The sequence below is a fragment of the Cuculus canorus genome, chromosome 5 (assembly GCF_017976375.1).
Source record: "Cuculus canorus isolate bCucCan1 chromosome 5, bCucCan1.pri, whole genome shotgun sequence".
In the NCBI taxonomy this organism is placed as follows: domain Eukaryota; kingdom Metazoa; phylum Chordata; class Aves; order Cuculiformes; family Cuculidae; genus Cuculus; species Cuculus canorus.
In genome coordinates this window covers 1363445-1940160 of record NC_071405.1, presented here as the reverse complement: position 1 = coordinate 1940160, position 576716 = coordinate 1363445, and the positions used below count along the sequence as shown (strand labels likewise).

General features: G+C 47.6%; 1 protein-coding gene across 2 annotated transcripts; it reads left to right on the top strand.

Moving 5' to 3' along the window:
- The first annotated feature begins 169785 nt into the window (after positions 1–169785).
- MDGA2 (MAM domain containing glycosylphosphatidylinositol anchor 2) lies at positions 169786–529340 on the top strand. 2 transcript variants are annotated; one of them, XR_008450022.1, is made up of 19 exons: positions 169786–170005; positions 299542–299681; positions 327871–328045; positions 358732–358928; positions 364097–364229; positions 382249–382518; positions 402520–402849; positions 415734–416027; positions 451953–452222; positions 474920–475068; positions 489909–490086; positions 499153–499173; positions 505837–505992; positions 507059–507217; positions 514664–514794; positions 521659–521764; positions 522606–526712; positions 528116–528215; positions 528989–529340. XR_008450022.1 is itself a non-coding variant. In XM_054067864.1 (17 exons), exons 1-17 carry the CDS (start codon positions 169933–169935, stop codon positions 522692–522694), a joined length of 2871 nt encoding a protein of 956 aa, XP_053923839.1. In that variant the 5' UTR covers positions 169786–169932; the 3' UTR covers positions 522695–526899. The 2 variants fall into 2 exon arrangements, 1 of the variants encoding a protein (XP_053923839.1); XM_054067864.1 differs by lacking the exons at positions 528116–528215; positions 528989–529340 and having other exon boundaries at positions 522606–526899.
- Positions 529341–576716: the final 47376 nt, after the last annotated feature.

Genomic DNA, 576716 nt, shown 5'->3' with positions numbered 1-576716 from the left:
TTGTTTCACAATTAATCACTTCAACCATTGCTCCATCTGCTTTTGTTCCACTTTTCTTGTTCCTTTCATTTCTCTGGTATACCAAACTGCACTCCTCTGCAGGGAAACAGTTGTGTTATCTCAGTCTCGTAACTAGAAAGCATCTATTTTCTTTCACAAATTCCAAACTTTTGCAAATGGGGGATCCTGTTGCTCAAGAAAAAAACTTTTTCTCTGAAATTAGAGGAGAAATGCCTCTCCTCTTTAGGCCAGGGAGCTTCCCTGGTGCAGTGGCAGAGATGATCAAGCAGAGATGCCTCAGCCCGGGCGATAGAAGCGGCGTCGTGCCGAATGCAACACGCGATTAGCGCTCAAAGTCTAAAAAGCTCGCTGTGTCAGAAAAATGTCATTTAAAGCTCAGCGTGCAACTGTCAGACCAACAGTTCTGCTCCGAGATTTGTGATCTGTAAACGATCCAGGGAATTAGTCGATCTGTATTTCAAATTGCAGCACATTGCAACTCTTTTTCCTCTCTCACTTATCTTTGCCTGCCTTCACCTATGTGAAATTTCTAATCTTCCTCAAGTTCTTCTCGTGCTTAAGTTCACTTGGCCCTTGCGGCTGAGGCTCTCAACATCAGCTGGGAAGGATCAGTCTTCACTCGGATGAGTCACCAATAATAATGACAGTAGGAGGGAGAGAAGAGTGTGATCTTGGCTAGAAAACGAAGGTTTGGGGATAATAACTGAGCGCAGTTAAGGCTCAAGCAGTTCAGCAGCTGGCTCAGCACACCTATTGTGGCAAAGAAGCTGTTGCAGTGCTGTAACTAGCACAGTAATTTGTCGGTAGGTGCCTGGTATTCAGTGCACATCTTTTCATCCATAGAGGATAACTGTGCGTTTGTTCAAGGTTTGCTTTCTTAAAGTGTGAGTTGCTTTGATTTGTTAAAGTATGGGTTGCTTTCAGTTAGCAAAGCACAGGTTGCTTTGAGCTGTTAAAGTATGGGTCTTCCCAAGTGCTGTGGGAGGCGTGAGCGGTTCCTTCTGCGTTTGATCGCAGGCAGAGCAATCGTGGCAGCACAAAACTTGAGAGGTGGCGTTCAAGGGCTTGTACACACGTGGGAAGGGCCAGTGAGCACTAGGAATGACACAGGGCACTCGGAGTGTTGGTCCGCTTAGACCACTGGCTCTACGCTGAGGAGCATCCAGAGAAGGGGAACGGAGCTGATGAAGGGGTTTGAGAACAAGTGTTATCAGAGGTGGCTGAGGGACCTGGGGCTGTTCAGCCTGGAGAAAAGGAGGCTGAGGGGAGACCTCAGCACTGTCTACAACTGCCTGAAAGGAGGTTGTAGTGAGATGGGTGTTGGTCTCTTCTCCCAAGTGACAGGTGACGGGATGAGAGGGAATGGCCTCAAGTTGCATCAGGGCAGGTTCAGATTGGACATCAGGAAAAATTCCTTCACAGAAAGGGTTCTCAGCCATGGCAGAGGCTGCCCAGGGAGGGGGTGGAGTCCCCATCCCTGGAGGGGTTTAAAAGCCGGGCAGATGAGGTGCACAGGAATATGGTTTAGCAGTTGGACTCAATGATCTTGGGAGTCTTTTGCTATCATTCTGTGCCAGCTCATCAGAGGTCCAAATGTGCTGCAAGTTTCTGTCAGAATGAGCTGCATCTTTATTGTTCAGACAGGTCCATTTGAGGTGCTAATTTTTGCCTAAAGCCATATTTCCAAAAATCCCAAGTCATACAGCACCTGAGGTGGGCACCCATCCTACCTGTTAGGCTGCTGCCAGATGGATGTCTCTGCTACACAGAGGTTTGCAACACCCAAAGCAATGCTGAAAAGTGAGAAGTAGGGATTGTTCTTTCCTATTTAGGGGAAAATGAAATGGCTTCTCTGCTTCCAAATAGTGAATAAGTTTCGAATAAAGCCTTCCATAATGCCTTTCATGTGCTTTCGAAGAAAAAAAAGAAATCAATAAATCTTTCTGGCTACTGTCTATATTAATTGTTGGAAAAATTGTACTTATTAGCGTATTAATTACCACAATTAACTAGCTAATGGCTTGACAGCCCCTTCTGTGCTTCGGAGATTTGGCTGTTGGCCACTTGCATTAGATATTCTGAAACACGTGATGTGGCCCTTCCTATAGAAGGAGGAGGTGGGATCTTACATGTACATCCACTCTGATTCTTTGTGTCACCCCAAGGAACACAGAGTCCCTAATAGAATCATGGAATCATGGAATCGTAGAATGGTTCTGGTTGGAAGGGACCTTAAAGCCTATCCGGTTCCAACTCTTCCTGCCATGGGTAGAGATGCCTCCCACTGGATCTGGTTGCTCAGTGAAGGTCATTACCATTAGACTTTTGCTATTAAGAGGATATTTAAGAGGATAATTATGTGTGGGGTTCTCTCTTTCCCCTGGTCAAGAATGCTAGATAAAAGATAAGACAGTCTTCCATTTTTAAAGTGATTTTTCACTACTACATCAAGTGCCTCGAGAGTTATGGTTCAGCTGCCCTCCATGGCAATGTTTTTCCATGTCAGACTTGCAGATGTCAAAAGTCTTTGGGATATCTCTTGGTGAGGAGTTGCTGTAGCCCACTCTCTCCTCCTGCAACCAGGAGGCGGTCAGCCTGTTCCTGTCTCCATGACAACCAGGATTTTAGAAATCACCTCGGTTTCTGTTTCAGATGATGCTTCATCCTAAAGAAGATAGAGACAATGGCAGAAAATCTACTTATCCCAACTCAAGAGATGCATCAACTAAAGAGATTTAAGCAACCGGTCTTGAAAGCTATACTTCTTGAGAGCGCCTTCCAAATAACTCAGACTGGGACACCCATGGCTTGCACTTGGATAGATATCCTTGAAGGGAATTAGGGTTTGGAGGCATGGGATTGCATAGCTATCTCAGTATGTTGTCATTCCAGAGTGGAAAGTTCCACAAGATCTATAAAATCCAGATTTGCTTAATTTTCCCCATTTTCCCATTCAATCGGCCCTCAGCTTTCAGAATTGAAGGCTTGGATTGCTCACAGGTAAATGGGACTTATGTGCCTGAAGGGAAAACTTTACCTTTCCAAGGGAAAGCCTTCTGCTCTGTTCTGAGCCCAAACAACGTGCAGGCTGACCTTCCATATGGCTGCAGCGATCTTCCAGGAGGTCGTGAAAACCTGTTGCAGATCTGAGGTGTGATGTCGCAGGCTTGGAAGTGAAAACAGATGGCTCAAGAATCCCAAAGTAATGGTACTGCTGGCATCCCTTGTCCTGGGGCATTAGATGACTGTAGAATCAAGGAGCACTTGGAATAGTTCCTCCAAATTTGCAAGAGCGATAAGAGATTGGCTGTGACTCTCAACATCGAACTCATCGTACAGCGTGAGAAGCAAAAGAGAGTTCCAAAAGATGAATGAACTCCAATGCAGCCTTGACTTTGAAATATGAAAATAAATTTATATAAAAGGGGCAATGTAAAGACCAATTAAACATAAAAAAACCTGCCACTTCATGGAAGAGTTAACAAAATGCTTTATATCCTGTCGCCATCTACTGGATTTGAGCTGCAGCAGGAGAACCCGGGAGGGTGCAGGTGGAGGAGCCTCCGGGGGCAGTCAGGAAAATGCTATGGACCATGGAAAACCCTAGGCCACCCAACCCAAGGTCACAGTCACACGCGGTGCAGTTTGTCAAAGAGCTGTGAACTTCTTCCCATCCCCACCATCCTCCCAGGACACAGGGAGGTGGCCGCTGCACAAGAGAAGTGCGTGTGGCTGAGTCTCTCTAATGGAGGGCCACCATCACCAACAGGGTCCCCCCTGGCCAGGGTCAGCCAAGGAGGTGCGGAGGGAGGATGAATTTTCATGACAGAAGGTGCCATCTCTGCGCTCATGGCTCCCAGGTGTCCATGGGCACGCTGAGTGGGACATCACTGCTGTCGCCACTTCTGGAAAGTGGGAAACGGGAATCAAAAGACTTTGGGACCAAGTGGATCTTTACTTTTTGAAGTGGAATCTAAAAACTTTGCACTTTCTTTGCCTCAAAACATAAGTAGAGAAGAAATGCAGAACCATGCTTGGAAAGGAGTTGGTGGTGAGGCACTGGCTGCACCCATAGCCCAGGACTGGAGATCCTGGCTGGTTCCTCTCCTGCCTACCAGAAGCTGAGCCTGTGTTCTCCAGCAAAGCATGAACCATCGCTTTACGTGGTACTTGTGTGAGCAGGAATATTCTCATTCAGTCAGTGTTAAATCCTTCTAATCCATTAAAATAAGCAAAGAAGCCCTGGAAGTCTCTCCATGGAGCACCATTTAAACCTTCAGCTTGCAGAGCGTTGTGCTCGCCTTCTTTGTCCTAGTGACCACTTATTAAATATTTCATACACTCTGAAGCAATCTCAACAAAGTGGCTCTTTGTCTTGAAAAGCCATTCTAGGTAATAATTAACATTCTAATTAGAGTTAATCTCATTTTCCAAACTAGTCTCTACATACTAAAAAGCGTGGATTTGTCCTGGGCTCTGGGACATCCTAAGGATGTTCTTCCCCACGAAAATTAATCCGTTTTCCCCAAATAAATTTTTGTGATAATTTTGGTTTTGTTTGAGATCAGATAAAATGAAACAAACCAAAAGGATCCTATGCGACAACAACAAAAGATGCGTCTAATGCGATTTTATCTGCTGGAAAGCTGGACGTCTGTTTTAAATCATAGAATCATAGAATGGTTTGAGTCAGAAGGGACCTTAAAGCCCATCCACTCCCAACCCCCTGCCATGGGACACCTTCCACTGCATCAAGCTGCTCCAAGCCCCATCCAACCTGGCCTGGAACCCCTCCAGGATGGAGCAGCCCCCACTGCTCTGGGCACCCTGGGCCAGGGCCTCCCCACGCTCTATCGTTTACTTTTCCTTTGTAGAGAATGGAACAAAACAGAAGCTGCCGGAGGATCATAGAATCATATTTCTGTTAACTTCAGAAGGAGCTGCTGGTTAAACCAGACCAGCACTTCTGACAATAGACATCTGGTTTGAAGAAGCCTACAGGGAATCTTTTCTCTTTTTTTTTTCCAGTTTTAGTATTCGCTGAAAATATTTGTGTGCAATTGTATCCTGATGAAAGGTTGATTATATATGCGTGGAGTTCTGGATGGAAGAATAAACCGTTGATTGGTTAAGAATAACAGAGTGCCGTGGTGTGAGGGAAGGTGATTGAAAGTAGACCTGAAATCAACCTCATCTTCATATTAGTAAACTAGTAGCCTACAGACTGGATAAAACAAAATTACTTAAATTCTATCCTGTCTTGATATCATCTCCAAACTGTAGCAAATTGGAACACCGAGTTTTTTAGACAAAGTTTTTGCTTTTCAAAAGCTAAATAAAAGTATATTGGATTTGTAAAATTTCCCTTTCTCCATCCATTCTGGTCTACAAGCACAGGCTCCCTGGTTATCCTCCTTCCCACCAGTTCCAGGCTCTAGGCCAAAGCAAAGCTATGATTGCTGTAGGATCTGCTGGGTTCCCACAATACTGATTGGCTGGATCAGAAGCATCCTGGGTTCCTGCCCTCTGCAGAGACAAACCTTGCATTTCCTCAGACTCCATGGAGCTGTGTACACTCACGGAGATCTGAATTAATCCTGAAATAATCAGTCTTAATATATTTTTTAATTTATGAAGAACTAACTTTACTGGGAATCCATCCCTTTTTCCTTAGAATGTAGTTTTCTACTGCTGATGGATAAAAGTTTATTACTATATTAATTTCGTATGTGTATGACCAGACTATTTCTCTGGTTATTTCTCTTCTGATGGGTTGGGTCTCTCATTCAGTTTATTTGTGAACAGGAGAATGAGAATGAACATGAGCCAGTGGTGCCCTGGCAGCCAAGAGGGCAGCCGTGTCCAGGGGTGCATCCAGCGCGTCATCACCAGTTGGGTGAGGGAGGGGATTGTCCTGCTCTGCTCTGCACTGGGGTGGCCCTGCCTTGAGCAATGGGGACAGCTTTGTGTGCCACAGGACAAAAAGGATCTATAGCTTCTGGAGAGCATTCGGAGGAGCACACAAAGCTGGTCAAGGGTTCAGAGGAGCAGTTGAAGTCACTTGGTCAGTTCAGCCTAGAGAAGAGGAGACTGTGGGGAGACCTCATCAAGGTCTACAGCTTCCTCACTAGTGGAGGGGGAGGAACAGGCGCTGGTCTTCTCTCTGGTGACCAGTGATGGGGCCTGAGGGACTGGCAGGAAGATGCAGCAGGGGAGAGTTGGATGTTAGGAAAAGGTTCTTCCCTCAGAGGGTGGTGGAGCACTCCATCAGCTCCCTGTGGAAGCAGTCATGATGCTGAGCCTGGCAATATTCCAGAAGCATTTGGCCAACACCCTCAGACACACAGTGTGAGTGTTAGGTTTGTCCTATGAAGGGACAGGAGTTGGACTTGATGATTCTTGTGGGTGCCTTCCAACTCGGGACATTCTATAACTCTATTATTCTATGAGGACACAGATTCTTTACATCAGCTTGTCCTTCAAATCTGTCAGGGATGGCTCTTCTTGAGCCGGGACAGTCTGTGAGGCACGAAGATGCTCGAAGGCCCTGCTGGAGGCCAGTGTCATGGTGGCATGGTCTCCTTCTACCTCCCAAGCATCACTTCGCTTGAGAATGATGTTCGGAGGTGCAGGCTATTCCGAGTGACAGCAGTAAGGAAGATAATCTAAAACCGACAGGTTCATTCAGCCCAAATATATAATTAAGTCCTCAAGGGATCTTCTGATTTTGATTGATTAAAGGCAGTATTGCTTTTATGGGTCTTCTTCTTAGGGTAACTATGGAAACAGTTGGGAAAAAAAAAGGGTCCTAGTGAATGAGTGGGCTCTGCAATGTAATTTTCTGCATAAAGTACAGATTGCCTTGCTTTAAGGGATCTGTCTTTTGTCGGGGATGGTTTGATGTACTCAGGTGTAAGGGACTAAATCCTGCTCGGGTTAGGAGGGGAGGTGGATGCTGGTTTGCAGCATCCTGAATCCTTTTGCTACATCAACACCAGCTTCGGGTAAAACAGCAAAAGTTTGTCCCTCTGTGCCTGAGTGTCGTTCTGCCCCCACTAAGGGAGATTGCAAGAAAAAATAATCTAAATATTGCAAGATATCTAGGGTTTTGAAGGCACAAAGCAGGTACATGCTTGGTAGTGGCTCTCCGTGCAGATTTAGTGTGAACAAGTAGGCAATGGCTTATCCCTGAGTGAAAGCACCACATACGGGAAAGGGAGAAAATGTGGGACTATGTTTACCATACAAAGCCTGGATTAAAGTCACTGACATAAATTTCACCTTAATGCTCTGTCTGAAATGCTGACCTGACCCTTTGGTATCTGTTTACCTTGTTATCGTTTGCCAGCCTTTCCCTCCAGGGGCTCAGAGATCAGGGCCGGCGTCCGTGCCCTCTAATAACTGTGCGAACGCGATGGGTGGGTGAAGTGAGGAAGGTAGACATCAACATTCTCCTACTATTATGATATGTCTTGAAAAGTTCATTCAAGCATTAACCCTGAAATAACAGCCATCCCCAGATCTCAGAAGAAGCCGTTTACGGAAGAGGAAGAAGCCCCGTAGTCAAGGGGTTTCCATTTTTAATATCAGATATGGTCTCTCTCTGAGCCCAGAATGGCTGAAGTATCAAACATGATTTGTGACCTGAACGTGAAAAAGATAACTGGAAAACAGATATTTGAAAAAGGTGGATAGTCATACCAACATGTATTCCTACAAAATCAAGGTTGTTGGGAATCATAGAATTGCTTGATTGGAAAAGACCTTTGAGATCATCGAGTCCAATTGTCCCTGTCCACTACTAAAGCAGATCCCTCAGCACCTCGTCTCTCCGTCTTTTATCTCCTCCAGGGATGGGGACTCCACCACCTCCCTGGGCAGCCTCTGCCAGTGAACAGTGAGATGAGAGGCAGTTTTGCCTTTGTTTTTTTAGTTTATCAAAAGAAGGTCCCCTCGAACACCATGTTCAGTTTTGGACCCTTCACTACATCAACACCACAGAGCACCTCCAGAGAAGGGCAAAAAGTTGGTGAGGGGTTCAGAGCAGAAGCCTTATGAGGAGCAGCTGAGGGAGCTGAGGTTTTTTTAGTCTGGAGAAAAGGAGGCTGAGGGGAGACCTTATGGCTCTCTCAAACTACCTGCAAGGAGGTTTTAGTGAGGTGCTCCCTGGTAGCCAGTGACAGAACAAGGGGAAATAACCTCAAGATGCTCCAGGGGAGATTTAGGTTGGATATTAGGAGGAATTTCTTTACTGAAAGGGTTCTCAGGCACTGGCAGAGGCTGCCCAGGGAGGCGGTTGGGTACCCATCCCTGGAGGGGTTTAAAAGATGAGTAGATGTCATACTTGGGGACATGGACTAGTGGTGGACTTAGCAGGGCTGGATCGATGGTTAGACTTGATGATTTAAAAGTCTTTTCCAACCAAACCCATTCTATGATTCTATGATTCTATGATTATTATCCCATAATCTTCAATATTATACTGCATTACGGAGCATTGAAGGAACGAAGGCAAGCAGAGCATCTTCACTTACTCTGGAAAAGGTTATCATTTGCAACTGTTCTGCCTTTATGACTATTTTGATATTTGCAATTAGAACTCAGCACTGATTATGTCCTACGCACCAAACAGTAAATGTCAAGGTCTGATCTGGGAATTGAACATGTGTTTAAGCACTTCAATTTTTAAAAGTTTTCTTTTACACCAGGGCCTAAATCTTTGCTTTTGTAAACATCCACAGCCCTAATCCAACTAAACGCTTAAGTTTCTGCCTTTGTTTAAAGACAGAAAAGTCCCACTGAATTCCTTCGATGTTAAGCACAAATGGAATCAAGACATAGATCATTTCATTAATGGCACATCCCAGCAGATGCAAAAGCACCTCGTGTCTCCGTCTTTTATCTCCTCCAGGGATGGGGACTCCACCACCTCCCTGGGCAGCCTCTGCCAGTGAACAGTGAGATGAGAGGCAGTTTTGCCTTTGTTTTTTTAGTTTATCAAAAGAAGGTCCCCTCGAACACCATGTTCAGTTTTGGACCCCTCACTACATCAACACCCCAGAGCACGTCCGCACCTCGAATACTGTGTTCAGTTCTGGACCCCTCACCACAAGAAGGATGTTGAGGCTCTGGAGCGTGTCCAGAGAAGAGCAACGAAGCTGGTGAGGGGCTGGAGAACGTCTGACGAGGAGCGGCTGAGGATCATCGAGTCCAACCATTCCTAACACTCCCTAAACCATGTCCCTCAGCACTTCATCCACCCGTTCCTTAAACACCTCCAGGGAAGGCGACTCCACCCCCTCCCTGGGCAGCTGTTCCAGTGCCCGATGACTCTTTCTGTGAAGAATTTTTTTCTGATATCCATCCTGAACCTCCCCTGATGGAGCTTCAGGCCATTCCCTCTTGTCCTGTCCTCAGTCACTTGGGAGCAGAGCCCAGCTCCCTCCTCTCCACAACCTCCTTTCAGGCAGTTGTAGAGAGCAATAAGGTCTCCCCTCAGCCTCCTCTTCTCCAGGCTAAACACCCCCAGCTCTCTCAGCCGCTCCTCGTCAGACGTTCTCCAGCCCCTCACCAGCTTCGTTGCTTTTCTCTCGACACGCTCCAGAGCCTCAACATCCTTCTTGTGGTGAAGGGTTCAGCCCCTTTGTAAGGCTGCTGCCATTACTACTTCCACATCGAAGACCTTGCCAGTCTACCCAGTGCAGCTGCCCGCCTCAAGTCGAGGCTGCTGTCAACGCATCCAGTCCAGTTCAGAACAATAGCTTTCATTCTGCATTTAGCTTTGAAAATGATGCTTCTGGTTCAGGCATGAAGAAGGGCGTGTGTGCCTCTAAGCTCCTCTTTTTGCTCTTCTTATCAAAAGGTTTATGAAAAAAAACCAAACCAACAACCCAACTGTATTCGTCGTGCAAATGTTACTAAACATTATTGAGGTGAATTCTAGTGGAAGAGACAATGAGCTCTGTAATTGGAAGGGACTGAAAATTATGTCTGTGAGGTCTCCTGAAAGCTGTAGGACAAAGAGCTTCGATAGAATCATAGAATCAGAATTGTTTGGGTTGGAAGGGACCTTAAAGATCATCCAGTTCCAACCCTTGCCATGGGCAGGGACACCTCCCACTGGATCAGGGGCTCCAAGCCCCATCCAACCTGGCCTTGAACACCTCCAGGGATGAGGCAGACACTGCTTCCCTGGGCAACCTGTTCCAGGTCCTCACCACTCTCACAGTGAAGAAATTCCTCCTTATATCCAGTCTAAATCTGCCCCTCTCCAGTTTATACCCATTTTCCCTCATCCTATCCCCACAGCCTTTGTGAACAGCCCCTCCTCAGCTTTCTTGTAGCCCCTTCAGGTACCGGAAGGTCACTATAAGGTCTCCTCAGAGCCTTCTCTTCTCCAGGCTGAACACCCCAACTGTCAGCCTGTCATGAAGAGAGGATTATATTGGGTGTAAAGAACCAGACTGATTCTAATCCCTGGCATTCATTCTTTCCCCTCTTGTCTAACCCAGGTGAAACTGCAATCGGTTGAATTCAAAGTCGCATTTCCTCAGTCAGTCCAGCATTTCATTCCAGGCAACGGCAACTGAGTCACACAGAGGGAAAAGCGCAAACAAAAAAATGAATTTTAAAAAAAAGAAAATCAAAGCATGGTGTCAGCAGAACACGTCTGGATTTTGGAAATGCAAGCGTGCAGCAGGAGCGGATTTTCCAGATTGCTGCGTCCCGCTCTACGGTTTGAGAATTCACAACAGTGATGAATGAGAAAGAGCCTACAAAAGGCTTGAATATGGATCTGGCTGAAAACTCACCGAGTTAAAGCTGTATCGGTGGAAAATAGTAAAAATAATGGATCCTTTACAAGTGGAACAGAAGGTCCTAATGGGCTACTCAATCCAAAAACTAAAGGTGTGAGGCACTCTGGTGGGTACAGCTCAGAGCAAGAGACAATCTCCGGATAGAAATAGAGCGAACATTGTTAATAATGAAGGTGATTAACCACCGGAGCAGCCCCTCAGAGGATGGTGTGGTTCCTCCGTCATCGGCAAGTTTAAATCAGGGCTGGATAATTATTTTGTAAATGCTGTGCTTTAATTCAAAACGAAATTACTTCAGGGAAGGTCTGTGTTACCCTGTACGGTCCCGGTAGCCCCTTAGGCTCCGCATCGGTGATCTGTGGGAAGCTGAAGACGGAGGTAAGGTGACATCTCACACCGTTCTGTTTGTCCCAGCGCTACACCTTGTGGCTTTATTTAGCAGAGCCACTTCTTCCCCCGCTGCTGCCGAAGAAACACGCTCTTCTGCTAAAAATTATGTGACCAACTGGATAATTTCTTTATTTTTCATCACATTTGGAGCTTCTGTATCAACACAACTTGTATTGCAAAGGAACAGAATTACACTTCTAATGATAGAGAATCGCTGCAGAATGCTGTATAACTTAATTTAATTTTAGGTCTGGCTTTTCTCTCTGTGCTTGACAAGGAGAAATGAAAAGACTTCTGTCAGTCAGACCATCATCTCTGGAAGAGGAGAGCAACATCCTTTTCCTAGAAATGCTGAGGGAATAGTAGCAAAAAGGGGTTGAAGGGACCACAGGGAATCAGACTGTCCTGCCTGAGCAGACCCTGTCAGGGTGAAGTGTGGCTTTTAGCACCAATGATTCTCATCTCAAACTGGAAGTAAAATGCATAGTGTTCCAACTGGGACACCAGGATGTGATGGCAGCTGCTCCATCAGTTGTGCTTTGGGTGCTTTCCATGTAGGAGCCAAGTAGCCATAAGAGCATGCCTGAGTGTGTGTAACTGCATCAGCCCCAGGACGCTGGTCTGGAAGTGGCAGAGAGAAAAATGCTGCAAGAAAAGCTTGGCTAAACTCACCTCCCTGTGGCCAAATGCAAATATACATTTTGGGCCAAAATCTTTCACCTAAGAAATCATGGAATGGTTTGGGTCAGAAGGGACCTCAAAGCCCATCCAGTGCCACCCCTGCCATGGGCAGGGACACCTCCCACTGGATCAGGGGCTCCAAGCCCCATCCAACCTGGCCTGGAACCCCTCCAGGGATGGGGCAGCCACCACTGCTCTGGGCACCCTGGGCCAGGGCCTCCCCACCCTCACAGCAAAACATTTCTTCCCAAGATCTCATCTCAGTTTCACCTCTTGCAGCTTAAAACCCTTCCCCCCCATCCTGTCCCTGCACTCCGAGCCCCTCCCCAGCTTTCCTGGAGCCCATTTTAGCATTGGAAGCTGCTCTGAGGTCTCCTCAGAGCCTTCTCCAGGCTGAACAACCCCAACTCTCTCAGCCTGTCCTCATATGGGAGGTGCTCCAGCCGTTGTGCCATCAAGATATTTAAAGAAGCCGTCTCATTTTGTAATGTCCAAGTCTTCCAGGGACACCTGATGATCAACTCTCTTAATTAAGTTTTGTGAGTTAAAAGACTAACGAGGAAGCCTCTGGTCTTAGACCGAAAATGTATGTGGAAAATAAGGGGCGTGAGGTACAGCGAGCACAGATAAAACCTTTTGCCTCTGGAGTCTGTTGATGCTCAGACGTCTGGTTTTGGGATATGCATTTAAAGCTTCTTTTCATGCCTCACGTCCCCTCTTGCTCCACCCCAGGGGACAGAAGACAATGTCAAAGCTTTGCTATAACTGTCCCTGTAAAGTGGCAGTGGCTGTGATGGAAGACTGTGCATCACAGTCCTTGCTCAATGGCTGCTTTCACTAAGACCCTCATGAATCATGACTGAGACCAGATCAAGGGTTACAGCTTCCTAAACAGCAATTTAAATTGATTTTGGTTTGTTAACTCAAGCACACAGTCCAAAACCCAGCCCTGTGCATCTTAAATTCACCTGGGATTCCTCTTTGCATTTGGAAAACTCTCCAGAGACAGCAAATCTGCGTTGGTGCGTTACCCAAATGGCCCCAGACAGAGCCTGCAAGATCCTGAAACACAGCAGAATGGGCCAAACCCCATGGGTTCAAGCAGTGCCACGATGTGGAAAAAAAATTAAGATTTATGGGGAAGAAGGAGGAGGGGGAGAAGCCAAAGAGCAGTCAGCACAATACTGCAGCTGTAGGTCTAGGGAGAGGGACACCTGGACTCTGGATCCTACCTCCTTCAGCATTCCAGCATTTTATGCAATGATTTTTAATGTAAAATGTGTAAATAAAGGAGAGTTGGAAAGAAGAACTCAGAGTCTCTGTACTGTTCACGTAGCAGGAGACAGAGGTCTTCCACCCAAATTAATCTGAAGCTTTGTGACCGACTGTCTCCTGGAAGGTAGAAGCAGCGCAGGGAAGGGCGAGGAAAGCTGACAGCTCATGGCTCACATAGGCATTATATCAGGTCTATTAATTTCTTGATTGAGAGCCTTAATCTTTAGGCTGCTTTATAGAAGCTGGCAAAGACCCCAGTCACTGGTTTTCTTTGAGTGAGTGACCTGAGCTTTACCTCTTCCATACTGGAGCAGATCCTCTTTGCTGGCTGTAGGTACTTTGGACTTCTTGGGTTCTTTCTGTTGAGGTGGAAGAAGGACTCACTGTCTTGAATAAGCAGCCTCCTCTGAGCTTTCTTTCATGGAAACTTTGGGGCTGAAATGTGCAATTGTCCCCTGGTGCAACGTTGGACCTCAGCAGCCCAAAGCACCATGTATGTCTCAAGTGTGGTGCTTGTCTTCCAGAAACAATTCCAGTGCTGACCCACATTGGACGTGGCTGAACTCTTGTGGCTTGAGGTTCCCAGGTTCTTTTCATATCTTAAGTACTTGGTTTAGGATGCTAACAGGTACACTCATCGATGTCTCCATCACATGTCCTTTTTTCCTGTGGGTGGCTCTTGCCAGCAATACTCATGCTTTGCATTACTCTTCTAAACTTATTAGTGAGACATTTAATCCAAATCTGACCATTCCAATCAATAAATCTCCAAACATCAGTTGTGTGGAGGTAATTTTTAGCCTACAACCCCCTCTTCCATTTCACCCATCTGATTTCTTTAGTTAGCATGGCCTTCTGTACCAGAATTAATCCCTAAATTGATTGCTTATTTTCTTCTTGATGGAACCCTGTAGGCCATCACGGACATGATCATGTGGATATGATTTGTATTGAATCTGAATTCTACACAAACCAGTGCTAAAATTCCATTTAACGTACAGACCAAATTAGTCTCATTCACTTGGTTTGGTTCTCCCTCCTGCCATGACCTTTTTGGACAAGTTGGAAGAAAGATGGGAAAAAGAAAAGGTCGACGTAATTTGAAAAGACATTACAAAATACAGAGGTCCTGGCAGAATCATTAGCCTTTGTTATCTACCTTTATTCCTTCTTTTGGGTTAGTTTGAGACTCTCTGCCCTGTATTACAGAGGAAGGAGTTTGTGATTAGGGACGGAGTGAATGCCTGCACATTGGATGGCTGGACTGGAAGATCTTTTCCAACCTTAACGATTCTGTGATTCTATGTTCAGAGTTTCATAGACATGCAGAAACAGGTCCCAGTTCTGGTAAACATCAAAACCACAAGAGCTGACTGGTATACATCTAATCTTAATAAATCATCTAGCTGATGAGAGCATGAATTGCTAGAGAGTTTCCAAGCAAACTCAATTGGCCCAGCTTGAAGGTGTGGATCCAGACTCCAGAGAATGTTTGTGAGCTGGAACTACAAAATCAGCAAAACTGGATATCTCATGCCAGCATGTTTTCCTCATCTGGGGATATTTTTGCAAATCACATGCATTTTATATGTAGAATAAATTATCTCTGCGACTCGCAAGTGAAATATTAGCAAGAAATTCCCAATACAGGTGCATTATCAAAACCACATTGGTTTTAATTTGTTGGTCCATGATTAAAGGAATCAAGTTTCGGAAGGGGAATGTCCTAGTGTGGAGGCATCTCCAACAAGAAATGTAAAAATAGTTTGATAAATAGACATTGGATGTGATGCAAGGTCACAAGAGTCATGAAGACTCTTATAAGGGTATCTCTCCAACCAGATTCATGAAAAAGAACACATAACCAGATTCAGGATCTGGTAGCAGATTGGGGGGAAAAAAGTTATGGGTCTTCAGTCCGCTCAAGATCATAGAATAGTTTGGGTTGGAAGGGACTTAAAGATCATCCAGTTCCACTCCCCTCCCACTGGATCAGGGGCTCCAAGCCCCATCCAACCTGGCCTGGAACCCCTCCAGGGATGGAGCAGCCACCACTGCTCTGGGCAACCTGGGCCAGAGCCTCACTGCCCTCACAGCGAAACATTTCTTCTTAAGATCTCATCTCAGTCTCCCCTCTTTCAGCTGAAAACCATTCCACTTTGTCCTGTCCCGCCACTCCCTGAGAAAGAGCCCCTCCTCAGCTATAATAATGCAAGTCTTTACCCTAAATTGTTGGTAGCACAAGAACAGCTGGTATATCCTAGTGTAAATCCACTTCATTTTTAAGGCTCACAAATCCTTTCTTCCTCCAAATTCACTACTTTTGTGTTAGCAAAGACCCCTCTACTTCTGCTTCTTTGCTTCTACACGCTACGTAATGCATCTCAAGGACTTCTAGCATGTTAACAAAGCCTAAACAGCTCTTGTAGCAAAATAAACTGTACCCTCTATTTCCCAAACAACATCTGAGAAAGATAAGATATTGTGATGATTGTAGGTCATGTATTTAGGGATTAGCTGCTGTGTGTGGAATCCCCAATTCTCTCCCTATTATGGCAGTGCAAGATAAGGCCCAGATTTTGCACCTCCTCTAATTTCTTTTCCCTTACCTTGCCCATGCAGAGAGAGATAACCTTTATTCTCTTATCAGGTATCAGCTGCTGTATCACGTAATTGCAATCCTCTCAATTAACATGTACCGTAGTGAAAAAAGAACCAGAGATCACAGACCCATCTGGAAAGGTAAAGAGAATATTTCTGAGACCACGCAGCAGGGAGGAGAGGGATTTAAATGGTGAGAATGAAATAATAGTGTTAAGAGATGGCCAGCCTGGCTGTGACCTGCATCTAGGCTGTGGTTTATGGTGGAAAGGAAATTGATGCAGCAAACACTGTTTTGATCCTAATTTAGCTACACCTGCCATGGATTGCACTTAGCTGAAGGCCGGGGGTTGGAAAGGGTCAACAGAAGGGTCTGAAGGTCATTGTGGACATTGTCTAAAGGAAAGCTGTGACGCCTTGAGGAGGCCAGTCCTGGAAATAGGAAGGTTAGGAAGGCCGGGACTGCTCCAGCTTCTTAGGAGACAGTAATGATGCAATGGTCCTTGCAAAGAGGACTTCATATAAAATGTTCTTCAGCACAATGGCTAATGAGGCCTCATCCTGCAGGGAGACGAGCTCTGCTGTATGAGTGAAACATAGAATCGTAGAATTATTCAGTTAGAAAAGACCTTTGAGATCATGGAGGCCAACCGATGTCCACTACTAAACCAGATCCCTGAGCACCTCATCTGCCCGGCTTTTAAACCCCTCCAGGGATGGGGACTCCACTCCCTCCCTGGGCAGCCTCTGCCAGGGCTTGAGAACCCTTTCAGTTAAGACATTTTTCCTGATGTCTAACCTGAGCCCGTCCTGGTAGATCCGAGATAGGATGGTGAGATGACTCGTTTAAAGGGATTTAAAAACATGTGCCGGCCGCAGCAAGAGTGAGTTGATTCCTCAGCAGTGAGCCTTGTCAACAGGCTGGATGGGGGCCAGCGGAGAGGGAAGCTGTCACCAGAAGAAAGCTGTCACCTGCAAAAGAAGCCTTATAGCAGCAGGAGCCTGTAACATTTGACTGCAGAGATAAAGAAGGTTTGGAAAATGGGGTTTTATATAAAGAGGAGTAATTCCAGCAAAGGTTTATATGATGAGGGTGGTGCGTGCTTCGTACCTGGTGACAGATGGAAGCTTGAGATGAAGCGTGCAGCTTACCTGTACAATGAATACATGGATGAGAGCAAGATGGGTGTGTGAAGAATAGATACTAAAGGAGACACTTCACTTTTAAGAGCCCGGTCAGCCTGTGATCCGTCCTTCCTTACAGCTGGCACTACCCTGTCATAGCAGATGACACTAAGCTGGGAGGAAGTGTGGATCTGCTGGAGGGTAGGGAGGCTCTGCAGAGGGATCTGAACAGGCTGGACTGCTGGGCCGAGACCAATGGCATGAGGTTCAACAAGGGTCCTGCACTTAGGGCACAACAACCCTATGCAGTGCTACAGACTGGGGGAAGAATGGCTGGAGAGCTGCACAGAAGAGAAGGACCTGGGGGTGCTGGTTGACAGCCAACTGAACATGAGCCAGCAGTGTGCCCAGGTGGCCAAGAAGGCCAATGGCATCTTGGCTTGTATCAGAAATGGGGTCACCAGCAGGTCCAGGGAGGTTATTCTCCCTCTGTACTCAGCACTGGTGAGACCGCACCTCGAATACTGTGTTCAGTTCTGGGCCCCTCACCACAAGAAGGATGTTGAGGCTCTGCAGTGTGTCCAGAGAAGAGCAACGAAGCTGGTGAGGGGCTGGAGAACGTCTGACGAGGAGCGGCTGAGAGAGCTGGGGTTGTTTAGCCTGGAGAAGAGGAGGCTGAGGGGAGACCTTATTACTCTCTACAACTGCCTGAAAGGAGGTTGTGGAGAGGAGGGAGCTGGGCTCTGCTCCCAAGGGACAGGGGACAGGACAAGAAGGAATGGCCTGAAGCTCCGCCAGGGGAGGTTCAGGTTGGATATCAGAAAAAAATTCTTCACGGAAAGAGTCATTGGGCACTGGAACAGCTGCCCAGGGAGGGGGTCGAGTCACCTTCCCTGGAGGTGTTTAAGGAACGGGTGGATGAAGTGCTGAGGGACATGGTTTAGGGAGTGTTAGGAATGGTTGGACTCGATGATCCAATGGGTCCTTTCCAACCTGGTGATTCTGTGATTCTGTGATAGTGGACCGGTCTTGGCAAGACCCACAAGCCAGAAGCTGAAGGTACATTCCGCTTCATGTACTTGACATTATGTTTAGACGATGGGTCACACTGGGCTGCCAGATTTTAAATGCTGAAGCTGGTGACGGTCCCAGAAAGATAAATTGGTGTGTGCGCTGAATGCAATGCGGGAGCCCTGCTGTTCGAGGGATATCGTAGCTCCATGCGTGTGCAGCAGGCAGATGGATTTAGGTTTGGGTCTATAGTGAGTACACGAAGAATCATTATATGTGCATTAGTCATTTTTCCAGACATCTGGCAGCCAATGATTGCTGGGCATCTGGAAAAACCACCTAGGTGGGATGATCCAGGAAGAGCCTTGCTACCTGTGCATCTCTGTAATGTGGATTTTGGTCAAATATGTCATAATGCCTCATGTTATGCCTGATAAATGGTGGTGGTTCTGCACAGAATAAAGCAGAAAAGTACTCCTGTCCTCGATTACTGCACAAAAGAGAAAATGCCTCCTTTACAGTCACAATCAGCTATAACACAACGCAGCCTGGGAGCCTGCAGGATGGAAAGCAGCTTCCCTGTGAGCTGCGTAAATGCTTGGGAGCGGTCACGATCAGAGCTGCGCTGAGTTTATTAACACAGACTGGTACATGGATGTCCGTCACAGAGAGAGCTTTGACTGCAAAGGAAACTTGTGCTGGGAGCCTTCAGGGGTGCAACGATAAGGGAAAGGATCACAGTACCCGGAGTCCTGAGTCCAGTTCTGGAATCCCCAACATAACAAGGAGATGGAGCTGTTGGAATGGGTCCAGAGGAGGCCACAAAGATGATCCGAGGGCTGGAGCACCTCTGCTATGAGGACAGGCTGAGAGAGTTGGGGTTGTTCAGCCTGGAGAAGAGAAGGCTCCGAGGAGACCTTATAGTGACCTTCCAGTACCTGAAGGGGCTACAGGAAAGCTGGAGAGGGGCTGTTCACAAAGGCTTGTGGGGATAGGACGAGGGGGAACGGGGATAAACTGGAGAGGGGCAGATTGAGACTGGACATAAGGAGGAATTTCTTCACTATGAGGGTGGTGAGACCTTGGCCCAGGCTGCCCAGAGCAGTGGGGGCTGCCCCATCCCTGGAGGGGTTCCAGGCCAGGTTGGATGGGGTTTGGAGCCCCTGATCCAGTGGGAAGTGTCCCTGCCCATGGCACAGGGTGGGACTGGATGGGCTTTGAGGTCCCTTCAACCCAAACCATTGTGTAAGTCTGTGATTTTCCCCAGCAGCATGTTTTTTTCCTGTGTTTAACGACCGAGAAGCTCCTGGTGGAGGCACGGGGTGGTTTAGAAGCTGCACTTGCACAGATTGCGCCGAGACCTGTTCGTGCTGCCTTCCCTTCACTGTTTTTCCCAAAGCACTCCATAGCAGGCATTCTTGGAGAAGAGGTTGAAAACCAGTGCTTGAGGTTCAGCAATTTATTACCGCCTCCTGCCCCATAAAGGTAACAAAAGCTGGCACAAAAGACACAACAACAGTTGCTAAATGACAAGATGGAGCAGCCCACACGGAGCATGGAGGGAGAAGCACAGATGGCAGCGAAGGGCTTGCAGGAGACTGCGGGAACGCGGTCAGAATGCAAATCCCAGCGAAGCATTTCGGTAAATAATTTGCCTAATAAAAAAGCAGTTCAGTTTTAGAGTCCTGGAAGTCTTTTCATGTTCCTCCCCTCCACACTGAATATGAAACTGGGAGAGATTACAGCTGTGTCCTGCAGGGTAAGAATAAACAAAGGATTTAAAAGTAAATCCTTATTATAATCTGAGAGATAAAGCCGGCTCTTGTGGAGGAAGAGCCAGGTGGAATAAATAGAGAGAACCAGGAACAGTTTCTGCTCTGTGAATGAAGAAAACGCTGCTCTGTTTCTGCTGTGAGTTTTACTGCTTGGAAGCAAGAAAGCAAGGAGGAAAGCAGGAGGGTGGAAGGGAGGGAGGGAAGGAAGAAAGGAAGGAAGGAAGGAGAGAGGGAGAGAAGGAGAGAAGAAAGGAGAGAAGAAGGGAAGGAAAAAAGAAGAAAGGAGGGAGGGAGGGAAGGAAGGAAGGAAGGAAGGAAGGAAGGAAGGAAGGAAGGAAGGAAGGAAGGAAGGAAGGAAGGACGGACTTCACCACTGCAGAAGCCGCATTCCCAGGTTGCTCAGCCTCTGGCGAGTCTGCCTCTGCCACCAGCGTATTAAAAATGGAAAGGAGATGAAGAACAAACTCAAGAAAAAATGATTGGGGTGCTGAACTTTTCAGAAAGTTCACCTTTAGGTTAATGCAAGGCCTGAATCAACCTTCTCTGCAAGCAACCATCGCCTGTACACTGCCCGCTGGCTACGGACGCTGTTGGAGCTACCTGGGAGTCAGAAAGTTTCTGTGCATTGCAAAGTATTCCATGGAAATCCGTCACATATTAAAAATAAAATGTGGTTTGAAACAGGAATGAGGGGGAAGAAGAGTGTTTTGGAAAGGTCAGAATAATCCAGCAAGTTTCTTTTCAAAGGAAGGTCTTAGAGTGGCAGTTGTGAAAAGATTTCTAATTTTCCTGCTTTTAGAGGAAATGAAAAGGGGAAAATGGGATGGAATGAGCAGTGCGAAACGTGTCAGTTCACCTGAACTGCAACTGGAGAATGGAGTGGAGTGGAATAGGGTGGGATGGCATAGGATAGGATAGGATAGGATAGGATAGGATAGGATAGGATAGGATAGGATAGGATAGGATAGGATAGGATGGGATTGGATAGGATAGGATAGGATAAGATAGGATAATAGGAAGGTGGGGTTTTTTTAGTGTTCTTAGTACTGTCTTGGCTCCAGACTTCACTTAAGTTACTCTTGAACTGAAATTACCCTTGAAAAACCCACTACAGAATTTAAAACCACAAATGCTTTGCAAAAATGCAAGTGGAAAAGTGCCTCACCTGCATTAACAAGACTCCTGCAAAGGACTCTGGCTCCTGCTCGGACCAAAGGCTGATTGATAATTCTGCATGAGCAACAACCTCCTTCTTGTCAGATGGAATAAATAGAGCATCGCTCCACAGAATGAATGCTAAATATTTACCTTCCTAAAATAGCGCCTGCGTAAAAGGAAAGGCCCAGGCTTGAAACCAAGATGCTCAGCATGGTTCAATGGAAGCAATTCAATGTGATCAGCTGAGAGGTGTAACAAAGCCGCGGTGAGCCACGTTTAACATGCACACCGGAATCCTGCTGGGCGAAAATGTGCAAATCCTGCTCTTCACATTTGCAACGAAGTGGAATAGAAAATACAATGGTTATTATGAATTAGAGTTCAGGCTTTTATGGACAGTGACAGCTTTGCCCTGTCACTCAGCTCCTCACAATAACTGCTCCGAGATAGTGACTAGGAAAATAATTGATAAATCTAAGGGCTAAATTTATTCGTTCCTGCACTGGACTTATCTATTTTTATTCCGAGATAATGAAGAGTAAAATGCAGCAAATTTGACACTCAGTGAGCATTCATGCTTATAACTCATTTAAAGGAGAGAGGGAGGGTGGGCGAGTCCTTACTCTCAAACTCGACATACGGTTGTGTCTATTTGCTGTATTCAAAGATGCATCTTTCTGCACCTCCTCAAAGTTGCCTCTGGTTGAGGTCGTCTGCAATTCCAAAGAGATGGACTGGGGAGGAAGCCCTGTGCATCCTCAGCTCCTGCAGCCTCGCGTGGGCTCATACACCTTGTGTATCGCAGCAATAACACAGCTATTACCCTGCATCCCACACCTCTTTGCCTCTGTTCCTCTTTGCTGCTATTTCTGACCACCTGTGGTTTTAGGAGGCTTTGAAAATGACTGATCTCTGTGTTCAGGAGGCAGGAGGAAATTTTTCCTTTGGGATCTAGAATAGAGTGATTTAGGTGACACTTTAGGAAGAAATGTTTTGCTGTGAGGGTGGGGAGGCCCTGGCCCAGGGTGCCCAGAGCAGTGGTGGCTGCTCCATCCCTGGAGGGGTTCCAGGCCAGGTTGGATGGGGCTTGGAGCCCCTGATCCAGCGGGAGGTGTCCCTGCTATGGCAGGTGGATTGGCTTTGAGGTCCCTTCCAACCCAAACCATTCCAGGATTCTATAATTTTATAATCTACAACCTTTTCATGCATCAGCAGGAGGCTGTAATTCAAGTAAATGTATTATTTACTACTTTGCAGGAGCAGTGAGCTCTCAGTGCTTGCACCTGGTCATGGACTGCATTGTGTACTGGAAAAAAGAATCAGATCTATGAGATTTTCAAACAGGAGCCATCATCCCTTGGAAATGGGGAAAAGAGAAGCTTCTGAGGCTGAGCAAACTCCCGTGAGCAGGCTGTGGAAAGTCTAGCTGAGGGTTAGGTGGTAAGAGCCCTTTTGCCAATGATTAATCATTTCAACGAAGTGGCATCCTATCATCAACTACGAGTGGAATGAGAGCTTGGGAGCTGTGCCAAAGCATCCTGGATAGGTTTCAATTTTAGTTTACTGCTGCTTTTTTAGTAGAAGGATGCTTCTGAATTAATAACCTAGCAGGGTCTTTTTTTTCTTCCTTCAGCAGATGTCTAGAAAGGAAGAATTCATATAGGAGAGGAGGGAGTGCATGCATAGAAGTAATGGTTGCCCCATCCCTGGAGGTCAAACCAGGTTGGATGGAGCTTTAAGCAATCTGATCCAGTGGGAGGTGTCCCTGCCCATGGCACGGGGTGGAACGGGATGGGCTTTAAGATCCCTTCCAACCCAAACCATTCTGTGGTTCAAGTACTATGCACAGTGTTTGTTTCTGGAGGTGAGGCTCCAGCCCTGGAGCTGCACTGCAGCACATTGCACTCCAGTGACGGAATAGCTCCAGTTGTAACTGGATGGTCTTTAAGGTCCCTTCCCACCCAAACTGCTCCATGATTCTATGATTCATATAAAAGGAAGAGACTGATTTTATTTGATAATTCCTCAAACATCCGTTTCTCTTGGTGAAATTGTTCTAAAACAATGCCTATATTGATTAGCACCAGCCCTGGCAAGGCCTTGGTTTGGGAGGGCGCCAAACAAACAAGGCACTTGGCTTGACAAATTATCTTCTGAAACAAAATGAGGTGTCAGCCTCATTTGTCTTTGCGTGGTGATTCGATGATGCTGAGGGTTTTGTATTAACCCGCTCATTTGTTCAAGTATCCACATTTTACTGCATCGTTGCGGTGATGCCGTTCCTCTGGTGGCGCAGCTATAGACACGGGCTCCCACAGGGGAAGCTGCTATTAACATTTATCTCCCCGACCCATTTTCAGCAGCATGGGAGCTACAGGCTTGATGTCGCTGCAGTGCTCTCCCCTGGATCACTCATTCGCCTCTGAAAATATCCCCTGTTAAACCCACAAGAAGCCAAAAAAGAAATTACAGCTCACAAAGCTCACTGTTCATGTAACTGGCAGAAACATTTCACTAAAAACTGCTTTGCTCTAAGGAGTTTCCTATAGAGAAGCAGCATCTTTCTCCCAGAAGAACTTTTCTCTTCCAAGGCTTTTACCTAAACACTCACTTCCCACAGGCATTTTCTCTTAGAACAGAGTCACATCAGAAACACTGTGAGATCATTTGTGAGATTTAAGAGTGATTTTATTTCATTTATTTCTTGAACCAGGCAATTACTCCATGTAGAATCATAGAAACGTTTGGTTGGAAAAGACCTTTGAGATCATTGAGTCCAACCGTCCCTGTCCAGTACTAAACCAGATCCTTGAGCACCTCATCTGTCCAGCTGTTAAACCCCTCCAGGGATGGGGACTCCACCCCCTCCCTGGGCAGCCTCTGCCAGGGCTGAGAACCCTTTCTGTGAAGGAATTTTTCCCGATGTGCAATCTGAACCTGCCCTGGAGGTGTCCTTCTATCCCCTGTCACTTGGGAGAAGAGCCCAGCACCCACCTCACCACAACCTCCTTTCAGGCAGTTATAGACAGTGATGAGGTCTCCCCTCAGGCTCCTCTTCTCCAGGCTAAACAGCCCCAGGTCCCTCGGCCACCTGTCATAACCCCTGTTCTCCAGCCCCTTCCCCAGCTCCGTTCACTTTTCCGGACACTCTCCAGCCCCTCATTGTCCTTCTTGGAGTGAGGAGCCCAAAACTGAACCCGAGATTTGAGTTTTGGCCTCACCAATGCTGTGTACACAACCGCTTCCCTGCTCTTGTTGGCCACCCTGTTTCTGATACAGGCCAGGGTAATCTACCAAATCATTTATAAATAGTAATATATTATGCAGTGGAGTACACATATAGGATATACATTTGGTATTTTTTACTCCTCTTTATCTATTTTCCTTTTTTTCGGAAGGCAGATTATTTGTAAGAGTGAATGTGAATGGCTCTCTTAAGATAATGGTGTCAGGATATGATAGAAGGTGTGCTGTTCAGGGTCATTTTGCGATGGTTCTTCCTTTGTCAGCGCCTGTCAGCTTGGCTTTCTTTTCCAAACCAAGTAATCCCCAAGGCACAAGACTGCCCTGACCCCCTCCTTCCTGCTGAGTAGGTGGCTGGTTTTTAGTCCCTTGTCCCAGAAGAAGAAGGTGGGTGATTAGATACCACGTGCTGGAAGCCCCTGACACTCTCTTTGTGCATTCCTAGAGAAGAGATGTAGAGTTGCGGCTGACACCCATCAAATGCTCTTCCGCCTCTTCTCCTGGAGCAGCAAGAAACAAACGTTTCAGCATGGTATAGCAGCAACCTGGAAAACAAGCAGCCCTGCACGCAGATGATGTATGTAGCCTACACGGTGCCCTTGTCCTCATTCCCAAGACAAAGCACCTCTAGAAATGGGAAAAGGCCGTGGACGAGGTCTGCTTTTCACCAGATCTCAGAACAAAGATCAAGCCCTATTTATAATACTTTGAAGGATTAGATAACGTTGTAAGCACAGGATGTGCACTGAGTGCGTCATGTTTATCCAAGTGCCTTTACCGCAAAGAAATACAAGAACCATCCTCAGAGGTATCCTTTCTATTTCTGCTTCCAAAAGTACCAACATGTGACTGATGCAGTGTAAAATGTTGGGGCTGGGAAGAGCTATGATTACACAGTACGTTCTGCTCTTCCTTAGTCCTTGCTTGTGTGCTCAGAGACACTTCAAGATCGCCGCATCTGCCGGTAACTCAATCCTAATTAATTTCAGTGCGGAGGCAGCAATCGCAGGAGTTTGCTGAGCAAAGAATACCCAAGATTAATGGTTTTGTGACACACAGTGTTGTCTACAAAAGACTCAGCTGAAAATGCATCCAACCAAACGGAGCTGGTGCACAATTGGAATTTCAAGTCTTTAAAAAGCCAGATCAACTGCTTAAACCTGGGCTGGTCTTGTCCCTCGACCCACGAACTCTGCAGTGATTTTCCTGTCATAGACTTATAGAATTGTTTAGTTGGAAGATACCTTTGAGATCATTGAGTCCAACCGTCCCTGTCCACTACTAAACCAGATCCCTGAGCACCTCATCTGCCCAGCTTTTAAACCCCTCCAGGGATGGGGACTCCACCACCTCCCTTGGCAGCCTCTGCCAGGGCCTGGGAACGCTTTCTCCTCTTCTTATGAGAGGACTCAGCAAAAGAGGCAGAACTATCAGCTCCAGGCAGTAGCCTGAGCTGCAGCAGAATGACGTGATTGTGTCGTTTTGTTACTTTATAAAGTTATTATTGTCAGGAAATCCCAACTGGGGATAAAGGCATATCATGAATTAGTCTGGTGTCGCATGGATCCAGACTCCACAAGCCTTTCCTCACAAACAGGGCCTCAGCAACAGAGAATACAAGCTCTATATTCTTCATTCCTTGTGCTAGCACAATTTTTTCCAAAGCTCCTTTCAGCATCCCTAGAAGCAAGTGCTATGATACAGCCCAGTGATGTTCCACCATTAATTCCCAGCCCAGGGAAATATTCGCTTACTACTAAATATTACACATTTTGTGCATCAGATGAGCTATTAGGTTCATAGTGTTAGAGATAAGCAGGGAGAATTTTAATAAAGTATATCCAGACACATATCTGGCCAAGCTCTTGATGGCAAACATTCAGGGAGGACCTCATCTGTCTTTTTGCCCTGATCTTGGATCCCTGCCTTCCTGAATCCACTTCCCAAGTCCAGTTCCCTCCTGTCACTGAGCGTAGCCTGGGGCTTTCCCCCATGCCTGCTCTGCAGTACCAGAGGTGACGTAGTCATCAAGCGGTGGGGAGGGGAATTTTTTTATCATAGAATGATAGAATAGTTTGGGTTGGAAGGGACCTTAAATATCATCCAGTTCCAACCCTCCTGCCATGGGCAGGGACACCTCCCACTGGATCAAATTGCTCCAAGCCCCATCCAACCTGGCCTGGAACACCTCCAGGGATGGGGCAGCCACCACTGTTCTGGGCAACCTGGGCTGGTGTTTCACCATCCTCATAGTGAAGAAATTCCTCCTTATGTCTAGTCTAAATCTGCCCTTTTACAGTTTATAGATGGGTTTTATTTTTGGGTGAAAAAGAAAGTTATTTCTTGAATAACTCCATATCCCTGGAGTTATTCAAGGCCGGGTTGGATGAGGCTTTGAGGAACCTGATCCAGTGGGAGGTGTCCCTGCCCATGGCAGGAGGTGGAACTGGGTGAGCTCTAAGGTCCCTTCCAACACAAACCATTCCATGATTCTATGACTTTTCATCCTTCCCCATGCACTGATGAACAATTTGCCGCCTCCTCTAAATACCCTTGCCCAAAAATAAACAAACTTTTGAAGCAGCAGCTTGCTACCGGATCCTGTGCTTCAGAAGCAGCATCAGCAGAAATATGTTTGAAATGTCTTGGTTTATTTGCCCATATTTTAATTAGTTATCTGCTCATTTTGCAGTTAATATCCTCGTCCAGCCCATATCCTGATGAAAAATATTTCTCATAGATGTGCTGATTTAAACCTGCAAATCTTACTTTCCAGCTCTTTATGGCATCGACTGTAGAAAAGGCAGAAGCCTAAAGAGCATTTAATGTTGTGTCTATATTTTAACATCTCCTATTTTCATTTACAGTTCCTAGTAGGAATAAGGTTACTCATCAGAGCAAGGTTACTCATTGCAAGAATGCCACTTGGTCATCTGAATTAATAAGTGTCTGATTTGCATATGTAAACACCAATGTACAGAAGTAGAATCAACGAGGGGATGCTTTGAGCAGGGAGCGAGGTCTGAGCAGTCGAGCAGAAGTTAATTATTTAATTGATAAAGACATGAAAAGTCATAACCCACCCACAATTTTTAAAAATGCAATTTACTAATTTTTGTGATGCTGAAGGTGCAAAGTGGAGCAAATGGCACACAACTGAAACAGCTCTATTCATATCTCACCTTTTGGTTTTTAACTTAGATGACTCTATAAGCCTGGAGAAGAGAAAGCTGTGGGAAACCTCATTGCTCTCTGTAGGAGGTTGTGGTGAGGTGAGTGTTGGTCTCTTCTCCTGAGTAACAAGTGATAGAACAATAGGAAATGGCCTCAAGTTGCACCATGGGAGGTTTAGATTGGATATTAGGGAGAATTTCTTTACTGAAAGAATGGTGAAACATTGGAACAAGCTGCCCAAGGCAGTGGTGGAGTCTCCATCCCTGGAGGGGTTAAAAAAACCGTGTAGACATGGTACTTTGTGACACAGTTTAGTAGGCACGGTGGTGTTGGGCTGATGGTTGAACTGGATGATCTTAGAAGTCTCTGCCAATCAAAATGATACTATGATTTTAAAGCAAATCTGTAAAGAATAGTAAAGTTTCCTGCCTGGATATTGCCGTAGCCACCTGGTAGCATAGGGAAGTGGAGGGAAAATATATAAGGACAAGCTAAGCACCTCTGTCTAGTACAAAAGAAATAACCTTCTGTGAGAACATTTAAAATATACTTTGCAAATCTACTGTTATGGGTTGTTTAGCTAAGCCTCTTAATACAAACATTTCGGCATTATGGTAGGCTGGTTTGCAGTTTAGCAGAACACAGAAATTGTCATCATCCCAGTAAAAGCACAAGGTAAAATAACAACCTAAACATATATTACTGCTTAGCATAAGACAACCTGAAATATAAAAGCACTCTCTAGCACCACTGCTTTCTCTGCTTTTAAAAGAGCCTCTAAAATGGCAATAAAGCATTTCAGATGGGAGACAGATTAAAAATAACTGCAGCACATACATTCCACCCATAGAGAGTATCTTGATGGAGACACAGAATCGTAGAATCGTGGAAAGGTTTGGGTTGGAAGGGACCTCAAAGCCCACCCAGTCCCACCCCCTGCCACGGGCAGGGACACCTCCCACTGGATCAGGGGCTCCAAACCCCATCCAACCTGGCCTGGAACCCCTCCAGGGATGGGGCAGCCCCCACTGCTCTGGGCACCCTGGGCCAGGGCCTCCCCACCCTCACAGGAAAACATTTCTCCCTACGATCTCATCTCAATCTCCCCTCTTTCAGCTCAAAATCTTTCCCCCTCATCCTATCCCTACACTTCCTGACCAAAAGTCCTTCCCCAGCTTTCCCAGAGCCCCTTTCAGCACTGGAAGCTGCTCTAAGGTCTCCCTGCAGCCTTCTCTTCTCCAGACTGAACAACCCCAACTCTCTCAGCCTGCTGCACAGATTGGGAAAAAACGTATGCTCATTCCAGCAGGAATCTTTTACACACTTTTATATCTTTCATATCCAAATGAAAGACATATGGAAACAGCCAAGATATTTCCCCGGGGCCATGGGATATTTGCAGGCCTGGGTCCATCCCTCATTAAAAATCTTTCCATTATCTTCAGTAGATCCTGGATCACGTGTGCAAACATCTCCAAGGCAAAATGAAGAAAAAAGAGATTTTAAAAGAGACTTTTTTTTCTTTAAGAGAAATAGGAGAGCAGGAGGATCAGGCTGTGAGTATCATTCAAAGAGCATTAAGGGTTGCTGGAGCATGTTGACCTCATACTGAATCCGTGGACACAGCTCCTCTGGACATCAGCAGGAGGCCAGTCTGAAGATTAAGGCCACAGAAGGAGCATCTACCCTGGAGCAAACCCCAAAAGAGGATTAAATGTATTTTTTTTTCCCCTCAAAGACTGGAAACTTTTCTAAAAGCAGCCTGGGTTTTGAACTCAGGGTTTGTAAAAAGAACTAAACCACTTTGACGTAAAATCTTCTAACTTAACCTGTTTATGTTTACTGAGTTGTGTCTCTCCTGAAACAGAGGTAGCCTGGTTTTAGGATGTATTTGAGCAGTGAGAGGGGAGAAGCATGGATTCATATATGGATGTGCCCAAACTACACAGCAGTTCCTGTCCTGGACTTTGTCTCTTTTATACTGGATTTGTTGCAAACAAATAAAAAAAAAATTCTTTATTGATTGGATACTCCGAGAAAGATGTAATATGAAGGAATGAGGGTGTGCTGGAATTCCTCAGAATAGTTTTTACTGTTGTTTGAAATCATAGAATCAAGAATCATTTGGTTGGAAAAGACCTTTAGTGTCATCGAGTCCAACCGTATCTGTCCACTACTAAACCAGATCCCTCAGCACCTCATCCACCCGTCTTTCAAACCCCTCCAGAGATGGGGACTCCACCACCTCCCTGCGCAGCCTCTGCCAGGGCTGAGAACCCTTGCAGTGAAGAAACATTTCCTAACGTCCAGTCTGAACCTGCCCTGGTTGCAACTTGAGGCCATTTCCTCTTGTCCTATCTCTTGTTACTTGGGAGAAGACACCAACACCCACCTCACCACAACCTCCTTCCAGGCAGCTGTAGGCAGTGATGAGGTCTCCCCTCAGCCTCCTTTTCTCCAGGTTAAACAAACCCAGCTGCCTCAGCTATTCCTCGAGGTAGAATCATAGAATGGTTTGTGTTGGAAGGGACCTTATAGATGATCCAGTTCCGACCTCCCTGTCATGAGCAGGGACACCTCCCACTGGACCAGTTGGAAGAACGTAGGAATGAAATTGCCTGTTTAGAGGCTTACAGATAATGGAGTTTCTAGCAGGATTTTGCTGTTTGAGGAGATGAACAATTATCCCCAGACTTTTGATAACCGAGTTCAGCTCAATCTTTAACATAGAAAAGAGCTGTTTAAATCACACAGGTAAGACCAAGTAAAGCCCTGGATCCGTCTATGAAGGGCTTTTGGAAATGCACTTCCTAGATCTCAGCTTTGCAACTCGGATCCATCTTCCACAGCCGGAATTACAGCCGTGATTATTGCTGTGAGGCGATGCAGTGCAGTGCTGTAATGCAGCCAGCAGCCAGGTTTTCTATTAGATGTGAGCGAATAAGCAATGATAAATATGCAGTTGTATGACTATTAATAACACCAAATGTGAAGACTCACTATCAAGATTTTAATGTAATACCATGACGGAATGGATATGATTCTCATAGGGATAATTGTAATGAGGGAAATAAAGGGTTTAAAAACTGCGCAACACTGATTTATTATGATTATTTCAGTTGTTTTACTAAACTCTGCTCCAATTTTTGCGGTTTCTTATGGTTTTGTACACACAGAATGAAGCGCATTGTTAACTGCTGCACTGCCCAGCTAATGATGCTTATTTTTGGCACTATATTGCGCTTTAATTAAGAACTGTTTGCATTTTCAGAGCATGCAGATGCCAAAAGTTTGCCTTTTTAATTAAAAGTCAAAAGCAAACTAAGCTGTTCTGCGAGGAATGTGAATGAAGCTCTAATGAACAGGGAAGGACAGGGCAGTTGTTCAGACCCGGTGAACTTTAATGCCGAGGTGCAAAATGCAACTAATTATACAACAATTGATTGTTTACCATGTAGGAGTAGCTACAACTTTATTTGCCAGATAGACTCACAATATGGACTAATCTCTCCTCTCACCCATTGCAAAAGCTGAAATTCTGTATCTCGGGGGGACACAAAGGAAAGCTGCACCTTTGTGATGTAAATCAGCAACAGAAAATGCACGGGATATCTTTTCATAACTGAAAAATGGAATTGCACAGGATATTCACTAGGAGGAAACGCTCCTGCTAAGCCAACTGGATGTCCCTAAAATGAATTAAAGACATTACCGTGAGGCCCCTCTTGGTGCTCACGGCTCTTAATGAAAAGGTTTGTGCCGGTGTGGTGGCCATTGCAGCGTGGGTTTCATAGCGTGAGGAAAAGGAGAGAGAAGGGAAAAGGAAGGGGTCCCCTCTGCACTGGGCAGCCCCACATTCCTGGGAACACGCGCTCTCTCCGGCAGCAGCTCCAGCAGCTCCTTCCAGGGATCCCATTGGAGCGATGGGTGCACGAGGGAGCTGGGGAAGGGCTGGAGAGCAACGGATACGAGAGGAGCCTGAGGGACCCGGGGCTGTTTAACCTGGAGAGAAGGAGCCTGAGGGGAGACCTCATCCCTCTATAAACTACCTGCGAGGAGGCTGTGGTGAGGCGGGCGCTGGGCTCTGCGATGGGGTGAGAGGGAACGGCCTCGAGCTGCACCGGGGCAGGTTCAGACTGGACATCAGGAAAAACTTCTTCAGTAAAGGGTTCTCAGCCCTGGCAGAGGCTGCCCAGGGAGGTGGTGGAGTCCTCATCCCTGGAGGGGTTTGAAAGACAGACAGGTAGATGAGGATCTGGTTCAGTAGTGGACAGGTGCAGTTGGACTCGATGATCTCAGAGGTCTTTTCCAACCAAACAATTCTATGGTTCTAAGTCCTTTCATAAGGCCAGCCCCTGCCCTGGCAGCGTGTTGGGGGCTCTGACCATGTGTGTGCAGAAGCTCCTTCAGGAGGGTCTGGACAGAGTTTTGGGGGGGTGGCGTGGAGGAAGGAATTGGGGGGCAGCACTGGCTACTGCAGCTCCTCACCCACCTTCAGCGGTGGCTCAGGAGCCTGAGCTCATCCAGGGGAAGGGGGACTGTGGTGCTCCCCCCGACACCTGCCCTCACAGTTAACCCAGCACCGCAGACGAGGCGCCCAGCGCAGGCAGGTGGCCCTCGGACAGTACAGACCTTTGGGACACAGGAAACAGTAAAGTGGGCTTTACGCCACCCTCATTGCAGAATTTCCTCCTAATGTCTCACCTAAATCTTCCCCCTTCCAATTTAAAGCCATTCCCCCTCATCCTATCACTCCAGGCCCTTGGAAAAAGCCCCTCCCCAGCTTTCCTGGAGCCCCTTTCAGCGCTGGAAGCTGCTCTAAGGTCTCCCTGGAGCCTTCTCCTCTCCATGGTGAACAATCCCAACTCTCGCAGCCTGCTTTGGTGTTAACCTGTGTCATAGGGTTACTCTAATGCTTCTCCCCCCCAAAATAAGCACTTTTTTTAACAGCAAACTTGGCAGCGATGTGAACTAAACGAATCCAAGAGTACATATCACTGCCTTACCCTAACCTGGGTTTATCCAGTGTGCTGAACAGTCCCAGGAAAAGGGGCTATGGGATGCAGTGAAAACCTTTTTGAAGAAAATAATCATGCCTGACACATAGTAACCATTGTGTGCTGTTACTCTGTGTCTTAAATTCTTGAAATTGGATTGAATTATGGCAGCAAACTCACAGGATAGCTTGGCTTACACGCCTCAGCGTTCCTCAGTGAATTTATTCACTGTTCCCCAGCAATGTTTCAATGTAAGTTATTGTCAGTCATTTCCTGCAGCTAGCGATGCCGCCGGAAAACAGCCGCTGATGGAATGCCGTCACGTCTGCTGAACAGAGCAAGGAAGAGCAGGGCTGGTTTTAGGAACGGTTGGTTGGTTATATGAATAAAAGGTGAAAAGAGCTGCAGGGGGGCTCTTGATCAGGGAGTGTGGGGTTAGCATGAGGGGGAATGGTTTTCAGCTGAAAGAGGGGAGATGGAGATGAGATCTTAAGGAGAAATGTTTTGCTGTGAGGGTGGGGAGGCCCTGGCCCAGGGTGCCCAGAGCAGTGGTGGCTGCCCCATCCCTGGAGGGGTTCCAGGCCAGGTTGGATGGGGCTCGGAGCCCCTGATCCAGTGGGAGGTGTCCCTGCCCGTGGCAGGGAGTGGAACTTTGATGTTCCTTCCAACCCAACCCATTCTGTGATTCTGTGATTCTAATGTTGAATATTAAATACTTGTCTAAATTTTCACTTGCATGTCCAGAGGTGTCTTTTCAGTTGGATGTCTTGGAGGGGTGTATGGAGCCTATTGGTACCTTCTAGAAATGTTTTCCAAAAAAAAAATCAGAATGGGAGGATGGAGGAAAAAAAATCCATTATTATTCCATGCTAGTTGGGGAAATTTTCTTGATGTGAAGAAACATCCAAGAAGTTTCATCTGTAAGTTTTCCGGAAATAACTTACGCACAGCAGCTGGACTGAATACCTGCTCTGAGGGCAGCTCAAAACCAGTCATCAGTTCACGGCATCGATTCATCGGGGCCATTGGCCCTGAGCTCCATCCTTCTTGATTCATGCATATCTGCGTGAGCTGTGGTGTTTCTGTAATCCAGCACTCACCGTCCTGGGGTGACCATGGATTTGGTGGAACTAAATATTCCCCAGTGGAGAAATATGAGCTTTAGCTTGATTGCAAACAAGAGGGAGAAGAGTGTCTGTACAGAAATCATCTCAGGTCACTGATGCTGTTGAGACAGCACATGCTGTAGACCCACGCCAAGCACGGGTGAGCCGGGACTGTGCCGGCTCCCTGCCCTCCCCAGCAGTGGCAGCCTGAGAACGCAGAAGGTGACGTCTTTTATCCACCTCCACTGCTGCTCCAGCCACCTTGACTGCTTCCACTTGTACCAGAAATTATCTTCCTGTAGATAGAGTTCCTAAAATTTACCTCTTTCTTCCTCTGTTTCCAGCACCAGCAATGCATGATACTGGGAAAAATCTCACCATCAGCTCTTTGGTCCTTCTTCAAGTAGTCACCACATCCAACTCCAGTGGCTGAAGACGATAGGTAGAAAATAACCTGCCAACCTTGAGGAACGATGCCTAAGATTTGCATTTAAAATGCACTAAGTTGAGGAAGACAATATCTTTATTTCTTGGCTCAGGTCAGCTATGTCTGAGGCACTGTGGAACTAAGTCATAAATTATATCAAGGACCAGGTCTTGGTGTAGATGTAAAACTGTGAGTGCTGTGGAAGAAAAGGTAATATGTGGCTATAACCAAAACAAGTTACGTGATGTGGGATAAATGAACAAGTCCGTGGGGGGGAATACAGCTCCTGCAATAGAGTCAACAGTCCCACATTCAGGAATGGGGTCAGGATGCTTGAATTTCTGATTCAAAATTAGGGTGATGGACTATGTATTACCTAGGAAACTGGCAAAACCATGGAATCATAGAATCATAGAATGGTTTGGATTGGAATAAGTCCATCCAGTTTCAACCCCCCTTCCATGGGCAGGGACACTTCCCACTGGATCAGGGGCTCCAAGCCCCATCTAACCCGGCCTTGAACCCCTCCAGGGATGGGGCAGCCCCCACTGCTCTGGGCAACCTGGGCCAGGGCCTCCCCACCCTCAGCGTGAAGAATTTCTTACTAATGTGTGATCTAAATCTTCCCCCTTCCAATTTATAGCCATTCCCTCTCGACCTATCAGCACATGCCCCTGTAGTTCATGTAGCAAAGTGAATTCTTAGGAATTTTCTCTTCTCCATATATTGGACACAATTATTGTTTTTAACATTAACTGCCTAGAGCTAAAGTCCAGGGAAATAATGGGCAGAGTGGAAATTCCACATGAATGCCCCAGTTGAGCTTTTAAGAGCACCGGTTTCTCATATGAGAGGATTATACCCTTTTATCCTTACTGAAATAATCCCTGAAGTTACTGAATTCGTTGAAGCTTTATGGTGTACTTCTGCAGTAAAGGCAAAACTTGCAAAGAGTACGTGGGGTTGGGAAGAGATGGGTTTTAAAAGGGCTTTTTTTTCGGAGCAGCCCTTCAAATCAGAACCAGCTGCCCAGGCTCGCAAGCTTCTCCAAACATCATTCCATGTCTCCACAGCTGGGTTACTGTTTGCTAAAGGTACACAGTCACAGCTCAAAACATGAAAGTAGCGATGCCAGATTTATTGCCATCAAACCAAGAGGTTGAATATGAGATATATTGGGTAATAAATCCATACTAAGTGTGAAGGGGCTGAAATTATGCATAATATAGTACCACATGGCATTCTGGATACGGTCCACTAAATTCAGTTCCTCTCCAGAAATGAATTCTTCCCTTTATGCTTTTATGTGGGCTTTCCACAATATAACAGGTTTTCCTTGCTCAGCTTATGGAAAAAAGATAACGTAGGACAGAGGATCATGTCAAAACATCACCACTTTGTACTCTCAGAGTTACACTAATGTACTTAATGTTAGAAACAGAATAGCAGAAACTTCAACCTCTATCATCTTCGTACTAGAAAACTGAGTCAGAAGGGAGGTGAGAAATCATCCTGCCCTTAATTACACGCGTTCACTACATCTTCCCACTACAAACCCTGCTTCCACCTGTGCATTCTTTTCATTTTAATTTATTGTCACTAAAGCCCTTTTCTTACCTTCATTTCCAGCCTGCATCCATCGTTGTGCTCCACCCTCCGCTGAGGTAGCCGACACCCATCACCGTGTACCTTTCTGTAGTGTCTTTACTGCTTGTATTTAGCAACTAAAGCCAAATGCAAATGTCGAATTGTTTGCAGATATTTTGTAGAATCATGGAATGGTTTGGGTTGGAAGAGACCTTAAAAATCATCCCGTTCCAAACCCCTGCCATGGGCAGAGACACCTCCTCACTGGACCCACCAGGAGCAACCGGGCCTTGAGTTGAGTTTGAGTTTGCTGGATTTGTGTCCACAAACACTCAGACCAAGTATCCTTTGGATTACTTGGAAGTTCTGAGTATTACAGATAATGACAGAAATGAAAAATGTTTCCCCACAGCCAAGATGAAAGATGTGTGTTGTTGAAGGAGGTGTTCTGACAACCATTGGAGCTTTCCCATGCATCCATAATCTGCTGTGTTCGTACCCCAGGGAGGTCCATACCTAAGATTAAAGAAAGCTCTTTCTGGATTAAGGAGTTGTTTAAGGAAACATAGAATCATGGAATGGTTTGGGTTGGAAGGGACCTCAAAGCCCACCCAGTTCCACCCCCTGCCATGGGCAGGGACACCTCCCACTGGATCCAGTTGCTCTAAGCCCCAGTCAGCCTGGCCTGGAAAAACAGGGTGGAAAGAGAGGTCTTGTAGTAAAACATCCCTTTCTCTTCCAGCCACTGGACAGCAAAAGAGAAGAGCACTTAGAGCAGGGCAGCTCAGGGAACTGGAAGAAACAAGAGACACCATCTCTCTCTGTCAGTTTTAGGACTTCTTCCATGCGATTCCTGTAGTCTGCAGTGATAAGAGGAGCCATCAGCAGCATCCGCACCTCTTCTGGGCAGCAAAACTCTTGTGCGAGAGGAGGTATATATCACATCTTCTTATTTTTCCAGCCTTTTTAGATGGTTCAGCAGATTTACAGATTTATCATCTTCATAATGCTCTTATACTACTTTCCAAAGCTACAGATACCAATAGCAGCATTTGATGGTCATGAAATCATATTTATGGGATCCATTAAAAACTCTGTATCAGTGGTTAAATCTGGAACTTGGCATAAGTGATGAGAGCGCATTGAAGAAGTCCCTGCGGTGCAGCAAACGCGGGCTCATGTTCATAGCATCAGAAGGCATCTGTCACAAATTCCAGCCCTCCCAAGCAGATCTAATCTGGCATTAGTGTTCTGGAAGCAAAGCACATCCAAAGAAGCGTGTGTGAAGATTTGCTTTTAAATAAGTATTCATGTTTCCACTGCATCAGAAAGCTTTGACTTGTGTATTATGTATGACGTAGGGTTCTGTGGGTGACAGCAGTCTTTCCAGGCTGGAAGGAAATAGCCAAATGGACTGACAGGCAGAAGAGGGACCCTGTCATACAGTGTTCAGCAAAGCAGAGGCTCTCAGGCAGAGTTTGAGGACTATGTGCCCTGTTACCATGACTTGTGCACCCAACCTGCCAGGGGAAGGTTGCTTGATCCTCAGGTGAGATTCCTCAGGGTATGCAAAGCACTTTCAGGCTCTACAGATCCTCTGTGCAAGCCGTGTTGTCCTTCTGAGGGGGTTTCACAGCCAGACTGCTGCCCAGCGTGGTCTCAGAGTGGTATCGACATGGCAAATGAGGGGCATTTTTGATGCCCATGTTAGAGGGTAATGGATGTACCAAATATTTTGAGGGTGGGTTTGTTTCCAGGCAGTGAGGACTTGGCGCGTCTGAGGTTTGAGCACAGGCTCTCACAAGGCAGCAGGGACACAGCCAAGTGTCCTCCTTGTTCACAAGGAAGGAGAGTTACAGGGGTTAAAAGCACCATGGAAAGGTGACAGGGATGGCTCTACGTCTGCCCTGTGCCCTTACGACTGCACGTTTCATCTGCTGCAGATCCACCTCAACAGCTTGGCGTTTAGAATCGTAGAATGATAGAATAGTTTGGGTTGGAAGGGACCTTAAAGATCATCCAGTTCCAACCCCCTGCCATGGGCAGGGACATCCCGCTAGATCAGGCTGCCCAAGGCCCATCCAACCTGGCCTGGAACCAAAGATGATTTTGACCAAATTTCTTTGACCAAAGAGGACTTTGAGTAGAAGATGAGTTTTCATTCAATCAGATCAGGAAGCTCTATAAGTATGGATCTGTTGTGGGCTGAAGCAATCATCTTTAAATAGGACAAAAGCACATTTTTCACTTCTAAGCCTTCTGTTTTAGCAATGCTTTAGCTAATCAGAAAACTGATGACACTGAGATAAGGGTTCACTACCTTATTTTCTGCTTCCCAGGAATCAGAGGCCGCCACTGAAGGAATTTAATCTTCCTGATCACAGGCTTGCCTTCCACAACGATCTTTCTTTGCCTCAGAGGTGATTCTTGGGTCACTGCATTCAGAAAATCTTGGCAGACTAAGGGGTGAACCTGTCCTTCAAAATCTTCAAGACCAAGCTCTGAACTGGAAATAATGCAGGGGTTCCTTTTCATCAGAGAACTCCTTGTAGTGAAAGTGCCAAGCAAGGAGATCTTCCGATGCCTCGCACAGAGGCTCACAGCACGTCCTCTCGTGATGGGCTCCCATCCTTCCTGTGGGTACAACACAAACGGCTCTGTGACCTGGTTCCTTCCTGCATTTTGCTGAGGAGACACAGCAGGGAGAAGCTTCTATTTTATTTTACTAGCTGCTCTTATCTCCTCTCTCTCTAGCTGGGAAGTTGCTGGCTTCCTAAACTATCCAACCCTAGGCAGCAATTTCCTGAGCGATTAGCTCTGGTAGCAAACATCTTACTTGTTTTCCTGGGGTCACATCAGAAAAGGCGTTTAAAGCACTCGCCAAGTGATTTTAATGGCACCAGGTACAAAATTGGTCCTCAGCGTGCAGACACTGGGCTAAAGGCTGTTTGTGGCCACCACACATCTCCACTTTCAGCCACAGGACACCGCTGCTGCCACGGCAGAGGCTGCCTGAGGCTTGCCAGATCCGATTCTTACACCACTGTTGTACTTGGAGGAGTCAGCAGCATAAAAGCAGAAATCATTTCATCTTGGAGCATGACAAAATGTGCCTTTACTGAACTGAACCCTGGGGCGGAGCCCACTGCTCGGTGGCCCCATATCCCTGGTCCTTCAGCAGCACCGGGAATGGTTTCATGAGCTGTTCGGTTCATATGAGGAAGATGTGAAATGCTGAAAGTCAATTAATGAGATCTATCAATCCCCTTGAGCAGGGGCTTTGCTCATCCTTGGGTAGGTATTTCATTCATTAGAGAGGGGTGAGCTCATGGCACCCATCTCCTCTTCTCTCTGAATCCATTTCTGACCAAAGAGCTGTTTGAAGTGGGTATTTTCTTTACGTGGTTGTATAAATGTACGGGACAAATCCTTTTAGAGCATATTCCAAGGCATTAGCGAGGGAATTAACACCAATATGTTTGCTTTCCCCTTATCTGGGTGTTTCTCATTCCTTTACATTGCTAATATGCATTTAACTTATTTCGCTTTGGCTGCAGCTTTGTTTGGCTGCAGCTCATCCTTTTGTTCCCTGACAATAACACCGGTTCAAAATCCAAACATCCTGCCTGGTCCTCAGCAAGGTATTGACATTCTCTTTACCTCTTCAATTATTAACGACCTTGCTGTTGTATCGAATCAAGGTCTCAGACCTTCCATGCGATGCCCTGACAAGAGGCATCTGCTTAATTCCAGGCGGAAAAGCAGCTCGAGTTGCGATCGGCAGCACCAACCATCCATATCCATGCATGAGCACCGAAGCGGCAGCAGGTTGGGAAAACCTTTGTTACTGCCCATTGGCCTCCAAGCTCAATTGGAGCACCAAAGCACATGCGTTTTACGATGCTGCATATTGTCTCTTCTAAAATCTCGTTTTATCTTTCTAGATGCTTTATCCCACTGTGGAATAATGTCTGGTGTTAATGATGCAGCAATGGTAATAAAGTGTCCCTACGATGATTTAAAGCAAAAACAGTTCTCCCCTCTCAAAAGCCTTATAACCAGCACTTACTTTTATGATGGACTGTTCATTCACTTATTAAACATTTATTGTTTCCTCAATAAAAGTAATCTTAGATGTATTCAATTATTAATCTAAATAAGGCACAAAATGTGAACCAGCAGCAATCTCATTTTCTTTTTGGCATTAATCTTCTTCCTTATTCAACCATCAAAAGAGAAGAGAAAAAAACATATTCAGACTTACCAGAAAACAAATACAATTGGCACGAGAAAAGGGAAATTCTTATCTATATCTCTGTCAGATAAAACTCCTTGGAAACCCAACATGTTTCTGAATAACTGGTAGAGTGTTGTTAGTTTGGTACCCAAAACCTGAAAATAACTCATGAAAACTGAGACTGCCACAACTGAGCAGCAAGGACTGCGTTGGGGGAATGCGAAACAGGAAAGAATTGGATCTGTAGTGTATGTGTGTAAATAGAAGCATGCACACATGGATGTGTTTGTATATATTTATATGCACATCCTCGTACATCCATACGTGTATACACAGAGAGAAGGCTTTAGGGGCCTGGATATCAATGCAGTGTTAGCTTCAGGTCGTTATTCTGTATACAGCGCTCGGATCTTTAAATCTTGTATAAATCCCTTTGGATCAATATTTCATAGAATAGTAGAATCACAGCGTGCTTTGGTTTGGAAGGGACCTCAAAGCCCATCCAGTCCCATCTGCTGCCACGGGCAGGGACAATTCCCACTGGATCAGGGGCTCCAAGCCCCATCCAACCTGGCCTGGAACCCCTCCAGGGATGGGGCAGCCCCCACTGCTCTGGGCAATCCGAGCCAGGGCCTCCCCACCCTCACAGCAAAACATTTCTTCCTAAGATCTCATCTCAATCTCTCCTCTTTCAGCTGGAAACCATTCCCCCTCATCCTATCCTTGCACTCCCTGAAACCTGGGCCATATTTACTGTCATGGACCAAAATACAAATCAGGCGAGCTCTTCTTGCCAGTGGCACGTACAGTTTACGTGGCTGACTATTATCATCCTTATTTTGCTGCTTATTTATCAGCATTTGCTTATCATAGTATCACCTTAGTTGAGAAGCACATATGTGGGTAGGCACAGAGACAGGGGAGGAGAAAACAGCTAAATAAATGGAAAAGATAAAGATCTGCAGTCAATTTGAGTTTTTATATTAGAATTGGCTTAATCGGTTGGATCATCTGTGACTACTGGAGGTGAAAAGATCTACTGGGCTGAAAAGCACAACTTTAGCTGTGCATGCTCAGTATTTTCAGAATTTAGAGAAAGAAAATCAGATTTTAATGAAAGCTGTTTTGAAAGGGGAAAATGCGGTGTACATCACAACTGTGGATTGGGAATACATTTGCTGCTGCAGTGTATGCACAATGGTTCCTTGTTCCCAAGGAATGGGTTCAGTGTCATGAAGAATAAATGAAATGGTGCTTGTAAGATTAACAATGCCCCAAATTTCAAAATACTTTGTTTAGAGGCAGAGATGGGTGAAAAGAAGCAAGTTATTTAGAAAGGAAAGTGATTCAGTTAAGAAGAGAAATGTTTGCGACAGTTTAAAACAGTTATCAATGGACTGATTTCTTTTTGGCTTTAGAGATATTGGACCTAGAGTAGACAATCCAATCGGGGATGATAATGCCGTACAGATTGCCTTGAACCAACTTCCAACCTGGCCTGGAACCCCTCCAGGGATGGGGCAGCCACCACTGCTCTGATCTCGTCTGACCTAAAATCTCGTCTCAACCTCCCCTCTTTCAGCTGAAAATCGTTCCCTTCATCCTATCCCTGCACTCCCTGATCAAGAGCAGTTTTGTTCCTGTTGGTTGGGTTCCATACCAGGTATACTTCATCTTTCTCACCTGAATTTCAGTTCGCAACAGATAATTAATTAAAATACTCTGCTGGGGGAGGCTCTTCTTTTTTTTTAGTCAGACATGGCTTTAGCATTGAGGACTTTTGGAAGTGGTGGTAAAATCCTCATAAGAGAAAAATCTCCATCAGATTGCCAGGATCAACTGGCCTACCCTCTCTTGAAATGTGTTCTGACTCATGACAAGTCTGAAGATGCAGCGCATACCGAGTGGCTTTGAATGGAATGTTCTCTGGGGAGCATATGCTCCACAGGGTGTGATATTTTGACTGTGAAAAACATTTCATAAAGCTTTTCTTTAGTCTTCTCATGCCAGAATATGCTCATTTCCTTCCTTTGCATAAGGCACGTATTTGTGAAGCTGTTTCTAACAGCTGATGGCTGGCTCACGCTGAGCTACGAAATGATTAAAGCAGCCTTGATTCTTTGGACAATGATCAACTTCAAGGAAAAAAACACACACACAATTCATGGAGCTTACATTAAATATTATCTGAAAAATACAAAGTGAATATATCGGGATCTGTATTTTTGAGCGTTCTTTGGAGTGAAATACTGATCTATCACAATGAAATAGCAGGAACGTTTGAACATGGTGTGGACCTGAATGTTCTCATTAACACCGTCGTTGAGTCTTTCAAATATATACATAAGGCTGAGTCCAGTTAAGTGTAATTGAATTAAAAAGAAAGCCTACAGACTACTTTTTTTTTCACAGCTGTCATAGTCTTGACCAAAAAAATTAATCTCAGAAATCATCTTCTGAATTTTCCACTCTGTATTTTAATCTTCAAATATTAAAACATCTCTCACCTGTCAAATAAATAATTATGTTGCCATGATATGCTATAAAACACTAATATAGGTTTATGGCAACCTGAGTACCAGACCAGTTTTGTAACTTTTTGTGTTGCTAACGAGAGAAGATGATGAAGCCAGGACATCCATCGTGAGGGAGCGTGGAGACTAATGCCCTGCTTTAGTTAAAAATCAAGTAAATACTTTCATTGTGGCTGGGAAGAGGAAGGGAGGAACCTAGGGAAGAACTGGGCAGAGAAGGTGAGATGTATGAACGATTTTATTTTGTTTCTACCTAAAATATGTGTGCTACTGCACAATAAATTCTAGGACAAAGACAGATTGTATTGACTTTTACCTTTACCAAGGCCGGAGAAAAGATGAAGGTAAGATATGGTACATCCATTTTCTGTGGAAATAACAGTCAAAAATCTGGTGAATAGTCTGAACCTAGCAATCTTCACAAGGACGTCCACGAGGCAGGAGAAAGTTGTTCCCTGGCTGCCCAGCCTGGGTTGGAAGTTCAAGGGTAGGTGAGAAGAAGAGTCACAGACACCAGCATCCAGCAAGATCATGCTGTCCTCTTAATCAGCAGGAAGGGAGCACTTAGACTGCAACACATGCTTTGATTCAAGTTCTCAGGTCTTTGTTCCCACCAGAAGTCTCCCCATCTGCTTAGTTACCCCATTTTCATTAATCATAGAATCTTAGAATCATAAGATGGTTTGGGTTGGATGAGGGGAGACAGTTTTCAGCTGAAAGAGGGGAGATTGAGATGAGATCTTAGGAAGAAATGTGAGGGTGGGGAGGCCCTGGCCCAGGGTGCCCAGAGCAGTGGTGGCTGCCCCATCCCTGGAGGGGTTCCAGGCCAGGTTGGATGGGGCTTGGAGCCCCTGATCCAGTGGGAGGTGTCCCTGCCCATGGCAGGGGGTGGCACTGGGTGGGCTTTGAGGCCCCTTCCAACTCAAACCATTGTATGATTCTATGATTCTATTTATGATACTCCTTTCTCTGAGGAGTCGAACAGTTTATTAGCCTGGGTGGTGTTTGCTTCTTAATGCTTGATTTGAAGAATAACAGCTGGTCTTGCATGAAATTTAGCACCAAAAGAGCCATCCAGCCAATCTACCCAGTTCAGAAACCTTAGGCCAAACATCGCCTTTAACCCCCTCCCACCTTTTTCCTGGAGGTCACTGGTGTCTGTCCCTCAGTTTAAGTCTGTGAACTGGGGGTAAGTTTGTCCCTAAAGCTCAGGCTCATGAGTTGACCTTCAGGATCTTTCTCTCCTTCTCCGAGGCAGAGCCTCTAGACCCACTGGGAACACTCATAAGGTACTTCATAAACATCTTCGTTTCAAGTGCATCAGGCATCCTTGTTGTCAGAAATGCTGATGAAGTTTTGCTGGTTTAATCAGCTGAGGATCTGGCACGGATCCTGTAAGATTTGGAACCAAATCACATTTCTGTGCCTGTTTTTAGGTTTACAGCACGTTGGTGGCTCTTCCCGTAACTGTCCTTCCCTGAGAGCCAGCAGCCCGATGCAACAGGTCTGAATGGGGTCTGATGGGATTATTTCAGCCATCCCATATGACTTACTGCTCTGATTCTCCTATTGCCTCTTCATGTTTTGGTGTCCACCCGTGGATTAGGTGGCCTCAGAATCTTTATTTGGCAGGTAGCAGCTGCTGAACCATAAGCTCCTCAGCCTCCCTGCATTGGTGGCAGCTTTTACACCCATTTTGCAACAGCCAGAAAGCAGCAATGATGGGAAGTGTTGGAGTCATCATCCCTGGAGGTATTTGAAAGCTGTCTAGATGTGGCGCTTGGGGACATGGTTTAATGGTGGACTTGGCAGTGTTAGGTGTATGGTTGGACTTGATGATCATAATGGTCTTTTCCAAATTAAATAATTCTGTGATTCTGTCATTTTCTGGTTATGTTGGAAAAAGAAGAATCTTATTTTTTTCCCATAAAAGAAAGGCTGTTCTAGATGAAGATCCATAGGACCTACCAGTGTGAGTTTGCACTGCACAAAGAAAATGGAGAACTCCACGAGGAGACTTTGCAGCTCCAAAGACTTGGTATTTTTCTACCACAAAACATAGTCTGAGAGATGCTCTCCAGCTGACCCATCTCTGGGAACTGGGTTGTGCAATCACGATCAAGCAAGACGTATCTTCACTGATATTCCTGTGGCTCCTGGTGTCTGTGCCTTTTCACACAATCTGGCATCCATAGCTTTTCTTGTTGTAAGGAACACAAATGGATGGATTCCACCAGAAGCAGCACAGGAGAATAACCTGGTCTCTAAAGGCTGGCTTCTCGCAGGTCTGAGGGGTGAAGCGGTGTACTGGGACTGCACAGCATCTCTTCGTGGTCACTCAGTCCACAATAAATAAACTACCTCTGTACGTATCACTGATGGTACGTAACTCTGGGGCCTTGGGCAGCCTGATCTAGTGGAACGTGTCCCTGCCCATGGCAGGGGAGTTGGAGCTAGATGATCTTTAAGGTCCCTTCCAACCCAAACTATTCTACGATATTATGATTATTTTAGGATTTCTTCTTAATCCCATGCTTTTTTTCCCTGTTTGGTGAAGAACAAGCTATTATGGATGATAAAACTCAGGTAGGCAAAGTCAACCATTACAAACAACATTTCTATGGTAAACTGTTTGGGTTTTTAGCCCTATTCTCTCTGCACATGTCCCTGGACACATGAACAAAAAGGTTAAAATGCTTGTGCCGGTTTCTAAATGAAGACATAGGTAAATGAACAGTGTAGACGAAGCAGTTACCAGGGAGCAGCCAGAGCCTCAGACCCCAAGTCTGAGCCCTGTCCTGGTGCTCCTGGGAGCTGCTTATCCACGGATCCCAGGCACATTCACGGCACAGGGCTGCGCTCCAGGCCACGGTTAAGCTTTTCAGCCTTTTCTTTGGACCCATTTATGCCCCGAGCAGTGGTGGAGTCTCCATCGCAGGATGAGTTCAAAAAAAATGTGTAGATGTGGCACTTTGGGATATGTTTTTTTTGGCACAGTGGGGATGGGCTGATGGTTGGACTGGATGAGCTTAGAGGTCTTTTCCAACCTTAATAATTGTATGGTTCTGTAACAAAAAATAATCTCATTTTTATTATAGTGAATAAGTAATACGGACTAAATATCCAGCACACATGGGCACATCCTTGGTGGGCAGCATTTCCTTTGCAAACAACTGTATCAAACTTCCCCAGAACTTCCCCAGCTGATTATATGATCTCTTACTGCAATGATTCCAGCAGCTGTCAAAATCAAACATAAAGGGCCTTTAAACCACCTTTTTAAAGACAGAAAAGCATTTTCATCGATTTAAGAGTCCTTCAAACCCAATTATCGAATCAAAATGCAGTTGCAGCCACTCTGCCTAACATCTCTTCAGAAGTATAAAAACACCCATGTATAACTAATCGCTCATCGGCTTGCATAGTAAACGCGTTCCCAGCGTGCGCTTTATGACGGCGTGTACGAATTAAAAGTGAAATGCGGTTCTTAGCATTCACCTATAGCCACAAAGAAGGCTATAATGTTCCTCCAGCTGCAAAAACACGAGCTCAGATCCCACAAGCCACGCGGGAAGCTTTCAGCAGATGAAGATAAGTGGGAGCTTTTCAACATGCCCACCAGTTAAGACACTCATCTGCAGATGTATGTATACAGAGATCACAGAATGGTTTGAATTGGAAGGGACCTCAAAGCCCATCCAGTTCCACCCCCTGCCATGGGCAGGGACACCTCCCACTGGATCAGGGGCTCCAAGCCCCATCCAACCTGGCCTGGAACCCCTCCAGGGATGGGGCAGCCCCCACTGCTCTGGGCAACCTGGGCCAGTGTTTCAGCACCCTGTTTGTGAAGAATTTCTTCCTAAAATCTCATCTCAATCTCCCCTCTTTCAGCTTAAAACTGTCCCCCCTTATCCTGTCCCTTCACTCCCTGATCCAGAGCCCCTCCACAGCTTTCCAATACACTCCCCAAATATAAATATTTGAGAGTATAGGACAAGGGGATTTGGTTTTAAACTAAAGGAGGGGCGATTCAGACTAAATATAAGGAAGAACTATTTATCAATGGAGGTGGTAAGGCCCTCCAGGGTGCCCAGAGCAGTGGGGGCTGCCCCATCCCTGGAGGGGTTCCAGGCCAGGTTGGATGGGGCTTGGAGCCCCTGATCCAGTGGGAGGTGTCCATGCATGGGGGTTGGACCAGATGGACTGGAAAGTCCATTCCACCCCAAAGCATTTCACGGTTCTGTGTTTCTTTGGTAAATAAGTGTATGTACATTTATAAATCTATGTGTGTACATGGATATAAATCAGTGGGTGGTTAATAACCACTATGATGTGATTAGCAACCCATCTCAGTACATGGTAAAGAAGCTTATGGCCTTTCAAAGCAAGATTCCCAGCTTGCAGACGTCAAAAACGTCCACTCTCCCAAACTTGGAAACTTGCTTTAAAAGCGTGAACAAGCTGTAGCTTAGATCAGTTTTTAATAGCCGCCTTCCCTGATGTCAGTACGGCTCCATGGATTTACAGTGTCTGCTGCTGCTGTCCCCTAAGTGCTTACTCCAGGGAAAAGCTGCAGCATATTTCAGGTGTTCGGTACTCTCATCTATTACCCCAAGCAGATTCACAGCTGGTGTGAATTGTTGCCGCTCTGTGAAGTTAACATCCAGGTCTTTTCATTAACTGCATATACATGGCATTATACCTCGCATTATGCATCGCCCCTGTCCTCTTGTATACATATTTATCCACAGCACGTAGGATTAACGACTCAAGCACCAAATCCTCAGCTGAACAAACCTTACGAGAGGCGGCTGAGGGACCTGGGGTTTGGCACAGAGAAAAGGAGGCTGAGGGGAGACCTCATCTCTCTCTGCAGCTCCTGGAAAGGAGGTTGTAGCGATGTGGGCATTGGGCTCTTATCCCAAGTAATGAAGGATGGGACGAGAGGGAATGCTCTCAGGTTGTGTCAGGGCAGGTTCAGATTGGACATGAGAAAAAATTCCTCACGGAAAGTGTTCTCAGCCCTGGCAGAGGCTGCCCAGGGAGGCGGTGGAGTCCCCATCCCTGGAGGGGTTTGAAAGCCGGGCAGATGAGGTGCTCAAAGATCTGATTTAGTAGTGGGCAGGGACAGCTGGACTTGATGAGCTCAAACGTATTTTCCAACCAAATGATTCTACAATGCTATGATTCTATGCTGTCACTTGCTGTGCTTCTCTTAATCCATATCATTAAATATATCTCACCCTACTGCTGTTTCCCTTGAGTTTAAATATTAGTGTTGATGGAAGCAAAAATACGGCAGCACATGAAGGGACAGATGCCTGAAACAGAAAATATTAGTGGTACTAAAAGTTACACTCTGGCATCATTCCCTGCATTATGAAATAATTCAATTAATTTCTCAACAGGCTCCTTTTTGGTTTATTCACTCATTTTTCTTGCTATGTGTGGGCCTGTCCTCCAAACGTATATTCAAGTGAAATAAAAATGGAATATCTCATCATATTCCTGCTTTTAATTCCTTGTACCAGCAAATACAGAGGGGAGATTGAGATGAGATTTTAGGGAGAAATGTTTTGCTGTGAGGGTGGGGAGGCCCTGGCCCAGGGTGCCCAGAGCAGTGGGGGCTGCCCCATCCCTGGAGGGGTTCCAGGCCAGGTTGGATGGGGCTTGGAGCCCCTGATCCAGTGGGAGGTGTCCCTGCCCATGGCAGGGGGTGGAACTGGATGGGCTTTGAGGTGTTATCTGAGCGTTAAAATTAAGTATTAATTTTATATAAATTTTATATAAAATATAAATTTATATATATTTTATATAAAATTAAGTATTAATTTTATGAGTATTAATCTGAGCTATAAAATTTAGTAGTGGACAGATGTGGTTGGACTTGACCATCTCATAGGTCTAATCCAGCCAAACAATTCTGTAAGTCCTTTCCAACCTGAATCATTCTGTGATGATGACTCAATTTGATGATTCTATGAAAGAATGATTTAGGTCCCCACGTAGATGTCTGGGCAGCATCACTATTTATTTAATTTCCTTCCTTCACTTTGCTTCACTCTTAAGTTTGTTGCTATTTTGCGTTTTTTTGTGCCTGTTTCTTTTTCCCCACCAGGCAGCAAAATATCTTGTCTAGAATCTTTGCTGTTCCTGGACCACTGTCACGGCAAGAAAATAAGATTCTTATTAAAAATCATGCAACTTACTCTTGCTTACTGACATAACCTACTTGAAAATCAATAAGAATTAAACTCTGCCCATAAAAATATTATTAGAGTTTTATAGGGTTTCTTTAAGGCCACAGTTAATTAATAATGCTACAGTGCTTTTTGGGTTTAGAGGGTTTTTTTTTTGGCCATTCCATAAAAATGAAATAAAAACAAAGTTTAATGAAGTAATTATTAGAAGAGCAAACATTATCAGAAGGGACGTATGTTTTGCAGTATAAGGTATTTTTGCTCGAGGAAAGAAATAACATAAGGTTAATTGAGGAGGGAAAAAGTGCTGTTGGGAGATAGACAGGAACTGGAAAGGTGAGGAAGAAAGAAACTGGAGGAAGAAGTGATTTAATTCAGTGCAAAGGACTGCATGCAAAATAAGCATAAGCAGTTGGGTAGCGACCACGGTCCACACGTGTGGAAATTATGCTGAGAGGGGCTGCAGTGAGGACAAGGTCAGAGCAAGTGAAAAACAGACTTATTTGGAAATTAATGTTTTTATTTAGAGAGTTGCACTTCCCTGGAACCCTGGAGTGTTGTATTTTCCATTGGTTTTTCTGTTTCTGTTTTTTTTTAATTGCAATATTACTAAAATTGTCTGGAAAAATATGACAGAGCCCTGAGCACTTCACCCTTTGTACCGGGAGGGCATTTACCATCGTGACAGAGATGAGAAGAGGATCATGGAATCTTAGAATCATGGAATGGTTTGGGTAGGAAGGGAACTAAAAAGCATCGAGTTCCACCCCCTGCCATGGGCAGGGACACCTCCCACTGGATCAGGGGCTCCAAGCCCCATCCAACCTGGCCTGGAACCCCTCCAGGGATGGGGCAGCCCCCACTGCTCTGGGCACCCTGGGCCAGGGTCCCCCCACCTTCACGGGAAAACATTTCTGCCTAAGATCTCATCTCAATCTCCCCTCTTGCGGGTGAAAACTGTTTCTCCATGTGCTATCCCTGCAATCCCTGATACCTATTTAACTGTACGTATTTGAATACGTATTTAACCATCGTACCCTGATGCACCAGCCTGATAGACAGGCTCCTGACATTTCTGCAAACCACTCCAATCCTGAATAAATGGAAAGACTAATTTTGCTTTCTCAGATAGCTGAATTTAGAGCACAAGAATGGTTGTGGCACATTGATTACAATCTCATCCCATTGGTTACACGGCACATAACCACAGAATCACAGAATCACCAGGTTGGAAAGGACCCATTGGATCATCGAGTCCAACCATTCCTAACACTCCCTAAACCATGTCTCTCAGCACTTCATCCACCCGTTCCTTAAACACCTCCAGGGAAGGCGACTCGACCCCCTCCCTGGGCAGCTGTTCCAGTGCCCGATGACTCTTACTGAGAAGAATTTTTTTCTGATATCCAACCTGACCCTCCCCTGACGGAGCTTCAGGCCATTCCCTCTTGTCCTGTCCCCTGTCACTGGGGAGCAGAGCCCAGCTCCCTCCTCTCCACAACCTCCTTTCAGGCAGTTGTAGAGAGCAATAAGGTCTCCCCTCAGCCTCCTCTTCTCCAGGCTAAACAACCCCAGCTCTCTCAGCCGCTCCTCGTCAGACGTTCTCCAGCCCCTCACCAGCTTCATTGCTCTTCTCTGGACACACTCCAGAGCCTCAACATCCTTCTTGTGGTGAGGGGTCCAGAACTGAACACAGTATTCAAGGTGCGGTCTCACCAGTGCCGAGTACAGAGGGAGAATAACCTCCCTGGCCCTGCTGGTGACCCCATTTCTGATCCAAGCCAAGATGCTGTTGGCCTTCTTGGCCCCCTGGGCACACTGCTGGCTCATGTTCAGTCGGCTGTCAACCAGCACCCCCAGGTCCTTCTCTTCCGTGCAGCTCTCCAGCCATTCTTCCCCCAGTCTGTAACGCTGCACAGCGTTGTTGTGCCCCAAGTGCAGGACCTGGCGATAACGCGTCATCTGAGAAGGATGAGGCAGGGTATACCGGCCTTGGCAGGGTTTTCTTCTAATGCTCTGTTGCACCAGCATCCAAGCAAGCTCATGGGGAGCTGAGTGTGCTGTTGTGGCATCCTCTCTATTCCATACCTGCAAGCACACCAGGCAGGGACTGGGTTTTTGTATGCGAGATTCTTGTAGCTACAGGTCCATTAGAATTTGACAACTTAATGAATGGGAAAGCCATTTTTCATTAGAAACACCTGAGTGAAAAATACCTAGTGATTATCTTCATAATGAAGCTAAATCAATGAGCGGCTTTTCAATCCTAATGCTAATGGGAAACCCAATACCTTTCCTGAGCGTTACCTAAGGTAACTATTTTGCTAGAGCGGCTCTAGTGTTTGGCTGTGAGCTGAAGATAAGGGGAGGTGAAAAATGGCTGGAAAGTTGCCTGAGGGGAGTGCAAATTTGGGGTTCTCATCTAGGATTCTAAAACACGTTATACGTGTAGGTTAATCTTAAATGATCCTTTAGTCGTGCTCTACACAAATGTATTTAACCAATTCCTTCTCCTTGCAGTTCTGTTCATGGTACAAGTGATGAGTCTCGAACTCCAATTGAAGTCAGTGACAACTGACAAAGAGAGACTCACAACTTGGAGGTATCTCCCCAGTACTGGACCTCAGGAAATTACAGTCCATGCAGATGAAGCTCTAAAGAAGACAGCAAGCTGTGGAAAAACACAGACACAAAGTGGTGGCTGGAAAACCAAGCAGAGACAGAGGTACAGTTCTGCTTTGCTTTGTCTTAAGATAGGAGAAAGAAAGTCTTGTTTGTATTGCTGGGGGGAGAGCCAGAGGAGATGTTGGATTCCTATGACAGGGGATGGGAGGGCGAAGTAGTGATGAGGAGGGAGAGGGTAGGGGAAGGTGGACTAAAGAATGAGAAGCATTTGAAAAGCAGTGAGTGAAGAAAAGGAAACAAAAGGTGACTCTTAATCTACCTTTTGTCATTTTTCTTTTATAAGGAAGAAGTAAAATTGTGGACAGAGAAGCAGAGAGAGAAAGCCACATGTGGCAAAAGGGTGGCAAGGACAAAGGGCACCACATGAGTGTGGGGAATCATAGAATCATAGGATGGTTTGGGTTGGAAGGGACCTCAAAGCCTATCCAGTTCCACCCCCTGCCATGGGCAGGGACACCTCCCACTGGATCAGGGGCTCCAAGCCCCATCCAACCTGGCCTGGAACCCCTCCAGGGATGGGGCAGCCATCACTTCTCCAGACAACCTGGGCCAGGGCCTCCCCACCCTCATATGAAGAATTTCTTCTTAATGCCTAATCTAAATCTTCCTGAGAGTAGAGGAAAAGCTGGAGATAATTAGCCTGCAGAACCTGAGGGTGAAGAATAAATGCCTTGGGGAAGCAGTGAGCTTGGCCACGACCAGTGGCTCTGCAGGTCAAGAATAAGGGGAATGCAAGTTGCTACAAATCTGGTGTCTATGAGGTTGTATCGTTGTTCCTATGGCAAACAGTTCCCCAGACCTGTGCTGGAAAACTGTTTTTAAAGTCCATTTTCTTCCTAGGGTATCAGAGCTGGCTCAGATTGGCAAGTGTAAATACAGCGTGGTCCACAGTTTGCTCACCTGTACGTCATGGTTCACTGCTTTGTGTGCTACAGGAAAACAAGTCCTTTTGGCACGTTGTTGCAACTCATGTTTTTTACAGCTATCGGATGACTCAACTGCCATTCAGCTGTAAATGATCACGGGGTGCTTGAACATTGTGCCTGTCGTCAGCTGTGAGCGCATGAATGTTCTCCATTCATGGGGAAAACAGCATGGACTTCTCCTCTTTGCGCTAAGAGAATATTCTAAATATTCGGAAATCCATGGGAAGAAACCTGGCATCACTCAGCTGCTAAACCCTGCTATTTTAAAAAGTGTATTTATATATAAAAGAGAGTTCTCACATGGCTTTTCAATTGCTCACCCACTATAAAACCACTTGTAAAGAAAAGGGAGGGAGCACTTAGTACTTCTGGGTAAAAATCCATAGTCCTCTTAATCACGATGATTGTCACTGCTTACTTACATCGAACTGACACCAAAAGATTGCAACACTGTTGGAGAGCTGCTGCGGAAAAGAACAATGCTTCTTGAGGCAAAGACTTAGTGTTTCAGCCACAGTGTTGCTCCTTGGTGTAATTACACAGCGGTGCCCTGTGGTTGAGGAATGCTTCTTCAGATCTGCTGAGTGAGACCCGGGCAAAGCGAGGCTGATTGGGGGGTTGAGAGCAGGAGAAATGAAGGCAACAAAGTGGGATTTCTGAGTAAGCATCCTTGTGTTGATGGAAAGAGCAGAAGAGGGCTGGGGAGAGCTGGGAAGGTTCCCAAAGAAAGCAGCATTTAGAGGAACCCAAAACTACCAGTTTTGGTATGAGGATGGAGGGGAGAAGAGTAGAAATAACCTGACCGCACAGTTGGACCACGTGGAAGTTGTGAGGTATTTCAATAATTAGAAAAGCATAGAATGGTTTTGTTCAGAAGACACCGTAAAGCCCATCCAGTTCCACTCTCTGCCATGGGCAGGGACACCTCCCACTGGATCAGGGGCTCCAAGCCCCATCCAACCTGGCCTGGAACCCCTCCAGGGATGGGGCAGCCCCCACTGCTCTGGACAACCTGGGCCACGGCCTCCCCACCCTCACAGCAAAACATTTCTTCCTAAGATCTCATCCAAATCTCATCTAGGGAGCATATTGTGATATAAAGTGTCTCCAACAAAATAATTGTTTCCTAATTTTTCATAACATGTGCTTTTCATGTTCAGTTCTGGAACCCTCAGCACTGGAAGGGCATGGATCTGTTATAGTGAGTTCAGGGGAGGCCACGAAGATCATCCGTGGGCTGGAGCTCCTGTGCTATGAGGACAGGCTGAGAGAGTTTGGGATGGTCAGCCTGGAGAAAAGAAGGCACCTTAGAGCAGATTCCAGTGCTGAAAGGGGCTCCAGGAAAACTGGGGAGGGGCTCTGGATCAGGGAGTGCAGGAACAGGACAAGAGGAACCGTTTTCATCTGCAAGAGGGGAGACTGAGATGAGATCTTTGGAAGAAATGTTTTGCTGTGAGGGTGGGGACGCCCTGGCCGAGGTTGCCCAGAGCAGTGGTGGCTGCCCCATCCCTGGAGGGGTTCAAGGCCAGGTTGGATGGGGCTTGGAGCCCCTGATCCAGTGGGAGATGTCCCTGCCCTTGACAGGGGGGTCAAACTGCATGATCTTTAGGGTCCATTCCATTCCATTCCAAATCTCACCTTGAGGAATGGCAAGGAAAGCTTTAATGCACTCTGGAAATCCATCTGCCCGATGAAGGCTGAAGAGCAACCATCAGTCACCAGCCATGAATGTGACAGCTAAGCTCTGCGCTTTATTTCTTCTCATCTTGAGGCACTGCTCCTTGCTGCCCCAGCTCGACAGACTGTGCAACGTTCACCTGTGGTCAGTCTTGCTGCATGGTGGGACATCTTCCCAACAACACCTCGACCTGCTGGGGAGATCTGCCCTGCTCCACTGGCAGCACAGCTCGCTCTTACACTGCAGACTTCTCATTCCTGATGTTGCTACAAGCAATTACTGAACCAATTCTTGTAGAGCCACCAGGGGGGTTGTTCATCTGCATGCATTAACGGAAGGGCAATCCAGTGGGCTGTGGAGTTAGACTTCCCCCAGCAAAGCTCAGTAAATATAACCGTGAAGGATTCACAGACATGCTGGGAAGTTGCCTTTGGGTCAAACAATATTTTTAATTCGTTGATAGCATTTTAATTTTCTCATGATGAAGAACCCCTATATGCAACTGCATTGGAGAGTGAGAAAGGGTCAAGAGGCAATTAAGAAAGGACGAGCTTGCTTTTCAACGCGAGGAAAAACAGTTAATTAGATGAAACGGGTGAAAAGAAGAGAGAGAGAAGAGCTGAACTGTAATTTGGAAAATTTAAAAAGCTATCAAATAAATTGATTAGCAGACTAATCATAATCGGGACTCTTGGATTAGCAGTTAATTTGTGGAATCAATTAATAGCGGTATTTTTCAAATCACAGTTTCCTCCAGAGCACAGGGAATTCATTGCAGCATGTTTTTAGAGATAAGAGATGCTGGATTAGGGCTGTGGAATGATTCCCTGTCAATACAACGGCTCTGTTGTACCCTGCTTTAAGGATATTTATTTTTAGGGTAAGTTTTGTGTGTGAATGGGTGTTGGCTACATCGTTTTAATTCCTTTCTTGTTGCCTCTGCACTTTCTGAACCTTTTACATTAGAGAACAAATTATTCTTGCAGCAACTTTTTAGTGATTCGAGGGTTTGTGTAATAATCCCCTCTCTGGAGGCTGAACAGCAATTTTTTGTGCTATGAAGTAACAACTGAAAACTTAAACTCAAAGAAAACTCAGTGGGACTTCACTGTCTCTGAGCTTTAAGGTGGCGATGGGTGCAACAAGAGATAAACACGGGAAATCATAGAGGTTATAAAAGATCTCTAAGATCATCCAGTCCAACCATCAGCCCAACACCAATGTGTTGATGAAACCATGTCCCCAACTGCCCACTTTTTTAACCTCTCCAGGGATGGAGACTCCACCTCTGCCGTGGGCAGCCTCTGCCAGGGCTTCACCACTCTGTCAGTGAGGGAATTTTCCCTAATATCAGGTCTAAACCTCCCCTGACAGAATTTGAGGCCATTTCCTCTCATCCTATCACTTGCTACCTTGGAGAAGAGACCAGCACCCACCTCACCACAACCTCCTTTCAGGAGCTACAGAGTGATAACGTCTCCCCTCAGCCTCCTTTTCTCTAGGCTAAGCCCCGGGTTCCTCAGCTGCTCCCAGAACCACTGTGTTCCAGACCTTTCCCCAGCTCTATTCCCTTCTCTGGACACGCTCCAGCCCCTCATTGTCCTTCTTGGAGTGAGGGGCCCAAAACTGAACCCAGGTTTTGACGTGCTGCGTCACCAGCACAGAGTACAGGGCGAGAGTACAGGCTTGGAGCCCCTGATCCAGCGGGAGGTGTCCCTGCCCATGGCAGGGGGTGGGACTGGATGGGCTTTGGGATCCCTTTTCCAACCCAAACCATTCTGTGATTCTATTATCCCTCTGTTTATAGGGCATCTGATCCTCTGAGGTTGCTGCTTTTAATTGGTAGAAATCCAACATGTTAAAAAAAGGATTGAACTATATTCAAAGTATTTTAAGACCTTGAAAACTCCAAACTGCATCATTTAGTCCAAAAGCAGGAGGCGGCACACAGGCAGCTCCGCGTCAAATCCCACCTTGAAATTATTGCTTAACAAATCCCCCAGCCTGGCATTTCTCTCAGTGCTTCCATCCTGACAAAGAGAAAATGCAGTGACAAGATATTTTAGGAACTTTCAGACTAAAACTAAACTAAAGATAGCTATTTCTCAAAACACTGCCTCACACTCTCGTTTTATAGTTGTCTAGTTCAAATAGCTTTTTCCATCCATGGCACAGAAGGAATTTTACTGTGCAAGCTGTTCAGTCGCAGATATCTTTTTTTTCTAGTGATAAACCCCTACTGGAGTATGGAATCATCGAATCCTAGAATCATTAAGGTTGGAAAAGACCTCTAAGCTCACACAGTCCAACGTCGTCAGCCCAACTCCACTGTTCCAGCTAAACCATGTCCCATATTTCTACGGTCACTCCTTCTTTGAACCCCTCCAGGGATGGAGACTCCCCCACTGCCCTGGGCAGCCTCTGCCAGGGTTTCACTACTCTATCAGTGGCAGATTTTTTCCTGATATCTGATCTAAACCTCCCTTGGCTCAACTTGAGGCCATTTCTTCTCATCCTATCGCTTGTTACTTGGGAGAAGAAAGCAGCACCCACCTCACCACAACCCCCTTTCAGGGTTGTTTATGGAATGATGAGGTCTCCCCTCAGCCTTCTCATCTCCAGGCTATGTGTTTATAGATATATATCCAATGTATAGAAACCCACTGCAAAATATTTGTTAAAGATAGTTTATGTAGCATCTGTATAACCCTTCAGAGACTTCTGTCATTTCACATCTGCCAACTCCTGTTACTCTTCCCTACCTCACGAGTGCACTAGAAATGCTTTGAGAATGTTCATTAAAATTGTTATTTCTGTCCAATTTAATACACAATGAAAATACATGAATTATCTGTCTCATTTGAGTAGCCTTGTGTCTCCCCCAGAGCAGAACACCTGTAATAGTGAGACTGGTAATAAAAGCAGCACATTGAAAAGAAAAATGATCACAAGCTACTGTACGTGACACTGAAAATAAGGAAATGGAAGGTATTTATTTAGGATGTTCAAGAGAGTTATGACATCAGATGATGATGTGATTGAGAGCAGCCCTGCAGAGAAGGATGTGGGGGCACTGATTGATGAGAAGCTCAACACGAGTCAGCAATGTGCGCTCACAGCCCAGAAACCAACCGTGTTCTACTCAGCCATTGTGAGACCCCACCTGGAGTCCTGTGTCCAGTTCTGGAATCCCCAGCATAAGAAGAACATGGATCTTTTGGAGTGAGTCCAGGGGAGGACAAAGAGATGGTCCGAGGGCTGGAGCACCTCCCATAAGAGGCAGATGATGTGACAGATATGATAGCAGAGGTGATGTGCTGCATTTTGGTCTATAGCTTCATTGTCATGAGAAGAAATGCAGGTGCTAAGGAAGAGGCAGAATCATTTAGGATTAACTTTGCGTGCCTATTTCCACAAGCCAAAAAAAAGCCTATTTCCACAAAAGTGACACTTTTAGGGCCACTGAAATCTGTAGAAATTTCAACTTCCGAGCCAAACTTTCTAAACTTAGTGTTCTGCATATCTTGGGATGGGTGAAAAATGTCCTTCAGGGACTTTTTTTACAAGGTGAACCCATTCCCCTGAGATCTATCAGCTGCTGCAGTATTGATATGCTGGGTGGGTCAAGCTACGTGGCATGCTAACTGCTTTCTCCTTCCCAAAGGATGCTGTCCTCACCTTACTACTAAAATGAACAATTATGGGCAGCTCGAGAGCGTCTGAGCAAAGACTCCTGCTGATAGAAGCGATTTTGGCTCACTCCTTAATCCAGTTAAACAGCTTAATTGACACAGACCCATGCATTACCACTCACTTTAGCCCAGATTATGAATACATCAGGAATTAATTACACCAACATATTCATTTAAACTATTCTTGAATTAATGATGCGTTTGACTAGAGGACTTTACACATCATGACTGCCAAGGGATTAGGAATCTCATTTTGCTGGGAGAAAAGGCTGCATCTGAGTCATGAGGGTCAGCAATTGGTTACTAATTGCCCATGCCAACAAGCTGTGTTGTTTACTTAATCTGTGTACAATGCCAGGCTCTTATCCTGGTCAAGTAGCCACTGTTTCTCTTTAGATTTCATTGAATCATGGAATGGTTCCAAGCCCACCCAGTCCCACCCCCTACCATGGGCAGGGACACCTCCCACTGGATCAGGGGCTCCAAGCCCCATCCAACCTGGCCTGAACCCCTCCAGGGATGGGGCAGCCACCACTGCTCTGGGCAACCTGGGCCAGGGCCTCACTACCCTCAATGTGAAGGATTTCTTCCTAATGTCTAATCTAGATCTCCCCCTTCCAATTTAAAGCCATTATAAGCTGTGATGGTTTGCTCTTGAGGAATGACGTCATGTTCTTACTTCAGAAGATGAATGCTGGAGTCTAGTGTGGGTTTTTTTTCTCATTTAACCAAAGTTGGTGAAGGGTTTGGAGGGGAAGCCATATGAGGAGTGGCTGAAGTCATTTGGTCTGTTCAGCTTGGAGAAGAGCACCCTGCCATGGTTTATCAAAGCTGCAGGCCTGCTTCTTGTGCTCCAACACAGTCCAGCTGATGACTGTGTGAGTGTCATGCAACTGAGCCAAGGTGAATATCATCAACACCAAACGCCTCTCCAGGCTGTTGTGTTTATTTACATATCTCCACATTCATCAATATCATCACCTGAAAGATTTTGGTACTTGCATGCAAATTGGACTGGGGCTTTGGATTCATCCAGCCCTGCAGGTTTCCAGTCTGTTCACACCCATGCTGCTAGTCAATGAGACCTTCCCTCATCTACTGCTGCTACTGTATTAAATCAGGTCACCTATGTTGTCGTCGTCATCTTCTTCCTCTTCTTCTTCTTCTTCTTCTTCTTCTTCTTCTTCTTCCTCTTCTTCTTCTTCTTCTTCTTCTTCTTCTTCTTTTTCTTCTTCTTCTCCTATGATTTATCACTGTCTACAGTTCCCTGAATGGAGGTTGTGGAGAAGTGGGTGTTGATCCCTTTGCCCAAGTGACAGGTGATAGAATGAGAGGGAATGGCCTCAAGTTGCACCAGGGCAGGTTCAGATTGGACGTCAGGAAAAATTTCTTCACCAGAAGAGTTCTCAGGCCCTGGCAGAGGCTGCCTGGGGAGGCGGTGGAATGCCCATCCCTGGAGGGGTTTAAAAGCCGGGTGTATGAGGTACTCCGGGATCTGGTTTAGTAGTGGACAGGGACGGTTGGACTCGATGATCTCAAAGGTCTTTCCCAACCAATTGATTCTATGGTTCTATGATTCTAGGTTCTATTATTACATTAAAGTGCATTATTAACAATGATTGCAATAAGAACAAATATTCCAAAGACATCATCATGAAACTAATTGACACTTTTAAATGTAACGGCTGCTTTCACCTACCTGGTGATTCCCAATATTGCATTTCTCATCATAGTGCCTTACATAGTGCCTTCATCGGATTTCCAAAAGGACTCTGCATGGGGCTTAAATAAAAATCCCTTAATGATAAACGGTTTTCCTCCCTTATATTGTCCAGGCTTGGTCTTTTCTTTTAAATTTCACTTTAGTTGATTCAGTAAGGTACTCAGGAGTGGTTTGTGCCTGTGAATGTGAATTGACTGCACAGAAATGTTCTCTTACACTTAAGTGGTAAAGCAACCCTGGGCTTTTGTTCCAAACCTGTGCAAATGTGTGATGTATTCAGCTCCCCCCACTTAAACATTATTTCTGAATTTCCCCCAAGCTGAATTAATTCCCAAATAGAATATTCTTCAAAGTTTCCCTTGTCGTGTCAGCAGCTCTTTAAATGCACATGTTAGATATGCATTGGTTTCTTGATTATGAAAAAGTGTTATTAAATATGTAATAAAATATTAATGCAGTATGACTTTAAAGCTAGGAATGTTAGATCACAAGAGATTTCTCTAATTGAAACAGTCTTTGTGTGTAGCTGGAGTCTAATTTAAACTCTGCCTAGCCTAGTTAAAGCTTAAACCAGTAACATACAGATGACGTTTTATCAGTATAGCTTTTCAAATACAAGCGGTTGTAATATTATTAATACTTTATTACATGGAAAAATGAACTAAACCATTTCCAGTCAATGAATGTTGCTACTCGTGTGACTTGATTATTTGTAGATATTTATAATGTGATTAACAAATCAAGTGCTCGTGTACACAAGTGTGCACATACATGCACGTACATTCATATATTGGATATATAGAGAATCATAGAATCATAGAATAGTTTAGGTTGGAAGAGACCTCAAAGCCGATCCAATTCCACCCCTGCCATGGGCAGGGACACCTCCCACTGGATCAGGGGCTCCAAGCCCCATCCAACCTGGCTTGAACCCCTCCAGGGATGGGGCAGCCACCACTGCTCTGGGCACCCTGGGCCAGGGCCTCCCCACCCTCAGCGTGAAGAAATTCCTCCTTATGTCCAGGCTAAATCCGCTCCTCTCCAGTTTATACCCATTCCCCCTCTGTGAACAGCCCCTCTCCAGCTTTCTTGTTGCCTCTTCAGGTACTGGAAGGTCACTATAAGGTCTCCCAGAGCCTTCTCTTCTCCAGGCTGAACAACCCCAACTCTCTCAGCCTGTCCTCGTATGGGAGGTGCTCCAGATCATCTTTGTAGCCCTTCTCTTTACCTGTTCCAACAGCTCCATATCCTTTTTATGTTGAGGACCCAATACTCCAGATGAGGTCTCACAAGAGAAGAATAGAGTGGCAGAATCTATCAGGGCCAAATTTCAGTGAGATGCATTATCAGATGTTCTAGGATTAGGCCTTTGAATTAATGCTTAGTTTTAGTTGTGTTCCCAGTCCCACCATGGTCCACTCAGTTTTTTTGGAGTCACCTTGAGACCCCACACTTCTTGCAGGAGGCACAGTTGCCTGTACATTAAAGCAGACCCTCAGGCTCCCCCAAATTAAAAAGTCCATCTACATGGGAAGCTCTGCTGTAGAATCATAGAATGGTTTGGGTTGGAAGGGACCTTAAGCAGAAGAAGGCTGGATGGGGCCTTGAGCAACCCGATCCAGTAGGAGGTGTCCCTGCTCATGGCAATGGTTTGGATCTGCATGGGCTTTAAAGTCTCGTCCAACCCAAACCATTCCATGATTCTACAGTCTGTGCCCGCTAGAGGTGACCACTGTGCCTCCTCTGCAGACAGATGGTTGCGTGGCACATCGGTAAGTTGACTTTCATCAGAATAGCAAGTCACCAGGTAGCACCTTGCAGGGAGGAGAATCTGGCAATTGCGAGCTCAGGCTGCTCCCAGCCAAGTCCCTCACCACACTGATGGCATTTTCACTTATCAAAACGAAACTTCTCCCTCAATTTTGCAATTCAGGAAATGAAAGGCAGCTATATCGAAATTATCTCTGACTAAATAAGGACATTGGCCAGAAGAAAGTAATCCAACATCAAAAGGAAGCAAAAAGAGACAAAAAATCCTACTATATTTAAAAAAAAAAAAGCCTCCAAAAGCAGGGAGATTGGGAATGTTTCCTTTCTTTTGATCTTTTTTTTTACTCAAGTAGTCCATATTAGAAGAAGTAATTTCTTATATATGACCCTTATTCACATCTTTGTGACTTCATTCTTAAAGAAAATGGTGAGCTAAAATACATCCTGTAGGATTCAGTTTCCAAATTTCATGACTACCTTACAGCGCAGAGAATCAGTGCTTACTTTTGTTTACGAGCATCTGCTTTTCAACAAAATAAATCGAACTATTTGGGCTCATTTCCCAAAGGGAGACTGGTTGCCTCTCAAAAATCCAAGGAACCGGTGTGGTAGATGGCAACTGTGAGCCCTCAGGAGATTCCAAAGATATTCTGGTCACTAAGTAAGCATGAAAAATGTAAAAATTGCACCTCTCAGAGATCTCATTTAACATTTTTTTCCTTTGGAAGGTTTTGCCAATACTCTTGATGATATATACGACTTTCCTATTGATTAGCGTGAAACCTGTATCCTTAAAAGCTGCACCTGTTTAAAGTACAGCTAAGCTTTTCCTGGGATATGCTTCAGCAGCGGTGTGTCATATCTGCTCCTAATGAGATTGAGATGATGACCAAACTTTTGAGTCTTCTGAGAGTGCCTTCCCTGGGCCTTCCCTGGGCCGACTGTCCTGCCTCTGGGAGAAGTTCAACTGTGAGCTCCTGGTCCTGTCCACGGTGTGTTGCACCAACTGCTACGTGAGCAACCACAAGAAAACACTTGATGGCTGTTCTTTGAGAGCCAGGGTGAAGGCAGTTGATCACTCCATAGTTTTGCTTTCATGGACATGAGCAGGCTTTGATTTCTTGAAGCTCTTTAATTTATTGTAGCTACAAAAGTGCTCCTACCTTTCCTGGCTGGAATGCATTAACAAAATGAAGGGATTCATAGAATCCTAGAATCATTAGGTTGGAAAAGACCTTAAAGATCATCAGTTCCAACCGTACCTGTCTACTACTAAATCACCTTCATGGCTGGGGACACAGCCGCCTCCCTGGGCAGCCTCTGCCAGTGCTTGATAACTCTTTCTGTGAAGAAATTTTTCCTAATGTCCAATCTAAACTTCCCCATCTATCCCTTGGGGGAAGTGCTGAGGTCTCACAGTAATAACCCAGCAGTGATGCGTTAGTAGAGAAATCAGATCCACAGAAGAGATGTAGGAATAAATGTCACCTCCAGTCACTGATAAAGGGCGATAAAGGTAGAAACTAAATGACTCACCAGAGGTCACACAGGTGGAAAACCTGTTGGTCTTGCTTGGTTCTTTGGGTCTCAGTCCAGTGCCACAGCACAAGCTTGTTCCTTGAGTCAAAACTTGTTTTTCCTTTCCTGTGAGAGCAGGATCAACGTAATATAAGAAATCTCCCTTTTACTCACGGTCCATCTGATCACTGTAATGAATTACAATGACTTGGGTGACACTGGGAGATAAGGTGTTAACAGGAGTACGAGAGGTACACGTGCTACCAGGGCAGGTGGGGACGCTGTGAGAGGGCCTTGGATCACCTACCCCAGTTCCTCTCCAGGCTTTAAAAAACATACAACACAGGCTGCTTGCTTTTGATTCTTTTGGAGAGCATGGAGAAGAGGAATTTTGCTCTTTGCCTGGATATATAAATGAATTTCTACATATAACCCCTTAAAGGATTTTCATTCAGCGTTTAGCGGTTAAATCAGGTTTTATGAAGCTCTCTCTTAAATTGGTAAGTAGAAGAATTCACTGCTGTTTGTATAGGCTTAAAGAATATGGATCAGATGTGGGATACGTGCAGACCACATTAGCAAGCTTTGGTGTTCTTATCTTCTTGCTTCTTAAATATTTAGGCATTGTTTGCTCCAACACTTGCTGTAGGATATTGAGCCATCTCTTCCACATTAACATTTATGTAGCAATATTCCTGAAGCACAGAAAGCTTTCATCTACTGAAAAAATACCCCATTATATTGATAACTAAGCTTCTTTTCATAAGCTATATTAAATCAAGGGGTTTGGAGATAGCATTAATGATTGTGCATAGCCCAGATTAGGTGAGAATTAAAGCAAATCCCTCTATTCATCTTGTCAAACGAACATTTACTTGCCCTCCTTAAAGGCTTCTTCATAAAAATAACAGAGAATGATCCCCAAGCCTGTGAACTCCACCTCTTATCGAGTTAAAAACCACTTTGCAGGAGGTTTATCATGGACCAAGGGGTCACCTGAAGACAACAGATACAGAACTCCAAAGGGTCGTAGTGACACTCTGATTTAAGACCTGTAATGAGGAGAGTCTATAGCCTTCCCATCAAATTTAATTCTTTTCAGACTTAGGGAATCATCTTAACCACCCATGTGCAAATCGTTTGGTTTGGGGCCAGATCTCACATATTTTATTCAAACACTTTAGCACCATAGGCAGTGACAGGATGAGGTGGAATGGCTTTAAATTGGGAGGGGAAAGATTTAGATTGGGCGTTAGGAAGAAATTCTTCATGATGAGGTTTGTGAGATAGTGGCCCAGGGAAGTTGTGGCTGCCCCATACCTGGAGGTCTTCAAGCCCAGGTTGGATGGAACCTTTGGCTGCCTGGTCCAGTGGGAGATGTCCCTGCACATGGCAGAGAGGTTGGAACTGGGTGAACTTTAAGGTCTTTTCCAACTCAAAACATTCTATGATTCTACAATTCCATGTGTTTTTTTTTAAAGGTAAGAGACCTCAACACATTTGCCTGAACCATCAAGAATCCACTTTGAGTAGCTGCTTTCAAACATTAGTATTTTGCCTCTGATCGATAGCTTCAGTTTTGAAGAAACAGCTCCCTAAGTGTTTCCACCTTCTCCTTCAGTTCCACTGCAATATTATTGTTGTAAGAAAGCAAACATAACCGTGTGTTATCAGGGCAGACATGACTAAGAAAGGCACCATTAAACCTTACAGCAGCAGTTTCGGGTCCATGTCCTGGTAATGCTTTTGTCCATTCAAATACTTAATATTTTTCAGGGTCTGCAGCCTAAGTCCGATGCCGTGGCACTCTTTCTCTGGTGTTATCACTCCCTTATCAATTCAGATACCCTTATCCTTGATGATAACCACAAGGAACCCACTAAGGCTCCTACAATGTATTTCAGTGTAGGCAGTACTGAGCTTCATCTCTGGCAATGAAATGAGATAGACATTCACCGCTAATGACCTTCATTACTTATTAATCCTTTCTATATTTGAAACAGATACAGCATTTAAACCTGTCACTCACTCTCAGTGTTGTTACCTCTTGCAACTCCTCCGATTCTCTTTGAGCATGAAGGTGCTTTTTATAGCAGTAATGTCTTTCCTTTCTTTGTCCCGTCATTCCTGTGGCTGGAAATGCAGCTTTGAGGCTTCGAACCTCCGAGCCGGAAAGGACATTAGGACTTCATTAAGGAAGTTAATCAGGAAGGAGACTTTCTCCATTGTGGAACAACAAGGCCAAGTGTCAGATCCTGTATTTGGGACACTACAGCCTCGTGCAGCTCCGGGCTTGGAGAAGAGCAGCTGGAAAGATGCTTGGCAGAGAAGGACCTGCGGGTGTTGGTTGACAGTGGCTGAACATGAGGCAGCAGTGGCCCAGGTGGGTAAGAAGGCCAATGGCATCTTGGCCTGGATCAGAAACAGTGTGGCCAGCAGGAGCAGGGGAGGGATTGTCCTCCTGGACTCGGCACTGGTGAGGCCACACCTCGAATCCTGGGTTTGGTTTTGGGCCCCTCACTACAAGGACATTGAAGGGCTGGAGCACATCCAGAGAAGGGAACGGAGCTGGGAAAGGGGCTGGAGAACAAACCTTGGTTTGTTTAGTCTGGAGAAAAGGAGGCCGAGGTGAGACCTCATCCCTGTCTAAAACTGCCTGAAAGGAGGTTGTGGTGAGGTGGCTGTTGGTCTCTTGTCCCAAGTCAAGGGTGATAGGATAAGAAGAAATGGCCTCAAGTTGCACCAGGGCAGGTTCAGATTAGACATCAGAAAAAAATTTCTTCACCAAAAGGGTTCTCGGCCCTGGCAGAGGCTGCCGGTGGGGGTAGTGGAGTCCTCGTCCCTGGAGGTGTTTAAAAGACTAGCAGACGAGGTGCTTGGGGGTCTTGTTTAATAGTGGACAGGTATGGTTGGACTTGATGACCTCAAAGGTCTTTTCCAACCAAATGATTCTATGACTTTCTGAGCAGAAATTCAAATGAATATGTATTTATTCATTCTGATACTCAGGCATGGAAATCTCTGCATTTTGAGTACAAACACAAAGATGTTTTTATTTTAATCTCACTTCTGCATATTAACATCATCATACAGGTTTCCAAATTAAAAAACTCAAAGGATTAAAACCCAACAGGCAAACATGGCTTGGAAATCATTTCCTGTCCCAAATATTAAGATTACTAAATGCAGATGAAAGAGGCAATTCCAGAAGAAATTCTTGTTCCTCCACAACTAAATAAGATAAGCTTTAACTATATTTGCATGCAAAAATGTAACATGATTTATTTTCCAACAGGCAAAACTATTTTATATTGCTTATCACAGAGCAATGTGATTGGACTAGAAATAAAACTCTAGGGGGTCACATGCCTATGTTCGTTGTAATTATTGATTCATTCTTCTTTAGGAAGCTGGAAAACAAGGCCGTCTGGAAATGTCCCACAACATAATGTCTCTCTCATTGCATGGAGCTCAAATTGACCCCTTGTTAGAACTGCCTGAAGTTTTTAGACTTGCCAAGGGATAAACGTCATAGCTGCAGGGGAGGATGAAATTAATGCCTTCAATTTTGGGGAGAGAATTTTAATAAAGATTCAAGTAAGCTGTGAAAAAAAAATGCAAAATCATAGTCAAGTTTTCCAACTCAAACACAGATAGGAGGCGCCTGTGGTTTTTAGAGGAAAACTTCTTCTTTCCCATGTCATCTTGTTAAAGTGGTTACTCTTTCATCCTTTTGTATTAATAGCACCTGGAGTCAAGTATCCAGAGGTGAGGGTGGGGAGGCCCTGGCCCAGGGTGCCCAGAGCAGTGGTGGCTGCCCCATCCCTGGAGGGGTTCCAGGCCAGGTTGGATGGGGCTTGGAGCCCCTGATCCAGCGGGAGGTGTCCCTGCCCATGGCAGGAGATGGAACTGGATGGGCTTTAAGATCCTTTGCAACCCAAACCATTATCTGATTGACTCTATGATCAGAGTTTGGGGTATCAACTGTCTTCATGTGGATGATCTGTCATTGTGACCTTGCACACTTCCATCACCTATGGTCACCTTCAGCCCTGTCCCCTCATGTTCTCAGACTGCAGCAATGGTAGGGAATTATTTTCATTAATTTGAAAACCCCCCCAACCCACAGCTTGCTAATCTGACACTGTGTCACATCATGATTCGATATTTTCCATTCCAACTATATTTTAGCAGTAGCTGGACTGTTAAAGATGGAGGAGATAGTGATCTGTATGGGAAGCCAGCCGATTTGATAAGCTTTATAAGTTCTCCGCTAGAAATATCCGAGCTAGCTATGTCCATACAACATCTTATATTGATCTGTCCTTAGATTTCCATAAAGCATTTGGTAGCACCTGACCTTCAGATCAATGACTGGGATGATGCATAGCTGGCATGGCAGGTACTAGGTGAATCGAAGCCTTTCGAGCTGTCAGGAAGCTATTATCTAGCTGAACTTTTTCATATTGCCTCTCAAGTATCTTAATATTTGAAACAATAACAAAAATCCTCATTAATTAAGATTGCAGACTAATTATGAGAGCAGTAAACTACAAAGAGAAGAGAGTGCTAATGAGTAGCTATTGCAATGATTGTTAGAAAAGGTAAAAACAAACATTGAAGGGCTGAGGTTGTGCAGAGAGAAAAGGAGGCTGAGGGGAGACCTCATCGCTGTCTACAACTGCCTGAAAGGTGGTTGTAGTGAGGTGGGTGCTGAGCTCTTCTCCCAAGTGCCAGGCAAGAGGACGACAGGAGATGGCCTCAAGTTGCCCCAGGGCAGGTTCAGATTGGACATCAGGAAAAATTTCTTCACCAGAAGAGTTCTCAGCCCTGGCAGAGGCTGCCCAGGGAGGGGGTGGAGTCCCCATCCCTGGAGGGGTTTAAAAACCAGGGAGACGAGGTGCTGAGGGATCTGGTTTAGGAACGAACAGGGATGACTGGACTCGATGATCTCAAAGGTCTTTCCCCACCAAGTGATTCTATGGTTCTATGATAATGCAGCCTATTAAATTCTCAGGCATCGAGGGAAAAAGAACGGATGCCGTCCCTTCCTGCTGGATAGCTGATGAATCTCCGTGGAAAAGTTATTCTGTTTGTTCCTATAGCTGGAAAATGAATAAGGAAGATTTAGAAACATGGCACAACTTTTAGGCAGTGACATCATTAATCCTGGAGCAACTTTACAGTGGTTTTGTTGGATTCCTCATCACTACAAGTTTCTGTCATGAGTATAGAGCCTTTTCTGCATTCAAATAGGAAATAAAGCGAGAAAGGATCGATGGCTGTGATGTTCACTAAGTCAGACAATTAGAACATTTTCTAACTTTGGGGTTTTTCTTTTTTCCAGTGGCAGAGTGGTGTCAATGTCAGAGGGTGTATCTTGGGCTGTCACTGTGAGATAAGAGTGCATCCACAATGGTGAAGTACTCATAAAGACAAAGACGAAGCCATTTAGGTGCCTAGATAGGTTTGGAGATAACATTTGGTGATGTGCCTTGGAAACTGTTGTTGAACTTCAGAGCAGATTTTTCTATAAGATCTCCTGTGAATATGAAAAACCTTTGCTGACCACGCACGAAGTATGTCAGGTTTAGAAAATAGATCTGTGAAATCCAGAAAATCAACATATTCTTCTTAATTACTGTCTGCAAGAAATAGGGACTTGATAGTAGTACTCTAGAATGTATCCTCAGCCTCGAGAAGAGATGGCTCTGAGGAGACCTTAGAGCAGCTTCCAGTACTGAAAGAGGCTCCAGGAAAGCTGGGAGGGGGCTCTGGATCAGGGAGCGCAGGGATAGGACAAGGGGAACCTCCTGTGTGCAAGAGGGGAGACAGAGTTGAGGTTTTAGGGAGAAATGTTTTGCTGTGAGGGTGGGGAGGCTCTGGCCCAGGGTGCCCAGAGAAGCGCAGCTGCCCCATCCCTGGAGCAGGGATTGGATGGGGCTTGGAGCCCCTGACCCAGTGGGAGGTGTCCTTGCCCATGGCAAGGGTGGATGGAACTGGCTTTAATGCCCCTTTCAACCCAAGCTGTTCTATGATTCTGCCAACTCTAACATGTTCATCATCTTCTTGACATTGTTATTTCTTTTCTCTGCATGTGAAAATACACAGAAAGCAAAGAAAAACTCCTTAGAGCATAGGTCCAGAAAAAAACTCTCTTGCCTCTTGGCAATAGGAATACAAACAGAGCTTTGAATTTCGCTGCCGTTTCTGTAATCATCCTAGTTTTCCATCACCAATCAGACTTCTCACATTGTTCCCCTCTTGAACGTGGACGGCTCTGATTCCTTTTAGTTCTGTGTTAGAATGAGTTATTTGAGGAGTCTTTTTTCGGTTAAGCTTCGTAGTTTCACCCTCTCAGTTACTGACTGCTCTGCAGGCGTTGCCTTGATGTGCTGTTTGGAGTATGAGAGGTTTACACCACCACGTAGGGCACTGCCAGGCAAGACAATAAGAGGAAGGTTTTGAAGAGGAGTACAGAAGAAAACATGGATAATTATTTCAAGTATTTACAGTGCAGTGCTTTTTGTAGGGGGGATACTGACACAGAAAGGGAGAAATGAACTTGGGAAGGCAGTGAGGAGCTAAAAACATGATGAAAAAGAATGGAATCATCTTAGTCTATCACTTTTCCTGCAGAACATGGCAAACCCAAACATTTTCCCCTGAAATATGTTTTACAGGAGGAAGCTGCTACAACAAACTGCACCAGCTCTGCCGTGTCGATGACTGAAAACCTGTGACCTTCGTTGTGTCACTCAAGAAAACAATATCCTGTGAAATAAACAACGCCGTAGGACACATCTTTGTGCTCTGTCTTAGGACATGAACACAAGATAATTGACTCCTTTTGCCTGTGGCGGGAGCAATGCGTTCCTAGTACTGAGCTGCTTCATTCCTTGGTCTCCTGGAGTCTCTGCTCTGTGCTTCAGAGCGGTTGGCAAGACCATGACACAAGGAGAGGATGGAGCACCTCATCCAGCCATCTGCCAGGATTCGTTTCTGCCTGGCCTCATCTTTGCAAGCAGATGCCCAGGCCCGGCTGGTCCCCACGCGGCTGCAGAGCCTGCATGCACAATACCCCCCCATATGCCGTTGGCTGACATTTCCTCTTCCAGCTCTCCTCACAGGACAGTGGCAGCATTATTTCTGTCCTTCTCCAAAGACATCCAATGCAACAGATTGACTCATCAGCATGTAGCGCAGCTATCTGAAGGGTAAGTTCCTGGGATCTGTACAAGATGATGGGGGTTGAGGAAATGTCAGGCTTTTATCTGTGTTTGGGAACGAGATGTGAGCGCTCGCAGGTGGTAAATCCCTGCTTTGCAGAGTCCTGGTTGTCATTCTCATGGAAGGTGTAATAAACATCTTTTTCTTGTGACTGGGTGCTTTATGGTGTGCCCATTCGGTGGTCGCTGGCTTGATGGTGTGGAGCACTGACTGCTGCCAAGGGATCTCAGAGCATCACTGCCCTTCCCCTTCTGCTCAGTGAAGTTCAGCACAGCTACAGCCAGTGGAAACAGCTCTTAGTGGTTGAGCTCTGAGTCCTGCCACGGCTATTATTTCTCTTCAGAAACCTGGAAAGCAAATGCTAGTGTTGGTCTTAGTCTAAGTCATTAGTGAGTCTGAGCTCGGAGGCGACACTGCCACTGCTTTCTGCAGTCTCATAGCAGGGACGGTTTCCAGGTTTTACTTATTGTGGTGTTCATAGAGTCTTGGAATGGTTTTGATTGGAAGTTACATCAGAGGCCACCCAGTTCCAAAGCATCTGGCATCAACCTCTCCACTGGATCAGGGGCTCCAAGCCCCATCCAACCTGGCCTGGAACCCCTCCAGGGATGGGGCAGCCACCACTGCTCTGGGCACCCTGGGCCAGGGCCTCCCCACCCTCGCAGCAAAACATTTCTTCCTAAGATATCATCTCAATCTCCCCTCTTGCAGATTCAAACCACTCCCTATTGTCCCATCCCTGCACTCCCTGATCCAGAGCCCCCCCCCCCCCCGCTTTCCTGGAGCCCCTTTCAATGCTGGAAGCTGCTCTGAGGTCTCTCTGGAGCCTTCTCTGAACAACCTAAACTCTGTCTCCTGTATGAGGCTCCAACACACTCTAAGCATCTGGTATTATGCTTATGCTTTCCACATCCAGATTTGTTTCACCTCCTCTGTAGTTGAAGATCTTTCCTTGCATTATCAGGACATATTCTAATAATACCTGGTGAGAACTGAACACAGTGAGCTGCCTTCCTCCTTCTTCATAGCTTTTCAATCTGGCTATTATTAGCTGTTATTATTATTCAGAGTACTCAGAAGTGTGCCTGGATCCACCCACAGATGCAAAGCTCTGAAGAAAATGCCGTTGAAGTCAAGACGAAGAGCTGTAGTACATCAGCACAAGCTTTGGAGGATGCTTAAGTCTAGTCTCAATTTATTAATACAGATAATGACCTGTCTTTCCCCTTTCCCACTACTTCTTGCTCTCTCGCATCAAACATCGAGATTGTAAGAAATACAGGACAAGGGCTGTATTTTTCTAAGGTTCTTAGAGGGATAATAGCAGAATAAGACCATGTTCACTAGTAACAATAATAGACACGATGGTCATCTATGAGCAGGAGTATTCGAGATGGTTGATTTCCTGTAGAACTGTACCAATCACATACAGATCCACAATCTTTTCTTCCCTATGATAGCCCTAATGGTAAGAAAAAACCAGCCTGATGATTAGGTTGAAGCAGGCTGACACTGATCAGCTGTTTCGGACGTGTCTGCTTGCCCTGCTGCCTGTTCCCAGCTAAAATCCCAGGTAAGGAATCACATGATTTCTAACAACACGTAACAATTCTGCCTCTGCTTTCCCAGTGGTTTTTTTTTACACTGCTCTTCCTGCCTGAAACTCTAAATTTAACTCAAATATAGAGACATAGATCATCCTTGAGGTGCCTACTTCTTTCAAAAACTGTTTGCGTTTATGGATTCGAAAGCATCCTGTCGGGTGTTGCCATGCGAATCGTGGTATGGGCGGTGTGAGACCACCTTTTTCCATCAGTTCTGGTGGGGTTAGACAAAATTAGGTGGGATTTGCATACCTTGCTGCTAGAAGTATCTGTGAAAATCTCAGTCTTGGAAACATTTTTGCTTGTAAACTGGCTTAGGAGGAAGAAGTAAACCTTGATTAGAAGGAAATCAGATTGATGATAGTGACAACTGGCATAGTTGTTTCCAGTTAAGCATAAAAGAAAACAGGGGTTTTTAACAGAGGTGCCCAAAGGCTGTTGTTGTCCCACCCTGTGTACAATACTTGGAGCTCTCCTGCTCTGATGTCCAGGAAGGACAGGGGAATCAGAAGGAATGGATAAGGGAAAAAAAAAGTACTTGGGAGCAGCAACAAAAGTTCAAAGTCTGAATGAAGCCCTTCTTCCGTCGCTTCTCTTGATTTGTGTTTTGGAGCATGCTGTTATCTTTGTCCTACAGAAAGATGAGAACATGAATCTCCCTCAGTATTGTGTTGGTGGAGGGTGAAGCAGAGGTCCCCATACAGGGCCGCGTGTCCCGAGAGTGCCACGACCTGAGCTTCTTGGGGCAAAGAAGCTGCAATTTCCTCTGCATACGGGTTTGAACAAGCTGAGAGAGTTGGGGTTGTTCAGCCTGGAGAAGAAAAGGCTGCGGGGAGACCTTAGAGCAGCTTCCAGTAATGAAAGGGGCTCCAGGAAAGCTGGGAGGGGCTCTGGATCAGGGAGGGCAGGGATGGGTTGAGGGGAAATGTATTTAAATAGGAAGGGGAAGATTTAGATTATACATTAGGAAGAAATTCTTCACGCTAAGGGTGGGGAGGCCCTGGCCCAGGGTGCCCAGAGCAGTGGGGGCTGCCCCATCCCTGGAGGGGTTCCAGGCCAGATTGGATGGGGTTTGGAGCCCCTGATCCAGTGGGAGGTGTCCCTGCCCATGGCATGACGTGGGACTGGATGGGCTCTGATGTCCCTTCCAACTCAAACCGTTTTATGACTCTGTGATTCTTTTAAACAAGCACTGAAAATCGCAGCAGGATCGTGGTTTGGTGTTGTTTAAGGCATTTTTTTTCCATTTTGAAGCGCAAGCCCTCAGGAAGCTGCTCCTATTAACAGCCAGTCTGCTTTCCGCTCCCTGCAAAGGCTGAAAACCAGAAATTACAACACATAAAGGAACATGGCAATGAAAATAAGAGTTTGAACTGTGCAGTCCTGATACCCATCAGCCACCGGAGCCTGCTTGCCAGCAGCAGTGTGCGTTCCCCCCAGTGCTGAGGCTTCCCACCCTGCAGAGGTGCAGGGCAGCTTCTCTGCCCAGGTCCCAAGCACAAACCTCACCTCCTTAGCACAGCCGGATGCTTTTTTATTTCCTCGTTTATCATTTAATCTCTGAGAAGAACACAGTCACGGAGTGGCCAAAACTATTTGCCAATTCCAGCTGAATTCAGCAAACAGCTTCAGCCGTGCAAAACATGAACAGGAACCCAGGGCATGAAAATGCAACTCATTTTGTCATTTCTGGGATGAACTGTTGTGGTTATTCATATGATTTTTGAGCCATCATTATGGCATAATTCATTACACACTAGGAGAGTTCTTTCCTGTTCATAGCCCAATAGCTAGCGATGAGAAAAAAATCCATCTCTGATGGATGGGAATTTCTCTCTTCAGATTGTTCCCATTTGCCTGTAATAAGGGAGCATTTGAAGAGTTTCACCACCTGGATGGATGCTGAGCGTTGTTCCTCTGACACCCACCACAGAGATGGGAGGAGGAACTTCAGAATGCAGCTGGGCAGGGATTAAGACCCTTTCCCTGGAGATGAAAAATTTGTCTTCAGAAGTCCTGCCCTAAGGTTGGGCCACGGGTGTCTATTGTTGGAAGGACTCACTCAGGCCCTGAGGAAGCTGTATGATCCGTTCCTATTGCTTTTGATGTCTCATGCCAGCGCGCACACATGTAGAAGAACTGACAGGAAAGCTGAAGCAAGGGAAATTGTTGCCTGGATTCACATACTTAGAATCATAGCATCATAGAACCACAGAATGGTTTGGGTTGGAAAGGACCTCAAAGCCCATCCAGTTCCACCCCCACTGGATCAGGTTGCTCCAAGCCCCATCCAACCTGGCCTGGAACCCCTCCAGGGACGGGGCAGCCACCACTGCTCTGGGGAACCTGAGCCAGGGCCCCCCCACTCTTACACAAAAATATTTCTTCCTAAGATCTCATGTCTATCTCCCCATTTTTAGCTGAAAACTGTTCCCCCTCCTCCTGCCCCTGCCCTCCCTGACCCAGAGCCCCTCCCCAGCTTCCCTGGAGCCCCTTTCAGTACTGGAAGGATTTAACTACCCAAGATGTGATCTGATCTTCTCACAGGCTTCTCCCATGTGAGATGCTACTGAGCTGTGCCAGAGGCTGGAAATATGTTTCGTTCATTAAGCCTGTACCCGGGGGGACCTTCCCTCAGTGCCTGGGGGTGACACCAGGTTTGGGAGCAGATGCCATGCCTTGGGCATTCCCAGTGCTCCCCAAGCAGAGGTGGATGGCACTGGTGGCCAGAGGGGTGGGCAGATGGACTCCGCACACTTCCCAGAAGCTTTTTCTGTGTCTGATCCATCCATCCTTCCTCCACACTGTGGGTAAAATGTCTTTACAGAAGCCACTTGTTTCCCAGACAATCCTTGTATGAACAGTGAGACCCTGGAGACCTGTTGAATACTCCCAGGCTGCCGGTTTAATTTCCACCTGCCAAGCAGGAGAATAGACAGGTAAATATTTACACACAGCAAAATTCTCTTGCACTGAACTATTCCAGGAATTCAAAGCCCACGAGATCCCCACTGCCAGCAGAGTCAATGCTCTTTACCTCTCAGCCAGGGCACTACGCTGTAGTTAGCGATCCTTGGTGGTCAATGCAAGAGGAAGACGGAGAGGCACAGTGAGCAGAGCCTTCTGCTGGGTTTGCCTTCTTCTTGAGCACATCTGTCCTCCTTTATGGCCCTCAACAGATCTTTATGCCATCAGGGTAGGAGGAAATCTCATATGGAAGCACAGCAGAGAGTATTTCTTTCGCTTTGTACAGGAGCGTCTGAAGACATCAACATTACTCACGTTCCTAGTAGACCAATGTTTTGGAGGCATTTGGATTTAGAGTTTAAATTTGTCCCTGCGTGAAAGACCCAGGCTGGGATCGCTCACCAGCTCTGTCTGGTTATAAGCCCTTAAATCCAATTTGAGTTTGTGCCAGATGAATCTCGCGGCTCAGTCCCCAAATGCTATTAACCTGCCCATGAACAGTGCGCTGGCACGAAGCCCTTCTGCCTTGCTTGTGTTCACAAGTTATGGGAGTCTCCTGGAATGTGGAAAGGATGTTTTTCTCCCTCAAATCTCCAGCTTTTGGAGTCACATTATTACCTGAGCCTCTGCTTTTGGACAGAGAAAAGAGTGCAAATGGAAACTGCATTTGTCACAAGAGAAATCGTAGAATCATAGAATAGTTTGGGTTGGAAGGGACCTTAAAGATCATCCAGTTGCACCCCCTGCCATGGGCAGGGACACCTCCCACTGGATCAGGGGCTCCAAGCCCCATCCAACCTGGCCTGGAACCCCTCCAGGGATGGGGCAGCCCCCACTGCTCTGGGCACCCTGGGCCAGGGCCTCCCCACCCTCAGCGTGAATAATTTCTTCCTAATGTCTCATCTAAATCTTCCCCCTCCAATTTAAAGCCATTCCCTCTCATTCTGTCACTCCAGACCCTTGGAAAATGTCCCTCCCCAGCTTTCCTGGAGCCCCTTTCAGCACTGGAAGCTGCTCTAAGGTCTCCCCGCAGCCCTCTTGGCTTCTGTCCTCCTGTGCTTTAAATCTCCTTCTCTCTCACCCATTACTTAAAGCTATTCCAGTGCTGCTGGTGTTATCTTTAGTTCAGACTGCAAGACTGGTCGTAAAATGATCTGTAGTTGTACTTGGTGTCAAATCTCTCTTCTTTTCAGTTAAGGCAGCCCAGGGGATGCTTAGGGAGGCTCTGTTACTCGGCAGAGCTGCTGCTGCTGTGCTCCTGATAATCGAACCACAGAATCATCGAATGTCCTGAGTTGGAAGGGACCCACAAAGCTCATCGACTCCCACTCCTGTCCCTGCACAGGACACCCCAACATTCACATGGTGGGTCTGAGGGCATTGGCCAAATGCTTCGGCACTATTGTCAGGCTTGGCACCATTAGTACTTCCCTGATGCCGATGTTATCTCTTCAGTGAAGATACCTTAGGAACAGGCATAATAGATGCCCTACAGGAGCAGGCATCTCCTCCAGCTTTAAGCAGCTGCTTGTTCTCCTTTGTTCAAAGGGAGCCCCAATGTTCTTGCTCCGCTAACATCTACTGTAATTAGCTCATTCATTCTCCAAGCATTTGCATAGGGGATGACTGAGGAATTAGGATAAGTAATTTTATGAATATTGCTTTGAATAGTACATGTCATTCCTACAATGGGTATTTAATAAAACATTTTAATTTCTTATTATATGCTTGTGCTCTATTATCAAATAAAGCAATGGTAAACAATTAGGCAGACTAATTCCTTTCAAAACAGGAAAGTACTGTTCAATCCCTACTGAAAGAAGCGATGAGAGAGCGGTGGTTATATTGGTGGAAATAGAATCATGGAATGGTTTGGGTTGGAAGGGAACCTAAAGCCCATCCAGTCCCACCCCTGCCATGGGCAGGGACACCTCCCACTGGATCAGGGGCTCCAAGCCCCATCCAACCTGGCCTGGAACCCCTCCAGGGATGGGGCAGCCACCACTGCTCTGGGCAACCTGGGCCAGGGGCTCCCCACCCTCTTTGTGAATAATTTCTTTCTAATGTCTCATCTAAATCTTCCCCTTCCAATTTAAAGTCATTCTCCCCCCTCCTATCACTCCAAGCCCTTGGAAAAAGCCCCTCCCCAGCTTTCCTGGAGCCTTTTTCAGCCCTGGAAGCTGCTCTAAGGTCTCCCTGTAGCCTTCTCTTCCCCAGGATGAACAACCCCAACTCTCTCAGTCCTCTTACTGGAGGTGCTCCAGCCCTTGGATCACCTTTGTGGCTCCCATGAAAGTGTTCAAGGGAAGATAAGATCCACTTTAACAAACAATGTCCCAAATAATTTTTGCTAGGATGCTCTAATTACCGAAAGCAGGAGCAAGAGCTTTGAGCAGTGTGTGTATGTGTGTATATATATATATAAGCTTACATAGACATATAAAAGTTTGTTATTGTATATCCAGTAAAAGATGAGGATAAAAGGGAGCAAAAGGTAGCTAAAGGTGCAACACTTCTCTTCTGAGCAAAAGGAACACTGAATTTAGTACAAAAGTTACGTTTATGGAAGATAACTCAGATATCCTGAGATAAATTCAATTCTCACTTATTATTTACAAGTTATTCCATCCTGCAGACCTTCTATAGGTGCATTAAATTATCTTCACCTGTAAGGAAATCTGCATTTAAAACCAAGAATCACGGTTGCGAGGAACTCCTGAGGCAAGAAAAGGAAATCCAGAAGTTGATTCACACGGTGTGAGGGGCGCAAGTAAGGAAAACTGCAAAGAAGATTTTGTTTCTGAGAGCCCTAGACAAAAGAAATGTATTGAAATTAGTATTTTATCTCCCAAGATCATTAGTGTGAAAGTAATAGGTAATTGAGGATCCGGCTGGACAGCAGTGATGAACTGACCTTAGAGGCAGAGCAGCGTGAAAGAAGACGGTAGAGCGGAGGGACTCCAGTACCTGAAGGGGCTACAAGAAAGCTGGGGAGGGACTTTTTACAAAGGCATGGAGTGACAGGATTAGGGGCAATGGGTGTAAACTGGAAAGGGGCAGATTTAGACTAGACCTAAGAAGGAATTTCTTCATGCTAAGGGTGGGGAGCCCCTGGCCCAGGGTGCCCAGAGCAGTGGTGGCTGCCCCATCCCTGGAGGGGTTCCAGGCCAGGTTGGATGGGGCTTGGAGCCCCTGATCCAGTGGGAGGTGTCCCTGCCCATGGCAGGGGGTGGCACTGGGTGGGCTTTGAGGTCCCTTCCAACCCAAACTGTTCTATGATTCTAACTGGTAATGCAAGAGAGCTGTATTTTACAACATCTGGATCTCTAGCTGCAACGCGCATGTTCTAAGCAGTGCACTGAAGTACTCATGGAGTTGAATACACTCTTGGAACCCTCTTCATGGTTGCAATCTGCAGCAGTATCTACTGAACAAGGTTTTGCCTTGACAGTAACTGGGAAGTGTTTGTTCAGGGGTGTTTAACGCTTCCAGGCACTCTGCCACCTCGGTGTGAGGCCATTGGCACCCACAGAATCATAGAATCACAGCACAGTTTGGGTTGGAAGAGACCTTAAGGATCATCTGGTCCATCCTTTTTATGTGATACATAGTTTAAATCTTAAATGTTGAAGTTAGGGACACTGGTGCCTCCAAGTGCAGTTTCTGGTGATTTAAATAATGCAAGAACCCTGCTGACTGTCAAGAACTGCAAAGAAGAAGGGGAAAAAAAAAACCCCAAACCCTGGTGATATGTGTCAAACCCCAGCTTCAAGGCAGCAGTAAGCCGTTACATCCTATAATGCTGTTAATTCTTTTATATTCCTTAATCTTTTTCAAACGTTCTTGGAGTGCAGCCAGCCTGGAGCACATGTTGTAAAACACGGAAATTTATGGTATGTAACTCTCAGAATATTTCACTTGTCAGATTTAAAGCCTGTTTTGGGAAACAATCTGAGGATTACCTTCTGCAGGAAGCCGCCTTTACAAAGCGCACTGGAACAAAACACAAGTAGGTCCATGGAAAACACTCGGTATAGGTGTGCCAATGGCCTCAACACACAGCAAAGCTCCGGTCAACCTGTCCGTATCTTGGAGGCATCGCTTGACACTGCAGATTCTGGATTGGAATACTTGAAGAGCAGGTGGGACAAAGGCAGATGTGATGCCAAAGGGGACCTCTTGCTGATTTCTGCAGCGTGTGGAAGTTTCTAGGCTCTCTCCGGTCTCTGCCTCTGCTTGGCTGGTGGTTTTTCAGACAGGCTGACATACCTTTTCTTTACCTCTTTGCTACTCTTTTTTTGGCATTGACTCTTAAACTCTCATTTCAGAAAATCAAGGGATGCTTGAGCAGATCTGCCCTTGCAAATTGTCACTGTTTAGCTCCAGCCCGGCCAATTTCAGCAGCTAAAACGGAGCAGTTGGGCTCCCAGTTCCTTTCCCTCTGCCCCTAGGGAAAGGGGAACGAGAGGAAAAGACTTGCAGGTTGGAAACTAAACTACGGTTTTAATGAAATAGTAGTAGTAGTAGTAGCAGCGATGAGGATGATGATGATGATGATGATGATGATGATAATGGAGTAAAATCTACACATTATATGAAACTACATCCCCACCCTTCGATGACCGTACGTCCCCACCAACGCTGCAGAGCAGACACGAGGGGAAGGGTCCGAGGCTGGGAGGGAGCTGGGCTCAGGACCTGGGTTCAGGAACACACGGATCCACATCAGGGGCAAACAGATAGATATGTTCCTCGCTGGACATTGGCCATCGTAGCAGAGAGCGAGACCCTCGTGATCTCTCAATGTTGTACCAAGTGTGGTGTGTATGGGATGGAATCCTCTGCTGGTCAGTGCAGGTCACCTCTCCTGTCCGTCCCTCCCTGCAGATGTGATGTTTTTCACCCCTTTCCCTTATGGCTCCACCAGCTCAAGGGTGGCCTTGGTTTCTATTGGAGTAAGGATGAGCACTTAATTCTAAACTGTCTCCAGCATCAAGTTTTGGAATGGAAGCAGTGAGCAAGAAAAAGCGATGTTGCCCTAATACAGAGTAACAAAAGGAATACTAAAAATATTCTCATTTGCTATTATAATCCCAGATAATATTAAAGACTGTGAGACCCAAAGGAAATGCCAACACACAGAGGAGATGAAGCGAGCTGTCTCTCAGCTGACTGTGCTGTCTCCTCTGCCGTCCTCAGCTATCAGCCATCAAACTGTGAAGTGTAGGTTTGTTGGGTAGCAGAGGCAGCAGCATTGATAGAAGACTCACAGAGCACGTGAGCTGTCGCTATATACATATCCTCGTTAGTAATGACATCTATGTAGACACCTGTTTGGCTAAACCAAATCAAGCTGCAAGAGCAGGAAAATTAGGTCTCCACTCAGGAATCTATGAGCCCCACACAGGGATGGAGCAACAACCTGCCTGGAAGCAGCATTCAGGCCTTATTGCGGTGCTGCTCTCAGAAGAGACAAATGAGTACAATACCCACATGTAAACCTCTTATTTGTGTCAACTCTGCGCATACAGATGGCCTCGTTTGCTGTATCTGAAGCCTCAGTATGTACACTTCGGTAGTGCTGCCTTTGAGAGCATCAAGAGGGACTGCAGCACTGACAGTAATCACGCAGTTAAAATGCCGTTTCTGTGCAGTCTGTCCCGTACGCTGATAAGCGGAAGGTTTGAGGTCTGAACAGGGACCCATTGGGTGCTTGGCTGTGCGAAGGTGGCAGAGGAAGAGGGCTCAGCTTGCTCTGGAAAATCACAGAATCACAGAATCACCAGGTTGGAAAGGACCCACTGGATCACGGAGTCCAACCATTCCTAACACTCCCTAAACCATGTCCCTCAGCACTTCATCCACCCGTTCCTTAAACACCTCCAGGGAAGGCGACTCGACCCCCTCCCTGGGCAGCTGTTCCAGTGCCCGATGACTCTTTCTGTGAAGAATTTTTTTCTGATATCCAACCTGAACCTCCCCTGACGGAGCTTCAGGCCATTCCCTCTAGTCCTGTCCCCTGTCACTTGGGAGCAGAGCACAGCTCCCTCCTCTCCACAACCTCCTTTCAGGCAGTTGTAGAGAGTAATAAGGTCTCCCCTCAGCCTCCTCTTCTCCAGGCAAATCAAATCCACTGCCTTTGATTCACACCCGCGGAATGCATTAGCACAAAACAAGGAATCACTGCGCGCCACGAGCTGCTGCTCAGATGAAGTGGGCAGCTGGTCCTCAAAGACCAAGGACTGATGGAACTAAAGGATTTCAGACAGCTGAAGAGCAGCCGAGAGGCCGAGAGGCAGCTGGGGTTGTTCACCCTGGAGGAAAGGAGGCTGAGGGGAAACCATATCACTGTCTACAACTGCCTGGAAGGAGATTGTGAAGAGGTGGGTGCTGGGTCCTTCTCCCAAGCGACAGGGGATGGAACAGGGGGGAATGGCCTCAGGTTACCACAGGGCAGGTTTAGATTGGAAATCGGAAAAAATGCCTTCACTAAAAGGGTTCTCAGCCCTGGCAGAGGCTGCCCAGGGAGGTGGTGGATTCCCCATCCCTGGAGGGGTTTAAAAGCCTGGGAGACAAGGTGCTCAGGGATCTGGTTTAGCAGTGGACAGGGATGGTTGGACTTGATGATCTCAAAGGTCTTCTCCAACCACACAATTCTACGATTCTATGATCTACTCCTTAGGCACAGGAAATGCTGGGTTGGGAATGAGCAGCTATTCAAACTCCAGCAAGTTTATTGTGAAATTGTCCTCTTGGCCAGAGAAGATCAACTTCCAGGAAAATGTGTGGGTCCTCATCTTAATTTCAAATTCTGTTTGACTACAGTACTAATTACCACTGAAAGCCAAAGGCTTCTGTTCACATTTAAGAATATTTTGAGCAAGGTTTTTAAAACCTTTATGATTCACCTTTAAGTAGCTGGCAGTCATCATCGTCGCATCAAAGTTTAATTTGCTGTGCTCCAGCACAAAGTCCTCACCACTGGTTGGCAAAGCAGCTTGGGTTAATTACCGTCTGCCAGGAAAAGGACAAATTAAATGTAAATAGCTGACAGGTCCAACTAAATAATGAAAGAATTGCCTGTTGCATCACACAGTGGGGTCTGCATCTATTTAAGCACAGTGTATTCATGTATAATTACATCATTTATATTCTCTCTTCTTTAAATGTATTTGCAATGTCTGCAGAATCATAGAATCATAGAATCATAAAGGTTGGAAAAGACCTCTGAGCTCATCCAGTCCAACATTCAGCCCAACCCCACTGTGCCCACTAAACCATGTCCCCAAATGTCACATCTACATGGTTTTTAAACCCCTCCACAGATGGAGACTCCACCACTGCCCTGAGTAGCCTCTGCCAGAGATTCACCACTTGGTCAGCAAAGAAATTTTTCCTGATGTCCCATCTAACCCTTCCCTGGTGCAACTTGAGGCCATTTCCTCTCATTCTGTTACTTCTTAGTTGGGAGAAAAGTTCAGCACCCACCTCACCACAACCTCCTTTCCGGGAGCTGCAGAGAGCCATGAGGTGTCCCCTCAGCCTCCTTTTCTTCAGGTTAAACAGCCCCAGATCCCTCAGCCTCTCATAACCCCTGTTCTCCAGCCCCTTCCCCAGCTCTGTTCTCTTCCCTGGATGCGCTCCAGGACCTCAATATCTTTCCTGTAGTGAGGGGCCCAAAACTGAGGCAGAAGGAGGATGAGGCACCTCCAGTGCCCATGCTGCCCTCACTGACTGGGCCCTTTGCCACTCTCTGCTCGTTGTAAATAGTGTTTTTTCCATATAATCTCATCCTCCTTCGTCTATGTGTAGAGGGATGGCTGTGTGTAATTTCCTTATCTTCTCTAGGTGTGCTGTTCCCAGCTTTGTCATGTAATTTTCCCCACACTGTTTTGAACGTTGCCAGATTCTTGCTAATAGTTTTCCTTCAGTTCTTGCTCCCAATTAACCTTTCATACCTCCTTTAATCCAGTAAACTGCACTTTCCGCCATTTTCATTTTTTTATCTTACTAATTGAGTTTTTTCATCTCCATCTTTTGATTGCAAATCTAATTATATTGTTATCACTGGTGTAAAACCAAGAGGTTATTGATAACTTCTCTTCATTACTAAATTAAACTCTGTCTTATCATTGTTCATTGCTTCACACTCTGATGTGGAAATCAACCTTCACTTGCCTCTTCGGTCCTTTCTACTGTTTCCCAAGGCCTGACTTCCTAAATATCTTGTGTTAAATCATTCTGCCCAGCCTTCTTCAATAACAAAGTTCACCTGTGACTTTATCCAGGCTTTATTAAAAATACACAACAAGCAGAAGAGATTAGCCCCTCACTCTGAGAAAGGGTCAAGTGTTCCTAAGCAAAACTGCATACATATTAAAAGGGAACAAAATCATAGGATCGTGGAATCATTTAGGTTGGGAGGGACCTCAAAGCCCACCCAGTTCCACCCCCTGCCATGGGCAGGGACACCTCCCACTGGATCAGGGGCTCCAAGCCCCATCCAACCTGGCCTGGAACACCTCCAGGGATGGGGCAGCCACCACTGCTCTGGGCACCCTGGGCCAGGGCCTCACCATGCTCATTGTGAAGGATTTCTTCCTATGTCTAATCTAATTCTTCCCTCTTCCAATTTAAAGCCATTCCCTCTTATCCTATCACTCCAGGCCTTTGGAAAAATCTCCTCCCCAGCTTTCCTGGAGCCCCTTTCAGCACTGGAAGCTGCTCTAAGGTCCCCCTAGAGCTTCTCCAGGCTGGACAACCCCAACTCTCTCAGCCTGTCCTCAGAGCAGAGGTGCTCCAGCCCTCAGATCATCTCCGTGGCCTCCTCTGGACCCATTCTAACAGTTCCACGTCCTTCTTATGTTAAGGATTGGAACTGGATGAACTTTAAGGTCCCTTCCAACCCAAACCATTCTATGGTTCTATGATTTGCAGGGTTAATTTCCTTCAGAGTTTACAGGGCAGGTAATTATTTCACTGCACTGGGGGGTAATGCGTTATCCTCAAGGACTGAAATGTTGTCTTTTCCATATCCCTGCTTATAGGCTATGAAGTTTCCAAGCCAACAAATCGTCATCATCTGAGTCCGGTAAATATGAGATATCTGGACACCCTTAGTAGCCAACTAGCAAACCAAACTCAATTACATTTTAAACTTTCTTGGAAATCCAACTCAGACAATTTCTAATCAGAGCAACATTGCAAAGGCTGCGCCAGTTGACCCAGCAAATCTTTCTCCCACAATGATTAACTCAACCCAGACTGCATTTAGTCTGCAAGAGACAAAGCTCCTTGTTCAGAACAAGTGCAAATCACGTGTGGGAAGCACTCCAGCTGACAGCGAGGGTCATCTTGCTTCCACAGCACAAAAGAGAAGGATTTTAAAACATTCAGAGATATTCAATTACCGATGGTGGAGGGCCATGGAAGTTCATAGAGAGCTCTGAAGGGCAATGTGGTATGGAATAAGAAATAAAGTTAGGTATCAGCTGCATAGGAATGAAATTGAACTGGACATTCATGTTACAGAAGAAGAAAATGACTAATGGGATGATCCGACAAAGAGCTCAAAAGCGAGGAGGGCAACTGCCAGAAAATTATTGCCAGCTATTACTGGACAAGACAGGCTTGGAGCTTTCTCATGACAAGAGGATAAAGCCAGGGTCTTGCTAATCTTTCAGGGAAGAATATTTGGGAGATAAGATGGGCCAATGTCAAATTCAGTGTAATTTTGCTGAAATCACTTGAGAAACTCAAGAGGCTGATGAATTCCTGTGAGCTTGAAGTTCTGCAATGGGTGAAACCCGTTTACAAGGTGATAGTGGTCTGGAAACAGAGTGGAGCTTCAGCAGCTGCAGCAGCCAGTTTGCCGTGGTCCATACTGATGTTTATGGATAATTCACACAGCATCTTGGCATAGCACTGTGACATTAGGAAATGTCATCCTTTCTATATGATTACCAGTATACAACTGCTTCCCATGCCCAGCACAGACCCTTTGCCACCAGCTCCAAAGATGCAGCCATCAAGTTATCATCCTTACTGAAAGATTAACCAATCCCAAATGAGTCATAGAATCACAGAGTGGTTTGGGTGGGAAGGCACCTCAAAGCCCATCCAGTCCCAAACCATGCCATGGGCAGGGACACCTCCCACTGGATCAGGGGCTCCAAGCCCCATCCAACCTGGCCTGGAACCCCTCCAGGGATGGGGCAGCCACCACTGCTCTGGGCACCCTGGGCCAGGGCCTCACCACCGTCGCAGGAGAACATTTCTTCCTAAGATCTCCTCTCAATCTCCCCTCTTTCAGCTGAAAACCATTCCACCGCATCCTGTCCCTGCCTTCCCTGATCAAAAGCTCCTCCTCAGCTTTCCTGGAGCCCCTTTCAGTCCTGGAAGCTGCTCTAAGGTCTCTTCAGAGCCTTCTCTTCTCCAGGCTGAACAACCCCAACTCTCCCAGCCTGTCTTTGTACAGGAGGTGCTCCAGCCTGCGGATCATCTTCATGGCACTTGACTGGTTAGTCTATTGAATAACCTGCTTAGCTTCTTCCCAGGCAAAACAAGGGTTTAAATCCCTGGCTTCCCCCTTTCCTCGTTATTCCTCACAAGGAACAGAGACTCCTGTTGTCACCTTTTTTTTTTTCGGTTTGTTATTTTTTTTTTTAGCACTGGATATGTTCTTTCTTCCTCCTTTCCCAAGGACTGAGAGATGTTCTGCAGGTGAGATACAGCAAATAAAATGGGAGTTCTTTGTGCTTTCCATTGTAAGCTGCAATGAAAGGGCTGGAGAACAAGTCCTGTGAGGAGTGGCTGAGGGAACTGGGACTGTTTAACCTAGAGAAGAAGCTGAGGACACACCTTATCACTGTCTACAACTGCATGAAAGAGGTTGTGGTGAGGTGGGTGCTGGGCTCTTCTCCCAAATGACAAGCAATAGGATGAGAGCGAATGGCCTCAAGTTGCACCAGGGAGGTTCAGATTGGACATCAGGAAAAGTTTCTTCACTGAAAAGGTTCTCAGGTCCTGCCTGAGGCTGCCCAGGGAGCTGGTGGACTCCCCATCCCTGAAGGTGTTCAAAAGACAGGTGGATGAGGTGCTTGGAGATCTGGTTTAGTAGTAGGTAGACACAGTTGGACTCTATGATTTCAAAGGTCTTTTCCAACCAAATGATTCTATGATGTCATGGTTCCAAATCAGTGACATCTTAGACTTCAGGGAAGCTTTAACCGTTTGTACATGATTAGCTTCTGTGTCTTAAAAACTTCAAAGTTCTTTGCTACCTCAGAGCTTATTTTAGGAACAGTCAAGGTGTGCTGCCACTTAAAGAATTGCCACCACATATAATTTTCACCTTCTTTCAATTCCATGATGCTCCGCTGTAATAGAAATAAATGCCTGGATACACTTGTGGAATATTCTGTTTTTTTAAGATAATTCAGTGATCGTCTACCTAAATGTCACACAGCTGTAGGGTATTTGTTATTCCTTGTGTAGTGCAGAGGCTGCAGGAGTTGCAATTGTATGGCAAACCCTTTAAATGGTATTCTTGATTGACTGAAATCAATCAGGATGTGCAATGGTATGGTGAAACCTTTAAATAATTTTCTTGATTGACTGGAATCAATATTTGTCCCACTAATTTAATGCAAATTCTGATATTTACTGCCTGGCAGCTCAAATCTTCCATTGGATAACGCCCCGTCCTACAGCAAAGATCAAGGACTGTTTCTCTTCCCCTGGAGCCTGGGCAGAATTCTTTAACTTCATCAATCAGCACATCCCTCTTCCCTCAGATGTCCTTTGCCTGTCTGGGGAGCCATAAACTCTCCAGGAGCTGGAGGGTGTAGGTCGATTAAGCATGGTTCGCTGAGTCTGAAATGAATGCAGTAATTCAAGCCCCGAGAGCATCAGGAGCGTGAGGTTTTGTACTGGGGTGGGAACGGCTCCCTAACTCTTCTGAAGATGCACCAGGGAAAGACTCCTTCCTGCTCATACAGTTCTCATCTTCAGAGTAGAATTATAGAATCATTGGATGGTTTGAATTGGAAGGGACCTTAGAGATCACCCTGTTCCAACACCCCAACCCAGAAAGCCAACCGTGTCCTGAGCTGCACCACAGAAAGTGTGGCCAGCAGGGCAGGGAGGGGACTCTCCCCCTCTGCTCCACTCTTATGACACCCCACCTGAGCTCTGTGTCCAGATCTGGAATCCACAGCTTAGGAAGGAGATGGAACTGTTGAAACGGACCCAGAGGAGGCCACAGAGATGATCCAAGGGCTGGAGAACCTCTGCTCTGAGGACAGGCTGAGAGAATTGGGGTCCTTCAGGCTGGAGAAGAGAAGGCTGCAGGGAGATCTTAGAGCAGCTTCCAGCGCTGAAAGGGGCTCCAGGAAAGCTGGGGAGGGGCTTTTTACAAGAGCCTGGAGTGATAGGATGAGGGGGAATGGCTTTAAATTGGAAGGGGGAAGATTTAGATGAGACATCAGGAAGAAATTCATCATGCTGAAGGTGGGGAGGCCCTGGCCCAGGTTGCCCAGAGCAGTGGTGGCTGCCCCATCCCTGGAGGGGTTCCAGGCCAGGTTGGATGGGGCTTGGAGCCCCTGATCCAGTGGGAGGTGTCCCTGCCCATGGCAGGGGGTGGAAATGGATGGAGCTTGGAGCCCCTGATCCAGTGGGAGGTGTCCCTGCCCATGGCAGGGGATGGGACTGGATGGACTTCGAGGTCCTTTCCAACCCCAACCATTCTATGATTCTGCGGTTATTCCATCCTTGATTAAGTGGTGGAGTTTGTTTCTGTGTTCTAATTAAGGTAGTATTTTTCAAAATCTGGTTTCTTTAGACATCTGCAAAAAAAAGTTTTTTGGGGGGAAGGCACTTGATTTTCAGGCACGCCACATAGCGCAGAAAATTTACGATGTTATTGCAAATGAAAGTCAGACTTGGTGACAAATGAGTCATTATTAGCCTGTGAAAACTATCACTCATTTTAGTTAGCGAAGGCATTATGAAATGGAGAAGGACGTGATGGGACACTTACAGAAACAGACAAACGCTTCGCTGTTACACCCACCTGTATTGTTTATGAGGTGCACTTTGCTCGGCTTGGCAGGGTGCCATGCGGGCCGTCTTAATTTTAGCAGCAAGGACACTAAAGAATGCGGACACGGTTAATAATGTATGCGGTAGGGGTCTGCTATTGTCTCTGCTTTTCTTGTCGCAGTCCTCTGGGTGTTCGTTGTGAGATGAGGGAGGGAGGGAGCCAGTCAGGGAAAAAGAACCCAAAATACCCAGCACTTGACCTCCTAGAAAGGCGCGAGGCCCAATTCCCTGGCTGTGTAAACGGGGGAGACTTCAGTGCTTCTGTTAAAGACAAACCTGCTGAGAAACTGGCCCCGTTTCTGAGTTTGCCTGTTGCCTGCAGGCGTCTCAGTCTTATTTTGGAGATGTTGAGTAGTTTCCGTTTCCGTGGAGGTCAAGGGGTTGACAGATGTTTCTGTGATGTAGAACTGGAAACCGGAGCAAGACTGAGTTCCAGTTGTAGTTGTCTGCGGTGCCTGTTAACACCACATCGCAAAGAGTCTCTTTACCTTTGTACTTCAAATTCACCATTCCTAGCAAAAAGCAACTCCACGCTGCTGCTCGTAGCCTCACCTGCCCATTACCACCCTTCCAAATAGCCGCATCCACATGTCCGCCTTCCACTCTATGTGGAACCATGCAGAGTGTTTCCCTCTAAGTGTTGTTGTAGTCCAGGGTACGGCTGACTTTCTGCATTGCCAGTCTACAACGGGCGCTTGCAGCCAACCCTGTCCTGGGCCACATCCAGAGCAGTGGGACCAGGAGGTGAAGGAGGGGGTTCTGCCCCTTTACTCAGTTCGGCTGAGACTTCGCCTGTGTTCAGTTCTGGAGTCCTCGGCACGGAAAGGACATGGATCTGTTGGAGTGAGTCCAGAGGAGGCCATGGAGATGATCAGAGGACTGGAGTACCTCCCATACGAGGACAGGCTGAGAGTGTTGGGGTTGTTCAGCCTGGAGAAGGGAAGGCTCCAGGGAGACCTTAGAGCAGATTCCAGTACTGAAAGCGGCTCCAGGGAAGCTGAGGAGGAACTTCTGATCAGGGAGTGCAGGGATAGGATGAGTGGAACAGTTTTCAGCTGAAAGAAGGGAGATTGAGATGTGATCTTGGGAAGAAATATTTTTGTGTGCAAGTGGTGAGGCATGGGCCCAGGTTGCCCAGAGCAGTGGTGGCTGCACCACCCCTGGAGGGGTTCCAGGCCAGGTTGGATGGGGCTTGGAGTACCCTGATCCAGTGGGAGGTGTCCCTGCCCATGGCAAGTGAGTTGGAACTGGATGGGCTTTAAGGACCCTTCCAACCTAATCCACTCTATGACTCTATGTTAACGACAACCCTACTGTTTTCCTTTTTCCATTTCCCCAAGTCCTGGGTGCTCTTGGCTGCAGGCTTTGCTGGAGAGGACTCATCTCTCTTCATGTATCTGAAACGAGACTGTCTGGTATCACAAACAATTCATAATGGAGAAAGCACCAAGACGAATGTAGATCTTAATAATAGGCATTTAGTTTTAACGTACTTACTATGACTGACTAATTAAATATCTCTTAAAGACAGGGAAGCCAGCTGCAATTCCAGTTTCTGAGCAAAATCCACCTACTGTAATAAAACTGTTTTTAAGGCTTCATGGATCCTGTAACCTTTGAATTAGCATTGCCTTTTTTGTTACTCTCTCCAGCAATGAATCAATTCTCATGCCGTTTTCCAGCAACCGTTATAACCCGGTCATTCACAAACTCCGGCTGAAAATTCGCCTTCTTGCAAACTCTTATTTGTTAATGCAACAACCTTCAGAATCCTCCCTTTTAAGAACAGCAGAGCGGGATCAATTTTTTTTTGAGCATAATGACAATGTCAGTGTAGTTTATGAAACCATAACAATGTAAGAAATGACATCTGGTAAGCCCATCATGCGTGTAATGTAGGGTTAGCTTCAATGATTCCTCCGAGTTTTGCTTGCTCGGTAATGTCTGGGTGGCAGCGTGCCACTCAAAGTAAGGAGCATCGCTCAGCTGCTTTGAATATAAAGTGAAGAATCTACTATGCTTCAGTGGGCAGGTTGGTGGCACAGGAATGTTGATGCGGACACCCTGCGGAAACTCTGCTGATAAACAATAGTAGAGGAACAATCTTGCAGGTCCATAAAGAAAGGTCTAGTCTGTCAAGCAAGTCTTGACAGTCTGTCAAGCAAGATCTTGCAGCTTTAGGTACAAACAGGGAAAGTGGTGGAGTCTCCATCCCTGGAGAGGTTCAAAAAAGTGTAGACGTGGTGTTTCAGGACATGGTTCATTCGGCACGGTGGGGTTGGGCTGATAGTTGGACTGGATGATCTTAGAGGTCTTTTCCAACCTTAGTGATTCTATGATTCTCATTGGTTCATTTAAGGCTTCTTTTAGACATGAGAAGAAACTTTGGGTCCAATCTGCTGCTCAGCAGTAGTTACAGACACTGATTAATATAAAATACAGATACTTTCCAATTTTAATGCATTTTTCATAGGGTAGATTGGAAAGGACCTTAATGCCCCATCCCTGGAGGTGTTCCAGGCCAGGCTGGATGACGCTGTGAGCACCCTGATCCAGTGGGAGGTGTCCCCGCCCATGGCAGGGGGTGGGACTGGATGGGCTTGGAGGTCCCTTCCAATCTAAACCATTCTATGATTCTATGATTTTAGAAATATCAACTACAGTATACAGAATGTGACACATCTCACCCACCTTTCTATGTATGTCCTTTACTGAAAGCAGCCAATGTCATCGTTTGTACCTTCCAGGGTTACAAAATTAAACTTTCCATAACCATGGAATCCCTCCAACAGAAGAGTGAGGCTCATTAGCAATTGTAACATTAAATATCAGAGAATCATAGAATCATTTGGTTGGAAAAGACCCTTGAGATCGTTAAGCCCAACCATCCCTGTCCACTGCTAAACCAGATCCCTGAGCACCTTATCTGCCCGACTTTTAAACCCCTCCAGGGATGGGGACTCCACCACCTCCCTGGGCAGCCTCTGCCAGGGCTGAGAACCCTTTCCATGAAGAAATTTTTCCTGATGTCCAGTCTGAACCTGCCCTGGTTCACCTTGAGGCCATTTCCTCTCATCCTATCACTTGTCACTTGGGAGAAGAGCCCAGCGCCCACCTCACCACAACCTCCTTTCAGGCAGTTGTAGACAGTGACGAGGTCTCTCTTCAGGCTCCTTTCCTCCAGTGCAAACATCTCCAGGTCCATCAGCCACCTCCGTTAAGACTTGTTCTCCAGCCCCTTCACCAGCTTCCTTGGCTCAAGATCACTTTCAAATCTCTAATATTTTGTATATATAATATAATAATTTCTTTTTTTTATTTAATGGTGTCACAATCTCATAACTGAGGAACGCAAATAACTCACAAAATGAAGTCCTTCCAGGCATTCCCACGGCTGATTTTTCTTTATTTATTAAAGTTTAATATACGATGGTGGGAAACCATTGTGTATTAAATTATGGGTAGCAAAGCACAGCGTAGCTCTCAAAGCAAGGTCGCGCTGGTAGGGAGAACTCATTAATGTCATTCAAATATATTGGTGTGAAATACGATCATCCCAAGCAGTACATTTATTTACACTTGCAAATCAGAAATAATACAGTTAAGACGGATGAGGCAACAATTAGGGAATATGTCTGTAGGTATTCAAGGAAATATCATTCAGCTGCTGCTGCAAAAAAAAAATGAATATTTTATTGCCAGTGTATCTGTCTAATTGAATAATGAGGATACGATCCCTCTTTTACAGGTACAGCAGCAATGGAAATTTCAACTAAATATAGGACGAACGCTGCCGAAGTAGACCTGATACGACAAGAGGGTTTATATCCACTCCGTGTAGAAGCTTTCTTCTACGTTCATTGCAAAGCCCTGGTGATGCCAAGGAGTGTCCAGTGGATGCCCAGCTCCATAGGGGTTGCCCAGAGAAGTTGTGGCTGTCCCATCCCTGGAGGTGTTCCAGCCAGGTTGGATGGGGCTTGGAGCAACCAGATCCAGTGGGAGGTGTCCCCCACCCCCTTTCTTCTTTTCAGGCTTAATTTTACTCCCAATTTTCTCTACCTCCTCATTTCCAAACGTGCAGGGGGACAGGAATGTGTTCATCACACATTGTCTCAGCCATTCTTTCTTCCTCAGGGGGGACTCCTCACAATCTTCCCCTGTTCCAGTGTAGGGTCCCTCCCATGGGAGACAGTCCTCCACAAACTCCTCCAATGTGGTCCCTTCACAAACTCCTCCAGCGTGAGTGCCTTCCGTGGGGTGCAGGCCTTCAGGAACAGCCTGGTGCAGCGTAGGTCCTCCGTGGTCTCACCAGTCCTGTCAGGAAATTTGCTGCACTGTGGGCTCCTCTCTCCATGGGTCCACAGGTCCTGCCAGGAGCCTGCTCCAGGACAGGCTTCCCACAGGGTCACAGCCTCCTTAGGGTATCCACCTGCTCCATGGACTGCAGGTGGGTCTCTGCTTCACCATCAACCTCCATGGGGTGCAGGTGGATCTCCGCTCCATCATGGACCTCCACGGGGTGCAGGTGGATCTATGCTCCATCGTGGACCTCCATGGGCTGCTGGGCACAGCCTGTTTCACCATGGTCTTTCCCTTGGGCTGCAGGGGAATCTCTGCTCCAGTGCCAGGACCACCCCCTGCCCCTCCTTCTCCACTGACCTTGGTGTCTGCAGAGTGGTTTCTCTCACGTGTTCCCATTCCTCTCTCTGGCTGCAATTTCCCTTACACAGAAACTTTTCCTCCTTCTTAACTCTTATCCCAGAGGTGCTATTGCCATCACAATGGGCTCAGCCTTGGCCACCAGTGGGTCCATCTTGGAGATGGCTTGTGTTGGCTCTGATGGACACAGGGGAAACTTCTGGAAGCTTCTCAGAGAAGCTATTCCTGTACTCCAAGCCCCAGCTACCAAAACCAACGAGGGCAACGTCCACAGGATAAAAAATACATCCATATTAGGAGGTTTTGATTCCTACCCAAGTCGTTGCCATATCAGCAATTTAGCAGTCACACCCTAATAAACCGCTGTGAAATTTGTCATTTCAAAGCCAGATTAAAGCAGATTCATATAATAAAGTCATCACACCACACAGCTAAGTAATTATGTTCAAGCTTTGTCTCAGCAATGAGCGTCTGGGTGCCTAAGGACCGAGGGTGACTTTGGCTGCTGTTTTCGTGTTGATGAATGAGCCCAACAGGGTCTTTAATAACTTTCCTCTGGAATGGTATTTTAATTAGAATCCGGAAAGATAGAGAGGGGGGAAAAAAACCACCGTATTTGAGTAATATAATAACTATGGGATAATCTGTGCTCTTCTTTAGGAATATGTGGATTCATGGCACTCATTACAGGTCCAAGAACTTAATCCATAGAATCATAGAGTGGTTTTGGGTGTGGAGGGACCTTACAGATCTTCTCCCAAGTGACAGGTGATAGGCCCAGAGGAAATGGCCTCAAGTTGTGCCGGGGCAGGTTCAGATTAGGAAAATCTTCTTCACTGGCAGAGGCTGCCCAAGGAGGTTGTGGAGTCTCCATCCCTAGAGGTATTTAAAAGATGGGTAGATGAGTACTCATGGATCTGGTTTAGTAGTGGACAGGTACAGTTGGGGCTGATGATGTCAAAGGTCTTTTCCAACCAAATGATTCTATGATTCTTCAGTCACCCAGATCCAGTGGGGGACACCTCCGCCTGGATCAAGTTGCTCCAAGCCCCATCCAACCTGGCCTTGAACACCTCCACGGGTGGGGCATCTTCTCTGGGCACCCTGGGCCAGGGCCTCCCCACTCTCATCATGAAGAATTTCTTCCTAATGTCTAGCCTAAATCTTTCCCCTTCCAATTTAAAGCCACTTTCCCTGATCCTGTCACTCCAGGATCTTGGAAAAAAGCCCCTCCTCAGCTTTCCTGGAGCCCCTTTCAGCACTGGAAGCTGCTCTAGGGTCTCTTCAGAGCCTTCTCTTCCCCAGGCTGAACAACCCCAACTCTCTCAGCCTGTCCTCATACAGGAGGTGCTCCAGCCCTTGGATCATCTCCGTGGTCTCCTCTGGAGCTGTTCCAACAGCTCCATATAATCTGTACATCCTTGTTTGTGTGCTGAAATACAGAATAAGTTAGAGAGTCAGCATATGTCAGCGTGAGCGGCAATCTGTTACGGCAGTGGTTTCACTGCTTGCTGCACTACAGAGGGTTGTGCTGTAACACAGCTCGTCACAACGAATGTGCTTTATTTTGTAAAGCCAGTCATGGTATAAAATATTTGGCTAATGTTTGCATTGCCTGCCATCTGTGTGGTCAGCAAGGTTGTCCAACAACATCGGAAATGTCACCGCTTCGAACATGGCCTTAATTGAAAATTAATCTGATAGACCTTTTTTATTAATCAAACACCAGCTGATTAATGCAATGTGTTTGGATAGGAAATAACTGCTGTTCAGATTCCACCATGTTTGTGCATGGAGTTGCTCCATCTGCCCGAGAGCGGCTGCTGACGGCAGCATAGCTCAGGCAGCACAAGCAGTGGTGGGAAGGTTGACTCTGACTCCAAAAAAGGCATTTAAATACCATTCATCAGAAAATCATGGAATCACAGAATCATGGAATGGTTTAGGTTGGAAGGGACCTCAAAGCCCATCTAGTTCCATGGGCAGGGACACCTCCCACTGGATCAGGGGCTCCAAGCCCCATCCAACCTGGCCTGGAACCCCTCCAGGGATGGGGCAGCCACCACTGCTCTGGGCACCCTGGGCCAGGGGCTCCCCACCCGCACAGCAAAACATTCTTCCCTAAGATCTCATCTCCCCTCACCCAGCAGCTGATGTTTACAGGAATCAGCTAATATCTAATCTAAATCTACCCTCAATTTGCGGCTGGAGCCATTATAAATATTCAATTAAAATGATCTCTTTTTCCTTTAAGACTTTTTTACCCATGAACGTGGAAACTTCCAGAGTTTTACTCCTTACGTGGATGTCCCCTTATTCAAACATCTCTGTAAGAGCCATAGGCTTTAAGTTACATTCCATCCCCCACTAAAGTCATGGAAATGGTTATTCAGAAGTAACTGTGATTTGTCCTCTACCTTAGATCACACAGTTTTATTTGCTCTTATTCCACTGATGAGGTTTCATTCGTAGAAGGTGTGTTGGTCAGTGCCCAATTAGCAGCCCACCTCGTCAGCTAAGAGGAACGGAATGCTGTTCCCTGGATCGCTGGTGCTGTTAATGCCTCTCTCTGGGTGCTAAGGGATCTCCAGACCCTTTGGTGACCCTTGGCTTGGAGCTCTCTGTATGTTCTCCTGCCTTTGCATGCATCTTTAAGACAACCCCTGTAAACAAGCAATAAATAAACATGTTCTTCCAGCAACCCCATGGTAAGGTGAGAATCTAAGGTCATTTAGGGCTGAAACAGAGCCAGATGTATCCCAGTACCCTGTTCTTGACCTGACCAGTGATGACTTTTTAGGGTAAGATTAGGATAATGTGAACTTTCCAGCTCCCTGGACCCAGCAGGTTGGTGGCTGTGCTGGAGGCTGTACCCTGACTGATGCTACTAAATGTAGCATCCGCACATCTGCCAACCCCTTTTCCACTCACTAAAATGCTTTTTGGCCTCCACCACATCCTTCAGCTACTAAAAATCTCCGTATATTATCTCCATAAAGCCAGGGGTGGGAGCCCTGTGGCCAACATCTGATGTCAGCGCCCTGCTGAATTATATGAGCTCTACAAAGCAAAGGAAGAGAATGTCCTGAGGAGTTTGCAACATTCTGGGTGAGGAGAGGCGTTGTGGAGGAGTGAACGGATCATTACCTGTCTTAAAGCATAAGGAACACGGGCTTTATGTCTTGACCTGGGTCACAGGGAGCTATGGCAGAGCCAGGAACATAAACACATCTCCTAAATCTCACTATTGTTCCTTCACAGAAAATCTTTGTGGTTTACAACATTTAATGAAAGAGGTTCTTTTACCGCAACATTTTTGGAGGTCAGCTGCCTCTTCTGATCTTATTTCTCCATATTTCTAATTAAATTACCGTGAATTCCCATCAGATTTCAAAGGGAGGGATCAGGAACCATCGCTTTCATGATCTGGTTAATACCTGTAAATATCAGCTGTCGCCCAGTTCCCACTGTGAAGTAGTAGGTGGAAAGAGGAAGACACCATAAAACACTTTTTACTTAAAGGCAAGAAGCAGTAAATGATCTCTATGTACTTTGAAACTTGAGTGGGGTTTCCTAAGGCTATAACTTTCTTCTTTTTATTCAACAGAACCCATCAGAGGTACCCATTTTATCAGTTCATAATCTTTTGGGTTTTCAAATGGTAGGTTTGGGGAGTTTCTGTTTCGTTTCTTTGATCCTTGAACATCTCCATGCTTGCAGACCAGGTCTGCCTGCAGAGCCAGAAAGCCTTGCATGGCACAAAGCCCCTAAAAGTCTTTCCTTTGTGGCCTCCATGCAGGGAGATCTGAAGGACGTTACATGGGGTGTGATGCTGACTCTGGGGACATGGGAGCAGTGTCCACCTCTGCGCAATGCCATTGCTGGAGCAGCGCTGCAGAAGAGCACTGCCTTAAAACAATGTACACGACCCTCATTGAGAAGAATTTCTTTCTAAAATCTCATCTCAGTCTCCCCTCTTTCAGCTTCAAACCATTCCCCCTCGTCCCGTCCCTGCCCTCCCTGATCAAGAGCCCCTTCCCAGCTTTCCTGGAGCCCCTTTCCGTCCTGGAAGCTGCTCTCAGGTCTCCTTGGAGCCTTCTCTTCTCCAGGCTGAACAACCCCAGCTCTTCCAACCTGGCCTCACAGCAGAGCTGCTCCAGCCCCTGGATCCATCTTCAGGCACTCCTCTGGAGCTGTTCCAGCAGTCCCACGTCCTTCTTACGATATGGAACAGAAAGCATCCCATATTTCAGCTGTAAGGGTACCAGCTGGATATGAAGGACCACCCAATATAATACAAGTAATTAATTTATCTCAGTGTGAGGTGCATGTTTTACTCTGAGCTGCACGGTATAAAATGAAACCCGAGTTGCGAAAACATGCAGGAAGAGGTTAATGTAGAACAATAATTTTCTCTAATATTTTTCCAGCCTTAAATAATCTGTAAGTGCAGTGTAACAGTCACAGAGCTCTTCAAGCCAGTCTAGCGCTTTGAATAAATGACAAATAATATAAGCGTGTCTTCAAAAGGAATTTACAAAATGGAAAAGTCCAGGGCACAAAGTAATTCCTCATTTTCTGGTAGAATATTCCGCTGCTTTTAGAACACTGACCAGGATGCAAGGTAGTACCTTAAATAGATGTAAACTGGTTAATAAAGACACTCTGAGAGCCATCGCAGCACAGCTGATGAATAATGTGTATTTCACCAATCTACAACATACATCAGTCTTGAGGCTCTGGATGATATTAAAGTCACTGGACTCGTAATACAGAAATAAAGAAATCAAAAAGGGACCAAATGCATGGTAAAATGTGTTTTGGAAATGCAATTAAATGAAAAGCACTTTGAGGTCTTGATGATATGAAATGGTTATGTGGGCAGAAAATGAATAAAAACATCAGATGTTTCTACTCCCCTCACCTTGACACACCAAGAGCCGTCTGCTGGCCTGGATCGGTCTTGCTTGGCTGATACGAGCAAGACAGTTGCTCATGGGAATTAGGACTACAAAAAGGTGAAGCCTGTTCTTATTTAGTCTTGTGCATAAGGAGCGAGTGGAAGTCTGAATGTTGGTAGTTTGCATTAACAAGGTGAACCTTCACACTCTTCTTAAATGCAAGTTTTCAATGTGGTGTGGCAGCAAAACCATTACTCCAGTCTAACTTGGAGCAGGAAAGGAATCCTCTCCCTCAATGCAGCTCTGATTTCAGGGCACGAAGTGCCTCGTTTCCATTGCTGAACTATGTATTCCCTGAGGGAAATTAACTGAGCGTAAGCCACAGAGATCAAAAATCAAGAGGAAAAGCAACAGAAATCATAGAATCATAGAATCATGGAATGGTTTGGGTTGGAAGGGACCTCAAAGCCCACCCAGTCCCACCCCTGCCATGGGCAGGGACACCTCCCACTGGATCAGGGGCTCCAAGCCCCATCCAACCTGGCCTGGAACCCCTGCAGGGATGGGGCAGCCACCACTGCTCTGGGCAACCTGGGCCAGGGCCTCCCTACCCTCACAGGAAAACATTTCTCCCTAATACATAATCAAGATCAGATGATGCTGGATTGAAAGAAAATGATTGGTATCACTTAAGTTGTATGGTTTGAATGAAGTTCTCCTGAAGGGATGGGATAATGGGCTTTGGGTGTCACTACAACAGTTATTTCATTGGTGCCTTATAGTAGAGCCATGAAGGAAGTGTTTGTTAAAATACTGGGAAGAAAATCCTTGTAGCAATAACAACATATTGGTCATTTAGTTTATGTTATGTTCAAAAAGTTGAATGCCATTTGAGTTTGGGTCCATGTTGACTCACCTGTGAGGATTTCTGTTTCAGTTGTTGTACCGGCAGCTCTATCCCATACAGAGATCCAGAACTGTGAACAGGAGAATTTCGCATCCAGGAACTCTATCAAAAATCAAATCAAATTAGTCTGTGAGCCACAGTTGTGACACAAGATTAGCCAAAAAGCAATTGTGTTTGCGAAGTCCTCTGCCTTTCCTGAGATGTCTTCAGTTTTTATTTCAAATCTGCTTGAAGAAGTAGGAAAAGCAAAGATCTTGCTTGGAAATGCCTGTGGAAATGGAAATGGAAACGCCTGTCTTTGTTTAAGCTGTATTATCTTTTGTTTTCATCTGATAACTTGCTATGAATAGCCTCATTGACTCTGAAATCAGCAGTTTCATTCATTAAAGGATTCTATAGGAGGTTGTAATGAGGTGGAGGTTGGTCTCTTCTCCCTGGTAGCCAGTGACAGGACAAGGGGAAATGGCCTCAAGGTGCCAGGGGAGATTTAGGTTGGAAATTCGGAGGAATTTCTTTACTGAAAGGCTTCTCAGGTGCTGGCAGAGGCTGCCCAGGGAGATGGTGGTGTCCCCATCCCTGGAGGGGGTTAAAAGATGAGTAGATGTCATACTTGGGGACATGGACTAGTGGTGGACTTAGCAGGGCTGGATCGATGGCTGGACTAAATGATCTCAAAGGTCTTTTCCAACCCAAACCATTCTGTGATTCTCTAAATGAAATTAGCCTTTATTTTCTAAATCTAATAGCACGGGCAGACACAGAAATCACGGGAAACCAAAGATCTTTGGGCAGTCACCTGCTAATCATGTCAGTGCTCCCTGCAGGTCAGATCTGTCAGTTCTGGACACAAAACCAATCCCTCAATCTCCATCAGGATGACTCAGACAGAGGGTGGTGTTCCTGGGGAGCTGCCTCTGCAGACAGCGGCACAGTGGGAAACGAAGTCTCTCCAAACTGTGAGGAGGACAGGGTGAGAGAGTAGATGTTGCTCTGCCTGGAAAAGACCAGGCTCCGGGGAGACCTTAGAGCACCTTCCAGTACTGAAAGGGGCTCCAGGAGAGCTGGGGAGGGACTTTTTACAAGGGGCTGGAGTGACAGGATGAGGAGGAATAGCTTTAAATTGGAAGGAGGAAGATTTAGATTAGACTTTGAGCAGAAATTCTTCACGCTGAGGGTGGGGAGGCCCTGGCCCAGGTTGCCCAGAGCAGTGGTGGCTGCCCCATCCCTGGAGGGGTTCCAGGCCAGGTTGGATGGGGCTTGGAGCCCCTGATCCAGTGGGAGGTGTCCCTGCCCATGGCAGGGGGTGGGACTGGAGGGGCTTTGAGGTCCCTTCCAGCCCAAAACATTCGATAATGCTATAATTCTATGAACCTGAGGTTTTGGGAAGGATTGTGCTTTTTGTGGTGGTTGGACTCTCACGTCAGGTTACAGCTGGGTGTTTAAGTTCAGAGACGATAGCAGAGTGGAAGTAAAAGCTCAGCAGCTGCCAAGCATCACAGGTGAGTGAATGCACCCACAAAAGTGATGTAAGCACCCAGGTGTTAAAAGACAGTGGAGCTAAAGATGTCAACTGGACTTTCGAAGAGTATTGGCAGTAGGCTTCAAAATGACAAACTAGGGAGAATAGGTTTAAGTTAGTCTATAAAAATGATTATACCTCTCATTGTGCCCGTACAGAGGAGCTTTTAAAGCTCTGCCTCTCATTATAGTAAGCAGTGGATTAAAGATAACTTTTATAAACTAATTATATGCTCACACATTCTGCTGTGGGGGCTCTGAAGGCTCCTCAGTGTTATCAGTGATGATATGTTATTTCCAAGCAGTGATAAGGCTGTTTACTCCTCTTTTTAAAATTGTTAATGACATTTGAAAGAAAAATTGAACTCTTACCGCCTCTATTCGTGATGTTCGTTCTGCCTGATCCTCTATTCTGACATCATAATTTATTTAGAGTGATATTTCAAAGCCTTGAATTGGATATTTCTTGAATGATGTTCTGACCCTCTCATCACTCGGGTTTTCCTGCGCTGCCTTCACTTGCACCTTTGGTTCGGTTTTCTTCTGCAGGCTTAGCGAAGCAAAACTGAAGTTCTCACCATTCCCTGAACGGTGTTACTAGCAGAAACAGCAGAGAGAATCATAGAATTGCATGGTTGGAGAAGACCTTTGAGATCATTGCGTTCAACCGTCCCTGTCCACTACTAACCCAGATCCCTCAGCACCTCATCCACCCGTCTTTTAAACCCCTCCAGGGATGGGGACTCCATCACCTCCCTGGGCAGCCTCTGCCAGGGACTGAGAACCCTTTAGTGAAGAGAATTTTCCTGATGTCCAATCTAAACCTGCCCTGGTGCAGCTTGAGGCCATTCCCTCTTGTCCCATTGCTGTCATTTCAGAGCAGAGCCCAGCACCCACCTCACCACACCTCCTTTCAGGCAGTTGTAGAGAGTGATGAGGTCTCCCCTCAGCTCCCTTTTCTCCAGGCTAAACAACCCCAGCTGTTTCAGCTCTCAGCTGCTTCTCATAAGGCCTTTTCTCCAGCCCTTTCCCCAGCCCCGTTCCCTTCTCTGGACGTGCTCCAGACTCTCAGCGTCCTTGGAGCAAGGGGCCCAAAACTGAAGCCAGGATTCAAGGTGCAACCTCACCAAAGTCCAGTATAGGGTCAAAATCCCTTCCCTGCTCTTGCTGGCCATGATGTTTCTGATCCAAGCCAAGATGCCATTTGTCTTCACGGCCACCTGGGCCACTGCTGGCTCCTGTTCAGCCACTGTCAACCAACACCCGCAGGTCCTTCTCCTCCAGGGAGCTTTCCAGCCACTCCTCCCCAAGCCTGGAGCTGCACAGGGTTGTTGTGACCCAAGTGGAGCACCCGGCACCTGGCCTTGTTGAACCCCATCCCATTGGTCTCAGCCCATTGGTCCACTGTTCAGATGCCTCTGCAGATCCTCCCTACCCTCCAGCAGACCAACAGTTCCACCCAGCTTCGTGCTAACTTACTAAGGGGACAAGATGATATGTTGCTTTGCACAAGAAATTAGTGGTAAGAACTGATTAATGCTTACCCAGCAGATATTGAATCTGATTCAGATTTCAGACCAATTTTACAATGGCGTTCCTCTAGTGAGATTGATGGAGCTGCTTCTGATTTACCCTGAGGTCCATCCCCTTAATAGAAATGAACTGACTAACAGAAATATGGTCAGATTAAAAACCAGACAATGTGATTTATCAGCTACTTTTTTCATAGACACTGTGTTTTAGCTTTCTCATTTGATGTTCCATCTTGTCTAGTATTTCATTTGTGGCCTTATTCCTGAGTGGTCTTTCTATTGACCTAAGGGTTTTGCTCCTTAGTGCATTAATCAGGCTACATTTCCCACAGACTATTTTAGCAGCATTCCTTTAATCTGAATGACTTTGCCAAAATAAAAGGGCTCATTCTATAAAGTTTTCAGCAAAAGCATTAATAGATGTTGTATCTTGCAGCACTTATTCTTTATGGAATCACAGAATCATGGAATGATTTGGGTTGGAAGGTTCCTCAAAGCCCATCCAGTCCCACCCTCTGCCAAGGGCAGGGACACCTCCCGCTGGATCAGGGGCTCCAAGCCCCATCCAACCTGGCCTGGAACCCCTCCAGGGATGGGGCAGCCACCACTGCTCTGGGCAACCTGGGCCAGGGCCTCCCCACACTCAAGAGTAAACAGTTTCTTCCTAATGTCTAATCTAAATCTCCTCCTTCCAATTTAAAACCATTCCCCTCTTTCTATCGCTGCTCTCTCTGATCCAGAGCCCCTCCCAGGCTTTCCTGGAGCCCCTTTCAGCACTGGAAGCTGCACTTTCCCCAGAGCCTTCTCTTCTCCAGGCTGAACAACCCCAACTCTCTCAGCCTGTCCTCAGAGCAGAGGTGGTCCATCCTTCGCATCATGTTTGCGGGCCTCAAATAATGCCCTCTGTGTTGTTAATGTTGTGGGTTTGGGAGTTCTTTTTACTTGGGAACTTTAAAAGTCATCTTTAAATCTGCCACCTGTAACCTGCTGGACTTCTACTCCTTCTAATGTTCACAACATTAATCGAGCCGCTTCAATTCTCACTTTGCGTGAGGCTGCTCGGCTCGCATCCCTCTGGATCTGCAGGGCTTTCAAGACCCAGGTGTGAAAAACAGTTTTCCAAAAATAAAGTGAGAACCAGCACCAATCAACACTCCAGAATGAATCTTGGCAGAATTACATCAGGGAGAAGCAGGAAACTGTTTCTCACATAGAACATGGTCAAAAGAATCACAGAATTATAGAATTGCTTGGTTGGAAAAGACCTTTGAGATCATCGAGTCCAACCGTCCCTGTCCACTGCTAAACCAGATCCCGGAGCACCTCATCCACCCATCTTTTATACCCCTCCAGGGATGGGGACTCCACCACCTCCCTGGGCAGCCTCTGCCAGGGCTGAGAACTGTTTTGATGAAGAATTCTTTCCTGATGTCTGATCTGAACCTGCCCTGGTGCAACTTGGGGTCGTTTTCTCTCATCCCATCACCTGTCACTGGGGGGAAGAGCCCAGCGCCCACCTCGCTACAATCTCCTTTCAGGCAATTGTAGACAGTGATAAAGACAAGGAGATAAAAGAGCCCTACGCTGCAGTGATGGTTTCTCCAAACCCAAGTATTCCTTGGGGCTTCAGCTTTAATCCATTTCCTTGGTTTGCGGGGGAGTTGTTTCAGGGCAGTGCATTTGAGCCCAGTTCCCAAAGGGCTGTTATAACCAACCCCTACCCCATGCTCCAAGTAACGGGTCAGCAGTTGAGTCCTGCCCCGTCCAAAGCTGGAGAACATTAGTCAGATGCTGATCACGGCATCCCATGATGCTGCACAGAGTTTTCTCTGCACTGTCAGTTTTATGTTTTCATTGTGACTTCAGGACTTGAGTTCTTAAGTTAAACCCATATTCACATCTGGTGTTGAGGCTTTTGAATTGTGTTATGTTTGTCGAAGGAAGCTCCCAGAGATTGAAGTGCGTGATTTCACTTCTTTATGGTTCTCATCCCCCAGTCAACAAGTGAGCTTTTAAAAGATTCATAGCATAAACGATGAGCCAGAAAATCAACTCGCATTGGTATTTTCACATCTCACCCTAAAAGTGCCAGGAAGATTCCTGCGTTCCTAAACATTGGAACTGGGAGGGACCACCAGGATGGGCAGGTCTGAGCAGCAACTGGTGGAGAAACTGTGACCGTGACCGCTGTGGACGGGTTTGCTGTGTGTTGGGAGCTGAGTGCAGTTCTGGGGAGATTGAGATGAGATCTTAGTAAGAAATGTTTTGTTGTGAGGGTGGGAAGGCCCTGACCCAGGTCGCCCAAGGTCGCTTGGAGCAACCAGATCCGCTGAGAGGTGTCTCTGCCCATGGCAGGAAGTGGAACTGGATGGGTTTTGAGGTCCTTTCCAACCCAAACCATTCCATGATTCTATGGTATGAATCAATGATTCTGAAGAGTTTTCTAGGCTTGGATAGGAGGCTGTGAAGGTTTGGTTACATCTCTTTCAGAGCTATTCCAAGATCCTCATTTAAAAAAAGAAAAAAGAGAAGAAAACCAGACTAGAATAACTAGTACTTCTTCTCTCAGTGCAGCTCTCTAGATATTATTTATAGTCATTGGCTTCAGAGCCCTGAATTAAAGAGCTGCTCTGGAAGAGGAATGTTTTTGCCCCTTTACAATCCTTTATACACTGTGCACAAGCAAACTCCTAACTTTATTTTTAGCAACTGAACGCATTTCATATCTCTCTGTAAAGAACCCTTTGAGAGCCGCTCTGTGCAGGCATTTCCACTCTCCTTTCAGGGTGCAGATGCCCAAACCGGACCCAGCAATGGTCTCAGGAATGCTGTATACAGAGTGCATATTGTATCCCACATTCCTGTTCCCTTAGTCACGCACATGAAGACCTCGCTGCCCTCTCTTCTCCCTCCCCTCAATGCACAGCATATCTGCTTTTATACAAGCGGTGTTTGCTATGGGCATGGAAGGCGATGCTTGGGGTGAGGAGGGATTATCCATGCACCGCAGGTTTTCCCTCCAGCTGCCCAACCTCTGCGTTTCACGCGTTTAAGACATTGTTTAACAATGGACAGCTTTACCAGGAAATCCGTATACTATCCCTTTTGTGGTCTCTTCTCATCCCTGTCTCAAGTTGAGAAGGCAGTCGTAGTTCTCTGCGGTGGGGTGGTTTCCTCTATCCAACCAGCTCTTCAGAGGAAGGAAAAACCCAGTGTAGTTATCTAGGAGCTTTAATCTTAAAATATGGATTTTCAGGACTACAGACACATAACTAAGTGGTTAATTTTTTCATATGATGATTATTCCTGTATCTCTTCCAGGCATCTCCTGCACAGTTTTCATGGAAAGCACATGTCTGGCTTCTACATCTTTCAAAATAGTCATTATTTTTGCCCTTTTCAGCATCACCTCATAAAAATAAATTATAGGAATTAAAATTGGGAAGGTGATGGTTTAATTTCTCAAAAGTGAAATGATCACTCAGGCTTATGGAAATTGGGTTGTTCAAAAAGAAATAGGGAATATAAAATGTGAATGTGGGATGGTTGGAAGGAGGTCATGGTGCCAGCAGTTTTGGTATAGTCCTGGGGACTTCTCCCCCGCAGCACAGCACCCACTAAGCCTAAACCCCACACTGGCAAGGGGGATCACATCTCCATCATGATGTGCAGCTGAACCATGTGCCTTAAAAACAGGACTTCAAAAACAATGGAAAAGCTGTTTAAAATCCAGGAGGATCCCCAGGGTGCCCTGGGTGTCCCCCTCTGATATAGAATCATAGAACACTTTGGGTTGGATGGGAACTTAAAGCCCATGCAGTTCCACCCCCTGCCATGGGCAGGGACACCTCCCACTGGATCAGGGGCTCCAAGCCCCATCCAACCTGGCCTGGAACCCCTCCAGGGATGGGGCAGCCACCACTGCTCTGGGCAACCTGGGCCAGGGCCTCCCCACCCTCACAGCAAAACATTTCTTCCTAAAATCTCATCTCAATCTCCTCTCTGTCAGATTAAAGCCAATCCCCCTCATCCTGTCCCTGCCCTTCCTGATCAAGATCCTCTCCTGAGCTTTCCTGGAGCCCCTTTCAGTCCTGGAAGCTGCCCTGAGGTCTCTCTAGAGCCTTCTCCTCTCCAGGCTGAACAACGCCAACTCACTCAGCATGTCCTCATACGGGAGGTGCTCCATGATCAGATCATCCATGGCCTCCTCTGGACGCTCTCCAATAGAACCATGTCCTTCCCATGCTGAGGGCTCCAGAACTGGATGCAGGACTCTAGGTAAGGTCTCAGCAGAGTAGAGCAAAGGGGCAGAATCCCCTCCCTCACTCTGCTGGTCCCACTGTTTTGGATGAAGCCCGGGATATGGTTTGGCTTTCTGATCTGCAAGCACACATGACCAGCTCCTTTTGAGCTTCTCATCCACCTAAGTCCTTCTCCTCAGGGCTGTTCTCAATCCATTCTCCACTCAGCCTGGTTTTGTTCTTGGGATTGCCCGGACCCACGAGCAGAACCTTGCCCTTGACCTTTCAAGCAGCTTTTGCACTGTAGGAGCAAATCTTCCAAGAGTGAAAATCAGTGTGGGTGTGATGGGGTCAGTGCAGCTCGATGGGTTTGTACTCATGGTGTACGTGGCCGTTTGCAAAGGACATTCACAGCCTTATCTTGTTTTGCCTGTTCCTGCATTGAATCGGCTTGATTATTCACGAAACAAAAGCCATTGGTAATGGATGGAATTTATGCACCACACATTTTGCTGCCTAATAACAATAATGGTTTGAAAAATTAGAGTTAACTTAGCTTGTGAAGGACTTTGTGTTGTCACTGCAATGCTTTTCCTTGCAAAATTCCCACTTTGATGTTGAATGCAAAATCTTATATCAAATAGAAGCATATAAGATGCTCCCGGCAGGCTCTTTTTCATCCTTGTCAGGAGGGGAGGGTTGAACTCTGGGCTCTCAGAGCTCAGGGCAGTTTGAAATGTGCAGCTCCTTTTCTTCATGGAGTCGTTCAATATTCAAAACTAGGTTTAACCAAAATGTGCTGAGTAATATTGTATTGAAGTGTTTTCAAGGGACAAGAAAGGGGAAAAGAATCCATACTGTGAAATAACTTAGAATCATAGAATTGTTTGGTTATAAAAGACCTTCGAGATCATCAAGACCAACCGTGCCTGTCCACTATGAAACCAGATCCCTGAGCACGTCATCCACTCAGCTTTTAAACCCCTCCATGGATGGGGACTCCACCACCTCCCTGGGCAGCCTCTGGAGGAGGACCCGAGAACCCTTTCAGTGAAGAAATGTCAAATCTGAACCTTCCTTGATGCAACTTGAGGCCATTTGCTCTCGTCCTATCACCTGTCACTTGGGCAAAGGGACCAACGCCCACCTCAGAACTTCTTTCAGGCAGTTGTAGCCACTGATAAGGTCCCCTCTCAGCCTCCTTTTCTCCAGGCTAACGTGTTACTAGAATGTAAAATACCGCATCATTAAGAGAAGAGCACAGAGCATCTCCCCTGCTTTCTTCTAGGTCCCAATTCATCACATAATTACTCTTGAGTAAAGCATGTGCCAAACTTTCTGCATGTGCTTTTGTGCCTGGCTGAATACAGATGGACTTAATCATGTGCTTATACGCTTTGCTCAGCGGGTTTCTTAATTAGAGAACTTGTTTAAAAAAAAGTCCTATGGTGATAGCTTTTCCATTCTTTCCTCAGGAATCAACGTCCTTTAAAACCAAGGATCTGCAATTGCATCTCAGCAGGTTACAAAATATTAATTAAAGACACACTCATGCAAACAATCCCTCTTTACCAATGAGCCCAAGGGGAGAGAAATCCGGGCTCCACGAACAGCTTCTTTATCTGAGCACAAGTTCTTTTGTACAACACTTAAAAACAGTTGTGTGATCATGGAACCAATGTCACGAGGAGTTCACTGCCCCATTACCTCATTCCTATGGCACCTATCAAAGCAAGTTCAGTAAAGTACTGGACAACGAGAGTCTTGGAGCCCCTGATCCAGTGGGAGGTGTCCCAGACCATGGCGGGGGGGGACCGGATAGGCTTTGAGGTCCCTTCCAACCCAAACCATTCCATGATTCTGTGCTAAGTAGACACAAGTTCATCATCACACATAAGAAGGGGGATAAAAATGCTGCATCTTAGTAATCTCCATACACTGGGAGACAAACCATGATGAAAATGTCCCCCTGCATCCACCCTGGCTCAGGCTGCGTCTCAAATCCTGTGTTCAGTTTGGGGCCTTATTCTACAAGAAAGATATTGAGGGGCTGGAGCGCATCCAGAGGAGGGAACGGAGCTGGGGAAGGCTCTGGAGCCCAGTGGTTCTGGGAGTGGATGAGGGACCTGAGGTTGTTTAGTCTGGAGAAGAGGAGGCTGAGGGGAGACCTCATCACTCTTTGCAGCTCCCAGAAAGGAGGTTGTGGTGCGGTGGGTGCTGGGCTCCTCAACCAAGTAACAAGTGATAGGACGAGAGGAAATGGCCTCAAGTTGTGCCAGGGGAGGTTTTGATTGGCTATTAGAACCATATAATCATAGAATAGTTTGTGTTGAAAGGGACCTTAAAGATCATCCAGTTCCAACCCCCTGCGATGGCCAGGGACATGTCCCATTAGATCAGGCTGCCCAAGTCCCATCCAACCTAACCTTGAACACCTCCAGGGATGGGGCAGCCACCACTTCCCTGGGCAGCTGTGGAAATGTTTCTTCACAGAAAGGGTTCTCAGCCCTGGCAGAGGCTGCCCAGGGAGGTGCTGGAGTCCCCATCCCTGGAGGGGTTAAAAGCCAGGCAGATGAGGTGCTCAAAGATCTGGTTTAGCAGTGGACAGGGAGAGTTGGACTCAATGACCTCAAAGGTCTTTTTAGACACCACCAATATGTTGGCTGTAAAGGCAGCGTGTTCAAAGGTCTCGGTGTGCTCCAGGCCGTAAGGGTCTGGCTGAGTATTTTCTTTTACAGGTGGTTAAAGGTGCCATTCGGCTGAGTGCCGGGTGCTAAGCAGCGTCAAGGCCAGGCTGGATGGTTCTTGGAGCCCCTGATCCAGTGGGAGGTGTCCCTGCCCATGGCAGGGGGTGGGACTGGATGGGCTTTGAGGTCCCTTCCAACCCAAACCATTCTATGTTAAGCAAAGACACAACATCGCACAGAAGTGTACAATAGATATTATAGCATTTTTTTAGCAGCGGGTTTACATTTAAGTGCTTCACGGAGTGTTTTCTTTCCACGGTCACGGCTCTCTGTGTTTCACATACACACATGTACATTTTGCCACCACCCAAACTCAGGCTATGTGTGTATTGAAAGTGATGGCTTTACTGACTCAAGTTTATGCTGAAATCGAGGTAATTTCTTCAAAAATACTCTCTAAACTCAACCTTAAAATCGCAATCTTTCTTTTCTCTTCTTACCACTGACAACCCTTCAGCTCCCTCTCCAAAGTGAAGAGAAAAGCTGAGTATCGCTGAGGGACCATTGGAGCTGGAAGTGAGACTGCTTTCCCAGGTAGATGGCAAGCAGCAGGACGTTTGCTACAAAACAGGGAATGACAATTACATCTAAGATCTGAATATTCAGGGAAATATGATAACTTTACAATAAAAATGTATTTTGAGAACAGTAGTAGCTTAGATTTGATTCAGTTACTGGAAAAATTCCTACCAGCTTTACTGGCCCTGTGTAGATACTTTGGCAGGGCCTCTGTTCTAGCAGCCAGGAAGGGAAGAAAGGGAGATGGCATCTATTTTAATCAGCTTTGGAGCTTTTTACAAATGAAATCTTGGAGACAAGTAAGGGCTGATGCCATCCATGCATGTTGGACAATGTTTGCTATGCAGGGAGAGGAAAGTGTTGGAGAGGAGAGGAGTGAAACATAAATAGTGTCTGGAGTACCTTGTGGACAAAGAAACGGAACTGTTAGAACGGGTCCAGAGGAGGCTATGAAGATGATCTAAGGATTGGAGCACCTCTGCTATGAGGACAGGCTGAGAGAGTTGGGGTTGTTCAGCCTGGAGAAGAGAAGGCTCCATGAAGACCTTAGAGCAGTTTCCATCACTGAAAGGGGCTCCAGGAAAGCTGGGAAGGGGCTTTTTACAAGGGCCTGGAGTGACAGGACAAGAAGGAATGGCTTTATATCAGAGGGGGGGCAGAGATTTATATCAGACATTAGTAAGAATTTCTTCACTATGAGTGTGGGGAGGCCCTGGCCCAGGTTGCCCAGGGAAGCTGTGGCTGCCCCATCCCTGGAGGTGTTCAAGGCCAGGTTGGATGGGGCTTGGAACAACCTGATCCAGTGGGAGGTGTCCAGGTCCATGACAGGGGGTTGGGACTGGATGAGCTCTAAAGTCCCTTCCAACCCAAACCATTATCTGATTCTCTGATTACCTTGCAATCATGAATTAGTACTGCTAACCCACCTCCACCTGTTCTGTATTGACCATGTTGACCTTTGGTCTCCAAAAAGCCTGAACTTGTTTCCTTCTCACTGTGTGGTATAAAATCTGGGATGCTGCAGGATTTACAGTCAGCAAAAGAAAATCCGCAGTAAACTACCATAAAATATATTATTTTTTAGGCACTTTTGATATACATTTGGGTTTCTTGAGCGATCTGTGGAATTCGATGGTGCGTGGGTAAGAAAGAGAGAAGAGCACATTGAAGGCTGGTAAAAAGAAATAGGCAAGAGATGCATATGGATAATATCTGTATTTATCCTTGCTAAGAGAGTGAAAACAGTTCTAATTCCATCCAAAGGAGTGTTTTGGAGATCATGAAAATATTTCACTATTATTGACACATTTCAGTTTTATCAAAACAAGGGAACTGCAATGATTCATTTTGACTCCTCTCTTTAGGAACAGTGTCAGAATTGACGTGTTCCCACAAAACATTTTGATCTTTGCTGAACAATACAGTTCAGCTGCAAAAGCTCTCAGGAGAAAACAACTTCTCCCTGAAATGCAAACTCCTGGATCTTAGAATCACAGAATCATAGAATATTTTGGGTTGGAAGGGACCTTAAAGATCATCTAGTTCCAACTATGTTCCAACATCCCACTGGCTCAGGCTGCCCAAGGCCTCATCCAACCTGGCCTTGAATCCCTCCAGGGATGGGGCAGCCACAGCTTCCCTGAGCAACCTGTTCCAGGGCCTCACCACTCTCGTGGTGAAGAAATTCTTCCTTATGTCCAGTCTAAATCTGCCCCTGTCCAGTTTATACCCATTCCCCCTCGTCCTATCCCCACAAGCCTTTATGAACAGCCCCTCTCCAGCTTTCCTGTAGCCCCTTCAGGGACTGGAAGGTCACTATAAGATCTCTTAGCAGCCTTCTCTTCTCCAGGCTGAACAACCCCAACTCTCTCAGCCTGTCCTTGTATGGGAGGTGATCAGCCCTCGGATCATCTTCGTGGCCTCCTATGGACCCATTCCAACAGCACCATGTCCTTCTTATGTTGAGGATTTCAGAACTGGACCCATTACTCCAGATGAGGTCTCCCAAGAGAGGAATAGAGGGGCAGAATCCCTTCCCTTGACCTTCTCGCCGTGCTGCTTTGGATGCAGCCCAGGACGCGGTTGTATAGGGATGAACCCAAATGATACTTACATACTCCGATGGCTGGTGGAGATCTGGCAACTGATTTAATGTCTCTTGAAGGTTTCTTGCAGTAATAGCTGGACTTGTGACGGTGGTATATTTTGCAGATGAGCCCCCAGCTAACCAGGGCGAGGGGCCATGAGACAGCGCACACACCCACGTGGCATTTGTGTTGTAGAAGTGTTAGGACATGGTTTTTGCACTGCTCTGGACGTGCAATCACAGCCCTGAGGTGCCACAACTGCTGCTCTTCTCATTGCAGAATCTCCCAGGTCAGTCCCCAAAGGAAGCCCTTCAACAAGTGATCAACATTTTGAGGAGCAAAGTGAGTTTTCTCCTCAAGGGGGAAGTGTTCAGCTGTTTCAGAGAGTAAACCCCAGGATGGGATCAGCTTTGCTCATCTCTGTCCCTGATGGCTAGAGACAAGTTTCCCCCCCAAAAAAGTAGTAATAAGAGATGCTGGAAGTTAAAATTAAACCAAAACAAAAGAAGTTGCAAGATATTCTGCTCCTGTGAGGGGTGTTCACTGCTTATCTCCATGCTCCCTCTGCTCCCATAGCTTGAGAAGGATCCTCTCCTCCTGGGTTTGAGCAGCACCACTTAACTCTTGTGCCACAGTGACTCAAATCTAAAAGATGAACAGAAGATGAGTGGGGTCTTCAAACACAAGATCTTTGTCATATTCCCTTACAGTTGCTGACTTCCTTGGCATCTGGTGGCAGCGAGATGTGATTATTTCCATTTCATATGAATGGATCCAATGAGGACATGGGGGAAGGTGAATGCAGCACAAAATAATAAGGCTTCTTTTTACCCAAAATAGCAAATGTCTATCATGATTCAGTCAAAAACCTGGTGCAACTCCTCTGATGTCAGACAGAGAAAGTCATCGTCAGATGGATCTCTTTGCATGCCTGACCTGAATTCCATATGAAAGTGCTGGATGTGCTTTCTTTTGAAGCCGTTTCCTGTAAAACATGGAAAGAAACAAATTCATTCACCAATTTGCCTTCTCTTCAAGGGTACGGATTAAAAAGGAGCTTCCAGACATTGACAATGTCCATCCTATGTGAGTGAGAAACAACTGCACATCCCTCAGAACCAAAAAAGCCCCACCTTAACCTCCTCTCTTTTGTGTCACTTTGGCCATCGTAAGTGACAAATGAGCATTATCAGGCGTAGGCAGCTCTGTAAAAACCTCTGCAGCACTGGGATGGAAGTTAAGAACATTTTATTACTATTTTATGGCCAGTTGTTTTCCAGCCTCTGTCTGACCCTGACTTGATAAGATGATTATCTTTGGAGCCCAGTGCGGGTTAGGGAAGAAAAGCCTATTGGTATTATGTTCGATTTTACATCCTTGAGATGAGGTTGAAATGAAAACTCTCCTTGATCATTAGAATCACAGAATGGTTTGGGTTGGAAGGGACCTTAAGACCCATCCAGTTCCACCTCTGTCATTGGCAGGGACACCTCCCACTGGATCTGGTTGCTCCAAGCCCCATCCAACCTGGCCTGGAACCCCTCCAGATGCTTTGTTTTAAAATAGTCCATGTGTCCTCTAACAGAGCCGCTGAGGGGACTGGGGCTGTTTAGCCTGGAGGAGAGGAGGCTGAGGGGAGGTCTCATCGCTCTCTGCAGCTCCCTGAAAGGAGGTTGCGGTGAAGCGGGTGCTGTTCTCCTCTCCCAGCTTGGGCTCTTGATCAAGGAGTGCAGGGAAAGGACAAGGGGGAATGGTTTTGAGCTGAAAGAGGGGAGACTGAGATGAGATCTTAGGAAGAAATGTTTTGCTGTGAGGGTGGGGAGGCCCTGGCCCAGGGTGCCCAGAGCAGTGGTGGCTGCCCCATCCCTGGAGGGGTTCCAGGCCAGGTTGGATGGGGCTTGGAGCCCCTGATCCAGTGGGAGGTGTCCCTGCCCATGGCGGGGGTGGAATTCGATGGGCTTTAAGGTTCCTTCCCACCCAAACCATTCTATGATTCTATGAAGCAAACAGTGATAGGATGAGAGGAAATGGCCTCAAGTCGTAGCAGGAGAGCTTTAGATCGGATATTAGGAGAAATATCTTTATTGAAAGAGTGGTGAAGCACTGGAAGATGTGGCCCAAGGAAGTGGTGGTGTCTTCATCCCTGAAGAATGTGTTCGAAGAATGTGTAGATGTGGAGCTTGGGGACGTGGTTTAGTCGGCACAGTGGTGTTGGGGTGATGGTTGGACTGAATGAACTTAGAGTTTTTCTGTGACCTTAATGACTCCGTAAATCTGTGACTCTAAGTTGGTGAGAGGTGCAGAGAAACTGTCACACTGAAAGGAAGGAGTGGGGAGGAAATAGGGTTTCACGGTTTTGAGGAGTTGACGGTTACAAAACCTTTCCTGCTCATCAACGAGACAAACATTGGAGATGCTAAAGCTTTCTTACAGGTGGGGGATCCGCTCCAGAGCAGGTAGCAGCTCGGTCTCCTGCTGACAAGAGCAAGTGAGGTCCAAGCTTTCTGTATGAATCAGGTCAAGCAGAAACCTGAAAATGCATTTCCCATCTCTTGGCAGCACGTCAGCTGCCGGGCTAACACCTGTCCTTGCTTCACACCTGGAACCTGTCAGAACTCCTCTGCTCCTGGAAAACGCTCTGCTTTTGGCAGCTCTCGTCCCCTGACAAAGATGCTTTTGAAACCTCCCGTGGAGCCCTATTTATAACCCCAACCTGCTTGCAGGAGGGTTGAGCTCCACTGATCATGCACAGATTCAAATGAAAAATCACCAGGTTAGCTTTTAGGGCTGTGATTTTTTTTAATCACTCACAAAGTGCTGCTTCTCCAGCTCTGCAGCTCGGTTTGGTCGGGTTCAAAGAGGAAGAGAGCTTTACCGTTTCGAAAAGGCCAGAAAAATCTCAACCTCTCTTTTCTTTCTATGTTAATAACCATACATTCGCTCCTCTCCCAATTACAACACAACTGATGTCAATTAGGGACTAAAATCTGTCTCTTTATTTGCTGTGTTTGACGAAAAGCATAAGGATGTGCCAAAACTCTCAGCAGCTGCCTGGTTTTTACAGCAACATGTGTTGAAGAACGAGTTAGCTCTCAGCACCCCAGGAGACGCGGTTTGTGTCAGGAATTATGAGTTACTTTTTCCCCCTTTGGAAGATTAGGGCGAGTGCATCATTACTCGAATCATGCATTTGGTAAACAAATTTGGAGACCCAAAGTGCAGATCCCGGTGAGACCCAGGTCTACACCATGTCTTGGCCAGGAGTGATGTGTTGGGGAGCAGTGAGACATGTGAGTGACTGTTCAGAGCTGTCCTCGTCCACCAGAAAAGGTCCTCAGGAGAGGGAGATGAGTGTGAGGGAGAAGGAGGGAGACAATAGCTCTGCGTGTTCTTCAGGTTGGAATGTTTTAATTGGAGCTCAATAAAATTCATGTTAGAGTGAGAAGTTGACTCTGATAAAGGGTGTTCAGGCCGGGTTGGATGGGGCTTTGAGCAACCTGATCAGTGCGAGGTGTCCCTGCCCACGGCAGGGGGTCGAACTGGATGGGCTCTAAGGTCCCTTCCAACCCAAACCATTACATGATTCCCTGGTTTGAGACTCAAACCAAGAACCCAGAGGCTCCACACCGTGACCAATCAAATACAAACACAAATATTTCTTCGCTGCAAATTTTTAACAAGAAACATCGTTTACTTGCCTGTACAGCCAACACCAAGAACTTCTGGAGAGTTTTTTTTCAGCGACTTCAAATTAATCAGTGCCTGGGCTGAAGAAGATGACATTCACAATCAGAGTCTGCCCAGTATCTTCCTGGTTGTCTTGATTCCACTATGTTTTTTTCCCAGAAAAAAATGCCCTGCAGAGAACAGCGTGTGGTTTTATGGCCAGGTAGAGCAATCTATCAGGGGAAATTGCCAGGTTCAGAATAAGAAGTTTTCGGTGGCTCCCTATATCCACAGGGCTGTGAAAGGGCATGCTGAGATTGTTCTTCAATAGGAAAGAAACCAATAGTTCCAGGCCACACTCACTCTTCCACAAAAAAGCAGTCAAATAAAGTCCAACAGTGACCTTCCTCGATTTGTTTCCATAGTAATCATAGAATCATAGAATGGTCTGGGTTCAAAGGGGTCATGAATGACATTCACTCCAACCTCCCTGCCATGGGCAGGGACACCTCCCACTGGATCAGGGGCTCCAAGCCCCATCCAACCTGGCCTGGAACCCCTCCAGGGATGGGGCAGCCACCACTGCTCTGGGAACGTCAAATCTTAGGAAAAACTAGGAAGGGGCAATCTTCCAATATCCAATGTTGGTTCTTTGTTTGTTTGTTTGTTTGTTAACTTAATTTAAGTGCAAACCACAAGGGATAATAAAGTCCAAGGAAATAAGAGCTTGGAAGGCATCATGGTTGTAGAAGGGGTTGTCTCTTCATCCTGTCCAAGCAGCTCCGACCACCATTCAGGTTCCCAAGGTCTCCAGCATCGGGGTGATGCTCAGCAAGCGTCAGAGACCACCAGGGCCGGGGGGCTGTAAGGCTGCAGAAAGCAATGGTGCCAGATGACAGTAATGCCTTTCCATTATCCTGAAAGCTTAGGTAATGAATTCAAAACCCAAAGAAGGTTAAACAGGATTAGAAGCATTCTTCTCTTCCAAATGCAGCTAAGAATAATCAAATTGTTATTCAAAACAGGGAGCGGGTAGTGTTTAATATATCAAGCATGCCCTTCATGAGTGTTTTTACCTCCCACATGCACTAATCTTTTGGCTGTCAGGCTCATTGCCACTTCTGTATGAGAGCGTCCGAGGTGGGATGTGGGAGATCTCAGTCCTTGGGGACAGGGCCAGCCGCCAGCATGGCAGAGCTGGAGGACCGAGGAGGAAAGGAAAATGTGGATGCAGCATATACGGAGCAGCGAAAAATTTGCTCCAGTGTGCAAACAAAAAGGATATTCACAGTGTTTCTGTTGTCTTGAGGGCAAGGATCTTTTTGGGGTTTTGTTCTATCTGTGTAGAAGATGCACCTCACATCCCTCTGTGCTCTGCTGTGCTTTGAGAAAGCAACGATGAGAGGAAACAACCATTTCCAAACCTGCCCTCCCTTTCCAAAAAAAAATAAAATCACATGGAATTGTGTCCAGTTCTGGAATCCTCAGCATAAGAAGGACATGGAGCTGTTGGAATGGATCCAGAGGAGGCTACAAGGATGATCTGAGGGCTGGAGCACCTCCCATAAGAGGACAGGCTGAGAGAGTTGGGGTTGTTCAGCCTGGAGAAAAGAAGTCTCTATGGAGACCTTATAGTGACCTTCCAGTACCTGAAGGGGCTGCAAGAAAGCTGGAGAGGGGCTGTTCACAAAGGCTTGTGGGGATAGGACGAGGGGCAATGGGGATAAACTGGAGAGGGGCAGATTTAGACTGGACATAAGGAGGAATTTCTTCGCTATGAGAGTGGTGAGGCACTGGAACAAGTTGCCAAGAGAAGTTGTGGCTGCCCCATCCCTGGAGGTGTTTAAGGCCAGGTTGGATGAGGTCTTGGGCAGCCTGATCCAGTGGGAGGTGTTGCATTGCAGAGGGGTTGGCACTAGATGATCTTTAAGGTCCTTTCCAGCCCAAATGATTCTATGATTCTGTGATTCAAATCAGCACAACAACCATGCAGTGACTCTGATTCTCATCTGCCACACTCAGGAGATCTTGTGCCTGTGACCCTGATTTTCATAGAATGGTGGAATGGTTTGGGTTGGAAAAGACCTTGAAGCCCATCCTGTTCCAACCCCCTTGGTATCACATCTCCATCACAACATGCTGCTGAGCCACATACGTCAAAAATAGGACTTCAAAAACCATGGCATGATTCTACAGTTCTTTGAGCACCAGGATCTACCACTATGCTGCTTCCTTCTCCAAGAGACCACCCAGCAGAACTGTGTTTTCCCTCTTGTCCAAGGAAAATGAAAACCCTGTTGAAATCAAACAGGATGCGTGAGCTTTCCTCCAGCTGCCATGGCTGAGTAAATAATTTACTTTGTCAGCAGGAGACACCGTTGTGGCCCCAATCAATAAGACTGACATAGGTGAGCGTCCCTTCTTATTAAACGCTCCTCATCCGCTGAATTGGAGTCACAAGTCTATTTTACCAACACACATCATCTACATGGCTACATTAACAGTCAATATCTTTCCCTGTTGTTTGTTAGGTAGATTGGGAGACACCAGGGAGTTTTAAATCTTATTCCCAGCCAGGGAGGGATTTTAATGTCATTACTCACACTGAGATCTTCTCTGCTCTACAAATAGGCCATTGATTTTAATGGGGCAACTTGTAGCGTGAGGCATTATTTAGTGTGATTAAGAGTATTATAATTTGATGACTTCTGTTCGTTACCGTAATGGGATGTGCAGATAGCGACAGGATAACTGGGCATTGGTTTCCCACTGAAATGAAGAAAACGTTGTGTGAGATACGGGAAAGGGTAATCGCTCTCCAGCTCTGGGAGGTATAATTGAAACGAAGGGGATGCTCATGTGGACGGCGTCTGCTTCTATTTCGTGGCTGTTTCTGACTGTGCGTCAGCATTCGCCATTTTCAGAGTTTGGGAAATTTCTGGACTTTTTTTTTCCCCATATTTCTCTCTCCTGTAGGAAGTTTCAAACAAAACAGACTGAGTTTGCTCATTCCCAGTTGAGCCACAGTCCCCAAGGCTTTGGGGCTCTTGGGGTGCAATGGATCTCTTCCACCTTTATATGACTATAATGAGCAGGTCATAGAATCATAGAATCATAGAATAGTTTGGGTTGGAAGGGACCTTAAAGATCATCCAGTTCCAACTCCCCTGCCATGGGCAGGGACACCTCCCACTGGATCAGGCTGCCCAAGGGCTCATCCAACCTGACCTTGCACACTTCCAGGGATGGGGCAGTCACAGCCTCCCTGAGCATCCAAAACTTCCCCAGAATCCCTCAGTAGGGACCTCTCATACACCTGTACCGATTGACTGGAGGCCACGAGAAGCCCCATCACCTTGAAAGTCCCTTCCTACCCCAGGCATAATGAAGTGGAGGGGAACTGGTGTCCCTTGTCCTGGATGGAGAGCAATCTCTTGGCCAAGGTTTTCATATGACACATGTTTGAGCAGCCCGGTCTACTGGGAGGTGTCCTTGCCTGTGGAAGGGGAGGTCGGTCCATCAAAAATGCTGTTTCATCAATAGCTGATATGGCAGAGATCAGTCCTTCTGCCCCGCAGAGCTACAACCTCTGTGGGTACGTTTGCGCACACCGACTTTGGTCCTTCAAAGCAGGTGTTGTGTTGAATCTGGGCCTTCACCGTGGTTCACCTGAGGACAACCTTTGCACAGATTTGAAATGTGACCACAGCTCATGTTTAATTAGCTCAGCTCCAGACTTTATTATGGATTAGAAGTTCAAGCCAAGCCCATCAAGAAGTGTTTGAGAGAACGCAGGCTGATGTATATAGGCTAGCAGTGAAATTAGTAACACCTTCCAAATCTGATAGCAAACCTGGGGAGGCATGAAGGACACCACCACACTTTACTGCTTATTAGTTGCTGCATGGAAATGACCGTGTTGTCTCATAGTCCTTCAGATGCTGTCCGGGCAATGGGTGGAAGATGTGTGCCAGCGTGCGAGGAGTTGATTCCACAGGTGCCAAAATGCCATCCCATCAGTGTGACGTCAGAGTAGACACGCTGGGTCGGTAACAGGGGTGAGATGAATCCGGGCAGCTGCGATGCCCCCGGGGAGGGTGGGTGCAGGCGCTGGGCTGACCCTCCCTTGCTTTAACTACAGGCAATTAACCATGCCATAACGTATAGGATGAGAGGACAAGTTATAACATGTAGGACAAGAAGAAATGGCCTCAGGTTGCTCCAGGGGAGGTTTAGACTGGATATTAGGAAAAATTTCTTTACCGAAAGAGTGGTGAAGCATTTGGACAAGGCTGCCCAGGGAAGTGGTGGAGCCTCTGTCCCTGCAGGGGTTCGAGAAACATCTAGCCATGGCAAAACTGTCCCCCATGCAAAGCTTTTTCCAGTGGACAAAGCAAGAACCAGATGGTGCTGCTCTTACTTGCAGGCCGAGGAGCTCCGAGTTGTGGTGGGACAGAGCTGTGCCATCTGAGCACCTCAGGTACCTCACGTCAGTGAGAGACTCTATAGAACACACGTCATCCTGGGAACAGCGGCTTCATTCCCAGACCAAGGGTCTGGCTAATCCAATGTCCCTGATGGTGGCCAAAAGTGGATGCCCAGGGAAGACAGACGCACCTCTCCCATTAGGCAAGTGACAGGGCGAGAGGAAATGGCCTCAAGGTGTGCCAGGGGAGGTTAGATTGGATATAAGGAAAGATTTCATCACTGACAGAGTGGCGAAGCCCTGGCAGAGGCTGCCCAGGGCAGGGGTGGAGTCCCCATCCCTGGAGGGATTTAAAAAACATATGGATGTGGCACCTGGGGACGTGGTTGAGTTGGGCTGATGGTTGGACTGGATGAGCTGAGAGGTCATTTCCAACCTCAATATTTCTATGATTCCACAATGCTATGATTCTACGTCGATCTCTCCACACACACAAAGATAGGAAGCAGCAGCTGCTGACACTTTGGTTGCAGGAAAGATTTTTCCCTGGTGGTTATTCGTTCCCTTTGTGCCTCCTTTGGAGAGGCTGCCCTGGGGGAGCCCAGCAGCCAGGTGAGGGACACTCCACAAAGAGAGCTCTGTGGGGGAGAACCTGTCTCAGGGGAGAGCATCTGATCTCTCCAAAGGAGAACATTTTTTGTCCTGGGGGAAAGGGAAAAGGAATGTAATGAGAATGTGCGAATACAATTAACAAGATAGGTTGTACTGCAGGGAATGCGTCCAGAAAACAAGGGCGCAGACCACTGCTGGTAGCATTAAATGAGGCAAGAAAGAGGGGCATTGCATGTTCCTCACTTCAAAGTAAAATCCCCAGGAAGAACAATGATAATTCCTTAATTCATCATTAAACTATCCTAAATATTCCCAGTCTGTCTATTTTCTTCCTTATCTAGCAGATTTTTTTGCCATATTATCAGTCACATGAGTTATTATACACTATGTGGAACCCTTCATTTAAAAATCTCTGTAATTACTCCCTGAAATTCCATTTTTCACCATCATGTGTACTGATAGAATCACAGAATTGCTTGGTTGGAAAAGACCTTTGAGATCATTGAGTCCAACCGTCCCTGTCCACTGCTAAACCAGAACCCTGAGCACCTCATCCACCCATCTTTTAAACTCTTCCGTAGATGGAGACTCCATCACCTCCCTGGGCAGCCTCTGCCAGGGCCTGAGAACCTTGTAGTGAAGAAATTGTTCCTGATGTCCAATCTGAACCTTCCCAGGCACAACTTGAGGCCATTCCCAATCTTTCTATTGCCTGTCACTTGGGACAGGAGATCAGCATCCACCGCTGGGAGTTAGATTCCTTGAGTTGGAGAAAGAGCGAAACAGCTCCTGAAAGCCTTCATGCATCCTTGCTGTCTCTTGGAGGAGAAAAGCAGGATTTCACTCACTAATTAGGGAGATAGGTTTATGCCTTGTCTCTCCTTTGTGGAAGCAAGGAGGTTAGCAACTCGCTGGAGGACGTGCGGTGGGTGTGGAGCAGTGCACAGCTTTGAATTCCTGCACGGCAATCCCTTGCTCGCTGCCCTCCTCTCCAGGTGGAGGAGACCTTTGCTGCCGGGCGCTTCACCCTCCAGGATCCCCAGTGGAGGGATGGGGTCACTGGTGCTGGTGGGTGAAAAGCTTAATATGAGCCAAGAATGTGTGCTTGCAGCCAAGAAAGCCAACCGTGTCCCGGGCTGCACCAGAAGTGGGTGTAGCAGGGAAAGGGAGGGGACGCTGCCCTGCTGCTCTGGTGAGACCCCACCAGGAGCCCTGTGTCCAGTTCTGGAATCCTCAGCACAGGAAGGACACAGAGCTGTTGGAGCGAGTCCAGAGGAGGCCACGGAGATGGTCCAAGGGCTGGAGAACCTCTGCTCTGAGGACAGGCTGAGAGAGTTGGGGTTTTTCAGCCTGGAGGACACCTTAGAGCAGCTTCCAGTGCTGAAAGGGGCTCCAGGAAAGCTGGGGAGGGGCTCCTTAGTGAGGCCTCTTGTGACAGGACAAGGTCACAACTTTTAAACTAAGAGACAGGAAATTTAGATTGGGTGTAAGGAAACAATTCTTCTCGCTGAGGGTGGGGAGGCCCTGGCCCAGGGTGCCCAGAGCAGTGGTGGCTGCCCCATCCCTGGAGGGGTTCCAGGCCAGGTTGGATGGGGCTTGGAGCAACCTGATGGAGTTAAAGATGTCCCTGCTCCTGCAAGGCGGTTGGACTTGATGACCTGTAAAGGCCGTTCCAACCCAAAGCATTCTATGATTCTATGGCATGGGGGTGACTGTGGACCCTCTCCCCAGAGCTATAGTTTGTGCAGCCGGGGCTGTTGTAAAGCTCTCACCATGAACCCAACCCAAGCAGGCAATCGCATCTCGATGCAATTACAGAGAAGCACAGCGCTTTCAGGGCTTCAGAAGAGTTGCTGTGGGCATTCACAGTGCAAAGTGAGAAGTGCTGTTCTCTGACTTGCTCTTCTCATTTCTGAAGCTTCAGCCTAACTTGATTTATTTCGGCTACTTTGTGGCTCTTCTGCATTTAGAGAAACACACTTCTTTTTAAAGGACTCTTTGAAAAGATGTTTTCATCTTTCTTGTCTGGCTTGAATTGATATCACAGCTTGTTTGTCCCTGACATTGGTAAACAAACAAATGCATTCTTCTGCTGTTAAATATTAAAAGAGTACCGCATACAAACCAGATGATTAATGACTTGGATGCTTCCACCTGGCAAACCAAATTACTGAGAATATTGGACAGCACAAACTTCATAATAAATTGATTATTCCATCCCTGCTTACATGTAGGGTAGAAGGAAAACAAACCCAGATGTGTGGGGAATGAAGCAGTCATGCAGGGACTCAGACCCTGAGACATCCTTTAGATCATTTCAAGGGACCACTTGTAAGCGCTGAATATTTCATCAGTGCCAACTGCTGGAGATGGGAGTGGTCGGTGTGTAGTCAAGCCCTGATGCAGGCATGACTGGATGAGCCTCTTTCCTACATGAAGCCAGGAATGAAATTCCCCTTTATTTTGGGGATGGGGCAATTGATTTTGGCTTTTCCTCTGCGAGCACCCAATTGGACAACAACAATTCCACTCCTTGTTTAAGATAGGTGCAGTCCTTATACAAACTGGCTTCTGAAGATGTGATGAAAGACCACCAGGACACTTTGCAGACACAGCATACATTTGGATTTATTTTGCCACTTCGGAATAGAGCTGAGACCTCTCTGAACCAGTCAGCGAACCACACCAGCCCCTGAGTGGGTACATGTTGAGCCTGATTCTCCCGCTCTGCTCTGCTCTTGTGAGACCCCACCTGGAGTCCTGAGTCCCGTTCTGGAATTCCCAACATAAGAAGGAGATGGAAGTGTTGGAACGGGTCCAGAGGAGGTCACGGAGATGATGTGAGGGCTGGAGCACCTCTGCTATGAGGACAGGATGAGAGTTGGGGTTGTGGATTGTGGAGAAGAGATGTTTTCTTGTGAGGGTGGGGAGGCCCTGGCCCAGGTTGCCCAGAGCAGTGGGGGCTGCCCCATCCCTGGAGGGGTTCCAGGCCAGGTTGGATGGGGCTTGGAGCCCCTGATCCAGTGGGAGGTGTCCCTGCCCATGGCAGGGGTGGGACTGGATGGGTTTAGGGTCCTTTCCAACGCAAACCACTCCATGATTCTATCATTTTATATTTTGCTTTATATGAGCTTTTCATATTTCTAAATGCTGAATGCCAAAATGACAACTACCGAGGGAGTACCAGGTTTTCTCCGCATGCGTTGGATCTCCAAAACCTCCAGAAACCTTTTATTTTCTCTCATCTCAAAATAAAATGTGTCAGAAAGAAATTTCAGAATGACTCGGTTTAATTTGTGGCTCCGCGTCCTGCCCACACGATGGACTCCTCTCTGCTAGAGACCGAAGTGCTTCTCAGCACTGTATGACTTCTGTTCACCAGCTATAAAACAGGCTGGAGAGGACAAACTCCATGCCTGTCCACATTTGACGGTGGGACTGTGGGACAGATGTGGACACCGCGCACATAAATTCAGGCATAATGGATGAGAAACGGTTGTGTTGCTTTTTCGGTGTTGCTCCTGAAAGTGTCCTCCTCAGCTACGTGGTACCCACAGGACCTGGTATGATGGCAGAGGCAGCTTTGACATGGTAGGAGATAACAGAATCATTAGGGTTGGAAAAGACCTCTAAGATCATCCAGTCAGGCCAATACCACTGTGCTTACTACACCATGTCCTGAAGTGTCACATCTATAGGGTTTTTTAATTCCTTCAGAGATGGTGACTCCACTGCTGCCCTGGGCAGCCTCTGCCAGTGACTCACCACACTTCCAGAAAAGAAATGTTTCCTGATATCTGATGCAAACCTCCCCTGGCACAACTTGAGGCCATTTCCTCTCGTCCCGTCACTTGTTACTTGGGAGAAGAGCCCAGCACCCACCTCACCACAACCTCCTTCCCAGGAGCTGCAGAGAGTGATGAGGTCTCCCCTCAGCCTCCTCTTCTCCAGGCTAAACAGCTCCAGGGCTCCCAGAACCCCTGTTCTCCAGCCCCTTCCCCAGTTCCTTTCCCTCCTTTGGACGCACTCCAGCTCCTCAACATCCTTCTTGGAGTGGGGGACCAAAACTGAACTCAGGATTTGAGGTGTGGCCTCATCGGTGTCAAATACAGGGTCATTATCTCTTCCTCGCTCAGATGCTGAGAAATGGTGAATCCTGGTTGGCTGTTTCTTACTTTTTACGCAAATTAATGATTTATTTATTTGGCCAATTAGTTCATCCACGTTAAGAGCAGCCTCAGCTGCCTGGAACCACCCAGCCCCCAGCAAGGGGGATCTAATGAGGTTGCCATACAGGTGAAGAAGCAGCTCTGAAGAAGAGAAGGAGAAAAACAAACAATATTTTCTATTCTCTTTAAGGGAAATATTATTCAGAAAAAAAAAATACAACTGTGAAAGGCTTTAAAAAAACACTATTTCTCTTTTCTTCCCTTCAAAAATGAAGTTTTTATTGCTTTTCCCGGTCAAGCCTAAGGCAGGTTATGCTATTTGAAAATAAACTGCCATCAACCTCCAGCAAATGCAAGTTGTTGTCTCTGGTTTCCTCAAGCCGGCTCTGATTTTTTTTGCTTTCATAAATATTTATTTCCCCTACCCAAGCAAGAAACCCAGTGGGATTCATTTGATTAACCACACCTTTCTGTACAATTCACTGCAGGACGTCAACGTGAATTTGTAAGTAGACACACAGTGGAAGAAGGGCTCCTAGCTTCGAGGAGGCTGGTGGGGTTTGGAGAAGCTGCAGGATTGGGGCTGGGGGGATCTCCTGAGGTTCAACAAGGCCAAGTGCAAGGTCCTACTCCTGGGCTGGGGCAATCCGTGGTTTCAGTACAGGCTGAGGATGATGTGATTGAGAGCAGCCCTGAGGAGAAGGGCTTGGGGTGTTGGGGGGTGAGAAGCTCAGCATGAATTGAATGTGCGCTCACAGCCCAGGGCTTCACCACTCTCTCAGTAAAGATTTTTTTTCCTAATATCCAACCTAATCCTCTCTCAGCACAACTTGAGGCCATTTTCTCTCATCCTGTCGCTTGTCGGTGACAAGTAGGAGGAGAGACCAATGTACCACAACCTCCTTTCCTGGAGCTGCAGAGAGCCATAAGGTCTCCCCTCAGCCTTCTCTTCTCCAGGCTAAGCAGCCCCAGTTCCTTCAGGAGGGGTAGATTGTCCCACTGTGCCGGGAGCCAGCAGTGAAGGGTCCTCTCCAGCAGGCAGAGGTCAGGCTGTGCCAAGAAAAGCTGTTTTCTCTCTTGTTCTTCACAGATTCATAAGAGGTCCTGCTCGTAGCAGCTGGTTCCCTTCAAAAGCCAGTGAAGTGGTGTGTCAGCTGCAACCACACAATCCTTCCAGGCGTGCTGGCTTGACCGGTGACCTCGGCTACCTCTGAGCTATCTGCTTTCCAGAAGGCAGATGGATAAGATGGCAGAGAGAGCTTTTCTCTCTTACTGATTCTGCAAACTAAAATGCCTTTTCCTTACTGTGTGGATCTTCATATACAAAGGAGCAGCCCTGGAGAGGGGCACATGGTACAAACCATCTCCCCAGGCACATGAGGTGCTTTGGAAATGGTTTACAAATGGTTGAAAAGGAGCAATTGTAATCCAGCGATGAGCTTCTGCCTTATGATCTCTTGTTCCTGACTCCTAGGAGCCCACTAGGTGCTACAGAGGTGCCCAAGCCCGTGAGGGGCTGGAGAAGTGACCATGCACGGCCCCAGAGACCTGGACCTCTCTTGTTCCTGATTCCTAGGAGCCCACTGAGTGCTGCAGAGCTGTGACCATGCATGGCCCCAGAGACTTGGACCCACGCCGACTCCATCCATTTAGAAGCATCTCCCACCACGCTCTCCTAGTTCGACTGGTGAGATGATCTGGGTCAGGTTGAGCCACAGGAAGATCAGCTCCAGCTTACCAAAATTCTTTTGTTTGCCAGTTCAGGGCAATTTCTTTGTCACTTGGGCAAAATGATGGCCCAGGTTTGTGTCGCATTCAAACTGCTCCTTAGGCAGAGTTGGTTGGATGGTCCTGGCCAGTTGTTTTAAGAAGAAAATGAAACCTTCTCTAAAGAAGATGGGTTCTACATAAGCTCAAACAAAATTGTTGAAGATCTTCAGACTCTTTTGAAATGTGAATCACCATTCTGTGATTCTGCGATTATTTTACACTAACATTGGAGCCACACAGCGTCAAATCCTCAGTTTGGGGGAGAAAACTTTCTTTTTTTCAGAACAGAATGAAATAAAAACTGCCTCCTGATCCACATTTCTGGGTTTGTGCTCTTTCCTAAACCTGCTAACCAGAGGCCTCACAAAACCAGCCTGAGTGCCTGGAACAGGGCTCTGCCAGCCATCCTGAGAAGCAGAATATCATGTGAGGCTCCAAAGCAACCTGGCAATCCCCAAAACACTTTGGTTTGGGTTTGCTCCTCTGCAAGGAAGGGGTTTGTATTGGTCAACATCCCATGTACCAGCATGGAACAGAAGCAGCCCTTGAATAACTTGGGTGTTTTTTTTTTCCTTTTTTAACTTGACTTCTCTCAGAGATTCCACGTATTGGCCAGGGTTCTTTGGCTCCAGCAAACCCCACATGCGTGCAATGATTTTTAGCTAAAAGCACTTGCAGGTCTGTTTCCTGCGTGTGAGAAGAGAAGCAGGTGAATACTTGAACAGCTCAGAGAAACACAGAGACCTTAGCACCAGGCTGAGAAGTATTTATGGAGATGTCAGCCCACCGTGTCAAAAGAGCTTGAGATCATTCATGGTGCAATCTCGCCACTGTTTGGTTATCCATCACGCTGTCTCCTTGCCCTGCCAGCTCGCTCGTAAGCCCCCTGAGTGATTTATAAGGGAGAAAGCAGCTCGCCGTGGGCTATTAGCCAGAAGTGGCCCTACTTTCTCTGCAGGGACAAATCCCTGGGTCAGAGCCGCTGGTAATCATGGATAAGATGATCTGGCTGCTGGTGACCGGTCTCCCTGCCAGCTGTGAACTGCACAGCACATGGTTTTGTTGGCTGAAAAGAGAAACCCAAACCACTACTGGGAAACAGCAGAGAAAACAGAGAGAGACAACAAGCAAAGAGGCAAAGAGAAGTTGCTACATAGAAGAATGTGTTGAAATAAAGTCCATATCACATTTTCAAAGGGACCACAGATATGACTGAAGTACCACCAAAGCCAGTGAGATGTAGGCACCTCCCTGTCAGCTGCTGACAGGAGGATACAATTTCCTAACTTATAGAATCAGAATGGTTTGAGTTGGAAGGGACCTTAAAGCCTACTCGATACCACCCCCCTGCCATGGGCAGGGACACCTCCCACTGGATAAAGGTGCTCCAAGCCTCAGCACGTCACTTAGAAGATCGTAGAACCATAGAATCCCTTGGTTGGAAAAGGCCTTTGAGGTCATCAGGCCCAACCATACTTGTCCACTACCACATCGCTGAGCACCTCATCCACCTGTCTTTTAAACACTTCCAGGGATGGATACTCCACCGCCACCCTGGGCAGCCTCTGCCAGGGCCTGAGAACCCTTTCTGTGAAGTTTTTCCTGATGTCCAGTCTGAACCTGCCCTGGTGCAACTTGGGGCCATTTCCTCTCATCCTGTCACCTGTCACCTGGGAGAAGAAACCAATACCCTCCTTTCAGGCAGCTGTAGACAGTGACGAAGTCACTCTCCAGCCTCCTCTTCTCAATTTCAGCATAACTTCTGGGAAACCTGGAGAGCCCAAGGAACCTGATTGAATTAGTTGTGTTGACATTAGGAGCAATGGAGTCAGCCCAGCACGCCTTTTACCCTTTTTATCCGTCTTATTTCTTCATGTTAAGAGAAATGCTTGAAAGAACAAGATCTTTAAAACAATATCTGGCATTAGTGTCAGTAGACAGATCATGGTCATAGTCAGTGTCACGTACAGAAGAAACTCCAGGAGGACCACAAACTGGTCTGAATCCATCTAGGACACATCACTCAACTGCAGGCCAGGGTATGGAGAACACATACCCTCTGCTCACGAAGAGGAGCGGACGTAGTAGCTTAGAATCATAGAAGTGTTTGCATCCCACTGGATCAGGTTGCTCAAAGCCCCATCCAACCTGGCATTGAACATCTCCAGGGACACAGCATTGACCATCTCTCTGGGCAACCTCAGCTAGTCTCACCACCTTCTTGGCAGGTTTCCTCAAGTCACGGCTGAGAGGAAGGACAGTCCCTTTGCGCTGGTGGAGGAAGACCTGTTGTAATAGATGATGCAAAGAGAACTCGGCTATGGATTGTGGCAGTTTGAGTAATAAGGCTAATCAAGAGACCATGGCACAAATGATTTGCCACAATTCCACATGTAATGGTATTTAACTTCTTAACTAATCTTGTTACCTTTCAGAAGCAAGCTCCTGCTGCTTTCCGGGGAAGTATGCATTGATTTATAGCTGCCATCAAACTGCAAACTCAATTCCATTATGAAAAGATGCAGATTGAAATATTTGCCTCCAAATCATAGAATCCGAGGATCATGGAATGGTTTGGGTTGGAAGAGACCTCAAAACCCATCCAGTCCCACCCCTGCCATGGGCAGGGACACCTCCCACTGGATCAGGGGCTCCAAGCCCCATCCAACCTGGCCTGGAACCCCTCCAGGGATGGGGCAGCCACCACTGCTCTGGGCACCCTGGGCCAGGGCCTCCCCATCCTCACAGCAAAACATTTCTTCCTAAGATCTCATCTCAACCTCCCCTCTTGCAGCTGAAAACCATTTCCCCTTGTCCCATCCCTGCACTCCCTGACCAAGGGCCCCTCCCCAGCTTTCCTGGAGCCCCTTTCAGCACTGGAAGCTGCTGTAAGGTCTCTCTGGAGCATTCTCTTCTCCAGGCTGAACAACCCCAACTCTCTCAGCCTGTCCTCATACAGAAGGTGCTCCAGCCCTCGGGTCATCTCCGTGGCTTCCTCTGAACTCACTCCGACACATCCATGTCCTTTCTGTGCTGAATCTATTTTTGGGTATCTGTGAAACAACCTGCTTTTGGCGTGTGTCATCAGTAACAACCCCACCAACTGTAGAACAGGCTGGAGCTTAAATATTCAGGTGTTTAATGAGATGTCCAATTAAGCTGTGCCATGGCCATTTTGTGCTGCCATTTATTACAGAAACCCAGTGGAGTTAAGTGTAGACTCATTAGGATTTCAACATAGAGATTCTTAGTGTTTTTAAAACATAAAGAAAGAAAAACTTATTTTTTTTTACATGTTTCTGATGGAGAACACGGGATTTAAAAGAATAGAACGTGGAGGTGAAGTGTAGTGCAGCATTGCATGCAGAGCAAAGGTGGGGACGCAGGGACTGTTTCATGCAAGATGGTTGAAAATGTTGGCCTCTGCAACTGGCATCTCTCCAGACCGAGCCAGAAGCCATTTCAAGTCTTAAAGAGAAGTTAATAAGATTAAAACTCGCTTTGCTAAATCTGAGCTGGTTCAGAAATGTACTCGCCAACTTGAAAATAAGCCGGGGTCAGAAGGGCTCACGCTGTGCAATGAAAGCTTTGCATGGCTATGGCAAATGCAGAATCGGGTTGGAAGACCATCCACTTCCAACGCCTCCTGCCATGGGCAGGGACACCTCGCACTGGATCAGGGGCTCCAAGCCCCATCCAACCTGGCCTGGAACCCCTCCAGGGATGGGGCAGCCACCACTGCTCTGGGCACCCTGGGCCAGGGCCTCACCGCCCTCACTGCAAAACATTTCTTCCTACGATCTCATCTCAATCTCCTCTCTTGCAGCTGAAAATCTTTCTCCACTTGTCCTATCCCTGCACTCCCTCCAGCTTCTATCTGACCGTGCTTTCATGAGTGTTGTGTGAGGACGAGCAATTTCATGTGTGATTGGTTTTTGGAAGTGTGTTGAAAAGTATCCATTCTCAAACCTCATTTATTCACGATGAGGTTCATGTCACAAAATGCCAATTATCTGTTTTGAATTACAAAGGCTGAATCTCCCAGTACACTTATTCCCCCAGGTAGAACAAACTTCAGTGAGAACGTCTCGCTGAGATTTTTCCCTCCCAGACATTGTTTTCCTCCCTCCTAACCCAGTAAATCATCTGTTGTGATCTTAAACCACTTCCTAAGCTTCAAGTTATAATCTTTTCTTGACTGGAGCACTGCTAATGGTTCTTAGGACACTTATAAATACATGTTTTCTGGATTGGCTCTAATTTATTGCAGAAAGTAGAAACCTCAGGTTGCCGATGAAATCTCAGATCTGTGTGCAGTTATTGGGGTTTCTTTATGTTAATACTCCAAAATATTAATGTGAGCAGGCTATGGTTGGGGGAACAGAAATGAGTTCTGTTCAATTATGAGTAAAGATACATTTTTATAATGTACAAGAGATTAATTAAGTTATTGCTATTTAAACAGAATTCAAAGCCCAGCTGTGTGCATTCAGGCTAAAACATCCAGCGCCCATACCCGGCTCCTCTTGAGAATGGATGTTCAAATTTTTTGCCCAAGGGAGTGGTGTCTGCTCCATCCCTGGAGGGGTTCCAGGCCAGGTTGGATGGGGCTTGGAGCCCCTGAGCCAGTGGGAGGTGTCCCTGCCCATGGCAGGGGGTGGGACTGGGTGGGCTTTGAGGTGCCTCAAAGGTGCCATGCTTGTATCGGTTCTATATCTTTAATGCTTAAATACTCTAAGTCTAAATTAAATAATGAGTTTAAATTAATCTAAACCAAATTATTTATACCTATTCTTTTTATACTAATCAGACATTGAAAAAAATTAACACCCTGAACTATGGGAGAAGCGAGAGGTTCATTTCAGCACACAGACATGATGTTCTCCACTGTCCTGCCCTCTGTCATAAAGTTAAAGCAGTGGCAGTAAAGTCATCATACATAGAATCATTTGGGCAGGAAAAGATCTTTAAGATCATCGAGTCCAACAGTTAACCCAACACTGCCCAACCCACCACTAAACCCTGGCTCTAAGCATCACATCTCCACGCCTTTTAGTTACCTCAAGGGATGGTGACTCCACTCCTTTGCTGGGCAGCCTCTGCCGGTGCTTCACCACCCTTTTGGGGAAGATGGAAAAGCTTAAATAGGAGAGGAAGGAAAGCTCAGGAAGTTATTCACAACTCTATTTGTATTAAATACACGGTACTGCTATTTCAGGCTGATTTCTTTCTCAGCATCGGCTCTAAACTTCATTTCATCCAAAATCATTTCCATCTGCAAAGACCAGATTGAGAATTTCCCCCAAACCACTCTATTTGTCTTTGCATGTGCGTGCACGCACAGCTTCAGAACTGAAACGTCGCCCCAGGACCTCGCCAGTCTCTGCAGAGAATCACAGAATCACAGAATCACCAGGTTGGAAAGGACCCATTGGATCATCGAGTCCAACCATTCCTAACACTCCCTAAACCACGTCCCTCAGCACTTCATCAGAGGATGCAGAACCCTTTCCAGAGGTCCCTCAGCAAGGTCAGGTTTCCACATGGCAGTGTGGGGACAACTTTACCCAACCAATAGGCCAGATGCCTCTGGGTAAGGAAGGAAGAAAATCCTGAGAGGATATTGATGGTATATCACAGGTGGGTTTTTTTCCATGTTTTTTGTTTGTTTGTTTTGCTTTGTTTTTCCAGATCTCTTCATTCCTTTCAGGCTGTCTCCCACAGACACCATGAAGCCCCACCTTCAACGTCCTCCTGACGTGGACGATGTGGCTGCTGCAGAAGGTCCCCTGCCGCTGCGCTCTCCTGCTGCCGGCAGGAGTGAGTGATGTGACATTACTTCCCCATCTTCTGGAAAACAATATTTATCTCCGGGCAGAAGCACAGATCTGAGTTCGGTCTTCCCTGAGCATCTCAGAAGGCATCAGACAATGTTAAATCTCCTGGCTATGTAAGCAAATACCAGAGAAATAATTGCTGGCAATTCACTGACAGCTTGCAGCAAGCTTCCCATGAAGTTCTGCAATAAAACAAACAACTGATGCACAGAAAACATGACAAAACCACTGTTTATAATGCCATTTTTTCTCCTTCTTGCTCTAACTTATATTTAAATGTATTGAATAAATGCATAATATTTCCACTACAACCCTGGATGTTATGAGCTGATGTGTCATCTTAGTTACTGATTTATTTTAGCATAAAACTGCTGTCCAGGTGGGTTTGCCGGCTCCTGGCAGGGATGGGGCAATTTGGCCCTGGCCCAGGGTGCCCAGAGCAGTGGTGGCTGCCCCATCCCTGGAGGGGCTCCAGGCCAGGTTGGATGGGGCTTGGAGCCCCTGAGCCAGTGGGAGGTGTCCCTGCCCATGGCAGGGGGTGGAACCGGATGGGTTTTGAGGTCCCTTCCAACCCAACCCATTCCCTGATTCTCTATAAAAGATGTCTCAGCCCTTTACAAACGTTAGCAACTAATGGTCTGAGATGTTTCCAGCTGATGACACATCTGTGGATTGGAAAATCTGCCTCTCATGAGACTGAAATCCAGCGCAGAGTGAGGGCTGGGACTGTTTGCAATCAATCAGAGAAATGCATTGTCTTGCACCGGAAAATGTGTTGATAAATCTAACAATGAAGTATTTTCAAAAGCATCCGAGAGGCAGCGTCCTCGTCCAAGCCCCTCGTGCCCCGCGGCTGGGAGAGCGGCTGGGCTCTGGTCTCCTACTTGCTCCAGCTGTAGCAGCACTAAAATTAGCTCAGCAATAAACCCTGCTCCATCCGGGATTTAAAATGTCATTCACCAAGCGCTCTGATCCTCATGCATGCCTGACCTCTCTCTCCGGCGGGGATTCGGTTGTTTAGGTAGAACCTGAGCAGTCTTATTTACTCACAACTGCCACTAACAACCTGTTAAGAGCTTTTAGTCCTGGGTACAGAAAACACCTCCAGCATCGTCAGGTCTCTGTTGCACATCTTAAGAATAAAATCTACAATCAGCTGAAGTCAGTGGAGTGTGAAAACCTAGCAGGGAGCAGCATCATAGAATCATGGAGTCATTAAGGCTGGAAAAGGCTTCTAAGTTCATCCAGTCCAACCATCAGCCCTACACCACTGTTCCTTCTAAACCATGTCACAAAGTACTAAGTCTACGTGTTTTTTGATCCCCTCCAGGGGTGGAGACTCCGCCCCTGCCCTGGGCAGCCTCTGCCAGGGCTTCACCACTCTGTCAGGAAAGAATTTTTTCCTGATATCCAATCTAAACCTCGCCCACAGCATCTTCAGGCCATTTCCTCTCATCCTATCACTTGTTACTTGGGAGAAGATCCAGCACCCACCTCACCGCAATCTCCTTTCCAGGAGCTGCAGAGAGCTATGAGGTCTCCCCTCAGCCTCTTCTTCTCCGGACTATACTGCCCCAGGTCCCTCACTCGCTCTCCAGACTCTTCACCAGCTTCATTGCCCTCCTCTGGACATGCTCCAGTGACTCAATGCCCCTCCTGTACTGAGGAACCCTCTTCTGAAGTCCACAAAAGAGTTTGCTTTATCCTCATTACCATAAGGAACCAAAATGGGTCCCATTGATGAACTTCAGACAATAGAGGTGGCACATTCTCAACCCAACACTCTAACAGAAGCAGCCCAGCGCGAATGGGAGCTCTGGAAGGACAAGGAGCTCCCCAAGTGCTGTGTTCCACAAAACAGTACATTGAAACATCTCTTTTCTGCATAAAGAGATCCTTATGGGGCTGAAAAAAGTAATTATGATGCTAATATTCTCTAATTAGCAAGAAAGCGACTAACATTGCTGTCAGAAAAGACAGCGGAAAAGGATGCAAAGATTGTGCTCAGCACCACAGGTACTGTAGAAAAGGTCTTTTAAAGAAAGAGTCCACAACTGAGAATCAAAAGGAGGAGAAATACATCGGTTAGAGAGATGCGGCATCCCAGAGGAGGGAAAGACAGGATTTTGGGGGGATGCAAAGCTGTCTCACGTAGCTGCAGTTTAAAAGCACCCTGGAAAGGTATGCCAGGTCTGGAGGCCCCTCCGGAGCGGCTCTGCTCTGCTGCAAGATCAGGAGTTTCCCCCACAAAAGAGAAAGCTTTTTGAAACCTGGGTCATGCCACTCGTTGTCCCCTGGCCTTAGCAGGACACATTCCACACCACAGTTCCCCACCAGAACTGAAACATAGCTCCACTCTGGACTTTGGCACAAACTCATCTCTCTCTGCACTTTCCACTTCCAGCCCCTTCCCTCAATTTTTTTCAGTACAAATGTACTCACAGCCCAGAAACCAACCGTGTCCTGGGCTGCATCCAAAGCCGTGGGACCAGCAGGGAGGGAGGGGATTCTGCCCCTCTGCTCCGCTCTGTTGAGACCCCACCTGGAGTCCTGTGTCCAGTTCTGGAATCTCCAACATAAGAAGGAGATGGAACTGTTAGAGTGAGTCCACAGGGGTCCATGGAGATGATCCAAGAGTTGGAGAACCTCTACTCTGAGGACAGGATGACAGAATTGGGCTTGTTCAGCCTGGAGAAGGTCCACAGGTCCAGAGCTGGTGACCGCTTTCATTTGCAGCTTGCAAAATATGGCATCCCAGTCTGTCAGAGCTGCAGCAGAACAGAAATATGTGTTATGATCTCCTTCTAGGAATAAAAACATCCCGCATTATAATCTGCTAATCCTTGTTCTTTGTCCTCCAATTTGGGGAAGCAAAATAAAACCAATACCTTTTAAACAAACAAACAAAATGTTTCACCCAGTAACTCCAGTTTAATCTGGAAAATTGTTATTCTGGGATCTGAAACAGAATTATGGCAAAACACAGGAACCTTTACCAAGAGGAATTTAAAAGGTCATCTCTCAGAAGCAGGACTGCAGGCTGGGACCCAGCTGCCAGGAGGACGGGGACGAGCAGTCCCTGTGGTACATAGAGGCTTTTTATAACCACACTGTGAGCAGCAGGAAAAACAAAAACAGAAGCAAAGGTTATAAAAAAAAACAAAACAGGAAAGTAGGTGCATAAAATAAACTGTCAGCAAGGAGAGCTCGTTTGGGATAACCATCCTCAGCAGTGGAAACTTGCTCCATCTTTGGACATCTTCAGACACTGTATCCTGGGCTGCATCCAAAGCAGTGTGGCCAGCAGGGAGGGAGGGGATTCTGCCCCTCTGCTCCGCTCTGGTGAGACCTCATCTGGAGTCCCGTGTCCAGTTCTGGAATCCCCAACATAAGAAGGAGATGGAACTGTTAGAACTGGTCCAGAGGAGGCCACGGAGATGATGCGAGGGCTGGAGACCCTCCAACATGAGACCAGGCTGAGAGAGTTGGGGTTGTTCAGCCTGGAGAAAAGAAGGCTCTGGGGAGACCGTAGAGCAGCTTCCAGTACTGAAAGGGGCTCCAGGAAAGCTGGGGAGGGGCTTTTTTAAAAGAGCCTGGAGTGACAGGACAGGGGGAATGGCTTTAAGTTGGAAGAGAGAAGATTTATATCAGACATTAGGAAGAAATTCTTCTCACTGAGGGTGGGGAGGCCCTGGCCCAGGTTGCCCAGAGCAGTGGGGGCTGCCCCATCCCTGGAGGGGTTCCAGGCCAGGTTGGATGGGAATTTGACCACCCTGATCCAGTGGGAAGTGTCCCTGCCCATGGCAGGAGGGCTGAAACACAAACCATTCTATAAGTCCATGAAATCCGTATGCAATAGCTCCTGTATACATGGTGGTGGTGTGTAGGACACCAAGGACTTTGCACCAATAGGACTAGTTAAGCCTATGAAAACCTTTGTGCAAAATATTTACACTCCTGCCACAGTTAAATGTGCCAGATATCAGATTGTATCCACATACATGCCTAATTATCCATTACGCATGCAATTACATGATTTTAATGTGCTCTCATCATAATTACAGCAGCAAATTAGGGGGCATAATTGCCCATGCAAATGTGCATGCCTGGCTCACTTTCTTTCTTTTCTTCTCTAAGATGTTACAATCACAAAAAAATAGAGGAAGATCAGGGTTAAATTTCATTACCTGTTTTCTAGGAATATTATAATATCAAGAAGGCCTCCCCACCCTCACAACAAAACATTTCTCCCTAAGGTCTCATCTCAATCTCCCCTCTTGCAGCTGAAAACCCTTTGCCCTCTTCCTCTCCCTGCACTCCCTGATCCAGAGCCCCTCCCCAGCTTTCCTGGAGACCCTTTCAGCACTGGAAGCTGCTCTGAGATCTCCGCAGAGCCTTCTCTTCTGCAACAACCCCAACTCTCCTGGGCTGTCCTTGTACTGGAGGTGCTCGTCCAACCGTTCCACGTCCTTCCTGTGCTGAGGATTCCAGAACCAGACACAGGGCTCCAGGTGGGGTCTCACCAGAGGGGCAGAACCCCCTCCCTTGTCCCACTGCTTTGGATGGAGCTCAGGACACAGTCGGCTTTCTGGGTTGCAAGCCTACGTTGCTGGCTCATGTTGAGCTTTCCATCCTTGTATTTGTTCACAGGGAGGCAAAATGCTACATTTTCTCCATGCAAAAGTCTGTCTCTGTGGAAGGAAGGCCGATGATTTTATCTCTTCTTGGAAATAGTGCAGCTAAGGTGACTTATGTTTGGTTTGGCCAATCAGCTGTGGGCAGTGCAGGGTAATCTCTGGCCCCTGCCACCACATGGAGGTAAGTGCTAGCAAACACTGATATTAGAAGGGTATTAATCAGCATGAAAGATTATTTGTACAGCCTCTTTATTTATTCTGGAGGGTTGTCAAGTCTGCATTATCTGTTGTTTATCTGTAATTAGGCCAAAGCAAGGTTTGCTCCATTCATGTTCTCGTTTCACCCATTTTTCAAAGTGTCACGTTAATCTCCTGTAATTATTGAGTACTTTGCAGATCAAGTCAGTTTTGAAACGCTTTAAAAATCCAGTTAATGCAAAACCTGAGAACACCTCTTGCTGTGGGATGCCTCGAGCATGAGGTCCCTTCAAACCCAAAGCATTTTATGTTTCGGTGAGCTGAGAGCTGGTTCTTCTCAGTAATTGTTTTCCCTACCTCCCTGACCTGTCCAGGTGCAGCAAGCTCAACTTATCCCCTCTCCAGCTCTTTCCATCCTTGACTCCTTTCTCAGGCACCACTTTGAAACACAAAAATCCTGTTGTCCTTACCTCTCCACTAAGTTTTACCCTTGCTGGGCCAAAACTCTGAGACTTATAGCCAGCTTCTTTCCAGGAGATCATGATCAGCAGGGTTCAAAATAAAGAACTGGTTCCTCCTAGGACATGGGGCCACCCTCTCCAACATCTACTCCCCAGCCAGAAGGACATTTCAAAGGGGAATTTATCTTATTGTCTGTTCAGTTTGACCCTGCTCTGAGAAGACTACGATGGCTTTTCTCTGCAGAGGATGTGATGCCACCTCTGATGCACTTGCTAGAAGTTACAGGAAGCTTCTTCACAGCCAGACTGAGGAACCACCACAACCCCAGCTGTGACTGAGCTGCCTTTACTCATCAGAGTGAGGCAATAAATGGCTTGGGGAAGTCTTAGTCTCTTCTGCAGCTTGGTTGAGGGCAAAGCCAATTAGCCCTTAGAGAATGACTTGAACAACCTGAACCTGCTCATCAGCTTTGTCACTTTGTCGTTGTCATGAACAGAGCAGGTCACTGCGCTATTGTTAGGGCAGGCTGACCCCTTGCTCGCTGCCCCTCCAGGGACCAGACGAGCTGGTTGCTGTAGAGATGTGGCACAATAGCTTGTCTCAATTCTCTAATTAAACTTTGCCGAGTGCAAAGATTCCAAGGGAAATAAAACACATGAATCCAAACAGAAGACGCAATGAAAAGACAGAATTATGGAGGTTTTAGAAAGAGCTGTTCAGTTATTGCTGTGATTTTTGTAACACCATCCATGGCGAGTAATTTTGCCATTGTACTCCTCATCATCACTTTAAATAACCTATTTATAAGACAATGAGATTAATTAATCCCATTAGTTCAGAGTGCTGGAAGACCTAATAGATTTTCATCTAGGATTTATGTCTTCCTCATCCTCAGAGCCAGGTGGAGGATCTAGAATGCAAGAAATTTCCTTGATGGGTACTTTGTGTCCTCTCTTTCCAGAGAGTAGATAGTTTTTCTGTGAAGATGACAGCTCTGCTGTCACCAAGGGGGTCTCAGTCCCTGAGTTCATGTCTCAGAGTGGTGGAGAACCACCCTGGTGGAGAACAGGACCAATTTTCGTGTCAGGAGAGATTCAGTAGAAGTGTAAAACACATGAAAAGCCTTTGACCGAGGACAACTCGGTAAATGAGTCAGGAGGAGAAATGACAGCACTGAGGAGCATGGAAGGAATATCAAGGTCTCCTCTGACCTCCAAAAATCTGTGGCAGTGCTCTACTGCTGGAAGCACAACAGTGACAGTCTGTGATGGCAGTAGCATCTCTGAGATAATAGAACCATACAATTTGGTTAAAGAATACCTTTGAGATCATTGAGTCCAACCGTTCACGTCCACTACTAAACCAGATACCTGAGCACCTCATTTATCCATCTTTTAAACTCCTCCAGGGGTGGAGACTCAGCCGCAGAACCACAGACTTGTTTAGTTTGGAAAAGATCTTTAAGATCATTGAATACAACCGTAAACCTAACGCTGCCAAGCCCACCACTAAACCATGTCCTGAAGCACCACGTTACGTGTCTGTTAAACCTCCCTGGGGATGGTGACTCCACCACCTGCATGGGAAGCTTCTGGAAGTGCCTGAGAACCCTTTCAGTGAAGGAATTTTTCCTGATGTCCAATCTGAACCTGCCCTGGTGCAACTTGAGGCTGTTTCCTCTTGTCCTGTCAATGAGGTTACCAAAACAGAATGGCATCTCCAACATCTGCCAACACCATTACCTGATGCAGGTCTGATCCTGCAGTGCACAACCTTCCGTCATGGGAGATTGCATCCCATCACCGCATCCCATCGGACTCCCCTGTTCCTGTCACCCAGCTACAGGGTGGATCCAGAGTAGTGACTCACAAAACTGCAGCAAAAACAGGAGTGAAGGCCCTTAGGGATGGAACGGGCAGATGGGAGAAAGCAGCAGGAAAAACTCTGAGCATCTGGTTGTGGTTTGTGTCTGTCATGGGAGGTTTGTTACCTTTCGAAGAGACGTATCTTAAACAGTTTTCCATCAGACTCATCAGCTCCCGTTCAGTTAACACAGCGATAGGTGCCCGGGTGCTGGCGCTTCACATTTATCTTGTGATGTTTCCTGGCGCTCAAGCGGTGCTGGAGCGAGATGCATCACAGAGGCTTTGCACATTGGGGCACCATCTAAAGGGCAGCATTTACTGCACATAAATATTCCAAAGCAATCCACATTTACATGACAGAAAGAGAGGAAATCGCAACCTCCTTGAAGATATTGCTGGAGTTAGCACACGTGTTTAAGAAAAGCTGCTTTAACCAGTAATGAACTAAAGAATGTCTGGAGGACACGGGTTATGAGGCATGGCTGAGGGACCTGGGGTTGTTTAACCTGGAGAAAAAGAGGCTGAGGGGAGACCTCATCGCTGTCTACAGCTCCCTGAAAGGAGGTTGTGGTGAGGTGGGTGTTGGTCTCTTCTCCCAAGTGACAGGAGATGGGATGTGTGGAAACCTTGCGTCAGAGCAGGTGCAGATTAGAGACTTGGCACGTGGTGTTTTGCCCCTCCAAGCACTAAATCGCGCTGGGGAGCACCATCCTCAGGGCTGCAGAACTGACATGGGGCTGTCATAGAATCATGGAACAGTTTGGGTTGGAAGGGACCTCAAAGCCCATCCAGTTCCACCCCCTGCCATGGGCAGGGACACCTCCCACTGGATCAGGGGCTCCCAAGTCCCATCCAACCTGGCCTGGAACACCTTCCAGGAGCTGAGTTTGCTCCAGGCATTTCATACAGGGTGTCCTGCAGCCCCATCAAAGCATTGGTCTGAACATCTGCGTTGTGGCCATTCTGACTCACTGGTTGATGTGTGCTTCTCTCTCAGCAGCCTCCCTGCCCTCTTTGGGAGCTTTTCCATGTCTGATGACCAAGTATGTGACTCCTTCAGCGATACCAGCCCTGAGTAGCACTACCAGGACTAATAAACTAATTAATTTCATCAGACCTCTCACCTTCTTTTCACCTTACCTACTAATTTCAGTGGAACACATTACTTCTTTCAGAGGTTTGGGAGAAGATAAATAAAACATTGCTTCAGACTGTTTATACCTGTCTTGAGGTTTGAAACGCATCAGCCCCGTGATAGGTTGATTGCCTCACCAGACTCATTCTTCTTCTGGAGGATTAATTGAATTGTCATTTTATCTGATTTTACCCCCATACCTCTCATTGGTACAATCTTCACGGCTTCATTACAACCCTATACATTGATGAGCATGGAAATTATTGGCAACTCCTGTTTTTATCCCCACCCTATTCAGGCTCTGAAGAGGAGTTTACATCCTCTGCTGCAGAGCAATGGCAGTGATGACTGCCAGCACCTAAAGTGACTCCCTTCTTTATTGTCCCAATTGTTTGTTGCCTCATAAATAGGCTGAGAAAATCTACAGACACCTCCTGTCTAACGTTATCTCACTGTAGAGCTGCTGTGGACTCTCTTGGCAATGAAGTGTTAGGACATGATTATTCATATAATAGAACCATAGAATCAAAAGGTTGGAAAAGACTTTGGAGATCATCAAGCCCAACTGCACCTGTCCACTACTAAACCAGAGCCCTGAGTACCTCATCTCCCATCTTTTAAACCCTTCCAGGAATGGAGACTCCACCACCTGGGCAACCCCTGCCAGTGCCTGAGAACCCTTTTAGTAAAGAAATAGTTCCCAATTCAGAGGCTTTCTGTAAATAAGTCTCTGTCTAAGGATTCAGGAGCGGGCAGGACCCATGTGGAGGGTCTACCCTGGCACCTCTCTGGCTCAGCCCTAATTTCTGCAGTGATTGATTAGGCTTTCTGCCATTGTTTAAGGAAAATAACGTTAATGGAGGGGGCGTTCAGCACAGAAATGACACAATTACTTCACTGCTGTTAATGAGGGTTAAGGAGCAAACTGCAGCCAGATACTGGATGTTGCTGCACCCTGAGGCTGAGACAGGGAACTCTGAGACCAAGTGCAAACAAGTCATGGAGGGTCTTGTCTCTGCGGCATGAAAACACCAGAGCTGTAAAGCTTTGCACTGCTGGCAGAAGGCAATGGGCTTCAGCCTTACCTAAAACATATCAAAGACCATCAGTATCTTCAGTTGACTTTAATTGCCCAGGGAAGTGTTCAAGGCCAGGTTGGGTGGGGCTTTGAGCAACCTGATCCAGTTGGAGGTGTCCCTGCCCATGGCAGGGGTTTGGGACTGGATGGTTTTTAAGGTCCCTTCCAACCCAAACCGTCCTATGATTCTATGACTTCAGACACTCATCCACAGGACACACAATGTACCTGTCTGGAGACCAGGCTGTGCTCTCAACCTGCTTTTCCCACATTAGGATGAGGATAAAGCCATTGAGGGACCATCCCTGTCATCCCCTAGGAGCAGCTCCCACTGCTCAGAGCAAGGACGGATGGCTCTGCCGTCCATGCCACCACTGAATGAACCACAGAATGGTTTAAATTGGAAGGGACTACGAAGGTCCTCCAGTCCAATCCCTCTGCAGTGAGTGGGAGTGTCTTCAACTGGATCAGGTTCCTCAGAGCCTCGTCCAACCTGATCTTGAAGGTTTCCAGGGATGGGGTACCTACCGCCTCTTCGGGCAACCTGTGCCAGTGCCTCACCACCCTGGCAGCATGGGAAAGATGTTCAGCACTTTGCAATTCCAGATTTAATCTGATAAAACATCTTAGAATCAGATTTTATGTGGAAGACAAACAATTGTAAAGAAACATTTTCAGTTACTCTTACTTAATCTAAAATCAATAGATTGCTTACATGAAACAGAATTAAAGACTGCTTTACAGTTGTCTGATTTCATTCCTCAATAATAAAAATTGATCCACCTTTCTTTGAAAGTAAGGGGAAAAACCCAGCGTAACTGACAGTTTTCAGCAGCCTTCACCTGAAATATCACAAAATAACATTGATAGTAATTAATTCCATTAAAATACATCGTTCCCTAAAGATGGGTCAGGTACTATAACGCAAATTAGAAAGCAGCTCCTGTCCTGAGGGTTTTGCTTTCTGAAAATGATGAGGAAGAACATTAGATGCATATGAGCATCTTCTTTGCTACCTCAGTGAGAAACTGAGGAACAGATTCAGTGCATGGCTATGCTCATTCAGGAAGTTTCTAGTAGAGTAAAACCCATCCCCAAACCTACAGTGATTTGCAGCAAGGTGATGACCATCCTAATAGGTGTTAAGGCTACTGCCAGAACTGTATTCCTGGAAACATAGAGTGGTTTGGGTTGGAAGGGACCTTTAGAAGTCATCCAGCCAAGCCTCCCTGCTGCAGTGAGCAGGGGCATTTGCAACTCAATCAGGTTCCTCGGAGCCCCATCCAACCTGATCTTGTGTTTTTCCAGGGATGGCCCAGGTTGCCCAGCGAAGTTGTGGCTGCCCCATCCCTGGAGGTGTTCGAGGCAGGGTTGGATGGAGCTTGGAGCCCCTGATCCAGTGGGAGGTGTCCCTGCCCATGGCAGGGGTGGAACTGGATGGTCTTTGAGGTCCTTTCCAACCCAAACTATTCTATGATTCTACGATTCTACGATCCACAACCTCTCTAGGCAACCTGGGCCAGTGCCTCACCACTCTGAGCATGAAATCCTAAGATCTAGTCTAAATTTCTCCTCTTTTAACTCAAAACCATCACCTCCTGTCCTATTGCTACAGGCCCAGCTAAGAAGTATTTCCCCATCTTTCTCATAAGCCCTCCTTCAAATACTGAAAGGCCTCAATTAATGAACTTAGTCTTCATGCTTTGGGTTACTCTTCACGCTTTGGGTCTCTACATCTCTGCTCTCTGGAGCGCCCACAGAGGAGCTGACACTGAAGTGGACAGGTACGTTTGGACTTGATGATCTCAAAGGTCTCTTCCAACCAAGCGATTCTATGAACTTCACTGCACGTGCCCGGCATTGGGCGTCAGGATGGAGGAACTGAACCCTTGATTAGACACATTGCCGGGTGTTTCCCTGATGTTGCTGCCACATGGCAGTGCCTGAGTTTCCCAAGGCCATCACTCCCTGATAACAAAACACTGAGAGCACCCACTTATAAAACACACGTTAAGTGGAAAGTGGAAGTTTAAATTCTTGCTCTTTCTGCTGTTCGCAGGCTGTGCCGCAGAGGTAACTAAAGAGCCAAGGTTGTGATTTGAAATGCTGGAGTAGATCTGCATCCGGAGAAGAAGTGAGTTCAGCTCCTTCTGTCCTTGAGTTGTGCTGTCATCAGTGGGCAAGTGTGAAACATGTACGGGTTCAGCCGGGAAGGGGCAGAGCGACGTGCTTACAACATGCGTTGGAAGTAATGGAATCAGGCGGAAGAGCCTTGTTTAATTAAAAGCGGGACCTCTGACTCGGCCTCTACCAGGGTTGCAGAGGGCACCGTGAAGCACAGCTCTGCAGCGGGGACACGGCAGGAGTAGGGAAGGGATTGTCCCCCTGAACTCAGAGCTGGTGAGGTGAATCTTGGATCCAGTTTTGGGCCCTCACTCCAAGAAGGACATTGAGGGACTGGAGCGTGTCCAGAGAAGTGAACGGAACTGGAGAAGGGGCTGGAGAACAGGGGTTATGAGAGGCAGCTGAGGGACCTGGGGCTGTTTAGCCTGGAGAAAAGGAGACTGAGGGGAAACCTCATCACTGTCTGCAACTGCCGGAAAGGAGGGTGTGATGAGGTGCGTGTTTATCCCTTCGCCCAAGTGACTGGAGATAGGACAAGAGGAAATGGCCTCAAGTTGTGCCAGGGGAGGTTTAGATTGAATATTAGGAGAAACATCTTCAATGAAAGAATGGTGAGGCTATGGCAGAGGCTGCCCAGGGCAATGGTGGAGTCTCCATCCCTGGAGAGGCTAAAAATACATGTGGCCATGGCACCCGGGGAAAGGGTTCATTCGGCACGGTGGGGTTGGCTGACAGTTGGACTGGATGAGCTCAGAGGTCTTTTCCAGCCTTAACGTTTCTATGATTCTATGATGACAACGCTGCAAACGGCTGTAGCCGGGGCAGGCTCAGCATGTAGGTGAAACAATTAATTAAACAGTAACGAACAGCATGACAGACCCAGGAGGAAAGGAAGATAACCAGGGTGGAAATGTCTGATAAATGGGAGGAAACATGACTATGAAAGGAGCCCCGAGCTGCCACCACGGCCCCTGACAGCGAGGCCAGCAAAGGCAGCAGAGCCCTGAGGACAAAGTGAGCATCGTTCACCTGGAGCCACCAACCGTGAAGCTGGTGTGCTGAGCCCAGACCACGCAGCTGCCTTACGAGATGTCACTTCAGTGCCTGCTGTGCAGAACTTACAGCCTCGAGCAGAAAGTAACATAAATACATCAGATCGATTTCCTTGAACTGGCATAAATCTATGAAGTCAGCAAAGCCACACTGATTTACTTCCTGCAAGGAAATGGCCAATAAAGATGATGCTTAATCAGTGTCTCTCTCCTGCGGGACACATGAATCATCCTCTGTTGCCCTCATGCCGTGACCAACAGATTGGGCTTGTCCACAGCCTCCCACAGGAGCCCAGGAGTGAGAAAAAGAAACATCAGCATCACCCACATCACTGCTGAGCTGCTCCAGAGGGCAACTTCCCTTGGGATGGGTCTTGTTTTACACTGAAATTCGGCTTTCACCTCCCAGCCTGGCTCATCGCTTTCCTTTTCTGCTGTTAAACATGTTCCTAACGCGAAGGCCAGACACAGCGTGGCTGAGAGAGGGGCTGTCAGTGAAATATCAACTGATGGGAAGGGAGAGAGGAGAGGAGAGGAGAGGAGAGGAGAGGAGAGGAGAGGAGAGGAGAGGAGAGGAGAGGAGAGGAGAGGAGAGGAGAGGAGAGGAGAGGAGAGGAGAGGAGAGGAGAGGAGAGGAGAGGAGAGGAGAGGAGAGGAGAGGAGAGGAGAGGAGAGGAGAGGAGAGGAGAGGAGAGGAGAGGAGAGGAGAGGAGAGGAGAGGAGAGGAGAGGAGAGGAGAGGAGAGGAGAGGAGAGGAGAGGAGAGGAGAGGAGAGGAGAGGGAAAAAAATCAGTACAGGATCTTGAGATCCCACAGAAACCTGATTCCATGTCTGTTCTCTTTTCTTTTATCAACACAAAGGCAATCTGTCCTTTCACACAAAATCCTTTGTTTTCCAATCTGTTTAGGAGTTTGGTGTCATGCTCTGCTTCTGGAGTTTCCATGTGAACATTCATAATGTCACTTGGTTTAATGTGTAATTAAACTGAGATAATTAACCCAAAATAATATCTCAATACAAACAAAGCTTTTCCTGGTTTTCAGAGGAAGCCACCATTCAAGGAACAGATTATACTTGCCTTAAACCAGTGCACAAGTTTTAAATCATTTTTGTTCTAAAAGGGACACTTTAAAAGTGACCCAGTGGAAAGGGATCTACCTGAACACCACTGGGTTTTGACAACAGAGCCGTCCCTAAATGAGAGATGAAACGTGTTAGACAAGAGATCATAGAATCATAGAGCAACCTGAGTTGGAAGGGACCTACAAGGATCATCGAGTCCAGCTGCTAATGCACAGGTTTAACACCCTTCCAGGGCCTGTACCTTCTTATGCCACCAAAACCAGTGATGTTCAATCAACAGCTTCTGGGAGACCTTAAAGCAGATTCCAGGACTGAAAGAGGGGCCGGGAAAGCTGGGGAGGGGCTCTTGATCAGGGAGGGCAGGGACAGGGTGAGGGGGAATGGTTTGAAGCTGCAAGAGGGGAGATTGAGATGAGATCTTAGGGAGAAATGTTTTCCTGTTCAGGTGGGGAGGCCCTGGCCCAGGGTGCCCAGAGCAGTGGGGGCTGCCCCATCCCTGGAGGGGTTCCAGGCCAGGTTGGATGGGGTTTGGAGCCCCTGATCCAGTGGGAGGTGTCCCTGCCCATGGCAGGGGGTGGGACTGGATGGGCTTTGAGGTCCTTTCCAAGACAAATCATTCCCTGATTCTATGAAAAGTCCATGGTCTCAGCCCACTTTTTGTGCTGTCTTGAGGGCGTAAGGCAGTTCCATCAGTGTGATGCACAGTGCTTTCACGTGCACACCATACCCCGAGCTATAGCTTTGATTAACTATGTGGCAGTAACAAACACAGAGCCGTGTCTTACCTGTATTTCACAAGAGGATCGCTAATGCTCCTCAGTGCCTGGTGGTAAAGACTCATCTGTTTTGGGCTGTGCAAAAATGCCTCTGGGAAGAGGTACAAAAGCTAAAAATTGCCTTGTCTTCACTGGGACCTTAACTGGAGCAAAGCCAAGAGCACATCTATTATATTCATAGCGAGGATAAGTCCTTCATCATCTGCTTGTAACGTGGTGCTTAGAACATCAGGAGGTAACAACATTGGTAATTGGTGCAATCGGTTCCCAGAACAGAAGCCTTAACACATTAAAGGGAAATAACAACAACACAGAAATAAATTGCCACAGTTACAGCTGTTTTATTTCTCTCATATTGGTAGAAATTTAATATCCCACTAGAGCTATTTGGTTGTTTGTTTGAAAGTTATCTTTGTCCTTTAGGAAAGAAATTGGGAAGGAACTGTGTAGGTTTGTCCAATGTCAGAGAAACAGAAATCTTCCCTATTTAAGCAGACAGCCAATGGTCCTGGTTTCTCCTTCAACCAGCATGGAAGCCCTCTTGAAAAGCGTTAACCATGTTGTCTCACAAGCTGTGCTTAAATGATTGAAAACCTTGAACCCTCCTATAGGAAAACTGTCCCACATGTGATGGTTTTGCCCATTGTACAAAGCAAGAACCAGACTCTGGGACGCTGCTACTCCTGCTTGCAGGATGAGGACCCCCAGGATGGGGTAGGATAGAGCAGTCACACCTGAGCACCCAATATACCGAGCAGTAAGAGACTCTGCAGAATACACATCATCCTGGGAACAGCTGTTTGTTCTCAGACCAAAGGTCCAGATAATCCAATGTCCTGTCCCTGATGGTGGCCAAAAGTGGATGTCCAGGGAAGATGGAAACCCAAGGAAAATATCATACAATCACAGAATGGTTTGGGTTGGAAGGGACCTCAAAGCCCATCCAGTCCCACCCCCTGCCATGGGCAGGGACACCTCCCACTGGATCAGGGCCTCCAAGCTCCATCCAGCCTTGAAGCTGCTTAACACCAGGCACTCACTACTTTGGATGCAGCCCAGCACATGGTTGGCTTTCTGGGTTGGAAAGCGGCAAGAAGCAGGGGTGCAACCATGAATCCTGTTAAAAACTGTGGAGTTAAATAATACCAACTTGTTGGGATGTGAAGGGAGGCTGTGTAAAGCATTTGTGGTGACCTAAAGCTGCCACTGATTTCAGGTCTCTGTGTTCTCTTCCTTTTTGAGTCTCTGGTGCTGCTGCCAGAATGTGATGATTTAGAACCTGGCTGAAACACGGGATCACATTTCTTCCTGAGTTGCCTTGAATGCTTTCCGTGCAGCTTTCCTCAGTGAGTCTTGTCAGAAGGATGTCTTTCACTGTGTTCTATCTCTCTGGAAGGGAATGCAGCACCGGATTGTTCTTGCCATCTAGAAACCTTCCCTCTAGGTTGTTATGGATGAGAAAACTCAGAGGCACTTTCCAGAAATGAAGCTCCTTTGCAATCTAAAATCATTTTCTGGGCTACTGGTGCCCTTTAGCATAGAGATGGGGTGAAGTGGTGAGTGGGACTGGCTTTGTTAAACAATCCCCTTAAAGGCGAAAGGTTAAAGAGCTTTAATACTCCCCACCCCAGACCTACCATCATGCAGTTGTTATTTAATGGCTTTAAATCCATGCTGCTTGAAAGCAGCAGAAAGGAACAGCCTCGTTCAGTGTAGAAAGACTCAATCAGGCAGAGCAATCATTTAAAATGAAACTGTGCGGCACAACACAGGGAGCTTCTCATTATTCTCAGGGATCGCCAATAATCGTGGAATGATCCTAGCCAGCACGACAGCAGCACCCGCCACCTCCAGTCCCAGCAGGCTCTGCTCTGTGGCCAGTCTTTGGGCTTGGTCAATGGTTCTGTGACTCTGCATCCATCACTCCACTAATCCCGCTTTGGTTTGGCCATTGTGCTTCCTTATAAGCCAGGTAATGATCCAGCTGCTGTCAGGAAGATGTCTTCAGCCCACCTCAGCATCGTTCCAGCACCCCAGCTGGTGGGCAGAAACCACTGATCTCTGTGAGCAGCACATGAGCAAGCTCCAAGCCGTTCATGGAATCATAGAATGGTTTGCATTGGAAAGGATTTTAAACCTTATCCAGTACCAATCCCCTGCCATGGGCAGGGACACCTCCCACTGGATCAGGGGCTCCAAGCCCCATCCAACCTGGCCTGGAACCTCTCCAGGGATGGGGCAGCCACCACTGCTCTGGGCACCCTGGGCCAGGGCCTCCCCACCCTCAGCGTGAAGAATTTCTTCCTAATGTCTAATATGAATCTTCTCCCTTCCAATTCACAGCCATTTCCCCTCGTCCTACCACTCCATGACCTTGTAAAAAGTCCCTCCTCAACTTTCCTGTAGCCCCTTCGGGTGCTGGAAGACCAGTATAAGGTCTTCTCAGAGTCTTCTCTTCTCCAGGCTGAACAAGACCAACTTTCCCAGCCTGTCTTCATATGGGAGGTTCTCCAGCCACCTGACCATCTCCATGGCCTCCTCTAGACCCATTCTAACAGTTCCGTCTCCTTCTTATGTCTGAGACTCCAGAACTGGTCACAGGACTCCAGATGAGGTCTCATGAGGGTGAAGTAGAGGGGCAGAATCCCCTCCCTCTCCCTGCTGGCCACGCTGCTTTGGATGCAGCCCAGAACACATTTGGCCATTGCTGGCTTGTGTTGAGCTTTTCATCAATCAGCACCCTAAGTCCTTCTCCGGAATGTCTTGGTTGAGTCCACGCTAAATGATGCGTGTCCCCAATGATGACATCCCAGTGCTGCCCTCTGCTCCTGGCATGGCCTCCCCGGTCAGCCCTCGGATGTGTTAAACTCTGAAATGCGACTGATCACAGAAGCACAGAATCACAAAATGCTTTGGGTTGGAAGGGACCTTTTCAGGTCATCCAATCTAACCCCTCTGCAGGGGCATCTTTAACTCAATCGAGTCGTTCACAGCCCCATCCAACCAGATCCTCAGTGCTCACATTCCCAAGCAGATGGTAGGACCAGGGAGAAGATGCTGAGGGGCTCTTCCCGGCACAGCTGCCAGGTGCAGTGTGGAGATGACACCTTGATATTTAAAGTCCACCAGCAACCAGAGGGTCCATTGAAGGACAGAGCTCTTGAATTTCCCACCCAGTCTGGTTCGTCTTTCACGCCCCTGCTTCTCTTTTCTCCTCTTTTCCCAAGCTCCCTGCATTTTAATCATCAGAGAAATGGTTGTGACTACAGAAATTTTCAATTAGCCAATGTGATTGGCTGCGTGTAAGAGAATTAATGTAACATATGCTAAGTGTATGCATGACCTATTTAAAGTGATGGATAATCTTTCCTGGTAAAAGTCTTTTAATGGTACGTGCCTGCTACACAGCAGTGAGTGTAAAATTGTGATTCTAAGTAACGTTACAGCTTGTGCAACTGCAAGGCAAAAGCGGGAACCGAGTGTTTAACTGATGCAAATCAATGCTAGTTATTTTAAACAACAAAAATGTGGAAATAATCTGAAAGGTTGAAGGTCAAAGGATCGCAGACCTCGAGTGCAGCCAAATGGCCAAGGCTGTTAGGGAATTTACCAATACAGCGACCTTTAACCAGAAGCTGAACTGTTCAGCATAAATATGATTCTGGTCTTGGGTAACGTTGAGAGAGGAAACCCCAGGAAAATATTCAAGTCTTTTCTCCTTCAAAACTCAAGCTCCTTAGATCACAGAATCTTGGAACGGTTTGGGTTGGAAGTGACCTCAAAGCCCTTACAGTGCCACCGCCTGCCATGGGCAGGGACACCTCCCACTGGATCAGGGGCTCCAAGCCCCATCCAACCTGGCCTGGAACCCCTCCAGGGATGGGGCAGCCACCACTGCTCTGGGCAACCTGGGCCAGGGCCTCCCCACCCTCACAGCAAAACATTGCTTCATAAGGTCTCACCTCAATCTCCGTTCTTCCAGCTTCAAACCATTCCCCCTCCTCCTGTCCCTGCCCTCCCTGATCAAAAGCCCCTCCCCAGCTTTCCTGGAGCCCCTTTCAGTACTGGAAGCTGCTCTGAGGTCCCCCTAGATCCTTCTCTTCTCCAGGCTGAACAACCCCATTTCTCTCAGCCTGTCCTCATACGGGAGGTGCTTCAGTCCTTGGATCATCTCCATGGCCTCCTCTGGATTTGCTCCAACAGCTCCATGTCCTTCCTTCACTGAGGACTCCAGAACGGGACACAGCACTCCAGGCTGGTTCTCACCAGAGCAGTGCAGAGGGGCAGAATCCCCTCCCTCACTCTCCTGGTCACAGATGCGTTGCAGGTCTCTGGTTTAAAATATTTATTGTATTGTGTAAAATTTCCTCCCTGTTTTTTCAAGTTACTAAAGATGTGCCATTTCGGGGGGAGCAGAGAAGTCACTACTTGAAAGCCTTCAGCTTGGACTGAGCTGGCTTCTGACGTGGGTTACCTCCCTCCCCTGCCGGAGCCCCATGCCCACAGTGCTCGCATCAAGCCTGCAGCATCTCCTGATGTCAGAGCTTCCACAATCATATTCAATCTTAATTTAAGGCCCTCGGGTAATGTCAGAGCCAATGGAGGGTTAAATAAAGTGTTTGAGTGGGTAACTACTCTTCTAGTTAAAAATTTCAGCTCATTTCAAGTTAGAATTTTTCCAGGTCTGGGTGTTATGTGTTATCCTTAATTATTCCTTTTTCTGGTGGATGAAAGAGCCTTCTCTCATCAGAAAATGTGTCACATGCAGGCACTTGTAATGATGAACAAGTCCCCTCTGCGCCTTCTATAAACAGACCCATCTCGAGTCTCATTACGAGCAGGTTGCACAGGTCTCATGCTCTCCTGACACCTCTGAGGTTTTCAGTGTAGACACCAAAATTGTACCTAGTTAGTGGGAATAGGGTCATAAACGTTATGTATAACTGTGACACCCCCTCCCTGATCTCCTCCTTGGCTGTTCAGTGGCTGCGGTCCTCTCCAGGCTTCCTGGCGCTGTGGCTGGTGCTCAGGGGCATCTTTTAAGCTTAGAGCTTTGCAGAATGTGGTTTGATAAATGTTGTGATTTGTAGTTGGAGAGGTTCTGGCTGCTGGGTCCAAAAAGTATTTCTGCAACGGCAAAGACAGACATGAATTGGCGTTGGAATCTGTGAAGCAGGACAGCAGCACAGCATCCAGAAGGTAGCAGTCAATGGCTTGATGCCCAAATGGAGATCAGTGACAAGTGGTGTCCCTCAGGGGTCTGTACTGGGACCAGAGCTGTTAAATATCTTCATCAACAACATAGGCAGTGAGATCGATTGCACCCTTACGTTTGCAGATGAAACCATTGACACACCAGAAGACCAGGATGTCATCCAGAGGGACTTAGACAAGTTGAAGAAGTGGGCTCACAAGAACCTCACAAGGTTCAATAAGGCCAAGTGCAAGGTCCTACACCTGGGTCAGGGCAACCCCTGGTATCCATCCAGGCCGGAGGATGATGTGATTGAGAGCGGCCCTGAGGAGAAGGACTTGGGGTGTTGGTGGATAAGAAGCTCGACATGAGCCGGGAATGTGTGCGCTCACAGCTCAGAAAACCAAAAGTATCCTGGGCTGCATCCAAAGCAGAGGGACAGGGAGGCTGAGGAAGGGGATTCTGCCCCTCTGCTCCACTCTCATGAGATCCCACCTGGTGCCCTGTGTCCAGTTCTGGAATCTTCAGCACAGGGAGGACGTGGGTCTGTTGGAGCGACTCCAGAGGAGGCCACAGAGATGATCCAAGGGCTGAAGCGCCTCCTCTAGGAGGACAGGCTGAGAGAGTTGGGGTTGTTCAGCCTGGAGAAGAGAAGGCTCCAGGGAGAACTTAGAACAGCTTCCAGAACTGAAAGGGGCTCCAGGAAAGCTGGGGAGGGGCTTTTTAGCAGGGCCTCTTGTAACAGGAATAGGAGTGATGGTTTTAAACTATGGGACAGAGGATTTACACTGGATGCAAGAAAGAACTGTTTTGCTGTGAGGGTGGGGAGGCCCTGGCCCAGGTTGCCCAGAGCAGTGGGGGCTGCCCCATCCCTGGAGGGGTTCCAGGCCAGGTTGGATGGAGCTTGGAGCCCCTGATCCAGTGGGAGGTGTCCCTGCTCCTGCTGGGGAGGGGCATTGCAACTGGATGAACCGTAAATGTCCTTTCCAGCTCAGAGCATTCTGTGATCATTTTCTTCTAGCATTCGGGAGGACAGAGAGGAAGAGAGGGCCCTGAGGTGCTCAGATTCCTCTCTACCCACAAACACAGAGCAGAAATGATCCAAGAGTAAGTCCTTAGTGAGTGGCTCCCCTGTTGTGGGCGATCTCTTTCAGGACACCCAAGATAAAGAAAAGTGAGGAAGGGAAAGAAAGGCACAGAAGGTGTATAACTTGCCCGCAGACAGAACCAGCACCAGAGCCCAAGTCTTTGTCCAGTGTTTTCCCATCACACAGCCAGCAGCTCAAGACCTTTATCTTTTTGAGGCAGCAGATGCAGTTTGGTCAGGCACCACTTAACACAGTCCTAAATGGCAGGAAAAATTAATTGTAAGGATCAGTACCCTGAGCTCATGTCAAAATAAAGGTGAGAGCCAGTCGGACCGTCTGTCGCTGGATACATTTTCCGCAATGCTGTTTTTGTTCACATGATAAAATTTCCATTATTTTTTACCTTAAATCTACTGCTCTGAAGCATGGAGTCCAGCCTCCTTTGGCTTATAGAATCATGGAGTCAGAGAATAGTTTGGGTTGAAAAGGACCTTAAAGATCATCTAGTTCCACCCTCCCTGCCATGGGCGGGGACATCCCACTAAATCAGGCTGGTGGTCTTCCAAGGAGTATGCCAGTGTCTGCAACTCCAGGAGGAGACAACACAGATTTAAGGGGAGACTGGATGAATTCATGGAGAAGCTCATTGAGGGTCACCTGATACACAGACACTGCCTCTCATTCAGTTCCTGAATTGCAAATGACCAGAGGACGGAGCACCCAGGAAGGACACGGACCTGTTGGAGTCAGTTCAGAGGACTCCAAGGAGATGATCACAGGGCTGGAGCACCTCCCGTAGGAGGCCAGGCTGAAGGAGTTGGGGTTGTTTAGCCTGGAGAAGGCTGAGCAGAGATATTAGAGCATCTACCAAAACTAAAAGGGGCTCCAGGAAAGCTCCTGATCAGGGAGAGAGGGGATAGGACGAGGGGGAACGGTTTGAAGGGGAGATTGAGATGAGATCTTAGGAAGAAATGTTTTGCTGTGAGGGTGGGGAGGCCCTGGCCCAGGTTGCCCAGAGCAGTGGTGGCTGCCCCATCCCTGGAGGGGTTCCAGGCCAGGTTGGATGGGGCTTGGAGCCCCTGATCCAGTGGGAGGTGTCCCTGCCCGTGGCAGGGGTGGGACTGGATGGGCTTGGAGGTTGCTTCCAACCCAAACCATCTTATGATTCTGTGAACCAGGGGAGCAAAGCTGAGGTGGGGACTGGAGTGCCCCTTACACCCCAGCTCCGGGATGAGCAGAATGACAAGCCAGGAAGCTTTCACATGGATTTTCCAAGCCATGGGACCTCGCTGGCTTTTTGGCAGAAGCATGGTTGCTTTCAGCTGCTCACAGCTCTGGAATTCAGTGGTTTTGACGCCTGTTTAATTTCGATATAATGAACATCACTTTTATTATTTAACCTCCTTGTGTTCTGCAGTAGATTTAATGTTGCAAAGCAAAATTCATCAGTCCTGGAGGAGCGTAATATGCCTGAATGCTGTTATAAATGGTAGGAGAAGGGCCACGGTCTGGCACAACCTCTCTAATTTATTTAGGTACTTACATGGCCTTCATCACCATAGCTACCTGAGTGCTATCATTAACGAATTCATTAACGTTAATGTGCTTTGTGTGATTTTTACCTTGGGAGGGGAAGAAGTATTGTGCCTGGTTTGCTGAGCCAGAAGGCAGAGGGACATGTTCGACATCGCACAGAAAGTCTCTGTCAGGACCAAAAAGCAAAGAAAGCTCACACTTTTCTTTGATTTAGCCTCTGAGCACGGTTCTGTTGAGTACACAGGTTCTGTGGCCCTCACAACAAGAAGGACATCGAGGGGTTGGAGCGCGTCCAGAGAAGGGAATGGAGCTGGTGAAGGGGCTGGAGAACAGGGGTTATGAGAGGTGGCTGAGGGACCTGGGGCTGTTTAGCCTGGAGAAGAGAAGACTGAGAGGAGACCTTGTCGCTCTCTTCAACTGCCTGAAAGGAGGTTGTTGAAAGGTGGGTGTTGGTCTCTTCTCCCAAGTTACAGGTGATAGGATGGAAGTAAATGGCTTCCAGTTGCACCAGGGCAGGTTCAGATTGGATATCGGGAAAAATTTCTTCACTGAAAGGGTTCTCAGCCCTGGCAGAGGCTGCCCAGGGAGGGGTTGGAGTCCCCATCCCTGGAAGGGTTTAAAAGACAGATGGATGAGGTGCTCAGGTTGTGGTTTAGAAGTGGACAGGGACGGTTGGACTTGATGATCTCAAAGGGCTTTTCCAACCATGTGATTCTATGTTTCCACCCATGGTCTGAGCTAACCTGGTGAGGTCTCCGGTTCCACACCAATGTAGGTAGCTAAATGCTTCAGATTGCTTTAAAAGTGCAATTGAAAAGCAACTTCTGTGTTGGTTTTATTAAACATATAGCTTGTTTTCTAATTCTTACTGTATTTTAATCTTGGATGTAGTCATGTAGCTGCCTGAGGCCAATCAAAGGTGCAGCTTTTGGTAAACTGTTTAATTTTCTGAGCTTCTTCCTTCTCCCTGTTGGGAAAGAGAAGAACAAGCGCTTCTTATCATATTTGTATAATTAAAGCAAAAAAGAAAATCACAGCCTCCACCATGAGTCGCAACGGGGAATACACGAGTGCAGAAAGCAGTGAAATACAATTATTTATCAGTCTTAGCCTGAGAACAGCTTTTATAAAAATCCTTCCTTATCCTTTCAGTCAAAGACAGACAAGGCAAAACCGTCCAATGGCTAAGTCACCTTCTCCTTCAAAACCTCTCTTACTGCTTTATCCTTCTCTATATTTTCACTAATGTACTTTGTCCAGTTTTGGGGACGTTAGTGAAGTTTGGCTTTCATAGAATCATTGAGATTGGAAAAGACCTCTAACCTCACCCAGCCCAAACATCAGTCCAACATCGCTGTGTCTGTTAAACCATGTTCCAAAGAGGAACACACTTTTTGAACCCCTCCAGGGATGGAGACCCCACACCTCCCCTGGGCAGCCTCTGCCAGGGCTTCACCACACTTCCAGTAAAGAGATGTTTCCTGATATCCAATCTAAACCTCCCCTGGTGCAACTGGAGGCCATTTCCACTTGTCCTAGCACTTGGGAGAAGAGTCCAGCACCCACCTCAACACAACCTCCTTCCGGGAGCTGCAGAGAGTGATGAGGTCTCCCCTCAGCCTCCTCTTCTCCAGGCTAAACACCCCCAACTCAGCTGTTCCCTGCCCCCTGGGCTCCAGACCCTTCCCCAACTCCGTTCCCTTCTCTGGACACAGTTCAGCCCCTCAATGTTCTTCTTGTCCTGAGGGGCCCAAATCTGAACCCAGGATTTGAGGTGCTGCCTCACCAGGACCGAGTACAGGAGGACAATCCCTTCCCTGCTCCTGCTGACCACACCATGGCTGGTCCAAGCCAGGATGCCATTGCCTTCTGACCCACCTGGGCCACTGCTGGCTCACATTCAGCCACTGTCAACCAACACCCCCAGGTCCTTTTCCGCCTGGCAGCTTTCCAGCCGCACTTCCCCAAGCCTGGAGCATTGCTTCCAAGCGTTTCAACTTAGGTGTGAATGAGGGTACTCAGCCTTCGCTCTGCTCACAGGGATGAAACTGTGGGAGCTGTTTTTCCATCCTGTTGATGGTGAGATGGTCAGCTATGGACTACAAGGTCTAATTCTGAGCTTCATTGCAAAGGGTAAACCATCTCCATTGCATTTTTTCTTTATCAAGAAAGACCCCGCAAGCAGCAAAAACTGGTTTACTCTATGCAATTTCTTCCTGATGTTTCCATGTGACAAAGTCATTTGGTATTTTTGGTTCAGTGGAAGATGCTGTGATGCAATGCTGTCATTGTCATCCATCCAAGATCGGCTTTGTAGCCAGAAAAGAGATGTACTCAGGGATCTGGTTTAGTAGTGGACAGGTATATTTGGACTCAATGATCTCAAAGGTCTTTTCCAACCAAATGATTCTACGACTGTATTCTAAGAAATGGAGAAATTCATATTCGTTTTTGTGAGGGTGAAAATGCCATATTTTAAAGTGACTCATTGAGAACCTTCCCACATGTTGCGGCACTAAAAGTGGGACCCCAATCCCACAGTTTACGGTTGATTTATTTTTCAGAATACAGATGTGTTAGTCTAAAAGAATAAGAAAAAACATTTGTTGGAAGAGCTAATATTTCAGCTTTGAAAACGTGTTTGAACTGAAGACTCCTCTAAGTTTTTGACCTACCTCCATCAAACCAATTAAAAGTGCAGACTTGACCTCACTGGTGTTTGTAAAGCCTGAGAAGGAATTCAAGATACTCTGAAATAACAGCAAAGGCTGAATGGTGAAATAAGGATCGCAAGCTATGAGCCCTTTTCCTCTGAGAGTTGGCTGAAATCCTAAATTAAAGCCTTTCATCCCAGCAACTGGTTTGAAACTCTTAGTTCAAACTGAAAACAGTCAAACTCGTCTCTTGAGGCATGAAGAGATGACCCATCTGAAATCTGATCTACAGTGCACATCTTTAAAAGTTCCACTAATCCTCGTATAATTATTATACGGTAGACTTATTTTTTTTTCCTTTCTACTCCCACATGTGCACTTCAATAGAAAAACACTCTTTATTTTTCTGTTTTATGAATAATACAGAAATGCATCAATAATAGATATGTTATTAATAAAATGGCCAAATATGCATTCCACTCCAAATGCCTGAATTTGAATGGAATGTCAAACAGATTACTGGATGAATATTTGATATTTTAATTTATTGGACAATTTCTTACAAGAATAGCTCAAGTCCTCAGCTAGACTTCATACCCCTGGCCCCCCATCACATCTATGACCAACTCATGCCATGTTTTGCTGTGAGGGTGGGGAGGCCCTGGCCCAGGGTGCCCAGAGCAGTGGGGGCTGCCCCATCCCTGGAGGGGTTCCAGGCCAGGTTGGATGGGGCTTGGAGCCCCTGAGCCAGTGGGAGGTGTCCCTGCCCATGGCAGGGGGTGGGACTGGATGGGTTTTAAGGTCTCTTCCCACCCAAACCATTCCATGTTTCTCTGATTCTATGCATATTTCTCTTGTGTTTTAATCATTGCTGTGGGGGTTCCAGGATTGTTGTGCCTTCTGACTTGCCCTTGGGTATGTGGGAGCAGGAACAAAGAGGAGACCTGAAGTGAATCCGTGCCTTTTGTTCATACATCAGCATTACAGCACTGTTTGCATCCCTGTCCCTCGGAGCAGGAGCCCAGTGGCTTCAGGTGAGCAGGGTGGCAGGACCAGGGCCATCCAGAACCACAACTTGAGGTCTGGCCCTACCATCTGCAGTGCCTGGATCTGTTAGGTGGGAGGTTTCAGTTTTTGCAAAAGCTTATCTTTCTGTGGACGAGTCTGAAGGTGTTGCTGCACGATTTGAGGCTGTGCCGGACCCTCATTTTAGCTGCCACCTGGGGATATCGCCTGCTGCTCTGCAAACACTCATCTGCTCTCAGACCTCTCAGACCCAGTCTTTGCACCCTAGAAAGAAGAGAACGCGAGGGTGGTAAATGATCCTGGGGAAAGTTAGAGCATCCCGAAGACTGTTGTCATCTATGCTGAGGGACAGCCCACAACTGACTGATTTTTTCTCAGCCATGACATCCTGACTTCTCAATAAAACGATAATCAAATCTGACGCAAGCAGAAGATAAACAACAGCCACCAGGGTTTCAGCAGAGGATGTATCCCCGCTCCTATCACTGGCTTTCGGCTCTTCCCACTGGAGAAGTGGTAAAACAAGGCGAGGGAGAGGATGCTCCAAATGGAGCAACTCCATAGAATCATTAAGGTTGGAAAAGACCTCCAAGATCATCCAGTCCAACCACCAGCCCAACCCCACTGTTCTTGCTAAACCATGTCCCCAAGTGCCACATGGCTGCTTCCACCCAAATGGAACCAATGCAGGTTTGTGGTTCAGCTCAGATCATTTCCACTTTTCAGCCCACTTTGCTAAGCAGTTTGCAAAAATGAAAAAGAGAAATCAGAAAAAAACAGGAAGGGAAGAAATGCCTGACTCATCCAAATAGCAATAGAAAAGCATCTTGTCTGAGAACAGATGAAAAAGGAATCATTTTTTGTCTTGAATTCGCCTGCAAAACTCATTGCCAAAAGCTATTATTGAGGTGAACAGCAATTATTAGACAGGTGTGAGAACCACTTAATAAACTGGATATAAATTAAAAGACAGATTTGTGAGAAAACTTAGTGCAATATTAGACAATTACAACCTCTTTTAAAAGCCAGGAGACATTTCCTTTGATTTCAACCAGACTGAACTTCTAAAAGCATCTGCTCCCAAATTCCACTCTATTTCAGTCTCAAATTCCTGAATCAGGAAAAAATAATTTGATGCACAATGGGGGTTTTGCAGGGTCTGACATGAGTTCTTGTTGAGCAAAAGCCTGGCCAGGAGCTGGACATCAAACCCTCTGCTCTGTTCCCTGTGCATACAGGGAAAGCCCTATAGGTGCAGGAATGTTGTGTTTTCAAAAGCACGTGGCCACCAAAGCACAGCAGCTGCATTTATTATCCTTGAGGAGGTGCAGCACAACCTGAGCAGATGTTTCCAAGAAGCTCTACCAAAAGGGGCTGGGTTGGGGAAGAGGGATAAGTTGCTACCATCTACTCCAGGTTGGCACAGACCATTGCCTGTTAACGTATGCACAAATGCCACGGCTCCAGACCCTGCACATCCCTGTGGTGCAGTCCAGGGAGTATCAATCACTTGGGCTAAACAGTGGGGATTACTCCAACCTGTTTGTCCCCATAGTTATGCTCTTAGCATGTCATGATTAGAAGGTCCCAGTCAGCGAAACTATCACCATGTGGGACAATCAGAGAATCATGGAATGGTTTGGGTTGGAATGGGCATCAAAGCCCACCCAGTCCCACCCACTGCCATGGGCAGGGACACCTCCCACTGGATCAGGGGCTCCAAGCCCCATCCAACCTGGCCTGGAACCCCTCCAGGGATGGGGCAGCCACCACTGCTCTGGGCACCCTGGGCCAGGGCCTCCCCACCCTCACAGCAAAACATTTCTGCCTAAGATCTCATCTCAATCTCCCCTCTTTTTGCTGAAAACCATTTCCCCTCATCCTATCCCTGCCCTCCCTGATCCAGAGCCCCTCCCCAGCTTTTCTGGAGCCCCTTTCAGTACTGGAAGCTGCTCTAAGGTCTCCCTGCAGCCTTCTCTTCTCCAGGCTGAACAACCCCAACTCCCTCAGCCTGTCCTCATAGCAGAGAGACTCCAGCCCTTGGATCATCTTTGTGGCCTCCTCTGGTTCCAATAGTTCCATCTTCTTCTTATGTTGGGGATTCTCCAAGGGCTGGAGAACTTCCCATATGATGACAGGCTATGAGAGTTGGGGTTGTTCAGCCTGGAGAAGAGAAGGCTGTGGGGAGACCTTAGAGCAGTTTCCAGTGCTGAAAGGGATTCCAGGAATGCTGCAGAGGGGCTTCTTACAAGGACGTGGAGTGACTGGACAAGGGGGAATGGCTTTAAATTGGAAGGGGGAAGATTTATATTAGACATTAGGAAGAAATTCTTCACGCTGAGGGTGGGGAGGCCCTGGCCCAGGTTGCCCAGAGCAGTGGTGGCTGCTCCATCCCTGGAGGGGTTCCAGGCCAGGTTGGATGGGGTTGGAGCCCCTGATCCAGTGGGAGGTGTCCCTGCCCATGGCAAGGGTGGGACTGGATGGGCTTTGAGGTGTCTTCCACCATACTAGAATTCTATGATTCCTGCAAGGATTTGGGGGGTGGCAGCAAAGCAGGAACTGGTGGTGTTTCATCCCTAAGCCCACGGCCAGCAGAGTGCACTCAAAAGACATCCTCTGCTCACACAAACCTCTCTTGCTAATAAAACCCATCCTGTGTTTAATATGTAGTTGCTGTAGTGACGAGCTACTCAAACTTAATCGTTTCCCCCTGCATTATGAAGAAGAATAGAGATGCTCCAATGGGATTTAATTTTATTCAGGGAAATAAACTCGGGCTGATTGTGTTATTTTAAATAATTCCCAGGATTCATTTCCATAGTGCAACAGGGGCAACTTCGCCAGCAGGAGTGGTGTGTATTAATATTTCCCTTTAACTTAACAGGACTTCACTTTTTTTTTCTGCTGATAAGGCACAAGACACTATTTTGGGAATGTGAACCACACTGGAGTTCTCCTTGTGCGCTCCTTGTCAACAAAGCAGTCGGGCTCTGGGAATGGTTGTGTTTTCAGTGTTTTGTTCTCTATGGCCACAATGTCCAACTTCTTCTGTTGTCTGTAATTTGTGGCTTGTGACCACAATATAAAATGTACATTGGAATCACAGAGTAGTTTGGGTTGGAAGAGACCTCAAAGCCCAGCCAGTCCCACCCCTTGCCATGGGCAGGGACACCTCCCACTGGATCAGGGGCTCCAAGCCCCATCCAACCTGGCCTGGAACATCTCCAGGGATGGAGCAGCCCCCACTGCTCTGGGCACCCTGGGACAGGGCCTCCACACCCTCACAGCAAAACATTGCTTCATAAGGTCTCACCTCAATCTCCCTTCTTCCAGCTTCAAACCATTCCATTTCGTCCTATCCCTGCACTTCCTGATCAAGAGCCCCTCCCCAGCTCACCTGGAGCCCCTTTCAGCACTAGAAGCTGCTCTAAGGTCTCCCTGGAGCCTTCTCTTCTCCAGGCTGAACACCTCCAACTCTCTCAGCCTGTCCTCAGAGCACAGGTGCTCCAGCCCTTGGATCATCTCCATGGCCTCCTCTTGACCCGTTCCAACAGTTCCATCTCCTTCTTATGTTGAGGATTCCAGAACTGGACACAGGACTCCAGGTGGGGTCTCATGAGAGCAGAGAAGAGGGGCAGAATCCCCTCCCTCCCTGCCGGCCACGCTGCTTTGGATGCAGCCCAGGACACGGTTTGGCCTTATGGGCCATGAGTGCACATTCCCAGCTCATGTTGAGCTTCTCATCAATCAGCACCCCAAGTCCTTTTCCTCAGGGCTGCTCTCAATCACATCGTCCCCCACTCTGTATTAAAACTGCAGAACATGAACTTGAGCAGCCACATTTGTCATTGCTTAATTAAACGTGTCCCATTTCTTTCAGAGTGCCCTTCCCTTCATCTCCGGGGAATCGCTGTTCACATGCCAGGCAGTGTTAACACAGCAAGGCAGAATATTATTTTGATTATTTGCCACAACAGTGCCACGTTTTGCAGCCAAAAATTGTGTGTGTGCCTACACATAAACAAGAACACACATATTTTGCTGGTGTAACAACACTGCCATTGTCAGAAGTCAAAATCAGGCAATGCATGTGGTGGAGGGAAGTGATTCTGCCCCTCTGCTCTGCTCTCATGAGACCCTGTCTGGAGTCCTGTGATCAGTTCTGGAATCCTCAGCACAGGAAGGACATGGATCTGTTGGAGCAGGTCCAGAGGAGGCCACAGAGATGATCCGAGGGCTGGAGCACCTCTGCTATGAGGACAGGCTGGAAGACTTGTTATTGTTCTGCCTGGAGAAGAGAAGGCTGTGGGGGGACCTTGGAACAACTTCCAGTTCTGAAAGGGGCTTCAGGAAAGCTGGGGAGGGGCTCTTGATCAGGAAGGGCAGGGATAGGATGAGGGGGAATGGTTTTAAGCTGCAAGAGGGGAGAGTGAGATGAGATCTTAGGAAGCAATGTTTTGCTGTGAGGGTGGGGAGGCCCTGGCCCAGGTTGCCCAGAGCAGTGGTGGCTGCCCCATCCCTGGAGGGGTTCCAGGCCAGGTTGGATGGGGCTTGGAGCCCCTGATCCAGTGGGAGGTGTCCCTGCCCATGGCAGGGGGTGGGACTGGATGGGTTTTGAGGTCCCTTCCAACTCAAACCATCCTAAGGTTCTATGTGCCTGAAGACAGCATGTTTAAGCTAATTCAGTTGGCCCCTTCTTCCCGATGTGTCGGTGTAAGTAATGACCTACAAGGATGTTTTCCTTTCCTCCTAAGTCCGAAGAGATTGGACCTAAAGGTGTTTTACAGGTTAACAAAGTGCAAGCAAGCAATCACAGAATCATAGACGAAAAGAAATGCTGCTCCTGAGTAGCAGCACTGGGGCAGTGAGCTCTGTGTGTCCACTGGCTTCTTCCAAGGGTTATTCCTCCCTTACAGGAATGTCCCTTATGGCCACCCCACACCCAAACTCATGGGCACTGTTGGACCTGCTGCAAGGAGAGGCGCTGCCGGTTTGCAGCTCCTGGGACAATGAGCATCCACGCGGCCGCTCTTCCCGGCTGGCAGATGGACCGCGGGCCAGGCAGACGTAGTGTCTCACAGTCGAGATTATGTTTTTCTGCCAGTTTAACACAAGCCCTTTGGGAGGATGAAGAAAAACTGGTGGACTAAGGCAAGGTTTGTTTCAGCCGCTCGCAGTGAAAGAACCTGGAGGGTATTTAGTTTCCACGTTACAGCTGGCATGCCTGGCGCTTACTGCAGAGCTCTCGTCCTCTGCAAGCTCCATCTCCATCTCCCCTGTTCCGCCCATGGTGGAGTCTCCACCCCTGGAAAAGTTAAAAAAATCTTGTAGATGTGGCACTTTGGGACATGGTTTAGCAGGCACGGTGGGGATGGGCTGATGGCTGGACTGGATGAGCTTAGAGGTCTTTTCCAACTCAATGATTCTGTGATTCTATAACTCTATGATTCTATCACAAGCTGCAGCTCCTCATGGAAACATCGTGAAGAGATAAAGCTTATCAGTAAAGTGAGCAGTTTGTTAAGGGCTCCTGGTGCAATATAAAGGTAGGGGTAAAATGCAGGTGAGACCAGCAGATGAAGGCAGGGGCTGCTTAGAGCTTTCCTTTGCTGAGCACAGACACCAGTGGATGTGAGCACAGGAGCACCCTGCAAAGCCCAGCAAGTCCTGCCAAGTGGATTAATCTGCTTCTTTCCATCTCTTTACAGCATGAAGCCTTTTTACTGAAGATCAGTGGAAAGCAGCATTTTGCCTGTTTTTTTTTGGGCTGGGCTACAGTCCTGGAGAAGGTGGATGTTAATGTAGATGTTAGTGCCCAGTCGGCGGGCTCCCTCTCTGTAAGGGTGAAGGATAAGAGGGCTGCCATGGCACTTATATTGGAGTCACTTCTTTTCAGCCATTCTTCTGGATCCAGAACAATCACCCAGACAACAAATTTCAGCCACAAAACATCATCCAGATCATTAACTAACATTATCCTGGGGTACAAAGACACCAAAAGTTTGACCTCAACAAATGAGAAACCCACCACAAGGAACAAGCCAAGGCATACAGTGACATTTAACTTGGCCTCAGAGCAGTGCATCTCCCACTAGCTGCCCAAATTGTTTCATCCATGTAACTCCTTGGATGCCAGGAGGCTTCTTAATTCACACCAGTCCTGGAGAGCAGATTTAGCCTGAAATGAGGCAGTTTGATGTGATTTATAATAGTTCTGAGACTTAAACTGCACCAGTGAAGATAACAGGTGTGTCTAAAAGGGTCCGTCACACTTAGTTATTTATCTAATAACTCCATCCCTCGGAGGTTTGTCCCTAAACATTGTTAAATGAACCTGTTTCAATTTTCAGAACAAACTATATCTTATCCAGAGAGTGTGAAAAAGCACAAGGCAGATGCTGCCAAAACCTTTGGAGGATGTGGGTCCAGCCTTCAGTGGCTCTTCTTGTTTTCAGCATCCAACCTGAGGAAGGGAAATCCTCACTGCTATGGGAGCTGAAATCTATGACTAAGGATGAAGTCGGAAGTTGCCCGTGCTGTTCAAAAGGAGAGCACTAAGTGTTTGTGCTCTTAATCTACTCCTCTGTTGGCATGAGATCACACTGGGATGCCTGTGTGCAGTTCCTCAGCACAGGAAGGACAAGAAGCTGTTGGAGTGAGGCCACAGGAGGCCACAGAGATGCTCGGAGAGCTGGAGCACCTCCCATATGAGGACAGGCCGTGAGAGTTGGGATTGTTCAGCCTGGAGAAGAGAAGGCTCCAGGGAGACCTCAGAGCAGCTTCCAGTGCTGAAAGGGGCTCCAGGAAACCTAGGGAGGGGCTCTGGATCAGGGAGTGCAGGGATAGGGCGAGGAGGGTGGTTTCAGCTGAAAGAGGGGAGATTGAGATGAGATCTTAGGAAGAAATGCTCTCCCATGAGGGTGGGGAGGCCCTGGCCCAGGGTGCCCAGAGCAGTGGTGGCTGCCCCATCCCTGGAGGGGTTCCAGGCCAGGTTGGATGGGGCTTGGAGCCCCTGATCCAGTGGGAGGTGTCCCTGCCCATGGCAGGGGGTGGGACTGGATGGGTTTTGAGGTCCCTTCCAACCCAAACTATCCTATGATTCTTGTCTATGATTTGCTAATTATGTGTAATCTGTTCACATTCTAAACATGCCTCACATCATACGTGCACCCCAATTCAGCAAAATTATGAGACTGAGATAAATTATTTAGTCTTGCCTTACTTTTTTTGAATGTTGGAAATCTCAAGCGGAAAAAGGAGGTACTGGAGTAACAGCACAACTCACCGACACTGCCAAATTACTCAGAATTTTAATGCTACTTAATGGTCTCCTTTAGTCAAATCTCAATTATTTGTAGACCTGCTCCCAATGACGGGAGAGAAAATAATTTTCTTCTGTCTGGTGTTGGATGAAATGAAAAAGCTGCTAAGAAAAGAGCTTTTGAAATAAATGGCTGCTGGAGTGAGGGAAGCATTTGAGTCCCAGAACTTTTGTTACCCGAGCAGTTAGCCTAATTCAGTTTGATTGATTTCATTTCATTTTATTTACCTCGCTTCCTCCTGCAACAGAGGGGCCGATAACACACACTTAGAATCATAGAATCGTTTGGTTGGAAAACACCTTTGAGATCATCGAGTCCAACCGTCCCTGTCCACTACTAAACCAGATCCCAGAGCACTTCATCTGCCCGATTTTTAAACCCCTCCAGGGATGGGGATTCCACCCCCTCCCTGGGCAGCCTCTGCCAGGGCCTGGGAACCCTTTCAAGTGAAGAAATTTGTCCTGATGTCCAATCTGAACCTGCTCTGGGGCAACTTGAGGCCATTCCCTCTTGTCCTATCGCCTGGCACTTGGGAGAAGAGGCCAGCACCCACCTCGCCACAACCTGCTTTCAGGGAGCTGTAGAGAGCAATAAGGTCTCCCCTCAGCCTGTATTTCTCCAGGCTAAACAGCCCCAGGTCCCTCAGTTGCCTCTCATAGTCCTTGTTCTCCAGCCCCTTCTGTCGGGGTCACTCCTGAATTGTTGGGGTCTGGGGGTCTCTTCACCATGTGAGGACGGACGGCACAACACCAATATGATGGTACATGCGCACCACTTTATTGTAGTTTGTCTTACACACTTACAGTGAGTGTTATCGTTCCATGCATAGCATAAATGGATGCATCTGGTGTGAAGACCTCGCTTCGTGTTGCAACCGAATCAAGGTGAAAGACCTCCCTTCATGTTACAACTTAATAGCTGAATCAAGGTAAAAAGGCCTCCACATCGTTCCCCAGCTCCGTTCCCTTCTCCAGACATGCTCCAGCTCCTCAATGTCCTTCTTGGAGTGAGGGGCCAAAACTGAACCCAAGATTCGAGGTGTGGCCTCACACAGGGACACAATCCCTTCCCTGCTCCTGACGGCCTATGACATGGAGTCCTCCGGGTACATGGAAACGTAGATGGGCCTTGCTGGTGGCTCCTTATTCCTGGAGGCGGAAGAATACAGTCATTGTGTTGCACCAAGCAGCGCAGCAGAATTGCTGGCAAGGCAGCATGGCTCACCCTGGGTGGTTAATGCCCAGGGTGGAATGATGGCCCACGCTCAGCTGCAGAGCCACCAGGAGAAAGGGAGGGACTAAAACTGCCATTACTGCCCTGCTGCAGTTAATTCCCTTGAGATTCAATGTCCTGTTATAGTCAACACTGATATACTCCTGAGACCCCCTCCTGGAGCGCTGTGTCCAGTTCTGGAATCCCCAACATGAGAAGGAGATGGATCTGTTGGAATGGGTCCAGAGGAGGGCCACGGAGATGATATGAGGTCTGGAGCACCTCTGCTCTGAGGACAGGCTGAGAGAGTTGGGGTTGTTCAGCCTGGAGAAGAGAAGGCTCTGGGAGACCTTAGAGCAGCTTCCAGGGCTGAAAGGGGCTCCAGGAAAGCTGGGGAGGGGCTCTGGATCAGGGAGTGCAGGGATAGGATGGGGGGAATGGTTTTAAATTGGAAGAGGGGAGATTGAGATGAGATCTTAGGAAGCAATGTTTTGCAGTGAGGGTGGGGAGGCCCTGGCCCAGGGTCATGCCCTGATCCACAGGTTACACACTTGTGTCTGGGCCTTCTTTTGACCTGCACAGTCAAAGAAGGTGGTTCGATTATCCATGCGGGGATCCAGAGGCTCACAGGATCACTCCCAGGGTGAGATCAAAAAGCAAAATTTATTGTGGGCTCAAATCAAAATAAACAGACCAAAAAAATCATTTGCAAAGCAGAGCTACAGCGTGCGTGGGGACGGGGATGGGGGGACGGGGGGGGACAGACGGGGACTTCCCAAAGTTGCAGCAAACATTTCAATCCAGTCAGACCACAATGTGATCCCTGGACACAGCCAAGGAACTGGGATTTGATCCGACAGAGCGGTGCTGCTCAAGGAAACACAGTGAGATAAATGAGAGAGAGGTAGAGGCCGGAGAGGGACGGAGGAGGTGAAAGAGAGAGAAAAGGGAAAAGGAAGGGGTCACCTCTGCACTGGGCAGCCCCCCATTCCCGGGAACACGCGCTCTCTCCGGCAGCAGCTCCAGCAGCTCCTTCCAGGGATCCCATTGGAGCGATGGGTGCACGAGGGAGCTGGGGAAGGGGCTGGAGAGCAACGGATACGAGAGGAGCCTGAGGGACATGGGGCTGTTTAACCTGGAGAGAAGGAGCCTGAGGGGAGACCTCATCCCTCTATAAACTACCTGCGAGGAGGCTGTGGTGAGGCGGGCGCTGGGCTCTGCGATGGGTGAGAGGGAACGGCCTCGAGCTGCACCGGGGCAGGTTCAGACTGGACATCAGGAAAAACTTCTTCAGTAAAGGGTTCTCAGCCCTGGCAGAGGCTGCCCAGGGTGGGGGGGAGTCCCCATGCCTGGAGGGGTTTAAAAGCCGGGCAGATGAGGTGCTCCGGGATCTGGTTTAGCAGTGGATAGGGACAGTTGGACTCGATGATCTCAAAGGACTTTTCCAACTAAGAGATTCTATCATTCTAAGTCATTTTATAAGTCCAATCCCTGCCTGGTGAGAACCATGGGAACATCTTGCCACTTGTGTGTTCAGAAGCTCCTTCGGGAGGGTCCGGCCAGGCCAGTTGGGTGGCTGAGGGGTGGGTGAAGGGGGGGTAGAGTCCCCCTCCTGCTCTTCATTGCAGCCACAACAAACAAAGCCCTCAGACATGCAGGCAGCCCTCAGGCAATACAAACATTTGAGACAGACCAAACAGTAAAGTGGGCTTTCCAGAAGGAAGTGGAGGCAATAGACCTTCACCTACACAAGTTCCCTGAGACCCCAAAATGTATCAGGCAGCCTGAGTGCAGCCTGGCAAGGTATGGGGGGGCCTGTGAAGTATCTCAGATACTTGATGGAGGCCAAACACCACTGAAAGGGGGAATGACCAGGTGAAAACCCAGCAGTTGGGGTGAGCTGAGCCACAGTTGCTGCCTCCAAGACACATGGAGCAGCTCCTTTGTGTCCCCTTGCTGTGTCACCTCTTGTCACCAGGCTGTGGGACCCCTCCCCCGGCTGGTGGCTGTCCTCAGCCCTATGCCCTGGGGCACTCAAGCTTGGGCAAGTACAGTGTGTTTAGTCACTAGAGGATGGGGAAAGCAGTGCTGCTGCCCAAAAGGCCCCATCAGTGGTGCAGAGCGATGCTGGGACAAGGTCTGAACCCCCAGAGGTCCCCCAACCCTGGGAAGAGCAAGCAGGGTGGAGCTGGGGGATGAAGAGGGCACAGCAGGCTCTGCCAGGCCAAATCCGCTCAGGAGTGGGAGTGGGGTGCCAAAAACTGTGCATCCTGGCTCTGAGCCGGGCGCACAGCACCACGCATCCCAGCTCCAAGTGGAGTGCACGGCACTGCGCATTCTGTCTCCAGGCGGGATGCACAGCACCACACGTCCCAGAGCGGAGTGGGCTGCACGGCAACATGCATTCCTGCTTTGAGTGGGATGCACAGCACTGCGCATCCTGGCTCTGAGCAAGGTGCACGGCACCGCACATCCGGGCTCCGAGCAGGACACACAGCACCGCACATCCAGGCTGCAAGCGCGGTGCTGTGCACTGAGCATCCTGGCTCCGAGCTGGGCGCACAGCACCGCGCATCCATGCTCTGAGAGGGGCGCACAGCACCATGCAACCTGAAGCAGAGCGAGGCGCACAGCACCGCGCATCCTGGCTCCTAGAGGGCTGCACAGCACCGCGCATCCTGGTCTGAGCAGGGCACAGAGCAGAACACACAGCACCGCATATCCCGGCTGCAAGAGAGGTGCACAGCACCGTGCATCTCGTCTCCAAGCAGGGCACACAGCAACGCTCATCCTGACTACAAGCAGGATGCACAGAACCGCACATCCTGACTCCAAGCAGGGCGCACAGCACCGCGCATCCCAGCTGCAAGTGTGGCTCTGTGCACCGAGCATCCCAGAGCACACTGAGGTGCACAGCACCACACATCCTGGCCCCAAGTTGGGCGCACAGCACCGCGCATCCCGGCTGCAAGAGGGGCGCTGTGCACCGAGCATCCCAGAGTGTAGCTGGGCGCACAGCACCGCGTATCTTGGCTTTGAAAGGGCCACGCGGCACCGCGTATCCTGGCTCCGAACAGGGCGTGTGGCTCTGCGAATCCTGACTCTGAGTGGGGTGCACAGTACCGCACATTCTGGCTCCAATCGGGATGCACAGCTCCGCGCATCCCTGCTCCGAGGGGGGCGCACAGCACCGCTCATCCTTACTCCGAGCAGGGCGCAAAGCACGGTGCGTCCTGGCACAAATCGGGATGCTCTGCTCCTCGTATCCTGGCTCCAGCCGGGATGCACAGCTCCGCGCACCCTGACTCCGAGAGGGGCGCACAGCACCGCTCATCCTAGTATAAATCGGGATGCACAGCTCCGCGCACCCCCGTTCCTAGCGGGGTACACAGCGCCGCGCATCCCTGCTCCGAGAGGGGCACACAGCTCGGCGCACACTAACTCCGAGAGGAGCGTACAGCCCCGCGCATCCCGGTATAAATCGGGATGCACAGCACCGAGCATCCTGGTATAAATTGGGATGCACAGCCCCGCGAGTCCCCGTTCCGAGCGGGGTGCACAGCACGGCGCATCCCTGCTCCGAGAGGGGCACACAGCTCCGCGCATCCTGGCACCAATCGTGATGCCCATCTCCGCGCATCCCGGCACCAATCGGGATGCCCAGCATCCGCGCATCCTGGCACTAATCGGGATGCCCAGCATCCGCGCATTCTGGCACCAATCGGGATGCCCAGCATCCGCGCATCCCGGCACTAATCGGGATGCCCAGCATCCGCGCATTCTGGCACCAATCGGGATGCCCAGCATCCGCGCATCCCGGCACTAATCGGGATGCCCATCTCCGCGCATTCTGGCACCAATCGGGATGCCCAGCATCCGCGCATCCCGGCACTAATCGGGATGCCCATCTCCGCGCATCCCCGCTCCGAACGGAGCGCGGCGCCCGCGCGTGGCCCCGCCCGCGTCCCTGCGCGCCCAGCGGCGGGACCACAGGAGGCGGCGCGGAGAAGGAGGAGGAGGGAGGAGGAGGAAGGCACGCAGCAGCGAGCCACGCAGCTTTGACGTCGCCGTGCTGCGGCTCCGCGGCTCGGGCTGCCGGCACGTATAGCACAACGTGACGGCCCCTCGCCGCCCTCCATCCTCGCTCCGCACCCGCGCACCCACCCTCCCGCACGGCCATGGATCCGCAGGCGCGGTGAGGGCTGCTCCTTGCGCTCAGAGCAGGACACACCTCCGCGGGCATCCTCCATCCGTATCCCCCCCACCCCCCCAGCATCCCACCTCCGCGCCCCGCGCATCATGCGGGGGCCTGGGCTCTGCTGCGGTGGCATCTGATGGCCACGGGGCGAGGGAGGCTGCGGTGGCCCCGCGCGGCTCTCGGTGGCCCCGGGAGGCGGCGGCGGCGGCGACCGCTTTGAGCCGGGGGGGGGGCCGGCTCGCCGCGCGCCCCTCCGCGCCTCTCCGCTGCGCAGGAGGAGGAGGCGGAGGAAGAGGGAAGAGGAGGAGGAGGAGGACCGGAGCGGTGCCCGCCGCCTGCCTCCCCCCGAGCCCCCCGCCCTGCTTGCGCGGGTCTGCGCGGCTCGGCGGGCGCTGCGCTGCCTCCCCCCGCGGCCCCCGCGCTGGATATGTGGATGCTCACGCGAAGATGGATGTAGCCATCGGGCTGCTGGGGCTGCTGACGCTTCTGCTGGACGGCAGCTCCGCGCAAGGGGTCTACGGTGAGTGCGGGGGCGCGGGGGGTCACCTTGTCGCCGCTGTCGCCGGATTGGGGGGGGGGAATGGTGACCTCCTCCGGGGCCGCGGGAGCCCGCGGGGGCAGGAGCGGAGGCAGCGCCGTTGCCATGAGACGCTGACATGGCAAAGCGGGGCGGGGATGGGGGGGGGTCGCCGAGGGGCAGCGGGGGGGACACACGCGACGGTCCCGGCCGGGGATGCCGAGGGTGCCGCCGGCACAGCGCCTTGGCCGCGCATCTCCGCGCTTCTCCTCCCTTTGCCACCCTTCTCTGCGCCTCTCCGCGCTTCTCCTCCCTTCCCCGGGCTTTTCCGCCCTTCTCCTCCCTTCCCCGCGCTTTCCCACGCTTCTCCTCCCTTCTCCGCGCTTTTCCGCGCTTCTCCTCCCTTCTCCGCGCTTTCCCACGCTTCTCCTCCCTTCTCCATTCTTCTCCGCGCTTTTCCACGCTTCTCCGCGCTTTCCCCTTCTCCTCTCTTTCCCCCTTCTCTTCCCTTTCCCCCCTTCTCCTCCTTTTCTCCCCCTTCTCCTCCCTTTTCCCCCTTCTCTTCCCTTTCCCTCCCTTCTCCTCCTTTTCTCCCCCTTCTCCTCCCTTCTCCGCGCTTCTCCGCGCCCGCACTTGTTACCAGCCGCGCTGCCGCCCGTTCCGCGGGCGCGGAGCGAGGGGCCGGGAGGTGAGAAGCAAACTTACCAGGGCTCCGCCGCGGTGCGCAGTCTCCGCGGGTGGGTGCGCAGCCCCGCTCCCACCGGGTCTCTCCCCCCCCATCCCCAGGCAGTGACTTGCAAATCCGGCGCGGGGGATGCGCGGGGGATGCGCGGAGCGGGGCGGAGGCAATGGATCCCGGTGGTTGCGGGGAGTCCGGTACGGGAGTGAGGGTTTTGTTGCTTCCCGGTGAGTGATGCCCCGGCCCCGGTGATGCCCCAGTGATACCCCGGCCTCAGAGATGCTCCGGTGATGCCCCATCCGTGGTGATGCTCTGGTGATGCCCCAGCCCCACTGATACCCAAGTGATGCTCCAGTCCTGGTGATGCCCCCTGGGCTTAGTGATGCCCTGGGCTTAGTGATGCCCCAGTGATGCCCTGGTCTCAGTGATGCGCCGGCCCTGGCGATGCCCTGGTGATGCCCCAGCCCCAGTGGTGCTCCAGTCCCGGTGATGTCCCATCCACCGTGATGCCCTGGTGATGCCCTAGCCCCGGTGATTCCCTGGTGAAGCTCTGGTCCCCATGATACCCTGGTTGCAGTGATGCCTCGGTCTTAATGATGACCCTACCCCAGTGATAGCCGGCTGCTGCCCTGGCCTCGGTGATGCTCTGGTCCCAGTGATGTCCGGGCCCGGGTGATGTCCCTGTGGCACCCCCAGCTGCAGCGATATCCTGGGTCCTATGATGCCCTGGCCCCAGAGATGCTCTGTCCCCGTTGATGCTCTGCTCCCAGTGATGCTCCAGTCCCAGTCGTGCCCCGGTGCTCCTCTGGCCCCAGTGATACCCAGGTCGCAGTGATGCCCCAGCCCTGGTGATGTCCCGGTGAGGCTCTCACCCTGGTGATACCCCGGCCCTGGTGATGTCCCTGTGCATCCCTGGCTCTGGTGATGCCCCAGTGGTGTCCCAGCCCCGGTGCTACCCCAGTCCCCGCGATGCCCTGGCGCTGCCCAGCAGTGGGGTTATGTAAGCGGTGTGGCGGTGCGGTGCTGTGCGGTGCTGCTGGAAGTGTTGGCTCCGACACTCGCTGTGGAAGAGAGACTTCATGAATTTACCAGTAAAGGCTTCATTTGACATCTGCTCCTTCAAGCCCCTGCGCCTATTTTGGCACTGAAATATTTGCTTCCCACCAGCCTGGCAGCCCCAACCAGAGATGTATTTCCCCCTCCTTTCTTTTAATTTTGCAGAATTTCAGTGTAATTGAAAATGTCTGAGAGGTTCTGCTCACAGTGGCTGGATCTCCGGCAACGCTGGGGCTCCCGACACACAGGCACATAATTGTGGATGTGCTGGAATAGCAACTGCTGGCGTGAATAGGAGAGGGCTTGTTCAGGCAGAGCGTGGTATGTGGGGGCCTACAGGAAAGGGAGCTCTCGCCCTCAGCATCGATGCACGGGTGATGTCTCAGGCGGGTTTGTAGTAAGACTCTTGTTTGACAGTGCTGCCTTTTTGCTCCTGTAAAATGTAACACTTTATTTAGGTTAAGGACGGTGGGTGAAGAGCCAGGGAGCAAGTAAGGGATGAGGGCAGTGGTGTGAAATCAGTCATAGGTGGCTGTGCTAGGTTTGAAACCTGTTCTGCGTGCCTTTGTGTTTCTTTATTGACTCCCAAAGACTGGTTTGAGAAAGCCAGAAAAAAAAAAAGCCAAGCCCAGGATGTGCATCCCAGCAGCCTTGAAGAGCCGTCTCTGGCTCCAAGGCCATTTTGAGAAAGGAGGGTTTGAAGGGAATGCTCCGAGTTGCATCGCAAGAGCGAACCCCAGCCTGGGAGAGGGACCCTGCGCAGTGCTTCCTGCCTGGGAAAAATAGCTTTTTGTAGAATTCAAACAACTTTTTTTGGCCCTTATTGAAGATTTTAAGATCCTCACAGCTCTACTTCCAGGCGTGGTGCAGTTAGGAAAGTGGCTTGCTGGGTTAACCCACTTGTTCCCAGCTTTTGTGCAGATCACCTGGGAATGCCCGTGTCCTTTCTGTGAGAGGACAAAGCCCCAGGTCTGTAAGGAAGGCTTGGGGTGTTGCTCCACTTTGCCAGGTGAAGGAATATGCCATGGTTTGTATCCTCCCCGAGTCCTGCTGCCCTCTCCAGCCCTGAATGGAGAACTTGCTGCTTTGCAGGTGCTGTCTGCCACTCTGACTTCTCCCCAGTCCCTCCCACTGGGGTTGTGTCCCCTCCACAGGAGAACTTGTGTCCTGAGGATGAGGTCTCGCTTGGGATATGAGCCCGAGCTCCTCTGGGCTGCTCTTTGGCCCTACCTGCCTGCCCGCTGCCACGGGTGCTCCTCTGCCACGGATGCTCCTCTCTGATGCTGCAGGAGGTGCAGAGGAGGATTGCTCAGCTTTTCCCTGCATGGGCACAGTACTTGGCACAGCGGTGTGCATGGCCACGCGGAACAGCAGCACCTCAGAGCTAGCTTTGGGCCTTTAAATGCAGAATAAATGCTCCACTTTTCCTTATTCCAGTTCACATAAAAAAGCAAATTAATGTCCCGTGGAGTCTGGTTGTACATCTCACCGCTAACTTCCCTCCGTTGCTTCCCAATAATAAAAAGTCGGTTGCTTGGACAGCTGGGAACTGAGGTGCCAACACTGGGGACAGTTTCCCAAGGATGAAGAGTATGTCAGGGTCAGGGCTGGAGCCAGCACAGGTGGGGGTCTGCCCAGTGCCGGCCGTCCCCTCCTCAGTGCCACACTCTGCTTCTTCAGGGGATGAGAGAAGATCAGAGCTCGTAACCCACCCAGAACAAGACCTACAATTCCTCAGCTGTGCTGTGCCCAGCTTGTTTTCTTGGCTAAATCATCTTGAGAAGAACTCAAGTGCTGTAGGCACTTGTCCTCCCCTTTAAATTATGCATGTCTTGCATGGTAAATAAAGCAGAAAATGCAGGTATTCAGAATATGATGGTTGTCCTTTCACCAAACTTCAGGTTACAAGGAAAGAAATGGCTAAACGAGCAGGCCAGCGTGGGCACAGGTTGTTTTGGAGCTGATAAGGGGTGGCTCATCAAGATGCGGGAGTTTCACAGGAGTGAGGAATGGATTTCCTCATGTTTCGCCAGTGCTGAACTGTTCTGGCCAGGCGGCTTGCTGTGGACTTGGGGTTTCAGGTGTAGAGATATGTGGGGTCTCCAGGGTCTCACCTTGTGTCCCATGGAGCGAGGAGCAGCAGAGTGAATGCTTGGAAAGGAACCTGCGCGCTGCCACCACCTCCTGGGTGGGGGCTGGAGGGATGCCCAGGGACCTGTAGGGACCGGGTGGTGGGTGGACCACAGGGTGTGATTGCTCTGGTGTCACAGCCAACACTTTTTGACTCTAGGAAATTGTTCCCTAAACATGGAAGTCTCCACAGCAATGGGGAGCAGCCACGATATCAACTGGGCAAGGTGTCACTGCACCCATGGGGATGTTGTGCATGGAGGGGTGCAGCCCCTCTGTGGCAGTTTCCCCATGGCCACTGGGTGTGTTTTACCCACTCCTTGCAGAGCTTGTAGTTATCTTCCCCTGGAAAACAAGCAGGGCAGCTACTGAGGACAAGATTTTCATGTATGCAAGCACCAGGTTCATAGGTGCAAGTGTGTGCGTGCAGTGTTCCCCCCTCTGTGCACCCCCTGTTGTGTTTCATACCAACTCCTATAATAAAAAGCACTTAAAGCATCCTAGTGTGGATGCAGATAATGTTAGGATGCCTGTAAATGTCTCATGAAACAAGTGATCACAAGTGTGATGAGTATCCACCATGCTCAGACATCTCAGAGTCTCCCCAAGGCTCTGCACCAAGTCAGTGTGTGGGATTCAGCGTGCAGAGTGTTGGGAGAAGCAATCATGGCCAAGGGAACAACCAAGCTTTTCATTGCTGATGCAGAGTAATGTGGGAGTGTAGGTTTTTATTGTATTAAATCATAAAATCATAGAATGGTTTGGGTTGGAAGGGACCTCAAAGCCCATCCAATTCCACCCCCTGCCATGGGCAGGGACACCTCCCACTGGCTCAGGGGCTCCAAGCCCAATCCAACCTGGCCTTGAACCCCTCCAGGGATGGGGCAGCCACCACTGCTCTGGGCAACCTGGGCCAGGGCCTCCCCACCCTCAGCGTGAAGCGTTTCTTCTTAATATCTCATCTAAATCTTCCCCCTTTCATTGTCAGAGAGATCGTTCTTGTTCCTTGTGCCGAGCGCCAAATGTTGTCAAATGGACTTCATTTTCATTGCAGTTGTGTGTTTTATAGAGAAGCAGGTTTGGAAATGGGGACCCCCCAAACCCCAGAGCTGCTTCTTCCACCCCAGATGGCAACTTGACTGGGGTCTGATGAAGCATTTCGGGTCAGACACTGTTGGGAAGGATCTTCCCAGGGAGGTGGTTGCCCAGGGAGGTGGTGGAATCCCCCTCCCTGGAGGTATTTAAAAGACAGGTAGATGAGATGCTCAGGAATCGCATTTAGTAGCGGACAGGTACAGTTGGACAACATGATCTTAAAATTCTTTTCCAATGTAGTGATTCTATGATTCTGTGACTCTGTTGCTTGTTTATAGGGATGATGGTTACTTTGTGGTCTGCTCAGCTCCCCAGGGGGATTAACGAGGGCTGGCTCGGAGCCGGCAGGGTCTGACCTGGCCTCTCCCTAATGCTTGCCCTGGTCAAACAAGTGGATTGGCAGGATGAAAGGAGAGAGGGAGGGAAACCCAAACCCTCTCAGAGCAAGAGCGTTTTCCCCTTTAGCAAGGCCGGTTGCCCATTTCTGCCGGCGAGGGCAGCCTCTGGATCACCAGCCCCAGATGGCACCACGGCAGCGCAGGGACGAAGGGCATTTCCGCGGGTGTGAATGCGGGCGTTGTGTGGGCCAGTTTAACCCCACACAATTCGGGACATTGTGCGAGGGAAGCGTGGTGGCCCTGGGAACAGGGGAGGAATTATGTGATGCCGCAGGGGTTGGCGTTTCTGAGCAGCTGGGCGCTTCGCTGCCGCCCGCTCCAGGAGATTTTGCAGGAGCCAATGGATCATTGAGAGCTTTAACTCTTAACTGAGCCCTGGAGAGGGATCTCCTCCTCCCTCTCGCACCGCAGATGTTTACACTGGGATTTCCACAGTGGTTTGAGATGAACTTCAGCTTCACCAGCTAAACCTGGGAGAGTGCGGAGGTGGGGAAGCAGCCGTTGTGCCTCTTATGGACCCAAAGTGATTGGGATCGACTCAGCTCCCACCGTTCTTAGTTGTGTTGTAAGTAAAAGGTTGTGCAGCACCTGGCATTGCGGCAACGAGGGATTCCGGGGTCTGAGAGTGCTGGTTTGGGCATTCGGGGTGGGGGGGCTGGTTTCACCCTGGGGTGCAGCAATTTGGGGTGGAGGGGTGCCAATGTATAGAGTCAAACTAAAAATGCTCAGTAGTCAATGTGTGGGAGAAGAGCAGTGACGGAGATTAAATCTGACTGAATCAATGCAGAAACTTCAATCAGGTTTTGCATGTCCTGGGACGCCTGTTAAAGCTCAATGTGTTCCTCCTGGCATGCAGCGAGTTGCCTTCGTGCTGTGCTGGGTAGCATCACGGCACGTCCCATCTTCCCAGGAGCAGCTGATGCTCTGGGCAGCTCTGGAGCTCTAGTCAAAATGTTGTCTTTCACTCTGGAGAAAAACTAGTGGCAAGGAAACAGTCCTTAAACAGACAAAATAAAAGCTCTCCTGGCTCAGAAGAGCAAAATCCTGTTTAATTAGAATCTGTCAGATGAAGTGCTGGGGAGGAAGGAAACAGATGAATGATTAAAGCTCAGTTCTGTCTTCTGTCCTCCTCAAATATATTCTGGGACCTCCTTCGGTGGAGGGATGAGCTCTCCCTGCACGCATTGCAGTGCCAGCCTATATGCAGTGGGGAAACAGGTTGCCCAGGGAGGTGATGGAGGCCCCATCCCTGGAAACATTCAAGGTCAGGTTGGATGGGGCTCTGAGCAACCTGATGGAATTCAAGATGTCTGTGCTTCTGCAGGGGGGTTGGGACTGAATGATCTAAAGGTCCCTTCCAACCCAGAGCATTCTATATGCATGTCTACTCCTGTGGGGCAGTGGCTCTTCCGCACTTCATCCCCTTCCTCCAGCGGAAAAAATGCTTTTGGATGGGAGGCACCCGACCACGGGCCATGAAGAAGCGAATGCCACCAGGGAGGATGTTCCCTGCCTCCCTCTGCCAATGCCAGGGCACTGTCACTCTCCCCAACTCAGATGGGTTCAGGGCTTTAAGTTGTTTCTTAACCATGTTTCTTAAACCTGGAAAAAACTTGGTTTTGGAGGAAGGGGCTTCTGAGAACAGCTGTTTGAGGGAAGGCAGCTCCATCGGTCCCCACTGCCCAGGTCTGACCTAGCGCACAGGTTCGGTGTTGGCAGTGCCACTTCATCGCCAGCAGGAGAGCCTTCCAGCATAGCCATGCCAAGTCCCCATGACTGGTTCCCCGTTAGATCCTTCGGTTTATCTTTTTATAGATCCTCTTTCCAATTTTGAGCTATGTCTGGATCCAGCTGAATTATTTCCTGCCATCTCCATAAATAATGGCCTTGCTAAATATAGCTGAAAATGGAAGGAAGTTGGTTTGCTATTCTCTGATGGATTTTGAAGCCTGGCTCTTCTGGAAAGAGGACTTTCGCTCATAGGATCATAGAATATCCTGAGTTTGAAGACACCTACAAGGTTCATCAAGTCCAACCCCTGTCCTGCATCAGACCGGTGGCCTAGCTGGGGAGATACCTCCTCCTGTGATTGCTTCCTACATCCATGAAATGCTGGAGGACCAAGAAATTGCCTTGAACATCCTTACAGGCCCACATCACTCTTGGCAGACTTTAACTTGATTTTCGCCCCCATTGCTGGATTTTGATGTCTGTTTGCCCCAGCTGCTTGTTGCCAGCGTATTTGGGTACCAGGGAATTCTGTGATCTGGAAAACTGGCCTTGTGGAGAGAGACTACAGCTAACTGAAAGGAGGTTGTAGCAAGGTGGGTGCTGGTCTGTTCAGGAAAGTAACAAGGGATAGGATGAGAGGAAATGGCCTTAAGTTGTGCCAAGGGAGGTTTAGGTTGGATATTAGGAACAATTTCTTTCCTGACAGAGTGGTGATGCCCTGGCAAAGTCTGCCCAGGGCAGTGGTGGAGTCTCCATCCCTGGAGGGGTTCAAAAAACATGTAGGCATGGTGCTTCAGGATATGGACTAGTAGGTATGGGCAGGGTTAGGTTGGACATTAGGAAGACGTTCTTCACTCAGAGGGTGGTGGAGCTCTGGAACAGCTCCCCAGGGGAGCAGCCATGGCGCCAATCCTAAAAATATTCAAGAATCACTTGGAGAACATCCTCAGACACATGGTGTAAATTTTGGGATTGTCCTGTGAAGGGATAGGAGTTGGACTCGGTTGTTGTGGGCCCCTTTCAACTCAGATCATTCTGTGCTTCTGTGTGATTCTGTATGCTGGTGTTGTGCTGATGGTTGGACCGGATTGTCTCAGAGGTCTTTTCCAACCTTAAGGACTCTATGGTTGTGGGACTAGAGGAACTCCATGCATTAAACTGGTTAAGACTGACTGAGGTAGCTAAAACGGAGATAAATGTCTGTTACAATTATCTCAGGAATGAAGAGGCAGGCAGTGGTGAAGAGGTAGCTCCAAGCATCCACCTAAGGTGTTGTGTTGGAGAAGCCAACAGCAATCACTTGAAGTTACCAAAGCCACCAGTAGAAACAAAGATGAGTTTTTCAGCTGGGGTGATTAGTGGTCGGAGCAGCTCACTGAGAGATGTGCTGGACTCCCTGGTGTCCAACATCTTTGATGTATAATCGAATGTTGTTTCTTAAATTCGTGAGCTTCATCCAGGTGGGGATTGCTAAGGGAAATTGCTGGCTGGTGGACGCATGGGAGGTCAATCTAGGCAAGACCCAGTGTCTCTCCTGGCCTCAGACTGGAGAAGGTAGTTAATCCATTTTGAATATATCGAAGCAGTGATTGCAGTAATATATGTTACTTAACCAACGATGTTATTAATGCATAACATCATTTAAAAACTGTGTATGAAATATGCTGGTAGGTAACTCTCACTGTGGGAAGGGGGAAGGAGGTGGGGTCAAGGGACTGGAAGGTTCCTTCTGCTCCTCTGTGTGTGTAACAGCTGCAGTATCAATTTCCGTGGGCTTTCTGGTGCGTACAGCGCCGTGTTTCTGCCGTGGCAGGAGGCACAGCCAGAATTTTGGTCAGCAGCTTCTGAGTGCCAAGATGCCCAACTCCCAGTGGCTTCCAAGTGAGAATGGAAATTCCAAAACGCAGTGGCTGGGCAGAAGTTGGCTTTATCTCACCAAGCATTGGCTGCTCTGCCGTAGCCTCGTCATTGTGCTTCATGGCACCAGCAAATGGAGAAATCCCACTGCCTGGAAAGTTGTTGCATAACTTGCAAATGTGGTTTCATGACAAGAAGAAATAGCTGGTTATCCCTCACCTGAGGTGGAAGATGCACTCTCTGCAGGGTGGACAAGTTAGGGAGCTGAGGGACCACTGGGGCCAGGACTGGGGCAGAAACAACCAGGAGTTGCTGGAACGTGGCCAGAGTGTGAAGAGGTGGGTGAAGGGGGGGGAAGGAGGTGCCAGGCACAGGAAACCTCATGCCAGGAGTGTACAAGGATGAGAAAGTAATGCAGTCCTCGGTGAGGTGACATCTCCCCGCCTTGCTGCAAAATGCTTGCTCCAACCCTCCCCATCACCAGCCTGGGTTTTACTGAGGAACGTGGGTACAGAGCTGAATGAAAGCCACCTGGAAGGGGGTGGAAGAGAAGGATCAGCCCGGATTCTACAAGCCTGTGATTCTGATTCTTTAAACAGCTGGTTGGGACTGCAGAAAGCCTCACCTGTTGGGAGTGGGTAGAATCATATAATTATAGAATAGTTTGGGTTGAAAGGGACCTCAAAGATCACCCAGTTCCAACACCCCTGCTGTGGGCAGGGACACCTCCCACTGGATCAGGCTGCCCAAGGCCCCATCCAACCTGGCCTGGAACACTTCCAGAGCTGGGACAGCCACAGCTTCCCTGGGCAACCTGTTCCAGTGCCTCACCACTCTCATGGTGAAGAAATTCTTCCTTATGTCAAGCCTAAATCTGCCACTCTCCAGTTTATACCCACTGCCCCTCATCCTATCATTACAAGACTTTGTGAACAGTCCCTCTCCAGCTTTCTTGTAGGCCCCATGATTTCCATGTTGGTAGCTTCTTCCACTCATCTGTTTCTGCTTTCTTGAAATCTTTCTGGTTTGGTGGGAGCCTGATGGTCTTCAAGGTAACTCCTGCTGACTGCCTTGCTATTTGAAGCTGCTGTGATTAGATCATCACGGATTTGTGGTCCTGTCAGCTATTCCCTTTCCTGAAGTCATCGTTGCTGCTGAGCCTGTGATGGTTTGTGGTGCTACCTTGACACGGTTGTGCAATAACCTACTTTAGGGGAATAAATATTCAGCTCAGGTGTTCCTTCAGTGTTGTGCGATCTCTGCCTTTATTACAGGGTTTAAGGTGGTGCATTCGCTGAGCACAATTGCAATCATTTGGTGGCTGAAGTCATTCTTTTCAATTGCTTAATCATTCACATGTTCCTTTGCTCCTGCTCAAACTCTTTGGAAACGCTGTCCTTAGCATTGCGTTAGCATCGTGTCACACAGTGGCAGGAGTGTGCATTGAAGGACTGCATCTTCAGTAAGTTTGCAGGTGACACCAAATTGGGTGGGGCTGTTGACCTGCTTGAGAGTAGGAAGGCTCTGAAGAGAGATCTGGGCAGGCTGGATTCATGGGCCCAGGTAAATGGTATGAGGTTCAACAAGGCCAAGTGTTGGGTGCTGCACTTGGGTCACAACAACCCTGTGCAGCTCCAGGTTTGGGGAAGAGTGGCTGGAAAGCTGCCTGGCAGAGATGGTCCTGGGGATGTTGGTCAACAGTGGCTGAACATGAGCCAGCAGTGGCCCAGGTGGCCAAGAAGGCCAATGGCATCTTGGCCTGGATCAGCCATGGGGTGGCCAGCAGGAGCAGGGAAGGGATCGTCCCCTTGGGCTCAACACTGGTGAGGCCACCCTCCTGGGTTCAGTTTTGGAGCCCTTATACAAGAAGGCCATCGAGTTGCTGGAGTGTGTGCAAAGAAGGGCACAAAGCTAGTGAAGGGTCTGGAGCACAGGGATATGAGGGGTGGCCGAGGGACCTGGGGCTGTTTAGTCTGGAGAAGAGGAGGCTGAGGGGAGACCTTATCATTCTCTGCAGCTCTTGGAAAGGAGGTTGTAGTGACATGGTCGCAGGTCTCTTCTCCCAAGTAAGAAGCGATGGGATGAGAAGAAATGGCCTCAAGTTGTGCCAGGGCAGATTCAGACTGGATATGGGGAAATATTTCTTTACCGAAAGAGTGACAAAGCCCTAGCAGAGGCTACCCAGGACAGTGGTGGAGTCTCCACCCCTGGATGACCTTCATGGTCCCTTCCAACCCAAAGCATTCCATGATTCTATGTTCACATACTTCCAGTACTGGAAGCTCCTCTAAGATCTCTCCAGAGCCTTCTCTTCTCCAGGCTGAACAACCCCAACTCTCCCAGCCTGCCCTCGGATGGAAGGTGCTCCAGCGTTCAGATCATCTCCATGGCCCTTGCAAACCTGGTGCTGTGTCTTCTCTGAGGAGGGTGAAATACAGGTGACAAACACCCTGATTTCATGCAGCTGACAGCACCTCATGCCCCCAACTGCTCTTTATTCAGCTCATTGGTTCAGTCCTCAGGGCTGTTCCCCACTCCCTGATTTTTTTCCCTTTCCCCCCCACTTCCCTTGCCAAACATTGCAAAAGAGAACATTAGAGATCAACCACTTCCCTGCCACCTGCCCCCAAATTTAGCACAGCCTCCCTTTCCCCTCTGTGCAAAAGCGAAGCTGCCAGTGCAGACCCTCGCAGAGCTGTTTGCAAGGGCCGCCCCCGCAGCCCCACCTGTAATTAATTCTGTCATTACTTAAAGCCAGGCCAGGTGGGCAGCTTGGCTTCCTTCTCAGAGTCGTTGGGAGTGGTCTTCAAGGAAGGTAGGAAAACTGAGGTGCTCCAGGTTCTCTTCAAAATGTGTTTTTCTTCTCTTTTTTCATATTAATAGTTAATTTGTTTGGGAGGGAGAAGGTTTTGGGGGAGAAGCTTTCTGATATGCACATTATAAATGAATGAAAACATGATTGGGGAAGGTGGCTTCTTTGTTGTGGTGCTCAGTTGTTCTGTGGGCTCTTGAGTAAAGGTCTCAGAGCAAATTTGTGGTGGGATTGTAGAGGTGTGGCCCCAGCATTGCTTTTGTGTTCTGGGTCTAATCTGCTGGGCTTCTCCACGCTATCTTGTGTGGTGTTTGACTGAATCCCATGAAGGAAGAAAGAAAAATGACACTTTAAGGAGAGATGGGGCTCTGGGATGTGCCTGGTCTAAGTTCCCTGAGGTTGGACCTTGGGGCAAAGGATAAATCTGTTTTTTGGGTAAGTGGTTATTGCCAAGAGTCGTAGGAGTCATTGGAGGTGATCAGAGTGTTTTGATAAAGTGGGAGTGTGCTGTTTTGGGTTGGTTTTTCTGTTTACCGCCTTAAATGCTTTAATGTAGAACAGACTGGAATTTTCAGACAGGCATTTTGAAGTAAAAAATCAAACCATTTTTTTTCATTAAAATGACTCATTTGGTGGTAAAGGGGAAGATCTGAGGAGGGAAGCTTTCTTATGTGCTGTATAAATAAATTAAGACACGATCAGCGAGGTGGCTTCTTTGTTGTGGTCCTCAGTTGATCTATGGGCTCCTGAGTAAAGGTCTCAGAGCAGCTTTGTGGTGGGTTTGTAGGTGTGCCGTGGCCTCACCTAAGGAGGGTTGTGGTCCCAATGTTGCTTCTGCACATCTGAGCCTGATCTGGCACATGTTTTTTGAGGTTATCGTGTGCACTGTTTGACTGAATTCCAGTAAGGAAGGATAAAAAATGATGCTTGAAGGCGAGATGGGTCCCTGGGATGTGCCTGGTCTAAGTTTGCTGAGACTGAACCTTTGTGTAAAGGAGAAATATGTGTTTTTTGAATAAGTGGTAACTTCTAAGAATTGCAGGACTCATCCTGGTGATCCGAGTCTTTTGTTAAAGTGGGAATGTGCTGGGGGTTGTTCTGAGTGTTTTCTTTCTGTTTACCTCCATAAATGCTTTAATATAAACCAGAATGGAATTTTCAAACAGGCATTTTGAAATGAAAAAATGCAACTGTTTCACTTCTGAAGTGTCAAAACATTTAAGTGTTTTCCAGTTATTTGAAAAACGCTGTCAGGAATTTATGGAGCAAGTCAGGTCTTGGAATTTACCTTTTTTTTTGGAAAAATGTTTTATGGGAGGGAAAGGGGTAATGACTCGTTTGAGGTTACCTAGCAGTGGGCCAAGTCTGGTGTGTTGTGCCCCAAGTCTTGGGGCAATGGGACATGAGCTGATCCCCAAACATGTCTGAGAAAACCTTTTCTCTTTCAGTAAATTCTTCTTTTATAATATGATTGTGTATGTACTGTCAGCTTCCTTTGTACTCATGTTTGGAGTAATCTGAACATGAGCCAGCTGTGGCCCAGGTGGCCAAGAAGACCAAGAGCATCCTGGCTTGGATCAGCCATGGTGTGGCCAGCAGGAGCAGGGAAGGGATCCTCCCCCTGTACTCAGTTTTGGTGAGGCTGCGCCTCGAATCCTGGGTTCAGTTTTGGGCCCCTCACTCCAAGAAGGACATTGAGGGGCTGGAGCGTGTTTGGAGAAGGGAAAGGAGCTGGGGAAGGGGCTGGAGAACAGGGGTTACGAGGAGTGGCTGAGGGACTTGGGGCTGTTTAGCCTGGAGAAGCGGAGGCTGAGGGGAGACCTCATTGCTCTCTGCAGCACCCTGAAAGGAGGTTGTGGTGAGGTGGGTGCTGGTCTGTTCTCCAAAGTAACAGTGATAAGATGAGAGGAAATGGCATCAGGTTGTCAGGGAAGGTTTAGGTTGGCTATTAGGAAAAATTTCTTTACTGGAAGTGTGATGAAGCCCTGGCAGAGGCTGCCCAGGGCAGTGGGAGAGTCTCCATCTCTGGAGGTGTTAAAATGTATAGCTGTGGCACTTGGGGACGTGGTTTAGCAGGCACTGTGGTGTTGGGCTGATGGTTGGACTGGATGATCCTAAAGGTCTTTTCCAACCTTAGTGGTTTTATGATTTAAAATGAGCAAAGCTGTTGTCACTACTTGGCTTTCTTTGTGGCTAGAGGCCAGGTCCAGCTCCTGATGCCAGCTGGGTTTTGTCTAGCCTACAATGTGCTGTTATTGCGATGTAAATGAATTGATTATCGATTAATCCATTGTACATGACTGTAAATGATAATGGGGATGAGCAGTTGTTTGAGGTGTCCCTTCCCATGTAGAAGCTGCATCAGCAGAAAACAGGACTGAAATGATTCCGTGAATAATCCTTTTCACAGGGTGAGACCTAATTTGTGTTAGTATTGATGCTGTCCCGGGATGCTGCGAATGTTCAGCCGACGCCTGCTCTTGTCCAAGTGCATATTTCCATGCAAACAGAAGATCTTTGTAATCTGCGGTCAACCAAGTCGAAGAGCTTTTCTAATTACCAATGAGAGTGCTCATCTGAAGCAGAAGCTCTCACACTTTTGAGTTAGTTTAATTAATGTGTGTATTTTGCCTTATAGGAAAGCTTAACTTTACCTCAGGCACTGACAAAAAAAAAAAAAGAAGAATTTTACTGTTGTGGCTAAATATAAAGAGATCGTTTTGTTGCCCACAGCTACTCTATGCTCAAGCAAGTAGTCTTCGCTCTTCAGGGGCTTTTAGAAGTGTAATACCAATACCCTGCAACTCAACTCCCATCCAGCCAAATCTGATGGGATTTCACTAATGGGCTTTCCTATCCCCCCAGCATTTGCGTAGGAGCCCCCTGGGAGCCCTCTCCCTGCGAGGTGTGATGAGTCAAGGAGAAAGCAGTGGCGTTTCTGGATATTTTTGCGTTAAGGATTATGATGATTTGTAGGAGGGATGCTGAGACTTGAGGCAAGCATGAGAAATGTGTGTTTAAGGGAGTAGGTGTGAGTCCTTTCCCTCTGTGCCCACCAGACAAGGTCTGAACTCCTTCACTCTTGGATGTTCCTTTGACAGCTCATGCTCTGGAGAATGAGGGGTGCCCCATGCTCTGCTTAAGCTGTTCAGGTAATAATGAATGTGGAGAGGGAAGCCAGAGAAATGGGTGCTCTACCTGCAGACAGTGTTGTGTCCCAGTATGAGATAAGCTGTCTGGTGAACCCTGGAACAGGCCCGGTGAGCGTCAAGTGTGGAAACGCAGCAGTGTGGTATTTGGATGGGGGTGTTGGTCTTTCCAAAGACCTTCCCCCTCTTGGTCAACTACTGTGGCTAAGAAGTACTTGAAGCTTAGTTGGCAGGTTTCTTCACTCCAGTGACTCGTTCAGCATGGGCTGGTAGCTGGATTTGTTACGCTGGAGATGAATGTGGCCAATTGAGCCACGAGGACAAGTGTAGTCTTGTTCATCAACCCAGCTATTGCAAAGGTGGAACAGACCCAGTATTCACATGGCAAATGAGATTTGCATTTAAGAGACTTGCAGCTTCAACCGTGGTCATCTTGGTGCAAAAGGGTCAGGTTCACTGTCTGCAGCAAAACTCCTTGCAGCTGGGAGGGAGGAAGATGCACAATGGCCTTCTCCTCCCAGAATTTGGTCCCTCATTGCTGCCTGTGATATGCTTCTAGATGTGACTATGGCTCACCTGCTTCCTTGTGCAGAGCCACCTCTGCGTGGTGTTCAGCCCACAAGGCTGGAAGAGGTTTTACTGAGATGCTCTGTCACGAGGTGGCTGAATTTGTGTGCAGAGACCCTACTGTAAGCAAGGTGCTCTTGAGGCTCTAAGTCCTCCTGCCTTGCGTTCTATGGGAGACCTGAGTTTTGTCTCAGTGCAGTAGATTATGGAGGGGAAACCTTGAAGCCACTCAACTCAGTGCAATGAGTCAGCCAAAGGAAGGGTGGGAGAGGGCTGAGATCTCCCGGCGCTGCTGTGAGTCAGATGGATAAATGAATGACTCAAGATTTGATGTAAATAAAGTCATGATCTTGCTCCGATATCATTCTTTTAATGAATGACCCCGAGTCAAACCAGCTTGGATGGTGCAGAGGTGGTTTGAGTGCCATGACCATCACTCCTGGCATCTTCCAGGGCTGATGGAAGTTCAGAGCTCTGGGCTTGGCTGTTTTCTGTTAACGTTTTTCCTAAATGCTGGTTGAAAAATGCAGTATCCATAGTGCACAGGAGGAGACATTGCTGTGATCTCAGTCTCTCCAGTACTGATGCAACAAGTGAGCAGGGCTTGTCATCTCTATTTTTCATAGCATCATAGAATGATTTGCATTGGAAGGGACATCAAAGCCCACCCAGTCCCACCCCCTGCCATGGGCAGGGACGCCTCCCACTGGATCAGGGGCTCCAAGCCCCACCCAACCTGGTGTTGGACACCTTCAGGGATGGGGCAGCTCCCACTGCTCTGGGCAACCTGGGCCAGGGCCTCCCCACCCTCATTGTGAAGAATTTCTTCCTAATGTCTAATCTCAATCTCCCCCCTTCCAATTTAAAGACACTCTCCCTCATCCTATCACTCCAGGCCATTGGAAAAAGCTCCTCCCCAGCTTTCCTGGAGATGCTTTCAGTGCTGGAAGCTGCTCTAAGGTCTCCCCAGAGCTTTCTCTTCCCCAGGAGGCACAACTGCAACTCTCCCTGTCTGCCCTCATATGGGAGGTGCTCCAGCCCCCACGACATCTCTGTGGCCTCCTCTGGACTTCTTTCAACAGTTCCAGCTGCTTGTGGTGAGGATTCCAGAACTGGACCCAGGACTTCAGGTGGGGTCTCATGAGAGCAGAGTAGAGGGGGGAGTGCACTCTCGATCGGAGGCAAAAGTGGCTGTGGAGGAGCTGATCCTGCACTGTGAACCCACTGCGGGAGCTGTCAGTGCTGGCAGCTGGTATTTTTAGATGACATCTCTCCTCGGAGGCAGGAACCCAGGCTTCCTTTTTCACTCAGAGTATGAAGCGTTACTGTGCTGGCGCAGTGGATGGTGGCTCCGGCGAAGGTGCTGGGAAGCTGCTGTGTTGGAAATGCAACTGTTGTGAATGAGAGGAGGAAATTCCTTAACCGTAGGGCTACAATTCAGCCCTTGTGCTGATTTATTTATATATAATCTCTGCTACAAATATATCCTGCTACTAACACTGCCCTGCGGGCTTGAGCAGCCTTGCTGTGCTTCCACCGAATGCGTCTGCATCCTCATGGCTTGGTGGTCCATCATCTTTAAATGGTCCAGGAGCATCAAACCTGATGTTGAGTACCCCCGGTTTTAGCTGCAGGGCTCCCTCTCGGAGCTGCGCTGACCTTCATTGGTCACTCTCTCGGTTTGTGATGCGGGGGGATGTGTGCGCCTATCCAGGCAGGCAGAAATAAAGCAGATGGGAGCGTGCAGTAATGAGGACAGCGGAAGATTAATCTACGGGTCAGTAGTGCTCCACCATTGAGAGCTGCAGAGCCGTAGCTAATACAGGAATAAATTAAATTGCAACAGTAGTTAGGATTGGTGTTGAAAGCCTGCTTGGCAAATTGGCTGTGCAGTGAAATATGTCCAGAGAGGAACCTGTCTATCACTGTCCCTATTTAAAACCCTATTTGGTTTTAGGGCCTCGTGTTTAAAAAGGGGTTAAAACCTCATTAACTTCTCTCAATGCTAGCAAGGGGGAGAGTTCAGCACAGAAAAGCCCTTTTATGCTTTTCCCAGAGAGGTTGTGACATTTCCATCCGTGGAGATAATCGGAGTACGTGATGCTGTGCAACCAGCTCTAGATGTCCCTGCTCAAGCAAGTGGGTCAGTCCAGGTAACTTCCAGATGTCCCTTCCAACCTCAAATATTCTGTGATTCTCCATCAGCACTGGCTCCAATAGGAGCTGGAGGTCCTACAAGGACAGTCCTATGACAGCTAAAACCCACAATGTTTTTCTCTTCTGTATTCCTCACTTCGGTTTCCTCTAAAACCAGAAAATACAAGTAATGTCCACTTTCCTGTTGGAAAACCTAACAAGAGAGGTGAAGGAACAGGTAGTGGCATGTTTTCTACTGTGGCACAGGATGACAAGAACTGGAAAATCCTGCTTTATTTGTCATGCTGTCAAAACATTATGGCTAAAATTACTCCAGGAAACTAAATTCTAACCATGTGCTCTCATGTGGTTTTTGAGCAAGAACTGTAAAGCAAGTCTCAAAGCGAGCATACTTTGTGGCTCAACCCCATCTGTTGTGAGGCCACTGAGGACATGGTCCCTGAGGGATGCTTTATTGCATGGGCATGGTGGGTGCTGCTCGTGCCGCTGCCATGTTGCCAGTTGTGTCAGCAGTTGTGTTTGGTGGGCATTCTTTGACCAGAAAAGAAAAAAAGGTTATCAACAGGAAAGAAAATGAGCCAGACAGGTAAAGAAATGATGGAATGGTTTGCGTGGAAAGGACCTCAAAGCCCATCCAGTTCCACCCCCTGCCATGGGCAGGGACACCTCCCACTGGATCAGGGGCTCCAAGCCCCATCCAACCTGGCCTGGAACCCCTCCAGGGATGGGGCAGCCACCACTGCTCTGGGCAACCTGGGCCAGGGCCTCCCCACCCTCACAGGAACACATTTCTTCCTAAGATCTCATCTCAATTATCCCTTGTTCAGCTCAAACCATCCTCCCTCATCCTATCCCTGTACTCTCTGATCAAAGGCCCCTCCGCAGCTCTCCTGGAGCCCTTTTCAGCACTGAAAGCTGCTCAAAATTCTCCCTGGAGCCTTGGCTTCTCCACTAGGACATGGCTAACACAAGTCTGTAGCAAACACTGCATGTGCTTACGTGCATGGAGATGTGCTCGCAGTGGTAATCCCATGGGGTTTGGTGTGCAGGAGGTTAGGCTGAGAGCTCCTTGCACAGGGCTTTGCTTGTGCCATTCCCACAAAGGGTGGTGGGAGCCAATGCAGGAATCGATTCTCCATTCATCATATGGGCAAAACCCACCAGGCGTCTTGCTTGCACATTTGATTTCGTAGCCAGGGCTGTCTCTATTTCATAAGCCTGTAATGACTCACCAGTGGTTTGTTCTTGCAGGAATGATTGTTGCTCCTTCCTTCCTCACATCCTTCAGATAGGGGATGTACAGCTCTTGGCTGCTTGCTTGGTGGTTATTAGCTTATAAAGCACCATATGGAAGGATATTAAATAAAGCACCGGCTCCTTGAGTGATGTTAACTGATAGCACCAGTCCTTCTGAGGATGGCAGCTGTGTGGTCCTCCTGTCTGTTGTAGAGTTTATGCCATGTCCCTCTCAGAAGGGCTGTTGCAGGTAAGAGCCTCTCAACACAAGAAGGACCTCAAGTCTATAAAAGAATTGGACTTCTGTCACCTGAAAGGCTGTTGTATAAACTACTGCTGAATCGAGGAGCTCTCTGAGGCTTGCACTGGGCGACTGCATGGCCCAGGCCTTGGTGGAGAGGGTTCTTCCCACGTGTGGCTCTACTCCTTGATGGAACAGTGCTTTTGGGTCACTGCCTTCCAAAAATACATCTCTGCTTTTGGGTGTAGCCTTTCCTTGCCCAGAACACAGGTACACAGGCAGCAATAGTGCTTCATCAGAATTTCTCCAGTCAGAGCAATGATATTTGGTCACAGAAATCAGATGTCCTTGAGGATGTGCCTGGTTCAGCCATATTCAAACTCTAAGTCTGTTGGTGGAGCAAATCAGAATAGATGGACAATGAGAATGATCTTTAATGGCTTTAAACTGGAGGGGGGAAGATTTGGATTTTACATTAGGAAGAAATTCTTCACGCTGAGGGTGAGGAGAACCCTGGCTTAGGTTGCCCAGAGCAGTGGTGGCTGCCCCATCCCTGGAGGGGTTCAAGGCCAGGTTGGATGGGGCTTGGAGCCCCTGAGCCAGTGGGAGGTGTTGCTGCCCATGGCAGGGGGGTGGAATTAAATGATCTTTAAGGTCCCTTCCAATCCAAACCGTTCCATGATTCTGTGATCTTACAGGTTTTTAGAAGCAATCCATTATAGCTCTTAAAAGTTTCAGCCCTGGCTCCCTGATGTTGCTAAATATAAGATGTTGCTTAGAGAAACTGTTGTTCATTGTGTTTTGTCCTGGAATATAGGGTTTACACTGGCTAATCCTGATGTCTCTCACCAGTTTTAGGTTGTTGAGGATGTGGTTGTCTCTCGGAGGAGGTGTGCAGTGTCTGCCAGCTGTGGTCCAGCTGGGTGGCAGTGGTGCTCATCCCCTGGGGCTTATGCTGAGCATGGGCACAGCTCAGAGCTGATGTGGTGTAGTGGGAGAGGCTGGAGATGCCCATGGTGTGGTGGTTCAGTTCTGGGCCACTCACTCCAAGAAGGACATCCCCCAGGGAAAGGAACAGAGCTGGGGAAGGGTCTGGTGCCCAGGGGTTCTGGGAGCAGCTGAGGGCCCTGGGGTTGTTCAGTCTGGAGAAGAGGAGGCCAAGGGGGGACCTCATCGCTCTCTGCAGTTCCCGGAAAGGAGGTTGTGGTGAGGTGGGTGCTGGGCTCTTTTCCTGAGTAATAAGTGATGGGATGAGAGGAAATTGCCTCAAGTTGTGCCAGGGGAGGCTTAAATTGGATATTAGGAGAACTATTTTCACTGAAAGAGTGATTTAAAGCCTTGGCAGAGGCTGCCCAGGGCAGTGGTGGAGTCACCATCCCTGCAGGAGTGCACACAATGTATAGCTGTGGTACTTGGGGACGTGATTTAGCAGGCATGGTGGGGTTGGTCTGGATGATCTTGGAGGTCTTTTCCAACCTCAACGGTTCTATGATTCTAAGGTATGTAAAGTATCCCCAAAAGATTTAAACGCCTGCATTGCTGAGAGATGCTGTTGTGTATGCAGGGAAAGTTTCTGGTTTTAACTAGTTTGAGATCGCTGTGAAGCCAGAACAAAATCTTATGTGGGATTGAGATCCTCTTAGATTTGATTTTCCTCAATTAAAATCTCGAGTTTACAGCTGCTCACTTAGAGCAGGAAATGCATTTTTCCACTTCAGACTGTGGTTGTGTCATTAACTTCATTATTGCAAGACCATGTTATTACACATTAAAATGTTAATAAAACTTACCTAAAGCATGGGAGGGGTTAAAGCAAAACCTGTACAAAGCTGATGCTTTGATGCACCGGCTTATATTTTAGCCAGCAGTGGCCCAGGTGGCCAAGAAAGCCCATAGCATCTTGGCTTGTGTAAGAAATGGCGTGGCCAGCAGGAGCAGGGAAGTGATTCTGCCCTTATAGTCAACTTGAATCCGGTGTTCAGTTTTGGGTCCCTCACTTCCAGAAGGACATTGAGGGGCTGGAGCACATCCAGAGAAGAGGAAGGAGCTGGAGAACAAGGGTTGAGAGAGGCAGCTGAGGGACCTGGGGCTGTTTAGCCTGGTGAAAAGGAGCCCGAGACTCATCACTGTCTACACCTGTCTGGGAGGAGGTTGTAGAGACATGGATGTTGCTCTCTTCTCCCAAGTGAAGGTGATAGGGCAAGAGGGGATGGCCTCAAGTTGCACCAGGGTGGGTTCAGATTGGACACGGGGATAAACTGCTTCACGGAAAGGCTTCTCAAGCATTGGCACAGGCTGCCCAGGGAGGTGATTAAATCACCATCCTTGGAGAGATTTAAAAGATGGGCAGATGAGGTACTTTAGGACTATGGTTTAGTAGTGGACTTGATCTCAAAGGTCTTTTCCAACCTAATGGTTCTATGAATCTATGGTATTTTTTGTATGGATCTTAATCTGCTCCTCTGGATGCTCCCTTAGAGGTGTCTGCTCTTGGTATCCCTGTGCAGGAGAACCCTGTGCAAGGTTCTCAGTATGAAAGCCCTCAAGGTCTGGAAAGAAGATGCTGGGTCACCAATCTAAAAGCCCTTTGAAGGGGTGTCATGTGCAGGTCCCTGTGGGACTATAAAGGATGAGAAGATGGAGAGAGATAGAAATGAGTAAGGGAAATAGTGCTCCAAGGAAACAAAGAGCTTTCCAGGGGGCAGCAAATGAGAGCTATTTTCCCTTCTTTTGAGATAAATTTACCGCGAAGCCTTTAGGGTAGGTCTGTGCTGCTTGTGCATCACCTGTCACAGTGGGATCACAGCTCCTGGCAGGGTTTCCAAGGCTTTATTGCAATGTAAATAACAATAATTAGCAGGTCCTTATGAAGCAGTCATGGCAGTGTGGAGTTTAAGGGGGGTGAGGGGGGAACAAAAGGAGAAACATTATTAATTACTTTAAGAACTATTAAAGGCTCGTTTGCCTTTCACAAAGGCAGGGTGAATGCAGGAGATCTGATCCCAGGAGCCCATTTGAGTGTGAATCCTATTGGACCTTCTGTGTTGGCCCCATCCCCACAGCTGCTGAGGACAGGGCTGAAGGATGGTAACCTGGAAGCTGGTGTCCAACTTGGCAGTATTTTCTAGAAGGTCCTGTGGAACACTCTTTGTGTGTGTTTCCAAAGAACCTAAAGAAGCTGGAAAATCTGAAAATACAAGCAGGCTCTGCGAGGCTTCCTGTCTTTTGCAATAGGCAGGTGAAAATCAGGTTTATGGAGAAGTGATGTGGGAATCAAAGGGTGGATGGTGGTGGCTTTCTGAATTGTCTTGGATTATTTTCTAAGTGCATCAAAAAAGCACAGAGCAAATCATGAAATGGTTTGGGTTGGAAGGGACCTCCAAGCCCATCCAGTCCCACCCCCTGCCATGGGCAGGGACACCTCCCACTGGATCAGGGGCTCCAAGCCCCATCCAACCTGGCCTGGAACCCCTCCAGGGATGGGGCAGCCCCCACTGCTCTGGGCACCCTGGGCCAGGGCCTCCCCACCCTCACTGGAACCCATTTATTCCTAAGATCTCATCTCTCTCTCCCCTCTTTCAGCTTAGAACTGTTCCCCCTCATCCTCTCCCTGCACTCCCTGATCAAGAGCCCCTCCCCAGCTTTCCTGTAGCCCCCTTTCAGTACTGGAATCTGCTTAAGGTCTCCCTGGAGCCTTCTCCAGGCTGAACAACCCCAACTGTCTTAGCCTGTCGTCACGTGGGAGGTGCTCCTGAGCAAAGTGAGAGGTGGGAAATAAGGAAGCAATGTGGGCGTCTGATTCAGGTCATGGGTGGTTAGTGCTGGGTATGGTCTCTAATTAGCTGATCGAAAGACTTATGCATGCTCTTATAGGAAGAAACCTGCTATTTCCGTGTGCTGTTAGTGCAACTCAACAGAATCCATTCACCTTTGCCCGGGGAAAAACACAATTTTTTCAGCTTTCCATCACCTGCACGCCTCTGGTGTTACATGTGTGACTAGACCAGTAAAGCACTGCAGCGATACAATAACACAATCAGTTGGTATAGTGTGGTCAGAGCATTTTGTAGGATAAGAAAAGCAGCCCAGGAACAGCAATGCTTAAGCTTTTGGGCGCTTGAAGGGTTATGAAATGATGAAACCCAAATAATCCAAACAGTAAAGCTGTCTTATTGCATGCTTTGAAGTATTGTGGTGTGTGTTCTTCAGAGGGAAGTCCATGACATCTCTTGTCTGATCCCTGCAATAATGGGAGCTCAAATAGGTCTAGGAGATGTTCAGAAAATAACATCTTCAGGGTTTGCCTTGTGTTTTCATTTTAAGATGAATATTGAAGTTCATCCTCCTCCCTTGGTCTCTGAGCACAGTTCTGTTGAGTGCGTGGCTTTTGTGGGCCTCTCCATACAAGGAGGACATTGAGGGACTGGAGCGAGTCTGAAGAATGGAATGGAGCTGGAGAAGGGTCTGGAGAACAAGTCTTATGAGAGGCAGCTGAGGGACCTGGGGCTGTTCAGCCTGGAGAAGAGGAGGCTGAGGGGCGACCTCATCACTGTCTGCAACTGCCTGAAAGGAGGTGGTGGTGAGATGGGTTCTGGTTTCTTCTCCTAAGTGATAGGATGAGAGGAAATGACCTCAAGTTGCACCAGGGCAGGTTCAGATTGGTCATCAGGAAAAATATCTTCACGGAAAGGGTTCTCAGGCCCTGGCAGAGGCTGCCCGGGGAGATGGAGTCCCCATCCCTGGAGGGGTTTAAAAGACAGGTGGATAAGGTGCACAGGGATCTGGTTTAGTAGTGGACACGGACAGTCGGACTTGATCTCAAAGGTATTTTCCAACCAAGCAATTCTGTTTCTGTAAGTATGAGCAACTCTGTGTTTTGGGACTGTTGGGTTCAGTTGATTCATTTGGCTCTGCAGTGTAGCACAGACATAAACTTCAGTGCCATGTGTGTCTAACCTGTTCCGTAGATCTCTTGCCCCTGTGGGAGGGAGCTCTGCCTCGGGAAAAGCAATGGTATGTGATAGGAAAACATCCTTTGAAGTCTTATTTCTTCTGGACTACATGTTTCTTTTGATGGCATTTGGGGAGAAAATGATGTCAAGCCTGCACAAGGAATGGAGACTCGAGAGGGAGTACATAATGACAGACTCAACTCTATTGAGACGAAGCAGGTCTGAAAGATGGACAAGCAGTTCCACTTTGAGAGCATCTCAGACACAATAGGAAGTTTTTGCCTGAAGCTCCATGGAAAAAAAGGGATTTAACATCCCCTCTTTCAGCTTAAAACCATTCCCACTCATCCTATCCCTGATCAAGAGCCCCTCCCCAGAGTTCCTGTAGCTTTTTTCAGTACCAGAAGGCTTCTGTAAGGTATTTTGGATCAGAGGTGGTCACTTGTGTGTCCCCAGGAGCAGGGCAGCACTGTGGGAATGATCTCAAGACATTTCTAAGGGTGTTCTTGAACCCAACTGTTAAGTCAAGGGTGTGATGTGGAAAACCACTGTGGGAAGTGGCATCATTCAGCTGTGGCTGCTGGAGGTCCATGGATGGGTTCTTCTAGGGTGGAGAGAGGTAGGGAGGAATGGCAGGACATGGTACTGTGGTGTTTAGAGGAACCTGGTTCAGCTCTCTGACTTCTAAGGGGAGATACATGGAGATTTTCTCTTCTCAGTGTAGAGTTGCTAAAGAGTTTTCAAGGCAGAAATCTTTTTCAGCCAGCCTGTCAGGTAGCAGCAGTCTTGGAGACTTTGAGATCATTACAGTCTCCCTGGGAATATGTAAGGAAACACAAACCAATGCAACGCTTATCTTTGGATAAAGAGCAATACTCTGGGTTTTAACGCCATTGTGGCCAAGCGATTTATTGGCTTGCTGTCCTAGGAAAGTGAGGCTTACTCAGCCGTGCCGTGTCTGTTCCTCACTGCTGGTTCTTGGACCTGGAGAAATGCTCTTGCTTATCTGAGGGTGTCCTTCAAGAGCATGAAACCTGAAATCATCCCACCCTGTGCCCTCATTCCCGTACGTGTGGCTCGTTTGGCTTTTACTGTCAAGGACAGCTTTTAAAAACACAACTCATACACTTTATATGTTGTTGTGCTGAGAAACTGGATTCATTGGAGCTCTGAGTGAAGTCACTGAAGGCTTCAATTTGCAGCAATTTAATGCTTCAATTTTGTTCTCTTCTCCCAAGTAACGAGTGATAGGATGAGAGGAAACGGCCTCAAGTTGTGCCGGGCAGGTTTAGATTGGATATTAAGAAAGGGCTCTCAGACCCTGGCAGAGGCTGCCCAGGGAGGTGGTGGAGTCCCCATCCCTGGAGGGGTTTAAAAGATGGGCAGATGAGGTGCTCAGGGGTCTGGTTTGGTAGTGGACAGGGACGGTTGAACTTGATGATCTCAAAAGGTGTTTTCTAAGCTCGGGATTCTATGATTTTCTCGCTGGAGCCCTATGGGAAGGGGGGTTAGTGCTGACCTGGGCAAAGGCTTAGTCCGGTGTAATAAAGCACCGAACGGTGCAGGGGAGCTGGAGCTGTTGATTTTGCTGTGTAGACAGAGTTGGTGCTCACTTCTGGTGAAAGAGGAGGGTCGTCTGTGGCCTCTTTGAAGAGAGACTTAAGTGTAGGCCTGATTTGAAGGATATGGCTGAGTACCCTCGTAAAAACAGAAAGAAGGGTGTTAAATTCTTTTGGAAAGCTCTTCTAGATTTGCACATGTAAAGTACTGAGAGCTCTGCATCTCTGAGGATTATTATTAATTAGGCTGTTGCAGTGAAGAGCTTCAGGCTATGGAGAAGCTCTGCCAGGGATTCACCTCAAGTGTGCACATGGCATTTCAATGTGGTGTAGGCATTAGGGTCAGACCAGAACTGTCCTACGGGGAGAACAGCTTTTCCCAGAGTAAGCATTTTGCTAGAGGAGCCAGGCTGGCTTCCTAGGGCTCGACGTGCCCCCTGCCTGTGTCCTGCTCAGGTAAGTTAGCTGGCTGAACTGTAACTCAACAGAGGTCTATCCTGCATCATTTGGGGCAGATCTTACCTTGCAGTTAAACCTGGTGTTGCCTTGAGGCACCAACCCAACAGGCTGCTCAACCTGGCCAGCCTGTGTCCTGTCCCTTGCAGAAATCCTCTAATTCAAGGACTGGGTTTGGGAAGAGCCTGTACGTGCCCCAAGGGAACATAGGGCTTCAAAGCACTTGACCATAAGAATGATCCAAGAGGTCTTTTCCAGACTGGTGCTTCCTTGAAGAGCAGTCAGTGGTGGCCTTGGGCATCTTAGAAGCAAGGTTACAGATGCAGAGGAGTCAAGTGGCCAAAGAGGCCACTGGTTATAACTGTTCATAGTGGTTGTTGTGCAACTTGTGCTCCTTTTCCTTTGGAGAGGTTTTCATTTCATGTGGGCTGTGCTTTCTGAACCCAGTACAGTTCAAGATGCACAACAATTCATGTTCCTACATACGATGGAGATGGCTAGAAGTTCATGTAGGGGGCAGTTTCTGCAAGAATAAAAATATCTCTCCACGTTACTGTTGGGCTGGTACCTGACCCCACTTTCCCATTGCTGGAAAGGTGATAGGTCTTATGGAATTACAGTTGTGTGACATGCCCATGGAGAAATAGCTTTCATTTTGTGTTAATTGAATAAAAAACATGCACAATGACATCATGCTGCTCAAACAAATGGCAAAAGTTGAACTAGTTCAGCACATTGGCCTTTTATAGCCCATGAATGAAATTGCTCGCTAGAGCAGCTGTGAGTGGGAGAGTTCTTAACCATACATGTTTCAGGTAAATTGGTTCTGAAAAGCCCTTTTTTTAAGTCTCCAGAGAATGAGCGAGCAAGGAAAAAAGTCAAAGTGAAGATTATTTTAAGGCACATTGTTTTTGGCTATGGAGTGCGGTGCGGGGCTATGAAGCTCAGGAGGCTGAGCATTAAAATTACCATCCTGTTACATAAGCGCTAAATAAAGATTATAATCAAGACTTTATGGGAAAAGAGTTCAGATCGTCAGTTTGAGTGCGAGAGTCTTTGAATTCCCACAGACACTTGGCTGTCTAAATACAATGTGGTTATCCTCGTACATGTGCCCTTGCAGGAAAGCCACTTCTTGCTCCTTCAGAAGCTCTTCCAGCCCTTTCCAGTCAACCACTTGCCTTTGGGTTGGAAGCAGTTCTGCTTGTTGTGGCTACGGAAAGCACAGGTTCACTTCTCCAGGGCATAAAACCTTTAATTCCCTTGGTTATGCTTATGTTGGTAGGGTGTTTTTTTTGGCTATGGTAAGTAGGAATCCATGGAAGCGCTGCAGGTAGGATTTCAAGCTTTTATGGGTCAACACTCAACCCTTCAAGTTCATACTTCAACTCAGGCTCTCTGACCCAGATTTGTTGCAGGACCTGGCTGAGCTCACCTAAAAGTGACATCTAAGCTTGTTAATACTACTTTGTCCCCTTGACTTGTGGCCAGGGCAGGTTTGGAGGATGGTTGAACATCTGATATGACTGATGAGTTAGCATCATCTGTCCTGGTGCTGTGTGGAATGGTGCTGAGATTGCATAATTTTGAAGTATTTTTTAAGGCTGATGCTTGTATGTATGATAGGATGAGAGAAAACAGCCTCCAGCTGTGCCAGAAGAGGTTTATATGGGATATCAGGAAAAGTTTCTTTACTGACATAGTGGGGAAGCTGCCCAGAGCAGTGGTGGAGTCTCCATCCCTGGAGGGGTTCAAAAAATGTGTGGCTGGCATTTTGGGACAGGGTTTCTTGGGCATGGTGGCGGTTGGGATGATGGTTGGACTGGATGAGCTTAGAGGTCTTTTCCAACCTTAATGATTATATGATCCTATCTATAGAATCATAGATGGGAAACATCATAGATAGGAAACGTTCATATGAAATATTCTGTAGAGCAGGATCTCTTCCATGCTAACAGGCTGCAGGTAGAACAGAAGATGTGCCATAACCCTAACTGTGGCCATGAGCAGTGCGAGGTCTGTTCTGGAGGTGGTGCTTCCCCCATGTGCCCTCCTGACTGCTACAGCCTCTGAAAAATTGCCTGAAACGGAGTTTGCAAACGCATCTGTACATTTAAGAGTCTGAAATAAGCCATTTCTTCTTCAACTTCCCTTGCTTCTTTTGAAACGCTTTCTATTTTTGGACTCCAAAATATACTCTGGGAGCGAGCTCCACAATTTCCTTGCCTGGTGTGAAGCAGTAGCCACACAATGTCACTGCTGCCTCCTGGATCTTGTGTTGTTGAAAACGGTGCAAGCTCACTCTGCCAGCTTCCTATGATATTAATGATTCTATGAGAGACTGCAGCACAGGGGAACCTGAGTGGAAGAAGAATGTTTTATGTTACTGCTGCTGCCATTTTTCTTTGCAGTGCAAATATGACAAACTCAGATGCTGGTTCTTCCTGCAGATAATGGATGCGCTCATGTACCACAGCGGATGGTTTGTAACTCTGTGCATCTGAATGGGACTGAATTCTTCCACATGATCCTAGAATCACAGGTTGGGTTGGAAGGGACCTCCAAGCCCATCCAGTTCCACCCCTGCCATGGGCAGGGTCACCTCCCACTGGATCAGGGGCTCCAAGCCCCATCCAACCTGGCCTGGAACCCCTCCAGGGATGGGGCAGCCACCACTGCTCTGGGCACCCTGGGCCAGGGCCTCCCCACCCTCACAGGAAAATATTTCTCCCTAAGATCTCATCTCGATCTCACCTCTTTCAGCTTCAAACCGTTCCCCCTCATCCTATCCCTGCACTCCCTGATCAGGAGCCTCTCCCCAGCTTTCCTGGAGCCCCTTTCAGTCCTGGAAGCTCTTCTAAGGTCTCCCCACAGAGCCTTCTCTTCTCCAGGCTGGACAACCCCAACTCTCTCAGCCTGTCCTTGTACGGGAGGTGCTCCAGCCCTCAAATCATCTTAGTGGTCTCATCTGGACTTGCTTTGGCAGATCCTTGTCCTTCCTGTGCTGGCAGGAAAACAAGGATTTCTGGATCTTGATTAGAAGCAACCTATGAAATCCTCTGGTTCTTTCTAATGCAGTGTGGAGGCCTTTAAAGATGCATGTGTGTTCTGTGGTTGGAGATGGAAAACCCTTATTCTGCAAAGCGGTGCTCTAAGTACATTTTTGTAGTTTTTTTCACTTTTTGTTCTGGTTTGAAAGGATCCCAAAGGTTCTTTTGCCTTTTTAATTGGTTGCGTTAGTTTTATCTGCTGATGAAGGGATGGAGAGACTCCTTACTGCTTATGGGCATTGCATCTGTGTGCATGTCCTACCTCCTAAACATGAGTTCTGAAGTTGATGATGCTTGTAGAGTGTTTTGGAGCCTAGGCAGGAAAAATGTGAGTGGTTATTGGTGATGAGAGCGTACAGGAGTTCATTGAAGGACTAACAGTATTTCTTCTCTTCTCCTTAAGACCTTGTCAGCTCCATGTGAAAGGTTCAGGGTTGTGGCACAGATGGCATCTGTGCTTTCAGTTGCTTTTAAAGTGGATTTATGGTTCTCATGATAGTACTGAAGAGCTTGACAATCTGGTTCTTAAGTGTTTGAAAAACAATAACTTGGAATTGACTTCAAAGAACTCATGAGGTATTGGCCCTTCCCATGGGTGGGGTATTGCCCAGGAAGTGCAGTATCACGTGCCCCCCAACACATTGACTCAGATTTAATGGTGTTGGTGAGAGCTTAAGGTCAAAGGAGGCAGCTGAGAAAAAGCTGAAAATTGAAATGACTGGAGAAACCAGGAAAGAAACAACCTCATGCAGTGCTGCAGGCTTGGGGAAGAGTCGCTGGGAAGCTGCCTGATGGAAAAGACCCTGGGGGTGCTGGTTGGTGGTGGCTGAACACGAGTCAGCAGAGGACTCAGACCCTCATGCCCAACAGTATCCTGGCTTGGATCAGCCATGGGGTGGCCAGCAGGAGCAGGGAAGGGATTGACTGCTGGACTCGGCGCTGGTGAGGCTGCAATTTGAATCCTGGGTTCAGTTTTGGGCCCCTCACTCCCAAGAAGGACATTGAGGGGCTGGAGACCAGGTGTTCTGAGAGCAGCTGAGGGACCTGGGGCTGCTTAACCTGGAGAAGAAGTGGCTGATTGGAGACCTCATTGTTGCCTGCAGCTCCTGGAAAGGAGGTTGTGGTGAGGTGGGTGCTGGGCTCTTCAGCCAAGTAACAAGTGGTAGGATGAGAGGAAATGGCCTCAAGTTGTGTCACGGGAGATTTAGATTGGGTATCTGGAAAAGTTTCTTTACTAAAAGAGTGGTGAAGCCCTGACAGAGGCTTCCAGGGCAGTGATGGAGTCTTCAGTGCTGCAGATGTTCAAAAAGTGTGTGATGTGACACTTCGGTTTAGCAGGCACAGTAGTGTTGGGCTGATGATTGGACTGGATGTTCCTAGAAGTCTTTTCCAAACTTACTGATTCTGTGATTCTATGATTCTTCTTTTTTTTTTTGGCATGGAATTAATTGCAATAAGAGAGCTTGGAACACTCTGGCAGCTTTGTGTGGTTCCTCTAACTCTACCTCAGCAATTAATCAATGTGAAAAGTAATTATGACATTAAACGACCAGTGACAGAACTTATGTTTTCCCACCCACGAGCTTCTGTGATTTCCAAAGCTGCTCTTCCCTGACTATCACAATGCGGTGGAAACTCTGGTGATGGTTTTCAGCATCTTCTCCTCCCTTCTTGAAGCATTCCTGCAACTTTGAGCAGGACACTTCCTCCTGGCATATGGAGTAACTAAGTGAAGACATTTTGGTAATCATTGGGAGGGGGGAATTATTTTCTTGAAATAGAAGTGTTGACATCTGCTTCAGAAAATAACAAATGCTCAACCAAATAAATTCATTAAATACCCCTTGAGTGCCATGGCTAAACTATAATTGCACATCTCTCCTGACATCCTGAGCTTGCATGCAAGGATCACTAATTATTCTGCAGTTTTCCCTCTCAGCCAAGTGTCACAATAATGAATATTTATCAAACGGCTCCCAGAAGGTTGTTTTGAAGGGGTTTGATCATGGTAGTCTCAGCTGCTGGTATGGAAACAAATGCCTGGGGTATTTGTAGAATCATAGGATGGTTTGGGCTGGAAGGGACCTCAAAGCCCATCCAGTTCTACCCCCTGCCATGGGCAGGGACACCTCCCACTGGATCAGGGGCTCCAAGCCCCATCCAGTCTCCAGGGATGGGACAGCCACCACTGCTCTGGACACCCTGGGCCAGGGCCTCCCCACCCATGTAGTGAAGAAGTTCTTCCTAATGTCTCATTGAAATCTTCCCTCTTCTAATTTAAAACCATTATGGAGATGCTGGTAACCACTCCAGCACTGCTTGTTGTGGTATGATGGAAATCCTTAGAGGTGCTGGAGCACGTCCAGAGGAGGACAACAGAGCTGGGCAAGGGTCTGGAGAACAAGTGCTGTGAGGAGCAGCTGAGGGAACTGCAGTTGTTTAGCCTGGAGTAGAGGAGGCCAAGGGGGAGACCTTATTGCCCTCTACAACTGCCTGAAAGGAGATTGTAGTGAGGTGGGTGTTGGTTTCCTCAATGAGGTCACAAGTGGCAGGTTGAGAGAAGATGACCTTAAGTTGTTCCAAGGGAGGTTCAGATTGGCTGTTAGGAAAAACTTCTTCACTAAAAGGGTTTTCAATCATTGGAAGAGGCTGCCCAGGGCAGTGGTGGAGTCTCCGTCCCTGGAGGGGTTCAAAAAATGTGTAGAGGTGGTGCTGTGGAACATGGTTTAGTAGGCATGGTGGGGTTGGACTGGATAAACCTTAGAGGTCTTTTTGAACTTTAATGATTCTATGATTCTGAAATTGAGGCCCCCAAGAGTTTCAATAATGCTTAAGTACCTACATAAAAGGCAGTCCTTACTTGTTATACGTATTTAAAATTTTTACAGATCTTCAGTCCGTATACCTCTAAAGTTATTAAACCAAAGTTAGTAGGAGAAGGTTCTGGCAACTTTGCTGCCTTCCCTTGGAGCTGCCCATCAGGGCAGAGTTCAGCTCTCATTCTGTTTTATTTTACATGAATAATGTATTCCCATGAAAATAGCTCTTGGCTACAGCTGCGTCTGAGAAATGAGGAAAGAACTTGAACCGCAGGAGTTCCTTTCAGTTGATCTCTTATTAAAATAGTTTTGTTGTGGCTCAATATTTTTATTTGGCTTTTTCTTCATATTTAATGACGAGATTAAAGCTGAGCACAGCAACACAAATATTTTGGGGTGGAGTAAGAGGATCCAAAGTAGTAACGTTTCAACAAAATTGAAAACCCAGCGGTAACAACAAATACCATTTCACTTCAGCTTAGTCTAAATGATTTTTCCCTTCCCCACTTTGGCAAGTGAACCAAAAAAAAAAAATCAATATTTACCCAGCTCCAGAATTGGGTCAAAAAGAGATTAAATTATTTCTCTGGTATACAGTCAGTGGCAGCACCGGGAGCTGAATGTATGTGTGGAGCGCACCCACCTCCTCCTGAATAACTAAATACTTGTTTATGTTTATTGTATCTAGAATCGAGGGCTGGAAGGGCAGATTTCTGTGTTAATCTCTTTGCAGCTACATTGATAAATAAGGCTGGGCGAGGCGTGTGGCTACGTGTCGGAACAGGCAGCCCTGCCCTGGAGCTGTCGGTGCTCGGCACCTGCGGCTGGAGGAACATGATGGAGCGTCCTCGCTCTTTATCTCCTTAATCCCATTTGTTCCTTTCCATAGCTGTAACACTTGAAATGCAAGGCTCTCGGTGTGAACAAGAGCCAGCGGTGGCCAAGAAGGCTGATGGCATCTCGGCACGTATCAGAAACAGCATGGCCAGCAGGAGCAGAGCAGGGATCGTGCCCCTGGGCTGGGCACTGGTGAGCTGAGGGCTGGAAGAAATAGTTAAAACAATAACTGAGCTGATGACTTGGTCATGGGAAGCCCTGGCAGAGGCTGCCCAGGGCAGAGGTGGAGCCTCCATCCCTAGAAGGGTTTGAAAAGTGTGTAGATGTGGCACTTTAGGACATGATTTAGTTGGTATGGGGAGGTTGGACTGGATGATCTTAGAAGTCTTTTCCAACCTTAATAATTCTATGATTTTGAATATTGGGGAATAGCCTTACTCTGCAGTGCTGCCAAATCTTCAAGTAGGCAGTGCTTTATTCATTACTAATGCTGAAGCTGCTGAGGTCCCTTTACCAGTGATTGCTGCTAGAAGAATGCAATAAGGCTGGGCTGGGAGTGTGGTGGAGGTGGCACTGCTGGAAGTCCTATTTTCCCCCTAATGGCATCTCTGCAATATGTGATAGTTTGTCAATATGAACTTACCCATAAGGTAAGACATAAGGAGGAATTTCTTCACCATGAGAGTGGTGAGGCACTGGAACAGGTTGCCCAGGGAAGTTGTGGCTGCCCCATTCCTGGAGGGGTTCCAGGCCAGGTTGGATGGGGCCTGGGGCAGCCTGAGCCAGTGGGAGGTGTCCCTGCCCACAGCAGGGGTGTTGGAACTGGGTGATCTTTGAGGTCCCTTCCAACCCAAACTATTCTATAATTACATGATTCTACCCATTCCCAACAGGTGAGGCCTTCTGCAGTCCCAACCAGCTGTTTAAAGAATCAGAATCACTTGAGGCTGGAAAAGACCTCCAAGATCATCCAGTCCAACTGTCAGCACAACCCCACTATCTCCCAAGTCTGTGTCCCCAGTTGCCACTTCTACATGGTTTTTGAACCCCTTCAGGGATGGAAACTCCCCCACTGCCCTGGGCAGCCTCTGCCAGGGCTTCACCACTCTTTCAGTAGAGAAATGGTTTCTAATATCCAAGGTAAGAAATCTACTAAGCTGGGGTTGGAGGGTTGTTCTAGCAGCCTTGGGTCAGGCCCTCCAACTTGATATTATTGTCTCTAATTAGATAAGCACAAATTGCTTTCTAAAGATCTGTGCTTATCTGAACAGAATATCTAGTGGGTGATTCTCCCTGCCCATGGCAGGAGGATTGGAACTGGATGAGCTTTAAGGTCACTTCCAACCCAAACCATTCTATGATTTTGGTTTTATCTTCTCCATCTCATAATGTTTCTTTTGTTTTAAACCTGAACAGAAAACGAACAAATTGCTTGATCCAGATTATGTGCTCCGTTGCATCATTAATAGCACAGTGAATAAATAGTGGTGGCACTGGAGTGGAGGTTGGGCAGGAACCCGGCTGGCTGTGTAGCCACAGATGCTCCTCACTCTCCAGATACACCACAGGAACCACGATGCCGCTCAAAATGCGTGACTGGTAATTTCTGCCTCTTGGCACCGTAGGATCAGCCTCATCATTAATGACTTGTGGAGGAGAAAAAAAAATCATCAGCAACCTCCCAAGAGCAGCATCTGCACTTATGGTTCTGCTTAACTTTCTCACATAACAGTTTGTGCCATTCTTCTTGGCTTCTGGAGGCATTGGGTTGTCGCGGCTGCTGGTGACAGCCATAAACCCATCCATCAACAGACAGCACCGCAGGGTGGTGATGTTATTCCCCCCAACAATGAATAAATAAAGTAGTGCTGGGCAAGCAACTGCCAATTTGGGGCATGTGAATGTTTATCTGAGCTAAGGAAGCAGCTGGTATCATTGAATTTGTTTTTTAATGCTTGAATTCATGGTGGTGGAAGGACTGTGAGATCCTCCTGGGGAGACAGCGAGGAGGTTGCATGCCTACCAGCAGATCTGGGCAGTGCAGGAACAGTGGGGAGGTTCAGATTGGGCATCAGGAAAAGCTTCTTCACCAAAAGGGTTCTCAGGCTCTGGCAGAGGCTGCCCAGGGAGGTGGTAGAGTCTCCATCCCTGGAGGGGTTTAAAAGCTGGGGAGATGATGTGCTCAGTGATGTGGTTCAGTAGAGGCAGGGACGGTTGGACTCTGTCTCAAAGGTCTTTTCCAACCAAATTCTGTGATTCCATGATTCACTGGGATCGAGCATGTTGGTGGGATGCTGGCGTGTGTTTCTGTGCATTCCATTGTGCTGGGAACATGAGGGGCTTGGCCAGGTCCTATTGTCTCCAGTGTGCTTTGAGTTGGCCCTTCTGAAGGAGATTCTGAACTCTACCAAGAAGTTGTTTTAGGCTGCTGTGGCTTCTTTTATTGACTTCGCTTCTAGTGTTGACTTGACAGACTCCAGAGATGGGAACACATTTAGTATTCAGTGCCTGATTAGAGGTCAAAGTCCTTGCATTTAAAGATGCTGGGATTTTAAGCTTTCTGGTTTAATTTCACTATGATAACAGTTCCTAAATATTATTCCTACAGCTCATGAGACCCAAATTCTCTGTGTACACAGCAAACCACAAATACGTGGCAAAAGACTTTTGGAGGCCACAGACCTTGTATCTAAGCGAACAGCAGCTTGTACGCAAACACATTAAGCAAGTAATATCAGTTTGATGCTCGAATGAGTGAAGACTCCAAGTCCCCTTAGGTTATTGCTCTGCGCATCCACAGCCACTCCCTATAATCTCGTTTAATCTGTTTATATGGAGTGGTATAAATTGAAATGACTGCCCTACCCGGCAAGCATTTCTTGTTTCTTCTAGCAACAAAAATTAATTTTTATGGATTTTATGGTTTTGTAGCTAAAACTGGCTCTCCAGCCCATCATGTTAGTGCCGGGAATGCATTTTAAATCTCTGAAATCAGCTTTTCCATAGATGTTCTCCTGCTCCTAGGTAGGATTTGGGTGTTAAGTGCAGCTGGAGGCGGCTTCAGCACATAACGTATCCCCAGCCAGAAGCCTGGTGTGGTGACACTGTTTCCCTAAGAAATTGTAAGTCTGTCTTGCTTTTTCTGAGAGATTTTTGGTGGTTCTTATTTTACGTGGTGGAAAGCAGATGCCATCTCACTTTCCATCCTTGTTAACATGGTGGCATTTCTGGCTGTGTACTTTGCCAGCGCTGACAGCTCTGTGAGCAGGTTTGATGCTTTCTTGGAGCATCTCCCTGGGGATGGGAAGAGTTGGAAACAACAAACTCATAAGAGCTGCAGAATGTCCACTTCGTGTTTCTTCAAATTGGCCTTTGTGCTCTTGAAAAGCAGTGTTAAATGGCTCCTGGCATCATTAGGGCATGGAGCTGTTGGAACAGGTCCAGAGGAGGCTACAAAGATGATCCGAGGGCTGGAGCACCTCCCATACGAGGACAGGCTGAGAGAGTTGGCGTTGTTCAGCCTGGAGAAGGCTCCAACGAGGCCTTATAGCGACCGTCCAGTACCTGAAAAGGCTACAAGAAAGCTGGAGAGGGGCTGTTCACAGAGGCTTGTGGGGACAGGACGAGGGGCGATGGGTATGAACTGGAGAGGGGCAGATTTAGACTTGATATAAGGAAGAATTTCTTCACTATGATTAATAAGTGAGGTTTGCATTGTACCATCAAAATGCAGGTGCAATGTCGTCTTTTGCCACGTGCAGTGTCTTCAGATAGTTGGATGGGCAGACTGTTCTCCTGGTCCAGCAATCGCTTATGGCTGGGATGATGGGTGGAAGTTCAGAATAATCTATGCTGTTCATGTTGCCACCTTTTTCTTCTTCTGAGACTTGATATGGTTTGGTCACTGCTGCTTGAGTGTCCCAGGGTGAAGATGGGACTGCCCCATGAAGCTGTGGCCATGGAGTGGTGCATCGTCGGCAGGGCTGAGCTTGTCCCAGGTTTAGGAGTGCATTGAGCATGGTGGCCATAGGGTGTTAGGAAGGCTGTGGGAATGATTTTTTGTAATTCCAAGTTAATTTTATTTGGAAGCTTAAATGGCATAATGGAAATAAGAGCAGTTGAAGGGATGCTGAGAAATCCCTGGACTTATAATAGCCAGAAGTTATCAGCATTGGGAGATATTGCCTAGAGCACTGTTTGAGTCTCCTTCCCTGGAGATGTGTAGATGTGTTCAACATCTGCATGATGTGTTCAAGGCCAGGTTGGATGGGGCTTTGAGCAACCTGACCCAGTGGGAGGTGTCCCTGCCTATGGCAGGGGGTGGAACTGGATGGGCTTTGAGGTCCCTTCCAATCCAAACCATTCCATGATTCTGTGATTTGCTGTGTCTTTCCAGGCAGTTCCTGTGTGTTTCTAAACGTGGGGGACTGCTCATCTCTACCAGATCTCTGTGGTCCAGCAGGATGGTAATGCACTGGTTCAAAAATAATATCAAAGAAGTTACTTGGCTTCTTTCTCTGAAGGCTTTCCCCCACTGCTGTTAATCTTGAAAATAGCAGACTGTTTTTATTCAAATTTCTCACGTATGAAATTAAACTGAGGCCAGGAGAGAGACTGAATAAAAATGACTCATGTGGATGTGTGCCATTGAAATGGTGCATATTTGTAAGTGATAATTGTACATTTAATAAAATTTATTCGTTATAAGCTCTATTTTCATGAAATCATAGAGTGGTTTGGGTTGGAAGGGAACTTGAAGCCCATACAGTTCCACCCTCTGCCATGGGCAGGGACACCTCCCACAGGACTAGGTTGCTCCAAGCCCCATCCAACCTGGCCTTGAACGCCTCCAGGGATGGGGCAGCCACAGCTTCCCTGGGCACCCTGGGCCAGGGCCTCCCCAACCTCAACATGAAGAATTTCCTCCTAATGTCTCATTTTAATCTTCCCTCTTCCAATTTAAAGCCATTCTCCCCCATCCTTTAATTCCAGGCCCTTGAAAGCAGTTGCTTCTCAGCTTTCCTGGAGCTCCTTTCAGCACTGGAAGCTGCTCTAAGGTCTCCCCACAGCCTTCTCTTCTCCAGGCTGAACAGCCCCAACTCTCTGTCCTCAGAGCAGAGGTGCTCCAGTCCCTGGGTCATCTCTGTGGCCTCCTCTGGACCTGTTCAAACAGTTCCATCCCCTTCTCTTGGGGATTCCAGAACCTGATGCAGGACTCCAAGCGTGCAGCCATCCCTTCACACCACTAGCTGACCTGGTCAGTGAACAAGGGAGAAAATAGAGCTGCATCAGTCAGACCTTTATATGCAAATTCACCGTATCGTTTCTTCCCGTATTTGCATACACTGAGAATATACTATCGAATCTTCAAGATGCTCCATGAGAACCTCTGTAACACTTGTTTATCTCTTGCCTCTTTTACATATGGATTTGCATAGCTGAATGCTGTGATTTAAATTGCAAACAGCAGGCAGAGGAGCCAAACCTCAGCTGTGTTATCACATGTGAAGTACCTTCCGAAGGCATTGGCTTAATTGTGGTCCCTCCCTGTTGTGTTGAACTCTTCCTTTGTGTCCTCCACCCACCATCCTTGATGTACTCTTGCGTGTTGTCCTGTGTGGAGCTGCTCCTGTGTGGTTCCTGCAAAGGGAATGGGGTTGAAAAGCAAATCTTACCCTCCTGGCACTCCCTCTCATGGAATTTATGGAGTAATGAAGCTGAATTCAACATGAGCCATAACTCTCTGGCATGGGATGGATGGATCGGCTCCAGGGTAAACTAAGGCTGGTTTAGGCAAATCAGCCATCTGCCCATGGTGAATTTATGCACTCGTGCAGCACGCTGCTGGGCAGTGGCTGAGCTCTGCCTGCTTTAGAGAGGTCTGTGTGGAGGACATCTTCCTCCAAATCAAGTTTTCTCCATAGTTTGGTGATTTCTTTATTTTCCAGTTCACTCTGGTGACAGTCTCTGCTCTAAAAAGCATCTCTTGGGCGAGGGCAATTGGGCAAATCCCTCTCCTCTGGGGTGGGCTGCTCCAAGGATGCTCATGGAGTGCTGGAGCTCTCTGCAGCATGAGTAGGGATAAATGCTGTTGCTGGGGGAGCCTTGGTTCCTCAAGGATGCTGAGCTCCCCAGCTGGGTGCCTGTGGGCAGCTGCTTGTGTCTCATCTGCTGGTGCTGAGCTGCCTCCTCCACTGCTGGCAGCAGCACTTGAGCAACCATGCCTTCGTTCTTCCCGGAGCATGTGTTCACAGCTCCTAGTGTGGTGGCATCTTCTTATCCATGGCAGCATTGCAGCCCTCTCTGCAGATGGCTTTGGATTAATGAGGACCACTGTGGATGGGTGGGGGAGAGGATCCTTCTTGTTGAGGTTGTTTAAAGCTCCCTTTTCCTTGGCACAGCTTGAGTGAGAAAGCCTGAAGATGTGCAAGAGGAAGAAGTTTTTTCAAAAGGAGTTTTTCCACTCTTGTGTGGTACGAAGAGGCTGGAGAAACCTCACACTGCCTTGAGCTGAAAGATCTGGAGTGGCTGAGGACCCAACACTTAACCCAGGATTCGAGCTATGACCTCACCAGTGCTGAGTACAGGGACGTAATCCCTTCCCTGCTCCTGCTGGTCACACCATGGCTGATCCAGGCCAGGATGTTGTTTGCCTTCTTGGCCACTTGGGCCACTGCTGGCTACTGTTCAGCCACTGTCAACCAACCCCTCTAGGTCCTTCACCACCAGACAACTTTCCAGCCACTCTTTCTCAAACCCGGAGATGCACGGGATTGTTGTCTCAAAGGCAGGACCCAGCAAGACTCTAGAGTAGTCACTGATCTGTCTGCATTCCTCACCAGATGTTGTACAATTATATTCACTTTATAAATGTTTTCTGTAGGTGTCGTGTTTGCAAACCTTCACTCATATCTTCTAATAACTCGAGCTTAACGCTTTGCACTTACCCTGGTTTGAATGATAATAACATGTTTTTTCCCAAATATGCTTTGTATAAAAAGGTTGGTGCAGTAGATATTTTACATTTGAAAGTATTATTTTTCTGGTAGAGGGAGATGGGGGAAGGAAGAGGTTGCTGCATCTATTTTTCATCTGTCCTTGACTTGTCTTTGAGTGTTACTGGAAAACATTGCCATTTCTACTGCATGAGGGCTGTTTGCAGGGAAGTAAATATTTTGGTGGCAGCATTACCGTTGAATCATAGATTGATTGGGGTTGGAAGAGAACTCGAAGCCCATCCCATCCCACCCCCTGCCATGGGCAGGGACACCTCCCACTGGATCAGGGGCTCCAAGCCCCATCCAACGTGGCCTGGAACCCCTCCAGGGATGGGGCAGCCACCACTGCTCTGGGCAACCTGGGCCAGGGCCTCACCAGCAAAACATTTCATCCTAAGATTGCATCTCGATCTCCCCTCTTTGAGCTTAAAACTGTTCCCCCTCATTGTATCCCTATACTCCCTGATCAAGAGCCCCTCCCCAGCTTTCCTGGAGCCCCTTTCAGTGCTGGAAGCTGCTCCGAGGTCTCCCTGCAGCCTTTTCTTCTCCAGGCTGAAGAACCCCAATTCTCTCAGCCTGTCCTCATGGCATTGATCATGTTCCCATTCACTATACCTCTCAGTTTTTGCGCTGCTGAAGGGAGAAATGGTGACACTTCATTCTCAAAGCAAAAGCCTGATTGTATCTCGCTGGGTCGTGTCTCTGTTCTGGTCAGACACTAGAATCGTGATGTGATGGGCTGCATGGCTGCGATGTCAGTGCAAGCAAATGCCGGTCACGTGGATCGTTAAGTGCCTGTCCCAGACCTGCACATCAGCACCTCTGGAGTGGGGGGATGCAGACCTACGGGGCTTTTCTCACCTTCTGCCCCAGTTAGCCGGTGAGTTTTATTGACATTGCTGACAAAAAAGGAAATATTTAGCGTGCTGATCTTGCAAAAGGTAAAGTGTGTTCTTTATCTGGATCAGCACCTTCTTTGTGCTCAGTTCAGACCCGCTGGCGTTGCTGACACAAACAGGTTTTCACTGCACCTCTGTGCCTCCGGCCAACGCTGGCGATGGCTTCCCCGGTGCCTTTGGTTCTGTTGGAGCTGCGCTCCCTGGGGGGTGGCTGCTGAGCTTTCAGGGGGGACGGAAAGCTCTGCCCCAGGCCAGGTATGGCCTACAGGAAAGAAAAAATGTGCCATTGGCGGTAGGCTGTGTGCCTCTGCTGTGAGTGTTATAGCGTGTTGATTGCAGATAGGAAGGTGTTCTATGCAGCAAGCTTTGATGAGATTAATATCCATCCAAAATTTACTATGGAATCATAGCACTGCAGAATGCTTTGGGTTGGACGGGGACATTACAGGTCACCCAGCCCAAATCCCCTGAAGGAGCAGAGACAGCTGTAACTCATCAGGTTGTTCAGAGCCCCATCTGACCTGTCCTTGAGTCTTTCCAGGGATGGGGTCCTCTCTGGACTACCTGTGCCAGTGTTTCACCAGTCTCATTGTAAAATAGTTCTTTATATCCAGTCTAAATCATCCCTCTCTTAGTTTAAAACCATTACTTTTTGTTCTGATACGATAGGTCTTGGTGAAAAGTCTGTCCCTATCGTTCCTGTAGGCCCTCTTAAAGTACTGGAAGGCTTCTGTGTGCTTGAGTTCTGTCTTAATTTTTCCCATCTAATGAGTTGTCTCCATCTGAGCCGATCAGCTTCTACTCCCTGCCTCAGCCAACCTCTGTCACTGAGAAAATGAGCTCTGTCAGCTGGAAAAGCAAGAGAACCGATCCCAAATAACCAACCAATCTCTTCATCCTCAGCTGGTTATGTCAGCATCCCTGAATAAGTTGATGAAGAGATGCCTGTTGAAGGATGGGAATCTGTTTGAGTGACTCCAGAGGAGGTGATAAAGATGATCCAAGGGCTGGAGCATCTCTGCTGTGAGGACAGGCTGAGAGAGTTGGGGTTGTTCAGCCTGGAGAAGAGAAGGCTCTGGGGAGACCTCAGAGCAGCTTCCAGTGCTGAAAGGGGCTCCAGGAAAGCTGGGGAGGGGCTCTGGATCAGGGAGTGCAGGGACAGGAAGAGGGGGAACAGTTTTCAGCTGAAAGAGGCCAGGTCATCACAACAGCCTGCGAATCTTTGTCCACGTTAAGTGGAGGGCTGTTTGGCCCAGACAGCTGCCTGGAGGGTGGTGCCTAAAGGTAGGATCAAATACAAGGTCCTGAAAGTGTTTTTTTTTCTTACTTGATGAAGCATTTACTGAATAGGCAGGAGGGGTATTGTGAGGTAAGAAAAATATTGTTAAATCCGTCTGAGGGATTGGCCAATTTCCCAAAGGCTGCCCAGCTCCCCACCAGCATCGCTGGCAGCACCCAGCCCCGGGGGCTGAGCAGGTGAAAGGCGTGTTGGCCATGGGGCCAGACACCAGGAAATATGAACAACCTTCAGCACAGCTGGTTCCACCAGGGTTCATTTAGATAGTTTAGATGAGATCTTGGGAAGAACTGTTTTGCTGTGAGGGTGGGGAGGCCCTGGCCCAGGGTGCCCAGAGCAGTGGGGGCTGCCCCATCCCTGGAGGGGTTCCAGGCCAGGTTGGATGGGGCTTGGAGCCCCTGATCCAGTGGGAGGTGTCCCTGCCCGTGGCAGGGGTGGGACTGGAGGGGCTTTGAGGTCTCTTCCAACCTAGAGGAGGCTGAGGGGAGACCTTATTACTCTCTACAACTGCCTGAAAGGAGGTTGTGGAGAGGAGGGAGCTGGGCTCTTCTCCCAAGTGACAGGGGACAGGACAAGAGGGAATGGCCTCAAGCTCCGCCAGGGGAGGTTCAGGTTGGATATCAGAAAAAAATTCTTCACAGTAAGAGTCATCGGGCACTGGAACAGCTGCCCAGGGAGGGGGTCGAGTTGCCTTCCCTGGAGGTGTTTAAGGAACGGGTGGATGAAGTGCTGAGGGACATGGTTTAGGGAGTGTTAGGAATGGTTGGACTCGATGATCCAGTGGGTCCTTTCCAACCTGGTGATTCTGTGATTCTGTGAACCCAACACATTCTATGATTCTGTGGCTCTGAAAGCCACCTTTCTAATGGGATTTTCCACTGAAGGCACTTCTTGCTCTCTTCATTGCCAAGACGGGGAACATGGGTGCTTATGTTTGCAGTAATGCTTCATTAGACACTGAAAACTTAATTGCAAGTTAAATGCGGGCTGTTTGCCATCCATTTTACTCTGGCCTGGAAGATCAGCGTGTTGTCCTACCTTGTGGGATCAGATAGCAATTTAGAAATGCAGTGGGGTCACTTCTGGCAATTTTGCCAAATTCCGTGATGAGCCATTATATTCTGCCTACCTAAAATCTTCCCATTGCTTTGTTTAACCTCAGTTGGCAGCCAAACTGTTCCTCCTTGGCAGATGAAAAGGATGCCTGGGTGTTTAGAAGAGCAATGCTCAAGGTTTTAATGGTTCAGTGTTCTGTTGAAGAGCATCAGTAGAAGATGATTAATGAATGTTGGAGACCCAAACTGGGCCTCCCTTCTTTACAGTAAAACGAGTGAGCAAGTGGAATGAGAGTGTGTGTGGCTGTTTCCCTAGAAATCCCTGTCCTCCTTTGCCAAAGCAGGAGTATAATGTAGCACAGCTTGATTTACTCTAACAGCAAATTAGTTAATGATCCAGGGGTTTATTTAGGTTGGCTTTTAATTTGGTGCGGTGCCGATCAATCGGAATCCACAAGGGCATGTGCCCTTTCAAATGCTCCGGTCCTGAGCTGCTTTAGCAAATAATGCTGGGCTGGTTGATGAAGTCAGCTTTGACCCAGAGTGGGTGCACTGTGTGCTGCAGCACCTTGATGTTATTGCACCATATAGGGAATTTCATTGTCCAAAGAATGTTCTTTATTACCTTCTCCATTCTCTTTTTAGCTGATGGCTTCGTGTCCATTTGACTGTGTCCGGATAGTGCTCAGAGGCAGAAGCAATTCTCTTTGTGTTGGCTGGTACCTGGCAAGGGACACAAAGGTCTTGGAAATGCCGTTCCTATTAGCCAGTTGCTACCAGAGCTCGTTTGTAGGACTGGAATTAACTTCTAGTACGTAATGATGCATCTTCATTTTTACTGCACGTGAAGATGGAGAATAGAGTGGAAGAAGTTATTGTATATGCAGAGCAGAACCAGCTGAACCAAACCACCCCACTCGGCTGAATCCATAATCCCTGGAACATCTGACCTTTGTACACCCACATATGGGTTTTATCCTGGAGATGCTGCTGTGTGAGTAAGGCTCTACAGAGGGACCTGGACAGGCTGCATCGAGGGGCTGAAGCCTATTTGATGATAAAACACCGAGGTTACAACAGGTCTGTGTAATGCTCCAGGCTTAGGAAAGAACAGCTGGAAAGCTGCCTGGCAGAGAGGGACCTTGGAGTGCTGGTCAACGGTGGCTGAACATGAGCTAGCAGTGGCCCAGGTGGCCGAGAAGGCCAACGGCATCCTGGCTTGGATCAGCCATGGGGTGGCCAGAAGGAGCAGGGGAGGGATTGTGCCCCTGGACTCGGCACTGGTGAGGCCGCACCTTGAATCCTGGGTTCAGTTTAGGGTTCCTCATCCCAAGAAAAAGATATTGAGGGGCTGGACCATGTCCAGAGGCAGGGGAATGGAGCTGTGGAAGGGTCTGGATCGCAAAGGGTTCTGGAAGTGGCTGAGGGAGCTGGGCCTGTTTAGCCTGGAGAAGAGAAGACTGAGGGGAGACTTTATGGGTCTCTGCAGCTCCTGAAAGAAGATTGTGGTGAGGTGGGTGCTGGGGTCTTCTCCCAACTATCAAATGATAGGATGAGAGGGAATGGTAGGGTTAGATTGGACATTAGGAAAACTGTTTTCACTGACAGTGCTGAAGCCGTGGCAGAGGCTGCCCAGGGCGGTGGTGGAGTCTCCATCCCCGGAGGGGTTCAAAAAAAATGTGTGGCCTTGGCTCTTCAGGACATGGTTTAGCAGGCACAGTGGTGTTGGGCTGATGATTGGACTGGATGATCTTAAAGATCTTTTCCAACTCTAATGATTCTATGAGATTGGATTTACTCATTTTGCTGAGGAGGTGGGTAGCAGGAGGCACAGGAGAGACAGATCTGGGACAGTATTTGCCACAAATGGGTTCCATGTAACTTCCTTGCTTGGGGGAATAATCCGTTTCATTTAGATCTGATTGCTTACATGATAAACAACCCTCTGAAGAGCAAATGTTCTCCCACTGAGATGGTTTGTGCAGCTCACAGGTCAAAGGCATTTTGAGGGAGGTGGATGCAGCCCTTTCCTGGTCCTGTGCCTCTTAGATGTGGCTCTGCAAGTTGATACAGGAAGACAGCAGCATTGGATGGAGGAGCAGTGATGAATACCATGACGATGGCAGATTCAGACTCTTTGAGTTGAGCAGGAAACATTCCTGACACGTTTCTGGCTGTGACATGTACTTTGGGAATGGAGAGGGCAGCCAAAGGGGACACTCGGGCTGCGTGCAGAATGAACAGGCAAAGTGGTGCTCCTCAAGGTGGGTGTTGTGTGGTCCTGTAGCACCCCTTAGTGCTGTTCTCATCCTCTAAAGTGCAGCAGGTGAAACTCTGGCCTTGATGAGACAGATGGGAACGATGCCACCTCATAGGATGGTTTGGGTTGGAAGGGAGCTCAAAGCCCATCCAGTCCCACTCCCTGCCATGGGCAGGGACACCTCCCACTGGATCAGGGGCTCCAAGCTCCATCCAACCTGACCTTGAACCCTCCAGGGATGGGGAAGCCACCACTGCTCTGGGCAACCTGGGCCAGGGCCTCACCACCCTAATCATGAAGAATTTCTTTCTATTGTCTAATCTTCCCCCTTCCAATTTAAAGCCATTCCCCCTTGTCCTGTCACTCCAGGCCCTTGGAAAAAGTCCCTCCCCAGCTTTCCTGGAGCCCCTTTCAGCACTGGAAGCTGCTCTAAGGTGTCCCCCTAGAGTCTTCTCTTCTCCAGGCTGAGCAACTCCAACACTCTTAGCCTGACCTTGTAGCAGAGGTGCTCCAGCCCTTGTATCGTCTCCATGGCCTCCTCTGGATCCGTTCCAACAGTTCCATATTCTTCTTCTGGGCATTTCAGTCCTGGACACAGGACTGCAGGTGGGGTCTCAAGAGAACATCATAACACTCCACACTGTACAGCTGGCCCTAGATGTATAAAGGGACTGTTTGCTAGAAATTAAGTTTGGATGAAGTTATGAAAAATTCCTACGATGTCAACAAACTAAGTCTTATTTTCATATAAAAGCCATGCATAACAATGGGTATTTTGAGCTGTAAATGAATGTATGTTATCAGGAGAAGCAGTTTGTGTGCTGGACACAGGAAGGTAGTTGAAGGATTTCATGGTTGTCGTTCTGTGTAATGTTCTAGTTGGTTATTAGCATGAGTGAAGCACACTTGTGCTGCTTACTGATCTTCTTGTTGCATCTCCACAAATGCACACTCCAAAATTAGCAAGTAGTCCAGCACAGTTATTTTTAGCTTAAAATTTTATTTCTGACACAATTGGTCAAGGAAAATGAATAGGACTTTCCAAGAAACTCTTGATGACAGGAGGAGACCAAATCCTCTAGAAACCTCAGTTGTGTTGATTTCCCAAGCAGTTCAGACCATGTGGGTGATGCCCACCAGGGTCTGTAAGTACCTTATGCCCAATAAACCCATTGAATCAATAGGTTTTAGACCCGTGTACTTCAAAAAATGTGTATGCAGCAAGTAGTACATTGCTGATGGGACTCAGGAGGCTCATAGAATGGTTTGGGTTGGAACGGACCTTAAAGATCATCCAGTGCTAACCCCTTGCCATCATGGGCAGGGACACCTCCCACTGGATCAGGTTGCTCAAGGCCCCATCCAGCCTGGCCTTGGACACCTCCAGGGATGGGGCAGCCACAACTTCCCTGGGAAACCTGAGCCATTTCCTCTCCACCCTCAGGATAAAAAAATTCTTCCTAATGTCTCATGTAAATCTTCCCTATTCCCATTTAAAGCTGTCCCCCCTCATCTTCTCACTACAGGGCCTTCTCACTACAGGGCCGTGGAAGAACTCCCTCGATGGCTTTCTTGTAGAAGAACAAGATGCTCTGCTAATTGCTGTTGGTCACTGTGTGGGTTTTTATTTGTGTGCTCAGGTATCCCCCATAGAGCACCTGTTTTGTGCAAAATGTGGTTTGAATGAAATATAGAGAAGTGGTTTAGTTGCAGTGATGATGTGCAACTCATTTGTGGAGTTGGTTGGCAAAAATGTAATGGAGGTGTTATCTTATTAGGAAAAAAATCTTCCCAATGATGCTGGTGAGGCCCTGGCCCAGGGTGCCCAGAGCAGTGGTGGTGCCCCATCCCTGGAGGGGTTCCAGGCCAGATTGGATGGGGCTTGGAGCCCCTGATCCAGTGGGAGGTGTCCCTGCCCATGGCAGGGGGTGGAACTCTGTGGGCTATGAGGTCCCTTCCAACCCAAATCAGTCAATGATTTGATATCCGTAGCCAATAACTGCAGTTCTCCTCTGAGCTGCTCAGTTACATTTTCTTTGCCACTTTGGATTGAATTTTCTTCTTGTGTTTGAGGTTTATATATAGGAGTAAAAAAGCATGTCCTAAGTGTCTGCATTTTTTACCTTCAACAATTTCACCCATCATACTCTGAGGGATGCGTTTCCATGTTGTAATTTCCTTACACATCTGCTGCGTGTTTTTTAACCTGGCTTCTCTTGATTTTGATGACAGACTTCCACGTTTGTTGGGTTCTGTTATCTGTAAAATGCAGTTGCAGGTGTGTTTTCAGCAGAGGTGCTTATTATATGTAAATATATATATGTATATGAATGTGTGCATACCCACATTTACTCCAAGTCCTTCTCCAGATGAATTGCAATTGAGCCTTGATGTTTGCTTGGTCTGACAAGTAGTCAGCAGGCTTGAGCTGGGAAAGTGTTTGTTGATGTTTGAAGGTTATTTGCTGATATCTGAGCTGTGCTGATGATTTGTAGGCACCCTGGCTGTGAATTCCCTCTGCTCTGGGTCCTCGTGTTGATTTTCCCTTATGGTAGTTGACATGAGGATCATTTCTCTTGACGAGAGTGGGAGTAAGGATGCATTTTTGGATTGGCAGAATGTGAGAGAGGAAATTTTTAGAGCATTTTGTGGTTTATTCAGCTGGAATATACCACAAAGTCAAGAGAGGTTGAAAGGTGGAGTCTTGTGTTTCTCCGCATGTCCTACATGACTACTCAGGCCATGAAGTTGGTGAAGGGTTTATACGGGGAAGACATGTGAGGAGTGACTGAAGTCACTTGGTCTGTTCAGCCTGGAGAAGAAGAGACTGAGGAGAGACATCATTCCAGTCTACAGTTTCCTCACAAGGGGAGCTCTTCTCTCTGGTGGCCAATGGCAGAACATGAGGGAAGGGCAGGAAGATGTGCTGGGGAGGATTAGGTTGGACATGAGGAAAAGGTTCTTCCTCCAGATGGTTGTGGAGCACTGGATCAGCTCCCCAGGGAAGCAGTCATAGCCTGACAATATTCCAGAAGCATTTGGCCTATGCCCTCAGCCCCACAGTGTGAATGTTGGTGTCCTGTGCGGGGACAGGGGTTGGACTCTATTATCCTTGTAGGTCTCTTCCAGCTCAGGACATTCTGTGATTCTAGGTGTAAAGTGTTATTATTACATACATTTCAAAGCTCTTGGATTTCAGCTGGTAACCTCTAGATGTAGAAGTCCAGTGTGCCATAATGTAACTTCAGGAGAAGCAAATCTACTTAATGATAGCAGCCAATGATGTGGTTTTTAGTAGTGCTTGTGGGAAGAGTGGCGGATTTGCATTCGGTCGCCACCTAAGTCCTTCCCTTTGCTCCCCAGGATAACAGGCAGAGGCACTGGGAGGAGCAGAAGATGCACATAATCTTATGTGGACCAAATCAGATGAGATTGAGTGGCTTCAGTGTCCCGTGGGATGGTTGGGGAGGGAAAAGAAGTGGATTCCTGTTGTCTGTTATGTTTTCTCCAGGTGCAACTTCTCCCAGCTAGAACTTTGTGTTAATGACATCTGTAAGTGCTTCCATCAGCTCTTCTGCTCTGAGCTGGGTAGCGCTGGGTGTGGAGCGTGGCCACTGGTAAGGAATATAGAGGCTCTTGGGATGTAAATGAAGGAAAACCTATTTCATTCCAGCTCTAGTTAGGGCTGTTTTCTTTACTAAATGCCTCCTACTTAAGCCAGCCTGGGACTCATTCATTCCTGATTATGTTCCTCAGTTACCCTTGAAATAGCTCTGCTTTAGTCATCAGAAATGTAAGTTCCTGTTAGGTCTTTTGTTGGCATTGCTGTAAAAATGATTGCCCTTTCAAGACTTAGAAATCTGCCTGCATGCACAGCTTGATGGTTGTTGGGGGCACGTTGGAACATGTTAAAAGTGAGGTGAAACATATTTGACCTCTTCATTTCTTTGATCAGCTTGAAGGTGGCCAGTTCCTTTGTGTTTCATGGAACGGTATGGTTTGGAAGGGGCTTTAAAGATCATCCAGTTCCAACCCCTCTGTCTTAGGTACGGACACCCGTTTGGTGAGATGGTGAATTATGCAGTTGGTGAGGAATCTTCTGTACCAGACAGACTGGTAGCAATAATTTCAGCATTACTTGGCCATCTCTCAAGGGAATCACTGAACTGTAGGTTTGAATTGGTGCCTGCAGTTGTAGGCCACTGTATGGATGGAGATGGCTTTTCTGTCTCCACAGATCATAGAATCATAGAATTCTTAAGCTTAAAGCCCATGTGTTCCACCCTGTGCCATGGGCAGGGACTCCTCCCACTGGACCAGGTTGCTCCAAGCCCATCCAACCTGGCATTGAACACTTCCAGGGATGGGGCAGCCACCACTGCTCTGGGCAACCTGGGCCAGGGCCTCCCCACCCTTAGCGTGAAGAATTTCTTCCTGAGATTGTCTCGATCTCCCCTCTTCCACATCAAAACCCCTTGTCCTATCCCTGCACTCCTTGATCATCAAGGCAACTCTTCCTAAAACGCTTGTGCCATTGGATCTTTAAAGGCAGAGATCATTTCAGTAAAACGGTTGTTTTAGTTAATTTTCTCGTTCCTTTTATGTCTCGGTATTAGATGTACATGGCCACATGGGCAGTGTTTAGTCTACAACTCTTAGCAAGGTTCATGCTTGCTGTGCTCCAGCCCCCAAACTCTGCTGTGCCCTTGCCACAACTCTTGCTGCCAGGAGGAGCCTCGAGTTTCCCCAGTGGGTGAGGAGATGTCAAAATTAGCCATGGAAACACTTCCCTGTCCTCTATTAAAAGGCATTTGACCCTTTGTGTGTTGCCAAAGAGCAAGGAGGTCATGGGTGCACTGTGCACAAGGATCGAAGTGGTGGCTTGGCCAGTGCAGCAAGTAGCTTTTCTCAGCAATTCTTTAAGCATTAATGATGTCTCCTTGGAGGTGTGGTGTGACAGCAGTGAGGGAGGGAGGTATTTTAGAGATAAAGATGATGGATATTCTTTCTTGTGTCTGTGCTCTCTGTCATGCAGGTCATGAACCTTCTCATATACCCCTCATCAAGGTATAAGCTTTAATTAGAACGCTGCTTTATTTCTTCTTTCACTCCACAGCAAGGCTCTTTTTTTAGTCCTTCTTGTCCTTGGAGTCCTCGCTATTAAGGTGCTTTGATGTTCCTCTTGTGCTCTGAAGGAGGCACCAGCTGAAGAAGCTCCCCTGGTGCTGTGCCTGGGGCTGGTCCAACCCTTCCCCAGCCTGGGTTCAAGGTCCTCCTTCATCTTTTGGGGGATATTTTAATGGAATTGGTTAAGAGTCTGGCTGATGCTCACCGTTTGCACACGTAACCTTAAGCACATCAGGAGGAGGGCGAGGTAGAGTATTTCAATCAATGCACTTTGAATTATTTAAGAACCCATCCTAAACTCAGCTGATTTTAAAAAATCACCTTGAAAAAAGAAACCTATTTTATGGATTCATTCCATTCTGACATTTCCTAATGGAAACATTTTGATTTTGTCGCTCTGAATGAAATTTCTACTTCTGAACCTGTCTCTGTTTAGAATCATAGAATAGTTTGGGTTGGAAGGGACCTTGAAGATTCCAACCCCCCTGCCAAGGACAGGGACACCTCCCACTGGATCAGGGGCTCCAAGCCCCATCCAACCTGGCCTGGAACCCCTCCAGGGATGGGGCAGCCCCCACTGCTCTGGGCAACCTGGGCCAGGGCCTCCCCACCCTCAGTGTGAAGAATTTCTTCCTAATGTCTCATCTAAATCTGCCCCTCTCCAGTTTATACCTATTGCCCCTCATCCCATCAGTCCAAGCCTTTGTGAACAGTTCCTCCTCAGCTTTCTTGGAGCCTCTTCAGGTACTGGAAGGTCGTTATGAGGTCTCCTTGGAGGCTGCTCTTCTCCAGGCTGAACAACCCCAACTCTCTCAGCCTGTCCTGATATGGGAGGTGCTCCAGAAATGCAGAAAACCCAACGAATTAGCAGAAAACCCCCACTTTTGTCCAATTTAAATATAATTTCTTCTTTTCCCTCTGGATATTATGAAGCTTATTTTACACTGTCGGAGCACGTTTGTTCAGCTGAGAAGCCTAAAACTTGGGCCTTGGCTTACAGTCCTTCTTCTAGTATAGATCCCAGCTGTTCTTGCTGGCCACATGGCTTTCTACAGCCAGTGCTGTCATTGTTTTCGGGGGGAATGTGTTTCATTTTGAGTCTCTCCAACTGCAAAAGTCTGTGTACATCTCAGGTTTGTTGTCCTTTGATGTGAGACTGGAAGGACTCCTCTCCACTCCCTGCACAGGCTGAGTCCCAGTTTGGTGGAGGAGCAGTGACAACTTCAATTGGGGTCAGGGTTATCACATTGACAGAAAATACTCCTGAATGCTGGAGAGAAGAGGAAAATGCTTTGTGCCTCGCTCTTCTCTCTCAGCTTTTCTGACAGCTGCCCAAAGAAAAATCCTTAATCTTATTTTTTGGCCATGCTTTTCATATCCTCCATCATGGGGGAAAAGAGTAGGGAAGGGATTGTCCCCCTACTCAGCATTGGTGAGGCCACACCTTGAATCCTGGGTTCAGTTTTGGGCCTCTCACTCCAAGAAGGACATCGAGGGGCTGTGGTGTGTCCAGAGAAGGGAACAGGGCTGGGGAAGAGGCTGGAGAACAGGGTTATGAGGAGCAGCTGAGGGACCTGGGGCTGTTTAGCCTGGAGAAAAGGAGGCTGAAGTGAGACCTCATTGTGCTCTATAAGTGCCTGAAAGGAGGTTGTGGTGAGGTGGGTGCTGGGCTCTTCTCCTAAGTGCCAGGTGATGGGACAATAAAGAATGGCCTCAAGTTGCACCAGGAGAGGTTCAGATTGGACATCAGGAAGAATTTCTTCACTGAAAGGTTTCTCAGGCCCTGGCAGAGGCTGCCCAGGGAGGTGGTGGAGTCCCCATCCCTCGAGGTGCTTAAACGATAAGTAGATGAGGTGCTCAGGGATCTGGTTTAGCAGTGGACAGGTACAGTTCATAGTATCAGAATGGTTTGAGTTGGAAGGGACCTTAAAAGATCATCCAGTTCCAACCCCCTTGCCAAGGGCAGGGACATCCCACTGGATCAGGCTGCCCAAGCCCCATCCAACCTGGCCTTGAACCGCTCCACTGCTCTGGGCAACCTGGGCCAGTGTCTCACTGCTCTTATAGTTAAGAAATTCTTCCTAATGTCCGGTCTAAATCTGCTCCTATCTGGTTTGTACCTTTTCCCTCTGCTTCTATCCCCACAAGCCTTTACGAATAGCCGCTCTCCAACTTTCCTGAAGCCCCTTCAGGTACAGGAAAGTTGCTGTAAGATCTCCTCTGAGCCTTCTCTTCTCCAGGCTGAACAGGCTCAACTCTCTCAGCTTGTCCTTGTAGGGAAGGTGTTCCAGCCCTCCGATCCTCTTTGTAGCCACTTCTGGACCCATTCCAACAGCTCCATCTCCTTCTTACATTGAGGATTCCAGAACTGGACACAGTATTCCAGATGAGGTCTCACAAGAGAGGAATACAGGGGCAGAATCGCTCCCCTCGACCTGCTGGCCACACTGCTTTGGGTGCAGCCCAGAATGTGGTTGACCTTCAGTTGGACTCAATGATCTCAAAGATGTCTTCATACCAAGCATTTCTATGATTTCAAGGGAAGTTAAATCCTTTTCCGACCCCCTGACCCCCTGCACTGCTCAGCCAGGACAGGTAGATCCCCTTTGGGTTCCCTGAGGAACGACCCACGACTGCCTCAGCTGCTGTATGAGTGGTGAGACCATAAAAGCTGTAATTCCCAGCAATTTGACCTCAGAAATTCAAATCAATCCTTTAGTTTTATTAGCTCTTTCTCCAAGGCACAGCCAAGCTCTGCTTTGCACGTTTTTGTTCCAAATCCTGTGCATTTAGTGATAGCTGAGCAATTTTTTAACATGAACAGTTTTGTACAAGGAGAAACAAAACAAATTACTCACAAATTCAGACTACCTTCAGCAAACAGCAAGGCAAAATTAATAATGTGGCAATTAAAAGTGATATTTTGTTTCTGTTTCAGATAGAACACATTAATTTTTCATGTCAAAATGAGCTTTGATTTTTAAAGAAGTCCCAATAAGAAAAACAAAATAGAGGTTCAGTCTGGGGCTGATGAGAACATTTCATTGTGCCTGAAACTTCTCACTGTAATTGTTTTTATTATTTTTTGAGAAAACCAAACCGGCTTTTGACTATTTCTCCAGCTCTTGTGGGTGATGGCAAAGTAAAGCAAGCCTGAGCTCTTCTGGTAGCTCTTTTTGGCAACAGATGAAGCTTGATATCACAATGTCCTTAGTTGGAAGGGACCCACAAACTCAACCCATCGAGCTCAACTCCTGCCCTACACAGGACAACCCCAATGTTCACACTGTGTGCCTGAGGGCGTTGGCCAAATACTCCTTGTATTGAAAGGTCATCTTGCTCCTTCAGGGTGGTCTTGCCGTTTTCTTCTTTGCTCTCACACCTTCTTTGCTTCTCCCTTTTAAATTTCCTTCCTGTTTTCACACACTTGAAGCCTCCTCTTGTGTTTAGTTGGAAGAGAGCTTGGGCTTTTCTCTTGCAGTCTTTAACCTATGCACTTGCACCAAGGCTGGGCTATCACACAATGCCTTTTCTAAACCCTAAAGATGCTTTATTTAGGTTTGGGGCATCAGGAATGGAGCCAGAATCTCCTTGGAAGAAGCTGCCTTGTCTTTTTCCGGGAGCTTTTTTGTTTGCAAAGTCATTGCAGAGGCAGTTTTTGTGCTAGGCTGTGGCCAGTTTGGAGTAGAGCCAGGAGTGGCATCCAAGAACTAAGCTTGCTCCAAAATACTTGAGGAGATGTAAAAACATCCAATTATTTTATTCCAGTGATTAGGAACATGGTGCTGTGCCAGCCTCCTGTTGGGTCAGCTACCACTGAGCTGAAAGTTCTTGGTAACTTGTAATAAATGGCAATTTGCTTTGTTTTAATTTGAGATTAATTTTTGCATCATTACATTGGACTTTTCATCACCTTAAATCATATCCAAGGATCATCCATTTCACTTTAAAGACCTCTTCATTGGTTTATTATTGATACCTTTTACCTTCAGCACAGAGACCAGAAAAGAAATTCTTGAGAATAGGGCTGACCAGAAATTGCTGTGTCATGTAGACACAAGTCGTAGAATCATGGTATGGGTTGGGAGGCACCTCCAAGCCCATCCAGTCCCACCTCCTGCCATGGGCAGGGACACCTCCCACTGGATCAGGGGCTCCAAGCCCCATCCAACCTGGCCTGGAACCCCTCCAGGGATGGGGCAGCCACCACTGCTCTGGGCACCCTGGGCCAGGGCCTCCTCACCCTCACAGGAAAACATTTCTTCCTAAGACGTCATCTCCCTCTTCTCTCTTTCAGCTTAACCCAGTTCCCTCAGTGTGGCCAAGTGGCCTGGATCAGGAACAGTGTGGCCATCAGGACCAGGGAGGTGGTACTCGGCATTAGTGAGGCTGCACCTAGGTTCAGTTTTGGGCCCCTCCCTACTAGAAAGACATTGGTGGTCCTGAGAACGAGTCTTACGAGGAGCAGATGAGGAACCTGGGGGTTTAACCTGAAGAAGAGGAGGCTGAGGGGAGGCCTCATTGCTGTCTGCAACTGCCTGAAAGGAGGTTGTAGAGAGATGGATAATGATCTCCTCTACCAAGTGACAGGCGATAGGATGAGAGGAAATGGCCTCGTGTTGTTCCAGGGCAGGTTCAGATTGAGCATCAGGAAAAATTTCTTCATGGAAAGAGTTCTCAGGCCCTGGCAGCGGCTGCCCAGGGAGGGGGTGGAGTCCCCATCCCCAAAAGGATTTAAGAGATGGGTAAATGAAGTGCTTGGGGGTCTGGTTTGGTAGTGGACAGGTACAGCTGGGCTCAATGATCTCAAAGGTGTCCTATCCGTGCACTCCCTGATAAAGACCCACTCCTCAGCTTTTCTCCTGAATAGTAAATATCATGGAGGAATGCAGCAGAGGTAAGCGGGGAAGAACAAAATCAAGTGAACAGTCACAGGATGCCTGTAATAATGTCTTTTATAAGTATTATCCAGGTTTTCACTGTGAGTGAGCTGTGAAAAACAATTAAAAAGGAAAGACTTATAAACAAGCCAATGTGAATAGAATGTGTTGGGTGTGCTGACAGCCTGACAATGCCGACAGCCAACGGGTCACTTGGCTGTGGCTGCAGGAATGTTCTGTGAGCTGGGATGTGACACTTAAGAAGGAGATGGAACTGTTGGAACAGGTCCAGAGGAAGATAATCTGAGGGCTGGAGCACCTTCCATATGAGGACAGGCTGAGTAAGTTGGGGTTGTTCAGCCTGGAGAAAAGAAGGCTGGAGGGAGACCTTAGAGAAGCTTCCAGTGCTGAAAGGGGCTCCAAGAAAGCTGGAGAGGGGCTTTTTACGAGGGCCTGGAGTGATAGGAAAAGGGAAAATGGCTTTAAATTGGGGAGAGATTTAGATGAGACATTAGGAAGAAATTCATCACGTTAAGTGTGGGGAGGCCCTGGCCCAGGTTGCCCAGAGCAGCGGTGGCTGCCCCATCCCTGGAGGGGTTCCAGGCCAGGTTGGATGGGGCTTGGAGCCCCTGATCCAGTGGGAGGTGTCCCTGCTCATGGCAGGGGTGGAACTGGATGGGCTTTGAAGTCACTTCCAACCCAAACTTTTCTATGATTTTAAGTGCAAGAATGACAGGCAGAAGTTTTATATAAAAGTTAATGTTTCACCTTGAATACAATACTATTGATTTTAGAAGCAAATCATTGAACTATAAAAAGTGGAGCATTATGCAGGTAACTTCCTTTCTTCCAAGACTGAGAAACTGAGGAAGCTCTTTAGAGATGGTGTCTGTCTTTGGTTTTCTTTTAAAGCTTTTCCCTGTGATTGGAAGAATTTGGTTGAACTCCATACGCTCTGGTTGCAATTTATTGGGGTATTTATGTCCCGTTCTCTCCTCCTTGGTGACACTCAAGGCAGCTTGCCCAAAGCGACCAGGCATGGGTGGAGACTTGGCAAATTTGTGACCCCCACAATGGAGCTGTGTGGAATGTGAGGGCTTGCTCTGCTGGATGCATCTCCCTTTGGGTTGGCCTCAGCAAACTCCCAGTGCGCAGCACAAAGAAACCCTTTATCAAACAAAGAGAAATGTAAATGCCTATTGACTTCAAATTCGCAAGTGTATTAGTAATACTCGAAAGCTTAAAACTCTGCATCCAATAAAGGCTGTATTTCAGCTCAGTACGGAGCTCCTACGTTAATTTTATTCCTTAGTCTGACACCAACAGCTTATTTTTCCTCTGCCTGATTTTTTACAGATTAAAGTAATGTCAGTAGTTCTTCACACAAAGCCATCAGCCCAATAAATTACCTTAAAGCGATGACAAGTAGGTGACACTGGCATGATTGCCTACATTAGTCATGAGCCTTTTATGAGGCTTTTGCCAACCCAGAACTTTATTCCATCCAAGACAATGTTTTGAAAACAAACACAAGAGAAAGATGAGTTTTAAATAGCAGAGTTCATGGAAGTGCTTGGCTGGAAAAAACCTCTGAGATAGAGTCCAACTGTACCTCTTCACTACTACTTCAGGCTTTGGTGTCCACTTAGAAGTCTAAATTATGGTAGGATTGCTTTATGGTTTGCTAGGATTGCTACCTAATTATGGTAGGACCTTTGAGATCAAGCCCAACCATACCTGTCTGCTACTAAAACAGATCCCTGAGCTCATCTATCCATCTTTCAAACACCTCCAGAGGTGGCGACTCAACCACCCGGACAGTCTTTTCCAGTGCCAGAGAACCTTTTTGGTGAAGTAATTCTTCCAGATGTCTAATCCGAACCTTGCCTGGCGCAACTTGAGGCCATTTCCTCTAGTGGGTTTCAGGAGAGGTTCCTGCAACTGAAAATTTAGGACACCTCCAACATCTCCTTGGTGAAGCTTCTCCTGCTACAACTTTTACTGTGATACCCAAGATCTACAGAGGCTTTTGGAAACCCATGCAGACAGATGGGTAAGGAGAATATTTTTGAAATGCTTTCCAATGTCCTACATCAGCAATGATCAACTTCATGTCTCAGTTTAGGAAGTCCTGGTGTTGAACGGGTGCCCAGTCTGGCGGAAGCTGCTCATGTGCTTTCCTGCAGAATACTTTGCTGAATCACTGTGAGACAAGTAACGGCTCTTCCAACCAAAATTAAAAGTGCTATAAATGGTATTAAAAGATCAAAGAACCGTCCTTTGAGTAGTCTTCAGAGGATTTAGTCAGATGTGAAAATAGTATTACTACAGGCAGGGGAATGCATCCCAGCCAAACCCAATGATGAGAGAAAGGGAATTATATGCAAAAATGTCTCAAAAAATAAAGAAATAGCGAAGGTGCTTATAGCACACAAGGTGATATAAAATACAGACCACGGGAAGGGTTGGATTAAATGTCTTCTGTGTAGTGATAGGCAAGGGAATGACTCTCGCCACCTGTGCGGTATTTCTGAATGAATAGCAGGTTGTCCTTTGCACAGGGGTGTGCATTGAGGAGGTGACACCCCTTGCCCAGTCCTGTGTGTTTCTGTGAGCTGGAATGAAATCGGCTGTTAATCCCTGCAAGCGGGTCCCCTGCCTATTGCAAAGGCACTCACGGAGTGTCTGGGACATTGGGAAGGAGCCAAGTGCCGCAGGAAGGGGCGCAGGTGGCAGGAGTGCAGTTGGGGATGGGCATCACGAGGAGGGGTCAGAGGATATGGAGCTGTTGGAGTGAGTCTAGAGGAGGCCACGGAGATGATCCGAGGGCTGAAGCACCTTTGCTACAAGGTCAGGCTGTGAGAGAGTTGGGTTTGCTCAGCCTGGAGAGGAGAAGGTTGAAGGGAGATGTTAGAGCAGCTTCCAGTACTGAAAGGGGCTTCTGGAAAGCTGGGAAAGGGCTCTGGATCAGGGAGTGCGGAGATAGGACAAGTGGAGAACGGTTTTCAGTTGAAAGAGGGGAGATTGAGATGAGATCTCAGTGAGAAATGTTTTGCTGTGAGGGTGGGGAGGCCCTGGCCCAGGGTGCCCAGAGCAGTGGTGGCTGCCCCATCCCTGGAGGGGTTCCAGGCCAGGTTGGATGGGGCTTGGAGCCCCTGATCCAGTGGGAGGTGTCCCTGCCCATGGCAGGGGGTGGGACTGGGTGGATTTTAAGGTCGCTTCCAGCCCAAACCATTCCAGGATTCTATGGTGGTGGTAACTTTGTAAGTCTTCAAGACGGCAACTCCAGAACTGAATGCAGGGCTCCAGGTGATGTCTCACAAAAGTGGAGTGGAGTAGAGGAGCAGAATTGCCTCCCTCCTGTTATGCCAATGTTGATGTTCCTCTTGGGTCAATCTTTGGTTTCAGTCCTTGACAGAATGTGCCTGGACGGAGCACCCAGCTCCTGCTGGTGGCAATGGGGTGACTTGCCTCCTGCAGGGGGAGTTTTGGGGGCTTTTGACAGCAAGGGAAGGAAAATATTTAATCACATTTTAATGTTCTTTTTTGGCCCTTCTGCCCTGCGTTGTTCCTGGTGTGGCAGACCAGACAGGGCTTGGGAAATGAGCCATCAGGTTCAGCACCAGAGTGGTCCCCAGAAGGAATAATCAATGCCGCTATCCTTACTTTCCATCTGTCTTGCTACAGTAATGGAATAAAAAGCACTACATCAGGAATCTTTCACACTTAGAAAGCTGATAACGAGAGTTTAATTAATTGCAGCTCAGGATCAGCAGCAGACTTTTGCTTTTGCACCTTTGAGGTGGAGGAGGTGTGAGGGTGAGGAGCAGCTCTGGAGATGGGAAGTAAGCGAGGGGATTGCTGGAGTGGGTGTTTTTATCCCAGACACTTCAACTTAGGTGTCTGGGAAAAATATGGGTTGGATTAAACTTGTCAAGCCCAGCAAATAACTTGGTTTCTCTCAACCCTGAAAGAGAGGCAAGTGTTTGACGTGAGGTGGTTCTCCCAGAGTGCCCTTTCAGGTGAAGCTTTTCAGTGCTGTCTGGTTGAAGATGGGCACCCCACCACTTCCCAATTGAAATTCAATCTGGAAAGCCATGGGATGCCAGCATTTGTGTTCTTGCAGGTGTCACCAGGCTGTCTTGTTTGCTGCAGATTTGTTGAAGTGCTCGTGGCTTTGTCCTAGAAGACAGAGAAGAAAAGTTCTAGGACTTGGCCTCCTTTGCAAGTGGCTCACAGACTTGAGGGCTATGCAGGAATGTGCAGGTGTGTTCGTGTCTGTTCCTGGCTGGGCTTCAAGGGCAGCAGAGTGTCCCATCTCCCTGGAAGTCACTGAGGGCTCTGCAGAAGAGAACCCAGGGGCAACTGATCCTTAGCCTGGAGAAGAGGAGGCTGAGGAGCAACCTCTGCAGCTTCCTTAAAGGAGGTTGTGGTGGGGCGAGTGTTGGTCTTTTCTCCCAAGTAATAAGTGATAAGATGAGAGGGAGTCACCATGAATTGCGCCAGGAAAAGTTTAGGTTGGATATCAGGAAAAATATCTTCACTGAGAGAGTGGTGAAGCCCTGGCAGAGGCTGCCCACGGCAGTGATGGAGTCTCCATCCCTGGAGGGGTTCAGAAAACGTATAGATATGGTACTTAGGGACATAGTGCACCACGCAGTGGTGTTGGGCTGATGGTTGGACTGGATCTTGGAGGTTTTTTCCAACTTTAATGATTTTATAAATCTAGAACACAGCTGGGAATGAGGTCCTATTATCCTTCACTGTTGAAGCTGGGATCTAAAACAGAAGCTCAGTACACAAAATGTTGTGTCTCCATGCATGTCGCTTCATGCCTGCAGCTGCTATCGGTGATGGTTACCCAGAGAATTATGTCCTGTGTGTTTAAGCTTGGTCTAGAAGTTCTGAAGGTCCACGAAAGTATGGACAGTACTTTGAGGGATCTCTGCACGGCTTTTTTTTTTTTTTTTTTTTAGAGCTATCCCCTTCGCTGGGCATGTAACTCATATGATTCCCTCTTCTTTGAAGAAGAGGACTTCTTAAATAAGAGTTGGTCATGGTGTAGAAGCCACAGGCACAGTATCACTCCAAGCTGTTCACCCTGCAGCATCCCTGTAGTCCCAGAACACTTGAGGAGCACTTTTTCTTGTTTCATGAGAAGCTGCCACAGCAGTTATTGTGTGTCATGAGCTGTGGAGGATTGGAGGGTTCACATGAGGGCTAAGGAGGGGTTTATGCTTTCATAGTGTTCCAGCAGATGCAGCGTCTGCAAGCGCACAGCAGAGCTGCTCCTATGCCGTGTGCGTTGGGTGAGCACGTGGGATGAGAGACAAGTGGGTGAATCTCCATAGACCTTACTCCATCGCAGTCATGCTCTCTGCATCTGTGTGCTGTGTTATGGGAAGCACCAAAGCCATTCAAGGGCTGGGGGTGCTCCCTGTTGTAGAATCATAGAATTCTTTGGGTTGGAAGGGACCTCCAAGCCCATCCAGTCCCACCCCCTGCCATGGGCAGGGACACCTCCTGCTGGATCAGGGGCTCCAAGCCCCATCCAACCTGGCCTGGAACCCCTCCAGGGATGGGGCAGCCCCCACTGCTCTGGGCACCCTGGGCCAGGGCCTCCCCACACTCAACGTGATTAATTTCTTCCTAATGTCTCATCTAAATTTTCCCCCTTTCAATTTAAACCCATTCTCCCTCATCGTATCACTCCAGGGCCTTGGAAGAAGTTCCTTCAGCAAATGCCCTACTTGCAGCTCCAGCCTTTCAACAGCCACATTAGTAGCTGCCAGCTTAGACCTGGTGAACTTCGACCTCACTTGTCACAGCACCGATGGGTTGGAGTTTGCAGAAACCACAGCCCTTGGGCGCATTCTGGTAGATGGAGTTCTGAATGCTTTAGTCTTGTTGCTTGCAGGCCTTGGTTTAAGTGCAAATTTATTGCATTTAAAGTTAAAAATTAAAGATCAAACTTCCCCCACCCTGCATCCTGAAAGGGTAATAATCATCTGAAATCTGTTCTTTTGGTAAATGTAGATTAGTTCATTATTTTTAGCCCATTGAGGCTTTCAGAGTTAATCTGTGGTTGACACATTTTCTATTTTAATACAATTATTAAATGAGAGAAGCTGCTAGTTATGTATTAAAGAAGGTATACGCCAAGGTTAATACTTGGCAAAAATCTTTAATAACCAAACACACAGTTGTGGCTATATCACACAAGAAGGAGATGGAACTCTGAGATGGAGTTGGGGTTGTTCAGCTGGAGAAGAGAAGGCTCTGGGGAGACCTTAGAGCAGCTTCCAGTGCTGAAAGGGGCTTCTGGAAAGCTGGGGAGGGGCTCTGGATCAGGGAGTGCAGGGATAGGATGATGGGGAACCGTTTTCAGCTGCATAGAGGGGAGATTGAGATGAGATCTTAGGGAGAAATACTTCCCTGTGAGGGTGGGGCGGCCCTGGCCCAGGGTGCCCAGAGCAGTGGGGGCTGCCCCATCCCTGGAGGGGTTCCAGGCCAGGATGGATGGGGCTTGGAGCCCCTGATCCAGTGGGAGGTGTCCCTGCCCATGGCAGGGGTGGGACTGGATGGGCTTTGAGATCCCTTCCAACCTAAACCATTCCATGATTCTATGATGATAACTCTATCAATCTTCAAGAAGGCAGCTCCAGAGCTGAGTCCAGGGCTCTAGGTGGTGTCTCACCAGAGTGGAGGCACAGAATTTCCTCCCTCCTATTATGCCGAGGTTGATGTTCCTCTTGGGTCAACCTTTGATTTCAGTCCTTGACAGACCATGCCTGGATGGAGCACCCAGCTCCTGCTGGTGGCAGTGGGGTGACTTGCCTCCTCCAGGGGGAGTTTTGGGGGCTTTTAACAGCAAAGGAAGGAAAATATTTTGTCACGTTTTATTGTTCATTGTTGGACTTTCTGCCCTGCATTGCTCCTGGTGTGGCAGACCAGACAGGACTTGGGAAATGACCCATCAGGTTCAGCACCAGTGCGGTCCTCAGAAGGGCCAACTCAAACATTTTAATGATATTCATGGTCTCAACTTGAGTAGATCTCCATGTGTGAGCACTTGCATGCTCGCAAAATGGGATTCTGGTTGTGTAAGTCTTAAGAGAATAAAGGCATGAAATCTTCCAGGTATTGAACTGTGGGGATCAACTTGTGTTGCTTCTAAAAGGCGCTATGAAAAGCTGAAACTCATGTTTTTGGAGTAGGCACTACTAAGGGTGGGTTGCTATGTAGGCACTTGGTGGAGACAGCATGGTAAACTGATTCAAAAGCAGCATCCTGCAGGGTGGCTATGCTGCCAGGAAGATTTCCCACCCTTGCATCAATTCTCAACCCTCCAGACCACGGGGGACTTCAACAAGTCTGTGTGGTCCACTCAGGTTGCCGGTATGTCTCCCTCCAGAGGTGAGGACTGCAAGATCTGCTCTCCACGTCTAAGGATGTGAGGCTGCGCTTTGAACTGATTTCTTGGGGATCATTTGGGATTGGATTAATTTTGCCCTCAGCTGCTATGCTTTGTTGAGATCGGAGCTGTGGTGGCACTGGTAAATCTTCTCCTAAAGAGACCTCAGTAAGAAAAACTACTTATTTCTCTTGGCTCTGATTAAGAACTTCCTGGCACGCAGGGACAAAACAACTGCTGTCACCCAGGCTTGGGGTGAAGGATATGGGAAGTCTCCCCGCCCGAGTTGTATTCACTCTTGATTCCTGTAATGGCATGAGTTGTTTCCTCTCTTCTTTCTGTTCTTTCTTGTTCCATCCCCTTTTGGCACTATGCACCGAACAAGCTTCATTTAAACAGATAAAACCCATTTCCCATGGAAAACCAGCCTGAAGAGTGGGGTTTCATTGAGTGGCATTGCAAGGGCGTTGACTCTGTTGTCTACAGACTTGGACGTTGTTTGGTACCACCAGTAATTTGAAGCCTTTATGAACCCAATGCAATGCTTTGGCAGTGGCGTGTGTGTGCAGAAGGCAAGGGGGTGGGAAGAGAATCCTGCGGTGACCTTGTCCTGTGTGTGTGGTGGGCCAGGAGCACCACTGGACAGCAAGCAGGGTGTGAGGGAGCTGTCGCCCTCCAGCACAGGGGACAATCCATGGTTTCAATGCAGGCTGGGGGAACGACCCTGCAGAGAAGGACCTGAGGGTGCTGAATGAGAACCTTGACATGAGCTGGCAACGTGTGCTTGTAGCCCAGAAAACCAATTGTGTCCTGGGTTGCATCAAAAGCATGGCCAGCAGGCTGAGGGAGGGGATTCTTCCCCTCCAAGACCCCACCTGGGCCTCTGTGTTCAGTTCTGGAATCCCCAACATAAGAGGGAGATGGAACTATTGAAACCATTACCTGGCTGGTCTGGTGGCAGTAAATCACTTTATCGTTCTGCAGCTTGTAGCACTTCACAGAATCATGGAATGATTTGGGTTGGAAGAGACCTTAAGGCCCATCCAGTTCCATGGGCAAAGACACTTCCCACTGGATCAGGGGCTCCAAGCCCCGTCCAACCTGGCCTGGAACCCCTCCAGGGATGGGTCAGCCATGACTTCTCTGGGCAACCTGGGCCAGAGCCTCCCCACCCTTATCATGAAGAATTTCTTCCTAATGTCTAACTTAAGCCTTCCCTCTTCCAAATTAAAGCCATTCCCTCTCATGCTATCGCTACACGCCACCTTGACTAAGCATGGAGCAGAGGAGCATTTTGTGATGAATCCTTTAGGTCTTCCTTCCTCTGGATTGCTCTGAAACCAGTTGGGTTATGCTGGTGAGGACCTGTTTTCCAGGCTGCACAATCCCTAAGATGCTGCTATTTTTAGATTACTGAAAGCTGTAAAATCCCCTCTCTTTGACTGCGGGCACCTCAGTGATGTTCTTCCATGGTGTGAGGCTGTGTTGTCCACCACCAGGGCGATTGCGAAGGAAATATGATTGGATCAAATTACTGGCTTTGAAAGGCAGTGATGCTGTTACCAAAAAGTGCCGAGATCTTTAGTTTAGACACTTTTGCTGTGTTTTGATGGATTACGGTGGTGCAATCTGCACTTGGCAGGCTAGGCCAAGATTCCTGGGACCTGAATACTTTTCCAGTTTGGCTCTTCTAGAGAGGGAGCCAGAGGCCTCTTCTCTCAGGACAGGGCACGCCACTGCCAGTTTAGATTGCTGTAGTTCCTAATGCTAATTACAAGGCTTATTTAAGCTTTTGTATGTTATTTCCTGGTTCCAGTTCCCCATTTGAAAAGAATTTGCAAGCTTCTTGTGGTTTTTTTCCAGTTTGTGTTGACCTGGCAGCCAGATGGTCTGTCTGCACTGATTTTTCTGCTTCTCTGCTCTTCCACTTCAGCACTTGCCGTTCGTGCCGTTGTTAATTAAGATGCCCTTCGTTATCTCAGCAGGCAAATAGCTTCTCTCTCCTGCTGAGGAGGCTGAGCAGCAACTTGGACCCTGTGCAGCAGTGGTGCCCCTGGGGAAGGGATGGAAATGATTGTGGCCTTGTACTTGGCACTGGTGAGGCCACACCTTGAATCCTGGGTTAGGGTTTGGGCCCCTCACTCCAAGGACATTGAGGAGCTGGAGCACATCTGGAGAAGGGAATGGAGCTGGGGAAGGGGCTGGAGAACAAGGGTTCTGAGGAGCGTCTGAGGGCCCTGGGGCTGTTTAGCCTGGAGAAGAGGAGGCTGAGGGGAGACTTCATCACTGTCTGCAACTGCCTGAAAGGAGGTTGTGGTGAGGTGGGCGCTGAGCTCTTCTCCTAAGTGCTAAGCAATAGGATAAGATGGAATGACCTCAAGCTGCACCAGGGCAGGTTCATATTAGACATCAGGAAAAAAGTCTTCACGGAAAGGGTTCTCAGGCCCTGGCAGAGGCTGCCCAGGGAGGGGGTGGAGTGCCCACCCCGGGGGGGGGGGGTGCTCAGGGATCTGGTTTAGTAGGGACAGTTGGTTTCAGTGATCTCAAAGGTCTTTTCCAACCAGACTGTTCTATGAAATACTTGCTGTGAAAATGCCTGTCTGCACCTCCCTTCAGCTGCAGATGTTGCTTCCCTGCAAAATGTGGGATCAGAAACTTGCCTCCTGGTATTCAAATGAGCATAACAAGCATTCAGATGTCCATGAGTAATCCCAATCCCAATTTTGTCTCTCTGGCAGAATAAAACACCACTTTCTTGGGCTGTTTGTGTTGCAGCTTGCTGAGCTACTGTGCTGCTTTTGTGAGGCTGGAGCAGAGCCGGGGTGGTGGGAGTGGATCAGAGCTACTGCCGCTGCCATTCATGCCCACACAATTGGCACATTCACAGCTGGTGGCTGCGTTGTGGAGGCCTGTGCCACGTTGGTGGAGGTCATAGAATCATAGGATGCTTTGAATTAGAAAGAACCTGTATAGGTCATCTGGTTCCACCTCCTGCCATGGGTAGGGACACCTCCCACTGGATCAGGTTGCCTCAAGCCCCATCCAACCTGGCCTTTGAACACCTCCAGGGATGAGGCAGCCACCTCTTTGGGCAACCTGGGCCAGTGTTTCACTACTCTCAGCATAAACAATTTCTTCCTTTACATCTAGTCTATCTCTTAGTTTAAAATCATTACTTCTTGTCCTGTCACAACAGGCCTTTTCCTAAGCTGTCTGTCCCCAGCTTTCCTGGAGCTCCTTTCAGCACTGGAAGCTGCTCTAGGGTCTCCCCACAGCCTTCTCTTCTCCAGGCTGAGCAACCTAAACTTTCTCAGCCTGTCCTTGGAATAGAGGCGCTCCAGCCCTCAGATTATCTTCATGGCCACTTCCAACAGCTCCATGTCCTTCCTGTGTGGAGGACTCCGTAACTGGACACAGGACTCCAGGTGGGGTCTCACCTGACGGGCAAAATCCCCTCCCTCCCTGCTGATCCCACTGCTTTGGATGCAGCCCAGGACACAGTTGGTTTCTGGGTTCCTGGCTCATGTTGACCTTCTCACCCCCAACACCCCAAGTCCTTCTCCTCAGGGCTGCTCTCAATCACATCATCCCCAGCCTGTATGGAAGCCAGGGGCTGCCGTGACCCAGGTTTGAGACCTTGCACTTGACCTTGTTGAACCTCATGAGATTCTTGTTGGCCCACTTCTCCAGCTTGTCCGAGTCCCTCTGGATGACATCCTGGCTTTCTGTCATGTCAGCTGCACCACTTGGGTCCATCCCTTCTGCTCCGGGGAGAGCAAGGGCTGTTGCAAGGAAAAGCATTGGGGAGGAACAGCCTTTATCGTCGGGGTTCCATGCTCTTCTGTACCCTTAGAACACTTTTTTCCCCTCCTCTTTCCAGACATGGCATTCAAGAGTAACACACAAATTGAGGTCTTTCCTCTCCTCAATGTCCTTTCTGCCCTTCACGGAAGATTCTTATATCTTGAATTAATTAGCTGCAAGAAGCTGTATTTGCTCCCTAACATCGGTTATTCTAACAGAAATATCCCCATGGCTTTATTATCATTTATTACATTCACAGCCCTCTGCTTGTGCTCGGTGTTTTAATATCCATGTGTTGTGTTTGTATGTGTGGAATAGAGATCTTGGTTCCTAATGGTAAGAATGGGAAAACACAGGAAAACAAAAAATTGCATTTTAAGCTTGGGATCAACAACAACAGGACTGGAGAGCTCATTCACAGGATCAGAAAAAGAATAAATGATGATGTGAAGGAGAAATGTTAAATACAGATAGACTAAATAATGTTGCAGATACCTCATAAATACTTTGGATGGCAAAGTGAATGGTTTTCTGCACAAAGAGAACAATTCTTGATCTCTCTTCTATAGCAGTAAATCCCACGAATATCAGTAAAATCGATCGTGTGGTGCTCCTAGGAAGCAACAGTGCTTTTTCTGTAATTAATAGTGCTGGATCTGTGTAAGGAAGGTGTAAACCAGGTCAAGCGTCTTCCAAAGCCACTGAGGTGCAAGTTCTTTCGTAAGGGTTCAAGGCTCCCTGTGGCTGTCAGCAGGGGTTCAGTTACCCAAGGGTGGGGATAGACTCTCTTCATTGGAAAAGCCCTTTGAGATCAGCAAGTTCCAATGTACCTGTCCCCTACTAAATGAGATCCCTGAGCACCTCATCTACGCAACTTTTAAACCCCTCCAGGAATGGGATTGCAGGGAGGCTGACCTAAAGTTGACTGACTATTGGGATTTGGGTTTTTTTTTGATGGAAAGCTTTGGTGGTTTCTCAGACAAAGCAAATATCCCAACAGTGCAGTTGTGCAAGGAACAAAGTCTGTCAAGCAAAGACTGTCCAAATCATAGAACGGTTTGGGTTGGAAGGGACCTCAAAGCCCACCCAGTCCCACCCCCTGCCATGGGCAGGGACACCTCCCCCTGGATCAGGGGCTCCAAGCCCCATCCAACCTGGCCTGGAACCCCTCCAGGGATGGGGCAGCCACCACTGCTCTGGGCAATGTGGGCCAGGGCATCCCCACCCTCACAGCAAAACATTTCTTTCTAAGATCTCATCTCAGTCTCCTCTCTTTCAGCTTAAAAATGAGGATAATATCTATAGGTCCTCAGCCCTCACAACTAAGTCTCCTTGAGTGTCCAGGATTAACAGTACCCAGGGATTAAACGTGCTTCTAAAATGCAAGGACGAGGAGATTTCCTTGCCAAACACAAGGAAACTCACAGTCTTGCACCTAATCCTTTTAACACTTGGTGCAGAGATTTCTGATGGGACCAGACAGTGGGTGCTGGGGCAGCGTTGCTGCGGCGTCTCCGTGTGCTAGGAGGTGGAAATCACCAGGAGCAATGCCTTCCTAAGCCAGCACTGCTGCAGAAGTCAGGGCTGTGCGTTGCCTTTGCTTTGTCTTCCATTTGTTTGTGTCACAAAGCATATTCAAAGAGTACGATCTTTCATTTCACGCGCAGTCCCCAGACGAAGACCTTTGGTGTTGTCTGGTATGAATACATGCTGCGCGAGGATGGTGTTACTGCTGAGTACAAAGGGGGTCTGTCTGAGTGCAGAAGTTGTTAACTCTTTGCTCGGCAAGAAACAAGGCAGGCAAGAAAAGAAAAAGCAGCCCAGATGGGGAGCAAGGGTTTTGGGAGAGGAGGTAGGTCCTCTCCTTGTGTTCAGAGTCCTACCGCTGTGTCCAGGACACTAGGAGGCTTTAGGATTTCCTTGGCTGCGGTGGGACAGTCTGCTTGGCAGCATGGTTCACTAGCCTGGGTTTGCTGGCGATTGCAGGTGATGTGATGAGGAATGTCCGTGTATCAGCGAACTAGATGGGAGCTGTTGATGTTCTACCAGGATCTCAGACCTGCTTCAGTTCAAGGCGTCATTTGATGGATGATTCATGGATCAACGTGGTAATATTAGTTACGTTGACCAAGTTTCTTGTCCCTTTGCAGGAAGATGTCTTTGTTCCAAGGGGTCGTTTTTTCCTGGTTGACTTATTATTCCTCTAAGTGTTCCATTCCTAGATACTCATTCTCCCCACTTCTTGCTGGTCCAATGCGTTGGCAATCAGTGTAGTCTCTAGGGGCAGGTGGTACTGGGTGGAAGCTGTTGGTGGGAGGTGCAGTCTGGAGAAGTGGGGTGAGCAGCAGTGTAGAGGAGGTTAGAAGATCGCATGGAAGTGATGAGAGAATGAAACTCCTATTGGTGGAGGTGTTCTTGGACACTGTGTGTGTTACAGAAGCAGAAACATAATTGTTGTTAAACAAGTCTGCTCTCTGATTTTATGTTCATGCTGAGATATCAGAATGCCAACTTCATAAGGACTTGGATCAGCTCATTGCTGGCCTTGCAGCACTGTCGGAAGAAGCTGTGCATCTTGAAGCCATAACCAGGGTGGAGGTCTTGTGCCTTGGGAGTCTCTTGCTTAGCATCCCACATTCCCACCTGGACACGGCAGCATGCAAAAGGAATGTTTTCCCATAGAAATGGTTTAAAATCTGTCTCATAGTCTACTCAAGTACCTAATAAATTTGAGAAGCTTGATCAAAGTGGACAGTTTTGTACTGTTTATGACTGGTGAGTCTAGACGGGTCTAACCAGGTCACTCCTAGCACAGTTGATGAGGCACTGGCGCCAGCTTTTGGTAACTGGATTATCCAGGAGTTCTGTGGTTGTCGTGGCGCACTGTTGGCGTTATATCTTCTGATGCTCAGGCTGATAAGCCAAGAGAAAGGGCATCTTCAGTGGAAGATAAATGAGATGGCATTGGAATAGAAACGAAGAGAGTTTTGGCAAAAGATATCCGTGAATCCCCTGTGCAGCTCTTGAGCTTGGAGGTCAATTTATTCTGAAAGTATGGGAGTGTAAAATGTACTTCCAAGCTTTAAAATAAATAAGTAAAAGAAATCATGAAGCATCCAATATGTGCTAGGAGAGAGAGAGGAAAAAATAGAAAAGGTTTATAGAATCACTTGGTTGGAAAAGACCTTTGAGATCATGGAGTCCAACTGTTCCTGTCCACTACTAAACCAGATCCCTGAGCACCTCATCTACCCAGTTTTTAAACCCCTCCAGGGATGAGGACTCCACCACCTCCCTGGGCAGCCTCTGCCAGGGCTGAGAACCCTTTCAGTGAAGAAATTTTTCCTGATGTCCAATCTGAACCTGCCCCGGTGCAGCTTGAGGCCATCCCCTCCCATCCTGTCGCCTGGCACTTAGGAGAAGAGCCCAGCACTCACCTCTCTGCAACCTCCTTTCAGGCAGTTATAGACAGTGATGAGGTCTCCCCTCAGCCTCCCCTTCTCCAGGCCGAACAGCCCCAGGTCCCTCAGCTACCTCTCATAACCCCTGTTCTCCAGCCCCTTCCCCAGCTCCATTCCCTTCTCTGGATGCTCTCCAGCGTCTCACTGTCCTTCTTGGAGTGAGGGACCCAAAACCAAACCCAGGATTCGAGGTGCAGCCTCACCAGTCCTGAGTCCAGGGGCACAATCCCTTCCCTGCTCCTGCTGGCCACACCATGGCTGATCCATGAACTGGCTCATGTTCAGCTGCTGTCAACCAACAGCCTCAGATCCTTTTCTGCCTGGCAGCTTTCCAGCTGGTCTTCCCCAAGCCCAAAGTGCTGCTATTTGTTAAAAGCTTTGTGGCAGGCAATGGTAGGAAAGCAGAGAACAGCCTTTAGTAAGTGATACAAAACTCTTTAAGGAACGAGCTATTTTCACTTCAGGGCAACACATTTTAATGGATCCAAGGAAACCCAGCAGGATAAAGGACATATTGCTCAACTCCATCCAAGAGCTCTCTTTTAGTCCCTGAAAATCATATTTTGAGTATAGATATAGATAAATAGTTCTGAAACATCACTGTTCGGGCAGCCCAAACGTTACCTCAGAGCACTTAACATCATGTCATGCCTCTTTCCTTTGATGCGAAGATATGAGGAACCCGTGGGGCCATACAAACAGCTAGAAGAAGCGGCAATGGAAGGGAAAAAATAGCTGTAGACAAATTGTTTCCTCTTTTGCAGTGAATAACTGAGTGCTGTGTTGCTGGAGACAGAGGAGGTTCATATCCTTAAAAGATAAGAAGCCAGGGTTGATGGTAACGTTTCTGTTTTATGCTTAGTGACTTAATGTATGGTTGTGGCTGACGTTCAGCTCAGTTGGGATTGCATAAATGAGAGAAACAAACCAGGGAACATCTCCCTGGCCTGTGTGAGGAGATCGTAGAAGGAATTGTTTTCTCTCTGGGTCTCAAATTTCACTAGATAATTGTTCTCCGTTGAGATCAGATCAGAACTGACCTTTCTCCTCTTTCTATGCATGTCATAAGAGCGGGCACCTAGTTGGGTTAGATCCTGCATTTTGGATCGCTAAAATTAAGTGGGATGGGTCCCACACAGACTCTTCTTAGCATCCTTTGCCATCTTTGATAACTGAGTTTGCCCACCAGCTTACGTGAAGAGTCTGAAGGTGACCGAGGACCTGACAGAAATAACATCTACATGTTTCACTGTGTAGTACATAACCCGCCTGGACGGCCTCATCCGAGGCGGACAGGGCTACTCCAAGCTGGGAACAGAGTGTGTGACACTTCACACTAAAGGACTGATTGTAGTAATACCCTGGGGTGAGAGTCTTGCAGAGACCGACAACAGGAGCTGCAACGAGCAGCAAACACAGCCTGACGCGGTGGAGAAAACATCTGCAGAAAAACCCTTGTGAGAAGCAGACAGAGCGTTGAAACCAGAGGCCGGGGTGTGATACTCGCTGCTAAACAACTAATAAAAGCTGGAACAGGCAGCAGTTCCATGAGCTAATGGGTTGTTGCCTGACTGATCATTTTGGCTTGAGTTGTTTTTATCTGGTGGGTTCCCCGTTGATCTAAGAATAGGAGCTGGAATAAGGACATTGCCACGGGACAAGGGTGAAGTGCATGATAATGCCGTATTTTTACAAGATGTTGTGTACTGTTTTCTGGAAATCATCCACTATTACAGTCGGTACAATGACGCAGTGAGAGGACGAGGGGGAATGGCTTTAAGTTGGAAAGGGAAGGTTTAGATTAGACATTAGGAAGAAATTCTTCATAATGAGGTTGGGGAAGCCCTGGTGTAGGTTGCTTAGAGAAGTGGTGGCTGCCCCATCCCTGGAGGGGTTCAAGGCCATGTTGGATGGGGCTTTAATTAACCTGATCTGGTGGGAGGTGTCCCTGCCCATGGCAGAGGGTGGAAATGGATGGATTTAAGGTCCCTTCCAACCCAAACCATTCCATGATTCTATGTGGTAGATGTTTGCTTGTTCTCCACTTGTCCCTCAGTCAAGGTGTGAATTTCATCTATGGTTTCGAAGTATTCAGATGTTCCTGATTCTGGGGAGAAGACCCTTTCCTCAAGGAGCCAAAACCATTGCAATACGTGTCTGAATGAGGGTGTTAGAAGTCATAAGGTTTGTCTCATGATGGGACATCTCAGGAGATAAGTTACTGTACTGACAGTAGTGTTGGGTGCATGGTGGGAGACCAAGAACTTTCCACCAAGTCTCTGCCTAGAATGACTCTATCAATGCTTTTGTGGTACTGGTGGTTTGCTGTTATCCCCGTTAAATCCTCTCTGTCAGAGCAGTGCTGTAAGTCAAAATGATCCTTGTCCACTTGAAAAAGATGGCAAATCGGAATCTGAAAACCTGAGTTGTGAAGACGATGTAGGTGGAAAAATACACACTTTTAGATCAAATTCTGGAAGCAGAAAGACAAGTTCCCGTTCCTGAAGTAAATTAGGAATCACTTCACTGAAACCAGTGGGCTGATAGGTCCATAGGAATAATTCCAGTTGATATAAACCCAAAATGCGTGGTCTCTTGAGGCTCTGCAGCCTAGATACGTAATCCTTCATCATCTTCAGCTGAGCATTGCTCTGGGTTCCGTTTATGCAGCCCTATCAGCTGACCTTACTGGTGCTGCATACGGTGATGGACAAGGTTTTTCTTTGTCTCTCTATGCTGAGAGCTCCAGGACCGTTTCTCAGGACCAAATCTTTTTGCCTCTGTAGTGGTAGAGCTTCAGTGCAATGGATGCTTGTTGTGTTGAACCAAATGAGGATGTAGCTTTGTTTCAGATAATAAATTAATGCCACATGCATAAATTCACGGCACTCTGCTCACGTACCTCCTTCTTCCTGTTTCCAGACAGCTCAGATGTGCTCTTGGCAATAATTCTGTCTGGGCAGATGATTTCTGGGCACTCTGGGGTTTAGAATGATTTACTGTGATGATTGGTGAGAGGGACGTGTATACATGCGTTGAGTAATTTTGGATCCTGGTCAGAGCAGGTTTACAAGAGTTAGATGTTAACTTTGGGGAGCTGTGCTCAAGCTGGAACCAGAAATGCTGCCACTTGGAGTGCTTGAAAGTTTTAGGACTAGAAGATCCTCATGTTGCAAAGAAGGACTTGTGCTGGTGGTTAAGAAGCTCAACGTGAGCCGGCAATGTGCACTCGCAGCCCAGAAAGCCTGACCACAGAAAGCTGTGTGGGCAGCAGAGTGAGGGAGGGGATTCTGCCCCTCTGCTCCGCTCTGGTGAGACCCCACCTGGAGCTCTGTGTCCAGTTCCGGACTCCTCACCACAGGAAGGACATGGAGCTGTTGGAGCGAGCCCCGAGGAGGCCACAGAGATGATATGAAGGCTGGAGCACCTCTGCTGTGAGGACAGGCTGAGAGAGTTGGGGTTGTTCAGCCTGGAGAAGAGAAGGCTCTGGGGAGACCTTAGAGCAGCTTCCAGTGCTGAAAGGGGCTCCAGGAAAACTGGGGAGGGACTCTTGATCAGCGAGTGCAGGGATAGGATGAGGGGGAATGGTTTTAAGCTGCAAGAGGGGAGATTGAGATGAGGTTTTAGGAAGAAATGTTTTCTGGGAGAAGATTAGACATTAGGAAGAAATTCTTCATGATTATGGTGGGGAGGCCCTGGCCCAGGGTGCCCAGGGCAGTGGTGGCTGCCCCATCCCTGGAGGGGTTTAATGCCAGGTTGGATGGGGCTTGGAGCCCCTGATCCAGTGGGAGGCTCTGGAGATGTACCCCCGTGGGTTTCATAAGGTTGAATAGCCCAACTACTGTCTATATGTCATGCAGGAACCTGTGTGTGATATAGCTGAAGGTATCTGGTGCTTCATCACGTGTCTGCTGTTGCATGCAACAGGCTGGAAGTGCCTCACACTTTAAACATGAATGACAAGTGAAATCCGGCGTGAGGAGCAGTGTCCTTAGCAATATCTCACGAGCAGGTTTTTAATGAGCTGCAAATACTGCAAAGCAAATCCTGAGAGGAGAGACCTGTAGTTCTGAGAGACCTTTGGTACCTTCTCTGTTCCATTGTGCACTTTTGTGTCTTGTCCGTTTTTCCTACTGTGTGCTTGAAATAGGAGAAGAAAGTCCACCCTTTTTTCTTATGGTTTCTTGTTCAGGATGGATTTAGTCCCTTTGGAGTCTGGGTTTGTGCCTCATGCAGGAGCCCTGGAGGGAGATCAGCTTTGCTGCATGTCACAGATTGGAGTTTCATCCCATTTCTCTCCAGCATATCACAGAGGCAGCAGATGGATGCCTAGGAATGCCCAGGGAAGCGGTGGAGTCGCCATCCCTGGAGGGGTTCAAAAAATGTGTAGATATGGTGCTTAGGACATGAGGTACATGGTATCATGTGGGTGGTTGGACTCCATGGTCTTAGAGGTCTTCTCTAACCCTAACAATTCTATGGTTCTATAAATGCTGCACAATACGGTCGTGTTCTGAGGGTATTTTTAAGACTCAGGTTGAGAATCCCTTCCTTTCTGGAAGAAAAATCCCAGACACACAACTTTCATCCAATTGCTATTGGATCAATTTAGGAAATGCTAAAAATAAAGCAAGACAAAGAAGCCATTGACAGAGGTAATGGAGTTCCTTCAATACAGAGAGCCCAGAAGATCAATGCTATCGTTGTATTGTGGAACCAGCCACTTTGTGCAATCACTAAAGTACGCTCCTGCTTTGAAACAGTCTCCACTGTGAAAATAAATGCTGGAAGGTGATAGATGTCAAGTTATTGGTTTGCGAACAAATATGAAAACCAGGTGGTATTGCAAAGCAGAAATGTGGTAAAGGATATTCAGAGATGTCCTTGGGAGCTAATAACTCCAAAATAAGCACACCTGGCTCATTCATGAGATACCAATAAACCACTTTCAACCACTTCACAGCATGATATATCCTACGGGTACGTACAGCCAGGCTCGGGGCAAGGGGAGGCAGGAGTTGTTTGTCAGAAGCCACCAGGGATCCAGTGCCAGAGCTCACAAACGATCATAGATTGGTTTGAGTTGGAAGGGATCTTAAAGCCCATACAGTTTCATCTCCTGCCGTGGGCAGGGACACCTCCCACTGGATCAGGGGCTCCAAGCCCCATCCAACCTGGCCTGGAACCCCTCCAGGGATGGGGCAGCCCCCACTGCTCTGGGCACCCTGGGCCAGGGCCTCCCCACCCTCATTGTGAAAAATTTCTTCCTAATGTCTCATCTAAATCTTCCCCCTTCCAATTTAAAGCCATTCTCCCTCTTCCTATTACTCCAGGACATTCTAAAAAGCCCCTCCTCACCTTTTCTGGAGCCCCTTTCAGCGCTGTAATCTGCTCTAAGTTCTCCCTGGAGCCTTCTCTTCTCCAGGCTGAACAACCCCAACTCTCTCAGCCTGTCCTCATAGCAGAGGGCCTTGGATCATCTTCGTGGCCTCCTCAGAACTGTTACGACAGTTCCATTTCCTTATGTTGGAGATTGCGGAACTGAACACAGGAGTCTAGGTGGAGTCTTTGGGAGAGAGGAGTAGAGGGGGAGAAATCCCGTCTCTTGCCTTGGTGGCCACCCAGGACATGGTTATAGATACTATAAATCAAAGTTTAAGTATTGGGGTGGTTGGAAAGCAGAAGTGTCCCACCCTATTCTGTCCTGCATCCACAACACAGCCCAGGCGTTGCAAAGCCTGCGACATCTTGTGCTGTTTTTACTGATGGAATGTTCCATCCTTCTAAAGCTACCACTGAAAAAAGGAGAGAAGAAAATTCCAATCTGCCCTTGTCTTTGAAATAACTTTTCTCTCTTCTTCATTAATCAGGAAAGCCGTTACAGCTCTTGACAGCACTCTGGAGCAAAACAAAAGGGCCTAATTCACTAATAGGACCTAATGCATAGTTAAGTTCTGTGGTGAGTCAGTCTATTTATCAAGACAGTTCAACCTGAAAATTAGTCATGTAGAAAGATTTTGTTGGCGTGTACGGAGTGGGCACATTTTCCTGAAAAAGGGACACGCGTACTGTAAGGACTTTGAGAACAGAAGCCTTGTGCTTCTCCAATGTGATGAATTTATTTGAAAGTCATTTCTTTGCCCGAAGAGTTGAGGTGATCAAGGTGCAAAGTACATATTGAGCGTAGGACAAATAAGTTCTTCTCTGGCCCACGTGAGGGTGAGGTGTTCGTAGTAACCAGGGTGTCCCTGGCATTGTTAAAGCTCTCCCTGCAGTGTCCATTTGTGGCCCGGGTTATCATTGAATCATGGAACGGTTTGGGTTGGAAGGGAACTCAAAGCCCATCCAGTTCCACCCCGTGCCATGGGCAGGGACACCTCCCACTGGATCAGGGGCTCCAAGCCCCATCCAACCTGGCCTTGAACACCTCCAGGGATTTAAATTCCCTTCCAACCCAAACCATTCTATGACCAAGTGCTTATTTTGGAATAAGGAATTATTTCTTAAAGCAAATAGAGGTTGTTATTTTTGTTCACTTTTGTAGGGTGAATCTGAGAACAGACAGACTGAAGCTCAGACCCGGATTCAGCCTGTGAGTCAGCACACCTCGGGGTAGCCTGTAAAATAATCCTTGTGACCACATTACTGTGGCTTAACAAGTCTCTGCCAAGCCCAGAAGAGGATTACTGTGATGGATCAGCTCGCACGTGGCAGCTCCTCATGAACCATAACTGGTTGTGTTGGAGCTTGAGATGTCTCTGAGCTGCTCCAGCCCAGCTCAGGGTGTGCTGCCCCCTCTTCCTGTTGATGAATGATCAACTGAATGCCAAAAGGGACAGACGGGGGACCTGACACAGCGGGATGCTCCTTGGAAGCTTTTGGGATTCCTGGAGCCTCTTCATAGGCTGCCTCTTCATAGGCTTGTTTTTGTCAGCTCCAGCACTTTTCTGTGATAGGATTCTGTTTTGGTTATTTTTCTAGTGAAGGATTAGGGCTGCTGCTGAGGGTTTGTGTTTTAGAGGCCCTACAAGACATCCCACCGCTAGCTAAGGAAGCCATGGGAAGGTCCACAGGGTTTAAGCGACATGATCCAATGGGAGGTGTCCCTGCCCGTGGCAGGGGCCTGGAACTGGATGGGCTTTAAGGTCGCTTCCAAACCAAACCATTCCATGATTCTATAAGTGATGATCTTCTTGTATGAAGTGACATAAACCAGAGGCTGGTGGAGCAGCAGAGAGGTCTCTGCTCACAGTTTACCTGCCCAGTGCCCACACTCTGCCCATCTCAAATTCATCTAATTACTCATTCCAAGTACTTTTCTACTTTGCTTTTAATTACTGTTTCTACCAAGACTTGAAGTACCTGGACGTAAAGGATAATTACATAGCAGCTCACTAACTAACACTCCTCCACTTGAAACCTATGAAAACTGCAATGTATCTGCTTCTTACCTGCAAAGAGCATTCATTCTTTAATTAACGTTTCAGGAAGACCCTTACAAATCTATTTGAGCTTTCTTTCCTTTTTCTCTTTTCCATTGTTGCTCTTGTTGCTCATGATTCATTAGTGTGGTTGTTCTTTCTCCAAATGGGATTGTAGTTGATGATCTGAGTAATGTTTTGATAAACCTTAAAGCAGGATGGTGCACAGCGCTGCCTTTGGGTGCTGAGCCAGCTGCCATCTCCTGTAGACACAGGGTGTCCTGCACCTCAGCACGTTACACTGGCTGTTACCCTCAGCTCATTATGGTGAAGAAACCCCAATCCTACTTCTCGTTCCTTCCTCTGCTTCTCATTCCCTCTTCTGGTTCTCGATCCTTCCTCTGTTCCTGTAGAAGTTGTGTGGTTTTACCTGTGTCTGGGTGCTGCGATGGTTTCCTCACAGCTCCCTGCATTATCGGAGTGCGTGGTCAAACAGTGGTCATACAATTGTATGAGATCCACCAAAGCCAAGTGCTGGGTCCTACACTTCAGTCACGCAACCCCCGTGGAGCGCTCCAGGCTTGGGGAAGAGCGGCTGGGAAGCTGAATGGCAGAAAAGGACCTGCGGGTGCTGGGCGAGAGCAGCTGAACATAAGCCAGCAGTGGCCCAGGTGGCCAAGAAGGCCAATGGCATCCTGGCTTGAATCAGCCATGGAGTGGCCAGCAGGAGCAGGGCAGGGATCGTTCCCCTGTTCACTGGTGAAGCTGCACCTCGAATCCTGGGTTCAGTTTTGGGCCCCTCACTCCAAGAAGGACATTGAGGGGCTGGAGCGTGTTTGGAGAAGGGAAAGGAGCTGGGGAAGGGGCTGGAGAACAGGGGTAATGAGAGGTGGCTGAGGGACCTGGGGCTGTTTAGCCTGGAGAAGGGGAGCCTGAGGGGAGACCTCATTGGTCTCTGCAGGTCCCTGAAAGGAGGTTGTGGTGGGGTGGGTGCTGGGCTCTTATTCCATAAAAGTGTTAGTGATAGGATAAGAGGGAATGGCCTCGTGTTGCACTGGGGTGGGATTTAGGTTGGATTAGGAAAAATTCTTTAGTGCCAGGGTAGTGAAGCCCTGGCAGAGGCTGCCCAGGGCGGTGGGGGCGTTCCCATCCCTGGAAGGTTTTAAAGGCTGTATAGCTGTGGCATTTTGGGACATAGTTTAGCAGGCACGGTGGGCTTGGGCTGACTGGATGAGCTTAGAGGTCTTTTCCAGCCTTAATGATTCCATGATTTCAATTTCTTCAGTTGCCTTCCTGGCACAGCCGTGATGCCCTCAAGCCTGATTATTGCCTTTACAAGAAAGCAGTTAAATGCAGGTTTGAAAATTCAGACATGCTCAGCAGGGCAACCTGTGACTGAGTTAGTCTGAAGGAGGTCTGACCCTATCCACATCAGCCTTTCAACAGAAATATGCAATCATATCTGAAAAGGAAACCCTTCTCCAAATATCAGTGTAATTGATCTTTTCAGTTTTAATTAAGCCAGCATGAGAGCACACCAACTGTTTTTTTGCTGCTTGTTGCAGACACGAGGGCTTAGCCAAAACCCTTCTGTTGATGCTGGAAAATGGAAAGACTTTCATCCAGAGTACTCCAGAGAAGTGAGGGTCAGGAAGGTGCTTCCACAGGTTGTGTTTTTATGAGCACAGCCGCCTACTGAACCAATATGTTGATGCTCTTCGAAGCATTGAGGTTTGAGCCAAAGCTGGGATGCTCAGTTGAACCATTTTCCTCTTGTGAAGCAAGAGAACAAACTCTCCAGCTGCACATGGAGTTGTTGTAGGCACCTCAGGATGCACTTCAGTGGAAAAGGTTGGGAGAAGTGTGTATTTGGGAAAAACGCAGCAAGACTAACAATTATTAATTATGTATTTTTATGAATTTTTAAAGGATGTGTTTCCGAGAGTCTTTTAACTCATAGAATCACAGAATGGTTTGCATTGGAAGGGAGCCCATCAAAGCCCATCCAGTTGCACCCCCTGCCATGGGCAGGGACACCTCTGAGCACACACAGCAGCAGCAGCCATCCTTCTCCAGGTAGTGATGCCAGTGGTGACTGACCCCAGAGCTGGGCGCCAAGCGAGATCGTGTCAATCCATATTTGTCAAACTCATATTTGTCAACTTTTGGTTGCAAGGATGCAGACAGGAAGGCAAAATTGTGCCTTGATTTATCTAGGAATACTGTCTCTGCAATCAGGTTTTTCAGTGACAGCTTCTGTTCCACATCCCTGGTTACAGAACGGTAGCCCAGAGGCGTCCAAAACCTCTGAATTTGGTTTTCCCTCAGTAAAAAAAATGGAATCTTTTCTTTGCTCCTCTCTAAATCAGATGCTACCTTGGAGACAACAACAGAGCAACATAGCATATCGGTAACATTCAGTATGAATCCCATTCAGCTCCCTTACAGAGGTGGATGGGTATTTCTTTATTAGAGACAGAAATCTCAGTCCTACAGTGTTGTTGCTCCATAAAGCATGCTTTTGTCTTCTTAAATATAGATGTTGGGTGATGTGGAGCTGAAGGACTGTAACCAAAGTGGTTCAAAGAGGCCAAGTGCCAAGTCCTGCACTTGGGACACAACAACCCTGAGAAGCTCCAGGTTTGGGAAAGAGTGGTTGCAAAAGCTGCCTGGAGGAGAAGGACCTGGGGGTGTTGTTTGACAGTGGCTGAACATGAGCCAGCAGTGGCCCAGGTGGCCAAGAAGGCCAATGGCATCTTGGCCTGGATCAGAAACAGTGTAGCCAGCAGGAGCAGGGCAGGGATTGTGCCCCTGGACTTGATGCTGGTGAGGCCACATCTTGAATCCTGGGTTCGGTTTTGGACCCCTCACTCCAAGAAGGACATTGAGGGGCTGGAGCGCATCCAGAGAAGGGAATGGAGCTGGGCAAGGGTCTGGGGAACAAAGGTTACGAGGAGTGGCTGAGGGACCTGGGGTTGTTTAATCTGGAGAAAAGGAGGCTGAAGGGAGACCTCATCACTGTCTACAACTGCCTGAGAAGAGGTTGTAGTGAGATGGGTGCTGGGCTCTTCTCCGAAGTGCCAAGCAACAGGATGAGAGGAAGTGGCCTCAAGCTGCACCAGGACAGGTTCATGTTGGGCATCAGGAAAGATTTCTTCACAAAAAAGGTTCTCAGGCCCTGGCAGAGGCTGCCCAGGGAGGTGGTGGAGTCCCCATACCTGGGTAGATGAGGTGCTGTGGGATCTGGTTTAGTGATGGACAGGTACAGTTGAACTCGATGATCTCAAAGGTCTTTTCCAACCAAATGATTCTGTGTGTGGCTATTGTGACACCTGGGAAGCTGTGGAAGGATTTGGCATCGCAGCATGAGGTCTGTGGAGAATTGGAGCTGATACTCGTTCACATCCTCCTCCTCTGAAAAGTGAACAAAGCCACAGCCTTGTATTGCAAGCGTACTGGGGGGGGAGGGAATTAAACTGTCTGTTTGTTATTCGCAGCAGGGTTGGAGCTTTCCGTGCTTATTTAAGTCTCTTGTCTTTCCGTGGAGCAAGCTAACGTAGGTGCTAATGTTGAAATCTGCCGAAGCTTCCAACAGCATAAAAAAGACCACGCTCAATGAACAGCTTATCAGTCATTATTAAAGTTGGCCAAGGTGGGAAACAGTGCGATCATCACAGATACCTCTTGTTATCATTCACCTGTTGGCAGCCTTCCCAAAGGGAGATTGCCATCGGAGCTGTTTGCTCGGATGGGTGGAATGCAGATAGCTGGCTTGGAACCGCTTGCTGGATGCAAAGGCAGCTCAGCCTGGAGAGGAGAAGGCTTAGGGGAGACCTTATTACTGTGTACCAGTTCATAAAGGATGGAAGGGGGAAAGTTTAGATGAAATCTTAGGAAGAAATTCTTCACAACGATGATGGGGAGGCCCTGGCCCAGGTTGCCCAGAGCAGTGGTGGCTGCCCCATCCCTGGAGGGGTTCCAGGCCAGGTTGGATGGGGCTTGGAGCCCCTGATCCAGTGGGAGGTGTCCCTGCCCAGGGAAGGGGGTGGAACTGGATGGGCTTTGAGGTCCCTTCCAACCCAAACCATTCTATGATTGCAAGTTGGAGCCCATAATAGTGAAGTCCCAAAATCTTTTATTCCTACTGACTTTATACGTGGGTACTTAGATGTGAATTTGTCTTGCATACATGATGTGCCCCACTGTGAATGTAGGCATCTGCTCTCTCCAGCTCCAAGATTTCTGCCCAGAAGGCCCTAAATTGTCCTAAATGAAGCCACACAGCTGGAGTGGTACTGTGTCAGCTCTTCCCTTCCTCAGGGGAGGGATATGTGCTGCTGTTTGAGTGTAAACAGTAATTCCACCCCTATTATACATCTCCAGTTTCTGTTTAGCTGAAAAACTTGTCTGTGTTCCTATTTATCAGTGTGTGACTGCAGTTTTTATACCCGAGTCTTCCTCTGGAAAACTCTAACATTCCACTGGCATGAAATGAAACCAATACATCAGCAAAAGAGGACAGGTATGTTGCTTTTTAGTAAGAACTGGCTATTTCTTGGAATAAAGGGTTCACCTTATTGAGAAAACTGCATTTCCAGAGCCTCCCATGCAAATCAGTTGAGGATAACCTGACCTCCTGGAGGTACATCTGTACCTCGCGGTGACCCGCTGCTGATGCACAGCTCTGAGTCTATTAGGTTCAAAATAGCATCTTCTGGTATTGGCTTTAATTTCTGCTGGAGGGTAGATTTAGTTGTGTTTCTATCTTTTATAGAGCCTCTTCCAGTCCTGCCTGCTCCTCTCCTTGAATTATCCCAAAATTACTCTCATTCTCCTGCCCCTGGGAATGTGATGTTCAGGTTAGGAGAAGATGGCCGAGATGGGCATTTTGCCTCCTGTGTTATTGGAATCATAGAAAGGTTTGAGTTGGAAGGGACCTCAAAGCCCATCCAGTGCCACCCCCTGCCATGGGCAGGGACACCTCCCACTGGATCAGGGGCTCCAAGCCCCATCCAACCTGGCCTGGAACCCCTCCAGGGATGGGGCAGCCACCGCTGCTCTGGGCAACCTGGGCCAGGGCCTCCCCATCATCATTGTGAAGAATTTCTTCCTAATGTCTCATCTAAATCTTCCCCCTTCCAGTTCAAAGCCATTCCCCCTCGTCCTGTCACTCCAGGCCCTTGCAAAAAGTTCTTCCCCAGCTTTCCTGGAGCCCCTTTCAGTACTGGAAGCTGCTCTAAGGTCTCCCTCCAGCCTTCTCTTCTCCAAGCTGAATGACCCCAACTCCTGGCTTACCCTCTGAGTACAGGTGCTCCAGCCCTCGCATCATCTCCATGGCCTCCTCTGGATCTGTTTCAGCAATTGCACCTCCTTCTTGTGCTGGAGATTCCAGGACTGGACAGAGAGCTCCAGCTGAGGTCTCAGGAGAGAGGAATAGAGGGGCAGAATCCCATCCCTCGCCCTGCTGGCCATGCTGCTTTGGATGCAGCCCAGGATATGGTTTGGCCTTCTGGACTGCACGCACACCTTGCCAGCTGATATCAAGCTTCTCATCAAGCAGCACCCCAAGTCCTTCTCTACAGGGCTGAGCATTTCCATTATTAGGTGGCCATAGCAACAGGCTTGTCATCATCTGCTTTCTTCTGTAAGCTCTGCTGCTTTGCAAACTGGCATCTGCTGGCATCTGTGAAGAAGCCACACGTAGTGAGATGCTGGGTGGTGGTACCAGGTGCCTGCCCTCATTCTTGCCTCTCCCCACCGAGATTGCCCCCAAGTGCGTCAGGAACACACAGCAGGTTGGTGCTAACCCCAAAACATGGCAGATCATCTTCCTAACGCACCAATTGCTCCCTGCTGGGCTGTCCCTTTGCTTGCAGCAATCTCCAAGCTGCTCCTTCTCCTTGACAACACTGTTCCAAACACTCTCAGGACTCTTGCTTTGTTTGCAGTAGAGGTCATCCCAGCGTAAGGCACCTGGAGGTTTGGGGGCCACGCTAATAACGCCTCGTGGGAGGTGGTCTCATTTTTACATAGTGCTTTACTTATCGGAGTTCCTTTTCAAAGAATACAGGATATCTGGCATGGCCGTGGAGACAAAAAATGATTTGAAAGGTCAACACCAGCCTTTTTGTTTCTGCTTTTGCCTGTGGAGTTTTTTTCTTGTACAGGAAAGGCTGTGGTCTATAATTTATTGCTTTAGAAAGTGCTGAGAGGGCTGTACAAGCATTTTATGTGCACACACACACACACACAGAGCCACGTTTGCTGACAGCTCAGCAAAGGAAGGACAGAAGGCAGCTCCCCGTGCCAGATCGTGTCTTGGCTATGTTGGTGAAATGCTGGCTCAGGTTGCCCAGAAAAGTGGTGGATGCCCCATTCCAGGAAACGGTCGAGGTCAGGTTGGAAGGGGCTTTGAGCAACCTGATTGAGTTGAATATGTCCCTGCTTAATGCAGGGTGGTTGGACTGGATCACCTTCATGGTCCCTTCCAACCCAACCCATTCCATGATTCTGTTTCCTTATGTAACTTCAAATGGCCGAAAGGCTTTTGTGGCTTGTAGAGGGTTATATGTTGTCTTCTGTTGTAAGGAAGAAGAGCTGGAGCTTGTAGCTCCTTTGCTTAAGACCTCTGGAGGGATACGGTGAGCATGTACGGAATGGTAATTGCCAAGTCTCTGGAGCTAACAGCATGTCCCGAGTTCCCCCATATAGCTGAGTGTGGGTTTGGCACATTATGAGTCTTTCTTCTATGCAGAATATGCGAAATCCTTGCATCTCCCCCACTATGCTTGTCTTTTTCTCCTGAGGAAGGTGAAAATGAAGAAAGTACTTTTCAGAGAAACCCTGATTGAAATCAGTGGGGTTGATTTCCAAGTACTTTGCACCTCTGATCATCATCCGGCTTCTCTGACTTCTCATTCTTCTACTGCTTTATATTTTTATAGAGTTATAGATTCCTTGATGAGTTTAGGATTGATTGTAGGATTGTAACTATTCTTCTCCCAAGTGACAGCGATAGGACAAGAGGAAATGGCCTCAAGTTGCACCAGGGCAGGTTCAGATTGGACATCAGGAAAATCTTCTTCACAGAAAGGGTTCTCAGCCCTGGCAGAGGCTGCCCAGGGAGGTGCTGGAGTCCTCATCTCTGGGGGGGTATAAAAGCCGGGCAGATGAGGTACTCGGAGATCTGATTTAGTAGTGGGGAGATATTGTTGGGCTTGATGATCTCAAAGGTCTTTTCCAACCAAACGATTCTGTGGTTCACCATATTTCTACAGCATCTTAATTGGGACATCACCAAGATGGTACAGAATTGAGCTGGAAACGCTGAACAAGAACATGACCATCAACTTTTCACATTTAAACTGACTGAAACTGTACAATGGATAGAGTCATAGAATCATTAAGGTTAGGAAAGACCTCTAAGGTCCAGTCCAACTGTCAGTCCAACACCACCATGTCTACTAAACCATATCCCAAAGTGCCTCATCTACATCTGGATGCAGCAGCCTCTGAGTGATGATCCTAGTGACGAATTCCTTGCTTTTTTTTCACCTTATCAGAATCCTATTATACCGACAGACTCATTGCCCCTCTACCTTCCCTTTCTGATTTATATTTGAGGGCAACATAAAGTACTGAATGACCACAAATTCCAGGAACATTATAGTCCTCTGGCTTTGAGTCTACTTTGCTTACCATGTGAGAGCTCTAAAGGTGGAAACAGAATAAAATACAGACCAAATGCCTCAGTCGCACGTGGCTGAGATCTCAGTGTAAGTGTAAATTGAATCGGAGCTGGGATCCACGAGGCAGGATGTGGTTTTGTGACAGAAGCGGGCTGAGGGAATCTTAAGAATGAGAATAAAATGGAAAAAAAAGGAAGACTTGGGGGATATTGTATTTGGATGAGAAACTGAAGCCCAGTGGAGGTCACCAGAAAAATAGAAATGATTGTGTTATTCTGTCACTGAAAAAAAAAATTGCTGAGAAAACATTTCCACTCAGGAAAACGTCAGCTGGTGAAGTTTGTTTCTTGGTTTTCTCCAAGGCTATACACACCTTTGAATGAAAACAAGAGTTGCTGATTGGTGCCCACTTGTGGCTCAGGAGGTCAGTTGTGTAGGTGGTTATGTTCTTGTGATGTACTGTAAGCGCAGGTAGCTCAGCTCGTGTCCTTGAGCCTCTCTAGGTTGAGAATGTGTGGATTTCAGAGTGGGAAGGCTGTTGCCAGCTGAGATGCTGGAAATCTTCCACATACAGGTCAAGTGTGTTGCCCACAGAAGCTGAGGTGTCTTCATCCTTTTGGACTGTTAAAACATGACCGTTCGCTGGAGCAACCTGCTCTAGCTGGTCTGCTTAGAGCCAGGGGTGTTGGAACAGTTGATCTTTAGAGGTTCCTCCATCCTTCAACTTTTCTATGATTCTATGGTTTATCCCCACTTAAGTGAGAAGGACTGGAGCTATGGAGTCCCCTTCATTTCCATCTACCTTTTTGGCCTTCTTCCATCCCAATTCATGTAGTGCCACCCAAGCTGTGAAGCACTTTCATTATATTTTGGAAGGTGTCCCACTGAGTGACTCTATTGGAATAACCGCCACAAAGAAGAGAGCAGCACAAAGAAACAAAGCACGTATCCATGCCAACTGGGTTGCCAAAGCTGCACGCAAAAAATGAGTGGCTTTAAAGAAAAATATCTCAGATAGTGGTACAAATTAAATTAAGAGATGGAAATAAGCAATTAAAAGTAGATGAAAACAGGTATGCTGCATGCCAGCAAGCACAACAATATGTCAAAAACCCCATTGTGTGAATGCAAGCGCCCTGGAGAGTGTGAAACTTTGACTGACTTAAGAGCAGTTAAGCTGGACTCAGCACTGGTGAGGCCACACCTCGAATCTTGGGTTCAGTTTTGGGCTCTTCACTCCAAGAAGGACATTGAGGGGCTGGAGCGTGTCCAGAGAAGAGAACAGAGCTGAGGAAGGGACTGGAGAACAGGGGTTATGAGAGGTGGCTGAGAGACCTGGGGTTATTCAGCCTAGAGAAAAGGAGGCTCGGGGGAGATGATATCACTGTTGACAGCTCTTTGAGAGGGGGTTGTAGTGAAGTGGGTGTTGGTCTCTTCTCCCAAGCGATAGGATGAGCGGAATTGGCCTCAAGTTGCTCCAGAGGAGGTGGGGGAGTCCCCATCCCTGGAGGGGTTTAAAAGCTGGGCAAATGAGCAGCTGAGAGATCTGGTTTAGTAGTGGACAGGGATGGTTGGATTCGATGATATCGAAGTTCTTTCCCAACCAAATGCTTCTATGCTGAAGCTTACATGTTTTCCTCACCCTTTAAAAGGCCTCTTCAATGCTGGGGCTCTGCTCAACAGTAGGTTCTGGTTTGGGTCAGGTCTTGAACTCAAAATCTTCTGCTTTCCTGTTTGGCAAACGTGACTGTTCTAGAGACAATTGAATCTGGAAGTGATGCTAATGGTTGGCATCAGCGTGCTGAGGGAGAAAAGGGTTCTCTGGCACTGTTGCTGAAGCTGAGCTGTAAGGAGAAAGGGGAAGGAGAACACAATAGAGAAACGCGTCACCATTGTGCTCTCTTGAAATGTTTCATGTCCATATTGTGTAAAGTACTCTTGTTCATATAAACCCAGCTCAAAATCCAGGACCTTTTAAGATTTTGGGGAAAGAATTTGGAAGAAGTGTCTAAATGAGATGTTACTTAAGAAAATGTTTGAGAAATCATGATCAATGTTGAGAGATGTGACGTATGATCATGATGAATGATAATCATGATTCTGTGAGCCACCAATGTGTGCTCACAGCCTAGAAGGCCAACCTTGTCTTGGGCTGCATCCAATGTAGCATGGCCAGCAGGGAGAGGGAGGGGATTCTGACCCTCTGCTCTCATGAGACACCACCTGGAGATTGTGTCCAGTTCTGGAATCCCCAACATAAGAAGGCGATGGAATTGTTGGAACAGGTCCAGAGGTCATGGAGATGATGCGAGGAGGACAGGCTGAGAGAGTTGTGGTTGTTCAGCCTGGAGAAGAGAAGGCTCTGGAGAGAACTTAGAGCAGCTTCCAGTGCTGAAAGGGGCTTCAGGAAAGCTGGGGAGGGGCTTTTTTGAAGGGCCTGGATTGATAGGGTGAGGGGGAATGGCTTTAAATTGCAAGAGGCAAAATTTAGACTGGACATTAGGAAGAAATTCTTCACGCTGAGGGTGGGGAGGCCCTGGCCCAGGGTGCCCAGAGCAGTGGGGGCTGCCCCATCCCTGGAGGGGTTCCAGGCCAGGTTGGATGGGGCTTGGAGCCCCTGATCCAGTGGGAGGTGTCCCTGCCCATGGCAGGGGGTGGGACTGGATGGGCTTTGAGGTCCCTTCCAACCCAACCCATTCTATAATCATCACCATTGTGTATCCGTTATTCTATTGAGCCAGAGTACCACATTTTAGACTGCTTAAAAATGCAGCCTTGGACGAAGAGGAAGGCAGTTTGGGCATCTGTGAGGAGCTGAACAGCATCCTCGCTTCTGCCTTATACTGGAGTGGAGCAGTCTCATCTTCAGCAATTTGGCATCGCCCTCAAGCTTGGGCACTGCTCCTGGCGGGATTAGCAGGGGGATTAAGCTGCTCCCTGAGTTCTGGCACGCAAGTAAGAGTACAATGGATACTTTTCTCTCTGGAGATGAGAAGATAACCTTAGTGCTGAGCTCGGGATGCAGCAGATTGTTTTGTACCCAGCACGGTGTAGGTATTGCAGTTCAGCCCCAGCACCACGCTGGCTTGGTACGAAGAGTGCTGGCCTGCAGCTCCTCATGTGTTCATGTAGGTTTGGTTGGCTTTAGTATCAATACCTGTTCTGTATCAGGACACAGAATGAATAAGGCATGCATGAGTAAGCTATTTGTACTTCATATATAATCTTAAAGCTGCATCATCTGCTTTCCCTTCACTGTTTCCATTTCTTTTCCTTCTTTCCATCAATCATTTCTCTTGAATAATTCGTTTTTTGAAGCTTAGCGTTTCTCTTCTCAAGCTTTTTTCTTGCTCCCTAGGATTTCCATTTCTCCTTCCTGCCATGCTCAGTCCCTGTTCCCTGTGTTTCCCATGTCCTCCTTCTTTGAGTAGCTCTAACGTGCTCCGAGCCCTGTGGAATCATAGAATGATTTGGTTGAAAAGACCGTGGAGATCATCAAGTCCAACCATCCCTGTCCACGACTGAAACATCCCTGAGCACCTCATCTGCCCGGCTTTTAAACCCCTCCAGGGATGGGGACTCCACCGCCTCCCTGGGCAGCCTCTGCCAGGGCCTGAGAACCCTTTTCGTGAGGAAATTTTTCCTGACGTCCAATCTGAACCTGCCCTGGTGCAGCTTGAGGACATTTCCTCTCATGCTATCGTCTGACACTTGGGAGAAGAGCCCAGCACCCACTGCACTACAACCTTCTTTCAGGGAGCAGTGCAGAGCAATAAGGTCACCCCTCAGCCTCCTTTTCTCCAGGCTAAATAACTCCGGGTCCCTCAGCCGCTCCTCCTAAGGATTGTTCTCCAGACCCTTCACCAGTGCAGATCTTTGCTCAAAGTTTGCACAAAACCTACTGTGCAGCCTTAGCTCAGCATGGAAGGAGGGCTTTTGATATCCTCTTCTTTCTGCAGTTTACCCTCATCTCTGCTTCAAGGGAAGCTACACCTGATACCGAGGGGCAGTGTTGGATGGGCATTAGCAAGGATTGCAGCCAAAACGCCTCACTGAGCTTTCTGTGTAGCTCTGAGCGCGTGGATGGGGAAGCAAAGATTGGGTCCAAAACTCAGAATCATAGAATAGAATCATGGAATCATTTGGTTGCAAAAGACCTTTGAGATCATTGAGTCCAAATACCTGTAAACCCCTTTGTGGGTCGTGTTTGGAAACGGGAGGTTCTTCACGTGTGAAGAGGTCACTCCTGATTCCTCCCAGGTTATAGTTGGGCACCACTGGGAAGGGCTTTATTTCTTTCAAGGCATATTCGTTCACAGGGGTTATTTTAGGATCAATATAGTTTGACAGATCACAGGATAATCCTGTTGTCTGGCGCTCAGGTATATTTGTTCTGTTTTCCGTTTCCTCTCCTGTAGCGCCGAATAATTTTACCTCCTCTCCCTGGAGATGTGCTGTTAATTTTGGGGTCTTCTTTCAGAAATTACAGTGTTCCACCTTAGTAAAAAAGCCTCAACAAGCCAACCCCCCCCCAAAAAACAACACCAAATCAGGCACAAGCCTTTCTCAGCTTCTAGGAGCAAATGATTTTTATTCATAGAATCATGGAATGGGTTGGGTTGGAAGGGACCTTAAAGCCCATCCAGTTCCAAACCCTCTGCCACGGGCAGGGACACCTCCCACTGGATCCAGTTGTTCCAAGTCCCATCTTAGATCCCTTCCAAAAAGTATCTTATGCAAGTGTCCACCAAAACTTCTTATTCCTGGAGGAGTTTCCCTAGTCGCTGCAAAGAAGGCTAAACACACTGCCCTCTCCAGTGGATCCACAGAAGTTTAAACTTTTCTGTTTGGAGCAATCCATATAAAAGGAGAAGAAGAGGATGTGGAAGGAAATTTAGGAACATTGCTGAGGCAGTAAGAAGAGAAAGAGGCTTGGTGGGTTATTGAGAGTTAGGAGGAGCTGCAGGAAGAAATCATGAGCAGATGTTTTAGCCTGATGTGGGAGCCTGGTTTTCTCTCTGGCTGTTAGATGGTTTTTTGCAAGGCACCAGACACAGACTTCACTTGTAATGTCCAAGCTTAGAAGCTTGTAATGTCCAATGTACTCCTCTTGCTTAGAAGAGTAAATGCAATAGAGGGGTCATCCAGTTCCGTGTGTCAAAGAGGGTGGTCCACAATCATCTCATCGACTCCTGAGCAGCCGGGAGCTTCAAGGTGGCCCTTCGTAGACTCATGGAGTGGTTTGGGCTTTAAGGGACCTCAAAGCTCATCCAGTTCCAGCCCCACTGATATGGTCAGGGACACCTCCCACTGGATCAGGTTGTTCCAAGCCCCACCAACCTGGCCTGAGCACCTTTAGGGATGGAGCAGCCACGACTTCTCTGGGAAACCTGGGCCAGGGCCTCCCCACCTGATCTTTGATCTCTGCAAGACTAAAGTGTTGATATAAATTAAGAGTACTTTGAGAATAAGGTCCATAAATGAGGAGTTATGTAAGCTTTTAATGACGTTATCTTTTTTTAACTTCCTTTTGGCTTCCCTCAGCATCTGGTTTATTGCATCTGTGGTGCTGCTGGGTTTTTAATATGTCTGTGTGAATTTAAGTCAGGGCTGAACTTCATCAAAATGTAATAATGGCCAAATGGTGAAAGGCACATGTGTGAAATGCACAATTAACCGCGGCCTGAGCAAAGTAATTAAAAATCAGCCCGAAACGTAGGAGAGCTCTGCACGGTATCGTGATTCTCCAACCAGCTGTTATCAAGTGTCCATCCTATTCCTTAATTATTTCTCTTCTTAATTCTATCCTATCAATACCCACCGGTGTATTTTTTCCAGCAAAATAGTGATTTCTTTGGTTTTTTTATAGTGTTCGCTGCTGTCCGTCAAAGGAGGCCTGATTTTGAGGATATGTGGTCACGACTGCCTAACATCAGGCCACAAAATGAACCAACCTGATTAAACATTTCAAGATGTAGATATGATGAACCAACAACTGGTCCTGAAGGTCCCTAGGAGTGATAATGCAGCTTGGTCTTGAAAGGGTGCTGGCAAAGCCTTTGGAGATCCGGCTCAGCCAGAGCTGTTCTCTGAGGGCCTTGCAGTGTTCATCTTCCATGTTCTTGAGGGGCTCCTCTCAGCTTCTTGCTGGCTGACTATCTATAGCACTTCTATCCTGTTATTTTGGTTTCTGTTTGCGACTACGAGAAGCACCTTGCCAGGGACAGTAAGGAACTTCATAATTCGTGAACATTTATGCCTGTAATCGCATGGTCAGGAAGTAGTCAAGAGATTAACTTATCACTGGCAGAGCCTGACAGGCTTTCTGCTTCTGAAGTAAAATATATAACTTTTTATTCCGGTAGAGCAAAGCCAGACTTGAGCCAGGAACAATTCTGGATTCAAACCAGTGGTGCAGAGATCTTATGTGAAATCTTTTCTAAACTAAGAGCTGTATTTGTAAACTATTTCATAGAATTATAGCATGGTTCAGGTTGGAAGAGACCTCAAAGCCCATCCATTCCCACCCCCTGCCACAGGCAGGGACACCTCCCACTGGATCAGGGGCTCCAAGCCCCATCCAACCTGGCCTGGAACCCCTCCAGGGATGGGGCAGCCCCCACTGCTCTGGGCACCCTGGGCCAGGGCCTCCCCACCCTCACAGGAAAACCTTTCTTCCTAAGATCTCACCTAAATGTTCCCTCTTTAAGCTTAAAATGATTCCCCTTCATCCTATCACTCCAAGCGCTTGCACAAAGCCCCTCCCCAGCTTTCCTGGAGCCCCTTTCAGCGCTGGAAGCTGCTCTATGGTTTCCCCTCAGCCTTCTCTTCTCCAGGCTGAACAACCCCAACTCTCTCAGCCTGTCCTCATACAGGAGGTGCTCCAGCTTTTGGATCATCTCCGTGGCCTCCTCTGAACTTGCTCCAACAGCTCCATCTCCTTCCTCTGCTGGGGGTTCCAGAATTTCCAGGACACGTGTGTTAACACACAACTGCGAAGTGATGCAAGAGTTACAATATCGTTAAATCTTCCCTACTAGGAAATGAAACACTTGAAATGCTCTAAAATGATAATGCTTCATTATGTTTGAAGTTAATTAGTGTCTTTAAGGAGGCCTATATTTTAGTTGTCTGAATCTGAAAGGGTAGCTTGAACGGTAACATCTCTCTGCTGTTTGCGTGACCTCCGCTGTGCCTCCTGTCTGCTGAAATGCTGCCTCAGAGGGGAAAAAGGACCTGCTTTTCATGCATCCTTCTCCTCATCCCACACGTTTGAAGTGAGATAATAAGTTCTGAGATAAGTGCCCGGCAGGCCCTTTGGGGCGTCACGGTGCATAAGGCTTCCTGGAAACCGTACCTACAGAGCCGAGCTAAAAATAGGGGAAACCTTGTGCTGCTTTTCATTACTGCTTCGATGAGACGAGGGTGGCAAACAGGAGTTGACTTCCCTCGTTGGTGCGTGTTGTTCACACGGGTGTGAGCAGCTGTATTTCCGTTCATCGCAAGCTGAAAAAGCACCTAAAAAAACAAGCGAAGGGGAAGTTTTTTGTGTTTGGAGAATTCCATAGAGAAGGAGGGGACGTGGAAGGAAATTCAGGAACATTGCTGAGGCAGTAAGAAGAGAAAAAGGCTTGGTGGGTTATTGAGGGTTAGGAGGAACTGCAGGAAGAAATCACGAGCAGATGTTTCAGCCTGATGTGGGAGCCTGGTTTGCTCTCTGGTTGTTAGATGAGATTTTGGGAGAGGCTAGATGTAGATCACGGGTAATAGTCAAACCTTGCTTAGGAGAATGAAGGCAGTTGAAGGGTTGTCCACATTCCTGTGTCCAAGAGGGCGGTCTACAATCACCTCATCCAGTTACCAAGCAGCCAGAGGTTGGAAGGTGGCCCTTCATAGACTCATGGAATGGTTTGGGTTGGAAGCAACCTCAACATCCATCCAGTTCCAACCCCTCTGTTACAGGCCCGGGTACCTCCCATCAGATCAGGCTGCTCAAGGCCTTATCCGACCTGGTCTTGAGTACCTGCAGGGATGGGGAGGCCATGACTTCTCTGGGTTTGGCATGTACTTATTCACAGGTATCTGGAATGATCTTCTCCATAGCTCTGTTGTGGTCTCATCAGACTGAAGGAATAGAGATATCCTGGGCTGGGCTGGAAAAGGTTAAGATAGCCAGAGCAACTATGTGTTTTTCTCTCCTCCACGCAGTCTCTGCCTCTCTGCCATGCAGGAGTGCTAACCTCGATGCTTTAGAAGCTGAAGGCAAGCTGTGAAATAAATTGTTTTTCCTCTCCAAGCCAAGTCTGTAGGATCATCTGCAATAGCAGGCTGATAATTTTCTACAATTATTAATCTACTGAGAAAGAGTATTAATAATGAAATCTCTAAATGTTTTGTTTACCCTTTAGTTTCTTACGAATGCTGATTAGAAAAGATGCTTTTTTATGGATATTTTAGAGAATTTCCAGCGTTGATAAATTAATCCACAGATTAAATATGACCCACTTCTTTCAGCGTCATTATTTCACCTTAGGTATTTATATTCTAAAGTCCTTCCTCTATTGTACTGGACTTCAAATCCTAGGAGGATTATGTGTAATTATGTGACAGACGCATGGGATAGGAAAAGCTGAAAGTGGATGCATTATTTTTCCCTTTAAGGGTGGTGAGGCCCTGGCCCAGGTTGCCCAGAGAAGTCATGGAAACGTCATCCCTGGAGGTCTTCAAGAGCAAGTTGGATGGGGCTTTGAGCAACCCAGCCCAGGAGGAGGTGTCCCTGCCTGTGGCAGGGAGTGGAACTGGATGAGTTTTGAGGTCTCTTCCAACCCAAATCATTCCATGATTCTATTATTCTGGTTTTTATTTTACCTGCTGAGGAGTTTTGGCTCCCTCTTTAAGAGACGGGGTGAGGAGAGGATGTTCTTCCTGCCCTTCATGCAGTGGATAGAAATATTTATTGCAGTGCCATTGGACCCAGCCTCCCGGGCAGGCGCACACGAGAGAGCAGGTCTCTCTGTGGAACAAGAGGAAAACTTATCTGTACTTTCCACCAGCCCTTTGAGCGGCAGGTATTACTTTTCATCGCTCGGAGGCATTTCATTCAGACTCAAACACTCTTCAAAAAAATCTTATCTGCCCACTTCGAAGAACTAAAAAACCAACCCAGCGGTTCAAAACCAGGAGTATTGTTGCACAGATATGAGCTCGTGCTCTATTTTACATATAAATCGTGTGTGTGTATTTATAGATACGCTCACAGCCATGAAAATAGACTATTTTAATGGTTATGCACCAACAAAATCTGTTATTTCATAATCAGTCCATTTCCAACCAAACCCGTGAGCCAAACGAGACCTATGGATGTTCAGAGCAAAGCCTACAGTATTGGCTGCCCTTACTCTCTCCAGGGGGAATGACTTGGATTGATATTTTAAGGATCAGCATCACCGTGGGCAGCAGGGTAAGGGAGGGGATTCTCCCCCTCGACTCCACTGTAGTGAGACCCCACCTGGAGCCCTGTGTCCACTCTGGAATCCTCAACACAAGAAGGAGATGGGGCTATTGGAATGGGTCCTGATGCCATGGAGATGATCCGAGGGCTGGAGCACCTCTGGTATGAGGACAGGCTGAGAGAGTTGGGGTTGTTCAGCCTGGAGAAGAGAAGGCTGCGGGGAGACCTTAGAGCAGCTTCCAGTGCTGAAAGGGGCTCCAGGAAAGCTGGGGAGGGGCTTTTTAGAATGGCCTGGAGTAATAGGAAGAGGGGGAATGGCTTTCAATTGGAAGGGGGAAGATTTAGATGAGACATTAGGAAGAAATTCTTCACACTGCGGGTGGGGAGGCCCTGGCCCAGGGTGCCCAGAGCAGTGGTGGCTGCCCCATCCCTGGGGGTGTTCGAGGTCAGATTGGATGGGACTTGGAGCCCCTGATCCAGTGGGAGGTGTCCCTGCCCGTGGCAGGGGGTGAGACTTGATGGGCTTTGAGGTCCTTTCAAACCCAAACTATTCCATGATTTAGTGTGGCTAACACACTAACAAAAGTATTTCCATAAATCTGTTTTTTGGGACAGCAGAGTAATTATTCTTTTTTTATCTAAATGGACTTGGTTTTTTTTGGTTACTTTTGTTCTACAGATATTTCTCACTGAATGTTGCTCATAAGTTCTTGATAAAATTCTGCGTTTTCTCTAAAATAGTTTTGAAGATGAAATCAAAGTTTGTTTGCGTATGGAGGTCCAGCGTGGCATTCAGTTGGTGATGAACGGGTTAGGAGCGTTATCTGTGGCATTTACCTGGCTGTGGAAAAGCAGTCTCATCATGCAGACCTCTTTTCCTCCCTCGGTGAGGTCACAGGCTTATCCTACGAAGCTAAATTCACCGAGATACTGAACTTAGTTATTGGAAGCCATTTGACCCAGAACTAAATATCACTCTAATTAAAAAGCAATCCCTGCAGCCCATCAAAAGCTGACATATGGGAAGGCTTAAGACTGGCAGCTCCTATGAGCAGGAGTGGTTCATGGAGGGTGGTCAGTGGTGGGAATTGGTGCTAATGGCGTGGCAAAGGCTGGAGGTGGCTGTGTTACCATGCCCACGTGATGAACATGCAACGATCAAGACAGGCCACTCACAGAATCACCAGGTTGGAAAGGACCCACTGGATCATCGAGTCCAACCATTCCTAACACTCCCTAAACCATGTCCCTCAGCACTTCATCCACCCGTTCCTTAAACACCTCCAGGGAAGGCGACTCGACCCCCTCCCTGGGCAGCTGTTCCAGTGCCCAATGACTCTTACTGTGAAGAATTTTTTTCTGATATCCAACCTGAACCTCCCCTGGCGGAGCTTCAGGCATAGCGCAGGCTGGAAAGTTGGGGAAAATAGAATCATTAAGGTTGAAGAAGACCTCTAAGATCATCCAGTGCAACTGTCAGCCCAACCGCACTGTGTCTACCAAACTACGTCCCCAAGTGCCATGTCTACACGCTTTTTGAACCCCTCCAAGAAAGAAGACTCCCCCACTGCCCTGGACCTCCTCTGCCAGGGCTTCACCACTCTGTCAGTTAAGAAATAGGTTTGGTGAAAATAGCAAATAGACATAGAGGTGGTGAGTGCAGGACATGTACAGGGGAGTCCTGGGCTTGTATCGTAGTCCTGAGGAGGTCTGGGAAAGGGAAGCTTCTTGTGAAGGTCTGGGTTTCATAGCAGTGGTCTAACTGAAGATGAGCTGCTAATGCTACACCATGGCAGAATGAGGAGGGTTAGGGGGTGGTGGCACGTCCCTTCGTGTCTGTGGTGAGGATAGCACCGAACCAGTTGTTTCCATGATATTTTAGTTGTTAGCATTTTTAAAATGGGTTTTAACTCAACAGAGACCTAAAACCGTAGGATCGTAGAATGCTTTGGGTCAGAAGGGACCTTAAAGATCATCCAGTTCCAACCCAAAATGGTTGGTCCATGTTTCTGGGTTTTAGAGATCCAAAGCACTTGATTTTTCATCTCAGTATAGCCAAGCGGGACTGAGGAGAACATGAACAAACCACCCTCACTGGGGAGACATCTGACCCTTTGGTCATGGTTACTACCTGCTGCTGTTGCTCTCAATGCTCAACAGTTAAAACTCCTGAATAAACTGTTGGGCAAATCCAAAAGTTGTGAGCAGACTAAAAACTTTGAGGTAAACCATTCAAAATCTTCAGATTCATTGATCTGGAAATGGTTGTTCTGTGTAGGCTTTGTTTTCTGTAATTATGAGCTGTCAAAGCATGGCTTTGGACTACATAAGGGTTGTTTTTCTCCAAAGGTCTCAAGAAAAGTAACAGAGCAGCTGTGTTTTTCCTCTAATATTTCAATTTTCAGCTGTATCTGTAATATCTCTTCCCTTCAAATATTGCTGTATCCATGGGTTTAAGTGCAGGCTTATTACATCCCAGTATTTTGACCTGAATATGGGACTTCACAAATAGGCATCCCATTACCTCCAGAGTTGTTGTTTCTTCACAGCTTCTTGCAGCAGCTTATTTAAAAGGCTTTTTGTGTTCTTCAAGCAGGAGACAAACATATTAGTAAAGGAACAGCTAGTGTTTGCTTCATGTATGATAAACAAGGTCAGCTCTGTGTGAGGGGATCTTCAAACCCAGCACATGTGGAAGAACTCACCACTGAAAGCTCTTCTTCCTCAAGGCTGCACCTCCTTTGCTGGCTGAGGGGTTTGTGGTTGTCACCAGGGTTACCTTCATATCCCCAAGCAACAGAAATGCCTCCTGGGTCCCCTTTCACCTTGCTGTCATCAGTCATAGAATCATAGAACTGTTTGGGTTGGAAGGGACCTCAAAGCCCATCTAGTTCAGCCCCTGCCATGGGCAGGGACACCTCCCACTGGATCAGGGGCTCCAAGCCCCATCCAACTTGGTCTGGAACCCCTCCAGGGATGGGGCAGCCACCACTGCTCTGGGCAACCTGGGCCAGGACCACCCCATTGTGAAGCATTTCCTCCTAATGTCTCATCTAAATCTTCTGCTTCCAATTTACAGCCATTCCCCCTCGTCCTGTCACTCCAGGCCCTTGGAAAAAGTTCTTGCCCAGCTTTCCTGGAGCCCCGTTCAGTGCTGGAAGCTGCTCTAAGGTCTCTCCTAAGCCTTCTCTTCTCCAGGTTGAACAACCCCAACCTTCCTTACTGCAGCTTCCTGAAGTCATCAGACTCCTTCAAGGAACAGGGACCTCCTTATTAAGCCGTTTCTGGTGGATCATTGGAAACAGTCTTGCCTTTATATCCTTCGCTCGCATTTTCCCGCTGTCACATGTTTTCATGGCTCCAGCCCAAGACCTTTCCTGCATTGCAAAGATGGGCGAGCAGCTGCCTCTCCTGCCAACATCAATGGCTTTCCTGAGGAGGTTGCACAGATAATCTGTTCATTGTGGCTACAAAAAACCAAAACCCTTCCTTCCTTCCTTCCTCCATCACTTCCCAGCCCCATCCAGCCCTCAGTGAGCATCCGAGCGACTCGGCACATGAGTGACGGTGGTGGTGCTTAAGGCACCATATTTCCATTGTGGTGGGTTGTGTCCACCTTGATGCTTAATGGGGGAATCTATAGCGTGGATGTGAACATGCACAGCCCCAACTTTGGGATGGAAGGATGGGTCAGCATGGTGTGTGCCACCTTTTGCTCTTTGCACAACCTGGGAGCAGCTTTGCCTCTCCAGGCGCTGCAGTTGCTGAAGGAGCAGGTTGTGTTTTAACTGCACCCATGAGATAGAATAATATGCATGTGTTTTTTTTAACTTGAGGCAAAAAAGCATCGAAGATTATTTTTATCACAGCTTTTCCTTGCCCAGTGGTTAGTCATTAAAGTGTTAAAGTTTGTATTTCATTTTAATAGATAGAAATATTTCTAATTGTATGTGTTATGTATGTTAAAAACCCCTAATGTTCAGTTCACAACACTTTCTGTGATGCAGGCGGTGCTGATTTTAGATAGGTATAGATTAGATGTAGATTAGATAAGATTCTTACGTTCATCAGCTATCAGTAGATATTCAAGGTATGAGTTGGGATAGTCCTTTTAGTCCTCGTTATCTCTTTTTTTTTATAGTATCATAGAATAGTTTGGGTTGGAAGGGACGATAAAGATCATCTAGTTCCAACTCCCCTGCTATGGGCAGGGACATCCCCATCCTCTGTCTGCTATGGTGTCTGTAAATATTTGGGTGATCAATTGTGAACCTCTTGAAGCTCAAGAAGTCCAAGTGCAAGGTTCTGCACGTTGACTGGGGCAAAGCCAAGCACAGATTCAGGCCGGGTGGAGAAGGGCTTGGGGTGCTGGTGGATGAGAGGCTCAACGTGAGCCAGCAAAGTGCACGCACAGCCCAGATGGCCAACTATGTCCTGGGCTGCGTCCAAAGGAGTGGGACCAGCAGGGAGAGGGAGGGGATTCTCCCCTCTACTCCGCTCTGGAGAGACTCCACCTGGAGTCCTGTGTCCAGTTCTTGGAGTCCTCAGCACAGGAAGAACATGGAACTGTTGGAGTGAGTCCAAAGGAGGCTATGAAGATGATCCAAGGGCTGGACGGAACCAACCTGAAGGTTTTTCAGCTTGGAGAAGAGAAGGCTCTGAGGAGACCTTAGTGCAGCTTCCAGCACTGAAAGGGGCTCCAGGAAAGCTGGGGATTGGCTCTTGGTCAGAGAGCGCAGGGATAGGATGAGAGGAATGGGTTTCACCTGAAGAAGAGGAGACTGAGATGAGATCTCAGGAAGAAATATTCTGCTGTGAGGGTGGGGAGGCCCTGGCCCAGGGTGCCCAGAGCAGTGGTGGCTGCCCCATCCCTGGAGGGGTTCCAGGCCAGGTTGGATGGGGCTTGGAGCCCCTGATCCAGTGGGAGGTGTCCCTGCCCATGGCAGGGGGTGGAACCGGATGGGCTTTGAGGTCCCTTCCACCCCAAACCTTTCCATCTTTATGGATAGCCATGGAGAACAATGAAAGCCCATCATCCTGCTGCCTGCACCCTCTCGCAGCCCTGCAGACCAACGGTGTTGCTCGGGCGCTGCGAACTTTCAGCTTTAGAAATGAGGAAAGAAGTATCCTACTGTATTGGAGGGCACAAAGTGTTTGTGTTGAGGGAAATGCTGAGGAATACTTAACAAATACTGCTTGAAAGGATCAGTCACCCACCGGTCCCTTGTGGGTGAATGGAAGAGCTGTTTGCATGGTGCATCCTGCAAGAAGAGTTCCAGAAGCTGGAACTGCTTTAAAACATGATAAAAACAAACCAAACGAAAATCAGGTCCATACCTTAATTAGATCAACCACCCCTCCGTTGACTTCAGCCCCCAAATGGTTAACGTGTGCGTGTTTCATCTATATAATCTGATGAGGAAAAGGCAAAACCTGGGCAGCTCTGATAAACCTCAGCTCTTTAAATACTTGGGCAGATGTTGGGGGAGCTGTTTAGAAAGAAGTGAAATATTCAGCTTTTCAGTCACGTTTCAGTTAAACTGTTCAGCTTGAGGAACGTTCTTCAGCTAAGCTGATGCCCTGGACGTTGCTTCCTTGTCGATAGTGTTTTATAATTACTCCTCGTTACTTGAAATGGGCTGAAATGGATAATCCCATTAGGAGTGGTACCTTTCGAGCCGGTGCTATTGAAATGGGAGCAGTGCCCTCTTCTGAGGCTGGAGGTGGTGGCAGAGCGACGCAGCAAGGCCGCCGAGAAGGAATTTGCAGCTAAATTTATGCTGGCACTCGTCCCTGCCAGGCTGAGGAGTAAATGGAGGTTGGGTCCCAGTGGGCTGGGAGCTCAGCGGCGTCTGGATATGCTTCTAGCAGAGCAATTCTGTGTGGCACTGGGCAGAAACTGGCACAGCAGAGTCTTGCTGCCTTATCTCAGACTAAAGTCTGATTTTTGAGGTCGCATTATTGTGTGTATGTGTATTTTATCCATTGGAAGTAATAATTGGTACTCTCTAACACATCCTCCTGATGCTTCAAACACATCTTAATTCCAGGTGATTATCATAAGTTCCCCCCTCCTATGATATTCTCCCACCCTGGTGGAGTGGGAGCACTAATGTGGCAAGTGGCAAACAGCTCCTGGTGGACTCTGCCATCATCGGAGCGCTTTGAGGTCTCCTGATACGGCCTGGAAGGTGCTGAGCCCCTGCTCTGTGCGTTGGTGAGATTGCTGGTCTAGAGACTTTGTGAACCATGGGGACTTCTGGAATGGGTCAAGAGGAGACCACAGAGATGATCCGAGGGCTGGAGAACCTCTTGTATGAGGACAGGTGGAGAGCGTTTGGGCTGTGCAGCCTTGAAAAGAGAAGATTCTGGAGAGACTTATAGCAGCTTCCATTACTGAAAAGGGCTCCAGGAAAGCTGGAGAAGAGCTTTTCCCAAGGGCCTGGAGTGATAGGAGGAGGGGGAATGGCTTTCAATTGGAAGGGGGAAGATTTAGATGAGACATTAGGAAGAAATTCTTCGTGATGCGCATGGTGAGGCCTTGTCCCAGGGTGCCCAGAGCAGTGGTGGCTGCCCCATCCCTGGAAGGGTTCCAGGCCAGGTTGGATGGTGCTTTGGAGCCCCTGATCCAGTGGGAGGTGTCCCTGCCCATGGCAGGGGGTGCAACTGTCTGGGCTTTGAGGTCCTTTCCAACTCAACTCATTCTGTGATTCTACAACAAATTTGCTCGTCATCCACTGAGGTGACCAATGGACCACTGTGGTTTTGAGGAGATGCAGGAAAGGAGGCAATGGATGAGGTGGGAATACACAGAGTAGAGCAGGCAGGGAGCGATGCTGGCTGGCATCTGCCAGCTCCTCGAAACCTTCAGTGCTGAACCTCCCTGAGTCAGGGTGGCATTTCTGTGTTTAGGAGGGTGCCCTCAATAGGATTTTCTTCCATTAATTTGGTGCTATGGGATAAAATAAGCACAAAAAAATGGATGTGGATAAGTAGATGAATGAAGCTGGTGAAGGGGCTGGAGAACAAGCCTCTCAAGGACCTGGGCGTGTTTAGCTTGGAGAAAAGGAGACTGAGGGGAAACTTCATCACTGTCTACAACTGCCTGAAAGGAGATTGTCATGAGATTTGTGCTGGTCTCTTCTCCCAAATGTCAGTCGATAGGACAAGAGGAAATGGCCTCAAGTTGCACCAGGGCAGGTTCAGATTGGACATCAGGAAAAATTTCTTCACTGAAAGGGTTCTCAGCCCTGGCAGAGGCTGCCAAGGGAGGGGGTGGATTCCACGTCCCTGGAGGGGTTTGAAAGCCGGGCAGATGAGGTGCTCAGGGATCTGGTTTAGTAGTGGACAGGGATGGTTGGACTCAATGATCTCAAAGGTCTTTGCCAACCAAGTGATTCTATGATTCTGTTATCACAAGAACACCACGAGAAACAGTAATGCCTAAATAGTAGAAGTTGTGATGCTAAGAATAGTAAAGTATTACAATAAAATATAGATCTGCAACCTCAGATCTTGATTACAGATCTCTACGAGAAACCAAATCTTATGTCTCACACCAATATGTAATACTGAGTGTCCTCACGCGATGTTGCGACCAGGAGCCAATGACAATCCTGAGAGAGCCTGGCTCCTGAAGATAAATTAATTGTATGTGATGAGTTTAAGCATACAAACAAGTGTCTCAGTGATTAATTTGTATTTATGCCGCAGTAACATATTGGGAACATTCTCATCTCTTTTCATGAAGGATCACTAGGATAAATCATCTCCAAGTTTCTAGATGTACGTAGACGTGTTGTGTTTGGATTATGTTGAGAAGGGGGATTAAATCCTGTTGAGTAATTGCGCAGCAGGGTCTGGGTTTGGTATTGGAGTGCAAGTTGCACTTTGAAAATGAAAGTTTTATGTATGAGGGAGAGAAAGAAATCAGGAATGACAGTTTATAAAAGTCAAACCAGTGTTTCTCTTCAACCCTGCCAGCTGAATGTAATCAGCCATCTCAAATAGTTTTTCCTTTTATTCCGTTACTCCTTTAAAGAGATGTAAATTTTGCTGTTGAATAAGAATTGCCTTTGGAAGGGCGACAAAATACATCTCAGCTCTCCGTGATGGATAACAAGACCATTAGAGCAACAACAACCAATCTGATTTAGGGGAACCTAGAGGCACGTTCGGAGAGACTCCAAGGAAGCGCTGAGCCAAACGTTGGCATCGGTGCCAGGTAGGAGAATGAATCCTTCAGGATGACTGTTGGTCCTTGGCAGATCTTTGTGTATGCGCTGGGGAGGAAGGAGCAGCCTGGAGAGCTGCTTTGTAAGACACAAACATGTAACTTGGAGGAAAATGGAATCACAGTGGTGGTTCTGGATTACCAAAACCTGTGACTTTTCATCGCAGGCAGCTGTCTCATATAATTAATTTCATAAATAGATCTAACTTCGAACAAAAGGTTGTTATGCTTCTGTTATGCTTGTTCCCATTATTGCCATGATATTCTGGAACCTTCTCTTCCCATTTGCAGTCTAAGGTAATTTTCAGCCAATCTGTTGTGATTTGTTCTTTTACTTTGAAAGGAATAAAATCATGGAATAGTTTGAATTGGAATGGATCCCAAAGCCCATCCAGTCCCAATCCTGCCATGGGCATGGACACCTCCCACTGGATCAGGGGCTCCAAGCCCCATCCAACCTGGCCTGGAACCCCTCCAGGGATGGGACAGCCACCACTGCTCTGGACACCCTGTTCCAATCCAGATCTCTCTACTGTACTTCTCCAGCATGGATTTTTGTAGGCATTAATCATATCCCTGCTTGACGGTTGCTTTGGTATCTCAACAAGCTAAAACAGTCTTTTCTCTTAAGACTGTCTGTCCTTTTTCTTGAGCATCCAACTGAAGACATCACGTTCAAACCAAGGTGACAACTGGGTCAGCAGCAGGGAATTCTGCTGGTCGCGCTGATACTGTCTCATTTTGTTTTATCATCATATGTGTGTTTAGAATCTGTTTATAGCCTTTATATAGGTCACTCTGGATTCCAAGGTGTTTATCCTCAAGGGACAGACAAGCACACGTCCTTGTCGACCTCTGACAGAGACTGTGTTTTTTCTATGGTTGTATTTTCGGCAAACAATTCAGACTTCCAACTGGGCCATTACGTTGCTAAAGAGACCAAAAAAAGTAGCAGCAATTGGATTAAAATCCCTCTCTTCATCAATATCCTATGATGCTGTGTCAGCTTTAGGATTACTGAAACCAGGCAACCAGACCTAAAATAAATTGAGCCCAGATCACTCAATTTCAATACAGAAAATGTGTTGCCAAACGGACAGGGTAGGGCGTTACTGCTTGAAGGTGGTGGTCTGAGTTTGGTATGAGTAAATCCATCTTGCCTGGGAGGAAGGAGTCAAATAAGCTCAGGCCGGACGGGGCTCTGACCAACCTGATCCAGTGGAAGGTGTCCCTGCCCATGGCAGGGGATGGAAATGGATGGGCTTCCAAGAATTCTCTGGCCTAGGGCCTCCCCACCCTCGCAGCAAAATATTTCTCCCTAAGATCTCATCTCAGTCTCCACTTTCAGCTTAAAACCCTTCCCCCTCATCCTGTCCCTGCACTCCCTGACCAAAAGCCCCTCCTCAGCTTTCCTGAAGCTCCTTTCGGTACTGGAAGGTTGCTCTGAGGTCTCCTCTCAGCCTTCTCTTCTCCAGGCTGAACAACCCCAGCTTTCCCAGCGTGTTCTCGTATGGGAGGTGCTCCAGAGTCCTGCCTCGTGGACGGAATTGCTTGGAGGGATGGAGGCAGTGGGTGGCAGTGAGCCGCAAGCTGGTGCTGTGAGAAGAGGGGCTGATGAAGCCCTTGGAGGGGTTGCAAGTTGGAGGCTCCGTCCTGTTGTACCTCCCACACTTCTAATGATCGCTAAGAGAGGGTTATCAGTGTGTTGTCTAAAAGCCTAAGTGGAGCCGAGTGAATAACTCTTTCAGTTAACTTTGTAATAACCAGCTCATTCTCAAGGCCCGATCTCGAGCCTGTTGACGCTAATGAGAGCTGTTCTGCTTGCTCTTCTTTTTTCTGATTGCTAATTGTGAGTAAACAGCTTTGGGTCATCACAAGTTTGTTTATTTGAATTTATTTGCAGATTAATTTTGGGAATTCATTTCTTCTTGAGCATGCGGCGCGTTCAGTGTTTGAAGGAGATGCTTCTAGTTGTTCACATTTGCAGCTCTCGCCCACGCTCCGTTCTCCATCCTGACTGAGGAGTTGTTTTGAGCATCCTCATTCACTGATTGAAAGCTTCCTTCTCCACTCACTTGTGATCAAGTTCTTGTGAACTTCTGACCTGCTGTGCTAAGTCTGGTCAAAGCTCAGTCTTGCCCAGTGTGTCCTTTGATAACTGTTGTATTATAGATGCTTAAATAATGAGCACACAGAGCAGTTGTTGGGTTTATCTTCCTAATGAGCTGTAAAATCACAAATGACTAATAATTATCTTCCTTGGAACTTTATACAATGAGCATTGCAGCAGAGAGGTTCACGTTCCCAGTCCGTGTAACGTCTGTGTGGATCAGGAAATCTACTTCAAAACTTATCTTAAGGATTTAAATATTTATTAGTATGCATATCTGATTTTTTTTTTTACATTATTCTGATATCAAAGCGTGTTTTCTGGCTTTCTTTTTTAATGTTCAAAGTGATGCAGAATCAGTAAGTGACTCTGGGGTTTCTATTTAATCCTACTTTAGTAAAGGAGGTTGCGATGAGGTGGGTGTTGGTCTCTTATTATTTTCATAATAAGTGAAAGGACAAGAGGAAATGGCCTCAAGTTGTGCCAGGGGGGGTTTAGATTGGATATTAGGAAAAACTGTCAAGTGGTGAAGCCCTGGCAGAGGCTGCCCAGGGCAGAGGGAGGTCTTCAACCCTGGAGGGGTTCAAAAAACACGTAGATGTGGCACTTTGGGACACGGCTTAGCTGGCATGGTGGGGTTGGGCTGATGGTTGGACTTGAGCTTGAAGGTCTTTTCCAGCCTTTATGATTCTATGATTCTAAACATTTTGTGGGCCACAGACTCCTGAAGATGGGTGAGTGCTCAAAGTACTGACGCTGCATTGAAAGAAGGGCTGGAAGCGTGAGCCACTGGGCTCTAGTCCTGGTAGTCGGAGCAGAGCCTGGTCTGCTGCTGACGCCGTGTGATGTGGAGCCCACCTGCTTGGCCCACACAGTCTCATCGAGGATCTGTGGGACCCCTGAGGAGCCACACACAGGTTACCCTTCGCAAAATCATGTTCTTCACCTAAAGCTTCTGCTTTACGGCTCTGGTCTGTGTGAGAGCTTTGGCTGCAAAGCTGAGGAGACTGGCAATATGGGAAGGCAAATTCTGCTGCCGATTCTGGCTGTAGCCAAGGCTGGTGGAGATGGTAGGTGCCAGCCAGATGGCAGTTCTCCCATGGATGCAGAAAGTTGCTCTCTTGAAAGTTTGCTTAACTCATCCTCAGAGACAGAAATGGTCTAAAATTATGCAGCTCATAGGGATTTTGTGCCATTTGGCTTCAGCCCATACCAAAGTATCTGGGCAGGAATCCTTCTAGAGTGATCTTGTCCACATAAAGATGCATCTCATAGTGCGTCATCTTCTAAAATGTGTATCTGCTGGTGCATCTGACATTCAGATTTCTGGAGCTCTCTTTTTAAGGAGGAGATTTCAAAAGTGGCTGTAAACATTTAGGTGTTTGAGCTGGCAGGGAAGGCGAGGCACAAGCAGGTTCCAGATATGCAGTATTGGTTCGTAAATAGCTCTTGTCGTGTATACGGTTGTTGGAAGAGAAGCCTTCAACACCTGACATTTGGTAGCAATGAAATACTGCTGAGAAGCACAAGAACGCATGCCTGGATGAATTGTGAAGGTGAGGAGTGGAGGCATTGGCAAACAGGGTCAGCGAGGGAGCAAGCTCCGCACGGCAGTGGCACAGAGTGAGGGATGAGAGGACATAGAAAATCAGTGAAGCACTGTAGGAAAGAGAATAGGCTCAAATGAAAACATGCTTGGTTATTTTAACAGAAAGAGAAAGTATGGATTTCTGCTGTCAATAGGTATAAACAGAGACACTGGATTTGAGCATCTTGAGGGCTTTCTGTATTAACACCTAATATTTACTATTCTAGTCCTGAAGGACTCTATGCTCGTGTCTTATGTCATGTATTGTAAATTGTTCTTCAGCCTCAATGCACCCAGAGAAATAGAAAAAAGCAAAGGCAGGAGTGGGAGAAAATCAGAACATAAGAATAGGCTGTAGGTTGACACCGCGTTTGCACATTTGCGTAGCGTGGGAACTAAATTGTGCTGTGAAAATCTGTGTCTTGCGCTGGCTGAAGTCATAGAATCATAGAATGGTTTGGGGAGAAAAGGACCTTAAAGATCATTCAGTCTCACTCCCTGCCATGGGCAGGGACACCTCCCACTGGATCAGGGGCTCCAAGCCCCATCCAACCTGGCCTGGAACCCCTCCAGGGATGGGGCAGCCCCCACTGCTCTGGGCACCCTGGGCCAGGGCCTCATCACTCTCACATGAAAACATTTCTCCCGAAGATCTCATCTCAATCTCCCCTCTTTCAGCTGAAAACCGTTCCTCCTCATCCTATCCTTGCAGTCCCTGATCCACTCCCAGCATTCTGGAGATGGGCTTTGAGGTCCCTTCCAACCCAAAGCATTCCACGATTCTGTGACCATCCCATCCCTGCCTCCCCGCACCAGCCCAGGGTGCTCGAGGGCTGACATTAATAGTTCAATGGATGATGTTCTTTATTTCCGAGAGCTTTGTGAACAGCATCGTTATTGTAAATGTCAAACAGGTTTTCCTGCCGGGAAGAAACACAAGCAAACACGTATTGGGATCACATTCATTCATTCATATTAAATTGTTCAGCATTGTCACTGTTGAGACATGACACGGTGATGTGGAAGCAAGTTTCTTTATTGAAGTTACAGGGCTGGCCGGCCGGTGCTTGATCTTACATGCGCCTCTTATACCCTTGATTAACACACGCGTCTCCGCATGATTGGATTAGCTTATACATAAACAATCTGTGAATGGATTATACTACTTTCATGCATGGTCCTATATTGTCTGCCCACTTCTCGTCCCATGATCTCCTTCCGGGTGCATTAATCAGGGGTCCTCAGCCCGCTGTGGACCCCACACAGCGTTGCCTAGCAAATAAATATTGTCTTTTAATACAGAAAGTCCTGGACAAGATGCCTCAGGTGAAGTCCGTGGAAAGCGTATCCCTTCAGAGAGTGGCGGCTGGCTGAAATGAGCACCTCTTGTCTTCAGCACTTTGGCTGCCAAGCTGAGGCTGCTGTCAGATGAGCCGTGGCTTGATTTCCAGTTGTTCTGTCTGGTTTAGAGACGTTGCATTGTGTCTGCCATCCAGCCAGCATGGAGCAGAGTGAGATCTGGCCCAACAGCAGCCGCAGACTTGGGCTCGTGGATCCTGTGGAACCTGCAGAGACAGCTCCACCAGCCTCTCGGTTTTCATAGAATCATACAATTGCTTGGTTGGAAAAGACCTTTTAGATCATTGAGTCCAACCATCCCTGTCCACTACTAAACGAGATCCCTGAGCACCTCATCTGCCCGGCTTATAAACCCCTCCAGGGATGGGGACTCCACCCCCTCCCTGGGCAGCCTCTGCCAGGGCTGAGAACCCTTTCCATGAAGAAATCTTTCCTGATGTCCAATCTGAACCTGCTCTGGTGCAACGTGAGGCCATTCCCTCTCACCCTATCACTTGTTAGTTGGTAGAAGAGACCAACAACCACTTCACCACAACCTCTTTTCAGGAAGTTGCAGAGGGTGATAAGGTCTCCCCTCAGTCTCCTTTTCTCTAGGCCACATGGGTGGTTTCATCATTGGAGCTTCCAGGGCATTGCTTATTTGGGCTTGGAAACGTCTGTTAGGCAAAAGTCTTATGCCTCGTAGAACCTTTCTGTGCCAGAAATCCATCTTTTTGCATTTGAGTTGGTTTTCTAACACCAGAAGTCAGTTTGGTCATTTCCCCCCCCCCCCCCCAAATTTTAGGAATAACTTTTGGTTTCATTTAATTGATTCAGAATTGATTTCAGAGGAACTATTTAAGTGTGGTTGTAGCTGCACAGATGCTTGATGCAGCTTAAAAGTCACCGCCTCTTCCGTCACCTTCTCCTTCTTTCCACCTGCCTATTGGCCTCATTAGCTTGAAGAAATGTTCCATATTCTTGTACAGAAGTTCAGTAAAAGCTCTGAAGCAGGAAGGAAGGCTCTCTTCCATTTTGGTTTGGGCAGGTTTTCAGATGTGGTTGCACCGTCCCTCCTCTTCCCCTCTCTCAACACACTTTGAGAGAGCAGCTGCCAAGGGACACCAGGCAGCGACGCAGAGCAAGGCATTGCTATGGTATCATCCATCTTCTTGCTTCACTCTTGGTGGTTTCAAGTCGCTGCTATCTTCTAGTTGCTGAAGAACTTTGCAGCCACCTCTTGGAAGGACCTCTGTGCTGCCATGGAGTGGTGTGAGTGGAAACGGGAGTACCTGCATCCTCCAAAGGCCCAGTGGACAGGGTGAGGCAGGGAGTTCTGCAGGATTGTTGTGTGTCTCAAGTGGCACATCCCAGTCAGGACCCTGGAACATGCTTTATAAAATCATGGAATCATTAAGGTTGGAAAACACCTCTAAGATCATCCAGTCCAACGATCAGCACAACATCACTGTATCTATGAACCTGAAGCACCGGGTCTACACAGTTTTGAATCCCTCCAGGGATGAGGACACCTCCACTGCCCTGGGCAGCCTCTGCCAGAGCTTCACCACTCTGTCAGTGAGGGAGTTTCTCCTGATATCCAGTCTAAACCTCCACTGGTGCAACTTGAGGCGCTTTCCTCTCATCTTATCGCCTGTTACCTGGGAGAAGAGCCCAGCACGCACCCCACCACAACCTCCTCTCTGGAAGCTGCAGGGAGCAATGAGGTCTCCCCTCAGGCTCCTCTTCTCCAGGCTAAACAGCCCCAGGTCCCTTAGCTGCTCCTCATAAGACTTGTCCTCCAGAACCTTCACCAACTTGGTTGTCCTTCTCTGGTTGCAAGGCGATGCCCTTTTTGAGTAACCCAAAAGCCAGGAACAAGGATCTGGTCTATGAAGTCTCAGGTAAATATCAGCAAAAAGTATTAATTTGCTCTCCAATTTGTAATCTAAATCAATCCATGAGAGCCCAAAGAGGGGTCACAGGCAGTGGAGACAGCCGAGTATCCTAATCTTGTTGCCGTAAGCTGAGACCTTACTGAAATCTGATGAAGATGCCCTTACGCAGGTGAATTTATCCCAGCTGTTACATTAAATATACGGGGCTATATTTTCTTTCTCTTTATGCCAGTTTTACTCCATTGGCATTTATTCCTCTTGTAAATCACAAAAGCGCGAGTCCTTATTAGTAGGTAATTGAAAATAGTTTACGTTCTCCTGGCTGACCCTTGCAGTATTTCTCAACTCTTCCTTCATCCCCTGCTCTCTGTGTGTAAATAAGATGGTCTGGGGGACTTTTCCCTGAAGAAAAGAACAGTGTTGATTGATAGCCTGGTCTGGCAAGAGGTGTCCCTGCCCGTGGTAAGGGCTGGAAATGGATAAGCTTTAAGTTCCCTTCCGACCCAAACCATTCACTGAGTTTTGCTGCTGATGTTAGTGGAAAATTTTGCTAAATTTATTATTGATAGAGCTGATTTTTTTTTAGTGCAAATTTCATTTAAATCAAAGCAAAAAGGCTTTGGTTTTTTTCTTTTTGGTCTCAGTCTCTTCATCAGGAGAACACCTTCATCTTCTCTACTTAGAGAATTGGTTTTACAGAATCATGGAATTAGAATCATCATAGAATCGTCTGGTTGGAAAAGACCTTTGGGATCGTTGAGTCCCACTGTAAATGAATGGAAGGGACCCCAAAGCCCATCCAGTCCCACCCCCTGCCATGGGCAGGGACACCTCCCACTGGATCAGGAGCTCCAAGCCCCATCCAACCTGGCCTGGAACCCCTCCAGGGATGGGGCAGCCACCACTGCTCTGGGCATCCTGGGCCAGGGCCTCCCCACCCTCACAGGAAAACATTTCTTCCTGAGATCTTATCTCAATTTCCAGTCTTTCAGCTGAAAACCATTCCCCTTGTCCCATCCCTGTGGTTCTTGATCCAAGAGCCCCTCCCCAGCTTTCCTGGAGCCCCTTTCAGCACTGGAAGCTGCTCTAAGATCTGCCCACAGCCTTCCCTTCTCCAGGTTGAACAACCCCAACTCTCTCAGCCTGTTAGATCTGTGACGTCTTCTGGAGTCGCTTGGTGCTACTCCAGAGGGAAACAAAACACAGTAAACCCCCTCTCCTGGTGCTGTTTTTTCCATGCAAGGAGCAGCCCAGCCCAGAGATGGAGCAGCCCACGGTGTCAGTGGCCACCTTGGCCCCACTAAGGCAACCCTGGTGCTGCATGTTAGGCGTGGGGAACCTGGGCTGTCCCCCACAGTGCCACCATCCTGGCAGCTCGCTCAGAGGGGAATTAGTGCTGTCTTTGATGTATTATTCTTCACTGCAGTTTAATATTGTTGATCAAAGCCTTCGCTGCTCCTTGAGCAATTGCTTAAACCCTTTTTGGTTCCTCCATCCTCCTCTGTAGACTGAGTGCTCGTGTGTACGTGTGGCGAGACGTTAAGCCTGTTGGATCTTGTTCTTCATATTAAAGAGACACTTAGGAAATCAGCTATAATTTAAGATATAAAACTGTGACTTATGAGGACTTCCATAACGAGGATATTAGCCATATTCTTATTTTTTTTCAGGTTGGAAGAAGAATTTCTCCAGTAATTCTTTTTATTACAAACATTTTAAGGCATATGTGGATATTTTCATTACTGAGTGCTATCTTTAGTGCTTCCAATTAATTTGAAATTCCAGGAGTCCATATAATCTGACAGAGTTTGCTGCGCTGAGAAATGTATTAAGGACAGCTTATGATGCACTAATTAGGAAGACATTTTAAGAGGCAATAATCTAATAGTTTTGAAGAAATCAGCCTATGCTTTTTTCCATTTTCATCTCTCGTTTCTTAAGCATTTTGTTTTCTGAGATCACGGAAAGACTATCAGTGCTGGATTGTTAGCTGCTGGAAATCAAAGTATCAAGTGAAGCTGCTTAGATGCTGCTGAATTGCTCCAGCTGAGGATACGGTCCCCAAAGTTTAGCCCTCAAGAGTTCATCTGCTGTGGCTTCTTCTTGTGTAAAGCTCTTCCATCGCCTCTGCATTGATGTCATAAAATCATGGAATCACTTGGTTGGAAAAGGCTTTTGAGATCATCGAGTCCAGCCGTCCCTGTCCACTACTAAAGCGGATCCGTCAGCACCTCTTCTACGTGCCTTTAAACCCCTCCAGGGATGGGGACTCCACCACCTTCCTGAGCAGCCTCTGCTGAGAACCCTTTTGTCTTTTGTTCTTGAAGTGTGGGAATGGGTGAAACTAAACTTCAAGGCTTTACAGTGGGGGAAGTGTTTGACTTTGCTGTGGTGTTTTATTAAGCAACAAAGAGAATTAATGCTTCAAGTTGCACCAAAGGAGTTTTAGGTTGGGTATTAGGGAAAGTTTGTTTATCAAATGAGTGGTGAAGCCCTGGCCGAGGCTGCCCAGGGCAGTGGTCGAGTCTCCATCCCCGGAGGGGCTCAAAATCATGTAGATGTGGCACATGGGGACGTGGTTTAGTGGGCACGGTGGGGATGGGCTGATGGTTGGGCTGGAGGAGCTTAGAGGGCTTTTCCAATTTTAGCGTTTCTATAGTTAAAAACACTTTCTAGTAGTTGTTATAAGATCTTTTGCTTCCCCAATGCCTTTTGTAAGGAATCTAGATCATTCTTGGGCCAAAGGCTTCCGTGGTATGAACTCCTGCATCACCACTATCTCGGAAGCTTTTGTGGACAGAGTAGAGAGTGAGCCAGAGTCGCAGCCGTGCGATGCGGGTTAGCTGAGCAGGTCAGCCTCTCTGACAGGGATACGCTCTGGGCATTTTACCTTTGCACTGCTGAGGTCACCGCTACAATTTCACAGTAGAATATAAGGTTGAAGAAATAGAGGGACAGATTGTGTTTCAGTTACATACAGAAAAGTCACAAATTCACTCTGCTAGAGGGTATTATTGACAATAGAGAAGCTGGAAGAGTATAAGAAGTGTGACCACCAGGGTGAGGGAGAGGATTCTGCCCCTCTGCTCCACTCTTGGGAGACCTCACCTGGAGTCCAGTTCTGGAGTCCTCAGCACAGGAAGGACATGGAGCTGTTGGAGCGAGTCCAGAGGAGACCACAGAGATAATGCGAGGGCTGGAGCCCCTCTGCTGTGAGGACAGGCTGAGAGAGTTGGGGTTGTTCAGCCCAGAGAAGAGAAGGCTCTGAGGCACCTTAGAGCAGCTTCCAGTGCTGAAAGGAGCTCCAGGAAAGCTGAGGAGGAGCTTCTTATGGTAGTCTGGAATGATAGGATGAAGGAGAATATTTTTCAGCTGAAAGAGGGGAGATTGAGATGAAATTTTGGAAGAAATATTTTGCTGTTCAGGTGGTAAGCCCCTGGCCCAGGTTGCCCAGAGCAGTGGGGGCTGCCCCATCCCTGGAGGGGTTCCAGGCCAGGTTGGATGGGGCTTGGAGCCCCTGATCCAGTGGGAGGCAGGGGGTGGAACTGGGTGGGCTTTGAGATCCCTCCCAATCTGAATTGTTCTATCATTCTATGATTCTGTCATTCTATCCTATACTTATCTTTTCTCCATTCTCTTTCTGGTTTTGTTTTTAAAGCCTGAGCCCCAACAGTGGTCTTTCTCATTGCACCGAGCATGTGGTGACTAAAGCAGAGCTTTTCTGCTTGATAACATTGTGCTCACACTCATCTGCAGAAATGCTGAATGGCATCTCAGTGGCCGGGAGGTCACTGCTGGGTTGTGGCATGATGTGGCATTGCTGGAGCACATGGTGCTGCTGAACTTGAGGGTTGCGTGGTGTTGAGGGTAAGAATGGTGCTTAGCACCGCTGATTAGTTTTGGCTTTGAGAAATGAGGTCTCTTTCCCACTCTGAATGCTTTAACAGGCTTACGCAATTCTGCGAGAGACTCTATAATGAGACTTAATGGCTAATTGCGCTCTGTTAATAAAATTGGAGAAGTCATCAGCCACTGGGAAGGGACTGGTGCTTCGTATCCGCAATCATACACAGCCTAATGTCGCCTGAGCACCAAGGTGGGAGTTCACTAATTTCCATCATTAATTTGTATTGATTTGTTGATCATTCATTGATGCGCATTCAAATAACTCGCAGAAATGCTGATTGCGAACTTAACTCCGAAGGCAGGTTGTGTGTTCAACGCCACATCAATTCTGAGCTATTAGCGTGACTTCCCAAGGAAATGGGATCATGGGGAGGTGGTTTCCGTTTTGGCTGGCCTCATTGTCAATCCAAGTCTCATTTAATATCAAAAGGGTTGGGCTAGTTTGAAGCACACTTGATGGAGGAGCGTCAAAGACTGTTCAGCTGCTAGGTCTCCTGGAACTAATTCCATTTGGAATGGTTGGATGCAAAGGAGTATCCAAACAGTACTTCTTCTAGGAGGAAAACTGCAGCATGAGCTCATCTCCTAGTAGGCATCAATGAATCACAAAGATGAGAAGGCAGGGTTTGACTGATAGGGAGATGTTATAAATTCCCCAGTGCCTGCAGCGCATCAGTGACAACTTGGATGCGGATTTGAGCAACCTGATCCGGTGGGAGTTGTCCCTGTCCATAGTAGGGGGTTGGAACTGGATGGGCTTTCAGGTTGCTTCCAACCCAAACCATTCTATGATTCTGTGAACTTGGCCCATGCAGAGCCTCTCCCTGGAGGATGAGCCACTGCAAACTGAGCTGTTTTAAACATCTCCCTAATTCCTGGTAGCTCTTCCAGGCAGGCTGGGTGGTGGGTTTGACAGTCGTGTACAACTGTCAGTCGTGTGTGGGCAGTTGGTGCAGAAAATCATCCAAGCGTCAAACAGCATTTGAGGACTTTTGTCCCTTCCACTGTAAGTGCTCCTCTGCAGGTTCTTCTGTGCAGCACCGCCTGTGAAGGGAAGGAAGATGCTCTCTTGCTTCTCTTTGTCAGGGAGAGCAAGGATAGGATGAAGGGGGGGCAGTTTTAAGCTGAAAGAGTGGAGATTGAGATGAGATCTTAGGAAGAAATGTTTTCCTGTGAGCCCAGTTTTGGCGCCTCATTACAAGAAGGATATTGAGAGGCTGGAGCACGTCCAGGGAAGGGAACGGAGCTGGGGAAGGGGCTGGAGAACAGGGGTTATGAGGAGAGACCTCGTCATTCTCTGCAGCTCCTGGAAAGGAGGTTGAGATGAGGTGGGTGCTGGTCTTTTCTACCAACTAACAAGTCACCGGACCAGAAGAAATGGCCTCAAGTTACACCAGGGCAGGTTCGGATTGGATACTGGGAAATATTTCTTCACCAAAAGGTAAAGCCCTGGCAGAGGCTGCCCAGGGAGGTGGTGGAGTCTCCATCCCTGGAGGTGTTTAAAAGCCGGGTGTATGAGGTGCTGAGGAGTCTGGTTTAGCAGTGGACAGGGACGGTTGGGCTCAATAATCTCAGAGGTCTTTTCCAGCCAAGCAATTGTATGATTCTGTGATTCTGTGAGCTAATAGATCAATGTGTCATATTCTTGGTGCTTCTGATGTCTGAATTGGTTTATTTTGTTTATTTGTTTGGTTTTAACTGTGTTACTCTTTTTCTGCTGAAGGGAATTACACAAGCTTTGGTTGTGCCTGGAATATATAAAATCTGGTGTAATACGTTCCTGGCTTTATGTAACAGAACATCTCCCAGTCATTCAGCAGCAACTCCTACACTCAGTGTTTCAAAACAAAGACGTGAAAACTAGGTGTGAGACATCGAAGCACAGGAAACCCCATTTTAATTCAAGGAATCATTTTTCTCCCTGAAAGGAGGTTTGTTTGCTCGATAGTCGCTGGGACAGATTGGTGCTACCGCTCAAGCAATGCAAATTGCTGTTTAAAAAGCTGTTTATTCTTGCTTAACACTATAAAGCATCATCCTTTTCATTTGCATTCATGTAAGGGTATGTATTTTAAAATGCCTTTTTAATATTAAACTGTGATTCTTTCAGTCAGCAAACTCAAATGAAACCCTTGTTGAGGGCTGTGCGGCGTTGAGGGAAACCTTCATTGCTGAGCCAGGCAAGAAAGGCGCCTTTCAGGACAGCACAATCCCCGTTGCTGGTGATTGCGTGGGTTTTGTAGCACCTACAGTTCTTCCTTCTGCATTGGGACATCCTTATGAACTGGATTTTGGTTGCTTTTGCCTGAGCTGATGGAGAAGTTCAGCGTTGCACCAGGCTTTCAGAGGAGGCGGGGGACTCTGTGAGTGTTTGAAGTGTGATTCTGGCAGTGCTTTGAGGGAAGGCTGACCCACTTTTCTGCATCTGCAATCCCTGTGGGACCAAGAGTCCAAGAGGAGGAGGAGCTCTGGGAATAGTGCTCAGGCTCTTTGGGGGCAGCATTGGGATTGGGCTCAGCTCTGGCAGAGGCTGCCCCGGGCAGTGGTGGAGTCCCCATCCCTGGTGGGATTTAAAGGACATGTAGATGTGGTGCTTGGGGACATGTCTTGGTGAACTTGGCAGTGACACGTTAACGGTTGGACTCAATGACCTTAAAGATCTTTTCCAACCTAAATAATTCTATGATTCCTTCCCTTCTGGGCTGTCTTTTATCCCACAGCTGGTGGTTCAGGCACCCAGCACCTCCCTCACAAGTACTGGTTGCTGAGTTTAAGAGTTGCCCACGGCCTATCTACAGGTGGTGGAGCACAAGTATGGTCATCCTGGTGAGGTGCCTCAGCACGCGTTCCTGAGTATCGCTCTTCCAAGTGTTTGTACTGCCAAGCTATGCTTTCTGGTGACAAACAAGGATGGCCTGGGCTTAGTTAGCTCCCGAGATGCTGGAGCTCAAAGCTTTTCCACCCCAACTCAGCTGACATGATTGTTGATCCTAAAGATGCTTATAAGTCTGCAGAGCAGATGACGATTTTGGTTCACTATGTCCTAACATTATGTGAAAGCACAGGACTGGGAAAACACATTTTAATGTTCTTATTGGATGCCAGCCTTAACCTTGTTTCGCTCGGTTGCGCTCTGTTGCTTCATCAGAAAATGCTCTATTATAGATGTGCCGTGATGTGGACCGTGGGCATGGCTGTGAGCAAGGTGTAGCGTAATAGTGGCACTATGGAATTCAAAGGTCCGGGTGTCTCTACATCTCAGAAGGAATCTCAATAGACTTTGCTTCTTTCGCTCTGTGCTTGGCTGCAAGAGATGGGAGGTGGACACTGGCTAATTCTCCACCAGCTTGATTAGCCTGGAGAAGAGAAGGCTGCAGGGAGACCTTAGAGCTGCTTCCAGTGCTGGAAGGGGCTCCAGGAAAGCTGGGGAGGGGCTCTGGATCAGGGAGGGCAGGGATGGGATGAGTGGAATGGTTTTCAGCTGCAAGAGGAGAGATTGAGATGAGATCTTGGGGAGAAATGTTCTCCTGTGAGGGTGGGGAGGCCCTGGCCCAGGGTGCCCAGAGCAGTGGTGGCTGCCCCATCCCTGGAGGGGTTCCAGGCCAGGTTGGATGGGGCTTGGAGCCCCTGATCCAGTGGGAGGTGTCCCTGCCCATGCTGCTCTTTGTCTTGAAGTGTCCTGCTGGAGGTTTCTTGGTTAAAAATACATTTCTGAAAGATTTTTTTGTGGTACTGATTAAGAATTCAGGATTTAGAAGCAATGATTTTTAATGCGTTTGATTTTCTTGTGTCTGTGTCATATTAGGTGGGGGAAAGTCAACATACTACTGTATGCTCAGAGCAGCCAAATAAGTGAGACGTGTTTACTGCTAGACTATAATACTCTTGAAATAGGTCTGGCACCATCATCTGTTTTGTGATGCCAGGAGCAACAAAGTGTTGCTTCAATTAAGCCCGCTGCTTGTAGATCGTGTCTTATTTTAGAAGACTCCTTGAGCCCACTGCCTGCAATCTGTGGGTTGCAAACTGCTCAAAGAGCGGTTCAGGGAGGAAGATGGCATGTGGGAAGGTTTCCTTTTACACTTGTCTTGAAGAATTCCCCCCCAAATCGGTGTGGTCCTGGAAAGATGCCATATTTGTTGTGTGCAAAGCGTGTTTCAACCCGGTATGTGGAGAACTAACCAAGGAATCATGAGAGTGGTGTTCTCTGAGTGTGCTGGAATAAGAGGCTGGGAAACGGACACTATCCAATTACAGAGTCCATTGTGAATCATTTGGTTGGAAAAGTCCTTTGAGATCATCAAGCCCAACCATACCGGTCCACTGCTAAACCAGATCCCTAAGAAACTCATCTTTCCCATCTTTTAAACCTTTCCAGGAATGGGGACTCCACTGCCTCCCTGGGCAGCGTCTGCCAGGGCCTGAGAACCTTATCCATGACGACATGATGTCCAATCTGAACCTGCCCTGGTCCAGCTGAAAACCATCCCCTCTCATCTTATTGCCTGGCCCTTGGGAGAAGGGAAACTTCTAGGTCTAGGAAAACAGAACTGCTGTTCAAACTTTTAATTACCAGTTTAATCGTGTCAAGGAGAAGCAAGAATTCCAAGGCAGTGAGACTCAAAGACTTTACTCGTGGCCAAGACCCAGTTTGAAAACTAAACAAACCCCTCCAAAGAAACTCGTTCTCAGAAATCCTGTCTGGAGATCCCATTCCAGAGGGGTGGATTCTCAGTGCTGATACTCCAGGCAATTCAATTTTTTCTTCCAGGGTCAAGAGAGAAACTGTTGCCATGAGTGTGCCCCACGTGCAGCTGAAATGGAGTTATCCATGTTGTCCTCCTGTTTCTTTTGGAGGAGTAACTTGGCAGCCAAAATCTGTAGAATTATGGAATGGTTTGTGTTGGAAGGGATCTCAAAGCCCATCCAGTCCCACCCCTGCCATGGACAGGGACACCTCCCACTGGATCAGGGGCTCCAAGCCCCATCCAACCTGGCCTGGAACCTCTCCAGGGATGGGGCAGCCACCACTGCTCTGGGCACCCTTTTCTTCCTAAGATCTCATCTCACTCTCCCCTCTTTGAGCTTAAAACTGTTCCCCCTCATTCTGTCCCTGCCCTCCTTGATCAAGGTCTTGTAGTCTTATCAGTGTGTGCACATTAGCTGTCCTACAGCTGCAGAAGAGCAGTCTGTCTCCTCGAATTGAATTAGATGACCTTTTGATGGGTGGAAGAAAGAGCAAGGGGTAAGTCAGGAGATAAATTCTTGCAAGAGCATAGGGGAAATTATTCTTAATTCTTTGCCTTTGCAGGGCCACATGCGCGTGACCCTGCAGTGGCAGTTGGCGTTGGCAGCCCTTTGTTCCTACGAAAACACAACAGAGATGGTATTGCAGTGAGGTCTCTCTGATGGCTCAGCTGAAGTAGAAGAAGGCAGAGTTGGACTCATAGAATGTTTTGAGTTGGAAGGGACATTTACAGGTCATCCAGTACAACCCTGCTGTAAGAGTAAGGACATTTTTAACTCAATCAGGTTGCTCGTAGGTCCATCCAACCTGACCTCAAATGTCTCCAGGGGTGGGGCCTCCACGACCTCCCTGGGCAACCTGGGTCAGGTTCTCACCACCCTAATTGTAAAGAATTCCTCATATCCAGACTGAGTGTGCCCTTCCTTAGTTTAAAACCATTCCTTCTTGTCTTGTCAGAACAGGTCTTTCTAAGAAGCCCCTCCTCAGCTTTTCTGGAGCCCCTTTCAGTACTGGAAGCTGCTCTAAGGTCTCCCCACACCCTTCTCTTCTCCAGGCTGTCCACACAGAAATAGGTACGGTGGTTGGGCTTCTACAGAAGCCTTTCAAAGCTGAGCTCTCCCACCAGGAGGAACCCGGTGGCTGTTCTAGCAGGCTGAGCTAGAACTCATTGCAGGGAAGAGACCGCAATGTCAACAGAGTTGGGTCTTCCTTGGATCATTGGGATCTTTCTTTCATCTAGGAAGAGAGCAGCTTTGCTCACCAACTTTGCTACATACTGCTAAACAAGAAGAGTAAACGTTTAGGGACAACTAAACACTGAGGAAGAATAATGAGAGAGTTGTTGAAGCACAGAATGGTTTGGATTGGAAGTTGCTTAGAGCCAATTAGAAACCAAGTTCTTGAGGTTTTAGGAATTGTTGATGAAACTCCCATTTAAAGAGCTTTTTGCAAATGATGCTCCACATTTGTGCTGCCTTAATTAACTGAATGCTGAGACAGCAGTGGTTAGAATGGAAGCCATCTGCTTTGGGGCTGCTGCCGGGCATGGAGAGCCCCAGCGCTGCAGTTCCTCCCAGATGTTATTATCTCTGGCCACACTTATTTGCCGTTGGAACGTTTCACTTTCACGCGCAGAGACTGGGTCACCAGCTTCCTGGGAAACAGTGGTGAGAGACTTGAAATCTGAACAATACCAGAACTCAGAGCAGGGAAGGGATGGTGACCCTATATTTGGAGCTGGTGGGGCCACACCTTGAATCCTGGGTTCAGTTTTGGGACCCTCAGTTCAAGAAAGGCACTGAGAGGCTGGAGTGCGTCTGAGGAAGGGACTGGAGAATGGGGGTTCTGAGGGCAGTTGAGTGTGCTGGGACTGTTCAGCCTGGAGAAGAGGAGCCTGAGGGGAGACCTCATTGCTCTCTGCAGCTCCTGGAGGTTATGGTGAGGTGGGTGCTGGGCTCTTCTCCCAAGTTTAGTAGTGGACAGGTACAGTTGGACTTGATGATCTCAAAAGTCTTTTCCAACCTAGGGATTCTATGATTCTACAATAAGGAGGAAATAGTCTTCTTTTTGCAGATGTGTTTGTGACTCTCGGAATTAAATATTCCTTTACTCATATCAGCTCTTAATTCTGCTAATTGCAAACAAAGTGACCAGGGATCTCAGTGCTGTTGCCATGATGAATGCACTGCCCTATGGCAATAATTCTCATCAGTGCTGAGTTTAGAGTAGTTTACTGCTGCTGATGTGGGATTTGTGGTGTCCCTTTCTAATTGGAGGTGAGTTTCAGTCCTCTAATATATTCATTGTCGGACTGGCTGTATTTCTTTGGGGACGGGTGGGGAATGGGAATTGTTATACATTTTTTTTAATTAAATAAACATTCAGGTTATTGATTACATTCTTCATTTCAGGTCCCATGTGAGTCAAAGGAGGTTGTAGCTATGTGGGGGTTGGTCTCTTCTCCCTTGTAGCCAGTGACAGGACAGAGGAAAACAGCCTCAAGATGCACCAGAGGAGATTTAATTTGCAAATTAGGAGGAATTTCTTTATTGAAGGGGTTGTCCTGCATTGGAAGAGGCTGCCCAGGGAGGTGGTGGAGTCACCATCTCTGGAGGGGTTTAAAAGTAGAGCAGATATTGCACGTGGGGACATGGTCTTGTGGCAGACTTAGCAGGGCTGAATCTATGGTTGGACTCAATCTTAAAGGTCTTTTCCAACCAAAACCATTCTGTGTTTCTATGATAAACGCCAAATACTTAATGCAGGAAGCTGGAGGCTGTGTGATGCCAACCTGTTCAAGTGGCTTACTGTGGTAGAGGGTGTTTGAAATCAGTTCATAGAATGATAGAATTGAAGGTACCCCAAAGCCCATCCAGTCCCACCCCTGCCATGGGCAGCGACACCTCCCACTGGATCAGGGGCTCCAAGCCCCATCCAACCTGGCCTGGAACCCCTCCAGGGATGGGACAGCCACCACTGCTCTGGGCAACCTGGGCCAGTGCAGTTCTTCTCCAGTCGTGACATTCCTGTTGCAAGCCATATCGTGCAAAGTCCTACTGAGCAAGCAGAGCTCTTCCTGGGCACATGTCGGAAAAGATTTCTTATGGTTAAACCTCTTCAATATCTTCTTTTTAATATGCCTTTTAATTTCATTTTTTAGATGGTCTTCTGGCCCTGTGTTACCTTCAGTAGCCTCAGTAGATCAGTGATAGCTTCAAGGCGAGGCCATAGTTTAGAAGGTTCCCGTGTGCTATAAATAGCAGTTCCTATGTTCCTGCAGATACATACTAGGTGTTTTCTACCCAGTTTCAGTTTATACACATGGTAACACCTATCAAGCCACAACTTCCCTGGGCAACCTGTTCCAGGGCCCCCCCACCCTCATAGTGAAGAAATTCCTCCTTATGCCTAGTCTCAATCTGCCCCTCTCCACTTTATAGCCATTGTCCCTCATCCTATCACTCCAAGCCTTTTAAGTCCCTCCCCACTGTTGGCCCTTATGTTTGGTATCACTGATATCTCTGTGACTGTAACTGTTTTCCAGAGTCCGGGAAGCCTCCTTGATTGATAGCGTTAGCATAAGAAGGCACCGAGCTAATTAAATCACTCTGCCACTGCTGTCACGAGTTGACCTGATTCTGACACTACTGGGCTTATCAGCAGAGCATCTCCTGAGCGAAGGGAACCGCAACGTCGTCGTTTCTAGGAACAGATAGATTTGGGGTTTCCTTCCCTTACAACGCATTACGCTCGTGTTTATTTTTCCTCCTGCTGTGCCAGCATTAAAAACTTATGAACTGTGGCATATGGTGTGTGTCTGTCCGTATCTGTTTGTGGAATGGTGAATGTGCTCTGGTTTGTGATGAGAAAAAAGTCGTGATAACCCTTTGGATGTGAACATGGGCTGAGAGCCTTGTCTCCTTTAAGGACTTCTTTCTTATTTAAAGTGATTTGGAATATTGAAGCGTTCACTGTTGCATCTCCTGACAGGTGTACTGTGCTCTCCTGCTGATCACAGTGAGCTGCTGGAGGCTCTCTGAATCTCTCCAGGACCATGTTGAGTGCTGGTGAAGCACAAGAACAAGCTCTTTCAAAGGTTTTGTGCAAGTATCTTTGTTGTGCTCGCTCTGGTCCTTGCAAGAGCACTGGAATAGGTTGACAGAGAAGTCATGGCTGGAGCACCTCCCGTATGAGGACAGGATGAGAGAGTTGAGGTTGTTCAGCCTGGAGAAGGCTCCGAGGAGACCTCAGAGCAGCTTCCAGTGCTGAAAGGGGCTCCGGGAAAGCTGGGGAGGGGCTTTTATCCCAGCATGCAGGAACAGGATGAGGGGGAATGGTTTTCAGCTGAAAGAGGAGAGATTGTGATGAGATCTTAGGAAGAAATGTTTTCCCATGGGAGTGGGGAGGCCCTGGCCCAGGGTGCCCAGAGCAGTGGGGGCTGCCCCATCCCTGGAGGGGTTCCAGGCCAGGTTGGATGGGGTTTGGAGCCCCTGATCTAGTGGGAGGTGTCCCTGCCCATGGCAGGGGGTGGAACTGGATGGGTTTAAGGTCCCTTTCAACCCAAATGTTTCTGTGATTTTATGAAGTCCAGATGTGTAGATCTGGGATGAATCCATATATAACAAAAGGTGGAGGTGGCCGGGAGCATGTAGCAAAACAGGAAGGGAAAGCCTTCACCTTCCAGCTGTCACTGAAAGGCTGAGAAATCGAAGATGCTTTTTGTTGAGGTTCACCTCTTGTCAAAAAAATCATTTATCCTTTGATCTGTTTTTAATTTGACGCTCTCATAATGTCACATGTAAACAAGTATCTCGTGCCCTAGAAACTACTGAGGTTGACTTGGACATCATGAATAAATAATAGGTTTTTCACAGAATCATGGAATGGTTTGGGTTGGAGGGGACCTCCAAGCCCATCCAGTCCCACCCCTGCCATGGGCAGGGACACCTCCCACTGGATCAGGGGCTCCAAGCCCCATCCAACCTGGCCTGGAACCCCTCCAGGGATGGGGCAGCCCCCACTGCTCTGGGCAACCTGGGCCAGGGCCTCCCCACCTGAACAGCAAAACATTTCTTCCTAAGATCTCATCTCAACCTCCCCTTCTTGAGCTTAAAACCATTCCTCCTAGCCCTGTCCCTGCCCTCCCTGATCAAGAGCCCCTCCCCAGCTTTCCTGGAGCCCCTTTCAGTGCTAGAAGCTGCTCTAAGGTGTCCTTGGAGTCTTCTCCAGGCTGAACAACCCCAACTCTCTCAGCCTGTCCTCCTATGAGAGGTGCGTCAGCCCTCGGATCATCTTCATGATCATTTTCTGCATCTTCTGTTTGGAGCAGTTGGGAAGCAGTGCAATCACAGTCACGTAGACAGAGAGCCTTTTCAGCAAGGGCTGAGGTGATAACTTATTAATAAGATTACAGCAGTTGAGCTTTTTTAGCAAATCACTAATTACAGTAAATACTGTGATTAATATTAAAGAGCATTACCAGCATTAAACAGAAAGGCAGGCTGGAGAACTCTGGTTGTCCAAGGTCTCTTTTTGGCACAACAGCTGCACAAATGTACTCTAAGTTGTGAAGCATCTCCTTTCTGAGTACCATACTGACACCCACTTGTTTATTTGTATTGAATAATTTGTTTATTTCTGTTGAATGCTGAGTTTAGTTTTGGGCCCCTCAGTACAAGGAGGACATTGAGGGACTGGAGTGTGTCCACAGAAGGGGAAGGAGCTGGAGAACAAGGATTATGAGGAGCAGCTGAGGGCCCTGGGGCTGTTTAGCCTGGAGAAGAGGAGGCTGAGGGGAGACCTCATCGCTCTCTGCAGCTCCTGAAAGGAGGTTGTGGTGAGGTGGGTGCTGGGCTCTTCGTCTCTTCTCCTAAGTAACAAGTGATAGGATGATAAGAAATGGTCTCAAATCGCACCACAGGAGGTTTAGATTGGATATTAGGGAAATAGTTTTTTTGCAGACAGAGTGGTGAAGCCCTGGCAGAGGCTGCCCAGGGCAGTGGGGGAGTTCCCATCGCTGGAGGAGTTCAAAACCGTATAGACGTTATGCTTCAGGTTCATAGTCACAGTGGGGTTGGGCTGATGGTTGGATTGGATGACCTTAGAGGTCTTCTCCAACCTTAATGGCTCAATGATTCTGTGATTTGCTGCTTCAGAGTGACAGGCTCAGTTTGAAAACCCCTTGTTTTCTGCTTACTCCTGTACCACTTTAGAAAACAAATGTTATTGTGCATGTTTCTCTTCAAAGCTGAATAGCATTCAGCCCAAGAGCTGGTTTCTCCTTTGTCTCTTTTTGTCAAGTGTGTCTAGATACCTGCCTACATATTCAATTTTGGACATTTCTGGTTTTGCCCTCACAGAATATTTATGGCAATTTTTCCCCGGGTCTGTACTGTCTGGGGAACCTGTTACAAGTTTAAAGCAAATTGCTTTTGTGGGCGTGGAGGGGTGTGCAAGGGACAGGGAAGGGAAATAGATGAAAATGGCTGGAAGAGAGCAGCCGATAAAGGGGCCGTACCTAACTTCAGTGTGTAATGAGATACGGTGAAAGGGCAGGCTGGCCCCATTTTTCACCTGATAGAAGAAATCTCATAGAATTGTGAAGGCTGGAAAGGAACTCATCCAGTCCAACCAACAGCCCAACCCCACCGTGCTGACTAAACCACATCCCAGACTGCCACATCTACACACAATTTGAACACCTTCAGGGATGGAGACTCCACCCCTGCCCTGGGCAGCCTCTGCCAGGGCTTCACTGCTCTGTCAGGAAAGACATTTTTCCAAATATCCAATCTAACCTTCCCTGGTGCAATTTGAGACCATTTCCTCTTGTCCCATCACTTGTTGCTTGGGAGCAGAGCCCAGCACCCACCTCACCACAACCTCCTTTCTGGGACCTGCAGAGAGGGATGAGGTCTCCCCTCAGCCTCCTTTTCTCCAGGCTAAACAGCCTCAGATCCTTCAGCTGCTCCTCACAATCCTTGTTTTCCAGCCCCTTCTCCAGCTTCATTCCCTTCTCCGGATGTGCTTCAGCCCTTCAATGTTGTTCTTGGAGTGAGGGGGCCCAAAACTGAACCCGGGATTTGAGATGCCTCACCAGCATCGATTCTAGGGGCAGAATGCCTTCCCTGCTCCTGCTGGCCACACCATGGCTGATCCAAGCCAGGAACCTTTTGGCCTTCTTGGCCATCTGAGTGTGTGGTGCCACACAATTTCTTTCCATCACAATCCAGGCAAGATTTTTCTTTGCTTTGATGTTATGGCTTTTCCTTCTGACCCAACGCTTGCTCTCCTCGCGTTGTGTGCGCGCGTTGGCTCAAACATCGCATTGGTAGATTCTCCCTTGCAATATTTACTGTGGATAAACACAAGACAAATTCTTCTAAAATGACACAAACAAAATAAATGGCAAGGATATAGTGCTTGAATGTCTCGTCTGGTATTAAATCCTTGGGGGCACATTTCAGAAGTGGCTGTTAATGAATATTCCTGCAGTAGAGAGGGAGGTGACATTTCATAATTATGCGATGGTTTCCAAACCATAAGGCTTTAAACATAAAGAAATAAGAATATTTTCTATTTTCCGTTATTCCTTTGATCTTCTCTTAAAGCAATGTATTCTTTTCCCATAATAATACCCGGGGGGGTGTTTTTTCTTTTCTATATTGCTTTCCCAAACCCTAATGGATGTGGAGCAGTGGCTGAGACACTAAAACGAAGGACACTTCAAATGTAATTTGAAGTTGTATGAATATAATATGAGCGAAAATGTAATATTAATGTTATATGGATTTAAAAAGCAGCAGGATGTTGGCATAATGTTGCTGACTCTTCTAATTTTATCAGAAGGCTCATGATCTGTGCTGAACCTTCTTTTACCTTTCTGCTCCGTGGATCTGCTTTAGCATTTCAGTATGGAACCTTGTTTTACCTTTGTGCTGTGCGGCTCTGCTTTAGCATTGAAGTGTTTTATTATTTAAGAATCATAGAATCGTGGAGTGCCAAACTTCCCTCGGCAACCTGGGCCGGGGACTCCCCGCTCTCGCAGGAAAACATTTCTTCCTAATGTCTGACCTCAGTACAAAGAGTGTTGGTGTTGCTGATGTCTCTGCTGATCCGGTGGTGATCCAGACCTGCATTGCCTTGTACTGTTAGACCTGTAAGCACACCAGTAACACATGGAACATCCAGGTTGGATGAGGCTTTGAACAGCCTTATCCAGCGGGAGTTGTCCTTGCCCATGATAGGGCGTTGGAACTGGATTGGCTTTGAGGTCCCTTCCAACCCAAACCATTGCATGATGATCAGTTCTATGATCAGTTCTATCAGTTCTATGATCAGTTCTTCTGCCTGCATTGGTGCTCTGCCGAGAGGCTCCACCGAGGACAGAATTCTTGCTGCCAAAGAGGTTAACCTAGGCCAAGCATGGCTGAAAATCATCTAAATATAGTAGACTGGGATGGAGGGAGTGATGCAAGTTAGCTGGGGATATCAGGCATAGTCATTAAAGCCTACAGTAATTATTCTCATCCTGTTCATTTAGTTGCCCTGGCACTGTCTTGTTCAGGGTCTTTTGCTTGAGTCACGTTTTCTTCAGCCTCTGGAGAGCGAGGGTCGGAAATGTGAATTCTGATCAGCCTTGTACCAAATCCAGGCATTCTGTAATAGTTGATACCACGACAGGCTGCGTCAACTGAGAGCTGTGTGCGGGTTGGACCAGGGATGGCACGGGTGATGGGCGGTGCCAGAGCGATGCCTCGGGAATCCCATGTGCACTCGGTGTAGGTTTTAGCTGAGCAATTGCAAGTTGATCAAATAATCTTTTGAGTGGACTGAGGGGGAGGTGATGTGCACCCTGAGCTCTGAAATTGGAGCTATGGTCATGGGGAGAGGGTACAGCTGTTGCAAGGGACTTGGGGAGAAGGCACGGATCTTATCCCAGCAGCATTTGGGAGGCTCTTGTCTACGGGAAACGGAGCTCAGAGCTTGATGGGTTTGAGATCTGTTGGGTTCAGCTCTAGTTGCTCTGCTTGCTGGTTGGGATTGAAGACTCCAGGCAGGACTTCCAAAAGCCCAGGCTAAAATGCTTTGCTGTGAGGGTGGGGAGGCCCTGGCCCAGGGTGCCCAGAGCAGTGGTGGCTGCCCCATCCCTGGAGGGGTTCCAGGCCAGGTTGGATGGGGCTTGGAGCCCCTGATCCAGTGGGAGGTGTCCCTGCCCATGGCAGGGGGTGGAACTGGGTGGGTTTTGAGGTCCCTTCCAACCCAAACAATTCCATGATCCTCTCGCTGATTGGGAGCAGCGCAGTGATCCGTAGAGAAGGTGAAATCGTGGCTTACTAAATCAGAATTACGTTTTATCTCATCTGTTGTTTAGTTTGTGTTCCTTTATGTAACAGTAGGACTTCAACTCAACTTTCTTACCCTCCCAGTCGTCTCTCTGTGAACGTGAATAGCGGTGAATTTCATGGTTCAGAAATAAAACGAGAGAGCTAGAAATGTGCTTTGGAGACTTGCTGCAACAGAGCTGTAATTTGTAGCTGCCTTATTAGCAACAACAGTGCAGTTTTCCTACACATACAACGTGTAGAACAGCTCAAGTTCCTGTCATTCAGGTTGCAAATACAAGAAAATTAAAGTAAAGGTTCTGTTTGAACTCAACCTCAGGTCCAAAGCCTGCTCCCTCTGGCAGGAACAGGATTTTGGTGCTGGCCTTGAATAGAAGCAGCATCAGCCCTCCTGTTTCTCCTGCTTAATTTTAGTGGTTTAATTAAGCTTTCTGATTTGCATAATGAGGGTGATAATACATTTAGGAAGATATATAATAAAAAACCGCCAACGAACAATAATGCTGAGTTCATTTGGAAATTGAAACAAAAATAACTGGAATGTAAATGAGTTTGGGAAGGTTTCGGTCGGGGATTGCTGGGTATTAATAAATTGCGTGGCAATTTCTTCTGATGCTGAGTGTGTGTGTGCTAAGTAAGAAAGGGAGTGGTCCCCATGGTGAAAACACTCAGCTCCAGTTCTCCCAGCTAAGGGGATACAGTGTTCCCAGGCTGCTGTGGTGGAAATGGGTCTGAACAAACACCAGGGCATGGACCAGTGGTGTTTATCATTTTCATCAGCAATACAGTGAGATCGAGTGCACCCGTAGCAAGTTTGCAGGTGACACCTTTCCTGGAGGTGTTTAAGGGACGGGTGGATGAAGTGCTGAGGGTCATGGGTTAGGGAGCTTTAGGAATGGTTGGACTCGATGACCCAGTGAGTCCCTTCCAACCTGGTGATTCTATGATTCTATGACATGTTAGAAGGCCAGGATGGCACCCAGAGGTACTTGGATAAGCTGGAGAAGTGAGGCTGTGTGAATCTCATGAGGTTCAACAAGGCCAAGCGCAAGGTCATGCGCTTGGGTCAGGGCAATCCATGGCTTCAGTACAGGCTGGGGGATGATGTGATCAAGAGTAGCCCTGCTGAGAAGGACTTGGGTTACTGGCAGAGGAAAAAACTGGTCATGAGCCAACAATGAGCTCTTGCAGCTCAGAAGGTCAAACATATCCCAGGCTGCATCAAAAGAATTGTGACCAACAGGGCGAGGGAGGTATTTTTACCACTCAACTCTGCTCTGGTGAGACATCACCTGAGCCCTGCATTCAGTTCTGAAGTCCTCAACACAGGAAGGGCATTGAGCTGTTGAACGAGTCCAGAGGAGCCCACAGAGATGATGTGAGGTCTGGAGCACCTCTGTTATGAGGACAGGCTCGGAGAGTTGGGGTTGTTCAGCCTGGAGAAGAGAAGGCTGCAGGGAGACCTTAGGGCAGCTTCCAGTGCTGAAAGGGGCTCCAGGAAAGCTGGGGAGGGACTCTGGATCAGAGAGGGCAGGGATGGGATGAGAGGGAACAGTTTTCAGCTGCAAGAGGGGAGAGGGAGATGAGATCTTAGGAAGAAATATTTTGCTGTGAGGGTGGGGAGGCCCTGGCCCAGGGTGCCCAGAGCAGTGGTGGCTGCCCCATCCCTGGAGGGGTTCCAGGCCAGGTTGGATGGGGCTTGGAGCCCCTGATCCGGTGGGAGGTGTCCCTGCCCATGGCAGGGGGTGGGACTGGCTGGGCTTTAAGGTTCCTTCCAACCCAAAGCATTCCATGATTCTATGTTGATGCTCACCTGGTTTCTGTCTCTGGGTCTTGCAGCTCCCCCCACGGTGCGGATCGTGCACTCAGGCCTGGCGTGCAACATTGAGGAGGAGCGCTACTCAGAGAGGGTCTACACCATCCGCGAGGGCGAGACGCTGGAGCTGACCTGCCTGGTCACCGGCCATCCTCGGCCACAGGTGAGCCCCCACCGTGCCCGGTGACAGCCTAGGGCTGATCACCGCACCTTTCCTTTGCCCACGCTGGCTCTCAGTAGATTGGTTTCACCTTCTGCTAAGGACTAGACTGGTGCAGAGAGGTCAAGATTAATGTGACAGGATCTGAGGGAGGGGATTTGTTCAGGCTTTTAGTTTGATATTGGGGTGTTGCAGAAGAAACATCAACAGCGGAAGGTTTTATGGCTTTTTTGAGTGTCTGGCTAGGAACGTGATATTAAACTCAACAATTCTGTGTTGTACTTTAACACGGAGTCCTGATATGAGTGTTTGGGATCCGTGGAGGTTGGTGGATGGAAAGGAAAAACAAATACGAGGACAAGGACAACTGAAAGTGGATAGTGTGGATCAGAGTGAAGAGCTGGAAAATGGGCACCTGAAAGCTCGGGGGAATCTCGCTGTTCACTTGGACCTTGGCTGTCATCAGAACCAATGTTGCAGCCCTCCAGAAAACGCAAGTTAAACAGAAAGAATCTACTTTTTCGCAGACCTAACTCTGTTTTATAGCACCACATTCACAGCCAGAGAGTCTCGATGCTACAGCTGTGTCACCATCACCACTCCCCTTAGCCCAGAACACCCTGTTCACAGGTTATTTTACTTGAGAACCTTCAAGGTCTGTGTAAATGCGATGCTTTTCCATTGCCGTCTTTTCCTTTGATCTTTGAACCAAGTCTGCTCTCTGTTCCTTCTTCTAGCACTGCCCCTCTGCCTTCTGCTCTGTCCCCTCATCTTGCTCTGCTGTTGAAAAGCTGAGTACTGAGAGCCGAAGGTGAATCTGTCACCTTCAGAGGGTGTTGGTTGACAGTGACTGACCATGAGCCAGCAGTGGCCAAGAAGGCCAATGGCATCTTGGCCTGGATCAGAAACATGAGGCCAGCAGGAGCAGGGAAGAAATTCTCACCCTGGACTCTGCACTGGTGAATCCACACCTCGAATCCCAGGTTCGGTTTTGGCCCCTCACTCCAAGAAGGACATTGAGGGGCTGGAGCGCGTCCAGAGAAGGGAACGGAGCTGGAGAAGGGGCTGGAGGACAAGGGTTATGAGGGAGCTGCAGTTGTATGGCCTGGAGAAGAGACCTCATCACTGTCTACAACTGCCTGAAAGGAGGTTGTGGTGAGGTGGGTGCTAAGTGACAGGGGACAGGATGAGAGGGAATGGCCTCAAGTTGCACCAGAGCAGGTTCAGATGGGACATCAGGAAAAATGTCATCACAGAAAGGGTTCTCAGGCCCTGGCAGAGGCTGCGCAGGGAGGGGATGGAGTCTCCAACCCTGGAAGAGTTTAAAAGATGGGAGGAGGAGTTTCTCAGGGATCTGGTTTAGTAGGGAATAGGTACAATTTGTCTTGATGATTTCAAAGATCTTTTCCAACCAAGCGATTCTATGATAACCACGTTCCCAGAGCACGTGTTTGTATGAGATTTTGAACACACGAATGCCTCTCAGGGATTTTCCTTGCAAGGTGGTGAATTAAACACCTTCTTCTTGCAGTGGGACAGGATGGATGGGAGCTGTGAGGTGCAGTGAGGCAGGGTGGGAGGCTGGGGAGTCACTGGAGACCTCCCATCTGCAGATGAATGATGTCCCTCCAGGAAGGAGAGATGTCTTGATTGGCTGCTGTTTATTCCATAGCTGCTCCCAATTTAATGAGAAGAAATAAAAAAGAAGTTCAAGTTTTACCTGTTTATAGGTTTTCTTTGCCAGCCAGCACCTTGGTTGGCTCTCACGCTGGCTCTCGTGTTGCAGCTCTCCAAGACTCACAATATATTTTGCAGATTAATTACCTGGGAGCTGGGGGGGAGAGTTTTGGTGGCCTCAGATGGGTGATTCTACAGCAAAATGCAGGAGGCTTGGCAGGGCTGTGTTTGAACATTACCTTTTTATCACCTTCCCATTAAATTTCCATTCAATTTTAGTGCTCTGGAAAGTCAAAAGGGCTCCAGAAAAGCTGGAAGGGGCTCTTGCTCAGGGAGTGCAGGGACAGGATGAGCGGAAAGGCTTTCAACTGAAAGAGGGGAAATTGAGGTGAGATCTTAGGGAGAAATGTTTTGCTGTGAGGGTGGGGAGGCCCTGGCCCAGGGTGCCCAGAGCAGTGGGGGCTGCCCCATCCCTGGAGGGGTTCCAGGCCAGGTTGGATGGGGCTTGGAGCCCCTGATCCAGTGGGAGGTGTCCCTGCCTGTGGCAGGGGGAGGAACTGGATGGGCTTTGAGGTCCTTTCCAACCCAAACCATTCCATGATTCTATTCTCCTTGCAAGGTGGTAGCTGTGAAAATACATTTTTAGTTTTCTTTCTTCTTGCAAGTGGCTTCCATCCACATTTTGTGGTAATTACCAGTTTTTTAAGTACTTCAATTTTTTTCCCATTTTTGCACAGAAGGTGATCATATTTAGTTTGCAAATTGTATGGAAATTTTTTCCCAAAATGATATTTTATCAGACGCTAGGAAGGAAATCTGTAAAATCAGTAATTATGTATCTTTTCTAGGAACGCTCTTCAGCTCGCACGTGTTTCTCAAACTTTTTCAGTTATTGACAGGCATAGAAGCTCTTTTTGTTTTCAACGCTGTAAGAAGTAAGCAACTCCGCACTAAGCTTTTATAAAGTCTCCATTGGTGCTCACCGTTTCCCCAAGTGTCATCAGTGGGCAGAAAACACGAGTTAACTGAGGAGAAAATGAAGTGGTAGAGGAGTGCTGCGTGTAGTTGATGAGAAGATCCATTTTGCATCCTTCCTTCCAAGAACTGTAGAATAATTAAGGTTGGAAAAGACCTCAAAGTTCATCAGGTCCAACCACCAGCCAACCCACACTGTGCCGACTAAACCATGTTCCAAAGTTCCATGTCTACATGCTTCTTGAATCCCTCCAGAGTGGGAGACTCCATCACCTCCCTGGGCAGCCTCTCCTGGGGCTTCACCGCTCTGTTGGTAAAGAAATATTTCCCTATATCCCATCTAAACCTCTCCTGGTGCAGTTGAAGCTATTTCCTCTCATCCTGTTCCTTGTTACTTGAGAGGGGAGACTGACACAGTATGTGGAATATCTCAAAGTGGAATAATTTGATTTAAGCTGAAGTACAGTTAAGTTTCATCTAAGCAGTTGTGGTTGTTGAAAGTTAGACAGAATGTCCCTCTGATAGCATCTTTTCTTTAAAACAGTATTTACAGACACTCTTCTTTCTTTAAAAATGATAACATATTATGTTCAGTGTGATCTGTGCTGAACAGATGTGTCTTCTTCTATAATCACCTTGGTTTGGAGTTTTTGTTCTATCGGAGCAGGTAAGGTCAAGAAGAGACCTGCAGCCACCTCCAAATTAGCAAGAGTTTTGACTGTTGCAAAGTTACATAGCATTAAAATTAGAGCCTTGAAAGTAATAGAATATGCATCAGATTTCTGGGAAAATTTATCCACATGCATGTCAGGGGAAAATGTATTCTCTAACAGCTCTTGTCTCGTTGCACGTGATTGATGGAGATCGCTCCCACATTTGACAGGCTGAGAGAGTTGGGGTTGTTCAGCCTGGAGAAGAGAAAGCTCTGAGGACAACTTAGAGCAGCTTCCAGTGTTGAAAGGGGCTACAAGAAAGCTGAGGAGGGGCTGTTCACAAAGGCTGTGGGGATAGGACTGGGGGCAATGGGTGTAAACTGGAGAGGGGCATAGTTAGACTAGACAGAAGGAGGAATTTATTCATGCTGAAGGTGGGGAGGCCCTGGCCCAGGCTGCCCAGAGCAGTGGTGGCTGCCCCATCCCTGGAGGTGTTCAAGGCCAGGTTGGATGGTGCTTGGAGCCCCTGATCCAGTGGGAGGTGTCCCTGCGCGTGGCAGGTGGGTTGGAACTGGATGATCTTGAAGGTCCCTTCCAACCCAAACTCTTCTATGATTCTATGTTGCCCAGGCCTGACGAAGGGTTCTTGCTTTCTAAAACTGCAAAACTAATCTTAGAGCGTTTGATTTGCCAGCATTTTCAGCATTAAAACCGGCACCCACCTCACTACTGGGGTACAAAGAGAGAGGATAAAAAGGCTCTCTCGGAAGGTTTCAGATGTGTCCTTCTCCTTCATTTTGCAAAGTGGCTCCTCAGTACCCAAGTTTTGTATGTGGGACACTTTTACACCCAAGGATGCCTTTGTGTGCACGTTAATGCCTGCAAGTGAGTGCTTGTAGATCCAAAAGCTTCTCCTGGGGAAGAGGACTGGGCTGGAAGCGCTAGAGACAGGCCACCTTTCTGAGTGAGAGTGCCTTCAGCTTGCCTTCTGGAAGCCCCTTCTTCTTGTGTGGGTTGGAGTTTGGTGTTACTTTACATCGGGTACGAGGGGCCGTAGCGGGAGGATTGAAGCAATGGAGAATGGGTTCCAACTAGGTGGGACCCATATTTTCTTGTTCCTTCACGGATTGGAAAAGGCAAAGAGAAGGTGCTTCTTGTGGGGTTCTTCTCCTCAGGGTGTGCTTCTTGCTTTGAAGCCAGAGCTGGTGGGGCTGGTGTGGGTGTACATGCTATGCTCCATGATCTGAGGCTGCCGGTGTCAGTGTCTGCTGCCGGTGGAAGCCTGGGAGGAGGAATGAAAGTTTTCTTCCCTTTCATGTCAGTGCTCCTGCATGATTTACCAAAGCGCACGTTTATGCCTTTTTGTCTTTCCAGGCATTGCTTTTAAGTCTTCGATCAATGGATGCGGCTCTCAAAGAGGTTGATGACTTGCGTGTGCCTCTTTGTGATCAGCTCCGAGTCTTGTTGAAATGACGCTGCTCTAGAGGGGCCTCTCTTTGAAAAGCTGTCCTCAGCTTTACTGCCTTCCCACCGCGTGCTGCAAAATTGCCCCTAAAAGAAGTTACAGGCAGGTGGAACTAGGGATTCTCCGGTACCCAGAGCGGTGGGCTGCGCTTTCAAACTGGAAACTGCTTTGAAACTTGGTTAGTAGGGTTTTTTTGATGTCTAATCAATATCGGTGAGGCCTTTGTGGAGCATAATGTAAAACTACGTTAATTATTGTACCTGGATTAGGGCAGTCCCGAGCACAAGTACAGGCTGTGGGGAGAATGGATTGAGAGCAGCCCTGAGGAGAAGGACTTGGGGTGCTCGGGGGTGAGAAGCTCGACATGAGGCAGCAGTTTGCGCTCTGAGCTCAGAAACCAACTGTGTCCTGGGCTGCATCCAAAGACCAGTGGGGAGGGAGGGGATTCTGCCCCTCGGATCTGCTCTGGTGAGACCCCACCTGGAGTCCTGCATCATGGACTCCAACATGAGAGGGAGATGGAACTGTTGGAACAGATCCAAGGAGACCACAAAGATGATCTGTGGGCTGGAGCACCTCTGCCATGACAGGCTGAGAGGGTTGGGGTTGTTCAGCCTGGAGAAGAGAAGGCTCTGGGGAGACTTTAGAGCAGCTTCCAGTGCTGAAAGGGGCTCCAGGAAAGCTGGGGAGGGGCTCTGGATCAGGGAGGGCAGGGATAGAGAGGGAAGGGTTTCAAGCTGAAAGAGGAGAGATGGAGATGAGATCTTAGGGAGAAATGTTTTGCTGTGAGGGTGGGGAGGCCCTGGCCCAGGGTGCCCAGAGCAGTGGGGGCTGCCCCATCCCTGGAGGGGTTCCAGGCCAGGTTGGATGGGGCTTGGAGCCCCTGATCCAGTGGGAGGTGTCCCTGCCCATGGCAGGGGATGGGACTGGATGGGCTTTGAGATCCCTTCCAACCTAAACCATTCCATAGTTCTGTGACTATAGGGAAAGAGAACAACAAACACTTTTACGGTGTAGCTTCCCCCTCGTTACACAGAAAGCTCTGAGCACCCCAACACATTGTTTCACGGCTGCTTTCTGTCTGCGCAGTGATTGTGTTGTGTTCGATGTATCGGTGCTATTCATAATTTGCAGCATTCTTATACACAGCCCTCATCACTTCATCTATTAAATGTGCCATTAGTTACCATAGAAACTAATTTTCCTTGATTAAGTTTTTCAAATGCCACATCCCTGCTCAGGTGAGGTTAACGGTGGGTGGGCAAATGCAACCTTTTTTTCCTTAATTACTGCTTTCAGGGTTTTGCCCAGAGGTTGGTTTGGATTTTTGTACAAAATTCTGCAGAGCCCTTCTGGGTTGAGAGCACAGGGCGGTTCTTGCTCTGTTCGCCGCTGGCAGAGCTGAGCCCACGGTCTGTGTGGGGCTCTGTGGGCTGGTGATGGGTCCCGCAGGGTGAGGACTTCAGTTTGGGGCCCCTCAGTACAAGACAGACATTGAGGGGCTGGAGCCCAGGGCCTGTGGAAGTGGGACTTGGGTTGTTTGATCTGAAGAAGAGGAGGCTGAGGGGAGACCTCATCACTCTCTGCAGCTCCCCAAATTGAGGTGTGGTGAGGTGGCTGTTGGTCTGGTCTCCTAAGTAGTGGTATGACTTGCACCAGGGGAGGGTTAGACTGGACATCAGGAAAAATTCCTTCACCTATCGAGTGGTGAAGCCCTGACAGAGGCTGCCCAGGGCAGTGGGGAGTCACCATTCTGGAGGGCTTCAGAAACCATGTAGGAGTTGCACTTGGGGAAAGGGTTTAGTGGACATGGTAGGCTTGGTCTCATGGTTGGACCGGATGATCTTGGAGGTCTTTTGCAACCTTAATCATTCCATGATTCTGAAAGAGTCGGGACAGGCTGGGTTTTGTATTTCTGGTTGTTCACTGAAGGGTGACTGATAAAGACCTCATTTGTCATGGATATTTTTTTCTCTGGGTCTTTTTCCCCACATCTTTCATCTCCGTGTGCTGTCACACCTTGGGTTATGCTTTCCTGTCACACGTGATATGTTCTGAGATGCAAAATATGCTGAGTGGGGGTAGGGTGATGGCCAAGTCCTCATGCAGTTGCTTCACCGTGGCAATGCAGGAGTGCTCTCTGTCTCCACCAGCATGGCCCAAAGCGTTCTGGCCGGTGAGGAGGTCCCCACGTCTGCCCCCTGCACTGCCCAAGCTCAGGGAGTCGGAGGAGGCAGCAGCAGCTGCTGACAGACGAAATCCCAGTGGCCTGAAAAGTTTGTGCTCTCTGCTGCCAGCGTGCTCTGGGATTTTGCCTATTTTGGGGATGGAACATGTCCTGACAGCACCGAGGCTTTCTTCTGCAGAACCACAGTAGATTCCTCCCCCTCACATCCTTCTGTCACCCCTTCTTCTGTGCAGCACTATCAGACTATGTCGTTTTATCCCCTGGAAATCAAGAGGATAAGACGTGCGCTTTGTGCTGGTGGTGTGTGAAGAGAGCAGCAGATATCTTGGCTCTCATGGGAAGCGATGCATGGGAGGATTTGCTTTTGGAAGACCCCCAGATTTGCTCTCTGCCTTTGTTTTGCTGTTTTCCTTCCACTTGTAGGAGTGGAGTGCTGTGCTGATGGCCACTCTGTCAACAAGTAGATTCTCCCCTTGTAACCGAGAGGCTGCTGGGAGATACCTTCTGCTTCCCAAGCTCAACGCTTGCACGCGTTGAGCAGAGCCAGGACCACGGCTCCTGGGGGGCCCTGAGGACATGCGCCTTTTTGTTGGGAACCTGCCTGGTGTAAGGAGGTGGTCCAAGTGGCACTGATGTCCTCCCTGGGCTGCAGAGACCCGATGGGGATGCTGAGCTGACTCAGGCTGTGCCCCAGCTTGATGGGAGCAACGAGGTGTTGAGCGCACAGCCTTGTCCCACAGCAACGGGGCTGGTGGATGGCAGAGGACGTTCTCAAGGTAGGCTTGATGCTTGAGGTGCGTGGGCTGACCTGGGCAAGCCACGTCAGGACCAGCTGGAGTTACCAGAGCTGCCCCATTTTGCACCAGCGTTGTCCACAGTGTGTGGATGATGGGATTTGAACCGCAGATTTATATTGCAGGGGAAGGACTTGTTTCATTTTAATTATCATCCGGTGCAGAGTGCTACAGCGGGGTTGAATAAACAACCGGACGGAGCAATACGCAAGACAGGAAAACAGTGATGTCACAGTGGGGGAAAGCCTCGAGTTGAGATGCATTTGATTTGTTGAGTTTGGGGTTTTTATTTCCATTCCAAAATCAGCGTGCGGAACCTAAGTGTAAAGTTTAGGTGGGGTGGACGAGGCTCCTCTTGAGGCACTGGGAAGCATCTTCCTGGTTGATGGGATGTGTGTGTTCTCCAAACAAATGCAGAACATCTTCAAAGAATAAGAGCAAAGTTATAAATTAGAGAAGAGGCTCAATAGGGAGAACGTAGGGGTGGGGAAAGGGCTGGCATGTTTGTCCTCATCGGAGCGAAACCACAGTCCTGAGAGAGCCCTTCCAGCCCAGCACAGCACAGGTCAGCAGCAGCTTTTCCTCACCCTTCTCACTCTGGCTTTAGAAGCAATAGCAGTCGAGGATGCAGCCCAGCACAGGGGTGGATTTCTGGGCTGCGAGCGCACGTTGCCATCTTATGTTGACAACCTGGGCCAGGGCCTCCCCACCCTAGCAGGAAAATATTTCTTCCTAAGATCTCATCTCTTTCAGCTGAAAACTGTTCCCCCTCATCCTCTCCCTGCACTCCCTGATCAAAAGCCCCTCCTCAGGTTTCTTGGAGCCCCTTTCAGCTCTGGAAGCAGCTCCAAGGTCTCCATGAAGCCTTCTCTTCTCCAGGCTGAACAATCCCAACTCTCTCACCCTGTCCTCACAGCAGAGGTTCTCCAGCCTTTGGTTCATCTCTGTGGTCTCCTCTGGACTCGCCCCAACAGCTCTATGTCCTTCCTGTGCTGAGGATCCCAGAGGTGAACGAAGGACTCCAGACGGGGTATCGTGAGAGCAGAGCAGAGGGGCAGAATCCCCTCCCTCCCTGCTGGTCCCACTGCTTTGGATGCAGCCCAGGACACGGTTGGTTCCCATTCCCGGCTCATGTCGAGCTCCTCCTCCTCCAGCACCCCAAGTCCTTCTCCTCAGGGCTGCTCCCAATCCATTCTGCACCCAGCCTGTATTTCTGCTTGGGGTTGCCCCGATGCTGCAGAACGATGGAAACACGCACCGTGCATAGTTAAACGTGAGCTTTTTTTGAGTCAAATGTTTATGAAGGGGTTTTTTTTTCAGCATAAAATACAGGCTAATTTAGTCATGAGTCAGGCTGGATTTTGTCAGGTGTTCACTGAACATTTGTAAAGCCTTCCCGTGAACTGAGGAGTGTCATATGAAATCATCATCAATTCTCCTAACAAGAGCACAATTATTGTAATGAGGATGTGCAGAAGGCAGTAGGAAAACAGCTGTTCCCGTGTGAGCCCCTCCCGCCAAACTGCTCGCTTTGACCACATCAGCTTTGAATAAGAAATCCTATCAATTAATATTGAAAATGTAGCGCACACTTTCCCTGCAAGGAGCCTTTTATGGTTCACTCAGAGCTGATCAAAGTGAACATCACGTGGGGTTTTTGTTTTGTTTTCCTGAAATGCTGTTTATTTTGTGTTTTAAAGGATGGAGTGCCAGAAAATGTTATTCTTTCTTTGCGCACACTAAAACGGTGAAGGTAGGATTCTGTTCTGAGACTTTAGAGGAGGCTCCACTGATCACACCCAGTAATTACGATGGTATGCTTTTTAAATAACGAAGGTGTTTCTGTAACGACTGTTGATGGAGATACCTTGCTGCTAGGCAACGAGCTTGTGTGTCATGGAGTCATTGGGGTTGGAAAAGCCCTCTAAGCTCATCCAGTCCAATCATCAACTGAACCCCACTGTGCCGAACCAAACACGTCCTGAAGTGCCACAGCTACATGGGTTTTGAACCCCTCCAGGGATGGAGACTCCACAAATGCCCTGGACAGCCTCTGCCGGAGCTTCCTTCCAGTACCAGAAAACTGGTGAGGGACTGTTCACAGAGGCTTGGAGTGATGGGACGAGGGGCAATGGGTATAAACTGGAGAGGGGCAGAATTAGACTGGACATGAGGAGAAAATTCTTCACAGTGAGAGTGGGGAGGCCCTGGCCCAGGGTGCCCAGAGCAGTGGTGGCTGCCCCATCCCTGGAGGGGTTCCAGGCCAGGTTGGATGGGGCTTGGAGCCCCTGATCCAGTGGGAGGTGTCCCTGCCCATGGCAGGGGGTGCTGCTGGATGGGCTTTGAGGTCCCTTCCAACCCAAACTAATCTATGATTTTAAGATTCACCACTCTTTCAGTAAAATACCCAATCTAAACATCCCCTGGTGCAACTTGAGATGATGGAGCTGGAAGGAGAAGTGAGTGAAGCACTGTGTTCCACATCAGCTCCCTGTCAACTCCAGACACTCCCAGGATGGAATTTTGCTGTGTGATATCCTGATGTACCCTGGGTGTTTGAAAAGTTGCCTTTGCTTTCTTCTTTAAGAAGTGATCGGCCGAGAGGAGATGGCCTCAAGTTGCCCCAGGGGAGGGTTAGATTGGATACTGGGAACCATTTCTTTACTGGCAGAGGCTGCCCACATTCCCTCTATGACTTTAAAAAAGTAATTCTGTCTCAAATGCCATCATTTTGAAATGATAACTCAGTCGTATGGTGCAAACAACGAGTAGTCCCACTGGATAATTTGTGAATTCACCACCGAAAGAAATGTAAATCCATTCCATGGTGATGATGATTCAGCCGATCATCTGCAGGATGCTGGATTAAAAGACACATGGTTTGCTAGCTGATAAGAAAATTATATTCCACAGTTGTTTTATTTGGAATAACTTGGCCAGTCATATCGTGGTGATTCTCCTGATTCTGGGACAAAAAATACATTTGCAGGTTTCTAAATAGGGCTTGGAAGTGGGAAGGGAAAGAGGTCAGCTTAAATCAAGATAAATGCAAAATCAGGGCAAGGAAATTGTGTATTTCAGTCACACCCTCTCAGTTGAGAATATTGAGCTTTCTAAAGCATCTGCAATCATTGAAATGAGGCTATCAGAGAATCACGTGGAGTAGGAAATGGCAATCCAGGTTGGTGTTTTTTTACCATACCAGTTTCATATTGACCTTTGTGGAAGCTTAAAAGCTGTCAGAAATCCCCTACAGAAAGTTTCCAGTTAACACAGAGCATGAATCTCTCATCATCGGAAGGGAAACAGCAATATTTTCTTGTTAACAGAACCATGGATGCTTCTCATCTGAGTGGATTGCATCTGTCTTCTCCCTTTCCCCTGGATCTTCTCCCTACACTGTGCTTTGCAGTCTTTGGTTTCTGTCTGTCTGCGGTCAGCTTTTGTTTTCCTTTTCCCTGATGGCCCTTCAAGGTCGGGATGTTGGCCGAAGGGATGGGCAGTAGCTCTTGGATGCTGCAGGAGTAGCTGTGTTGCCATCACTGTTGAGCATACTAATCTCATCATCAAAAATGAGGCGGCTGGTTTTGGAATGACATCTGTTGCTGTGAGGTCTAACTTGCTGAAAAGGAATGTATTTGATGAGTAAAGAGATGATTTGGTAACCCAGGGAAACCAGCAGCATCTGCAGATCTGCTGTGGCTGAAGCACAGCTACATTCATAGAATCATGGAATGGTTTGGGTTGGAAGGGAACTCAAAGCCCATCCAGTTCCACCCTCTGCCATGGGCAGGGACACCTCCCACTGGATCAGGGGCTCCGAGCCCCATCCAACCTGGCCTGGAACCCCTCCAGGGACAGGGCAGCCACCACTGCTCTGGGCACCCTGGGCCAGGGCCTCCCCACCCTCAGCACGAAGAACTTCTTCCTAATGTCTCATCTAAGTCTTCCCCTTCCAATTTAAAGCCATTCCTCCTCATCCTGTCACTCCAGGCCCTTGTCAAAAGCCCCTTCCCAGCTTTCCTGGAGCCCCTTTCAGCCCTGGAAGCTGCTCTAAGGTCTCCCCAGAGCCTTCTCTTCTCCAGGCTGAACAACCCCAACTCTCTCAGCCTGTCCTCAGAGCAGAAGTTCTCCAGCCCTCACAATCATCTTCTTGGCCCTCCTCTGGACTTGTTCCTATAGCTACATTCTAGTAGCTGGTTTGTGAAAAGATACAGCTTAAGGAAGCACTCAAAGATTCTTTTTATGGAGCAGAGTAGGGAATCATTCTAATTGCTGTGGACATAAAGGTGTGTTCTCCAACATCTGTGAGGGAAGCCTCAGATCGGCGAGCTCCTTGTGTGGGAAACCGTAGGAGCAAGAAGTGTTCATGGCTGGAAACCACATTTGTTTCAGTGCCTTTTTGAGTTCTCCAAACATGGTGTGTGTTAAATCCAAAAGTCCAGACATATGTTCGTTTTCCTGAGAAGGTGTAGTGTGACTACAAACTCGTCCCTGGTGCATTCCATGCTTGACTCCAGAGTTTGTCTCTAAAGCTGATGGCCTTGAAGGGGAGAACGCCAGCCTGCACCGCCGTGACCGGCAGTTCCATCACTGAATGATTGTTCTTCAGAGACACTTACATCCCAGTGAGGTCAGGGAGCAGAGGGAAGATGGTTCTGTAGCACATTATGGTTCTACGTGCTATGAACTTACTGTCCTGTTTTCCACCTGTCTTGAAGACAGTGCTTCCACAGCAATAGCTTGGTGGCAGCTGAAGGCAGGAGTTACCCCCTCAACTACCAAGCCCGGCTCTTGAGATCATCGGGTTTGCATTTTAAGGAGAGAAACACTACTCACAAATCTGAGTCCATCTGACCCGTCTGATGGTGATAAGAGTTTGAACAAATTAGGGTCTTTCTGGTCTGACCGCTAAATGACCCTTCTGTGATCCTCCTGCGCGTTTTCATTCTCTGTGCTGCTGCCAGCTTGTTCTTGTAGTTAAACTGATGTTCTGGCCTGAGCTCTCCTCCAGGCTCTGGCAGCTGGGAGTGGCTCTTTCTCGGAAGTACTGGGTTTATTTTTGCTACTGTCCACCTGAGCGCTTGGATCTGGATGCTCTGCAGAGCGCCAGTGAGCTTACCAGGCTGGAAAATCCATCTGCCTTTTGCTGAGGGATGCTCTGGAATCAAAGCTTATTCCCCGGTGGGAATATGTTTGGTGGTGCGTTAGGTTTCCCAGTCCAACCCTCCGACCCCGCTTACGGAGTCGGTTTAGGTTTGGGTTGGTTTATAGCCCGTTCTGGCTGTTAGTAAAGGCAAGAAATCTAAACCCGAAGAGGAGAATTTGAACTTTAAATAAGCTTAAGTCTTTAATCTGTGTGTAAATGTTTGCCTTCCCAGGCAAAAGCAATTAAGGAGACAACTCAACTGTCACTGTCCTGATTCGTTTGGTACGCGCCAAGTGTTTGTTTTGGTACAGTGCTACAGGGCACGCAACAGAGATGCTGAAATAAAGACAAACAGATCTAAAAATGGTACTATTCTGCTAAATGCGGCTGCATTGGTTGTCTGGGAGGTGGCTAAAAGTACAAGGAGCTTTAAACTTCGTTTCTAGGGTGCAACAGTGTCTTTCGTTAAAACGCGCAGGAACAACTTGTGTGGGAGGGGTTTAGATCGGCATCAGGAATGTGTGGGATTATGGTGCCACCTAAGCCCATGGAGAAAATATCTCCACCACAAAGCCTGAGCTGAATGTGTGTGATGCACGTCTGCAACCAGCTCCTTGCACCAGCCCTGCTCCCACCACGGAGCCCAGAGCTCAGCACCAAGCAACACCCTGAGCGCACTCAGGAGGTGCCAAAGTCACACAAAGGGAGGTTTAGATTGTGTGTTAGGCAACGTTTCTTTACTGAAAGAGTGGTGAAGCCCCGGCAGAGGCTGCCCAGGGCAGCGGTGGAGTCTCCATCCTTGGAGGGAGTCAAAAAACCAAGTAGACATGGCACTTTGGGACATGGTTTAGTTGGCACGGTGATGTTGGGCTGACGGTTGGACTGGATGAGCTTAGAGGCCTTTTCCAACCTTAGTGATTCTATGTTTTGTTCTGTGCTACCTTTTTCTGCTTGGGCTGTTATACTTCCTAACACCAAGTGCATAATTTGACCCTAAACAATAAGTTTTTCCCAGATTATTCTTATTAATGGTGTTTTACAGAAAAAAATTTCAGCCCTGGATGACTCTTTCCTCCTTAGTTTTGAGTGGTTTGACTTATTCTAGCCCTGCCTGAAAGGTATAACCTTGGTATAGTCTTGATAGGTCCTTATAAATAATTATAGCAACATTATAGCTGAATCCTTTCCCTCTTGTGGATTTCAACATGCAGGAGATAAAAATAACAAGTGAGATTTTTTTTCTTCCCCCTCCCTATATGTCTATCAATCAAACTGGTAAAGATATTTATGACTTGCACGTTTTAATGGTGTAATTAGGTGTAATTATATGTTCAAATGATTACACATATGAACACTAATTACATAATTGGAGACAATTATGCTAACTAGGTAAATACATAATTAACTAAAAATCTCTTGTAAAATCAAGGAAATTGGCACAACAGCCAAAGAAAGTCAAATCACAATAGAAAATAAATAACCCTTCCAGTCTGAAATCTCCAAGAGCAGGTGAGACACGTGGAGCTGGAGAGGACCTGTTTAACTGCTGGTGGGCTGAAGCTCCCTTTAGCTGCCTCTCCTACTTTGTAGTCCTCTTGTAAAAAGAAGGTAATAATTAAATGAGAAAGCCATGTTGTCATTGTATCTGTCTGTGGTAGGGAACTTCTGACCTCCATAGGCTGGGCTTCGGCGGTTCTTTGGCGTTTGGGAGTTTTTGGGGTGGAAAGGGAGTTGTTTTCATAGAATCATAGAATGGTTTGGGTTGGAAGGGACCATAAAAGTCATCCAATTCCAACCCCTGCCTCTAGTGACTAGGGACATCTCCCACTGGATCAGGGGCTCAAAGCCCCATCCAACCTGGCCTTGAACACCTCCAGGGATGGGGCAACCTGGGCCAGGGCCTCACAGTCAAAAACATTTCTCAACCCAATCTCCCCTCTTTCAGCTGAAACCCATTCCCTCCTCTTTCAGCTGAAGACCATTCCCCCTCATCCTGTCCCTGCCCTCCCTGATCAGGAGCCCCTCCCCAGCTTTCCTGCAGCCCCTTTCAGCACTGGAAGCTGCTCTAAGGTCTCCATGGAGCCTTCTCTTCCCCAGGTTGAACAATCCCAACTCTCTCAGCCTGTCCTCATGACAGAGGTGCTCCAGCACCCAGATCATCTTTATGGCCTCTTCTGGACTTGCTCCAACAGCTCCATGTCCTTCCTGTGCTGAGGACTCCAGAACTGGACACAGGACTCCAGGTGAGGCCTCACCAGAGGAGAGTAGAGGGGCAGAATCCCCTCCCTGGCCCTGCTGACCATAGTTCTTTTGATGCAGCCTGGGATAGTCTTATGATTGTTGGTAATTAACATATAATGAAGGGAAAGCTCAAAGCTGGTCAGTTTGATCCTGTTTTAATGCAACCACAATACAGCAGGATCAGGCTCAGAATGGTGGTGCGGCCCCGCTGAGGCTCAAGGATGGAGGTGTGTTAAAGCCTCATCACTGTCCCCTGCAACGTGCTTCCCTGTGCACCAGATTGTCTTCCACACCCGTTCCAAATGCAAAATTTGCTGTATCTCAGGCAGTAGAAATTAAGAGATGTCCAGAGCCTCAGTAACCTCCCCAGTGCAGGTGTGCCTTTGGGGATGGATTATTGCTGAACTGGCTGTAGCTCTTCTTCCCGAGGCTATGGACTTCTCCAGTTTCGATATGCCCTGATTTGAAGCTATCTTAAGTTCCCTTTGGAAAACATCTCAGTTCATTGTTGCTCAATATTGTGATGATTTCCTTAGCCTTCGCTCTACAAGTCCTTCATCCTGTCCCTCAGCCCTGTCCTTTTATTTCTGGTTGCAAGCTGAACCAGGTTCTGTTTTTTCTCAATCTCTATTTGCAGTTCTCTTGATCTGTGGGAACTGTTCCCAGATCCCTTTCCTTGGCACTCGTGGGAGTCACTCAAAGAAATGCCAGGAGAACTCAACAAGATGTGAGCGATGCTATTTGTGATTACTGGATTCTTCACGCATTTTCTTTTCGTTGGGTTCTGAACTGAAAATAAGAAATCATCTCGAAGCCAGCAGCATTCAAACGTGTGCTTAGTTTTGTTTCCCTCAACAAAGGTCTTGCAGAACCCTTCTCACCTGTGCCAGATACAGAGGAGACTCGGTCCTTTCCAGTGGTGTTCAATATTGGTTTGGACTGTCTGAAGGAGGTTTTGCTGCTTCTTTGTCCTTGGAAACAAAGGACAAATAAAAGAGTACATGGAAGCAAAACTATGGCAACAGTGATGTGTTTTGGTCTCTGTCACTGGTAACTTCAAGCAGAAACCTAAGAACTTGGCATTGGAAGAGGCTGCCCAAGGCAGTGGTGGAGTCTTCTTCCTTGGAGGGGTTCAAAAAAAGTGTAGTGTGGCACCTGGCGACATGGTTTGGTGGGCATGGTGGTGTTGAGCTGGATGATCTCGGAGGCCTTTTCCTGCCTTAAGGATTCCAAGATACTGTGATTCTGAAAGAGCCAGGACAGGTTGAGTTTTTGTGTTTCTGGTTGTTCGCTGAAGGCTGTCTGATAAAGACCTCATTTGTCAGTACAACGTTACCTATATTGGGATTTTTTTTTCCTCTGGGTGTTTTTCCCCCATATCTTTCACCTCCTTCCTTGGAGGGGTTCAAAAAATGGATATATGTGATGCTTCAGGACATGGTTTGGTTGGCACGGGCTGATGTTTGGACTGGATGAGCTCAGAGGTCTTTTCCAGCCTTAATGATTCTATGAACTTCCACACAGGCTGAGCTTTGATGTCCCTTGCTCTGTCTCCTGCCCAGCACCTGGACGGTATAGACAGGATGTGTTCCATCATCAGCCTCTGGGTGTTGGTTGGTTTGGGACTGCCTGATTAAAGGGTTTTGCCCGGTGACTGTGGTAACAAGATATGGACACACTGACCTCTCATGAATGAGTATTTTCTGTTTTGGAATCAGTTTTCAGCCCCAGACTTCACATTATTGTGTTGGTTAATGATTTGTGACTCTTGTTTACACAGCTCAAATTTATGTTGTGTTTAGAAAGAAAAAAAGGTGTTCTTCTGGGGGGGGAAAAAGATGCTGGAATTGATAATTTCAGTCATTGCTTCTGATTTCTTATGTTACAGGAAATCGTGGGCTTAGTGCAGCATCTGTGACTTGTGCTCAGCAGCTGCTGATCTTTTCTGGCCTTAAGTTCTGTTGATAGCATTTGGTACCAAGCTGCCTTATCAGCTGAGCTGCCAACTCTTGCCTGTCAAGATTCCTTCTCTTTCCCTTTTCTCCCTGCTCACTCCTTTCCCAATTCTTCCACCTATCAAGCAAAATGAAATGTCATCTCCTTTCTTTGTCATCACAGGTAAATCAAGTTCGACCTCAGGATCTCACCCTTGTTTTTAGCTCGATGAGATTGTAAGATATAATTCCACGCATATGAGTGTTGGTGCTCGTGAAGGAAGGTAGACGAGCCCAGCTGATGGGAGTCCATCACTGAGATTTAGTGTTCAATTCAGAAAGATGTCTGGAAATGTCGCCTTCATCTCTGATGAGAAGGATGTGTGGGTCCTGGTGGATGAGAAGCTCAACATGAGCCGCCAATGCGTGCATGTAGCCCAGAAACCAACCGTGTCCTGGGCTGTACCCAGAGCAGTGGGACCAGCAGGGAGGGAGGGGATTCTGCCCCTCTGCTCCGCTCTGGTGAGACCTCATCTGGAGCCCTGTGTCCAGTTCTGGAGTCCTCAGCACAGGAAGGACACGGAGCTGTTGGAATAAGTCCAGAGGAGGCCACAGAGATGATCTGAGGGCTGGAGAACCTCTGCTCTGAGGACAGGCTGAGAGAGTTGGGGTTGTTCAACCTGGAGAAGAGAAGGCAGCGGGGAGACCTTGGAGCAGCTTCCAGCTCTGAAAGGGGCTCCAGGAAAGCTGGGGAGGGGGCTCTGGATCAGGAGGTGCAGGGATGGGAGGAGGGGGAATGGTTTTCAGCTGAAAGAGGGGAGATCGAGGTGAGATCTTAGGAAGAAACATCTTGCTGTGAGGGTGGGGAGGTCCTGGCCCAGGTTGCCCAGAGCAGTGGTGGCTGCCCCATCCCTGGAGGGGTTCCAGGCCAGGTTGGATGGGGCTTGGAGCCCCTGATCCAGTGGGAGGTGTCCCTGCCCATGGCAGGGGTGGAACTGGATGGGCTTTGAGGTCCCTTCCAACCCAAACCGTTCCATGAGTCTATGAAATGAGGCAGGTGAGCACCATCAGTCTCCAAGAGTGGAACGCAGCGTGTGCTGTTGGAAGCGCTGGTAAGGTCCAATGCAAACCTAAAGTCAGAGCCTGGTGGTCCTCAGCTTTCAATATTCAGAAGGGATTTTCCTCAGAGTCTCGTCATGCACCAAGTCTGCTCTCAGTCGTGTTTGAGGTACAACATGATTTCTCCGGATTATGTTTTATGAAGTTTTTAAAATGGGAACCAGTTTAAGTAAACAGAGCGATATTGCATTGCAGGGAATCAATAACCTCGCTGCTATTTGCAGAAGACAATGTAGTGGAAAAAAGAGCCATTTAAAGCCAGCGTTTTATGATGTTCAGTTAAGTGGATTTAATTTGTTCGTGCAGAGGTGGGCCAAAAACGTGCCTACATTACTGCCGGAGTGTCCAGGGTCACATGGTGGCTATGTGGAACGAGTGGTGGCACCTCTGCAGCCTCAGACTGTGCTGATACAAGGAGAGCAGAGCCGTGCGTACTCCTGCAGGAATGAAAGACTCATAAAACTTGGAGGTGCAAGCACCTTGTGGAAAGCCAGGTGGCTGTTTAGTTTCTATGCAGATGGAAAACAAGTTCATTTTTCATTCTCATATTAGCTCATCTGTGCAATGAGTGTGCAGGTCTCTGCCTCGTCGCCTTCGCCGTCTGCACAGGAATAGTTTCCAGTCGTAATTCTATTTTCGCCGTGCTGGTGTCAGCAACTGCTGCTCCTGTTCTCTCATGGGTGGAAACGTTTGTTCGTGACACTTATCAATTTAAAGGCTGCACGGCTGTCCAAAATATCACCTCTCGTGAATGTTGGAAGAAATGGTCGAGCTTTGTGTTACTGATTTAGCCTTCAGCATGGCTTCGAGCGGGGTGTGGCATGATAGCAGCGCTGTGGAATTCAAAGGGCCGGGTGTCTCTACATCTCAGAGGGAATCTCAGTGGATCTTGCCTCATTCACTCTACTCTTGGCTGCAAGGGGTGGGAGGTGGAGGCTGGCGAATTCATAGAATTGTAGAATTACTGGGTTGGGAGAGACCTCTTGGGTCATTGAGTCCAACCATTCCTATCTGCCACTAAACCACGTCCCTGAGCAAAAATTCTCCACCAGCTTGTTTAGCCCGGAGAAGAGAAGGTTCCAGGAAGACCTTAGAGCAGGTTCCAGTACTGAAAGGGGCTCCAGGAAAGCTGGGGAGGGGCTCTTCATCAGGGAGCGCAGGGACAGGATGAGAGGGAATGGTTTTAAATTGGAAGGGGGAGGTTTAGATTAGACATTAGGAAGAAACTGTTTACTCTGAGGGTGGTGAAATGCCGGCTTAGGTTGCTCAGAGAGGTGGTGGCTGCCCCATCCCTGGAGGGGTTCAAGGGAGGTGGGATGGGGCTTGGAGCTCCTGATCCCGTGGGAGGTGTCCCTGCCCATGGCAGGGGGTGGGACTGGGTGGGCTTTGAGGTCGCTTCTGACCCAAATCATTCCATGACTCTATAAAAGAGCAAAAGAAATGAATTTTCTTCTGTCTTTATAAGTTCCCTTGTACGGCTCTGACAGCTCTTCGGGTGTGCTCTGCTAAAGCTGTTTCCCTTACACACTCTGTTTCTCCCGGGAGTCTTGCGAGGGGTGAAGTGAGTAGAAACCAAGAGAATGAGAAACAGAAATTACACCTGAAAGGATTGTTAAAAAAAGGAAAAAAGCATAAATTTTAAGCTGCCCGGATTTCAAGATGTCTTTGTCACTTTAAAACCAAGTACTGTTATGAAGAGTGGCTTTAAAATAGAAAAATCCCATTTAGCAGCTGTGGTTTTTTTCCTCTCTGTTTAGACTCTGATCTTCTGAGTTTAATGACAGAAATACATTTTTATGCACTTTTGCTTTTGAGGGAGACGAGTAGTTCTGGGAAAATAGGGGGTGATCATAGAATCATTGAGGTTGGAAAAGATCTTCAGGATCCTTCAGTCCATCCATCAGCCCAACATGACTGTGCTCACTAAACCACGTCCCCAAGTGCCACATCTACATGTTTTTTTTGAACCCCTCCCAGGATGGTGTCCCCACCACTGCCCTGGGCAGCCTCTGCCAGGGCTTCACTACTCTGTCAGTAAGGATGGCTTCTGGCTCCCCGTTGCTGCTTGTGCGGTGGTTGAACAGCGGCTTATCAGACCCCCTTTCTTCTCTGAAGTCCTCCCACATCCCCAAACTGGATGAAGGTTTCACCTCTGGGCTCCATGAGGTGAGGGTTCCGCGTAACCACACTGACTTTTGGGTAAAACTGGGCTCTGAAAGGTTTTGCAGGGAAGACCAACAGCCACGTAGGGCACTTTGTTTGGAAAACTGGGCTGGAAAGAGTTATTTAGGGTAAAGTTGGAGTTTTACATCTGTGGACACTGTGAGGACAGTGCATTGGTTGTAGTTGTGCAGAAACACCGGGTGATGGAGGTCCAGAACCAGGTGATGGTTTGGGCGATAAAGCTGGTTCCTGGTGGGGAGCGCAAGGAGGACACTTCACATCCCCCAGGAAAGTCCTTTGGCACCGCTGACTCTGATTCCATGAGACGTCTTTATATAGAAGATATTTTGAATACACATCTTAGGCTGAGCAAATGGCAATTCTTTTGAATCCATTTTGCTACTGCCTCAACTTTGCTTTTTATGTTGAAAATCGATCTGCTATCGGATTCCGGTCCCTCATGTATGTTTCAAAGATACTGATTGCTTTTCCCTGATTTTTCATTTGATACTGAATTTGCTGAGCTTTACACTTGCATTCTAGGGCGTTTCTGTTACTCTAACGGGTGCTGTGGCTTTTCTCCATACCTTTGGCAGTTCTTCACCATCTTCTTGGCTTTTAACTCTCAGAGTGGCACTGTCGCCTTAGACTTTATTCCAAAGGTAATTGTAGAAGCTTCGGTAAACACAATGGAAACCTGAATCTCTCTGATTATTTCCTGCTTTATACAACAAAAAAAAAAGCCCTCATCTTTGTGATTCACCAACAGTTCAGAGCAGTGGTGGGACTGGCATGGAGCTCATGGTTACTGTGATGCCACCTCCCTGTCCCCGATCATTTCGAGCAGTTGCAGCTTCTGAGAAGTACCTTCCTAGGAGGTAACTTGTGCAGAACATCACTGGGAATACCTCATCCATGGACCCAGTCCTCCCCTTTACAGCTCTTCCAGTGACTGGTCTGCAGGTTACTGCCTCTCTTACCGTAGCATCGCTCTTGGAACCCATCTCTATTTGATTATATGACTTTCTCATTTTGAAAACTGTAAGAGTTTTGGATCATTTTTGTACCTGTATGGCAACAACAGCAACTTATTCTGCTATTAGGGGGAAAAGAAGACTCTAGATGTGAATTTGTAGAGTTCTCCAATGGTCTCATCACAACCTTTGTTCTGTGCTAGTGGCAGCAGCTCCAGGTTACACAGGGTCTTGCATTTAGCATGGAATCGTAGGATGGGTTGGGAAAGAAGGGACCTTTACAGGTGCGGGAACAGGGACACCTCCAGCTTGATCAGGTTCTTCAGAGTCTCGTGCAGCCTCGCCTTGAATGTTTCCAGGGATGGGGCATCCACTACCCCCATAGGCAATCTATTTATTTGCTTTTAAACCATTTAAGAAATATAATGAATGAATTTAATAGAGTCGTGGAATCATGGAATGGTTTGGGTTGGAAGGGACCTTTAAACCCATCCAGTTCCAACCCCCCACTGGATCAGGTTACTCCAGGCCCCATCCAACCTGGCCTGGAAATTCCCCTGCTTTGCTGTGTATACAATTCCGATGGTTTGACATGGTCTGCCAACATCAGAAGGCCACCATGAAAATGAACAATTAAGAATTCAAATGGTGCTATGGCTGCTTCACTGTACCTTGGATTAGGCTCTTTATTATGAAGGTGAATTCATTTTGAAGCAAATTAGTGCTGCTGAATTAAAAGAAAAAAAGTGGAGAGAATAATAAAATTACAGCATTCACAGATATTTGGGTCATTCCATGGAACTCCTTAAATAAATGATCCGAGGACTGGAGCACCTCCCATGGGAGGACAGGCTGAGAGAGTTGGGGTTGTTCAGCCTGGAGAAGAGAAGGCTCCAAGGAGACCTTAGAGCAGCTTCCAGCGCTGAAAGGGGCTCCAGGAAAGCTGGAGAGGGGCTGTTCACAAAGGCTTGTGGGGATAGGACAAGGGGGAACGGGTATAAACTGGAGAGGGGCAGATTTAGACTGGATATAAGGAGGAATTTCTTCACAATGAGGGTGGGGAGGCCCTGGCCCAGGGTGCCCAGAGCAGTGGTGGCTGCCCCATCCCTGGAGGGGTTCCAGGCCAGGTTGGATGGGGCTTGGAGCCCCTGATCCAGTAAGAGGTATCCCTGCCCATGGCAGACAGGGTGGGACTGGATGATCTTGAAGGTCCCTTCCAATCAAAACTATTCTGTGATCCTAAATAATTTCCTGTCAGGAAGGCGTAACCACACGAGGTCCTTTACAATCCTGCAGCGATTGCCCATTTTAAAATGATTCTGACCTCCGTAGAAAGCGAGCTCTGGGACGCGGGATTCGGTGCTAGAGGAGGTATTTCCCTGCCATGCAGAATGCAAAAAACTCCATCCTTCAGCATGATATTTTTAGTAAAATGTGTATTGATTATTCAGTATAAAAGTGCTAATTTCTGGAAGCAGTGAAACATCTAAAAGTCATAAGCAAAAACATTATAGTCAAACCAGGATAAATTGCTTCAATTAGTCATTCCGTGGGTTCCTCAAAGATGTTTGGAGAACTGACGTATGGATTTTTACCCGGACACTACCTTTCAGCTGAAAACCATCCCCCTCATCCTGCCGCTGCACCCCCTGATCCAGAGCCCCTTCCCAGCTCTCCTGGAGCCTCTTTCACTGCTGGAAGGTTGCTTTTGGCTAAAGAGATCTTCTGGTAGAACTTCATGGCTTGTAATTGTGTGGTTTGAGTGCTGATTTTCTCTGTAATTAATAACCATAATTTTTTCTTTGTAAGTGAACAAAAGGAAGTATTTTTTTCCTCTGCGTTACAGCAATCAAGCTGGAAAATAACAATTTCTCTGTGATCTCTGGCACCGAATCAGAACGGATCATGTCCTGCATGTTAACAGTTACTGTTACAGGCTGCTTTTAGTCTGATGAGTAAAAACTTGTGCTTTTGCGTGGCAGCCTGCTGAAGTGTTGGTCTGTGTGTAAATGTGAGCACATGAGTTGTGCCTTAAAGGCAACAGCCTCGGCCACTGCCTCGCCTGGAACAGCGCTCCCTTCTCTCCACCAGGCTGAGAGTTGGGGTGGTCCATCCTGGAGAAGAGAAGGCTCCAGGGAGACCTCAGAGCAGCTTCCAGTGCTGAAAGGAGCTCCAGGAAAGCTGGGAAGGGGCTTTTTAGGAAGGCCTGGAGTGACAGGATGAGGAGGAATGAGTTTATATTGGAAGCAGGAAGGTTTAAATTAGATGTTAGGAAGAAATTCTTCACACTGAGGGTGGGGAGGCCCTGGCCCAGGGTGCCCAGAGCAGTGGGGGCTGCCCCATCCCTGGAGGGGTTCCAGGCCAGGTTGGATGGGGCTTGGAGCCCCTGATCCAGTGGGAGGTGTCCCTGCCCATGGCAGGGGTGGCACTGGATGGACTTTGAGGTCCCTCCCAACCCAAACCATTCTATGTTTCCGTTTCTGCGAAGTTTGAGCAGCTCGAGCTTGGAGACCTCAGTCTTCCGCGGTGAATGCATTTTGGCCACCAGAAACGTGAAGCAGTACATTTGGAAGCAAAAGACTCACCACTTCTATATCTATTTTGCACTGACAATGGCTTTCTAGCCCTGTCCAGGACACAGGATCATCATTCTTGACAGAGAGCAGGGCTTGCTTAGGGTTCGCTGCTTTGCCGCTCTCATATTCCATGTATGTTATTTTGAACAATGAATGGTTCTTTTACCCGAGGGTTTTTTCTAGCCTAATATTTCAGACATTATAATATAGAATAAATAGAATGAGAAATTTTCTTACTACTTGCGTATCAATAGCTTGCAGCAATATCTATTCCAATAACAACAGGCATTTGGAATCCTCCATCTCCTTGGGCATTGCTGCCTCTGATCTGCTAAAAATCAAAGCCTGTTTTATTCACCTATATGTAGCTATTCCTCTATTTTCTACTTGTGTGGTGAGGATGACCTGGTGCACACGTGGGTGGTTTCTTGGGGTAAACGTGTCCTTGCAAAAGTACGTGTAATCACAGAATCACCAGGTTGGAAAGGACCCACTGGATCATCGAGTCCAACCATTCCTAACACTCCCTAAACCATGTCCCTCAGCACTTTATCCACCCGTTCCTTAAACACCTCCAGGGAAGGTGACTCGACCCCCTCCCTGGGCAGCTGTTCCAGTGCCCAATGACTCTTTCCGTGAAGAATTTTTTTCTGATATCCAACCTGAACCTCCCCTGGCGGAGCTTCAGGCCACCTGAGGAGGTTCAGGTTGGATATCAGAAAAAAAATTGTGGTGTCCTGCAGAGCAGTGGTGTTATAGACCAGGGCTGTATCTCCTGCCTTGTGGCCTGTCAGAAAAGGACCTGGAGATGTTGGTCGACAGCGGCTCAACATGAGCCAGCAATGGCCCAGGTGGCCAAGAGAGCAAATGGCATCTTCACTTGGATCAGCTGTGGTGTGTCCAGCAGGAGTAGGGATGGGATCGACCCCTATACTCAGCAGTGGTGAGGCCACACTTTGAATCCTGGGTTCAGTTTGGGTTCGCTCACTACAAGAAGGATGTTGAGGTCCGGACATGTGTCCAGAGAAGGAAACAGAGCTGGTGAAGGGACTAGAGACTGAGCTTTGTGATGAGCAGTTGATGGAACTGCGGTTGTTTAGCCTGGAGAGGAGGAGGCTGAGGGGAGACCTCATCACTGTCCACAACTGCCTTGAAAGGAGGTTGTAGTGAGGTGGGTGCTGGGCTTTTCTTCCAAGTGCCAGGGGATAGAATGAGAGGAAATGGCCTCAAGCTGTGCCAGGACAGGTTCAGGCTGGACATCAGGAAGAACTTCTTCACGGTAAAGGGTTCTCAGCCCTGGCAGAGGCTGCCCAGGGAGGGGGTGGAATCCCATCCCTGGAGGGTTTAAAAGATGGGCACATGAGGTGCTTGGGGACCTGGTTTAGTAGTGGATAGGGACAACCAGACTCAGTCTCAAAGATCTCTTCCGACCAAGTGATTCTACAGTGCAGGAAGAGCTGTAACTTGTTTTATGTGACCAAGGGAAGGATATTGCAGAAATAATTGCCATTTTTAACCATTAACTTTACAACAGTCTATCTCAGCCTATCTCAGAATAAAACTTTTCAATTGAAATAAGAACCATTACAATCTACACATTTTAACCAAAAGAAGCAAATCCGTTCCATTAGCTCAGAATTCTCGAGTCCTGGAACTGATGACTTCTTCAAAGGTGTTTTGAGATTAGACGTCTTTTCCAACCTTAAGAATTCTATGCTAATTAGAAGGGTTTTTTTGGAGGGCCAGTGGTGGTTGGTGGTGATTATTATTTTGAACTGCACAAAATAATTTTTCTTCAGAGTAAACATATTAAAATATTCATAGAATCATAGAATCACTAGGTTGGAAGGGACCCACTGGGTCATCGAGTCCAACCATTAACCAGATATTGGTTAATATCACCATCGAGATATTGGGTAATATCAACCATCCAGAGATATTGATTATCTCTCACCAAGACAGTATGCAAACCAAAGTATTTCACTTTTATAGGGTCAAATTAAGTATTTTTCTTGTTCTGCTGCTCTCTTTTTGGAAATGAACAGGTTTTGAAGCTGTGAAAAGTCGGGCAAAATGCTCTCAGAGGTTTTTTTAATGTGCTTTTTAAGTCTAAAAATGAAATGTCTGTGACTTCCTGAAGTTGCAGGAATGCTCGCTGAGAAAACTGAAGCTGTAAGGTGAAATACGACTGTGTGTCTCAGGGCATCAGCTTAAGCCAATAAAATACTGTCAGAGGTATTGATGATTAGAGAACTTATGAGCATCCACGCATCAGACCAGAACATAGGTCATTCTACAGACGGATGGGTCATAACTTACTGACTTTTGAAAGTTGATTAATTTTTAATTGAATTGTTCATGAATCATTTTTACTTCTTCTAGTTTTGCAAGGAAAAATAAGAAAAAGGAAGAAAAATAGCGACCTTCCAATAACTGAAGGGACTATAAGAAAGATGAGAGAAACTGTTTACAAAGGCTTGGGGTGATGGGATGAGTGGGAATGGGTATAAACTGGAGAGGGGCAGATTCAGACTGGACATAAGGAGGAATTTCTTCACGCTGAGGGTGGGGAGGCCCTGGCCCAGGGTGCCCAGAGCAGTGGTGGCTGCCCCATCCCTGGAGGGGTTCCAGGCCAGGTTGGATGGGGCTTGGAGCCCCTGATCCAGTGGGAGGTGTCCCTGCCCGTGGGAACTGGATGGGCTTTGAGGTCCCTTCCAACCCAAACTGTTCCATGGTTCCATGATCTTAATAAAAGTCGCTATATTTTTTTGTGCAAGTTATGTGGTGTCAGCAGTTGCACAGATGCTGATGATACTTATAACACATTATTTAAGTTATATATTCATGTGACAGGACAGACTGCCTTCCACTGGAAACTTTTTGTGGGAGAGGAAGGGGAAGAAGATAGAAGTCATGCTATTAATTTTTTTCCAGTTACACATCAAACAGAGCTGGTTTTACATTTCTGATCCCATGAAAGGAGAAAAAACACACAAGAGATTCAGGCAACATAAGAAATTCTGATTTAAAATACTTCCTAAGCATTTGAAATCCATGTGATGAAATCGTATCCTGCAGCACGGAGAAGCCGGGTGTGTGTTCCAAAATTATCCTGCAGCACATTGATAGGGATGATTTCAAAAGCCCCAGAGCCAAGAGTTTAGAATAGAAGTACAGACAGCTTGAGACTGGTAAATATAGCAGTGCTAATAGCGTCTCTCTCACACAAAGACAGAATGTTGTGGATCTGGAGTCTGGTGTATTTGCTTAATCCCAGAGCAGCGGAACGGTGTGAGAGTTGTGCAGATCCCTGGCAAGAGGATCATAACCCCTGCCACTTGGGGTTATGAATTCAACAAGCCAGAAAGAGATGGGCATTCATGGGATGTATTGTTTGCTGTACTTTCAGCCTCGGAAGCCCACACCTCCTCTCATTCAAGAGGAGGAGAATTTACAGGAGCTGGAGCTAATCATGAATTGTTCAGTTCATTGCCTTTTGTAGAGCTCTCCCACCCAGGACAATGTCCTGCTCATGGCACAGTGGTAGAACTGGATGATCTTTAAGGTCCCTTCCAACCCAAACCATTCTATGATTCTAAGTTCCTGATGAGAGGAAGGCTGACCCCTGCCCACCTTGTGCTTCTGTGCAAATTACTGGGATCCAGACCTCAATTTTGAGTCAGGACTGGGAATGGTGGAACTCGAGTGCCTCTGCACCCTATGGGAATGATCTTCCTCCAGCTAAGGCAACCCTTAGGGCCACTTTGGTGTCCACCAAGGACTGTGCAGCTCAGTCATAGGACCTTTATTCAGGAAGGTGTCCCTGTGTATGGCAGAGGGTTGGAAGTGGATGATCTTTGAGGTCTCTTCCAACCAACCATTCCTTGATTGTATGAATGTGATTTCAATGAGAACTATGTTCAGTGCATGGGTACAGCCACCTCTTCTGGTGAGCTCTGCTTCTTGCTGCTAATGGGGAGGCATTCTGCTGCTATTCCACCACTGATGGTGGCTGCATTTGTTCTCTGTGTCTGTTGTAGAGATGTTTTTTTTTTGATGGCGTTTTCATAAAAAGCAATTAACTGCTTCTAAGACACAATGGTAAATGCATGATTGCTGTTTGGGGGCTCTTGGATAAAGTGTTTTATTGTAAGCATGAGCTGTTCAGTTTTCTGGAGAAGTTCCTTGAGTCCTCCAACATAAAATGGTTCTCATTTTGGTGAAACGTGTGCTCTGCTCACTTTTACACATTTAAAGTAACGATCTTTTTTGGTGCTTGCTCAGATCAGGTGGACCAAAACAGCAGGAAGTGCCTCTGACAGATTTCAAGATTCGAGTGTCTTCAATGAAACGCTGAGGATATCCAACATCCAGCGCCACCAAGGAGGACGCTACTACTGCAAGGCTGAGAACGGCTTGGGTTCACCAGCTATCAAGTCCATAAGAGTGGATGTGTACTGTAAGTAAACCCCTCGGGAAGTCCTTACTCTGCTTTTTACTTACTGATTATGAGAGCTGATGTTACAAAAAGTGGCCGACTCTTCATGAAGTCCAATTTAAACAGTGCTTTGGGGCAGATACTGCAGTTTTGGTGAGTGTTTATGGTTAGAAGAGTTGTTGCTGCTCCCAGTGACGTCAGGTGGGGCTGCCCCCATGTGGGAATATCTTTCAAGGAAACCACAATGAAAGGTGATGTTCAGGTACGATTCAGCCCGATATCAGAGGAAGATCTGCCTGCGGAATGTGTAGGGTGAAGGCCCGGTATCGAGCACGGCCCCTTTTGGCCACTATTGCTCTTGAAACTGGTATGGGAATAAGTACAGATGTGCTTTGCTCTTTTGCTTCAATTGCTGCTGAAAGGTGAGGCTTGTGAAAAATATGAAGTATTGGGATTGCAATGCAGTCAGTCACCAGAGCTGATGGAAAAGGAGGAAGCAATTGAAAGCATCATGGTGCAACAAGTGCACAGAATGGATTTATAGACTTGGCATCTTATTCGTGTGAATGATATGGCTGGACACAGCTGTGGGAAAGTGAGAAGACCTGACTGCCTCACACACTGTGTGTTTGTGTACACTGAGTGTTCAAAATCTGTTTGAATGGTCCAAAGACAGAAAGTCATAGAATCATTGAATATTTAGGGTTGGAAGGGACCTTAAAGATCATCCAGTTCCAACCCCCCTGCCATGGGCAGGGACATCTCCCACTGGATCAGGCTGCCCAAGCCCCTTCCAACCTGGCCTGGAACACCTCCAGGGATGGGGCAGCCACCACTGCTCTGGGCAACCTGGGCCAGGGCCTCACTACTCTCATAGTAAAGAAACTCTTCCTAATGTCCAGTCTAAATCTGTCCCTCTCCAGTTTATACCCATTGCCCCATATCCTATCCCCACAAGCCTTTGTGAATAGCCCATCCCCAGCTTTCTTGTAGCCACTTCAGGTACTGGAATGTCGCCATAAGATCTCCTCAGAGCCTTCTCTTCTCCAGGCTGAACAACCCCAACTCTCTCAGCCTATCCTCATATGGGAGGTGCTCCAGCCCTCAGATCATCTTCGTAGCCTCCTCTGGACCTGTTCCAAGAACTCCATGTCCCTCTTACATAGAGGATTCCAGAACTGGACACAGTATTCCAATTGAAGTCTCACAAGAGAGGAACAGAGGGGCAGAATGCCCTCCCTCCCTGCTGGCCAAGCCTCTTTTGATGCAGCCCAGGACACGGTTGGCCTTCTGGGCTGCGAGTGCACATTGCCGGCTCATGTCGAGCTTCTTGTCAATCAGCATCCCAAGTCCTTCTCAAGCACATCATCCCCCATCGTGTACTGAAAATGGGGATTGCCCCGACCCAGGTGCAGGAGAAAGTCTTTGCATTATACACTTGGAGACTCTTCTAATGCAAGTAGTGTCGTGTAAACAAATATGTTTACATGTCACATATGTAGAGCTTGAAATTAGCCTGTTAATCCCTCAACAAGAAACCTCCTTATCTTTTAACTTCCAAGCACTGGGCTTGTGTTTCTTCAAAGTCCCCCTGCCCTCCATCAGCTGAATCTCAAGATGATGCTAATTTAGAGCCCCAAGTGGTGATAATGTTTGTGGGTTTGGTATGGGATTGGTGGAGGGGGGCAGGTGCCTTGTGGGGGGTTTTCGTGCCCAGTGTGTGCCGTTAGCTTCATGATGTGCTTAATGAGCTCTAACAGTGCTGAAATTGTAAACCCGTTATGAACAATAACTGAATTAGGAAGTAGTTGCTCGTTAGCTTGGAGTCCAATAAAGGAAAAGGCAACTGTAATGACTGCGTGTAAGCACACTGTGCAAAGCATGAATGTAATGGCACCACGCGAGGTTTGCTGCAGGGGGTGAGCAGGACACCTGGTCCAGGCAACGTTCAGGGCACAGTGATGCAGATCGGGTCCCACCACTCTGGTTGTGCTGGGGCTTAGGCTGTCCTGGTGAGCCCCAGAATCCTCTGCGTGCACATGGTTGCTGAAAGCATTTCGTAGCTTCAAAATGGTTTGAGTTGGAGGGGACATCAAAGCCTAAGCATTTCCCCCCCCTGCCACAGGCAGGGACACCTCCCACTGGATCAGGGGCTCCAAGCCCCATCCAACCTGGCCTGGAACCCCTCCAGGGATGGGGCAGCCACCACTGCTCTGGGCACCCTGGGCCAGGGCCTCCCCACCCTCACAGCAAAACATTTCTTCCTAAGATCTCATCTCAATCTCCTCTCTTTGGGCTTAAAACTGTTCCCCCTCGTCCTGTCCCTGCCCTCCCTGATCCAGAGCCCCTCCCCAGCTTTCTTGGGGCCCCTTTTAGTACAGGAAGGCTGCTCTAAGGTCTCCCTGGTCAATAAAACCCCAAGACTAGATACTTAAGTTTCTTTTCTGGATGCAATTAAAGCACTTCTCTCTTACCTCAGCACCCATTTATCAGTGTCTCCTGAATTCTTAATTTTAGGCTTGGCAGTGAAAATCTTGTTGGCAAGAAAAGCAGCCTCAAGCCTGGGCTGCTACATGGTCCAGAAGTTGAAAGAGGTTGTTTTGAAAGAGGTTGTTTTGAAACGTTGATTTCTCTTGAACTACATTGAGGCTTCCTCAATAGATCTTGTTCCTTGTATCATGTTTTGTTTAGCTATTAATGTGTTCTCGGATTTGCTGTTTGAGATTTATTATGGGTATAATCCTGTTTTTTACGTCATACACTGCTTCTTAACATAGAATCATAGTATAGTTTGGGTTGGAAGGGAACTTAAAGCTTATCCAGTTCCAACCCCCCTGCGATGGGCAGGGACACCTCCTACTGGATCAGGTTGCCAACATACCTCAGATACAGACGGTATCTTTCTGGAAAAAGACACACTTCAGGTTCCAGCGGTGGTTAAATCCTAGGTGATTTGCCTTCATGGGTAGACTGCTTTTTCACTGGGTATTTTCTTCTGTTAATGATGGAATGTTTGCAGGCAGATAGTACGGCTCTGGCAAGCTTGGGTGCCACCAAAGATTGGATCTGGCTTTGAAAAAGACAGGAGAAAAAAAATCCCTGTAGCACACAGAAAGCTCACAAGAAATCAAAGTATTGGGAACTGGACTGTTCCTGTTGAATTTTCAAGTAGCTTAAAATAATTTTGTCCTTTTTTAAATTGAAGTTTTTGGTTTGATTTTCTGGTTGTTGAATGCGTTATAGATCAGATGGTGTTTTCTGTGTCAAGAACTCTGGGCAGTACTGAGCTGGAATGTTGGGGGTGTGTGCTTGAATAATCGCTCATGAGATACTACAGGATGGGAGGTGCTGATCTCCTCTCTCTGGTGACCAGCAATAGGGCACAAGGAAGCAGAATGAAGCCCCATCAAGGCAGGGTGAGATTGGACAAGAGGAAAAGACTCTTCCCTGAGAGGGCAATTGGTCACTGGAAGAGGCTCCCTGGGGAGGTGGGCACGGCACCCGGCCTGCCAGAGTTCAAGGAGCATCTGGATGGTGCTTTTAGTCTTATGGTTTAGTTTCAGGTAGTCTTGTAAAGAGCAGAGAGATGGATTCAATGATCCTTATGGGTCCTTTCCAGTTTGAGATAGCCTATGATTCTGTGAAATAGACTGATTACAACCTCTTCTTTAGAAGAAAACTTTCTGTCCTTACTTATCTGTCTAAGAAAATAGGTTTTTGCTCTCCCGGCTTCGGCTGAAGATCCTCGTCTCTGACATCAGATGGAAACAAATGCACTCGGTCCCCTTGGCAGCATATTCCCAGGAGGGAGGCTTCCGATCATGTTGAGCCACCAGAAGAAACTGCCTCATCTATCTGAGCTGTGTTCATCCTAGACTTGAACTCTGTTTCTTCTTTCTCTGGAAGTATCTCTTTAAAGTGCATCTCATCTTTTCTCTTTGAAGAAAAGCTTTTATACTTGACTCCTAGGAAGATTTTTGCTTGACAGACGGAGGACATTGTCTCCTTTTATAAGGAAGGAAACTTTGGGTAAAAAATGAAATATTTTGATTTAAAGAAGCAGAGCTCCTACGAGTAAGCTTTTCTGCTTCTCGCTGAAGGACAATTTGCCAGATCTTTAACAAAAATGTACTAATTGCTTCATTGAAAATGTACTTTTTTATTCCTCTTACTTCATGGCCCTTACGGACACAAGGGCAGGTGGCACAGCTTCAGTAAAAGAAGGTGGAGCAAAATGTCAGGTTTACGTTACGAGATTAATTTGGAAGTCACTGTGACAAATGTTTATCGGACAGATTTGTTGCACAAGTAAATTTCAGGATTAAGAGATTGATCCGGAGATTTAGGGGAAATGACTATTTCTTTTGACCTGAGATCCACTTGAAGCCTGGCTTCCAACTCGGGTTCCAGAAACCATCCCTTTACACAAGATTAGTCAGATCCACCATAAGGTATTCTGTTCACATGAAGCACGTGAAGTCCATCCAACATCAACTGCTTCTGTTGGAGACCTCTAAACCTCAACATTTGCCATGTGGGATTAACTGAAACACGTTTGGTGTTGACAGATTATGTCAGCAAACAAGGAGCATCACAGCTTTCCTGCCTTGGGATGACACAAGTGCTGCTGATAACGTGTCAAATGACACAAATATCAAACTGCTAATCTTCTTCAGCCTTGGCTTTGTGTCTCCTGGTAACACGAGCCTGCAAGAGAAGTGTTATTCAGCGGGAACGCAGGGTCTTTAATTCAGAGATGCTCATTTCCCTTATCAGTCTGGAAAAGGATGCCGCGGGGCAATGCCGAGTGGTGTGCAGAGGGCTTGAGTTGCGCTGCTCTCCACCTCTGTCATTAGTGATCAGGGCATTGACTGCTCTGTTCCATACTCACAGTCCGCATTCACCCCTCATTTTCTGCCCCTTGCACAAATCCTGTAGTTAGAATAAAATACGAAGTCGATAATTATTTAACTCCCACTAATTGCTCTGCTGGGCCACTGTAGAATGACTTTGCATCGTGCTCCAAATTCTGCAGTGATGTAGGTTTGAATGTGCCTGTCAGAAAGCCAGGGCATTGCTTTATCTCTTCATAAATTACGTATACACACGTGTGTCCCCAATTAATATGGTACGATTACTGATAGAGAGCAAAATAGACGTGATAACGAAGATACAGTGCTGGGAACGGGGAGGGGAATTAGTTGAAACTGCCAGCTGCTCCTCAAATTGCTCCATGTCCTCAGCCTTCCCTGGTTCACCGCAGGCCTAAGAAAGCAGAGAAGCTGGATTTAAACTTGCTGGCATGAGGAGGAGGTGATGCTTTCTCCTGGAGTGCTATTTTTGTCTGGATGAGATAATTGCGTGCTCTTCTTGAATGATAAGAAGGCTGCCCTCCGATCCCCTCTGCTAGCGTGTGGCCAAGGCTGCCCGACACTGGGAAGGGAGGCGTGGGGGGAATTTTATGTGGGAAATTATTAAAAAATGGGCTCTTTACGCTAATTCTACTGAAGCAATTAAAGGCAGAGTTCACAGGGACGATTTATAGCAATGGGCTGTTTTATGCACACAGCATTAGAGGTAAAAGGGAGTATTGAATATAGTGCTTTCTGGTGAGACCTAAAGAACCTCCTTAGAGAACGTCCATGCTGCAGTCTTTCAGCATCCCATGGAATAGGTTGCCCAGAGCCGTGGTGGCTGCCCCATCCCTGCAGGTGTTCAAGGCCAGGCTGGATGGGACTTGGAGCAACTGGACCCAGTAGGACGTGTCCTGGCAGGGGGGTGGAACTGGGTAGGCTTTAAGGTTCCTTCCAACCCAAACCATTCCATGATTCTATGTTTTCCTATTTCCATGGGATGAGTGTGTTAAATTTCACTCAAAAATCCAACTCACTCAGAGTTTTCCATCCTAAATAATCTCTAGATTTTAAATTATAGGCGTGGCAGCATTGTCTTTAGAGCTGGATGTTATCCTTGCTGCTAGAATGCTTTTTAGGAGGGTGAGTGATGCATGCGTGAGCTGAATCTTTGTCCTGTCCTGTCCTGTCCTGTCCTAGAGACCTTCCAGTACCTGAAAGGGACCTATAAGAAAGCTGTGGAGAGGCTATTCATAAAGGCTTGTTGGGATAGGGCGAGGGGGAACGGGTATAAACTGGAGAGGGGCAGATTTAGACTGGACGTTAGGAAGCATTTCTTCACCATGAGGGTGGGGAGGCCCTGGCCCAGGCTGCTCAGAGCAGTGGTGGCTGCCCCATCCCTGGAGGGGTTCCAGGCCAGGTTGGATGGGGCTTGAAGCCCCTGATCCAGTGGGAGGTGTCCCTGCCCGTGGCAGGGGTGGGACTGGATGGGCTTTGAGGTCCCTTCCAACCTTACATATCCTATGATTCTATGGTTCTATAATATTCCTATAGTTTTTTTTTGTTCTGAATAACACAGATGAAGCTGTTGGACTCTAATATTTGTGTGGTTATAATGACTGAGTAGCAGCCTATAGAATGGTTTGGGTTGGAAAGGACCTTAATGATCATCTAGTTCCAACCCCCTGCCATGGGCAGGGACATCCCACTTGGTCAGGCTGCCCAAGGTCCATCCAACCTGGCTTCGAACACCTCCAGGGATGGGGCAGCCACAACTTGCTCCTTTTATTGCCCTGAAGTTCATGCATGGAGAATCTGAAGTTGATAGACATCATAAAATCATTGAAGTTGGAAAAGACCTCAAAACTCATCCAGTCCAACTGCCAGCCCAACCCCACTGTGCCTGCTAAACCACATCCCAAATCGTATCCCGAAAAAACATCTACACCATTTTTTAGCCCCTCCAGGGATGGAGACTCCACCACTCTCCTGGGCAGCCTCTGCCATTTCTTCACCACTCGTCCAGTAAAGACATCTTTCCTAATATCCAGGCTAAACCTCCTCCACAGCTTTGGCACCTTCTGATTGTGCTTCTGGTGATGCTCGAGTGCTGAGCTACTTGACTCCACGCTTTCTGTGGTGGTAGCAGGGCTGGTTGAGGAGCTGGTTGCAGACGTGCATCAGTCACTTTCGGCTCCGGTTGGGTTTTCCAGTGCGAGTAATTCCTCCTTGGGCTTAGGTGCCACCTTAATCCCACACCTTCCTGGTGCCTATTTTCTGCATGCTCCTCTGTGGGTATTTCTATCAGCCTCCTGGCCACAGCAATTAAGATATAATTCAGGGATTGAAAATGTAGTTCAGCTGCTTCATTATTTCCTGTGCTGCCTCTTTGACTTGTGTTTGGCTGCAGTGCATCATGTGTTCTTATTGCAATGACACTTTTAATTTCCATCTCTGGTATCTACCAATATTCATTGATGTGTTAGTTGATCATCTTTTTTTGGCTTTTCATTTATTAGAAGCCCAGTGACACGCTTAAATCCTCATTCACATGGTTGGATGAAAGACCAGAAATAATGAATGCAAATTTAAAATAAATGATATAAAGCAATAGCATAAGCATTGGCGTAAAAGGAAAGCAAATATATTCATCCTTCATCACTTTTTCTGCATGATACAATGAAAGAAGACACTTTGAAACGAGATATTATGCGGATGGAAAGCGTTTCAAAGCTTTCCAGTATTGATAATTGTGATCTTTCAACATGAGAGAAATACAAATTTAATTTGTGGATTTGTGATTATTCCCTCTCTGAGGTCAAATTTGTGCGTTACAGACGTTGCAGCCTCTGCAAAGGCTTTACTTGGTGTTTACTGGCGGAGGGTGGCTCTCAGCAACACCCATCCCAGTGATGGGGGAGGTGAGGCTGGTGGAGGCTCTGGAGAGCCCTGGGGCTTGGGTCTGCACTGGAACAGCACAAGGCTTGGAGCAGTTGTGGTGTCTGATGATGTAAGTGTCTTCATCAGACCCTGGTTCATTTCCTACCTTGTAGAAACATGAAGATTTAGGTTCAATCCACACTAAGTAGCTGTGTTTTGGAGCTGCAGATGTGTTTGGACAGTGAGAGTAAGTTTCACAGCTGGGTTGGAAGGGACCTCAAAGCCCATCCAGTCCCACCCCCTGCCATGGGCAGGGACACCTCCCACTGGATCAGGGGCTCCAAGCCCCATCCAACCTGGCCCTGAACCCCTCCAGGGATGGGGCAACCACCACTGCTCTGGGCAACTTGGACTGGTGCTTCACCACTCTTTTAGTGAAGAAATTCTTCCTTATGTCCAGTCTAAATCTGCTTCTCTCCAGTTTATGGTTATTACTCCTCGTCCTATCACTCCAAGCCTTTGTGAACAGCCCCTCCCCAGCTTTCTTGCAGCCCCTTCAGGTACTGGAAGCTGCTCTAAGGCCTCCTTGGAGCCTTCTCTTCTCCAGGATGAACAACCCCAACTCTTTTAGCCTGTCCTTGTGTGGGAGGTGCTCCAGCCCTCGGATCATCTTCGTGGCCTCCATTAGACCGGGTAGTACTGGTAGAAATGCCACCTGCACCTCTGCTGCTTGTCCTAGCAGTAGAAGAGGTTCTCCTGACCTAAGTGGTGAGGCGCTAAGAGCAAGCAAATTCAGAGGGTTAAGAAAGTCTGGCACTGTGCAGGTGGGCATTATGGACCACAGTGATCCATGGCAACAGTATGAAAGAAATCAAAAAGGATGTAGCTGTGTTCTGTGGAACAAGTGAGACACCTCTACCTTAAAATATGAACGCAAATGTGGAGGTCTTGCAGTGATTTCAATACCTTTTCCCACCCCCAGCAGACACACGACTTAGACTGAATTAAATAGCTTTGCGGCGACTGTTAAACGTTATCGGTTCCTTACTTCCTTGTGCACGTTTTTATTTTCTGCAATGAAAGTCTTTGTACGAGCGTGAAGAAGGAAAAAGAAAAGCCTGGTGGTGTTCCTCTGGTGAAAGGTTGTACAGATTGTTTTCTGCCTACAGCTCCCTGAAAGGAGGTCGTGGTGAGGTGGGTGTTGGTCTCTTCTCCCAAGTGACAGGATGGGAGGGAATGGCCTCAAGTTGCACCAGGGCAGGTTCAGATTGGACATCAGGAAAAATTTCTTCACTGAAAGGGTTCTCAGCCCTGGCAGAGGCTGCCCAGGGAGGTGGTGGAGTCCCCATCCCTGGAGGGGTTTAAGAGACAAGTGGATGAGGTGCTTTCACAATGAGAGTGGTGAGGCACTGGCCAAGGTTTCCCAGAGAGGTGGTGGAGACCCCATCGTTGGAAACATTCAATGCAAGGTTGGATGGGGCTCTGAGCAACGTGATTGAGTTGGAGATGTCCCCTCTTTTGCAAGGGGATTAGAACCGACAGGGCTTTGAGGTCCATTCCAACCCAAATCATTCCATGACTGTGGCATCTGGAGAGCAGGCTCTTGGAGCACAGCTTCGGGATTTCTTTGCACCATCTCACCGAGGTGTGTTTCAGGTGCTAATCGCAGCCCCATCAGCTTTGGGGCCACCACCAGGTTTTTAGGCGTCCCTCCAATGCCAACACGCCTGGCAGCTTTGTCTCAGCTCACTTTTTGAAGGCCAAGTGCTCGGTTTCATCAGAGCTGAATTTCCCACTACCCTTGTTTAAATCTAATTGTAAATGCAGCTGCTATTTTAAGACTTGGCAACCTGCTAATGGCCTGATCTGAAATGATGTTGGTTTGCCTAATAGCCTGGGTTTTTATGCAGTAGGTGTTGGGACTGCAGAGTCCCTAACAGCATATTTGAGAGTTCTGATGGATTTTTAAACACCCTTCCAGCACTGAGGCAGGGCTTCTTGTAATCTGCATTTCCCAGTAAAATAGGATCCTGGCTGCCTCCTCATCTGCCAGTTTCAGGCAGCCTAGTCAGAATCACAGAATCACCAGGTTGGAAAGGACCCATTGGATCATTGAGTCCAACCATTCCTAACACTCCCTAAACCATGTCCCTCAGCACTTCATCCACCCGTTCCTTAAACACCTCCAGGGAAGGCGACTCGACCCCCTCCCTGGGCAGCTGTTCCAGTGCCCGATGACTCTTTCTGTGAAGAATTTTTTTCTGATATCCAACCTGAACCTCCCCTGGCGGAGCTTCAGGCCATTCCCTCTAGTCCTGTCCCCTGTCACTTGGGAGCAGAGCCCAGCTCCCTCCTCTCCACAACCTCCTTTCAGGTAGTTGTAGAGAGCAATAAGGTCTCCCCTCAGCCTCCTCTTCTCCAGGCTGAACAACCCCAGCTCTCTCAGCCGCTCCTCGTCAGGCTCCTTCGCTCCTTTTCAAAGTCCCCTCTTTTTGGCTGTCATCATCCTCTTGAGCTCCATGTACAAAGGAGGTGGCCGGGCCTCCAACACGTCATGGGCAGCGTCCCTGTGCCAATGGAAGGGAGAAGGAGGTGCACGAGGGCATTATGTCTGGAAAACTCAGCCCATGAAAAACAGAACTATAAGCTGACGCGTGCCCTATGTCCTGGTGGACAGCCAGCACCGACAGTGACCCCTGCCACAATAGACTTCGTTCGGAGACAAAAGGTCTTTATGTAATGCTGCATCCACAGAAGTATGGCCAACAGGGCGAGGGAGGGGATTCTGCCCCTCTGCTCCCTTCTCCTGACACCCCAGCTGGAGTCTTGTGTCCGGTTCTGGAATCCCCAACATAGGAAGAGATGGAACTGCTAGAACAGGTCCAGAGGAGGCCACGGAGATGATCCAAGGGCTGGAGCACGTCACATCTGAGGACAGGCTGAGAGAGTTGGGGTTGTTCAGTCTGGAGAAGAGAAGGCTCTGGGGAGACCTTAGAGCAGCTTCCAGTACTGAAAGGGGCTCCAGGAAAGCTGGAGAAGACTTTTTTCCCAAGGTCCTGGAGTGACAGCATGAGGGCAATTGCTTTAAACTGGAAGGGGGAAGAGTTAGATGAGACATTAGGAAGAAATTCTTCACGCTGAGGGTGGGGAGGCCCTGGCCCAGGGTGCCCAGAGCAGTGGTGGCTGCCCCATCCCTGGAGGGGTTCCAGGCCAATGTTGGATGGGGCTTGGAGCCCCTGATCCAGTGGGAGGTGTCCCTGCCCATGGCAGGGGCTGAACTAGATGGGCTTTGAGGTCCCTTCCAACCCAAACCATTCTATGATTCTGTGATAATCGGGCTGGAGAGCATCTGTGGATATGCAAATGTCCTCGGGTACTATACGCTTTGCTCCTGGATGACTGGAATTTAGGGGAATTTTTGTTCTCTCCAGATACTTTTCAGTTTCCACTTACACACAAATAGAATTTACAATGCACTCAGGTTTACAGGAATTCCTCTAGTTTTCACATTTCCTTTCATAGAAATATCTGCATGGCCTATGCTTGGTGAAACTATAGTTAAAATGAGGTGTAACATAGATTCCTGTGAAGCTGTAATGCTGTGTGTTGGGAATTTGGAGCAACTCATGAGTTTTAAAGGAATGTAAGAGCAAGTGTAATGTCAAATTTTAATGTGACCTGATTTTTTTTGCTCCAGTGCGCTGGAGGCTCTGCTCATCAATTAAACAGCTAGCAATTAGGGGAAAACCGAAATACTGCATTACTGGAACTTGAATCATGGAATGGTTTGGGTTGGAAGGGACCTCCAAGCCCATCCAGTTCCACCCCTGCCATGGGCAGGGACACCCCCCACTGGATCAGGGGCTCCAAGCCCCATCCAACCTGGCCTTCAAGCCTTCAAGGAATGGGGCCCTGGGGCTGTTCAGCCTGGAGAAGATCAGGCTGAGGGGAGACCTCATCACTGTCTGCAACTGCCCGAAAGCAGCTTGTGGTGAGGTGGGTGCTGGGCTCTTCTCCCAAGTGACAGGGGATACAACAAGAGGGAATGGCCTCAAGTTGCATCAGGGCAGGTTCAGATTGGACATCAGGAAAAATTTCTTCACCCAATGGGTCATCGGGCACTGGCAGAGGCTGCGCAGGGAGGTGGCGGAGTCCCCATTCCTGGAGGGGTTTAAAAGGCAGATAGATGAGATGCTCGGGGATCTGGTTTAGTAGTGGACGGCGACGGTTGGGCTTGATGATCATAAAGGTCTTTTCCAACCAAGCGATTCTGTAGTAAAGCAGAAAACGCAAACAACCTCAGAGGCCATTATTTACTTTATATTTGCATAAATTCCTCAATGCTGAGAGGAATCTGTATACATTATTGAAGCTTTGCACTTGGATTCCTGTGCTCTTCCACTCCTCATTTGCTCCTTATGTTCCTGCCAGATCCAGGAGGTCTCCCAAAATAAATTCAACCAGCAATGGACGCACTGTGTTGATGAAAGGGCACAACCCGTCACCAGCGCAGCCTGTGAATGCCATGGGTTGATTTTATATTAAAGAGATGAACATGGAATGTGTGAAAATATCCCAACTGAAGGCTGATTTTGCCAGCTGTTTGATTGTTTTCCTCTGGCATTATCTGCAAAGCAATTATGCCTGAATCAAAACTTCTTGAGACTCTTTCAAGGAAATATTGACCGCTAACATTTTAATTAAGGCACATTGAAGGAGAAACATTTGAAGCAACAATAGGGACAATAGCAGAGCAGGTTGGGTTTCAAAAAAGGAGGCTTGTTTACCATCCTCCTAATAACACAGCCAGCCTGTATCCTTGACTGAAGTGTCAGCTGAAACGAGCTGGATGCGTTCATTTTCCCCTCTTTGTCTTAAAAATAATAATAAATCGAAGGACAGGCAATTTTAAAATGAGCTTCGCCCATCATTTGCATCTGGAGCCAAAACCTCTTTGTGCATGGACCTCATGGAGCAGTGTGGGATGAGTCTCTTGAGTGCTCCCAGCTCTTTACTGGGTGATTCTGCAGGGAAGCTGCTCGAAGGTCTCCCCGCAGCCTTCTCTTCTCCAGGCTAAACAACCCCAGCTCTCTCAGCCTGTCCTCATAGCAGAGTTACTCTACCTTGGATCATCTCCATGGCTTCCTCTAGACACGCTTCAACTCACTCCATATCCTTCCCGTGCTGTGTCCAGAACTGGACACAGGGGTCTTGGAGAGGTCTCCCCAGAGCGGAGCAGAGGGGCAGAATCCGCTCCCTCCCTGCTGGTCACACTGCTTTGGATGCAGCCCAGGACGTATTTGGCTTTCTGGGCTTCAAGCGCACGTTGACAGCTCACGCTGAGCTTCTCATCCACCGGTATCCCCAAGTCCTTCTCTTCAGGGCTGCTCTCGGTCCTTTCTCTGCCCAGACTATAAGTGTAATTTGCTTGGGACTGCAGGTGAGCACAGGGAGATGGAAGAGTAGGCTGAGGGTTGTTACTTTATGCAGAATTGACCTCTTGCTTCAGGTTAACCACAGCCCAGTAAAGCTGACAATGGTGGGTTTGAGTCCTATAGCTGTGCTGAAGAGTTAAGGGGAAAATTAGTCCTTTTTTGTGCAAGGAGAGGGATGGTTTTGACCCAATCTCCACTATCCCCCTGAAAATCAAATGCTTGCAGCACTGGCTTTGCACCCGGAGAAGTTCTTTGCCACTGAATTTTAAATGGGTTCCTCACGCAGTGTTTTACCCCAAAATAAGAAATACACAGTTTCCAGGAAAATTTCTGCTCCAAAATTTTGTTTCTAAGCTGAATTCAGGTACCGTGATGAGAGGCAGAGAAACCGCCTGCGTGCTTTCAGTCTGACTTGAGCTGAGCCTCGTGCACCTCACGTGCCATTTGGGTTTTACCCGAGTGCTTATCTGCAGATTCTGATCATGTCGGGGGGACCCAATTTTGAGTAAATCTTTGTCATCCCATCCTGCAGGCACCCCTTCCCTTTCAGAGGGGGCACTCCCTTATTTCAGCATTTGATCCTATGATTTCATAGAATCATGGAATGGTTTGAGTCGGAAGGGACCTTCAAGCCCACCCAGTTCTGCCACCCACCTCCCACTGGATCAGGGGCTCCAAGCCCCATCCTACCTGACCTGGAACCCCTCCAGGGATGGGGCAGCCCCCACTGCTCTGGGCACCCTGGGCCAGGGGCTTATTATTACCATAAACTGCGTGAGCAGCCTTAGCGTTGGAACAGGGACACGGATCCGAAAGAGCTGCTGAGCGACAGACTCACGCCCTTACACCGTGTCTCTGTGGATCCGTTGATATTTTATCATCATATGGTAGATGCAATCGTTTTGGGAAGTGCTGCTTCCCAGAACTATCCTTGGCAGGCTTCTGGGAAGGGGGGGGCTGTAAATCCGAAACAGCAGCTGTGAGTTGCTATCCCATTTTCTCAGTAATTAAACAATGAGTTTCAGGCGATTGGTTCATTGTTTTTTGGCGCCGTCTCCTGCTGGAGTTCCCAGGAGATGTGCACGGGCAGTGCTGGCATTGGGAGAGCAAAAGAAGCACAACCAACAGGGCAAACATTCTACTCTGCTCTTGCAAGAAACCCACCTGGAGTCCTGTGTCCAGTGCTGGAATCCCCAACACAAGGACATGAAACTGTTAGAACTGGTCCAAAGAAGGCCATGGAGATGATCTGAGGGCTGGAGAACTTCCTGTATGAGGACAGGCTGACAGAGTTGGGGTTGTTCAGCCTGGAGAAGAGAAAACACCAGGGAGACCTTAGAGCAGCTTCCAGTACTGAAAGGGGCTCTGGGAAGGCTGGGGAGGGGCTCTGGATCAGGGAGGGGAGGGATAGGACGAGGGGAATGGTTTTGAGCTGAAAGAGGGGAGGTTGAGATGAGATCTTAGGGAGAAATGTTCTCCTGTGAGGTTGGGGAGGCCCTGGCCCAGGGTGCCCAGAGCAGTGGGGGCTGCCCCATTCCAGGCCAGGTTGGATGAAGCAGTTGTGGCACCAAGCCTGACAATATTCCAGCAGCGTTTGGCCAACGCCCTCAGCCCCATGGTGTGAACATTGGGATATCCTGTGCTTGGACAGGACTTGGACTCCATGATCCTTGTGGGTCCCTTCTAATTCTGGATGCTTTAGGATTCTATGAAAAGCATTCAGCCATGCCTGATCCTCACCTGTTGGTGATGCGTGTGATTTGGTGATGCCCTGATTTCTAGGAATAGGTACATTATTTTCTGGACTAGAGCAGCATTAGGTTTACCTTTTTAATTAAGCTGTTATTCACTCAGTACTGGAGGTACAGGTGGTAACAAAAGCTGAAAGCGTGATGTGTTTAGAGTTGCTCAGTTAATCTGGGATCTTCTGGAACCAAGCTGTGACCTTTTCTATTGCTTTTTATTGTGTGTGCGGAACAAAGCAAAACATATGGCAACTTAAAAAGAGCTTTACTTCTTTGGAGACTGGTCTAGAATAGTAAGAATACTGCACTATTGATATTTTAAGGGAAACGCTGACTTTGCGCCACCATTTGTTCTCTGACTTCACTAAAAGAAACAGTAACAAAACCCATAGAATCCACAAACCCAACCAAACAAAACAAAAGAGAGTCTTTATGAATGGTTCTAATGTTGTTAATGGCATATATGAAAAATATTCGCCATATCCTTGGACTGTGATTTTATTTAGTTCCATAACTTAATTGTGGGGGAATTTGGTGAAAGCAAAGTCACCTTGAGGAAAGTCAATGCTGGTCAAAAATACTCTGCTTTCACAGGGTTGCTGTTTTAATCCCTGGAACTCAATGAAATCAGGATCTTGAAAGGAAATGCTGGAGCAATTCAACTGGCTGTGCATTGGAATTAACCTCTTATTTGGATGCAGCAAGGAGCTTATGGCTCTTAGTGCTGCTTCTTCAGCCTTTCTGCAAATTCTCTGTCGTCTCCCTCACCTCCCGTTGTCACAGATGTCTCAGTGGCTACCCTTGCTCCTGCTCCTCCTTTCTCTCACTCCTTTTATTTAGAAAACACTGAACAAAAAGAGAAATTACATTTCCATGAAATGCAGTCACTTCATGAAGGTTCAATGCAGCTCATGAGTGTTTGCTGGCCGTGTTAATGAATAGCCATTATTCTCAAAGAATTTATTATTTAAGCATATTTTATTCTTCTTTAAATAAATGAGAAAAATAAATATTAATCTTTTGCACGATTAATTTTGGAATGGGATGGAATAGGATGGGATGGGACGGGATGGGATGGGACCCCCAAGGATCATCCAGTCCAATTCCTTGACCACTTCAGGCTGACCAACAGTTAAATTGTGTGAAGGGCATTGTCCAAATGCCCCTTAAACACTTGCAGGCTTGGGGCATTGACAACCTCTCCAAGAAGCCTGTTCCAGGTTTCTTTGGGTAAATAAATGCTTCCTAATGTCCACTCTACACCTCCCCTGGTGTAGCTTTGAACCATTCCCACTCATCCTATCACTGGATACCATTACATGGTATAGATGGTATGAAGATACAAATGGGTAAAGGGGTCCATTACTCAAAAGTACACATGGATTCAAGTGTATTTTTGTTTTCCAAGGTCCTCTTGGAACTGGTAACTTAGAAAAACTTGGACACAGTACTGAGCAACACACTTCAAGTTTACCTGGCTTTGCGTAGGGGGCATGGACCAGGTCATCACGAGAGACCTCTTCCGCCTCGACTGTTTGGGGATTCAGTGAAGTCTTACAATTACTGATTTACTGCACAACGTCTATTGCTCTTTCATTTTTAAACTGGACTGAGTTGTAGATTGAAAAGACATTGAACTGTCTGTGGAGATTTTAAGATGCCATGTCTGAAGATTTGCTTCTTGCTGGCTTTGGAAGAAGCTGCTCAGGGCAGTGGTGGAGTCTCCATCCTTGAAGGGCATCAAAATCGGCGTACACGTGGTGCTTGAGGATTAGATTCCGTCAGCACAGTGGGGTTGGGCTGATGGTTGGACTGGGTGAGTTTAGAGGTCTTCTCCAGCCTTAATGATTCTATGAAAAGCTTTCCTGTATCACTATCTTCACTGATTACTTGGATCTCTCCAATTTCCTTCAGTGGGAGAGAAGCGAAATGGCTGTGATACAGGACGGGTTAGAGGAGCAACGAAATCCAAACCCACCTCACAGCCTGTCAGTTCTCAGTAGACCAAAGAGGTTTCTATGTAACCTCCTCTTTTACGCGCTTTGCATTTGGTATCATCAGCTGATCATATATTGAATACCTGATGGGCTGCATTCCTTGTTTTTTTGCGTAGTATTAAAGACAATCAATCTTGCAACCTAGAAGGCTTGTGCGTGCGTGACGTGTGCTGTTCAGCATGAGAGAGACCCTCTGTTGGAATCAGCCATGGATGTAAGAGGAATTGACATCATGACTTTCCTTCTTCCCAGACGTGTAATCGTGCAGTGTCCATTTCTGTGTCACCTCTGCGTCTGTGAAAGAGGGATGGGTGGAAGAAATGCCTTTAAAATAGACATGTCCCCCTATCCTGAGGAGGCAGATATGGAGCATCCTGATGGAAATGCTGTGAGGGTGGGGAGGTCCTGGCCCAGGGTGCCCAGAGCAGTGGTGGCTGCCCCATCCCTGGAGGGGTTCCAGGCCAGGTTGGATGGGGCTTGGAGCCCCTGATCCAGTGGGAGGTGTCCGTACCCATGGCAGGGGATGGGACTGGATGGGCTTTGAAGTCCCTTCCATGATTCTATAATTCTGGATTCGGATGATATGATTCTATGACTCTGCGATTCACGACTACTGAAATGGCATCACTTTGGGATGCTTGTGCACATATTTCCTGCAGAAGAGGAGATGCTCTCCACCCTGTGTGAATGCCATGGTATTTGGGTGCTTCCCACAACTGCACTAAGCGATGTGACTTGTATCTGTCAAGAGCAGTTTGTCTGTTGATTACTTACACCAAAGAACTTGTCTATAATCCAGGGCTTGCTCTACCGGGCTTTCAGATGCAATCACTCCACTTACAAGAAGTCTCTGATTTGTCCTGACCATTGATCTTACCAATAAATATGCTCCGCTTTTTGAATCCGCGATTTGCTCTCCTGAAACATCACCCAAACACGGTGTCGCTCGTTATCTGGGATTATAGAAGGTGTCTTTTGTGTGCGCTTGTTTCTAACAAAGTGATGGATATCAGGAAGACACAGAAGGCACAGAGCAGCTGTAAGAGCAGACATTCACAGCCCTTAGAAAATGTTATTAAAATTACAGCCATTTCAATAAAAGAACACCAAGAATAAAGCAAACGCAAGGGCGAGCATCTAGCTCCACAAAAGGGCTCTCAGACTCACCTATCACCATTTGTCATCAGTCTGATTGCATCCCAGGCACTTGTTAAGGGCTATTTATTTGTATGTGTTTGTAAATGTGGGACTGGTGCCCGGTGATGATGGAAGCTGCACTGAAAACAAGTTTTAAGGTGGTTTGGTGGTGGGACAAAGTTTTTTGTTTCTGGTAGTTTCACTTATTGAAGGCCAGGTTGGATGGGGCTTGGAGCAACCTGATCCAGTAGGAGGTGTCCCTGCCCATGGCAGCGGGTGGGACTGGACAGGCTCTGAGGTCGCTTCCAACCCAAACCATTCCAGGATTGTGCGATGAAGGGGATCCGACTCATACAGGGAGCGATGTAGGAAAATGAATGCTTTATGTGGCTCTAAATAAAGACCCCTGTTTGGTTTTGCAGCTGAAGCAAGAGCGTTTGTACTGGATGAGGATGAGGTTTAACCCCTCAAAGCTTCTGGAAATGAGGGGATCCTATATTTCATAGGAGATGGAAATATAAGCGTGATAACCCGGCACTGCACTTAGCAAGTTCCTCAGGAGCCCTGGGAATTCATCTGAGCTCACAATTCGAAGCAGGCTGGTGAAACTAAGAGTAGGTTTGCAATTCAAAAGCACGTGACACCATTAGGACTCCTTTGCTCCAGATGTGTTTGTACCCCGGCATCCACCAAACTCTGCACAGCTCCCTGCCAACGCCCGTGGAGGAGCAGCCCGCTCTGGCTTGTCTCAGCCTCCTCAGATGCCTGCTCCTCCTTTCCTGGAGCTGGGGAAGGGGCTGGAGAACAAGGGGTATGAGAGGTGGCTGAGGGACCTGGGGTTGTTCAGTCTGGAGAAACCGAGGCTGAGGGGAGACCTCATCACTGTCTACAGCTGCCTGAAGGGAGGTTGTAGTGAGGTGGGCGCTGGGCTCTTCTCCCAAGTGACAGGCGATAGGACAGGAGGGAATGGCCTCAAGCTGACCAGGGCGCGTTCAGATTGGACATCATGGAAAAAATCTTCAATGAAAAGTTTCTCAGGCCCTGACAGAGGCTGCGCAGGGAGGGGGTGGAGTCTCCATCCTGGGAGGGGTTTAAAAGCCGGGCAGATGAGGTGCTCAGGGATCTGGTTTAGTAGTGGGCAGGGACAGTTGGACTCAATGATCTCAAAGGTCTTTTCCACCCAAGTGGTTCGATGATTGACCTCAAAAACTGACACACAGTTTGCCTGAAGAAAGAGACAATGGATGGAAGTAGACTGAAAACATTGAGTGATGGGAATGATTCTGGTCAGCAGGAATGAGAACGATGACAGCGCACCCACCCTACGTGGTATTTATTGGTATCCAAAGACCTAGATCTTTTACAGTAAACACTGAAATAACTGAGTAATACGTACTGACAGACTTGCTGGTGGAAATGAAGTAGTGAAGATTAAATATGCATGGGTGCAGGAATGGAAATGCAAGATTTCTATTAGGATCAGCAAAGGAAGATTTGTATTTTCACGTTGAGCTCATTTCAATGATGTTTAATTAGCCCTGAATAGCTGCTGAGGAAGTACTTTGCAGGGTTTGTTCAATAAAACACTCCAGACATCGGTGTTTTTAACTAAAGAAGAAAGCTTACAATTAATTACAGAGTATTAATTCCATAGTATTACCTGGCTGTGGATGCAGCTTTATTTTCCTCCTGAACAAACTCTAGGAAGCACTGTGAGGTTATTTCAATGCCTTTTATGCTATTCCTTTTCTAAATTAAAACTGTCTCTAACAGAGGGTAATAGCTGGAGTTAGATCTGTCGGAGATGAGTACGTGTCAGATGAGGCTCGAGATAATTGATGCTGTAAGTATCCCTCCAGTGGAAAGATAGACCCTATTAATGGCCTGAAAATCCAGTCTGTTTGTAGGAATCTGATTTGAACCGTAATAGAAATAGGCTGAGATTATATAAAGCACTGATGTCTTTCAAATTTGCTGTTGCTACTGGAAGTGCTGCTGCGGCTGTACATGTCTGCACACTTCCCTGGCTTATGGGTTGTTTCGTAGCTGCTTCTCTGCAACACGAGGCTTTGCTGCTGTTCTGAAGACACAGAGAATCACAGAATGGTTTGGGTTGGAAGGGACCTCCAAGCCCATCCAGTCCCACCCCCTGCCATGGGCAGGGACACCTCCCACTGGATCAGGGGCTCCAAGCCCCATCCAACCTGGCCTGGAACCCCTCCAGGGATGGGGCAGCCACCACTGCTCTGGGCAACCTGGGACAGGGCCCAGTGTGGAGAATTTCTTCCTAATGTCTAAGCTGAATCTTCCCCCTTCCAATTTAAAGTCATTTCCCCTCACCCCATCACTCCGGTCCTTGGAAAAAGCCCCTCCCCAGCTTTCCTGGAGCCCCTTTCAGCACTGGAAGCTGTTCTAAGATCTCCCCAGAGCCATCTCTTCTCCAGGCTGAACAACCCCAACTCTCTCACCCTGTCCTCATAAAGGAAGTTCTCCAGCCCTTATATCATCGTTGTGGCCTTCTCTGAACCTGTTCCAACAGTTCCGTCTCCTTCTTATGATGTGTATTCCTGAACTGGACTCAATACTCCAGATGGGATGTCATGAGGCAGAGGGGCAGAATCCCTTCCCTCGCCCTGCTGGACACGCTGCTTTTGATGCAGTCTAGAGTTGGCCTTCTGGGCTGTGAGACCTTTTGGGCTGCGCATGGTCTGGGCTATCTTATTTGGATAAGAATTTGTGTCTCTTGAAGCCTTTCCAGCTCCTGAATGCTTGTGTCTTATTCTTAGTCCTTAGGAAGAGAAATTATTGGGAAGTGAAAATCTTGTAGCAGAGCTGTCTGTTAGAAGTTCTTTGGTAGCTGCTGTCTTGCTACCTCGGTGGCCTTTCAGTCTCTGTGGTGTCAGACTGCCTTTCCCTCTTGTTTCGTACTCGCTGTGTTTGTGGGTAGTCACAGCTCATCATCTTCCCCAGCCATGTCCACGCTGTGCTGACCCTCCGGTGCTGTCTGATGCAAGTGGAATGAAAGGATAATTTAAATAACTCCATTTCTTGATTCAAGTGCACTTGATTGAATGATAGCGATCTGGAATTCTTTAATCAACTCAAATTACATTTTTTTCATAGGAGTTAGTATTACACTTGACCGCAACACCAGTCTGGAGTGACCTCCTTTATCTCACAGCCCTGTTTGGTTGAGGTTTGTTCGCAGCTATTGTTGGCTTAATGTAATCATTTATATTTCACTCAAAAGCATATGGGCTTGGTTTGAGGAGGTGAGGAATCTTTTCTATGCCTGGGTAGTCTGTTCCTTTCTTTAACCGCTTTATCTTCAAAGAGACAAGTCTGATTCTTTCCCACGCTAAATTGGCCTTCCTTGAGTTCCCAGCTGTTGTTGCTGCTTGTAGATATTACCAGGAGCCTAAAGAGCTCTTTTGTACCTGCTGTTCTCCCACCATGAGGTGCTTCCATCCTATAATAATGTTACCTCTCAGTTGTCTTTGCTGAGAAATTAAATGCGTCTTGCTCTTTGCATCTTTCAGAGAATCGATTGGTTGGAAAAGACCTTTGATTCCAACAGTCCGTGTCCACTACTAAACCAGAGCCCTGAGCAGCTCATCTACCTGACTTTATACACCTCCAGAGTTGGGGACTCCACCACCTCCCTGGGCAGCCTCTGCCAGTGGTTCTGTCGCTACCAGCCTTGGTCACGACTACTTTCTCCAGTGCAGTTTTCTGATGCCCTTTTCTTTGCCCTTTAATTTCTTAATATTGCTTCACAGTAGCTGACACAAGATTAGAATCCTGTATCAGGGTCACCAATTCTATATACAAAAGAAAATGCTGTCCTTACTCGTCCTGCATGCAGTGATCCCAGAGTCCCATCCATTTCAGGACTGTGCTGGTGTTTCTCTCGGACCGTGCCGTGGGTACAGTCTCGCTCTGTTAACCTCTATTAAGAGTTCATAGATGTGTATCGTTCTGTGGGAGCATCCGACTCACCAAATGCCGGGTCCTGCACTTGGAACAACCCTGTGCAGTGCTCCAGGCTTGGGGAAGAGTTGTAAAGCTGCCTGGAGGAGAAGGACCTGGGGGTGTTGGTTGACAGTGGCTGAACATGAGCCAGCAGTGGCCCAGGTGGCCAAGAAGGCCAAAGGCATATTGGCCTGGATCAGAAAAGGCGTGACCAGCAGGTCCAGGGAGTGTATTCTTCCTCTGTACTCGGCACTGGTGAGACCGAACCTCGAATTCTGTGTTCAGTTCTGGGCCCCTCACCACAAGAAGGATGTTGAGGCTCTGGAGCGTGTCCAGAGAAGAGCAACGAAGCTGGTGAGGGGCTGGAGGACGTCTGACGAGGAGCGGCTGAGAGAGCTGGGGGTGTTCAGCCTGGAGAAGAGGAGGCTGAGGGGAGACCTCATCACTGTCTACAACTGCTCAAAAGGAGGTTGTAGGTAGGTGGGTGTTGGTTTCTTCTCCCAGGTGACAGGGGACAGGACAAGGGGGAATGGCCTCAAGCTGCACCAGGGGAGGTTCAGATTGGACATAAGAATAAATTTTTTTCACCAAAAGGGCCATCAGGCCCTGGCAGAGGCTGCCCAGGGAGGTGGTGGAGTCACCATCCCTAAAGGGGTTTAGAGGATGGGTAGATGAGGTACTTAAGGGTATGGTTTGGTGACAGATAGGTATGGTTGGACTCAATGATCTCAGAGCTCTTTTTCCGACCTAGTGGTTCTATGATCCTATGATTTCATGATTTGGAAAACCCACCGAGCTTTACTCCTGTGTGCACGTGGTCGGTGCCGCACATTCAGTGTTGGAGGAGTTGTGGCTGTTTTCTGACATTGGTGCTGTAAATACAAACCCCTCGGCACTCATGTATCTCATGGACTCATAGAATCATTAAGGTTGCAAAAGACCATTAAGGTCATCCAGTCCAACCATCAGCCCAACACCATTATGACCACCAAACCGTGTCCACTAGTGCCACAGCTACACCTGGTTTGAACCCCTCCAGAGATGGAGACTCCACCCCTGCCCTGAGCAGCCTCTGCCAGGGCTTCACCACTCCGTCAGGAAAGAAATTTTTCCTGATATGCAATCTAAACCTCCCCTGGCACAACTTGAGGCCATTTTATCTCATCCTGTCACTTATTACTTGGGAGAAGAACTTCCGTGCTAATCAGTCTCATAAATAATGAGCATTGGCTCAGTTTGGTGTCCTTGGATGAACAAAACAGTCGCTGCCCTCCTGCAGGACTGCACACCCTGTGCTGTCCTCCTGATGTCATTAGGACGTGCTGATATGAACGGTTCACACAAGTTTCAATCAGGTACATTTATGAAGTCGTTAAAATAATAAAGTAAATCCTCTCTGCATAAAACTTCATCACCAAGTGTCTGGAAGGTTTCTCCTCTTGGGTTCTTTGTTGATAAGACTCCAGTCCTTTAAAGCACGGCAGCAGAAATGGTCTCAGGCTGTGCAGGGTATTGTTGACAACTAAGGTCATTGTCTTTGTCTTTTTGTTTTTAAGCACATTAACAGCCTCCTGGCATGTGTTTGATCTTCTCCGCGTGGTGTTTGAAATCAATAGGAGCTCATCAGGGGTCTTCCAGGGTCACCCTGTTAGTCTGGTGAGAGCAAGGAAGAAGAAAGGTTTGTATTGTTGGAGGATCTGGCCTTGTAAATGGTGGTGTTTTCTACTGTTGTGTCTGTACTGCACATGCAATGTGGCACCATAAATGCATCATAAATCTCTTTTAAAGGACTGTAGAGGGGGAAATATCTTATGTGGAGCTCTACGTAATTTAGCTTCCCTGTTTCCAGCTAGTTTGGAGCTCTCGTGTCTCCATGCTGTACCATAAACAGAGTGGCCAGCAGGACCAGGGAAGTCATCCTTCCCCTGTACTCAGCACCGGTGAGGCCACACCTCAAATCTTGGATTCAGTTTTGGGCCCAAGGAGGACATTGAGGGCCTGGAGCACGTCCAGAGAAGGGCAACAAAGTTGGGTCAGGGACTGGAGCACAGGTCTTACGAGGAATGGCTGAGGGACCTGTATCTGTTTAGCCCGGAGAAGAGGAGGCTGAGGGAAGACCTCATCACTCTCTACAACTGCCGGAAAGGAGGTTGCAGGAAGGTGAGGATTAGTCTCTTCTTCCAGGTAACAAGTGATAGGACAAATGGAAATGGCCTCAAGTTGCACCAGGGAAGGTTCAGACTGGATGTTAGGAAAATTTTTTTTTCATGGAAAGGGTTCTCAGCCCTGGCAGAGGCTGCCCAGGGAGGTGATGGAGTCCCCATCCCTGGAGGGGTTTAAAAGATGGGCAGATGAGGTGCTCAGGGATCCGCTTTAGTAGTGGACAGGGATGGTTGACCTCAATGATCTCAAAGGTCTTTTCCAACCAAGCGATTCTGTGCTTCTATGCTGCGTGTGCTGATGGATTCCATGAAGACAGCTCATCGTCCCTTCTGTAGGTGTGTAGATACTTGTTGAATTTCTGAAATATGTGTAACTGCTTTCTGTCATACAGGACCATAAAGCACTTCAAACCTGTGTAATTACTGGTAGTTCATGCTAGGTCAAGGAGGCTACAGTAAGGAAAATAGCATGAAAATCATTGTACTTATATATTTCAGCATAAATTCCATGTTAGGCAGTCTAAATATATGCCTCGCTGCTGTCTTCTCTCTGGGCGTCTTGATGAAGCAGTGTCAATCAGTTTACCAGATGCGTGTTTTATTATTATCCTAACTTCCAAGCATCTCTTTGCTTTGAACTTCTGCAGACAAAGGCAGCTAATTAAAAAATGAAATCAGCAAGCTGTGTAGTCCCAGCAGCTGAAAAAAGATGATATAGCAAATATCGCCTGTGAGTCTGCTCTCTTGTTTGTGTGTGGGAGCTTAGGTGAGGTTTGGAGGAGGTGGTCCATGTTTCCTACTCACCGACAGTGCGATGCCTCCGTTGCTTTGCAGTTCAGGACAGAGAGGACATTAATAGCATCTGCCACTCTTCTGGGCACCTTCCACACCAACATCTCTGACCATCACGATGAGATTCACAGTGCATTCAGGTTAGACCCATTTTGAACAGCTTGTAATGGATTTTCATAGAATTATTAAGGTTGGAAAAGATCTCTAAGCTCATCCAGTCCAACTGTCAGCCCAACCCCACCGTGCCTGCTAATCCATGTCCTGAAGTGCCACATCTACACATCTTTTGAACACTTCCAGAGATGGAGATTCCACCGCTTCCCTGGGCAGCCTCTGCGAGGGCTTTACCACTCTTTCAGTAAGGAGATGTTTCCTAATATCCAATCTGAACCTCCCTTGGTGCAACTTGAGGCCATTAGCTCTTGTCCCATCACTTGGCACTTTGGACCTTAGGGATGTGTGAAGGCAATTTTTCCAATACAGTGTTTATCAAGCCTGTACCGTGTGGGTTTTGGAAACTGTTTGGTTCAATTCAAAGATTAAATACTGAAAAATTGTACCTGATGGTGGCATAAACCTCTGTGGAAAACAAACTTATGTAATTGTTTCCATTTTGATTGATAGACTTTAACTACATAGCAACACCCATGACTTCTGTTTAATTGAAAGAATGATTAGCCAGTTAACTCTTTATAATTTGATCAACCCAAAATTAAAGTTTTAAGTTTTTTTCCCTCTTCTAAAGCAGTTCAGAAATTCATCTTGTTGAGCTTCCCAGTGCTAAATCTTTCCCTGTTGCAGTAAGATCTCCCTGTCTCCTCAGTGATTTCCTCTTGCTAGAAGCATACAATGGTTTAGGTTGGAAGAGACCTCAAAGCCCATGCAGTCCCACCCTCTGCTATGGGCAGGGACACCTCCCACTGGATCAGGGGCTCCAAGCCCCATCCAACCTGGCCTGGAACCCCTCCAGGGATGGGGCAGCCACCACTGCTCTGGGCACCCTGGGCCAGGGCCTCCCCACCTGAACAGGAGAACGATTCTTCCTAAAATCTCATCTCAATCTCCCCTCTTTCAGCTTAAAACCATTCCCCCATGTCCTGTCCCTGCCCTCCCTGATCCAGAGCCCCTCCCCAGCTTTCCTGTAGGCTCCTTCTTCCTCCCAGTTTCTCTGTGCAGTATTCGAAGCCCACAGCTTCCTTTGCAGACTGCTGAGTCTCTGACTGTTCCAGTGCTGCTGGGGAAGAACAACCGCCCACAGATGCTAACACATATGCACAGAGCTTTAAATAGGATTTTTAAAGTCTATTTAGAAATTTGAATATCAATTAGTAACAATTCAATTAGGCACTGAAACCAGAGTTCTGGAGAGCTTTCCCAAGTGAGCATTAGAATCATAGAATCATTTTCTTGGAGAATACCTTTAAGATCATTGAGTCCAAGCATACCTGTCCACTACTAACCCATGTCCCCCATCACCTCATCCACCCATCTTTTAAACCCCTCCAGGGAAGGGGACTCCTCCCCTCCCTGGGCAGCCTCTACCAGGGCCTGATGACCCTTTCCGTGAAAATTTTTTTCCTGATGTCCAGCCTGACCCTCCCCTGGCAGAGCTTCAGGCCATTCCCCCTTGTCCTGTCCCGTCACTTGGGAGAAGAGCCCAGCTCCCTCCTCTCCACAACCTCCTTTCAGGTAGTTGTAGAGAGCAATAAGGTCTCCCCTCAGCCTCCTCTTCTCCAGGCTAAACAACCCCAGCTCTCTCAGCCGCTCCTCGTCAGACGTTCTCCAGCCCCTCACCAGCTTCGTTGCTCTTCTCTGGACACACTCCAGAGCCTCAACATCCTTCTTGTGGTGAGGGGTCCAGAACAGCTTAGGATATCATGGAGTAATTATGGTTGGGAAGGACCTTTTGTCCCACCTGCTGCTCAAACCAGGGCCAGCTTCACAGTTAGGTAGGATCTCTCAGAACTGTGTGCAGTCAAGCTTTGCATCTCTCCAAGGATGGTATCCTGCAGCCTCTATGGGCACTTGTTTGATCGCAGGAAGAACTTGGTTTTCTCTTGTGACCAGGAGGAATTTCTCTTGGTGCAGCTGAAACCTATTGGCTCATGGTGTCTTGTTCTGCTCTTCTGAGAGTTTGTCTTCATCTTCTCTATAACTTCCCAGTAGGCAGCTGAAGACAGAAATTAGATCACCCCTTCATCTTATCTTCTCCAGGCTGGCTAAACCCAGCTTGTATGGCACTTGCTCCAGCCCTCTGATCATCTTAGTGGCCTTCTCTTTAGTCACTCCAGCGTGTCCATCTCTTGATCTGAACATTGTGCTCAGGATGTTGTCTCACAGGTGTGGGGTAGAGGAGAAGGATTCTTTCCCTGGACCTCCTGGCTGCCTTCTTGCTGTTGCAGCCTAGGATGTAGTTGACCGCATCACATTCAGCTTCATCAAGACCTTCAAGGCCTCTTCTGCAAAGCTGTCTTCTGACCGGTCAGCCTCAACCTGTCTTGTGCCAGGATGTTGACTGCCACCTTACACTCGCAGGCCTTGCCCCAAATCCATTTTTTAGGCTTTAAGTGATTTCCCTTGTCCAGCCTTCATTAACTTCATCATAATGAAGCCAAATCAAGACTTAGACTTCTTATGTTTTTCACCTAACAGAATGAACCTTCATCTAAGGGTCTCCTGGCTCAGTGTTGGAGCTCTCGGCTGCCAGACGTCCTTGTTTGTGGTCTAAGGATGTGCTTTAATAAGGAGACGCTGGGAAGCATTCATGTGTGAAATGTTCTGTTGTTCATCAAAACACGGGGAACAGGTGTTTCGGCCTAGAAATTAAAGCAAGCTAATTTAGTTCTTTTTATTTTCTATTGCATGAGTAGAAGACATAATGTTTCAACGATCTCATCCCTTTTCAAACGCTACCGTGATTTAAAATAACCTTTAAAACAAAAAGGAAATCTCATTAGGAAATGCCATCCTAATTTGGAGCAACAGTTCCATAATTTGTTTCTGTGATATTAAATTAAATGTTTTGTGGAGAAGAATGAAGGTAACATTTATTTAAAATCCATGTGCTATTACAAGATATTATTGCTTGAATTATTCCAAATTTTGGAATATAGTTTGTTTCGAATTAATCAAGAGACTTTCAGGCTTTGTTCTTGTTATGCAAATCAAAATGTAAGCATCTAAGGAATATTTTAAGAGCAAAGTGTTCTTCAGCGTGGACATTTGAAACAAGCCAATCTATTCAGCTGGTTAACGATAGACTTCCTCTAACGATCCTGGGTATCTGTGCCTCACCTCTAGATTATGAAACTATCAAACCCTTAAAATCCCAATAACTGCGATGTTGAGGGTCTGTCTCACGCAGTACATGGTGGTGGTCACAATGGTGGGACGTAGGGAGAGGACGTGGGAGCAGATGCGTGTGATGCTGCCCCCAGAACTACTGTCCTGTGTTCATCGCCATTGAAAGGGACTCAAGTGTGCAGGTGCTTTTGAGCATGATGGCGTTCCCGTTGACATCGGTGGTCACGCTAAGATTTGAGAACCTCAGTCCTTGATCTGCATTTCTCTCAATCCTGACCTCAAATAAAACTGATGAATAGGATCTGGGTAGTAAATTACATGAGACTTTGAAACATAGGGTTAAATTTGTGGGTGAGTAATTAATTAAAAACTACTTGTGCATCATTTATACTTTATTTTAAGGAAGAATGGATTGAGAGCAGACCTAATGAGAAGGACTCGGGGGTGCTGGTGGAAAAAGTCAACATGAGCCAGCATGTGCGCTCGCAGCACAGAAAGGCAACTGTGTCCTGGGCTGCATCCACAGCAGTGGGACCAGCAGGGAGGGAGGGGATTCTGCCCCTCTGCTCTGCTCTGGTGAGACCCCACCTAGAGACCTGTGTCCAGAGCTGGAATCCCCAACCTAAGAAGGAGATGGAACTGCTGAAACTAGTCCAGAGGAGGCCAGGGAGAGGATCCAAGGCCCTGGCCCAGGTTGCCCAGAGCAGTGGTGGCTGCCCAATCCCTGGAGGGGTTCAAGTCCAGGTTGGATGGGGCTTGGAGCCCCTGATCCAGTGGGAGGTCCCTTGCAACACAAATCAACCTGTGATTCCATCAAGAAGCACTGCTGATAAGGTTCTGACAATATTTCAGCCAAGGCTGAGTCTCACGGAGTAACGTGCTGCTGCTGTGTCCATGCAGACCAGGTCGGTGCAGGTATAATCAGGCAAATTGGTCCTGTTCTTTTTGGTAGCAGCATCGGTGCCTGTATTGTACCTGGCCGTACCTTTAAAACATAAGCTCTAGACTTAGAGAAGCACCTTCCTCTTGGCTCCAGCCCTCCAGGATGTGTAGCTTCTACCTAAAGCTCCCTTGAGAACTGCTGACTATGTTATTTGGAGGTTGAGGTCGGTAAAAATTGCCATTGCTTTTCTTTTGTTGTTGGCTTTGGGGTTGGTAGTGATGGTGTCCTTCTTCATCCTAATAGTACCTTCAGGGAAAACTCTTTAAAACCAATAGTAAAACCCTGCAAAAAAGGAATCTACCCATTCCTGATGGAATAAAGCCCAGATTAATTAATTAGGTATACTCACATTCCAAGGGCTATCGTTATTTCTTCCCTATATGAGAGGATTGGATTCTAACGTGAGGATCTAATTTTCTTGGAGCTGCTGCAGTGGGAATAATTATAGCACATCTGTATTTTAATCAAGAGAAGCGTGTTCTGAGCCTATGATGAATTTACCTGCTTGAAGTTAAATGCTTGTAACTGAAAGAAGGGAATATGCAGTAAATTACTGTATTAAATTGCCGCTTTAAAGGAAAACAGCTGCATGCGCATGATCGTGTTCTAGTGGATCCTACCATTAGGATGCAAATTAGACTATTTATTTCCAGAGTTTGTAAACTATTTTGTCTAAGCGACATTTGAGTTAAAATTGTAAGAAACCAGTAGGAAAGTTTGAAACTGAATGAAAGCGGAGTATTGGTGAAAACAACAGAGATAGAATTGACATTGGAATCCTCAACATAAGAAGGAGATGGATCTGTTGGAACGGGTCCAGAGGAGGCCATGGGGATAATGCAAGGGCTGGAGGACCTCTACTCTGAGGACAGGCTGAGAGAGTTGGGGTTGTTCAGCCTGGAGAAGAGAAGGTTCCAAGGAGACCTTAGAGCAGCTTCCAGTGCTGAAAGGGTCTCCAGGAAAGCTTTAAATTGGAAGGGGGAGGATTTAGCTTAGACATTAGGAAGAAATTCTCCACACTGAGGGTGGGGAGGCCCTGGCTCAGGGTGCCCAGAGCAGTGGTGGCTGCCCCATCCCTGGAGGGGTTCCAGGCGAGGTTGGATGGGGCTTGGAGCCCCTGATCCAGTGGGAGGTGTCCCTGCCCATGGCTGGGGTGGGACTGGATGGTCTTTAGGGTCCCTTCCAACCCAAACCATTCTGTGATTCTATGACATTGCCATAGCTGTTATCACATATGTTGTTATATCCACAAGCCTGAGGCGTAAATAAAAGTCGAGTGGTGCTGGGTGCTGTGCCGATGATGGCAAAGTCCAACACTGGATTCTGCTGCAGACGCCCTAATATATACGGTAGTGGCTTTTAGAGCTTTGCCGCCTCTATTTTGCAGTTGACTTGTAGAGATGGCCATGCACACACCGCCCATCGCAAAATCATTGTAGAGTCAACCGAAGCCTGACTTCAACTTGGGTTTTTCTTCTCTCTTTCCAGATTTGGACGATCCAATAGTAACGGTCCACCAGAGCATCGGGGAAGCGAAAGAGCAGTTTTACTATGAGAGAACAGTGTTTCTCAGGTGTGTCGCCAACTCAAATCCACCCGTTCGGTACAGCTGGCGACGCGGCCAGGAGGTGCTGCTGCAAGGGTCTGATAAAGGAGTGGAGATCTATGAGCCTTTCTTTACCCAGGTAGGAATGATGGTAGAGTATTTTTCCTTCTTTAGGCTGCTTGCACCAGATTTATTGTTAAGTGAACCTGCCTGCACGTCCCTGCTGGATTTGTGATGTGGGAATGTGGACGTGTCCTCCAGATAAAGGCATCCTGGCACAAAGGGACCCATATGTTGTTAATCAAGTTGCACCAAGGGAGGTTAAGGTTGGACATTAGGAACAATTTCTATAGTGAAAGAGTGGTGAAGCACTGGCAGAGGCTGCCCAGGGCAGTGGTGGAGTCTCTATCCCTGGAAGGGTTCAAAAAATACATAGACATGACTCTTTGGGCCTTGGTTTAGTGGACACAGTGGTGTTGGGCTGGTGGTTGGACTGGGTGATCTTATGGGTCTTTTCCAACGTTATTGATTCTCTGTTATTATAAGACTTCCTAATATCAAATATATCTTTTAATTTTATGTGATATTATGAAATAGGACTTTGTGGTCAGGTACACAGTGAGTGCTGTCTGAAGGAGACTTTGAAGTTGTTTTGCCTGGGTGCTTCAAGCTCAAACCTCTAATCTGGCTGCTATTCCCTAATCTTTTCCAATACAATGCAAAGTGATTCTGCACAGAAGTTACAGCCTAAAAAGCTTTTCAGGGAAGTTGAACTCTATGGCTGCTCCGTGTGTTGGTATTTTTTGATTTTATTCTGCTTTTCATTTCTTTGAATATAATTTTTTGTTCTGGAATTGCACACTTAAAAAAAGAAGGGGCAGAAATGGAAAGAAGTGGTTTGCTAAGTCTTCCTGCTCTCGCTCAAAACCATGACGGCGGACGGGGCCATCAAACAAGTCTGCCATGTTACATCAGCTTAATTTATTGTTAGCGTATTTCATGGAATCATCATAAAATCACAAAATGGTTTGGGTTGGGAGGGACCTCCAAGCCCACTCAGTCCCACCCCCAGCCATGGGCAGGGACACCTCCCACTGGATCAGGGGCTCCAAGCCCCGTCCAACCTGGCCTGGAACCCCTCCAGGGATGGGGCAGCCACCACTGCTCTGGGCACCCTGGGCCAGGGCCTCCTCACCCTCAGCGTGAAGAGTTTCTTCCTAATGTCTCATCTAAATTGTTCCCCTTCCAATTTAAAGTCATTCCCCCTCATCCTTATGCCCTCATAAGAAGCTGCTCCCCAGCTTTCCTGTAGCCCCACCTTCAGCTACTGGAAGGTACTGGAAGGCTGTTTTCAGTTCTCCCTGGAGCCTTCTCTTCTCTAGGCTGAAGAACGCCAACTCTCTCAGCCTGTCCACATAGCACAGGTGCTTCAGCTCTCAGATCATCTTTGTGGCCTCCTCTGAACCCGTTCCAACAGTTCCATCTTCTTCTTGTGTTGAGGGTTCCAGAACTGGACACAGGGCTCCAGGTGGGGTCTTAACGGGGCAGAGGAGAGGGGCAGAATCCCCTCCCTCGCCCTGCTGCCCACGCTTGTTTTGATGCAGCCCAGGACATACTTGATTTCTGGGCTGCGAGCACACATTGCTGGATCCTGTCAAGCTTCTCATCAATCAGCACTCCAAGTCCTTCTCCTCAGGGCTGCTCTCAATCCCATCATTCCCAGCCTCTATTGAAACCTGGATTGCCCCAACCCAGGTGCAGGACCTTGCACTTGGCCTTGTTGAATCTCATGAGGTTCACACAGCCCCACTGCTCGAGCTTGTCCAGGTTCCTCTGGATGACATCCTGCCCTCCGGATGTGACAACCACACCACTGAGCAGGGTGCCATCTGTGAACCTTCTAAGGGTGTCCTCAATCTCAGTGTCGATATCACCAGTGAAAGAATTAAACACCACTGGTCCCAGCACAGACCTTCCACTGGATCAAGTTGCCCATAGCGTCATTTGCGCAGTCTTGGAATAAAACAGTGGCATCGCTTATTGTCGACGGACAAAAATGTGTGATGGTGTTTGCAAAAAGAGAAAAACAGAAGAAAAAAAAGGAGATCAAATTGGTTTTTGAAGTTTCAAGCAATAATGAGGAAAGACAGAGGTGAAAACCCCTTCGTAATTTGGTCTTTGTAGCAGGAAGCAACCTACAACTTTCATGAATAATTTCCAGCTAATGATTTGCGAGCACTTTCACTTTTTCTTTTTATTGTACTTGACAGGTTTATATTGCTACAGTGGCTCAGTATTTTACCGAGAAACGTGTAGCCTGGAACCTTGCAGAGATGAGAATTAGATTACATCGTCAAGTTATCGGTTTCCTAAATGTGATGAGATTATTCTTAAATTAACATCTACAGACCCAGCTTAGCACATCAGTGGCTCCTTTTCTTGGACTCGGGTGTGTAAAGCGGAGGTTTTTAATGTTTTAGTTAAAAATTGAGAGGCTCCCTTGACACGGGCTGTTTGCTTCCTATTTCAGTATGAAAAATTCCTTCTGGAAAGCTGGGGAGGGCATCTTGATCAGGGAGGGCTGGGATAGGATGAGGGAGAAGGGTTTTCAGCTGAAAGAGAGGAGATCTTAGGGAGAAATGTTCTCCTGTGAGGGTGGGGAGGCCCTGGCCCAGGGTGCCCGGAGCAGTGGGGGCTGCCCCATCCCTGGAGGGGTTCCAGGCCAGGTTGGATGGGGCTTGGAGCCCCTGATCCAGTGGGAGGTGTCCCTGCCCATGGCAGGGGGTGACCTGGATGGGCTTTGATGTCCCTTCCAGCCCAAACCATTCCATGATTCTATCAAATGCTAATGATTACTTTCCCTATCATTTACTAAGAACAATCAAATGAAATGCATCACATGAAATTAGAGTCAATATTTTTTCAAAACCAAGTGTATTTCTAGTTTAGAGGGGAGCATTCTTCCTATTACCTCTGTTGGGGCTAAATGAATGAATAAATCAGATTGTCATGTTGATAGTTGAAAGCTTATCTGTAATGTTTTTTACATTTACTGGAGGTCAAGTTAAATTAAGTGTATCTTATCAGTGTGCCTACAAGATCTGATATATGTTTGTAGGAAGAAAAGATAGAATTAAATGTTCAAGAGTCATGAATGTCTCCTGCACGTCTCTGCTTAATCGGTGCAGCTTCTGATACAGTAACAGTGAGAGCTGATCTGAAGAGGGATGGAGGGGATTTGACTTTCAGAGCATAGAATCATGGAAAGGTTTGGGTTGGAAGGGACCTCCAAGCCCATCCAGTCCCACCCCTGCCATAGGCAGGGACACCTCCCACTGGATCAGGGGCTCCAAGCCCCATCCAACCTGGCCTGGAACGCCTCCGGGGATGGGGCAGCCACCACTGCTCTGGGCACCCTGGGCCAGGGCCTCCCCACCCTCACAGCAAAACATTTCCTCCTAAGATCTCATCTCAATCTCCCCTCTTTCAGGTGAAAGACATTCCCCTTTCCGATGGTTTTGTTGTTCTATTAAATTGTAGAAGTCATCTGTGAAACTGAGCAACCTGATCTGGTGGGAGGTGTCCCTGCCCATGGTAGTGGGGTTTGAGCTGGATGGGCTTTTAGGTCCCTTCCAACCCAAACCTTTCCATGATTCTACGAAATGGATTCTTGCATTCTGAACAGATGAATTTTGATGAGTCAGGTGATGTCACCTACTTATTTTAGCTGTCACGGGGAAATAAAACAGAACAAACGTGCATGTTCTCAGCTGTTGGAGCATTTGAAATGTGGAATTTCCAAAACTGAAATCTTGATGCAATGTATTTTACGAAGAGTTTGCATCATCCGCCTTGCACATTGTAATTGCACAGCCTGAGTGCAAGATTAAATTTGCTCTATTTACAATAATTATGCAATTAGACATAATTAAACTAATTATCCGAACCAATGAAGGAAATACATACATTTTTATGAATCTCTACAATCTGGGGACATGATCCAGATACCATTGTGAGTTCACCCTGCAAGTTCAACTTGGAGTCCAGAGCTGACAGTTGGATTGATGGGATGTAGCTGGTGTCTTTCCGGAACACGACATCTTTGGTAGCTGTGTTCCAGCTAACCTGGACTGGGTCCTTCTACAGCCTAGATAAACATCTTCTTAAAGTAGGATCTTTATCTTTAGAAGCAGCCTTTCAAAGCCTTAGTCTTGGAAGCACTACATCAGCGTGTGCTTAATTATGTACTTAAATCACATAATTTCTATGGGACTGATTGCACATACAAAGCACTTCAGTTCCAAAGCTACAAAACTTGATTTCACAACTGTCGCTTTGCTTTGCTCTATCTTCTCTTTTATTGGTTTTTGCTTGGTCTGTAGCTACTTTTTCACAAACTGCCATACTTTGGATGGCCTTATGTGTCAGGGGCACTCAAGGAGGCAGTTTGTGGGCATGAATGCTACAAGAAGGCTGGTGAGGGGCTCTTGATCAGGGAGTGCAGGGATAGCAGTGCAGGGAGAATGGTTTTAAGCTGAAGGAGGGGAGATTGAGATGAGATCTTGGGAAGAAATATTTTGCTGTGATGGTGGGGAGGCCCTGGCCCAGGGTGCCCAGAGCAGTGGGGGCTGCCCCATCCCTGGAGGGGTTCCAGGCCAGGTTGGATGGGGCTTGGAGCCCCTGATCCAGTGGGAGGTGTCCCTGCCCATGGCAGGGGGTGGGACTGGATGGGCTTTGATGTCCCTTCCAACCCAAACCATTCCATGATTTTCTGATTCACCAACTTCTTCTCTGGAGTTTCTGGTCCTGCAGTGTCCATTTCACATAGCACTGCAGTGGAAAGCTCATATTTTCCAGTTCCCTCTTGATTGCGTTGGAAGGAACTCCTTCATTATATATCCCGTTCAGGTCCCTGCTCCATCATTTACACTGCTGGCTAAAAATAAAATCCATCAGCAGCTCATTTTCAATGGAAAACAGCGGGATTTCAGTAGCTTGTGATTTTATTCATCACGTAGATTGTACCTTAAGATATATTATCCCGAATAATGCTGCAACTTGAAAGACTGTCAAGCCAATTTCCCCCTCGCTGCTCTCTTTTCTTTTGCCTTTAAGTGGGGCTAAAGTTTCAGATTATGCCAACTGCCATTCTTTCAGGTAATTAAATAAAGTGTCTTTCCTGGACTCTTCTAATTAGCCACTTCTGCATCTACTGCTTGCATCCTGGAAGCCAGTCTGGGTGTATCCCACATCTCTGCTTGTTCCTCTGTCTCCTTCCCTTCCTAATGCTTTCTCTTGCCCACACAGGGAGAAACAAAGATCCTGAAGCTGAAGAACCTCCGCCCTCAGGACTATGCGAACTACAGCTGCATCGCCTCGGTGAGGAATGTCTGCAGCATCCCAGACAAGATGGTGTCCTTCCGACTCTCCAATAAGACAGGTGGGTCACCAGCAGCGACCTTCTCTGGCCATTTGATGTTCCCATGGTCTTTCATGGTCTCTTGCTTACAATGTCTGTGGCCGTCTGCAATCACACAGTGGTCGGAGCTATTCAGGAGAAGTTGTAGATGACATTTTCAGGTTGAGTGTTTCCTTTTCTTCTTCGAGGTTAGGATTTGAAGAATGGTTTTGATTTATTGCATACAATACTTGTTGCTGTCTGGATTTTGTGTCAGGAGTTATATCAGGATATCAGAGGTGGCCATGGGCGTGATCTGAGGGTGGGAGCACCTCTGCTCTCAGGACAGGCTGAGAGAGTTGGGGTTGTTCAACCTGGAGAAGAAAAGGCTGTGGGGACACTTTATAGTGGCCTTCCAGTACCTGAAGAAGGCTACTAGAAAATTGAGGAGGGACTTTTTACAAGGGCGTGAAGTCATAGAGCAAGGGGGATTGGCTTTAAATTGGAAGGGGCAAGATTTAGATTAGAAATTAGGAATAAATTCTTCACAATGAGGTTAGGGAGGCCCTGGCCCAGGGTGCCCAGAGCAGTGGTGGCTGCCCCATCCCTGGAGGGGTTCCAGGCCAGGTTGGATGGGGCTTGGAGCCCCTGATCCAGTGGGAGGTGTCCCTGCCCATGGCAGGGGTGGCACTGGATGGGCTTTGGGATCCGTTCCAACCCAAACTATTCTATGATTCGCGTTTCCCCCTGGTGTCAGGGGGTTCACTGCTATGGTTAGACTTCAGAGACAGACTTCAGCAGCAAGGTAGGAGGAAGGTACACCTCCATTGGAAGGCTGGACACAGGATAGAACCAGCCATCCACAAGCTTCAAATACTTGTCGTAAATCTTTGTTGAAAGCAAATTATTTTTGGTCAACAAAATATATTAGGGAAAAAAAATCTACTTTTTTAATATTCTTACATTAATTTGAAGGATTGATTTTGTGTTAATGATTTGATATATTCTTGTATTGATTTAAAGGATTGGTTTTCTGTGATTGATTTGATAGGTTCTTACATTGATATCAACATTGAGTTCTTACATTGATATAAACAAAAGTTTTTTCTTTCGTGTTTGATGTGTTCAAATGAAAATATTCCAGCAGTTGTCTTGAAACGCTTTGCAGGAAGATTATGGGGTGGTTGGCTATGGTCTCTGACCAGGCTGCCTCCATGGTGTGGTGTTTCTTGAGCGTTCACTCTTTCTATGGTGTTGTACCTGGGCAAGAAGGCACCTGGTTGAGTATTTCCCTCTCCTTGTGGCCGTATCACTGTTGTGCATCTCCAGAACCCCATACCAGAACTCCATCACAATTGCAACTGGGAATGCTGGTTTCCAGGAGAATGGAAAGTACAGACGTTAACTCTCCTGAAGGCTCAGTGTCCAGGACCTACAGAGGGTTGGTCTGAAATGGTTTATAAATGTGATGCCAAAGAGCAACATTCTCAGCTTAGGTTTCTAAAGAATTAGGACTTCCAGAGCAGCATTATCTGGAGAGGAGTTCTGCAGCGAATGCTGTAAGATGTGAAGCCTTCAGGTGGATCACATTGGGTTATGCCTTAGTAGCATGTGCCTCAGGGCACTGAGAAACCTAAATGAACAAAACTGTTGAGGCATTAACATGCTGAGTGCGTCGAAAATGAAGGATGAATTTTATTTGCACTTGCACGTTTCACATTATTTCTGATCTTGTGGCTTTATTCCGAGGAGTTGCCTTCAGCTTCTTCTGAATTCCAGGTTTGATGTCAGGGACTTGAAACCCTTGGTATCTACCATTACTGTGCACAACCTGCTGCAAAGCACGTTCAAAGCTTGGCTTTAAAGCTGCAGCTGGCAGTCGGGGAATTGCAGGCTCTGAAGGTATCTGGCAAAATGATTTGGAAGACCTTAATTTACTTACTCATTAATTTTGCTAAGGATAAAAAAATATCTCAGTGTGTGTTTGTTCCTCATGGGTTGCTCTGGTTTCATACTAGAAGAGGCAGGACAATCTATCTGCCATGGAGAGGAGTAGCTGCTAGGTGGCTTTCCTCTCAACAGCAGTAATGACACCCACCTTCATCCACAAGGAGAAAGGATGAGTTGTTACCACTCCCATTTGTCAGAGAAATAGTTTTGCTGTTGGAGAGAGAAGAGTCTCCAGTCATGTTGGACCTCATCTGCTGCTGGAGTTTGGTTGAGTTGCAGCAATGGGTGGTCATCAAACAGCAGAACTATTCCAGACTGAGGGCAGGTGATCACGATCTTGATGTGCAACAAGAATGAAATATTATCACCTTACAAGTATCATGTGTATTTTCATAGAATCATAGAACGGTTTGAGTTAGAAGGGACCTTAAAGATCTCCTAATTCCAACCCCCCTGCCATGGTTTAGGTTGCTCAGGGCCCCGTCCAACCTGGCCTCGATTTTGGGAGAAGGGTGTCTTGATTCATTAACAAGAATTGCTCCTCCAGAGTAATTTACAAAGTAAACAGCTTAAAAATTACAAAGATTCACACTTTCTCATGTAAAACTTGGTGGCAACCATCATTAAGGGCAACATTACCTAATAATTGCTGCAACAACTGATTAAAGGCAGTGACTGATGTGTTGATGACTCTGAGATGAAACTTCTCTCACGTGTTGTGACTTCATCTGATACAGAAGTTCTTTGGTAGAACTTCACCTGCTGTAACTTCATGGGAGCTATGTAAGTTGTAAATCCAGTGTAATCCAGGATAAATCCAAAGTAATGAAAGTCAGAACGTGAACTTGATACTCTGTTTTGGTATAGAGCATCCTCAGCCTGCCCATCTATTTAGAATTTAAAGCTGGAGGAGCGTAATGGAGATGCCTACCTGATGGAAGCGAAGGAGAGACAAACAGAAGCGTCTCTTCAGGTGGTAAACATGCATGATATTTATTGTAATTCACGTGCCTATAAGTGAATTTACGTTCAGCTTCAAATTATGTGATTGTAATGTGAAATTGCTGGCAGTTGGCTGCTCTGCATTTGTCAGCTCGGTAAGGATGACTGGTGTGAGAAGTCCTTGATGCTTGACCACTACTGATGAGTGAGGCGACTGAGGAGAATAGTGGAGGCTTACACCAGCTGTGGGTTTCCATCATGTTCCAGCCGTGATTTTGCTCCCTGGGTTCAAGCTGTTATTGCAGGACACGGGGCTGTTGCAGGAGTTGTCAGACTCCCTTGGTTGATTGACTCGAGAGCAAAGTTGGGAAGTTTTTTCCCTGCCATGGATGTGCATTCTGGCTTGGGTTCCTCAGGGACATCAGCTGTCCCAGCAGCCAGATGGAGTTGGTGAGAGTTTTGTGGACCATCTGCGCGCGGTGGTTTGCTATTCACCTCGATTGATTGACACGATGCGCGCGCAGCGGCTGGGATGCCACAGGGAGCACCTTGGCTTCCCGCTGACCCTGACTGATTGCCACCACACGCTGATACGCAGCAGGACTGCTGCACGCTGTGGTGAGCATTTGTCACTTGTGATGATCGGTGGCAGATTGTGCTTGAGGAAGTGTGCTCGGCACGTGTGGAAAGAACCCGGTGTGACTATTAGTGCATACCTGGATACTGCTCTGAAGTATCCTGCTATACCATGCTGAGGTTCTCGCAGGTGACAGTCAGGTCACCTTTTCAACCTTCTCCTTTATAACCTTCCTGTATTCTTAGAGAATATGGTGACAGAGACACACAAACAGAGTTTTTTCCCCTCTTTCTTTCTCTGAAACACTCTCAAGTCTCCTCACCCTCCCTCACCAAGAACTGTAGGTGAGTCGGGCAGGAGCGCAGACACTTGCTTGAGGAAAGCATCGCAGACCCAGGTGCTCTGCTGCTACTCTTCACGCCACAGGGTCTTTTGTACATCTATATTCCTGCACACACCAGAATTAAGAGGCTAATTTGAGGAAGACCAGGCATGTCTCCAGGTGAGGAGTTCAGGTTTCTCCTCAGTGCTGCCTTGCCGCCTGTCCCTGTGACCTTTTTGTTTTCTGTGTTTTCTCCATCTCGCTGATTATTAGATTGTGTCTTGAGGCATCACCAGAGTAAAAATCAGTTACCGTGACAGAACCAATCCAAAGGAAACTTTCTGTGTACTTCTCGAATAATTAGAGAGGTAATTAAGGTGATGCCATCAGATGAACATGTATCCATCAGCACACTTTGGACATCTGAGGGGCAGAATCCTCTCCTTCCCTGCAGGTCCCTCTGCTTTTGGTGCAGCTCAGGACACAGTTGGTTTCTGGGCTGTGGGCACACATTCCCGGCTCATGTTGAGCTTCTCACCCCCCAGCACCCCAAGTCCTTCTCTTCAGGGCTGCTCTCAATCACATCATCCTCCAGCCTATATTGAAACCAGAGATCGCCCCAACCCAGGCGCAGGACCTTGCACTGGGCCTTGTTGAACTTCATAAGGTTCACACAGCCCCACTTTTCCTGCCTGTCCAGGTCCCTCTGGATGACATCCTGTCCTTCCGATATCATTCCTCCTAATTCCCAACCAAAATCTCCCCTGGGACATCTAGAGGCTATTTCCCCTTGTCCTGTCACTGGCTACCAGGGAGAAGAAACCAACTGCCACATCGCTACAACTTCCTTTCAGGCAGTTGTAGACAGTGATGAGGTCACCCCTCAGTCTCCTTTTCTCCAGGTCCCCCCACCGCTCCTCATAAGACTTGGTCTCCAGACCCTTCACCCTCATAAGTAGGTGAAGTCACTTCCCCTCCATTTATCAACAGAGTGTTGATAACTTCTGTGATGTGTGAGTTTGAAGACCAAAAACACGCCATCATCTGTCTGTCCGCACTGTAGGAGTTAAAGCGGTTTGGCATCATTTTTCAGCCACATGTATTTCTTTGTTCCAGGACAGACCAGTGATAAATACAAGAAAGAAAGTGGATGTTGTAATGAGCAAAGCTGAAATCATCTCAGAAGCATTGTGACCACGCATATGCTGAGGCCCAAGGTGACAATTAGCAGTAATATCGTACAGCACCAGGTAGAGGCACTTGTTGAGCACAGACCCGCTTTGTATTTAAAGACGGCTATTACTCTGCCAATTTATTATCTAAGTCAATGAGAAATTTGAAGGGAAGCAGAAGCGCCTTGAAGTGATTCACCTGCTGGCAGGTTGCTGGTGAGCAGCAGGAGCAGAAATAGAAGTCAGGATGTGAGGAGGAACAGCAAAGGGACCAATTTTGCAACTCTCATTTGTTTTCAGTAAACCGAGTCCCTTTAAAATCAGCACGTAGAAGTTAATTTGAGTAAGTTAATGCAAGCAGGAGTTGTGAACCCAAGCGCGGTGGCTTTCAACAAAATCAAGGAGTTATTCTAACAAGGAGGAACCCTGAAAATGTTCTCGGTGTATGTGCTTGAATCCATGCTGTCAGAAGAAGAGCAGCTGCGAGGATGGGTGCCACTCCATACTTTCTGTCTATGTGACTTGGTTTTGTTGCCTCACCACGTCCATGCACCCAAGAAGAAAGTCAACTGTTCTGATTCTGGCTCCTTCTTTTCCCACTGGGCTTTCCTTGGGTTTGCTGCTGTCCAGTCACTTCCCCAAAGTCTCAGCGGGTTCTTACATGTGTCTTTTCCCTCAACACCTTTCTTGTTTCCTGTATGCGATATGTTATATCCATTCTGTGATTCCACGATTCTTTTAAGTGCATTTGTTGTTTCAAAGTGTCAGCAAAAAGGCATGAATTTTACCCCTAAAACCACGAAATTTCTGGGCTTCCTGTAGTATTACTTCCAATATGATTCAGTAAAAGCAAATAAAACGTTTATCTTGATCTATAAAGCATTTTTATTGCCACAGATTAATTGAAAATGTGTATTAGTTCGTATATTAGCAGCCAATTCAGGCTGCTTAGTGCAGGTCATCATTAATACCTAATGTTGAGGCTGAGTTTTGGCAGCCTCCAACAGAAATTATCCTCAGCAGTAACTTTTGCCAAGAAAGATGAGTATTTCAAGACATGATTTTTCAGCTTCATGATAGACTTGGTTGAAATCACAGCTGAAGCTGGCGTTGTGACTGGGTCGTGTGGTGGGAAACGAATTGAAAAAGGCTTAATTCACTTTTAATCCCTCCACGAAGCAGTGCTCTGTCGTGATGAACTTGCTCTGTTTTCCTTCATTCAGACAACGTTCTGTTAAGAGAATTATCTCATTTGGAAAAAAAATACGTCTCTTAGCATCTCCTGTCATTCTCAGAGCACGACAGCGAGATGTGATCCTGCACTAAAGAGGCTTGAAATCCTCGGATAAGGAATACAGCCAGCTGTGCGCTCAGAGCTGAATACTGGACATGGGTGGATTTAGTACTTTAGCACAAGGGAATGATAGAAAATACAGCTGGGAAGGACTTTAGGAGGTCATAGAATTGTGGAATGGTTTGGGTTGGAAAGGACCTCAAAGCCCATCCAGTGCCACCCCTGCCATGGGCAGGGACACCTCCCACTGGATCAGGGGCTCCAAGCCCCATCCAACCTGGCCTGGAACCCCTCCAGGGATGGGGCAGCCACCACTGCTCTGGGCAACCTGGGCCAGGGCCTCCCCACCCTCACAGCAAAACATTTCTCCTAAGATCTCATCTCAATCTCCCCTACTTCAGATTTAAACCAATCTTCGTGGCAGAATGCAGCAGATCTAAACATTGTCCTATGAATGTTCATTTAAAGAGCTGCCACCAGCAGAGATGCTGCATTATTGGCAGCCGCTCTGGCCCATCGCTCTGGTCCTGTCCATCGTGGCACAAAGATGTTCACCTCTGCAGCAACGTTTTGTGTCTTTGAAGGCTGTTTTCTTCTGATGGATAATGAACTTAGCTCCTTAATTTTTCCCTGTGAGTCATGTCATCTCTACCTCTCGCTGTTCCTGTCCATCTCATCTGTCTACCTCCTTGGTGAAGTTGGGGGCTTCAGGGCACGTAGGTTACTCCGCTTCACCCAGTCCCGTAAGCTTGGGTTTCAGTGCAGGAGTTTCATACATGGAATCATAGAATGGTTTGGGTCACAATCATCCAGTCCCAACAATCCCTGCACATTTTCCTAACAAAGTTCTTGTTGATGCGTCCCGGTAGGATGACTCTCTTTCAGGCAGCCCATATTGCTAATATTTGTGTTGTGTCCAGATTGCCGTCCACCAGAACCTTGAGGGTCCTTTCTCCGGGGCTCCTCCTTACCCAGTCATCCCTATTCCACTAATTTTGACGGATATTGTTGGTGTTGCAAGATGGGATTCGTCTCACCCAACCAGTAGTCTGAAAGCTTCATTTTTGTAGCCCAGCGGTTGTTCAGGGAACACTGTGCTCGGTCGAGTGAGGGCTCCGAAGAGCGATTCATCCCATCTATTTTAGGGCAGAAGGAATTGTGCTTTAGGGATGCTTACATCTCATCGAGCTCCATGAGCTTAGGTTGCATGCATGATTTTGAGTGGCTGAAATGAGCTGAGATGGATTTAAGCCTACACATACAACAGCGCATCTAAATAGAGTGGTGAAAGGGACAGCGTCGTGATTGGGTTAAGTTGATTTAACACTGCTCTGCTGTAAAAGGGAGGATCCTGCCTTCCCTTCATCCTCTCCTGATAAAATGTCCACAGAATGAATAGTTCATACAGTGTGGGAGCTGTGAGCTATTGTCGTCGTCTCCAGAGCGTAACCACCGAGGAAGTGCTCTGAATAGCAAACGGATCCGCCTCCCTTCCTCCCTGTTGGAGCTATCAATGCCACATCTGTGCGTGAACGGGAGCACGAGCAAAGTGCGAGTCATCAAAGTGCTGCTGCTGCTGGATGGAACGCAGCCAGGCAGATCGGAATAAAGAGATGAATCACCAAAGCTGCATCCCCATTGGTTAAAAAACAGAGGAGTTCAGAAAAAAGTTGGGGGAGGAGGATAAAGAAAAAGGCTATTGAGAGTGGAGGGGGAGCATCGGGAGTTCGGCACGGTTACCTGGGCTGGCGCTCGCATACAGGAACCGGGATGGTGTTACACAGCAGGAGGACGGAGTCAAGCTGAAAAGGGACCTTGTTAAACAGAATCTCTGCCTTTGCTTTATTTCTTTCCCTTAACTCCCTTCCCTGTTTTCCTTACAACCTCATAATTTTCCATTCTTGATAGTACGCTGGATGTCAGCCGGCGCTGAGCGCTCGCAGCCCAGAAAGCCAACTGTATCCAAAGCAGCGTGGCCAGCAGGGAGCGAGGGGATCCTGCCCCTCTGCTCCCCTCTGGGGAGACCCCACCTGGAGACCTGTTCTGGAATCCCCAACAGAAGAAGGAGATGGAACTGTTGGAATGGGTCCAAAGATGATCTGAGGGCTGAAGAACCTCCCGTACAAGGACAGGCTGAGAGAGTTGGGGTTGTTCAGCCTGGAGAAGAGAAGGTTCCGAGGAGACCTTAGAGCAGCTTCCAGCACTCAAAGGGGTTCCAGGAAAGCTGGGGAGGGACTTTAGCGAGGCCTCTTGTGACAGGACAAGAAGTAATGGTTTTAAACTAAGGAAGAGTGGATTTAGGCTGGATATTAGGAGGAAATGTTTTGCTGTAAGGGTGTGGACGCCCTGGCCCAGGTTGCCCAGAGCAGTGGTGGCTGCCCCATCCCTGGAGGTGTCCAAAGAAACATTGGATGGGGCTTGGAGCCCCTGATCCGGTGAGAGGTGTCCCTGCCCATGGCAGGGAGTAGAACTGGATGGGCTTGGAGGTCCCTTCCAACCCAAACCATTCCATCATTCCTGCAAGAAATCATGGCTGTACGTTAAACAGATGCATGTGCACACATCTATAGAGAGGATAATTCAATTACATTCTCTTACTTCATTCTGCATAGAAAATAATTCACAGAACTGGAGGAAATAATGTCTTGTCATTTTATTCAGCGTAGATGAGTGAGTTGTCAAGGGCATGAATTTCTGCCTCTGCATTGATATTACTGTTAAAGTATTAGTTTTCTTTTGCATTTCCGGTTAATCCTTAAAGCCAATTGTGACATTTTCTCAATTCCCTATTCCCACTTTAAATACATGTATTTGTCTCACTGTAATTACAGCACACGTTGCCATCGTGTTTTTTCTATACGCTGCATCAATGACAGATGTCTGACATCCCCGTGCAGTCTCTGTCTCAGATACCCACCCCAGGCGGCAGCAGAGACACTGCTTCTTTCAAGTTCAGCGAACATCAATATTGCCACGTTGATTAGAAGATGTTTCCAGTCCTCCTGCCTACGATCCCATGGCAGCTCAGCTTAAACTGGAAGGGTTCACAGAAATGGTTCTCGGGCCCTGGCAGGGGCTGCCCAGGAAGGTGGTGGAGTCCCCGTCTCTGGGCAGATGAGGTGCTCTAGGACATGGTTTAGTAGTGGACAGGTATGGTGAGTGGTGGACCTGGAGCTGTTTAGCCTGGAGAAGAGGAGGCTGAGGGGAGACCTCATCTGTGTCTACAACTACCTGAAAGGAGGTTGTGGTGAGGTGGGTGCTGGGCTCTTCTTCCAGCTAGCAAGTGATAGGAGAGATGGAAATGGCCTCAGGTTCCACCAGGGCAGGTTCAGATTGGACATTCAGAAAAAACTTCTTCACTGCAAGGGCTCTCAGGCCCTGGCAGAGGCTGCCCAGAGAGGTGCTGGAGTCCCCATCCCTGGAGGGGTTTAGAAGCCGGGCAGATGAGGTGCTGAGGGATCTGGTTTAGTAGTGGACAGGGATGGTTGACCTCAGTGGTCTTTTCCAACCAAGCGATTCTATGATTCTAGGATTCATTTTGTTGCTGAGCTGGGATGTTATATCGAAGGTTCTTGGTGAATGGATCTTGTTAGGGGTGTATCCTGGGGTGTTAACGATGACTGAATGACTGCCAGCTTTATGCTGGATCTGAGAAAATTTGTCCCTGTCATTAATCAAACCTGGTGAGCATTACGTGCTGTATTATTACTCTGTGATGATCAGTGTATGTTGTAGCCACATTGTCTAATTCATCTCTATCTGTCTGTTGTCAGCACCTAACTTGGCTTGTTTGTATGTGCTAATAATTGCTAAAAAAGCTGATGCCATTCTGATTTAAATTCTCCTTAGTGACTTGGCTCGCAGGGCCATGGATTGCGACCCAGAGCACTTCCAATAGCACTTTGTCATATGCGCTGTGGAGTCCACAGCCAGGCTCTACTGCCCGATGAGATATATTGGACGCAGAAGCAATACTTGCCCACCAAAGCCTCTGAATTAAATTCCCTTCAAAAAGGCTGCAGCTGCAATGTGAATGGGGACCTGAACGGTTTCCCTCGGCATGAGTAGCGCCTTGTTCTTCGCAGGGAAGAGCTCGCGGTGGCACTGCGGCTTTCTTTGTTCCCTGGCAAACCAACCATGACTTCGAAATGTGGGCCTGGCGCTCGGAAACCCCTGCTTCTAAAGGGCGGTAAAGATGCAGAGCTCTTTTCAACACTGAGCCGTTCTCATTGCGATGTCCAAATACGATGTTTGGAAAGCCTGTTCCATGCACTCGCCCATGGAAATATTTACCAAAGCTCGCTATTGTTTGGTAGTGAATTTTACTATTCCTGTCAAAGAGGTGAAAAAAGGTTTCCGCTGGGCAGGTTGCCTGTCTGAGCCTCTGCCGGTGCTGGGCTGAAGGTTCTGGCTGGGACAGGCTTTGCTTGCCAGACCTGGATGGTCCAGCCTTCATCTCGTTAATCGTAGAATCATGAAACAGTTTGGGTTGGAAGGGACCTCAAAGCCCATCCAGTTCCAAGCCCCTGCTGTAGTCAGGGACATCTCCCACTGGATCAGGGGCTCCAAGCCCCATCCAACCTGGCCTGGAACCCCTCCAGGGATGGGGCAGCCACCACTGCTCTGGGCAACCTGGGCCAGGGCCTCCCCACCCTCAGCGTGAAGAATTTCTTCCTAATGTCTAATCTAAATCTTGCCCCTTCCCCCTTGTTCTATCACTCCAGGCCCTTGGAAAAAGCCCCTCCCCAGCTCTCCTGAGGACCCCTTCTGCACTGGAAGCTGCTGAAAGGTCTCCCTGGACACTTCTCCAGGCTGGACAACCCCAACTCTCTCAGCCTGTCCTCATAGTAGAGGTTCCCCAGCCTTTTTTCATTACCTTTTCTGGACTCATTCCAACAGTTCCATCTTCTTCTTACGTTGGGGATCGCAGAACTGAGCACAGGACTCCAGGTGGGGTCTCAGGAGAGAATAGAGGGAAAAACTACCCGGTGACTAAGAGTCATCTAAGAGAGATCTCAGCCAGGGTGGAGCTTTAGAAGTGGCTTTGGGAGTGATAGTGCGCTCTGTTTAATATTGACTCCTTTTGGCAGGGATATTTTTGTTACATTAGGAATTCTGTATAATCGTATAAAATATCATACGTGAGCACCTCCTGTGTCTCTGTCAGTTCTGGTGTTGAGCATTTGTGTTGGCTCTGATGCTCTTCTTTCCAAACCAGTACTGAACGTTATTTAGAACTATAGAATCCATCACTAACTCCAGTCCTTGCTGGTGAAACTAAATTTTGTAAAACTTAGATATGAAAATCATAGAGTGATTAAGGTTGGAAATGACCTCTAAGATCCTCCAGTCCAACCATCAGCCCAACACCACTGTGACCACTAAAGCATGTCCTGAACTGCCGTGCCTACAAGTTTTTTGAATCCTTCCAGGGACGGCAACTCCACCCCTGCCCTGGGCAGCCTCTGCCAGGGCTTCACCACTCTGTCAGTGAAGAAATGTTTCCTTATATCCAATCCAAACCTTTTCTGGTGCAACTTGAGGCCATTTCCTGTCATCCTAGACACGGGAGGTGTAAATTGCTGCCTTACTGCCACTGCCATACATGCCTTTTTAAATGGTCTTGGTTAGGACCATGTGAAAGCTTGTTTGTAAGGATATGAAGGTCTTCTCAAGCCTCCAAGAGCTTAGGTCTGTAACTGTCAAAAGCTGAACAGGTAGAACGTCAGTCCTGGCTCCAGCCGTGTTTCGGGAACAGGCTGGGCTGTAGCAGTGGAAGGGAACTTGGTTCACAAGTTGATGTGGATGCCATTGTGTGAAACCACTTGTATCTTGAAGGCTGAAGCCTGACTCCCCAAAGCGATAGATGTAGGAGAGGCAAACCCAGTACATTCCAGGGTTGTACTTGGAATACACGGCTTCATGTACTACTTTGAACAACTGTCATTTTAATAAGAGTCAGATCATTTGCAGAAGCTTTTATCTCCTCTACCTTCTGACTCAATTACACAAATTCCTTCTATCCAAACAACTATCGCAGCTCAAGCTGCTGGGGCTGCCTCGTGGGTCTCCTGCTTGGAGTTCTATCGTGGTGAGTGCTTTACGAATGCGAAGGCTGTATAAAGACACGCGTTGTCCCCGGGGATCAGATCTTACCTCTGTCCTTAACAAGAGCCATCAGGAGGCATTTCAGAAGGGGCTGTGGATCACGTGCAGTAGGCAGATCTGTGATAGTCTGCCCTCCCGGTCCAGAAGCAGATACTATTTTCTGCCCTGAAGCATGAGTTCTAATAATCCTTCAGCAATATTTGGGTATAATCATCAACTATTATAATTGCTCGGGATCATCTTGGCATCATTACAAATGCCTGCTCCATTTTTTAACCACGCTGGACCAAAAAAAATTATGGTGCAGCAGTGAGTTACAGCAGAAATCTGAACCGTGGAGGTGGCATTTAGCTCCCAAATTTTAGAAATAAATAAAAGAGACAACAAATCCATTTCAGAAAGAGGATTAGGCCAAATTTTGTTTCCTGAAAGCACAGGGATCTAAAAGGATTTGCAAAACACGGGGGTCGATGGGAGATTGGCACATGTGCGTTGTTAAAACCAGCGCTTTCTGCCCAGTCCCATCTGAGGCTTCTGATGCATTTGTAAATCCTCATCCTAAAGGTGGGATTGACGTCACCCATCTTCTGCCATCTAAATTGTACCTGTCGAGCTTAGGCTAATCTTTGGGCTCCGTCTGCAGGCAGCGGGAAGAGACAGATACCACAGGGGAAGGTTCTGGCCAGCGGATAGCTTAAGGTAGATAAGAGGAATTGCCTGGTGGCAGTACCTCTTGCTGTCATTGAAACTGGAACAGGAAGAGCTCTCACACGACAGCGAGCGGCGCCTCCCAAGCTCAGACAGGAGCAAGTCCTAAACTTTATGTCTAACAAGTTTGCTTAGAAAATCTGGAAGGGAGAGAGATTCTGCAGCAATGCTGAGCAGCCCAGCCCAGGGCTTACTGACCATACTGTTTTGGAATTTTGTTGTCGTGCCTTTGTTACTGATTTCTGTGTTACGGCTTTGCATTCTCAGTCTGGAGGGAGGAGCATCTGCATTGCTGCAGCATCCTACGGGGAGCAGTTAGAGGTGTTCCTTCGCTTTGGGAGAGGAAAGCATTTCTGGATAGAGTCAAACAGATGCACTATCCGTTAAAGCAGATCTGCAGAAGCCCTACATGCTGTTAATTAGCCCAAAGTCATTACTCAGATCTTCCAGCAGGTGACTAAACTTAGCCTCATTCATTCCTGCGTCTAGATCCAGGCTGACACACAGAAACAAACACAAGTATGCTCTAACTGAGAGCTAAAACCATTTTTCTGCCACCCATGGAGTCTGAGCTGGATTTATCAAGTGTTCGGGATTTTTTTCCATTTGTCTCCTTTATTCCCTCACTAACTCTACCTGCTTCTCTCTTTTTCTTGTCCATTTTCTTTGCTAAGTCAGTCAGAGCTGTGATGAGAAACCACATGTCTCCAGCTCATGTCTGGCACATGAGCCTCTGGATATCGACTATCACCTTTCCCGTCCATGGCTGGAGGGAGGAGTGGTCAATGTTGATTGTGTTGAGAGAGGGGGCTGTGATTTCTGAGATGGGTGAGGGTGAATGTGCTTCAGTGGTGGAAGGACGAAGTCCAAGAAACCACCAGGAAACTTGATATAATCATAAAACATGTAGGAAGAGACCTTGGAGTCCATCCCTTTCCAAGCCCCTGCCACGGGCAGGGACACCTCCCCCTGATTCAGGTTGTTTAAAGCCCTGTGCAGCCTGACCTTGTACACCTCCAGGGATGGGGCAGATACAGCTTCTCTGGACGACCTGGGCCAGACCTTCACCATCCTCACAGGAAAATATTCTTCCTAAGATCTCATCTAAATCTACTCCTAATCTCTCCACTCCTAGAGAAGAATTCGACAACGTGCATGTGGCAATAATTCAGGCAAGCGCTGTGGTAGACCCATTTCTATCCTTGGTTGCAACATAAAGCTGAAACTAAGAACTGTGTGTTCTTGGTGCGTTGTGAAATGGTGCAGATGATCTGTAGTGTTGCAAGCAGAGAAATAACAAAGAGTCATGGAATCATAGAATGGTTTGAATTGGAAGGGACCTTAAATATCATCCAATTCCACCCCACCTGCTACAGGCAGGGACACCTCCCACTGGATCAGGGGCTCCAAGCCCCATCCAACCTGGCCTGGAACCCCTACAGGGATGGGGCAGCCACCACTGCTCTGGGCAACCTGGGCCAGGGCCTCCCCACCCTCAGTGTGAAGAATTTCTTCATGATGTCTACTCTAAATCTTCCGCCTTCTAATTTAAAGCTGTTGCCCCTCGTCCTATCACTTCAAGCCTTTGTAAAAAGTCCCTCCTGAGGTTTCCCGGAGACCCTGGAAGGTTACTATAAGGTCTCCTTGGAGCCTTCTCTTTTCCAGGCTGAACAACCTCAACTCCCTCAGCCTGTCCTCCTATTGGAGGTGCTCCAGAAATAGCTCATTGTTGGTGTGGATTCATATTCTGTTCGTAATAACCCTTTATATGGTGCACTGAGTTTCATTTGCTGGAAATCTTAAACTCCACTCTGAATTTCTTAATATCCTTACAACTAAAGCAGGATTTTAAAGGTAGTAATTAAGTGTATTGCTGGATTTTTGTTTATTTGTCTAGGGATAGGTTGTAGTTAAGTGCAATATGTGGTGTAAGCAAAGAGAAATCGCTGCATGCAAACCATAATTTTCATGTACTTGAGTGTTTTGAGTGCTGTGATGAAAGGGATGCATCACAGCATTTTTATCACATCAGCCACTATCTTTGTCTCCCTACCTGAAGGATAGCAGAAGGTCCCATTTCATCTGCAAGATTATGAAGCCATTAGGGTAAACAGCACCACCAGGTTGGGTTGTCATTGCTGGAGCTTTCATCTTTTGTTCCGAGTTTTGAAGCGTTATTTGTGGTTCTCTTGTTCCCTGTTTCGTTACCTGATGTTTAGTGAGAGCAGAGAGCAGCTCCGTGCCAGAGCTGTTCGGCAAAAATCATTAAACTCGGGAGGGAGAGAAAGAAAGAGAGGACAGCTGAGTGCTGCCCTCTGGTTGGAGATGACCCCACCGCTCTGGAGCTCAGCTGTAGTCGTACAGTGGCTACCTGGATCCCCACTTCAGCTGCCTTCGCCCAAGCAAAATCTACTTACGCATGAAACATGATATATTGCCCAGTTTCAGACCTATAAACCCGAAACAGGAATTTGCAGCGCTACAGACTGGGGGAAGAATGGCTGGAGAGCTGCACGGAAGAGAAGGACCTGGGGGTGCTGGTTGACAGCCGACTGAATATGAGCCAGCAGTGTGCCCAGGGGGCCAAGAAGGCCAACGGCATCTTGGCTTGTATCAGAAATGGGGTCACCAGCAGGGCCAGGGAGGTGATTCTCCCTCTGTACTCAGCACTGGTGAGACCGCACCTCGAATACTGTGTTCAGTTCTGGACCCCTCACCACAAGAAGGATGTTGAGACTCTGGAGTGTGTCCAGAGAAGAGCAACGAAGCTGGTGAGGGGCTGGAGAACGTCTGACGAGGAGCGGCTGAGAGAGTTGGGGTTGTTCAGCCTGGAGAAGAGGAGGCTGAGGGGAGACCTTATTACTCTCTACAACTGCCTGAAAGGAGGTTGTGGAGAGGAGGGAGCTGGGCTCTGCTCCCTAGTGACAGGGGACAGGACAAGAGGGAATGGCCTGAAGCTCTGCCAGGGGAGGGTCAGGTTGGATATCAGAAAAAAATTCTTCACAGAAAGAGTTATCGGGCACTGGAACAGCTGCCCAGGGAGGGGGTCGATTCGCCTTCCCTGGAGGTGTTTAAGGAACGGGTGGATGAAGTGCTGAGGGACATGGTTTAGGGAGTGTTAGGAATGGTTGGACTCGATGATCCAATGGGTCCTTTCCAACCTTGTGATTCTGTGATTCTGTGAACTATGAGGTCAGAGGATGTGAGCAAGGAGGCACTGGCACAGTGGGCAGAGCTGACTTGATTGCTGTTCATAACTACGCACGGTTTCTTCACCTTGGAGTTGGTGACATGAACCCTGGAATTCATGCTGGGAAGGATCTGCAGGGTCTCGCAGTGGGAGGCGCTGGAAGATGGGGTGTTCCTTGTAAACCTTTGCTCCCCTGCTCTCTTGAGGTGTTTCCCCGGCTGAGGGTTGCCTGTTCTCTCTGTGCTGGGACAAGGTAAATGCAAGTGGTGCTTCAGGACATGGTTCATTCGGCACGGTGGGGCTGGGTTGACAGTTGGACTGGATGATCTTAGAGGTCTTTTCCAACCTTAATGATTCTATAAAAAGCTTCCCATTTGTGTGCTCGTCCACGGTTGTTCTGAATGCAGAGAAAGCTGATTCCTGTTGGGTGAACCCCAAATAAAGAAAACTTATGACATAGTTAACTCTTAAGGCATTTGCCTTAAAGGATTAGTGCGTATACCTTTAATATTTAAATAAGATTCCTCTATAAAGCAGAACACATAGGAGTATCTGAAATAATGAGGACACTGATATGATTTTTGAGCGTAATGTTTTTATTTCCTTTCATTTTGTTGCTCTCACATTTTCCGGTCTTCTTTGCCCAGAGTTTCATCCCTTTTCCTTTATTGCTGTTTTCATTTAGCATCACTTTCTGTCCCAGCAATCTGTATTTATATATTGGCTCATCATTTCTGTGGTTTAGGGTTTGTTTTCAAGTGGAGCCCGAAGTCCAGCACGGGCGGATCCCTCAACACAGAGGACAGGGGATGTCACAGCTCAGACTGTGATTTTAAATCATAGAATCATAGAAAGGTTTTGCTTGGAAGGGACTTTAAAGATCATCCAGTTCCAACCCCCTGTGCCAATGCCCCACCACCCTCATTGTGAAGAATTTCTTCCTAGTGGAACAAATTATTCCTGTGGAAGAGAAGGCTGTGGGGAGACCATCGAGCAGCTTCCAGTGCTGAAAGGGGCTCCAGAACAGCTGGGGAGGGGCTCTGGATCAGGGAGGGCAGGGACAGGACAAGAGAAATGGGTTTAAGCTGAAAGAGAGGAGATTGAGATGAGCTCTTAGGAAGAAATGTTTTGCTGTGAGGGTGGGGAGGCCCTGGCCCAGGTTGCCCAGAGCAGTGGTGGCTGCCCCATCCCTGGAGGGGTTCCAGGCCAGGTTGGATGGGGCTTGGAGCCCCTGATCCAGCAAGGAGTGGGACTGGATGGGCTTTGAGGTCCCTTCCAACCCAAACCATTCTATGATTATAACTCCAACTCTACGGGTTTATCTCAGTTGGCAGCCAAGTCCCAAGAAGTTCATCGGGAAGGCCAGTGGATTAAGAGGGCTGGTTTTCGATGGGTAGGATCTGACTTGAAGGGAATGACATGTTTTCCGTGCCAAATAAGAAGATTGTTATTAATTCCTTTCTCCCAGAGTGTAAAATCCAGCTTGCTGGCACCTGTCCCTTACCTTATGTGTTCCTTCCCTAGTAGAGCCGCTAGGTTGTCCATACGGAAATTCTCATCTGCCATTTGAACAGCAGGGTGAAAGATGACTGAGCGGGGTTTAGAGCATGGTGAGAAATGTGTCAGTGGGGAGAACACCAGGATGGAGAACAACCTTCTTGGAGAGCACTCAGTTGATCAGAGTGCTGTAGCTGAAGTGCCTTTGGTTATCTCAGTTGGTTTACGTGTGCTTCTCAGGACTGAGCAATAGTGCAGATGTAGCCCCACTACACCTTTCTCTTCATCTTGTGTCTTGCAGCATCTCCTTCAATTAAGCTTCTTGTGGATGACCCAATAGTGGTGAACCCTGGAGAAGCAATCACGTTAGTATGTGTGACGACAGGAGGGGAGCCAACCCCCAGTCTGACGTGGGTGAGGTCTGCCGGCGTCCTGCCCGAGAAGACAGTCCTGAATGGCGGCACTTTAACGATACCTGCCATCACGTCAGAAGATGCTGGCACGTACAGTTGCATCGCCAATAACAATGTTGGAAATCCTGCTAAGAAGTCCACCAACATCATCGTAAGAGGTAAGATGAGCTGGCAAACAAGCAGCCTTTACCTTGCAGGATAAATCGTATCCCAATCTGAAGGGATAGCCATGTTCACTTTGGGTGTCCTGTGTTTCCAAATGTATTTCTGGTCATTTCTAATGATGTATGAGATGAATTAATGCTGGCTTCAGATGTGCAGTGCCTCTTGTGCTGGGCTGGAATCTCTTAGTTGGGGCAGCTTTCCCATCCAAACTACAGCCAAATCACAGAATCATGGAATTGTTTGGGTTGGAAAAGACCCTTAAGATCATCAAGTCCAACCGTAAACCCAACGCTACCCAGCCCACCACTCAGCCCTGTCCCAAAGTGCCATATCCTCACAGGTTTTAAATCCCACCAGGTATGATGACTCCACCACTTCCCTGGGCAGCTCTGCCAGAGCTTGGCAGCCTTTTGGTGAAGGCGTCTTTCCCAATATCCCATCAAAATCTCCGCTGGGACACTGTGTCATCTGGGCATTGCCCGTGCTGATGCGCTGCCTGTGCCGTCTTGGCAGTGGATGCATCCCGACCTCCTGGAGATGTCATTACCTACTTCACCCTTTTCTTCCTCCTCATCAGCTGAAGGCGTTACTGAAATTAAGGCTGTTGTGGCTGCTGTGAATCTGCTGCCATCAGACAACTGCTCCTCGGGTGGGAGCTTTAGATTAGTACCTATGCTGTAATTATAATAAATAGCAGGATGAATACCTGTCTTGGCTAAAAGTAAGAGAAGAGTCCTTGCAGAACAATTACTGCCAGGTCAAGAGAAGCTCTCTCCGGTTGTTTGTCGCTTTCTGAATAAAACACTGCCAGGGACACAGCCTCTTGGTTTGAAGGAGTTCAGTTGGCTGATAGGCACCATCGGAGTGGTTTAATCTCCCTGAACCTAACGGTTTATCTGAAACTAATTTTCTATAATCTAATCTGTGAATGGGGGTGAAATATAAACTCCCATCTTATAGGAGCATTAAATAATAGCATGCGATTAATCAGCCTCGGGAGAAACTGCTGCACAAAGAGCCAGTGGGGGGAATATTTTATGAGAGCCACAACCCCTGTTCGCTTCTCATGGCCCAACATATCATAGTCTTCAGCAGGACGGGGAATTGGAAGCTATTTTGGTTCTGGGGGTCAGGGAGATAGCGTTGCATCTGCAGGAGTTTATCAGATGATGTCCACATATTTATTTGTAATATTTTATTTCCATTTGAGTTTTTGACATTTGGCTTCAGGGTTTTGTTGTCAAGAGGCAAAAGCGGTCTTGTATGAGGAACAGAGCCTCGACATTAATTTGCTGTGATTTACAGTGGTGATGAGGCTGTGAAGTGGAGATGCGAGTGAAACGCACGCTCGGAATAAGCAAAGGGAAAGGGAAGGCTTTGTGTGAAAAGAGATCTCGATGTTTTAATTGACCCAGCAGACACCACCAGAGAGCCCAGAGGAAAAGCCAAAGTCCCCAGGCCCCCGCAGATACAAATTGCCTGAGCCACAGCAGAATAATAATATAGCCTCACATTTTTATTTATAGAAGACTGTGCCTCTGAGATGCCTGCGAGCTGCAAGATGTTGAACAAAATATCATTAAAGCACTTGAGGTGATTTTTTTCCTTTGTTCCTCACCACTGTTAATTCGGAGAAGGGACCGCAAGGAGGAACAGCCCATTAAATAAATGAGACGCAGCTCCCTTCCAGCACCAATCCATTGCGACCTGTTCTGAATTCCCCCTGTTGTTTCTGTTAGAGGAAAAGAGCTGTCTTTGAGAAAACAATCTTTATTCTGTTCTTGGTTGATTCGATTGATTTCAGGCTGAGAGAGTTGGGGTTGTCCAGCCTGGAGGAGAGAAGGATCTGGGGAGACCTCAGAGCAGTTTCCAGTGCTGAAAGGGGCTCCAGGAAAGCTGGGGAGGGGCTCTGGATCAGGGAGTGCAGGGATAGGATGAGGGGGAAGAGTTTTCAACTGAAAGAGGGGAGATTGAGATGAGATCTTAAGGAGAAATGTTTTGCTGTGAGGGTGGGGAGGCCCTGGCCCAGGGTGCCCAGAGCAGTGGTGGCTGCCCCATCCCTGGAGGGGTTCCAGGCCAGGTTGGATGGGGCTTGGAGCCCCTGATCCAGTGGGAGGTGTCCCTGCCCATGGCACGGGGTGGGACTGGGTGGGCTTTGGGGTCCCTTCCAATCCAAACTATTCTATGATTCTATGAAAACAGAGAAAGAATAAATGCTCTCTCATTTCAGCAGTTCTGGCTGCTCACCAATTCCAATTAAGAAAGTCTCTATCTGAGTGTTTTCTTTAGATTAACGAGTTCTTTAAATGATTGCAAGTCTGCTAGCGTTTGAGTATTGGTGGGTGTTCTCATCAGTGGCATCTCCACATCCTGCTCTCAGGCCGATAATTAGAAGAGCTTCCCACAACATATTTCTAGACAAACCCACTAGACAGCAGAGGAAGCTCCAAGAGAATCTTGCCTCCTCTTTTTCATGATGTTCTACTCTTTAAAAACAAACAAAAAACCACTTTCAAGTAACCAATCCAATACCTCCCTCTGGATAAACTGGAACACATTCCCCAGAGCAGTGGTGGCTGCCCCATCCCTGGAGGGGTTCCAGGCCAGGTTGGATGGGGCTTGGAGCCCCTGATCCAGTGGGAGGTGTCCCTGCCCATGGCAGGGGGTGGCACTGGATGGGCTTTGAGTTCTCTTCCAACCCAAACTATTCTATGATTCTGTGATAAAGTCCCTGATAACCTCCAGCCTGAGGTGTGGATTTTTGTCCGTGCTCTGAAGGACGCTTGTGCATCAGATTGGGAAACGGAGAAAGGTTTTACACATCTTAAAGTAGGAAGCACTGAAAAAACTTGGAAGGGTGTCAGCGCGCACCAACTTTAATTTGTTGCCTCGTCTGCACCTTCTCCCATTGCCTCCTTTAAATAGATCTTTCATCTCTGCCGTTGTCACTGCGACATTTATTTTAGTGCCAATTGACTCCGTGTGACTTTTCCTCCAGCAGAAACATTGTGTCTGGAGTTAATTTTTCAAAGGGATGGGATTCCCCGTCAGCTTAAATACAAAATAATAATTTTAAATGACCTGTGCTCCAGATGAGCACAAAAGCTTTTGCTGAACAAAAAGCACTCTGGGGAACTGCATTTTAAGGCCGAGATTGCTGAAAGGACCTATTCCATTATGTCTTCAAAACTCTATGTGAACTGTGAGGTAGTGGCTGCTAAAGGGAAGGTGGGAGGGGAAGACTGGGATTATGAAATAAATTAAATTTTTGTTGCTTTGTAATGAATTTATAGAAGAAAATCCTGTAACTCGGTATTTCTGATGTCCAGTCTGGCACATCTGCTCACCCTTCTGCTGCCCTGCAAAGGCTCTGTTTATCCCTGAGCTTTCTCTTAGGAGTTTCCTGTGTTCGTGTATTCCGTGTGGATGATTTCTGGGTCAGGGCAGTTCCAAGGACAGTCACAGGCTGAGCAGGAATGGATTGGGAGCAGCCCTGGGGAGAAGAACTCGGGGTGCTGGGGGAGGAGAAGATGGACATGAGCCGGCAACGTGCGCTCGCAGCCCAGAAACCAACCGTGTCCTGGGCTGCATCCAAAGCAGCGTGGCCAGCAGGGAGGGAGGGGATTCTGCCCTCTGCTCAACTCTGGTGAGACCCCACCTGGAGCCCTGTGTCCAGTGCTGGAATCCCAACATAAGAAGGAGATGGAGCTGTTGGAATGGGTCCAAAGGCCATGGAGATGATCCAAGGGCCGGAGAACCTCTGCTGTGAGGCCAGGCTGAGAGAGTTGGGGTTGTTCAGCCTGGAGAAGAGAAGGCTCTGGAGAGACCTTAGAGCAGCTTCCAGTGCTGAAAGGAGCTCCAGGAAAGCTGGGGAGGGGCTCTTTACAAGGGGCTGGAGTGACAGGATGAGGGGGAATGGATTTAAACGGGAAGGGAGAGGATTGAGATGAGACTTCAGGAAGAAATTTTCCACGCTGAGGGTAAGGAGGCCCTGGCCCAGGTTGCCCAGAGCAGTGGTGGCTGCCCCATCCCTGGAGGGGTTCCAGGCCAGGTTGGATGGGGCTTGGAGCCCCTGATCCAGCGGGAGGTGTCCCTGCCCATGGCAGGGGATGGCACTGGATGGGCTTTGGGGTCCCTTCCAACCTAAACCATTCCAGGATTCTGTGAAGTGAAGGATAAAAATAAATTGGTCTGGTTCTTTGCTGTCACCCCTGAAAGATCCTCTGGTGCTGTTAAGAGCTGTGAGCAAAGCTCTCATGGTCTGGTGCCGAGTGCCAGAGCAGAGCCAAAGTTCACAACTTTTATCCAGAAGATGGAAACAGGGTTTTGGCAGCACCCATGACAGTCATCACCCATCAGTTTTGCCGCTGCTGGATGCCGGCCAGTGGCAGAGTGATGGGTCCATCTGACATGCGTGTTTGTTAGCTGGCATCGTCCGTGGTGGTGAGACCGCTGGCCGGGAATGCCAGGCCCAGCATGCCAAGTCTGAAACACTGGGGGTTTTATGCAGATAGGAAAAGGACCTTTTTTCTTCCTCCTTTTTTCCCCTCTCTGTGTTCTGGGAAGGTCTCAGAGCAGACTGATGATACTTGTGATTATTTCATGGCTGGAAGAAGCTGAAGGCCTTGGCAAATATCCGTACACATAAACCAGGCATTGCTCCACCACACAGAAGTGCCGACCACCGCTGACTTTGGAATGAGGGACTGAGCAGGCGCCTGGAGCTTTGTCACCATGGTGCTGCAGGCTCCGGGAGGCTGGTGGAGATGAGCTCCCCAGGATGGTGGAGGTACAGCAGCCCCACTTTCAGTACCCATGGATGGTTGTGCTTTGATCAGGGCAGACTAGAAAGCAAGAGTGATTCCATGGAAGTACTAAGGTTTTGAAATTCGTATTCTGGAATAAGACTAGAAGGTTCCTCCTGAGTCATCGAATCCAGCTGTCTTTATCCCAGGCATCCATTTGATCTCATCTGTTGTATCATCTTTCTTTGTAAAATAACCACGTCCACTTGCATTTCCAGTATCTACCTTCCAGAATCCTTCCAGTTCATCCCAGGAGCCTCTTCCCATATTGCACTGCACTGACATTGAGATTCTCTCTCATTGCCAGATTGGACGGACCTTGGGCTGCCTGATCTAGTGGGATGTCCCTGCCCATGGCTGGGCCTGGAACTAGATGGTCTTTAAGGTCCCTTCCAACCCAAATGATTCTATGATTCTATGATTCTATGATTCTATGATAACGTGTATGTGGTGGCTTTGCCATCCCTTGTAAGCAGCTTTGGAATGGACTCAGGCAAGCTCTGCAAAACCATGTCAGGATGGAGGGTGGGGGTTTGCCTTTGCTGAACCACCCTGGCAGTTGGGGACCTTTCAGCCTGTGGGGCTCTCCCTGCCCTCCCTCTTGCGTTGTGCCAACAATGCTTGTGTTTATCGCTCTCTGCAACTACCTGAAAGGAGGTTGTGGTGAGGTGGGTGCTGGGCTCTTCTCCCGAGAAACAAGTGATAGGACGAGAGGAAATGGCCTCAAGTTGCACCAGGGGAGGGTTAGGCTGAACATTAGAGAAATCTTTGCAGACAGAGTGCTGAAGCCCTGGCAGAGGCTGCCCAGGGCAGTGGTGGAGTCTCCATCCCTGAGGTGCATTAAAAAAGTGTAGATGTGACTCTACAGGCCAGGGTTTAGTAGGCACGGCGGGGTTGGGCTGGCAGTTGAGCTGAATGAGCTTAGAAGTCTTTTCCAACCATAATTATTCTGTGAAATTTTTATCAGAATATTGAGCCTTAATTTCCTCCTTGTTTTAACACTTACCACCTTCCTTACTTTCCGCTGTGTTTTGATGAACAGGACAACCTACCTTCCTCCAGTGTGGGATTTAAATGGACCTTTTAAAAGTGTGTGCACATGGATTTGGGGAAGGATTCTTGTGCTAGATGAGGAACGGCTCTGTAAATCAGAGACTGGGTACCAGCCTGGACTCCCAGCCCTCACCAGCATCCCCGGCTCTCCCATGGGAGCCAGCACCTCTGCAAGCACCTTCCCAGGGCTTCTTCCAGCTTTTTAACCATGGAATCCTGGAATGGTTTGAGTTATAAGGGAACTCAAAGCCCATCCAGTTCCACCCCCTGCCATGGGCAGGGACACCTCCCACTGGATCAGGGGCTCCAAGCCCCATCCAACCTGGTCTTGAACCCCTCCAGGGATGGGGCAGCCACCACTGCTCTGGGCAACCTGGGCCAGGGCCTCACCACCCTCACAGCAAAACATTTCTTCCTGAGATTTCATCTGAGTCTCCCTTCTTTCATCCTAAAACCATTGCCTGTCATCCTTTCCATGCACTCCCTGATCAAGACCCCATCCCCATCTTTCCTGGAGCCACTTTCCTTAGCTGAAGCTGCTCTAGGTTCTACCCCACAGTCTTCTCCAGGCTGAACAACCCCAACTCTCTCAGCCTGTCCTCACACATGAGGTGCTCCAGCCCTCAAATCATCTCTGTGGCCTCTTCTGGACTCGCTCCAACAGCTCCATCTCCTTCCTGTGCTGAGGGCTCCAGAACTGAACAGAGCTCCAGGTGGGGTCTCCCCAGAGCGGAGCAGAGAGACAGAACCCCCTCCCTCTCCCTGCTGGTCCACCGCATTGGATGCAGCCCAGGACCCGGGTGGTTTCAGGGCTGCAAACACACACGTCTGCCTCCAGTTGAACTTCTCCTCCCGCAGCACTCCGAGTCCTTCTCCAGCGGGCTGCTCTCAATCCTTTCTCCGCTGAGCCTGTAATTGTGCTTGGGATTGCCCCACCCCAGGTGCAGGACCGTGCTTTTGGCCTTGAATACAGTTTAGTCCCAGAAAAGAAGGACATGCAGCTGTTTGTTTGTCCCTGTGGGTGAGATTTCAATAAGACAAGATTTTACCCTTGAAAACCCGATCCTGCCGCGCATCCAGCTGCTCTCATACGTTACCTGTGCGCTACCCAAAAAGTTTACAGCTCTGAGAATGAATGTGTAAAAAAGTTGAGCTTCAGACTTATAATAAGTCCATTTATTTTTATTATCTGCTGTGGCAGTGTCGGGCACGTGCTCCCTCTCCCAGGCCGGGCTGGATCAGGGGCGAGTTCATAAACCAGTCCCATATAAAAATGTAGATGGGTTATTGATTCTTCTGCCCTTTCATTAGGGCTTGCCAGCTTTTTTTTGTGCACAGAAATTAGATTTTTAAATAAGTTTGCTGCTCTGCAAAACATCTTATGGTGCCTGTTGGGCACCGCGGAGCTATAACGGTGTAAGAGAAAGGATTTAAAGAGGCAATGTTCATTTCATCTCTCTCCTTCTGACCCTCGCGGTGTGGCTGCCTTTGGTAGCCACTTTCTTGCTTCTCCAGGGAGCCAAGGAAAAAAATTATCCTCTCTTTGGCTCAGTTTGCCAGCAGCAACTACCAATTAACTATTAAGTAGCCAAAGATTTAGGCTAACCTCCCACACGAGGCTGAGGGAGTTGGGGTTGTTCAGCTCAGAGAAGGCTCCGGGGAGAACTCAGAGCAGCTTCCAGGACTGAAAGGGGCTCCAGAAAAGCTCTTGATCAGGGAGCGCAGGGATAGGATGAGAGGGAAAAAGTTTTAAGCTGCAAGAGGGGAGATTGAGATGAGATCTTAGGGAGAAACATTTTGCTGTGAGGGTGGTGAGGCCCTGGCCCAGGGTGCCCAGAGCAGTGGTGGCTGCCCCATCCCTGGAGGGGTTCCAGGCCAGGTTGGATGGGGCTTGGAGCCCCTGATCCAGTGGGAGGTGTCCCTGCCCATGGCCGGGGTGGAACTGGATGGGCTTGGAGGTCCCTTCCAGCCCAAACCATTCTGTGATTCTATTATTTCAGCAGAAAAGAATGGAGTTTTTCAAAGTTTTATCTCATCTTGAAGGGAGAGGAAGAGAAAACAGTGCATGAGGTTTTGTTCTGATGTCACAGAGATACTTTGATGACCTTGAAATGCATTTTAAGGTACTTGCATTGTATCAGGCAACTGTGGAGGAGATCGGGAGGTATCTGCCAAACCTCACAAATCATTTTCGAAAGTTTTATAGGATCTGGATTAATTTTTGAGGCACTGAACAGTGGAATAAAAACAAAGCGTTGAGGGGAAATGCATGCTACATTGGAGCAAATCCACGCTCTAACAAACCCCTTCGGTTGAGTAAAGCTCTTGTGCCACACCAGAAGTAGGAGATGAGGACAATCCGGTGTGGAACCTTTGGAAACTGGAGGTTTGCTCCAGGCTTTTAAGAAAGGGAGCACCGCGTGCCGGGTGTTGTTTGCAGTGTGTGGACAAAGAGAAGAGCGAAGATTTGCAATACATTGCTTTTTGGCATCCAGGAACACTCAGCAAGGCTATTATTTTTTTGACAGCTTTGGCACAAGGATTAAACTTCATAAAGGCATTGGCCCTGGAAAACACCCAGCTGTTATGTGCCGAGGGTTTATAATTGGTTTGGCAAGTGCTCAGCCCACTGGAGTTGTGTCAGCTCCTCTGGATTGTTTAATTTAGATCCCAATGCTTGTCTGCTTGTGACAAGGCTCTTGCAGCTCCTGTTTGCCGGCGAGATGGGCACTCAGAGGGATGAGGCAGCCCTGAGCCCTCTGATCTGGTTGGAATCGTGTGCAGGACGTCGGCTTGGTGAGCTGCGCCCGTGTGGGATTGGGAGCGTGGCGAATGCTTGGGGGTTTTGCCATTTCTTCTAATTGGGGTTTAAAAAAGTACTGAGTGCCAGCTGCTAATTCATCTCCTCTGCTTATTAATCAGCCTTCGGTCGGCTGTAGAGCGAGTCCAGAGGAGGCCACGGAGGTGATCTGAGGGCTGGAGCTCCTCTGCTGTGAGCACAGGCTGAGAGAGTTGGGGTTGTTCAGCCTGGAGAAGAGAAGGCTGTGGGGAGACCTCAGAGCAGCTTCCAGGGCTGAAAGGGGCTCCAGGAAAGCTGGGGAGGTGCTCTGGATCAGGGAGGGCAGGGACAGGATGAGGGGGAAGGGTTTTCAGCCAAAAGAGGGGAGATTGAGATGAGATCTTAGTAAGAAATGTTTTGCTGTGAGGGTGGGGAGGCCCTGGCCCAGGGTGCCCAGAGCAGTGGGGGCTGCCCCATCCCTGGAGGGGTTCCAGGCCAGGTTGGATGGGGCTCGGAGCCCCTGATCCAGTGGGAGGTGTCCCTGCCCATGGCAGGGGTGGGACTGGATGGGCTTTGGGGTCCCTTCCAGCCCAAACCATTCTCCCAAGTGACAGGGGACAGGACAAGAGGGAATGGCCTGAAGCTCCATCAGGGGAGGTTCAGGTTGGATATCAGAAAAAAATTCTTCACGGAAAGAGTCATGGGGCACTGGAACAGCTGCCCAGGGAGGGGGTCGAGTCGCCTTCCCTGGAGATGTTTAAGGAACGGGTGGATGAAGTGCTGAGGGACATGGTTTAGGGAGTGTTAGGAATGGTTGGACTCGATGATCCAGTGGGTCCTTTCCAACCTGGTGATTCTGTGATTCTGTGATTCATCCATTTTTTTTATATTTCACCCTTCTTTACCCACCTTAATATGTTTGAGTTTGCTGTGTCTGCTTAAGCTTGGAGGTGGGAGCAGCCCTTCACTAAGCAGGTGGCCTCGCATTGTGTGCTGCTCCCTGGTAGGACACTGCAGTTTCCGTCCCCAGACCAGCTTTATACTGGTGGGATTCTACTGGGACGACTCCTGCTGTTCATCAGCAGGGAAGCGCAGCCAAAAAGTTGTGCAGTCTCCATCCTGGAATTATCATCAAGACCTGAACCACCTGGTCTCTGGTCATGTCTGGCCTTTCTTTGAGCAGGAGATTGGTCTAGAAACCTCTTCAGCTCCATCAGCACCAGAATATTTGTATGAACGTGGATGTGTTTCGATGAATGGTTTTCTGTGAACATAGACATGTTTCTTATGTCTTTCCTGTTCTGATGGTGCTTATTTCTCTTGAATATTTACTTCTAAAAGCCATTAAAAGAGAAACTCTGCTGTATTCCACGTACTTTGATCTCAGCTTCATCTTTTTAATGGATCACGTACTGACTAACTTGTAAACTGGAATATTCTTCCTTACAGAGGAGTGCTCACCTCCCCTTCCTTCAAAAGTAAAGCAGAGCAAGAAGTAGAAGCTAATTAACAAGAGCACACGTAAATCCAGACATCTGCCACATGGCACCTCCAGAATAATAAATCCTTTTCTTTTAAAAAAATAAGAAGCATTTATAAAAATAAGAGAGAAGGCCTGAAATCTCTCCACAGTATTTGCATTTAAATTGAAAGTGTGAATGCATCTGGTCTCGTAAGTGCCAAATAATTACTTGATATTAAGAAGTTTGGAGATGCTCTGGTGGAAGGTGCTTGACAACTTAATTGTCCTGATAGCTGCTGGAAGGTAAGGTTTGAAAAAACTTTAAGCTAAAACCTTGTTGACAGAAGCAAAATGAATTGTTGTTAAAATGCTGAGAATGCGTCTTTTTTTAGCAGGAAAAGTCTGTCTTTGGAGAGGAAGGTGACTAAAGGGAACATGCAGGCAGCATAATTTTGTCCAAATTATTGACAGGATGAGGGGGAATGGCTTTAAATTGGAAAGGGGAAGATTTAGATGAGACATTAGAAAGAAATTCTTCACTATGAAGATGGACACAGGTTGCCCAGAGCAGTGGGGGCTGCCCCATCCCTGGAGGGGTTCCAGGCCAGGATGGATGGGGCTTGGAGCCCCTGATCCAGGGGAAGGTGTCCCTGCCCATGGCAGGGGTGGGACTGATGGGCTTTGAGGTCCTTCCACATGCAAACCATTCTGTGATTATCTTACAGAGTCCTAAAATACCTTATTTAAGAAATCTCTGTTCTGAGAGTGGTCAGCTTTGGTGCATTCTTCTCAAAAGCTCTGGGAATATTTATGCACTTATCCTGCTTTTTAATGTTCTCCTTATGACCCAAATAATGTGCAACTTGCCTACTTACTTTATACTGGAGAGACTTCTTTTGCATGAAAACATCAAATAACATTATCGGCTGCTAATGTGGGTGTAGCTGTTTCCGTGCAAAGCTTATGGGTGATTCTATTTGATGTTGGACTGACTTCTTAATTCAGAACAAAATGCGCAGATCTCCTTCTGGAATAAGAAGTTTTCCATAGCTCAGTTGTAACCAAGCAGTTACAGGGTTATGGAGGTGAGGTGCTCAGGGACATGATTAGTAGTGGACAGGTATGATTGGACTCAATGATCTCAAAGGTCTTTTCCACCAAACAGTTCTATGATCCTTAAGCTAAGAGAGCTTTCCCTGCTAGAGGGGAAATAAAATAACTATACAGCTGGGGAGGCCCTGGCCCAGGGTGCCCAGAGCAGTGGGGGCTGCCCCATCCCTGCAGGGGTTCCAGGCCAGGTTGGATGGGGCTTGGAGCCCCTGATCCAGTGGGAGGTGTCCCTGCCCATGGCAGGGGTGGGACCGGGTGGGCTTTAACGTCCCTTCCCACTCAAACCATTCCTTGATTCTATGCTGACCTTGCAAAGCTGGTGGTCCCCCATTGGACAAGAAGGACTATAAATAACAGAATACAAATTAGATGCAACTGCTGTGTGGCTGAGCTGGCAAGGCTTTGAGTGTTTAGTTCAAAAGATGCTGTGTGGTAGTGCTGCGCAGAAGATATTTAGGGATCTATGCCATCTACTCTCTTTTTATGCAGTTTGTAATTTCTGTAAGAGGAAAGGGTGCAGCCAGTGGCTGGACACAAGTCCACACAACTCAAGGCATTTCTAGGTCCTATGAATGGCTGGAAGACAAAGCAAATGTTGGCAAATTTCCACAATTTTAGTTTTCTAGAGGCTTTATGGCTTTGTTCAATTCAAGAAAGGCCGGGGAGGGTGACTTCATACCGAAAGACATTGAAACGTGCGCTGATTTGGTCTTGCAAACCCTGCCAAGGCCACGTCTCCCATGGCTTAGTGTTTGAAACCCAGTTTAAGCACCCCAGGAGAGGATGGGCTGCTTGTGATCTGCGGTGCCGGAGGGTTTCCAAGATTGTTCAGAGGCAAAAAGCAAAAGCTGGATGGAGAGAGGTGTCTTGTCTCACAATCGCTCTTTGATCAAACCACTGTCATTGTAGCAGCCGAGTGTTAGAATAGCACAAAAAATCAGAGGTGAGGAGAAGAAGGGAACAGAAGGACTTCAAGAAACCTTGGCATATCTGGAGGGAAGAGCTCAGGCACCCAAGGCAGTTAATTAAGCCGCTCACTTTGTGGCCACGGTGCTAATTGGAAGTGCTCAGTACCCAATGAGAATCAAATAGTTTGGTTGAAAGAGACCTTTGAGGTCGGCAGGTCCAACCTTACCTGTCCAGTACTGAACCACATGAGGAGCTGCAGACGGAACTGTGAGCTGCAGCTTTGCTTTTCTCTGTCCGTTACTGTAATTAGTCACCAGCAGATGTGTGAGCCCTTATCCATGTGTTTTAACCTTTCTTAAATGCATCTTCTTTCAGTAACAGTGAATTTGGACTTACTTCCCCCCCCACCGCCCCATTTAATTTATTCCCCCAAATCCATTAATCTTATTTCCCTTGCAGTTTGGAAAACCAACTTCTTAAAGCTCCAGCTGGACACAGAGGTTTTCTCCAACAAACTTATCATTTCAGTAACTGCATCCTGTTAGCAAAGCCTCCTATTCTTTATTGTCCCAGAGTCATATCATACCACGCTCCAAAATCAAAACCACCAACACATCATGAGATCTGGTTTCACCAGAGCACAGTTTTCTACCCCTGCCCTGCCTACAGGTCACTTCATTCAAGTATGGCATGAAGCACATGTCCAGGTTGGATCTTAGGTACGTTTGGACTTGAGGCTAAGCTGAGACATCACTTTGCTTGAGGTGCTCAGGATCTGGTTTAGTAGCGGACAGGTATGGTTGGACTTGATGATCTCAAAGGTCTTTTCTAACCAAGCGATTCTACGATTCCATGGTTCTGTGGTTCAGGTGTTGATGTGTTCCATGAAGTTCACAGCAGAATAGCATGGCCTGAAAAAAAAACATTCTGTTTAGAAATACAGTCTCTGTTGTTATTGAGATTGTCCATGCGTGGTTGCATGTCCATAACAGTGGTGAGTGTGGACGGTGGTCATTCATCGGAAAGGAACAGAAGGGTTTATTCATAGGATGCTTCAGAGCAGGCTCATCTGTGTCCAGATTTGACATGTGGACCATATAGGTGTCACCACCCAGATGACCTTTCCTTATGGAGAGCTGATATCTGCAAGCTTTGTTACTTGGACATGATTTCGCTCTTCTGCTTTAGAGTTAAGCCGAGGAACTGTAAAAGTTTCCTTCTGGTTGGCAAAAGCAAACTGGAGTTTTCAGTGTTCTTTATACACAAAACAATGTCAAAACGTATTTTAATGTAACAGAATGACATTTAATGGACTCCACTGTGATAGTCACCAGCGACAAAGGTATTTTGAACAGTTGTTAAATTGCCTCTATTCCGTTTAGCTGTTTGATGATATAGTTTAAGGCAATATCCTGTGGAATACAATGCAGCTTTGTCGCCCACGGCCAAAATAAACACAGACTTTATGTTTCTTTGGAGCTTATGATAGGAACTTTTTTTGCTTCTATTGGTTTGATAGAGGTAGAGATGTTGATGAAGAAAGAAATATTAGAGGAGGACTTCCAGGAGTCTTTCTGCAGTGGGAGTGACTTTTTATTTGTACAGAGATCCATCAGTGCTGGGCTTTCACAGAAAATTAAACCAATATGGACTGCACTGCAGTTTCCAAGGATGGGGTGGTGGGGGTGGGGGTGGTCAGGAGCAGATCCCTTTGTTTCATACATTCGTACATTTAATTATTCAAACAAATAAATCTGGAACTCAGCCCTGTTGTGCAGACGTTGGATGATAGCTTTGATAAGCTGGTGTCGAAGAAAATATCGAGGTGTGTTAATACAAAATAAAAGAAACAAAAGCTGGGTGGAGGATGGACTGGGAACAGCCCTGAGGAGAAGGACTTGGGGTGCTGGGGGAGGAGAAGCTCAACATGAGATGGCAATTTGTGCTCGCAGCTCAGAAACCACTCGTGTCCTGGGGTCCATCCAAAGCAGTGTGGCCAGCAGGGAGGGAGGGGATTCTGCCCCTCTGTTCCACTCCGGTGAGACCCCACCTGGAGCCCTGTGTCCAGTTCTGGAGCCCTCAGTGCAGGAAGGACATGGAGCTGTTGGAACAAGTTCAGAAGAAACCACAGAGGTGATCCAAGGGCTGGAGCACTTCCCATACCAGAACAGGCTGGGAGAGTTGGGGTTGTTCAGCCTGGAGAAGAGAAGGTTCCAGGAAGGCCAGGTTGGATGGGGCTTGGAGCCCCTGATCCAGTGGGAGGTGTCCCTGCCCATGGCAGGGGGTGGAACTGGATGGGATTTAAGTTCCCTTCCAACCCAAACCGTTCTATGACTGTGATTCTTTTTGCTGTTTGCCTGTGTTGCAAGGGAACGTGGTAGGACAGTCCCTATTTTGTAGGAAACAGTGTTCCAGACTGTGTGCAGCTTGTGGTCCCCCGACTTAAACACAGATCCATTCTCTCTTAACCAATAAGACCTGGTATTAACTCAGGTTTATGATTGTTTTGCAATGAGTTATGTGTATCATTGTAATACAGCAAAGCTCAGGTCACAGAAATGATGCATCCAAGTAATGTCATAAGTGGAAATGTACCTTTTTCTCTGCTGTTTGAGGTTGGAAACAAATTATATCAGGAGAACATAAATAATTCAGAATTCGTGCAATAAAACATCACTTGATGTACTACTGTACATTTTTCTGTGCCTTTAACAACAATGAACCAAGTAATTTTATTTTTTCCTTATTTCTTGTTTTCCTTATTTCTACAGGAAAGCTGGGGAGGGGCTCTTGATCAGGGGGTGCAGGGATAGGATGAGGGGGAAGAGTTTTCAGCTGCAAGAGGGGAGATTGAGATGAGATCTTAGGGAGAAATATTTTGCTGTGAGGGTGGGGAGGCCCTGGCCCAGGGTGCCCAGAGCAGCGGTGGCTGCCCCATCCCTGGAGGGGTTCCAGGCCAGGTTGGATGGGGCTTGGAGCCCCTGATCCAGTGGGAGGTGTCCCTGCCCATGGCAGGGGGTGGAACTGGATGGGCTTTGGGGTTCCTTCCAACCCAAACCATTCTGTGATTGTCAGTGATTGGCTACTCAATAAAGATCATGCCTTAATCATGGAATCCACCAAACAAGTTCCAGGTTAAATACATCCATTATATATGTTGAAATTGTGTGTTTAACCAACTGATATATTTCTCGATTGCTGAAATTCCATATTACCAAGCTGGTGCCCTTAACCTGGCCAGGCACAGGTAAGCGTTGTCTGGCACCTCTGTAACTGCAAGCAGAATCAGTGAATTGCTCCTGGAGGAGAAGAAAGTTGAGTTTTTATTTTCCTCTACAAAATCTGGGACCCAGCAAAGACTGCGAACACGAGCAGCAGCATCCAATAAGTTTCCTTCTCAAGATGTCTGGAGAGATTAGGAAAAAGGTTTAGGTTTACAAATACACTTTACGAGTCTTTTAGGGACTATCTAAAACCTTTGTTTTCAGGCAGTGAATCTTTGGAATTGCTGTTGTGTGAAAGCAGGATTGCTTTTCCCCTCTACAGAGATGAGGGACCTGATGTGACCGAAGCAAGAGCTGGTTATAAGCGTTGACTTCCTTTACCCGCTGCCTGCCTTATATCTTTCTCTCATGAAGCAATGAATCATCCCAGTAATCATCTTTCGGCACAAAGATCACGGCAGTAATACGCGTCTCTGTCTTTTAAAGCCAGCAGCTACGTCTGGATTAACAGACTGGAGTTTCTAGAGAAGGAAGCTGGCCTTGCAGCTAACTTCCCAAGCAAGCTGTTCCTGTGGAGCTCTTCCTACCTTTTTTTCATACGATCACAGAATGGTTTGAGTCGGAAGGGACTTTAAAGCCCATCGAGTTTCAGTCCCCCTGCCATGGGCAGGGACACTTTCCACACTTTCCACCAGAGAAGTTGTGGGTTCCCCATCCTTGGAGATGTCCAAGGCCAGGTTGGATGGGACTCTGAGGAACTCCATCCAGTCCCTGCTCACTGCAGGGGGGTTGGACTGGATGACCTTTCTCTTTTTTTTTCCAACCCCAAATATTCCATGCTTCTATGATAATGAAAATGAATGGAAGCCACTGCTGGTGGCTGCACACAGACTGGACCTCATGTGCCATCCAGCTGCTCGGTCAAGGTTGTAATCAATGATTCGCACAGTTCCGCTACTTTCTTGCTGTTTCTGGGGGCTGCACATGGACGCAGTCAGCAGCAGCCACAAACTGACCGTTCTCTGCTGTCCTCTACTAACTTAGGAGGCAGCCAGTGACCAACACTTATTATGTCAAAGCCCACCAGTAGTGCAGCAGCTCAAGTGTTCAGTTATGGTGTTTGCTGCCACTCGCATGTTATGAAATGTGCAAGTTGGAAGGGACCTCAAAGCCCATCCAGTCCCACCCCCTGCCATGGGCAGGGACACCTCCCACTGGATCAGGGGCTCCAAGGCCCATCCAACCTGGCCTGGAACCCCTCCAGGGATGGGGCAGCCCCCACTGCTCTGGGCACCCTGGGCCAGGGCCTCCCCACCCTCAGCGTGAAGAATTTCTTCCCAATGTCTCATCTAAATCTTCCCCAATTTAAAGCCATTTTCCCTCGTCCCATCATTCCAGGCCCTTGTAAAGAGCCCCTCCCCAGCTTTCCTGAAGCCCTTTCAGCACTGGAAGCTGCTCTAAGGTCTCCCCAGAGCCTTCTCTTCTCCAGGCTGAACAACCCCATCTCTCTCAGCCCGTCCTCATGTTGGAGTTGCTCCAGCTTCTCTAATTTTTTTTCATTCCCTGATTAAAAGGGAATTTATTTCTTCCTTTACACTTTCCAATGCCATCTATGAGGGGGTGCCCACAAGTATCCAGATTTAATGCTCCTTTTCCCACATTTAAAAAAGATCCTGATTATTAATTAAATGTTAATTCTTTTCAAAGCTGTGAGACTGCTGATTCATGGAATCACAGAATCGTTTGGTTGGAAAAGGCCTTTGAGTTCATCAGGTCCACCTATCCCTGTCCACTACTAAACCAGATCCCCGAGCATCTCACCTGTCTTTTAAACCCCTCCAGCGATGGGGACTCCACCACCTTCCTGGCAGCATCTGCCGGTGCTTGGGAACCCATTTGCAAGCTCCAAAGTGTTGTTTAGCTCAAGGAGCTACTGAGCTCTAAAAATTGAGTCTGAATTAGCATTTTCTCCACGGGTAGAGATGCACGAGCTGATGCACCTTGCTTTCTTAGCCTGCTTGGTGCCTCATGCATGTATGTCCTATTGATGTTGTTACGCTTTCTGTACGTAGCAGGTGAAAAGCGTAGATCCGGAGATGTTTACAGCTCAGGGGTTTTGCTGTTTGTAACAACATCAAACTTCTTTATAGCATCATAGAATGGTTTGGGTTAGAAGGGAACTTAAAGACAAGGGTGGAACAGAGGGCGCTACAAATGGGTGCTTTACTCAGCTGTGGGACATTGTGCGTGGATGGGGTTGGTGGAGAGGGAGGAGGGAAAAACGGAAGCTTGGAAAACTTTGCAATAGAAGTCAGCGTGACAAGAAATGGAGGATTTAAATATTTATCTTCCAGGGCTTGCATTCAACCTGGGTATTTGTAACATTTCGAACTGGTATTTTCATTTTGAGACCTCATAGTTGGAGTTACAATATGAAATCATAGAACGCTCTGACTTGGAAGGGATCCACAAAGATCATTGAGTCCAGCTCCTGTCCCTGCACAGGACACCCCAACATTCACACCTCACTGGCTGAGGGCGTTGGCCAAATGCTTCTGGAATACTGTCAGGCCGTGACTGCTTCCCTGGGAGCTGTTCCTGTGCTCCACCAGCCTCTGGGGGAAGAACCTTCTCCTAATGTCCAACCTAACCCTCCTCTGGTGGGTTCCTGCCATTCCCTCACATTCTGTCATCGGTCACCAGAGAGAGATCAGCGCCTGCTTCTCCTCCTCCCTTTGCTCCCGTCTTCTCTTGTGATGTATAAACATACATCCACACTTATGCACACATATATAGGGGGAAAGGGATCTTGGGATTGCAGAAATAACATTTTATAGTCAGGACATCAAAATATATGTGTATTTGAAAGACTTGATGGCTGATTCCGAAGCACTCTTCCAAAAATAAGTGTCGTCCCCACACTGCTTTAGAGCAGTCATTTTATTGATGTAAATGGTGCTGGTTTCTGGACAGTTGTGTGCTCATTTAAAGAGTGATAAGTGAATTGCAGTATTATTTTTCTCTCGAGCAGTAGATTGATGAGGGAATGCTACTTAAAGATGTTGGTGTGACTGGGAAGATGGTGGGAAATAACATTTTCCAGAGTTGCTGTGCCCCTGCATGGGTGTAGAGCAGTAATGAGCGCTGAGCCTGCCATTGGCTTGGGGTTCCCATCTGAAACACTAAGATGACCTTATCTCTGCTTTCATGGGGGTTAGAGAGTTAACTGAATTTGTATTGCAGACACAAATAGTCTTGGATGTAGATAGAGATCTTTGGGATACACTAAATTGCACACTTGGGAACACTAAGTGTTCTTTTCAACCTTCAGCCATGGGTTTCTCCTGCAAGTACAAGATGGGTTTCCCTCATCTGACAAGACAGAGAGAGGGAAGTGCAACCAAGTTGCTCTTGGCGGTGAGCTGTCCTGCGTGGTTACATCTCAGAAGAGCATCTCTTTGCCTTTTCCCATTGATCATTGCCTAAAGATGTCCTGTGAACCCCCTTACCTTTTAGACCTGTACCTCTCTATGTGATAATGTTCTCCTCTCAGTTACACGTGCAACCTTCAGCCTCAGGTTTCTCATGCAAGAATGCGTTGGGTTTCCCTCATCTGACAAGACTGAGACATGGAAGTGCAACCAAGGTGCTCTTGGTGATGGGCTCTCCTGCGTGGTTACATCTCGGAAGAGCATCTTTTTGCCTTTTCCCATTGATCGTTGCCTAAAGATGTACTTTCAGCCTCCTCACCTTTTAGAGCTGAAGCATTTTACTCAGTCAAACAAGGCAGCGCAGTTGGCTCTGCCATTTGGTTGGGTGAGGCCAGGGGAAGCTGTCTAGGTTGCCACGGGGAAGGAACAGTGGGTGTAAACCGGAGCAGGCTGTAGCCTCAGGCATGTGCTCACTTCTTCTCATTTAACAGCTGACACACAACTATTTTGCATAAATATGTTTGTTTCCAGATAGATTGGAGATGACACTGCTGGTTGTATTTGTGATACTAGGTTGATATCTCTATTTTCTCTGCTTTCACTGCTCTGATAGTGTGAGGGTGAAGAAGGGCTTGTAAATACCTCCAGAGATAGATAACAAACACTGAAGGTTCATGAATTATTTTGGTTACTCTTCAGCTGGCAGCGGCTCAGCCTTATTTCGGTGCTGTGACTTTTTATTTTTCATTTTCTAAATGAGAGGTACTTTAGCAACGTTTGCTCCATGATGATACTTAAGATTTGATCCTACAAAACGTGAACTATGTGCTAAGTGTGTGCATTGTAAGCTTCAGTTTCTCCCAAAGCATCATAGAACCATAGAATGGTTTGGGTTGGAAGGGACATTAAAGCTCAGTTTGTTCCAAACTCCCTTCATCATCTCAACTTGATCAGGTTGCTCCGTCCAACCAACCTTAAATGTTTCCAGGGATGGGGCAGCCACGACTTCTCTGGGCAACATGGGACAGGGCCTCCCCACCCTGAGTGTAAAAAATGTCTGCCTTATATCTAGTCCGCTTCTCCTCTCCTTTAGATTAAACCTCCTTGTCCTATCTCTACAAAATCACATATAGGCATAAAATGAAAAGCACGAGTATCAAGTCAGAATATGCAAAAATTCTACTTTATCACAGTAAACTTTCTTTTTTTTACCTCTTTCAGCCTTAAAAAAAGGACGGTTTTGGATCACCCCTGATCCCTATCACAAAGACGACAACATCCAGATTGGGCGAGAGGTGAAAATCTCCTGCCAGGTGGAAGCCATCCCTTCGGAAGAGCTTACGTTCAGCTGGTTTAAGAATGGACGTCCCTTGCGAAGCTCTGAGCGGATGGTGATCACACAGACTGACCCCGACGTTTCGCCTGGTACCACCAACCTGGACATCATTGACTTGAAATTCACAGACTTTGGGACTTATACTTGTGTTGCGTCTCTAAAAGGAGGTGGAATATCAGATATCAGCATTGATGTCAACATTTCCAGCAGCACAGGTGAGGAGACTTGCTTTCATATCAGTTTTACTTTGATGTCAGGAAGCTCTGGTTTTCCTTTACTCAGTAAAAAAAGGTGTACACACAAAGCACCTCTCACCACAAAGATATCCAAGCAGACTCTAGAGCAGAACTGAGTTGCTTTGATTATACGACAGGAACCTGAATAAGCGGCATGTGGTGCTCTCTCCCAAGAACACAGTAGCATCTCATTTACCCAGACGTGTCTTCCTTTGCTGTCAGAAAAGGTAGTGCTTCTCTGAAACGACTTTGGCCTTTGTTTAGGACCTGTCTAGACAGGCTGAATCCATGGGCTGAGACCGGTGGCATGAGGTTCAACAAGGCCAAGTGCCAGGTCCTGCACTTGAGACACAACAACCCCGAGCAGCTCCAGGCTTGGGGAGGAGTGGCTGGAAAGGTGCCTGGCAGAGAAAGACATGAGGAAATGGCCTCAAGTTGCACCAGGGCAGGTTCAGATTGGATGTCGGGAAAGATGTCTTCACTGAAAGGGTTCTCAGGCCCTGGCAGAGGCTGCCCAGAGTGGTGGTGGAGTCCCCATCCCTGGAGGGGTTTAAAAGACAGGGAGATGAGGTGCTCTGGGACATGGCTTAGTAGTGGACAAGTGCAGTTAGCAGTGGACGGATCAACAGAACCCTTGTGCTCCTGGCCCTTCTCCAGCTCCGTTCCCTTCTCTGGACGAGCTCCAGACCCTCAATGTCCTTCTTGTAGTGAGGGACCCAAAACTGAACTCAGGATTCCAGGTGCTGCCTCACCAGTGCCAAGCCCAGGGGGACAATCCCTTCCCCACTCCTGCTGGCCTCACCATGGCTGGTTCAAGCCAACACGCTGTTGGCCTTCTTGGCCACCTGGGCCACTGCTGGCTCATGGACAAGGGAACAGTCCACCTTTTGGCCAAAAGAAACGTGTTTTTCAAGTTTATTATTACACATTTTACTGACAGGTAAAGAACTCGGAGGATTGTTGTCGGGTAAGAGCTGAGCTTGGCGTGATGGATGGCAGTTGCATGCAAACTTTGTTAGCTTCTTGCCAGGGTGAAGTGGACAATGACGTCTGTGCAGCCATGCATTGCCCACCTGGCAGACAGGAACCACTACGCTGTCTGTACGCACTGCGGAATCATTTGGGAAATAAGCAGGATTGATTGGAAGCATCCATTAGATGGCCCTACCTATAAGCTTATCACAATTTCTGCAGGCAACGATGAATTATGGCAGTTCTAAAATTTACCATCCTGTTGCACTCAAGAAAACCATAAAACGGGAAGAAAAACTAGCGTTCAGGATCAGCCTTGTTTAGCATCCTCAAAGAAATCCTGCCTGTTTGTGTGACTTCATTACCCAGTAAGTAGGACCTGGAATAGTTTCAGGGTGCTTTTGAAGGTCATTAATGATTCATCGAGATTCATTACTGCTGGGGTAGTTATGAACATAAGGCCCAGGCACAAATATGTTTTCTGACTGCCAGGACTTGCATGGATATAATAATATGTATGTTCAGTTCAGTTCTGGAGCCCTGAGCACAGGAAGGACATGGAGCTGTAGGAGCGAGTCCAGAGGAGGCCACAAAGATAATCTGAGGGCTGGAGGACCTCTGATGTGAGGCCGGGCTGAGGTTGGGGTTGTTCAGCCTGGAGAAGAGAAGGCTCCAGGGAGACATTAGAACAGCTTCCAGTGTGGAAAGGGGCTCCAGGAAAGCTGGGGAGGGGCTCTGGATCAGGGAGGGCAGGGATAGGATGAGGGGGGAAAAGTTTTCAGCTGCTAGAGGGGAGATTGAGTTGAGATCTTATGAAGAAATGTTTTGCTGTGAGGGTGGGGAGGCCCTGGCCCAGGGTGCCGAGAGCAGTGGGGGCTGCCCCATCCCTGGAGGGGTTCCAGGCCAGGTTGGATGGGGCTTTGGAGCCCCTGATCCCGTGGGAGGTGTCCCTGCCCATGGCAGGGGTGGAACTGGGTGGGCTTTGAGGTCCCTTCCAAACTAAACCATTCTGTGATTCTGTGAATACTGCTCTGTGTCTCTGCTGGTTTGTGGGAGAATTCCCTCTTTCCTGATGTGCATGTGATTCCTCCTGGAGTTGCAAAGGGATGCAGGAGGCACTGTATCAGCTTGTAAGGAAGGAAAGAGGTGGTTAGGTCTCCTCTGTTCCTCCAGCAGATTGGAAAGGGACGTGTGGCAGTGCAGGGGACATGGCAGCCTCTTGGTGTACTCAACATTGCACTTGTTTAGCAGCGATATTTTTCCCTTGACATTCTGTACTTTCAGCAGGAAAAGCATAGATTTATGTCCTGAGTATCTTATATAAATGGACCTGAAGTAATCCCCTAGCAGCCTCCCCCTCTGCCCATCTCGGTAAAGTAGGTCACCGAACAGTGGAAATGAAGACTCAAATGTTGAATCTTTGCCCTATAAAAGCCCTGTCATCCATAAAACCAACCTTGGGCAAATGTCACTGCAAGACAGGACGCTCTTCTGTGCGCGTGCACGTGTCGTGGGGAATCTGAAGGCAGGAGATGTTAAAACAGCAACCAAAAAAAAACCCCCAGTAAAATGGGCTTATTGTAAGCAAAAAAGAGAGGTGGATCAGGAGAGTGTGAGTCTTTGTAAGCGATTTTTTTTCTCTGCCTTAAATATTGTATTCAAAGCAGGAACAATAAGGCTTTAGGTGATGTGTGGTCTGCTCTGTTCAGCATGGGTTCTTACGCTATCTTTATCCCCCTAAAATCAGAATCAGTGGAGTAAGAGCTGTAACATCTGTCACTTCTGGCTCATCCTCTGTTCGTCTTCCCCCTGGAGGTAACGTTGTGCAGTGAAGTGTCACTTCAGGGGGGTTCTTTTACTTTGCTCTCTGGCTGCACTTGCTCTGAACTGCTCCTGGAAGGGCTTCGTGGAGTTAATGGCTGAGACTCAGGCTGGAGGTGGTGGTGACCCTTCTTTTCCTAAAAGAGTCCTTTCTACTGTTTCACCCCTACACAGTGTGGACACAATGAGATGTCCTACATGGCAAATACATCACCCAAATCCTTCATCTCTTGGTGAACCTGAAGACATGCTGAGCATGTACCACCTTATGGTGGGCACCTCCCCGAGGAACATGGGCTTTGAGCATGAGCATGGGGCAGGCTGGTGGCCTCCAAGGCTGCTGTCCCACCTCTGAGGTCAGTGAGGTCAACAAGTAGATTTGGTTTTACATGAGTGCTGCCAAAGACGGGCATGGAAATTCCTAAAGAACTGCTTTCTATGAGTTCTTCTGTGCATCATCTGCACTATACGGTAAGAGGGCTTCCCGCTTAAGCTAATCAACTGTCTCTTAAATAATGAATTAATTAAACACCAATGTGTTAGGACATGTGGCCAGAATCTGTTAGTGAATTATGTGTCCTCTGGTCATCTTGTTCCTCCTTTGATGGAACATGAAAGAGGCCTTCATTTTATTTCTAAATGTTTGTTAAAATCACCGTACTGCCTCTTTGCATAATGAAAAAATGCTTTTTGTGAGATAATTAGTGGCTCAATTAAGATATTTGTAAACCTTAAGTACTGTCCAGAGTGATCGTTCACAGCCAACCCTGCGACGTAGCAGAAACCAGACAGATGTTTCATTATCGCGGTAAATTGATTATTTTTGCGAGCTGTTATCTTTGGAGACAACTTTGAGCGGAATAGGTGAACAGAAGGGACAGATAAACGCCAGATCTTGTTAAAAAGCTTTTTTCTTTTATAGTTCTATTTTAGTACTTAATGTGCAGAGATTTTTCTTGTTTAATTCTCTCCCTGGGAGCTGCTGTCCCTTCCCATCGCGCGGCACGCGGCATGGCTGGCCAAGCTGCTTGGCTGCGGTGAGGGAGAGGAGGATGGGCAATCTTCTGCTCCACAGCCCCTTCCTTCCCCAGCACCTGCCTCCCTCTGGGAAGTCTGTTTCCTCTGGGTGTGTTCCTCCACCGCAGATTTGTCTCCAGCTACGTTTCGGGGAGCGACACCCTCTTTAGCAGCCACATCTCGTGGAGTCTCTTTATTCTTCTCTGGAGGGCTGTGGAGTCGGCTTATCATCTCGCGTTTCATACGGCTTGTGAAGCAACTCAGCAGGACTCCTGCGAGATCACTGAAAGCTAATTTGGCTAATTTGCTGCTGGCTGCATATGTTCTGGGCTTAAAATGTGCCTGTTCAGAGTCTGACTGCAGAGTGAGGTGATGTTTTAAGGTATTAAAAGTATGTTAAGGTATAAGAACTGATTCTGGAGTTGTTTTACTGTCTTTATCACAATCGACCATGAAATCTGGGGCTGATGTTAGTGTCTTCTCGTGCAATTAGAAGTGGCCCAAGAAAACACGGGCTGTGGTGCTTTCTCTTCTTTGCGTATGGGCAGGACGGCATACGGGCAACAAGAACAGAAAGTGACTGTGAAAATGAGACACGCTCTCTTTACAGGTCGCTCGATTTGCTTTCCACATGAGTAACTAGATAGACGCTCTTTCATGGCGATGAAAGGCCAAGGAAAGGTTAAAGTGAATTCTCTTGACTTCAGCGGCTTTTCCGATCGCTTGGCTGGATTCACAGTTGCCCCTCCAGGGCTCTTTTCTCACCTCTGGAGACACTTCCGGTTTATACTCCCTGGTATTCCCCAACCCTTCTTCTAAAAGCACGTCTTCTAGGGGCACGCGGAGCAGGTTTAGTCTTTATTTACAGAGAAGCCTTAAGAAGGGGAATATTTATCACTTGCTGCCCTTCAAAGGCCGGATGAGCTTGCTCATCCTCTACATTTTGTGTACCAGCTCAGCTTCCTATATTAATGCTCAGCCTGCCTTGTCTTAAAAAGCCCCTCAATCTCGTAAGAAGTGTGAATCATACACAGGGACCAAAGTGCATGGGTGATTATGGCAGAGGGTGATTAATACAAGAAGTTCAGACCTCTGTGTTCATAAATATTAGAGGTGGAGGATACACAAAGAATTTCACCTCTATCTCCTAGCTGGTACAGGGCAAACTCATCAATATTCCTTATCCAGTCCGGTTTTAAATGACTTGAACAATGTGATTTCCAACACTTCTTTATCTCCAAGTAATCTTCAATATGGATTATTTCTTGATGCGAGTCTCAAACACTCCTTCACTCCGCTTTGTCCTACAATTAGTAGCCGATAGCATTAGTCTGTTTTAAGCAGCCTGATCGCACTAGCCTACATCTCCTCCCAGCCCACAGCCGCCCCATCACTGCTGAGATTGGCAGTCATTGTGTCAGGGCTCTGGCTTTCCTTTCTGCTTCTTCAGGTTTGGATGGTTGGACTTGATGATGAATGGTTGGACTTGAAGAAATTCTTCACGCTGAGGGTGGGGAGGCCCTGGCCCAGGTTGCCCAGAGCAGTGGTGGCTGCCCCATCCCTGGAGGGGTTCCAGGCCAGGTTGGATGGGACTTGGAGCCCCTGATCCAGTGGGAGGTGTCCCTGCCCATGGCAGGGGGTGGGACTGGATGGACTTCGAGGTCCCTTCCAATCCAAACCGTTCTATGATCTGAGGTCTTTTCCAACCTTAATGATTCTATGATTCTAAAGCACCTGAAAGTACAGAAATGACAGTAGCCTCCACTTCACCTGTGCCATCTGTAACTCCCATCAAAGAGATCTGGAGGTGCGTTGTCCCTTCCCAGGCTCACCGTGTGGTCACCAATTCTAGGGCCACCTTGTCCTTCTCACACTGCTGTCTTAGAAACATAGAATCATGGAATGGTTTGGGTTGGAAGGGAACTCAAAGCTCATCCAGTCCCACCCCCTGCCATGGGCAGGGACACCTCCCACTGGATCAGGGGCTCCAAGCCCCATCCAACCTGGCCTGGAACCCCTCCAGGGATGGGGCAGCCACCACTGCTCTGGGCACGCTGGGCCAGGGTCTCCCCACCCTCACAGCAAAACATTTCTTCCTAAGATCTCATCTCAATCTCCCCTCTTCTGCTCCGTTGAATGATTTCTGTGTAAGCAGGTTCTTGCCGCTGCCTCTTTGGCAATTAAACAAATTATCAGGAGGTCCAAAACAGGGGCAGCAATTTGACCCATTAGGATTTCAGACATATAGAGTAGACTGAAACTAGACTATGTCTACCCCAAAGACTCATTTTAGGCTCACACATTTTGGCTTTCTCTTTGAAACTCTTTCTTGGGTCCTGTCCCCAGTCTCCTATAGACATGGTGACTGTGCTGGAGCAAGGATCCTATGGAATTACAGTGGGATTTCCACAGGATATCAGATGAGGGCTCTGATCTGGTCTCCTATCTCCAGCAACAAACAGGCACATCTGCCTAGGGAGCTGTTTAACAAAAAAAAACAGAGAATACAGAGCTGCTTTCTGCCATCTGACCCTCTGGTGAGTCAGCGGCTTTCAGGGGCAAAGGCTGTCTCAGACCATTTTGTTTAAGAGCCGGGAGTGGACATCCATCAACATCACCCCTTTTACGCCTCTGCCAGTTCCAAAGGATAATGATATGTGTTTTTAAAGTAGGTGCTACCATAGTGTTACCGATGCTTTTGTTTTTGGAGTGATAACCCTCTACTTTAGGAAACAGATTTATCTGCTAAACGTCTTACCTTGTTTTTGAAGCCACTTGCTGCATGAATAAGTTAATGTTTGTTGTTTCACATGGAAGGTTTAGCTGATTTATTATTCTGCGCCAGCAGGAACAGGACTGACCTTTATTTGCAGCAGGGGCTGAGGCCGGTGCTGCAGGAGATGTGCTGATGCCTCGGCGGGGAGGGCTGAGCCCCTCCGAGGCTCTGCTTGTGCCACAGCAGCATCTGCTGGGAGAGCGAGGCTGGCACAACTGGCAGCACCCTGGCACATCTGGCAAGACCCCAACAAGCCCTGTCTGTGCACGTTTGCTCGTGCGCTCTTGCACTTTGCTCCTGCATCCTTACACCTTTGCTCCTGCACGTTAGTTTCTGTGCCCTTCTTCACCCACCTTCGCTCCTCCTTTGCTTGTGCATCCTTGCTCAAGCGTCCTCGCTTCCAGCAAGGAGTGATGGGACCAGGGAAAATGGCCTCAATGCGCCAGGCAGGTTTTGAATGGATATTAGGAAGCATTTCCTTCCTGACAGGGTGGTGAAGCCCTGGCAGAGGCTGCCCAGGGCAGGGGTGGAGTCTCCAACCCTGGAGGTGTTTAACCGATGTGGTGCTTAGGGACATGGATCAGTGGTGGTAGGATGAGGTTTACACTTGGACTCAATGATCTTAAAGGTCTTTTCCAACTTATATGATTCCATGATTCTATGTTTCTATACTCTGGATAGCAGACTTCCCAGCTGCTCCACCACAGCAAGTTCAGACACATGGTCTGGGACCCTCTCCAAATCTTGGGTTTTAGCAAGGGAAGAAAAACTTGAAATTATGATTTTCTCCTCAATTCTGCCCCATCTTCCTGATTTCCGTGTGGTTATTGCGTTGATTTGAGTTTCCTTTGTGACTTTTGGGGGTTTTATTCCTTATAAAACAAGTCGTACACAATGGGGCTGTCAATGCCTGTCAGTTGGTGTCACAACCCCCCACACCCTGATGGTTTTTGACCCTGCAGCACAGGAACGACATGGATCTGGAGTCCAGAGGAGGCCATGAAGATGATCTGAGGGCTGGAGCATCTCCCATATGAGGCTGAGAGAGTTGGGGTTGTTCAGTCTGGAGAAGCGAAGGCTCTGGGGAGACCTTAGAGAAGCTTTCAGTTCTAAAAGGGGCTCCAGGAAAGCTGGGGAGGGGCTCTGGATCAGGGAGTGACGGGAGAGGACAAGGGGGAATGGTTTTAAGCTGCAAGAGTGGAGATTGAGATGAGATCTTAGGAAGAAATGTTTTGCTGTGTGGGTGGGGAGGCCCTGGCGCAGGGTGCCCAGAGCAGTGGGGGCTGCCCCATCTCTGGAGGGGTTCCAGGCCAGGTTGGATGGGGCTTGGAGCCCCTGATCCAGTGGGAGGTGTCCCTGCCCATGGCAGGGGGTGGAACTGGTTGGGCTTTGAGGTTCCTTCCAACCCACCATTTTGTTATTCTGATAATTTAAGTTATATTTGACAGCAGAATAGACATCTCAGAGAGAATTAGGCACCTGGGAGTCTGTGAAAACAAACAGATGGATATAGAAAGAGAAACCCAACCAAACCCCGTACATGAGCAGAGAGTCAGTGCTGTCCTTCTTCCTAATTAGACAGCAGAGAATTAGTGTATGAGTTAAGGAGGTCCCATGCCCATGACTGCTGCGGTGGGACAGAGAAATACTTTGTTGGAGCTCCCTGACTTGGGCACTGCCAGTCAAATGTGATACCTTAGAGCTACAGCCAGGCGTCACGTTGATGGCATTGCCCACCAGATGATTGGTTTTAGTATATAGTCTTGTCCATCCCTTCTCCTTCTTGCTTTCCAGTAAAGAGAACAGAAATAAATACAGTAAACCAGAGTAATATATTGGCTTGCAAAGTGACACAGTGCTTGTGTGGCAAAATGCCACTGGAGAGGAAGAGTGGGGGTGTTTTAAGATATCTCGCTATCTGGGGTACTGGTACAGCCTATCTTCTCAGCCTGCCTGCAGACCTTGTCGTCTATGGTCCTTATCAGTCTTTGCAGTACTGTTATCTCTATTTTTCAGGAAGAAAATTGACTTAAATTGAGGGTGGATTACTTGCTAACAGCTGTGCAGGACGTTTTGACATGCATCTTTCCTTTCCCTCCCCCTCAAAGAGGTGTGTCCTGTGCCATTCGTTCTCCTCCCTTCAAATGCCACCAGAAGCTACATCTGTCCATGAGAAGGAGGGGAAATTCCCTCCTGGTTTCTTCCTTACATGTTTCATAGTTTGCTCCCAGCATGCAGAGTTTCTGAATTCCCCCTGGCTCTGGGTCTGCGGGGCTGTTCCTGGCAGGCTCCCACCGCTGGAGCTCGGGGCTCAGGCCTTCCGGCATCTCCACTGTGCAGTTCATGGACTCATAGAATCATTTGGTTGGAAAAGACCTTCGAGATCATCGAATCCAACCATCTCTGTCTACTACACCAGATCCCTGAGCACCTCATCCACCCATCTTTTAAACCCCTTCAGGGATGGGGACTCCACCACCTCCCTGGGCAGCCTCTGAAGGGCTTGAGAGCTCTTTCGTTGAAGAAGTTTTTTCCTGATGTCCAATCTGAACCTGCCCTGGTGCAACTTGAGGCCATTCCCTCTCCTCCTGTCACCTGGCTCTTGGGAGAAGACCCCAACACCCACCTCACCACAACCTCCCTTCAGGCAGTTGTAGATAGTGATGAGCTCTCCCCTCAGCCTCCTCCAGGTTAAACACCCCCAGGTCCCTCAGCTGCTCCTCATAACCCGTGTTCTCCAGCCCCTTCCCCAGCTCTTTTCCCTTCTCTGGATGCACTCCAGCCTCTCAATGTCCTTCTTGGAGTGACGGGCCCAAAACTGCATGAGAAGGGATTCACCATAAGCACCAACTTGCACTTGTACATCTCTGCTGCCTTTTCCTCTCTTGGTCCAGCACATGGACACATTTGCACTGGATCACTTACTGTCCCCTTCCCTGAGCCAGAAAGTGGGTGATTTCTAGGCTAAGGCAAGATGTGGTTTTATAGTCCCGACCTGTTGCTCTGATGGCAGTCTGGAAAGGATAGAGTCTGGAACACGCCACCAGCACATGTGCAGAAATAGGTCTACACAGTCAACCAAGAAAGGGAAAGATTTTGATTGGATATTAGAAAAATATGTGTTTCCTGACAGGGTGCTGAATCCCTGGCAGAGGCTGCCCAGGGCGGTGGTGGAGTCTCCATCCCTGGAGGGGTTCAAAAAACATGTAGACGTGGCGCTTCAGGACATGTCACAGTGGGGTTGGGCTGAGGCTTGGACTGGATGAGCTTAGAGGTCGATTCCAACCTCATATCCTGGACCCATCTGGACCAAGGGGTTGGAAGCGGAACAGTAGACAGTGCTGGAGGCTGGGACATGGCAGATAGCAGACCTTTTCCCTCTTGATAGCAGTATTTCCTTTGAGGGCTGCAACCCCGTGGTCATGAGCTTCACAGTCCTGACGGTCAGTGAATCCCTGAGATGGGAGAAAGTTGTGCTTCCCTGGGGCAGGTGGAGATGCCAGAGGGGCAGGGAGCGAGACGAGAGCTATGAGGGAGCTGCAGCATCTGTACCAACTGGGACACGCTTTGATCAAAGCACATGCACAGCAGGGAGCAGATCCACTGCCTGGGGGGGACGGACAAGGTAAATGTTGTTTCACTGATCCAGACAGAACTGTGTTATTTGAACTACGCTGAGAAGCTGCAAGCAGGTGAGCTGGAAAAAAATGTTCAGAAGGAGGCTCCTTCCTGCAGAGCATGCAGTGTGCTTGCAAATGTTTCAATTTAAACTGTATTTTCCTTCTTGAAAAAGCCCTTTTTTCCCATTTTAGCACATGTTTTCGTAGAGCAGTGCTTTAGGAAGCAGGCATTTGTTGGAGTTGCATTCAGGAGAGAAGGTGGAGGAGCCCCACCACAAGCACATCCCGCGCAAGTACTGTGTACTTCATAGAATCACAGAGTGGTTTGGGTTGGAGAGGACCTCAAAGCCCATCCAGTCCCACCCCTGCCATGGGCAGGGACACCTCCCACTGGATCAGGGGCTCCAAGCCCCATCCAACCTGGCCTTGAACCCCTCCAGGGATGGGGCAGCCACCACTGCTCTGAGCATCCTGGGACAGGGCTTCTTCATCCACCGTGAAGAATTTCTTCCGAAGATCCCATCTCTAATCTCCTGTCTTTCAAACCAAAACCATTGCACTCATCCTATCTCTGCCCTTTCCGATCCAGAGCCCCTCCCCAGCTTTCCTGGAGCCCCTTTCAGCACTGGAAGCTGCTCTAAGGTCTCCTCAGAGCCTTCTCTCCTCCAGGCTGAACACCCCCAACTCTCTCAGCCTGTCCTCACAGCAGAGGGGCTCCAGCAATCAGATCATCTTTGTCACGGTGAAAAGCTCTTCTTCACAGTGAAAGCATGGGATGTAGAAATGAGGGAGAGGGGAGAGCACACGCTGATGGAGAAATACAGCCAGAATAGCTCAGAGAACTGCAAAGCAGCACTACTCTGCTCCTGCTGTCTCATCCATTGTCACCTTCAGACCCTTTTCCCTCTGTGTTTTTCCTCTGAGCTGTGACAGGGCTCTGACAAGGCTGTGTCACAGCTTCCTACCACTCTCCCTTTGCTAGAGTGGAGCAGCTCGTGTCCCACAGCCCTTCCTCACCAGGGGCTTTGGGGCATCTTCACGGGCTGGTTCTCCTCTGGGGTCCCTCCAAGTGCTCCCGGTCTCCCGGGCACCAGTCTGTGCTGTGGAATATGTGGGCGTACGTGAAAAATAACAATGTTTTATTAATATTGGAAATGTTTTATTAAGCAGAAAAGTATTCTTTTTCCTATTTTGTTTTTAAGTATAAAATATTTTTTTCCTTTACTGTTCCATGGAAAAAGTGATTTCCACTTTTCCACATCCACCAGATCCAGAAGGGACTATTAAAGCCTTCAAAACCAGCTGAAACCAGCATTTTGATGCCTGTGAACGTCCCTGAATGAAACTGTGGTTCCTAGCAGGCTTCCCAGGTCCACAGCCATGGGGTAGATCCGTGGGAGAACTGGAACTGTTTCTTGCTGGTACAAATCTGTTGATTTTTTGTCTCTGAGGGCCTGAAAATAGCCTTTGCTTATTTCTTCCTGCAGACAGGAGTTACATTGCAGGCTGCGTTTTGTCAGTCCTGGCATTCAAGCAAAGTAGTTTGAGGGCAAGGCAGCGTGGAGAGGTAATGGTCCTCGGAGGGCTGTTATAAAACAGAAGGCATCTCTCTACATGGTTCAGAACAGAAGACCCATAAAGGCAGCTGAGCTTTCAGGAGGCACAAAAGGAAAGAGAGGACGGGCAGTGTTTAAATCTGGCTTTTCCGTATCTTCACCCACCCCACAACAGCCCATGTCCTCCCCCAAAGAGAGGGTCCGTGGTGCCAAGGGCACCATCTGTGATCACAGGCAGCTTCAGAGGTGGAACTTTTGTTTGTGTTTGCTAAGAGGTTGCCTGTAAACCCAATGAAGGTATGGTGAGATGGGAATGATAATTGGATGCGGCAAAACCATGCTCATAAGACCAGTGGAGCTTGCAGTGCTTTGTCATTATCAAACGCTGTCACCTAAATGACTGAGGCAGTGGAGCCACCTCTGCTGGGCTGATGGTTCTCTACTCCGCTCTCATGAGGCCCCACCTGGAGACCTGTGTCCAGTTCTGGAATCCCCAGCTAAGAAGGACATGGAACTGCTGGAGTGAGTCCAGAGGAAGCAACAAAGATGATCCAAGGGCTGGAGCACCTCTACTAGGAAGACAGAAATTTTTCCTAATATCCAGTGTGAACCTGTCTTGGCACAACGTGAGGCCGTTCCCTCTCTTCCTATCGCCTGCAAGTTGGGAGCAGAGCCCAGCACCCACCTCACCACAACCTCCTTTCAGGCAGTTGCAGACAGTGATGAGGTCTCCCCTCAGCCTCCTCTTCTCCAGGCTGAACAGCCCCAGGTCCCTCAGCCGCTCCTCATAACCCCTGTTCTCCAGCCCCTTCCTCAGCTCCGTTCTCTTCTCTGGACGCGCTCCAGCCCCTCAATGTCCTTCTTGGAGTGAGGGGCCCAGACCTGAGCCCAGGATTTGAGGTGCAGCCTCACTAATGTTGAGTCTAGTGATGCAATCCGTTCCCTGCTCCCGCTGGCCACGCTGGTTGTGATACAGGCCGAGATGCCACTGGCCTTCTTGGCCACTTGCACACATCACTGACTCGCATGGTAACAAGCAAGAAAGCCTCCTGCTGTCTCTGTCATGCTAACTGTTGAACCTTCTCTTTCTCCCCTTTGAAGTCCCACCCAATTTGACTGTTCCTCAAGAAAAATCACCACTGGTCACCCGGGAAGGGGACACGATCGAGCTGCAGTGCCAGGTGACGGGGAAGCCCAAGCCCATCATTCTCTGGTCCCGAGCAGACAAGGAAGTTGCTATGCCGGATGGGGCAATGCAGACGGAGAGCTACGATGGGATCCTGAGGATAGTGAACGTCTCCAGGGAGATGACGGGAACCTACAGGTGCCAGACCAGCCAGTACAACGGGTTTAACGTGAAGCCCAGAGAAGCTTTGGTGCAGCTCATTGTACAATGTAAGTAGACCCTCATTTTCTTTCCATGTGGTTTATATCTTTGATGCTGTGTTTCTCGTCTCTTTACTTCCTTGAATCCATGATTTTAATGTAAATATAGAAGTAAAAATGACATAGGAGTCCCATTTATATTAAAAAAAAGCACGAGGCAGTCATTATTTTCCCACTGCCGGGCTTTAAATCTCTTGACAAAGGAACAAGCACATGAGATAGGAGAACGTATCGCTGTAAATGCAGATCTGATACTGATCTCATTTGTTGATACTGTGTAAAACAAGAAGAAAACGAGAGAAAGTGCTGTTCCATCCTAGCTGATCTGCATGCAGATCTGCGTAGCCTGCTCCGACTCTGTATGCAAACCATCAGCATCAGGAATGGGAAAGAAAACATAAGGGGAAATAAATTATATCAGAAATGCTCGGCATTTATTACTGGAAAATGAAAAGTCTGGTTTGATGTGGTTTGTGGGGAATAACGAGCCACTCGTTGCTGCTGCGTATCTGATAAAGATGTTCGCTAAATGACTTTCATGTGTCTGTTGTATCGTGTTGTTTTGCTTATTTTCACTTTTTTATAGAGTGACTTGTGTAGCTTTCATTTATTCTGGTTTCCGATGCCCAAATATGATGGTAAATATGCTTTTTCACAGCGTTGTGTGCTCAGCACGACTGACCTCTTTTGGGGCCTCGGGGGATAGGATGCTGGATATACATAGTTATCACTAATAATCAACTGATTTGTTTTTTCCAAGTTCTGTTGTGTAACAAATTATTTATGCGCTTGATTATACGTTGTGGTGTCTGCAGCGCTTTCATCAGAGCTTATTTACTGGTGTGCAGGCAAGGGTTTTTATCAAAGCGTGCTTCTGTCCCAGCCTGCAGACACGTGGATAAGTGACACCAAGAGCCTCTTCAGAATCAAGGCTGCAGGTGAGGGTGAGCCTTCTCGCTTGGGCTCCTCCTGGTTGTGGGTTCACCTACGTTAGGACTGACTTCATCCCACCTGCACTGATGGGTCTAAGTTGGGAGCAGAGGTGTCTTTAGTTCTGTTTCTAGAGGTTGCAAAAAATGGTTTGGATCTTGGGAGGTCTCTTCTCCCGAGTGCCAGGCGATAGGATGAGAGGAAACGGCCTCAAGTTGCACCAGGGCAGGTTCAGACTGGACATCAGGAAAGATTTCTTCACTGGAAGGGTTCTCAGCCCTGGCAGAGGCTGCCCAGGGAGGGGGTGCAGTCCCCGTCCCTGGAGGGGTTTAAAAGGATAAGGTGCTCAGGGATCTGGTTTAGTAGTGGACAGGGACGGTTGGACTTGACGATCTCAAAGGTCTTTTCCAACCAATCAATTCTATGATTCTATGATTAGATCATCCTCTGGAGAGCACTGTCTTTCCCTGTAGAGCATAAAAGGATTGCAGAAGGATCAGTCTCTTACTGATGGCAGTTTTAAAGCACGTAGGTTGTTGTAGGGAGGACTGGCTCCTGTGTGAATGGGCAGGAGCACTTTGCACGAGCTACCTTCCTTCAGAGCTCTGGTGGCACTGGAGAGCCCTTACTGACATAAGAATTTGTACTTGGTTGAGTCCACGTCTTAGAGAATGTTTCCCAGGATGGTCTTCCCACTGGCTGCAGTTCTTCAGGTCCTGAGTCAGTCCCTGGTGGACCCAAGGGGATGACTCCTGCTGACTTCCAAAGGGTGGTGGATGCATTGCTCTCATTGCTGTTATTTTACTGATGGAAAAGAAAAAAAAAGCTCTGTTTTTGTGTGTTTTTAGTGCTGCAGTTCACATTTCTGAAAGAGATGAGAGACACCACTTGAAAATGGTTATAATGAACAGGAGCAGAGCAGGTATTTACAGGAGATTTCCTTTAATGTGCTCTTGTTTAAGATTTCTACTCACTTTATTGAGATCCTTGCAAGTGACAATTGGGAGACAAATGGACAAAGCAGATATTATGTGATGCTTTATTTGTTTTTCTTGTGGGAGGCAAGTACGTGCGCTCACGTTGTCTTCAGCATCAGTTCTGTAACCAGCACAGCATTTATTCAATTACCATAAAAGCCAGTTCTTTTCAGTAATTTTGCAATATTTATTTTAGACCCTTCTATCAGTAATAAATGGGGAAAGATATTTAACAAAACTCTTCTATTTATGTAATAACTCATTGATTTGTGTAGGGTGCGTTAGGTGTGTGGCTCTACCAGGGATGCAGGGACGGGATGGGAGGAACGGTTCTCAGCTGGAAGAGGGGAGATTGAGATGAGATCTTAGGGAGAAACGTTTTGCTGTTCAGGTGGGGAGGCCCTGGCCCAGGGTGCCCAGAGCAGTGGGGGCTGCCCCATCCCTGGAGGGGTTCAAGGCCAGGTTGGATGGGGCTTGGAGCCCCTGATCCAGTGGGAGGTGTCCCTGCCCATGGAGGGGGTGGGACTGGATGGGCTTTGAGATCCCTTCCAACCCAAACCATTCCATGATTCTATGATTCTGAGGTCTAATTGAGTTGTCCTTAGGGAGGTGTTTAACTGAAGATTGTAACCATCTGAAGGTTAGTTCCTGTGCTCGCTGTGTGGCTTTGGAGGGCGAAGCATCTCCAGAAAGCAGTGGTGCCTTCCCAGAGGACCTGTCTGGGATGGTTTTCTTTCTTGCGGTTTTCTTTCTTGCATTTTCCTTTCTGTAAAAAAGAGATAACAGTTCCTCTCCTAGAGGTTTTGGTGATGAGATTCTGAGGATGCTGCAGTTATGAAAGACACACAATATCCGATGTGATCAATAAGCCTTGTATCCTTTGCTTATTGCTATTATTATCGTGTCATGTTTTGTCTTAGGTGTGTTGGCACTCGTCACAAGCTCTGGACTTTACTGCTTTTGATCTTTATTGTGTGCAGGTTTTCTGAGCCTTTCTAGCTTTTCTCCGAGAGATTTATTAAGATCATGGAAGTATAGCACCAGGAGAGCCAAACACCTCCAATGGGATTTGTTATTGTAGTGTCTGTCTCCCGTGGGAGATTAGAGAAGACCTCTGGGGGTAGAAGAAGAGTAAAAGACCACCCTGTAAAGTGCTTGTGTTCATTTCTTGCTCTTCTCTGCCTTCTGCCACAGATAAAAGAAGGATGAAGCTAGTCGTGATCCTGGGGACCAAGCTGGGGGAGGGCTATCACCATGAATAAGTCATAAGCAGAGCTTGACCACGAAGTCCTGCCAGCACAGGTTCCCCAGGAGCTGCAGAAGCAGAGAACAGAGATTTTCTTGGGACTTATGGATGTTCTCTTGGGGTCTCGTCCCTGGAGAAGAGCAGGCAGCTCCAAATAACCTTGTTTGCTTGCAGCCAGCTCCTCCATGCTGCCTTTGTAGGAGCTTTCTGTCTGCTTCTTACCCATGACGAGGCTCTTGGAATGTGTTGACATCTATAGTATGGTCAATGTATGAGCCCTTCAAAGAATGGCATCTATCCTTCTGTATCTTCCTTCCACGTTTTGGAGAGCTTTTTGCATGGGCAAGACCATTTGGTGGGTCCAGGTCTTGAGCAGGTTTAAATGACACAAGCAGCTTCCTGGGAGGGCTGAGCTAACCCTGCACAATCAGCCTCGCAAAGCAGCAGCTCCAGCGCTGGACTAATTCCTAGAATCATAGAATAGTTTGGGTTGGAAGAAGAAATGGGTTGGTGAAGAAATTCTTCCTTATGTCCAGTCTAAATCTGCCCCTCTCCAGTTTGGACTCATTCCCTCTGGTCCTATCCCCACAAGCCTTTATGAACAGCCCCTCCTCAGCTTTCTTGTAGACCCTTCAGGTACTGGATAGTCAAAACAAGGTCTCCTCAGAGCCTTCTCTTCTCCAGGCTGAGGAGAAGCCCAACTCTCTCAGCCTGTCCTCGTATGGGAGGTTCTCCAGCATTCGGATCATCTTTGCAGCCTCCTCTGGACCCGTTCCAACAGCTCCATCTCCTTCTTACGTTGAGGATTCCAGAATCGGACACAGTACTCCAGTTGAGGTCTCCCAAGAGAGGAACAGAGGGGCAGAATCCCCTCCCTCCCTGCTGGCCACGCTGCTTTGGATGCAGCCCAGGACACGGGTGGTTTCTGGGCTGTGAGCGCACGTTCCTGGCTCATGTGGGAACCAGCTTCTCACCCCCAGCACCCCAAGTCCTTCTCCTCGGGGCTTCTCTCAAGCACATCATCCCCCAACGTGTACTGAAAACAGGGATTGCCCCGTGTTCATCTCCCAGGTGTGGTTCACTACGTGCCTGTCAGTGGTCTGGGTGGGGCAGAGGAGGCACCTGTGTGACTGTTTAGAATTACAGAATCATTAGGATTGGGAAAGACCTCAAAGCTCATCCAGTCCAACTGTTGACCCAACCCCGCCATGTCTACCAAACCATGTCCCAGAATGCCACTGCCATGTGGCTTTTGAACCCCTCCCGGGATGGAGACTCCTTCTGCCAGGGTTTCACCACTCTTTCAGTGAAGACATTTTTCTCTAGTATCCACTATAGAATCATTTAGAGATCTGCACTGGTTCTTGGTGGCTTAAAGTGCTCGTGCAATCGCACTGTTGATATTGTGTTGGTGCTGCAAGACACACTGCTTGTTCCTCCAAAGCTGGTGCTCAAAGATGAAAGATCCTGGTCCAAATGGAGCCCCGACTCATTCTGAAGCTTATTCCTACATTGGGGGATCCATCAGAAGCTCCATCAGCCACGAACCTTGCTGCTGTAGGTCCAGGGAGGTCTCTGGGATGTTTCCTTGCTCTAAGTTGAGATGGTGGCCTCTGTAAAGGAAAGATTGTCTAGGAATGGGCTTCTAAAGGTGGTTTGTCCCTGTTGAGCGTGAGGAGAAGGGCACTAAGAAACCCAAGCAGACAATGGGATTTATGAGTAGTGACAATGCTCAGAACACTGCACCTGCCTGCAGCCCCAACCATTTTCTTGTGTGCAAATTTTGAGAAATAAAAGTTAGAATAAATAGGCAAAGCCTGCCGTTGGCAGCGGGGATGCAATCCAGTAATAATTTAAATGCACCACTTTTACTGCTGGAAGAGAATGCTCGCGAAATAAAAATGCCATCAGGTACAATATAATCAAATGTTTACATCGTGTACCTTATCAAGCAATGATAGCGGGAAGGACAGGATCATTTTTCACAGTGGACATCGCTGCGTGTTGGGCTCACGTTTTATGTGCTTGAGTTTTACTTTAGAGCTATATAAAATATTGTTGATAATATAAACTGTTTTCCAAATGCATCGGTCTCCAAGTACTTGTAAAGGCTCTTAAAACATCAAAGATATTTCATGGTAACCTGGTTGGCAGAACAGTCAGCCCCGTTGTGACCTCCGGATTCTCCTTTCTGCTTGAGTTCCAGTTTATGATTGATGAGAAGCTCGATGTGAGCCGGCAAAGTGCGCTTGCGGCCCAGGAAGCCAACCGTGTCCTGGGCTGCATCCAAAGCACCGTGGCCAGCAGGGACGGAGGGGATTCTGACCCTCTGCTGAGACCCCACCTGGAGTCCTGTGTTCAGTCCTGGAATCTCAAACATGAGAAGGAGATGGAACTGTTGGAACGGGTCCAGAAGAGGCCATGGAGATGTTGGGAGGGCTGGAGAACCTCTGCTGTGAGGACAGGCTGAGAGTTGGGGTTGTTCAGCCTGGAGAAGAGAAGGCTGCTGAGAGAACTTAGAGCAGCTTCCAGTGCTGAAAGGGACTCCAGGAAAGCTGGGGAGGGGCTTTTTCCAAGGGCCTGGAGTGACGAGATGAGGGGAATGGCTTTAAGTTGTAAGGCAGGAAGATTTAGATTACACATTAGGAAGAAATTCTTCACGCTGAGGGTGGGGAGGCCCTGGCCCAGGGTGCCCAGAGCAGTGGTGGCTGCCCCATCCCTGGAGGGGTTCCAGGCCAGGTTGGATGGGGCTTGGAGCCCCTGATCCAGTGGGAGGTGTCCCTGCCCATGGCAGGGGGGGGACTGGGTGGGCTTTGAGGTCCCTTCCAGCCCACTCCCTTCTGTGGTTCTATGATTCTGTCTGTCATTCCTACTCGGTAATAAATTCTAAAGCACTAATGAAATCAGGCTGAAGGGGAACATTCTTCAGGGATTGTATTTGAAATGGAGCAGAGCTAATTAGTAAGAAATACGAGGCTGAATTACGATCTCAGGTGCATCGTTGCAAATCTGGAGTGCAGCAGTGAGGCATAAATTAGTTGTTCAGGTTTTACTTTGGCAGGAGGATTCAGAACTGGGTCCACTTTGGTGTGATTGTAGATTTATTTGCAGCTGAGGATGGGAGAAAATAATCTTTTATGCTTTAGACGGGCAATTTGGCAGCTCTGAAAAATTGCCTTATCTGCTCTATGACTGTTTAAATATGTGCCTGATGAAATATTTATGTGTAAATATTATATATTATATTAATAATGAAATAAAAGGTTGTTGCAAAAGAGAGGAACGAAGCGTTCCCCATCCAAAGCAGAGCTAGAATTAATGAGCTTAAAGCTCATGGAGGTTTAGGAAAAGTCATTGAACAGGTAGAGGGGTTAATGCCTGCAGGAATTTGCCACATTTACACTCTGAGCCCATGAATGGGGTTGTTTTGAAGCTGGGTGGACAAAGCCCTGCGTGGATTGGGTGGGCAGGAAGGGGGATGAGAAAGAGGATCACCGCTCTAGTTTGGAGATGTTCACTGCTCCAGAGAAACGTGCTGGGTGGCTCCCGAGGCCGTGACAATGGCTTAGCAAGACTTTGCACTGCAAGTTCTTGTTTCGCGTTGCTGGGCAGAGGCAGGCGAGGTGGTGGTGGTGTTTCAGGACTGGGGATCAGGAATGGAAGCAGAACTCCATAGAGTGGAACTATCTAGATTGTCAAATCTGCTTATCGAACTTTGACTATGAAATTGTATTAGAAAGGCAGTAGTCAGGGAATCTCCGTGGGTAAGAAGGTGGGGAAGTTGCCTTTATTTTTAAATAAACAGTGAAATCTCCTTGTCAAGCACATTGAGCTGATAAAAAAATAGTGTTTACATTCTAAATTCATATTGTTTACATCACAGTTACACTGTTTTTTTCCTTATGATTGAAGAGTTGAGTGGTAGAAGCTGATTAGTATTCAGGACAAGTGGTAAAATAATCCAAATACATCCCCAGACTCTTTGTTTTATTAATTTCCAAACAACTTCCATCTCTATAGAAAGGACTTGGTTTTGATTTGGGCAGTTTGAGATGGGAGAGGACAGGCTCCGAGGAGACCTCAGGGCAGCTTCCAGCTCTGAATGGAGCTCCAGGAAAGCTGGGAAGGGGCTCTGGATCGGGGAGAGCAGGGACACAAGGAGGGAAATGGTTTTCAGCTGAAAGAGGGGAGATTGAGATGAGATCTTAGGAAGAAATGCTTTGCTGTGAGGGTGGGGAGGCCCTGGCCCAGGTTGCCCAGAGCAGTGGGGGCTGCCCCATCCCTGGAGGGGTTCCAGGCCAGGTTGGATGGGGCTTGGAGCCCCTGATCCAGTGGGAGGTGTCCCTGCCCGTGGCAGAGGTGGTACTGGATGGGCTTTGAGGTCCCTTCCAGCCCAAACCATTCTGTGATTCTACGATCCTGGTGTGTTGTGTTGGAGGAGCTCTGCATTCCTGGGCTGCAGATTTCTGCCAGGATTGCTCTCACACGGAACAGATCCATGCTGCATACCTGACCTTAAAAATTCCCTTTGACCTCTGGCGATCTTCACTTATGACGTTCAGATATTGTTTAACCTATGGGAAGACTTCCCAGCTCCTTATTTCTTAGAGTAGAAATTTCCCAGAAAAAGTCTCTTAGAGCTTTTATGTAAAGCAAAGGTCAAAATCTCATCTATAAAACCCTCAGACGGAGAACCAGTTCAGCATATTCCATAAGCAATTACGGCTTTCTATGTAATGTACCCAAACGAAGCAAGGGAGGAAAAATATGTGGAAATAATTGATGGCTTGATCAGCAAAGCAAAATAGTAGGAGCTTTTTGACATTTAGCAAGGTCAAAGGCGATGTGCATCTTGTGACCTGGAGAGGTAATGAATATGCAAACCGTGGCAACATGGAAAATTGTAAATGAGAATGAGATCATTTGATTTTTTTTCTTATTAATATTAAAACTGTAGTCACTGGGAGAACCTCCCGAGATGCCGCGTTTTCTTGTTCGCAATTCCAAAAGACAGCCGAGCAGCAAGAACCCCAGAACCTGGAGCGTAAACACGGATGTTATTGGGAGAAAGTGAATTATTCATAGAGGTTTCTTTTTGACAATGGGTCATGTAGAAGAGAGCCTTACACCACAGAGCAGTTCACAGCAAAGTCTGAGGGCAAGACCAAAGACAGTCTTCTAGGCAAAAAGTTTTCTGTTCTTTTAAGAAGTGAGAATGAGAGGAGGAATGGGAGTAGATGTGAATGTTGCCCATCTATATTTAAAATACGAAGAGTCAGAACAGGGCACTTTTGAATGTTCTCCTTCTCCCGGAGATGGCATCAAGTATCTCAGTAGGCAAATTGATAATCTTAGGGGAACGGTGGTTTGTAATCCATCAGTATTTCTTCCAGAGTTGTTCACACAAACCTGTCTCTCTCTCAACCATGGTAGCTATTTGCTGATACTGCTGGATTGGTCCTTCCAGCTCTTACAAGTTGGGCCCCTCCTTACAGAGAGGACATAGAGGCACTGGAGGGTGTCCAGACGAGGGAACGGAGCTGATGAAGGAGCTGAAGAACAAGGGTTTTGAGAGGTACCTGAGGGATCTGGTGTTGTTTAGCCTGAAGAAAAGGAGGCTGAGGGGAGACCTTATCATTGTCTACAACTGCCTGAAAGGAGGTTGTGGTGAGGTGGGTGTTGGTCTCTTCTCCCGGGTAACAAGGGATAGGATGAGAGGGAACGGCCTCAAGTTGCACCAGGGAAGCTTTAAACTGGATAGTAGGAAAAAGGTCTTCACTGGAAGGGTTCTCAGCCTTGGCAGAGGCTGCCCAGGGAGGTGCTGGAGTCCCCATCCCTGGAGGGGTTTAAAATCCACACAAATGAGGTACTTAAGAATATGGTTCAGTAGCAGACAGGGACAGTTGGACTCGATGATCTTGAAGGTCTTTTCCAACCTACAGATTCTATGATTCTATGACATGAGTTAAGAGATCGGAGTGCAAGGGCAGATGTACACAGTTAGTTACAACCAGAAGTCTACAGGGAGATCCGTGAGGCTCAATGGTGGAATGCATGGCAATCACTGAAATCCCTAGAAATGAGCACAGCAGACTGAGAAGGAATGTTTCAGGTAGGAAAAATAAAAGAAAATAAATCAGTTAAGAGAAAAAAAATATCACAAGCTTAAGCAGACATCTTTAACCTCTCAGGTACTGTGTTTACCTCCCCTTGCCCCTTAACTAGTTCCTCAGCAATTTACGATTGCGCTCTCCAGCGCTGTTCTTATTTTGGCTGTAATGCCTCACACATAGTTCAGGCATAATCAGGTGCTTTCGCCAGAGCAGATTTGTAGCAGAGATATCAACCAACCAACTCCTGGAAAGGTGAATTGGAATTCAGCGCAGGAAGGACATGGAGCTATTAGTGTAAGTCCAGAGAAGGTCACAAAGATGACCTAAGGGCTGGAGCTACTCCAACATGAGGACAGGCTGAGGGAGTTGGGGTTGTTCAGCCTGGAGAAGGCTCCAAGGAGACCTTAGAGCAGCTTCCAGTGCTGAAAGGGGCTCCAGGAAAGCTGGGGAGGGGCTTCTTACAAGGGCCTGGAGGGACAGGATTAGGGGGAATGGCTTTAAATTGGAAGAGAGAAGATTTAGATTAGATATGAGGAAGAAATTATTCGTGATTGGACTCGATGATCCAATGGGTCCTTTCCAACCTTGTGATTCTGTGATTCTGTGTGATGAGACTTGAGAGGCCCTGGCCCAGGGTGCCCAGAGCAGTGGTGGCTGTCCCATCCCTGGAGGGGTTCCAGGCCAGGTTGGATGGGGCTTGGAGCCCCTGATCCAGTGGGAGGTGTCCCTGCCCATGGCAGGGGTGGGACTGGATGGGCTTGGAGGGCCCTTCCGATGCAAACCATTCTGTGATTCCACGAGTAGTGAGGTTGGCCATTCAGCCAGGGGTTTTTGCCATTGCCCGTTTTAACTGAAGAAGATACAAGGTTAATACATTTGCTTTTATTTTTGTTCCATATTACTGAGAAGACTTATTCCCATAACGAAAGAAATATGCGTTTCAAGTAAAGCCGTGATTGCGAGGCGAAGCATTCAATGTTTAAGGTTATTTGGATTGGCATAGGCACGCAACTAATTTTGTCTGTGAATGCTTCTGTGTTACATCATGTATTTGTTTGTGTGATTATTTATTTTGTTCTATAAATCGCTGTCTTTCTGTCTAACTTTCAGATGCTTGACTTTGCGACTATAAGTGTCTCGTGAAATAGAGTCTCTTAAGGCTTTATACATATTTAAAGAAGGGTTGACCCTTTCTCTGTGGTGCCTCATGGCAGATTTTATGTTTATTATTCAGTCCTGTTGGCCAATGCTGTTCACGTGAAATTTTGCAAATCATTTTACTTGTGGAGAAAAAAAAAAATGGTGCCAGCAACTGCATTTCTTTCCCTCAGCAGCAGGAATGAAATTAGACCTCAATTGTGCTGGTACCTAATCAAGTTTTACTAATGGAGCTAATCCAGATGATGTAGAATTCGTTAAAGCAGCCCCTGAGATGCTTTAGAAGCTTGGAAAATCTTTCTTGCTCTGGGGCGGTGATGCTTTCTTTGGACAAACTCCTGCTTTGCGTCACTCCCATCAGGCTTCGGAAAAATTTATGCTGTCCATGTTGCATGAGATCGTCTTGTGTTCTTCTCGTCCCAGCAAAGAAACGACTTTATGAGTTAAATCACTGAAGATGATTAGAGTCGTGAAAGAAACAAGGGTTCCAAAGAGAACCTGTGGTCACGTAGTTTGTGTGTCTTCTATGTCAGTAGTTTATCTGGGTGTGGGTTTAACTTTGTGCTCCCTTTGCCTTGCTGCCCAGCTCTACCACCCTGCTGGGGAGCATCATTCTGCTTGGTGCCAGGAGTTTTAAATCATAGAATCATAGAATGGTTTGGGTTGGAAGGGACCTCAAAGCCCATTCAGTTCCACCCCCTGCCATGGGCAGGGACACCTCCCACTGGATCAGGGGCTCCAAGCCCCATCCAACCTGGCCTGGAACCCCTCCAGGGATGGGACTTCCACAGCAATGCCACACACTGCTCTGATCTCGGTTTCCTCCTGTGAGAACCACAGTCATCTGCTGTGGAGGGTCTTAGGGGGATGGTGGCAGCGTTAGGAAGCTTCACAAGTTCCTTTCTTGAGGAAAGTTGGTGCTGGAAAATTCCACACAACAGGATTTCTCATGCTCTCTTTCTTTTACTCAGAAGCTTTCCACATCGTAAAGGGAAATTTCACACCTTTCATTCCTCATTGGGTCGGTAAATAAAGATTCTGGAGTAAACAAAGAGGTGGCATAGCCTTGGCTGGTTTAGAGGAATTGTTATTTCTAGGCAGTCCAGGCCCTTGAAGATACACCTAAACCATTCACAATTGATACATATTTCTCACTTTTCCAGCCTCCTTTGTAGTTATTATGCCCATTAACACCTATTCATATCAATAAAGCCATTTTCATCCCTCTTTTAATGGACTGTTTCCCTCAAGTTGTAGCAGCTTATTCGTATTTATTTTATCTCTCATATTTATTATTGGCGTAATTTCTCCTTTTTACCCTGTTTGTTACAACTGATGGACTGTTTCTGTCCCCCTTCTTCTGTTTGTGGCAGGACTGTTCCAGTGGGAGGTGTCCCTGCCCATGGCAGGGGGTGGAACTGGATGAGCTTTGAGGTCCCTTCCAACCTAAACCATTCCATGATTCTATGACCGGTTTGCGCAGGGAGGGGACAGGGGACACGAGCAGCGCTTGCTCTTTGTTAAAATGCAACGACAGGATGCTGACCTCTGTAACGAGGGGTCGTTATTTTTCCATTCGGAGGTCTTGATTTGAACTGGAAGGGCTACCAGAAGCAGTTCCTTCTGCAATTAGTTTGGACCGGGGTAGTTAGGACGTGTTTAGGTTTCCAATGTAAAATCATGCCCAGCACTTCCATGGGTGAAGCAGCCTGTTATTTATGAGCTCATTAGATGTGTTTTTCCTGTATTATCCTTGGTGCCCCCAATGCATGCTATCATGTTTTGAGAGGCATAGAGGGAAAACATACACACCTCACCGTATCTCCTAAGCTTGTCTTTGGTGGGATGAAAACGGAGACCATTGGCTTTTGTTAGGGCAACAGAGCTGGTGGTGGGTCTGGAGAACAAGTCTTATGAGGAACAGTTGAGGGACCTGGGGTTGTTTAGTCTGAAGGAGAGGAGGCTATGGGAGACCACAGCGCTCTCTGTAGCTTCCTGAAAGGAGGTTGTGGCAAGGCAATGTTGGTCTCTTCTTAAAAGTAACAAGCAACAGGACAAGAGGAAATGGCCTCAAGTTGTGCCTGAGGAGGTTTAGATTGAATATTAGGAAACATTTCTTTACTGAAAGAGCAGAGAAGCCCTAGCGGAGGCTGTCCAGGGCGGTGGTGGAGTCCCTGAGGTATTTAAAAGCCATGTGGATGTGATACTCAGGGACATGGGTGGGCTTGGCAGTGTTAGTTTTACGGTTGGACTCAGCAAGCAGCAGCAAGAGATATTTCGTGAAAGAGAAATATTACTCCGAAGGGAGGAATTCCTCAAAAAGCAGTCCTGGGGACAGTTATGTTTAATGTCTCAGTGATGGCCGTGACAAAAGATGGGCATGTTTTGATGGAAGATGCTAATGCTGTGTAGTAAAGTCCGTGTGCCCCAGGGCAGTTCCAGTTACTAACTGAGGCTGTCCTAGAGTAGCCAGAAACAATTTATCTGCACTGTTCTTGGACTTTGTGCAGGCTTTTACTTCTGATTCTCAAAAGTAAAATTAGACAAAGCCCAGCAGCAGAGAAACGTTGAACTGACAGAGAAAAATAGAATCATAGAATGGTTTGAGTTTGAAGGGACCTTAAAGATCATCTAATTCCATCCCCCCTGCCATGGGCAGGAACACCTCCCACTGGATCAGGGGCTCCAAGCCCCATCCAACCTGGCCTGGAACCCCTCCAGGGATGGGGCAGCCCCCACTGCTCTGGGCACCCTGGGCCAGGGCCTCCCCACCCTCAGCGTGAAGAAGTTACTGTATGGGAAGAACATTGCTGATTTTAGAAATGCAAAGGTTAAAACGGAAGCTGCTGTTCTTGAAGGCCAAGGCGAATGTATTGCTGACATGGGTTGTCCATTAGTGTTTTGGAATGAAGAGGGGTCTTCCTGGCTGCAGGAAGTTGGGTGTGTGGAACACTGAGGTATTGCCGGCATGGAAACCTGATCCTGGGATGCAGTGGCAGAGGGGTGCCCAGCGTGAAGACAAGGGTCCCTTTGAGCCTCTCTGCAAGGCAGCACCAAGACTTGTGCAGTTGAGTGCGTCTTCGTGGTGGCTGGACACAAAACGGAGCATCTGTAAAGGGGGATTTGACATTAGAGGTGGAAACTCTAACAACTTGCCATGATTCATCTTCCTAAGGAGAGACTAGGAGATGGAACCGCGCTCTGAATGTACATCGTGGGGCTGGCAGGGAGGGAAAGTAAGTGTTTAAAGTTCTAAAAGCCAACGTGGATGTAAGAATACACAGATATAAATACGTTATAAATAGGTATACATTTTAAATCACAACAGCGGTGAGATTTTCCGGACAGTTTGTAGCCTAGATGACTGTGATGCTAGGCAGTGACTGTCACACAGGGTATGGTTGCCAACAGGGCGAGGGAGGCGATTCTGACCCTCTATTCTGCTCTGGTGAGACCACACATGGAATACTGCATCCAGCTCTGGAGCCCTCAGCACTGGAAGGGCATAGACCTGTTGGAGTGAGCCTAGAGGAGGCCACTGAAATGATCACAGGCTCGAAGCACCACCCGTGAAGACAGGCTGAGACACTTCAGATTGTCCAGCTTGGAGAAAAGAGGACTCTGAGACCTTATTGTGACATTTCAATACTTAGAGTAGGGGGCTTTTCACTCCTCAGGGTGGAGGTTAGAGCTGTAGACAAGACAATACCCCACCTTCAGTAGAACTCCTTTCTTATCAGCAGCTGCCCCTGGGCATCCCCTTCCATTCAGATATCAGTTTCTTCAGTCATCAGGGTTGACTTCTGGGCTGGAGATATGACCATGTTCCACCTTTAATTGTTTTAGGGAAGCCTTCTTATCAATTCCTTACAAGTACCTAATCTTCTAAAAGGAGATAATGGTGGGCGTGATGGTATAGATTCCAATGACATGTGGATTGTTTTCACCTCGTTAGAAATCATGTGTCTGTGTAATGGACCTGTGGTTTGGCTGTTGGAAAAGAGAGGGGAGATTTGTGGAGGACGAGAGGGAATGGCCTCAAGTTGTGTCAGGGCAGGTTCAGATTGGACATCAGGAAAAATTCTTCAATAAAGGGTTCTCAGCCCTGGCAGAGGCTGCCCAGGGAGGTGGTGGAGTCCCCATCCCTGGAGGGGCTTAAAAGACTGAGAGATGAGGTGCTCAGGGATCTGGTTTAGTAGTGGGTAGATACGGTTGGACTCAATAATCTCAAAGGTCTTTTCCAATCAAGCGATTCTATGATTCTATGAGTGGAGTGACTGAAAAGACAAAGAAAACACAGGAAGGAAGAGTACGCCAGTATACTTTTCATAGCAATGAGGTAGAATAAACCCAGCAACACCACTAAGTATGCAGAGCTCTAAAACAGATCTAACACGAGCCCTGGCGGAGTTCAGAGAGGAAATGAAAATAGAGAAAAACATATTTCTTCAATAACCTTGAAAATTCAATTTTCAAGATAAAACGGAGCCTGATAAAATTGGTTGAGGGGGTAGATGAACTAGAACAGTGGCAGAAACAGTTGGAAGAGAGTGAATAGTAATGTATACATTTACTGAAGACAAAAAGGCAATTATGTGTAAAACGTTGGGGGGGGGAAAACACCCCAAACTTAGAAGAAATAACATAACATTTTATGGAATGAAGGAGGAGGAAAACAATTAAATGTTGGACTTTATTCCCTTATGCATAAAATTGCTGGATGCAGAAGGCAAATGTGTCCGCCCCCCAAACCAGCCCCAGAATGGGAGGCTATAGTCTTTATTTTTGCAGTTGTTTATTAATATGTACATTTATTTATTTATTTGAAATTCTATCTGAACACTGGACTCACTCCTACAACTCCACATCCTTCCTGCTCTGAGGACCCCAGAACTGAGCGCAGGGCTCAAGGTGAGCTCTCACCAGAGCGGAGCAGAGGGACAGAATCACCTCCCTCGACCCACGGGTCACACATTTGCTGTGTTCCCTGTCCTTGTTCTCCAGCTTTCCCTCGCCAGGACTGTTTTATCCCTCCACCATCATTTGCTGCCTCCATCGCTGGGGCTCTCCATTGACTTTTCTTCCAGTTTGCTCCCTTTTGAATCCCTCAGATGAGTAAAGAATGGAAGTGGCTTTGGGAGATTTTATTGCTGTATTCCTGCTGTCTGTACCATCTGTGCTTTCCAAGACACGTATGCAGATCAGCCAAAATGACCCAAATCCAGTGACTGGTTGGGGTTTTGGGCAGACCTGTTGCATATTCCGGTCAGGAGTGGCTTATTTTCCTCCTAGTGATCGTTAATGGACGCTGCGGTTCTTAGGGCTATTGAGTCTCTATGTTGTGATAGCGTTTGCTTTGTTTTATTTTTAGGGAGCCTCACATTTCATTAGAGGGGGCAGCAGATACATTTTCTGCCGTGCATCTTCTGGTTTGTTTTTCAGTTGAATTATGGTATGTTCAAAACCACAAGCAGAGCTGTCATAGCCCCCAGCTCGTTAGATGATCTAATATGATATTTTCAGCCAGCTCTCTTGTCAAAGCAAAGACTGGCGGTGGATTAAGTGTCACAAATCTTTAGAAACTGATCTCTGGGTTGGCTTTGCTTGCTTTTGTTTGGGTTTTTTTTAAATACTGTTCCAGCAAGACTCACACCGAGCCGCAGGGCAATGGTCGTTCCGACCCAGAGTGAACAACAACCTCAAACACAGCATTTTTTAGAATCATAGAATGGTTTGGGTTGGAAGGGACCTGAAAATCCATCCAGTTCCTGCCATGGGCAGGGACACTTCCCACTGGATCAGGGTGCTCCAAGCTCCATCCAACCTGGCCTTGATTGTTTCTGACTGCGGCCTCATGCATCAATGCAAAAACCTGGCCTCTGACCTGCGAGGTTCCTCTTTTATCCAACAAAATGTTCGGCTCATGTTCTGGTTTCCTCTCCCACGGCTCTACAGCCTCGGCAGCTGAAAGCCGTAGCGCCTCAGTGATGACTTACTGACAGCTCAGAATATCAATGTGCTGAGAAAAGAGTAATCATTGGGGTCAAGATGGGCTGAAGTAGTTCCCTGGCCTGAAAGGGCAACAGTCGCTGTTCTCCCCCCGCACGCCGTTATCTTGCATCCTCCTGCTGATGCTCTCCTCTTTCTAAGGGCTCTGAGAAATTAATATCATTTATCATTTTATTACTTATATTTATATGTGAATTGAATATCAGATTGGTAAAGGCTACACCACTTCTATAATTCAACACACTCTCTTCTCCGCTTTCACTTGATCGGGAAAATCAAGCGTGGGTCGGTGACAAGAAGTGTCCTGACCGGTACTGAGGATCCCCAGCTGAAGGACAAATGCTCACCTCTCAGGCAGCATGGAAGAAAAACTTCTAAATCAACTTTTAGGCTTTTTCACCTTGTATAGCAAGAGCTGCAAACGGTACTGAAGCTGCAAGAGGGGAGATTGAGATGAGATGTTGGGCAGAAAGGTTTTGCAGTGAGGGTGGGGAGGCCCTGGCCCAGGGTGCCCAGAGCAGTGGTGGCTGCCCCATCCCTGGAGGGGTTCCAGGCCAGGTTGGATGGGGCTTGGAGCCCCTCATCCAGTGGGAGGTGTCCCTGCCCATGGCAGGGGGTGGGACTGAATAGTACTCAAGGTCTCTTCCAACCCAAACCATTCCATGTTTCTATGATTTTTAACTGTGAAAGTCATAAACACAAAGGTGGGAAGAAGGAGTGGGAACTGATCTATTGCAAGGGAGAAACAGGGGTGTCCTATGCCAGTTCTCAAGGAATTTTATTAATTAGAGTGGGAAAAGTATTCATTCCCTTGCCCCTCAGCTGGGCTGCTGCAGTTAAATACGTTGATTATTCTGCTCAGCAGTGCAATTCCTGCAGAAGGATTGCGGAGAGCAGGTTTAAGCTTCTCCGCCACGAGCAAGAGGCACCAAACAGCATCTTCACCTCTTCCTGTTTTTGTGCCACCCTTTAAGACCTACTAAACATAGGGCAACTAATTCAAACAAAGTAAACACACCCAAAACTGATAGTTCTGCCTCAGATGATTACACCTTGTCCGCCTGCCACTGCTGAGGAGGCACTGAGGAACCGTCCGGGAGAGAAGAGGCTCTTTGGGCTGAGGACAGACTTGCTCTAATATTCCCATTCCTGCTGTTGTATCCCTGAGCTGTTCTCTCCTCGTACTTATTCCTCACCGACTTATTTTCTCATCTTTTCTTTTAAACTTGCCAAAAGTTGTCTTTGTGACCTACAAGACAATTTGCCTTCTAACACAAAACCCATTCCCTCTCATTTTCTGTGGCTGCGAGAGTCCCAGGCTGAGCCGTCTCCAAGGTTTAGGTCCCTGACCTCTGGATTTAAAAGTATTGACCTTCGCTCTGTAAGAAATAGGGCGAGTTCATTCAGCTTCAGTGCAGCCGTAGCCTCTGATGCTTATGTGTCTCAGCCTCTGAAGGAGATAAAAGCCCAGCCTGGCCCAAAGGTGCAAACGTGAAGTAGCTTAATGTGATGACTTTTGCCCGTGAAATGGCCCAGATCTCCCAAGCCAGCCTTGACACAGAAAGAAATATGTTTGCTTTCTTATTGGTAATTCTTTACTACAGATCAACCAAAGAAAACCCCATTTGGTTATAAAGTGACTTTGTCCCCAAGAGAAATAAAGCACGTGAGTGAAGAAGCTGATCTCTTACTCAAGACAAAAAAAGGTTGCTGCAGACACCATCCAGAGCAGCAGTAAAAGGAATTTCTGGGTGGTTTGAAGTCCATACACTTGTTTTATGTTCCCATTTATATATTTTCTGCTCTTCCTTGAATATCTCTTTGACTCCCCTGTCCAGGTAAAAAATGTTTTTTATTGCAAAACATCGTGCAGAAATCTCCCCCAGGTGTTTCTAGATGCACTCGGCTCCTTGCTCAGCACTCACCTGGTCTGTGTTTTCAGGTTTATCTCTGCTGCAATTTGCACCCTGAGGTGATAGAATCCTCCTGCAACGCCTCCCAGGGATTCCCAGTCTTGGGTGATGCGTAGGCAGGGCTGCAGTTCCGTGACCCTGGCGAGGAAGCGGCAGCATCTCTGGGAGCCGTTGGGGGATGGAGGAGGCTGAGGGGAGACCTCATCAACCTCTACAACTCCCAGAAGGGAGGTTGTAGTGAGGTGGGTGTTTGTTTCTTCTCCCAAGTGACAGGTGATAGGATGAGCGTCGCGCCAGGGCGGGTTTAGATTGGACATCAGGAAACATTTCTTTCCTGACAGAGTGGTGAAGCCCTGGCAGAGGCTGCCCAGGGCGGGGTGGGGAGTCTCCATCCCTGGAGGGGTTCAAAGAGTGTGTAGATGTGGCACTTTGGGACATGGTTCAGTCAGCACGGTGGGGATGGGCTGATGGTTTGACTGGGTGAGCTTAGAGGTCTTTTCCAAGCTCAGTGATTCTATGAAGGTCATGCTGGGATGGCTGAGCTGTGCTGCCACTGGATGTGGCTGGTGGCACATCTGTAGTTATGGTATGGCCAAACCTGCTGTTGGCTGTTGGCTGTTGACTGCACTGCTGGGCTGCAGCTCTCCTGCCTCGTGCTGGAAAAGTGCAAAGAGGTCGAGGAGTGCCTGCAGGAATGGGGCACAGTGATTAAAATTCCAGTACCTGAAGAGAGCTTACAAGTAAGCCGGAGAGGGTCTTTTTGCCGAGGGCACGTAGTGATAGGATGAGGGTAAATGGCTTTAAATTGGAAGGGGGAAGATTTTGATGAGACATTATGAAGAAATTCTTCCCAAGGAGGATGCAGAGGCCCTGGTCCACGTTGCCCAGAGCAGTGGGGGCTGCCCCATCCCTGGAGGGGTTCCAGGCCAGGTTGGATGGGGCTTGGAGCCCCTGATCCAGTGGGAGGTGTCCCTGCCCATGGCAGGGGGTGGCACTGGATGGGCTTTGAGGTCCATTCCACCCCAAACCATTCCGTGATTCTATGAAACTACGAGGACCATGGTTGATGACTGTTGAGCAGTCATGCAGGAGAGTTGGATCCGGCATGGTGAATGACGTTATCACTTCTGCCTATGCCGAGTGTCCCAAAGTAGTTATTATGCACTCTGTTCTGGTGGTTCTGGGTGTAGATGCCTCTGTATCATTCATTTCCTCTTTGTCAATATTAACCGATGTGTTAGTGATTAAGTTCAGCCAAGGCATTATTGCGTCGCCATTAATCATGCCTACATCTGTCATAAAAGTCATTAGAAAGAACCCATCGCAGCTATTTTTATACTCCATTTAATTTTCATGCAGGCATTGCATTTTAATTCTTGTAATGTATCTTCCCAATGATAAAAATTTGCATATCTTCATTCACTGAAGAGGATCTATTAACCCAAGCACAAATAAAACTCTGTTTGTGTGATGGGGGGGGAGGGTCTGTAGGAATTCCATTCCAGTGGTCGTGCGTTTAGAATCATAGAATGGGTTGGGTTGGAAGGAACCTTAAGTACTATTCAGACCCACCGCCTGCCATGGGCAGGGACACCTCCCACTGGATCAGGGGCTCCAAGCCCCATCCAACCTGGCCTGGAACCCCTCCAGGGATGGGGCAGCCACCACTGCTCTGGGCAACCTGGGCCAGGGCCTCCTCACCCTCAGCGTGAAGAATTTCTTCCTGAAGTCTCATCTCAGTCCTCCCCCTTCCCATTTAAAGCCATTCCCTCTCATCCCATCACTCCAAGCCCTTGGAAAAAGCCCCTCCCCAGCTTTCCTGGAGCCCCTTTCAGCACTGGAAGCTGCTCTGAGGTCTCCCTGGAGCCTTCTCTCCTCCAGAGTGAACATCCCCAACTCTCCCAGCCTGTCCTCACAGCAGAGGGGCTCCAGCTCTCGGATCATCTTGCCTACATACGTGTGCTACATTAAATGCAATCGCTTCACAGGTAGAATTACTACCCTGGACAATTCTAATTTGTTGGAAATTAAACATAAGTGGTTGATTCTGGCTGCTACATGACATAAATTACTACCAAATTGCTCTGTACGATTTCATTATAAAGTACATGCTGGTGGGAATGATTTGCTGCTTTAATCTTGAACTTTTGTTCATGAGCCAACACTTGAAGGACAATGGCAGGACTTAACTTTGGTTTAAAGTCCCACAAATCTATAATTGATGCTATTTTTTCATCTTATTTGGCCTCTGAAATCTTCTTTCATGACGTTTTATCCAAAATCCAAGCTCATATGGTAGTTATTGAAACACATTAGGTTCTTCTATTAATATGTTCAGCTCTGCAGTCCTCAGCGCAGGAAGGGCATGGATCTGTTGGAGCTGGTCCAGAGGAGGGCACAGAAATGATCCAGGGGCTGGAGCACCTCCAGTGTAAGGACAGGCTGAGAGAAATCTGGAGAAGAGAAGGCTCCAGGGAGACATTAGAGCAGCTTCCAGTGCTGAAAGGGGCTCCGGGAAAGCTGGGGAGGGGCTCTTCATCAGTGACTTCAGGGACAGGACAAGGGGAACAGTTTTCATCTGAAAGAGAGGAGATTTGTTTGGATCTTAGGGAGAAATGTTTCCTGTTCAGGTGGGGAGGCCCTGGCCCAGGGTGCCCAGAGCAGTGGGGGCTGCCCCATCCCTGGAGGGGTTCCAGGCCAGGTTGGATGGGGCTTGGAGCCCCTGATCCAGTGGGAGGTGTCCCTGCCCATGGCAGGGGGTGGGACTGGGTGGGCTTTGAGGTCCCTTCCAACCCAAACCAGTCTGTGATTATATGAAATATAACACAATCTTGTATTGATTCTGTGAAGTATTTTTAGTAAATGCAGAGCATCACCAGATTCACGGAGCTTTCCCTGGGCTGGTGGAAAGCACTGTAGGACTACTGGCTTTAGCTGAGCAATAACAACGCTTAAATGTAGGTCCAGTGAGAATAATAGCTCTGAAATGTGATGATCGTTCCAACAGGAAGACTTTTTATTCATGGCGTGTTAAGGCTGAAAAAAAACTTCATTACTGTCTGCATAAAACTCCTCTTGGCGAATCTGGGTTTAAATGCTATTCCACCATGGATCATCAAATCATTCTGTGGCTACTAAGATGCACTAAAATTGGAAGGCTTTGGCCATCATCCTAACTTCAATGAGCAGCAACTGTCCTTCCATCATAGAACCAGAGAAGGGAGTGGGCTGGAAGGGACCTCCAAGCCCATCCAGTTCCACCCCCTGCCATGGGCAAGGACACCTCCCACTGGATCAGGGGCTCCAAGCCCCATCCAACCTGGCCTGGAACCCCTCCAGGGATGGGGCAGCAACCACTGCTCTGGGCACCCTGGGCCAGGGCCTCCCCACCCGCACAGTTCACATGTTGTTCAATATTTTAGATCCAATCCTGCAGATGAAGAAGTGCTTCCTGTGGGACTGGGTGACCTAAAAAATGGATTTGGATGCTAAGTATTTCAAGGGAAGTGGTATGAGTCACTTCAGGAAAGTGCAAGCGCGTGTCTTACCTGTCGGGATCACTGAGGGAGGAGAGCCGAGCACCTTGGTTCAAAGACACCAGGCTAGGAAGGACTTCATCAATATTCATAATGAGGCTTTTAAGAAGGTTGTTCGGTACAACAAGTGGCAAATACTAAGTGTGTTTTAGATGTTACTTGGGTCTGTAAGTGCTAAAGCGTGTTAAAGTTTTCTTTAACCTTTCGTGTGGTTGTTTAACCACAGTGGAAGTTCTCCCTTGCAATTAAATACAAGTGGCTTTTGATTGAAGCAATAACTCAGGGATGCACTATAATATTTAACGATACAAGAAAGACATTGAACGTGTCTAGAAAAGGGCAGCAAAGCTGGTGAAGGGGCTGAAGCACAACTCTTGTGAGGAACGGCTGAAGGAACTGGGATGGTTTAACTTGGAGAAGAGAAGGCTGAGAGGAGACCTCAACGCTTTCTGCAGCTCCTGGAAAGGAGGTTGTGGTGAGGTGGGTGCTGGGCTCTCCTCCCAAGTAACAAGTGAAAGAACAAGAGGAAGCAGCCTCAAGTTGCTTCAGGGGAGGTTTAAATTGGACAAAAGTTTCTTTACTGAAAGAGGTGAGAAGCCCTGGCTTCTCCTTCTGACTTCTCACCACCTGGCAGTGGTGGAGTCTCCATCCCTAGAGGGGTTTAAAAAGCATGTAGACATTGCACTTCAGGACACGGTTTGTTCAGCACGGTGGGGTTGGCTGATGGTTGGACTGGATGAGCTCAGAGCTCTTTTCCAACCTTAATGATTCTGTGGTTCTATGAACAGTGAAATATTTAAATCTTCTAGTTATTTTCCAGGTGACTTTTAGAGTGACAAGTAATGTGTGTGAATTAAGGGTCCCTTAATTCTAAAATTAACATTCTTACAGGGGCTACCTGAATGCTTATTTAATTATCTTTTACAAAAGCATCAAGGGATCGATTGGAGTTAAAACAACATGTTTTAATCAACATCACTTGCTATTTCCATTAGCTCTTTTATCATAGAATCGTGGAATGGTTTGGGTTGGGAGGGACCTCCAAACCCATCCAGTCCCACCCCTGCCATGGGCAGGGACACCTCCCACTGGATCAGGGGCTCCAAGCCCCATCCACCCTGGCCTGGAACCCCTCCAGGGATGGGGCAGCCCCCACTGCTCTGGGCACCCTGGGCCAGGGCCTCCCCACCCTCACAGCAAAACATTTCTCCCTAAGATCTCATCTCATTCTCCCCTCTTTCAGCTGAAAACCATTCTCCCGCCTCCTATCCCTGCCCTCCCTGACCAAGAGCCCCTCCCCAGCTTTCCTGTGAGTAGGAAATATTTTTACGTGATCTGGGTTTTTTTTTGTTTGTGTTTCGGTTTTTACCTTAACCTACCTAAACTAAATCTGGAAAAGAAATACTGGATTATCTCCAAAAGTCAAAAAACCACAATTTTGCAAAGCCATACTTTTGCTTCCCTTGGTAGGGATTTTCTGCAGGTATTTTGGAAAATATCTCTCTCAAGTATTATGATGGATTGGCCTTAAAAGGAAAAGCAGAGACCTTTCTGGTCTTTGCAAGAAAAAGGATTGGGGCTGGTTATGTCTTACAGAGAAAGTTCCTCCTAAGAACTGGAAAGGCACATCTCATAGAGCCGGGAAAATAAGCAAATAGAGCACAGCAGGCAGAAAGGGACGGTGGGTCTGGTTCTAAAATAATAACAGCAGTTCCCATGGCTAATCAGGGAGTTGTGTTGCCAGGTTTTTTTTCAACTCACATTGAATCTTGAGTTTCTTCCCAACTGTGGAGCTTGTTTGGATCCTGATTAAATATCCAGGAGGTCTGTGAAGAGATTTGAATAGGGGAAACGATATAGTTTTAACAGCAGGGAAGAGGATGATTTCATCAACAGCACTTTGGGTTGGGGTGGTCTGGAGGAATGAGATGTTATGAGGCCACACTGAGATGCAGTAGAAAGGCAGTTCTAGTAGGACTCTGTTTAGATGTTGCTTTGAGTTGATCTACATGTAAGTCAACCCTTGGTAACTGCGGGAAATCTGCTCCAGGACGGAGAAGAGACAGATAAGGAAATCTTTCCCTCGTATCTGAATTTTAAAGAAGCTTCCTGGGGTCTGACAAGTCTTCGGTGCGATTTTTTTCCATGACTTTTTCATCCACTTCCAAAACAAAAGTCCTGATTCATGACCATCCTCTGCTGGTGAGGAGCAGCTTTGAGCAGAGTTAACTCCCACGCCGTGCAGCCGCACGCAGCGCGATGGCGACACGCAATGGGGCCGTACAGCTTTTGCTTTGCATCACAGAGTTGTTGTGGGATTGCAGACCTTTTTATGGATCCATAAAACACTTTGAGCCTGAGTGCATGGCTAGCAGAACTAAACACAGCTCTGACCTACCTGGAAAGTTGGCGGATGATCGTTGTGGGCAATATCTCTTCAGCTGAAAAATGCTTTAATATAAGTGCACTGTTTGTTCCAGGTAGCTTTCTGCAAGGCGTGCGGGCTGGGGAAGGGCAACATTGGCTCCCTGCTTCTCTAGAGACGTTCTTCCATCCTGGGGTGGTGGAGACAGGCTGGATCCATGGCCTGAGGCCAGTTGTGTAAGGATTAACAAGGCCAAGTGCCAGGTCCTGCACTTGGGTCACAAAAACCCCATGCAACGCTCCAGGCTTGGGGAAGAGTGGCTGAAAAGCTGCCCGGTGGGAAAGGACCCGGCAGTGCTGGTTGACAGTGGCTGAACATGAACCAGCAGTGGCCCAGGTGGCCAAGAAGGACAACAGCATCCTGGCTTGGATCAGAAGCGTGGCCAGCAGGAGCAGGGAAGTCATCCATCCCCTGTACTTGGCATTGGCGAGGCCACACCTTGAATCCTGGGCTCGATTTTGGGCTCCTCACTCCAAGAAGGGCATTGAGGGACTGGAGTGTGTTCAGAGAAGGGCAACCAAGCTCGTGAAGGGTCTGGAGGACATGAGAGGCGGCTGAGGTAGCTGGGAGTGTTTAGCCTGGAGAAAAAGGAGGCTGACGGGAGACATTATCAGTGTCTACAACTGCCTGAAATGAGGTTGGAGCAAGGTGGGTGCTGGGCTCTTCTCCCAAGTAACAAGCAATAGGACAAGAGGAAATGGCCTCAAGTTGCACAGGGAAGGTTTAGATTGGATATTAGGAAAAATTCCTTTCCTGGCAGAGTGGTGAAGCCCTGGTAGAGGCTGCCCAGGACAGTGGTGGAGTCTCCATCCCTCAAGGGGCTCAAAAACGTGCAGACGTGGCACTTGTGGACATGTTTTAGTGTGCACAGTGGAGTTGGGCTGACTGGATGTGCTTAGAGGTCTTTTCCAACCTCAATGATTGTACGAGACAAATTTGGGTGCCATCACTTGCCCATGCAGACGGAGGGACAGCTACTAAGAGTTAGGACACTGCTTCCTTGGTGATATCTTGTAAGAAAGAAACTGTTGCTGTGGTATTGTTCAAGATTTATACTTTCAGACATTACAATTTCATCTCCCAAACTATAAGAACAGAACACAGGCCATAAAAGATCATCAGCAGAGTAGACTTTTGGAAGATTATAGATTATACCGGTTTCAGCTGCTTTTTGAAGCAGCTCATCATTATTCCTCAATCACATTCTCGCTTGAGCTAGTCAAATAAAGCAAATAATGATTTGCAGATACAGGGGAAAATTAATGTTGCAGCTTTACCTCTAAGTTATTTCTTGTTTGTTTACTCATTTGAATATTTTTCACTTGCAAAAGTTTCACGTGCTTTAGCACAAATATTTAATCTTATGAAACTCGGCTGCTGGGTGATGCTCACTGCTTGTAGGAAAAGAAAATTTATTGTCCTGCCAAGAAGCCAAACCAGGACAGAGGCAGCAGCCAGGAAAATCCCAGCAACTGTCTGCAGCCAGCGGGTGCGATTTGAGCTGCAAAACCAAAGTTGTCAAATTCTTGAGAGTGGTGAGGAGGCTTCTGCACTTGTAAATCCTGCAAACCCTGCACTGAGATGTGCTGCTACCACCAATGGAAAAGGAACTTACACTGCAATCCACCTTACTCAAAATCCATCTAACTTAGACTTTGTTAGGCGTGAAATTTAGATTATCATAAAATCATAGGATGATTTGAGTTGGAGGGGACCTCACAGCCCATCCTGTCCCACCCCCTGCCATGGGCAGGGACACCTCCCACTGGATCAGGGGCTCCAAGCCCCATCCAACCTGGCCTGGAACCCCTCCAGGGATGGGGCAGCCACCACTGCTCTGGGCAACCTGGGCCAGGGTCTCCTCACCCTCAACGTGAAGAATTTCTTCCTGAAGTCTCATCTCAGTCCCCCCCCCCTTCCCATTTAAAGCCATTCACCCTCATCCCATCACTCCAAGCCCTTGGAAAAAGCCCCTCTCCAGCTTTTCTGTAGCCCCTTTCAGCACTGGGAGCTGCTCTAAAGTCTCCTTGGAGCCTTCTCTTCTCCAGGCAGAAGAACACGAAAGACTTTAGAGCCTGTGAAAATCTAAGTCTGGTGCCTTCCGTCCCCTGTCTGGATGAAGTGTAAGAGTCGAACTCAGTCCTGTGGCTAAGGTGACATGCAATCCTTTGTGTGCCAGGAATAAAAACCAAATTGCATCATCTCTTTGAACTTCTTCATGTAGGTTTTGTCTGCATCCGAGAGAAGAGATCCCCTTTTCCCTGCACTCAGTGGAGCTAACCATAATTGCCCACTGGCGTGTCTCTCTAATAATTGCCCTCACCGGTGGTACATGTTTTTGGTTTGTGACCCTATGGAGAGCACTCCCTGGTGCTTGGGGGGGGTCACAGCTCACTCATATCTGACACTCAGCTCTGGCAGACATCCCCCGTGCGATACCTCCTCCTGTCCACTGGCTTGAAGTCAGGATAAGAATCTTGCTGATTTTCCCCTGCTGCATTGTTTAGGATTATCATAGAATCATAGAATATTTCAGGCTGGAAAAGACCTCTAAGATCTTCCAGTGCCACCACCAGCCCAACCCCACTGTGCCTCCTAAACCACGTCCTGAAGCACCGTACCTACACATATTTGAACCCCTCCAGGGATGGAGACTCCACCGCTGCGCTGGGGGTCTCTGCCAATGCTCTACCACTCTTTCAGTGAATCATTTTTTCCATTGCTGATCCAAGCCAGGATGCTGTTGGCCTTCGTGGGCACCTGAGCACGCTGCTAGCTCATGTTCAGCTGCTGTGGACCAGCAGAAACCTGTCAGATCAATTCTGGTGACATCCTGGTTTCACTCCAACTTCCCTACCAGGCTGCTGTTATTTCAGTTTTAGTATGTTAAACGGAGCATGAAAAGCACCTTAAAAGGCGCCTGCTGGCAATGTGTGCCTCGTGTGACCTTTCCCTGCTGTGAGCTCAGGCCTCCTCTTTCACCTTTCCAGCTCCTGTTGAATGCCATCCCCACGTGCCACGTCTCATTTATCCTGTTAAGAGCCCTGAAGCAGAAACCAGCAACTTTTTTTGCTGTGAGAATCTGTTTTTAGACTCATTCCACAGAAGTGCTCAAGCGTTCAGGAACAAAGAAAATCACTTGGTTTTAACCAGATTTATCTGAAAACTAATTAGAAGCTGATGAGCTTCAGCTCATCCTGGCTTTCAGGGAGGAAAATAGCACTTTGATGAAAAAGAAACTTATTTAGGGAAAGTCAGTTTTTCATGCAGATGTTTATAGGACCATTCTTTTTTTGACCAGTAAGCACGAAGACTGCTATTTAACGTTATTTTGACAACAGAAAAAGGCATTTGATGTCATTACCTTAGAGTTGTCGTCATCACAGAATAGTTTGGGTTGGAAGGGACCTCAAAGCCCATCCAGTTCCATCAACTGCCATGGGCAGGGACACCTCCCACTGGATCTGGCTGCTCACATCACCATGTTTCTCTGGAAGGAGTTCATTTCAGGAGATATATGATAGATATTTTCATATGGTATTCCCCCATACAATACTCCATAAGACTTTTTGAACGCCTCCAGGTATGGAGACTCCACCACTGCCCTGGGCAGCCTCTGCCAGGGCTTCAGCACTCTTCCAGTAAAGAAATTTTTTCTAATATCCAACCTAAACCTCCTTTGGCACGACCTGAGGCCATTTCCTCTTGTCCTGTCACTTGTTACTTTTTAATGTCATAGAATCATAGAATAGTTTGGGTTGGAAGGGACCTTAAAGATCATCCAGTCCCACCCCCTGCCATAGGCAGGGACACCTCCCACTGGATCAGGGGCTCCAAGCCCCATCCAACCTGGCCTGGAACCCCTCCAGGGATGGGGCAGCCACCCCTGCTCTGGGCACCCTGGGCCAAGGCAGCGCAACTCTCATGGTGAAGAAATTCTTTGTGGTCTAAGCAGAGTCGGAACGCAGTCAGACCGGCCGGGCACAGGTTGCCTACCAGTGGCTGCTAGAAGCGGTGGTGGGAACACAGCCTCCAGCGGCTCAGTGGATGCTGAACCAGGCTGGGGAAAGCTCACTCTATTCATCTGCACTGCAGGACTCATTACGATGCTGGCAAAGCCTTACATGATTTCCACCTCTCCGCAGTTGTTATTCCCATGTCTCGCCATCCTCCAGCTGTTCTTTCCGGGCGCCTCCATCTATTCTGAGGATTATCTCCATATGCAATTGAAAAGTAAACTGAAATGACACTTTAAGCTTCCCGGGTCCTGACTTGGTTTTATTTAACGCAGCAGAAAACAAAACACCACCAAGCAAAAATTCAAATCAGGTTCCTCGCCGCTGTGGAGAAGCAGCCACAGTGTCGGCAAGGGCTGGAGGGTGTTCCTTTCCGAGGGAGTCATATAAACACTCAACTGGGACCATAAAACTCCTTTTGACCTGGCTAAGCTAAAACAACTACCCACTACAAGCCCTGTGACGGCAAAGGATGCGCCGAACAGCACGGCTGGGAGCCAGCGGCGACTCTGCCTGCAGCACCCACCCCGCCAGATCCACCAGCCACCCCCAAAGCCCAGGGCACCGCTGGGGATGAAGGAGAAGCACCTTCACCTGTCCGTGTGCTCCGCTGGAGCTGCGGGAGAGCGGCTGTTGCGTTGGGCACTGCGAAGGCTACACGAGTCGCCTCTCACGGTGCCATTTAACAACCCTCTTGGAGAGGAGAAGGTTGGAAGCACTGCAGAAGTCTAGACAGTTAAATTAGTCAGGCTTTACAACTCTTAAGTGATTTACAGCTGCTGTTAGCCCTTTATGTAGGCAGGGCATGATCTTCATAAAAATACCTCCAACGACTCCCAGAAGCAGCTGGAAAACGGAGCATCTGAAGCTCAGCCTGTGTCTTTTTGACACCAAACACTGTATTTTGCTAGATAAATTTGGAAAAATAATAAGCAGCCACATAAAGTCTAAATAGCTTTGTGGTTTAAAGCTAATGTGTGTGAGGTTTGGTGGCAGAATTGAGATTATGAGACATAGTAGAGACCTTGCAGTACCTGCAGGGGCTACAGGAAAGCTGGGGAGAGACTTTTTACAAAGACCTGGAGTGACAGGATAAGGGGGAATGACTTTAAATTGGAGAGGGGAAGATTTAGACTAGACATAAGGAGGAATTTCTTCACAATAGAGCGGTGAGGACCTGGCCCAGGTTGCCCAGGGAAGTTGTGGTTGCCCCATCCCATGGTGGGGGGACGGGGGGTGGAATTATATGATCTTTAAGGTCCCTTCCAACTCAAACCATTCTATGAAATATCCACAGAAGTTCCAAGATCTCCTTTCTGAAAGGCACCACTTGATTAGGCTCCATTAAATTGGACTTCTTTAGAAGCTGGGGTTTCCTTTGCAACTGATGAATTAATACATGTGTGGGGTTTATTACCAATTTATTCAGTATTGCGGTATTTTTCTGCGGTTGCCCTTAGCCAGATGGAGCTTTAAATCCCCTGCCATGCCTCTAGTGTTGCAGTCTGACACAGTGCCAGCAAAGGTGAACAGCACATGGCTTTGGATGTTCTGGGGGGCCCACACCAGCATCTGATGACATAGAATCATAGGGTGGTTTGGTTTGGAAGGGATCTCAAAGCCCATCTATGGGCAGGGACACCTCCCACTGGATCAGGTTCCTCAGAGCCTTGTCCAACCTGGCCTTGAACATCCCATGTACTGTGAACTCAGCAGCTCTTAGAATCATTAAGGTTGAAAAAGACCTCTAAGCTCATCCAGTTCAAGCGTCATCCCAACCCCACTGTACCAACTAAACCATCTCCTGATGTGTCCCATCCACGTGCTTTTTGAACTCCTCCAGAAATGCTGACTCCATGACATCCCTGGGCAGGGAATAATAATATATAATAATAATATCTTCTTTCCCTGTGTCTCCTGTCTTGGAGTCTAATACAGAAGAAGACTCACCCATCCACACCTCTGCTCCCCAATCCATGAGAGCTCAGGGTTTTTTGAAGACCTTTGGCTGAGGTACCTTGTTACAAAAATAGAGCTCTACTTTCAATCTACTGACTGGTTGGTACAGGGGCTCCAGGAGAGCAGCTTCTCTGAGCAGCTTTGCCAAGGAACTCTGCTGAGCTGTTTATCAAATAAAAGAGTTCTTTTTACTCTTAGGTTCAGAACAAATCATATTGGAGGAAGGTAAAGCCATTTAAAATATTGGAATAGACATTATCCGTATTATATTGACTCTGTTGGTCTGTACAAGCATATACACATACAAGCAACCTGATCCACTGGGAGGTGTCCGTGCCCATGGCATCCCAGGGGGTCGAACTGGATGGGCTTAAAAGTCCCTTGCAACCCAAATCATCCCATGATACCAGACAGCAAACTTCCATGCGTCTCATTCGGGTGTATTTACTCATGTATATTAACGAGTCGGGGTTTTTTGGTATGAAAGCACACAAACCCCATTGCCAATAACATGATGTGCAATATCGACTTTGTAGATATTAAACATTCGCTGATGTGGCCTGGGAGATGAAGTGCTGCCTCTGCTAGAAGTTGAAGAGGTGCCACACGATGTTCCTGAGAGTAATCACCTGAGCCTGGGTTTGATAGATCAGAGGCCCAGGCGTAGACACAACATAAGAAAAATAAGATTGACTGCCTAGCCCCAGCCTTCATTATCAGGCAAGATAGAAATCCCAGCAAGTAACTCTCCCTCAGAGGCAAACATGCCCTCAATAACTTAAGGAGAAAGAAAAGGCAAGAAGAAAGGCTGCCTTTTTAAGCCGGAACGACTCTGAGTTTCCACTGCGCATCCCTCAGGCAATAAAATAATTTACAGTATTTTCAATCAGACATTGGAAATGGTGCTTGCTCAGATCATCTCGGATTCACCGGCATCTTAAATATGCAGTGGTTTAGCACCGTTCCAGGCTGGGAGGTTATTAGTCCCCTCCCCTGCATCGTCCAGCCCATCCCAGTCTGGTCTGCAATGCGGTGGTGTGGTCCTGAGCCCATCCAGACCTCCATCCCTCACCTGATTTGTCATTTACTGCTTTTGTTTTCTATGGTGCAAATCCTGCCCTAAGAGTGTTTAAAGGTTACTCCTTCTCTGTATCTGACAGGGGCTGATGTTGGAATCATAGAATGGTTTGGGTTGGAAAGAAGCCTACAAGAAAGCAGGGGAGGAGCTTCTTACAAGAGATAGAATGAGGGGAATGGCTTTAAATTGGAAGGGGGAAGATTTAGATTAGACATTAGGAAGAAATTCTTCACGCTGAGGGTGGGGAGGCCCTGGCCCAGGGTGCCCAGAGCAGTGGTGGCTGCCCCATCCCTGGAGGGGTTCCAGGCCAGGTTGGATGGGGCTTGGAGCCCCTGATCCAGTGGGAGGTGTCCCTGCCTGTGTCAGGTTTGAGATGGGCTTTGAGGTCCCTTCCAACCCAAACCATCCCATGATTCTATGGCTCTATGATCATCCAGTTCCAACCCCTCTGCCATGGGCAGGTTCAGTTTTAGAATAACATCACCCTGTTGGGTGAATCAAATAAAAGTGGTCGGGATACAACAGAAATTGAAGCAGCGGCATCAGGTTTTCATATTCATTCCTGTTGCTAGAGCGGGAGAGAGAAACTAATTAATTTCCTTAGGCTAGAATGCAAATTGGAGAAACCAAATCAGCAGGTGAAGTCTCTGCTCAAGGCCACACAGTCAAAATAAACTCACAGAGTGGTGTGTTTTCTCCTTAACAAACCTTACAAGGAAGACCATGATAAGATCTCCACAATGAAGAGCAGCTGTCTGCCTTAAACAAACAAGCGTCCTCACTGTCATTACTCTTGATGGAGAGGACGACTTCGTATTCCATTTTCTAATCCTTAACACATGAATGTACTTAGGCTAAAAAATTCATTAAATATTAATGTAAAGCCCATTTTAACTTCAGCCTCTTTGCTTCCCAAAGATAATTGTTTAAGAGAATGAACTCTACTCCCTTTGCGGCTCTACCGTATATTTTTCAAAAACTAATACTAGAATTATGAAAAATGTGAGTAAGTACAGCAATGTAAATTAAATCAAATTGCTAAAGCCTTGGGGAAGAGCTAATGCAAATGAATTAACCATGTATAAGTTCCAAACACTGTGAATTTTCCTTCAGAGCATCGTTGCCCTGTGGAGGAAGGACTTGGGGTGCTGATTGACGGGAAGCTTGACATGAGCCGCAACGTGTGCTCACAGCCCAGAAACCAACCGTGTCCTGGGCTGCGTCGAACACAGCGGGACCAGTGGGTTGAGCGAGGGGATTCGGCCCCTCTGCTCTGTACTGGTGAGACCCCACCTGGAGTCCTGTGTCCAATTCTGGAATCTCCAACATAAGAAGGAAATGGAACTGTTGGAGCATGTCCAGAGGAGGCCATGGAGATGATCTGAGGGTTGGAGCACCTCTGCTGTGAGGACAGGCTGAGAGAGTTGGGGTTGTTCAACTGGACAACGCTCCAGAGAGAACTTACAGTGACCTTCCAATACCTGAAGGGGCTACAAGAAAGCCGGAGAGGGGCTGTTTACAAGGGCGTGTACTGACAGCATGAGGGGGGATGGCTTTAAATTGTATGGGGGAAGATTTAGGTGAGACATTAGGAAGAAATTCTTCTCGCTGAGGGTGGGGAGGCCCTGGCCCAGGGTGCCCAGAGCAGTGGTGGCTGCCCCATCCCTGGAGGGGTTCCAGGCCAGGTTGGATGGGGCTTGGAGCCCCTGATCCAGTGGGAGGTGTCCCTGCCCATGGCACGGGGTGGAACTGGATGGGCTTTGAGGTCCCTTCCAACCAAAACCATTCTATGATTCAGTGATTCTACTCTTGGAAGATGCCTGAGACACTGCAACGTTCTCTAGCTGCAAACGCACTGTCTTGTAAAAACGAATAGCATAAAAATGAGCTGTTAGCTCTGGCTACTGTCATATATATTAGTTTTTATCATCTCTTTCCTTTTTTTATTAATGTTATTGCCTGCAAAATGTAACTTGAAAACGAGCAACCAAAATTAATTCTCTTTTCCTGTCACTGGGTATCATCTGTTCGTGGATGGAAATTCTGCATTTTAAAGACTATTTTGATCTTAAAGGCATGGGAAACTTTCATTTTAAAGCTATTTATAAGGCTAAAGTATCCTATAAGGAAATAAACGAGGGAAGAAAACAGGGAACTGTTTTGCTGTTCAGGTGGGGAGGCCCTGGCCCAGGGTGCCCAGAGCAGTGGTGGCTGCCCCATCCCTGGAGGGGTTCCAGGCCAGGTTGGATGGGGCTTGGAGCCCCTGATCCAGTGGGAGGTGTCCCTGCCCATGGCAGGGGTGGGACTGGATGGGCTTGGAGTCCCTTCGAGCCCAAACCATTCTGTGATTCAATGGTTGGTATCTGTTATGGAGATACTGAGCAATGGAGAACCCGAGGACAAGATTTTCTTGGAGAGAGATAATGGTAAAAGAGAGATCCTTCTGAAAGGAGCGTGGTGTTGACTCTGTGAAGACTGCTCTCATGCGGAGCTCATCAGGGGCTTTATATTTTCGTCTGTAAGACAGCTCTTTTAATATGGATGCAAAGTTTCCACGTATCTTACTGGCATAGGAGGCTTTCGGGATTTCTTCTTCCATCTGGGCTGAAAAATGAGCTGTGTTGTTTGAAGATCCAGGATGCATTGTCACTCACTGCTCTGCATCCGATTGCAAACAAATGCACGTTAGCTCATCTAAAAAGCTGTGCTGACAACAGCCAAGTGCCAAAATGATACTGTCCAGGTTGCCCTGTTTTTTTCTGCAATGATTAAATTATCAAAAGGCAAACGAGAGGGTGAAGTTTGGTTTTTTGCATACGCTGTATGTTGCCTATATTTTATTTATTTTGTGTTTTGCTGGAATCAAAAGTCTGTCAGAGTTTGTAGCTGCAAATCTACATTATTTAAAATGCAGTTTAATTCAAGTGATGGGAAAATGGCCCATTTTGTGCTTACTGGAATATCTAACCTACCGCCTGAGTAGATGGAAAAGATTAATATATGATTATATATTTGCTCAAGCCTGAAAGGAGTGCCAGGATGGGGTGCGTAATTCTTACCCAGAAGGTATCCCTTCTTGGTGTGGGAGAGGTGAGAGAGGTCCAGGCCCACTGACCTGTCCATCAGGTATGGTGGTCTTTTTTTCTTCCTCACAAAAGGGTTTTCATGTGCTAATTTTATAGTCTTTGAAATGTCTTTAGCACTTCTTGGCAAGGTGGAGCAAATTCAATTCTTAGATGTCCATTGGCTCTTGACAAGGCCACTTCAGAAGCAGGCACTTGGTGGTTTGACGTGACTTGGGTCAGCAAAGTCAGTCTATGCTTTCAGGGGTGTTCTTGTTCTTACCTGAAGCAACACCAAGCTGTGAGGCCCCCATCTCACCAAGGTGTCACACAGCTCATTTGAGAGATCACCCACTTGATCCATCTGCCTTGCAAGATAAGGTTTTTCCTTGTTCCGGTAGAACCGCTCCCTTTTGCACAGTTCAGTATTTGCCATCCACAAGGCCTGGCAAGTCCATTAAACCACACACAGGCGCGGGACGTCTCACTGCATCTTGAGAGATAACATCAGTGAAGCAACACAGTCTCTTCAAGTACTCATCAGGAAATGTCAATAAGCAGAACGCAGCCCTTTGGATGTGTACATTGCTGCTACCGCCTGATCGGTATCTACCGAGGTTGTGTACTTACTGTTATTGAGTTCCCATCTCACAGACGCCGGGTTACGCTGTGAGCTCCAGCCTTCCCACAGTGGCTGTTAACTGTCTCTCACTCCAATTCACACACCGGGGTCAGGGCAGTCTGCGGTTTCAGTACAGGATGGGGGATGATGTGATTGAGAGCAGCCCTGCGGAGAAGGACTTGGGGTGCTGGGGGATGAGAAGCTCAACATGAGCTCTGAATGTGCGCTCACAGCCCAGAAACCAGCCGTGTCCTGGGCTGCATCCAAAGCAGCGTGGCCAGCAGGGAGGGAGGGGATTCTGCCCCTCTATTCCTCTTGTGAGACCTCATCTGGAGTATTGTGTCCAGTTCTGGAATCCTCAACATAAGAAGGAGACGGAGCTGTTGCAACAGGTCCAGAGGAGGCTACAAGGATGATCGGAGGGCTGGAGCACCTCCCATATGAGGACAGGCTGAGAGAGTTGGGGTTGTTCAGTCTGGAGAAGAGAAGGCTCAGAGGAGACCTTATAGTGACCTTCCAGTACCTGAAGGGGCTACAAGAAGCTGAGGAGGGACATTGTAAAAAGGCTTGTGATGATGGGGTGAGGGGCAATAGGTATAAACTGGAGAGGGGCAGATTTAGAGTAGACAGAAGGAGGAATTTCTTCACAATGAGAGCGGTGAGGCCCTGGCCCAGGTTGCCCAGGGAGGTTGTGGCTGCCCCATCCCTGGAGATGTTCAAGGCCAGGTTGGATGGGGCTTGGGCAGCCTGATCTCAAGGGAGGTGTTCCTGCCCATGGCAGGGGGTTGGAATTGGATGGGCTTTGAGATCCCTTCTAACCCGAACTATTCAATGATTCAGTGATTCTAATTCCCTTATTTATCTCATTCTCTCACTTCCTGTCTCCTCAGACCCTCCCGCCGTGGAGCCCACCTTCCTGGAGATTCGACAAGGCCAAGGCCGGAGCATCACCATGAGCTGTCGGGTCCTGAGGGCTTATCCCACCCGGGTCCTCACCTACGAGTGGCGCCTGGGCAGCAAGCTGCTGCGCACCGGCCAGTTTGACATGCAGGACTCTACCGAGTACACTGTCAGCAGCCTCTCCCGCGACAGCTACGGCATCTACAACTGCAACATCATCAACGAAGCGGGCGCTGGCCGGTGCAGCTTCCTCGTAACAGGTAGGCTTGGTGGTGTCTTGGTGCGCTGTGATGATGGATTGAGCATGCGGTAGGTTTGCGTGTCATTGGGTAATTCTATTCCTGCCTTAATTAATGGATTGCCAAAGAGATCTATCCCTCAAAGCAGAATCATAGCTTAAGGCACCTGGTTTATATTCTGAGGAGGTTGGTAACAGGAGGTTTAGCTTCTTTCGGTGGTTGGAATATAAAGATTTTTACATGCAAAACATAAATATCCCTTTACTGCAGGCATCTGTTGGTCTTCTTTTGTGAGAGGCCTGAGAGAGTCATCAGGCAGCAAATTTCTTCTGTTTGAAGTTTATAATAAGGCTTGAATTTCCTCTTCTCTTCTGGTACGCTCAGCGTGCTCGGGGACCAGGGTGGGCACACCACAGTCTCAAGCAACTTCAAGCCACTCGAGTACAGAGGGGCTTTGAAATATGTTCCTTTCCTCAAAAAAAACCAAAGGGTTTTGTGAAGTTAGTACCCAAGATCACAGGCGCAGGGAGGCTGGGCAACCCCTGCCATGATCTGCCAGCACTGTGGAATCAATTCGTTGGGTTGAGACAAACTTGATATGTCTTTTATCTTCAGTGTCTTGGATCTGAATGTTAAACTGGGTGTTCAGTCATGCAAGTCTTGATTCTTCCTCTGTTGGAGATTCGCTACCGTGACTGGAAGACTCAGCTTCTTGATTGTGCAGCAGATGTTGTGCCCAAGCTGAGGTTCTCTGGTTGCTGGAGTCACATGAGCAACAGGTTCTCTCACGCCTCTAGGCTGGTTGTCCAGGCACTTTGTAGGACCACTGGAGGGAAAAAAGCATTTCTGTTAAGTGAATAATTCCTCATGGTCTGTGGTGGGCTGGAAGCCCTATATTCCTCTGTCTGAAGGTCATCGCGAGCAACACCAGCCTCCCTATGGCTGTTGAGACAGTAGCCCCATTTCAGCTCAAAATCCTTCTCATCAGCTACTTGGAAAAGAAACCAACAAACACAAAATTCAGAATATGTAGAGGAGATCCCCCATCATAGTTGGGATTTTCTTCTTGTTTACCAACCTGGTTCCAGCTATGACCAGATCTAAATGAGGTTTTGCTTCTGAGGTTGCTGGCAGCTCCCTGACCCCTACCGTCGTTTAAGAAAATGGGCATCATTATCAGCTTTACAGCTATAAGCAGAAAGGGCATGGATATAACGGAAGAGCTGCAGAGCACCTCTTGTGGACACTGTTCTGCACAATCCTTGGGTGTCAGGGTAGACGATCCATACTCATTTGTCCTGGAAATAAAGGAAACAATTCAGCTCCCTGGTGTTTTTCAGCAAAATTTGGTTTTATAGGAAAAAAAGTGGGCTTGCTCTCATGTGCATGCTTTATTTGTCTAGTTTGGACTTAGCTGAATGGCACCTCGTTGGCAGGGATTGCCTTGGGCAATCAGATGTGGTGGGAACACAGCGAGCACCTCAATGACCAAGGGCTCTTCCTTCAAAAACGTAATCAAGCCTTTGGCTGCCTTAACTTTCAGAGCCTGCGTGGAAGTATTTTCGCAACTACTGACTTCTCCAGGTCTTTGGAGTTTAATCCAAAAGGTGACTCTGAAGGAAACCAGAGAAACAGCCTTTTTCTCAAATGAGTAAATGCAGTTCAATTTACTGTTCATCATGCTGTGGACCCGAGATTGTGGAAACCTGTTCTAAGGCAATTATTTTACCAAGACTGGGGCAATCTGAGTGCCTTTCTGTGATTTATTACCATGCCAAAGCAAACCATGTAAGTGCAGATTAGTACTAAAGCGGTTTTATGATCCATGTGCCGTGCTCAGTTGGGGTTCTTCAGCCTGGAGAAGAGAAGGCTCCTGGAAGACCTTATAATGGCCTTCCAGTACTGAAAGAGGCTCCAGGAAAGCTGCAGAGGGGATCTTGATCAGGGACTTCAGGGATAGGATGAAGGAGAACGGTTTTCAGCTGAAAGAGGGGAGATTGAGATGAGATCTTAGGAAGAAATGTTTTGCTGTGAGGGTGGGGAGGCCCTGGCCCAGGGTGCCCAGAGCAGTGGGGGCTGCCCCATCCCTGGAGGGGTTCCAGGCCAGGTTGGATGGGGCTTGGAGCCCCTGATCCAGTGGGAGGTGTCCCTGCCCATGGCAAGGGTGGGACTGGATGGGCTTGGAGGTCCCTTCCAACCCAAACCATTCCATGATTCTATGATTCTATAACACATGGAATTGAAACTGCTCTTAGGAAAGAGCAGCCGCTGTATCCTGGTCCCGAGTCTTATCAGGACAGGTGGATTTAAAGCACCGGGAAACTGAAAACACATAGAAGAAAAATGACAAAGTGGGTAGAAATGAGGCTTACATTTCACCAGTAATGTGAATACAGAAAAGAAATGGGTCACTTCGACACACGCAGGGAGGAAAAAGCCAAATAAATAACCCGGCGGCAGGAATTGGGCGATAGCAGAGAGCTTTTCTTTTGGGTGGAATAATGAGAGTTGTTGTAGCATATTTTGTAGGTGGTTTTATTTCCAGGTTTTCATGTTGCAGTGGATGCTGCAATGCTCATGTTGCAGGGGCTGCAGAGCAGCGTCGGTAGCTCAGAGAAAGGGTTTTACTACAGTGTTAAAAGCAGCCTGGATGAAAATCTATAGTGGAGTTTGCAAGTTTGTTTTTACTGCATTTGTATTTTGAGCCAGATCCGAGAAGATGAAAGCAAAATAAATCACATGTGGAAAAGGAGGTTGATTTATATCAGCTGGGCCAATCTCAGGCAGATTTAACCTGCTACTGTCTTCAAAATAAATGAGAACATACGAGCAAAATTGTATTTGCTGAAAGCAAAGCTGACTTTGTGCTACTTGCAGCTTCACTGTCTCTGTATTTTATTCAGTGGCTGATAGCGCACATCACATTTAGAGAGCAACAAAAAGTCTTTTTTGTGGGTATTGTGTCCTTAAAACCCTGCCAAGGCTGGAAGTAAATAGGAAAAATTAATGGATGGACAATAGTTGCGTTGCTTGACTGGCGAGGGAGGGGACTGTCCCGCTCAGCTCCACACTGGGGCTGCCCCACCTCAAGTCTTGGGTGCAGTTCTGGGGCCACAGTGTGAAAAGGATCTAAAGGTACTGGAGAGCGTCCAGAAGAGGGCACGGACTTGGTGAAGGGTCTGGAGGGGAAACCGTATGAGGACAGGCTGAAGCCACTTGGTCTGTGCAGCCTGGAAAAGGCTGAGAGGGGACATCATCACAGTTTACAGCTTCTTCACAAGGGAAGGAGCAGGAGCTGAGCTCTTCTCTCTGGTGACCAGTGAAAGGACGTGAGGAGATGGCACGAAGATGTGCCAGGAAAGGGTTAGATTGGACATGAGGAGAAGGTTCTTCCCTCCGAGGGTGGTGGAGCACTGGATCAGCTCCCAGGGGAAGCAGTTACAGCCTGAAAATATTCCAGCAGCGTTTGGTCAATGCCCTCAGCCCCACAGTGTGAACATTGTGGTGTCCTGTGCGGGGACAGGAGCTGGACTCGATGGTCCTTGTGGGTCCCTTCCAGCTCAGGACATTCTGTGATTCACAAAATATCGTGAATGACAGAGAAGCCTCCTTGTGGGCAAGGGAAGGAGTTCAGTGCTGGAGGAACCCACCCCAGGGACAACTTTTCCGCAGCGTATTGGGTCTCGTCACTGCAGGAGAAGGTAAACTCTGCATTTTCCAGGTTCCCAGCGTGTAACAGATCGATTAAGCAAGCCCTTGCTTTGCTGGCAGAAGGGCTGGTGCTACAGCAGGGATTGTTTAGCAATATTCTGCGCACCTGGGGAGCTATTTAGGATTAAGATTATTTGTAATTGAGGTTACCTGACAAGTCTCAGTGTAAAGCTTTATCTGCAGCAGCTCATAACTTTGGCAAGCTTTAACCTCTTGTGCTGAAATACGCAGTGCCGGTGGCTGCCTCGGGCGGAATTATTCACCAGAGCTGCTGTCCAGAGAGGTTTCTATAAGGAAAGGGAATGATGTTTTCTTTGAACCATATTAAATTCATGCAGTTGTTTAATTGAAGGAGCATTAATACACATCTTTGCATGATTCCTTGTTTAGGTTACGTCAGGAAATCATCTGTCCAGCATTTACAGTGCTGGCTTGACAATGCTATATATAATTTTTGAGATACTAATTAAAGTAATAATCATAGAATTACAGAATGGTTTGGGTTGGAAGGGACCTCCAAGCCCATCCAGTGCCACCCCCTGCCATGGGCAGGGACACCTCCCACTGGATCAGGAGCTCCAAGCCCCATCCAACCTGGCCTGGAACCCCTCCAGGGATGGGGCAGCCCCCACTGCTCTGGGCACCCTGGGCCAGGGCTTCCCCACCCTCACAGCAAAACAGTTCTCCCTGAGATCTCATCTCAATCTCCCCCCTTTCAGCTGAAAACCATCTCCCCTCATTCTGTCCTTCTCATGGTGGGGATTCCAGAACCGGACACAGGACTCCAGGTGGGGTCTCACCAGAGCAGAGCAGAGGGGCAGAATCCACTCACTCAACCCCGTGGCCACACTGCTTCGGTTGCAGCCCAAGATAATGCTATAGATGATTTGTGAGATACTAATTAAAGCAGTAATCATACCACCGCACGGTGCTAAGCAAAGCTACTAACGGCATTATGTAATGTATCTACTTTTACCAACTAACCTCTGATCCCACCGTTCAGAAGACAGCTTTGAATGTGGATTTTGTGGTGTTCTGCTTCATGGCATTTTTTTTGCAGTGAAATATTGCACTAATTAATGAGCCAGCCATTAATTATTTACTTATCCAGTCATGTGTCATGATTTCAGTGTTTCTAGCCAAGAGCAACATCAAGCCAATCAGCTTATAATTATGTAGGTTATAATTGTTAACTACCAGGATGACCACAGCTTTCGCTTTCTTTGGAGCTTCTCTGATGTTACTGAATTAAAGGCAGAGCAGAGCAAACTTTAGAGCTTGCACGTACCCACCCGTATCCCCGTTTCTATTCTTGCTGGGTGTGTCTGCTCAGTTTGCCGGAGGATCTCGCATCTCCTGCCTTCCTTTTCCCCATGTCTTAGGGAATCATAGGATCACAGAATGCTTTAGTGGGAATGGAATTTCATTGGTCACCAGGAGCCCTGTGCTCTATTCTGGAATCCTCCTCGCAGGAAGGACACGGAGCTGTTGGGCCAAGTCCGGAGGAGGCCACGGAGATGATCCGAGGGCTGGAGCACCTCCCATAGGAGAACAGAATGAGAGAGTTGGGGTTGTTCAGCCTGGAGGCTCCAGGGAGACCTTAGAGCAGCTTCCAGTGCTGAAAGGGGCTCCAGGACAGCTGAGGAGGGGCTCTGGATCAGGGAGGGCAGGGTCAGGATGACAGGGAGTGGTTTTCACCTGAAAGAGGGGAGATTGAGATGAGATCTTGGGAAGAAATGTTTTGCTGTGAGGGTGGGGAGGCCCTGGCCCAGGTTGCCCAGAGCAGTGGGGGCTGCCCCATCCCTGGAGGGGTTCCAGGCCAGGTTGGATGGGGCTTGGAGCCCCTGATCCAGTGGGAGGTGTCCCTGCCCATGGCAGGGGGTGAGACTGGATGGGCTTTGAGATGCCTCCCAACCCAACCCATCCCATTCTATGATCAGTATCTTATTGCCCTGAAGGGCCCAAAATTGAACCCAGGATTCGAGGTGTGGCCTCACCGGCACCAAGTCCCAGAGCACGATCCCTTCCCTGCTCCTGCAGGCCACCCTGTTTCTGATCCAGACCAAGATGCTGTTGGCCTTCTTGCCCTCCTGTGCCACTGCTGGCTCATGTTCTGCCACTGTTAACGACCCCCCTAGGTCCTTTTCCACCAGGCAGCTTTCCAGCTGCTCTTCCCAAGCCTGGAGCTTCATGGGGTTGTTGTGGTCAAAGTGCTGAATCTCACACAGTTGTCCTCAGCCCATCCATCCAGCCTGGCCAGGTCTCTTCTGCAACTGTGATGCAATACAGAAGGACAAGAACATCCAAGTTGGCAGAACAACCCAACTATTTTAAAAGAGATTTTTTTGTGTGTGGTCGATGTATTTGTGTGGACATTGTTTGACCTCATGTAGCTTTTTTTTTGTCCGTGCTCTGAAACCAGCTGGTCCATGCAGGGAAGGGAGAGGATGAGATGGGTGAGAGCAGGGACTCAAGAGCATTCTTCCCACAGTCCTCCTCCTCTTTTCATTCTTTCAAGTCACCCATTGTTCGAGTACTAAATTTGGCTTAAGCCAGCGGGAAAGGATATAAAGTGCGTAACAAATACACTAAGGGAGAGGGTTAATTGAATTCCTTCGTACCATGGCAGAAAGCAGGTGGAGAGCTGCTCTGCGCTGCCCTCCAGCAGCAGCCCCCGGGGCGCCCACCTGCAAACACCTGCAAACACAACCCCTGCTCTGCTTTAAGATGATCAAATGACAGTGAGGACGCAGAGAAGGGATGTAAGAGGGCATTGGGGAGGTACCACAGCATTAAAGTCACAGATAGCACAAACAGGGGAGGTTTTGATTAAAAAAAGAACCCCAACCCTCAAGCCCTCTGGTTCTGACTCTAAAGAGTTTGAATTCACCGAAGTGGATCTTTAGACTTGAGGGTTTTACCCTGCCAAAAATACTGACAGTAAACGGTTTGGAGGAAAATGTCACCTATTAAAAGAAAAAAGATAAACATTGAAAAGAACAAAGCAAATATAACTCCTTAATTCCCACGGAGGGAGATGTGTGAGAGAAAGAGAACTGAGTCTACCAAGAAGATTTGATTTATTCTATGAAAAGGAAATGTCTGTATTTCCAGCACAGCACTCTCCTTTCCCACACAAGATTCCTAAGAGACCACCACTCGGTAACACTCGACTGCCAGTGACCACTGGCTTTGATTTCTAAAATCAAAGGGACATCACCGATTGAACTGGTGAATCCGCACCTCAAATCCTGGCTTCGCTTTTGCACCTTAGACTCCAAGAAAGATCTGGAGGGGCTGGAGCAGGTCCAGAGGGGGCAGCAAAGCTGAGGAAGGCTTTAGAGCTGGGGTTTGGGGCGCAGCTGAGGGACCTGGGGTTGTTTATTCGGGTCACTGCACCTTGGTGGGACCCATCCTGATGTGTGCCCCAGACTGGACTGTTTCTTCTAAATCCTCCCTTCTTAGAAGGAATTCAGCAGTTACACCATTGACTTTATTTCATCTTTTTTTTTTTTATGCCACCGTGTGCAGACAAGTTCATAACTGCTGCTCTGTGCAGCGGCTTTGCCTGCATGCAAATGGCTTATAATTTGCCAGGACTGCTCACATTAAAGACTCGGATGTAGCAAGGACAGAGGCAGTATTCGAAGCAGGCAAAGTCCTTGGTTCCTGTGGGCAGGTTCCCGAGCACAGCTGAGCGAGCTGATCCCCGTCTGACCTCTTTCTTCGGGGTGGTTTTTAATGATTGTTTTATTAAAAAGCGACCTTCCAGTACCTGGAGGGGCTTCAGGAAAGCTGGGGAGGGGCTGTTCACAAAGCCTTGTGGTGACAAGATGAGGAGGAACGGGTATAAACTGGAGAGGGGCAGATTTAGACTGGATATAAGGAGGAATTTCTTCACGATGAGGGTGGAGAGGCCCTGGCCCAGGTTGCCCAGGGAAGCTGTAAATGTCCCATCCCTGGAGGGGTTCCAGGCCAGGTTGGATGGACCTTGGGCAGCCTGATCCAGTGGGAGGTGTCCCTGCTCATGGCAGGGGTTGGAATCAGATGATCTTGAAGGTCCTTTCCAACCCAAACCATTCTATGAGTCTATGAAAGGGCTTGTGTGCTTCTGTGCTGCCTGTGGAGTTTGCCGTGTTTATGGGGGGTGTCCAGGATGCTCTGTGGATCCACATCCACGTGTGGATGCTTTGCAAGTCTGGTGGCATTGGGAATATCAATGTCTTGATATTGGTGGAAAATTATCACAGGGAAGCAGAGGGAAGAAATGATGAGGTGTTGAACAGCACTGGTAGCTCAGTCTGTTGTTTGCCCTGTTCTCAGAACAAATACATGTCACAGGCTTGGATCCGTCCAGCCTGGTGGGAAAAGCTGTGGGTTTTGGTGAGGAACCGTGAGTTTGAGATAGGACGTTGACAGCCTGTATGGAGTGGAGGACCTTATACGTCACAGTTTAGCTCTGGTCCAGCCTGACTGGCAGCCAGACCTGAGCAGCTGTGACCCCAATCTCCCCTCACTCACCAAGAAAGAGGAAAGGGAAATGAGAGAGAGACTTGTGGGTTGGAAACTGAAGTATCCAGGCTGGATGGGGCTTGGAGCAACCTGATCCAGTGGGAGGTGTCCCTGCTTATGGCAAGGGTTGGAACTGGATGATCTTTAAGGCCCCTTGCAACCCAAAACATTCTATGATTCTATGACACTCTAATAATAATAATAAAGAAAATACTAGTAATAATAATAAAATATATACAAACATATGAAACTGCCCCCCCTCCCCCGATGCCCAGGTCACCACAGATGCTGCAGAGCAGGCACAGGGAGAGGTCCCGGCTGGACTCAGCAGGAGAAGCAGATGAACTCAAGCACTTGATTCAGGAATGCACAGATCTGGGATCAGGGGCAAAAAGACAGACAAAATTCACGTTGGACAATCAAAGAAGAGGGCTTGACCCTCGTGATCCCTCAGTTTTATACCGAATATGATGTCTGTGGGATGGAATCCTCTGCTGGTCAGTTTAGGGCCACCTCTCCTCTCCAGCTCTCCCCGCAGGTGCCACTCTTCTATGCCCATTTGATTATGGGGTTCCACCAGCCCAAGATGACCTTGGTTTCTACAGGAATAGGTGTGAGCAATGGCCTTCCTGCACCCCAGTGCCTGGTGCGATCGCTGCTAGAGAGAAACACTGCCTGAAAACAAGCGGTTAACTTCCATTAAATGAAGTTTCTCAGATGAGGCTTGGCTGAAAAGTTAGAGAACTGGTTCTACCTCAGCTCCAAGCACCCCACTTAGCCCGCACGGGCTGTTAGGTTTAAATACGGAGAGAGCTGGTAGAGTGAGCAATTTGAATTACTGTTAGATGAATTTATTTCTTTATGAAGACATCCACACAAACTACCTGTAAATCCTTGCTGTCTGTAGCACTGTTTCTCAAAGGAAGATTTGATTACAAGCGAACTATAAGTTATTAGCTTTCCAGTGAGTCTAAATGAATGTTACAGGCTATAAACTGCCTATATAAATTACAATCTCTCATGTATAGCTTAATGATGGTTGCAGTAACATTTATATCTTTCCCAAGGACGGGAGAAAATGTCTTACTGTGTCACTGATTACAATAGCCTCGTATTCCAGTTTCACACCTAAAGTCAAACTGGCAGTGTGTGGTTTTATTTGTTCTCACCTTTGATCTGAAACTTGAAATGCATTCCAATGCACCCCATTCTCTTGAGAACGTCGCCTCGTGGCAGCATTTGTTTCCCATGGAAAATGCATCGTGGAGCTGGAGTTGGGCATGAACCACCATCTCTTCCTCCAGCATGTGTCCTCTGCAGGTTTGGGTTGGTTTTTGTCTCTCACTGCGTTGTTTGCTCCTCAAGAGCAGGACACATCTGTCCACCTCATCTTCCTTCCCAGAGGAGGCCATGAAGGTGTTCCAAGGGCTGGAGCACCACTGCTCTCAGGCCAGGCTGAGAGCTGGGTTTGTTCAGTCTGGAGAAGAGAAGGCTTCAGGGAGATCTTGGAGAAGACTCCAATATTAAAGGGGCTCCAGGAAAGCTGGGGAGGGTCTCTTTACAAGGGCCTGGAGTGATAGGACGAGGGGAATGGCTTTAAATTGGAAGGGGGATGATTTAGATTAGACATTAGGAAGAAATTCTTCACGCTGAGGGTGGGGAGGCCCTGGCCCAGGGTGCCCAGAGCAGTGGGGGCTGCCCCATCCCTGGAGGGGTTCAAGGCCAGGTTGGATGGGGCTTGGAGCCCCTGATCCAGTGGGAGGTGTCTGGATGGGACTGGATGGGCTTTGAGGTCCCTTCCAATGAAAACCATTCTATGACTCTATGATTTGTATCATCCCAGGTTTGGGAGCAGCAGCTCTCTGTAGTCCAACCAAAGCTTTCCCAGATGATTCTGCCATATTCTCAGCCCTTAGCAATAAGAAATTAGGCTCTACATTAGTTAAGTTGTCAATGCTTAATTCAGAAACACATCCAAAAATATCACAATAAGTAATTAGTCCTCCCACTTGTTTAAATATTCCTCAGGTTTACCAATCTAAGGACAGACATGGTTGGCTGCGAACTGTAGGAAGGAGAAAAAATAGTCCAAGACCATATGTCGCCTACGTTCTAACCTGTGTGGTCTTGAAATTTCTACTGAGGTATTGCTACCATTTAAAAATGTATTTTTTCATTCATCTGCTGGGCACAGTAGGTGTTTGATTTTAATTAAAGACCTTAGAGGCCGTGGAGACTCTAACAGCGCGTCGGTGCCCAAAACTGCTTCTGAAAACGTGCAACAGGAAAGACCCATTTCCAAAGCACGCAGAGCATCAACGCTGCGCTGTTTCCCGCTGAACTCGCTCCTGCTGGGGGACAATCTGAATTTAGAGGCGCTTTGCCAGCCCCCTCGCGAGCAGACTGCAGCCCTGCCCCACGCGCTTGACCAGGGCAGTTTAAACTACGGGCGGTCAAATCCGAAAGATGGTTCTTACTGTGGTAACAGGTTTTTCCACCAATGTCCTGGTCCAAAGCCCGGTAAAGGCAGTGGACTCGGAGCCAGAGGCTGCATTTCTTGATAATTAATTTTCCAACTCGGCAGAGTTTGGAAGTTTGGGATATTTGCTTCTTGCAGGTCATCAGTGGAGAAGGTGGTGCCAAACGTGACCTTTTAGCAAGGGTGACAGGGGTTATTACCGGCTCTCCACCATGCTTTCCCTGTCATCTGGTAAGAAGACAAAACTGCAGTGAATTAATTGCGTCCTAAGGCTGAGGTCTCTAATTTGTGGAGCAGAGGGAGGGTTTATTCGAGGTTCTCACTGTGCTTCAGACTTGCTCGGTTTAATGAAGTCTGCCTTAGGGGAAGAAGGAAAATAAAGTTAGTTCATCCAAAAAAAGGAAAGGGTTGTGAATGCAGCAGTGGATTTCAGCACTCGAGAAACCGCTGCTTGCACAAACGGTTTGGGTTTAGCTGTGTTTCTGTGTGCTGCTGCTTGAGAGCCGCAGAAGGACTTGGCAAACCTTGCGTGGTTCTCCTTTTGCTGTGCAACGGAGCTGATAAGAGGCAAATTACGGCACTGAGCCAGGCCCTGGGCACGTGTCTCTGCTTTTCAGCAGTGACCACTGGAGCAGAGGCACTGCCATCTCCTGCTTCGTGGTCTACTGGCAAGCAGTACCATAGATGGCTCCCAAGCTGCTGTCCCAGGGGCGTTGCTGTTTCTCACCACTGATGGATGTCGCCTCCCTGAATGTGTCCAAACTTCTTCTGACATCCTTTTGGCCTCCATGGTTTGCAGTGTTTCAAGATACTAGAGCCTGGATCTAGGTGAAGGAGGTGAGGTGCAGCCAGATGTCCCCAAGTGCAGCAGTGCTGATGTGCCTTCAGACACTGATAAGAGTTAACACATCCCTTCTTGCTGACCACAGGGTGCTTTGTGCCATTGGGTTGTTTAGTCTGGAGAAGAGGAGGCTGAGGGAAGACGTTATCACTCTCTACAACTTCCTGGAAGGAGGTCCTAGTGAGGTGGGAGCTGGTCTCTTCTCCCAAGTAACACGCCATAGGGCAAGAGGAAATGGCTTCAAGTTGTGTTGGGGGAGGTTTAGGTTGGATAATGGGAAACATTTCTTTATCGAAAGAGTGGTAAAGCCCTGGCAGAGGCTGCTCAGGGCAATGGAGGAGTCTCCATCTCTGGAGGGGTTCAAAAAACATGAGACATGGCACTTCAGGACATGGTTGAGTAGGCATTGTGGTATTGAGCTGACAGTTGGAAAAGGTGATCTTAGAGGTCTTCTCAAACCTTAACGATTCTGTGATTCTAGAATAACAAAGAGGAGCGGTGCAGCTTTTGTATTAGGATGCTCTTGGTCGCTGAGCTGTAGGGTGTGAATCTGTCTGGGGCCAAACCGGTGACTCCACAAGTTAGACAACATGCAGCTGCCTCCCCGTATGGTGCAAAAGCTTAAGTGTGTAACGCTCAGGGCTGGCAATAGTTATTTTATTTGGATAAACAGAACAATGAGTGACCTGGGCAAAAAGAAGACCAAAAGGCTTTCCTTCCATGGGCTCTCTGCTCTGTTACTGCACTGCTGAAGGTGTGGTTTTGGGAGCTATAGAATCATTGAGTGGGATGGGTCGGAAGGGGCATTAAAGCCCATCCAGTCCCACCCACCATGGCAGGGACACCTCCCACTGGATCAGGGGCTCCAAGCCCCATCCAACCTGGCCTGGAACCCCTCCAGGGATGGGGCAGCCCCCACTGCTCTGGGCACCCTGGGACAGGGCTTCCCCACCCTCACAGCAAAACATTTCTGCCTAAAATCTCATCTCAATCTCCCGTCTTTCATCTTAAAACCATTCCCCCTCATCCTATTGTTGTACGTGATCGTTGTACATGGGAGTGAACAAGTCCCAGTTAATACTGGAGCTCAACCAGGCTCTCACCATGAAAAAAACTGCCTGCTGCGGTTGCCACAAATAATTAGAGTATTTCAGTCCCATGGAGCCCAAAGAAATCACACTAAAGAATGTTTAGCCGGGAGCCCTCGAGCATCGTCACTGCAGAGCTGACCTGAGCAGTGCCCAGCGAGGAGCAAAAGGCTGATTTTCAGCGGTGCTGGTGGGAAGCAGGGGCCGTTCAGGTGCTGGCAGGGCATTTTGTTTAGTTTATTCCTCCAAAATGCTTGTTTGTCTTAGTGATGTAATGGCATCGCTTGTTGCTTCTGGAGTGCATTGGAGCAGCCACAAGCTGTTGTGTTTAACGGAGACTGTGGAGCCCGCGGTAGGGGAGGGACGGGGCTGAGGCAGCTGCACTGCTCTGATTGCCAGAAGAGGAGAGCCTACAGCTGCCGAGGAACTCCTGATAAGCTTAGAAAGCAGCAGGGCAGTCAGGACAAGCAGCAGGGCTTGAGCTGAGGCTGATCGACGGAGCTGCAGGTGGACATGGCCATGGGTCAGGTGTGGAGGAAGACCTGGGGTACCCGTCAGCAGGAGCCATGCTCGGGGAGGGCATGTGTTGATCTTAGAATCATAGAATAGTTTGAATTTGAAGGGACCTTATAGATCATCTTATTCCAACCCCCTGCCACAGGCAGGGACACCTCCCACTGGATCAGGGGCTCCAAGCCCCATCCAACCTGGCCTGGAACCCCTCCAGGGATGGGGCAGCCACCACTGCTCTGGGCAACCTGGGCCAGGGCCTCCCCACCCTCATCGCAAAGTATTTCCTCCTTATGTATAGTCTAAATTTTCTCCTCTCCAATTTAAAGCCATTCCCTCTCAGCCTGTCACTCCATGTCTTTGTAAACAGTCTCTCCCGAGCTTTCTTGTAGCCCCTTCAGGTGATGCCCCACCTGCAGGGCAGGAGGGATGGGGTCAGTCCTTTCCACTGCTCCCTAAGGACTGCACAGAGCCACATCACCTTCCAGCTGCAAACACTTCTCCTGCGACTCAGTGCTGCGCTCTGAATCTGAGATCCGTGTTTTGCCAGGCTCTGTCAGAGCTTCCCCACCTCATCCCCTTCTCGGGGGACGCCCTTTTCTTCGTGTGCGTGTGATGACACATTCTTATTTACCATTTCGCGACAGCATCCTGCTCTCTGCGTGACACAGCTTTCCTTTCCCTTCCCATCCTTCATCTTGTCAGGCCTCTATCGTTTCCTGGCAGGTGACGCTGCTCCCACCTTCCACCCTCGCGGGTCTCGGGGGATTCGGTAGAGTTCACTTTGGTGACAACTAAATTGCTGCCTCCCCCTTGCCAAGGAGCGTCGCTTTGCTTTCTGTTGAGCTGTAATTCAGCTCTCTTTGGGAACCACTTTCCAGCCAGGCACAGGCACTGTGTGCAAACATGGATGCAGGGTGTGCATTAGAGCAACGAAGCTGGTGAGGGGCTGGAGAACGTCTGACGAGGAGCGGCTGAGAGAGCTGGGGGTGTTTAGCCTGGAGAAGAGGAGGCTGAGGGGAGACCTTATTGCTCTCTACAACTACCTGAAAGGAGGTTGTGGAGAGGAGGGAGCTGGGCTCTTCTCCCAAGGGACAGGGGACAGGACAAGGGGGAATGGCCTGAAGCTCCGTCAGGGGAGGGTCAGGTTGGATATCAGAAAACAATTCTTCACAGAAAGAGTCATTGGGCACTGGAACAGCTGCCCAGGGAGGTGGTCGAGTCGCCTTCCCTGGAGGTGTTTAAGGAATGGGTGGATGAAGTGCTGAGGGACATGGTTTAGGGAGTGTTAGGAATGGTTGGACTCGATGATCCAATGGGTCCTTTCCAACCTGGTGATTCTGTAAGAGCGTGCATTTGGGTGGATTCAGACTGATTAATATGTGAAATTGTGACAAGGATGCGTGTGTGAATCAGCCCCCTTCAGAGACCACTCTAGGCTGGATGTATTTATCCCTCCAAATGTCAGTGCACGGGACACATTTTATCGTAGCCTGTTTGAAGGGAAACCCACATTGTACCATGTTATAAAGCTAATTCAAATTGTGTTGAAGCTTTTTGCCAACAAACATGATGCGTTAAGCCCAAACAAATTGAAATCATTAGAATTACAGAATGATTTGGGTTGGAAGGGACCTCAAAGCCCATCCAGTCCCACCCCTGCCATGGGCAGGGACACCTCCCACTGGATCAGGGGCTCCAAGCTCCATCCAACCTGGCCTGGAACCCCTCCAGGGATGGGGCAGCCACCACTGCTCAGGGCACCCTGGGCCAGGGCCTCCCCACCCTCACAGCAAAACATTTCTGCTTGAAATCTAATCTCAATCTCACTTCTTGCTGCTTCAAACCATCTCCCTTTGTGCCGTCCCTGCACTCCCTGGTCGAGAGCCCCTCTCCAGCTTCCCTGGAGCCCCTTTCAGTCCCGGAAGGCTCCTCTAAGCTCTGAAGCTCTGCAATGCTCTGTGTTTAGTTCTTGGTGAGATCTACTCTTGATGGTAAAAGGAACACTGTTTTGAATCCCATGTTGGAAGCAGGAGGAATTACAGGGAAGAGCAGTGCAAGCTCTTCCACAGCTCAGCCAGCAGATGTCACGTTTGGTTATCAGTGGCGAGGCGTTCCATGGCAGCACTGTGCTCCTGCACCTGCAGGTGTGAGGGTAGGGATCCGCGCGGGGGAATCTGAGGAGAAGGGGAAGGATTCATTAAAGGGCATGTGGAGAAGGCGTCTCAGGGATGAAGTGTGTAGCATCCTCCATGGCATAAACTTATATGAGTTTAAGTGTTAACTTGGATGTTGGTTTCATGGTTTAAAACAGATTTTTCTGTACCTGGAGTGGGGAGATCACAGTGTTGGGAGCAATGGGTACATGGTTGTCTGTTCTTGCAGTGAAGGATCCCTGAGGAGAGCAGCCTCGCCCACCTGCTTTGCAGGGATTATTTACTATTAATGTTCATTCTAGCTTTAGCACTACTTAAATGCCCCCTCATCTGTTCTGCCGTGGCTTAGACTGCCCTTTCCTGGAAACCTAAGCCCAGAGAAGCTCCCGTGGCCAAAGCTGTTTGGTAGTGCAGGAGTCCCAGTTTCTGGTCTGCTGCTCTGGGCTCCAGTCTGAGCTTTATTTGCAGCCTCCTCTGCCTCCTCCCTCTCTGACCAACAGGTATCAGTGTTAATTTTCTCATATGAGGATAAATGACTATTTCAGCGTTCACCTGGATCTCGCGGGTGGGGCTGCAGGTACAGAGTGTATAGAACTGTGACCCTCGGGCTCTGTATTGGACTCCCTGGAAGTCACTCCTCAGGAAGATAGAGGAGGGCATGGCTGCGCAGTTTGCCGTCAGACCTCTAGTTTTGGTCAGGCAATATCTTAGCGATGCTGTGCAGACAAAACCTGCAACGTCCTAGAGAGAATGGAAACATTCTCGTTGCCCAGAGCAGTGGTGGCTGCCCCGTCCCTGGAGGTGTCCAAAGCCAGGTTGGATGGAGCTTGGAGCAATCTGATCCAGTGAGAGGTGTCCTTGCCCACTGCAGGGGGTGGGACTGGCTTTAAGGTCCCTTCCAACACAAAGAATTCCATGGTTCTATGATTTGAGCCTCTACAGAAAGTTCCAAATGACAAATACCATTCAGAAGTAAGTGATGTGAGGATGATGGTGGTTACAAGCAGAGGAAGAGGGGATTTGTAGCTGCATAGCTGGAGAAAGGAATGAGCCAAGTTTACTTTGTTTCGAGGGAAGCTGCTGTGGAAGAAAAGGCACTGATATCGTATGAAATAAAGAATCATAGGATCCTGGAATCCTAGAATGGTTTGGGCTGGAAGGGACCTCAAAGCCCATCCAGTCCCACCCCCTGCCATGGGCAGGGACACCTCCCACTGGATCAGGGGCTCCAAGCCCCATCCAACCTGGCCTGGAACCCCTCCAGGGAGGGACATCCACACCTTCCCTGGGCAACATGTGCAAGTGCCTCACGACCTCATCATGAAGAATTTCTTCCTAATGTCTAATCTAAATCTTCCCCCTTCCAATTTAAAACTATTCTCCCTTGTCCTATCACTGCATCACATATCCAGGAGGACCATAGTTAGAGCCTCTAAATGATGTAAGAGAGGAGGGGACCCTCCGAAAGCCCCAGTGAGGGCTGATCTATGAAACGCAATGAGCTTTTCATTAGGAGAAATCTTGTTTTAGTAAAGCTCTTATACAAGTTGGGGAGAGCAAGTGTGGACGGTTCATTCTGGTACCTGTCCTGGTGGTGTTTCCAAAAGGACTGGGATTATCTGAAAGTGGGTGGTAACCTGTAAGAGATGTTTTGACCAAGAAATCACGGGGAGAGACTTTCGCAAAGGCCAAAAAGCATTCCTTTGTGCTGTTCATCCTGAACTGCCTGTGTCTCAGCCACCTTCCAGCCTGGATTGGGGATGGGTGACCACAGGCAGTAGGGTCAGTGATGATAGAAAGTCGAGACTGGGATGTGGAGAGCTGGAAAATGTGAGATAAGAGGGAGGCTGCGGGTGAGGAGAGTGATTCGGCTGCAGGATTGGGACCATGTTGGGAGGAGGAGCAGAACTAGAAGACATATGTTTCCTCTCATGTATGCAAATAAAGAACAAAGTTTCTTCCCTTCCTTATTGAAAATCCTTCGTAAAATATATATCCTGTAATAAAATAGAGCACAGTAATGGACAGCGTTTTTCATAAACTCCATGTCTCCCAGTATTTTACACAGTTAAATATATTGTTTTGTTTAGGATTTATACTCTTCAGGCATTTTAAAGACAGAAAGGTCTGGAGCTGAATTTGCCAAAAGGGGAAGCATTTGTAGATCTCTGATTTATTTTATTTCCCCCTAAACGTTTATGGCTGCTGTTATAAAGTGCAAGACATCGCTTATACTGAACTCCTTGTCATGATAAGCTAAAGTGCATATGCGCTACCAATACGGAGCAGAGATGGTAAAGATGCTGCGTTCTCAAACAATCTAACGCCAAGTGAATTAGCAGAAACAGATGTGAAGAGAAGGGGAACATAGACGGGGCAAGAAATGATTCCTCTAGTGTGCTCTACTCCACTTGGAGTATTGGGTGCAGTTTTGGGCACTGCAGTATAAAAAGGATCTAAAGCTGCTGGAGAGCATCTAGAGGAGGACATGGAGTTGGGGAAGAGTGTGAGGAGTGGCTGAAGTCACTTGGTCTGTTCATCCTGGAGAAGAGGAGACTGATAAGAGACCTCTTCGAGGTCTACAGCTTCCTCACAAGGGGTGGAGGAGCGGGCACTGAGCTTTTTTCTCTGGTGACAAATGATGGGACCTGAGGGAACAGTAAGAAGATGCACCAGAGTAGGGTTAGATTGGACATCAGGTGAAGGTTCTTCCCCCAGAGAGTGGTGGAGCACTGGATCAGCTCCCAGGGAAGCAGCCACAGCCTGACAATATTCCAGAAGCATTTGGCCAACGCCCTCAGACCCACGGTGTGAATGTTGGGGTGTCCTGTGGTGAGACAGGGCTTGGACTTGATAGCCCTTGTGGGTCCCTTCCAGCTCTGGACAGTCTGTGACTCTGTGATTCTCTGTCTGTCTCCTAAAGCTGTCACTGTTCCGCGTGCTGTGCCTGTACGGTTACTACTGTTTGTTTCTGCGTGACAAGGCAGCCCAAACACTAACCTGGTACTCTCAAACTCCATCTGGGCGATGTAGTCAGCTGCTATAATTAGGGAGAGAACGGTGTTGTTCAGTTTATTGCTGTTGCTTGAAATCAGTGGGTTGTGTTTGCACTCATTGCAATTCAAATTTGCAGCGTGTGTTCTTGATTTCTTACGTTACTTTGGAAACTGCGTACAAGAAACAATTATTTTAGAAGATTATTGTATTTTCCTAAGTTTTTAAGGGATAAATGAGTGAGTGGTCTGTAAAAAAACAAAAAACAAAACTACCTGAAAGGAGGCTGCGGACAGGTGGATGTTGGTCTCTTCTCCCAAGTGACAAGTGGTAGGACAAAAGGGAATGGCATTAAGCTGCATCAGGTGAAGATTAGATTGGACATTAGGATAAAATTTCTTCAAAGAAAAGGTTTTCAAGCACTGGCAGAGCTGCCCAGGGAGGTGGCTGAGTCCCCATCCCTGGAGGGATTCAAAAAGCAGGTAGATGAGGTGGTTGGGGACATGATTTCGTGGTGGAGAGGTACGGTTGGAGTTGATGATCTCAAAGGTCTTATGCAACCTAATGGTTCTATGACGACAACAGAACTTTGTGAGATGGAGCTGTTACTTGGGAAGAGCCATTCATTTGTTCTGCAGTGCTGGGACCGGTGAGAGATGAGACTTGTTCCTCTTTGCAATCTAGTCGCAAAATCATTATGAAATAAGTAATGACTGAAAGCACGCTTATAAATTAATGACTCTTATACATCAGAAAATAATCGTGTTTTAACGCTGCCTGCTATAGTTTGCTCTTTGATGCCAGTGAACTGCTGTCACCTCATCCGCACATCAGCAAAATATGCATGTGTGCTTATGAGTTGGTCAGCTGTTGCGCTTTGATTTAAAACGTAATTATTGTTTAGAAGTATGGATAAATGCATCATATATGAATAAAAGCATCATTGGTGGATGAGAAGCTCATAATGGGCCGGCAACGTGTGCTTGCAACCCAGAAAGCCAACAGGATCCTGGACTGCATCAGAAGAATTGTAACCAGCAGGGTGAGGGAGGGGATTCTCCCACTCTACTCTGCTCTTGTGAGAACCCACCTGGAGCTGTGTTCAGTTATGGAATCCCCAACATAGGAAGGACATAGAGCTGTTGGAATAGGTCCAGAGGACACCACATAGGTGATGATCTGAGGTCTGGAGCACCTCTGCTATGAGGACAGGCTGAGAGCGTTGGGGTTGTTCAGCCTGGAGAGGAGAAGGCTGTGGGGAGACCTTAGAGCAGATTCCAGTATGGAAAGGGGTTCCAGGAAAGCTGGGGAGGGGCTCTGGATCAGAGAGTGCAGGGATAGGATGAGGAGGAATGATTTTGAGCTGAAAGAGGGGAGACTGAAGTGGGATGTTGGGCAGAAATGTTTTGCTGTGAGGGTGGGGAGGCCCTGGCCCAGGGTGCCCAGAGCAGTGGTGGCTGCCCCATCCCTGGAGGGGTTCCAGGCCAGGTTGGATGGGGCTTGGAGCCCCTGATCCAGTGGCAGGTGTCCTATGGGAGGGGGGTGGAATTAGATGATCTTGAAGGTCCATTCCAACCCAAACCATTCCATGATTCTATGAAAAGCTGAAGGGAGTGAAATGTGAAGGGAAATGTCTTGTGTACTCAGAAGAAAACAGGTGGGTTTGCTTTTGTAAGGTGAAGCCAGCACGGTTGTAGGAAGGCAGGCGGGTAGAGGTGCAGCTGGCAGCACCAAGAGTTGCCCATTTGGGGTATGAGGGACAACAACCCCACGTTTGAGGCACCTCTGCGGGTGGGGAGTTTCTCGTAACCTCTTCAAAGTTCAACCAGGGCTTGAAGCTGGCTGCTGAGCTAACCTGTACTGCAGGTGGTTTCCTCCAAGGAAGCCGCTGCCTCCCTACAGTCAAGACATGGTCAGCCAAGGGCTGTAGCTAGATCTGTTACACCCTTCATCATCTCCTTATTTCTCTAGTGGGGGATAATCTTTGCTGGACAGCATCGCCTCTGGAAAGTGGCACGGTTGGATGGTGGCAGGATTCGTGTGTTTGTCCTGAGCCAGAGCAAATAGTCGTGGCCACGGGTGGCACCTGCCCAGCCCACATGTCTCAGAGCTCCCATGCCTCCAGCCGCGACATCTGCTTTTCCTGTGATCTAAACCACTGCTCAGCTTTCTTGTCCTTCTGAAGTTTGCAAGTGAAGGTCTTCATATTGTGTTGTTAAATTCTCAGCATCTCCATTCGCGCCAGAAAGCTCTTCTGTTTGGAAGGTTTTAGAATAATGCAGCTCTTCATGGGTCCTCATTATTTCTCAGAAGGTGACTGTGTTGTTCAAGTGCCCATATTGTGACAAGCGTCTAATTATGGATCTTTTCTGGAGACCCCCAGAGATGCCATTGTGTCCACCTGCAGTAGAAGGGGGAAGATTATAATTTGCATTCAGCGTGAGCTTTTCTCCATTATTTCCGCTGCACATAAATAAGGAAAACAAATCGTATCGACCACTGATGCTCTTTATATGGAGCTTGCATTTCATTTTTTTTTAAAAAGCAGTTTGGCTTGGCTTCTTTTCCTCGAAGTGTTGTTGTTTGCTACTTCAGCCCTAGGAAGTCTGCTCTACTCTGGTCTGATTGAACGTGTGCCTTCAATGGGCAAAAATAGCTTGACTAAAAGGGCTTTTCATCCTTTGAAAAGAAAACATGGCTGCAGGGGATGGACACCCAGCTTGATCAATAAACGCAAGATTGGTGTCGATATACATGATTTCTTCTTTGTCTCTTTTCGTTATATATCACATCTATTATGTATTTTATTCACACATAAAGCAGCGTGGCCAGCAGGGCAAGGGAGGGATTCTGCTCCTCTGCTCTGTTCCGCTGAGACCGCGCCTGGAGTCCTGTGTCCAGTTGTGGAATCTCCAACATAAGAAGGAGATGGAACTGTTGGAACAGGTCCAGTGGTCATCAGGGAGATGATCTGCAGGATGAGGCACCTCCCATATGAGGAAAGGCTGAGACAGTTGGAATTGTCAAGCCTGGAGAAGACAAAGCTCCAGGGAGACTGTAGAGCAGCTTCCAGTGCTGAAAGGGGTTCCAGGAAAGGTGGGAACGGGCTCTTGATCAGGGAGTGCAGGGACAGGACGAGGCAGAACGGTTTTCAGCTGCAAGAGGGGAGATTGAGATGAGATCTTAGGCAGAAATGTTTTGCTGTGAGGGTGGGGAGACCCTGGCCCAGGGTGCCCAGAGCAGTGGTGGCTGCCCCATCCCTGGAGGGGTTCCAGGCCAGGGTGGATGGGGCTTGGAGCCCCTGATCCAGTGGGAGATGTCCCTGCCTATGGAGAGGGTGGAACCGTATGGGCTTTGAGGTCCCTTCCAACCCAAACCATGGGAAGGCAAACATTGTGTGGTGTCGTTTTTGCTATTATACACAAATCAGTCTTTATGGGATAATCTAGAGGCAGATGGTAATTTGCATAGAAAGATGTCACTCGTATTTGTGGCTTTAAGTCAAAGGGAACTCAAATTTAGTGAGTTAAAGCTATATTTTGGTGTGTTTGGGAAATCATCCTTCGAGTTTCCACATTGGTGAAAGATGAAGGCTGTAATAACATTCTGGTGACACAGTGGTGTACCCAAGGTGGACGGTGAGATGTCTCTTTACTCACAGAGTGGTGAAGCCCTGGCAGAAGCTGCCCAGAGCGGTGGTGGAGTCTCCATCCCTGGAGGGGTTCTAAAAACATTCAGATGTGGCACTTTCGGAGATGATTCACTCGGCGCAGTGGCGTTGGGCAGATGGTTGGATTTGATGACCTTAGAGTTTTTTTCCAACCTCAGTGATTCTGTGATTCTGTGTCATTTCTCTTTGTTATGCAAATTGTTATGTTCAGCTAAATAATATTCTGTAAGAGTTTGCACTAGTTAAAAAAGACAGCTTGTATGCATTTTCACTTGAGAGGCTGGAGACGAGATGATATGATGAAGGCAGCGGTCACTGGAAATATCCATCTTGTATTTCCAGCTCACGGATATCATTTTGCGTTATTTGTGCCAGGTAGAGCAGCTGTTGCTGAGTCTTTCTGTGCTCAGTGCAGTGCAGCTTGATTTGATATCTCTATTTTAGTCAGCTGGGCCATGAAAAATTAGTGCAGAGGCATGGTACATTGCTGGAGCTGCTTTTGCCAGGAGCTCCGATCATTTTTCCCCTCCCCTGCCCACACCTGGTGCCCCTGAGAAGTGAGGAATCAGTAAAGGCATTGCCACAAAGCCTTTTGAAAGAGGATGGAGGCAAAGAATTCCAAAATACGTTTCTGAAGAGGGTATTTAACAAAGTGACTCAAAACACAGAGGTTGTATCAACACGTGGCTCCAAAACTGGCTGCCTGATCGTTCTCCTGTTTCTTTGTTTTCCCCGTTGTTGTTCCCATCTCCTGCAGGCAAAGCCTACGCCCCCGAGTTCTACTACGACACCTACAACCCGCTGTGGCAGAACAGACCCCGCGTCTACTCCTACAGCCTCCAGTGGACCCAGATGAACCCCGACGCCGTGGACCGCATCCTCGCCTACCGCTTAGGCATCAGGCAGGTGAGGAAAGAAACTCATTCCTGCCGGACGTGCCTTGTGAGCGCTCACCTCCGCGAGGACGTGAGGCTGGGATTGTTTTGGTCTTCTTTCACACCCTTCCCTTGAGCTTACTTTTCTGTAGATAATACCACGTCTGATTGATTTCGAAAGTACGCGTTTGGTTATTCAGTGCCTGAAATAATGGTTTGTGCAGGGAGAGAGAGATCAGGGAGTAAGAGAGGTTTTTGAAGACACCTATTTTTTTCAAACGTGAGTGCAGAAAGTATTTTCTTCTCCCCCTGATCTCCCACCGGGAGGAGCTTTCTGAGCTGCAAAATAAATATACAGTTTGAGTGTGATATTTATTCTGGGCGCATGGGTTGTGTAACTGAGGTGGAGTTGCCTGGGACGCAGCCAGGGAAGGGCTTGGATACCTGGAGGGTTCTGGCTCTCCTGTGCTCAGAGTTTGTCTCTGTCTGAATCTAACTAATTTGAAATGAAAATCAGTGACTTTTAGTACATGTTTATGCAACTGTTTGCATCGCTGGGCAAAAATCAGTTCTGTTTTTCCCAGTACCCGAGAGGAATTACTAAATTAAAAACATAATTGGCTGAAGTAAAAGAATACATAATGGAATTAATTGTGTTAGGATTTTTAGCTTCTTTTTTTTTCAATTTCACTTTAATTTACTTTTAATTATCTATTTATCTAATTATTCAGACTTACTTTAATTTCCTCTGTCAGCCTAATCTAAATATTTTCCTTTCCTCTCTTGGAAGCCGCGTTTCCAACAAGAGTGATTTAGAATCTAGTGAGCGAACCGGACACACTCGATGGTTCTTGCAGTGATTCCCCCTGCAACAAGGGTGATAATTCATAGAATCATAGAATCAAGGAATAGTTTGGGTTGGAAGGGACCTCAAAGCCCATCCAGTCCCACCCCCTGCCATGGGCAGGGACACCTCCCACTGGATCAGGGGCTCCAAGCCCCATCCAACCTGGCCTGGAACCCCTCCAGGGATGGGGCAGCACCACTGCTCTGGGCACCCTGGGCCAGGGGCTCACCACCCTCAACGTGAAGAATTTCTTCGTCATGTCTAAGCTAAATATACCTCCTTCCAGTTTAAAGCCTTTCCCCCTCATCCTGTCACTCCAGACCTTTGTAAAAAGTCCCTCCTCCTCCGTTCCCCTTGCCCTATCACTCCAGGCCCATATAGAAAGTTCTCCCCAGCTTTCCTGGAGCCCCTTTCAGCACTGGAAGCTGCTCTGAGGTCTCCCCGCAGCCTTCTCTTCTCCAGGCTGAACAACCCCAACTCTCTCAGCCTGTCCTCATACCAGAGGTGCTCCAGCCCTCGAATCATCTCTGTGCCCTCCTCTGGACCCGTTCCAGCAGTTCCACCTCCTTCTTATGTTGGGGATTCCAGAACTGGCCATGATACTCCAGGTGGCGTCTCCTTTTTGGCTCCCTACCAGTAGTAGCTGCCAGCTGATTGCCTTCTGAACTGTTGCTCTTTATACAGTTTGTTTGACTCAGCAATGCATTTTTTTTACTGGAGTTTGCTATCGGTTTTATTTAACAATAAACCTGGGGAGGAGCATCCTTGGGGAGAGCAGAAAACACCGCTAACGGCTGCGCAAAGCTCACTGCAGGGGCAGGATTGCCTGGGCAAGGGAGGGTTGAACTAGAGAGCAGCCTGCAGCCCATCACACAGCTGCTGTAATTCATGATTTGCTCTTAATCTGTGCTTTAATCTCCTAATGCATCGCAAGACACCGCCGGTGGGCTACGTAGTGGGTCACTGTGTCGGTATCTGCTCCTGATTCGATTAACCCTGTTTCCTTTATCTGATCCGTAAATTGCTTTTGCATTAAGAAAGCAAACGGCAGAAGGTGAGTATGTGTTCCTTTATACCCAACCTCTGCGCTGCTGTTTCGCTGGAGACGGAATGCAGGCAGTTGATAACAGGGTTAGACTTCCTGAATTTTCTCTGCAATTGTTAATGTCTGGAATATCGACAATGTTTTTAATGCCATTTTATAAAAAGAAGACATCATTTGGAGACGCAGAGTGCTTTAGCTCCGCTATTGCGTTTTCCAGGTGCTTGTGGGAAGCAACACAGAAAATCACAGATACACAGAACGGCTTGGGCGGACGGGACCTGTGCAGATGGTCCATCCAACCCCCATCCGCTCTGCATTAACAAAGGATGTGTGTAATAATGAAACATTAAAGGGCAGAGGAGCCTGATGGTAGGGTGTGGCAGACTGGGTCTTTTCTTAAAGACAATTTTTTCTGCTACAAACAATTAGATTATAGAGCATTATATCTCAGGGAGGGCAGGGACGGGAGGAGGGGGAGCAGTTTTCAGCTGAAAGAGGGGAGATAGAGATGAGATCTCAGGAAGAAATGTTTTGCTGTTCAGGTGGGGAGGCCCTGGCCCAGGGTGCCCAGAGCAGTGGTGGCTGCCCCATCCCTGGAGGGGTTCCAGGCCAGGTTGGATGGGGCTTGGAGCCCCTGATCCAGCGGGAGGTGTCCCTGCCCATGGCAGGGGGTGGCACTGGATGGGCTTGGAGGTCCCTTCCAACCCAAACCATTCTGTGATTATGTGTTCCTATAACAACAGGAAGGTGGCTACGCTGTTTGACACACAGTGAGATCACAGAGTGGAGAAGTCTCTGCCTTGGCCAACCAGGCAAGGAGAGTTCTTGAAAGTTTTGCTGTCAGAGAGAGATGTCCAGTGCCAGAAGTACAGGTTAGGCGGAAACTAGGTGGAACAGATGCTGGAGCACAGGAGCTGTGCCGTGCTGAGCAGGGTATGCAATGGAGATGATTCAGTTCTGCTTCTGTAGAGGTACGAGCAGGAGGTACAAGCTGTTTCACCATGCACGCCAGGAGCAGCTGCTGTGCTGTCAGGGTCTTCAGTATCCTATGGTTGCTTTGTAACAGCAAAAATAAAGTTTTAAGAACAAAACTGGTCAATTTAAGTGGTGAATTTAAAATCTCTTAAGAATCACTGCATTTTTATGTGTGTTATCTATATGTCTTTCATGGCATCATAGAATGGTTTGGGTTGGAAGTGACCTTAAAGCCCATCCACTTTCAACCACCCTGTGATGGGCAGGGACACCTCCCACTGGATCAGGGGCTCCAAGCCCCATCCAACCTGGCCTGGAACCCCTCCAGGGATGGGGCAGCCCCCACTGCTCTGGGCACCCTGGGCCAGGGCCTCCCCACCCTCATTGTGAAGAAATTCCTCCTTATGTCCAGTCTAAATCTGCCCCTCTCCAGTTTATCCCCATTGCCCCTCGTTCTATCCCCACAAGCCTTTGTGAACAGCCCCTCCCCAGCATTCTTGTAGCCCCTTCAGGTACTGGAATGTCGCAATAATATCTCCTTGGAGCCTTCTCTTGTCTCGGCTTTCATTAAGGCCATTTTCTAGCCCACTCCACCCCTTTATCTGAATCTACCACTGCACATACAGCACCGTGACGGTGAGCCGGAGTTTGTTCATTAGAGCGTGTCCTGCTGACACAGGAGTGTGTGACAGATGCTCCCTCCTGGGAGAATTGGGGAGGAACAGGAATTATTCAGAGCACTTTGCTTTCAGTTTAAGCCCAGGCACTCCCGTTGCTGCCTTTTGGGGATTCATTCCGTGCTTCACGTTATTTTTTAACAAGCAGAGGCTGTTGTCTGCGTTTCCACTTGGCGCAGTACATGGGCAGTGGTTTCCCGGAGCTGGGTTTTAATCGGCTTTGAGGATGCTGAGCTGCAGTACCTGCCAAGCCTGCCGTGACGGCGCATCTGGCTGCCAAGCGGTGGGCATGGCTGCGCTGCTCTTTAATTGAACAGTGACAGTTTGCAAAAAGAGGCACTAACTAAACGGCCATAGACTTGACTTGTTGGGTAAGAACGGTTGTTTGTGTGCTTTGACAGCACTCGGAGCCTCAAGCATGTCTTGAGGAGATAGCACAGCCCTGCACGATGCATCCGTCCCTCCAACGAGTTCTTAGGGATGTGGTCTTGTCCTCCTAGAAATTTCTGACTTATCGCTTAAATAAAAAGCATTTAATTGATGAGAGTGAATAGCAGTGAACCTGGTTTGATTTCCAGCTCTTCTCAGTCCACTCTGGACAGTTTTGCCAGGGTAAAAGGGACTTGAGGGGGTTGGTCCCTTTCCCGTAAGGATTTTCCTATGCGATGGGCAGGGGCTTTTGATCAGAGGGTGCAGAGATAGGACAAGGGGAAGGGCTTTCAGCTGAAAGATGAGAGATTGAGATGAGATCTTAGGGAGAACTGTTTTGCTGTGAGGGTGGGGAGGCCCTGGCCCAGGGTGCCCAGAGCAGTGGGGGCTGCCCCATCCCTGGAGGGGTTCCAGGCCAGGTTGGATGGGGCTCGGAGCCCCTGAGCCAGTGGGAGGTGTCCCTGCCCATGGCAGGGGTGGAACTGGATGGGCTTTGAGGTCCCTTCCAACCCAAACCATTCCATGATTCTATAGACAGACCGAAGCTGTCCTGAAGATTCCACAGTGTGTGTTTCTTTCTGAAAGTCTAACCAACGCTTTGCTTCTCTTTTTTTTTCTTTTCCTGTTCTGTCTGCACTTCTGAAGTGACACAGAGAGAATTTGGTGAAAAGAGCGAGTGCAACATGCAGAGGCATGTTTCTGATTGATTTCCGTGGGTCTGGTAAATTGAATTAGAGGAGCAGTGGTTCTGTTTTACAAATTTCAGTTTGCAGTATTGATACCTGCTGTGCTTATTCTTCACAATACCGAGGCTTGAGTTTCGAAATAGCAATCTCAGGGCTATCATTTGGGATTTGTGCCAAATTTGTTTAATTACCATTTAAAAACGGTTCCATCTCCCAGTCCTCTGGTAGATCACGAGATTTCTTAAGCAAAATTTTTTAAAAACTCTACTGATTATATCTACAGAAATTAAGAGGTAAAGGTTATACCCATAAATATATCTTTTGTGGCCACCATGGCAAATGAGACCTCCCCTGTAGTACTGTGGGTTTTTTTGACTCCTCAGCACAGGAAGAACATGGAGCTGTAGGTGTGAGTCCAGAGGAGGCCACGGAGGTGATCTGAGGGCTGGAGCTCCTCTGCTCTGAGGATGGGCTGAGAGAGTTGGGGTTGTTCAGCCTGGAGAAGAGAAGGCTGCAGAGAGAGCTTAGAGCAGATTCCAGTGCTGAAAGGAGCTCCAGGAAAGCTGGGGAGGAGCTCTGGATCAGGGAGTGCAGGGATAGGATGAGGGGAAAGGGTTTTCAGCTGAAAGAGGGGAGATTGAGATGAGATCTTAGGAAGAAATGTTTTGCTGTGAGGGTGGGGAGGCCCTGGCCCAGGGTGCCCAGAGCAGTGGGGGCTGCCCCATCCCTGGAGGGGTTCCAGGCCAGGTTGGATGGGGCTTGGAGCCCCTGATCCAGTGGGAGGTGTCCCTGACCATGGCAGGGGGTGGGACTGGATGGGCTTTGACGTCCCTTCCAACCCAAACTATTCTATGGTTCTATGATCTCATTCCGTCAGGTCCTGCTGCTCTGTCTTTGATCCTGTGCTATCTTAGTCACCAAAGATGCTCCTGCTGTGAGCACTCTCTCTGGCTGCGTTGTTGATCCATTTCCCTCTAGAGTAAGTTCACTTGTTTTGGAGATTGTGGGCTGCATTTTCTAGAGATACAAACCACAGACCTCCCAGGCAGAACTCTGCCCTTTCACATTACCACAAAACATGGACCCTAAAACTAAACTTTTTTTCTTCACAAAAAAACCCTTACAGGTAAAATTTATCATTTTCATTTCATCGAAGCAATTACTGCCTGCTGGGACTGCCTTGTTTGATTTTCATTATATAAACATAAACTCCTGCCATTTCATTACTAATTTTAATATCTATTTCAAATTAACTTTTTTTGTTTGGTTTCTTGAGAAAACAAGACACTCATGAATGTCCTAAAGTTACAGCCCATGGTTTCTGAACCCAGCACTTTACTTTCATACAATCACGGAAGGGTTTGGGTTGGAAGGGACCTTAAAGCCCATCCAGTCCCACCCCTGCCATGGGCAGGGACACCTCCCACTGGATCAGGGGCTCCAAGCCCCATCCAACCTGGCCTGGAACCCCTCCAGGGATGGGGCAGCCCCCACTGCTCTGGGCACCCTGGGCCAGGGCCTCCCCACCTGAACAGCAAAACATTTCTGCCCAAGATCTCATCTCAATCTCCCCTCTTTCAACTTACATTTGTGTAAATTAGGAGTCCGAGATGTCTGCTGGACACTTGGGAATTGTTTACTGGGCATCGTCTCGCTGTGTCTCACCATAAGTTGTGTCCCTACTGAAAGAGATATTTGTAATTCTGAAACAATATTGTTGTAAAAATTACGTTTTGCCAATAAATTAAAAAAAAGGAACAGCAGTGCCATGAACCAAAACCTCTTTCTTCTCTCCAGTGCTGTACGGTCTATGTTCATCCAGATGAGAGTGGGAAGGGTTTCTTTGGGTTTTGAAGTCCTGCACAAATTTTAGTTGCAGTTTGAGGAGGAGAGATGGTAAATGAGAATTTTCCTTTTTTTAATAGTACAATTAGATTGGCAGTTCCTTAGAGAGAGGGTTCGCTTGCTCCTAAGTGAGGGATATTTGTAGCTAAATCAGAACATACCAGCCGATGCATTTAATATACATTTAATATCCCTTTTGTCAATTAATATGCTTCACAGAATTATAACTTGTTGGCATGAGGGTGAATTTTTTCCCATACTCAACTGCTTCCTCTACGCTTTTGCTATTAGAGAATTCTTTATTCTCCAAAACATACATATGTTTAAGCTGAATACAAACCATATTGCCTTTCAATAAGCAAATGAGCGCCCTACTGCAATGCATCTGTGGTTTCGAGCTGATTTAAAACATCACATTTACATTTTGAGGACTCCATTAAGCATCTAGTAGCTATTTCCTTTCCTCTCGTGCAGCAATTGTCTCGAGTATTTAAGAAATGTCTGTTGAAACATTCATATCTGACAGTTGAGCTGTTATTTATTGGCAAAAATTCACTCTTACTTAAAAAGTTAAGCAAAATCAGTATGTTGGCTTCCCTTAGAAATGCACTTTGGCATCACGCGCTTGTCTTCCTGCATTATTACTCCTTGATCTATTTATGCAGCGACTCATGGAGGTTGCTTAAAATGCAGCCTTGTTTTTCCAGTTCATTTCCCAAGACAGCCTCACTTGTTCGTCGTATTGACTAAACAGCGAAGCTCCAGCGTGCCGTACTCTGAAAGGGTTGGCTCTGTCATCTGGATTGCAGCTACGCTCATTAATTTGGCACAATCTAATTATTTTGTATGAAAAAAATAATATATGGTCATTTGTAAAGAGTTTATAGAAATCACAAGAAAATAAATTAATTCAGCAGTGAGAGGAGCGCCCTATCCATCGTTCAGGATTTTAGATTGGACATTAGGAAGAAATTCTTCACGCTGAGGGTGGGGAGGCCCTGGCCCAGATTGCCCAGAGCAGTGGGGGCTGCCCCATCCCTGGAGGGGTTCCAGGCCAGGTTGGATGGGGCTTGGAGCCCCTGATCCAGTGGAAGGTGTCCCTGCCCATGGCAGGAGGTGGGACTGGATGGGCTTGGAGGTCCCTTCCAACCCAAACCCTTCTTTGATTCTATTGCAGATAATCTTGCTGCTTCATATCTGAAACCCCATCTGTGTTGTTGGCAGGACCGTTGTTGGCCGTGCCCTGCTCACCCATAGCGCGGCTGTGATGGGCGCTTCGAAGCGTGGAGTCGATGCCAGCCAGGTTTCCCAGTACCTGAACGTTGAGTTTGTTGTGTCACTAAGAAGGAAGAAAAAAAATTTCTCTGAAAACTAACCTTTATGTGAGTCAGTAATTAACCTGGATTTTGTGACTACCTAACAAAACCGGGGTTAAAAATAGAAAGATTCTTCCTCTAGGTTTCTAACTATAGCAAAAGAGCAGGAGAAGCTGCTGGCTGGGGTCAGGAGCAGGGCAGCTCCTGTTTAATCCTGCAGACTTGAGTGAATCCATCAGGGAGACAGCCAGTTTCAAAGACTTAAAATGGATTCTCTTGGTTTATATCACATTTCAGCCTCTCTTTGAGGAGGAAATATATATATATATATATATATATATATATATATATATAAACTTGAATGCAGTGTCATCACATTGAAGGTTGTGATGATCTGAGTGCATGCATTAGAGCAGTGCGCATTGTGACCGTTACCAAGAGCAGAATCATACCGCTTGCTTTCAGCCCATGGATGTTTCCATTGTTTCTGTTACAATTTGAACAGAGGGGATCCATCTGCAGTGGCTGAAGCCAAACATTGGCGTGGTCCAACAGAATCACAGAATCACCAGGTTGGAAAGGACCCATTGGATCATCGAGTCCAACCATTCCTAACACTCCCTAAACCATGTCCCTCAGCACTTCATCCACCCGTTCCTCAAACACCTCCAGGGAAGGCGACTCGACCCCCTCCCTGGGCAGCTGTTCCAGTGCCCAATGACTCTTTCTGTGAAGAATTTTTATATATCCAACCTGACCCTCCCCTGGCGGAGCTTCAGGCCATTCCCCCTTGTCCTGTCCTCTGTTACTTGGGAGCAGAGCCCAGCTCCCTCCTCTCCACAACCTCCTTTCAGGCAGTTGTAGAGAGCAATAAGGTCTCCCCTCAGCCTCCTCTTCTCCAGGCTAAACGTAACAGAGGAAGGGCTTCTTGGGTGATGGTGGTGACAAAGATGCTGGTTGTGCTGTGGGGAGGCCAGGGCCACGCATCAGAGCCCTGAGTGCGTTCCTGTTACCAAGTTCTGTAAGGAAGACCTGAGGGAATGGCAGGAAGATGCACCGAGGGGCTTAGATTGGACATTAGGAAGAGGTTCTTCCCCCCAGAGGGTGGTGGAGTGCTGGATCAGCTCCCAGGGAAGCAGCCACAGCCTGACAATACTCCAGATGCATTCGGCCAACACCCTCAGCCCCACAGTGTGAATGTTGGAGGTGTCCCGTGCAGGGACAGGAGCTGGACTTGATGGGCCTTGTAAGCTTCACCCAGCAGATGCTCAGATCTGTCTGGGGGGCAGGCGATGGTTTTCTGCTTTTCCACACCACCTCCTCAGCGGGCAGCAGCAGTGACCTCAGCACAGCTCCCCATGCAGCTCCACGCAGAACATTTCTGGAGCCATCGCAGCATCTTCTGGAGGTGCTCCCAGAATTTGTTTTTCATGAAAAACACTTTCAGGTAGGGTTTTTGGTTTATTTTAAATGACAGCAGTTAGTGAATCCTGAGTTGCACAAACATTCAAGCAGCGATGAGCGGGTGCTTCCAGCTCTCTGATATTTACTGTCAGCAGGATGAAAGCAAATGAAACAAGTGAGACTTTGCCGGAGCAGACAGGAAGGATTTGCGGCTCCAGTCTCTGTGGGGCCTGCTCTGCTCCTTGACAGGCGATAACTGCGTTCCCCGCGCCGCCGGCAGCGATGCAGCCACGGTGACCTAGAAAACAGACAACTGCGCTTTAAAGAAGTAATAAAAAGTCAAGCAATACCTGTAAACCAGAGAGTAACTTGTTCAAGCTTGTTATTTGAAAGATTGAAGTCCCTACCTTTGCTTTATTGTCAGTTGACAGATGGCTGCGGTCCCGGCCCGCTGGTAATGAGAAAGCCTCGTCAGAGAGCCCGGAGCAGGTCACTGCTCTGCCCGATTCCTTCTCGTCACTGTTTGGCTTTATTGTATTCTCAACTCCTGTTTCCGTTCAGCAGCGTGCAGGGTCAGGCCTATTCAGATCCATATGATTCGATCGTGAAAGGGATTTCTGTGCACGTTGTGTGGCCACTGGAAACGCGGAGAGGAGAATTCTCTGTGCCGTAGCACAGGTCTCACACCCATCCGTGAGCATCACATTGGCAACAAAGGGAAGAGTGAAAGGGGATAAAATGTATTGACTTTCTCATTAACGAAAGTCATAGAACCATAGGATCATAGAATCATACAATAGTTTGGGTTGGAAGGGACCTTAAAGATCATCCAGTTCCAACCTCCCATGATGGGCAGGGACACCTCCCACTGGATCAGGTTGTCCAACCCCCATCCAACCTGGCCTTGAACACCTCCAGGGATGGGGCAGCCACAGCTTCCCTGGGCAACCTGGGCCAGGGCCTCCCCACTCTCATCATGAAGAAATTCTTCCCCATCATACAACAGTTTGGGTTCGAAGGGACATTTTTTCACTGAGGGTGGGGAGGCCCTGGCCCAGGGTGCCCAGAGCAGTGGTGGCTGCCCCATCCCTGGAGGGGTTCCAGGCCAGGTTGGATGGGGCTTGGAGCCCCTGATCCAGTGGGAGGTGTCCCTGCCCATGGCAGGGGGTGGGACTGGATGGGCTTGGAGGTCCCTTCCAACCCAAACCATTCTATGAATCTGTGATAAATATAACAACTAAAGAAAACTTCTTTTATGTTAAGGAAAATCAGTCGTCGTTGTTGTTATAAATTGTAAAGAAATTACTTTAAAAACTGCCACCGTTTTTATAGGACTATACAATAGATTAATTTGCATTGTATTCAGTTGTCATTAATTAAAGAGATGCTTGCCTGACTTTTTGAGTCAATGAGGAAATTTATGATGGAAATCAATAGGCCAAGTACAATGGACTAAGGATGTGTTTATTTTTTCTTAACATAACTGTGCATATAGGCAATCAATATTTAATCATCCCATAGGATTAATTTCTCACGAAATCTATATATTCAAGTCTTTTAGAGAATATAGTGTTTCTGAACCAGAGGCACAGAATAAATATGCTTTCATTGACAGCATAGAGGAGATGGTTTCAGGCTGCTGCAATAAAACACTGTGTTTCAGTTCCCTTTCTCTGATGCCATGGAAATACAGTTTGCTTTTCTGCTGGCATTAGGAAGCAAAGATTTCTAAATATTACCATACGAGAGTAGTTTGGGTTGGAGAGGACCTTGAAGCGTATCCAGGTTGCTTGTATTTGATTGATAGTTTGACTCAAAAAAAAATTAAAATCAAATAAATATTGGAATCTGAGCTAAAATCAGGGGATTTTTCCTTTGAAGGACCAGCAGTCTTCTTGAGGTCCGCAGAGCAGTTTCTATTCCAGTACGGCAGCACCACTTCAATTTCTTGCAGACCTGTTGGGGTAAAATAAAAACAAAGAGAGACTTTATGTTTCTATTCTATTTCTAGACATAAGGGGGAATTTCTTCGCCATGAGAGCGGTGCGGAACTGGCCCAGGGTGCCCAGAGCAGTGGGGGCTGCCCCATCCCTAGAGGGGTTCCAGGCCAGGTTGGATGGGGCTTGGAGCCCCTGATCCAGTGGGAGGTGTCCCTGCCCATGGCAGGGGGTGGAACTGGGTGGGCTTTGAGGTCCCTTCCAACCCAAACTATTCTATTTGTGGACTGAATCGTTTACATATAAACTTGTTCCCTCTCTGTGAATTCTATAACCTTATACTTAACCATTGCAAGTTTAAAATCAAGTAGCTATTTCAGATAAAACATACATAAACATTTGAAGTCCTTTGGGACATGGTTTAGGGAGTGTTAGGAATGGTTGGACTCGATGATCCAGTGGGTCCTTTCCAACCTGGTGATTCTATGATACAGTCTCCATTCTAAAGCTTTTGAGAAAGAGTGCCAGGAGCTGCTCTGGGTTTCTTTTTGTAATCTGTCTGTAAAGATAAGGGAAGCTCAGCTCCTACCACAGCTTAGTCTGGTCAGAAATAGTGGGTAGAACAGCGTTTCTCAGGATTCTTCTTTTTTTTTCATGCATATATTTTGGGAGCAGGGTTGTGTGATGAAAAAGTTCCTGCTTGAGAAAAGAATTCTCATTTTCTTTGGCCATTTTTACGTTTTTTGATGTACTTGCGGGAGACATGAAAGTAGACATTGTGAGCTTAGAAAATTTAGATGTGTTTGAGCAATGCAAACCCCAAATGCCTGCACATTTAAAATAGAAGATAAATTATTGGACTGGACGGATAACTTGGTAAATGCACAGACACGAAGGCTTGTTTCCAGTTCCTGCCCTGACAGCAGCAGCTTTTCCCTGGAAGTACTTCCCGGTTTGACCACACCAGGTGTGGTGAGTGTCCATCCAAACAGGTCTAGTGAGAAGATCTCTATGGGCAAATTCCCCATGCACCACTTCAAAAATGCCGTGTACTGTACTTACCCATAATATCTTCTCTCCGCACACTCATCTCCTTGCTCTCAAGGACAACGGACGCCTGGAGAGAAGGTTCATCCAATAAAACTCACCCAGACTTGGTGGCAGCAAAGAGAGGCTGATGTCTAGAGCTGTTCCATCACCCCGGCTTTCTTAAGCAGCTCTCTTGGGTTTTCGCTTTGTAGTCCGAGTTATTTAATGGCCATAGAGCTGTACTTGCGTGACGTACTTTAATGATCCAGTATTGACATCTCTATCTCGCCGCTCTGAATTTAAAGCTCGAGGCCGGCTAATATTGCTGCAAACGTGGTTTATTTGCATGAAATGTGGTGGGTGTAGTGCTAGGTTTCAGCAGTTTCAATGTACTTTTTTATTTCATCTGCAAATTAAAGATTTGGAATAACAGGTTTTCCGTCCTTCATTAACCCTGTATGGGTCACCAGTGAGAGGACAAAGGGAAATGGCCTCAAGGGGCACCAGGGGAGACTTAGGTTGGATAGGAGGAGGAATTTCTTTACTGAAAGGATTGTCAAGTGTTGGAAGGGCTGTCCAAGGAAGTGGTTGAATCCACAACCCTGGAGGTGTTTAGAAAAAGAGTAGATGTTGTACTTGGGGACATGGTCCGGTGGCAGACTTAGCAGGGCTGGATCGATGGTTGGACTCGATGATCTTAATGGACTTCACCAACCGAAACCATTCTATGATTCTATGTAACAGGTAAGACCTCAGTGTGCTGGCGGGTGTAGTAGATGTAGGAACATCTCATCTCACCATCACTTCACCTGCACAGTTGGCTTGGGGTGGGTGGTAAATGTTTAATGCATTTTCCTTTGGTTTCTGCGTATCATTTCTGTAATAAGGCAGAGATCTGCAAGTTGTATTGCAACATCAATTCACTGTGCTGCCCAAAATGTGTGTGATTTCGGCTTCTCTATAAACTAGTTAAAGTAATGTTGGAGACAACGTGGCACTCTCTCCTTGTGATGCCACCTTCTTAATTAGATTTTGCTTTCTTTTTCATTTCTTGGTAAGGCATATAAATAAAAGAAACTGGGTTTTGATGTGAAAAACACTCTGCAGTCTATAAAGCACAAAAAAATCTATGCTTTGCTTTTTTTTTTTAATAAAACAGCCTCTTGTTTGCTTTTATTGACTTTCATTGTTCTCTGAAATCCATCCATCTCTGAGACTACAAGGGCTGCTGATAATTATGCACTAAGGCCATTAATGGGTAGCCTATTTCTTTCTCACTCATCAACAAAACTGGTAATTGTTTGGAAATCAAACTGCATTTCAGTTCTTCAGTATGCTCTCATTAACTTCAGGTGATGACAGCTGTGAACCTGGTTGCCTCTAATGAGGAGGTGGCAGCCAGCTCGCAGACCACGACTGGTGCACACAGAGAGAGAAAACACCTCTGCCACCGGCATTGGCCAATATTCCTTTAAAACCATGGATGAAACAGGGCTACTGGATATAAGGAGCCAATTTGCCTCGTCAGGTTTCATAGAATCATGGAATAACTTGGTTTGAAAACACTTTTGAGGTCGTGGAGTCCAAACACCTGTCCACTGCTGAACCAGGTCCCTGAGTTTGAAGGGTCAGGTTTTAGCCTGGAGGAGAGAAGGCTCTGGGGAGACCTCAGAGCAGCTTCCAGCACTGAAAGGGGCTCCAGGAGAGCTGGGGAGGGGCTGTGGATCAGGGAGGGCAGGGATAAGGTGAGGGGGAATTGTTTTCAGCTGAAAGAGGGGAGGGATAAGGTGAGGGGGGAACTGTTTTCAGCTGGAAGAGGGGAGGTGGAGGTGGAGATGAGCTCTTAGGAAGAAATGTTTTGCTGTGAGGCTGGGAACGCCCTGGCCCAGGTTGCCCAGAGCAGTGGGGGCTGCCCCATCCCTGGAGGGGTTCCAGGCCAGGTTGGATGGGGCTTGGAGCCCCTGATCCAGTGGGAGGTGTCCCTGCCTATGGCAGGGGGTGGGACGGGATGGGCTTGGAGGTCCCTTCCAACCCAAACCATTCCAGGATTCTATGGGTCGAATTTGAGAGCTGGTAAATCCAGGCTCAGTAAGCTGATGGCATTAACTGAAGTGAACGGCATTTTTTTAAGGAAGAAAAATGTTGTTTAAGATTTTAACAAGTGGGTTTGAAACACACGGGCAGGTTTGCAAAGAAATTTAGGCTCCTAAAGGTGGAAGATGTCTGTGAGATCTTTAAAAATGCTGCAGGCTCTGCATGGGTACTTGGACGCCATCACAAACTCAGCACTGCATCTCTTCCACGGTCTCTCTCTGGTGAGCATCAGAACTCATCCTGGCCTTCATTAACCCTGTGTTTTTCCCTGCACGGCACCGGCAGCCGCTGGGCTCTCGAGGTCTGGTGTAGGACCTCCTCAGGTGGAGGAGGAGTGGATGGCAGGCAGGGATGGCCTCTCAATAAAATGAGTTTGGGATCTGTGATTCCATCTGTTCGCTACAGAAATGCTCAGTGGTGGAGTATTTCATGGAATTTGTGTTCTTGTTGTGTCTCTAACCTTCATGGGTCGCTGGAAGGTCGGAAGCACCTGCAGTTGCATGAGCCTGCCCGTGATCCTGTTCATTTCTAAGGTGAAGACCACTTGTATCCCAAAAGCTCTGACGATTTGATTCTTTTGATTTTAGGCTGGACAACAGCGTTGGTGGGAACAGGAAATTACAGTGAACGGAAATATTCAAAAAGGAGAATTAATTACCTACAACTTAACGGAGCTGATCAAGCCAGAGGCTTACGAAGTCCGGCTAACACCCATCACCAGATTTGGAGAGGGGGACTCAACTATCCGGGTCATCAAGTATAGTGGTAAGAAGAACTTTGTGTCCAAGGAAATGCGTTGTGGTGGGTTCTGTCTGCGGGGCACGTTACGGCTGTGCTGGGTTGCTCTGCATGAGCTGATGGCCGGTCCTGCAAACAATTGGAAGAGAGGAGTGTGGGCTTTCAGGAAGGAAAGTTCTGGCTAGAAGGGAGTAGAAATGATGATCCCCACCTCCAGGAAGTTTCATAATTAAGAAAAAAATCTCTGAACAGCTAAAATGAAAAATTATATTGAAGCTTCTGTGAAACAAAGGGAAAAATAGAACGGATTAATGTTAGCTTCATGAAACGGCTCATTTCAAGAGTTGTTCTTACTTAGAAGATGTTGAAGGGCAATGAAGTCTGAAGAAAAATATACAAAACAAGTAGTATTTTGAAGGTACCAAATCAGTGTTTTGATATCATCAAAATACATTCTCTCTCCGCCCCCAAATGACCACTTTGGGGAAGTTTTTATTTGAATGGGAATGATTTTCTTTTTAAGCGGTGATTGTTTCTACTCCTATGCAAGTGGAAAAGGGCATTTAGACATTTCCCTCTAAAAGGTCATGCCGTAAAGATTTGTCCACTTTAATCTAACATGAAAAACACAGTGTTCTTACATCTTCCATGCAGTCTCCCAGTGTTGCCAGAGGTAATTCCTAACATGCTGAAAAATCTCTCAAAATCCCTTTGTTAGGATATCTATTTAATGAATAACTGAGCCCTTTCTTGTAGTTCTTCTACATAAGAAGACATTCTTCTACATTATCTTCTAAATAAGACAATAAATGGGCAAGAGGTGCCTTAGAGAGAAGGCAGCTCTACTAAAGACGATGTTGTCAGGTTTGCGGTGAGAACCTGATGAGCTCAGTAGAAAGGTTTTGTAATTGCGAAAGGGAATCGTGTGCTGGGGAGACGTTTGTGAACATGGCATCATGAAAGTATGAGTTTATTGTTTGAGGGCAGACTTTTTGGCAACATCTTTTGTGATAGGACAAGGAGGAATGTTTTTAAAATGAGAAGAAAGGGAGGTTCAGAGTGGATATAAGGAAGAAACTATGGGTAGGGAGGCCCTGGCCCAGGTTGCCCAGAGCAGTGGTGGCTGCCCCATCTCTGAAGGGGTTCCAGGCCAGGTTGGATGGGGCTTGGAGCCCCTGAGCCAGTGGGAGGTGTCCCTGTCCATGGCAGGAGGTGGAACTGGCTGGGCTTTGAAGGGCCTTCCAACACAAACTATTCCATGATTCTATCATAAGGAATCTTGCTACTCCCGTGGGACAAAAGCCAGGTGAAACACAGGTCATGTCACAGCTAGCCATGTAGGTCTAATTGCTCCAGGAGCTGGATGTGACAGTAAATTGTGCCATACAGATACCTAAGAAAGCCCAAACCAGGATATTGTGTGCAGCAGAAGGCCCCAAAGCAACCTACAGATCAAGAACTACTTTCAAAAATCATTGTCAGATAATTTAAAATAGTGAAAAAATCTGAAAAGAAATTAAATGTCTTGTGCTTCATACGTGCTGTTCATCATGGTCAGTTATTAGCTCAGCCCTGATCAATCTCATCCTAAATTATTTCTATAACTGTATTAATATCAAGGGGAAAAAATTACATTAAGCAACCAGTGCTAAGGAACACAGTTGCAAATTTCACTAAATGCCAGATCTGCTAACGATGGTGATGGATAAATCTTAGGTTTTTGCCTGTTACAGTATTTGCAAAGTCTACATTTCCCAAAGCTCATGAGGATAAAGTCTCAAGTAAACGAAGGACTTGTTTACTGTGCCTATGAACACACAAATCAGGTCAAGGGAGGGGATTCTGCCCCTCTGTTCCTCTCTTGTGAGACCTCATCTGGATTATTGTGTCCAGTTCTGGAATCCTCAACATAAGAAGGAGATGGAGCTGTTGGAACGGGTCCAGAGAAGGCTACAAGGATGATCCGAGGGCTGGAGCACCTCCCACCCGAGGACAGGCTGAGACAGTTGGAGTTGTTCAGGCTGGAGAAGAGAAGGTTCCAAGGAGACCTTGTAGCGACCTTCCAGTACCTGAAGAGGCTACAAGAAAGCTGGAGAGGGGCTGTTCACAAAGGCTTGTGGGGATAGGAGGAGGGGCAGTGGGGATAAGCTGGAGAGGGACAGATTTAGACTAGACTTAAGGAGTAAATTCTTCACGATGAGAGTGGTGAGGCCCTGGGCCAGGCTACCCAGGGAAGTCGTGGCTGCCCCATCCCTGGAGGTGTTCAAGGCCAGGTTGGATGGGCCTTGGGCAGCCTGATCTAGCAGTACATCTCTCTGCCCATGGCCTGGGGCTCAGAACTGGATGGTCTTTTAGGTCCCTTCCAACCCAAACTATTCTATGATTCTAAGATGGGTGTTCTACTGCAATTTCTGATGGACTTTGTCTCCTTGTTGTGCCTCCTTACCCAATAGAAAAACCTATTTTCTGGCATGATTTCTAGGAGTCTTGTTCCTGAAGGTGATCTGGAGCAGGAGCTTCCTTCAGGCAGCTGGGATTTCTCTGCACCAATCCCAGTCTCCTCTGTGACAGGGAGACATGTGCTCACAGGCATCTCATGCCAGGCAGCCACTACCCATTTCCATGGACCTCAAAATTTCTCCCATCCCTTAAATACTGACCATTGCTCCAAAATGAGGGTGGGGAACCACCCTTTAGGTCACTCAGTCACTGCTGTTTGATTTTGGTGGTTGTACTCTAGCGAGTCTCAAGAGGTTGATTGAGGTCCACAACTGTGCTGAGTTGGAGGTTTGAATGAAACGTGGCGTGATTTGCATTTCGAGCCCCTCTGGCAGGAAGAACATCCCCATCCAGCACAAAAGGCGTATTTTGTCTACTGGAAATTTTCCTGCTCGAATCTGCCATTAGCAGATGTGAATCACATCCCATTTCAAACGTGCTGACGAGGTGCCAACGCAACATCCCACCGCCCCGGAGAGAGGAAGCTGTTGCCTCATACCCCAGATGGAGAGATGCTTTCGGAGGGATACTCGGTGCTGACAAATCCACAGCTACAGAAATGATGAGCCAGATGTTAATCAATAAGAGAAACCTAACGTGACTTCCCTTTGAAGAGAGGTCCCAGAACGGCTGGGGCTTTGTGTGCTTAAAATACGCATTTTTATCTCAGCGTTCGCCCGATGACTGTAGTGTCAGCAGACTGTAACCACACTAATTGTAAGGATGTTATAGCTTCAGTTATAAAATAATGATATCCCATACATTTTTATAGTGCAAACCCAATACTTATAATCTGAAATGCTGTAGTCTTAGACAAGCAATTAATGGTGAGTAGGATGCACAGCAGCAGGCCTGCGTCGATGTAAGAATTAGTTATAAACATTACCCAGGAAATAAAAGGCATGATGAGAAGGTTTCTGGAAAAGAGAATGAAGATAATTTTTAATGTTTTTCTCCCATTAAGTTTTTTTTCTAATTGAGACCTCAGGCGATGAGGAAAACATTTGTATTTTCCTATTTTCAGTAGGATTTTGTGTGCCTCTGTAGGTTCAGTTTTGATCGGTACTCCGGAAGCACAATGGCATCTACCTGTGTCGGCCCTTCTTTCTCATCCCACCACTTTAGGAATAGTCTTCTTGGAGAACCAGGACCATGTCCATTCAGGTGGTGAACATCTCCAAGCATAGACAATTCACAGCCTCTCTGAGCAACCTGTTTAGTGCTTGATCACCCTCAGAGTAAAAAAGCTCTTTTCCTAGGTTTAAAATGAACCGATGTATCTGTGTTGCTGGTGAGAATTCCCATGGCAACCATGGTTTTGCTAGTTTTTTTAACCCTTAAGGAGGCTGGTAGGATTTCACCCCATTCACATCAGGAGAAGCGGCTGAAGTCATTTGGTCTGTTCAGCCTTGAGGAGACCGAGGGAAGACCTCATCTCAGTTCGCTGCTTCCTCACAAAGGAAGGAGGAGGAGCAGGTGTTGAACTCTTCTCTTTGGTAACCAATGATAGGACCTGAGGGAATGGTAGGAAGGTGTGCCAGGGGAGGATTAGGTTGGACATGAGGAAAAGGTTCTTCACCCGGAAGGTGGTGGAGCACTGGAACAGCTCCCAGGGAAGCAGTCACAGCCTGACAATATTCCAGCAGCGTTTGGACCATTCCATCATCCTCTGGACCTGTTCCGACAGTTCCGTATCCTCCTTATGTTGGCAGTTCCAGAACTGGACACACTGAAGGCACGTTAATCCTACCTGTGAAGGCATTTTTATTGGGTTGCACTCCCGTGTGAATGATGTGGAGCACATTGCATCTTAACTTTAAATCCACAACTGGAGATTAATGTGGAAATTGCTAATCTATAAAACTAACAGCTCCCAACCTGCTGGTAGCCACCTGAGTGTCCAAAATAAGGAGGTTATTAAAACAGGAAAACCTCAATAACAAGCTCTTTTTGGTGTTCCCTGCCATCCCAAGCTGGAGCTGTAAATACAACACAAAAATTCCACAATATCCAATCCCATGAATGAAAACCCCATGGTGGAAGCATTTCACAGGGAAATCCCTTGCCTGCCATGAATTATTCTCTTTGCACACCGAAAGGACAGGAGAAAAGAGCAATCATCACAGTAGGAGCGACATTGATAATTACAGCCAGACGTCACTTGACAAGTTCTTTGGTGGGTACATATGTTACTGTGCTATTGAGCACAGACTGCCTTGCAAATACAAACAGAGCCATTTCAGTAGCACTAATGAGTGTTTTGTAGGCTAACGCAAACCAGATACGTCTCGTAGTAACTGTTTAAATATAATCTCCACTTTGCATAAATCTGTGTCAGCCTATTTGTTACAAACAGGCTGTAAAGACCTCCAACTACGCCAATTAAAGCTGTAGCTCTTGTTCCTTTAGACATGCACTTAGGATCACAGAATGGTTTGGAAGGGACCTCAAAGCCCATCCAGTCCCACCCCCTCCATGGGCAGGGACACCTCCCACTGGATCAGGGGCTCCAAACCCCATCCAACCTGGCCTGAAACCCCTCCAGGGATGGGGCAGCCCCCACTGCTCTGGGTAACCTGGGCCAGGGCCTCCCCACCCTCAGCGTGAAGAATTTCTTCTTAACGTCTCATATAAATCTTCCTTCTTCCAATTTAAAGCCGTTCCCCTTGCCCTATCACTCCAGGCCCATATAGAAAGTTCTCCTCAGCTCTCTTGGAGCCCCTTTCAGCACTGGAAGCTGCTCTAAGGTCTCCTCTGAGCCTTCTCTTCTCCAGGCTGAACAACCCCAACTCTCTCACCCTGTCCTCAGATGGGAGGTGCTCCAGCCCTCAGATCATCTTTGTAGCCCTCCTCCGGACCCTTTCCAACAGTTGCATTGTCTTACAGCAACCTTAGACGAGTAGGTTTTCTGTTTCTTCTGTTTGGTTGTGGAGTTTTATTTCGTAGTTTATGATGTTAGATAAGTTCAGCCTAATTGCTTTTATTTGCTTTTCTGCTTTTGTCAATCAATTCGAACCACTTTGGCAAGAAGCCCCTTTTGCTCTGCTGTGAACAACCTCAACAGCGTGACTCAAGGTTACGCGCTGATGATAACCTCCATACAAGCCCATGCGTTTAGATGCAAATCCAGCAACAGTAAATGTAGTTCCCAGCAATTTCAGCTAATTCCAAATTTAGCCACTCAAGGATGTTCACAAAATGAATGTTTCTTGGAAAATGAAAGGTACGTTTTTGGTAAAAGCCGTGAGGTTATCTAATAGAATGTAATGACTGAGTTTCTTAAGAAGGTTACACCAGGGACAATCACTGTTTGTTTGAAGGCTAAAACAGGATAAAACAGGAAAGTCGCTGATGTAAAGCTGTTTGGAAAACTTCAAATTGAACCGAGAGCTCCGCAGAATCTGTGGTTTGATCACAAGCAAAGAGTTTGTGTCTGTAAACACAAGGTGGGAAGGGCAGAGAGAAGACATGGAGCAACACTCATGGTGAAGTCTGGTGTTACCAGATGCACCCATGATTCACAGATAAACTTTTATTTCAGTTTTTCTGTTAATCATACGCAATTGCAGCGGTGTGCTTAGCATCCTCGTGTTTCTCACGTGCATAAGTGCTTATAGCAGAAGGGTCCTCTTTCCTATGTTTTCCAACTTTTGCCTCTATCCCAAACAGCGTGGGCAGCGGGAGCAGGGAAAGGAAGGTGCTCCTGTTCTCAGCACTGGTGGGGCTGTACCTCGAATCCTGGGTTCAGTTTTGGGCCCCTCACTCCAAGAAGGACATTGAGGTCCTGGAGTGCATCCAGAGAAGGGAACGGAGCTGGGGAAAGGGCTGGAGAACAAGGGTTATGACAGGAGGCTGAGGGACCTGGAGCTGTTTAGCCTGGAGAAAAGGAGGCAGAGGGGAGACCTCATTCCTCTCTCCAACTGCCTGAAAGGAGGTTGTGCTGAGGTGGGTGTTGGGCTCTTTGCCCAGGTGACAGCAATGGGATGAGAGGAAATGGCCTCAAGCTGCACCAGGGCAGGTTCAGATTGGACATCAGGGAAAATGTCATCACAGAAAGGGTTCTCAGGCCCTCTCGATGATCTCAAAGGTCTTTTCCAGCCAAGCAATTCTTTAATGAAATTTACCCTCCTGCAAACAGGTAGCACAGGAACACAGACTCTTCTCTTTCAAACCTGATTCCCAGTTTTCAGTTTGTAGAGGTTACTCTGGACTTACGCCTTGGTAGCCTTTCCCATGGTTAAGCGCCCTGTAGAGGCTATCGAGTTTGACTTTCATTCTGCTTCATCCTATTAAAGTACTAAGTAAGTGAATTTCAGTATTAAAGAATTATGGATGTAGAGGGGTTTGTAATTTTGTCAAGGGTTTGTGAAATATGAGTACCAGTTTCCTGGTTTCCTCAAAGATTCCAGGTACCCAACAGTCCTGCGTGTCATGAGGGGTATGGCACAGACCCAGGAACGAACAGACAGAGATGATAGTTTTCACTGAAGTTGTCTCAAGGCTTCTCCGCAATGATGGCAAAATGGGTTTTGATACCTCCCAAGGTGAAGGGTCAGCACGGGCTGCAAATGTCGTGGGATGGGGAGTGGGCAGAGGTGGGGTGCAGAGAGATGAGTGGAAAGAAGAGAGGTGGGGGGGATGCAGAGAGGTGGAGGAATGCAGAGAGGCAGAGGGGATGCAGGGAAGCAAGGGGGATGCAGAGAGGCAGGGGGATGCAGAGAAGTGGGGGAGATTCAGAGAAGGTGAGGGGATGCAGAGAGGTTGGGATGCAAAGAAGTGGGGTGCTGCAGACAGTTGGGTGGGATGCAGAGAGGTGGGGGGATGCAGAGAGGTGGTGGGGATGCAGAGAGGTGGGTGGGATGCAGAGAGGTGGGTGGGATGCAGAGAGGTGGTGGGGATGCAGAGAGGTGGGTGGGATGCAGAGAGGTGGGTGGGATGCAGAGAGGTGGTGGGGATGCAGAGAGGTGGGTGGGATGCAGAGAGGTGGGTGGGATGCAGAGAGGTGGTGGGGATGCAGAGAGGTGGGGGGGATGCAGAGAGGTGGGGGGGATGCAGAGAGGCAGGGGGGATGCAGAGAAGTTGGGGGGGATGCAGAGAGGTGGGGGGGATGCAGAGAGGTGGAGGGGATGCAGAGAGGCGGGAGGGATGCAGAGAAGTTGGAGGGGATGCAGAGAGGTGAGGGGGATGCAGAGAGGCGAGGGGCATGCAGTGAAGTTGGGGGGGGATGCAGAGAAGTTGGGGATACAGAGAGGTGGGGTGGATGCAGAGAGGAGGGATACTGTGCCGGTGCACCTTGGTCTTGGAGGGCAGCATTGGGGACCCACGTGTACTGGTGGGTCCCTGTCCTGATCTCTCCAGGAGGCTCCTCCAGCAGACGCTGGGTGCGCTGGCACTGCTGGCAGCTTCATAGGGCAACAAATTTCACCTTCCTTTGTCCTCATCTTGGATTTCTTTAATGCCCGTCCTCCCTACAAGAGGGTTTATGTGCCAAAAGACTCTCATGGTTTTTAATGGTTGTGTCTCTCGGTCTAATGAGATCAAACCTCTTCTCGCAAGCTTCCTGCGCTTATGTGCTCACACAAGTGCTGCCCGTTTCTTAAGAGTCGTGCGTGTGCAGACATCTGAAATTACAAAGTACTGCTATTCATTGAGTGGAAGTGTAAATCGTTATGTTAATTGTCTTTAAGCAATGCTAAAGTGAAATTTTAAGTGATGAGGAAAATCTGAGACAGAATTTCTGCCTTTCGTGAGTTCATCCCTTCTGTAGTTTGTGTTGGATTCCTACACAACGGCGTCACCATGGAGACTTGCTCTGCAGCTGTACCTGGCCGTGAAGATGGTGCGAGGGCTGGAGAACCTCTGCTGTGAGGACAGGCTGAGAGAGTTGGGGTTGTTCAGCCTGGAGAGGAGAAGGCTCCAGGGAGATCTCAGAGCAGCTTCCAGCACTGAAAGGGGCTCCAGGAAAGCTGGGGAGGGGCTTTTTCCAAAGGCCTGGAGTGACAGGATGAGGGCGAACGGCTTTAAATTGGAAGGGAGAAGATTTAGATGAGACATGAGGAAGAAACTCTTCACACTGAGGGTGGGGAGGCCCTGGCCCAGGGTGCCCAGAGCAGTGGGGGCTGCCCCATCCCTGGAGGGGTTCCAGGCCAGGTTGGATGGTTCTTGGAGCCCCTGATCCAGTGGGAGGTGTCCCTGCTCATGGCAGGGGGTGGGACTGGGTGGGCTTTGAGGTCCCTTCCAGCCCAAACTTTTCTCTGGTTCTACAACTCTCTCCGTACAATATCTGTGCCAGCAGACCGGGTTGGATGCTTGCTGGCAGCATCTTGTTCCCCAGGCTGGAGGTACATGCGAGTAAACATACACGTTGTTGATGGGAAAGGCTGTCTTTCCTCACTGAAATCAGTGCCGTTGGGTTACCAGGGAGCCACAAGATTTGTGAAAAGAGGAATTTACCAGTTCTCCTGTCCGTCTCAGTGTAGGAGCCATGATCAAAGTCCTGAGGGGGAACGATCAACAGGAAATTTCAGATAATCTGAATATTGATGAATTAGAATTTCTCTTTTGTGCTAATTTTATTCTTCCTCTGTCTTCCAGCTCCAGTAAATCCACACCTACGTAAGTATATCTCTTTTAGCTTTTTTTTTTTGTATGAAGAACTGTCCTTGTACCCATTGTCTCTTGCAGCTAAAAAGGAAATTATATGTATTTCACTTTCTGTCGCAGCCTGTGGACTGCAAGACTCACCTTCTGTTGCCCAGGGAGGTGGTGGAGTCCCCGCCTGGAGGGGTTTGAAAGCCGGGCAGATGAGGTGCTCAGGGATCTGGTTTAGTAGTGGACAGGGACGGTTGGACTCAATAATCTCAAAGGTCTTTCATGACCAAATGACTCTATGATCAGCTTTGTGTGCAAGCTCAGCGCGTGGCTGAAAGTCTCATTCTTTTTGTTCTTCTGAGTCACTAAAGCGTGAGTAGATGGAGAAAGAAAAAATTATAGCTGCAGCTCATCTTTCTTTCCCACTGCCCAAACAGTTCATCTAAAGGAAAATACTAATGTTGTAAACCTCTATTTGTGGACAGTGCAGCTCAGTGCCTGTGGGTGATGCTCTGGGAGATCAGGTACCGTGACAGAACTGTGTCTACACCTCACCAAGTGTGGTAAAAATCTTAAAGGAAAAGTCTGTCTCTGCAATTTTACCAATTCATTTATCTTTGGGTAAGAACTACATTTGCAGTTCTTGATTTATTTTGATGCTTTCAAGGGTAGTCAGAAGTGAAGAAACCAGAAGAAACAAAGGAACCCAAAGAAGAATGTTTTTTTCATGCAGTGCGTTGCAGGAATTGTGGACCTCATTTGCACAGAGAAAGGTGACGACCAGAAGTGTGATCAGGGTGTGAAAGCATTTAGACAAATTCACAGGAGAGAGCTCCACAGGCACGATTGAAAACCAAACTCCGATAAGTACTGAGCGATGTGCTGGTGCTTGGGCACAGGGCTCTTGCCGGGGAGGAAGGACTTCCCGTACATTTTCTGTTCTTACACTTTTCCATGGGCACCAAATCCCTACAAATCCTACCCAGGAGCTTTAGTCTGTCCCAGTAAAGCCACCCTCTTCCTGACCATCCCCACATCTGTCTACTTAGTGATTTTCTTCTGCACCAGGGTGAATGAGTGTTTTGCAGGGAAGGGCAGGAAGATGTGTCAGGGATGGGTTAGGTTGGACATCAGGAGAAGGTCCTTCCCCCAGAGGGTGGTGGAGCACTGGAACAGCTCCCAGGGAAGCAGCCACAGCCCCACGCCTGACTGTTCCAGAAGCATTTGGACAATGTCCTCAGCCCCACGGTGTGAATGTTGGGGGTGTCCTGTGCAGGGGTTGGACTCAGTGATCCGTGTGGTTCCCTTCCAACTCAGGCCATTCTATGATTCCATGATTCATTCCTCTTGCTTTTAACAACATAAGCCAAAAATAAAGAGGATAGGATTCTGTCTCTGATTATTGCTGCTGTGACCAGGCAGAAAAGCAGCCTCTCTCTCCATCTCTCTCACCCGATGGCAAAGCCTTTCTATAAATTTTAAACTTATTTGCAGAAGATCTTGTGCAATGAATTAATAATTAATCGGGGCTTAGTTGAAAGCTTGCGGGAGCTGGAGGAACCAGTCCCGTTGACTGAAATGAGCAGTAGATGAGACCCTTGCTAATTAATATATTAAATATATACTCTGTGATGTTAAAAAAGAAATGCATTGCAATCCCAAGTGCTCCACACTGCAGTCCTCTATGATGCTAAGATCTGAAACTGTCTCGCTTTCACATGTCTCTAAAGCTCGATTAAAACCAGTGGCTTGCGTAGGCACATGTTGGAATGCTGGTGGCACCCGAATTGCCCATACGATAGGGTGTGTGTTGGCTTGAGGGAGGAAGGACATTTCCAGCAACCTCTCCGTTGTTTCCTTCATCTGCTTTCTTGGTCTGCCTCTCTCTGCTCTGGTGGCAATGGGAAAGTTTGCCCACCAGAACTATAGTGTCGCTTCTTTTGGATGACCAAATTGATGCTAAAATTTTGGTTTGCTTTATTTCCCTGAAGACTTTTTGAGTGAAACCCTTTGACAGGAAAGAAATCTTGGTCTGCAAAAAAAGGTTCAAACCAGTAAGCTGAAGAAGAGAGATTCTGTCATCTCTCGTAACAAATTCAATCTCAGCATTATGCTTGCTTTCTACAAAAGTTCTCTTTTTGTCCTAAACCAGTTGGATTGAATTCAGGTTTTATTTACACTATTGTGAATGAAGAGTAAGAGCTGGATTCAACTGGGACGGAGTACCTGTATTGGGATCTGAAGTCATGTTCTTCCTGCTTCAGTTCTGGAATAATCGCATTGCTTAAGCCCTTCCTTGTTATGAAGTATCTGTGGTAGATTAGGAAGTGGCCTTGGATGATGTGAACCCTCAGGTGTAACCTCAGATCTACATTTCACTTTGTGACAAACTATTTTATGTAAACCATAAGGATTTCATATCTGATAGCGTAACTAGATGTCACACCTGAACAGCGGAAGAGATTCGATGTTAAGAGAGCCATATTCAACTTGAATTTTATGGAAGAAGATGACAAAAATCCATACGGTGTTTCACCTTCAGAACAGTATCAGAATTTGCCCTGATTGGCAATGAAATTATTAATAACTAGAATGTTCTTCCAGAGCTGCCATGTGCTTTGTCAAAAACTAACCACTATCTCTGATAGTAATTGGCACCGCTGTTATTGCTTCCAGCAAACTGGAGTGGTCTGAGCACTGTCAGGACCCGGCGCACCCCTGGGTGCTTGGGGAAGGGCCAGCTGTTTCTCCTGCCCTTGGTGTCCCCATTCATGACCAAGTCAGAACCATCCAAATTAATTTAAATGCTCCCTATCATTGCATTAAAAAAGTACTGAACTAATCCTGAGGAGCTACTTCCCATTTTCATTCTTCCATCATTAACATTTTCCCAATGTATAGCGCCCCTGTACTCGTCATCGGTGAGGCCACGTCTTGAATCCTGGGTTCAATTCTGGGGCCCCTCACTCCGAGAAGGACATTGAGGGGCTGGAGCGTGTGCAGGGAAGGGAACAGAGCTGGGGAAGGGGCTGGAGAACAAGGGTTGTGCGAGGAGGCTGAGGGACCCGGGGCTGTTTAGTCTAGACAAAAGGTTGTACTGAGGTGGGTGCTGGGCTCTTCTCCCAATTTATTGGGATCATGATTGTTCTTCACCAGGCAGGTGAAGTGACAGGTGATAGGATGAGAGGAAATGGCCTCAAATTATGCCAAAGAAGGTTCAGATTGGACATCAGGAAAGATATCTTCACTGAAAGGGTTCTCATGCCCTGGCAGAGGCTGCCCAGGGGGTTGGTGGAGTCCCCATCCCTGGAGATGAGCTGCTCAGGGATCTGGTTTAGCAGTGGACAGGGACAGTTGGACTCGATGATCTCAGAGGTCTTTTCCAACCAAACAGTTCTATGATTCTATTGCGGATGGTAGCCCCACACCAAACTGGAGTTTTCCTATTAAATAAATGGCAAACTTTTACTTCTCTTTTTTTCATCTGGCCTGAATCTTTTTTTTATTTTCCTACTTGAAGAAAAATCTTCTGTTCTGCTGATGGGGAATTTCTTAATGAAGATCTGAGGGCGCGGCGTGATGTGCAAATGCAGCTTTTAAGGTGCTGGAGGGGCAGTGTTAGAAACTGCTGAATGGCTGCAAATGCTTTGTGTTAATTCACTTTGCTGCAGGACTGGATCTGGTTGTCAGAACTCTGCTCCTTTAGTGACTGTTTGCCTTTGGGTTTTCTCACCCCGTGGAGAAGCAGCACCGTTTTCGCTCTAGGAAGGGCTTGCGTAAGTGGAGATAGAAGCCAAATGCGTAAAATATAGTGTAAACCAAGTAAATTTGGAGCTCAGGTTGTGTAAAAGTTGTTCTTGGAGATGAGAGGCACAGATAGCATTTTGTTCAGAGTGCTTCACTTGAGTCCTTACATCTTTCAAGAGCTTTGTCTGGGTCTTTGCCTTCTCTTCCTGGTCTTCTGGATGAAGACGAAGGGTGTTGTTCTGCATCTATTCCTGTGCTTCTCTCCCGAAGGATTTCATATGTAATCTGCCCATGTGTATTCCTTCCTGGTTCTTTCATTTGCTCGTCTCTCACCAAGAACCACAAGCTGGCCTCCACTTGTGTTCCTTCTCCTCAACGCTCATGATTGTTCTTCTCTGGTGAAGGAGTCCCAATATCGCCACTTCTTCGCCTTTCAGAGCTCAGGGGGCAGAAGACCTTCCTTCCAGATTCAGAGGTGTGATGGTTGTCAGTCGTGTTTGCCAGAGAAGGAGCTAGGATTTAGGAAGTTCATTCTCTTGGAGGATCTAACAAAGTTGCAGATTTATTGGGAAATCAAGTCAACCCGCTTGAGGCGCCAACAGCCACAGAATTTTCTGTGGACCACGTTTTTTATGATAACCTGGTTTTATAGAGCAGTGGTTTACGCTGATTATTATGGAGGGGGTTGTTGTGGCCCAATCTGGGCCTTTGGTCCCTTCTGTAGATATAGGTACTCCCGTCGGCAGATTACGGTAACAAAAACACCAGCAATTGATCTAAAAGTTATTCTCATAGGCAAAAGTGTTGGGAATAGGAAAAATGTCAGCTTATCGAACCCTCAGGAGGAACAATGAGGAGGAGGAAAAAGAAGGAAAGGGAGGAAATAAAGAACGAGTAAAAGAAAATAGCAAATATTCACCACCCCAAGGCTCTAGCACTCAAAAAACCTTCCAGGATGGTGGGTGCGCAAATGGCCCCTTTTATTGGTTTTTGGTGGGCCTGCACGGTACTGCTTCTAGGAAAGTTCTGGAGCTGAGTTTGGGGTCTGCTCCGGCCACGGGGGGCTTTTCGGGCAGCAAGGGCAGCTGGGCTGCTTGTGAGAGTGAGAGAAAGTGTTGGAGGACACTGCCTCTGCTACAGCCTCAACCAAGATTTAAGGAGACCAAAACAAGGGCTTTAAGGCCAAAATAAAATCAGTCTCTTACAGGGGTGCAGTTTGCGTTGGTCTTTGGACGGACAGAAGCGGCGTGAGGAAGGCTTGGAAGGCACTCTGGATGCACTCTGTGGGCTGGGATGAATTTCTCAAGGCTGCTTCTTCAGTCTGCAGCATTATCTGAGTTTAAATAAGCTCCAGAGCAGCATCCTTGCTTAGCAGAACACATCCAAGCTAAGCTCCAGGTCCCTCTGTCTTCACTGATTTACAGGGAGGCTCCAGTGGCTTAAGTGGATTTATAGTTCACCGAAACCCGAAACCTGCAAACATTTATATACCTCCTCAATTTAACACAGATGAATAATCCCATGGCACCCGGTGTTGGAGTTCCTCGTAACAATGAATATAAATTGCACCTCTGTAAAGCGGGCCGTAGCTGCTGCAGCTCGCAGACAGCTGGATTCTCCCTAGAGAAGAGGGATTTGCTTGTTTTCTCAGATAAATCAATTGACTTTGCTAGAAGAGTAAACTCAGCAGGAACTCTTCATGTGCATAAAACTAAGCTTTTGCACATTTTACTACGTGGGGTCTTACCCTGCTCCAAGATGAAAACAGAACCTTTCAGTTTTGATTTGTTTGGTTCCTAAATATCTGACAGTAGAACTTTCTCATCCCATCATAACCCATCAGACAGGGTCACCGGGCTGATGTGTCTCTTGGGCCTTTGTTTCACAAAGGACAGCATCCCAGTAATCCTTTCTGGGGTTCTTGGCATTTTTATTCTTCGGACCTAAGCTTTTACCTCTTGACCTCAAGTACGTAATGGAAATCTTAGGGAAATTCTATGAGAAGTCTCCAGGACATATGAAGATGATGGTGAGGCCCTGGCCCAGGTTGCCCAGAGCAGTGGGGGCTGCCCCATCCCTGGAGGGGTTCCAGGCCAGGTTGGATGGGGCTTGGAGCCCCTGATCCAGTGGGAGGTGTCCCTGCCCATGGCAGGGGGTGGCACTGGATGGGCTTTGAGGTCCCTCCCAACCCGAACCATTCCATGTTTTTATGATTCTATGACATGATACGGTCACCTGTCCTGTCCATACAAGTTCAGATAACCTAAGCCTTTCTCCCAGGTGTTTGTCTAATTGATTATTATCATCCAGTGATTGTGACTCTTCCTGAGCAATCCTTTCTTGTGCATCATTGTCTTGATTTGCAGAGGTTTCCTTTGTGTCTGCCCTAAAGCTCCTTTGCTGTCATTTTGGCCACTTCTTGCTTTCCCATCCCTATTGAAAACCAGGAGTAGTCTAGGAGATGTTGCTCACAGATAATGTTTTCATTTTGAGAAGACGCAATCCTCTTTTCCCTAAAGTTCTTATCGCTACACAAAAATAACCCACTTCTCACTTCCTCCCCCCCTCTGGTTATGTTTTACGGATGTGCTGCCTGTTCTTCTCAGCTTTTCAGAAATGCTAGCTGGGTAAGAGAAGACAAAGTCTCTGGGGCAGTTGTGTCCGTCTGAATACCTGAGGAGGAGCCATACAATAAGATTTGAACATAATTTCAAGTAACATCCACACAGGTTGATGACAATGACTTTTTTCCATTGAGGTTACTCCAAAAGAAAATATAAACATTAAAAGTTATGTAAAATAAAGGCACCTCTGTTTTCCAGTGCTGTTAATAAGCATCAACCCACAATGTGATTATTATCATTGACGAGTTCTTTGACCAACAAGCATAGGAGGAGAAGCTTCAGCCACTAAACTTCTGCTCGTTTGCTGCCTTGGCAGGAGAGTTCCACTGCGGGTTTGAGGATGGTAACATTTGCCTTTTCACTCAAGATGATACGGACAATTTCGACTGGACCAAACAAAGCACTGCCACGAGAGACACAAAGTACACCCCGAACACGGGGCCGAACGCGGATCGGACTGGCTCCAAGGAAGGTAAGTGCCAGCGTTGTGCTCGGTCACCTGGCACTGGGAGCTCTGCTCCGTTGGGTTGAGGACCTGGCCAGGACAGCTGGTTCACACAGCTATGTCATTTGTCCTAATGATACCAAGAATAAGCAAACTTAGATGAGTTCTGGTGCTGAGGCGGGCTGGTCCCAGCACACAGCCCTCTAACGGTGCCATTAACCATCTTTTATTGTTTCTGTTGTGCCATTTTTGAAGCGATTGCTTTCAGGTTACAGTCTAGTGGGGAAATATTCTGGCACATCTTGAAATAGTCTTTTTTTATGTCATTGAAATTCTACCTCGGAGTCTCTCAGACTGTCACGATGAGATTCTTTTTTTTTTTGCCCCATTTTTACTTTGGTCATTGCTAAAATGTGTAATTTTCAGTCTGCTGCCCCGGCTAAAGGAAGCGTTGCTGTCTTGACTGCAGTGTGCATTTGCAGTACAAAAGTCAAACACATTGCACTGAATTTATCAAGTGTTGTAGTAACTTACGCTATTCTATTGTATGACCCCAAAGGGGGGAAAAAGTCATACTCTATTATATTTGCATGGTTGGATTAAGTAACTATTATCTCTGCTGTTGGCATAGACCAGGATTGGAGTAAGGGTGGCTCCAGGAAAGCTGGGGAGGGGCTCTTGATCAGGGGGGGCAGAGATAGGATGAGAGGAATGGTTTTCAGCTGCAACAGAGGAGATTGAGATGAGATGAGGTGAGAAGTTAGGGAGAAATGTTTTGCTGTGAGGGTGGGGAGGCCCTGTCCCAGGGTGCCCAGAGCAGTGGTGGCTGCCCCATCCCTGGAGGGGTTCCAGGCCAGGTTGGATGGGGCTTGGAGCCCCTGATCCAGTGGGAGGTGTCCCTGCCCATGGCAGGGGATTGGAACTAGATGATCATTAAGGTATCTTCAGACCCAAACCATGCTGTTATTCTATAATGATTCTATGAAATATGTTCAAAAACTGTGGTCATGTCAGATGAGTGTGAAATCCTGCATGCATACATGTTCGACTTTGAAGACTGCAACCTAACAGTTTCCTTTTGGGCTTCCTCTAGGTTTCTACATGTACATTGAGACGTCACGCCCCAGGCTGGAAGGAGAGAAGGCCAGACTTGTTAGTCCTGTTTTCAGTGTCGCTCCAAAAAATCCTTACGGAGCTACCAACACAGCCTATTGCTTTAGCTTCTACTATCACATGTATGGACAGCACATAGGTGAGAGAAAGCCAATGACCTTGTCTTTGTGCTTTGGGCAAAATAACAGGAGAAATGGGAATATTTGCCCAGAGCAGTGGGGGCTGCCCCATCCCTGGAGGGGTTCCAGGCCAGGTTGGATGGGGCTTGGAGCCCCTGATCCAGTGGGAGGTGTCCCTCCCCATTGCAGGGGGTGGGACTGGATGGGCTTTGAGGTCCCTTCCACCCCAAACCATTCCATGATGATGTGATTCTATGAAATGTCCTTTTGTGCGAAACAGAAATATGGGAGGACTGACAACACCTGCAAGGGCTCGTTGCAAACAAAGCTGGCAAGAGAGGTGCCTGATCCTAAATGCTGTAAAAATGACTTTTCCATGAATCAGCACTCTAGCAGGAGCCTCTCTTACAGATGGGAAGTGTTTCATGCATAAGTGAGGTTTTGAACATGAGAACTTTAGTGTGAAAACAGAAAAGGCGATGTTTGTTAGGATGTTGCCTGATACTAACACAGTTTTTTTGAGTCATTCCTCACTAGATTCAGGACTCAGAATTCCTCTCCCAAGTAACAAGTGATAAGACGAGAGGAAATGGCTTCAAGTTGCACCAGGGGAGGTTTAGATTGGATATTAGGAAGAAAAATCTGTACTGAAAATGTGAGGAAGCCCTGGCAGAGGCTGCCCAGGACAGTGGGGGAGTCTCCATCCCTGGGGGGAGGTTCAAAGAATGTGTAGATGTGGCACTTTGGGACATGGCTTAGAAGGCACAGTAGTGTTGGGCTGATGGTTGGACTGGATGATCTTAGAGGGCTTTTCCAACCTTAATGTTTCTATGATTCTGTGAGGACCAAGCCATTAGCAGCAGCGCTCCTCACCTGCTGGCAGCTGAAGCAGCGCAGCCTTGTGCAATGCGGCATTGCGTGGTGCCTTTATAAAAGCCAGGAACAATTCACTCACAAGCTGTGGCAGTTTATCTGTTCAAGGTGGATCTGTAAGTCTGATTTTAGTCACAGCTTTTGCCATACACACATTTAATTTCTTGGCATAGTATGAAAATAAAAAGTGTGGGAAATATAGAAGCATAAATGCTAGACAGCCAGTTATTGTAAACCCTGTAAATCCCTGCGGGGTGCTCGGTGCTTTCCAGCGCGTCAAGAGGCTTCCCAGTGCCAGGCTGACCTGACTCCATGCATTTTCTGATATATATTTCAAGGGCAAGCACATCCTCACAGTGCGTTCTGGTGGTTGCTTTGGAAAGGCTTCACCTGCCCTCAGGCAGAATCCAGGTTTTAAATAGAGCAGACAAGTTCACTTCGTTTGTTGTTTGTTGTCTCCGCGCGGGGAGCACAGGAATGCAGCCCCGGGTCGAAATTCTCCTGGCTCTGTGTTGCAGTAGAAGGAAAAAATATGAACAGCCTTATATTGCCTTGTAACAGGTTATTTCTGGTATGTGACAGTGAAGAGCAAGGTTATAAGCAGAAAGGGTCAAAGAGTTTTCTCTGGAATAACATCGTAGGGTTAGGATAAAATGTAATAAAACTGGTTGTCCTGAGAAACTGTTGATGTCCCATCCCTGGAGGGGTTCCAGGCCAGGTTGGATGGGGCTTGGAGCCCCTGATCCAGTGGGAGGTGTCCCTGCCCATGGCAGGGGGTGGGACTGGATGGGCTTTGAGGTCCCTTCCAACCCAAAGTATTCTATGTTTCTATGATTCTCTGAAAAACAACCACTAAGGAGAACATTTGTCCACAAACCAGGGCTTTCTCAGTGGTGTGATTTGGGTTTTGTTTTCCTGGGTTGTCTTTTCAGCAAGTGTCTGTGCCCTTTGCCTCTTGGCTGGGCTCATCCTTTCCTGTTTCTGTGTTATTTCTCGAATGGGCACATATAATGCTGCAGGAGGAGCTGCCCGGGGGGTGACGATGGTGGCAGCCATCGCTGATCATAGGATTTATTCAGGGCAACATGGACACCTTGTCAGAAACCAAATCTGTAAAAAAAAAGCTACTATCATCTTAGTTCGTGTTTAAATGTGATCTGCTTTGGAATAGCATTGTACAAAATCATATATAATTCTGTCTTTAAAGAGCAGATGGACAGAAAAATAGTAAATTCATAGCATCTGCCATGTGTTTAAACGCACACTTATGCTAAATTCCATATTTTAATTCCTCATCATGACAAAATGTTATGAAAGACAGGAGAATGCAATGTGCGTACAAGAAATATGTGATGAAATCAGCAAATCTGTACCATTTGATCCCTTAGATGTAAACTGTCAGTGGAATTGGTCACATGAGGATAATGAAAAGAAAAACCTGATGAGTGATGATTTAAGCACATGATTATTGCCTGAGTCGTTGTACTGATGAGGTAACTCCTGGGAGGAGTTTTTAAATGTTTGTCCTCTCGGTAATTTCTTTGGGTTAAGAAAGGGGTTATTACAACACAATGATTTGCTGAGATGACTCAAATCTAATCCTGACACAGCGTTTCAGATGATGGACCCTTGTGGTAAGGATGGCCACCAGCCTCCTGGGCTGCGTCAGGCAGAGCGTGGCCAGCAGGGCAGGGGTGGAATCCTGTCCCTCTGCTCAGCTCTGGGGAGGCACAGCCGGGGTGCCGGGTCCAGCGCTGGTCCCCCAGGGCAAGAAGGACATGGACTGACTGGGGAGAGTCCAGTGAAGACTCACAAAGATGATGGACTGGAGTATTTATCGTACGGGGAAAGGCTGAGGGAGCTGGGACTGCTGAGCCTGGAGAGGAGAAGGCTCAGTGGGGTGTCATCAACAGATAAAGAATATGGAGTTTGGAGAGGATCAGAGACTGGACAAGAGACAATGGTCACAAATTAAAATAGAAGCAATTCGGTTTAAATAAAATGAAAATGTAATATCTGTTTTTCTCTGCTAGGAAGGTGGTTAGACACTGGCAGAGGTTGTCCAGAGAGGTTGTGGAGTCTCTGTCCATGGCAATATCCAGAATTTGATCGCACGTGGTCCTGGGCAACCTGCTCTAACCTACCGTGCTTTAGGCAGGGGTTTGGACAGTGTGGTCTCCAGAGGTGCTTCCAACCTCATCGATTCTTTATTAAGGATTAATCCCCTGTGGAGAATTCTAAATCATATTGCTAGAGCAGATTGACTGGTTTATCACAAGCTCTTAGAAGCCTTGATCCTTCACTGCTGCTCTGGAATTTGCAGCCAACATACAGAAGGTGTTTCTCATCCCCATTTAGGAGTGAGCACTGCCCGTCCGGGCAGCTGTCGGCAGAACTACGGACTGCCAGCTCATTGATTCTTTCACAAGAGCAGTTTAGGAGCTGCTAACTGAGCCCTCGTATATGATCTCTGTGCTGTAGGCTTTCTCTTTTGAATAACCTTGAGCTGCTGATTCTTGACCTGACTTCACAGAAAATGTGAAGCATCTTGCAGGGGAATTTGCCTTAAGTTAATTCCAGCCAGTTCCTTCTGAACAATGTGTTCAGAGAAGGTACGTAGCTATCAAACTTTGATTTTTCATACACAGTGCTATAGCCCCGCTCAGCAGACTTCGGTACGGCGAGTGTTGCTTTATTCTCCCTAGTCAGCAGTACCCAAATGGCCTCAAGCTGCACCACGGGAGGCTTAGATTGGATATTAGGAAACATTCCTTTACTCACAGAGAGGTGAAGCCCTGGCAGAGGCTGCCCAGGGCAGTGGGGGAGTCTCCATCCCTGGAGCGGTTCTAAAAAGGTGTAGATGTGGCACTTTGGGACATGGTTTAGTCGGCACGGTGGGGTTGAGCTGACGGTTGCACTTGAAGATCATAGAGGTCTTTTCCAACCTTTATGATACTAAGATTTCCAAGCCGTATTAGGGTTATCATTCCATTGTCTCAGAGGCAAAGTACTTTGTTTCTGAAACAGTTTTGGTGCTCATCAAAATGTTTCTGCATTTCTGTCAAGATTTTGAAGGATCCCTTTTAAAATGGAAAATTACCCTGGAATGATGCTCTGTTGCTGGTGTGGAGCCGTCCTGGAGGCTCAGGGGAAAAAGATCCTTCATCCTCCAGTCTTAAAAGCAAGTGACCCCAATGACATCAATTTGCGAATAGGGCTGTTGTGCTCTCTTGAAAACAAACAGTCTCTCAGTTTATCCAGCTCAGTTGTGTGCCCGCTGTTCAGGTCATCGGTGCCTTGGGAGAAGAGGCTGAAAATTTCTGTAGCGATAAGGAGAGGCACTTGGGAGTCTTTGCAGGGAGCAGAGCACAGATCTGAGATTAGCACTGATGAGATAAACAGGGACCTACATCCCATGCCATGGCAGTTCCGTTCAGGATGATGGGAGGGGGGTGTTCACCTGAAATAGATGGTTCTTATTCACAAGTGAGAGTGTAAATCCTGATGGATCACACAGAGCTGACTCTGAGAGTGCTGGCTGCTGTGGAAAGTGCACTGATTATCCCTAAAGCATAGGAGAAATAGAAGTTTCCATCACTTGATTTGCAGCAAACAAGAAGCCATTGCTGGGGAACAAGAAAATGAAGAGTCACCGCCCTTATTGTGTCTCTTTGTCAAGTCAGAAAGCAGGTGTAGTTCCATTATAGCTGTCACCATCTTTTAAAACAATCTGTAGTTCCAATTTTTCCATCTACACCACAGGAAGGGGCATTTCCAATTGACATTCCAAGAACAATAAATTCTCCTATTATTAGAGAGCCATCACAAGATGAAAAACAGAAGCAAAACATGATGTTCAGAGCACACTGTGAAAGCTGTTTGTGTTTGCACAGTGATGAGCACTCCAAACGTCACCCAGTGTTGTAGCTGGCGACATCTCCCGAGAACCCTGTGCTTTCTTGGCAGGATGCTGTCAGAATATCCTTAATGCACAGCTGTTACCCCTTCTCCCACTTAAGAATCACAGGATTGCTTGGTTGGAAAAGACCTTTGAGATTGAATCAAACCGTACCTGCCCGCTACTAAACCAGATCCCTGAGCACCTCATCCACCCATCTTTTAAACCCCTCCAGGGATGGGGACTCCATCATCTCCCTGCGCAGCCTCTGCCAGGGCTGAGAACCCTTCATTACCCATTTCTGTAGAGTCTGGAAGAGTTTGAAATCCTCAGATGAACTCTTGCAGGACACACGTGGGTGTGAATGCTGTAGCCAACGCATCCTCCCCCAGCATCAGCTTTCCAAAGGCCCTATAACTTTTCCAAGACCCTACTGGCATAATTTCAAGGAGAAGCAAGTGTTGCGTGTGTCATTAGTTCAGTTTTCAGGTGTATGTGCATCCCGAGCAAGGAGGCTCCGGTAGGTTCATCCATACAAGCCAACATCCCAGGCAGCAGCTGAGCTTCGTCTGTCACAGTCAAGGCTATGTTGTATTTTAAGTAAGATTGCTCTTATTCTGATATGAATTTGAAGATATTATGTGACACAGAGAGGCTGAGTGTGCTGTGAACAACCTTAAATCTCTGTAACCTCAGCAGCGATGGAATTACAGGCTTTTCACATCTAAATTATTCAGCTCTTCCGACCAGCGCTGTGGCATGGGCTGTATTCAGCCGGCACAGGCAGGTGAGACCATCAGCCAGCGAGTCATCCCTTGCTTGAAAGGGGCGTTGCTTTTTGTCGGTTAGAAAAATAACATTATCTATAACTCTATTTTATCACTTTAGATAGTCTTGTCATAGACCCTGCCATTTTTCAGTCCAAAGACCCAGCATGGCTGTTGAAAAATATCTTGGAGAGAAGCAGTTGGGAAGGAAGGGAGAATGGTTGTAGAATAATATCCAGCTTACCCAAGAGCTGTTGCTGTTTGGAAGGGGGGTGAGGCTGAGCAGTGCTTGCTATGAGCAGCCCAGCATCGTCTGGTTCTGAGGTTACTCCAGGGACACCCTCCGGAGCACCCTGCTTCTTGCCAGCCCTTTCTGTTTCTTTTTGTTTTACCCAGTAGTGTGCTTGTAGGGAGAGGCAGAACGTCCTCGTTGGAAGCCGTGTTTCCTTTACTCTGCTTCTGCACCTTCCCCTGCACCGGGGCAATGAGACGCTGCCGCGGCAGGCAGGTGCAGGCACGGGGCTGCCCGGGATCTCCAGTGAGCCACGGTCCCCCCACCTCTTTCAAAGAAGATGTATGGCTTCATTCTTGGCACCCTGTTGAAACAGCCGTGATGGGAATATTGGCTGCTCCATTACACATTTAGCCTTATGTTTTTCAAGACACCGAGTTTTGCTGTTGCTGGAAATAAGAACTTTTTATTAGCAGGAGCTGAGTCACTGTGCAGCTGCCTTCAGGTCTCGGAGGTTTCATTGCAAGTGTAATTTGTATGAGCTTCCCAGTTGCCATGCCTAACGCCCCCTAAAAACAGTAGTCTTGTGTCAACTTGGGTGTCTGAACTTTCCCAAATGAAGGCAAACGTGATGATTTACACACTATAAAGAGCCACCACTGCCCCGGTTTCTGCAGAGAACAGCAACAGGCGGGGAGGAACAGAAACCCCAAACCAGCTAAATGAAGTCACTGCATTTGCTCTCTCAAGGGGCGTCAAGACAGTGTGGTTTCTGATCATGGTCTTGCACCAGGCGAAGTTTAGGTTGGACATTAGGTAAAATTCCTCTAAGGAAAGAGTGGTGAAGCCCTGGCAGAGGCTGCCCAGGGCGGTGGTGGAGTCTCCATCCCTGGATGGATTCAAAAATATATAGTTGTGACACTTCAGGACATGCTTTAGTCAGCACGGTGGGGTTGGGCTGGCAGTTGGACTGGGTGATCTTAGACGTCTTTTCCAACCTTAATGATCCTGTGATTCTGGGATGGTGAGGTTGACCAGAGAGAAGGATCACAATCTTACCTCGTTGCAAACAGTGTCTGTGCTGGAATCGGTAACTTAATGGTCAGCAGTGGGGAGAGACTCAGGTCTGTGGGGTTTTTCTTCACAGCAAGACTATACCAAAGGTATTTTAACTTGGAGAACTACATTGTCCTTCAAAAATACTCCTTAGCAGGAGTAAAGCCATCACATCTATCTCTGAGATAGATTTGCCAGGCTCTGTGGCTCTCTGTTAATTAACCAATGTGGAGAGTAAACGAGAAGCTAGACAGTCTTTATGAACAAGAATTAAGCATAAAGCAACCAAGTTGCTTATTTATCTGTGGGTAAGGAGGTTATAAATGCCTTGTTTGCATTACAGCACAAAAAGCTCACCCTGAGAAGCCTCCTGTCCTTCCTGAGCTGCAGGGAGCAATGGGTGCGACAGCCCTGCCCACTCCCTGCATCTCGGCTGCAAATTCACATCCTGAGTTCCCAGTGTTCCCAAGTTTAAAAGCTTTTGAATTTATGACAAGAAACTCTCCACACCCACTCCGAACTGGCAGAGGCCCATGGAAAATGGGAAGAGGGGTGAGCAGGGGATGGCTGCTGTTCCCAGCCCAGCATCCCTGCTCCATCGGAGCACCTAACCAATTCCAGTTCTCCACCTCTCTTCCAGGAAGCTTGAACGTTTACCTGCGGTTGAAAGGTCAGACCGCGATAGAGAACCCCTTGTGGTCTTCAAGTGGAAACAAGGGACAGCACTGGAACCAAGCCCGCGTTAATATAAACCCCCCAACTTCATTTCAGGTAACGGCTGGTGCCTCGCACACCAGGAACGGGTGTATTCAGGTTTTGGAGGGGGGATGTGTACACTGACCCTTTCCTTCTGACACAGGACTTTACAGCTTCCTTTCAGCTCCGAAAGCTGCTTTATGGACAGATAATTGCTTTCCTTGCTTTAAATAGGTGAGCACCATAATGCACAGTTTAATAGAACAGCAGCTTCTGTTTGAAGACAAAATGTCTTCCGTTTTTCAGAAGATGCTGTAGCCGATAAAAAATGTTTTTATATTTAAGATTAGCAACTGGAATACAAAATTACTGCCTGTGAAAGATTATTGAGGGTCTATGGTGCAGTACCTGTGTTAGAGATCCCTTGAAATACACGCACAAAAGGAATGATCTCCTGAATCTGTGCTGAAAGGCACCAATGCAGCAGCGGTGCCTGTGCAGAGTCCCTGGTACGGCAGAGCTGCGCGTCGCATTCCCTAAGCGTATGCGAGTTATGACAGGTTTTTACACATCTCAGTTTTGGTTTGACAGTGAGATGCTGATAGACCTATTACGGGCAGTTCTCATTCACGCTGTGAGCCGTTTGTTGCTGGAACAGACCCAAAAAGGCAGCTGCTGCAGGCAAGACCTTGTGTGTTTGAGGCTGGGAGCATCGACCCAGCAGACGGGAGTCACTGTGCCGTGTTCCCCAGGCTCCTCCATCCCTTCTGTGTAAACCCCAGGTGCCCTGGGGGGAAAAGAATGGCTTTGGGGGAAAAGAGTCATTCAGTGCAAGTCAAATCTGCCCTCTTAAACACACAGATTTGGATTCGCTTTATGGGTAATTGCTGATCCTGACCCTTTGTTTTTATTTTCATGCATGAGAGGCAATGAGAGAAGAGAAATGATTTGGTGTACGTGAGTGAGAAGAAAGGGAGGAAACTAGAGGAAAACTGAAGGAGAGGGATATGTGATGTAAAGTGTTATGATATGACAGCCTAAGAGCAGCTTCAAGTACTGAAAGGGCCTCCAGGAAAGCTGGGGGGGGGGGCTCTGGATCAGGGAGTGCAGAGACAGGACGAGAGGGAATACTTTTAAGATGAAATAGGGGAAATTTAGGTAAGATCCTAGAGAGAAATGTTTTGCTGTGAGGGTGGGGAGGCCCTGGCCCAGGCTGCCCAGAGCAGTGGGGGCTGCCCCATCCCTGGAGGGGTTCCAGGCCAGGTTGGATGGGGCTTGGAGCCCCTGATCCAGTGGGAGGTGTCCCTGCCCATGGCAGGGGGTGGGACTGGATGGGCTTTGAGATCCCTTCCAACCCAAACCATTCTGTGATTCTATGCTGTTTGAATGAAACAAAGCGGCAGAATTTAGGAGAAAGGGTGCAGAAAAGAGGGATATGAGTGTTAAAGTACACTCAGAGCATGGGAGCTGAGCTGAGGGGCTGAGTTTTACATTGGTGAAGTCAGAGCAAATCCAAGGAGTCTGAACACTGAAGGAGTGAAAAATTATTTAGTTTCCAGATGTAATGAATGGACTGGTAAAGGGAGAGAAGAGATGACTGGGGAAGCTGAAACTGAAGTGATCGCAGTTGTGTCTGAGAGGGATTCCTGAGACTTGGGCAGGATGTTATCAGAAATAGGGGAAAGGTAAGTATATCAGGACATGTCAAGCCCTGGCAGAGGCTGTCCAGGGCGGTGGTGGAGACCCCATCGCTGCAGGGGTTCAAAAAATGTGTAGATGTGACACTCCAGGACATGATTTGGTTGGCACATTGGGGTTGGGCTGACAGTTGGACTGAATGATCTTAGAGGTCTTTTCCAGCCCTAATTGTTCTATGATTCCATGGTCAGCTTCAGGCAGAGAGATGCAAAGGCTTTCCCACCAGCAATGCAGAGGAGTGGAGGAGGGTGATGGGGTCTGAACCTGGGGTAACCTCCTCAGCACGGAGAGGAAGGCCTGGGTTTGGGTGGCAGAGCAAGCTGAGGTGTCTGCTTTGCCTGGGGTGAGGCGTTGGTGGGGCAACCACAGGGTGAAACCCACAGCTTTCACCGCAGAGCCTGAGCATCAGCCCTTGCGTGAGCCCACGTTGCTTTCAAAAGAGTTACAGGGGTCACTTCTGCTGCTGGTGCACCTCAACCTCCGCTGCTTTAAAACCATATTCAGTGGTGCCACGAGCTGCTGCACACGGTGGCAGCTCCTCCGCTTGGCTGTTTTTCATCTTTTACAGTGTCGTGCTTAGAAGCTCCAGCATAAAATGAATGTAGAGCCGTGAAGCTCTGCACAAATGTTACAAATAAATGTCAGAGTGGTTGGAACCTTAAATTACTTTTTTAGCAGCTCTTGCATCAAGCAAACTTTATTTTCCATTTCGGAGTCTAAGTAGGAAAGATTATAAACTTCCCAGTTAAATTTAAGGAGAGTGAATCAAAGAGAGTCTTTGCAGTGAATCAGTACACAGACACAGAAATTAAAACCTTTTATAACTTAATTTATACAAGTAATGCGCAGCCCAGAGTTGTTTCATACCTTCCCTGTACCCATAATATATAACAAAGCTTCAGTCATGAAGAACTGAGAGGACTACAGTGCTTTGAATCAGAAGCAAGTTGTGTATCTCGGGAATATATCCACTTGCTTTGTGTTTTTGAAGGATAAGCCCAAAAAAAAGAGAGCACATGGAAGTGATTTATTGTGCACTGGTGTCTAGGAAGGTGTCAGTTTTAGTTTGGGTTTGAGCAGGAGTGGTGTCATCACCTTCAGCTGTGCTTCAGCTTGTGTTAAAGCCAATTTTTAACACAAGAAGGACCTTAACCAAATGACCGTGCCTGGCCACCGACCTCTGCAGCCCCGTAAAGTGAGTGTAAGGGGTTTAAACCTTCTCACCACGCTATCCAGCTGGAGCTGTGTGGGAGGCTCCACTCGGCTTCCTATGAGGGCAGTAAAACAGGTCAGGACAGTCAAATCTGTTGTGAAATCCTGTTGAAGAAGCACAGTCTGAACCCCCCGGAGACAGTCAGGGTAATTCTGGAGGCAGTGTAGGGGGTTTTTTTATTGATGACACCAAGCTGAGTGGTGCAGTTGTCACACCACAAGGACAGGACGTCACCCAGAGTGACTTAGACAAGCTGGAGCCGTGGGGCTGTGTGAACTTCCCGAGATCCAACAAGGCCACGTGCAAGGTCCTACACCTGGGTCGGGGTAATCCACAGTTTCAGTACAGGCTGGGGGATGATGTGACTGAGAGCAGCCCTGAGGAGAAGGACTTAGCGGTGCTGATTGATGAAGATCTGGACATGAGCCAACAACGTGCATTCATATCCCAGAAAACCAACTGTGTCCTGGGCTGCATGAAAAGCAGTGTGGCCAGCAGGACGAGGGAGAGGATTCTGCCCCTCTGCTCTGCTCTGGTGAGACCCCACCTGGAGCCCTCTGTCCAGTTCTGGAATCTCCAATACAAGAAGGACACAGATCTGTTGGAGCGAGTCCAGAGGAGGCCACAAAGACGATCTGAGGGGTGGAGGACCTCTACTATGAGGCCAGGCTGAAAGTTGGGGTTGTTCAGCCTGGAGAAGAGAAGGCTGTGGAGAAACCTTAGAGCAGCTTCCAGTGCTGAAGGGGGCTCCAGGAAAGCTGGGAAGGGGCTCTGGATCAGGGAGAGCAGGAGCAGGATGAGGGGAATGGTTTTCAGGTGTAAGAGAGGAGATTGAGATGAGATCTTAGGCAGAAATGTTTTGCTGTGAGGGTGGGGAGGCCCTGGCCCAGGGTGCCCAGAGCAGTGGGGGCTGCCCCATCCCTGGAGGGGTTCCAGGCCAGGTTGGATGGGGCTTGGAGCCCCTGATCCAGTGGGAGGTGTCCCTGCCCATGGCAGGGGGTGGCACTGGATGGGCTTTGAGATCCCTTCCAACCCAAACCATCCTGTGATTCTGTGATTATTTCCATGTCCGCTGTTCAGAGGGCAGAGCGGCCTTTGCTGTACGCGTAAGCCCTTCTCTTCTCCAGTTAAACACAGCATTTTTTAACCACAGCTTTGTTGAGCCATAGCCATGCAGATAACAGGTTTTGCAGGATACTGATGGAGTATCCTGATCATTTGGCACCTCCTGCGAATCGCTGTGCACTGCGGGCTGGGTTTTGCTCCGTGCCTTGCCAACACTCATCTGCGGTGATTTGTTCGGAGCGTGTGGCCAAGCTGGCTAATCACACCCCGTCTCGGAGGCCCATAAAACACCCTGCCAAATGCAGATTTTAATTAAATGCTGGCCATTGTATTTCTTTCGAGGCCTTTTGTCTGGAAACAGCATTTGTCATTAGCAGGGAAGGTTTGACTTTAAACGATGTTGACTGGTTTATGCCTGCCGAGGAGCAGGAGAGCGCGGTGGGGGAGAAGAGGAGACACTTTCCTCTTGAGCTGAATACTTCCCATCATCAGAGGTAGAGACAAAAAATTGTCAGAGGGATAATTATTAAGACATTGTTTTCAGACAACAGGGTAAATTATGGAAAAAGTTACTGTTTTCCCAATTACAGTTCCCTGTTGCATTAATATCCACCTTGTTAGAGTCATTAACCCACAGTGTCGCACTTCAATGAAATATGGATGGCGACTCCTCCAAATGCAGAGCTTTCATGTTTATTTAGTGCTCCCAGGCCGTGCCGCCTGGCGTAGGGCTCCGCGGGCAGGCGGTAAATACACGGCCTAAGATGCCAGTTCTCCATGGCAGGGTCAGGCATCTGCTGGGGACGCTCAGGCAAGATGTGGCTGTGGCCAAGGCTGGGGTGTGTGCCCTCCATGGAAAGGCAAAGAGAGAAGGATGTTGTGGGGGACTGTGTCAAAGGCTTTACAGGAGTCTAGATAGATCACGTCCGTCGGTTTACCCGTGTCCGCTGCTGTGGTTACCCCATCATAGAAAGCCACCAAGTTGGTCAGACAGGACTTGCCCCTGGTGAAGCCGTGCTGGCTGCCATTAATCACCTCCCTGCCCTCCATGTGCTTTAGCAGAGCTTCTAGGAGAGTCTGTTCCGTGATCTTCCCAGGCACAGAGGTGAGGCTGACGGATCGGTGGTTCTCAGGGTCGTCTTTTCTACCCTTTTTAAAAATGGGCACAACGTTACCCTTTTTCCAGTCACCAGGAACTTCTCCTGATTGCCATGGCTTTTCAAATATCATGGAGGGCAGCTTGGCAACCACATCTGCCAATTCCCACGGGACTCTGGGATGCATCTCATCAGGTCCCATGGACTTACATGTGTTCAGATTCCTCAGGTGTTGGCGAACCTGATCCTCCTCTACTGTGGGATGTCTCCATTGGTTCCACAGCAAACCCTCATGGGATGCATTGAATTTCATGCATATATTGTTGCAGATTAAAGTGAAAAAACTTGTCATCTAAGTTAACGAAGAATATTTCAAAGGACTCGGGGGGGGGGAGGCGGGAAGGAGAAAGATCAGTGCAAATGGTGCTGCTTGGGAAATGCATTCCTTACGTAATTCCTTCATCTCTTTAGAACGGCTTTGAAGTTTTCTGGCAGATAAATTTCTCACAATGGAGAATGAGTCCAGTCTTCTGCAAAGCCAATTAAGCGGTGGTGCAGCAGGACAGCATCGCGCTGGGGCTGGGGAAGGAGGGCGGATAACTTTGTGTAATGCGTTCAGTTTTGGGCTCCTCACTACAAGAGAGACATTGAGGTCCTGGAGCACATCCAGAGAAGGGCAACGAGGCTACTGAAGGGGCTGGAGAACAAGCCTTACAAGGAGCAGCTGAGGGACCCGGGGCTGTTTAGCCTGGAGAAGAGGAGGCTGAGGGGTGACCTTATTGCTGTCTACAACTGCCTGAAAGGAGGTTGTAGCGAGGTGGGTGCTGGTCTTGTCTCCCAAGTGCTGGGACAAGGGGGAATGGCCTCAGGTTGCACCAGGGCACGTTCAGATTGGACATCGGGAAAAAAATTCTTCAACGAAAGGGTTCTCAGGCCCTGGCAGAGGCTGCCCAGGGAGGTGGTGGAGTCCCCATCCCTGGAGGTATTCGAAAGACACGTAGATCAAGTGCTTAGGGATACAATTTAGTAGTAGACAGGTACAGTTGGACTTAATGATCTCAAAGGTGTTTTCCAACCTAGGGATTCGATGGTTCTAGTGCAATAGTAATTCATAGCTAATAACAAACAGCACAGCAAATAATATTAGTGACCTTGCAACAAGCCAGCCAGCCCAGAAAACCAACCATGTCCTGGGCTGCATCAACAGAAGTGTGGCCAGCAGGACAAGGAAGGGGATTCTCCCCCTGTATTCCTCTTTCATGAGACCCCACCTGGAGTACTGCCTCCAGTTCTGGAATCCCCAAGATAGGAATGATAGAAAACTGTTGGAGTGAGAGGGGCTTTGAGAGCCAGAAACTTCATTTTACTGTAGAGTTTTTCTGGCTCCTGTGTGTTTCATGCAGTCTGTGGTTGAGTGGATGCTCAGTCCTCCAACACCTTGCAGATGCTGTTCTTCAAGCTGTGCCTCTGCCATTCTTTTCAGGTGGCAGGATTTTCTGGGGAAAACACCCCAAATCTCTTTAAAACTCCCTTTAATCCTGCTCCTTGCTCCATAAATATGGCACTTTAGATAAATAAACACATCACAGTCAGCATAGTGGTGACGCTGATCTGGAGACACCAGGCAGACCCAGTAGGCAGTTGCCTACCGTCCCCACTCATTCTGAAGTGTAGAAGCCTCCAAGGCTCACCCATCCTCTGCGTTCAGTTTCCCAGTATGTGTGAACCGGATTGTGGTTTTCCGCACCATAGAAAGTGTTTTCATGTTATTCCAAACCCATCAGTGTGGTTTAATGCTGTGCGAAACGCAGCTGAACGTCTTCGGTTCATCACCCTCTGATCTGCTGCTTCTTTGTCTCTTCTCAGCTCATATTTGAAGGGATTCGGGGCCCTGGCATTGAAGGGGATATTGCTATTGATGATGTATCGATTGTGGAAGGAGAGTGTATGAAATCAGACCAACCGGCCAACAGTAAGTGGCTCTTCCACACACAGGGAAGAGCAAATTGCTTCTCGTGGTTATAAATCTGAGACACATAAAATGGATTTTCTCCAGGAGAACAATGGAAGCAAATTCTGGAGGCAGAATGTCTTTGTTCGGATAGGAAGATGCTGGTTTAGCAAAGATGCAAGTGAAAGGCTCTTCCACACATGGGGAGGAGCAAATTGCTTCTCATGGGTATAAATCTGAGACATAAAATGGATTTTCTGCAGAAGAACGATGTGTTGGAAGCAAGCTCTGGAGTCAGAATGTCTTTGTTCAGATAGAAAGATGGGGGTTTAGCAGAGATGCAAGTGAGAGGCTGATGGGCAGAGGCGAGAGCAGTGGGGCTGGGCTTGGGTGGCTGTGATTTGAAATGGACAGACGGGTAAAGGGCCATCAACAGAATGTTCAGTGGGTCCAAACGATATGGAATTAATGAATATTGGCATTGGGATTCTCTGTTGGGATTCCCTCCAGCCTTACATGTGCATTGTAACGCAGGCCTTAACTCCGCAGCCCAGTGGTGTTTTACCCCGACGTTCCCTGCCTCAGTCATTTGGTGAGCCCTGTTCTTGTCCCCTCTTTGTAGGAGGTGACCTTGCGGAGGTGACCCTCAGAGATCAGGGCTGTGCCAGGGGAGGTCAGTGGCACTCGCTGTGACAAGCGCAGACAGTCTGGGTGAGCACCACCCAGTTGTCCTCCTGGGCTGCCTCTGCATTGGTGTGTGGGACAGGCTGTGGTGGCTGAGCCTTGTGTCTTCTGAGCCTTGTAGCAACACTGGCTGTGTCCAAGCAGCTCTTTAATTCCTCTTTTTCCCCCCTTTCTGTAGATTTACGATCAGGTGCTGTTGGGACATTAGCGCATATACGACTTATCCCAGTTACCATCCTCATGTCTGTCTTAAGTCATCAGAGGTGACCTTATCCTGGCAGAGGCTACAAAAGATTCACCAGGCACTGGCATGAAGAAAGAGTCTTTGTAAAATGGACATTTAAAAACAAACTACCAAAGATTCCTCCACTGACTGACTCAAAAAGTTAAATAAATACGTAAATAAATAATAATTAAAAAAAAAAAAAAAGATTAAAAAGCACTGGGGACATAAAAGGCATCACGGGAGCGTAACTCGCTATGAACCACGCGTGAGAACGAGATCTGGCCTAAAAAAGGAAGAGACCTTCAGGTGCTTTTGTGGTCGATACTGGATACAGCATCATCTGGTTGAACTCTCAGAAAAGAGCTATGGAAACCCTTGTCAAAGCACAAAGTCATGGCTGGTTTTGTTTCAAATGAATAGTTTGCTTGTTACCATGGAAACCTAATGGCCTGCCAAAAAAAAATAAGGAAGGAGAGAGGAAATAAAAACAAAAACACAGACAGAGAGAGAGAGAGAGAAACACCTCACTGTAAACAGGGTATGTGAAGAGCTGGCATTCATTTTTCCCTTCCAGAAGGTTTTTAGTCTAGAGTTCAATCAATGTAGGCCCTTTCTACTTCGGCTGTCACCTCCCCTAGAGAATAACCCTAAATCCGAGCTGTTTTCAGACATTCCTGTTTCATTTCTCATGGCTCTATGCTCGATAACTGTATGCTGTCTCCTTTTGCATGCATTCCTATCCAGGATGTGCGCCCTGGGCTTACATATTACACAGGCTTCTCGGAGTTTGCTTGCGGCCACTCGGAACACCCCCTCTCCCCTCCCCGACCAAGTCATCTGTTCCAATGAAGTGAAGAAACCAAACCACCGTCTTTTATAAGATTGCCATGGAAACCAAGTGCCTTCAATGAAACAAGCCTGATTTAACAAAATACAAACGAAATACAAACGAAATGATTAATAAGAGTTTCGACGCAGAAGCTTGCACTGCTGAAATGTGGTTTGTGCAAACTCTTTTCTAAACAAACTACGGAGCCTGGGTGTGCAGGCAAGGAGACGAAGCCGCTTCTGGAGATGGATGGACCTAAGCTGCTGCGTAAGCCCTTTCGGATGAGATATGTGTTGTTTAACCTTCCAGACAGCCATGGCCTTTCAGCTTCTTATCCATTAGAAAACCGCTTCCGTCGGTCCTGGAAATGGGAGCAGCACTCTTTTTGTTGTTGTCGTCGTTGTTTTTTCAGGTGATCGAGTGGGTCAACCAGAGGGAAAGGTGGTTGAGATACACTTAGCGCAGAAGGTGGTAAAAAAAACAAACACAGAAGTGATTTTCTTATTCTGACCTCCGCTCGCGGGACGGGGAAGCGGGCGCGGGGCGGGGACGGCAGCGCGACACCAAGCAAACCACCGAGCTCTCGGCAGCCCTGGCGCTGGCTAAGCCCCGCGGGGGCCGTGCCTCTGCCCTGCAGCCAGACTCTGTGCAGATCGCGAGAGATTATTTTGTTATTGTAGCGAAATTTAACAAAAAGAAATAATCCACTTTTACAACAAAAAAAAACCCACAAATAAAAGCTGTATGAATGGTTTTGAGCTACCTGAACACGTACCGTTAGCCAGCCGGTTTTCCACTGCATTGTAAAGTTCCCTTACAGTTGGTTATTACAATTTGAAGACCTTTTTCCTTAAATTATCTCAGCTTTTAACTTCATTTAAAAAAAAAAAAAAGACTTTTGTCTGAAGAAGAGTATTATTATAATAATTATTATAATTATTATTACTATTCTGTGTTCTCTCGACACCCTAGGATTAAAAACAAAACATGATATGCAAGTAATTGGAATACAAACATGAAAACAAACAAACCAACGAGTATAACATTTGCAAATATGAGTATAAAAAGCACAACGAGATGCAGTAAAACAATGACAAGGCTTGATTTTTTTTATTCTGTAGAGAAATGTTTGTGCAAATTCAGTAATTCAACTGAAGAGATAATTTTACAGCTATGTTCAATAAAGCCTCTTTCCAGGTAAGGTACGCCAAGTGGTACGTGTGTTTGTTGAGCAATGTGTGCCCTGCATGGGCACGGCTGGAATGGCTTTGTTTTTCCCCTGCTAAACTGGTATTATCCGAGGATATAATGGTCCGTACTGGTGCTTGGGGGCTGGAGCTTTGTGAGGATGCTGCTGGCTCCCTGGTTTCTTGGCAGGCTGTGGTGTCTGTAATCCCCTGCGCTGCAGCAGCAAGGCTGCTTGGAAAGCAGTGGGAGCTCCAAGTCAGGATGGACTCAGAGTTTTGACACCCTTAAAGAAAAAAGCCCGTTTCCCACTGGAAAGGACTGGATTTTAATTGTGGATGGAGGAGCAGGTCAGGTACGGTGAGACCCTGCTGCAGGTTTTTGCTCAGGAGGTTGGTGTGTCTCATAATTCAGGATTTGTGGAAACCAAACCTTCTCGTGTATCATCCTGCTGAGCTCTCTGAAAGGCACAGGACTTGTGGGATCGTCCGAGAGGCTTTCTCGTGGGCGCTTTTGGTGTGACTGCCTTCGGATGGGCTGGCTTTGCCCGAGGCTGCTGGGAGCCCTGCCAGGAGTGGATGCATGGGGTTTGAGCAGTGAGTGCTCTTCTTCCAGTTCCTATTCTGCCTCTCACCAATGCGTGAGCGGGGCACCTCCTTTTGGCTCATCTTCTGTTTTGAGCAGCAGCTGCTGCGGTGCTTCTGGCTGGAGCCGCAGCTGGCGCTGCACAAGGTCCCTGCCACGGGGGGACCGGCACACGCGCTCGTGTTCACCATGGCACCTTGGGGACAAACCCTGTTCTGCTGTGGTGTATGACCCCCCAATTTCACTGTCCTGATCAGATTAAATGGGGAATATGGGGAAAAAAAAAAGCCCAGAGTGGCAATCTGTTAATCATTTTTTATGTAAACATTCCATTTCCTTTAAAGTATTTTCCTGGGTTTCCCTTGAATTTATCCCTTCCAACAACAGACTCAAAGTAAAGTGGACTTTGGATGACGATTGATCAGCACAGGCCAGGAGAAACATCTTGGAAGCACCAGGCAGGGCTCCAGCCACTGCGCTGACGGCAGCGGTGTGATGGGGTCTCCATGGGAAGGGAGGATTGGGAAAGCACTTTGCGATGTCCTCTCATGCTTGATGAAGATGGTCCGAAGATACTGAAATGGAGGTCATTCTTGCTTGTTTAGAATCCAAGCTAAGATGACAAACTGAAATCTGGTTTTCCTCTTCGTATTTTGATTTTTCTTTCCTCTGGTCGAGGACCACATTGGGTATTTGATAGAGGGGTTTGATTGACATAAAAGACTGCAGTCATCATCTTTTGGGGCGGGATAATCTGTTTGTCCTGAAAAGACCAGGTCTTCGTGTGAAAGGAAATTTATTTCTCATGCCTACTTCAGTTTTACCCTGCTTGCTTGAGTGTAGAAGAAGGTGCTAAGAAAAGCTCGTTTTCTCTTTCAGATGTTGATTTAGGTAATGTTCTCTTCCCTCCCAACCCTACTGTAAACCACTGAAAAGGCAATGGGATTTGACTTTGTCTGAGATTTGCATTTCCTAGCCTTGGGGTTTATTCTTTTTCATTTTAGTCTGAAAATGAATGTGATATTCGTAATATTTTTTGATCAAACAAAGGGAGTTTGAACTGGTGGCTCTTCAATGGGATTTGCTGAAGGCTTTGGTTCAGTTCTTGGGTATCCAATATAGTAATGTTCCTGATGGATTTTTAAGTTGGACATCAAATACATCATTGTGGACTTTGCATCAATTACAGCGCTTGGCTGTTGGGAGCAGTGACCCAGCTTTGGGGGTGGCTGTGGGAGTTAACTGGGTGTTCCCAAGGCAGAGGTAGGTGGTGCCCATGATAAACTTTCCACTTCTTTTTCTTTCTCAGGATGATGTGGGAGAACTCCCCTTCTATTGCCTCCAACAAAGCCGTGCAAGTTCATTTCTTTCACAAAGCACATGTGAATTCCCACATACAGTTACAAAATGGTGTGGCCGGGAGCAATAAGGAAGGGATTGTCCCCCTCGACTCAGTGCTGGTGAGGCTGCACCTTGAATCCTGGGTTCAGTTTTGGGCCCCTCACTCCAAGAAGGACACTGAGGTGCTGGAGCGTGTCCAGAGAGGGGAACGGAGCTGGGGAAGATGCTGGAGCCCAGGGATTTTGGGAGCGGCTGAGGGACTTGGGGCTGTTTAGCCTGGAGAAGAGCAGGCTGAGGGGAGAGCTCATCGCTCTCTGCAGCTCCCAGAAAGGAGATTGTTGTGAGGTGGGTGCTGGGCTCTGCTCCCAAGTGAGAGGTGATAGGAGAAGAGGCCTCAAATTGCACCAGGGGAGGGTTAGATTGGACATCGGGAAACATTTCTTCACTGATAAAGTGGTGAAGCCCTGGCAGAGGCTGCCCAGGGCAGGGGTGGAGTCTCCATCCCTGGAGGGGTTCAAAAAATGTGTGGCCGTGGGACTACATGACAAAGTTTAATAGGCATGGTGGTGTTAGCCTGATAGCTGGACTTGATGATCTTAAAGGTCTTTTCCAACCCGAATGATTCTATGATCCTGAAGTACTTGAATCTCACTGTGATACCAACCCACCACTTCTCCAGCCTGGCTTGAATCCTGGGGCACAAGGTTTGATCAAAGAGCAGAGACTAAAATGGGGCAAACACATTACCGATGCACAATTATGATTTAAAGGCAGGAGCATCTCCTTGAGAACCCATCAAAGTGGTGGTGACAGCTGTGATGAAAGCATTAGCTAGTGGAGGACAGGATCTTTGCACTGAGCCCATCTCGTATCAGCCAGGTTTTGGAGAATATTAGCCAAGTGTGTGCTACTGTGAGGCCCCCCAGAAATCCTTGGAAATGTGACATTTCTTCTTAACTGGGGAGAGAAACTGCTGGTTCACCCAAACAAGATGGAGCTGGAGCTGCCAGTGGCCCCATGAGAAAGAACCCTGGCACTCTGCGGGGAAAGGTGCTCTGCAGGACTCAGGCTGTGGAAGGACGTGCTGGACACTCCTTGATGCTAGCAACCACCCTCCATGCCCTTGCACAAAACAACATCAATCTTAACATCAATCAGCAGGTGGAAGATGGAGGATGTGTTTGGTTTTCACCCCCTATGCTGCTCCTAGGGCTGTTGCAAAAGCTCGCTGCTGGGAGGTTTTCTTGTTTCCAGCATCAATGTGGTCACGGCCAGTTTAGAGTCATTTGTTCATGTGCTAACAACATTAAAACATAGTTAAAACATAGTTTCCTCTTCCTTTGTACCCCAGACCACCTTCAGGTCCCCCTTTTTGGTAGGCTTCAATATTTGTATCTCTGGGTTAGAAAAGCTATATAATAAACACCCGGAGCTACCGTTAAGCCAGACACGGGGTCCTTGACATAGTTCCTGTTGGTGGGACAATGTAAAATACAACATAACTTTCTTTTGTGTCTGTCAGATTAGGGAGCTCGTACTACAAGATTCATATTATGTGAAGGATGTATTTTCTCCCCAAGACACTACACCCAAAGTCTGTGAAGATGGCATCCCACTTACATGTGAGTACTTCTGCAGAACAAGTCTTTCAGAGGGTCTAATGGTGCCTTTCCTTTAATAAGATAGGATCTCACCCAAGTCTCTCATAGTTGTGTCATGATGAGACTACTCAAGTGAGAACAAACCAATCAAATTATCAGAGAACGCAATGATACTATGGTGTGGGGAGAAATTCCCTCCTGTCTATGTGTCCTTCCTCAAACACCCAAACTGAGCCAAGTTCAACAATGAGCTCCTGGTCATTTGATGCATCTTGTAGCTTACTGAGAGCAACTCTAGTGTTTTAATTGAAACACCTGTCGGATGCCTGACAAGAAACTGAGATATAAACTGGACGATTATGTTAGCATCCACTCTGTATATGTGTCTCCATGAACCATAGTAGCTTCACCTAACATGGTCTCTCCTAGACGGTTCTTTGTATGATGTGGTCAGGTTGGATGTCCCCTCATCGGAGCCCACCAAGGACCTATGACAGGTGACTTGCAACCAATTTCCTTCCATTTTTATTGTCGGTAAATTGTTTTCCAATGAGAAAGAGACTTGAATGTTGTTAAGTGCTTGGACAAACAAATATTAACAGCTTTGCTCACAGCTAAGGTCATGGGCTGCCAGCTGGAGAAATGTCACCACTGATTCCTCAGGTTTCAGGATCTTTGCATGCCACAAGCCTTCATCTTCTGCTGGCTGGGGGCTTGCAGTTCTTCTCCTGTAGGGATGCAACAGGAACAGTGCCACAACAGCAATTTTAAAGTCCATTGAATTGTTTTTGAAGGAGATGACCTCAAAAGAGATGGAGGAAACACATGTTACTGCGAGTAGGAATTAGCAGCCTCAGCTCCTTCTCAGGAAAGATCAGATGTGCTTCTGCTTGCACACTACCAGCTGCAAAGGGGAAAACTCTCTGTGTTTGTGTGTAAATATTATATAAATAACTGTAATTGTATGTATTTAATGTATATATAATGATTATTACATTTTAACGATCCCAAGTATTGTATATAGCCAAAGCCTGGTCTCTTCTTTTACTAGCACACCCACTGTAGATTTATTTTTTGTCATTATTGCTAATGTATCTGGTTGAATTGCAAATTGGTCTCACTTTTACCTCAAAGGCTATATGTTCTTTATGTACATTTTATAAAGAAAAAAAAAGAATCACTCCATATTTTTGGTTACCTTCTCAATTGCCAGCAGTATTTTCTGTCTCTCCTCTTCGGCTCTGTGGTGCCTTTGCTCCCATCCCTCAGTCCACTGCGGTGAAGAGTGGAGGGCAGCGGGGAGGGACTGGGTTGGGTGGGCAGTATTTCTCGCTCGATGGGTCCCTGCTGTCCTGGGAGATGTCAGAAAGAATGGCTGTGTCTCCCATCTCATCCATCCGCTTCTTGCTAGCTACTGCAAGGCTTTGATTATGAAAAGACCACACCACCTTCTCCTCTTCTGAGGCCTTTCCTTTCCTTGCTGGGTGCCAGCACAGTAACAGCTTTCTATGCAGCCATATGGACAATTGAGGGTTGAAGTCCATTTCTTTGACTTTCCATAATGCCCCACACAATCCCTGGGAAGCAAAACAAGAGAAACCCGCCTGAGGATCCGTGTGCCATGCCAGACCAGGCTATTTCAGAGCACTCCTCCCCATGCCAGCCATGTGGGTGCAGATGTGATGGGCACATAGAGTCTATCTCTGCCTTTGTGTCGCGGTGTGGTGTAGCGCAGGATCTCCAGATCCAGCCTGAACCTTACTGCATGATGAGTACGGATTTCACAAGGACAGTGGCTACATGGATCAGTGTGGAGGTTGCCCACCTGGACCTCAGCAGCTATGGGGTTGATGCCCATTCTCTGCTGCAGGCATGACCTGGGTCTTTCTGTTTCTTGTCCAGCTCTTGTATTGATACGGCCGTTCGGGGAGTTATCTCCACCTTTGTGCACGTACAACATAGTCAGGCACACTTTTAATCAAGTAATCGCTGCAATGTGAAGAATTAGAAGAGTTATTTGTCCCTGAAGCATGGTGTTAGCTCATTTAAGAACATGAAGGTTCTGGGCTTTCACTGGCTGGCTACTGTATGTTTCACAGAATCACAGAATCACAGAATCACCAGGTTGGAAAGGACCCATTGGATCATTGAGTCCAACCATTCCTAACACTCCCTAAACCATGTCCCTCAGCACTTCATCCACCCGTTCCTTAAACACCTCCAGGGAAGGCGACTCGACCCCCTCCCTGGGCAGCTGTTCCAGTGCCCGATGACTCTTACTGTGAAGAATTTTTTTCTGATATCCAACCTGACCCTCCCCTGGCGGAGCTTCAGGCCATTCCCCCTTGTCCTGTCCTCTGTCACTTGGGAGCAGAGCCCAGCTCCCTCCTCTCCACAACCTCCTTTCAGGCAGTTGTAGAGAGCAATAAGGTCTCCCCTCAGCCTCCTCTTCTCCAGGCTAAACACCCTCAGCTCTCTCAGCCGCTCCTCGTCAGACGTTCTCCAGCCCCTCACCAGCTTTGTTGCTCTTCTCTGGACACACTCCAGAGCCTCAACATCCTTCTTGTGGTGAGGGGCCCAGAACTGAACACAGGATTCGAGGTGCGGTCTCACCAGTGCTGAGTACAGAGGGAGAATCCCCTCCCTGGACCTGCTGGTGACCCCATTTCTGATACAAGCCAAGATGCCGTTGGCCTTCTTGGCCAAGATGCCAGGTCCTTCTCCTCCGTGCAGCTCTCCAGCCACTCTTCCCCCAGTCTGTAGTGCTGCATAGGGTTGTTTTGCCCCAAGTGCAGGACCCGGCATTTGGCCTTGTTGAACCTCATCCCATTGGTCTCGGCCCAGCAGTCCAGCCTGTTCAGATCCCTTTGCAGAGCCTCCCTACCCTCCAGCAGATCCACACTTCCTCCCAGCTTAGTGTCATCTGCAAACTTGCTGAGGGTGCACTCAATGCCTTCATCCAATGCCTACTTAGGTTTCGGAAAGGCCTAAGTAGACTTCCCTGGTGTTTGGTGCAAGTCAGGGGTAAGATGCTGTGCTCTGATGTGGCCATGCTGTGTGGGTCCATGTCTTGCTGCTGGAAAAGTGAATGCCCAAAGAGCAAAGAAGAGGGAGCTCTCGCGTGTGGTTCCTTCTGCAGCTCTCTTGTGTTGGGCAGCGTGGAGATCAATGTTTCTACAGCCCCTCAGAATTAGAAGTCTGTTTCTATTGTAGGTGGAAGGAGATTACAATCTGCATAAATAAAAGCATACTTTACTTCTTGTGTTTTGCAAACACTGACATTTCTTTGCCCTTTTCAGTTACGGTGGTTGCCTCCATCATTTTCCTGATTAGATTTGTGACCGCCAGTTGTCAGCTTCTAAGCGCGTGTTCAAATTCATTCACAAGATAAAACTGAAGAGTCTCCAGACAACTCATGCTCTCCAGTGGCCTCCACCACAGGCACTGACAAAAAGCAGCACACTGAGCATCAAAAAAGAGTTAAGCTGGTCTCTCCTTTTTCAGCTTTAAAAATTCCATTTTCCCATTGGATCTCACAGCCTTTTCTGCATGCACTCATCCTGGAGGTGTTCCAGGCCAGGTTGGATGGGGCTTGGAGCCCCTGACCCAGTGGGAGGTGTCCCTGCCCATGGCAGGGGGTGGGACTGGATGGGATTTGAGATCCCTTCCAACCCAAACCATTCTATGATCCTGTCCTTAGCATATTCCACACTCACACTGATGGGCTGAACCATGTTCTTCGCTTTCTTTCAGACACATTTCAGACCTACTCCCTCTTCCCCTCATGGTAATTGCGTCTTAGCTCCACATTGGGTCAAGAGAAGATCCAAGGGGACATTCCATGGAGTATAAGCACGGCCAGTATTAATTACTGTTAAAATACACATTGAATTTACCACAACTGAGTAAAGTTCCCACTGTCATACTGAGGTGCTCTGCGTCCTTGCCTGCAGTTGCCACCCCATCTGTCTCAGGGACCAAGTCCTGAACCTCCCCATCCCAACTAATTCCATAAAGGTTTACGGAGGCTGGCGAGACACACAAACATTTCTGAGAAAAAAAAATAAATAAAGTTTGATATTGGCATTATTTTCCTAACAAAACCACCGTTAAGTTTGTTGGATGGATTTTCCCTGACTTTTGGGTTCTGGGAACTTTGTGGGAACAGGTAGGACTGCGTGACTTGGTCTTTAACATGGACTGCATCCATAGGTCCACGCCTGTTCCTCATCGCTTGCTTGTGTTAATGGTATGGGTGGATTATCGTTCTGGGTGTGAGCGGCACAGCACTGAGAGCCGCCAGGGCTGTTGGTTCTGTCTCCTTAGGGAATACTTTTTATTATTTAAGTATGTTGCCTTTTTATTTCAATGATGGGGGACAGGGTTGTATTTGCTAGGATTAAAGTATTACTGCGATGGCTCTAGGCCTTTCGTAATCCCCATTACTTGCTCTAATCCTGCTAAAACAGGCTACTTCTCTCATATTCCTTAATTACAGAATGAAAACTAATAGAAAAGAAGTTATAAAAGTGACATTCTGAGGAGAGATGTAAATCCCAGTGTATTTTGGGGCAGCAAAAATTCGTGGTTTTGCTTTGTGCAGTAATATTTGACATTTTCAGCCAAACTCCTCGGGGAACCGCCCTTACACAACCCTTCTGAGAGTCATTTTGTGTGTCCCTCTCCTTTCATTTTATTAAGCCCTGAAGTTATTGTCCCATTTCAAATCATAGGATGGTTTGGGTTAGAAGGCACCTTAAAGATCATCTAATTCCACACACACACATCCCCATGGGACACCTCCCACTGGATCAGGGGCTCCAAGCCCCATCCAACCTGGCCTGGAACCCCTCCAGGGATGGGGCAGCCCCCACTGCTCTGGGCACCCTCGGACAGGGCCTCCCCACCCTCAGCGTGAAGAATTTCTTCCTCATTTGGTCTGGAAGGACACTTGGGATCACAGTAGTAATTTGTTTATGTAAAAGTGGGGATTTTTTCGGAAATGAGCCACCAAGTAAGGATGTTTTCTCACTGCACCCCAGGGAGGGAAGGCTGGAGTGAATATCTCTCCGGTGCAGGGAAGATGTAGTGGCCAGCAGAAAATCCGCAATTAATTTTAGGGTCTTTTCCTCCCCTGGAGTCAGCATAGCTACCAGCATCCCGTTCTTCCACTGGGGACTGAGGGCTGTTCCAGGCCAGGTTGGATGGGGCTTGGAGCCCCTGATCCAGTGGGAGGTGTCCCTGCCCAAGGCAGGGGTAGAACTGGGTGGGATTTGAGGTCCGTTCCAACCCAAATCATTCCAGGATTGTATGATCAGGCACTAATATTTTCATGGCTAATTAGGTCCTAATAAGGCACCCTAATGACTCAAGAAGCCACACTTTTGAGAAGCTGTGCCGTGGTCCCAAGCACCAAGCCCTGGCAGGGCTTGTGGCCCAGAGGTTTTCTGCCTGTGCCATCTGCGTTGAGAGGAGCAGAAGGGATTATGGAGGGATTCAGAGAAGTTTTGCGTTGGGAGAGACAAAGTCAGGGCTCTTCAGCCTGGAAAGGAGGCACCAAGAGAGGGTGTGACAGGGGTCTGTTAAATCCAGCAGGGGATGGAAAAGAGAGATGGTTGCTCGTATTTCTCACAACCCAGAAAGAGTCACTCAGCCTTACAACACTTTATCCTCCCAAGTTTGTCTCAGTGTGCAGCTGGAAGCTGTCCTTTTGGATTGCAGGCTGGCTGCCGCCTTCTGTGTTTTCCCACCTGTTCACTACGAGGTTCAAAAAACGCGTAGATGTGGCACTTGGGGACACAGTTCAGTCGTCACAGTGGGGTTGGACTGATGGTTGGACTGGATGAGCTTAGAGGTCTTTTCAAACCTTAATGATTCTGTGATTCTATGATCGTCTCTGCCAACTCTCCCTTGATGCTGTTCTCCCAATTCTCTTGTGAAACATTTCTGCTGCTCTCTTGAGCTTTCCCCTCCCTTCACTAGCCTTGGAGAGACCCTTCCAAGGGGCTAATAATGCCTCTAGACTCATTTTTCCTTACAGAAAGTGAGAAATAAGACAGGTAGAAATCTTGTTTTGTTTGAAAGGACAAAATATTACAGAATCACAAGGTTGGAAAGGACCCATTGGATCATCGAGTCAAAAATTCACTAATAAATTGCCATCATTGCTAATAGGTGGTAAGTGCATCCTGTGTGAAGGCACTGAGAGAGACCGACTGAGGCTTAAACAGCCTCTAAACCTCTTTTAATTGTCATTAGGAGTCCAGCTGCTCATTCAGCAGAAGCTTCTCAGTGCAAGCCCCGTTCCCTGCTGGGTTAGAACGCAGCCAAAGAGTAATATGGAGATAATGCAGGAGAGCTGGACCACTTGAAAGAAAAGAAAGTATTAGATTTGATTAAAAAAAATAATTCAAGAGCTCTTTTTTTAATTAAAGAGACTGATTTGACAGGATAACTGGCTGGAAGTGCAGTCTGACATTTTCCATTTGATTCAGTGTAGGGAACATCTGGGAGAGCATCCCTTCGCGTGGTGGGGAACATGTGTCCCTGGGCATTTGTTCAGCACTGGGCACAATGAGGCTGCCCGATACAAGTGCTGGATGCAAAATTAGCACTACTGCCTTAACAACAGCATTGGAATAATGATAGCAACGCGCTGTGGGACATGAGAGCTGTCAGGATGAGAGGCAGCATCTGTCTGCGTTCGGTTGGACTCTGGATGATGAAGATTTAATCATCTTTCAAAAAATAAAGGAAAATTCAAGAATGCTGTGATTTTTACCTTGAATCTCAACGTATAAAAACAACTCTGCAAAGCAGGGACTGACTCTCTGGGCTGGGGATAGCGTGGGCTGGTGGGTGGCTGCAGGCCTCACAGGTGTCCCTAAGCTACATGTGAGAACTTGCTTGCCAAACCAATCGTGAAAGCGTCATTTTCAGCAAAAAAAGTGCTTTGGATACTAGAGGACCACAAGTTTCTGCAGGTGTCACTATAGCGAGGTTTTGAGTGCCAGTGATGCCATCCAGTTTAGCAACACTCCAGGTATGTCCCTGAGAGTTTAAATACCAGACCAAGTCCACTTCAACCGTAATCGACGCATGCAGGTGTGCCAGCTTTAGGATACCTGGTTTCAGGGTCTATCAAAAAGGCGGCTCCGTTTCATGCTTGATCTCACAGAACGTTAGGACAAGGAAGGAAAATGCAGAATAAAAGCAGGGGACACCCCACCTCTGGGCCTGCTGCGTGCGGTGGTGACTCTCTGATCTTCTCTAATTCTCCTTCTCTTTCCTCTTCTTTTTCTCATTTTCTCTCTTTCCTCCTTTTCTCCATTTCTCTCTCCTCTTTCCTCCTTTCCTCTTTCCTCCTTTTATTTCTCCCCTTTCCTCTCTTCCCCCTTTTCTCTCTTTCCTCCTTTTCTCTCTCCACTTTTCTCTTTCCTCCTTTTCTCTCCCCTTTTCTCTTTCCTCCTTTTCTCTCTTTCCTCCTTTTATTTCTCCCCTTTCCTCTCTTTCCTCCTTTTCTCTCTCCACTTTTCTCTTTCCTCCTTTTCTCTCCCCTTTTCTCTCTTTCCTCCTTTTCTCTCTTTCCTCCTTTTCTCTCTCCCCTTTTCTCTCTTTCCTCCTTTTCTCTCCCCATTTTTCTCTCTTTCTTCCTTTTCTCTCTCCACTTTTCTCTCTCTCCACCTTTTCTCTCTTTCCTCCTTTTCTCTTTCCTCCTTTTCTCTCTCCCCTTTTCTCTCTTTCCTCCTTTTCTCTCCCCATTTTTCTCTCTTTCTTCCTTTTCTCTCTCCACTTTTCTCTCTTTCCTCCTTTTCTCTCTTTCCTTTTCTCTCTCCCCTTTTCTCTCTCCCCTTTTCTCTCTTTCCTCCTTTTCTCTCTCCCCTTTTCTCTCTCCCCTTTTCTCTCTTTCTTCCTTTTCTCTCTCCCCTTTTCTCTTTCCTTCTTTTCTCTCTTCCCTTCTTTTCTCTCTTCCCTTTTCTCTCTTTCCTCCTTTTCTCTTTCTCTTTCTTTCCCCTCTTTCTCTCCCCTTGTTTCTATTTCTCTCCTGCCCTCTCTTCTCCTCTCTTTTCTCTCCCTTTTCTCCTTGCCACACGTGCAGGCTGTAGCAGGTGGTTCTGGTTTGGTTCCAGTTTGACTCCAGCAGCATTAGGACTCTCAATACTATTTTCAGTTTGGTAAAGCAGATTTTTACAATACGCCAATTGTTTCCAGATAGTAACTTCGACTGCTGCAGGTTTTCTGTCAGTGCTCCATTATGTAAGGGTTGCTTGACCATTTAAATCCAGTGTTTTAAGGGCGCGCACCTTGTTTAGTAAAAATACTGTTTACACCCTCCTCCTGAGTGATTTGGATCCCTCTCCACCATGCCGGGATAAAGACTTCACTTTTTGAAGTGAGCTGTGACACCTTCCCCAGCTCCATTCCCATCCTCTGAACATACTCCAGCCTCTCAGCGTCTTTCTTGTACCCAAAACTCACTCAAAACAGTGAGCATTCCCTCGTTTTGAGTGTGCCAGGTGAGATGAGACTTCATCCTGGGAAGAGAAGCTGAGCTATGGTCATCCCTCTGGTCCGCTTAGAGCTCAGGGTCTGCACTCTCCACAGCTCCCATCCCATCTTCTTGGGCAAGAGAGGAAAGAGGAAAACCCACCTTGCCCTGAGCATGTGAAGACTGTGATTATAATCAAACCTCATCTCTTATGGCTTCAGGCAATTGCTTGCAGGTGTCAGGAAGGAATTCACCTCCGGCGCAGCTGCTCACACTCCTCCCGGCTGTATTTCCTTGCTGTTATGTTGAAGCAGCAGAGATTTGCCACAGCTGGTGGTGGACAGGGTGGCTGTGCACATTGTGCTTGTGTCTCATCTGTTTGGATGCCTGTTCTGGTTTGCAGTTGTGGGGTAAGCTGGCATATTTACAGGTCACGCAGGAATTTTTGACCAGGTGGAACTAATAGAGATGGGTTTGCTCTTTCCTGCTCTCCTCCGCAGGGCGGTCTGGCACGGGTCATCTCTCCAATCCTCTGCCCTTGCATCCCTGGCGCATTGGCCTCCTGTGGCACGGAACAGCTTATCCTTTTGCAGAGAATAAAATATTTCCATTTACTACTGCCGTGAGAGTGGATACAGGGGTTTCCAATGAGGTTTAATGGTCTGTGACATTCAGGTTATGATCCAAGTGATCTAAGAATTTCATCAGCACTTAAACGGAATGAATCTTTTCCTAGTGCAGGCGCTGGCTTCGCAGCAGAAGGGTATTTTTCAAATGAGTAATCAGGCAGGATTTTATATTTGTTATGTGTTCAAAGGCAGAGAGAGTGTCAGGCACTGTGTGCCACAGTTCAGCCCCAGCCTGGCCGATTTGAGCAGCTAAAACCAAGCAGTTGGGTTTCCAGTTCCCTTCTCTCCCACCCCCAGGGAAAGGGGGAGAGGAAGTTGAGAGGAAAAGACTCGCAGGTTGTAAACTAAAACTAAAGCTTTAGTGAAATAATAATAATAATCAAGAAAATACAGTTAATAAAAGAATAATAAAATAGATGCAAATATATGAAATTGCACCCTCATCCCAGCCCTCGAGGACTGTTTCTCAGCACGGTGCTGCAGGTTAGGCTGGTGAGTAGCAGGAGGGAGCTGGGCTTGGGAACTCAGTTCAGGGATGCACAGATCCAGGATCAGAGGCAAACAGACAGACGAGGTCTTCACTGGACATCAACCACCACAGAAGAGAGTGAAACCCCCGTAATCTCTCAGTTTTATACTGAGTATGATGTCTATGGGATGGAATTCTCTGCTGGTCAGTGTGGGGTCACGTCTCCTCTCTGCTCCTTCCTGCAGGTGCCACTTTTCCTTTCCCTTACGGCTCCACCAGCTCGAGGGTGGCCTTGGTTTCTGTAGGACTAAGCATGAGCAGTGGCCTCTCCGCATGCCCATGCCCTGCTGGAGAGGAACCCTGGCTGAAACACAGTTAGCTTTCAGAAAATGAAGTTACTCAGATGAGGCTGAGCTGAAGTGAGAAACTCCTTCTACAGAGCGGTGCTTTCCTGAAGGTAACTCCCATCTTTCACAGACCTGGAAAATGAGGCTCCATTTAGTTAGGACTTCTCTGTGTACCTAACACCAGGATTTAAATCTCACAAATCCATCATCCTGCCCTGGGAATGAAGAGATACACAGGAGTGGTGTTTGTAGGGCAGTTGACAGAGGTTGGCTTTGGAGATGACAATATTTAAGTCACTCTGTGAAGAATTTGTTATTGCAATTGATCTGCTTCCACAAGCTGCTGTCATCTCCACCTCCCTGGACTCTGAGCAACATGGAGCCTTGAAGAAAATTGGGGGAAAAAGAAACTTGAAGGCAGAGATGTGTTTGGAGCAGATGGAGGTTGCGATATCTTCCCTGACAGGATTGAACGTTGCAGTGAACAGTCCAGGGAGTCTGAGAGGTCCACGGGGATGCTGGAGCTGAGGGCACGGCCAGGCATCTGGAGACAGAAGGTAAGGTTGATACTAGGATGTGGCCCTAAAGGGAAAGGAGGGTTTGGCCGGTGGTTAGGCCCTAGGATGGTAGAAGGTGACCAGGCTGCTCACTGGCACTGGTGCTGACTCCCTTCTGGTGGTTAATCTGCCCTCATGCCTCAGTGAGAGATGAGGACCACCAGCAGCAAGAGGCTAGAGGAGGCTCTGAGGCGAGGCTGCAAACCTGTACCTTAAGCCAGGAGAGGACAAGCGCAGCTGCATTCCTGCTGCCAGCTCCTGCCCTGGCCCAGGGAGGGTATTGTGGTTGTATGCTCAGGGCTTTATCTGATAGAGGTTTTGACAGAAGATTCCTGGAGGAACGGGTATAACTTGGAGATGGTCAGATTTAGACTGGACATTAGGGAGACTTTCTTCACCATGAGAGTGGGGAGGCCCTGGCCCAGGTTGCCCAGAGCAGTGGGGGCTGCCCCATCCCTGGAGGGGTTCCAGGCCAGGTTGGATGGGGCTTGGAGCCCCTGATCCAGTGGGAGGTGTCCCTGCCCATGGCAGGGGGGTTGGAATTGGATGATCTTTAAGGTCCCTTCCAATCCAAACTATTCTATGATTCTATGATTCCAAAGTTGCAATAAAAATAACCTCTGGCAAACTACCACTTAGTCCTGGAGTCTCCCACACCCTCTAAACATGTCCCTACCAGCAGCACTTTCAGCCTTTGCACACCACAAATTCTGAGCACGCCAAGAACATTTGGAGTTCCAGCAGGCTTAGCCAGGCTTTTCTCTCCAACCCATTCCTCTTCAGGGATCTGTGGTGTGCATCCATAGTCCATGCCAGCAGGACTGTGCTCTCTGCAAACGCGGCTCTAATGAACACTTTCATACAGTATTGCTTCTCCTCGCGGTCTCTGCAGTGGACAGGCCAGCTGAGCTCAGATGGCAGCTTCTTCCCCGATTGTGTTTGGCCTGTTCAGGAAAAATCCCAGAATTTGCAGCATTAAAGAATGTAACCACAAAAGGCAATGTGGCCATGTCACCTCCTGCATGGCATCTTCAGCTGAAGCTAGGAGAGCTGTGTGTTTTGTCCTCCTAGGATGGGAAGAACCAGCCTCAAGTTGTGTCACAGAAGGTTTAGATTGGCTATCAGGAAATATTTCATTACTGAAAGAGAGGTGAAGCTCTGGCAGAGGCTGCCCAGGGAGGTTGTGGCATCTCCCTCTCTGGTGGCATACCAAAGATGTGTAGATGAAGTGCTCAGGGATCTGGTTTAGTAGTGGACAGGTATGGTTGGACTCAATGACGTCAAAGGTCTTTTCCAACCAAGCGAAGCAATTCCATGATTCATGGTTTGTCACTCCTACTGAAACCTTCTCACAGCTGGAACTCATATATTACATACCTTGATGGCATATTAAATGCATTTCCTCTATAATACAGAGGGGTTTTTTTATTTAAGATGAAAAATTAATTGAACAGCTAATCTTCCTGCTTCTGCTCCTGCCGTACGTATTGAAATTAAATTTCATTACTAAGAGTACATGTTCTGTTTCACTTTTTAAGTGGTATATTTATTTTTCTAATACACTTTAATTTTAGTCCCTTAAGGAACACGATCATATTGAGATCCAGGCTAAATTCTGCATTTTGCTTTGAATTGTAGACATTAGTCAGAATGTATTAGATTTATTGGTTCTTTTGATTAACCTTAAAGGAGACAAGACTTCATAAGTAACCATCGCTGGGAACATATTTCTTCTTTTTTAATGTGTGTTAATCAGTTTTCCAGGCACACCTCCGTGTGCTGCTGTGGTTTCTTTTCATCTTGGTTACTTTAATCCAATAGTAAACTCTTGTCAATTCTAATTATTCCAGCCTTGGTTGAGTTTTCAGAGTTCCACCAACACCTATTATGCTGCACTTTGAAATAACTCAGGAAATGCAACTGAAGTTTTTAATCCTGACAAATTTAGGCATCTGCTCAGTTTTACTTCAGTGAATCCCTCCCCCCTGGAAGTGATCCTGGTTTGTGTAATCATCTGCCTAAATCTCTGGGACCTGGAAGATTGAGGGTGCAGCCCCACCTTGAGTGCTGGGTGCAGGTTTGGGTGCCACAATATAAAAAGGATCTAAAGCTACTGGAGAGCTTCCAGAGGAGGCCACAAAGGTGGTGAAGGGTCTTGAGGGGAAGTCATGTGAGGAGCAGCTGAAGTCTCTTGGTCTGTTCAGCCTGGAGGAAGCTGAAGGGGGACCTCATAGCAGTCTACAGCTTCATCACATGGGGAGGAGCAGGCGCTGAACTCTTCTCTCTGGACCTGAGGGAACAGCAGGAATTTGTGCCAGGGTAGGTTGAGTTGGACATCAGGAAAAGGCTTTTCCCCTCAGAGGGCGGCGGAGCCCTGGAATAACTCCCAGGGAAGTAGTCACAGCCTGAAAATATTCCAGAAGCACTTGGCCAACACCCTCAGCCCCACGGTGTGAAGGTTAGGGTTGTCCTGTGCTGGGAGAGGGGTTGGACTCAAGGATCCTTGTGAGTCCCTTCCAACTCAGGACATTCTAGGATTCTATGGTATATCTGTCGGGCAGCAAGTATCTGAGAGGTCCAAACTGCTGACTCAGCCCAGCCTGGGTCTGGAAAATGTAATGCAGTAAAACTTTATTAGAACTTGACTGTGTCTGGATGCAGAAGTAGGTATGTTTTCTCCATGATGCCCCTGAGCCAACAAATCCTGCTTTTTCTCTGCTTTTTTCCTGCTTTTGCTCCCAAGATTCCTCTGCCACCAGCTCTGAGATGAATCCCTACTGCGATTCACCAGGAGGACTTGGCCAAGTGTGCAGGGGCACAAGTGTGCAGGGGCACTTGGCCAAGCCTCGATGCAAGAGCTACAGCAGATGTGTTTGCTGGTCAAGTTCGGTTCTGTACCCTCTACCTCAGTGGGGCTTTTAGCTGGTTTGACAACAGTGATGACCCTTCCCCAAAAGTAGTTCCCCATGATGAACCCTAGTTTGGGGTCTTCTAGGAGAAGGGAAGAGGGTAGCTGGAAACCACTTCTAAATAGTATTGAATTATTCCTTGGGCTGTACCGGTTCTAATTATTTTAGTGAAAAGTCAGCCTGGGTTTCCCAGCCAGGTCTTTGAAGAGAGTTTTCCCATGCCCTTCTCCAGGGCTTTGCTCAGAGCTCTTTAGGAGCTTTGGCAATAACTCTTCAACTTAACAATTTTTTAATGAAGAGTTCAATAGCCATTTCCTACAAGATATATGTCCCACGAGTAGGAACAGTTTTTCCTTACTGTAAATCAGGGCAGCTATTTCTCATATGAAAAAATTCTCCATTACTCAAAGAAAGAAAAATGAGAAGAGTTTTCAAGGCCAGGAAGCCACTTAAAGACACAAGTAGGTATAACAGCTCATAAAAGGCAGCCTGGATTTTTTGCTGATCTAAAGATACTGGGAAACCAACAGCCGACAATTATTTAAGAAATTGAAGACTTACTTGTCATATTTTTCCCTTTCCTGAGAGTTATAAAGAGTTAATCATGAGCAAAAAGGGAAAACCTCTCTCAAACACCCCAGGTGTCCCTCAGCTTTGAGGAGTCCCACCTGTGATCTCCCTCAGCTTTGAGGAGTCCCACCTGTGGTCTCCCTCAGCCGACCACTTCCAGGTGTTCCAACTTAAATTAATTTAAGTGGAGGACAAAGCGCAGCCTTCCCTCCCTTCCTGCCTTCAGTTTCTCTGGGGCTGAGCTTCCTGAAGAGCGAGTCCTCCTTGTGGGGTGTTTTACTGCACGTGGGGTAAGTTTGAACTAGAAATATCATAACTTGAAGCAGAAATTTAAAGCATTCTTACTTGGGAACTCTTATATCAGTCTCCTATTCCCCTATTACTTTTATATTACTTTAAAATTGTGATTAAGATGTATTTTCTAGTCTTGAAGATTTTAAGAGGCTAAATCAAAACATTTTCCCTGGAAGTTGATTTTTACAGCTAATGACTCTCCCTATTAACATGTTGTGATATATTTCATTTCCTATTTTGTCAGATTCAGGTGGGAATATCTTGCTATGGTTTATCTCTGCTGTGTTAAAAAGATCACTTTTATGGTATGTTCTGGCTTAAAATGAATGTGAGTCTTAGCAAGTTTGGCTCTCCTCCATTTCGAGGTTGTTTTGGGGTAAACTAAGCCATAGTCTGTCGGTTTAAGGTGGCTTTGGTACAGTGAAATTACTCTATCACTGAAGTAGTCACGCAGCCATAAAATCTGTGCAAATCAGAACAGGACCAAAGTCTCCAAGGCAGCAAATGATTTAGTAGTCACGTAGTACTAAAGAATACATGAAGGGTACGGTTCCAATTGCGTCTGTCAGCTTCCAGCCAGGCAAGTAGTTTATCCATTCTATCTACTTGCAAATGAAGCCAGCATAGTTCTTTATGTCTGTATTATGAATAAGAACTTAAATTATTTGCAGTTCTGTGTTTAAGAAACCTTTGACCGGTTACATTAGGAGTATTTTTCCTTGTCCTGTGTCTTTGTTCTATGAGTAAAACCCCTGGTGTGCCTTAAATTAGGGGACAGGTACCTCTGCTGTAGCCAAAAACATATGGTTCGGGTTGGAAGGGACCTCCAAGCCCACCCAGTCCCACCCCCTGCCATGGGCAGGGACACCTCCCACTGGATCAGGGGCTCCAAGCCCCATCCAACCTGGCCTGGAACCCCTCCAGGGATGGAGCAGCCCCCACTGCTCTGGGCAACCTGGGCCAGTGTTTCCTATGCTGTTGCGCTTTGACTCTCTTGAGATGCTCAGGCTGGCCTGCTTAAAGCTAGGTGAGATGTCTTCTCCTTCTGCTGGGCTGTGGGCATACACTGATTTCTAAAGAAAATTATTGATCTGCTAGACACGGCGCTCTATAATTTATCTATAAGTATTCCTTTTCCTGTATGCCCTGGCTAAAAAAGAATCAAAAATATTGTTGAAGAGCAAAGCTGTCTTTCTATAGAAGCAGATTGTGAATAAGCCAGAAGATGAAATCCTGAGTTCAACAGGTGGACGGCCAGTATCAGCTTCTTATAGTATTAAAGAGTCCTAACTTCATCGAAGCCCCATTACTTTTCAAATGAGAAACTGCACGTTTGTGAGCCAAATCTAAAGCTGATAATCTGTTCTATTGTTTAAATATAGCTTTCCTTCCAGGTAAGGACTTCTGCTTGCTGGAAATCAAATCGGTGTCTTGTCTGGTTTCATATCCTGTTATAAACTGTAGGAGATAGAGAAAGAAATGCATTAGGGGTAAGCTGAGACATGTACAGGCTAGGTCAGATCAGTTAAATCCCAAATAGTCTTGGTTTTATTCTTTCTAAGGTAATACAGAAAGATAAGAAAATGTTTTGGAAAGCTGAAAGTCTGTAGGTAAGATGCAAGTGTGACATGTAAATAACTTGTTTAGCAGAGGAACCTTTTGTACAAACTTCAAAATACAACTTGGGCACTGGATGAGCCATTAAAATGCTTCAGCAGAAAAGAAAAAACCATGCTAAGAGAGATTTCTAAAAATATTATCACTATATTGCAGGATAGCAATGAGAGCAGTAGAAGATCAGAAACCTGAAATGCAAACCAAACACTCAGTCATCGAGTGGCAGCCAGGAGCGGCGTGTTCCTGCTGCTCCTCACTGCCTGTGGGCTGCAGTGCTTGGGGGAGAGGATGGGCACATGGGTGAAGTACTCCCCTCTGTCGCTGGGACAGAAGAGAACACTTGAGAGCTTACCTGAGGAATTCTTTGGGAATGGTTTTGTGCAAGGAAAACAAGGATACTTAGAATTGTTCTTAAACTCTGTTGTGTTTGTGGGCTCTGTCCGCCCAAACCAACCTGTGAGGGCAACTCAATGCTGAGAAGATATAGTGTCCCTTTATCAAACCATTTGAATGATAGTGTCACTGCTCTCAAAAGCACCCTAGGAGAGATCTTTGTTTCCTCGCAAAGTCCTGTAAGCGAGTTAAATGTGTTACAGATGCTTTGGATTGTCCCTGTGGTCAACCAGCAAAACGTTTGTGGGAATTACTTGTGAGTCTGAGTGTTCAGTGCGTGTCGGCAACGTCTGTTTTACTTCTACTTAAAGGATGAATTGTTAATGAGACAGGTACACACTTCTTGGCAATTTATGTACTCCTACAGATCCTGGCCGGCTGCTCATAAATACCAGATTTCTGATTTTTCTCTTCAAGGTGAAGTTGACCTAAAAAAGAATTTAGCTTAAAAGTAGTTATCCTGTACTCTCTGAACAGTGATAACTTACTTTTTATCTCCACCTGACTACATTGCATTTATGAATCTGTCAAACTTGATTTAGTTTCTCAAGTTTAAATAACGCCATGGCAAAGTTATTTTTTGTGCTATCAAAATAGCCAATGAGAACAGTCTGCCCAGCCCCAGCGTGCTTTAGTGTTTAAAATGCACTTTAAAATAATCTATATTTCTTTGAAAAAAACCTCAACTGTTAAAAACAAGATCAGTTGTTGTGACCTGATCAGAAGAGGTAGAAAATGGTCTATCCCTTCATCTTCCTTCAAACTTCTCAGGTCTCATCTTTCCTTGTTGCCCAAAAGAAGGCGAAACCATGACAGAGGTAGAAGGAGCTACAGGGAAACATGAAGGTCTTTGTATGATCTCCCCACCTTCTCTATAAATAACCATACACATACATATTCCAATATACCATTTATCTTTTGATGTCAGGCAATGAATTAATTGGATTTCTTTCTTTCCTGCTTCCCAGTATTATGGTTAACTGATAAGGGCAAAATGTTTTATTCCTTTCTTTTCAGAAGCTTTTGGTGATACAACTTTATTTTAGCTGTACGCTTTTATTCCCATGAGACAAACAGACAGCATCTTCCTGGTGTGTGGCCATCAGCATTGCCAATGATATGGTAGTGACTTAGCCATGAAATTGGTGACAAATGACTATATCGGATGAAAAAATCACTGCATTGAGACCACACCTGGAGTGTTGGGTCCAGGTCTGGGCTCTCCAGGACAAGACAGACAGGAACATACCTGATCGAGTCCAGCAGAGGACCGTGAAGGTGATGGAGAGACCAGACCACCTCTCATCTGAGGAGAGGCTGAGAGAGCTGGGACCGTTCAGGCTTAGGGGGATTTATCAATGCGGATAGTCACCTAAAGGGCGGTTGCAAAGATGATGGAGTCAGGCTGTCCTTGTGGTGCCCAGAGATAAGATCAGAGGCGAAGGATACAGACTGAAACACAGGGAATTCCACTTTAACTGTTTTTTTTTAACATGAGGGTGACCGAGCACTGGTACATGTTACTCAGAGAGGTTGTGGAGTCCCCTTTCTTGGAGATATTCAACAGGCATCTGGATGCATCGCAGGGCAACCTACTATAACCAGTGCTGCTGAAGCAGGAGGTTAGGCTGGATGACCCCCAAAACCCTCTTCCAACCTCAATCATTCTGTGAAATATAGTTCATGACAGGGAAAAACTAATTGTCAGTGAAAAAATCTGGTACAGCCTAAAGTGGTCCCTCCACTGGATGTAGCTCTGGAAGTAATAGGGTTTACTGTTGATATAGTTGGTGTAAACTATGGAAAGGATTAGTTCCATATAAATTTAGATTAAAAAATCACCTACTTATCTGGGCTTATGATGTCACTGTGGCATATGAGAGGTGTTGCCAGAAAGAACATTTCATTTTCTCTTTTGGATAGCTGTGGGAATGTGGAATGCTCTGTGCAGGGGTGACCATCGCTTTCATTAGCGAGAAGCTGGGCTAAAGCAAAGTGACCAAAGCCAGCCAGAGGATTTGGCTGGGCTCCTACGGGGCGAGCTCCGGTTCAAACCCCAGACTGGGCTCGTGCTCGGCAGAGTTCTGCAGGGCCTTGGGAAAGCCAAACCCTGGTAGAAAAGTCTTGCCCTTTATCTGTTGTTCAATACATGCAGGTTAATTCCTGATTAATAATGATTTACTGGTGCAAGTACATGAATAATTTACTGAATCTTAATTGAGGTCGTAATAGCTGTTGTGAAGCATAAAATAGACCGGTCCTTGGGTATCCTGCGTGAAAACTGGGTCCTTCTGGAGACAGACCTGTGCTTCAGCGTGACAAGTTCTCTCTTCTTGTAGTAACATCAAGGAATTGTTTATACCAGAGGTCTTTGGGTGCTTTTATTTGTGAATTTTCAAGTTCACCGGCCCTAATGTTGATGTGATAATCTGGTTCTGTGTATATTTTCTCTATTCATTCTTGAAGTCTTTTATCCTCCGTTTTTCCCCACTTCCACCATTTATTCTCTCTTTCGTTTTCCCTGCTTTCATAATTTATTTAATGAATTGGAATATTTAGATCTCTTACACTGCAATTATGTCAGTGCAAGCTGACACTGATGTCTCTTTCAGCAGAGCTGCTAAACATCAGTCAACAAAATGACTATGGGAAAACGGAGCTTCTGGTGCTCAATCTGTGATAAACTTTGTTTCTGAGTAGATCTCAGTATAAACTGTTTTCCTAAGTACTTTTTGATATGGGTGGAGGAAGATGGATATGTCATTTATAACTACATTAAATTGTGCTGGATTGAAATACTTTAATCACTGACAGTTTTCATGGCAAGCTGGATTCATGCACTGGAGCGTTTATAGCTTCTGGAAGGTTTCCTAGGGACAGCTTACTCGTTGGTAATGGCCCAGTTCTTATCCTGACTAACGAATTGATTCTGTTTTGTCAAATAGTACATGTGTACATATTGGACCTGGATTCATTCCGGGCGGGATACGGTTGCATCAAAACCTGATAAAATTGCTTTTCATTGTTTTCATTTCCAGTGGGGAATGCAGGGTTGCACTCCTGGTCTTTGGGGGGGGTGTAGAAGTGCAGCGTGCAAAGAAATTATAAGGGGTTTGACTCCATGAGTCTTTTTTTCCCACTTCTCATTCTTGAAATGCAGTGGCTCTATTAATTGAAATGTGTGAAGCTAATGTGGAATTAGTGAGAACTAAGTGAAATCCCTTCATGATGTGCTTCAAGGTGACTGTCGTCTTCAATATCCATCCTTTGCTCAACACAGAGAGTTCCTATGCAGAACTACTGTCTCCATGGGATATTTGCTACGTCCCTAGGACAGGAAATTTGGTGTTCAGGCTGCCTAGAGAAAAGGCAGATTCATTCATGGAATACCAGTTCACTCTGTCCATGAATTGAGTCCACTTGAAATTAAATGTTTGCCTTCTAATTAAGTCTTTAAACAACGCGGTCCCAAAACAAATAAAACCCCCACCTTCAGGCTTAGCTCTGCTTCTGTGCTGGTATAAATGAGCAGTGATGGATTTTCTCCCAAGTAACAAGTGATAAGACAAGAGCAAACGGCCTCAAGTTGCACCAGGGGAGGGTTAGAATTGATGTTAGGAAAAAGCTCTTTCCTGACAGAGTGGTGAAGCCCTGGCAGAGGCTGCCCAGGGCAGCGGGGGAGTCTCCATCCCTGGAGGGGTTCAAAGAGCAGGGAGGTGGCACTTGGGGCCGGGGTTCAGTCAGCACGGTGGGGTTGGGCCGCATCTCGCGCTGCCGGTCAGGGCAGCTGCTGGGCCGAGACCAATGGGATGAGGTTTAACAAGGCCAAATGCCGGGTCCTGCACTTGGGGCACAACAACCCCGTGCAGCGCTACAGACTGGGGGAAGAGTGGCTGGAGAGCTGCACGGAGGAGAAGGACCTGGGGGTGATGGTTGACAGCCGACTGAACATGAGCCAGCAGTGTGCCCAGGTGGCCAAGAAGGCCAACGGCATCTTGGCTTGGATCAGAAATGGGGTCACCAGCAGGGCCAGGGAGGTGATTCTCCCTCTGTACTCGGCACTGGTGAGACCGCACCTCGAATACTGTGTTCAGTTCTGGGCCCCTCACTGCAAGAAGGATGTTGAGGCTCTGGAGCGTGTCCAGAGAAGAGCAACGAAGCTGGTGAGGGGCTGGAGAACGTCTGACGAGGAGCGGCTGAGAGAGCTGGGGGTGTTTAGCCTGGAGAAGAGGAGGCTGAGGGGAGACCTTATTGCTCTCTACAACTGCCTGAAAGGAGGTTGTGGAGAGGAGGGAGCTGGGCTCTGCTCCCAAGTGACAGAGGACAGGACAAGAGGGAATGGCCTGAAGCTCCGTCAGGGGAGGCTCAGGTTGGATATCAGGAAAAAATTCTTCACAGTAAGAGTCATCGGGCACTGGAACAGCTGCCCAGGGAGGGGGTCGAGTCGCCTTCCCTGGAGGTGTTTAAGGAACGGGTGGATGAAGTGCTGAGGGACATGGTTTAGGGAGTGTTAGGAATGATTGGACTCGATGATCCAATGGGTCCTTTCCAACCTTGTGATTCTGAGAGCAGAATCAACCCCGTGCCGTGCTTTCCACCGTATGCTCCTTGGATTTCTTCCCTATTTTAAGACGCCAGTATAAATTGCTTCTATTGTAATATATGTAAAAGTCCGCAGTGAAGGAGCAGGGGAAAAGGGATGTGTTGAAGCGACTTCAAAAACTGAAAATACTCTGAATCTTGTGGAAAATTAACTCATCCACACAGCTGTTGAACGAGTCTGAAATACTGTCTAGTGGGTAGAGGCCTTCTGGTTATCTGTGACAAAAGGCCACAGCCCTCCATTGCATGAACATTTGGGCTAATTTATTGATACTGACTGGCTTTCAATGGTGGGAAGGATTATCAAGCCAACCAATCAAGCTATATAAAGAGAATTGGGTTTGGCACTGGACTATTTCATCCTCCCTCCGTTGTTAACTCGCAGTCCATGGTTATGGTTACGTTACTGCGACATGAATTAGTATAAATAACTAACATGCGCTCTGTATAAATAACACATACATTAAAAATTAGTGCACCATTAATACCATTGTGCCTTTGACAGATGTACTTGAATCTTTGCCAGCCTCAAAAATATAAAGTTATTCTGAGCTTTAAAATAATGTAGGTCAATTTTAGAAATTAAATCAACAATAGAATGCACTTCTTGTTTTTCCTCTGTGTTTTTTTTTTTAAGACTTAGAACAAGAAGTGAAAATGCTTCAAGTATGTAACTATATTTTAGCTATGAATTTTACTTCAGTTTTTCATTGCTTCTGCTTTACCCATCCGAGTCAACAATGTCTTTCAGACATAATGTGAGGGTCAAGGTAAGTACAAATCATCTTAGAAGTGTGAGTAGCAGCACACTGAGAATAAAATGCTGATGTGGGTTTGCACAACTGGTCAGAAAGGAAAATCTCTGAGTCCATGTTAATATTGGCATCGACAACCTGCAGGAAAGGATTTTACAGATTATCTGTGTGATGTGTGAAGGAGAACCTCTCGTCCCAGCTGTGACTGTCCCCCATCTAATGCTGCTTTGCTCTTCTATTGGAAGTGACAGGAATAATTACTCCCTGAACAGTTTCTTCAGGGTATTCACAACTTTACAGACTACCTTTAAACACTCAGCCTTCCAGGCTGAGTTCAGGCTATTTAATTATTGCTCTTACAAGAGGCTGTTCATATATTATTTCATCTTTGTTACTTTCCTTATGTATTTTGCACTCTCCTTTTTGACTTGATTTGTTGATAGAAATGGGCATGATTTTAAGTTGTTTCAATGCGTCTACATGCGTACAAGTAAAGGTGATGGTGGTTTTGTTCTTTTACCTAAATGGGCAGCACAGACTTGGTACCACAGAGGTATTTGGCCTATCTGTATGATGCCCATGTGGACTGGTAGAGGTGAGAGGTCGAATCTCCACTGAAAGAGCAGCACATTCATAAAATTATAGACTGGTTTGGGTTGGAAGGAACCTCCAAGCCCATCCAGTCCCACCCCTGCCATGGACTGGGACACCTCCCACTGGATCAGGGGTTCCAAGCCCCATCCAACCTGGCCTGACCACAATGACACTTTACTTTCTTGTGAATGTGACTCAGGCTGCCGAGGTCGATGCCCCACTAGGCTGCGATGAGCAGAGGAGGCGGCAGCAACAGTGGTGGGAGAAGCATTTTTCAGTATTAATTCGGATCCTTTTTACTTTCCATTGGCTTCTCCATGCACGTGAAACCTGTCATTGGGTAAATTGGAAAATGTGTTAAAAGCTGTTCTGAGTACGGCAAAGAGAGCAGCGCCTGCGAAAGCAACCGGGAGATAATGCTGAACGTGTACTTTGGAGTGTGCGTTGCATAAAATGCAGTAAAGCATTTCAAGTGATGCAAATCAGCCTGAGATGGAACTGCAGACTGGCTGCTGGGCAGCACCTGCATCTCCACCAATATCAAAGTTCAGCAGATACAAGCTCAGTCATCATTGTTCAGCCTGGACAAGAGAAGACCTTAGAGCAGCTTCCAGTACTGAAAGGGGCTCCAGGAAAACTGGGGAGGGGCTCTGTATCAGGGAGTGCAGGGACAGGACAAAGGGGGAATGGTTTTCAGCTGGAAGAGGGGAGATTGAGATGAGATCTTAGGCAGGAATGTTTTGCTGTGAGGGTGGGGAGGCCCTGGCCCAGGGTGCCCAGAGCAGTGGGGGCTGCCCCATCCCTGGAGGGGTTCCAGGCCAGGTTGGATGGGGCTCGGAGCCCCTGATCCAGTGGGAAGTGTCCCTGCCCATGGCAGGGGTGGGACTGGATGGGCTTTGAGGTCCCTTCTAACCCAAACCATTTCATGGTTTTATTTAAGGGAGTTGCTATTGCAGCCCCTGGCATGGCAGGGGGTGGTGTGTGTGTGTTAACAAATAAACCACCTTCTCTGTGAGGTTACTTTCAGGAGCTCAAGATTTAAGTGTCTGAGTGGGATGCTTGTTATAAAAAAGACTTTAATGTACTTTAGAACAGAGGAGCAGAATGCAAACAGAGGTCTTGCGTCAAGGATGTCCTTGGAGCAGGGAGCCACTGAGCGCGTGAACACCACTTACAGAGTAATGCGAGCAGCATGCCAGTATGATTGTGTAGGTCTATGGCATTAGTTATCACGTTGGGAGAGAGCAGCAACACCTCTTTCAGCTGCTCGGGGTACATGAGTGGAAGATGGAAATGAAACCTCAGATTTGTGTTTTGCAAGTTGGGTAAGAGTCATAGGTGTGACCCATTGCCCCTGCTCCACCAGGACCCTGAAGAGAAGGCAAGCAGAAAACTTATCCATGTCAGGGGGAAAAAACAATCTCCATCTGAACACAGGCACTCCAGGAATGAGCCAGCCCTGAGGCTCTGGGTGCTCTGCCTGGCGCTGATGGCACCGGCCGGTCTGTGAATTTGCAAGGCAGGATGCGTTGGGTGTGCAATAACCTTCAATTTTGTTACCATCTGGTTTAGCAGGCATGAGGACTTCATGGCTGCAAAACTCTGTTGTGAACACTTCACTCAGATTTTGTATCTTCACTCTCGGAACTTCAAATCTTATTCTGCATAATGATTTTAGTCTTTTTTTTTTTCCCCCCCTCTGTGTGTCCTCTGACAATTAATTTCTTAGGATGGCTATGCATTGGGATAGAAAATATTATCCTTTTAGTGACTTTTCAGGCTTTCCACGTTTTTGTAGGGTACTTAGGAAAGCAACAGTGCATCACAGAATTGTTTAGTTTGAAAAGACCTTTGAAAGAATCAGGTCCAACCATCCTTGTCCACAGCTAAACCAGATTCCTGAGCGCCTCATCCACCCATCTTTTAAATCTCTCCAGAAATGGTGACTCCACCACTTCCCTGGGCAGCCTCTGCCAATGCTTCACCACTCTTTCAGTAATGAAATGTTTCCTGAGGTCTAAACTGAGCCTCCCCTGTCACAGCTTGAGGCTTTTTTCTCTCATCCTGTCAATTGTCTCTTGGGAGCAGAGCCCAGCACCCACCTCCACAACCTCCTTTCAGGCAGCTGTAGACGGTGGTGAGGCCTCCCCTCAGCCTCCTTTTCTCCAGGCTAAACAAAAGAGCCTCTTCTCCCAGACCTGTGGTTGCTCATCCTGTGCCACTGAGAGAACCGATTGCTCCTCTCCAGAGTTTGAGTTATATACCAGTATTTGGGCTTTCATTAGTTCACTTGCCTCAACAAGTTGTTTCCCAAACAAAGCAGTGATGCCAAACAAAAAGATCCATGATTTATAGTGAAGTGTTGGAATGCAAATGGTATCTTTTCCTTTTCTTTAAATTCACTCAACGTATCTATTTTCCTTTGAATTGATTTATAAGAGTTCTTAGTGGGCTTATATATAATTCATAAACAATTTCTATTTTTTTATATTCCTTAAGCTGGTTTGATTACTTCTTTCTTATCTTTGATTCTTGCCTCACATGGTGCTGGTTGCTATGGTAACTTCTCCTTCCTACCACTTTTGGGATAGTTTTTCCCCTCCTTCTGTTCCTTCCCAGAAGAAGCTTTTAGTCTATGTGCACACCTCTTCCCTGCTCCCCCCGAGCTCCGCCACACAGAATCATAAAACCATTAAAGTTGGAAAAGACTTCAAAAGTCATCCTGTCCAACCACCGGTCCAAGCCCACCATGCCCACTAAACCATGGTCCCAAGTGCCTCGTCTACAAGATCTTTGAACACCTCCAGGGATGGAGGCTCCACCTCTTCCCTGGGCAGCCTCTGCCAATGCTTCACGACTCTGTAAGTGAAGAAATGTTTACTGATATCCAATCTAAGCCTCTGCTGGTGCAACTTGAGGCTATTCGCTCTTGTCCTCTCCTTTGTTACTCGGGAGACGAGCGCATTTGTGCTGAGCAGAGGCTGCAGGACACATCTGGAACCAAACTGTAAAAAGTACATCCCAGACTCTCCCCAAGCTCTGTAAGCCCCAGGGACAGCCTCCGCTCTCATGTAGGTGTCACTGGCCCCTTGCAGTGCCTGCCAGCCACGTACCTGGTGACATGGGGCCAGGGAGGAGCTGGGACAGACCCTGGTGCTACACCCCTGTCCCCAGCCCCACCTCTCTGCCCACACTCGCCCTCCACCACTTCACTCTAAAACAAAAGAAAGAGGGGGGGAAACGTAAAGAAAAAAGATGGAGCAGCTGATGCCCCTGGGTTTGCATTTGCAGCTTTCCCATATCCCTCTGGCTCAGTAGACCTCAGCCTGCTCTGTTTGGAGAGCTGAGCTACGGGGGCAAAAGGGTGGGCAAGGACCCAAGCTGGTAGATTAAGGATGTGGAAGGCACCCCGGGGTGTGCTTGCTGATGGAGGTGGATTAGAGGAGCTCTGAGTTAGCACTGTCATAGAATGGTTTGAGATGGAAGGGACCTTAAAGATCATCTAATTCCAAGCCCCCTGCCATGGGCAGGGACACCTCCCACTGGATCAGGGGCTCCAAGCCCCATTCAACCTGGCCTGAACCCCTCCAGGGATGGGGCAGCCCCCACTGCTCTGGGCAACCTGGGCCAGGGCCTCCCCACCCTCAGCGTGAAGAATTTCCACCTTATGTCTCATCTAAATCTGCCCCCTTCCCATTTAAAGCCATTCCCCCTCATCCTATCCATCTATGCCTTTTTACAAAGTCCCTCTCCAGCTTTCTTTTAGCTCCTTTCAGGTACTGGAAGGTCATTATAAGGTCTCCCCACAGCCTTCTCTTCTCCAGGTTGAACAACCCCAGGTCTCTCAGCCTGGTCTCACAGCAGAGGTGCTCCAGCCATCAGATCATCTTTGTAGCCTCCTCTGGACACCTTCCATCAATTCCAAAACTGGAGCAGGGCTCCAGGTGGGCTCTCACAAGAGAGGAATAGAGGGGCAGAACCTCTTTTCTCACCCTGCTGGCCACACTTCTGATACAGCCCAGGATATGGTTGGTGTTCTGGGTCCTACAGGGGTCTTCTAGAGTTTACCGTTGGGGACATCTCTGCTTCATAGCGTAGCGCTGTGCCCATGCTGGTGTGCTCTGCAGCCCCTTGAGACGGAAGGGGTGAGGGCTGTTTCCAGGCACTGCTCAGCTCTTGGCTCCCCATGTCGCTCCGCAGCCTGTCCTGGGGTTGTTGGAGAGTGAAAGGAGGCTTTGGCAAACCTCGCAGAGATAGGTGATGTTCGGGTTCCCACTGCTTGGGTCCACAGGGACCCTGAGCACCCAGGAACGCACCTGTGCTGGTGATGCGTGTTGCATCCACGCCTTTCTGCTCAAATTGTGGTGAGTGCATATGGTACAGGCAACACCTCCTGCTCACATCAGAAAGACAGAAGCAGTAGGACAGAAGGGAATGTGCTGTTTGTGTCACTGTTTTGCTGAAACAGGCATTTAAACATAAATAAGTTACAACAAAGTGAGTGAAAGGAGTACATGAGGTTTAGCATTTTGATTTATTTTTTTTAATATATTAACTCTACTATTCTGGTTTCATAATGCTGCTCATACCAGGAGGTCCCATCCAAGGTGCCATTTGTAGGATACTTCATCGTTTTTGCTGGCTTTGCTCATGCAGTGGGAAAAATGGGCAACTGGGAGTCCCCTGCACTGCATGGCCATCCCAGCCATGGTCTGCAGCTAAATTGGTGTTTTTCAGACCACTACATACAAACACAGGAGCAGCCTGGGTGCTCCCCCCATCCTTTTCCAGATTCCCTAGAAATGATGGATCCCCTGCAGTGGAATTCTTGCCACTAGCTGTCTGCTGCAGGGGAAAAACTGCTTGGCTCACATAGTTCAAACCAAATCAAGGCTGAAGTGGTTTATCGATTTATTAACTACACTTAATTAACTGCCAATGAGTGAGCTGCACACTCAGGACAGTGATACAACAGGTAAGCCGTGATGCTGGACACTCACAAAATTGTGATAAATGACTCCAGATTCCTGAATATCTGTCTTTAATCCCTGAAAGTTGTATATACGTGTGTGCACACAACACCGCTGAGGATGTGTGTCCAACCCCTCTGAACGTGGTGTTCAACAGGAATGCTGCTCTGTGTGGCCTTGGGGAGGTTGAGGTGGCATCTGAGCTGCTTCTGGTAGCACAAAACCAGCTTTTACCTCTTTCCACCTCAAGGTCTCTTCCTACTATTACATGAGTTTTTGCTTCTTTATTTCCACAGTCTTTTTGTGATTGCCATCTTATTGTTTATTCCAGCTGACAGTCATTTTCCTCTATAACATGGTCAGTCCTTGGGCCTCAATGCACTTGAGTTTGATGCATTTGCCTATACCTCTGTGGTTTGCATCTACGTGTCCTTTGTGTTGGGTGGTTTTGTCCATGCCATTTGCCAGGGGTGAGCGAGAGGAACCCCTTCTGCCACCATTTTCTGTACCCAAACACAAGATTTTTAGGGTGGAAGTGGACAGAGGAGGCTACAAAGATGATCCAAGTGTAGGAGCGCCTCTGCTCTGAGGACAGGCTGAGAGAGTTGGGATGGTTTAGCCTGGAGAAGAGAAGGCTCTGTGGGAAACTTAGAACAGCTTCCAGCACTGAAAGGGGCTCCAGGAAAGCTGGGGAGGGACTCTGGATCAGGGAGTGCAGGGATAGGATGAGAGGGTTTTCAGCTGAAAGAGTGGAGATTAAGATAAGATTCTTAGGAAGAAGTGTTTTGCTGTTCAGGTGGGGAGGCCCTGGCCCAGGGTGCCCAGAGCAGTGGTGGCTGCCCCATCCCTGGAGGGGTTCCAGGCCAGGTTGGATGGGGCTTGGAGCCCCTGAGGTCCCTTCCAACACAAACTTTTCTGTGATTCTACGATTATGAAATCTCACAACAAAACGCAACACAAACCCACCGCGCTGCACCGTGCCGTGCGTGTGCGGAATGCTCAGACTTTTCAATCTGCGTTAGCAGCCCCCAGAATTAGCATAGAAAGCCATTCTCTACGAAATAGATAATCTGCAGCATGACCTTGCCTTTTCCTGCTTTAAGAGAGCAGGCTGAGGGCCAAGTTCTTCTGTGCTGTTCTTTAACATACATAAATAATACATGTTCCAAAGGAAAAGAAAAGCTGTTGGCAAACACACAGGCAGCAATATGGGCCCACACTAAGTGCATAATTTATTCCTCCCATTTTCCTCCAGAACTAAAAAGGAGGGGGGGGAGGGTGAATTTGCTCCAATGTTTAGTTAATCACCTCAAGCATTCCAAAACACGGGCTTTGCAAATATTTTGAAATACTAATTTGATATAATTAATTTATACCCTACTCAATAAATTACTGTTGTGGTCCCTCAGGACCTGGGTAATAGTCTGACGCAAGCCAGGTGAACAACGATTCTGCTTTCTTACCTGCTGGGTTGGTTTGGGGGTTTTAATTAAAGTCACGAAAGCAACATCCTTCAGTGCGAGTCTAGTGGTGAGAGCGTCAGCTTTGTAATGTGTGTTATTGTTATTCTGGGCTGCATCCAAAGCAGTGGGACCAGCAGGGCAGGGCAGGGGATTCTGCCCCTCTGCTCTGGTGAGATCTCACCTGGAGCACTGCATTCAGTTCTGCAGGGTCCTCAGCACAGGAAGGACGTGGAGCTGTTGCAGCCACTCCAGAGGAGGCCATGGAGATGATCCAAGGGCTGGGAGCATCTCTGCTACAGGGACAGGCTGAGAGAGTTGGGGATGTTCAGCCTGGAGAAGAGAAGGCTGCGGGGAGACCTCAGAGCAGCTTCCAGTAAGGAAAGGGCCTCCTGGAGAGCTGGGGAGGGGCTCTGGATCAGGGAGGGCAGGGACGGGACAAGAAGGAACAGTTTTCAGCTGAAAGAGGGGAGATTGAGATGAGATCTTAGGGAGAAATGTTCTGCTGTGAGGGTGGGGAGGCCCTGGCCCAGGGTGCCCAGAGCAGTGGGGGCTGCCCCATCCCTGGAGGGGTTCCAGGCCAGGTTGGATGGGGCTTGGAGCCCCTGATCCAGTGGGAGATGTCCCTGCCTATGACAGGGGTGGAACTGGATAAGCTCTAGGGTCCCTTCCAGCCCAAACCATTCCATTATTATCATTATTTTTCTGCTCTTCTGCAGCCACGGAGGCTCTGCAATGCTCAGTGCAGAATGCTGTTCTGATAAAATATTCCCGGTCCAAGGAATTCACAACCTAAAAGGGAAGGTAGAAGGCAAGAGAAGAAGAGACACAAAGCCATGTCCGGAATGCCCATAGCACCATCTATATTCTAGGGAGTGATAAAACACTGGTGCGTGTAGCCTCAGAGATCCTGGCTCTGACTGGTGATGGGAGACAAAGAATGGCTGGAGGTCCTGTTTTATATGGAGTCACCCTTGCTGGCACCCATGTCCCAAAGCAAAACCAGAGCTGCTTCTCCCTCCTGTCCTCCTCTGCCTCCCCAGATCACCACGCAGCATTTTGCACGTCTGTGCTGCAAAATCCATCATCAAAGGGTAATCTTTCTTCCCCGCAAAATAGGGCTGTTTGCTTGCTCTTATCCCAGATTCCCGTGAAATCCATGTAAACAGCATGTACAATACACCTGGAGCTGTATTTCTGGGTTGCCCAAAATAGGCTTCTGTGAGCGCATAATATGTATGGCTTAAATAGGTGCAGAATATAAGGCTATTCTTGAGCAAGCAGGGTTTATTTTGGAACAGAAGTCTGGTGGCTGTTGTGCGATTTCACTTACTTCAATTTAATTAATGCTTTTTAATCTGATTTCCTAAAGTAGTAATCCGGCTCCCGGTAACCAGGCAGGTTTATATGCTTTTCATGGATATTTGTAGCCTACTTGCTCCTCAGTATCGCTCCAATAACTGAGAAAGAGTTTCTTTTTTACATAGAATGGTTTGGGCTGGAAGGGACCTCAAAGCCCATCCAGTTCCACCCCTCTGCTATGGGCAGGGACACCTCCTGCTGGACCAGGTTGCTCCAAACCTGATCCAACCTGGCCTGGAACCCCTCCAGGGCTGGGCCAGGGTCTCCCCACCCTTGTCGTGAAGAATTTCTTCCAAACGTCTCATCTAAATCTTTCCCCTTGCAATTTAAAGTCATTCCCCCCTTGCGCTATCACTCTAGGTCCTTGGAAAAAGCCCCTCCCCAGATTTCCTGGAGCCCCTTTCAGCACTGGAAACTGCTCCAAGATCTCCTCTGAGCCTTCTCTTCCCCAGGCTGAATAACCCCAACTTTCTCAGGCTGTCCTCATATGGGAGATCATCTGAATTTATATATTACATATAAGTTATCTGAGGGCATCATGTAATTCAGCAATATCCACAGGAGTGCTGTGCATCAAAAGGCTCAGTTGCTGAGCACCAGGTCTGCAGGAAAGCAAGATGTGACAAGGAGAATTGCAAAGAATAGGGAAATATGTGATTAACTGATTTCCAAATCTAGGGACTTGCATACTGTAGGATCAAATAATGCAGTACACTTCCATCAGGAGCTTGCTTTGAAGTCAGTACGAGATGATTTTATGGGAGAAGTTGGGAAACATGTAATCCGTCACCTGAAAAATTTGAAACAGTTCTGTGAAAGATAGTGGTTACTTTGGAGTTTGCTGTGAATTCATATTTAGTTCATTCTGTGCCAGGCTTGTCAAGATATACACCGTGGAAGGAATTGTCTGGAGCCTCCTATCCACACACTGAAGTCCACCTCTGAAAACAGAGCTAGCTGCTGGGAACCCAGACCAGGCTCTGGGTTGAAACAGAGCACTCTGGGAGGCAGCGGAAGGACTGATATTTAAGATAAAAGCGTGTGGCCTTAAGCTGTGCCAAGGGAGGTTGAGATTCTTAACTGAAAGGGTGGTGAATCCCTGGCAGAGGCTGCCCAGGGCAGTGGGGGAGTCTCCATCCTGGGAGGGGTTAAAAAATGTGTTGATGTGGCACTTCAGAGCATGCTTTGTGAGAGGCTGAGGGGAGACTCCATCCCTCTACGATTCCCTGAAAGGAGGTTGTAGTCAGGTGGGTGTTGGTGTCTCCTCCCAAGTGACAGATGATAGGATTAGGGGGAATGGCCTCAAGCTGCACCGGGGCAGGTTCAGATTGGACATCAGGAAAGATTTCTTCACTACAGGGTTCTCAGCCCTGGCAGAGGCTGCCCAGGGAGGGGGTGGAGTCCTCATCCCTGGAGGGGTTTGAAAGCCGGGGAGATGAGGTGCTCCAGGATCTGGTTTGGTAGCAGACACGGACAGTTGGATTTGATGATCTCAGAGGTCGTTTCCAAACAAACAATTCTATGATTTTAAATGAAATTAACGTTGCACAGAGTTTTTGCTAAAAAAACTCCACTATGGGTCATCCTCTGTCAACAGTATTTTACAGGACAATTTCTCTTGGCTGTAACTCAAAAGACATAGACCATGCTGAAATTACACTCAAAATACACACACTAATCTTACACATTTCACAACAATTGTGTTCTTTTCCATTACAGTTTACAAGAAAATAACACTGACATTTCGCCAGGAGCCCAGATGACCTCCAGCATCTCCCAGAATTGGGCTGAACAGTAAGTCTCAACATTCATCTCACACTATTCAATTTTCGTAATGCTTTTCAGCATTTTTGATTGGCATTAACAGCTTGACACTGTTAGAAGGGAGAGGAGCTTTTCATTGTCTGTAATTATGAGTAGATTTGATGCTGGATGAATCAATAATTCTATATCAAGTGAATGCTCAAATTTGTAGCCTTTTATTCCAAGAAATATGACACATATTCAAAGAAGGCATCATTAAATAAAAGTAGTGATAATTGCCTTCCTCTTTTAAAAAAGAAAAAATATTTGACCCTGCATATAAATTTTCCCTGAAGGAATCCATTAGTCTTTTTTATGTTCGTTAGCACAGTTGGTAGTAATGATTCAGAGAAAAAATGAACTAATAGCTTTATGCATAATCTGGGGTAGCAGACTTGAAATGTCTGGGAAGAATTCATATCAGTCCCACTATGCTTCATTTGCTGTCAAATGCTATTTTGACTTTCATCATAGAATCGTGGAATGGTTTAGGTTGGAAGGGACCTTGAAGTCTATGCCGTTCCAACCCCCACTTCCTTGGGCAGTGTCAGCTCCCGCTGGACCAGGGTGCTCAAAGCCCCGTCCAAGCTTTGAATGCGTCCAATGATGGGGCATCCACAGCTTCTCTGGGCAACCTGTTCCAGAGTCTCACAACCCTTATCTTCCTTACATCTAATCTCAATTCTACCCTTCTTGAGTTCAAAACCATTGATCCTTGTCCTACAAGCCCCAGCAAAAAAAAGTCTTTCTCCATCTTATAAGCCCCATGTCTATTGAAAAGCCACAATAAGATCCTCCTTCTCTTCTCCAGGCTGAGCAACCCCAACTCTTTTGGCACTTCTTCACAGCACTGGTCTTCCAGTCCTGTGGTTATTTTCCTGGGCCTCCTTTGGACCTACTCCAACAGGTCCGTGCCTTTCTTGTACTGGGGACCCCAGAACTGAACACATGGCTCCAGGTGGGGTCTTATGAGAGTGGAGTAGAGAGGCAAAATAGCCTCCCTGGCCCTGCTGGCCACAATCCTTTGTATGCAGTGCTAGATACAGTTGGCTTTCTGGGCTGCGAGAGCACATTGCTGGCTCATCTCTATTTTTTTATCTGCAAATATCCCCAAGTCTTCCTCTGCAGGGCTACTCTCAAGTAATTAATCCCTCTGTCTGCACTGATACTGGGGCCCCAACCCAGATGCAGGATCTTGCACTTGACCTTGTTAAACGTCATGAGGTTATACAACCTTTGTTCCTGGTCACATAGATCCTTCAGCTCCTAGCACAGGTCCCTGAGGGGACAAGAAACTTGTGCCATTTCTTGCCATGAGGGTGCTCCGCACAAACACTGATTGCAAGAAGGCTGCATTTCACAGGTGAGCTGTGACTATCAGCTTCATTTGCTTTATCCCCTTCAAAACATCTCTCCAGATGACCGGCACCGAGACGAGGGGAATTTTTTATTATGGCATGATGTTTCTGCAAGGTGGATGGAGATTTGCCTGCACTGATGAGATGGCAACATTGTGCTGTGCCAAACACTGTTGCTATCTTTCAAAATTATTTTCCTTCTTTTTTTTGATCAACTGCACTACAGGTCTGCTTAAGCCTGTCCGTATCTCTGTTTCCTGGAGAGTGCTCTTCCACATGAGTGATCAAGCAGATACTGTGAAGACCACAGCCATGGTACAATTGCTACATCCATGTCTTTATCAGACAGCTCCTTTGAGGTCAAGATCTTGTCACAAGCTGAAAGAAGTCTTCAAAATAGCAGCTTTTAGGAGATAAACTGCTGCAGAAATAATTCAGTTCATCAAGGCAGTCCTTCAGGATGCCTGACAGAGTCCCCAGAGCAGTTGTCATTGCACTTTATCCTCTCTATTCTGTGTAAACCTCTTCAAGAGTGGATGTTATAGACTCTTTGCTTGTTATCTTTACCAGATGCACATCTCAAGGAAAGTTATCTGTTAAAATGCAGGGAGGATTAGGGGAGGTTCGGATTGAATGTCAGAAAAAAATTCTTCACGGAAAGTGTTCTCAGTCCCTGGCAGAGGCTGCCCAGGGAGAGGGTGGAGTCCCCGTCCCTGGAGGGGTTTAAAAGCCGGGCAGATGAGGTGCTCAGGGATCTGGTTTAGTAGTGGACAGGGACGGCTGGACTCGATCTCAAAGGTCTTTTTCAGCCTAGGGTTTCTTTGATTCTATATTTGGCTAGAAAAGACCCTGAGATTTCTGAATCAACTAGATCCCCTCAGTTGCACCGAACTGTTCTGCCAAAATGTTCAGTTTATTTCTTTATCCTCAGGAGTATTTTTTTTTTGTTCTGTGGACTCTTATATTCCAACTGTAAACAAGACAGTGCTCGTAACAGCCTCCCAGGTAAGGGCACTAGCTTCAAGGTGGATGGTCCCGGTATCATGGACCAGGTCGGCAATTGCAGCCTGTATCTAACAGTTCGTCCGTGGGGCACTGCCTTTTCTGTATCTACACCAGGTTTGATCAGTGTTCAGTGGAAAACGTCCAACACGCAGTTTGGGAGCATCCTGCCCAGAAAGCTTGTCTGTCCACAGACAGAGCAGCAGACCAGCATGGCACTTGGCTCTGGTTGATCTGCTCTCGTGTACTCAGGCTGAGGGACAACTCTGCTTTCCAGCTGACATTTCCATATGGTTGCACCCAGTGGTGAGTGGATCAGACAAGGTTTGTGATGCCCAAGCTTTTCACAGCACTAGTGGTATCAGCTTACACAAGAAGCCCTCCAGAAGGCAGTCCAAAGAACCAGGGTGCTGGTGAGAGCAGAGGACAAGCAAGAAGATATTTATTGCTGCTGATGTGATAAATATCCCGGTACTGCTACCAACTCTTATTCAGCAGTTGTCCTTACTTTGTATTCACAATTGCTGCATTCACATGATGAAATCTTTCCACTAAAATACATCTGTTTCCTTTTTCTTCTCTGATTTTCTAAGCCTTTAGAGCTCTTGTTTTCCATAATTTTTTTGTCAATTCAACAAGTGAAATCTTACTTTATATCCTAAATGATAGTTGAAAATGTGATGCTAAAATACACCCGAGGCCCCCCCCATGTATTTTATGCAGGGATCAAATATTGTACACGCTGGCAGGGGTGGGTCAGGTTGGAGCACTAGGAAGAGCTTCTCCAGGTCAGGACCCAATGTCTCCCTTGTCTTTTGGCACTGTTCAAGCTTTATGCAGTTTCACAGACTTATCTCAGCTCCAGTAACATCTCCAGGCCTTCTGAGATCCCAGTAACTTGTCTGGATTGAGATGTGCCCCATTAAATCCAAAAATAGCTGAAGGAGATTCTGAAGCAACAGTGACTGAACGATGATATTCTCAGGAGCAGAGGCACAGACGGAGGAATGAAGGCAGATCATTTGCAGATTAACAGTACAACTTGTACACTTGAGGAATACAGCAATGCTCCGTTTGTCAGAAAGCAGAATTCTCCTCTAATTAAAAGCACAATACTTCAGATGAAATTTCTCTAAAACCTAGAACAGAAGGAGTCCTTATTGCAGGCTCTCCAGTAATAGCACCATTCCATCCCGGTACCGGGAGGAGGGACGAACACTGTTTGTCTTCAGGTGGATAAGAAGCTCACTGTGAGCCAAGAGCGTGCATTTGCAGCCTAAAAAGCCAAACCTATCCTGGGCTGCATCCAAAGAAGTGGGACCAGCAGGACAAGGGAATGGATTCTGTCCCTCTGTTCTGTGCTGGTGAGACCCCACCTGGAGTACTGTGTCCAGTTCTGGAGCCCTCAGCACAGGAGGGACATGGAGCTGTAGGAGTGAGTGGAAAGGAGGCCGTGGAGATGATCTGAGGGCTGGAGCATCTCCTGTGTGAGGACAGGCTGAGAGAGATGGGGTTGTTCAGCCTGGGGAACAGAAGGCTTCATGGATACCTCAGAGCAGCTTCCAGTAAGGAAAGGGACTCCAGGAAAGCTGGGGAGGGGCTCTGGATCAGGGAGTGCAGGAACAGGACAAGAGGAACAGTTTTCATCTCAAAGAGGGGGGATTGAGATGAGATCTTAGGGAGAACTGTTTTGCTGTGAGGGTGGGGAGGCCCTGGCCCAGGTTGCCCAGAGCAGTGGTGGCTGCCCCATCCCTGGAGATGTTCCAGGCCAGGTTGGATGGGGCTTGGAGCCCCTGATCCAGTGGGAGGAGTCCCTGCCCGTGGCAGGGGTGGGACTGGATGGGCTTTGAGGTCCCTTCCAAGCAAAACCATTCCATGATTCTGTGATTCAGCTGGTAGCGTTTGCAGCCCAGATTTGTTCTGCGTGGCACCTTGCTCTTGGATGGTTTCTGAATCTGCGTGTTACAAAAGAATTAAACAGCCGTCAGCCCTAACTTCATGACACTGGGGGAAGGAGGAAAATGCCTCTTTGATTAAAAGAATAATGAAGTGTGAAATAATCAGCTTCTTAGAATAAGCACTGGGATTTCAAAGTAGTATTTTGATATGGTGTAAAACACATTGTATTGTGGGCTGCATTCATAAGTTAATAGTTTGGGAGAGAATATTAGGATTGAAATATTATAAGTATGTTGTATAACTTCTTAAATTTCAGAGCGAAAGGATCTGGAATGTAAAAGTCTTTTGATGCCATCAGAACGCATGAAGGTGACTCTGCCACCCCCAGAAGACAGCAAGGGACAGATCTGAGGTCGCGTGTGGAAAGCTGTAAGTTCAGCACTGGGTTTAACACCTTCTGCTTTAAGAGGTACGCTCGTATGTTGCTTTGAGTCCTCAGAGGCACAAGCAGAAATATGTAAATACAAAGAAATTGATCCATGTCCGTGTCTTTCACTCTGGAAATTTGTTATATTTCAATGCTCTAATTCTTAAATTAAAGTACTTTTGGTGGCTGCCCCATCCCTGGAGGGGTTCCAGGCCAGGTTGAATGGGGCTTGGAGCCCCTGATCCAGTGGGAGGTGTCCTTGCCCATGGCAGGGAGTGGAACCGGATGGGCTTTGAAGTCCTTTTCAACGCATGGTTCTATGATCACAAGCAATTTAGAGCAGTATCGGTAGGATATTGACAGAACAAAAGACTAGAAAAGGTGAAGGAGCGGGGTGGATAACCTACGTAATGCAGAGGTGACATCATATCTCTGGCTGTCTGGGAGATGCAGACACCAAAGAGGAGGAGAACGCATCCTCAAGGCAAGGAAGGTTTCACCTGACCACCAGCGAAAGCACAAAGTCACTTAGACCGTGCAACACCGCTGCTGTGTGAAAGCTGGAGGGATTTGCAATATTGACTTTCTTCCTTAACAAGAAAATGAATATTAGTATTGAAGAGGAAATGACACAAAATAGAAGCTCCTAATAAATCACAATCTGATTAGATTTACTGGAGCCAAAAAATTAACCTGGGGGAAAGGAAATTGCTCAGAGCTGCAGCTTAGACAGTGGAGTCTCAGGTTTGTCCTATTCCCCTTAGCGAGCGGTCATTATTCATTTCTAAGGTGTCTACATCTCCCATTCATAAATTCTTGTCAGGCTGTTTGATGTCATCTGCTGTGCTGGAAAGATCCTTCCCCTCCCAACCTCCAGCTAAAGAGAAAAGGCAGTAAAGAGGAAATTTTAGTGCCAGTTGGAGGGATTTTGAAAGATGCACTTGCTGCACAGAGGTGGCTATGCTGTAAGCTTACACTGATGAAAACTCTGCCCAGGGAAGGGTTTTTAAATTACATGACGCCTATGATGATGGGTATCTCCTTAGTAAGCTTTGGGCACTGCAGTGAAGAGGTGCATTCACTTGTTGGATGATGAGGGTTTCACGAGAGCAGAGTAGAGGGGCAGAATCCCTCCCTCCCTGCTGGCCACGCTGCTTTGGATGCAGCCCAGGACACGGGTGGTTTCTGGGCTGTGAGCACACGTTGCTGGCTCATGTCAAGCTTCTTATAGACCAGCACCCCAAGTCCTTCTCTGCAGGGCTGCTCTCAATCACATCATCCCCCATCATGAAATGAAAATGGGGATTGCCCTGACCCAGGTGTAGGACCTTACACTTGGCTTTGCTGAACCTCATGAGGTTTGCGCTGGCTCACTTCTCCAGCCTGTCCAGTCTGACCACACAGAGAGGTCTCTTTGCGGTTGCAGTATTATTCTCCTCTGATCAAGCAGATACTGCTTTTAACTGTTTACCTCGTGTGGGCTCTAACAACTTGTGTTCTGCCATTACAGCTCTGTGAAGTTAATACTTGCGTTATTTTAATTGTGATATAAATTAGATCACCTATCTCTTTTCTACCTGCAGAGTTCTGGTCAGCAGAAGTCAGAGAGCTCGTTATGGGAGCTCTTAAGGACTTCGCTGCATCTCTTGTTTGCATTGTGTCATGTCTTGAATCATTACTGTCAGTAGCTCAAGGCCTCAGAGATTGCCATTTTTAAACATTTCAATGCTATTTTGCAGTAACTCTTCTCTAAAACCATGCAGTATCTGTACACGGAGAGGTGCACACTGACTAGGAAACGTTTTAATTGCCAGTAAGGAGTAAAACACTCTCTTCATAGAATAGAATCATACAATGAAAGAATCATATGGTTGGAAAAGATCTTTGACGTCACTTGAGTCTAACCATCCCTATCCACTACTAAACCAGATCCCTGAGCACCTCATCTCCCTGTCTTTTAAACTGCTCCAGGGATGGGGACTCCACCACCTCCCTGGGCAGCCTCTGCCAGGGCTTTCCTATTTCTTCTTTAATAGGAAAGAAGAATTCTTTCCTATTATTCAATCTGAACCTACCCTGGTGCAGCTTGAGGCTCTTGTCCTATCACTGTCACTTAAGAGAAGAGCCCAGCATCCACCTCACCACAACCTCCTTTCAGAGAGCTGTAGACAGTGATGAAGTCTCCCCTCAGCCTCCTTTTCTCCAGGCTAAGTGCTCCCAGGTCCCTCAGCCACCTCTCATAGCCCTTATTCTCCAGCCCCTTCCCCAGCTCCGTTCCCTCCTCTGGACAATGTCCTTCTTGGAGTGAGGAGCCAAAACAGAACCCTGTAATCAAGGTGTGACTTCAACAATGAAGTGTAAGAGAGTATTGATGCTGCGGTTATGCTTTTTTCTTGATCCAAACTGCAAAATTTTGATGTATCTCACGTTTGCCACCTTGCCATCCTCTACTCTGTTCCGCTTTGCTGCGTTTAATATTCAGGCCTCTTTAGTTCCTCCCTGTAGCACATCTGGTCCTGCCAACAGGCAGCAATCTGCCAGGAGCTCCTGGGCACGGGGAGGAGCTCAGCTGCAGTCTTGGGGCAGGATGCCCTGGGGCCAGCTGCAATGTTTGCCCCAAGCATATCTGTCATCTCCTGCCTCAGCGTCACCACTGGACAGCCTGAGGGTGCTCGTAATGAGGGGGTGCGTAACAACAGGATGGGCAAAAGTTTTAGATGGTGCTCAGCACACTATGAACGTATTCCAATCAAAGAATGAATAATTGGCCTATGCCATGACCGGCAAGTCTAATCACCGCCTGGAAGACTGGAAGGGCACAGCCTGGCTCAACTGCAAATATGGGTTTACAAAACCAATACGTAGTTTAAATACTTCAAAGGCAGCGCCAGCCTCACTGCTGGATGAATTAGCGTTATTCATGTGTAGCTCTCCTTACCTTGAGAGAGTACTTTTCATTTGGTGCACTGATATTTTTCTCCTCTGTTTCTTTCTGCAGGATGTTCAGCCTCTGCCAGCGTTCATGCTGAGCACTCGCTCTCTCCTCCCTAACAATCATTTGGCTTTTCGGGAATGCACTGATCTCTGTTGGCTTTGCTCTCCGCCTGCATTTCCAGTGTTCTGCCCCGAAGGAGGCTCTGAACTGGGATATCTTTTCAAACCCGCACGACAACACCAGACTGCTGCAGCAGTGCCTGTTTCAGGACACCCCCCACCTTTCTCCTGCTATTCCAGTTCTCTTTATTTCTGCCTCGCTCACAGCACTGGTAAATGGCTTGTTTATACCCATTTATTTTTGTTCTCCTGGTGTTTGTTCCTCCTCACCACAGTTCCCAGTATGAGCTGCTGGCAGGGCACAAGCTCACGGCATTCCTCTCTCTTCTGCAAACCATGCACTTAGAATCATAGAATGGTTTGGGTTGGAAGTGACTCCAAAGCCCATCCAGTTCCCACTGAATCAGGGGCTCCAAGCCCCATCCAACCTGGCCTTGAACCCCTCCAGGGATGGGGCAGCCCCCACTGCTCTGGGGATGCTGTTTGTGTCTCACCACTCTCATAGTGAAGAAATTCCTCCTTATGTCCAGTCTAAATCTGCCCCTCTCCAGTTTATATCCATTGCCCCTTATCCTATCACTCCAAGCCTTTGTGATCAGCCCCTCCCCAGCTTTCTTGTAGCCCTTTCAGGTACTGGAAGGTCACTATAAATTCCTCTTGGAGCCTTCTCTTCTCCAGGCTGAACAACCCCGACTCTCTCAGCCTGTCCTCGTACGAGAATGGCTCCTGCAGCCTTGGATAGGCAGACCTCCAACCTGTGGTGCCTTTCTCTGCGCAATGGAACAGCCATGGTGGCTTCTCACTCTGCTCCGTCATCTGCAGGTGTCACTGCCTGCTATGAAGCCCCTGTAATTCCTTCAACTTTATGCCCTTTATGGCCTTTACAGCCCACTCGGAGCATAATGCTTACGATAAATGCGAATAGGTTCCCCTGAACAGACTTAAATGAACACGGCAGCAAAGTGACCCTGCCACTGCTTAGTGCTATTTGAGAAAATAACATACCAAGCGTTGGGGAAAAGTGCCAATATTTCAAAGTACTGACCTCAGAAATCCTCCTGTTCAAGATGATACGGGCGTAAATTGGCTTAGTGGTTTTATGGTTGCAAATCGTAACGATAAAAAAAATCATTAAAAACTTATTGGATGTGTCTAGGGCCACTGGTGGGCGATTGCTTGTCTTATTAACCACATTAATATTCTGTGGGTAACAAACTTTGGTTTCAGCAACTGTAATTCATGTACGGCACACAAAGATGATGATTAAACAGTAAAAGCAAACTGGTTATTCAGAAGGAGATACTTCACTGCGTTTCAGGAGATTGGAGCACCTCCTGTCTGAGGACAGGCTGAGAGAGATGGGGTTGTTCAGCTGGAGAAGAGAAGGCTCCAGGGAGACCTTCCAGTAAGGAAAGGGGCTCCAGGAAAGCTGGGGAGGGGCTCTTCATCAGGAACAGGACAAGGGGAACGGTTTTCAGCTGAAAGAGAGGAGATTGAGATAAGATCTTGGGGAGACACGTTCTCCCATGAGGTTGGGGAAGCCCTGGCCCAGGGTGCCCAGAGCAGTGGGGGCTGCCCCATCCCTGGAGGGGTTCCAGGCCAGGTTGGATGGGGCTTGGAGCCCCTGATCCAGTGGGAGGTGTCCCTGCCCATGGCAGGGGTGGGACTGGATGGGCTTTGACGTCCTTTCCAACCCAAACCATTCATTCCGTGATTTCCCACTCTGGCAGCAGATGGACAAGCCTGATTCAAAGAATCTCTTGGTCTCCCAGCACTGCTGCCACAGGAGTGTGGTCAGGAACAGCTCAGCCTCAGGAACAGTTTCATGCAGAACAGTCTCCGTTTTTACTGCAATGTGGATCTCTTTCGCTACAACGTAAGGCTGTCACAGGGAGAGATTTCCTTGTTATTTCTCCTTCTCTGACCTTCTTGTTCTATTATTTATCTAGTTTTAATATTTCTTTTCTCTGTTTGCTGGCTTGTTTCAGAACTCTCCCTCATCTTGCACAGTGAATTCATCATTTTGGTGAGGGTCATTAATCTCTGCTTTTCCTTCAAAAGATAATACATTTTTAATGGCAGGGTAATGTAACATGCAGTGAGACAGAAGTATTTGACACACTTTTGAAGGACGTTAGAATAACGCTCTTCTAAATTTATTTAGATGTCTATATTTCACTGGTAAGATGTTCAGTGGTCTTTCGATGTTTTAATGGGTTTATTTGGCCCATCGTTATTTTGGAAAGGGGTATAAACACACCTTCCTTAGGAAATAAGTCAGCAGCTTGCAGACAGGAATGCAAAATTGTACTTTTCTTATTGTATTTCTTATTTATTTATTTCAGGACTTCCAGCATTTTCTTCAGTGTCACCGTGCAGTGGTTTTTAGCAAAGCTGGCAGTGTTGGGGTTCCGCCTGCAGCCCTCACAGCACACAGGAGGCAGCCGGCATCTCGTGGGCTACAGACAAGTGAGATGGGCAACAGGAACGTAGGAGGGACAGAAGAAGCTGATAACGTGAGTTCCAGTGTATACAGACATTATCAATGTATAAGCTCAAGCGTACACGTGTATGTGTGCGGGGTCAGGGCAATCCCAAGCACGAGTACAGACTGGATGGAGAATGGATGTGTGGAGCATAGGAGGCCCTGGCCCAGGTTTCCCAGGGAATTTGTGGCTGCCCCATCCCTAGAGGTGTTCAAGGCCAGCTTGGATGGGGTTTGAGCAACCGCATCCAGTGAGAGGTGTCCAGTGGCAGGGAGGTGGACCTGGGTTATCTTTCAGGTCCTTTCCAACCCAAACCATTCCCCGACTCTGTGATTAGCTCTACTGTAGACTTGGACTAGAGCTCCTCCTGCGGTGTACCCTGCAGCTACTGAAGAGGGTGGTGAAGACCTGCTTTAATCCAGACCAGGGAGAAAGCTGGACAGGAGTTCTCTGCCCTCAGGGTGGTGGGTTGGAAGGTGGAAGCTGGGGTTCCTCCTGTCACCCCACAGCAGGTGGCCCATCCCTTGAGCGTGCCACTGCTCCCCAGACAAAAGCATTCATGCAAAGTTGACTGGGACAGTCACACCGACCAGCAGACATCCGTGTGCCCACCCCAGCTGGATAGTGGAGGGAACGCCAGGACCCTCGGGAGGCAGGCTCTCCTGGGAAAATGTAGGAGCAATGTTTGCCCTTTCATTGACACTGTGGCAGCTCAAAAACTACAAAACACGATACAGGGATGTTCTTACCTGGCTGCTGGCTGGCTGTCACTAGGAGAAGGAGGGAGGGATGCTTCCTTTTTAGGGTCATCTTCTGTTCTACTAAACAAACACTACCTTAAATCTCACAGAAGTGGCCACTCACCTCAAAGAACGATTCAGGCTATGTCTGTGGTTAATAACTAATGCATAACTATTAATAAGCTTCCGTGTTATTGTGTAGTTAAGCAGCATTTGGGTTTGTTTTCCTTTCAATTAAGGTCCATAAAGTGGTTCAGGAACAACACAAGGGTGGATTTGAGTTCTCTCTCACAGAATAGGATCTATTTCTTCTCTGCATTTTTAAAACAAAAAAAGAAGAATAATCACAGTGACATAGATTATGTTTTATCTTGCAGAGAAGAAAAATGTTTGCCAGTTCTGCAAATCTATCTTGCTCCCAGGTCGGGGGGTGGCAGGAGACAGCAATGTCCATAGCAAACGTATGGAATCAACAGCCAAAGGGTAATTAGAAATATCATAAAAGTAATTTGGATGCTGAACTTGCTGCAAGTCCTGGGCATCTTAAGGAGCAAATGTTACCGTGGTTGTTTCTTGAAGGCAACCAGCTGTAAAGGGATGACAGCTCACACATGCGAGGTCTCCACTGCTGGGCTGGAAAAAGCCTGCAGCTAAATCTTTAAATCTGCAGTTTTGTAAGTTGAAAAGCAAAACATGGCCACTGTTATCGTCATTGCCCCGTTTATAGCTCAGGGGAAACAGAGAACAGTGGCATTTGTGAGGAGTGACCTCCCCAGGGCTGGTGCTGAGAAGTCCACCTTCTCTACTGCCCATTCCTCATTGATTATGTTTGAAATCGTGCAGATGTGGGCCTGGAAAAGGTCTCAGGAGTTTTCCTTTGCACTTTGGTAACTGATGCGATTGTGGAGAAAGTTTGGGGTAGTGCCACACCACTTACCTTACGCAGACTCAGTCCTGGAGGAGGGCACGTTGGGCACCACCACGCCTTGAAAGGAGCATCATCAGCAACATGATGGGTATGCTTGGACTCAGTGATTTTAAAGGTCTGTTCCACCCAAATAATTCTATGATTATGAGATCACAATACATCTTCTCAGTGTTGAAATTCCCCTCTTTCAGCTGGAAACCGTTCCCTCCAGTCCCACCCCTTTGCTCCCTGATAAAGGGACCCTCCCTAGCTCCCCTGTAGGGAATGGAAGTATATACGTCTGTTTGGCATTTGACTTTCGAGATAGGGACAATTGTACCAGATCTCAAGCAAAAGATACGGCACGGGAGAGCCTGAGACAAATTACGGAGCATGGAGATAGCGCTGCTGACACGCAGCACGACTGACAGCAAATGCCACCTCGCCAGCTCCTCACTGCGAGCAGCTTTGACTCACAAGAACAGTTTAAACCAAAATGATGAGTAAGAGAGTAACAAGAAGGATAACAAATCAGGGAGTGCAGGGAAAGGACGAGGGGGAACTGTTTTAAGCTGAGAGAGGGGAGATTGAGATGAGATCTTAGGAAGAAACGTTTTGCTGTGAGGGTGGGGAGGCCCTGGCCCAGGGTGCCCAGAGCAGTGGGGGCTGCCCCATCCCTGGAGGGGTTCCAGGCCAGGTTGGATGGGGCTTGGAGCCCCTGATCCAGTGGGAGGTGTCCCTGCCCATGGCAGGGGGTGGGACGGGATGGGCTTTGAGGTCCCTTCCAATCCAAACCATTCTATGGTTCTAAATATACAGGGAAGAAGAGCAATGTAACAAGCCAGCAATGCGTCTTTGTGGTAGAGGATGGCCATCAGCCTCCTGGGCTGCATCGGCGTGAGGGAGCCACCCTGCCCCTCTGCTCAGCGCTGGGGAGACACAGCTGAGGTGCTGGGTCCAGCGCTGGCCCCCCTAGGACAGGAGAGGCATGGGCTTATGGAAGAGAGGCCGGTGAAGGCCCACAAAGGGAACTGGAGCATTTATGGTATGGGGAAAGGCTGAAGGGGCTGGGACTGCTCAGCCCAGAGAGGAGAAGGCTCAGGGTGATCCTGACGGGAGGCAGTAAAGGAGCAGAGCCAGGCTCTTCTCAGTGGTGCCACTGATTGGAGCAATGGGCACAAATTAAAAACAACAAGAAGCTCCACTTAAACATACAAAACCACCTGAACACTGGAGCAGGTTGTACGGAGATGTTGTGGATTCTCCACCCCTGGAGACAGTGAAAACCCAATGGGACTCAGTGCTGAACATCCTGCTCTCACTGCCCTTTGGATGAGACCATCTCCAGCGCTGCTTCCAGACTCCATGAACCTCTGAAACCCTTTATTCCAGACCAGATTCAGCTTAAGGTTTAAATTTGATAGCTGGTTACATCCTGTAGCTCCGTGGTGCTCCACAGAACATATATCCACGTTGGTGAAAGCAAATGTGACTCTTGCTGGATTTATTAATCTGTCCATTTTACATTAGCAATCTGTGCAAAACGATGGGCTTTCTTATTTCAAACTTCTTATGGTGAAACATATGGCCCTGTACGTGTTGTGAGGATCATTTTGAGTTTCTAAATTCAATCTAGACATAGAGGTGAATACCCAATAGGAGAAAAGGAAATTTGAAAGCAGTTTAGACTAAGCCTCGGGTATAATAATCTGCAAATGAAATGCAAATTCCTCTCAGCAGGAGCGCAATATTCTGTTGTCTCAACAGGGGGACTATTTACTGTTGCTTTGGAAACGCTTCCGAGGGGAAGCATGGACCTGTGCTTAGAAAGAGGGTAAAAGGCAGCTCATCCCGCTGTTCTGCTTGATTTTCCAACCTGATTTTTGGAAGTGGGATGTTTGCCCTTAAAGGCCAAGTCGTGCAGTAATAGGAGTTCCATTTCTACAGAGTTTTCTAGAAGCCTCTGCTTGCTTTTGGATCTCTAACAAGAGAGACAACCATGTTGCACCTCCATGAGTTAAAATGCTCTTAGAGATACCCTCACAGCACATGTGAACTGCACCGCAGATGGGCACTGGGTGCAGTTTTGGGTTCCACAGGATAAACAGGATCTAAAGCTACTGGAGAGCATCCAGAGGAGGGCACGGAGCTGAAGGGTCTAGAAGGGAAACCAAATGAGGAGAGGCTGAAGTCACTGGGTCTGTTCAACTTGGAGAAGACTGAGGGGAGACCTCATCATGGTCTGCAGCTTCCTCACACAGGGAGGAGGAGGAGCAGGAGCAGGCACTGAGCTCTTCTCTCTGGTGTGCAGTAACAGGACCTGAGGGAATGGCAGGAAGCTGTGCCAGGGGAGATTAGGTTGGACATTAGGAGAAGCTTCTTCCCCCAGAGGCTGGTGGAGCACTGGAACAGCTCCCAGGGAAGCAGGCGCAGCCTAACAATATTCCAGCAGTGTTTGGCCAACGCCTTCAGCCCTGTGGTGTGAATGTTGGGGTGTACTGTGCAGGGACAGGAGTTGGACTCGATGATCCTTGTGGGTCTCTTCCAACTCAGGGCATTTGATGATTTTATGAGTGATACATAAACACCACAGCATTTACTATAGCCAAACTATTGACTTCTATTTGCCATCATTACGTTAACTGTTGGATTGTTGGTAAGTAGCCTGATAGCTACCACATCCCCAAACGTGCTCAGGGATCTGGTTTAGTAGAGGACAGGTATGGTTGGACTCGATGATCTCAAAGCTCTCTTCCAAACAACAATTCTATGATTCAGACCTTGGACCTTTGGTCCCCATTACTCTGCCTGGGAACTTCTCACCCTGCCGCCTTTATGGCTGTGTATAGGGACATTTACAAATATCCTGCATCAAAATCTCCAGCCAACAGCTATGGAGCGAAAAATATAAACTGGAACTGCAATCTGCAACTTATAGTCGATAAAAGGAAATTCTCATCCTCCATTTAATTAATATTTGTACCAAGAGAATTGTTAAAATCTGGGCATCTGCTGTTGTCCATAGCTTCACTACTTTAAACGATGATAGCGTGTGTTGCAGATATCGCAAACACTTCTGATACCAAAGTACCTATAAAGATTCTATCGCTGCTAACGTTCACTTTTCTTGTTCCTCAAGTTAATGTTTAATCTGTGCTTTGTGTTACACACTCTGGTGGGGTGTGAGTCAGGTTGGTTTGTGAGACCCCAGAATTTCATCTGCTTATCAGAAGACCCTGGAGTTTTAGCTGTTCGGTCAGTTTTATCACTAAATGACCACAGAATCATTAAGGTTGGGAAAGACCTCCAAGCTCCTCCAGTTCAATCATCAGCCCAGCCACACTGTGCCGACTAAACCATGTCCCTAAGTGCCACCTCTACACATTTTTTTTGAATGCCTCCAGGGATGGAAACTCTACCACCTCCCTGGGCAGCCTCTTCCAATGCTTCAGCACTCTTTTGGTAAAGAAATTTTTCCTCCTATCCAACCTAAACCTCCACTGGTGCAACTCGAGGCCATTTTGTCTCATCGTATCACTTGTTACTTGGAAGAAGAGCCCAGCACCCACCTCGCTACAACCTCCTTTCAGGTAATTGTAGAGAGCAATAAGACACAACTGAGGGTATGCAGAGTTTGGGGTTTGTCCATTTATTCAGCCATTCAGTGCCAGATTTTATCCAAGTTGTTGGTTGAAGCACAAACTTTCCTGGTTTAAGGATGTTCAACTCCTTTTCCTTAACGTGCTTCAGTAATGTGAAGAGATAGAGTCAGGTCTGTGAAGTACTTTGAGATGCGAGGAGGGAAACTAAGAGGCATAATTATTTATTATGGCAGTAAAGTGACGAGCCCGGTGATTGAAGATGGGACTAAGGTCTGCTGGAACCAGGGCCAGAGGAGGCTACAAAGATGGTCCAAGGGCTGGTGCGCCTCCTGTACGAGGATGGGCTGGGAGAGTTGGGGTTGTTCAGCCTGGAGAAGAGAACGCTGCAGGAAGAACTTAGAGCAGCTTCCAGCGCTGAAAGGGGCTCCGGGAAAGCTGGGGAGGAGCTCTGGATCAGGGAGGGCAGGGATAGGATGAGGGGAATGGTTTGAAATTGGAAGGTGGAAGATTTAGATGAGACATGCGGAAGAAATTCTTCACGCTGAGGGTGGGGAGGCCCTGGCCCAGGGTGCCCAGAGCAGTGGTGGCTGCTCCATCCCTGGAGGGGTTCCAGGCCAGGTTGGATGGGGCTTGGAGCCCCTGATCCAGTGGGAGGTGTCCCTGCCCATGGCAGGGGTGGGACTGGATGGGCTTTGAGGTCCTTTCCAACCCAAACCATTCCACGATTCTGTGATCTCGTGAAAGAGAATCAATAGCCTGAGTTCAGTGCTCCAATACGTTCATAAGCAATCACTTCAAGCATTCAGGGCAATCAGGCTCATTTCTTAAGTGTCACTAATCATCATTTCTTAACTGATCAGGCAGAAATGTCAAAAGAACAGTAACAACAAAAGATCACAGAAATACACCGTTCTAAGCATGTGGAAGATCTCCTGAAGTTAATTTCAATTTAATTTAATTGCTTTAATGAATGTGACTGCCAGAATGGAAATAGAGTGTGGTTTTCTACGTTTTCTTTCTGAATCTCCTAGGTGCCATAAAAAATGACATTTTTCATTGTGCAGTGCTTTGCATGGCAGAGATTTTAAAATAAATATGTGTGTTATGCCATCAAGTGTCATTAAATGTCATAAATCATGAGGGTTGAGACTGAAAAAGTAGGTAATATTCCATAACACTAATTTATAAAAGGCCAAGAGCTCTTCCAGTTTCCCGTAAGCGACTTTAT

Coding starts and splice junctions, on each gene's coding strand:
- MDGA2 (XM_054067864.1), top strand. CDS start 169,933: ATGGATGTAGCCATCGGGCTGCTGGGGCTGCTGACGCTTCTGCTGGAC. Junction 358,929..364,096: donor ATGAGCCTTTCTTTACCCAG/GTAGGAATGATG, acceptor TTGCCCACACAG/GGAGAAACAAAGATCCTGAA. Junction 490,087..499,152: donor CCGGGTCATCAAGTATAGTG/GTAAGAAGAACT, acceptor TCTGTCTTCCAG/CTCCAGTAAATCCACACCTA.